The following is a 494,862-nucleotide window of genomic DNA, read 5'->3' as shown; positions in this document are numbered from 1 at the left end:
TTGAGTAGTACAGCATTTCTCAACCTGCAAATGAAATGAATACTTACTTGATTTACAGAGTTGTGTTTTAAAAGATTTTTGCCGCAAGATGTAAATGCTTTAATTCTTTTCTGGGCAATGTGATACTCTCCTACAATGAAGTGGTAAATGAAAACCAACTTGAACCATCTGAATGTTCTGCAGAGAGAAAAGAGTGGATACTAGTGAAAAAAAAGATTTAAAAAATCATTCATATTACCACAAAATGTTGGTTGTAGCAAAGCTTTTAAGAGCCTTTAAGGAGGCTGGAGATTCAACAAGCAGATCAGTAACACACCATAAAACAGTGCCCAAAATACAGACATTAGAATTTAGATTGTTTTAGCAATGCATTTAAGCACAATTGAAGGAATATAATTTAGGCACGGAGAGCTGAGAAATGACAGTAGCAGATGGATTACACCAGTCTGCAGCAATCAGAGATGAATTGCTCTGTTTGAATGGTTGAATTTCATACTTTGGAAGTCTACTAGATTCCTGCAGCCAGAGGCTTCAAAAGATAGACTATTTGTCCAACCAGCCCAGAAGGAAACATTAAGTCTGTTAGCTTCAATCATTTACTTGTATGGACAATAATGCCTTTGGGATGAACATCTTTAGACACAAATAAATAATCAAGCTGCTTTACAGGTGGATGATAATAAAGACTAATTTACAGGCATTTTTCCCCTTCACCTCCTGTTCTTGAAAATACCACTGTGGTAGGGAACTCAAAGCTTTTATTAACCTTTTACTACAATTTTTAGTGCATTTTTTTTTGTTTTGAGGTATATAACTGGCATACATTATATTAGTTTCAGGTATACTACATGATAATTTTATATTCGTATATATTGCAAAATATCACCATAAGTCTAGTTAACATCTGTTACCATACATAGTTACAAAATTTTTGTTTGTGTGACAGAACTTTTAAGATCTACTCTCCTATCAACTTTCTAATATGCAATACAGTACTGCTAATTAGAGTTGCCCTGCTTTTCATTACATTCCCATGACATTATTTTATAAATGGAAGTTTGTACCTTTTGACTCCCTTCATCCATTTGGCCCACACCTACCCCCCACCTCTGGCAACCACCAATTTGTTCCTGTTCTCTGTATTTTTGAGGTGTTTTTGTCCACCTATAGGTGAGATCACAGTTTTTGTCTTTCTCTCACTATGTCACTTAGCATTATGCTCTCAAGTTCTATCCATGTTGGCACAAAAGGTAAGATTTCTTTTTTTTTTTTCCAGTTGAATAATATCCCATGGTGTGTATGTTTGTGTGAGTGTGTGTGTGTGTGTGTGTATCACAACTTCTTTATCCATTCACCCCTCGATGGATAGATGGTTTCCATATCTTGGTTATAATAAATAATGTTGCAATAAACATGAGGGTACATATATCTTTTTGAGTTAGTGTTTTCATTTTCTTTAGATAAATACCCAGGGGTAGAATTGCTGGATCATATTATAGGTCTATTAACTTTTTGAGGAAACTTCATACTGTTTTCCATAGTAGTTGCAACAATTCACATTACCACCAACAGTGCACAATCATTCCTTTTTCTTTTTTTTTTTTAAGTTAATGTTTATTTATTTTTGAGAGGGAGAGAAAGAGAGTGAGACCAGGGGAGGAACAGGGAGACACAGAATCCAAATCAGGTTCCAGGCTCTGAGCTGACAGCACAGAGCCCGACATGGGGCTTGAACCCGGCAGGCGTGAAATCGTGCCCTGAACTGAAGTCAGATGCCCAATCAACTGAGCCACCCAGGCGTCCCTCATTCCTTTTTCTCTACATCCTTGTCAACACTTGTTTTTGTCTTTTTGATAACAGACATTCTAACAGGTGTGAAGGGATACTGTATTATGGTTTTGATTTGCATTTCATTTATAATTAATGATGTTGAGCATCTTTTCAAAAATCTGTTGGTCATAAGCATGTCTTCTTTGGGAAAATATCTATTTGGATCCTCTGCTCATCTTCAAACTGAATTGTTTTTCTGAGATTTTCTGAGTTCTTTATATATTTTGGATAGGGTGCCTGGCTGGCTCAGTTGGTACATCTTGCAACTCTTGATCTCAGGATTGTGAATTCACGGCCCACACTGGGTGCAGAGATTACTTAAAAAAATCCTCAAACACCTGAAGGGAAACTATATATTTTGGATGTAAGCACCTTATCAGATATATAATCTGCAAGTGTTCTCTCCTATTTAGTAGGTTGCCTTTTCATTTTATTGACAGTTTGCTTTGTTATGCAGAGGTTTTATATATTGATACAGTCTCACTTATTTTTTTTTTTTTATTCTGTTGCTTTTGCTTTAGGTGTCAGATTTGAAAAATTATCACCAAGACCTATTTCGAGAAGTTTACTTGCCTATGCTTTCTTCTAGGATTTTTATGATTTTAGGTCTTACATTCAATTTTTAAATTCATTTTGAGTTAATTTTAGTGTGTGGTTTGAGATAGTAGTCCAGTTTTCCCTACGCTATTTATTGAAGACTGTTCTTTCCCCATTGTATGTTCTTGGCTCCTTTATCATAACTTAATTTACCATATATGCATGGGTATATTTCTGGACTATATTCTGTTCCATTGATCTATGTGTTTACTCTTATGCCAATACCATAATGCCCTGATTACTACAGCTTTGTAATATAGTTTGAAATCAGAAGGCATGATGCCTCCAACTTTCTTCTTCTTTCTCCAGAATGCTTTAGTAATTAGAGGTTCTCTGCAGTTCCATACACATTTTAAGATTGTCATATTTCTGTAAAAACTGCCATTGGAGTTTTGATAGGGATAGTACTGAATATGTAGATTGCTTTGGGTAATATGGGCATTTAACAATGTCAATTCTTAAAATCCATAAGCATGGGATAACTTTCCATTATGACTTCTTCAATTTTGTTCAACAGTATCTTACAGTATTCAATATAAAAGTCTTTCACCTCCTTGGTTAAATTCATTAACTCCTTCCTAGGTATTTTATTCTTTTTGATGCAGTTGTAAATGGGATTATTTTCTTAATTTCCCTGATAGTTTGATATCAATGTATAGAAACACAACATATTTTTTTATATATTAATTTTGTATACTGCAATTTTACTGATTTCATTTATTAGTTTTAATCTTTTTTTTTTTTTTTTTTGCTAAAGTTTTTGGGATTTTTCTATACATAGTATTGTGTCCTCTACAAATAGTGACAGTTTTACTTGCATTCTAACTTATATACATTTTATTTCTTTTTCTTCCTGAATTGCTCTGGCTAGGACTTCCAATATATGTTAAATAAAAATGACAAGAGTGGACATCCTTGTCCTATTCCTGATCTTAGAGGAAAAGCTTTCAGTTGCTCACTACTGAGTAGGATGCTAGCTCTGTTCACAAATGGTCTTAGGGGCGTCTGGGAGGCTCAGTGGGTTAAGCATCCAACTTCGGTTCAGGTCATGATTTTGCAGTTTGTGAGTTTGAGCCCCGCGTTGGGCTCTGTGCTGACAGCTCAGAACCTGGAGCCTGCTTCAGATTCTGTGTCTCCCACTCTCTCTGCCCCTTCCCTGCTCATGCTCTGTCTCTCAAAAATAAATAAACATTAAAAAAACCCCAACCAAACAAAAACAAATGGTCTTTATTATGCTGAGGTATATTCCCTTAGTACCTAAATCACTATCATAAAATATGATAGAGGGATGCTGAATTTTGTCAAAAGCTTTTTCAGCATCTCCTAAGATGATCATGTAATTTTTATTCTTCATTTTGTTAATGTGATGTATCACATAGTTATTTTACTACTTTTTGTCATTTAAGCTTCAAACTAGCTTTAAAAGTGATTAATTCACTATTTTTACTATATATTTACCTTCCCAGCGAAATTTATTCTTTCACATGTGTTGTTACTAATTAGTACATTTTCCAGCTTAATGAAGTCCCTTTACCATATCTTGTAAGGCCAGTTTAATGGTGATGAACGCCTTTAGTTTTTGCTTGTCTAGAAACCTCTTTAGCTCTCCTTCAATTCTGAATGATAACTTCTGGGCAGAGTATTCTTGGTTGGATTTATTTTTTCTTTTTGCACTTCAACTATATTGTGCCACTGCCTTCTGACCTATAAAGTTTCTGCTGAAAAATCTGCTTAAGGTCTTATGGAGTTTCCCTTGTATGTAGCAAATTATTTTTCTCTTGCTGCTTTTCAAATTCTCTCCTTGTCTTTAACTTTTGACATTTTAATTATAATATGTCTTGGTGTGGGTCTCTTTGGTTCATCTTATTTGGAACACTCTAGGCTTCCTGGATCTGGATGTCTGTTTCCTTCTCTAGGTTAGGAAAATATTCAGCCATTATTTCTTCAGATAAGATTTCTGCCTCCTTTCCCCTTCTCCTCTCCTTCTGGGAGACCTATAAATTGAATATTAGTTCATTTGGTGTTGTCCTTTTAGTCCCTTAATTTTTCTTCATTTTTTTCCCCTTCTTTTTGCTGTTATTGCTCTGATTGTTGCTCCATTGCACTGTTTATCAGTTAACTGATCCTTTTTTTCTGTTTCATCTAGTCTGCTGTTGAACCTCTTTATTGCATTTTTCAGTTCAGATATTTTATTCCTCAGCTCTGTGACTTCTGTTTGGTACTTTCTTATACTTTTCATCTCTTTGTTGAATGTGTTTACCCATTTTACCCTCCAGTTCAGTGAGCAATCTATCTTTCTAACCATTATTTTGAATTCTTCATCAGGTAAATTACTCATCTCTGTTTCATCATTTTCCCCTCTGGGGTTTAATATCATTCTTTTATTTGGAACACATTTCTGTTTCTTCATTTTGCTTGACTGTGTTGGTTTATATGCAGGGATAAAACAAACACCTCAGTCTTAAAAAAGTGGCCTAATGTAGGAGGTGAAGCATATTGTTCAACTCTGCCCCAGCTCTTGGTTTTCTCTCACCCCTTTGTGCTTGTCTATGTAACCTATTATATTTTTAATAAGTCCTAGCAGTTGAGGATGTGCCAAACCTCTCAGTGTCCCATAGGGGAGAATCTCAGTGCTTAGATTCAGGCTGACTAGGGGCCAGACCCTCAGGCTGCAGCTTTTAATAGTATACTCTTGTGGGACTGGAAAGCATTAGCCCCACGAGTCACCAGACCCAGGCAATCTGGAGGCGTCCTTTGGGCAGGAGTTGCAAAACTAGGGGTCCACACAAGTGTATAAGCTCTTTTGTGGGAGATACTGGTGACTTGAAGCATGGCAGGCAGGGAGTGCTAAGATGGGATCCATTGTCTATGTTCCTTGTGAGCATAGTTTGGTAGGCCACTAGATGTGTGCCAAACCTGAAGCCTGCCCCAGAGGCTGAAGCTTCAGGACAAGAAAAGAAGTGTCTGTTCAAACCCTCTGCCCATTTTATTTAAATTCCAGTTAGTTAATATACAGTGTAATAGTAGTTTCAGGTGTACAATTTAGGGTTTCGAAACTTCCATACAACCAGTGCTCATCCCAAGAAGTGCACTCCTTAAGGCCCATCATGTACTTAGCCCATCCCTCTGCCTACCTCCCCTCTGATAACCATCAGCTTGTTTTCTATAGTTAAGAGTCTTTTTCTTGGTTTGCCTCTCCCTCCTTTTTCCCCTATGCCTGTTTGTTTTGTTTTCTTAAATTCCACATATGAATGAAAGCATATGGTGTTTTGTCTTTCTCTGACTTATTTTGCTTGGCATAACACTCTCTGGCTCTATCCATGTTGTTGCAAATGGCAAGATTTCATTCTTTTCTATGGTTGAGTAATATTCCACTACACACACACACACACACCAGGTGATGGACACTTGGGCTGTTTCCATAGTTTGGCTATTGTAGATAATGCTGCTATAAACATTGGGGTGCATGTATCCCTTTGTGTTAGCATTTTTATTTTCTTTGGTAAATAACTAGTATGCAATTGCTGAATTGTAGGGTAGTTCTAATTTTACATTTTTGAGGAATCTCCATACTGTTTTTCAGATCTTTTATTTACATCTTTAACTTGACCCCAAATTGTGATCTACTAGACTACAGCTGAACTGGTAAGTTGAATGATGTGCCAAGTTTTGTTTGTTGTAGTTCATGTAGACAGCTCTGCTAAGGAAACAAGGACTGTTTCTTTCTCTGATGAGACTGATATTTTGCCCCTCATTTAAAAAAAAAAGTCAGGGGGCGCCTGGGTGGCGCAGTTGGTTAAGCGTCCGACTTCAGCCAGGTCACGATCTCGCAGTCCGTGAGTTCGAGCCCCGCGTCAGGCTCTGGGCTGATGGTTCGGAGCCTGGAGCCTGTTTCCGATTCTGTGTCTCCCTCTCTCTCTGCCCCTCCCCCGTTCATGCTCTGTCTCTCTCTGTCCCAAAAATAAATAAAAAACGTTGAAAAAAAAATTAAAAAAAAGTCAGAAATGTCTGTAAATATAAACAATTAAGAGTATGAACACTAGTAAGTTATATAGAGTTCAACACAAAAGTTGTGTTCTTCAACCTCAATAGAAATTGTCATTGTCTAAACAAAATTTTAGATGCTCAAAAGATTTAAAGTAAACTAGAAGCTAAGTTACTTCAGTTTTTTCTCTTGTACTAAATAAATTTTTAAACAAGGTACATTTCAAGTAAATTTACAAAGGTCTTGATTCTTTAATAAGAATAATTTAATTCTTGATATAGGTGAAAACTTGTTTCACTTAGCTAAACAAAAAAGAAGGCATCTGAAATCCTTTAGACAATTCTGAGAAAATTAAAAACATTTTCTTTCCATCTTAATTCTGCTTGACTACATCAAAATGCCTAAAGTATGGGCTTCTAAGCTACTCAAGTCCAAAGGACATCACAGTGTATATAAATGGCATCCCTGATTTTGTGTAGCAAACTGGTTTCTGGCTGTCTGTGACAATCATACATACATTTTGCATATATTCTGATTTTGGCTCTATGCTGAATTTGGTAATATTAATATAAATACGGAAGTTGCTTAGCTTCAAAACATGAATAGATCATCACAGATTACAGGAATTAATTCTGGATTAATACTATCATTTTTTTTTGTGATTTTCAGCATCACTTGGATATTTGAAGCTTTACTTCAACTCAGCATATACTGATGCACACTTTAGTACTGTTTTGCTTAGTTTCTAGAATAAATGGCTGAAGTAGAAGATTAATACCAAATGTTGGATTTCTTTTCCCCATGCCTTCCTTGGTCATTGTTCATATTAAGTAATCAACAAGTTTATGGATTCTACTTAGTTACAAATAACAACCATCCTTCACAAATCTTAGAAATATATGAAATTTAAATCCTGTTACCTTATGAAATAAAAATGATATCAAGAGGAAATGTTCAACTTTTTACTTATATATGCATGGGACTATCACTTTGGTTGAGTCAGGGTACCCGTTCAGGAAACATGTGTGATACTATACCCCAAACAATGCATCTCAAGGCAAGAGACAATATCAAATTCTTTCCAACAGATAACATTTCAAAGCAACTAGAATCCATACACTGTGCAGAATTATGATTAAAATAGTGACCACCAATTTGTCAGAAACCTCCCACTGACTTTGAATAGAAGCCACCTACCTTCTAGAGAGACACATGATTACACTACAGCACAAATACAACTTTGAAATTTTGCCAAATAGTAAAGAATCAGCATCAAAACTTACAGGACAGGTATCTGGTGTTGATGGTTTTGAGGCAATCCAGATAGCATTGTGCTGATGGCACTCTTAGGGCATACGGCTTTACCAATACCTTTGATAGCACAGAACATGGTACTGGGTAGAAGCACATGGATATTAATAACTTTTGGGTTGAAAAGTGTTTCAGAAGAGTTTGAAACTGAATGTAAAGTTTTAGAAAAGTCTTAACTATATGTCAATATGTCACTTTTTCTTCCTTTTATATGTATGTGTGAGAGGATTAAACAATAAAAATCTGTATTTAAGTTCATTTAAAAAGGATTTTCAATAAATAAATATAAAAACTCCAAGGAAAAAAGGAAGCATTGATTCACATTTTTCTTGGTAGTGTTTTCTCTTTAGTGGAACATAAAATAACAGTAATTTTTAATAACTGATGGTACTTTACATTAGGTGAAATACAGTATTAAACATTTAATCAATAACAGACATACAACATCCTCTGAAAGCTCTGCAAGTAAATCAGTAAATGCTAAAGAGTAGCTATCATGTATCTGTATTTCCTCCTTGGGAAGAACCTTAAAAGAAAATAAAACAAAACCCCAAACCAAAATGAAACACATAAAATAGCCTAATAATGGTGGCAGGCAAGCCACTTCTGGTTTACCAGTTATTTTCATATTCACATATTAATATATAAACAAAAGAAGCACAGACTAGTTCGGATTTCAGTTTATTCATGTTAAAACACAAAATTGACAAATCATTTCTCTAATTTTTATCAGACTTTGACATAAAGACTTTTCACGTGCATGCTTATAGCAAAATAGCAGCACATAAGTTGAGATTCCAGTCTATTTTTATTTTCTTGAAGCTGTCTATCATCAGTAAGTTTTCTCATTTTTTTATTTTTCTGCCTCCTTCCTGCTGCTTAACTTTCGGTCAATTATTGCTTCTCAGTATCATCACCAGTACAAGGACAAAAAGTAAGAAAAAGAAAGTAAAATCAGCCCATCTGGTAACTTAATAGTTCTATTAAAGGGGTTAAAAAGAGATTGCAAATAATGCCCCAAATAAACTTTTATGATTATCAATGAATCCCAATTATTCCTACCGTTTTCCACATACAGATATTTGAGTTTTGTGTATGTGTATGCTTTTGTATGGATGGAAATTTAGGAAAATTTTAAGATACAGAAACATATGTCCAAGTTTATAAGGTAAAATACCACATAAACACTTTTAGTTTCACTTTGGCAAGAGCAATAAATGAGATAGATTTTTATCATCAATACTAGAGCTATCTCTATCTAATTACTTATTAATTAAATAATCACAATATTGGGAGCATTGTTTTCATCTGAATTTGTAAGCTATGAATTTGTTTCCAAAAAAGTATTTCAATTCCTACAGTGTTCTTTGAAGACCCTATTGTATGTATACCATTTTTATCAGTTCATCAGAATAGGACTACTATGTTCTACTACTGTACTACTAGTATATGCTATAGTATACTACTATACTAGTACTATGCCAATTAACACGTAGACCTGTACTGAAACCAAAGCCCAAAAAGAAGATGGAAAAAGGTATGTTTAGAAAATCATTTAAAACTTCTTGTGTACTATATGAACACAACAATGCTCCACAAACCCGTTTTTATTAAAAGAAAATTAAAATAGTAATATCAAAAAAACCCTTTTCTGAACTTACAGCCTTGAAATATTCTTTCATCAAAAATGTTTGATTTTGTTATTAATATTATGCTATAGCAATTACGTTAATGTAATTTTCATTAATTCACTTCAGTAAAACAAACAAAAGCCTACAGAAAACTCTTCTATTTGCAATCTTGCTCTATCAAGAAAGATAAGGTATATATAATATTTAAGATGCCTCTAAATCGAACTGTTTTCTATTTAAAGTAATTTCTAGAAAAATTTGCTCCCTATAAGTTATCATGTCTTCTACGTCTTTGTAGATAAGCATTTCTTCAATGGACAACAGTTTATACTTATTCAGGCTGAATGCTGATTTGTTCTGTACAGCATTTAACATTTTTAGGGATGTTGTAACTGAATCACTCAAAGAGGAACAAGCTGGGAAAATACGAGCATTCCACAAACTTAAACATGTCTTGTTTCCAGAGAACAGTTCCTCTGTAACTTTCAGATTCCAAATATTTAGGCATGACAGGAAACAGACTCCAAAGAATTGAAGTAACTTTATATCTGACAATGTTTTAACATTCCTTTTCAAGTTGTCTTGCACTCCAAAAGCCATAGTTGAATACTTCAAGTATCCATTCATCTTCAAGCTTAAGGAACACACAAAAGAATCTGCAGGCAGGACAGCTTCTGTTATGACAGAACAACCACTAACAATGCAGTTTTCCCCAACTGAAACATTAGGCCCCAATCTAGAATACTCCACAACTGAGCCAGTTGCCACAGAACATCCTGAATCCAGTATACTTTGAATGATACAGGATGTGTTACCAGAGCATTTTGGTGTTGTAGAAAAGATGCTAAAAGCTATGGACTGCAAGCCAAGTTCTGACTTCAAACTGCTATCTGAAGTAAAATGAAACAAGTATTCTTCAGTTGTTCCAATGTGATAGAATTTGGATTTATTAAGAACCACAACATTTAATGAGGTTCCTTTCAGAAGATGAAATATTCTCTGCCTGATGTCTGTCAACTCTGCCTCTTCTTTAGTGACATTTGATGTGTTTCTGGTGTACTCCACAGTTGCTCCAGGTCCCAAAGCCTGCAGAAAGTCTCCATAGGCATCAATTTCACAGTTCAATGTGCCTATTTTTTCATAAAAAGCAAGTAATTTTTTTGCTGTTTTATGATCCATGTAAAATAGGCTGTCCGTGTAGACATACTCAGACTCTAATTTAAGAGGGGTAGTGTCACCCCCAGCCATGTCCTGGTGAGAAAAATTTCCAGGTCTACACACAGCATTAAAGTGATGCATCTGTTCTATGCTGGGCTTATGAAGGAAACGATGGCAACACCTGTATTCAAGGTCTTTATATTCTAAATAATTAAAAGGTTCTAAGACAAATACTCCATGTGTGGTACCAACAGTCAAACTAGAAGGATGAGCTAAAGCTGTAAAGCCAGGTTTGTCAAATCTAATAAACTCACATTCTCCAACACTATAAAGTTCAATATCATCTGCACAAGTAACCAGAATCCCAGGTTTCATATGTGAGGGGAAATCAATGTACATGGCTAGTTTTAATTCCAACATCTGATAAATGGGGTTACCGAAAGGTAACGCAGTGAAAATTTTGCCCAGAGCACTTGCATTTGGAAGGCGTTGGCTGTAACCACCTATATAAAATTAAACAAAATAACTGTTGTAAAATGTTTACAAGACTGTAAGATTTTAAAAACCCAGGGGCATCAGTGACAACTCAAAGTATCTCTAAAGATATTTAATGTATATAATGCATTACTGTTACTCAGAAAAGAATAGTAAATTCCAGGTTACAAATTCAAAGAACAATTCTCCTCAAGTGATTTGATATAACACAATTTTAGATTAAGAAAGAATTCTATTATACTTCAGAAGCTGCGAATTGTTTTGAATCAACTGCACAACTAGTAAACAGGACCATGGGCTAAAACATGGTCTTATATCTACATTTCAAACAGTAAATTTCACGACATTTAAACTCCTACATTTGGTACGCACTTCATAGAGGGGAAAAAAGTCACAAAAAAACTAATATACCAATCCAAAATATAATTATTAAACTGTAATTACCAGATGCTGTGTCTTTCCTCAAATTATTACATCCACTCAAAGGAAATAAAGCTGCGTTTACTTACAGCATTTTAAAATGTATATTTGTTTTTCATTTGAACAGGATTTTTCCCTCTAAAATGAGTCTTATGACTTCTTAATTCCTTGAAAAGCATGTTCTCTTAGGTACATTAAATAGCTTACATCATTTTTATGTAACTAATTATAATGAGAGGCAACATTACATAGTAGAGTAGACAAAAATAGGTTCAAACTCTGGTTCACCACTTTTTAATTGCTTATCGTTGGGTTTACTCCAAATCAGCAAATGAAGAGTAATACTTGCTTTATCTTCTTTTATGTAGAGCACTTGGCACAGAGTATGTTGTTCAGCAAATGAGAGTTAATGCTTTCCACTTTTTTCCTTTTCCAAAGATTAGCCAAAACTTAAGTTTAGAATTGTAAGAATTACCTCTTTCTAACTATGTATTTTGAGTGTCTAACTTAATTTTTATTAATTGGTAATCATATTGGTTCCAGAATAAAGCTATATATTTGAATTTTTCTACTTTTTTAGAGTTAGTCTTAAAATCAGAACGTGGATGCTTTACTTGGTATTATCTTTACAAAGAATCATTGTTCTGTATATAAACTATAAGAAATGAAAAATGCCTTGGAAGTCATATAGATGAGTAGTTCTAAAATATCTGTTCCTGGACTGGTGCCAGTCCATAATAAAGTTTTCACCAGCCCCCAGTAGAGAAGAGTGGAGGTTTTCATGTAACCAAGATTTTCATACAACTACATTTACTGAATTAAAAAAAAAAAAAATCTTTATTCTGAGATTATTTATTTCCTATTTTTCTGCCTTATAATGTTTTCTTTTGTGTGTGACTCTTCCTCTTACATACTTTTTTGTCATCTCCATGTGTTGTCACCACTTTTTCTTTTCTTTTTAAATTCTTTTAAGCATTAAAGACTTTTGCCACCAATAATCAGATAAAAATGCATGATAGAAGGTTTTGGTAAAGTCTGGAAATCACAGTGCTAAACCAGCCTCTCCCCTACAACAATTCCTTTTAAAGCATTACTGAGAAATGTTCATATTTTGATGACTTCTATCTTCGGTAAATAATTTTCTATATACATTCCAAAAGATAAATTTGTCAAAAAACATTATGCTGCTTATAACTTTAAAATAATCAAGAAAAACATGAAATATTTATTTTCAAAGAAGAGTAACTTCAAAGACAAAAATTTAAAAAAAGGAAAGTATTTGCAAGGTAGAAAAAAGTCCCTAAGACATCAAAGGTAAGATGTAAATTGGAAAAAAGAAAATGTGTAACTTTACCAGAATGAATTAATAGGATGGTAAAAGAATTCCATTTATCTCCATATAACTTTTCCAAACATCGAAGGGCACAAAGTGTGGATCCTCCATTTCCTTAAAAATGAAAGTAAAACCACAACTTATTTCTTAGAAACCTGCTGAAAATTTGTTATTATGGTAAGGTTTGGTGTTATAACTTTGAGGATATGGCCTTTGGCTATAATTAAGTAGGCAGAGAGCAAAGGTAGAGGCAAAAGAATCAAGTTAAATACACATTTTACAGCATTTAAATAAATAAACAATTGGAAATGAAACCCAGAGATCAGCACTTGGTAATAAATGATGAGATTATAATCTTCTCTTGAAAACAGTAATTAAAACAAAGGAAAAATGATAAATTAGGCAATCTGAAACAGTGGAATACTCTAAGTATACACATTCATTTGGAGTTACAAACTGAAAAACCCATTAAAATAATTCCCCCCCACATGACATAACCAAAGATTTGAGTTAGATGTCCTTTCTAAAAAGTTTCTTAGAGGAGCACCTGGGTGGTTCAGTCGGTTGAGTGTCAGACTCTTGACCTTGGCTCAGGTCATAATGGCTCAGGACATGATCTCAAGGGTCCTGAGTTCGAGCCCCACCCCAGGGGCTGCCCTGGTATCAGGGATCCTGCTTGGGATTCTGTCCCTCTCTCTCTCTGCCCCTCCCCTGCTCATGGTCTCTAAATAAATAAATAAACAAACAAACAAACAAACAAACTCAAAAAAAATTTTCTTAGAACCTGGTGTCCTAAAATACATCTTAAACATAACTACACTTACTAGTTACCTTGTGCAGGTTATTTAACATTCTGTGCCTCAGATTCCCATCTATAAAATGGGAATTATTAAAGTACTGACTGCACCATTGTGAGGATTAAAACACTGGTTAATTAGAACAATGCTGGTATCAGATATAAATATCCCATATGGTATCAGGGGCTTTAGTTTTAAGTATCACATGGAAAATAGCCTCCAGAAAAATAGCACATATTTTCTTGCAATGAAGGTCAAAAGGCATAGCTGACTTAAACTGGGTTTTGAAAGTAGTATCTATGATATTAGGCCATTATATTATATATACACACACACACACACACACACACACACACACATATGTGTATACACATATGTGTGTGTGTGTATACATGTGTGTGTATATATATATGTGTGTGTGTGTGTATATATATATATATATTATATATAATGGCCTAATATCATAGATACTACTTTCAAAACCCAGTTTAAGTCAGCTATGCCTTATGTGTATATACACACATATATGTGTGTATATATGTGTGTGTATATAGTGCTGATTTGCAACCTTCATGTAAATCTCTGAACAAACTATGGAGTTAGGAGGGAACTTAAGAACCCTACTGATAAAGTCCAAAAGAATATTTAACATTAATTTTAAAATTTTATTAAAATAAATTTTGTTTTAATTTTATTAAAACAAATAATATTCTTTTCTTAATAACATTCTGCAAGTTTTTCATGGTAAGTCACAATGTGTAAACAGTTACTATGCCTTTTTCTTAAAAAATAGTAAATTTACATTAAATTTTTTTTTTTTTTTAATTTTTTTTTTCAACATTTATTTATTTTTGCGACAGAGAGAGACAGAGCATGAACGGGGGAGGGGCAGAGAGAGAGGGAGACACAGAATCGGAAACAGGCTCCAGGCTCTGAGCCATCAGCCCAGAGCCTGACGCGGGGCTCGAACTCCCGGACCGCGAGATCGTGACCTGGCTGAAGTCGGACGCTTAACCGACTGCGCCACCCAGGCGCCCCTACATTAAATTTTTAAAGCCTGGAAAGACTATGGGTAGAAAGATATAGGGCTCATCAACTGTGAGCCATAGGAAAGCTTTTCTTCAGCAATCATTGTGTTCAGAACCTATGATATAAATCTGATTATATATAGCATACCTATTTTGGCTCCAGCAGGGTCAACAAAAACATGATACTGGACTCCAAGGGGTAACTCCTTTTTTTTCAGCTTTTCTGAGAGCTGTTGCTTATAAGCAAGTTCCTGTTTTTCATCAGCTGCTGTTATTGCAACAATGTCCCAGAATTCTCCAGCTGCCACAGGTTTGCCTGTGTGAAAAAGCAAGGAAATGAGTATCAGAAATCTCTAGCTGTTACAAATTTGCCTATTAGAAAGAAAAATGAAAAACTATCTTCATACACTTAACTTCTTTTCAGAATTACGGAATAATTAGTGGCTAGCTAGTTTGATTCAAACTATTTCTACTGAAGATTGTTCACAAATTTTGCATTTTCCCCTTTTAGATTACTTGCTCCTTTCATGGTCTACAGTCCATTTATTTAAATATTCTGAAAGTTGCTATGTTTCTTGATTAAGAGAAGTATTCTTGCCTTGCTAAAAATTACCTCAATTCTTAAGTAAGAAGAGGAGACAAAAAGAATAAACGGGGGTGCTTAGATGGCTCAGTCAGCTATGCCTCGGATTCTTTATCTCGGCTCAGGTCATGATCTCAAGGTTCATGGGATCAACCCCCAGTCAGGCTGTATACTGTCAATGCGGGGCCTGCTTGGGATTCTCTCTCTCCTTCTCTTTCTTTCCCTCCCCTGCTCGTGCTCTCTTCCCCAAATAAATAAAACTTAAAAAAAAAAATGAATAAATGAATCTCCAGCTGTGAAAAGCAATTTTCACATATTAGGACCACTTAGTGTTTGTTGGCTGAGTAAGATTCAACCCAAGGATCTATTCCTACAATGTTACTGTTTATAAATTCAGGTACTTTATTTTTTATTACCTGAAGATGAGCCATGCAAGTTTACAAAGGCTTTGAAGTATGACCTAAAATTCTGCATAACAGAAAAGTTCCCAAGTCCCTGATGCACTCATTTAAAAACAGACTAAACTGACGCTCTTTATTGGTAAAAAAAGACGAATAAAGATTTTAATTGGGGCGCCTGGGTGGCTCAGTCGGTTAAGCGTCTGACTTCGGCTCAGGTCATGATCTCACAGTCTGTGAGTTCGAGCCCTGCGTCAGGCTCTGTGCTGACAGCTCAGAGCCTGGAGCCCATTTCAGATTCTGTGTCTCCCTCTCTTTCTGCCCCTCCCCTGTTCATACTCTGTATCTCTCTGTCTCAAAAATAAATAAACATTAAAAAAAAAAATTAAAAAAAAAAAGATTTTAATTAGTTAACAGTTTTTGTCAGCCAGAATCTATTATTCCTACATATTTTATTATTTATATTTTTAATGCAGAAACTTCACCAAAAATGACTAATTTTATTAGATAGTTGTATAAGGAATGACAAATAGCACAGTCTTTAAAAAATTTTATTTGATACAAATTTCCCCTTTTAAATTTTGACCCATAATTCTTCCATGTCCTGATTTTTACTCAGTATGCATTCATAGCATGTAACAAATTGGTGAAGTAGGCAAGGGGATTGGAGAAGGCTAAAATAATATTTGTAATGGTCAAATACTGAGCTTTAGACAGTTTAGATTTATCTAAAGTAACTTTTGTTAATAGGCTAACCAAATGTGTAACTTGGATTGATAGCCTCACTAGTCAGAATAATTTTCTTTCTTCTCCTTTGTTTTGATATATACATGTTACTAAGAATAAAGTAAAAAAAAAAAGTAACAACATGACGCAAAGAAAGGGCAGTGACAGAAGAAAAAAATCAAGCCGAGTTATTAGCTATAAAGCCGAAGGTGAGCAGACCGGAAGTGATAGTCCAGCAAATTTCCCGGCACGTAAAGTTCCCTCCATGTCCACTGCCGCGGAAAGCTGGGGTTCCCCCTTTGCTACCTCTCAGTTCTGAAAACCTCTGCAATTTTCGCTGGGTGGCTTCTCGCAGAGCTACGCCTAAGAGCGCGTTTGCAGCAGCCATAGCAAAACTTCCCCCGAGACCAGCTGAAGCCTTCCAGGTATCCTCCGGCTGGCGCAGCACGCATGCGCCTCAGGATGTAACCCGTTCCTGGGTCCGGTTTGCCTCTATTCCGCCCCTTACGTGCGTCACTCACGTAACCACGCCCCCAGAGCGGTGGCCTGCCGGGAGAAAATCCTGGGGGTCAGAGTGCAAAGCCTTGCCGTGTTTCCCTAGCAACGGTCTCTGGAGCAGATGGCCACCTAGTGATTTGTCGGACTGTGCCGGGTCTGGGCCTCTTGTTCCCAACTCATAAGGCTTTGCAGCCCTGTTGACCCGGTGAGTTATTCGGGTTGAGTGATAAAATTGCTAGAACTGACCCGCTGAGAAGACAAAAGTACAACCTAGCTTCCAGCTTTCCTTCGAAAGGTGGTTCGTCCTTTCAACTCGTGATTTGTTTCAGATTTGTTTTAGCGGGGAGCAGTTCCCAAAGACGTCTTTATAGTTAATTCCTCCCTCAGGGTTGTTATCTGAAACAATCTGCACCAAATCCAGATCCAGATGTACAGTCTCAACATTCAAGATCTATATTCTCTTAAGGAACCTTAGGTTTGTGGCTTCTTTGCCCTTGTGTTTCTTAGTAAGTGAGACTCTCCAACCCTCTCAGTTTTGAGTTCACTTCATAGGCTTTTGTCCATTGTATAAAATTCAGTCTGCAACAGGTCTCTTAACATTCGTGGTTTTGGTTGCTTCAGCTGTCATTCTGTTGTATATGCGGATTGATCAAGAACTTTAAATAACATTACTGGGAATAAGTCAGACTTACTAGATGCATTTTGGTAGATACCTGTAAGTATTTCTTTTGTAAAGCACAAGTTTATAATGAGTTTTACAGATGAACCTATTCATGCTTACATACAACAATTTTAAGAAACAGAGAGGCCAATAGTCAAGGGCTCACGATCAGTAGAAGAGGAGATTTAAGCACGCTACTTGAATCCCAAACCCAGAACTCATCTACCACATCATGCAGTTTGATTTATTTCAGAAACCTGTCTTCCTAAAGCCTTCATCAGTAACACAGGTGGGCATTCAAGGCCCTATAAGTTCTTGCCATGAACTTAACTTAGTTTTTTTTTTTTTTTTTTTTTTCCTAAAGGCTTCGCTCTGCATTTAATTCTGTACTTAAGGTACATTTCAGTAAAAATGGAGATTACTCTTTCATAGTTTCGCCGTTTAGAAGTTTTGTGTTGTTAATAAAAACAAAACATTAAGAACATTTATATGATACGACTTGAGTGAGGTGAGAGTGAACAAAAGGGAGTGAGTGATAAAGATCAGAGAGGTGAAAAACCCCTAAAGAAGGGATTTTGTTTTATACTGTATACAACGAAGCCATTGCAGAGTTTTTATGTGACTTGCCTTATGTCTAAAAAGATCACTCAGAAATGTGAAAATAGACATGGTGGAGGGTAGGGCAAGGATAGAGTTGGTGAAGGCTTGGCAACGATGGTAACAGTAGGGATGCTGAGAAATTGATTACATTCTGGACATATTTTTGAAGGCACAACCAATACAATTTGCTAATGATATGGTTGTGGAATGTTAGAGAATGAGAGGGGTCAAGACTGACCACCTCAAGGATAGAACAGCTATCAGTTGAGATGGGAAAGACTGCGGATGGGGAGTGTTGGTGGAGTAGTGGGGAGAGTCCAGAGTTTGCTTTTAGACATGTAGACTATATAGATATATGTGTATGTCACGCATATGTAATGAAAGTTTGTGTGTGTATGTGTCTGTAGGCATTACACATATGAGTCCAGGGTTCATAAGAGAGGTCTGGGCTGGAGAGAGAATTTTTTGAGTCCTCAGAGTTAGAGACAGTGTGAGGCTATGTGCCTGTGATTCTGCAGTTCACAGACCTCTCCAGAGGGATAACTTTAAGGTTGGGTTAGAGTTAATGGAATTAATTTTAAACTACTGAACTAGATGAGATCCTAGGGGAAGAAAGGTGAAGTTCAAGGATTGTGCATAGTAACAAGGTAAACAATGAAAATGTGACCAAATAAGAAAATTTTGGATAGTGAGAAGTGTGAAGGGACTAGAACAGGCTGATGTAATAGACTGTATTACATAGACTATTAAATACAGCATTCTTGGGACCTGGAAAGGATGGCCATAGAAATCAATATTATTTTTTCCTGATATGATTACATTATTCATATAAAATGTGTTGGAAGTAAATATACCACCTTATCAACTATGGTTTTTGTTCTTCCCTCTTTTTTTTTCTCAACTGTTCATTAATATTAATTTTTAAGTAAAAATGAAAAAATATTGAATACCATATTAGTGGGAGTAATTTCGTTGGAAGTAGATTTTGGGGGGTAAAAATATCTAGGGATTTAAGTTTATGTTTAATATAATCAAACAGTGTGATATGGTTGTTTAAATAGTCATAAGGTACGGTAACCACAATAAAATATGCTAACACAGCTAAGTAGTAAACCCATTAATTCTTTATAAGTAAAACACATTGGAAATGACATATTTAATCATGGATTCCACATTTTGAAAGGGATGTCAGACAAACTGAACTATATAATAGTTGAAAAATGGTATTTTGTGGAGACATTTGGGCTTTTTTTGTGTGGGAGGAGAGTAGAGAGTATCTGAAGAAGTACCGTAAAGAAGAGTGAGATAGATTTTTAAAAGAATTTTACTGAGGCATAATTTATATGACATTAACTTAACCTGTTGTAAGTGAACAATTTAATGATTTTTAGTAAGTTTACTGCGCTGTGCAACTGTCACCCCAATAAGATGCTTATGCTTGTTTAGAGTTAATTCCAGTCAGGTTGTTCCTATTACTATGGGCATAACTATGACTGTTGTGTGGAAGTTGTAGAGAAGAATATTAATTTTGTTTCCAAACATTTTTTTTTCCTTCACAAGAAGAAACTGGAACTAAATGAAGAGGGTTCTAGATTGTGCACCACGATTCTCTTGGTGCATGGTTTGATCAGTTCACGCTAGGGCTCTGATCTTTTCCATTCCTTGTGTTTCATCTCTCTGCACAACCACTGTTCCTCCTCCTACTCTTTCTGACATGCAGTATAAGCAAAAATATCTTTTTACTCTTCCATTTATTTGAATTTATTTATTTGGCTAGCGTGTTCTAGCCAAATAAAGTATTTTTTTCCCACTGTATCCTGTTGAAGGAACCCTCACGTTTCTCACCTTTCTGGAGGACCAAGGAAAAAATTTTATCCCCCAAACTTCTATTTGACATCCTCCTTTATTATTTTTTTAAGACTTTATTTTTTAGAGCAGTTTTAGTTTCACAGAAAAATTGAGAAGAAAATTCAGAGATTTCCAATATACTCCCACATAATTCACATGTGCATAGCCTACCCTGTCATTAACATCCCCCCACCAGAATGGTACATTTGTTACAGTTGATGAATTTATATTGACATGTCATAATCACCCAAAGTCCATAATTTACCTTACATTTCACTCTTGGTGTATATTCTATGGGTTTGGACAAAGTATGATGACATGTGTTCATCATTATAATATTCAGAATTGTTTCACTGTCTAAAAATCTGTGTTCTGCCTAGTCATCCACCCCGTGAACTCTGCCACCACTAATCTTTTTACTGTCTCCATGGTTCTGCTTTTTCCATAATGCCATATAGTTGTAATCCTATACTACATAGCCTTTTCATACTGATGTCTTTCACTTAGTAGTGTGCATTTAAGGTACACTATGTCTTTTCATTCTTGATAACCATTTCTTTTTAGTGCTGAGTAATAGTCCATTATCTGGATGTGCCACACTTTATCCTTTCAACTACTGAAGGACATCTTGGTTGTTCCCAAATTTTTGCAATTGTGAATAAAGCTGTTATGAACATTCATATGGCAAAAGATAAATACCAAGAAGTGCAATTACTGGATCTTATGATAAGAGTATATTTAGTCTTATAAGATACGGCCAAACTGTCTTCCAAAGTTGCTATACTGTTTTGCATTCCTACCAGCAATGAATGACAGTTTCTATTGCTACACATCTTTGCCAGCAGTTTGTGGTGTCAGTGTTCAGGTTTTGGCCATTCTAATAGGTGTGTAATGTTATTTCATTGTTGTTTTAATATGCATTTCCCTGATGACATGTGAGGAGGAACAGCTTTCATGTACTTATTTGACATCTGTATATCTTTTTTGGTGAAGTATCTATTAAGGTCTTTGGCCCATTTTTAAAATCTGGTTGTTTATTTCCCTTATTGTTTAGTTTTAAGTGTTCTTTATATATTTTATTTTTTTTTTTTTTAATTTTTTTTTTTCAACGTTTATTTATTTTTGGGACAGAGAGAGACAGAGCATGAACGGGGGAGGGGCAGAGAGAGAGGGAGACACAGAATCGGAAACAGGCTCCAGGCTCTGAGCCATCAGCCCAGAGCCCGACGCGGGGCTCGAACTCCCGGACCGCGAGATCGTGACCTGGCTGAAGTCGGACGCTTAACCGACTGCGCCACCCAGGCGCCCCAAGTGTTCTTTATATATTTTAAATAAAAATCCTTTATCAGATGTATCGTTTGCAAATATTTTCTCCCATTGTGTAGCTTGTTTTCTTATTCATTTGACATTACTGTTTGCAAATTATGTCTTTAATTAATTTTTTTATTTAAAGGAAATAATTTTTCATTAAGTTTTTAACTTTAATTCCAGTATAGTTAACATACAGTGTTATATTGGTCTCAGGTGTACAATGTAGGGACTCAACAATTCTCTACATTACTCAGTGCTCATTGGTCTAAGTGTACTCTTTAATCCCCATCACCTACTTCAACCATCTCCCTGCCCACCTCCCTCTGGTAACCATCAGTTTGTTCTCTTAGAGTCTGTTTCTTGTTTTTTATCTCTCTGTGTCTTTAATTTTAATGAAGTATAGGTTATAAAATATTTCTTTCATGGATTATGATTTTGGTGGTGTATCTAAAAGGTCATTATTATACCTAAGGTCATTTAGATTTTCTTCTAGGTTATCTTCTAGGAAGTTTATAGTTTTGTGTTGTCATAGATCTATTTTAAATTAATTTTTCTGAATGTGTAAAGTCTGTGTCTACATTCATTTTTTTTTTTTTTTGCATGTGGATGTCCAGCTGTTTCAGCACCATTTGTTGAAACTCCATTGTATTGTCTTTGCTTCTTTGTCAGAGATCAGTTCACTATATTTCTATTTCCAGACTCTATTATATTCCATTGGTCTAATTTCTTTTGTTTTGACAACACAACATTGTTTTTGACTACTATTGCTTTATAGTAGGTCTTGAAGTCTGGTAGCATCATTCCTTCAAGTTTGTTCTTGAATAGTGTGTTAGATATTGTAGGTTTTTGCCTCTTTGTGTAAATTTTACAATCAGTCTGTTGATATTGATAAAATAATATGCTGAGATTTTGGATGGGACTGCATTTAGTCTATAGATCAAACTGGGAAGAAATGACATCTCAATATTGAGTCTTCCTATTAAGGCTGTCGATGCACATGAAATCTCTCTCCATTTATTTAGTTCTTTGATTTTGCTCATCAACTGTTTGTTTTCCTCTTGTACATATTTTATTACATGTATACCTAAATATTTCATTTTGAGGGGTGCTAAGGTAAATAGTACTGTGTTTTTAACTTGTGCATTGCTGGTATAAAGGAAAGTGATTGGCTTTTGTGTATTTACCTTGTATCTACAATCTTATTATAATCACTTATTAGTTCCAGGTTTTTTTTTTTCTTTTCTTAATTTCTTTCTTTCTTTTTGTCGATTCTTTTCGATTTTCTGTATAGAAAATGATCATGTCATCTGTGAACAAACACAATTTTATTTCTTCATTCCTAATCTGTATATCTTTATTTTCCTTTCCATGTCTTATTGAATTAGCTAAGACTTCCAGTATGATATTGAAAGGCAGTGATGAGATGGGACATTCCTGCTTGGACCTGATCTTATTGGGAAAGCAAATTTCTTTCCGTTGAGTATGATTAGCTGTAGAATTTTTATAGATATTTTATCAAGTTGAGGAAGTTGTCCTCTATTCCTAGATTACTGAAAATTTTTCTCAAGAATAGAGTTGGATTTGAATAAATGATTTTTCTGCATTTATTGAAATGGTCATGTGGTTTTCTTTTTTTTGGCTTGTTAATGTGACAGATTACATTAATTGGTTTTTGAATGTTGAACCAGACTTGCATACCTCGGAAAAATCCCACTTGGTAGATTCTTTGTATACATTGTTCAATTTACTAATTTTTTCCCAGGAATTTTGCATCTGTTTTCATGAGAAATATTGATCTGTAGTTTTCCATTTTTGTAATGTCTTTGGCCATAGGGTTTGGATAATGCTGGCCTCATAGAATGAGTTAGGCTTTGCTTCTATTCTCTGAAGGAGATTTTAGGGAATTAGTATAATTTCTTCCTTAAATTTTGGTAGCATTCCCCAAAGATCTCATCTGGGCCTGAGGCTATCTGTTTTGAAAAGTTATTAATTATTGGTTCAATTTCTTTCATAAATATATGCCTATTCAGATTATTTATTCTTTTGTGAGTCTTGGCAGATTGTGTCTTTCAAGGAATTGGTTCATTTAAGGTAGGATATCAAGTTCTGCACGTGGAGCTATTCATAGTATTAATTTATTATACCTCTGTTGTCCATGGGATCTGTAGTATTGTCCTTACTTTAATTTCTGATACTAATAATTTGTGTTCTCTTTTTTTTTCTTTGCCTGGCTAGTTGCTTGTTAATACTATTGATCTTTCCAAAGAGCAGGCTTTGGTTTTATGGATTATCTCTGTTGATTTTCTATTTTCAATTTCATTGATTTCTCCTGTAATTTTTATTAATTTTCTTATGCTTACTTTGGATTTAATTTGCTCTCTCTTTTTTTTCTTCTAGTTTTCTAAGGTGAAGTTTAGATTACTGCTTTTTGATTTTTCTTCTTTTGTGATGTATGCATTCAGTGCTATAAATTTCCCTCTAAGCACTTCTTTTGCGACATCCCACAAATTTTGATAAGTTGTGTTTTTATTTTCATTTAGTTTAAAATATTTTAAAATTTCTCTTGAGATATTCTTTGGCCCATGTGTTATTTAGAAATGTGTTATTTAATCTCCATATATTTTGCTTTTTCAAGCTATGTATCTGTTATTGATATGTAGTTGAATTCCATTGTGATCTGGGTAGATACTGTATGATTTCTATTCTTTTAAGTTTCTGAAGTTGTATTTGAGGCTCAATATGTGGCCTCTCTTGGTAATGTTTATGTGAGCTTTTGATGAATATACATTCAGCTGTTGTTGGATGAAGTAGTCTGTAGTTGTCAACTATATCCAGTTGATTGATGGTGTTGTTGTGTGTAACTATGTTCTTACTGATTTTCTGTCTGCTAGATCTGTCCATTTCTGATAGCAGAGTTGAAGTCTGCAACTGTGATAGTGCATTCATCTGTTTCTTGAAGTTCTATCAGTTTTGCTTCACTTTTGTTAGGTGTATAAACTTTATCAGTTGCTATGTCTTTTTGGAGAAATGACCTCATTATTATTATGTAATGTCTGTCTTTATCCTGATAACTTTCCTTGCTTTGAAGACTGTTCTGTTTGAAGTTAACATAGCTACTCCTGCTTTCTTTTGATTTGTGTCAGCATGATAGATCTTTATTACTTTATATGTCTTTACCTTTCATTTGGGTTTTTTGTGGACAACATATAGTTGGGTCTTTTTTTTTTTAATCTCATTTGACAGTCTCTTTTAATTGGTTCATTTGGACCTTTGACATTCATAATGATTATTGATATATTTGGATTAATATATGCAATATCCATTGCTATTTCTATTTGTTGCCATTATTCTTTGTTTTTTATCTTTTGTATTTCACTTTTCATGCTTTTTTGGTTTTAAATGAACACTACATATGATTTCATTTTCTCTTCTTTCATAGCATATTGATTATAGTTCTTATTTTACCATTTTTAGTGGTTACCCTAAAGTTTGCAATACACATTTATAACTAATTCAGTTCCATTTTCAAATAACACTATACCCCTTCCCACCTAGTTTTAAGTACCTTATTATTAGAAGATAAACCCAATTCCTTCTGTCTCTTATATAATTGTTGCTTTTAAAAAAATGTTTATTTGAGTGGGGAGAGGGGGAGAGGCAGAGAGAGATGGAGACACAGAATCTGAAGTACGCTCCAGGCTGTGAACTGTCAGCACAGAGCCCGATGCAAGTCTCCAACCCATGAGCCCTGAAATCATGACCTGAGCTGAAGTCGGATGATTAACAGACTGAGCCAACCGGGTGCCCCTCATTGCTGCTTTTAATTTCACTTATATATAAGCATTCACATATATACTACCAGTTTGCTACTAGTATTTTGAAAAACTTTTATCTGTTAGATCAGTTAGGAATAAGAAAAATAAAATATTTTTATTTTATATACACTTATTTCTTTCCCAGTGTTCTTCCTTGCTTTCTGTAGATCTGAGATTCTGAACAAATTACATTCCTTTTCTCTAAAGAACTTCTTTTAACATTTCTTGTAAGGTAGGTCTACTGGCAACGAATCTCCTCAATGTTTGTTTCCCTGTGAAAGTCTTTTATTTCTCCTTAATTTTGAAAGATAATTTCATAGCGTACAGAATTCTAGGTCAGTAGGTTTTTTTTTCCTCTGAATTCTTTCTTTCTTTCTCTCTTTCTTTCTTTCTTTCTTTCTTTCTTTCTTTCTTTCTTTCTTTCTTTCTTTCTTTCTTTCTTCTTTATTTGCCACTGACAAATAAACACAGTTTAATTATTTCTTTTCAAGAAAAAAAACAAATGTGATATGAACAACAAAAAAGAAATAGAAGTTACTTTGATTAAAAGTCACAACATGAATGGTGGAAATTACACTAAGTAATAGGGACAGACTAATACCACTGTCTACATGCTTTGGTGTTCCAAAGAGAAAGTAGTTTTGTCTTATAGCAGTGGTTTTATATATACATGTACACTGTAAAAAATATATACAATAGTGTTTCTCAGGCCTTTTTTTCCCATCTTTTTGCTCCTTTTCAGAACCCTTGTACAATCTTGAGACTTATTGAGGACTCCAAAGAACTTTTATGTAGATTATAACTATCAATATTTATATGTTGGAAGTTGAAATTGAGAAATTTTTGAATAATTACTTACCGACTCACTTGATTAGAATAATGATGAGCATGAGTAAAAATGTTAAGAGAAATAACATCTTAATATTTAATATAAAAATTATTTTGATCTCATGGATACCCTCAAACTTGTCGTGTTAGAAAAAGCAAAATAAAAGCAAATTTGGAAGTAAACTTTACTTGCCATGGTTTATAGTACTTGGGTTTGAAAAGAGGTGATGAAATGTACTAAAATTGTAGTAACACTTGTATTGTCTTGATGGGCTGACTTTCTGTACTTACTGGTTCATTCCTTTGCCTACTATAGAAAAGATTTTTCTTTCTTGACCTTCTGTGTAATCTAAGTAGCAAATATTCTGTGTCTTACAAGAATATTTTTCTTTGCTTTATGTTGAATTTATTACATTCTTGATTAACAGACTCTTAAGAGAACAAACAGGGTTGCTGGAGGGATATTTGGTGGGGGCATAGGCTAAATGGGTGATGGGCATTAAGGAGGGCACTTGTTGGGATGAGCACTAGGTGTTATATGCAAGTGATGAATCACTAAATTCTACTCCTGAAACCATTACCCTGTATGTTAACTAACTTGAATTTAAATAAAATGAAAAGAAAAAGAAGAAATTGTCAGAGGCTATTTGGACATTTGATTAAGATAGGATCAGGGTGCTAGAGAAATAATACTGAGTTATATATTTAATTAAATAAGCATTTTAAATAATACAACATTTTAAATAAATACAGACATTAACATGATTGTAAAGAACCTGATTTTTATAAGTGAGGAATCTTTATTCTTTGCTTTTATTTTTCTCTCAGTACTTTAAATATTTTACTCCATTCCATTCTTGCTTATGTAATTTCTTAGGAAATGTTTTCTATGCAGATGTTTTTCTAGATTTTTAAATTAGTTTTTATTGTTTTATATTCATCTTCTGGTTCATCACCTTTTGGTATTTAAAGGCTTATAGTTCTACAGTATGCAAGCCTGGAATCAAATTAAAAGTTGAAAACTGGTGTTTTCACAAAAGCTTTTTTAAAAATTTTGAACAGAAATATACAGCCTTCTAAGTTTTAGAAAGCAAATACATTTAATGGACAGAAAATAAGATGTCTTGATTCCAAGTGCATCTTAGATTCATTGTTCCAAATAATTTTTTATGTTATTTGAAATGTGGAATTTACCACAAAAATATAATGTTTTAAGGAATCAGTGTTTTTTTATATAAACTTACAAACCAACTGGATTCCATTTTCATTTGCCAGGAGATTAGTAATATTCTGGCTGTTCTACTAGAATCTCTTCTTAATTTTCAGAGTACATTTTGTGTGTGAAGTAAACTCATGGCAAGTCTTCATCAAAGCCGTATTGTCTCCATGAACTATTTGGCCAAATAAAAGTATTTTTAAAATATAATTGCTATATTTTTGATGGGTTTAAATATATTGTAGACATTCTAAACTAAAAATAGTTTACAACCACAATAGATATAAAATATTACTAGTTATATTTCTTATAGTTAGATTTTTGAAAAAAATCACTATTTCCCCCTTTAAAAAATTAAAAAAAATTTTTTTTAAATGTTTATTTATTTTTGAGAGACAGAGCATGAGCAGGGGAGGGGCAGAGAGAGAGAGTGACAGACACACAGAATTTGAAGTGGGCTCCAGGCTCTGAGCTGTCAGCACAAAGCCGGATGGGAGAGTTGAGGGTGGAATTCACAAACTGTGAGATCATGACCTGACCTGAAGTCAGACACTTAAGGAACTGAGCCATCCAGGTGCCCCCGCCCTTTTTTTGTGATTTTATTTTACTTGCAAATTTTGTGGTAATTCTGGAGTCTAGTGTCCAGAATTCAACTTAGTTAATAATGTCATAACGCTTACAAAATAAGGTACTGTAACAAACTTGATCATCAGGTTATGATGTTATGTTATATATTATGTTTTAATATACTTTTTATTTAAAATAATAATATATTTGTATACCTAGCATCTAAAATTCCGGTGACTAAGTGTAATGCCTATAGGTCACTGACACAGAAAACATTGTGTTTGAAAATTTCTTTAAGGGGCGCCTGGGTGGCTCAGTCGGTTAAGCGTCCGACTTCGGCTCAGGTCATGATCTTGCGGTCTGTGAGTTCGAGCCCCGCGTCGGGCTCTGTGCTCACAACTCGGAGCCTGGAGCCTGTTTCAGATTCTGTGTCTCCTTCTCTCTCTGACCCTCCACCGTTCATGCTCTGTCTCTCCCTGTCTCAAAAATAAATAAACGCTAAAAATAAAAAAATAAAATAAAAAAATTTCTTTAAAATATTTATCAAATATCCATTTGAAAAGGAAATAAACATACAAAATAAAGTGTTTTTACTTTCCAGTATTTAATTTAGATGTTCATTAATTATAACTTCATATAGTTACCCTGCAATTATTTGCTCCCAATATTTTTAAATGGAAAAGTTGGGAATTAAGATGAGACTTACAGTTGATGTGCATTATATTTCATAAAGACATAGTTTTTATAGTGTGATTAAAAATGTATAATAACTTTAAAATTAGTACTTTTGTCCATACAAACTAGGCTTACTGTTAATGATCCTGATTTGTTTTTAACTACAGGACATCTTTGAAACTGTAATTGTAGTTCTGATGCTTTCTGTAATGTGTTGCTGTACTTATGTGTTATTTCTGTAATGCGTTGCCTTTGAACATTATATTATTATTTTAACTTGTTGATATACACATATGTGCATTTTACAAAGTAGTTGCAAAATTATCAAAATATTAAAAGGAACAAAAGTGCCTGTATTCATCTTTAATTGTCATATTTAAAATTGGCAGCACTTGGTACATAGACTTTTAAGTAGGTATAGGAGGAGTTCTCAATTGCAGTGGTTTTCAGTTTTCCTTGGTAGGCAGTGTAATTATCTGGGTCCATAGTTGCAGAGATAAGATTTAAGAGGTATCTTATCAGGCCTGGGAATTTGTGTTATTCTAGTTATACTATGTGCAATCAGTAATAAATAAAATTAAATGTTGCGTAAGAATCCTCACTTCTTCACACTGATTGGGCTATGTGACAGACTAATTAAATAGTTTGAATAACTGAAAAATACTTTTAAGAAATGATAGTTCTTAAAAAAATGAAAAAATAATGTTCTACATTTAATCCTATAATTTACTAACCATAGATTAATCTTTCCTTTGGAGAACAATAACTTGATCTCATATAGTAATGTTCTACTCTGAAATGTTTTTTAATATTAAGGTTGTTTGTATGGTGGGAAATAAGTACTACTAATAGGGATGAATATTGATGCAATAGAGGACACATTTACAAATGATTCTAGTATATGAGAAAGACTGATTTTAAGATTATTTTAGAATTCATATTCCCAACTAAAAAATCAGTTGAGAATGATTTAAAAATTAACCTGTATAAAACAAAGATCAGTAAGTAGGAACCAAAAATATATTTGTAGGCACCTGGGATGAGATTCATTTCAGCATTTCATTAACTCTGAATGACCTGACAGATAAGGAAGAGATATACTTTGTAGTAATATTTCTTACTATATGATAAAAGGAAGCACAGAGTGTTTGGAGACATTTTTTTCTCCTCTCACTTAAGATCTGAAAAATAAGTAAAAAGTTGGTTGTTTTCATTATAAAAGACCCTTCATATTATCTGGTTAAAGTTAACATTTCTAGAATTTATAGAAAAATTTTTTAGAATTTATATTTATTGAGACTTATAAGATAAGATAATGACAAAATGGTCCCAGCCCCAAATATTTGAAAATATAATCAAAGATTATACTTTTTTGCAAATGTACTTATTAAAAATATATTTATTACTGATTTATTTTTCTTTTGCTTACTTTAAATTTAATTTTTCATTCTTGATCTAGTTTCCCATGGTGGAAACTTAAATTATTGATTTTAGATCTTCTTTTCTAATATGTGAATTCAACGCTATGAATTACTTTCTAAGCACTGTTTTCACTGCATCCCACAATTTTTTTTTTATAATTAAAAAAATTTTTTTTCAATGTTTATTTATTTTTGAGAGAGAAAGTGTGAATGGGGGAGGGGCAGAGAGAGAGGCAGACACAGAATCCAAAGCAGGCTCCAGGCTCTGAGCTGTTAGCACAGAGCCTGACACGGGGCTCGAACTCAGGAACCCTAAGATCATGACCTGAGCTGAAGTCAGATGCTTAACTGACTGAGCCACCCAGGCACCCCCACATTTTTTTTAAAGTTAATTTTTTGGTGCACCTGGATGGTTCGGTCAGTTAAGTGTCCAACTTCAGCTCAGGTCATGATCTCATTGTTGGTAGGTTCGAGCCGTGAATTGGGTTCTGTGCTGAGAGCTCAGAGCCTGGAGCCTGCTTTAGATTCTGTGTCTCCCTCTCTCTTCGCCCTTCTCCCGCTTGTGCTGTCTCTCAAAAATAAATAAACATAAAAAAACCAAAAATGAAGTTTATTTTGAGTTAGATAGAGAGCACAAGTGGGGGGAAGGGCAGAGAGAGAGAGGGAGAGAATCCCAAGAGGCTCTGTGCTGCCAGTGCAGAACCTGACACCAAGACTGGAACACTTGGAACTGTGAGATCATGACCTGAGTTGAAATCAAGAGTCCGATGCTTAACTGACTGAGCCACCGGGTGCTCTGACTGCATCCCACAAATTTCGATAAGGTGTATTGTCATTTAGTTCAAAATATTTTTAAATTTCTCTTTGAGCTGTATATTATTTAGAAATATGTTATTTAATCTCCATGTATTTTGATATTTTCAAGCTATCTTTCTTTTATTGATGTCTAGTTTAATTCCACTGTGGTCTGAAACAGACATTGTATGCTTTCTATTCTTTTATTTATTTATTTTATTATTTTTTAAATTAAAAAAAATTTTTTTTTATATATTTCTGAGAGAGAGACAGAGCATGAGTAGGGGAGGGGCAGAGAGAGAGGGACACACAGAATCCAAAACAAGCTCCAGAGAATCCAAAGCAGGCTCCAGGCTCTGAGCTGTCAGCACAGAGACTGATGTGGGGCTCAAACTCACGAACTGCGAGATCATGACCTGAGCCAAAGTCGGACGCTCAACTGACTGAACCACCTAGGTGCCCTGATTTCTGTTCTTTTAGATTTGTGAAGGTATGTTTTATGGCCCAGATTGTGGTCTATCTTGGCAAATATTCCATGTGAGCTTGAGCTTGAGTTTGAGAAGACTGTATAATCTTCCGCTGTTGGATGAAGTAGTAGATAGGTGTCAATTATCTAGTTGACTAATGGTGTTGTGGACTTCAGCTATGTCCTTACAGATTTTCTGCCTGCTCAAGCTATCTGTTCAATGAAGTTTCCAAATCTAATAGTGGATTCATCTGTGTCTCCTTTTAAGTTCTCTCAGTTTTGCCTCTCTCAGGTGATTTAGTGCTGTGTTTAGGCACATGCCCATTAAGATTGTTATGTCTTCTTACAGAATCTATCAATATGTAATACCTCCATTTTATCCCTGATAATTTTCCTTGCTCTGAAATCTGCTCTATCTGAACTATTATATCTTCCCCAGCTTTCTTTTGATTCGTGTTAGCATGGTATACATTTTGCCATCATTTAACTTTTTTTTTACTTTTTTAAATGTGTGCCACAGAAGAATATTTTTAATTCACATACTGTAATCTCACCCCTTTAAACTGTACAATTCAGTAAAAAATATTTTTTAAATGTTTATTTATTTATTTTGAGAGAGAGAGAGAGAGAGACACAGAGATGGAGGGTATATGTGTGTGTGTGTGTGTGTGTGAGCAGGGGAGGGGCAAAGAGAGAAACAGAATCTCAGGCAGGCTCCATGCTGTCAGCACAGAGCCTGATGTGGGGTTCAGTCTCATGAACTGTTAAGATCATGACCTGAACTGAAATCAAGAGTCAGACGCTTAACCAACTGAGCTATCCAGACACTCCTCAGTGAAAAATATATATAAATGAAAACAATAACTTTGTTATTTATTAACAGCTTTTCATGTTGCTAACCATTCTACAATATTAGTTTTAATGCTTTTATAGTATTCCATTGATGATATTAAATAGTTTAGTTAATTGTACTGTCAAAGACATTAAGGGTTTTTTGCTATTAAATGATTTTTGCTATTCAATTATTATTTTTATTATACATTTTTAATTGAGGTATAATTGACACATAATATCACATTAGCTACAGATATGCAACATAATGACTCAGTATTTATATATATTGTGAAATGATCCCCACAATAGTGTCGTTAATTATGTAGTTACATATGTACTCACCGTTTGTAGTTACAAAATGTTTTTCATATGTTGAGAACTTTTAAGATGTATTCTCTTAACAACTTTCAAATATGCAATACAATATTGTTAACCAAAGGCATCACTTGGTGCATTACCTCCTCATGACCTATTTATTTTGTAACTGGAAATTTGTACCTTTTGACCCCTTGTCCTATTTTGCCAACTGCTACCCCTGCCTCTGCACCACCAATGTTTGTATCTATGAGCTTGAGTTTTTGTTTCTGTCTTCAAATTCCACATATAAGTGAGATCATCCAGAATTTTTCTTTCTTTGTCTCATTTGTTTCACTTGGTATAATGCCCTCAGGGTCTATCTTTGTTGCAAATGACAGGATTTCATTCTTTCTTATGGCTGAATACTATTCCATTCTATGTATATACCACATTTTCTTTATTCATCTGTCAGTAGGCACTTAGGCTGCTTCTGTATCTTGGCCTATTGAATATGTGGGGTGAATATATCTTTTTGAGTTAGTGTTTTCCTAGTCTTCAGATAAATATTGAGAAGTAGAATTGTTGGATCATGTGGTAGTTTTATTTTTAGTTTTTTGAGGAACCTCCATATTGTTTTCTGCAGTGGTTGTACCGATTTACATTCTCATTAATGGTGCATAAGGGTTTCCTTTTCCCCACATCCTTGCCAACCCTTGTTATTTCTTGTCCTTTGGGTAAGAGCCATTCTAACAGGTATGAAGTGATATTTCCTTATGGTTTTGATTTGTATTTCCCTGATGATTAGAGGTAATGAGCATCCCTTCATGTACCATGTTGACCATATGGATGTCTTCTTTACAAAATATGTATTTAGATTCACTGCCCATTTTTAAATTGCATTTTATTTTGCTATTGAGTTGTGTGAGTTCTTTATGTATTTTGGATATTGTCCCCTTATTACATATATGATTTGCAAATGTTGTCTTTCAATCAGTAGCCTGCTTTTTCATTTTATTGATGGTTTTCTTTGCTGTGCAGAAGCTTCTTAGTTTGATATATTTTTACTCGATATATTTTTGCTTTTGTGTCCTTTGCTTTTGGTGTCAAATACAAAAATCATTACCAAGACTGTTGTGAAGGAATTTACTGCCTATGTTTTCTTTTAGGAGTTTTAGGTCTTTTTTTTTTTTTTTTAAGTTTCTTTTTTTTTTTTATTTATATATGAAATTTATTGTCAAATTGGTTTCCATACAACACCCAGTGCTCATCCCAAAAGGTGCCCTCCTCAATACCCATCACCCACCCTCTCCTCCCTCCCACCCCCCATCAACCCTTAGTTTGTTCTCAGTTCTCAACAGTCTCTTATGCTTTGGCTCTCTCCCACTCTAACCTCTTTTTTTTTTTTTTTCCTTCCCCTCCCCCATGGGTTCCTGTTAAGTTTCTCAGGATCCACATAAGAGTGAAACCATATGGTATCTGTCTTTCTCTGTATGGCTTATTTCACTTAGCATCACACTCTCCAGTTCCATCCACGTTGCTACAAAAGGCCATATTTCATTTTTTCTCATTGCCACGTAGTACTCCATTGTGTATATAAACCACAATTTCTTTATCCATTCATCAGTTGATGGACATTTAGGCTCTTTCCATAATTTGGCTATTGTTGAGAGTGCTGCTATGAACATTGGGGTACAAGTGCCCCTATGCATCAGTACTCCTGTGTCCCTTGGATAAATTCCTAGCAGTGCTATTGCTGGGTCATAGGGTAGGTCTATTTTTAATTTTCTGAGGAACCTCCACACTGCTTTCCAGAGCGGCTGCACCAATTTGCATTCCCACCAACAGTGCAAGAGGGTTCCCGTTTCTCCACATCCTCTCCAGCATCTATAGTCTCCTGATTTGTTCATTTTGGCCACTCTGACTGGCGTGAGGTGATACCTGAGTATGGTTTTGATTTGTATTTCCCTGATAAGGAGCGACGCTGAACATCTTTTCATGTGCCTGTTGGCCATCCGGATGTCTTCTTTAGAGAAGTGTCTGTTCATGTTTTCTGCCCATTTCTTCACTGGGTTATTTGCTTTTCGGGTGTGGAGTTTGGTGAGCTCTTTATAGATTTTGGATACTAGCCCTTTGTCCGATATGTCATTTGCAAATATCTTTTCCCATTCCGTTGGTTACCTTTTAGTTTTGTTGGTTGTTTCCTTTGCTGTGCAGAAGCTTTTTATCTTCAAAAGGTCCCAGTAGTTCATTTTTGCTTTTAATTCCCTTGCATTTGGGGATGTGTCAAGTAAGAAATTGCTATGGCTGAGGTCAGAGAGGTCTTTTCCTGCTTTCTCCTCTAGGGTTTTGATGGTTTCCTGTCTCACATTCAGGTCCTTTATCCATTTTGAGTTTATTTTTGTGAATGGTGTGAGAAAGTGGTCTAGTTTCAACCTTCTGCATGTTGCTGTCCAGTTCTCCCAGCACCATTTGTTAAAGAGACTGTCTTTTTTCCATTGGATGTTCTTTCCTGCTTTGTCAAAGATTAGTTGGCCATACGTTTGTGGGTCTAGTTCTGGGGTTTCTATTCTATTCCATTGGTCTATGTGTCTGTTTTTGTGCCAATACCATGCTGTCTTGATGATGACAGCTTTGTAGTAGAGGCTAAAGTCTGGGATTGTGATGCCTCCTGCTTTGGTCTTCTTCTTCAAAATTACTTTGGCTATTTGGGGCCTTTTGTGGTTCCATATGAATTTTAGGATTGCTTGTTCTAGTTTCGAGAAGAATGCTGGTGCAATTTTGATTGGGATTGCATTGAATGTGTAGATAGCTTTGGGTAGTATTGACATTTTGACAATATTTATTCTTCCAATCCATGAGCAGGGAATGTCTTTCCATTTCTTTAAATCTTCTTCAATTACCTTCATAAACTTTCTATAGTTTTCAGCATATAGATCCTTTACATCTTTGGTTAGATTTATTCCTAGGTATTTTATGCTTCTTGGTGCAATTGTGAATGGGATCAGTTTCTTTATTTGTCTTTCTGTTGCTTCATTGTTAGTGTATAAGAATGCAACTGATTTCTGTACGTTGATTTTGTATCCTGCAACTTTGCTGAATTCATGTATCAGTTCTAGCAGACTCTTGGTGGAGTCTATCGGATTTTCCACGTATAATATCATGTCATCTGCAAAAAGCGAAAGCTTGACTTCATCTTTGCCAATTTTGATGCCTTTGATTTCCTTTTGCTGTCTGATTGCTGATGCTAGAACTTCCAGCACTATGTTAAACAACAGCGGTGAGAGTGGGCATCCCTGTCGTGTTCCTGATCTCAGGGAAAAAGCTCTCAGTTTTTCCCCGTTGAGGATGATGTTAGCTGTGGGCTTTTCATAAATGGCTTTTATGATCTTTAAGTATGTTCCTTCTATCCCGACTTTCTCAAGGGTTTTTATTAAGAAAGGGTGCTGGATTTTGTCAAAGGCCTTTTCTGCATTGATTGACAGGATCATATGGTTCTTCTCTTTTTTTTTTGTTAATGTGATGTATCACGTTGATTGATTTGCGAATGTTGAACCAGCCCTGCATCCCAGGAATGAATCCCACTTGATCATGGTGAATAATTCTTTTTCTATGCCGTTGAATTCGATGTGCTAGTATCTTATTGAGAATTTTTGCATCCATATTCATCAGGGATATTGGCCTGTAGTTCTCTTTTTTTACTGGGTCTCTGTCTGGTTTAGGAATCAAAGTAATACTGGCTTCATAGAATGAGTCTGGAAGTTTTCCTTCCCTTTCTGTTTCTTGGAATAGCTTGAGAAGGATAGGTATTATCTCTGCTTTAAACGTCTGGTAGAACTCCCCTGGGAAGCCATCTGGTCCTGGACTCTTATTTGTTGGGAGATTTTTGATAACCGATTCAATTTCTTCGCTGGTGATGGGTCTGTTCAAGCTTTCTATTTCCTCCTGATTGAGTTTTGGAAGAGTGTGGGTGTTCAGGAATTTGTCCATTTCTTCCAGGTTGTCCAATTTGTTGGCATATAATTTTTCATAGTATTCCCTGATAATTGTTTGTATCTCTGAGGGATTGGTTGTCATAATTCCATTTTCATTCATGATTTTATCTATTTGGGTCATCTCCCTTTTCTTTTTGAGAAGCCTGGCTAGAGGTTTGTCAATTTTGTTTATTTTTTCAAAAAACCAACTCTTGGTTTCGTTGATCTGCTCTACAGTTTTTTTAGATTCTATATTGTTTATTTCTGCTCTGATCTTTATGATTTCTCTTCTTCTGCTGGGTTTAGGCTGCCTTTGCTGTTCTGCTTCTATTTCCTTTAGGTGTGCTGTTAGATTTTGTATTTGGGATTTTTCTTGTTTGTTGAGATAGGCCTGGATTGCAATGTATTTTCCTCTCAGGACTGCCTTCGCTGCGTCCCAAAGCGTTTGGATTGTTGTATTTTCATTTTCGTTTGTTTCCATATATTTTTTAATTTCTTCTCGAATTGCCTGGTTGACCCACTCATTCGTTAGTAGGGTGTTCTTTAACCTCCATGCTTTTGGAGGTTTTCCAGACTTTTTTCTGTGGTTGATTTCAAGCTTCATAGCATTGTGGTCTGAAAGTATGCATGGTATGATTTCAATTCTGGTAAACTTATGAAGGGCTGTTTTGTGACCCAGTATATGATCTATCTTGGAGAATGTTCCATGTGCACTCGAGAAGAAAGTATATTCTGTTGCTTTGGGATGCAGAGTTCTAAATATATCTGTCAAGTCCATCTGATCCAATGTCTCATTCAGGGCCCTTGTTTCTTGATTGACCGTGTGTCTAGATGATCTATCCATTTCTGTAAGTGGGGTGTTAAAGTCCCCTGCAATTACCACATTCTTATCAATAAGGTTGCTTATGTTTATGAGTAATTGTTTTATATATTTGGGCGCTCCGGTATTCGGCGCATAGACATTTATAATTGTTAGCTCTTCCTGATGGATAGACCCTGTCACTATTATATAATGTCCTTCTTCATCTCTTGTTACAGCCTTTCATTTAAAGTCTAGTTTGTCTGATATAAGTATGGCTACTCCAGCTTTCTTTTGGCTTCCAGTCGCATGAGAAGTAGTTCTCCATCCCCTCACTCTCAATCTAAAGGTGTCCTCAGGTCTAAAATGAGTCTCTTGTAGACAGCAAATAGATGGGTCTTGTTTTTTTATCCATTCTGATACCCTGTGTCTTTTGGTTGGCGCATTTAATCCATTTACATTCAGTGTTATTATAGAAAGATATGGGTTTAGAGTCATTGTGATGTCTGTATGTTTTATGCTTGTAGTGATGTCTCTGGTACTTTGTCTCACAGGGTCCCCCTTAGGATCTCTTGTAGGACTGGTTTAGTGGTGACAAATTCCTTCAGTTTTTGTTTGTTTGGGAAGACCTTTATCTCTCCTTCTATTCTAAATGACAGACTTGCTGGATAAAGGATTCTCGGCTGCATATTTTTTCTGTCTAGCACACTGAAAATCTCGTGCCAAATCTTTCTGGCCTGCCAAGTTTCAAAAGAGAGATCAGTCACGAGTCTTATAGGTCTCCCTTTATATGTGAGGGCACGTTTACCCCTTGCTGCTTTCAGAATTTTCTCTTTATCCTTGTATTTTGCCAGTTTCACTATGATATGTCGTGCAGAAGATCGATTCAAGTTACGTCTGAAGGGAGTTCTCTGTGCCTCTTGGATTTCAATGCCTTTTTCCTTCCCCAGTTCAGGGAAGTTCTCAGCTATGATTTCTTCAAGTACCCATTCAGCACCTTTCCCTCTCTCTTCCTCCTCTGGGATACCAATTATGCGTATATTATTTCTTTTTAGTGTATCACTTAGTTCTCTAATTTTCCCCTCATACTCCTGGATTTTTTTATCTCTCTTTTTCTCAGCTTCCTCTTTTTCCATAACTTTATCTTCTCGTTCACCTATTCTCTCCTCTGCCTCTTCAATCCGAGCCGTGGTGGTTTCCATTTTGTTATGCATTTCGTTTAAAGCGTTTTTCAGCTCCTCGTGACTGTTCCTTAGTCCCTTGATCTCTGCAGCAAGAGATTCTCTGCTGTCAGCTATACTGTTTTCAAACCCAGCAATTACTTTTATGACTATTATTCTAAATTCACTTTCTGTTATATTATTTAAATCCTTTTTGATCAGCTCATTAGCTGTTGTTATTTCCTGGAGATTCTTCTGAGGGGAATTCTTCTGCTTGGTCATTTTGGATAGTCCCTGGCGTGGTGAGGACCTGCAGGGCACTTCCCCTGTGCTGTGGTGTATAACTGGAGTTGGTGGGCGGAGCCGCAGTCAGACCTGATGTCTGCCCCCAGCCCACCGCTGTGTCCACAGTCAGACTGGTGTGTGCCTTCTCTTCCCCTGTCCTAGGGGCAGGATTCACTGTGGGGTGGGGTGGCCTGTCTGGGCTACTTGCACACTGCCAGGCTTGTGATGCTGGGGATCTGGCGTCTTAGCTGGGGTGGGTAGGCAAGGTGCACGGGGGCAGGAGGGGCAGGCTTAGCTTGCTTCTCCTTAGGTGATCCACTTCAGGAGGGGCCCTGTGGCAGCAGGAGGGAGTCAGATCCGCTGCCGGAGGTTTGGCTCCGCAGTAGCGCAGAGTTGGGTGTTTGCGCGAAGCGAGCAAATTCCCTGGCAGGAACTGGTGCTCTTTGGGATTTAGGCTGGGGGATGGGTGGGGGAGATGGCGCTGGCGAGCGCCTTTGTTCCCCACCAAACTGAGCTCTGTCGTCCGGGGGCTCAGCAGCTTTCCTTCCCTTTGTCCTCCAGCCTTCCCGCTTTCTGAGCAGAGCTGTTAACTTATGACCTCCCAGACGCTAAGTCGCGCTTGCTGTGGGAACACAGTCCGTCAGGCCCCTCCGCTTTTTGCAAGCCAGACTCGGGGGCTCTGCTTGGCCGGCGAGCCGCCCCTCCGCCCCGGCTCCCTCCCGCCAGTCCGTGGAGCGCGCACCGCCTCGCCGCCCTTCCTACCCTCTTCCGTGGGCCTCTCGTCTGCGCTTGGCTCCGGCGACTCCGTTCTGCTAATCCTCTGGCAGTTTTCTGGGTTATTTAGGCAGGTGTAGGTGGAATCTAAGTGATCAGCAGGATGCGCGGTGAGCACAGCGTCCTCCTACGCCGCCATCTTCCCTCTCTCTCCAACAATTGCCAGGAGTTTTAGGTCTTAAGTTCAAGTCTGTAATCCATTTTGAGCTCAATTTTGTGTATGGTATGAGATAGTGGTACAGTTTTATTCTTTTGGATGTTGCTGTCCAGTTTTCCCAACACTATTTATTGAAGAAGCTCTCCTTTCCCCATTGTATATTTTTGGCTCTTATGTCATAAATCAATTGACCATCTATGTGGGTTTACTTCTGGTGTCTATTCTGCCTCATTTATCTATATGTTTTATGCAAATGCCACACTGTTTTGATTACTATAGCTTTGTAATACAGTTTGAAATTAGGGAGTATAATGCCTCCAGCCTGTTGTTCTTTCTCAAGTTTGCTTTGGCTATTTAGTTTTTTTGTGGTTTTATACAAATTTAGGATTATTCATTATATTTCTGTAAAAAATGGCATTGAAATTTGGATAAAAATTGAACTGAATATATAGATTGTTTTGGGTAGTGTAGACATTTAGCAGTATTAATTCTTCTAGTTCATGAGCATGGAATAACTTTCCAAATATTTGTCTCTAATTAATTAATTTCATTGTACAGGTTTTTTACTTCCATGGCTAAATTTATTCCTAGGTATTTTATTCTTTTTGGTGCAATTGTAAATGGGACTGTTTTCTTAAATTCTCTTTCTAATAGTTCATTATTAGTGTATAGGAACTCAACAGATTTTTGTATATTACTCTTATTTCTTGTAAGTCTACTGAATTTCTTTATTCCAAGACTTTTTTGGTAAAGTCTCTAGGGTTTTCTCTATGTAGTGTTATGTGCAAATAGTGACTGTTTTACTTTTTCCTATCCAATTTGGATGATTTTTATTTCTTTTTCTTGCCTAATTGCTCTCTGAACTTCTAATACTGTGTTGAATAAAACTGGTGAGAGTGGGCATCCTTGTCTTGTTCCTAATCTTAGAGGAAAAGCTTTAAGTTTTTACTGTTGTGTATGATGTTAACTGTGGGTTTGTCATATATGGCCTTTATTATGTTATGCTCTATCTATACCATTTGTTGAAATACTCAGGTTATCATAATAGGATGTTGAATTTTGTCCAGTGTTTTTTTTTTGCAGTTCTCAAGATGATGATATGATTTTTAGCTTTCATCTTGTTAATGTGGTGTGTCATTGTATATACTGAATTGTGGAGATTGATCTATCCTTTCTTCCCGGGCATAAATCCCACTTCATCATGGTGTATGATCCTCTTAATGCATTGTCGAATTTGGTTTGCTAATGTCTTGTTGAGAATTTTTTGCATCTGTGTTCATCAGAGATACTGGCCTATGATTTTTTTTGTAGTATCCTCTAGTTTTAGTATCAGGTTAATACTGATCTCATAAAATGAGTTTGGAAATGTTCTCTCCTTTTCTTAGAAGAGTCTGAGAAGGATTGGAATTGATTGTTTAAATGTTTGGTAGAATTCACCTCCATCACTTTACTTTTCATTTATATGTCAGTACATTTAAAGTACCATTCCTGTAGACAGCATGTAGTTGGCTTGTTTGATCCACTGTAACTTTGATCCACTATGTCTTTGTGTTGGTGCTTTGAGCATTGATATTTAAATTGATAAGTTCTATAGTTGAATTAATATCTACTATATTTTGTTACTGCTTTAATTGCTCTTGTTTTTGTTCCAGTTTTAACCTTCTACTCTTTTCTGTCTGTGGTTTAATTGAGCATTGTATATGATTTCATTTTCTATCTTATCTCAGTATATTTCTTTCCTTTTTTTTATTAGCTGCCCTTATTATTGTGTTAACTTAAATCCACTCTCAAATCACATATACTACTTTACATGTAGTTTAAATATTTTTTAATAACAGGATATCTCTAATTCTTCCATTTTGTTCCTTGTATCATTGCTGCCATTCATTTTATTTATACATATCCATACATAAATATACATATATACATAGATAATCTAATATAGTTTGCCATTAGTATTTGACCAAACTGTTATCTATCAACTAAAAATAGGAAAAATAAAAGCTTTTTATTTTATCTTCACTTGTTTCTTCCCCACTGCTTTTCCTTTCTTTAAGTAGATCTGAGTTCCTGAACTATATTATTTTCTTTCTAACAAACTGCTTTTAACATTTCTTGCAAAGCAGATATATTGGCAACCTATTCCCTCAATTTTTGTTTGTTTAAGAGTCTTTATTTCTTATCCACTTTTAAAGGATAATTTCACAGGGCATAGCTTTTTATATTAGTGAGTTATTTTCTCTTAATAGTAAATACTTCACTCTATCTTCTCCTTGCTTGCATGGTTTCTTAGGAGATGTTGGATATACTTCTGAATTTTGCTGCTGTATGGGTAAAGTGTCCCCCTCACCCCCAGTGTTTTTTTTTTTTTTTTTTTTTTGCCTTAATCCTGTTTGGTGTTTTCTGAGCTTCTTGGATCATTGGGTTGGTATCTGACATTAATTTGCAGAAGTTCTCACATATTTACTATTTCATATTTTTCTTCTTTTCCTATATCACTTTCTTCTCATTCAGGTATTTCCATTATGTATATGTTGTACTTTTTGTAGTTATCCTACAGTTCTGGAATATTTTATTCAGCTTTTTTCAGTGATTCTTTTTTTTTTCTCTTTGCTTTTTGGTTTTGGAAATTTCTATTGACATATACCCAAACAAAGAGATTCTTTCCTTAGGCATGTCCATCCAGCCTACTAAAGAGATAGCCTATCAAAGATAATAATCATTTCTGTTACAGTGGTTTTGATCTCTAACACTTCTTTTTGATTCTTTTCAAAGATTTTTATCTCTCTTTATACTGTCTTTTCTTGTTTGTTGTCTATTTTTTTTTTCCCTTTATAGTCTTTAGCATATTAATCATAATTGTTTTAAATTCTCTGTCTGGTAATTCCAACATCCCTGCAGTATGTGAATCTGGTTCTAATGCTTGCTGTATGTTGTCTTTTAGTATGCTCTGTAATTTTTTTATTGAAAGCCAGGCATCATGTACTGGTAAAAAGAATTCCAGTAAAATAGCGTGTGGTGTGGTGTTAAGGTGTGGATAAGTCTCAGTCTTTAAGTGAGGTTGTGCTCCCTAGTCTGTGAATTTCACAAGTACTCCTCAGCCTTCCTAATCTTAGGTGGGACAAGATGGCTAGAGTGGGCTGTAATTGTGTACTTCCTTTCTCCCAAATGGAAAGCTTGATGGAGATGTAGTTGGATATTTCCCTGCTTCCAGATCAGTTAGGCTCTGGTAAAACCTCAGTTTATTGTGTGTTAAATATTTTCTCTTTAGGGTAGCCCTTGTTAAGAAGAACAGGGTGATCATGTGTATTTCAAAATTATTCTTTTTCTGTCTCCTCTCAGAGGCACAAGCAGATTTTTCTCCAATATTCGATCTGAGGACCTGGTAGAGCTCCTGGATATTAATCTCACAGAAGTATGAGGGCTGGAGTTTCTAAATATGAGTTGTCAACACTAAGCCCCTAATAACTTGTCAGTCACAGTCCTACCCAGGCACTGGTTCCTGCAGAGGTTTCTTTTGGTGAATTTTTGCTCCAGTAACTTCTGAATCTTTGTATCCACCTGCCTATCTCTGAATTTTGATTCAGTGGTTTTTCATGTAACCTCACTTTTCTGGTGAATCTAAGAAGAGTTGTTGACTTTTCATTTTGTTCATCTTTTTATTTGTTAGAATGGTATGACATCTTCTAAGCTCCTTATATCCTGGACCAGAAACCAAAAGTGTCCTAATTTACTTTTTGAAGATTACATTCTATTTTGAGTTGTTAATTGAGCCAGATTTATTTTAGTAACACTTATTTATAGTGTTTGTTACATGCCAAACACTATTCTAAAACCTTTATGCCAAGTCATTTTGTCTTCATAGTAATTCTATCCATTAAGTGGTATTGGAGTTCTCATTGTATGGATGAGGAAACTGAGGCACATAGCTTGGATGTATAACAAACTGAGGGTACATAACTTGCCTGAGATCACGAAGCTCAGAACAACTTATATTTGTTTCTTCTTTCTCTACTTCATAAGATAAAAAATAAGTTCAAAAAGCAAAAAAACTTCCTTTAACCAAAAGAATGTAGTTAAGGAAAACCTGTGTCAGTTGGGCCTTCAGAAGGTCTGATAGATTCTGCCTCTATACTTTTTTGGCCCATGTAGAGAGTCTTGCTATTCTACTATGGGGACACACACAAATAGACATGTGAGAGAATGACACAGGGAAGGCTTGTGTAGATGGAGAGAGGTCCTAGGACAGTGTGGTGAGAGAGACCCATACATCCCAGCATCCCAGCTGACTCTTCCCTCCAGGGTCCTTGCCAATGTGTCAGATCTGCATATTAGCCATCTTGTAAGTGCAGTACAGATGAACACCAAGACTGAATCTCTAGTTAACATCACTTGGAAAAGAACTGCCTACTTGAATCAAGTCAACCCACAAAATCCTGAGAGATAATAAACAGTAGTTGTTTTGAGCCAGTAGATTTTGGGGTATTCTGTTATGCAGCATAAATAAATGAAAAATGTATTCTTTTTTGCAGGCATTTGGATATTGGTTGTGGAAATTTGAAGGGAAGGATTTCAAGGAATTAACAATAGATCTCAATCTATATGAAAGATACTTTGTCATTTGTACTTAGAAGTCTTTTTTTTCTAGGGGTGCCTACGTGGCTCAGTTGGCTAAGTGTCCAACTCTTGATTTCAGGTGAGATTATGATCTCAGGTCATGGGATCAAGCTCTACGCTGACAGCACAGAGCCTGCTTGAGATTCTCTCTCTTCCTGTCTCTGCTTGTGTGCACGTGCATGCTCTCTCTCAAAATAAATAAACTTCGGGCTCTGGGCTGATGGCTCAGAGCCTGGAGCCTGTTTTTGATTCTGTGTCTCCCTCTCTCTCTGCCCCTCGCCCGTTCATGCTCTGTCTCTCTCTGTCCCAAAAATAAATAAACGTTGAAAAAAAAAATTAAAAAAAAAAAAAAAAAAAGGGGCGCCTGGGTGGCGCAGTCGGTTAAGCGTCCGACTTCAGCCAGGTCGCGATCTCGCGGTCCGTGAGTTCGAGCCCCGCATCGGGCTCTGGGCTGATGGCTCAGAGCCTGGAGCCTGTTTCTGATTCTGTGTCTCCCTCTCTCTCTGCCCCTCGCCCGTTCATGCTCTGTCTCTCTCTGTCCCAAAAATAAATAAACGTTGAAAAAAAAAATTAAAAAAAAAAAAAATAAACTTAAAAAAGAAGTCTTTCTCCAGATTTAGTGAGATATAATTGATATATAATTTTGTATAAGTTTAATGGGTACCATATGATGATTTGATACACACAAATATTGCAAAATCATAATCACAATAAGCTTAGTTAACACATCTATCTATCTTATATAGTTATTTATTTATTTATTTTGTGATGAGAACATTTGGGATATACTGTTAGTAACTTTTAAGTATACAATGTAATATTGTTAACTGTAGTTACCATGCTATGTGTTATATTGCTAGAACTTGTTTATCTTAGATCTGGAAGTTTGTAACCTTTAACCAACATTGCCCCATTTCCTGTACCCCATTTTGCTCACACCTGGCACCCCCCAATTTACTCTCTGTTTAAATGAGTTTAACTTTTTTAGATTTCACATTGAGATCATAGAGAATTTGTCTTTCTCTGTCTGACTTATTTCACTTACTATCAGCCCTTCAAAATCCATCTATGTTGTATAAAATTGCAGAATTTCCTTCTTTCTCATGGCTGAACAATGTTCTATTGTGTATGTGTGTATACATTATGTAAAATATATCTATATCTATATATCACATTTTTTTAATTGTTCATCAGTCAGTGTGCAGTTAGCTTGTTTCTGTATCTTGGCTGTTGTAAATAATGAACTTGGGAGTTGCAGATATCTCTGAAATATAGTTATTTCATTTCCTTCATATATATACTAGAATATATATTTTATATATATAATTGTTAGATCATATGGTAGTTCCATTTTAAATTTTTTGAGGAATCTCCATACCATTTTCCATAGTGGCTGTATCAGTTCACATTCTCACCAACAGGGTACAAGGGTTTGTTCCCTCATCTCATTATGGTTTTGATTTGCATTTTCCTGACAATTAGTGATGTTGAGCACCTTCTCATATATATGTTGGCCATTTATATGTCTTTTTGGGGGAAGAAAATGTTCAAGTCCTCGGCCTATTTTAAAATTAGATGATGATGATGATGATGATGATGATGATGATGATGAGGTGGAGGAGGAGGAGGAGGAGGAGGAGGAGGAGGAGGAAGAGGGGGTTGCTACTGATATGTATGAGTACTTTTTATATTTTGGTATTTATCCCTTATTAGATGTTTGCAAATACTTTCTCCCATTCCATAATTTGCATCTTCATTTTGTTTATTGTTTGTTTTCTGTGTAGAAGTGTTTCAGTGTGATATAGTCCTTCTTGTTGATTTTTGCTTTTGTTGCCTGTGTTTTTGGTGTCATATCCAAAAATCGTTGCTAAGACCAATGTTACAAAGCTTTTCCCCTGTTTTCTTCTAGGAGTTTGATGGTCCCCAGTCTTACATTTAAGTCTTTTGACTTAATTTTTGACTTACTTTTGAGTATTTTTAGTTTTTTTTAATGTTTATTTATTATTGCGAGACAGAGAGAGACAGAGCATGAGCATGGAAGGGACGGAGAGAGAAGGACACAGAATCTGAAGCAGACTCCAGGCTCTGAGCTGTCAGCACAGAGCCTGACACAGGGCTCGAACCCACGAACCACTAGATCGTGACCTGAGCCTAAGTGAGATGCTCAACCAACTGAGCTACCCAGAAGCCCCAAATTTTGAGGTATTTTTAATAAGTGGTGTAAGAGTCAGATTTTATTCTTTTTCCAGTGAATAGACAGTGTTCTCAGCACCATTTATTGAAATTACTGTCCTCTCTTTTAGTATTCTTTGTTCTCTTGTCAAATATTAGTTGACATATATGTATATGTTTATTTCTGGGCTCTCAATTGTTGTAATTTGGTCTGTGCGCCTATTGTTTTTTTTTTTTTTGTTTGTTTGTTTGTTTGTTTGCCAGTACTGTGCTGTTTTGATTACTGTGAATCTGTAATATGTTTTTATGTCAGGAAGTATGAGTCCTTCAGCTTCATTTTATTTTTCAAAATTGTTTTGCCTACTTGAGATTTTTGGGTTATTGTTGTTATTGTCCCATATGAATTTCAGCATTATTTTTCCTACTTTTGTGAAGAATGCTATTTGAATTTTATTAAAAATTGTATTGAATCTGTAGTTGACTTAGGATAGAATGGACATTTTAAGAATATTAACTGTTCCTGAGCACAGGATTATTCGTTTGTATCTTTAATTTCCTTCATTAATGTCTTAGAGATTTCAGTGTACAGATCTTTCACTTCCTTGGTTACATTTATTCCTAAGTATTTTATTCTTTTTGATGCTATTATAAGAGGATTGTTTTTTTCCTTTTTAAGATACCTCATTGTTAGTATATATAAAATGCAAATGACTTTTGCATGGTTATTGTGTGTCCCCATCTTTACTGAATTCATTTGTACGTTCTAACAGTTTTCATGGAGTCTTGAGGATTTTCTTTTTTTTTTTTTTTTAATTTTTTTTAACGTTTATTTTTATTTTTGAGACAGGGAGAGACAGCATGAATGGGGGAGGGTCAGAGAGAGAGGGAGACACAGAATGTGAAGCAGGCTCCAGGCTCTAGGCTCTGAGCTGTCAGCGCAGAGCCTGATGCGGGGCTCGAACTCACGGACCGCGAGATCATGACCTGAGCCGAAGTCGGGTGCTTAACCGACTGAGCCACCCAGGCGCCCCTTGAGGATTTTCTATATATAAGATCATGTTATCTGTAAACAGAAAATTTACTTCTTCTTTTCTGATTTGGATTCCTTTTGTTTCTTTTTCTTAGCTGATCACCCTAGGTAGGATTTCTGGCCAATTTATTTATTTATACCTGATTCAGTTTTTGTTCCCATGCTAAACTGTGAAAAATATATAGCTAACCACAAAAAAAAAAAAATGTCCTGACATCAGGGTACATGTAATATAATTGGAAAGGCAACAATTAAATTATATAACATAAAAATACATAATTTCTAAATTGGGGATGTAGGCATGGTACAGGAATGTAATGACTAAGAGTTATCTAGACACTGAAGTTTCGCATATTTCATTAACCATGTTTAATTTTATTGTTTTCATGGGTTTGTGTTTAAACATAAAATAATTAGACAATGTAGGTTTTTTAAAAATTATGAGGCCATGAAATTTTAGAGTTCCCTAGTTACCTTACTATTTAATTATTACAGATGGTTTTTTATCTGTCTGTAATTGGCATCTTTTTAATTAAATCTAGGAAGTGTTTGTCCAAAATGAGTAAAAAGGCATTCAATTAAGTACTATCATGAAGATTATCTCAAATTTGGATTTGTGTGACCTAATAATTCTTTTCCTCAAACTATATGTCTTATCTGCAAGAAAAAGTTTTTCAGTGAGGCAATAATACCAATCACACTAACTCCCTCAATGGGTATTATTAAAAAGTTATTTTGAACATATTTAGGCATTTTGAGGAAAGGGACTATGTTATCTTACGTATCAGTATCAGTTACCTTCACAAAATGGTATCAGTGAACTCACAGTTAGTAGCAATGTTAGTCAACTAACAGCTAAAGTTAGAATGCTTAACTAATTACAGAAGTTTTCATTTAGTTAGGTTATCTAGTGTGTCTGAGATCAATAAAGGAAATAGAAAACATTCTACCTTTGAATAATACCAGTGGTAGATTATTGACATCACATCTAAGTGACATATGGATAGCATTAATACAGAAAAGTTTAACATAAAAATCTTTCATTGCCTGTGATAAGTTTGTAGACATTAACTATACTTAGTTAATAATGCTATTTAGAATCCCTAAAAATAAATGCTAGGCAGATGATATCTTCTACAAAGAAGTAAAGAAATATCAAACTATTAGAGATGAATAAGCAGAGAAATGAATGCTTGAAATAATAGTTTATCTGTGCATCTATTATATATATATTTATATATATACATACACACACACGCGCACACACACACACACACACATGTACCAATGCTGTGACTAAAGATATAAAGTCAACTTCAGCTTTATATGAAGAAATGGGATCTCTGCTGTTCCATGTTGATGTGTTTTGTTTGTCTAGAGATTGTTATAAGTTATGATCTAAAAAAGTTTAACTTTAGTTAATATTTCATTAAGATTGGATCATTAATTGTAGCACATACATAACACGAATGCAAGGTATTGATAGGGGGAACTGAAGGTGCAGGGAGTTATGGGGGTATATATGGGATCTCTGTGTACTTTAAGTTTTTCTGTAAACCTAAAACAGCTCCAAAAAATAAAGGCTATTAATAATTTTAAAAAATCACTTGGTTACACAAGTAGAAAGGAAAAAAAAATTCACTTGGTATATGACTCTCACTTTGCAGATTTCTTCCAGAATTGTTATTGACTCAAAAATTGGATTCTATAAGTGAAACTTTTGAGCACCCCATTGTCTTAAAACATCCTGATTTATGCCTGATATATGGTTTCTCATAAACCCTTGTTATAAACTGGAGTTTGCCTGTATTAGGCCAGAATGGAAAAAATAGGTTTTTTTGAAAGGAGAGCCTGAGGAAAGACTTGAGGTCTTTTCTAAATAGGGAGTCCAAATGATGGAATACATTTTGTATATTGCCTTTCATTTCAGGACCTATAGAGCTTGGTAAGTTTATAAAGATTCGTTCTTATCTGTTTATTTTGTATCAGGGTCTTTATTCTTTCTCAATGTGTCCATGACTTACCCAGGAACGTGCTCAATTACAGATTCCTTGACCCTCAGCCCAGAGACTGATAACATAGATATGATATGGGGCCTAGGAATCTGCATTTTGTTTAATTTCTTAGATGGTACTTAGAATTTAATTATAGTTGTAGGCCTTGGTCAGCATATAAAAAGGAACTAATCTCTTGAATGAGTGCAAGGGTTTATCTAGATTTTCACATTTATTTTCATTTGGATTATGCCTACCTAGTTTACCTTCACATGGTAGAAAGATTCTTCCAATAGGGAAGGTGGTTAATCTGACTAAATGCTCTCAGGCCACTTGAGCTCAGTTATTCTCTTTTAAACTATCACTGGGTAACTGTGTTTTGTAAAAGCTTAAATTACCCAGAGTAAGGGAAATTTCAAATATATAAGAAATACTATGTAAAATTACTTTAAAAAGCTTTGATACAGGAATTTTAGATAAATTAGTCTTATTTTAAAACTAATAGAATTCCAGATTTTAACTGCCTAGTTGAATTGAACATAGAAATAAGTAATGTGATTGTAAATTGTTTCTTTAAGAAATTTATAACAGAAATTTGTAACACCCATTTTGTGCACCCTCCTCCTGCCTGTCAACCATAAGTTCTCTATATTTGTAGGTCTGATTCTTCTTTTTGTTTCTTTATTGTTTTTTTTAATGTTTTTGGATTCCACTTACAAGTTAGATTTTTTAATTTTAACTTTTCTACCCGTTTTGTTCTATCTATTAGCAAATATTTTTTGTTTTAAATTTATTTTTGGAAGTTGAAAAAACTTTTCTAAGCAATTTCTCATTTTGCCTAGATGTTTCATGGAACAATCACAAAAGAACTAACCAGTCATGAAGAATGGAGTCACTATAATGACAACATGATAGAAGATCAGAAGGATTTTGTTTTTGTGAAGTTCAGTGGCCTTCATTTAAAATCTATGGAAAATTTGCAATCCTGTATCTCTCTGAGAGTATGCATCTTCTCAAACAATTTTATCACAGATATTCATCCACTTCAAAGTTGTATAAGATTAGTCAAACTTGATCTCCATGGAAATCAGGTAAGCAATAGCATTTTAGATATTTGTGTATAAATGAAATTGATGTTTAAAAACACGTATGTTACCTATCTACAGTATTTCAGTCTTTTACGTAAAATGTAAATAAAAATTTAAAACTAAATAAAATATATAAAAATACAAATTTAAGGGGCATCTGGCTGACTCAGTCCGTAGACCATGCAACTCTTGATCTTGGTGTCATGAGTTTGAGCTTCACATTGGTGTAGAGACTACTTTTAAAAAAATTTAAATTTAAGCAAAATTTTTGAATTAGAAATATGTAAATACTTTGTGATTTGGTATATTTTACTTCTTAATAGCCTGCATTAAAAATTATTTGGACTTATGGGGCGCCTGGGTGGCGCAGTCGGTTAAGCATCCGACTTCAGCCAGGTCACGATCTCGCGGTCCGTGAGTTCGAGCCCCACGTCGGGCTCTGGGCTGATGGCTCAGAGCCTGGAGCCTGTTTCCGATTCTGTGTCTCCCTCTCTCTCTGCCCCTCCTCCGTTCATGCTCTGTTTCTCTCTGTCCCCCAAAAATAAATAAAACATTGGAAAAAAAATTATTTGGACTTTTAAATTTTTTTAATGACATAATTGACATATAACATATTAAGTTCAGGCATACAACATAATGACTTGAGATATATATATATCACTTAGGCTGCTTCCCTGTCTTGACTATTGTAAATAATGCTGCAATGAATATTGAGGGTATATATATCTTTTTGAGGTAGTATTTTCCTAGTCTTCAGATAAATATTGAGAAGTGGAATTGTTGGATCATATGGCAGTTTTATTTTTAGTTTTTTTAAGAAACCTCCATACTGTTTTCCACAGTGGTTGTACCAATTTACATTCCTGTAACAGTGCATAAGGGTTTCCTTTTTTCCACATCCTTGCCAGCACTTGTTATTTTTTGTCATTTGGATAAAAGGCATCCTAACAGCTATGAAGTGGTATCTCCTTGTGGTTTTGATTTGTGTTTCCCTGATGATTAGAGACAGTGAGCATCCCTTTATGTACCATGTTGGCCATCTATCTGGATGTCTTCTTTAGAAAATAAGTATTCAGATTCACGGTCCATTTTTTAAAAAAAAAATTTTTTTTTCCAACGTTTATTTATTTTTGGGACAGAGAGAGACAGAGCATGAACGGGGGAGGGGCAGAGAGAGAGGGAGACACAGAATCGGAAACAGGCTCCAGGCTCTGAGCCATCAGCCCAGAGCCTGACGTGGGGCTCGAACTCACAGACGGCGAGATCGCGACCTGGCTGAAGTCGGACGCTTAACCGACTGTGCCACCCAGGCGCCCCACACGGTCCATTTTTTAATTGGATTTTATTTTTTCTATAGAGTTGTATGAGTTCTTTATATATTTTGGATATTATTCCCTTATTACACATACAATTTGCAAATACTTTCTTCCATTTACTGGCTTGCCTTTTCATTTTATTGATGGTTTTCTTTGCAGTACAGAAGCTTCTTAGTTTGATATATTTTTACTTGATATATTTTTGCCTTTGTGCCCTTTGCTTTTGGTGTCAAATCCAAAAATCATTACCAAGACTATTGTGAAGAAGTTTACTGCCTGTGTTTTGTTTTCAGATTTTTATAGTTTCAGGTCTTAGGTTAAGCCCTTAATCCATTTTGAGCTAATTTTTGTATATAGTGTAAGATAGTAGTCTGGTTTCTTTTTTTTTTTTTTTTTTTTTTTCTGTTTTGTTTTGTTTTGTTTTGTTTTGTTTTGTTGCCTGTTGCTATCTGGTTTTCCCAACACCACTTATTGAAGAGACTGCCCTTGTGTTCGCTTCAGCAGTACATAGTCTAAAATTAGAATGATATAGAGAAGATTACAGGCCCTTGTGTATGGCCTCTTGAAGAGACTGCCCTTTCTCCACTGTGTATTCCTGACACCATCATAAATCAATTGATCATCTATGCATGGGTTTATTTCTGGTTTTTCTATTCTGTTACATTGATCTGTGTGTTTTTATGCCAATACTATACTGTTTTGATCACTATAGGTTCATAATATAGTTTAAAATCAGGGAGCAGGATGCATCCTGCTTTATTCTCTTTCAGGATTGCTTTGACTATTCAGGGTCTTCTGTGTTTCCATACACATTTTGGGAGTCTTTTTCTATTTCTGTGAAAAATGCCTTTGAAATTTAGAAGGGATTACACTGAATATGTAGATTACATTGGGCAATATTATTTTAACAACATTATTCTCTCAGTCCATGAGCATGGAATATCTTTCCATTTATTTTTCTCTTATTCAATTTATTTCATACATTTGTCATTGTTTTCAGTGTCCAGATCTTTCACCTCCTTGTTTAAACTCATTCAGGCATTTTATTCTTTTTGATGCGGTTGTAAATGGGATTGTTTTCTTAATTCCTCTTTCTGATAGCTTATTATTAGTATATAGAAATGCAACAGATGTTTGTATACTGAATTTGTATCCTACAACTTTACTGAATTCATTTATCAGTTGTAAGAATTTTTTGGTGGAGTCTTAGGGTTTTCTGTATATAATATGTTGTCTGCAAATGGTGACAGTTTTGTTTCTTCCTTTTTGGTTTTGCATGCCATTTGTTTCTTTTTCTTGCCCAATTATTCTAGCTGGGACTTCTAATACTGTGTTGAATAAAAGTGGCAAGAGTGGGCATCCTTGTCTTGTTCCTGATCTTAGAGGAAAAGCTTTCAGTTTTCACCATTGCATATGATGTTAGCTGTAGCTTGTCATATATGGCTTTTATGATATTGAGGTATATTCTCTGTATCTACTTTGCTGAGAGTTTTTATTATGAATTAATGTTGAATTTTGTCAAATGCCTTTTCTCTATTGAGATGATCATATGATTTTTATCCTTTATTTTGTTAATGGGGTATATCACACTAATTCTTTACATCAGTAAAGTACTTTAGAAAAGTTTAGAATTGGCCTACTACAAAGAAATTTTTACTGAACAAAGTATATATGTCCATTCTTTTAATTATACTAATAATGATAACCTAGTCCAGAGGAACAATGTATTATGTTTTTACTCCAGTCACCACTGGAAAACTAGAGATTCGTTTTTGGCTTATTAATGAGAAATTTGCCATTTTGAAAAATACTGAGTTTTAGAAGATGTTTAATATTTTTCCGTTTTCCATGCAATTTATAGAAAATTAACATTTGTATTTAAGATGTTATTATTGATAATATTTCAGATAAAGAGTCTACCAGATACCAAATTTTGGAGTGGACTGAAGAAACTAAAACTCCTCTATCTTCATGACAATGGGTTTGCAAAGTTAAAGAATATATGTATGTTATCTGCCTGTCCAAGTCTAATTGCCCTCACTATGTTTGATTGTCCAGTGAGCCTTAAAAAAGGATATAGACATGTTCTTGTCAACAGTATATGGCCTCTCAAAGCACTGGATCATCATGTGATTTCTGATGAAGAAATAATTCAGAACTGGCATCTTCCTGAAAGATTTAGAGCATATAACCACCGACTTTTCTTTAATTTCTGCCCTGCTTTGAAAAAGGTAATTGAAGGGCTCCTGGGTGGCACAGTCATTTAAGCATCTGACTTCAGCTCAGGTGATGATCTCACACTTCGTGAGTTCAAGCCCCGCGTCGAGCTCTGTGCTGACAGTTCAGAGCCTAGAATCTGCTTCAAAGATTCTGCGTCTCCCTTTCTTTCTGCCCCTCCCCCACTCACACTCTGTCTCTCTCTCAAAAATAAATAAAAACACTTAAAAAATATTTTTTTAAAAAGGTAATTGGATTCATTAGAGTTTCATTTTGAATAAATTTGTGGAAGTAAAATTTTAGCTTCTAGACTCTATACCTAAATCATATAAACTAATAAATACTGTATCATTTATCTAAAATGTGATAAACTAGTTAGTACATTAGTAATGTCTTATATCTGAGGATTTGTAGAAGCTTGTATGCCTACTGCATAAAAATTGCTGAGCATAAAAATATCAAATTATAGGGGCGCCTGGGTGGCGCAGTCGGTTAGGCGTCCGACTTCAGCCAGGTCACGATCTCGCGGTCCGTGAGTTCAAGCCCCGCGTCGGGCTCTGGGCTGATGGCTCAGAGCCTGGAGCCTGTTTCCGATTCTGTGTCTCCCTCTCTCTCTGCCCCTCCCCCGTTCATGCTCTGTCTCTCTCTGTCCCAAAAATAAATAAACGTTGAAAAAAAAAAATTAAAAAAAAAAAAATCAAATTATAGAGAAATATTTTTGGTCCCTGTTATGTTTTAATAGCTCTAAGGACATATAGCCTATATACTATAAAATTCCCTTTTTATATGTATGATTTAATTATTTTGGTAAATTGATAGTGCTGTATAGCCATCTCCACAATCCACTGTTAGAAATTTCCACCACTCCAAAAGTTTCCCTCTTTCTCATTCACAGTTAATCTCAACTTCCTCCTGCAGTCTTAGGTACTGTTGATCTGGCTTCTGTTTCTTTAAATTTGCTTCTCTAAACATTTTATGTGAATCAAACTATACAATATGTAGTCGTATGCATCTGCCTTCGTTCACTTAGTGTGATGTGGTGGAGGCTCATTTATGTTGTAGCATATATGCATAGTTTGTTCCTTTTGATTGCTGAGTGATTTTCCATTATATGAATACACTACATTTTTTTTTTTGTCCATTCACCAGTTGATAGACATTTAGATTATTTTCAGTTTTTGCTATTATGAATGATGCTGCTATGAACACCTACTTACATGTCTTTGTGTAGACGTATGTTTTCATTTTTCTTGGGGAGATTCTTAGCAGTGCAGTTACTGGTAGGTATGGTAAGTGTATGCATAATTTGGTAAGAAACTAAATTGCTTTCTAAAAAGTAGAAACCACAAAAAAATAAAATAAAAAATAAAAAGTAGAAACCACAAACGTGGGAGGGTTCTAGTTTCTTTATGTACTTGCAAACACTTAGTGTTTTTTTGTTTTACGCTATAGACATTCTAGTAGCTATAAAGTGGTATATTTATTTTTGGTTTTAATTTGTTTCCCTTATGAGTCGTGATGACAAACATTTTTCTCTGCTTATTTTCTATGCATATACTTTCTTTCATCAAATGTCTATACCAATTTTTTCCTCATCTTGCAAGTGAGTTGTTTGTCTTATTATTGAGTTGTAAGCGTAGATATATGGGTATAAGTCCTTTATTAGATATATGTATTGCAAAGATTTTTCTCTCAGCGAATTTTCCATCTTGTTAATGGTCTCTTTTGGAGCAGAAAATTTTTGAGTTTTAAGCCATCCAGGTTATGATTTTTTTCTTTTAAGGATCATGCTTTTGATGTTGTGTCTAAGAAGTCTCTCTATGGTCACTAAATTTTTCTATGTTTTCTCCTAGAAGTTTAATAATTTTAGCTCTGAAATCGAGACCTATGTTTCATTTTCAGTGAATTTTTATGCATGGTATGAAGTAAGGGTCCAAGTTCATTTTTTTTGCGTGTAGATATTCAATTATACCAGCCCCATATGTTGACAAGATTATTCTTTCCCTGGTGAATTGTTTGTGATATCTTTGTCAGAAATCAGTTAGCCATTAAAAGGTAAGGGTTAATTTCTGGACTCTGAATGATTATATTCCAATGGTCTGTGTATCTATCCTTAGGCCAGTATCACACATTCTTGATTATTGTAGCTTTGTAGTTAAGTTTTGAAATAGGGAAGTGTGAGTCCTCCAACTTTACTCTTCTTTTTCAATATTGCTTTGGCTATTCAGGGTCCCTTGCATTTACAAATGAATTTTAGGATCAGGTTGTCAATTTCTGCAATGATTCCTGCTGGAATAGTGGTAAAAATTTCATTGAATTTATAAATCAATTTGTGGAGATTGCCATCTTTACAATAGTGAGTATTCTCATTCTTGAATGTGAACTCTCAATTCATTTAGATCTTCTTCCATTCTCTAATTATTGTTTATTAAAAAAATTATTTCTGTGTATTTTATTTATTTTGGCAATATTGTGAATGGAGTTCTTAAATTCATTTTTGGATTATTTGTTACTAATATATAGAAATACATTGATATTTTAATTTAATCTTATATTCTGCCACCTTGCTATTCTCATTTCTTAATTCTAGAAGCTTTTTGTTGATTCAAAAAATTTTTTTTAATGAAAATGAATCTCTAATTTTCAGGTTTCCATATTTGAATGATTCCTTTGGGAAGTAGTTTCCTCTCCCCCCCCCCCCCATGCTTTAAAGGACAATTTGGAATATTAATGGAAGTGGATAAAACTATTAAATTCTTAAACAATTAATTTGGTGACCCGCACTAAATCATCATTATATCTTGATTTTTAAAATGCTGAAACAAGTGATTAGGAAATGATATCTAGTTGGAGATTACAAAATACTTAAATTGGTGAATAAAAATATTTAAAAAACATGCTTCGTGACATGAATATTAGAACAAATAAATCAGGTAAGAATTCAGAAAAAGGGGTGAGCTCTGCAGGTGTTAGAAAGCTCAAGTACCGAGATACAGGAAATAAAAAAGTATGTTGCAGAATAGTATTTGTAAAATGTTGTAAGTATTTCTAAATCTACATATATATGTATTGACAATTGAAGAACAGAAAATCATTTGAAGTGATCACATTTGGAAGGATATATGAACAATGAACAGTGATTATGCATGAGATTAGGAAGTTAGAAAACTTTGTAACTGCATAAATTCTTTATAAACATTTATGAGTATATTAATGATTTTGTAATAACAGTTAAAAATTTTAGAGAAATAAAAAGTGCTGCAGTGTTTAATTATGGTTGTTTTAACCTGGTCCTAAAAGAAGAATTTCATTTATATATTCTAGTTAGATGGTATGGTATAATCAAAGGTGGGAACATACTTGTCTTTTTTAAGGACAATCAAAATGACTGATGTTCATTTAAGCAATTAATAGGAAGTTAGTGGGGGTATGAAAAGAAGATTGGAGGAATACTAAGGAGTTTAGACTTCTTAATGAATGCAGTGAAGATCTATTGAAGTTATTTGAGGAGAAAATTAGAGTGGTTCTATCATAGTTGGTGCTCTATGAATAAATGTTATTGACAAATTTTTTTAAAGGAGATTAATCCAGTATTTTGCTAGCAGATTAAGGGGGGTTAGGAGACAGATGAGGGCAGAGAAACTATTATAGGCCAGAAATGATGTGATTAGGGTTGATTCAAGTGAACAGTAGTGGCAAAGAAAATAGAAGACATTGTAAAGAAGAGGACAGACACTCAGTAAAAGTCATTGTTATAGACACTTTATATATTTTATTCCTTCACTCCTTTACCAAATATGTATTGATTGCCTAATATGTGAGAGAGATTATTCTGGACTGGGTGGTAAATAATAATGACAGATGTTCTGCTTTCATAAAGTTCAGTGGGAAGGCCCAGGAAATAAACATGTAGGCTAAAAAACAAAAACAAAAACAAACCCAGCATAGAATGCTAGATATTGTTAATTTCTAAAGAAAATAGAGTAATATAGGACAAAAAGTATGGAGGCTTGGGCTAGATGGGGAAGGACTTCCTGAAAAATATTTGTTCTTCATCATATTCTTTGTTATGGGGAGATATTATTATTTCACAGAAGAAAATGAAATATAGTAAGGTTTAAGACTTTACCCAATACCAGACATCTAGTCAGTCATGAAGCTGGGATTTCAAATCTGTCTTGGTTCCATAGTCCTACAATCAACATTGTATCACAAAGTATAGACAGTGCAAAGATTTGACAGGGTTTTTTTTTTTTTTTTTTTTTTTTATATATGAAATTTATTGTCAAATTGGTTTCCATACAACACCCAGTGCTCATCCCAAAAGGTGCCCTCCTCAATACCCATCACCCACCCTCTCCTCCCTCCCACCCCCCATCAACCCTCAGTTTGCTCTCAGTTCTCAACAGTCTCTTATGCTTTGGCTCTCTCCCACTCTAACCTCTTTTTTTTTCCTTCCCCTCCCCCATGGGTTCCTGTCAAGTTTCTCAGGATCCACATAAGAGTGAAACCATATGGTATCTGTCTTTCTCTGTATGGCTTATTTCACTTAGCATCACACTCTCCAGTTCCATCCACGTTGCTACAAAAGGCCATATTTCATTTTTTCTCATTGCCACGTAGTATTCCATAGTGTATATAAACCACAATTTCTTTATCCATTCATCAGTTGATGGACATTTAGGCTCTTTCCATAATTTGGCTATTGTTGAGAGTGCTGCTATGAACATTGGGGTACAAGTGCCCCTATGCATCAGTGCTCCTGTGTCTCTTGGATAAATTCCTAGCAGTGCTATTGCTGGGTCATAGGGTAGGTCTATTTTTAATTTTCTGAGGAACCTCCACACTGCTTTCCAGAGCGGCTGCACCAATTTGCATTCCCACCAACAGTGCAAGAGGGTTCCCGTTTCTCCACATCCTCTCCAGCATCTATAGTCTCCTGATTTGTTCATTTTGGCCACTCTGACTGGCGTGAGGTGATACCTGAGTGTGGTTTTGATTTGTATTTCCCTGATAAGGAGCGACGCTGAACATCTTTTCATGTGCCTGTTGGCCATCCGGATGTCTTCTTTAGAGAAGTGTCTATTCATGTTTTCTGCCCATTTCTTCACTGGGTTATTTGCTTTTCGGGTGTGGAGTTTGGTGAGCTCTTTATAGATTTTGGATACTAGCCCTTTGTCCGATATGTCATTTGCAAATATCTTTTCCCATTCCGTCGGTTGCCTTTTGGTTTTGTTGGTTGTTTCTGACAGGGTTTTTTTTAACTGACCAAATATGGGCAGATAAGAATAAGAAGTGAGAAAATACTCTTTTGGTATTTTGAACTTGGGTAACTGAGACAAAAAGTAACAGTGTACAGAAATGGTGGCATTCAAAGAGTTTTGTTAGAAAGTTAAATTTGGTCATGTTTATTGAGGCAGGATATTGGTATGGAGATATTAACCAGGCATTGGAAATGAAGAACTGGAATTCAGAAATAGTGTTCCAGGTCTAAGATGTAAATTCAGTAGTCATTTGTTTGAGGGCATGACCGAAGCCAAGCTGTCACAGGAAAATAAAGGAATCAGTATGAAAACCGAAGGACAAAGCATTGGGGCAGTTTCCCTTTATGGTTAGAAAGAAGGGGGACCAATGAGGATAACAGAAAATTAATTCCAGGAGGTAGAAGGAAAAACAGAGATATGGCTTATTATCACTTGGGTGAAGAGAAAAGAATGATTTAAAAATGAAGGATGTTTGGGGTGCCTGGGTGGCTCAGTCGGTTGGGCATCTGACTTCAGCTCAGGTCATGATCTCGCAGTCGGTGAGTTCAAGCCCCTCGTCACGCTCTGTGCTGACAGCTCAAATCCTGGAGCCTGGTTCGGATTCTGTGTCTCCCTCTCTCTCTCCTGCTCATGCTCTGTCTCTCTCTGTCTCAAAAATAAATAAAAAACATTAAAAATTTTTTAAAAAAAAATTAAGGATGTTTTAAAAGGTCAAGGAACATTATGGATACAGAACTAGTTTGAAAACCTTTTGTTGAAGAGGTTGCATCTTTGGAATTTCCGTAACTTACGGGAATGGATATGGAATTGTAATGGGTTAATATGTAATTGCTAAGTATAGAAACTTTTCCAGGAAAATTTTGGACAGAGGGAAGATAATGCTTTACCTGCCAGAAATAGGACTAATGGGAGAGGTTTTTAAAAGTGAGATTATACTAACTTCCACATATTTTTAAGCTGAGGGAAATAAATTTTAATTAAAAAAAAGAGATTGAGGGGCACCTGGTTGGCACAGCTGGCTAAGCATCTGACTTCAGCTCAGGTCATGCTCTTGCAGTTCGTGGTTCGAGCCCCACATCAGGTCCTGTGTTGACAGCTCAGAGTCTGGAGCCTGCTTCAGATTCTGTGGCTCCCCGCCCCCCCGCCCTTCCCCCACTCATGTGCATGCGCTCTCTCAAAAATAAATAAGCATTAAAAAAAAGATTGAAAATATCAGAAATAGAATAATTGGAAACAAAAATAAAAACACTGTCTAGAAAACATGAATGGAAGGCATCACAAATGGAGTAAACCTGAAAGAGCTATGGATACACCAAATTATGGCAGAATTTTGTTGCAGAGATTTAAAGAAATATGTTTGAATGATAGTTTTTCAGTTTACTGATACATTTTTATTCATTATTTCTGCTATAAGCAATATTGTTTTTATTATTCTTTGATTATTGAAAGATATTATTTAATTTATAGCAATATAAAACACTTGAATGAATGACAATCTATGAGGGTATAAATTTATTTAGTAATGTTGGAAATATATATTTCAAAACATTTCTTTGCACTTACTGAGTGTAAAAACACTATTAAAATTGAAAATAAAGAATCTTATAAAGATCACATGATCTTTTTCAATAAGTGTTATTCTTTTATCAGGAGGGCATTAATGCAGAAACGAATTTATTAATTCTTTTTTAAAATTTTTTTAACGTTTATTCATTTTTGAGAGACAGAGAGAGACAGAGTATGAGCAGGGAAGGGGCAGAGAGAGAGGGAGACACAGAATCTGAAGCAGGCTCCAGATTCTGAGCAGTCAGCACAGAACCCCACGCGGGGCTCGAACTCACAAACCGTGAGATCATGACCTGAGCCGATGTCGGACGCTCAACCAACTGAGCCACCCAGGCGCCCTGAATTTATTAATTCTTAAACAAACTAGTAACGTGATTAAAACTTGTGTCTTATAAGACAATAAAACTAGAATGACCCTGTCTGTCCTTAATTTTGACATATAATGATTTGTAGAACTTTGTTTTTTGGGTTTACTTCGAAAATACTTACAATTTGAAAAAGGGAAAGCGTATGTTCTTCTTTACTATATGAAATGAAACTAGAAATTTGAAGTGTTAGTTATCTAAAAGCATATAATGAGGGGATTTATATTTTTTAATCATTATATATACATAAAACATTTTTAAGATGGGAGTGATCTGGGCAAGAAACCAATGCTGTCAATTCAGATTGTGTTTGTCTTTATGTGATAGAAACCTAACTAAAAAGGGATTTTTTTCTCATGTAACAAAAAGTTCAGATAGTTCTGTGTAGTTTCTCAAGGAAATTATGAAGGACCAAGGTTTATTCTAGCATCTTGCTCTGCTATTTAGTGAATGGATTCCCTCAAAGACCATGAGTTTCTTCTGTCAAGACTTAGGTCAAAAGGAAGGGATTGGTAGGAACTAAAGGAAGGGTAGGTAGCATATGTTAGCTAAGTCTGAAAATAATAGCTCCACCCGGTGTCCCACCTGAAAGCCTTCTACCATCAGAACTAGATCACATGGCTGCCTCTAACTAGAAGGAAATCTGGCTTGATGAGTATTTTTATCTAGGCACATTTATTTGTTAAACAAAACCAAGGTTCTATTAATAAGGAAGAAAGGAAGAAATTTTTGGAAGGCACTTAATACTTTTTGTTGCACAGTGAAAAATGCATTAAAAATGCAGTACAGAATAGTTCAAGGTAGAGATTTTTTTTGTTAGTTTCAAGTTTTTATTTAAATCTCAGTTAACATACAGTGTAATATTACTTTCAGGTATAGAATTTAGTGATTCATCATTTAACATACAACACCCAGTGCTCATCAGAACCAGTGCATTGTAAGAAGTTGCTTCAGCCAATGTCAAAGAGGTTACTGCCTGTGTTCTATTCTAGGATTTTGATGGTTTAAGGTCTCATGTTTAGGTCTTTATACATTTTGAATTTATTTTTGTGTATGGTATGAGAAAGTTGTCCAGTTTCATCCTGCATTTTGCTGTCCAGTTTCCTCAACACCATTTGTTGAAAAGACTGTCTTTTTTCCATTAGATACTCTTTCCTGCTTTGTCAAAGATTAGTTGGCCATATAGTTGTGGGTCCATTTCCAGGTTTTCTGTTATGTTCCATTGATCTGTGTGTCTGTTTTTCTGCCAGTACCATACTGTCTTAATCACTACAGGTTGGTAATATAATTTGATGTCTAAAATTGTGATGCTTCCAGCTTTGTTTTTCCTTTTCAGGATTGCTTGGCTATTCAGGATCTTCTGTGGTTCCATACAAATGTTAGGATTGTTTCTTCTAGCTCTGTGAAAAATATTGGTGGTATTTTGACAGAGATTGCATTAAATGTATAGATTGCTTTGGGTAGTATAGCATTTTCATAATATTCTTCCAATCCATGAGCATGGGATGTTTTTCCATTTCTTTGTGTTGTCTTCAATTTCTTTCATCAGTGGTATATAGTTTTCAGAGTACAGATCTTTTACCTCTTGGGTGAGGTTTATTACTAGGTATCTTATGGTTTTGGTGTAATTGTAAATGGGATCAATTCCTTGATTTCTCTTTCTGCTGCTTCACTATTAGTGTGTAGAAATGCAGCAGAATTCTGTACATTGATTTTGTATTCTGCAACTTAACTGAATTAAGTTCTGGTGTATCAGTTCTGGTGATTTTTTTGTGGAGTCATTTGGGTTTTCTACGTAGAGTAGAATCATGTCATATGCAGACAGTGAAAGTTTGACTTCTTCCTTGCTGATTTGGATGACTTTTATTTCTTTTTGTTATCTAATTGCTGATGTGAGTACTTCTAGTTCTATGTTAAATAACAGTGGTGAGAGTAGACATCCCTGTCTTATTCCTGACCATCGAGGAAAAGCTCTCCATTTTTACCCATTGAGGATGATTATTAGCTGTGGGTCTTTCACATATGGCCTTCATGATGTTGAGGTATGTTCCCTCTATCCTACTTTGTTGAGGGTTTTTATCAAGAATGAATGCTGTACTTTGTCAAGTGCTTTTTTGCATCTGTTGAGAGAATCGTATGTTCTTTTTTTTATTATTATTACTGTGGTATATCACATTGATTGATTTGCAAATATTGAACCACCCTTTCAACCCAGGAATAAATTCCACTTGATTTTGGTGAATGATTCTTTTAATGTACTATTAGATTCATTTTGCTAGTATTTTTTTGGGAATTTTTGCATTCATGTTCATTAGGGTTATTGGCCTGTAATTCTCTTTTTCACTTGGGTCTTTGGCTTTGGAATCAAGGTAATGCTGACTTTGTAGAATGAGTTTGGTTGTCTTCAATTTCTATTTTTTGGAATAGTTTGAGAAAAATTGATAATAACTCACAGGGGAATAGGTAGAATTCCCATGTGAAGCCATCTGGCCCTGGACTTTTGTTTGAGAGATTTTTGATTACTGATTCAATTTCTTTGCTGGCTATTGGTGTATTCAAGTTTTCTATTTCTTCCTGTTTCAGTTTTGGTAGTTTGTGTTTCTAGGAATTTATCCATTTCTTCCAGATTGTCCACTTTGTTGGCATATAATGTTTCATAATATTCTTCTATAGTTGTTTGTATTCCTGTGGTATTGAATGTGATTTCACCTCTGTCATTAGTGATTTTATTTATTTGGGTCATTTCTTTTTTCTTTTTGATAAACCTGACTAGGGGTTTATCAATTTTGTTAATTCTTTTAAAGAACCAGCTCCTGGTTTCATTTATCTGTTCTACTGGGTTTTTGTTTCTATATTATTTATTTCTGCTCTAATCTTTATTATTTCCCTTTTTCTGCTGGCTTTGGGCTAGTTATTTTTCTAGGCCATTTAGGTGTAAGGTTAGGTTGTGTATTTGATTTTTCTTGCTTCTTGAGATAGTCCTGTATTGCTATTTATTTCTCTCTTATGACCACTATTGCTGTATCTTAGAGGTTTTGGATCATTGTGTTTCATTTTCAATTGTTTCCATGTATTTTTTTCTTTCTTATTTAACTTCTTGGTTGGCCTATTCATTCTTTAGTAGGATGTTCTTTAGTCTTCATGTATTTGGGATCTTTCCAAATTTTTTCTTGTGATTGACTTAAGATTTCATAGCATTGTGGTCATAAAATATGCATGGCATGATTCTAATCTTTTTGTACTTGCTAAGGTCTGATTTGTGACATAGTATATGATCTGTTGTGGAGAATGTCCCGTGTGCACTTGAAAAGAATGTGTATTCTGTTGCTTGGGAGGAAATGTTCTGAAGGTACCTATTAAGTCCCATCTGGTCCAGTATATTATTCAAAGCTATTGTTTCCTGTTGATTTATGCTTAGATGATCTGTACATTGCTGTAAGTAGGTTGTTAACATCCCTTACTAATATTGTATTATTATCAATGAGTTTCTTTATGTTTGTTATTAATTGTTTTATATATTTAGGTGCCTTCAAGATGGGGGTATAAATATTAATAATTTTTAGTTCTTCTTGTTGGAAAGACACCTTTATTATGATTCATTGCCCTTCTCCATGTCTTGTTATAGTCTTCAGTTTAAAATCTAGTTTGTCTGATGTAAGTATTGTCACTCCGGCTTTCTAATGACATCTATTTGCATGGTAAAATATTTCTCTGTCCTCTCACTCTCAATCTGAAGGTGAAAAAGAAAAAGAAAAAAAAATCTACAGTTTTCTTTGGTGCAAAATGAATTTGTTGAATGCAGCATATAGATGGGTCTTATTTTTTTTTAATCCATTCTGATGTCCTATGTCTTTTGATTGGAGCATTTAGTCCATTTACATTTAGAGTAATTATTGGTAGATATGAATTTAGTGTCATTGTATTAACTTGCTTTATTGTTGTTTCTGGACTTTTTCTCTGTTACTTTCTAGTCTTTGTTGCTTTTGGTCTTTATTTCCCACTCAAAGTGTCCCTTTTTGCAAAGCTGGTTTAGTGGCCACAAACTCCTTTAGTTTTGTTTGTCATGAAACTTTCTCTTTGCTATTCTGAATGATAACTGTGCTGGATAGAGTATTTTTGGCTGCAGATTTTCCCCATTCAGCACAATGAATATATCATGCCACTCCCTTCTGGCCTGCCAGGTTTCTGTGGAGCAATCTGCTGCTAACCTTATTTGTCTTCCCTTATAAGTTAAGGACTTCTTTTGTCTTGCTGATTTTAGGAACTTTTTCTTTATCACTATATTTTGCAAATTTAACTACAGTATGTCTTAGTGTTGGCCTGCTTTTGTTGACTTTGGTATGAGTTCTCTGTACTTCCTGGATTTTGATATCTCCTTCCTTTTCCAGATTATGGAAAATTTCAGCTCTAGTTTCCTCAAATAAACCTTCTGCTTCTTTTCCCTCTCTTCTTCTTCTGGGACTCCTATGATATGAATGTTATAATGGTTTATGGAGTCACTGAGTTCCCTGTGTCTACATTTGTGATCCAAGATTTTTTTTTCCCTCTTCTCTTAAGCTTCATTGTTTTCCACAATTCTGTCTTCTCTATTGCTTATTCTTTGCTTCTTCCATTCTTGTGTTAATTACATCCAGTTGGTTTCAAATCTCAGTTATTGCATTTTTCATTTTGGCATGACTAATTTTTAGGTCTTTTATCTCTGTGGTAAGGGACTCCCTAGTGTCTTCTATGCTTTTCTCAAGCCTAGTTTGTATCCTTATGAGTGTGGCTTTAAATTGTGGATCAGGCATATTAGTTATATCTGTTTTGATTTGATCCCTGACTGTGACCTTTTCTTGTTCTTTCTTTTGGGATGAATTCCTCCATCTTGGCATTTTGTCTAGGTCTCTGTTTTCTCGGTGTTAGGAAAGCCTGTTATGTTTCATGCTCCTGAGAGTAATGGCTTTATGAAGAAGAGATCTTATACTGTCCAGGGCCTGGTGCTTCTGGAAGTGTCTCTGGTGTATGCTGTGTGTACTCTGTTGTTGTGTTTTGGCTGTTCTTTCCTTTGGTCAGTACTCTGCAGTTTCCTTTTGCCTGCAATGGGGACTGTTTGGACGTTGGCCAGAGTGTGGTGAGTTTTAACTAGGTGTGCTCCATTTTGCTTGGTAAAAGAGACCTGATGCTATTTCTAGTAGAGCTGAAGCTTTGTAGAACTCTGTGGTCAGTAGACATGGTGCATGTGGGGGATTTGTGCTGGTCTTCTGGGCGAATGACCCACTGATCTAATTCTCAGGACACCTGCTGGAGAAGAGCAGCACCAGTAGAGGCCAGGGGGACAAGGCTTGGTGTAAGTAGTTTAGGCTGCCAGTGTTGGCACTGTGCTGCTTACTGAAGTTAGTTTATGCTGGGAGATGGGGGAGGGGGGTATGAAATGGGACCAGCCTACTCCCTAGTCCACAGAGAGGGGAGTTTGCACCCGGCCCTGTCCAAGTAGCCTTCCCAGAAGAACAAAGACTCTCCCCCTCATGCCTCTCAGGTCTCCCTCAGATCATTGCCTTCACACTGTGTCTAGGCCACCTGCCTACCCAGCAGTGCAGTGCACCTTGGGCTCTATCCCAGCCAGGCTGGCTGAGGTTTAAAATTCCAATCTTTAAGGACCTGGTGTGGCAGAGACTCATGCTGGTCCTCTGGAAGAGGGTCTCAATGTGCTGGGACTGATGCAGGATCATCCCAGAAAGGCAGTCTTACCAAAGCACAGGGGCATGTAGTTTGGAGTAAAGTGCAGCAAAAAGACAGTGTCCAGATTAGCCACCCTTAGCAGGTGTTTCAGTGCCTATGCTGAAGGTCAGGCAGGGGAAATGGCACCCTCCCTCTCCTTCCCCCAGAGAGTCAATGCCACCTCTTTCAGATGCACTCCAAGAAGGGGGGAATGTCTCTCCCAGTCGGTCCCAGGGGGTCCTCAGATTGCACCATCTGCCCCCAGACTATCTGCCCTCCTCAACAGGAGCACTGCAGTGCCCTCAGGGATCCACACCCAGCCACTCCCTGTGTCTGAACTCTAAAACTCCAGTCTTTGAGCCCTGCTGGTTATAAAAACTCAGGAAAATCAGGCCCTCTCGGTTTCCCAGTCAGTGGCTTTGGGAAGGTGTTGTGTGTGTGTGTGTGTGTGTGTGTGTGTGTGATCCCCTGTGTGCTTTACTCTCTCTCTTACCTCTCTCCGTGACCAGGGCTTCGTCCCCTCAGCAGCACCCACAATCTTTTTGTCCCCTAAATCATGTCTTTGCAACTCCTGCCTTCCACGATGTGGCCTCTTCTCTCTCTCTAGTTGTGCAGTTTGTTGTGTCAGTTCTCAGATTGATTTTTTGGGTACTCACAATGATATGATATTTACCTGTGTTGGAGGAATGAGACAAGTCTAGGATCCTCCTACTACTCTGTCATCTTAGCTCCTACTTTAAGGTAGAGATTTTTAGATCAATTATTTAGCATGCATTTTTTACTCTTAATTCTACTGTAAGTATCAAAAGAAAAATAAAAATGCCTAAATATAACAACCAAATAAATTTTAACAGTGCATTTATGCTTGACTTAATAAATCATGTAGATTAAATAATGTTTGTAAAATTTATATTTTTTAAATAAAAAAGAATAAAAATATAGCCTATATGACATACAAAAAATCATTACAGTGTCAAAAGTAAGAGTATATTTATAAAAATTGCTATATATTTATATTTACAAATGTGGTATGATTGTAAGTAAATAAAATAATTATAAATTTATTATGTGTAAAAACCAAAATCAATGTGGCTATAGTAAGATCAAGTCCAAAAATTGAGATAATACAGAAAAAGTAAAAGTAAAATGCAAGCCAATATATATTAAGTAGAATAAAACAAAAACCTTTGTATTAGCCTTAATGTAGAATTTGGCACACAAGGGACGCATACCTCAACATAATAAAGGCAATATGTGGCAAGCCAACATGTAATAAGTTAACATCTGACTCAACAATGAAAAGCTAAAATGTTTTCCTTTAGATCAAGAACAAGTCAAGGGTACACACTCGTACTAATTTTATTTACCATAGTATTGGAAATCCTAGTCAGACCAATTAGGCAAGAAAAATAAATAAAAGTCATACAAATCAGAAAGGAAATGGTAAAACTGACTGCAGAAGGCATGATGTATATAGAAAACCTTAAAGACTCCACCAAAACTCTTAGAGCTAATAAGTAATAAGTGAGTTTACTAAAGTTGGATACAAGATAAATATACAAAAATCATTTGCATTTCTGTAAACCACAATAAACTATCAGAAATAGAAATTAAGAAAACAATTCTATTTACAGTTGCATCAAAAAGGATGAAATACCTAGGAATAAATTTAATTTAACAATGTGAAAAACCTGTACTTTGAAAACTATAAGCCATGGATGAAACAAATTGGAGATGACACAAATAGATGAAAGATAATTGATGTTCATCAATTGGAAGAATTATTGTTGAAATGTCCATACTACCCAAAACATTCTTCATATTCTGTGCAACCTCTATCAAAATTCCAATGACATTTTTCACAAAAATTGAAAAAAAATCATATAGGACCTTACAAGAACCCAAATGTCAAAAGCAATATTGAGAAAGAAGATCACAGCTGGAAGCATCATGTCTCTTGATTTCAAACTATATTACAAAGGTATAGTAATCAAAATAGTATGGTATTGGAATAAAAACAGACACACAAATCAGTGAAACCATATAGAGTCCAGAAGTACACCAACGAATATATGGTCAATTAATTTACAACAATGGAGCCAAGAATATACAACATGGAAAGGGGACAGTCTCTTCATTTTAATAGTCTTGGGAAAAACTGGACCCTTATATGTACCATACACAAAACTAACTTAAAATTGATTAAAAACTTGAAACTAAGCTTTGAAACCATAAAACTGGAAAAAAAAAAAACAGGAAATGAGTTCCTTGAAATCAGTCTTGGCAGTGATTTTTTTTTTTTTTTTTTTTTTTGGATTTGACACCAAAAGTAAAGGTAATAAAAGCAAAGGCAAGTAAGTGTGACTTCATCAAACTAAAAAGCTGCACAGCAAAGGAAATTATCAACAAAATGAAAGGCAATTGACAAAATTGGAGAATATATTGGCAAATCATATATCTAATAAATCATAACACTGTCTAATATTCTAAATATATGTATAGGAAATACTTTAGAAAATTTTTAAAAGGGGACGGGTGCCTTGATGGCTCAGTTGATTAAGCACTCAACTTCGGCTTAGGTCATGATCTTGAGATTTCAAATTCCAGCCCCTAGTTGGGCTCTGCACTGACAGTGCAGATCCTGCTTTGGATTCTCTGTCATCCTCTCTCTCTGCCTGCCCCCACCCCCAAACTCTCACTCTTCTCTCTCTCTCTCTCTCTCTCTCTCAAAATAAATAAACATTAAAAAAACTTAGAAAGAAAATTGTTAAAAAGGGAGAGCTGTAAAGGAAGGTACAGCTTCTATACCTCACGTGAACAGGTAAATTGTTGACATCATTTGACTGTGATTGTGTGTGTGTATGTATGTGTGTGTATAAGAAAGCTCTAAAAAAGAATGCACAGATGCTCCTGGGTGACTCCGTTGATTGGCTCTTGATTTTGGCTTAAGTCATGATTTCACAGTGAAGGGATCAAGCACTCCCCGCCCCCCAATCCGCCCCCCAGGCTCCATGCTGGATGTGGAGCCTGCTTAAGATTCTGTCTCTCCCTTTGCCGCTCTCTCTGGCTCATGCTCTCTCTCTTAAAAAAAAAAAAAATGCACAAAAAACACTATAGATACATATAAAAGGAGTTCTCAAATTCTTTAGTAGGAAAGTAAGAATAAGAAAAGATAAAAAATGGAGAAAACAAACAGAAAACACAAAATGATGTAAAATAAAATGCCAGACTTAAGTCCTATTCTATCAGTAATTACATTAAAATGTATATTAAACTTAAATGGCTTAAATGCACTAATTAAAAGACAGATATTGGCAAAGTTGATTTAAAAATATGATCCAACTGCATGTTGTCTACAAGAAATTTAAAATATAATGATATAGGCAAATTGAAAATAAAAGAATGGAGAAAGATTTATCATACCAAAGGTAACCAAAGTAAAATAGGACTGACTGGCTATCTTAATATCGGATAAATTAATCTTAAGAGCAAAGACAGTTATCATAGTCAAGGACATTATATAATGATAAAAAGTGCAAACCACCAAGAAGACAGTAACCTTAACTGTGAATGCACCAACAACAGAAGTACAAATTTGTGAAACAAAAGTTGATAAAAGTGAAATGAGAAATAGATAAATACATGATTATATTTGGGGACATCAAAATTCCTCTGTCAACAATTAGAGCAACTAGATCTTGGAAAACTCCACAAACCTATCAACTAACAAACTCTAACTGACATTTATAGAACACTCCACACAGCAGTAGCAGGATAGACATACTTTTTGTGTGTCCAATCATATGTAGGTATTTTCCTGTTTCATGGAGCAAACCTCAACAAATTTAAAAGAATTAAAATCATACAGGGTGTGTTCTCTGATTATAGAAAGATAAGAGGAAAATCCTCAAACAGTTGGAAACTAAGCAGCACACTTCTAATAAATCTATAGTTCAAAATACAGTCTCAAGAGAAAAAAAAAGTTAAAAATACAATCTACCAAAATTTGTGGGACACAGCTAAAGCAATGCTGAGAGGGAACTTTTTAGCTCTAAATGCATATTGGGACAAAAGGAAAATCCTCAACTCAATAGTCTAAGATCCCCCCCTCAAGAACCTGGAAAAACAAAAGTAAAATAAACCCAAAGTAAGCAAAAGGAAGGAAGTGATATAGAGAGGAACAGATGTCAGTGAACTAAAAAACCAAAAAAAAAAATTAGTAAAACAAAGATCTGATTCTTTGAAATATCAGTAAAATTGACAAACCTCTGGCAAGACTGACATAGAAGAAAAGAGAGAAGACACAAATTACCAACGTCAGGAACAAAACAAGGGATATCACTACAGACCTTGCAGACATCAAAAGAAGAGAATACTACAAAAATGCTATCTATACACACAAACTTGACAGTTTAGATGAATAAACCATTTTATGCCAAAAAACAAAAAAACAGAACTCATCCATTATGAAATAGATAATTTTGAATAGTCCTCTATGAAGGAAATTGAGTTCATAACTTTAAAACTCAAAAAAAAAAAAAAAAAAGAAAGAAAAAGAAATCTTCAATCCCAGATACTTTCACTGGAGAATTCTTCCAAACATTTAATATTTTATTCTGTTTCTTCTAGAAAATAAAAAGGAACACTTTGCCATTTATTTTGTAAAGTTAATAGTAGCTTGATACCAAAACCAAGAAAATTGCAGATCAGTCAGTATTCCTCATGAAAAGAAGCATAAAAATCTTTAACAAAATGTTAGCAAATAGAATTCAGCAATGTATGAAAATAACTATATTCTATGAGCAAATGGTGCTTATTCCAGGGGTGGAAACTAGAGTAACTTAGCTACAGTAACTAAGATTGAATGGTATTGGTGAGGCATAGATCAATGGGACAGATCAGAAAACCTAAAAATAGGTTCATACAATATGTTCAGCCAAATTTTGACAAATGTATAAGTAATTTGATGGACAAAATATAACCTTTCAATAAACGTTGCTGGAGTAATTGGGTACACACACACACACACACACACACACACACACACACACACACATAACACAAGCCTCAACCTAAGTTTCACACTTCATACAAAAATGAACTCAAAATGGATCAGGGAGTTAAATGTACAACGTAAAACTATAAAACTTCTAGGAAGAAAAAAATTTAAGGAAATTTTGGGGATCTACGAATAGGAAAAACATTCTGAGACCTGACACAAAAAGCATAATCTTTAAAAAGGAAAAAATGATAAAATTAAAAGTTTTTATTTCTCTGTAAAACAGTCTGTTCGATGAATGAAAAGATAAGTTAGAGTCGGAAAGTATTTGGAAATGAATGTTTAAAAACTGATAATAGTTAATTTGGTGGAAATTTAGTAGGTTTTTTTTCTATTTGCTTTTCTTCTTCCCTGAAATTTCTACACTGTTATTATGATTCTAAATGTTATTTGAAGAGTGTTTCTAAAATGTTTACCAAGTAATCCTAAGAAATACTGATTTAAAATAATAAAAATCTTAGTGTGAAGAGTTTCACACTAGATTTCCATTTTCATGTGATTATTAAAGTGAGTATATCATGTGTATGATATGATGAGGGAGCATAAGGCAAGCTGACGCCTGCAAACCACCCCCCATCCCCAGATGGGATATGTGTGATATTCCTCAGGCACTCCCAGCTGCCCAAGAACAAAGGAGAGAGGAAAACAAATGGTTAAACTGATAAAGTCTCCATCAGTTTACAAATATCTCAATAGCCTAGTCTCCAGGTAATCCCTACTATCTTCATGTTAATATTTTGCTAGAGGGAAAAATAGCCTTAGCTTGACAATAACTAGGCCTCTAGTAATCTGTAAATATTCTTTAGCATATGGAAATCCCTTTGAGAAACTTCTTGACTCTACTTCAACTCCACAGTATATAAGCAGTCACTCTTCACAACCCCAGTGTAGCTCTTCCTGCCCACAGGTCATGTGCTTTAATAAAATCACCTTTTTGCACCAAAGATGTGTGTCTTCAAGGATTCTTTCTTGGCATTGGGTCTGAGCCCCACCATTACTCCCAAACCCCATCATGATATGATTTTTTATGGAGTAAAAAGATAAAAACTGTGTGGGTTTGTTCTTTTTACAATCAATACTTGTGGGATTAGTATGATTTACATTTTTCAAATATGTTGGGAAAGTATGTGCCAAATTAGGAAATTCTGATGGGAAAAATCACAAATGGAATAAAAAAAGATAGACCTTGGGGATCAGATACATATAGAATAAATAAAAATATGGGAATAGGATAAAAAAACAAATTTAAGTAAACCTGAATATATTTAGAATATCAAAATAATTGGTATTATTTTTTGTATAATTATAAAGGAATAGAATATAATTTTGGAATTTATTTTTTAAACTACTCTTCCTGTTAGAACACAAAGTACTCTTTTCCATGTGAGTCATATAAAAGTCCTTACTCTTCTTTTGAAATGCTTCATTATGGTTTATACCAGAGTTAGCAACATTTTCATCCCAGGTTTACAGTAGCAAGCTGTGGAGTATTGATATTTCAGTATTGTACCATCTGTTTTCTTGATTGTTGAATTTTTTTTTGCCTAAGCATATGTTGTTCTTTGCCAAACTTTTACTGTAATACTTTAATTCCCTTTATTAGACTGAAAATATTAGTGCTCATTGTCTTTCATAGTTAATTTATTGATTTCATAATTTTACATTGTGTTAGTTTGGATAAATTGCTTAGTAAATTCCTTTAGACTAATTTGTGTGTGTGTGTGTGTGTATCAAATAAGGTGTATAGAAATCCTTTGTGAACTCTAAAACACTATATCACCTTAAGTATGACTGTAAAACTCTTGGCAGGTAACATTGTTTGGATGCTTGAAATGTTTGAGCCTTTGTTTTAAGTGCTCTACAAATATTCCTTCACAAGAACCCAATGAGGTAGTACCATCCTTATCTTTATTTTAAAGATGATGAACAGGTGAGACAGGTTACTTACCCCAGTAAGAGGTAGAAATGGAATTTAAACCCAGTTTTTCCTCTAGAGCCATCAGTCCTCTAGTGAAGGAGATGCATTACACTCCCTTAGAAACAGGATATGTCCATTTGTCCTCAGATATCAAATGGCTTATGGCATTTGTACAAGTTTGCAGTGATATCTTCATTGGCATTTTATAAGAGAATTGTTTTAGAACATCAGAAAGCTTATTGTCTAGAGGCTCTTTGTTCTCTGGCAAGGACACTAACCCTGCCCACTTTATCGCTTTAAAGAGAAAGAATTATTCATGCTTTGGCAGGAAGCGGAACTCTGCTGTAAACTATAGTGTGAGCTTAATGGTTCTCTGCTGGTGACAACTATAGCATCTGACCAGGACCACTTTTAAGCCTAGTCATCTAAATTCCCTTGTTACTTATGAACTCCACCTCCATGGCAGAGTTCAATTACAAATTTTATTTGTAATAAAATTCAGTTAACAAGAGAGAAAACACATTTACTAACATGTGTATCTCTCATTTATACATGGGAGATAGCCAGGGAAAAATGAGTAACTCCCTGAGATAGCTTAGACTTCATGCTTCAGTACCATCTTAATAGAGAAAGGTGGGGGGGGAGGTGTAGACCACTTGAGAGAGAGTAAATGATTTTTAGGAAAGATAAATGGGTCCTTAAAAGAATAGGTGGGAGTTAATGACAAAGTTTTGGGTGTGGTACCCTCTCCTACTCTTTTCTCCTAATCTACTCTCTTGTGGTAAGAGTTTGTCTCCTTTGTTGATGAAACTCCTGGGGAGTGAATTTATAGCAATTGAATGCCTTTTAAAGGATCTGTCCTTAATTAGATATTTGGGCAAAGCCTCTCCCTGCATTTGATTACTGCTCAAAATAATCAGTATACCACAGGGGCAAATTTGGCGAGATATGTCTTGAACTCTTACAGTGATATTTTGGGATGGCATATTTTGCTACCCTGAAGACACATACATGCACACACACGCACACTCATACATATGCCATGAGCCCAAATGCAATGAATAAAGAAACAAAGATTAGAGGAAATCACATCTATTCTAGTAACCGACAAAGGATAACATTTAAATAGAAGACTGCTTCATGGACGTGCTTTTAATCATAGTGAAGATTGTTTTTCAGGTATAATGAAGATGGGACTGAGACCAAGTCAAAGGTAGAAACTAGCTCAGCTTGGCTTTATGCCATTCTTCATACATATAAGAAAACTATGTGAAGTAGAGGAGACTCTCAGTGGCAGATAGGATCCACTGTTACAAGTCACAGAATAAATTTCATGTAGAGGCTTGTTAAAAGACAAAATTCAACTGAGTGTATTTGAAGATCTAATCGGCTTTCCTAAGTGATTCATGAATCAGGCAGCATCCCATTTAGCAAGTATGGAGGAGTTCCAAAGGGGAGTTGAACAAAATGGAAGGTTTTTATAGGAAGGAATGTGGGGCAAAGAAGTTATTAGCAAAGAGAAAGCATTGTTCCAGGTAAGATCACCATTCCATAGGTAGAAGAGCAGGCAGCGGGTCTTATTAGGTAGATTTACCTCATCTTCCTTTGGGATATGGAGAGGGCCCATGTGACAGATTACCTCATTGGTGCTGACCAGAAAATTCCTGATTGGTTAAGTCTACATTTCTGGGGGAGGCCAAAACTATAATTAGATTAGGTATTAAGCCCTAGTTTGGTAACTTGGCTTGGCACAAGTGACTCTATCTTGAGCCTGTGGTTTTCTCTTTAACAGGCAGGGTTACAATGAATAGTATATTGATAATGAGGTAGGACTCCTTTGTGATAGGGCAGTCAGGAGCTTCAGAAAGGAGATGAGTCTCAGCCACATAACTTAACTGGAGTAGTTGACAAGCTAATAATTAACTCAGTAGGAGAAAGATGGCCTTTGACAGAATAGCTTTAACAAATTAAGAATATATACATGAAAATGATGAGAAAAAAATAACCATGGAGGTAAGTTCCAGGATATCTACTATACATAAATAGGAATTTTAGTAGAGAAAATAAAACAAAATGAGAAGCAATAATCAAAGATATCTCTCTCTTTCTCTCTCTCTCTCTATATATATATAATATATTATATGTATATATGTATATATAAATACATATATATGTATATAATGTATATGTATATGTATATATATGTATATATATATATATATATATACATATATATGTATGTAATGTCATGAATCTTAGTATGGAGCAAAGTTGGGAAAGAACAACATGTATTTTCTTTAAAAATTGTTGAAGTTCAGCTCTCTAGTCATGGAAGAAGGAAAAAGCAAAAATCTACTTCAGATGAGATGTTTTAATATATCATTAGGCAAGTTGAGGTGTTGGCAAGTGTAGAGCATGTGAAGCAAAGTGAAAAACATTTGCAAAGGCACAGGGGTGAGGCTAGAGCTTGGCATAATCAACTGACAACAAGTAACTTAGTGTTCTTATAGTTTAGAAGACATAGTTGGGCATGTCGTTACAAAAACAGGAGTATTATAACAAAGGGTGTAATGTGTAATACTAGGGAGATGGCTTTATCTTGTAAGGTCTTGGGGAAATATTTAACAATGTAGCATGATCCAATTTTCATACTAGAAAAATCATCATGTATTCTGTAATTTTGGAGTGGAGGCAAATTCAGTATAAAGAAATCAGTGAGGACTAGGCCCTGGTTTATAACAACTGATTTCTTAAATTAGTAGAGGGTATGGATTATAGGGAACAGATTGAAGAGATACTGTTTTGATAGAAATTAGTGAATTTATTAGATGGTAAGGGGAAGGGAGGAGTGTGGGTTTATTATTTAGATGAAAAGGTGAAGAATAATTTCAGTGACTATATATGTAATGCAGTATGAGGTATGGATTGGGGATGTTTTGAAATGGGTGAGATAATTATTTCAGTTTTTGACATATAAGTAGAGAAATAGAATTGGAATTTTATAGATTTGTAATTTAAGAGGTAATTCCTAATAGGGGTTATAGCTATGTGGATAATCAGCATATGTGAGATGGTAAGATGTAGAAAGGAAGGTGATCATTCAAGGAGAATTAGCAGAGAGGTGAAAAACAAAAGCAAGCCTAAATTATACCAATATTTTAATAGTTTGAAGAAGAAAAGAAACCAGCCAAACATACTGAGAAATAAAAATTTAAAAGGTAGAAAAATTAGGAATATGATATTATTGCAGCCAGACAAGAATTGAATTACAAAAATAGGTTGATAATACCAAATTAAGCTTGGAGAACAAATATGACAATGTATAAGTTGCTATTACATAGTGATTTAATAGTCAACTAATAATTGAATGCTAGTTATGGACTAGTAGTTTACTTCGTCTTAGAGATATAGGATAAAGAAAGATTTCTTAAACTTAGTGAGTTATATTGCAAGTGGGGAAGATCAATAATTGTGTGTAGCATAAACTCATCAATAAAAAACAAATCAGGACTTAGGAGAGACTTTATTCAAAAGGATTATTACAAGGGAGGGAAAGGGGCTGGTGCAATAGGGGGAATACTGTAGTTGATCAGTGATCTGCAAACGTCTTTAAGGTTAATCGAAGGTTTTTTCTTTTATTGGGAGGAGTAAATAAGACTGGAAAGAACTGGTGTGGATAAGTAGGATGAAGGAGAGTGGCATGATCTGACTGTAAATCAAAGAATGTTTTACGTTGAGAGTTGCCTATTTCAGGAAGAGCTGTTAAGAGAGGGTTATGTGGTGGCTCAGGCTGAAGGTGGGCAAAGTTCAGAAACCTAGGGGACAGAGAGGATCTTAGCCAAAGATTGGTTAGTGGGGACAAAGTAGTTTAATCATTAAAAGGCAAGTGAGAATTTAGAGAGTCTGTGTCAGGGCCGTGTCATAGGTACGCTAGAGGGGCATCCATGGATGCTATCTAAGTAATAATATGGGGGAAGGGTGCTTTTTTGGAGTAAACCATTTTCTGAAAGGACTGGGTGAGGAAATTCCTTAACCTTTTCTGTTTTCTAGGATCACAGGGCTCAGGTAAAATTCAACATTGTCAAGTGTGACAAATGAGTTGCTGCACAAGATAATATTATAGAAGGATATTGAACTCAGATCAATGTCAATAAAGTCTTTTTGGAGGAAAGAATTGAATCTCCAAAAGACTAAGATAGTGAGACAAGTAATTGAGAAAGGCAGTCAAGAAACTGGAATGGTACCTGTAAAAAGCATTGAGGTTTGATTATTATGTAATTTTCAGGGGTATAAGTGGTTGGATATTGCCATTTTGGAAGGTATCTTATGTATGGCGAAGGGAGGTGAGATTGAGGTGAAGGTATCTTATGTATGGCGAAGGGAGGTGAGATTGAGGTGAGAAGATACTAAATCAAGGATTTTGTGTGCTTTCAGTGATGTGCCAGTGAAATATATGAAGCAAGGATGCCAAATGATCAGATTTGCATTTTAGAAAGTTCACTCTAGCAATAGTGCTTATTGTGGTTCAAAGGGAGTGGGGGAATGGGGATTATTTCAGATGTCAAGACATTTTTAGTAAGTTAAGTGATAAAGACATGAAGTAAAGCAATGGCAGAGATTAGAAGAAAAGAGAGAAGTCAGGTAGATATTGGGATGTTGAATATATGGGATCTAGCAGCATTAGGGTAGTTCCAGGCTTTCTGAGTTAGGTAACTATGGGCACTAGTGCCATTTACTAAAAGCATATAAGAAGGCAGTTCAAAAAGGAAAATTCATGTTTGGGAAAGCTGAATTTAACTGGATATCAGTTTAATCATATTGTTCTATAGCTCTGTAGACAGTTCAGTCCTAGAGCTGGAAATCTGAAAGTCATTAGCACATAGATATATACTGAAGCTATGAATTGGATACAACCATCTAGAGAGTGTGTTCACTCGAGAAAACACAATGAGAGAATCCTTTCAGTGTGAAATTAGACCAATGAATGGATAGGTCTTTAAAAAGTCCAAAGTAAACAGAATTCTAGGAAAACTAAGAAGAGTGTTGTATAGAAGCCAAGGGTAGTGTTTCGAGGAGGAATATCCAATCAATGTAAGAAAAGTATCGGGTGCATTGGTAGAGGTAAAATCCAGTAGATTGAGGTACAAGAAAGGAGAAGGTAGGTACAGCAAATATGGAATTCTGATCCAAGAATTTAGGCTTTTTTAATATATTTTTTAATATTTATTTTTGAGAGACAGAGAGACAGAGTGTGAGTGGGGGAGGGGCAAAAAGAGGGAGAGACACAGAATCGAAGATAGGCTCCAGGCTCGGAACTGTCACCACAGATCCTGACCTGGGGCTCAATCTCATGAACTGTGAGATCATGACCTGAGCCAAAGTTGGACACTTAACCAACTAAACTACCCAGGCACCCCAAGAATTTAGGCTCTTAATGAAACTTAAATACAAAAGATGGAGGGTTGGGATGTGTATGATTATTTATATGGTTGCATTTTAAAGTTTAATTTATTTTAATTAATTTTTAGTTCATTTGAATTAATGAATTTTAAAGATGGGAGAGGCTACATCATATTAATAGGTAAAGGGATTGTGCCAGTAGAAGATAAGTAATAGTGAAACAGAGATAGATGGGACTTAACAGCAATGGAGTGCCTGTCTTGGATAGGAAGGGATATACTTCTTGTTTTAAGACTAAGTAGAAGGCACTTCTATTCAGAATACATAGGGATATAGATAAATGGGAGTATAATTAAATTTAAGGAATGGAGGAGGGTTAGTTGATGGAGTTCAGACCTGATGGCCCTGTTTCATCTGGGAAAGGTATTTAGGGAGTTCTAGGGAAAAGGCTTAAAGAGTATTGAGAAGAGTACAGAATGTTTGCAGTATCTCCTGTTGGGAATGGAAGTGAGCCAGGGCCAAGTAAAGCATTTGATTAGTAGCAATGAATATTTGTAAATATAAATTTGAAGTAGCACTAATCTGCAATGTTTTGTGATTTTTTTTTTTTTCCTGGCAGTACATAGCTGATTGAATGTATAGGCAGAAAAGGGGACATGAAGTGATTAGGTTGATAATTTTCAGGGTAGGTGCCTTAAAAACGATATAAGTTTTAGGTTTTTAGTATATAATCCTTACATTTAAGACATAAGTAAAGTAGCTTTACTTCTAACTAGTCAAATGATCAATAAGGATATAGGGAGTGTATAATCCGAAATCTAAAATTTTAAATGATCAATAAGGATATAGGGAGTGTATAATCCGAAATCTAAAATTTTGCAGGAACAGAGACCTTAAAGATAATTTCTTTAAAGACAGTATAGAATATTTTTCTTCAGGGGATGAGCTATATCCTAATAAAAGTGTCCAATATTCTAGTTAAGCTGCAACTAAATTTTGAAGTACTGTAAATTATTCTGTGAATCCAACATCTGTCAGTTTCCTATGTGAATCCACAGAATAGTTTTAGACTTTCATTGAATACCTATTCTTGCCACCACCTTTTAAAGACCAACTTGATCATAGTAAAAATTTTATACTTATGATATCAGATTGGAAAAAAAAATCTAGAATGGAGACATTTATCATCATGGGTCTTGCATTTTGTATAGAAGATTGAAATTATTTTGTTCTACTAACTCTTGATCTTATGATCTAGTGAAATAGATATGAAAATGTATTTATTTTACTATTATACCTACAGGACACTTGTGAACATTTTAATAGTTTATATTATTAGACTACCAACTTTAAAATATCCCTTGGAAATTCTTACATGAAGTATAAATATTAAATGTATTTTCTTCATACAGGGATCAACCTATGGTGATGAAATTAATAATATCAAATATATTGTTTCAAAAATTAATGAAATTCTGGCTCATAATTCACCAGTTTTGATTGTTCAAAGATGGATACGTGGTTTCTTGGTTAGAAAAAAAATGAGGTATGTTTTCTTTACTATTTGAATATTAAAATAAGATAATAAAATCAGTGATAAGTCAATTTTTTAATAATATATATGTTTGTATTCTCTATCAGAATAGTATTTTATTGACTATTAGAACTTGTTTTAAAGAAAACACCATATACTCTGTAGTAATATTATAATATTTAGCATAATAAAAATTGATAATTTTACTTTTTATTTTAAATTTACCATATAAACAGCTAATCAATAGGGTTTTTATTAATCATTGTTGGAGTAATTCTGCTAGTTTTCTTTTTATTAAACTTAAATATTTCAGTCAAAAACATATTAAATTTCTCTCATATAATGGGATGTAATAGAAATATAAGCCATATACTATATAATGGGATACAATAGAAATATAAATCATGAAACATGAATATTTCATATTTTGAGGGGATGTGAAGATAATTTTTCTGAAACATCTGCTACCACATCAATCTACATACCCTTTAGTTAGCTGTCTTTTCCTCTCTCTTCATTTCCTATATTCCTTTCCAATGGCTGGCATTTGCAAACAGAGGAAAACTTTTCTTGCAAACATCTCTCAGCATTTTAATTGGGGAGATCAGATAGGATACTCTACTGTCAACTTATTTGTATTAGTTATGCCAAACATCAAACATATGAAAAAAATAATAGAACATTCTCATATAATTTACTCTCCAGATGCTAAATGCAGAGTTCAGAAGACAGAAATGAAATTTGGCCCTGAAAAATAGGCAGGATTAAATAGTTGTTGAGTTGGGCAGTGGGCATGGCCTGAGAAAGCAAAATTAGAAAGTTCTACTGAAATGATATTCAACATTCTCTGGTGAGGCTGAGAGAATGTTCTCCTGCATTAGCCTGAATGTGCTAAATCACAGGGCAATAGCGCCTATAAAGAGGTAAGTATGAGGGACAAGTAGCAAATCTGACCATAACTTCCTTCTTCTGAGGAAGAAGTTCCATTTACTCTTCAAACCAAGTCAAACAGAGAGTGGGCTCAAAAGTGGGGGCACATAAAATGATTTGGAATAAAAGATGTGGGAAAGTTTTTAGGCAGTAACTGATAGGTACATATTTTTTCTATCTCATGTTCCATTTAAATTTAGTATGCATTTTACATGAAATAAGTGTCTAATGAAAGGGACCTGTCTTTATGCCCCCAGATTGAGTTTTTCTCTCTTAGATCAAGATTTCCTCTAATACTCATGTAGCATGAGATAAAAACCTTGTGCATGGAAACAATTTCTGAAAATTTAGTATGTGTGAACAGAGTTTGAATGAGCTTTGTGGAAAGAGATTTCAGTAATGGTAATAGATCACAGTGGTTCAAGGCAGACTGATTTTGATTATTTTTCTCTTTAAAATGATGTTCCATTAGTCCCCTTACTTAACTGCTCTGAGCCTGAGTTTCCTCATATGTCGAATGGTAGAGAGCAGGGGCTAAAAGCAGGACTTACTTCACTCTTTGCTTGTGGGAATTAAAATCATGAATATAAAGCATAGCTCAATCTTACTAGCTGCTATATTTTAAATATCATCACTGTTGTTATATCTGTGCTCTCTGCTTTATTTGATTCCATGGGAAACATACTCTGTATCTTTTCTTTTTTTTTTTTTTTTTCAACGTTTATTTATTTTTGGGACAGAGAGAGACAGAGCATGAATGTGGGAGGGGCAGAGAGAGAGGGAGACACAGAATCGGAAACAGGCTCCAGGCTCTGAGCCATCAGCCCAGAGCCTGACGCGGGGCTCAAACTCACGGACCGCGAGATCGTGACCTGGCTGAAGTCGGACGCTTAACCGACTGCGCCACCCAGGCGCCCCTCTTTTCTTTTTTGATTCTTGCTCCCTTTTAATTACATTTATGACAGCATATGCATAGTAATCTTTCAAAAATATAAATCTGATTTGATTCACCAACTTAATATCCTTCAATTGCTCCTAGTTTTTTTTAGGGCAAATGGCTGGGATATTTGCCCCTACAATGTTCATAACGTACTGTCATTATCACTAGCACTTACCATGCTATATTGCAGTTGTCTATATAATTATCTATATCTCCAGATGTACTGTACATTCTGAATCTCTAGCATATAACAGAGTGCTTGACATATGTTAGGTGTTCAAAACATACTTTGCACAGTTGATAAATACATAAATAAATGGATTGTGAAAACTAGAATCAGAAAAGTAGATCTGGATTAATCTATGGGAAAATGAAAACGGAAAGGAAGTGGGAAACATGCAAAGCTACTCTGAGAATTGCCTATGGATTCCCCCAACCTGAAGGTACAAGTGATTAGTCCTATCATATGTCTAATTCTAGCTATGAGAGGTATCTCACCACAGCCAAATACTTTGCACTTTGCTTGGAAACTGCATTTAAACTGCTTGAAATTTAAAAAAAAAATTTTTTTTCAACGTTTACTTATTTTTGGGATAGAGAGAGACAGAGCATGAACGGGGGAGGGGCAGAGAGAGAGGGAGACGCAGAACCGGAAACAGGCTCCAGGCTCCGAGCCATCAGCCCAGAGCCTGACGCGGGGCTCGAACTCACGGACCGCGAGATCGTGACCTGGCTGAAGTCGGACGCTTAACCGACTGCGCCACCCAGGCGCCCCCTAAACTGCTTGAAATTTTATATACATCCTTGAAATATCATATACTGCCTGAATTTAGAAAACTGTTATGATTAATGCTATTTTAAAGTGATGGTGCTTCTAATAGGGATGATACAGTGCAAAGGAGGTATACTTTTTATTTTTATTTTTTTTAAATTTTAATCCAGTATAATTAACATAAGATATCAGTTTCAGGTGCACAATGCAGTGATTCAGTCCTTCCACACACTACTCAGTGCTCATCATGATAAGTGTACTCTTAATCTCTTGCACTTATTTTTCCCATTTATCCACCCAACTTAAGTTCCCTCTGGTAACCATCAGTTTGCTCTGAATAGTTAAGAGTCTGTTTCTTGGTTTGTCTCTCTCTCTGTCTCTCTCTTTTTTTTTTTTTTTTTTTGTTCATTTGTTTTGTTTCTTAAATTCCACATATGGCTGAAAACATAATGGTATTTGTCTTTCTCTGACTGGCTTATTTCGCTTAGCATTATACCCTCCAGATCCATCCATGCTGCTGTAGAAGGCAAAATTTCATGGCTGAGTAATTGTGTGTGTGTGTGTACGTGTACTTTTTACTTTTATTTTATCCATTTGTCTATCAATAGACACTTTGGCTGCTTCCATAATTTGGCTATTGTAAATAATGATGCAGTAAACATAGGAGTGCATATATATCTTTTCAAATTAGTGTTTTCACACTCAGGGTAAATAGTAGTGTGATTACTGGATCACGTGTTAATTCTAATTTTAATTTTTAGAAGAACTTCCATAGTGTTTTTCGCAGTGGCTGCACTAGGTTGCATTCCCACCAACAGTACATGAGGGTTCCTTTTTCTCCACATCTTTGCCAATATTTGTTTCTGATGTTTTTGATGTTAGTCATTCTGACAGGTTTGAGGTGATATTTCATTGTAGTTTTGATTTGCATTTCACTGACAATGAGTCATATTGTGTGTCTTTTTATGTGTTTGTTGGCCATCTGTATGTCTTCTTTGGAGAAATGTCGTTCATGTCTTCTGCCCATTTTTAATTGAATTATTTGGGGGTTTTTTGGATGATGAATAGTTTAAGTTCTTTATATATTTTGGGTACTACACCTTTACCAGATATGTCACTTGCAAATATCTTCTCCCATTCAGTAGGTTGTCTTTTGGCTTTGTTGATTGTTTCCTTTGCTTTGGAGATTTTTATTTTGATGAAGTCACAATGGTTTATTTTGCTTTTGTTTCCCTTGCCTAGAAAAATGTTGCTATGGCCAATGTCAGAGACATTACTTCCTATATTCTCTTCTAGGATTTTTATGGTTTCAGGCCTAATATTTAGGTCTTTATACACTTGGAATTTATTTTTGTGTATGTTATAAGAAAGTGGTCCAGTTTTCCCAACACCATTTGTTGAAGAGACTGTCTTTTTCCCATTGCATATCCTTTTATGCTTTGTTGAATTTTATTTGACCATTTAATTGTGGGTTTATTTCTAGGCTCTCAATTATAACCCACTGATCCCTCTGTCTATTTCTGTGTCAAAACTATACTGTTTTGATGACTACAGCTTTACAGTATATCTTGAAATCTGGGATTGTGATACTTCCAGTGTTGTTCTTTTTCAAGATTGCTCTGGCTTTTCAGGGTCTTTTGTGGTTCTATACAAATTTTAGGGTTGTTTGTTTTAGTTCTGTAAAAAATGCTGTCTATATTTTGATAGGGATTGCATTAAATCTGTAGATTGCTTTGGGTGGTATGGACATTTTTTTAATATGAAATTTACTGTCAAATTGGGTTTCCATACAACACCCAGTGCTCATCCCAACAGGTGCCCTCCTCAATGCCCATCACCCACTTTCCCCTCCCTCCCACCCCCCATCAACCCTCAGTTTATTCTCAGTTTTTAAGAGTCTCTTATGGTTTGCCTCCCTCCCTCTCTAACTTTTTTTCCCCTTCCCCTCCCCCATGGGTTTCTGTTAAGTTTCTCAGGATCCACATAAGAGTGAAAACATATGGTATCTGTCTTTCTCTGTATGACTTTTTTCACTTAGCATCGCACTCTCCAGTTCCATCCACATTGCTACAAAGAGCCATATTTCATTCCTTCTCATTGCCATGTAGTATTCCATTGTATATATAAACCACAACTTCTTTATCCATTCATCAGTTGATGGACATTTAGGCTCTCTCCATACTTTGGCTATTGTTGAAAGTGCTGCTATAAACATTGGGGTACAAGTGCCCCTATGCATTAGCACTTCTGTATCCCTTGGGTAACTTCCTAGCAGTGTTTTTGCTGGGTCATAGGGTAGATCTATTTTTAATTTTTTGAGGAACCTCCACACTGTTTTCCAGAGTGGCTGCACCAGTTTGCATTCCCACCAACAGTGCAAGAGGGTTCCTATTTCTCCACATCCTCTCCAGCATCTGTAGTCTCCTGATTTGTTCATTTTAGCCACTCTGACTGGCGTGAGGTGATATCTGAGTGTGGTTTTGATTTGTATTTCCCTGATAAGGAGTGATGTTGAGCATCTTTTCATGTGGCTGTTGGCCATCTGGATGTCTTCTTTAGAGAAGTGTCTATTCGTGTCTTCTTCCCATTTCTTCACTAGATTATTTGTTTTTTTGGGTGTGGAGTTTGGTGAGTTCTTTATAGGTTTTGGATACTAGCCCTTTGTCTGATACGTCATTTGCAAATATCTTTCCCCATTCCATCGGTTGACAATATTTGTTTCCCCAATCCATGAGCATGGATTATCTTTACATTTGTTTGTGTCATCTTCAGTTTCTTTCACCAGTATTTTATAGTTTTCAGAGTACAGGTCTTTCACTTCCTTTGTTAAGTTTATTGCTAGATATTTTACTATTTGTGGTGCAATTGTAAATGGGATTGTTTTCTTAATTTCTCATTCTATCACATTGTTAGGGTATAGGAATCCAATGGATTCCTGAATATTGGTTTTGTATCCTGTGACCTTATTGAATTTATTGATCAGTTCTAGTAGGTTTTTGATTGAGTCTTAACATTTTCTATATATAATATCATGTCATCTGTAAAAAAGAGAAAGTTTTACTTCCTCCTTACCAATTTGGATGGCTTTTGTTGATTTTTCATGTTTGATTGCTGTGGCTAGGACTTCCAGTACTATGCTGAATAAAAGTGGTGAAAGTGGACATCCTTGTCCTGTTCCTGATCTTAGGGGGAAATCTCTCAAATTTGCACCATTCAGTAAGATATTAGCTATGGGTTTTTATTTTATGCCACTTATTATGTTGAGGCATATTTCCTCTGCACCTACTTTGTTGAGGGTCTTTTTCATGAGTTGATGTCATACTTTGTCAAATGCTTTTTCTGTATCTAGTGAAATGATCATGTGTTGTTTTTTTTTTTTAATTTTTTTTTTTAACGTTTATTTTTGAGACAGAGAGAGGCAGAGCATGAACGGGGGAGGGTCAGAGAGAGAGGGAGACACAGAATCGGAAGCAGGCTCCAGGCTCTGGGCCATCATCAGCCCAGAGCCCGACGCGGGGCTCGAACTCACGGACCGTGAGATCGTGACCTGAGCTGAAGTCGGACGCTTAACCGACTGAGCCACCCAGGCGCCCCATGATCATGTGTTTTTTATCCTTTCTCTTGTTGATGTGATTTATCAAATTGACTAAGTTGTGAATATTGAACAACTCTTGCATCCTGGGAATAAATCCCACTTGATGGTGTGATTAATTTTTTTTTCTAAGGTATTGTTGGATTCAGTTGCTAATATTTTGTTGAGGATTTACCTGTAGTTCTCTTTTTTGTGTTGTTTTTATCTGGCTTTGGTATCAAGGTAATGTTGGTTTCATAGAATGAATTTGGAGATTTTCCTTCCTCTTCTATTTATTGGAATGGTTTGTGAAGAATAGCTATTAACTCTTCTTTACATGTAGAGTAGAATTCACTGGTGAAGTCTTGGACTTTTGTTTGTTGGTAGTTTTCTGATTAGCAATTCAATTTCATTCTTGGTAATCCTCTTCAAAATTTCTAATTCTTCCTGATTCAGTTTTGGGAAATTGTATGATTCTAAGAATTTATTTATTTCTTCTAGATTGTCCCAATTTGTTGGCATATAATTTTTCATAATTTTCCCTTAAAATCCTTTGTATTTCTGTGGTGTCAGTTATTATGTCTCCTCTTTCATTTCTAATTTTGTTTATTTGAATCCTTCTCTCTGTCTTTCTCTCTTGCTCACATGAGTCTGGCTAACGTTTATCAATTTTGTCCATCTTTTCAAAGAGTCAGTTCTTAGTTTCATTGATCTGTTCTACTGTTTTTTAAGTTTCTATTTCATTTATTTCTGTTCTAATTTTCAATATTTCCTTCTACTTGTTTTTTTTGCTTTTTCTCTACCTCCTTTAGGTGTAAGATTATGTTGTTTATTTGAGATTTTTCTTTCTATTTGAGGTATTTTATAGTTTCATAGTGTTGTGGTCAGAAAGATACATGGTATGGCTTCAGTCTTTTTGAATAAGTTGAGACTTGTTTTGTAGACTAACATGTGATCTCTTCTGGAGACTGTTCTGGGTGCACTTGGAAAGACTATGTATTCTGCTGTTTTAGGATAGAATGTTCTGAATGTATCTGTTAGATTCATGTGGCCCAATGTGTCATTCAAAGCCACTGAATGATTCTTGTTGATTTTCTATTGGTGATCTATCCATTGATAGAAGTGAGGTATTAAAGTCCCCTGCTATTATTGTATTATTATTGATTTCTTCCTTTATGTTTGTTATTAGCCTTTATGTATTTGAGTGCCTGCATGTTGGGTGCATAAATATTTAAATTATTGTATCTTCTTGTTGGATTGTTTCCTTTATGATTATATAGTGTCCTTGTCTCTTGTTACAGCCCTTGATTTAAAGTATATTTTGTCCATTGTATTGCCACTGAAGCTTTCTTTTCACTTCCATTTGTATGATAAATGCTTTTCCATCCCTTCACTTTTAATCTGGCTTTATCTTTGGGCCTGAAATGATATAGTTGGGTCTTGCTTATTTATCCATTCTGTTACCGTATGCCTTTTGATTGATTAGTCCATTTATATTCAAAGTAATTATTGATAGGTATGTAGTTATTGACCTGGTGTTAAATGTTTTATGGTTCTTTTTTTGTAGTTCTCTTCTGTTTCTTTGTCTCTTGCTCTCTTTTGTAAGTTTATTGGCTTATTTTTAGTGATATACCTGGATTCCTCTAGTGATATACCTGGATGCCTTTCTCTTTATTTATTTTTGTATATCTATGACCACTTTTTGATTTGTGTTTAAAGTTACTATTAGGTAGTGTATATTAAGTTGATGATTGCTTTATTTCAAAACCATTTTAAAAGCACGAAATTTTTACTCCTCCCCCCTCTCACTTTTTAGATATATGTTGCCTTACTTTACCTCCTTTTATTTTGTGAATTGCTTGACTGATTTTTATAGATATATTTAATTTTACTGCTTTTGTTGTTCCTACTTTTCTTACTCTTGCTTATGTCGTTCCACTAAAAGAGTCCCCTTTAACATTTCTTATAAAGCTTGTTTAGTGGTGATGAATTTCTTTAACTTTTGTTTGCCTGGGATACTCTTTATCTCTCTTTCTATTCTAAATGATAGCCTTACTGCATAGAATATTCTCGGTTGTAGATTTTTTTCTTTTAGCACTTTGAATATATCATAACACTCCCTTCTAGCCAGCAGAGTTTCTGATGAAAAAAAAAATCAGCTTAATAGCTTTGTGGGGTTTCCCTTGTATGTAACTATTTTCTTTTCTCTTGCTGCTTTTAAAATTCTCTATTTATCTCTACTTTTTGCCATTTTAATTACTATGTAGACACCTCCTTGGGTTGATTTTGTTGGGGGCTCTCTGTGCTTCCTGGATCTGGATTTTTGTTTCCTTCACCAGATTTGGGATTTTTTCAGCTATTATTTCTTTAAATAAATTTTCTACCCCTTTTTCTCTCTTTTCTTTTGCTGAGATCCTATAATGTGAAGGTTAATATACTTGATGGTGTTGCTGATTCCCCTTAGTCTGTTTTCATTTAAAAAATTTTTTCCTCTTTTCTGTTCAGCTTGATTGCTTTCATTACTCTGTCCTCAAAGTCACCGATCCCTTTTTCTGATTCCTCTAGTATTTATTCCATCTAGTGTATTTTTAATTTCAGTTATAGATTTCTTCATTTGTACACTTTTTCCCCCCGTCTGTTGAGGGTCTCACTGAGGTCCTCCACTCTTTTCTCAAGTCCATTGAGTATCTTTATGACCACTACTTTAAATTCTCTATCAAGAATATTGCTTATATCCATTTCATTTAGCTTTTTTGCTATGATTTTGTCCTGTCCTGTTCTTTCATTTGAGACATATTCCTCTGTCTCTTCCTTTTGTCTAACTTTCTATGTGTATTTCTATGTTAGGAAAGTCAACCACATATCCTACATTTGAAAGTAGAGGCCTTATGAAGAAGAGGTCATATAGTGCCCTAGAGTGCAATGTCCACTGTTCACTAGAACTTGGCACTTCAGGGGTGTCTCCTATGTGTATGGTATGCACCCTACTGTTTTGCGTGAGCCACATTTGCCTTCAGTTCAGTCATCTGCAGTGGCTCTCTTTGCCTGTATGGAGCAGGATTTGGTCCTTTGTTGCCTTCAGTTCAGTCATCTTCAATGGCTCTCTTTGCTTGTTTGGAGCAGGATTTGGTCTTATGTTGTTGGAGCCATCTTGTATTTGAATTGAATCAGACCAGGCAATTGCCAGAACTGTGGGAGCATTAAACTGCAGGGCACTTTCCCTGTGTTGTCCCCTGAGAAGCTTTCATTGGTGGGTGGGGCCCAAAGTCAGACTAGATGTCTGTCTCCATCCCACTGCTGGGGCTGCAGTTGAACTGGTGTGTGTTACTTTCTTCCCCTCTCCCTTGGGCAATAGTCACTTTCAGGTGATGCTGATCCCTGTCAGATTTGTTTGTGCAGTGCCGAGTTGTGGCAGTGCTTTGGGTGCACTCCTGCCAAGGGTATATTGGATGGGGAGGGTCTGCAAGGGAGTGCAAGGATGAAGTATGCAGTGTTAGCAAGGTCTGGGCTAGTCTACTCTAGGAGGGGACCTGCAGTACCTCAGAAAATTCCTGCTGAGGCTGAGCTGGAGATGTGGGTCTGCAGAAGAGCACAGGAGCAGGGCACGCTGTCAGTAAGCTAGGTGAAGAGTGTTTAGGCTGTGCTGGTTCCCACAAATATCCCTGTATCTGGAATGTGGAGTGGGGAAGGGAAGGATCTGTTTCCAGTGGCAGACAGCTGTTATGTGTTGGACATTTGTGTTTAGTTATAAACAAATGATTTTCCTCCCTCTCTGTTTTTATCTTATTTTTCCTTCCCTTCCCTTATGTTTATCTGTTGTTTCTTTAATTCCGTGTATGCGTGAAATCATTTATTTGTCTTTCTGTGACTGACTTCTTTCACTTAGCGTAATACACTCTAGTTCATCCACACTGTTGCAAATGGCAAGATTTCATTCTTTTTGATTGCTGGGTGCATTGTGTACACACACACATACACACACACCCCACATCTTCTGAATCCATTCATCAGTTGATGGACATTTGGTCTCTTTCCATAAGTTGGCTATTGTTGATAGTGCTGCTGTAAACATTGGGGTGCATGAATCCCTTCAAATCAGCATTTTTGTATCCTTTGGATAAATACCTCGTAGTGCAGTTGCTGGGTCCTAGGATAGTTCCATTTTTCATTTTTTGAGGAACCTCCATACTGTTATCCAGAGTGGTTGTACCAGTTTGCATCCCACCAACAAAAGTGTCCCCCTTTCTCTGCATCCTTGCTGACATCTGTTTCCTGACTTGTTCATTTTAGCCATTCTGACAGGTGTGAGGTGGTATCACATTGTGGTTTTGATTTGTTTTTCCCTGATGATGAGTGATGTTGAGCGTCTTTTTATGTGTCTGTGTCTTCTTTGGAAAAGTGTCTGTTCATGTCTTCTGCCCTTTTCTCCACTGGATTATTTGGTTTTTTTGAGGGGGGTGTTGAGTTTGGTAAGTTCTTTATAGATTTTGGATACTAACCCTTTATCTGATATGTCATTTGCAAATATTTTCTCCTATTCCATTCGTTGCCTTTTAGTTTTGTTGACTGTTTCCTTCACTGTGCAGAAGCTTTTTATTGTGTAAGAGACTCTTAAATACAGAAAACAAACTGAGGGGTGCTGGATCAGAGAAGGGTGGAGGGATGTGTTAAATAGATGATGGACATCATGGAGGGTACATTTAGGGATGAGCATTGGATATCATATGTAAGAGATAAATTACTGGGTTCTACTCCTGCAACCAAGACTACACTGTGTATCAACTAGCTTAAGTTTAAAAAAAAAGAAGAAATGAAATTATGCATGGAAATTTGCACATGTCAAGTTCTATTGTTTAACCTATTCCAAATTCTGTGCTCTTTACTTTTCTATGTTTTCTGAAGAACCCCAGTCTTTTTAGTAGGGAATTGTTTTTGGAAACAAGTATCTGGGAATTGGATATGTTCATTGTTACTAGAGTGTCATGGTTCCTAGGCCATTTTGGCAGACAGAATAGGAAATGGTTTATCTTTCACGTCATGAATTCATACTGACACCTCTAATGCTAATCCAAGAAGGGGGTTCTGTACTTCTCTCTACTTTCTATACTTTCTGTACTTTCCTTCCACATGTGACTTTTGGTTGCCAACATTATCAGTAATTTTGCTCATTAGCTTAATTCCAGTGGACACAAACAGTTTAGAATTGCTATACATAAACTACTTTCAACTGAGAACATATTTAATAAAGTTAAATATATTGAAGATATTTTTTTTATTTATTCTGGAGATGTATATTTAAAATAATTATTGAATAGGTACTTAGTGTTATCATAGTATATTATTAGCTCCTTTTCTAATAATTTTATTTCCTTTCAATTTTAAAATATCTATTTTCATCTTTTATTTCTCCCTCAAGGCATCTTCTGTTTATTATGCTCCTTCTAGTTTAGTATTTATTTCTAAAATGAATTTTAACATTCTGGTTCTTTTCTGAATCTTATCATTGTATTTCTAAACTTGTCTACTTCTAGTTTATGTGGTCTTGTATGCCTTTTATCATTTTCTTCATACCTTTTAGTTTATATTTTTTAAAAATAAGACTTTATTTTATTTTGGAGCAGTTTAAGTTACATATCAATATTAAACAGAAGGTACAGAGATTTCTAATATACTCCCAACCTCTACTCATTTATAGCCTCTCCCATTATAAACATTCCCCATCAGACTGTGGTACCTTTGTTAAAACTGATGAACTTAAATTGACACGTAGTGATACCCCAAAGCCCATAGTTTACATTAGAATATACTCTGTGTTATATATTCTATGGCTTGGACACATGTATAATGGTATGCATTATCATTATTGAATTATATAGTGTATTTTCTCTGCCTCCAAAAATTCTTTTCCTCTTCCTGTTCATTTCTCTTTCCACCTCTAACCCCTGGAAGCCCTGATTTTTTATTGTCTCCATGGATTTGCCTATTCTAGAATATCATATGGTTGCAGTCATACAATATGTAGACATTTCAAATTGACTTTCACTTAGTAACATGCATTTAAGGTTTCTCCATGTGTTTTCATGGCTTGATAAGCTCATTTATTTTTAGAGCTGAATAATATCCCATTGTCTGTATGTACCTGTTTTTATCCATTCCCCTTCTGAAGAGCATATTGGTTACTTTCAAATTTTGACAATTATGAATAAAGCTGCTATAAACATCCATGTACAGGTTTTTGTGTGGACCTAAGTTTTCAACACCTTTGGATAAATACCAAGGAACATGATTGCTGGACTGTATGGAAAAATTTATTTAGTTTTATAAGAAACTGCCAAACTCTTTTCCAAAGTGACTGTATCATTTTGAATACCCACCAGCAGCGAATGAGGGTTTCTGGTTCATTGCTTCCTTGCCACTATTTGGTATTGTCATTGTTTCAGATTTTGGCTATTTTAATAGATGTGTAGTGGTATCTCATTGTTATTTTAATTTGAATTCTACTTATTTGCATATGATATCTACTGATTTGATTTGCATTTTCATATGTTTATTTTCTAAAGAAAGTGTTTTATTATTATTTTTAAATGTTTATTTATTTTTGAGAGAGAGAGACAGAGCGTGAACAAGGGAGGGACACAGAGAGAGGGAGACCAGAATCCAAAGCAGGTTCCAGGCTCTAGCTGTCAGTGCAGAGCCTGATGTGGGGCTTGAACCCACCAACCCTGAGATCATGACATGAGGTGAAGTCAGTTGCTTAGCCAATTGAGCCACCCAGGTGTCCCCCATATGTTTATTTTCTATCTGTATACCTTCTTTGGTGAGATGTTACTTAAGGTATCTGATCCTTTTTTAAACTGTATTGTTTTCTTACTGTTGAATTTTAAGAATTCTTTGTTAATTTTGGAAAAGTTCTTTATTAAGTATGTCTTTTGAAAATAGTTTCTCCTAATCTATAGTTTGTCTTCTCATTCTCTTGACTTTGTCTTTTGCAGAGCAGAAGTTTTTAATTTTAAGGAAATCAAGCTTATCAATTTTTTTCTCATAGATTGTGTCTTTGGTGTTGCATCTAAAAAGTCTTTGTCATATCCAAGGTAATCTAGTTTTTCGCCAATGTTATATCTTGTAAGAGTTTTATAGCTTTGCATTTTACATTTAGGTCACAGATCCATTTTGATTAGTTTCAAGAAAGAAGTAATGAGGTTTGTATCTAGATTCATTTATTTATTTTTTGCAAATGGGTGTTCCAGGGTATTTCTTGATGAGACTGTCTTTGTTGCGTTGTATTGTCTTTGTTCCTTTGTCAATGATTAGTTGACTCTATTTATATATGTTTATTTCTGAGGTCTCTATTCTGTTCCATTGATCTATTTATCTGTTCTTTTGCTAATACCTCCATGTCTTGATTACTGTAGCTTTTTAGTAATCTTGAAGTTGGGTAATGTCAGTCCTTCAATTTTGTTCTTCCATGTTGTATTACTGAGTCTGGGTTCTTTATGCCTTTCAGTGGAAGCTTTAAGATCAGTGTGTCGCTATCCACAAAATAATCTACTGGGATTTTGATTGAGCTTGCATTGAATCTATAGATAAATTGGAAAGAACTAAAATCTTGACAATAGTGACTCTTCCTTTCTATGAAACATTAAATCTCTCATTTATTTAATTCTTCTTTGATTTTGTTCATCAGAATTTTGTATGTAGTTTTCCTCAAATAGATCTTATACATATTTATTAGATTTGAACCTAAATGCTTAATTTTCAGGGGTGCTAATGTATGGTATTATGTTTTGCTCTTTCATTGTTGGTACATCAGAAAGTGATTGAATTTTGTGCATTAACCTTGTATTTTTCAACCTTGCTATAATTGCTATTTAGTGCCTCGAGGGTTTTTTGTTTGTTTGTTTTTTTATTTGTTTGTTTATTTGTCAGGTTTTTTTTTAGATTTTCTATGTAGACAATCATTCACAAAGAAAGGCAATTTTTTCCTTTTCAGTCTATATACCTTCAATATTCTTTTTTTGTCTTGTTGTATTAGCTAGAACTTCCAGTACAGATGTTGAAAAGGAGTGGTGAGAGGTCATCCTTACCTTGGACCTCATCTTAGTGAGAAAGCTTCTAGTTTTGCATTTTTAAGTATGATATCAGCGTTAAAGATTTTTGGTAGATATTTTATTTATTTATTTATTTATTTATTTATTTATTTATTTATTTTTATGTTTTGTTTATTTTTGAGATAGATAGAGAGAGAGAGAGAGATAGACAGACAGAGAGAGCTCAAGCAGGAGAGGGCAGAGAGAGGGATACACAGAATCTAAAGCAGGCTCCAGGCTCTGAGCTGTCAGCACAGAGCCCGAAGTGGGGCTTGAACTCATGAACTGTGAGATCATGACCTAAGCTGAAGTCAGACACTTAACCTATTGAGCCACCCAGGTGTCCCAATGGTAGATACTATTTTTAACATGTTGAGGGAATTCTCCTTTATTCCTATCTTTCTGAGAATTTTTATCATGAATAGGTATTGAATTGTGTTAAATGTTTTTTCTGCATCTATTGATTAGGATCATCTGATTGTTTCCTTCCCTCCCTCCTTTCTTCCCTTCCTCCTTTCCTCCCTCCCTCTCTTTCTTTCTTTCTTTCTTTCTTTCTTTCTTTCTTTCTTTCTTTCTTTCTTTCTTTCTTTCTTTCTTTCTTTCTTTCTTTCTTTCTTTCCCTGTTTATTTAATGGATTTAATGAATTGATTTTTGAATGTTTAACCAGCCTTGCATACCAGGGATAAATCCATTTGTGTAGTAGTGTATGATTCCTTTTATATATTGTTGGATTTGATTTGCTAGTATTTCATTTAAAATGTTTACATCTATGTTTCTGCATGATATTGGTCTGTGGCTTTTTCTTGTATGTCTTTGTCTACTTTTCATATTAGTGCAGCTGGCTTTATAGAAGAGTTAGGGAGACTGTTCCTATCCATTAGAAGAAATTGTAGAGAATTCATATAATTTCTTTTTCTTTTTTTTATTTATTCATTTTGAGTAAGAGAGAGCACATACTATCTGGGGAAGGGCAGAGAGAAGGGAGAGAGAGAATTCCAAGCCAGCTCCATGTTGTCAGTATGGAACCTGACCTGGGGGGGGCTTGAATCTGAGCCAAAATCAATAGTCTCTCACTTAACCAATTGAGCCATCTGGGTGACCCTCCTCTAATTTTCATTTCTTTTCCTTCTTTCCTTCTTTTCCTTTCATTCATTCTACTTTGAGTTTAATTTGCCTTTTTTTTTTTCTAGTTTCATAAGGTGGAAGCTGAGATTACTGCTTTTTTGCTTTTTGTTCTTCTTTTTTAACATATGCTGCCAATGCTATACATTTCACTCTAAGTACTACTATCACTGCATTCCACAAATTTTGATAAGTTGTGTTTTCATTTTTAGTTCAAAATATCTTAAAATTTCCCTGAAGATTTCTTCTCTGACCCTTACATTATTTAAAAGTGTGTCTGGGGCGCCTGGGTGGCGCAGTCGGTTAAGCGTCTGACTTCAGCCAGGTCACGTTCTCGTGGTCCGTGAGTTCGAGCCCCGCGTGGGGCTCTGGGCTGATGGCTCAGAGCCTGGAGCCTGTTTCCGATTCTGTGTCTCCTTCTCTCTCTGCCCCTCCCTCGTTCATGCTCTGTCTCTCTCTGTCCCAAAAATAAATAAACGTTGAAAAAAAATTAAAAAAAAAATAAATAAATAAAAAAATTATGTCATTTTTCTCCCTGTATCTTGAAAATTTCCAGGTATCTTTCTGTTAATTAAAAAAAAAAAAATTAAGTTTATTTATTTTGAGAAAGAGACAGAGAGAGCGAGTGGGGAGGGATAGAGAGAAAGGAAAATAAAGAATTCCAAGCAGTCTCCACACTGTCAGCACAGTGCCCGATGGCAGGGCTAGAATTCACAAACCGAGTTCATGACCTGAGCTGAAACCAAGAGTTGGAAGCTTAACCTACTGAGCTACCCAGGTGACCTATCTTTCTATTATTAATGTCTAATTTCATTCTTTTGTGATCTGAGACAGACATTGTACGATTTATTTGTTTTAAGTTTGTTAAGGTATGTTTTTGAACCAGAATAGACCAGAAATGTGGTCTAGGTGAATGTCCGATGTGAGCCTAAATAAATATATATTTTACTGTCAGTTTATATCTTGTTGATTGATGGTGCCATTTAGTTCAGCTATATTTGTACTGATTTTTTGCCTGTTGTAGCTGTCCATTTCCGATAGAGAGTTGTCCCCCTATGATAGTGGGCTAATCTGTTTCCCTTTGCAATTCTATTAGTTTTTGCCTCACTTAGTTTCATATGCTCATTAGGCACATACATGTTAAGCACTGTGATATCTTCTTGGAAATTTTACCCCTTTATTATTATGCAATACCCTGACAACTTTCCTTGCTTGGAAGTCCTTTTTTGGAAGTTAATATAGCTACTCCTGCTTTCTTTTAATTAGTGTTAGTAAGGTACAAATTTCTCTAGTACTCTACTTTTAATCTATTATATTTTAGACAACATATAGTTGTGTTTTTTTAATACACTCTGACAATATCTGTCTTTTAAATTTGTGCATTTAGACTATTGACATTTATAGTGATTATTGATACACCTAGATTAATTTATTACCATATTCATTACTTTTTTCTGTTTGTTGTCATTGTTCTTTGTTCCTATTTTGTTTTTTACTCTTTTTCTGCCTGTTGTAGTTTTAATTATTTTCTGTTATTTCATTTTCTCTTCTTTCTTAGCATATCAGTTATACTCTTTCCTTTTTAAAATTTTTTGTTGACTTTTTTAAGGTTTGCCCTAGAGTTTGCAATATAAATTTGCAGATAACCCAAGCCCACTTTCATTTTTTTAAAATTATTTTTATTATTATTTTTAAAATTTCCATCCAAGCTAGTTAACATATATTGTAATAATGATTTCAGGAACAGAATTTTAGTGATTCATCACTTACCTATAATGCCTGCTGCTCATCCCAACATCCCAAGGGATTAATGCCCCTTGCCAATTTAACCCTTGCCCCTACCCAAAACCCCTCCAGCAACCCTCAGTTTGTTCTCTGTATTTAAGAGTCTCTTATGGTTTGTCTCCCTCCCTGTTTTTATTTTATTTTTCTTCCCTTCCTGTAGTTCATCTGTTTTGTATCTTAAATTCCACATATGAGTTAAGTCATATGATATTTGTCTTTCTCTGACTGACTGATTTCGTTTAGCATAATACACTCTAGTTCCAAGCATGTTTTAGCAAATCAAGCCCATTTTCAAATGATACTATAGTACTTTACAGGTAGTGTTAGTACCTTATAATACCTTATAATAACAAAACAATCCTAATTCCTTCCTCCTGTCCCTTGTATCATTTCTTTCATTTTACCCATATATAAAGCATACATTAGATATATATCTATATACATATATATAATTTGTGTGTGTACGTACATATAAATATCTACATAATTGAATATATTATTGGTATTATTTTGAACAAAATGTTGTCTGAAATGTTATCTGTTAGATCAATTAAGAATAGGAAAAATAAAGGTTTTTTTTTTTTTAAAAAAAAGACAAAAGTTTAATTTTAGCTTCATTTATTCCTTCATTGGTGCTCTTCCTTAATTTTTATAGGTTCAAGGTAATGACCTATTTTATTTTTCTTCTTTCTAAAGAACCTCTTTTAACATTTGTTGCAAGGCCGGTACTAGCAACAAATTTCCTCAGTTTTTGTTTGTCTTAAAAAGTCTTTATTTTTCCTTCACCTTGAAGGGTAATTTCATAGTGAATAGAATTCTGGGTTGGTGTTTTCTTTCTTTCTTTCTTTCTTTCTTTCTTTCTTTCTTTCTTTCTTTCTTTCTTTCTTTCTTTCTTTCTTTCTTTCTTTCTTCCTTCCTTCCTTCCTTCCTTTCTTTCTTTCTTTCTTTCTTTCTTTCTTTCTTTCTTTCTTTCTTTCTTTTTTCTTCCAATAGTAAACACTTTACTTCATTTTCTTCTTGCATAATTTTTGTGGAAAAGACCTATATAATTCTTATCTTTTTACATCTATCAAGACTGTTTGCCTTGGGGCACCTTAGTGGCTCAGTCGGTTAAGCATCCTGCTTCGGCTTAGGTCATGATCTCCCGATTTGCGAGTTCGAGCCCTGTTTTCGAATTTGAGCCATTTTGGAGTTCAAGCCCTGCATGGGTTCTCTCCTGTCAGCAGGAGCCCTTGGATCCTCTGTCCCCTCTTTCTGCCCCTTTCCCGCTTGTGTGCACATGCTTTCTCTCTCACACACAAAAATATTTATATATATTTTTTGCTTTATCTCTGATTTTCTGTAGTGTAAAAATAATATGCCTCAGTGAATTTTTTACATTTTTTCTGCTTTGTTGTCTATGAGTCACCTGGATATATGGTTTGATGACTGACATTAATTCAGGGAAACTTTTCACCATTATTGTTTCAAATATTTCTCCTTTTCATTTATCCCTTTCTTCTCTTTCTGATATTCCCATCATACATTACTATACTTTTATTGTCCTATAGACTTTGGATGTTCTGTTCTGCTTTTCTCAGTCTTTGTTATCTTTTCCTTTTGCTTTTGAAAAATTTTCATTGACCTCTTGGTCAGAAAGTTGCTGTTCAGCCATGTCCAGGCTACTAGCAAGCCCATCATGAACATTCATCATTTCTGTTACACTGTTTTTGATCTGTAGCATTTATTTTTTGATTCTTTCTTAGGATTTACATCTCTCTGCTCACGTTTCTTATCTGTTTTTATATGCTGTATACTTTAAAGCTTTTAGCATATTATTTATAGTTGTTTTAAGTTCTGGTCTGATAATCCCAACATCCCTGCCACATATTTCTGATGATTGCTTGGTCTCTTCAAATTGTGGGTTTTTTCCCCTTTTGATATTCCTTGTAATTTTTTTCCTGATACCTAGACATGATATATTGGGTAAAAAGAACAATTGTAAATAGGCCTTAATTTTATGGTGTGGATGAGGGTATCTTTAGTACTGTGATTAAGTTTCAATCTTTTAATGAGTCTATGCTTATGGACTGTGAACTTCGCAAGAGTTTTTGTTTTTTTCTCCCCCCTCATCCCCTATGTGTGACTGGATTGCTGGAGTGGATTGGATTTGGGTTTTCCTTTCTTTCAGATCAGTTAGGCTCTTATAATACCACAGCAGGTTAGACTCTGGTTAAATAATTTTATCTGGGAGCAAGCTTTGTTAAGAACAGAGTATTCTGGTATGTTTCAAAATGGTTTCTTTCCCTTCCCTTTTCTGGAAGCATAAGGAGATTTTTCTCTGGTATCTACTGTGGGAACCTGATTGGACTCTTAGAGGTAAATGCCACAATATTGTGGCAGCCCTCTTATGACTGCAAACACCTGGCATTTTGTTTTTTTTTTAAGTTTATTTATTTTGAGGGAGAGAGAGAGAGAGAGAGAGAGAGAGAGAGAGAGAGAGAGAGATATCCAGCGAGCAGGGGAGGGGCAGAGGGAGATGGAGAGAAAGAATCCCAAGCAGGCATTTTGCTGTCAGCGCAGAGCTCAATGCAGGGCTCTATCTCACAACCCTGAGATTATGACCTGAGCTGAAATCAAGAGTCAGATGCTTAACTGACTGAGCCACCAAGGCACACCTTCCCTGGAGTTTTTAACTCTCAAGAGTTGTACATGCAGCCTCCAGCACTTCATCAATGACAGTTCAGGTTTCACTACCCCAGGACTGGTTTCAATGGCAGTTTACTCTTGTGACTCTTTCCTTAAGTAAGTGTAATGACTTATATTTGCCTGTCTGTCTCTCCAATCTTGGGGCAGCAGTTTGCCCTGTGTTCTCCAACTCTCTTAGGTATCTAAGAAGAATCATCGGTTTTTCAGTCTTTTTAGCTTTTTAGTTGTTAGGACAAAATGGAAATTTCCAAGTTCCTTATATGCAGAACTGGATTTAAGTTTATTTTGAAATAATAGGTTATAGTTTTTATTTTTGTTGTAGGCTTCACTGTCTGGCTTGCTTTATTGTCCTTAGTGATATTATTTGGTGGTGGTGGTGGCAGTGCTTTTCCTCCTCCTCCTCCTCCTCCTCCTCCCCCTCCTCCTCCCCCTCCCCCTTCTCCTCCCTCTTCTCCTCTCCCTTCTCCTCCGCTTCCCCTCCTTCTCCTCCTCCTCCCCCTTCTCCTCCCCCTTCGCCTCCCCTTCCCCTCCTCCTCCTCCTCCTCCTCCTCCCCCTTCTCCTCCCCTTCCCCTCCTCCTCCTTCTCTGTCTTCTTCTTTTTGCTGTATAATAACTGTATAGGATTAGATTGTGATCCTTTTGTATTGCCCTTTTTATGACAAAATAGTTTTTTTTGAACTTAAAGAAGAAATTTTCCTTTAAGTTCTAACGTAATTTCTGTTTTGTTTGTTTGTTGTATGTGTGTGGATCTATGTGTAGTTTCTGAAAATATCATGGCTTACTTTCTGAGTTCTCAGACTATGGTCCACAGCACCTCCTTTTTTTTTTTTTAATTTTTTTTTTTTTCAACGTTTATTTATTTTTGGGACAGGGAGAGACAGAGCATGAACGGGGGAGGGTCAGAGAGAGAGGGAGACAGAGAATCGGAAACAGGCTCCAGGCTCTGAGCCATCAGCCCAGAGCCTGACGCAGGGCTCGAACTCACGGACCGCGAGATCGTGACCTGGCTGAAGTCGGACGCTTAACCGACTGCGCCACCCAGGCGCCCCAACAACACCTCCTTTTTAACGTGGAGTTGTTTTCTCTTTTTCTCTCCAGTTTTGATTCTGTCTTCAAGGAGTTTCTTCTAAATTTTGGGCTTTGACCTAGAGGGGAGTATTGGCTACTTCTGGAGTTCATAGACCCAGAATACTCCAGACCCTTCCAGTCCTACCAAGGATCCCTTGTATTCACACAGTATTGGAATATGCAAAACCCCTCCCAGGATTTAGGCTCTGTTTTTAAATTCTCTCTCTAAGCTTTCCAGGGAAAGTTTTCACTTTTTTGTTTTATTCCTAACTATCAGATGCCTGATTGCTTTTATCTGTTTCCTCCTGCATAATTGCTAATACCACAGTGGTCTTATAGATGTCATTTGTTTTTTTCCCCATTCTTTCACATTTTGGATTTCCTGGGGATACCCTGTTATGTAATATTGTTATAGAAAATTAAAAATCTTTTCTAACTGTCATGTCTGCTTTTATCCCTGGGTGCCCTCATAAAACAGCTTTGCCAGCAATATAGATTCACCAACTATTCCTAACCAAATTTCTGTGACTTCTGTATTTTAGGTGATATGTATTAGCTCAATTTGTTGATTAAAAATATAAGGGGGTACAAAAATGAAGTATCCTACATTCACATTAAGAAAGAAATAGAGGGACTTGAATTTTTAAATATCAAAAGAGTTAAGGGTAATTTAAAATCGTTGAATAATATCTGACATAGCATATGGAAATAGTATATGTATGGAACACTATTAGTTTATGTAAACTATATACAGATAATATTTGAAATAGAAAAAAGTGTCAAGTATAGGGATGACGTTTTCAAAAAGACAGATTTAATCTTGTTTTCTAAGAAAAATCTATTATGATTGTATGAATTGTATGGTTATAAACTTTTTAAATATGTAGTATTAAAGTAGGAGCTGTCTGAATACCATGGTTGCAATAAATTGGACTTTAGCAAAAGTCAGGGTTCATTATATATAACATTTAAAATACCTAGATTCTATTTCTCAGTAAATATGATTAAATTCATTTATATATATTTGAAAATAATATGTGATCCTATTCAGACTAGGAGCAAGATAAGGAGAGTCATAATCATCACTATTATATTATCGTTTCCTGAAAGCTTTATCTAATTTGATAATTTATGTAAGAGAACAAACTATATATTTGTATGTTTTAGTCATAATTGGATTCAGTTCTCAGTAATAGAGAACTCCCAAAATGATGGCTTAAATTAGGCAAAAGTTTTCTTTTTCATATTTGAAGAGTCAGTATTCCACGAAGTCCAGACCTGTGACTCTGCAAAAAAAAAATCTGGTCCCAAGTTGTTGTCTGGCTTTTTAAGAAGAAGTTTGCCAACCTCTGCTATGTAGCCTCTCCTGATAGCCCAAGAGTAAGGCTGGTTGATACCTCAGAACCCAGGTTTGTTGGGAATTAAAGATGCTAGGAACCTGTATAAGTAGAAGCATAAGTGCTGCTACAAATAAGAGCATTTATTGAATCTCAGTTTTAGAATCAAACTTTCCTACTTGATGCTGAACTGCTGGACAGCTGACATTCTCTTCTCCAGTTAGTCCCTCATCTCCACTCTATTCTCTGGAGAGGTTAAATTAAACACTCCTTACACTACAGACCTGGGATATTTTATGGTGGGGTGTATTTTAACAAAAATGTAGGAATTTGTTAAAATTTTATGAGATTTCCAGTTACCTTATCTACAAAATAGTAGTCTTTTATTCTCCGGTATGGAGATTAAATATTTCTTTCTGGAGAAACTGCCATCTCAAGATAAAATCCTGACAGTTGGGGTTCTTTCAATGAAACCACAATCAGATCACCCCACATCAAACTTAGTTGAGAGCTTGTTTGGAGGTTCTAGCAAGGGAACACAGCTATTCATTTACCCTTGACCAAAAAACAGTCCTTCTCTATCAGAATAAATCATCCTTTCTCCTAGCATATAGCTTTGGGAGGCATGCACATGGAGCAGTGAGGGAGGAGGGGAGTACTTGCCTAGCCATCCAGATCAGCTGAATCAACCCTGTGATCAATGGGGTGACAGACGTACAAGCAGATCAAGCCAAAAAAGACCCCAAGTAGTCAAACATTCTTGAAAAATAGAGTTGGAGGTATCATAATCCAGACTTCAAGTTATACTACAAAGCTATAGTAATCAAAAAAGTGTGGTACGGGCACAAAAACAAACACCTAAATCAATGGAACAGAAGACACAGAAATGAACCCAGAACTATATGGTCAATTAATCTTTGACAGAGCAGGAAAGAATATGCAATGGGAAAAAGACAGCGTCTTCAACAAATGCTGTTGACAATATTGGACATCTACATAAAAACAAAAAATGAAACTGGATCACTTCCTTACATCATACACAAAGGTAAATTGAAAGTAGATTAAAGACCTAAATGTGAGACCTGCATCGATAAAACATCCTAGAAGCGAGCTCAGGTAGTATCGTCTCTAACATTGGCCTTAGCAACATTTTTCTAGATATGTCTTCTGAGTCAAGGGAAACAAAAGCAAAAATAAACTATTGGGACTTCATCAAATAAAAATCTTCTGCACAACAAAACAGTCAACAAAACTGAAAGACAACCTACGAAATGGGAGAAGATATTTGCACATGACATATTCAATAAAGTTTCAGGTAAAGAAGATGTTATATAAATGTAAAATGAATATCATTCAGCTAAAAAGAACAAAATCTTGCCATTTGAAACAACATGGATGGAGCTAAAGAGTATTATGCTAAGTAAAATAAGTCAGAGAAAGATAAATACCATATGATTTCACTCATATGTGGAATTTAAGAAACAAAACAAATGAACAAAGGAAAAAAAATAAAGAGGAGATACACCAAGAAACAGACTCTTAACCATAGAGAACAGATTGATGGTTACCACAGCCAAGGAGAGGGGAGAATGTGTGAAGTAGCTAACAGGGATTAAAAAGTACACTTATCATGAGGAACACTGAACAAAGTATAGAATTGTTGAATCACTGTATTGTATACCTGAAACGAATATAACATTGTATGTTTACTGGAATTAAATTTAAAAACTTAAAGAAATTTAGTTGGTAATTACTCAAATATAGAGAAATATTTAATATGTTTTACTTAGAGTTGAAAGGACAGCCAAGGATCATTAGATGTTGATTAATGCCTCTGTACCTGTAGACTAAAACAAATAAAATAAAGGAATGCAGGTTAAGAGAGAGTTTGGGGAGATTTTTCCCTCTAATACTTGCAATATACTTTTGTTGGGCATGTAATTTTAGTCTGGTAGATATTTTCTGTTGATTCATTGAATGTATTTTTATCTTTTTTGGCTTTCATTGTTGTTGTTGAAAAGTAAACTATCAGGCTACTTGTTCCCCTATAGGTTATCTTTATTTTTTCTCTTACTACATGTAAACCTAAGATATCTCCATTTTCTGAAGGTGTTTACTTTGACACTTGTCAGAATCTATTCCTTTTTATTATCCAACTTAAGATTTGCAGACTTTATGCATCTAGAAATTGGTTTCTCCTTTATCAGTTCTGGATGATTTCTAGTCATCAGGTTATTGATAACCTCTCCAAAACATTCTTCTTATATGAAATTATCTCTTTGCAATGGTGGTATCTAAGTGTATTAACAGGTTGACCACAGCAGAGGTCATGGTCACAGACTAATATTTCTGTATTTGGAAACACTCTTGGCTGAAGTTTTGTTCCTATGGATTCCAAGCTCTTACTGGGGAGGATAAACAGGCCTCTGTTGAGTTTTAGTCTGGTTTTATTTTCTTTTGTTTATCTTTTCTTTATATATTATGAATACATTTTAGTAGTTATCTTGGTTGGGACTCTTAAATATTGTTTTGATTTTAAAGATCACTTATGAAGAATGATCTTATTACTCTTATAACTCACTTAGGATGACTTCTTTTTTTTAGTTTTTTATTTCAACTTTTAATTTAAATTCTAGTTAGTTAACATATACTATAATATTGATTTCATGAGTAGAATTTAGTGATTCATCACTTACCTATAACACCCAGTGCTCCTCACAAGTATACTCCATAATCTCCATTTCCTATTTAACCCATCCCTCTACCTACCTCCCCTCTGGTAACCATCAGTGTGTTCTCTATAGTTAAGTCTGTTTCTTGTTTTTTTTTTCTCTCTCTCTCTGTCTCTCTCTTTTTTCCCCTTTGTCTATTTTGTTTCTTTTTTTGGGGGGAGGGTAATAAAATTTATTATACAATGTCAGAAGAAAAAAAAAACACAAATAATCCAGCTAGCTATATGAATCATGCTCATAGCTGAAATAGTGAAAAAGTTATAAGAATGATAAATTTTTTGAGCTCACAATAAAAATGTTGGAAGTACTATAGTATTGGTGGTAGCAGAGATGGTCATGATGAAAAATACCACAGTAATTTTCAGTGACTAACATGTTCTTTGCATGTATAATCTCATTTAATTTTAAATTTATGAAGTAGATACTGTTCTTATCTCCAGAGAGAAAGAAAAGTTATGTGCTCTGGGTTACCCACTTTAGTCCCATCCAGAATTAGAACTGTTTTTTTTTATTTTATTTTTTATTTTTTAAAATTTACATCCAAATTAGTTAGCATATAGTGAAACAATGATTTCAGGAGTAGATTCCATAATGCCCCTACCCATTTAGCCCATCCCCCTTCCCACAATCCCTCCAGTAACCCTCAGTTTGTTCTCCATATTTGAGTCTCTTCTTTTTTGTCCCCCTCCCTGTTTTTATATTATTTTTGTTTCCCTTCCCTTATGTTTATCTGTTTCGTCTCTTAAAGTCTTCATATGAGTGAAGTCATATGATTTGTGTCTTTCTCTGAGTGACTAATTTCACTTAGCATAATACCCTCCAGTTCCATCCACGTAGTTGCAAATGGCAAGATTTCATTCTTTTTGATTGCTGAGTAATGCTCCATTTTATCTATATACCACTTCTTCTTTATCCATTCATCCATCGATGGACATTTGGGCTCTTTCCATACTTTGGCTATTGTTGATAGTGCTGCTATAAACATGGGGGTGCATGTGTCCTTTCAAAACAGCACACCTACATCCCATGGATAAATGCCTAGTAGTGCAACTGCTGGATTGTAGGGTAGTTCTATTTTTAGTTTTTTGAGGAACCTCCATACTATTTTCCAGGGTGGATGCACCAGCTTGAATTCCCACCAACAATGCAGAAGAGATCCTCTTTGTCCACATCCTCGCCAACATCTGTTGTTGCCTGAGTTGTTCATGTTAGCCATTTTGACAGGTGTAAGGTGGTACCTCATTGTGGTTTTGATTTGTATTTCCCTGATGATGAGTGATCTTGAGCATTTTTTCATGTGTTGGTTGGCCATCTGGATGTCTTCCTTGGAGAAGTGTCTATTCATGTCTTTTGCCCATTCCTTTCCTGGATTATTTGTTTTTTTGGATGTTGAGTTTGATAACTTCTTTATAGATTTTGGATACTAACCCTTTATCTGATATGTCATTTGCAAATATCTTCTCCCATTCTGTCGGTTGCCTTTTAGTTTTGCTGATTTTTTCCCTCGCTGTGCAGAAGCTTTTTATTTTGATGAGGTCCCAGTAGTTCATTTTTGCTTTTGCACAGAAATCAGTTGCATTCCTATACACCAACAATGAAGTGACAGCGAAATCAAGGATTCCATCCCATTTACAGTAGCACAAAAAAACCCATAAAATACCTAGGAATAAATCTAACCAAAGAGGTGAAAAATCTATACACTGAAAACTGTAGAAAACTTATGAAAGAAATTGAAGAAGACACAAAAAAATGGAAAAAAGATTCCATGCTCCTGGATAGGAAGAACAAATATTGTTAAAATGTCAATACTACCCAAAACAATCTACATATTCAATGCAATCCCTATCAAAGTAGCACCAGCATTCTTCACAGAGCTAGAACAAATAATCCTAAAATTTATATGGAAACAGAAAAGATCCTGAATAGCCAAAGCAATCTTTAAAAAGAAAACCAAATCAGGAGGCATCACAATCCCAGACTTCAAGCTATACTACAAAGCTGTAATCATCAAGACAGTATGGTACTGGCACAAGAACAGACACTCAGATCAATGGAACAGAATAGAGAACCCAGAAATGGAGCCACAAACGTATGGCCAACTAATCTTTGATGAAGCAGGAAAGAATATCCAATGGAATAAAGACAGTCTCTTCAGCAAGTGGTGCTGGGAAAACTGGACAGCGACATGCAGAAAAATGAACCTGGGCTACTTTCTTATACCATACCCAAAAATAAACTCAAAATTGATGAAAGACCTCAACGTAAGACAGGAAGCCATCAAAATCCTCTAGGAGAAAGCAGGCAAAAACCTCTTTGATCTTGGCCACAGCAACTTCTTACTCAACACGTCTCCACAGGCAATGGAAACAAAAGCAAAAATGAACTACTAGGACCTCATCAAAATATTTTGTTTCTTAACTTCTGCATATGGATGAAATTATATGGTATTTGTCTTCTTCTGACTGACTTATTTCACTTAGCATGATATTCTCTAGCTCCATCCATGTTGTTGCAAATGCCAAGATTTAATTAATTTTTATGGCTGAATAGCATTCCAGTGTGTGTGTGTGTGTGTGTGTGTGTGTGTATCTTCTTTATCCATTCATCAATCAGTAGACATTTAGGCTGTTCCCATAACTTGGCAAATGTAGATAATATGCTGCTATAAATATCAGGGTGCACATATCCCTTTGAATTAGTATTTTTGTGTTCTTTGGATAAATTCCCAGTAGTGCAAATTACTAGATTGTAGGGTAGTTGTATTTTTTGCTTTTTGAGGAAACTTCATACTGTTTTCCAGAGTGGTTGCACCAGTTCGCATTCCCACCAATAGTGCATAAGGGCTCCTTTTTCTCCACATCCTCGCCAACACCTGTTGTTTCTTGTGTTGTTGATTTTAGCCATTCTTGACAGGTGTAAGGTGATATCTCATTGTACTTTTGATTTGCATTTCCCTGAGATGAGTAAGACAGCATCTTTTCCTGTGTCTGTATGTCATCTCTGGGTAAATGTCTCCTGCCCATTTTTAATTGGATTATTCATTTTTGGGGTGTTGAGTTTTATAAGTTCTTTATGAAGTTCTTTATGTTTTGGATTCTGAACCTTTATTGAATATGTCATGTGAAAACATTTTCTCCTATTCCATAGGTTGTCTTTTAGTTTTGTTGATTGTTTGTTTTATTCTGCAGAAGATTTTTATTTTGATGAAATCCCAATAGTTTATTTTTGCTTTTGTTTCTCTTGGCCCAGGAGACATACCTAGTAAGAATTTGCTACTGTTGGTATCAAAGAGTTTATGCCTGTGTTCTCCTTTAGGGTTTTTATGGTTGCAGGTCTCACATTTAGGTCTTTAATCCATTTTCAGTTTATTTTTGTGTATGGTGTAAGAAAGTGATCCAGTTTCATTCTTCTGCATGTAGCTGTCCAGTATTACCAACAGCATTTATTGAAGACCCTTTATCTCATTGCATATTCTTTCCTGTTCTGTCGAAGATTAATTGACCAAATAGTTGGGGATTCATTTCTGAGTTTTCTATTCTGTCCCATTGATCTATATGTCTCTTTTTACCAGTACCATACTGTTTTGATCACTACAGCTTTTTAATATAACTTCAAGTCCAGAATTGTGATGCCTCCAGATTTGCTTTTTTCTTCAAGGTTGATTTGGCTATGCAGGATCTTTTTGTGGCTGCATACACATTTTAGGTTTGTTTGTTCTAGATCTGTGAAAGATACTGGTGGTATCTTCATAGGGATTGCATTAAGTGTGTAGATTGATTTGATTAGTGTAAACATTTTAACAATATTTGTTCTTTAGATCCATGAGCATGCAATGTCTTTCCATTTGTTTGTGTCACTTACCAGTTTCTGTCACAAGTCTTTTATAGTTTTCAGAGTACAGGTCTTTCACCTCTTCGGTTAGGTTTATTCCTATTAGGTTTTATGTCTATTAGGTTTATTCCTACCTTATTGTTTTTGGTGCAATTGTAAATGAGATTGATTCCTTGATTTCTCTTTCTGCTTATTCTTTATTTCTGTATGTTGATTTTATATCCTGTGACTTTACTGAATTTATTTATTTAATTAAAAAAAATTAACATTTATTTATTGTTGAGAGACAGAAGCAGAGCATGAGCATGGGAGGGGCAGGGAGAGAGGGAGACACAGAATCTGAAGCAAGCTGCAGGCCCTGAGCTGTCAGTACAGAGCCCGACACAGGGCTCAAACTCACAAACAGCAAGGTCACAATATGAGCTGAAGTCAGATGCTTAACCGACTGAGCTACCCAGGTGCCCCCTGAATTTATTTATCAGTTCTGGCAGGTTTTTGGTGGAGTCTTTTGGGTTTTCTATATAGAGTATCATGCCATCTGAAAATAGTGAAAGTTTGACTTCTTCCTTGCAGATTTGTATGCCTTTTATTTCTTTTTGTTTTCTGGTTGCTATGGCTGGGACTGCCTGTAATATGTTAACTAATAGTGGTGAGAGTGGACATCCCTGTCTTGTTCCTGACTATAGAGGAAAAGCTCTCAATTTTTCCCATCGAGGATCTTAGCTGTAGGATTTTCATATATGGCCTTTATTATATTGAAAGTATTCTCAGTCTAAACCTACTTTTTGAGGATTTTTATCATGAATGGGTGTCGTATTTTGTTAAATGCTTTTTCTGCCTGTATTGAAATTATCACATGGTTCTAATCCTTTCTTTTATTAGTGCGGTGTATTACATTGATCAATTTGTGAATATTGAACCACCCTTGCAACCCAGAGGTAAATCCCACTTGATTGTGGTGAATGATTTTTTTTAACGTGTTGTTGGATTTGATTTGCTAATATTTTATTGAGAGTTTTTGTACACATAGGATGAATTTTATTAGTTGCATTTCATTTTCATCACCAGCTGTATTGGTAGGAAATTACCTAGATGCTATGATAGCCTCCAACTAAGCTACCCAGTAGGCTATTTCACAAGTAACAGAATAGAATGCCTCCCAGACCAAATTAATCTGTTTGAATCATAGTTTATTTAATTTACTTAAAACATAGAGTAAGAAATAAAGGAGGAAGATGGGGGTAAAAGTGGAGTGAAATGACCACACTATCTGAATCCTGTGTTAGGCAAAATTCCTATGTTTTGTCTCTCACTCTGTTCTATCAGGCCTCACTGATGATGATTGGTGGTAAAGGATCAGAATTAAGGATGAGTGAGGGTCTTCAGCAGTCAGAAAGTATTCTGGATGGAGCCAACACACTCTTGATTTATTAGAGAGATGCAGGAACAAGTGTGCCTCACCATGGGTATAGAGTAACTGATAACCTACTAAGCAGTTTTGAATTTTACTTGCATGTTTTGAGCATAGCATGCTTGGGGTCATATTAGGTTGCTAATGGATGCTTGATTTGGTGGGAGACATAGCTGTCCATCTGGAGATGATATGATCAATGCTCTGTGAATTTTTTAAGATGTTACTTCATTCTCTGATACCTTTCTATCTATAAATAATACTCATTTCATCCTTTATATCAACCAGTATGTGTATACACCTGTTTCATCTATTCTGTCTAGTGAGTTTTCCAGGTTACTAGCTTCATTTCTATCTATACTTAACACATCTTATGAATTTTACCTATATCTCACACTTGCTTATTCAGTATCTATACTTGGCATCTTATCACTTTCTTTTATCCAGGGACAAGCTAAGTCTAAGAAAGCAATTTTCTTCCTCTGACAACTTGTAGAGTGAGGAGAATAGTGATGTCAGTGGTTATTATAACTCACCTTTACACTGGAGGTGCATTCCATTGGATCCTGGATTTTGGGAATGTTTCTCTGTATAATCTCCATTCTGATCAGACCTTACACTCTCCTCTACTTGTGTACTCAAGGCTATCCATAATACCAAAGGTCCAGATTATCTGAGTGAAGTAAATGCCCTAAGGCTGAAAGATGGATTCAAAGCCCCTGATTTTATTTTTGGATTGTTGCTTTAATTTGGGTTTAGATTCTAAGGAATACATACATAATTTTTTCCTCACCCATGAATTATATTTTATCCATATATTTTTTCATGTTTTAAACAAGAAGATTGGTCAGGGTATCAGTCATACTTAGGAAATTAAATTTATAACTTGGGTTTTTATGAAGTGAGAAATGATAAAATTGATTACATAAATTGATCTAGATTTCTGAATTAAGGTATATGTTTATGAGAAGGATAATTGCCATGAATTTTACCTCTTTACACTCTAGTTAAAATAAAAAGGATCTTACCAAGCATCCACTCTTATATCATCTATATTCTTAAATTTGAATAAAGTGTTTCTTAATATTAAAAATAAACTTAGACAAATCAATTATTGATAATTATACAGTGTTAATCACCAATTATTAAATATTATATAATTGATAAGATTCAGAGAATAAAGGGGCACCTGGGTGGCTCAGTAGGTGAAGTGTCTGACTTTGGCTCAGGTCATGATTTTGCGGTTCATGGGTTCGAGCCCTGCATTGGGCTCTGTGCTGACAGCTCAGAACCTGGAGCCTGCTTAAGATTCTGTGTCTCCCTCTCTGTCTGTCCCTCCCCTGCTCGTACTCTGTCTCTCTCTCTCAAAAATAAACATTAAAAACGTTTTTTTAATATTCAAAGAATAAAAAATTATATAAATAAAACCAGTTGTCCTTTGTGTCATCAGCAGTTTTGCTTGCCTCCTGTACATTTAAATGTTCCTCATTATGTGCAGTATGATTTGGGTTGATTGATGACATACTTCACACCCAGATGAGTAATTTCTTATATCAGGCTGTATGTTTTATTAGGATTATTTTGATTATCTTAATAGAAGTAGAAGAAATAAAAGAATATCCAAGACAAACTACTGTAAACAATAAAAGGGATACATTGGTTTACAATACTGAAATGTCCTAAAGAAATTGTTTTAGAATCCTGAATAAACTCTGAATTCTACCCTATCCTGAACTTAACCTTTTGATATTTAAACCATTTTGAACCTGTTGTGTTTAAAAAGAAGTGGACACTATAAGGAATAGACTTCACAGTGTGAAATTGATAAACTGGGGTAGAGGAGAATCATGAAGAAGAAGGAACCTGTTATCCTAGGCAAGGACATTGGTAATCATTTTTACAGTGTTAAGAAATAGTTTGTTGAGCTGTTTATTTATATTATACATTGGCTTTTGCCTGCAGAGAATGAAGTTAGATTAGTAGGAAAAATGCCAGATATTGATGTGATTTGTTTGCTTCTTATGGTCTATAGTAGATTATTTTAGGAAAGACACATAATTAGTTGAAATGAGTATAAATGAAAGCAGTGAGAGGAGGAAATATGATTTTGCTAAAAAGGGCAAATCTATAGTGATTTATAGATTTATAACTGATCCATAATTCAGTTTCATGAAATGTTGTTAATTTGGGAGTCTGTCAAGTAGAAAAGATGATTTATTTACCCCAAACTGAAGTTAGGATTTGGAAAGATAGAAAGGTAAGCTGCTAGAAGTTAAAACCTACTATTAAGTATTCTCTGCTTGACTTAAGAGATAGTTAAGCATCACTAGGAAAGTAAAGCCTCCAATTCAGTCAGTGATAGTACCTTATGAAATATTAGTGGAAGCCTAGTCAGAGCCCAAATGAAGATACAGTTACTAAACTGAATCCTGCAGGGAGGGCAGAGCATAATAATAATGTTTTGTTGGTTTTTGTTTTTTGTTTTGTTTTGTTTTTCCCCCACTTTCAAAGGTTTGCTTGTTTTAGGGGGTGGCCAGTAAAAATACAGATTGCTTACTAAGTGTTTAAGGGAATTGAATGGCCAGATAAATCTAAAGCTTCTCTAAAAATGTTGATTTTCCTAAGCCCTTTGGCATATTTAGTATTACAGATTGTCAGGACATAGTCTGCTACAGAAACATCTTCTATACAGACATCATTACGACTGACTGTTCAACTCAGGGAGAGGGTAGAATACAAGGGAGTACCTCCAAGAAAGCCCAATGAAATGCTCGCAGGTTCACTGACCAGGTAACACAGGACCACCCAAGCAGGAACCTTCCTGCCTTTTGTTTGGCAGGATGTGCTCTGTATTGTGCACTAGTGTCCACTTTATATATCTCTGTGGTCATTCTGCTTTTTACTCTACATTATGTATTCGTAGGTTGGTTGAGGATAGGTAATTGATATTTATCCAGATTTCTTGAACCATGAGTTACCATAGGTCATGAACTTAGATCTGGATTCGATATGTTTTTTGGATTCTCCCTTTTTGAAGTAGGGGCGCATATGTGTCATCTGCACATTGCCAGTTTTGCATGTACATGTATGAGAAGGAAAGTGATATTGATGTTGATACCCAAAGAGATAGATTTTAATAGACATTTTTGTTGTATCAGTAACACCTATGTTATACCTCATTGTTGTAAAGAGTAGGATAAATCAAACACTCAGGTGTAGGGGTGGGACTAGATTGCTCTGAGCCAGTCAGAAAAAAATTTGTGTCTCTTGTCAGAGGGATTGATAGGTTTATACTAGCCAGTCTATACTAGTTCCCTGGCCAGAAGGATTAATTTGGGTTTGGTTCAAGTAAGCATGAGGTACAGGGCTTTGGTTTAGTTTGGTTTGGTTTGGTAATCATGTATCCTCTATTCTCTTTCTCCTGGATGATTGCTATAGTCCTTTTTTTTTTTTTTTGGCCCATTTTTGCAACATTTTGCCTGGTTTGACATATGGGAAAAGGGTGAGCCAAGAGAACCCCAGAGGAATGGGACTTAGCCCCAGACAAGCCATGCCTAGATTTTTCAGTTTTGGAAACCAGTCACTACTCATTTGTGCTTCACCTAACTTTGGGGTTTTGTTTCATGCAGCCAAAAGCTATTAGTTGATAAGTATGTTTATTAGAAATGTATTTGTTGAATTATTGAGTAGTAAACAAATTATCTGTAGGGGCTTGATTTAAGTATAACTAGTATAAAATTAGCAAAATATTTCAAGTATAGCTCTCTTGTATGTAACTTCATTTTTTAACTTTATTTTTAAGGGTTGTAAGTTGTAATAAACAGTTGCTACTTGTACAATACCTTAACCAGTTTGATTATAGCCATTGACACATATTTTCAATGTTGAAATTACTCAAACACTAAAAATAAAGTGAAGTTAATTGCTCTTGCCCAATTTTGAGCAAGTTTTTCTTGAGAAAAGCATTTTGTAACTTTAATTCACTCGGAAGTAGAATGCTTATTTTGTTGAAAGTATATCACATATATTTTATTTGTATATCAATTATGCATTCATTATTTATTAAATTTTTAAGATTCCTGATACTTTTACTTTCTTTTCTGGACATTGTGTTGGATATTGGAAAACTCTCCTGAAATAGCTAGCATTTTGACATAAAATTATTATTTCTTCTCTGATGGTCACATAGCAACTTATGTTATTATCAAATATCAAATTATCTGGGTTTAAGTAATGCCTTACAGCTTTTATCATCAGTGATTTTAGGATTTTTGATGGTTGCTCAAAGAAAATGAGTATATCAAAACGGAAAAAAGTCTTGTTATAAAGAGTTTAATTTTTTTGTTTGTACTATAAGAAACACGGAAGACTTAGAGATTAAATGTATCAAATCAAATTTGCTTTTTAATTTTTATTAGCCATTAGGCAATTCTTATTAAAAACTTCCTCGTGACCCCTTTTTCAGTTATTAAAAATCAAATTGTTTCTGTAGCCAAATATCATTAACTACTGTGAATTTTTTTGATGTTATCCAAAGTTGGCAGTGGACAAGAGTCAGTAGACATGAATTCAAGTGTTTGTTTGGCATGATGTGCCAAACATTTTATGTAATCTACCTCATCTAATCCTATAAACAGTCCTTTAAATGACTTTCCTGAGGTTATAAAGCTAGTAAATTATAGATACTCAAGTCTATATCTTATGAATCAGAACTAAGTAAGACACTTCTATTATTCTGCTACCACTTGCTAAAATCCTGGGGAAATAATATTCCTTTCATTTACAGTCATGTTTGTATATGTATATATGTGTCTATATCTAGATATGTATATATGCATTTGTTTTCCATTCTGCCCCAGAAGTCTCTAAGGTAGAAACGAAGTGAGTGTGTGCGTGTGTGTGTGTGTGTGTGTGTGTGTACACGTGCACGTGCAAATGTGTGCTCGTGCACGCGCGCGCATGTGTTTGGACATATATGTATATCTTAGAATGTAACATAGGTCGCAGTTGGGCAAACTGAAGCCTATAGGCAGACAGAACAAGATATGGCTTATAAGCCAAAAAGAATGGTTTTTCATTCCTACAGTAAAAACTAGGTATATTGAAGATAGCAGTAGCACAAGTGTTTTTCAAAGTAAATCTTATTTTAAATGATAAATTTAGGTCAAAATTCTTTTGAAAAAAATTTAGTAAGGCAAATTTGCCAGATATAGACAATTTAAATAGTATCTAGCTTTATATAAGGTGGGGATCATTAATCATAATGTGTAAAAACAAAGTATATATTTAAGCCAATGTTATATAAAGTTTGCAGCTTTAAAATTACATTTACTTAGTTTAATGCTGTTTTGGATCACAAATGTGCTTTTTCTACTGTTTGCTAACCATAAATCATCTTTATTAGAATATTACTAAAAGATCAATAACATTTTATGATTAGGTAAATAATTTTAGTAATTTAATATCAGTGGATTGTGTCTGGTCTTATGTTCATCTTACTGAGTTGAATAATAGCTCTACTTAAGTTTTCACATTTAGACTGAATTTATTTTCTTTATTTCAAGTTTATGCAGAATAATTTTAATTGTACTATATAAGATGTCTTAATTCCATTGAAACTCAGGATAGAAAAATGGACTGCTATATTGAGTCTTTTTAGAAATTAGTTTTCCATTTTCAGAAGTGGTACAAGAAGCAAAATATTTTGTATGTTTGTTTTCTTTCAAAGTGAATGGGATTCTACATATACACACTAGTGAGTTTTATTGTCTTCTTTTTATCCTCATTAAACTCAGTAACAGACTAATGGCATAAACAGGTAAATAGACTCATTCCAACATCGTGTGGGTGAGTCTTCCTACATTTGGGGCAGGGACAGCATATCCACGAGCAGGGTCAGGAAGTGTAATAACATCAGCATGGCCTTGGTGCGTGCCCTGATGGTTTAAGCTATCAAAGCAGGATCACCATTGTCTGCCTCCTTTTATTTACTCAGATGAGTACAGTTCTGACTCTCATAAGCAAGCATTTGTGGCCATTTCAGAAACAATTATCTTTGAAAATATATAATTCAAAAGAAATCACATGCAGCATGTGGCATTTAAATTCAAGCTATTCCAACAGCCAACTTTGTATCTATGACCTATAGGTTTTGATTCCTTAATTCAGAGGACAGTCTGTTTTAAAAAGTCAGACTATCTCATTACAATGAAACATTTCCTTGGGGGATTGAGAAGAGATGTAATTAATTTTGTTTGTGGAAGGGCAAAGAATAATTTCAGGAGGTCATGCTTAAAGTTGAGCTTTAAAACTTCCTGAGGAATATGTGTATCTCATTATCTCATTTAATACTGTAACTAAGAACTTGAGAAGCAATATTTTTCAATAGTACTTCTTCCTTTAGATAATAATTCTCAGTTACTGTCTCTAGGATTAAATAATAAAACTATTAAGTTATATGCTGCTTCTTTAATAGTGAAAAACAGTAGTTGTAATGGACTAGGCAAATTTTTTACAGAGCAACAGAATGTACCCAAGATTTTGCCAAAATAATTTAGCATTATTTATTTAAGACTAGATATGCATGAGGAAAGAATCTCTGAGATTAAGCATATCTCTATAGAAGCCTCAAAACTAAAAAGCAAAATAAGATTGAAGAAAACTACGATGTAATATACAATAAATATGGGGACAACTAGAAAGGTATAAAATACATGTAGAGAGAATCTCAGAAGCAGAAGAAATAAAGGAACAGAAGAAATATTTGAAACAAGTACAGTGGATAATTTCTCCCAATTATTGTCAGACACCAAACCATAGATCCAGGAAAATCAGAATACCAAGCAGGATAAATGCCAGAAAACCTACACCTAAGCATATCACATTCACACAATAGAAAAATCACAACAAAATAAAAATTCATAGAAAAGTCAGAAGATAAAACCACCTTACTATGGAAGAGCAAAGAGGGGTGCCTAGGTGGCTCAGTCAGTTGGGCATATGACTTCAGCTCAGGTCATGATCTCACAGCTCATGAGTTCGAGCCCTGCATGGGCTCTGTGCTGACAGCTCAGAGCCTGGAGCCTGTTTCGGATTCTGTGTCTCCCTCTCCACCCCTCCCTTGCTTTCACTCTGTGTCTCTCTCTCAAAAATAAATAAACATTTGGAAAAATTAAAAAAAAAGAAGAGCAAAGAATTATGTCTGACTTTTCCTTAGAAACCATGAAAGCAAGAGTGGAGTGAAATATTCAAAGTGTTGAGAGAGAAAACCACCAACCTTGAATTCTGTATGCTACAGAATTATCCTTAAAAAGTGAAGGAAAATAAAGACTTTCTCAGACAAACAAAAACTGGGGGAATTTGTTGCCATTAGACCTGACCTGTAAGAAATGTTTAAAAAAGTTTTTAGAAGGAAAATGATATAGGTTAGAAACATATCTAAAGGAAGAGCATTGAGAAAAGAATAAGTGAAGGTAAAATAACTTATTTTTTTCTTAATCTAACAGACAATGTTTATTCAAAATAATATATTATGATTTGTATACATTAATCAATATAGTATTATTTGAAATTAGACTTAGGTTAATTGTAAATACATGTTGCAAACTCTAGGGTAGCTACTAAACAAAATAACAAGAAAAAAGTGTAACCAATTTTTAAGCAAGCAAAGAAAATGAAATCATGAAATGCTCAGTTAAAATCAAAAAAGAGGAAGAGTGAAGACAAAGGTAGGAACAAGAACAAGGGCAATAAATACAGTAAGAAATATGGTAAATATGAATCCCATTATATCATTAATTACTTTGATTACTGGTCGTCTAATAAATGTACCAATGAAAATACAGAGATTGTCAGAGTGGATTGAAAAACAAGACCCAACTACATATTGTCTACCAAAAGCTGCCATAAGTATAAAGGCATGTATAGATTAAAAGTAAATGGATGGAAAGGCACCTAGGTGGCTCAGTTGGTTGAATGTCTGACTTCAACTCGGGTCATGATCTCATGGTTCATGGGTTCAAGCCCCATGTTGGGCTTTGTGCTGACAGCACAGATCCTACTTCAGATTCTTGGTCTCTCTCTGTGTGTGTGCCTCTCCCCTGCTTGTGCTTTCTCTCTCTCTCTCTCTCTCTCTCTCTCTCTCTGCCTCTCCCCTACTTGTGCTCTCTCTCTCTCTTTCTCTCTGAAAAATAAACATTAAAAAAAAAGTAAATGTATGGAGAAAGGTATACCATGCTAATGCTAATCAAAGGAATGCTGGAGTAGCTATATTAATTTTAGACAGAGAACATTTCATAGTAAGTTATCAAGATAAAGAGGGAATTACATAACAAAACTAGGGTAAATGTTCCAAGAAGATATAACTATCCTTAATGTGTATGCAACAAATGACAGAGCATCAAAATATGTGCTAGAACTACAAAAGAGAAATAGATGAAGACATCAATACCTGCCTATCAGAAATAGATCAAGCAGGCAGAAAATCAGTAAGGGTGTAGTTGTCCTCAACAATTTCACCAACTGGATATAATGAGCATTTATAGACCATTTTATGGAACAACAGTGGAATCCACATTCATCTCAAGCTCACCATGGTGCATTCAGCAAAATAGACTGATACTAGCCATAAAACACAACGTTAAAAACCTTAAAAGACTAGGAAACATTTAATATCTACTGTCAGACACAATGGAATACAACTACTCTCAATACAAACTACATCAATAACAGAATTATAGCTAGAAAATCCCAAATTACTTAGAGATTAAACAGTTTCTAATACTTCTAAACAGCACATGGGTCAAAGAAGAAGTTTCAAGGGAAATTTTATAGTATCTTGAACTAAATGAAAATGAAAGCAACTTACCAAAATTTATGGGATGTAGTGAAAGCACAGCTTAGAGGGATATTTATAGCACTAAATACAGATATTGGAAATGAAGAAAGACCTAAAAACAATCATCTAAGTTACCACTTTAGGAAAGTAGAAAAAGAAGATCAAAGTAAATCTAAAGTAAGCATTAATAATACAAATTAGAGCATGAATCAGTGAAACTCAATACTAACATATTCTTGCCTTAGGTTACAGCAACCATGCTCCTTGTATTTACCCAAAGCAGTTGTAAACTTATGTCTACACAAAAACTTGACATGGACATTTATAGAAGCTTTATTCATAATTGTGAAAAACTGGAAGAAACCATGATATCCTTTAGTAGGTGAAGGGATGAATAAACAATATGGTACATTCAGACAATGGAATAATTTCATTAGCGAGAAGAAATGAGTCATCAAGCCATGAAAATACATGGAGGGAACATAAATGTATATTTCTAAGTGAAATAATTAAAAAGGATACATATTATATGATTCCAACTATATGACATTTTGGAAAAGACAAAACTACAGAGATAGTAAAAATATCAGCCAGTGTCAAGGTTGGGGAGGGAGGAGTGAATAGGTAGAGCATAAAGGATTTTTCAGGGCAATGAAATACTATTTATGTTACATAATGATGGATACATGTCATTATATATTTGTCCAACTCACAGATTGTACACACCAGAGTGAATCCTAATATAAAATATGGTCTTTGAGGGGTAATGATATGACAGTATAGGTTCACCAGTTGTAACAGATAAATTATTCTTGTGGGGGATGTTGATATTGAGGGAGGCTATGCATATGTAGGAATAGGGGTTGTACAGGAAATCTCTATGTCTTTCAACTTTGCTGTGAACCTAATACTGCTTTAAAATATAAAATCTATTAAAATAATTTAAAAAATTGAAAAAGTAGCACACAGTGTCATTAAAGATTTTGGTTTAAGGGATTACATGAAGAGTGTTCAAACCTTATTCATTCACTCCCTCCATCTTCCTTTTCCCTCCCACTTTCTCCCTCCCTCCTTCCTTCTTTGATAGGTTGAAGTCAAGTTCTAGTTTTTTAATAGCAATCACAATTCCACAGTTGTTAAGATCTTACATATATATTTTTATAGTTCATTCAAAGTTGTTGATTGTGTGAAACCTGATGTATCAAATAGTACATGAACTTTTGTTGTTTTGTTTAGTTAAAATAAAGTATTATGAATCAGATAGGAGTGGATAAATAAATTGTAAACACAGAAGGTTTTTGAATTTGTGATCATTTTTCTCCTATGATTATGCTAGATATATGGTCTATTAAATGTGTCATTTTTATGCAGATAATTATAAAGTCCTTCTAGCTCTTAGGTACTGACAATTGAAAACAAAATCATGGGGTGCCTGGGTGTCTCAGATGGTTAAGCATCCGACTTTGGTTCAGGTCATGATCTCATGGTCTGGGGTTTCAAGCCCTCTGTCGGGCTCTGTGATGACAGCTCAGAGACTGGAGCCTGCTTCAGATTCTGTCTCCCTCTCTTTCTGCCTCTCTCTCTCTCTCTCTCTCTCTCTCTCTCTCAAAAAAATGAATAAACATTAAAAATGTTAAAAAAAGAAAACAATCAATCATAAATGAAAAAATACAGATATAAATTTTATATTTAAAAAAATACTTAAGACATTTTTCACAGACAGTGAAACAATAAACTTAATTTAGAATTTTAGTATAAAGCAATAAGGGTCCATTCCTTTCCCAACTGTTTCATACTGTTGGAGTGTGAAAATGAGATGAAGTGGTTTCCCTCTTCAACCTTAGCTTCTGTTGAATGGTGGTGAAGGGAAAAAGAATGAAAACAGGATAAGGGAATTTTATACTTAAAATTAAAAAAGAAAATACTGACTAAGAACAGGCTTCCTAGCATACCTCTTTAGGAAAAGATTAGAATAACCAAAGCGAAAGCAAAAATTGTGAGTGGTGAGTGAGAAAGTAGATAGAACTCATTAATCCTCAAAATAAGAAATAGTGCCAACCACATAACCAAGAATCCTGAGAATTTTTGCCATTTCTAACATATATTGAATTAGATATTTATTCTTTTCAGATGTCTACGCAATTCCTTATTTTTGAAATTGCTGATAAGCTTCCCCCAGAGTGCCATAACTCCCCTGGGATGAGTGGATTGAGAAGCACTCTGACCAGGAGTAAGGAGACCTGGCCTGCCCTTGCTCCAACCTTTGGCCCTTGAGTGAGTTGACTCTCCTTGAGCCTCTTGAAGTAGGGACAGTGTGAGGATGAACTGTTCAGTGCTCAGCAGAAATTGATGGATATCAGCACTTTACAAATGTTAGTTCTTAGAAGGTATTAGGATTCCTGTGATTCCACAGTTCACTATTTTCTATTAAAATTATTATCTTTCTGATAACAGATTTGTCAAGGGAGCTAGATTCTATAATTTTAAAAAGTAGTCTTTCTTCCTTCTTCTAGGGTAATTCTGTTAAAGGAAATGCCTTTACCATGGAAACCCTTTATTACAAAGAATTTTACATTCCTTAAAAAAAAAAAAAAAAAAAAAAAGCCGCCATCTGGCTTGCTGGCAAAACTCCTTAGAATCCTAAAATATAGGGGGAAGTGTTTCCTCCTCTATTTTTTTGGATGAGTTTGTGAAGGATTTTATTTCTTTAAGTGTTTGGTAGAATCCACTAATGAAGCCATCTTGGCCTGGGCTTTCCTTCATGGCAATATTTTAAATTACTGATTTAGTTTTTTGTTTTCTTGAAGGGGTTTAGGATAAAATTTGGGTAAATTACTAATTTAGTTTTTATTTCCCCCACTGTGAGAGTTCTATTTAGATTTTCTGTTTCTTTTTACGCTAGTTTTGGTAATTTGTGTCTTCTGGGGAATTTTTTCTAGTTCATCTAAATGGCCTCATTTTTGGTGTAATGCCATTCCTAGTATTCATTCTGTTATGATACTTTTAATTTCTGTAAGGTCAATAGTAAAATAGTCACTTTTATTTTTTTATTTTAGTAATTTATGACTTCTCTTTTTCTTCTTAGTCAGCCTTGCTAGAGATCTGCCTCTTTTTTCGTGGTATTTACAAGGAATCAAGTATTAATTTCATTGATTCTCTATTTTTTTTTTTCTGCTTCACTGATTTCCGCTCTGATCTTTATTTCCTTTCATTCTGCTTGCTATGGGTTTACTGCACTCTTTTCTTCCCCATGTTTTTTAAAGTGGAATCTTCCTTGCTTTTATATAGCTCCTATGTCCTTTCCCTTTCTCTGTGCTTTTCACTTTATATGTTTATATATGTGTATATTGTCTTTATATATTATATTATGTATTATATATATACACAAACATCTTTAAGAAGATAAGAGAAGAGGGGCACCTGGGTACCTCAGTTGGTTAAGCATTCAACTTCAGCTCAGGTCATGATTTCACAGTTCTGTGGGTCTGAGCCCCGCATCAGGCTCTGTGCTAACAGCTTAGAGCCTGGAGCCTGTTTTGTGTTCTGTGTCTGTCTGTCTGTCTGTCTGTCTGTCTGTCTGTCTCTGTCCCTCCTCTGATCATGCTCTCTCTCTCTTTCTCTCTCTCTCTCAAAATAAATAAATAAACATTAAAAAAAGATAAAATGCATTTTTACTTTCTTTTATAATTACTTATATAATTGGAATTACTGTTGCTTTTATTTCTTCATGTAAGTTTGAGTTATTGTGTGCTGTCAGTTCTTCTACCTAAAAAAAATGTCCTTTGCAATTTCTTGTAAAGCAGCTCTGCTAGGAAGAAATTTTCTCAAGTCTTTGTTGATCAATAAATAAAGGAGACATCTCCACAATTACAAATAAAGTAAAAAATATATATATATAAATGACTAATATGTGAAACCCTGAAATTTTAAAATCTAGAATAACTTCTCAACTGGTTTCCTGTGATGTATTGATACTCCCAGGAGGAGTTACAGGTGAGCCATCAAGGAAAGCCTGGGGCAGCAATAATCCTCTGGACCTTTTGGCAGGTTATTTCCCAGACGGAAGTTGCTTTGTTTTCACTAATACACGATATAGTTTCCTTTGTGTGCCATGACATGAAAAAGGTTGGGAGGCGCTTATGTACTAGAACAAAGTGATACCTACGCAAATACAAACTATCAATTTTGACCCAAGAAGAATATAATATCTCTGCAGGCCAATAAACAGTAGAATAAAGAAGTACCATTTTTTATTTTTTTTTAATTAAAAAAAATTTTTTTTCCAGTATATGAAGTTTATTGTCAAATTGGTTTCCATACAACACCCAGTGCTCATCCCAAAAGGTGCCCTCCTCAATACCCATCACCCACCCTGCCCTCCTTCCCACCCCCCCCCCCCCCCACCATCAACCCTCAGTTTGTTCTCAGTTTTTAACAGTCTCTTATGCTTTGGCTCTCTCCCACTCTAACCTCTTTTTTTTTTTTTTCCTTCCCCTCCCCCATGGGTTCCTGTTAAGTTTCTCAGGATCCATATAGGAGTGAAACCATATGGAAACTGTCTTTCTCTGTATGGCTTATTTCACTTAGCATAACACTCTCCAGTTCCATCCATGTTGCTACAAAGGGCCATATTTCATTCTTTCTCATTGCCATGTAGTACGCCATTGTGTATACATTGTGTATATTGGTGGACATTTAGGCTCTCTCCATAATTTGGCTATTGTTGAAAGTGCTGCTATAAACATTGGGGTACAAGTGCCCCTATGCATCAGTACTCCTGTATACTTTGGGTAAATTCCTAGCAGTGCTATTGCTGGGTCATAGGGTAGGTCTATTTTTAATTTTCTGAGGAACCTCCACACTGTTTTCCAGAGTGGCTGCACCAATTTGCATTCCCACCAACAGTGCAGGAAGGTTCCCGTTTCTCCACATCCTCTCCAGCATCTATAGTCTCCTGATTTGTTCATTTTGGCCACTCTGACTGGCGTGAGATGATATCTGAGTGTGGTTTTGATTTTTATTTCCCTGATGAGGAGCAGCATTGAGCATCTTTTCATGTGGCTGTTGGCCAACTGGATGTCTTCTTTAGAGAAATGTCTATTCATGTTTTCTGCCCATTTCTTTACTGGGTTATTTGTTTTTCGGGTGTGGAGTTTGGTGAGCTCTTTATAGATTGTGGATACTAGCCCTTTTTCCGATATCTCATTTGCAAATGTCTTTTCCCATTCCGTTGGTTGCCTTTTAGTTTTGTTGGTTGTTTCCTTTGCTGTGCAGAAGCTTTTTATCTTCATAAGGCCCCAGTAATTCATTTTTGCTTTTCATTCCCTTGCCTTTGGGGATGTGTTGAGTAAGAGATTGCTACGGCTGAGGTCAGAGAGGTCTCTTCCTGCTTTCTCCTCTAGGGTTTTGATGGTTTCCTGTCTCACATTCAGGTCCTTCATCCATTTTGAGTTTATTTTTGTGAATGGTGTGAGAAAGTGGTCTAGTTTCAATCTTCTGCATGTTGCTGTCCAGTTCTCCCAGCACCATTTGTTAAAGAGACTGTCTTTTTTCCATTGGATATTCTTTCCTGCTTTGTCAAAGATTAGTTGGCCATACGTTTGTGGGTCTAGTTCTGGGGTTTCTATACTATTCTATTGGTCTATGTGTCTGTTTTTGTGCCAATACCATGCTGTCTTGATGATGACAGCTTTGTGGTAGAGGCTAAAGTCTGGGATTGTGATGCCTCCTGCTTTGGTCTTCTTCTTCAAAATTACTTTGGCTATTCAGGGCCTTTTGTGGTTCCATATGAATTTTAGGATTGCTTGTTCTAGTTTCGAGAAGAATGCTGGTGCAATTTTGATCGGATTTGCACTGAATGTGTAGATAGCTTTGGGTAGTATTGACATTTTGACAATATTTATTTTTCCAATCCATGAGCACGGAATGTTTTTCCATTTCTTTCTATCTTCTTCAAGTTCCTTCATAAGCTTTCTATAGTTTTCAGCATACAGATCTTTGACATCTTTGGTTAGATTTATTCCTAGGTATTTTATGCTTCTTGGTGCACTTGTGAATGGGATCAGTTTCTTTATTTGTCTTTCTATTGCTTCATTATTAGTGTATAAGAATGCAACTGATCTGTACATTGATTTTGTATCCTGCAACTTTGCTGAATTCATGTATCAGTTCTAGCAGACTTTTGGTGGAGTCTGTCGGATTTTCCATGTATAGTATCATGTCATCTGAAAAAAGTGAAAGCTTGACTTCATCTTTGCCAATTTTGATGCCTTTGATTTCCTTTTGTTGTCTGATTGCTGATGCTAGAACTTCCAACACTATGTTAAACAACAGCGGTGAGAGTGGACATCTCTGTCGTGTTTCTGATCTCAGGGAAAAACCTCTCAGTTTTTCCCCATTGAGGATGATGTTAGCTGTGGGCTTTTCATAAATGGCTTTTATGATCTTTAAGTAGGTTCCTTCTATCCCGACTCTCTCAAGGGTTTTTATTAAGAAAGTGTGCTGAATTTTGTCAAAGGCCTTTTCTGCATCGATTGACAGGATCATATGGTTCTTATCTTTTCTTTTATTAATGTGATGTATCACGTTGATTGATTTGCAAATGTTGAACCAGCCCTGCATCCCAGGAATGAATCCCACTTGTTCATGGTGATAATTCTTTTTATATGCTGTTGAATTCGATTTGCTAGTATCTTATTGAGAATTTTTGCATCCATATTCATCAGGGATATTGGCCTGTAGTTCTCTTTTTTTACTGGGTCTCTGTCTGGTTTAGGAATCAAAGTAATACTGGCTTCATAGAATGAGTCTGGAAGTTTTCCTTCCCTTTCTATTGTTTGGAATAGCTTGAGAAGGATAGGTATTATCTCTGTTCTAAACGTCTGGTAGAACTCCCCTGGGAAGCCATCTGGTCCTGGACTCTTATTTTTTGGGAGATTTTTTATGACTGATTCAATTTCTTCACTGTTTATTGGTCTGTTCAAGCTTTCTATTTCCTCCTGATTGAATTTTGGAAGGGTGTGGGTGTTTAGGAATTTGTCCATTGCTTCCAGGTTGTCCAGTTTGTTGGCATATAATTTTTCATAGTATTCCCTGATAATTGCTTGTATCTCTGAGGGATTGGTTGTAATAATTCCATTTTCATTCACGATTTTATCTATTTGGGTCATCTCCCTTTTCTTCTTGAGAAGCCTGGCTAGAGGTTTATCAATTTTGTTTATTTTTTCAAAAAACCAACTCTTGGTTTCGTTGATCTGCTCTACAGTTTTTTTAGATTCTATATTGTTTATTTTTGCTCTGATCTTTATTATTTCTCTTCTTCTGCTGGATTTAGACTGTCTTTGCTGTTCTGCTTCTATTTCCTTTGGGTGTGCTGTTAGATTTTGTATTTGGGATTTTTCTTGTTTCTTGAGATAGGCCTGGATTGCAATGTATTTTCCTGTCTGACTGCCTTCGCTGCATCCCAAAGCGTTTGGATTGTTGTATTTTCATTTTCATTTGTTTCCATATATTTTTTAATTTCTTCTCTAATTGCCTGGTTGGCCCATTCATTCTTTAGTAGGGTGTTCTTTAACCTTCATGCTTTTGGAGGTTTTCCAGACGTTTTTCTGTGGTTGATTTCAAGCTTCATAGCAGTGTGGTCTGAAAGTTTGCATGGTATGATTTCAATTCTTGTATACTTATGAAGGGCTGTTTTGTGACCAGTATGTGATCTATCTTGGAGAATGTTCCATGTGCACTTGAGAAGAAAGTATGTTCTGTTGCTTAGGGATGCAGAGTTCTAAATATATCTGTCAAGTCCATATGATCCAATGTATCTTTCAGCGTCCTTGTTTCTTCATTGACCGTGTGTCTAGATGATCTATCTATTTCTGTAAGTGGAGTGTTAAAGTCCCCTGCAATTACCACATTCTTATCAAAGGTTGCTTTTGTTTGTGAGTAATTGTTTTATATATTTGGGGGCTCCTGTATTCTGTGCATAGACATTTATAATTGTTAGCTCTTCCTGATGGATAGACCCTGTCACTATTATATAATGTCCTTCTTCATCTCTTGTTACAGCCTTTAATTTAAAGTCTAGTTTGTCTGATATAAGTATGGCTACTGCAGCTTTCTTTTGACTTCCAGTGGCATGATAAATAGTTCTCCGTCCCCTCACTCTCAATCTGAAAGTGTCCTCAGGTCTAAAACGAGTCTCTTGTAGACAGCAAATAGATGGGTCTTGTTTTTTTATCCATTCTGATACCCTATGTCTTTTGGTTGGCGCATTTAGTCCATTTACATTCAGTGTTATTATAGAAAGATACAGGTTTAGAGTCATTGTGATGTCTGTAGGTTTCATGCTTGTAGCGATGTTTCTGGTACTTTGTCTCACAGGGTCCCCCTTAGGATCTCTTGTAAGGCTGGTTTAGTGGTGATGAATTCCTTCAGTTTTTGTTTGTTTGGGAAGACCTTTATCACTTCTTCTATTCTGAATGACAGACTTGCTGGATAAAGGATTCTCAGCTGCATATTTTTTCTGTTCATCACATTGAAGATCTCCTGCCATTCCTTTCTGGCCTGCCAAGTTTCAGTAGAGAGATCAGTCACGAGTCTTATAGGTCTCCCTTTATATGTTAGAGCACCTTTATCTCTAGCTGCTTTCAGAATTTTCTCTTTATCCTTGTATTTTGCCAGTTTCACTATGATATGTCGCGCAGAAGATCGATTCAAGTTACGTCTGAAGGGAGTTCTCTGTGCCTCTTGGATTTCAATGCCTTTTTCCTTCCCCAGATCCGGGAAGTTCTCAGCTATTATTTCTTCAAGTACACCTTCAGCACCTTTCCCTCTCTCTTCCTCCTCTGGAATACCAATTATGCATATATTATTTCTCTTTAGTGCATCACTTAGTTCTCTAATGTTCCGCTCATACTCCTGGATATTTTTATCTCTCTTTTTCTCAGCTTCTTCTTTTTCCATAATTTTATCTTCTAGTTCACCTATTCTCTCCTCTGCCTCTTCAATACAAGCCGTAGTTGTCTCCATTTTATTTTGCAGTTCATTGATAGCATTTTTTAGCTTCTCCTGACTGTTCCTTAGTCCCTTGATCTCTGTAGCAAGAGATTCTCTGCTGTCCTTTATACTGTTTTCAAGCCCAGCAATTAATTTTATGACTATTATTCTAAATTCACTTTCTCTTGTATTGTTTAAATCATTTTTGATCAGTTCGTTAGCTGTTGTTATTTCCTGGACGTTTTTCTGAGGGGAATTCTTCCTGTTTCGTCATTTTGGATAGTCCTTGGAGTGGTGAGGGACTGCGGGGCACTTCCCCTATGCTGTCTTGAATACTTGAGTTGGTGGGCGGGGCCGCAGTCAGACCTGATGTCTGCCCCCAGCCTACCGCTGGGGCCAAAGTCAGACTGGTGTGTGCCTTCTCTTCCCCTCTTCTGGGGGCGGGATTCACTGTGGGATGGCGTGGCCCATCTGGGCTGCTTGCACACTGCCAGGCTTGTGCTGGGGATCTGGCATATTAGCTGCAGTGGATTGGCAAGGTGCACAGGGGTGGGAGGGGCAGGCTCACCTCACTTTTTCTTCAGAGATCTGCTGCTTCGGGAGGGGCCCTGCGGCACCAGGAGAGAGTCAGACCTGCTGGAGGGATGGATCCGCAGAAGCACAGCGTTGGGTGTTTGTGCGGTGCAAGCAAGTTCCCTGGCAGGAACTGGTTCCCTTTGGGATTTTGGCTGGGGGATGGGCGAAGGAGATGGCACTGGCGAGCGCCTTTGTTCCCCGCCAAGCCGAGCTCTGTTGTCCCGGGGCTCAGCAACTCTCCCTCTCATTGTCCTCCAGCCCTCCCGTTCTCCAAGCAAAGCTGTTAGCTTATAACCTTCTAGATGTCAAGTCCCGCTTGCTGTCGGAACACACTCCGTCCGGCCCCTTCGCTTTTGCAAGCCAGACTCGGGGGCTCTGCTTGGCCGTGGAGCCGCCCCTCCGCCCCGCTCCCTCCTGCTAGTCCCTGGAGCGCACCGAGTCTCCGCCCTTCCTACCCTCTTCTGTGGGTCTCTTGTCTGCACTTGGCTCCCGAGACTCCGTTCTGCTAGTCTTCTGGTGGTTTTCTGGGTTATTTAGGAAGGTGTAGGTGGAATCTACGCCACCATCTTCTCAAATTGTTTTTCAAGGAGTACCATTTTTAAAGACACTATGCCTAGATGGTTTTATCACTGAATTCTGTTTAATCTTTAGCAATATTATATATATAAATGATTCTTTCTCAGAGGAAAAGTTTTAAAATACCAGTCATTTTATAAGGCTTGTATAATTTTGTTTTCTAACACATGATAGAATAATGAAAATGAAAATTATCATCCAATATCAGGAATATGTGTAGATACAAAAATTAAACATTAATGAATCATAATGTCCAAAAATACATGAGAAGTTTAATAGATCATGACCAAATAGGGTTTATTCCAGGAATCAGGGGACCATATGTAGGCAGTGTATTTTAAGTTAAAGGAAAAAATGGAAGCATATTAATAAGGGCCTAAAAATTAATTTAATGAAATTCAGCAACCATGTATAATAAAAATAAGAATAGTATAGGACTGGACTATTTACTGAAGACCATCATACTAAATTTTGAAATGTTAATGCAGTAAAAATACCAAATTTTAACATTGTTTGGAATTTCAAGTTTATATCATAAAATGATATTGAAAGGGTCTTATTTCCGAAAATAAAGAAATCATGTTTTTACGTGATGTATTTATACATAACGGTAAACCAAAGAGACTAATAGAATTAATAAATTAATTTGTCTGATGACTGGATATAAAATATATAGAAACAAATATTAATTATTAATCATGTTTTCAGGTAGGAATTCATTATAATACAAATGATCTCCTTTCCAAGTTCATTTTTTATTTATTTTTATTTAAATTTTTTTATGTTTATTCATTTTTGAAAGACAGGCAGTGCACAAGCAGGGTGGGGTGGAGACAGAGGGGGACACAGAATCTGAAATACACTCTAGGCTCTGTGCTGTCAGCACAGAGCCCTACAAGGGTCTCAAACTCAAGAACCTTGAGATCATGACCTGAGCCGAAGTTGGCTGCTCAACCGACTGAGCCACCCAGGCGCCCCTCCAAGTTCATATTTTTAACTTAAAGTGATTTTAATTAAAAGACTGGTTTTGTAGAAACACTGGAAAATTTGCTTTTTAAGTTCCTGAGGAAAATAAAATTACTCTCAAGCTCTTATAATCAATATTTGTTCATATTGACATACGATAGAGAAATTAAGTGAACAGAATAAAGAGTCCTAAAATGATCTGTGTATATAGGAGATATTTAAGTATGATAAAAATAATACTTTAATTTGATGGGAAAAGGATGGCTTGTTTTCTAATTGGTGATAGCAAAATTGGTTATCTTTCTGAACAAAACCATAACTATTTCTCTATTGAACACCATATTAAAAATATATGTTTTAACTGATTGTAATGATTATTTTTTAACAATTTGATATACCTCTCTTTGTTTTACAATGGAAAAGAACTGAAAGGTAGAACTACATTGCAACTAGTCATTATCTTTTGGTAACAAGTAGAGTTAAAGACTACATGACAGAACAGCTTTACTCTCTTAAATTAGTAACTTTGAATTATAAGATTTTCTCTTCATGCTTGTATATTTTATAACTTATTAATGGTACATTATGTATTATTATAAAACTTTAATATTGTGTAGTTGCTTAAATTTTTTTTTTAATTTTTTTTAACGTTTATTTATTTTTGAGATGCAGAGAGACAGGGCATGAATGGGGGAGGGTCAGAGAGAGGGAGACACAGAATCTGAAACAGGCTCCAGGCTCTGAGCTGTCAGCACAGAGCCTGACGCGGGGCTCGAACTCACAGACCGCGAGATCATGACCTGAGCCGAAGTCGGCCGCTTAACCGGCTGAGCCACCCAGGCGCCCCTAAAATTTTTTATTAATGTGTGAATTTAAAGCCCTTTGAAGATAATGTTTTATAGATTTTTTTTCATTTTTGTTGTTTTTATTTATTTGTTTAGGTTTTCAAGTTGCACCAAGGTTTTTTTTTTTAATATGAAATTTATTGTCAAATTGGTTTCCATATAATACTCAGTGCTCATCCCAACAGGTACCCTCCTCAATATCCATCACCCACACTCCCCTCCCTCCTACCCCCCATCAACCCTCAGTTTGTTCTCAGTTTTTAAGAGTCTCTTATGTTTTGTTTCCCTCCCTCTCTAACCTCTTTTGTTTTTCTTCCTCTCCCCCATGGTCTTCTGTTAAGTTTCTCAGGATCCACATAAGAGTGAAACATATGGTATCTGTCTTTCTCCGTATGACTTATTTCACTTAGCATAACAGTCTCCAGTTCCATCCATGTTGCTACAAAAGGCCATATTTCATTCTTTCTCATTGCCAAGTAGTATTCCATTGTGTATATAAACCACAATTTCTTTATCCATTCATCAGTTGATGGACATTTAGGCTCTGTCCATAATTTGGCTATTGTTGAGAGTGCCGCTATAAACATTGGGGTACGAGAGCCCCTATGCATCAGCACCCCTGTATCCCTTGGGTAAATTCCTAGCAGTGTTATTGCTGGGTCACAGTATAGATCTATTTTAATTTTTTGAGGAATCTCCACACTGTTTTCCAGAGCGGCTGTACCAATTTGCATTCCTACCAACAGTGCAAGAGGGGTCCCATTTCTCCACATCCTCTCCAGCATCTATAGTCTCCTAATTTGTTCATTTTAGCTACTCTGACTGGCTGGTGTGAGGTGGTATCTGAGTGTGGTTTTGATTTGTATTTCCCTGATGAGGAGCGACGTTGAGCATCTTTTCATGTGGCTGTTGGCCATTTGGATGTCTTCTTTAGAGAAGTGTCTATTCATGTTTTCTGCCCATTTCTTCACTGTATTATTTGTTTTTCGGGTGTGGAGTTTGGTGAGCTCTTTATAGATTGTGGATACTAGACCTTTGTCCGAAACCATCAAAACCCCAGAGGAGAAAGCTGGAAAAAACCTCTCTGACCTCAGCTGCAGCAATTTCTTACTTGACACATCCCCAAAGGCAAGGGAATGAAAAGCAAAAATGAACTATTGGGACCTCATGAAGATAAAAAGCTTCTGCACTGCAAAGGAAACAATCAACAAAACTAAAAGGCAACCAACAGAATGGGAAAAGATATTTGCAAATGACATATTGTAGATACTTTGAAAGCATTCTAAAAGTATGTATGTTCTTTCTCATTGAAAAATTACGGTGATTGACAATTCCTTTGAATTTTGATGCTTCCCAATATTTTTTATTGAACCCATAATTTATAGGAAACTTTGATAGGTAAAAATTAATTTTTAAACAATCATTCTATAATTTTATTGATAATGCTTGTGCGTTGAATTGTGAATTAATAATTGAACAATTTATGTTGTTATTCAATACCACAGAGAAATCTCAATTTTTTTTCTAAAATCCCACTAAAGTTGCTACCTAGCCCTTTGTTCAGTGGGGAGGAGCATTTGATCTAGTGAATATATGTCTTCATCTTAGAAACAAAAGACCCTTATATTAGCTTTCTTTCTAGTCTCCAAATTTCAAGCCATTATAGTATTCTTTAATATGTGATCCCACTTTTACAGAGTTATAAAAGGACAGAATGAATCATATAAGCGAAATCATGCAGTATTTGTCTTTCTGTGATGGTTATATTTAGTTAACGTAATGTCCTCAAGATTCATCCATGTTGTTGCATATTGCAGAATTTGCTTTTTTAAAAGGCTGATTGATATTCTGTCTTGCATATATACCACATGTTTTAATCCATTCATGTGGCAGTGGACATTTGTTTCCATACCTTGGCTATTCTGAGCAGTGCCACAATGAATATGGGAGTAAAACTACATATCTCAAGTTCTTTATGAGATCCTGATTTCACTTCTTTTTGGTAGATACCCAAAAGTGAAATTGCTGGATCATATGGTAGATCTATTTTTCATTTTTTGAGAAACTACCATACTGTTTTCATAGTGGCTGCACTATTTTTTACCTCACCAGTGATGTGTAGGGTTTCATTTACTCCACATCCTTTCCAATACTTGTTTTTTTTTATATATATATATATAATAATAGCAATCCTGAAAGATGTGAGGTGATATCTCATAGTGCTTTTGATTTGCATTTCTCTGATCCTTAGAGATGTTGAGAAATTTTTCATACATCTATTGGCCATTTGTATGTCTTCTTTGGAGAACTCTCTTTTCAAGTCCTCAGCCCATTTTTAATATATGGTTATTAGTTTTTATTGTTGTTTTGTGTTTTTTGTTTGTTTTTTATTTTTTACTCTTGAGTTATAAGAATTCCGCATATACTTTGGAAATTAACTGCTTATCAGATAGATGTTTCACAAATGTTTTCCCCCATTCAGTAAGTTGCCTTTTCACTCACTTGGTTGTTTGCTTTGTTGTGTAGAATCCTTTTAATTTAACATAGTCTCACTTGTCTATTTTTGCTTTTGTTGCCTGTACTTTTGGTCTGTGAAATCATTGCCAAGACAGACTAATGTCATGAAACCTTTTCCTCTGTTTTGTTCTAGGAATTTTACAGTTTCAGGTCTCACACTGAAATCTTTAAAATATTTTGAGTTGACTTTTTATGTATAGTGTGACCTAAGGTTCCAATTCCATTCTTTCACATGTGGATATTCAGTTTTCCCAGCACCATTTTTTGAAGAAACTCTTCTTTGTCCATTGTGTGTTCTTGAAATCCTTGTTAAAGATCAATTGACTGTGTATGTGTGAATTTGCTTCTAGTCTCTCTCTATACTGTTCTATTGTTGTTTTTCTCAGTCATATTCAACTACTATACTGTTTTTATTGCTATAGCTTTATAGTATATTTTGAAATCAGAAAGTGTGATGCCTCCAGTGCCTTATTATTATTTTTCAAGATTGATGTCGCTATTTGTGATCTTTTATGGTTCCATATGAATTATTTTTTTGTATTTCTGTGAAAAATCCATTGGTACATTGATAAGGATGTATTGAATCTATAGATCACTTTGGATAATATGGACATTTTAATATTAATCTTCCAGCACATAAACATAAATCCATTTGTGTCTTCTTTAATTTCTTTCATCCATGTTTTGTTTTTTCATTTATGATTTTTTTTAAGTTTTTACTTAAATTAGTTAATGTACAGTGTAATATTAGTTTCAGGTAGACAATATAGTGATTCAGTAATTCTATACAACACCGGGTGCTTATCACAAATGTGCTCCTCAATACCCATCACCTATTTAACCCATCCCCCATCCACCTCCCTTCTGGTAACCATCAGGTTGTTTTGTATAGTTAAGAGTGTTTCTTGGCTTACCCCTCTCTCCTTCTTTCTCCCTTTGCTTGTTTGTTTTGTTTCTTAAATTCCACATATGAATGAAATCATATGGTACTTGTTTTTCATCAATATTTTAAGTTTTGATATAGAGGTATGTCATCTCCTCAGTTAAACTGATTTCTGGTTTTTACTCCTTTTGCTGCAGTTGTAAGTGGGATTGTGTTCCTAATTTCATTTTTAGATAGTTTGTCATTAGTGTATACACCTGATCTTAGCCAAAAGGCCGAGAAGTGATTTTTGTCATTAGTGTATAGAAAAATCATGTTGATTTTGTATCCTGCAACTTTACTGAATGTGTTTGTTAGTTCTAACATTTTTTTAAATAGAGTCTTGAGGATGGTTTATATATAAGATCATATTGTCTACAAAAAGGGACAGTTTTACTTCTTTGACTCTAATTGGGCTTCTTAGCTCTAGGTGTCCATTTTCTTTCCTAGATTTAGGAAGTTTTCAGCCATTATTTCTTTGAACACACTTTCTGGTCCTTTCTCTCTTTTCTCCTCCTGGGACCTCTATAACGCATATTTTAGTCCGTTCGTTGGTACTTCGTAACTCCCTGAAGCTTTCTTCACTCTTTTTTATTCTTTTTGTTTTTGTTCCTCTTACGGAATTACTTTCAATGACTTGTCTTTGAGTTTGCTGATCTTGTCTTCTGTTTGATGTTGTCTATATTTGAACCACTCTAGTGAAATTTTTCAGTTCAGTTTTTGTGTTCTTTAGCTCAATGATTTCTGTTTGGTGCTGTTTTTTGTTTTTTTTTCCTCATATCTCTGTGTTGAAATTCTCATTCTGCTCCTGTATTATTCTTTTGTCCTCAGTGAACATCTTTATGACATTTATCTTGAATTCTGCATCAGGTAACTTATATCTTCTTTCATAAAGGTCAGTTTTTGGAGTTTCTTACTCCTTTGTTTGAAACATCCTTGCCTGATTCTTCATTTTCCTTGATTCTGTGTTGCTTTTTGCACCTTTGACAAAGTAGGCACATCTCCCAATTATTACAGCAAGACCTCATACAGGAGAATACCCTCACCAATCAGCCTGGCAGCGTTTCTGGTGGCCTCCCAACCTTCATAATAATTCAGCCTGCTTTCTGGGTTCTCCGTATTCGCCCAAGTTCCTAGAGTACACCAGGTCTCATTAGTGTACTGGGACAAGTGCAACTGAAGCCAGTTCCTCAGATATCCTCAGAAAAGTTGGATCACTAGATGTCCAACTATTACTCTTCCCAAGGAGAAGCTGAGAGCTAGAGATTTTGTTTACTTGCTCTGTGCAGAAATGGAATGGGATATATGGTGACTGCCAGCCCAAATCTTTGTCTCTGTTCTCACTAGTCCCTAGACAGAAAGGTTATGCCAGGTCTTGTCAGCACTTGAATATAGGCAAGTCAGAATCCAGTCCTTTGGGGCAGCCCCGAGAAAAGTGGTATTGTTGGCAACTGTGGTTTCTCCCTGCTGAGCCTGGGAGAGGAAGTTGGGGCATTTACCAGCCAAAGCCACTGTCTCCATTTTCCTCAGGTGGCTAGACTCTGAGATAGGCAAAACAGAAGCCAGTCCTCTGGGGACCCCCCTCTGAAGAGTTGGGAGCACTGGATATATGAACCAACTATTTCCCTCCCCTGGGAGAAGCTGGGAGCTACGGCTTCTCTTGCTGAACATACTATGCCACGAGTAAAGATTCTGGAGAGAGGATGTTCTGAATCTCCTTTCTTGCTTGAATGAGTAGTCTTGTTTCGTGTTTGCCCAGGATGCAGGAGGCTTTCACTTAGTTTGTAGATTTCTCACACTAGAAATTTGTGTATGAATTGTTACTAAATTGGTAGTTTTGTGGGGGTAAGGGAGGACCCAGGACTTCTTCCTCTGTTATCTTGCTGATTCATGCCTTTTAAATATTTGAGACTTGTCTTTTCTTGTTCTTTTTATTATTTATTTTTATTCCTCTTTTATACTATTTTATTTCTCTACTCATCTTTCTTTCAGTGTTTGTCCTAAGTTTTAATTTTGGGAGTAGGGGGTCACAGATTCCTTTGAGAATTCAATAAAAGCTGTGGGCACTATTCGCAGTATGATTTTTACATGCATAATCAAATAAAATTTGCTTACAGTTTCACTGGGTTTATGACCCTGAAGTTAAACTCTAGTGTTTGCTCTAACCTTTTTATTTTCACATTTTAGCATTATTCTTAAAAAAATTAAGTCAGTGTGAATTCCTGCATGGAGCATTCAGGACTACCCTTCCCCATGATCCTTTGACTCCTTGAGAGCTATACTGTCTCACACTGTCCAACAGGAATCTTAATGAATTAATGAATTCATTTATTAGAAACAACCTAATTTTTACAACCTCCCCATTTTTTAAAACTCATGAGCTATTTTCTATTTTCTAAGGAGAGTTTTAATTTTTAATAAAACTAGATAATTCAGATATTTGGCCAGTAGTTCAATAAGAAGCCAGTTACTAATTACAATATTATTTACAGGTTCTTAGGTAAAAATAAAATGGAATGAAAGTATTAATCAAATGCTTTTGAGATGAAATAAATGATCTCTTTAAAATTTATTTTTAGTTGATTTTTTTTCTTCTAATCCATGTTAATGAGTGAAAAAGAATCTCCCAACAAGAAGTTGCTCTAGTGTAAGTTCCATTAAGACCAGGAACTTTGGGGAGATACCTGGGTGGCTTAGTTGGTTAAGTGTCTGACTCTTGGTTTCGGCTTAGGTGGTGATCTCATGGATCAGATTGAGCCCCACCTCAGGCTCTGCACTGACAGCATAGAGCCTGCTTGGGATTCTCTCTCCCTTTCTCTGCCCCATCCCCATCTAAAAATAAATAAACTTAAAAAAAAAAAAAGAACAGGAACTTTGGAATTTTTGAACACATCCCCAGAGTCAGGAAGTGTGCTTTGAAGAATAAATGCTTGAGTTGTAAAAGAAGAAGTAAATGGACAAATAACTGATGGAAGGAAATTAAGTTCTTTTTTTTAATAAAAGATTTTTTTAATCCAAGTTAGTTAAAATATAGTGTAATAATGATTTTAAGAATAGAATTTAGTAATTCATCTCTTACATATAACACCTAGTGCTCATCCCAACAAGTGCCCTCCTTAATGCCCATCACGTATTTAGCCCATCTGCCCATCCAACATCCCTCCAGCAATCCTCAGTTTGTTCTCCGTATTTAAGAGTCTACTATGTTTGTCTCCCTCTCTGTTTTTATCTTATTTTTGCTTCCCTTACCTTATAGTCATCCATTTTGTTTCTTAAATTCCACATATGAGTGAAATCATATGATATTTATCTTTGACTGACTTAGGAAATTAAGTTTTAGTATCAACAGGTTGTGGAAGTAATTTGCACCTCTTCTTAGTCTGCGGATGTGCCTCCTATCAATTATTATAAAAACAAATCATTCCCTTGCCTTTGGGGATGTGTCAAGTAAGAAATTGCTGCAGCTGAAGTCAGAGAGGTTTTTCCCTGCTTTCTCCTCTAGGGTTTTGATGGTTTCCTGTCTCACATTCAGGTCCTTCATCCATTTTGAGTTTATTTTTGTGAATGGTGTAAGAAAGTGTTCTAGTTTCATTCTTCTGTATGTTGCTGTCCAGTTCTCCCAGCACCATTTGTTAAAGAGACTGTCTTTTTTCCATTGGATATTCTTTCCTGCTTTGTCAAAGATTAGTTGGCCATACGTTTGTGGGTCTAGTTCTGGGGTTTCTATTCTATTCCATTGGTCTATGTGTCTGTTTTTGTGCCAATACCATGCTGTCTTGATGATGACAGCTTTGTGGTAGAGGCTAAAGTCTGGGATTGTGATGCCTCCTGCTTTGGTCTTCTTCTTCCAAATTACTTTGGCTATTCGTGGTCTTTTGTGATTCCATACAAATTTTAGGATTGCTTGTTCTAGTTTCGAGAAGAATGCTGGTGCAATTTTGATTGGGTTTGCATTGAATTTCATATCAAAATAATAAGTAAATAAATAAATAAATAAATAAATAAATAAATAAATAAATAAAATGTTACTAAACTAAAAAAAAATTTAAAAATCTAGTTTATCTGCTATAAAAAATAAAATAAAATAAGTCCATGCTATCACAAGAAAAAAACAAATCATTCAACAAGAAAGTATCTTTTAAAAAAGGAAATGTATTAAAAATTAAAATTATCTATAAAATAGTCATGTATATTTAATAATCTAAAATATCAAGAACAAAATAAAATAAAATATTAGAACACAAGATGATTTAAAAAAAAACTAAACACTCACAATGTTCACAGATAGGTTTCATATCTTTTTGTCCCTCTCTCCCTCCATTACTACTTTTGTTTCATTAAGTAAATAGTTTATAATGTAACGTTTACATTCCTTTAATGATGTTTTAATTGTATACATTTAGTTATCGCTTCTTCCCCATTCCTTTAATGATGTTTTAATTGTATATATTTAGTTATTCTTTCACCCCTCCCCTAGGGCTTAAAATATATACATTAACTTATTTGCTTTAGTTATATATGAGATTGTCTAGTGATATATAAAATGTTATTTCTATCTATGTGTATTTCCTTTCCTCCTTTTTGTGTTATTACTGTTATACATATTACATCTATGTATGTTACAAACACAACAGTACATTATTATATAATCACTTTATAAAATGTTTTGTACTTTAAAGGAGCTAAGTGAAAAAAGAACAAATATATATTCATTGTATTTGTTATATTAACAGTCCAATTTATCGCATTTCTAGTTCTCTTCATTTTTTCCTACGGATTCAAGTTACTATCTGGTTTTAGAAGAATTTATGTTGATTCTTCTTTAAATATTTGATAAAATTTGGGACACCTGGGTAGCTCCGTTGGTCAAGCGTCCAACTTCAGCTCAGGTCATGATCTCCCAGTCCGTGAGTTCAAGCCCTGTGTCGGGCTCTGTGCTGACAGCTCAGAGCCTGGAGCCTGCTTCAGATTATGTGTCTCCCTCTCTCTCTGCCCCTCCCCCTGCTTGCACTCTGTCTCTCTCAAAATAAAACAAAGACCTAAAAAGTATTTTAAAGAAAGTTTTGATAAAATTCACCAGGAAAGATATCTGGTTGTGGTGTTTTCTTCTTTGGAAGATTTTTGATTACTGATTATATCTTGTGATTAGTAATGGGTATATTCAGACTTTCTGTGTTTTTCTGATTCATTCTTGGTAGTTTGTATGTTTCTAAGAATTTCTCCATTACTTTCAGGTTGTCCACTTAGTTGGCAAATAGTTGTTCATAGTAGTCTCTTATAGTCCTTTTGGTATTTCTGTGGTATTAGTTGTAATGTCCCTTTTTACATTTATAATTTTGTTGATTTGGGTCCTCGCTCTTTTTTTCCTTGTTTTTTTTTTTTGTAGCTAAAGGTTTGTCAATTTTATTTATCTTTTCAAAGAACCAACTCTTAGTTGGTTATCTTTTCTATTGTTTTCCTGTTCTCTATTTCATTTATTTCTGCTCTAATCTTTATCATTTTTACCCATGGCTCAGTTTGCTCTTCTTTTTATAGCTCCTGAAAATGTAGAGTTAGGTATGGGTGCCTGGGTGGCTCAGTCCAACTCTTAATTTCAGCTAAGGTCATGATTTCAAGGTTTGTGGGATCCAGCCCCACACTGTTAGTGCAGATTCTCTCTGCTGGGATTCTCTCTCTTCCTCTTTCTCTGCTCCTCCTCTGCTCATGCTCGCTCTCTCTCTCTTTCCTCTTCTCCCTCCCCTCTCTCCTCCTCTCTCTCAAAATAAATAAACATTAGAAAACTTAAAAAAAAAAGATGTAGAGTTAGATAGTTTATTAGAGACCATTCTTGCTTCTTAAGATAGGCATTTATTGCTATGAACTTCTCTTAGAACTGTTTTTGCTGCATCCCATAAGTTTTGATAGGTTGTGTTTCCATTATGATTTCTCTTAAGATACTTTTTAAAAATTTTCCTTTAACTTTCTTTGAACCATTGGTTGTTCATAGAATGTTGTTTACTTTCTAATGTATTTATTATTTTCCAATCGTGCTTTTGTGAGTCATACCATTGTAGTGAAAGTAGTTACTTGGTATGATTTCAATCTTATTGAATTTGCTAAGACTTGTTTTGTGGCCTAACTTATGGTCTGTCCTAGAAAATATTTTAGGTGCACAAGAGGAGAATATATATTCTACTGTTGTCAAATAGAAAATTCTGTATTTGTCTGTTAAGTCCATTTGGTCTCTAATATTGTTCAAATTCACTATTTCCTTACTGATTCTCCATCTGAATTGATCTATCTATTGTTGAGAGTGGGGTTTTAAGGCCCCAACTCTTATTGTATTGTTTATTTTTCCTTTTAACTCTGCGAGGTTTTGTTTTATGTATTAAGGCTTTAATTTTGGGAAGTATTTCCAATTGATATATATTTTTGATTTATTGATTCCTTTATCATGATATAATGACCTTCTTTGTCTCTTCATAACATTTTTAGTTTAAAGACTGTTTAGTTTGACATAGGTATAGCCACTTTTTATTGTTGTTATTTGCTTGGAGTATCTTTTCCATCCCTTTACTCTCAGGCTATGTGAGTTTTTAAGGCTAAAGTGAGTCTCTTATAGGCAGCATATTGTTGGATCTTGTGCTTTTTGTGTCTATTCTATATCTTTTGAATGCAGGATTTAAGCCAGTTATGTTAAACTAATTATTGATAAGGACTTACTACTGCCAAGGGCTTACCACTGCCATTTTGTTTTATAGTTGTTTTGTAGATCCATTATTCCTTTTTTCCTACCTGCTGTCTTTTTCTGAAGTTTGATGTCTTTTGGCATCAGTATGATCTGATTTCTTTATCATGTTCTCTACTGTAGTTACTACAGGTATTTTCCTCATGGTTACCATGAGGCTTACATAAAATATCTTAAAACTATAACACCTTGTTTAAACACATAGCAACTTAACTTCCATAGAACTCCTAAGTTTTATACTTTTACTTCTCCTCACATTTAGATTATTTATGTTACAATTTATATATTTTTATATTGAACAACTAATAACACATTAGTAAAAGTTATGGTTACTTTTACTACATTCCTTTTTAAGTTTTAAACTAGGGTTGTAAATGAATTTGACACTATCATTAAAATATTATAAACCAAGAACCATTTCTTTTTTTTTTAATTTTTTTTTTTAACGTTTATTTATTTTTGAGACAGAGAGAGACAAAGCATGAATGGGGGAGGGTCAGAGAGAGGGAGACACAGAATCTGAAACAGGCTCCAGGCTCTGAGCTGTCAGCACAGACCCCGATGCAGGGCTCGAACTCACGGACCGAGAGATCATGACCTGAGCCGAAGTCAGCCACTTAACCGACTGAGCCACCCAAGCGCCCCCCAAGAACCATTTCAAGGAGCTTTCCACTTAGGTTTTCTTCCAGGAATTTTATGGTTTCAGTACTTATATTCTAGTATTTAATCCATTTTGATTTAATTTTTGTGTTTTGTGTAAAATAGTGCTCCAATTTCATTATTTTCCATGTTGCTGTTCAGTTTTTTCAGCATTTATTGAAGAGACTGTCCTTTCACCATCATATATTCTTGGTTCCCTTTTTGTAAAATAACTGACCATATATACCAACATTATTTCTGGGCTATTCTTTTCCATCAACCTATGTGTATACTTAATGCCAATACCATATTCTTGATTACTACAGCTTTATAATGCAGTTCGAAATCAGCACGCCTGATGCCTCCAGCTTTCTTCTTCTCTGTCAAGATTTCTTTGGCTATTTAGGATCTTTTATAGTTTCGCCCAAATTTTGCAATTGTTTGTTCTAGTTCTGCCATTGATATTTTGATAGGGGTTGCACTGAATATGTAGATTGCTTTGGGTAGTATGGACATTTTAACAATATTAATTCTTCCAGTCCATGAACAAAGAATATCTTTTCATTTCTTTGAGTCTTTTATAGTTTCTTTCATTAATATCTTACAGTTTTAATGTGCACGTTTTTTCCCCTTTTTGTTTAAGCTTATGCCTCATATTTTACTCTTTTTGATGTGATTGTAAATGGGATGGTGTCCTTAATTTATCTTTCTGATAGTTTGTTATTATTGTACAGAAACACAACAGATTTTTGTATATGGGTCTTGTGTCCTTCAGCTTTACTGAATTCATTTATTCTAACAGTTTTTTGATGAAGTATTTAGGGTTTCCTATATATAATATGTTGTATGCAAACAGTGACAGTTTTTTTTTCCTTTCTAATTTGAATGCTTTGTGTCTTTTTCTTGCCAAATTTCTCTAGATAAGACTTCCACTATTATGCTGAATAAAGGTGACAAAAATGGGTATCCTTGCCATGTTCTTGATCTTAGAGGAAAAGCTTTCAGCTTTTCAACATCAAGTATGATGTTAGCTGTAGGCTCATCATATATGACCCTTATTATGTTGAGGTACATTTCCTCTATACCCACTCTGTTGAGAATTTTTATCATAAATGGATTTTGAATTTTGTGAATTTTTTTTTTCTGCATCTATTCAGATGATCATATGACTTTTGGCCTTTGTTTTATTAATGTTGTGTATCATTTGGATTGATTTGCAGATGTTGAGCCATACTTACAATCCTGGAATAAATCCCACTTGATCATGGTGTCCAATCTTGTTAATGTGTTGTTGAATTCAGTTCGCTAATAATTTGTTGAGGATTTTGCATATATGTTCCTCAGGGATATTGGCCTGTAATTTTTTTTTTTTTTTCTTGTGATGTCCTTATCTGGTTTTGGTATCAGGATAATGCTGGCTTTATAGAGTTTGGTAGAGTTTGGAAGTCTTTCTTTCTTTCTTTCTTTCTTTCTTTCTTTCTTTCTTTTTTTCTTTCTTTCTTTCTTTTTTGGAAGAGTTTGAGATGGGTTCATATTAATTCTACTTTGAATGTTTGGTATAAGTTTCCAGTGAAGCCATCTTGCCTTGAACTTCTGTGTGTATGGAGTTTTAAAATTACTAAATCAAATTCTGCCTACTAGTGATTGGTATGTTCAAATGTTCTGTTTCTTCAAGATTCAGTCATGGAAGGTTGTATGTTGCTTTGAATGTATCCATTTATTCTTGGCTTACCTATTTGTTAGTCTTTAAATGTAGTAGTCTGTTACCACGTTTAGTATTTCTGTGGTATCGTTCATAACACCTCTTTCATTTCTGATTTTATCTGAGTACTCTCTTTTTTTCTTAATGAGTCTACCTAAAGTTTTGTCTGTTTTGTTTGTGTTTTCAAAGAAACAGCTCTTGGTTTCACTGATCCTTTCTATTGTCTTTTTAGTCTGTGTTTCATTTATTTCTGCTCTGATCTTTGTTATTTCCTTCATTTTACTATTTGGGGTTCATTTGTACTTATTTTGCTAGTTCTTTGAAGTGCATGCTTAGTTTATTTGAGATTTTTATTTTTTGTTTTCTGAGGTAAGCATTTATTGTTAACAACTTTTCTCTTAGAACTGCCTTTGCTGTATCCCATAGTCTTGGTATATTGTATATCCATTTTATTTTGACTCTATATATTTTTAACTTTATTTTTTATTTCTTCATTGACCCATTGTTTGTTCAGTAGCATGTTGTTTAGTGTCTATATATTTGTGAATTTTCCAGTTTCCTTCTTGTAATTTATTTCTAATTTTATACCATTGTCATTGGAAAAGATACTTGATATGATTTCAATCTTCTAAATTTATTATGACTTCTATTGTGGCCTAATATATGATTTATTTTGGAGAATGTTCTATGTGCATTTGAGAAAAGTGTGCATTGTATTTCTTTTGAATGGAATGTTCTACATACATCTGTTAAGTTCATCTGGCCTAACATTTTATTAAGGTTGATGTTTTCTTATTGATTTTCTGTCTGGATGATTTATTTATTGGTGTACTGGAGGTATGGAAGTCCTTTACTATTATTGTTTTGCTCTTTCTCCCTTTAGGTCTGTTAACATGTGTTTTATTTATTTAGGTTCTTTTTTTTTTTTTTTTTTTTTATATATGAAATTTATTGTCAAATTGGTTTCCATACAACACCCAGTGCTCATCCCAAAATGTGCCCTCCTCAATACCCATCACCCACCCTCTCCTCCCTCCCACCCCCCTCAACCCTCAGTTTGCTCTCAGTTCTCAACAGTCTCTTATGCTTTGGCTCTCTCCCACTCTAACCTCTTTTTTTTTCCTTCCCCTCCCCCATGGGTTCCTGTCAAGTTTCTCAGGATCCACATAAAAGTGAAACCATATGGTATCTGTCTTTCTCTGTATGGCTTATTTCACTTAGCATCACACTCTCCAGTTCCATCCACGTTGCTACAAAAGGCCATATTTCATTTTTTCTCATTGCCACGTAGTATTCCATAGTGTATATAAACCACAATTTCTTTATCCATTCATCAGTTGATGGACATTTCGGCTCTTTCCATAATTTGGCTATTGTTGAGAGTGCTGCTATGAACATTGGGGTACAAGTGCCCCTATGCATCAGTACTCCTGTGTCCCTTGGATAAATTCCTAGCAGTGCTATTGCTGGGTCATAGGGTAGGTCTATTTTTAATTTTCTGAGGAACCTCCACACTGCTTTCCAGAGCGGCTGCACCAATTTGCATTCCCACCAACAGTGCAAGAGGGTTCCCGTTTCTCCACATCCTCTCCAGCATCTATAGTCTCCTGATTTGTTCATTTTGGCCACTCTGACTGGCGTGAGGTGATACCTGAGTGTGGTTTTGATTTGTATTTCCCTGATAAGGAGCGACGCTGAACATCTTTTCATGTGCCTGTTGGCCATCCGGATGTCTTCTTTAGAGAAGTGTCTATTCATGTTTTCTGCCCATTTCTTCACTGGGTTATTTGCTTTTCGAGTGTGGAGTTTGGTGAGCTCTTTATAGATTTTGGATACTAGCCCTTTGTCCGATATGTCATTTGCAAATATCTTTTCCCATTCCGTTGGTTGCCTTTTAGTTTTGTTGGTTGTTTCCTTTGCTGTGCAGAAGCTTTTTATCTTCATAAGGTCCCAGTGATTCACTTTTGCTTTTAATTCCCTTGCCTTTCGGGATGTGTCGAGGAAGAGATTGCTAAGGCTGAGGTCAGAGAGGTCTTTTCCTGCTTTCTCCTCTAAGGTTTTGATGGTTTCCTGTCTCACATTCAGGTCCTTTATCCATTTTGAGTTTATTTTTGTGAATGGTGTGAGAAAGTGGTCTAGTTTCAACCTTCTGCATGTTGCTGTCCAGTTCTCCCAGCACCATTTGTTAAAGAGACTGTCTTTTTTCCATTGGATGTTCTTTCCTGCTTTGTCAAAGATGAGTTGGCCATACGTTTGTGGGTCTAGTTCTGGGGTTTCTATTCTATTCCATTGGTCTATGTGTCTGTTTTTCTGCCAATACCATGCTGTCTTGATGATGACAGCTTTGTAGTAGAGGCTAAAGTCTGGGATTGTGATGCCTCCTGCTTTGGTCTTCTTCTTCAAAATTACTTTGGCTATTCGGGGCCTTTTGTGGTTCCATATGAATTTTAGGATTGCTTGTTCTAGTTTCGAGAAGAATGCTGGTGCAATTTTGATTGGGATTGCATTGAATGTGTAGATAGCTTTGGGTAGTATTGACATTTTGACAATATTTATTCTTCCAATCCATGAGCAGGGAATGTCTTTCCATTTCTTTAAATCTTCTTCAATTACCTTCATAAGCTTTCTATAGTTTTCAGCATACAGATCCTTTACATCTTTGGTTAGATTTATTCCTAGGTATTTTATGCTTCTTGGTGCAATTGTGAATGGGATCAGTTTCTTTACTTGTCTTTCTGTTGCTTCATTGTTAGTGTATAAGAATACAACTGATTTCTGTACATTGATTTTGTATCCTGCAACTTTGCTGAATTCATGTATCAGTTCTAGCAGACTTTTGGTGGAGTCTATCGGATTTTCCACGTATAATATCATGTCATCTGCAAAAAGCGAAAGCTTGACTTCATCTTTGCCAATTTTGACGCCTTTGATTTCCTTTTGTTGTCTGATTGCTGATGCTAGAACTTCCAGCACTATGTTAAACAACAGCGGTGAGAGTGGGCATCCCTGTCGTGTTCCTGATCTCAGGGAAATAGCTCTCAGTTTTTCCCCGTTGAGAATGATGTTAGCTGTGGGCTTTTCATAAATGGCTTTTATGATCTTTAAGTATGTTCCTTCTATCCCGACTTTCTCAAGGGTTTTTATTAAGAAAGGGTGCTGGATTTTGTCAAAGGCCTTTTCTGCATCGATTGACAGGATCATATGGTTTTTCTCTTTTTTTTTGTTAATGTGATGTATCACGTTGATTGATTTGCGAATGTTGAACCAGCCCTGCATCCCAGGAATGAATCCCACTTGATCATGGTGAATAATTCCTTTTATATGCCGTTGAATTCGATTTGCTAGTATCTTATTGAGAATTTTTGCATCCATATTCATCAGGGATATTGGCCTGTAGTTCTCTTTTTTTACTGGGTCTCTGTCTGGTTTAGGAATCAAAGTAATACTGGCTTCATAGAATGAGTCTGGAAGTTTTCCTTCCCTTTCTATTTCTTGGAATAGCTTGAGAAGGATAGGTATTATCTCTGCTTTAAACGTCTGGTAGAACTCCCCTGGGAAGCCTCTGGTCCTGGACTCTTATTTGTTGGGAGATTTTTGATAACCGATTCAATTTCTTCGCTGGTGATGGATCTGTTCAAGCTTTCTATTTCCTCCTGATTGAGTTTTGGAAGAGTGTGGGTGTTCAGGAATTTGTCCATTTCTTCCAGGTTGTCCAATTGGTTGGCATATAATTTTTCATAGTATTCCCTGATAATTGTTTGTATCTCTGAGGGATTGGTTGTCATAATTCCATTTTCATTCATGATTTTATCTATTTGGGTCATCTCCCTTTTCTTTTTGAGAAGCCTGGCTAGAGGTTTGTCAATTTTGTTTATTTTTTCAAAAAACCAACTCTTGGTTTCGTTGATCTGCTCTACAGTTTTTTTAGATTCTCTATTGTTTATTTCTGCTCTGATCTTTATTATTTCTCTTCTTCTGCTGGGTTTAGGCTGCCTTTGCTGTTCTGCTTCTAGTTCCTTTAGGTGTGCTGTTAGATTTTGTATTTGGGATTTTTCTTGTTTCTTGAGATAGGCCTGGATTGCAATGTATTTTCCTCTCAGGACTGCCTTCGCTGCGTCCCAAAGCGTTTGGATTGTTGTATTTTCATTTTCGTTTGTTTCCATATATTTTTTAATTTCTTCTCTAATTGCCTGGTTGACCCACTCATTCTTTAGTAGGGTGTTCTTTAACCTCCATGCTTTTGGAGGTTTTCCAGACGTTTTTCTGTGGTTGATTTCAAGCTTCATAGCATTGTGGTCTGAAAGTATGCATGGTATGATTTCAATTCTTGTAAACTTATGAGGGCTGTTTTGTGACCCAGTATATGATCTATCTTGGAGAATGTTCCATGTGCACTCGAGAAGAAAGTATATTCTATTGCTTTGGGATGCAGAGTTCTAAATATGTCTGTCAAGTCCATCTGATCCAATGTCTCATTCAGGGCCCTTGTTTCTTTATTGACCGTGTGTCTAGATGATGTATCCATTTCTGTAAGTGGGGTGTTAAAGTCCCCTGCAATGACCACATTCTTCTCAATAAGGTTGCTTATGTTTATGAGTAATTGTTTTATATATTTGGGCGCTCCCGTATTCGGCGCATAGACATTTATAGTTGTTAGCTCTTCCTGATGGATAGACCCTGTCACTATTATATAATGTCCTTCTTCATCTCTTGTTACAGCCTTTAATTTAAAGTCTAGTTTGTCTGATATAAGTATGGCTACTCCAGCTTTCTTTTGGCTTCCAGTCGCATGATAAATAGTTCTCCTTCCCCTCACTCTCAATCTAAAGGTGTCCTCAGGTCTAAAATGAGTCTCTTGTAGACAGCAAATAGATGGGTCTTGTTTTTTTATCCACTCTGATACCCTATGTCTTTTGGTTGGCGCAGTTAGTCCATTTACATTCAGTGTTATTATAGAAAGATATGGGTTTAGAGTCATTGTGATGTCTGTAGGTTTTATGCTTGTAGTGATGTCTCTGGTACTTTGTCTCACGGGGTCCCCCTTAGGATCTCTTGTAGGGCTGGTTTAGTGATGACAAATTCCTTCAGTTTTTGTTTGTTTGGGAAGACCTTTATCTCTCCTTCTATTCTAAATGACAGACTTGCTGGATAAAGGATTCTCGGCTGCATATTTTTTCTGTCTAGCACACTGAAAATCTCGTGCCAATTCTTTCTGGCCTGCCAAGTTTCAAAAGAGAGATCAGTCACGAGTCTTATAGGTCTCCCTTTATATGTGAGGGCACGTTACCCCTTGCTGCTTTCAGAATTTTCTCTTTATCCTTGTATTTTGCCAGCTTCACTATGATATGTCATGCAGAAGATCGATTCAAGTTCCGTCTGAAGGGAGTTCTCTGTGCCTCTTGGATTTCAATGCCTTTTTCCTTCCCCAGTTCAGGGAAGTTCTCAGCTATTATTTCTTCAAGTACCCCTTCAGCACCTTTCCCTCTCTCTTCCTCCTCTGGGATACCTATTATGCGTATATTATTTCTTTTTAGTGTATCACTTAGTTCTCTAATTTTCCCCTCATACTCCTGGATTTTTTTCTCTCTCTTTTTCTCAGCTTCCTCTTTTTCCATAACTTTATCTTCTAGTTCACCTATTCTCTCCTCTGCCTCTTCAATCCGAGCCGTGGTGGTTTCCATTTTGTTATGCATTTCGTTTAAAGCGTTTTTCAGCTCCTCGTGACTGTTCCTTAGTCCCTTGATCTCTGTAGCAAGAGATTCTCTGCTGTCAGCTATACTGTTTTCAAGCCCAGCGATTAATTTTATGACTATTATTCTAAATTCACTTTCTGTTATATTATTTAAATCCTTTTTGATCAGCTCATTAGCTGTTGTTATTTCCTGGAGATTCTTCTGAGGGGAATTCTTCCGCTTGGTCATTTTGGATAGTCCCTGGCGTGGTGAGGACCTGCAGGGCACTTCCCCTGTGCTGTGGTGTATAACTGGAGTTGGTGGGTGGAGCCGCAGTCAGACCTGATGTCTGCCCCCAGCCCACCGCTGTGTCCACAGTCAGACTGGTGTGTGCCTTCTCTTCCCCTCTCCTAGGGGCGGGATTCACTGTGGGGTGGGGTGGCCTGTCTGGGCTACTTGCATACTGCCAGGCTTGTGATGCTGGGGATCTGGCGTCTTAGCTGGGGTGGGTAGGCAAGGTGCACAGGGGCAGGAGGGGCAGGCTTAGCTTGCTTCTCCTTAGGTGATCCACTTCAGGAGGGGCCCTGTGGCAGCAGGAGGGAGTCAGATCTGCTGCCGGGGGTTTGGCTCCGCAGAAGCGCAGAGTTGGGTGTTTGCTCGGAGCAAGTTCCCTGGCAGGAACTGGTTCTCTTTGGGATTTTGGCTGGGGGGATGGGCGGGGGAGATGGCGCTGGCGAGCGCCTTTGTTCCCCACCAAACTGAGCTCTGTCGTCCGGGAGCTCAGCAGCTCTCCTTCCCTTTGTCCTCCAGCCTTCCCGCTTTCTGAGCAGAGCTGTTAACTTATGACCTCCCAGAGGCTAAGTCGCGCTTGCTGTCGGAACACAGTCCATCAGGCCCCTCCGCTTTTTGCAAGCCAGACTCGGGGGCTCTGCTTGGCCGGCGAGCCGCCCCTCCGCCCCGGCTCCCTCCCGCCAGTCCGTGGAGCGCGCATCGCCTCGCCGCCCTTCCTACCCTCTTCCGTGGGCCTCTCGTCTGCGCTTGGCTCCGGCGACTCCGTTCTGCTAATCCTCTGGCGGTTTTCTGGGTTATTTAGGCAGGTGTAGGTGGAATCTAAGTGATCAGCAGGACGCGCGGTGAGCCCAGCGTCCTCCTACGCCGCCATCTTCCTAGTTCTATATCTATTTAGGTTCTTTTATGTTGGGTACATAAATATTTACAAATGATATATCTTCTTCTTGATTGACTTCTTTATCATTAAAGAATGCCTTTCTTTGTGTCTCACTACAGTAGGTTTTAAAGTCTATTTTGTCTGATATAAATATAGTTTCCCCAGCTGTTTCTTTGTTTGCATTTGAATATCTTGGTATTCATAGATTACCTTTTTCATCCCCTCACCTTCAATCTTGTATCATCTGAAGTAAGTTTCTTATAGGCAGTATATAAATTTGTCTTTAAAAAAAAAAATCCATTCTACTATTCTATGTCTTTTGGAGAATTCAGTGCATTTACATTTAAATAAATAAATAAATAAATAAATAAATAAATAAATAAATAAATATGTTTTTGGAATAAAACTTTGCTTTTATTCATTTATTTTTAATTTTTAAAATTTTTACTTAAATCCAAGTTAGTTAACATATAGTGTAATAATGATTTCAGGAGTAGAATTTAGTGATTTATCACTTACCTATAACATACCCAGTGCTCATCCCAACAAATGCTCTCTTTAAAGTACTTACTGACGTTTTGTTAATTGTTTTTGTGGGTTTTTCTGTTTTGTTTTGATTTGTAGTTCTGTTTATTTTTCTTTTCTTGCTCTGTTCCTTTGTGATGTGGTGACTTTCTCTTGTGATATGCTTAGGTTTCTTTGTCATTATCTTTTGTTTATCCCTTAGAGGTTTTGCTTGGTGGCTACCAGGAGGCTTAAATATAACAACTTAAAATAACTTATTTTTGGGGCGCCTGGGTGGCGCAGTCGGTTAAGCCTCCGACTTCAGCCAGGTCACGATCTCGCGGTCCGGGAGTTCAAGCCCCGCGTCAGGCTCTGGGCTGATGGTTCAGAGCCTGGAGCCTGTTTCCGATTCTGTGTCTCCCTCTCTCTCTGCCCCTCCCCCATTCATGCTCTGTCTCTCTCTGTCCCAAAAATAAATAAACGTTGAAAAAAAAAATTAAAAAAAAAAAATAACTTATTTTTTAGTTGATTACGTAAGTTTCAAAGAATTTTAAGTTTCTACATTTTTACCCTTCTCCCCCTACACACTGTTTTTGTTATCACGTTTTACATTTTTATCTTATGCATTCCTTAACTAATTCATGTAGTTACTATTACTTTTACTTCTTTATCTTTTAACCTTCATATTAGCTATATAAGTGATTAATCTACTGCCATTTCTATACATTTACCTTTACCAGTAAGAGCGGTACTTTCATGTTTTTATTGTTTTTTGTTGTCGCTAATGAATGTCCTTTCTTTTCAGCATAAAATAATACCTTTGACATTTTTTGCAAGGCAAGTTTAGTGGTGATGGACTCCTTTAGCTTTTGCTTCTCTGGAAAATTATCTATTTCTCTTTCAGTTCTGAATGATATATTCTGGTTAGAGTATTCTGACTGAGAATTTTCTACTTTTAGCACTATCATACCACTCCCTCTGGCCTGCAAATACCTTTGACATTTTTTGTAAGGCAAGTTTAGTCGTGATGGACGCCTTTAGCTTTTGCTTCTCTGGAAAATTATCTATTTCTCTTTCAGTTCTGAATGATATATTCTGGTTAGAGTATTCTGACTGAGAATTTTCTACTTTTAGCACTTTGAGTATATCATACCACTCCCTCTGGCCTGCAAAATTTCTGCTGAAAGATCTGCTGATAATGTTATGGGGGCTTCCTTGAACATACCAGGTTGTTTCACTCTTTCTGCTTTTAAAAACCTGCTTCTTCAAATTCTTCAAGGTTTTTAGCCTTGACATTTTTATTATAATGTGTCTTGGTGTGGGTCTCTTTGATTTCATCTTAGTTGGAGTTCTCTGTGTCTCCTGGACCTGGATATTTCCTTTTCCAGATTAGGGAAGTTTCAACCATTACTTCTTCAAATATCATTACTGCCCCTTTCTTTCTTCATTCTTACGAGACTTCTATAATGTAAATGTTTGTCTGCTTGACATTGTCCCATAAATTCTTGAATCTGTACTTACTTTTTCTTCATTCTTTTCTTTTTGCTGCTCTGATTAGATGAGTTCCTCTGCCCTGTGTTTGAATTCACTGATCCTTTCTTCTGCTTCATCTGGTCAGTTATTGAATCCCTCTAGTATATTTTCGGTGTAGTTACTGAATTCTTCTGATTGGAACTTTCTTATATTTTCTATTTGTTGAAGTTCTTACCATGTTAATCCATTTTTTCTCCTGAGTTTGATTAGCCTCTTTGTGACCAATTCTCTGAACTTTGTCAGGTAAATTATTTGTCTCCATTTTATTAATGTTTCCTCTCCTACGCCCCAATGTTTTATCTTATTCTTTCATTTGGAACATATTCCTGTTTCTATATTTTGCTTGACTCCCTGTATTGGTTTCTACATATTAGATGAAATAGCTACCTCTTCTTGTCTTGGAGGATTGGTCTTGTGTGAGATATGAACCTTATTTTTCAACCCTGCCCTAGCTCTTGGTTGTCTTTCACACCTTTGTGATTGTTCAAAGAGCCTATTTTATGTAGTTTCCAGTAGTTGAGTGTGTGCCAAGACCAGTCAGTGTCCAAAAGGGGAGAATTTCATTCAACACCTAGGTTCAGGCTGATTGGAAGTCAGACCCTCAGGCAGCAGCTTTTAATTTTTTTTTTTAGCGTTTATTTATTTATCTTGAGAGAGAGAGAGAGAGAGAGAATGAGTAGGGGAGGGACAGAGAGAGAGGGAGAGAAAGAAAGAATTCCAAGCAGGCTTGCTCCATGCTGCTAGTGCAGAGCCAGATGTAGGGTTCGAACTCATAAACTGTGAGATTATGACCTGAGCTAAAATCAAGAGTCAGATGCTTAACCTACTGAGCTACCCAGGTGCCACTCAGACAGTAGCTTTTATTTTATTTATTTATTTTTTTTTTTTTTTAAATTTTTTTTTTCAACGTTTATTTATTTTTGGGACAGAGAGAGACAGAGCATGAACGGGGGAGGGGCAGAGAGAGAGGGAGACACAGAATCGGAAACAGGCTCCAGGCTCTGAGCCATCAGCCCAGAGCCTGACGCGGGGCTCGAACTCACGGACCGCGAGATCGTGACCTGGCTGAAGCCGGACGCTTAACCGACTGCGCCACCCAGGCGCCCCGACAGTAGCTTTTAAAGAACGCACATATATACTATACTATGTACTGCAATCATAAGTTCTGCTAAGCCCTTGAGCCTGGTGATCTGGACATATTCCATGGTAGCACTGGCAACAATATTGACTCTAGATGAATATACAAGTTCCTTTCTGGGAGATACATGTAAGTTGTAGTGAGTCAGAGGGAGAAGGCAAAGATGGCATACCTAACCTGTATTCCCTGAGAGAGCTTCCATGGCCTTTAGATGTGTGCCAAGCCTACAATCTGCCCTTATGTCTGAAACTCCATGACTAGCAAGTACATCTCTTTTACAAAAAGTCTGGGGATGTGTTTCTGTCTGTTATCTGTGTAGTGTTCTGTGGATTCTAATCTGCCAAGAATTGTCTCTCTGATTGTTATAGTCTCTTGAGACCCAGGAATACAAGCTCGTCTCCCAACCCCCAGCCACCAGATCCTGGTGATCAAAGGGTGTCCCCTGGGCAGCAGCCATAGAAACCAAGGCATCAAGGGATAAGGGACTTGTATGAAAGCTTACTTTGAGAGATGCTAGTGCTCTGGTAGAGCATGGTGGAGGGAGTGGGCATGAAGTTGGTATCCTTCCTCCAGGTCTCAGGAAATGTTTACAGTCAATCCTTAAATTGTCTTTAATTAGAAAAGACTGCCCTTCAGGCTGAATCTATATAGCCTGAAGCTAATAGGTCTCTTTAACAGAAAGATTGAACTCCTGTATCTGTTGCTTTGTGCTGTGATCTGGGTGTGGTACTGTTTAAAAGCTTTTACTCCATTTGTTACATTCCTGTGGGACCCATGAGTATAAGCCCTACAGGTTATGAGAACCAGTCAATATAGAGATGCCCCCTGAAAGCAACTGCAAAAATTAGGGCACCAGAAAAGGGTATATGCTCCTTTCCGGAAGATACTAACTAAACTAACTAAACTAACCAAACTAAACTAACTAAACTAAAGCTAACTGAACTAAAGCAGAGGGAGAGTGCAAAGATTATATCCACTGCCCTTAATTCTCTCAGGACTTCTAAAGACGTTCCTATAATTGTGCTAAACCAGAAACCTGCCCCTCAGGCCAAATCTCCTGGAAAAGGAAATAGCCTCTTGTTTAGAAAGATGGGCAGTGTGTTTCAGTGTGCTATCTGTTCAATGCCCTGGGATTTATAGTCTGCCAAGAACTTTCTCTTCAATTGTTATAGTCTCATGGGACCTAAGAACTCAGGTCCACCTTTATCTCCATAGCCAGGTGATCAAGGGACATCCATTAGGTGGCAGCTATAAAAACCATGTCACTAGATATAAAAACTAGAGCACCAGATATGTGTAGAAGCTGCCCTCGGGGATATACTGGTGTTCTGGAATGCAGTAGAAAGAAAGTACAAAGATGGCATCTACCAAAAAAAGGAAAGAAATAGAAAAGAAGAAAAAGGAAAGGAAAGAAGCATTAAGGGTGACATCACAGGAAAGGGGGTTGGGGAAAGATGGCATCTTTCAGCTTTAGCAGGGAAGGGAACGTGCAGGAAGAGGTCATCCACTAGCCTCTGATACTGGAGAGTAATCCAGTAGGTCCCTGCCCCTCAGACCCAGTGCTTTAGAATTAGGAAATGAGTCTCTTCCACCAGAAGTCTGGGCGGTTTCCAAAGGACCACTTCTGCATTGCGCCCTGGGGTGAGTGAGTCTGCATGTATACCATTTAAAAGCTGTTCAAGAGGATAACTCAGAATGGTTTGTCTGACAGGTCATAGATCCCAATTTCTTTAGGGCCAGTTATTGGAGCTTTGCTGTTTCTGTGGTGGTGTTATATTTACTTGATTTTTGTCATCTTTCATTCCTTACGTTGGTATCTGCACATTTGGTTAAACAGTCTCCTTTTCCAGACTTTATAGATTCACTTTGACAGAGAAACTTCCCTAGACAGCTCAGACTGGGTGTCTGGATATGACTGCTGATAATGTCGTTGGACTGTCCCTAGACAGCTGGACTGGGTGTGGTGACTGCTTTTAGGGTCTATTTTGGGGGAGGCAACTATTCTAGCTCTGAGGGTGTACCACTGGCTTAGAAGAGCTAGACAGAACTGCTGGGTTTGTTTCCTGCCCAAGTGAGATTGTAGTGTAGGCTCTGTGGTTGCCTGGATCAGGCTCTGGTTAGATTTACTAGTTGGTTGGGATTTGGTAGTATACTCTGCAGTGGTTTGAATTAGTTTCTCTGCCCTAGCAGGACAGTAGAATAGGAGTCAGGACCTGCCCATCTCGTTATTTGGGGATCTGAATCAGGCAAGAGTGTGAGTGAATACCCTAGTCAGGTGAGGCTTCCAGTTTTGCTCCGCAGACAAGGAAAGTCATGAGCTCTATTCTCTATTCATGTGCCACTATAAGTAAAGCTATGGGGTGGGCTACACAGCTTCTTGTATACTCTGGTAATATTCTGTGGTTAGGCAGGCTGAAGCCTGTATTCAACAATGAGTGGTACCAGAAATTAATTTCCTTGCCCAGGTGTAGTGGGAGAAGCAGCTCCAAAGAAGTAAGGCTCTTTGTGGCCCCAAACTGCCCCACACTGCAAGTTCCCTGGCTGAACAGGACTACTCACTTTCCTCAGGGGTCAGTCAGCATTACCTGCCTGCCCCTTGTTTTTGCTAGGTCACAGAGAGGCTTCTGAGTATTCTCACCATCCCTTCCTGTCGGGGTGGGGGGGGGGCAGGAATCATGCTTTGCAGCATGTGGGTTATGACTGCTCTCCTGTGTGTGGACCCACCTTAGACAACTCCTCAATTTTTCTAAATAGGCTTTCCCATTGGGAGAGGCCAGGAACTACAGTGAGCAGTAGCGAAGCTATGAATTAACTCCCTTAATTGGGCAAAGCAGGGGAACTATCTATACTGGGTGCTACATTTACTCTGGGGGTGATCCGCTCTGCTCATATACCTCTCAGCTTGAGCATTGCTAGTGTTCCCTTACTGCCAGATGATGCCAGGATCCGTGCTCTAAAGTGGTGGGGCTATGACTTAGCTCTTTGGCATGAGCGTACCAGCCTCCAGGGCCGGCAAACCTCCTTGTCTGACTGACTGCCTAAATGAGGCAAACCTGTACCCTGCCAGGTCCTTGATCATTTTGTGCCACTGACTTGATTCTGCAAATGAGCAAAAACATTGTTTGGGACTACCATTTGGGCTCTGCAGGTAGGAATTCAGTCTGCCAGGATTCCAGTGCTGGTCCCACCCTGCTTTGTCACAATCAGATTCCCGGTAGTTGAGCACCACAGACTCCCCTGTAATCCCCATAGGGTAAGACCAGAGTAGGGGCTTCCACAAAGTGACCCACAAACACTACAGGGGCTGGATGTTACCCCTGGGCTCTCTTACCCACTGAAAGAGCTATAGGCTCAGGGGAGACCTCTCAGTATGGTGCTGCACTGGTCTAAAGGAAAAGGATTGCTGTTCACATATAGCCACTCCTTTTACCTTTCTAACGCATTCTGTCGTGGTCTTTGTGGTATATTGGGAGATGTGATTCAGCTTTTCCTTTTGTTCTAGGATTCTCTCAATGGTGTTTTGTCCATGAATAGTTGTTAGTCGTTCTTGCGTGGGAGAACAAAGTCAAGAATGACATCTGTCACTTATATTTACATATGTATGAATACATTTATATGTATATAAAATTCTTGTTTGAAAGATTTTTTCCTCCTCTCTTTAGTACTTTGTGTCATAGTAGTGCTTGTTGACCTCAATTGTTTCTGCTGAGAAGTCAGCAGTTAATCTTATTCAGGTTCCCTTGTGCATGACTAGTCTTTTTTCTTCTGCTGTTTTCAGGATTTTCCCTTTGTGTTTTTTTTTTTTTTCCTTTGTTTTTGCATTTCTACTATTTTACTATGATGTGTCTGGATGTGTTTATAATGTGTTTATTGTACTTTTAGGTTTTTTTTTTTAGCTCTTGGATCTATAGATTAATGTTTTACATCAGATTTCAGAATGTTTTAACACTTCTAATATTTTTTTCCTGTGTTTTTTCTCATTTTCCTCTTCTATCTCCCATTATTCATATGTTGACGGACTTAATTGTACTCCACATTTCTTTGTGGGTCTGTTCATCTGTCTTCATTATTTTCTGTTTATCAGCATAATCTTTATCTCTTCAAGTTTTCTGATTTTTTTCCTTTTTCCAATTAAAGTCTGTTGAACTACTCTAGCAAAACTTTCAGTTAGTATACTTTTCAACTGCAGAATTTCCATTTGGTTCTGTTTTATAATTTCTGTGTCTTTATTAATAATCTCTATTTGAAAAAGCCTTGTCATTATACATTTCTTTGCTTATTTGAGGCTTATTTCCTTTAAACATATTTGTAATAGTTGCCTTGAAGTGTTTATCTGTTATGTTTGTCATTTGTACCCTTTTAAAGGCAGTTTCAAAGGCCTACTCTTTGGTTACACTTTTGTTTTTCTTTGCCTGTCTCATAAGTTTTTGTTGAAAACGACATTTAAAAAAATTTCTAATGTTTATTTTTGAGAGAGAGAGACAGAGAGAGAGAGAGAGAGAGAGAGAGAGAGAGAGAGAGAGAAATGGAGTGTGAGCAGGGGAGAGGCAGAGAGAAAGGGAAACACAGAATCCGAAGTAGGCTCCAGGCTCTGAGGTGTCAGCACAGAGCCTGATGCAGGGCTCGAACCCACAAAACCGTGAGATCATGACCTTTGCCAAAGTCAGATGCTTAACTAACTGAGCCACCCAGGTGCCCCCAAAACTGGACATTTTATTTATTTATTTATTTATTTATTTATTTATTTATTTATTTTTTGAATTTTTTTTGTAACGTTTATTTATTTTTGAGACAGAGAGAGACAGAGCATGAGCAGGGGAGGGGCAGAGAGAGAGAGGGAGACACAGAATCGGAAGCAGGCTCCAGGCTCCGAGCTGCCAGCACAAAGCCCGATGCAGGGCTCGAACCCACGGACTGTGAGATCATGACCTGAGCTGAGGTCGGACGCTTAACCGACTGAGCCACCCAGGCGCCCCAAAACTGGACATTTTAAATAGTATATGGTAACCACCCTTGTTACTGAACATCTCACCCAGGCCTTATTTATTTGTTTAATAACTTGGGTAAACCATTTTAGTAAATTTTATTTCCCTTGCACTGTGGAGCCTCTGATATTTCTCCTTAGAGGGCAAACCTTTAGCCAGGTGCGGTCACCATTGGCATGACAGTGATTTTAGTAGGGCTTGCTTTGATCGTCTCTTTTTCTGATTTCTCTGTTAAGCCGTTCTGAACTCCTTTGATGTCACAACTATTACTAGCTTTCATTAGTTGCCAGCTGACTACTCTATTGTTTTCAGAAATTCCCTGGAAAATAAATTGTTCCATAGTGTGATCTTTTAAAAGTGGGTTCTTTATAAAAGTAATCTTTGAGGCCAGGTTTTACAGTTTGTTCAGATCTCAGAAGGGCTTTTCTTAGCTGTCCCCTCTCCTGGTTCTCTCTGGTAAATCTCAAGATGGTTTACAGTTTAGCTTGCTACTCTCTTGGAGGTACCCGCTCCTTTTAATTGTTTATCACTTGCTGAGGGCAAGGGCTCTCAGGGTTCCAGTATTCTCTACCTATTGCACCTGGGTTAGAGCTTCTGCCTTATAAGTGAATTCTGAGAGGAGGAAGGAAGTCCAAGATCTCCCAGACATTCTTGCTTGGAATAGATTCTCTAAAACATGGATCTAGGCTATGGTATTTCTTGGAATGATACTGTAGGCCTCAACTGGGACCAGCTGGGGAAGGGATCCTGTGTTTTCTTGACTTGTTACATTTGTAAGTGAGCAGAAGTAATTAGTACAAGTGCTGCTTGAAGTTCTTAAATGATAGTTGTATCCCTTTGTCTTCATGTTTTTCACTTCCAGGGGCTGGAGTAACATATTGGATATGTGGGTTGCTGACAGTGTCTCTGATAGTGGTGAGGGAAGGTTGAATGACTTTAGCAGAGCAGAGCTGCGCCACCAACTTACTCTAGTCATCATTAGAGCAAAGTTAACTTTTACATTATTTAACCCATTATACGTTTTATTCTCTTAATATATTTTACCCTAATTTGTAGATCATCAATGAAAGTATTTTGCATGAAGAAATGAATAGATGGAGCTCACTTTAAAAATTTGAAAAATGGAAAAAAATGCTTTCCTTTTAGTTTTGTTTTACCTCTGCTAATTAATAATAATGGTAACTGTAAACTTCCTACTTCGTCCATCATTTTAATTCAAATGACTTTACAATTTCATCAAAAAGAATAAATGTTACTGATTTTTTGGTAAATTGTCTCCATGATATTGAAGTAGTGTACTTTGATATCCTCTCTTACAAAAATTTTAAAGTAAAGATTGGCTGTTAAATTTTATCTAATACCTTTTCTGCATCTGTTTGTATACACAGACATGTTTCTTCCATTAATTTGCCTATATAATGAGCTTTGTAATAGTTGATCATATTGTTCTTATTCTTTCCTTATATTGCTGGATCTTTTCATTAATATTTAGAATTTTTGCATCTGTATTCAAAGCTGAGATTGGTCTATGGTTTTCTTTTTATTGCCTTATTAGACTGACTAGGACTTCCAGTGCAATGATGAGTAGGTTGGGTGAGAGAGGACATTCTTCCCTTGTTTTTGATCTTACAGGGGAAATATTTAGTATTTTACAATTAAGTTTTATATTAGTTTGTTGATGCCATTTATCAGATAATATTTTGGACATATTGGTTTAAACAAAATTAAAATTAATCTCCTCTTTTTCTTTTACATTTTTTACTGTGACTAATAGAAAACTTAAAATTATTTGATGGCATACATTGTATTATGTTGGACAGTACTGCTCTAGAGTAATTTTTATAGATGGAGATAGAGTTACTTCTTTACTGGAGAAGAATAATAAAAAGAGTTCATAATGGTTACCTTATATTTCTGTAGATAACTTTGTCATGTTCTCCTTGCCATTATATTATAAAATACATAGCCAGACATGAGTACAGAACTGTTTGTGGATCCATATCACCAGAGATTTCTCAGCACCCATTCATCCCTTGATGAATGATGATGAGTAAACTTTAGTGCCTAAGTAGTTTTTTATGTAGTATTAATATGAAAACAAATATTACATTAAATTTAGCAGCATGTTTTCTAAAGATGTAAGTGAATTCATGAGTAGTTTTCTTTCTTTTTTTTTTAATGGCAAAAAACTAAATGACAATTTCCTCCCCGTCCCCCCCGCCCCCAACCCACTCTTATATTCAGCCCCTTGTTGCATAAAAAGCATCAGGAGAAATTTATTGGTGAATGTGAAACAAAGTGGACTTTTATACCTAAAGGATACGAAGACAGTCTCTTTAAGCATCTCTTTCTTCGGCCTGAAACTAATAGAACAGGAAAACTTGCACATTGGAAACATGTAAGTATGGTTAGTTTATTACTTACCTTTAAATATTTTTATTTAAGATACTATAGTTGTAATTTATGTATCAATAGTAAAAGTTTCTTCATTCCCTTTTAAATATTCTCATTATATTGTTAATATTCTGCTTGAGGTTTTCTTGATGTAAGAAAAGTCATATGATAACAAAGTACAAATATAATTTTGTGGTACATTATTCTTATCACAACCATTTTGTAATTTTATGCCTTGCATATATATTTTCTCATATCACCTATTGCAAATAGTTATTAATAGTAATGTAAAATATCTTCATAGCAGTTGAAAACAAAGAAATATTTAGTTTATTGAAAACTAATGATACTATATGTAGTATAATATTCATTCAGTGTTTTATGATAAATTATGTCTTGCTTTGAGGACACATCAGAAATAGAAACTTATTTATTGACTGCCTACTGCTGTCAGGTGCTCTGCTAGATATTTTGCATGTGTTCTGTAATTTATTCTCCACAGCACTGTAAGATAGGTGTTTTCATGTCATTTTTATAAAGAGGAAAACTAAGGCTTTTACAAGTTAACTAACTTACCAAAAGCCACACATTTGAGTGACACTGCTAAGACTTAACTCCAGGTCTTCTGACACCAGAGTTTGTGCAAAAAAGCACAAACTTTTTTTTTTTATCTTTAGAAGTTTTTTTTTTTTTTTTTACATTAAATAATAGTAGAAATGAAGACTTGACATTCTAGTATAATTACTAGATCAAACTTATAATAATGTGTAATGCACTGTTTGTGATAAATAAACCCCTTCACATGTAGGCCTGTTTCTAAGTAACTTGCACTATAAATATTTCCATTTTATTAACATGATTAGAAAAGACTACAAAAGGTGCAGACTGTCATTTGTCTGATTTCAGTGTTATTGAGGACATGTGTTTTAGAAGTAGCAGAGGAATATCTTCAAGCCCTTAAAACCCACAGAAATTATCCATTGAATAAAAATATAGATTTAAAAGGCCAGTATATCCTATTCAAAACTTTTTCCTCAGTAGCACACAGTGCCGACTATATTCATTTGCTCTAGATGAGATGCTTTATAAAAGTATAAAGTTCATATGAAGTGTCTTTTGGCCCTCTATATAGAATATAAACTCACTGGTTTCAGGCATGTCACATGCTTTTTTATGTGCTTTATGCAGAGGAGACTTTCACTGAATGTTGTATATAACCAATTTGGATATATATTTATAAAGTACTTGCATACTCATGTACAGATATATGTATATACACATAGTCATATATCCATATGCAAAATCTAATACACATACATGGATATGTATTGTATTATGGCAAATGACTATGTGCATAAACAGGAATTAAATATTCATATTGTAGAGGTATTTTATTTAATATCTGTGAAGTTACATAGAATATATCATTGTCAGGTCTTTGGAAGTATTTTAAATGTTAAGAAATTTGGGGATATATATTCATTATAAGGAGTTTTCTAAAGCTGTTAATATTATTGATAATTTTGCTAACCACATCACAATTAATGTTATTAAGAACTATTCTTTCATAGTCTATAAATATGTACATTGTCTGATGATTTTGCACTGTTTATAGCTACTATTCATAAGACCTTATAGAAGTTGTCTTCAGCTCAATTTCTTAGAGTAATTGAAATGATCCTTAATCATAAGATTCATCTTTGAATCTTTACTTCTTCTGTGTAAAATTGTTGTTCCGCCTTCTGGTGGCTTCTTTTGTAGTCTCTTCAGCTCACTTATGTGGTGTACTATTCTGTTATTTTTGTATCTTGTCATTAGTGACTTGGCAATTGGTCAAGTAGAAACTATAGTAAGAACAAGTGATGCCATAGAGTGCTTAAGAGAACCTAGGATCCAAGAAACATTAAAAAGATTAAGAAGTAGGGAAAAGAGAGGAGGTAATAAAATAACAGTATTTAATACTGGGAGTTCATTTTTAAAAAATGCTGTGAGCAGAATAATGGAAAGGATCAGTCAAGAGTGGAATTCAAGTTTTAGTAATGAGATAAGTAACTAATGTCTGTTTTTCTTCTGTTTGAGGCTGAAATGTGCTTGGTCCAAAAAGCATAAAACTTCCTGTATTCATGGTAACCTAAAATGGAGAGAGCCAGAAGAGTGAGTTCAAGTTACATTTATTTAGGAAATGCTATGCTGCAAAGCCAGCATTTAAGGTGCACACTTAAGCTGTTAAAGGAGATATAGAATCAAAAGCCAGGATTCATGAGTAAGGACTCTGATTAAAAAAAAAAAAGTGGATCAGAGGAAATTGAGGTTCTGGAACAATTGCTAGAGACATTATTTATCGATGGCTCACAGTCAAAAGGTGGCCATTCCTCTTGAAGAATTGGCCGACAGAAATACAGACCTATGGTGGTCAATGAGATCAAGTTTTAGGGAAACATATTATTATAATGGATTTTAGGGAAATTTAGATCCTATTGTGATGGATTTTGCTGGGACACCCAAAAATGTTTGAAATTTGCTTTGGCATAGTCAACCCTTTTCCTCAAAGGTTACTGAGGTAACTGAATTAGGTTACTGAAATGTATGTATAGGGAGTAATAGCAAACAGAGCAGTTTATTTTTTTTAATGCTTATTTATTTTGAGAGAGAGAGAGAGAGAGAGAGAGAGAGAGAGAAGGGTGAGGGGCAGACAGAGAGGAAGAGAGAGAATCCCAAAAAGACTCCATGCTTTCAGTGCAGAGCCTGACATGGGGCTCTTCAAGGGGCTTGTTAGGATGTGGGGCTCAAAGTGGGACTTGACCTCAGGAACTGTGAGTTCATGACCTGAGCTGAAATCAAGAGTTGGACACTTAAGTGAATGAGCTACCCAGGTGCCCCGAACAAAACAGTTTCTAACTGGATTTGCCTGAAATTCCATTGCAAAACTTTAGTAACCTTGGCTAGAGTATGAGATATTCTTCATTATTTATGCTTTGTTGGCTTTGTGGTATTATTTCTCTTATTTCCTATATTGCAAACATGAATTTTAGAATAGCTATAATATAAGAGAAAGTCACACCCATTGTAGCCAAAAGGAAAGAGATTCAGAGGAGAGGAAAGCGATTTGCTACATATTTATCTCAGAGGCAGCCTAGTTGCTTCCTTTCCTCCTGCTCCCGCACCTTCACATCTGAAGCTTCTTTAAGTGGTTTAGTCATATGTTGTTAGGAAGGAGGAAAAACATCTAAAACATAAAAAAGAGTGATGGCCAGGAACCTTAACTCTTCCAACTTCATGGAAAGTAAGAACAAGTCTATCTTGTAGATACCGATCTTTGACAGCCTACCACCTAGATACATGATCTAATTGTTTTTTCTTAGAACTTCAATAACACCTTGCCTTCTTGAAGCATGAAGTTTGGAATGTCATACCCTTTGTCTTCACTCATTTTCTGGAGTGGGTGCATATATTCTTCCTAATTAGGAACACAATGAGGAGAAGGATCAATAAGGCAATCCAACCCAGTTTCCCTGGAAGGGATCTCTTACTTAGAACCACTTTTAGGGGCGCCTGGGTGGCTCAGTCGGTTGAGTGTCCGACTTCGGCTCAGGTCATGATCTCGTGGTCTGTGGGTTCGAGTCCCACGTCGGGCTCTGTGCTGACAGCTCAGAGCCTGGAGCCTGCTTCAGATTCTGTGTCTCACTCTCTCTCTGCCCCTCCCCCTCTCATGCTCTGTCTCTCTTTCTGTCAAAAAATAAATAAACATTAAAAAAAATTTAAAGAACCACTTTTAATACATTGACTGTTCATATTTCATATTCCTTTGTGACATTGTATGGTTCCTGGAAACATTGGAAGTAATCTAATATGGCAGCCATCTATACTAAAGTAAAATTTGCTTTAGAAATGCTGGTTTGGCTGAATTTTAGAATATTTTTATTGTTTTTTTTCCTTGATTCCAAAAATTTATTTTTCTCGTAACTAATACTGATGGAGCTATATACATGCCATATTGAACACTATTTTTGTAAAACAAAATAGAACAAAATGTTTTCAAATACAGTCCTCCTATGAACCTGTTCCATTATTAAATACATTTTCCTAAAGATACACAGAGACTTTTCAGATTGGCTTCTAACACTTAGCAATATGCATTTAAGATTGCTCCATCTCTTCATGGCTTAATAACTCATTTCCTTTTAGCAGTGAACAATATTTCATTGTCTGGATGTATTACAACTTATCCATTCACCTATTGAAGGACATCTTGGTTGCTTCCAAGTTTTGGCAGTTATGAACAAAGTTTCTATAATCATCCATGTGCAGATTTTGTGTGGACATAAATTTTCAGGTTGCTTAGGTAAATACAAGGGAGCATGATAACTGGATCATATGGTAAGAGTATATATAGTTTTGTAAAAAAGCTGCCAAACTGTCTTCCAACGTGGCTATACCATTTTGCATCCCTACTAGCAATAAATGAGAGTTCTGTTGCTCCCTGTATTTCTAGCATTTGGTGGTATCAGTGTTCTAGATTTTGGCTATTCTAATGGATATTTACTAATGTCTTATTGCTTTAATTTGCAATTCCCTAATGACATATGGTGCTGAACATATTTTCATAAGTTTACCTGCCATCTAGATGTATATCTTTGGTGAGCTGTAGCTCCCTTTTTACTATTACAAAGGTGAGATGATTTATCACATGGCCTATGTGAGTAAGAAAAAGAGAAGGGTTCACTTTAAGCAGGGCTTCTGTACAGTGTACAAGTACATTTACATCAGACTCTATATAGAGGATATTCCCTGAGATTGTACAGAGCACAGCTTGCATGGCAGGGTGAGTTTGCCCTGATTTTATAAATCCAAGTAACTAATCATATTTGAGGATTGTGTGTGTGTGTGTGTGTGTGTGTGTGTGTGTGTGTGTGTGTGTGTTCAATGTGTGCACAACACACGTGCACATGCACCTACTTTAAATTAAGGTCAGTCTGAGGGTAGGGAAAGAGAATAATCATCTCCATATTACAAGCCAAGAAATATTGAATTTAGTTTTTCCCTCTCTGTCTTGTTTAACAGTAAGTGATACTAAGACAATACAGAGAGGGTTGATCTTATATCAGATTCAGGAGATGTGATTTTGGTCACCTTGTTTTAATTATGTGGAGGGTTAAAAAGAAACTTACGGGTAGATATTTTATTTTTAAATTTCATTGTTTTGTATAATAAGAATGCTTTCTTATACTGGAAACTGACATTTTTTTTTAATGTTTATTTTTGAGAGAGAGACAGAGCGCGAGTAGGGGAAAGGCAGAGAGAGGGAGATACAGAATCCAAAGCAGGCTCCAGCTCTGAGCATCAGCACAGAGCGCAACATGGGGCTCAAACCCACAAACCGCAAGACCATGACCTGAGCTGAAGTCTGATGCTTAACAGACCGAGCCACCCAGGCACCCGGCCTTTATTTTCAATGTGTTTCTGAAATGTTGCAATTTGTGTAATTCTAACAAGCTTTGTGATGACATTGTTTACAAATTCCCTTTGTTATTATCTGTCATTTTAGGGTTCTATCAGCAATTCAGTTTATTTCCAATGGGTCTTTTTTGAATATTTACAACATCCTTAGTACTAAAACAAACTCTAAAGCCTTAAAAATGGTAATCAAGCAAGTGCTATGCTGGAACTTGTAAGGAGAGAAGGAAGAACTAGGAAAAATTCACTGGATAGGGACCAATTGTATAAAGTGTGGAACTGAGAGGAGAGGAGTATACAAATTCAAATCCAGGAAGTCAATTGCCTACATTTAATGGGTCTCACCAAAGGAGACAGAGTTGTCCTGAGTATCAAGACTTCTGGGAAATAGTGGCTTTTAGTGGTAAGTGGAATTATGAGATATTAGAAGAGTATATAAGGGCATATACTAGGGCTGCCTAAGGGTAAGGGTAATTTAACTTAAGCTTAATTCAGCCCACTTTTGGGGTCCAAAGAAGTAATAATGATGGCTTAAAAGTGACACCATAGCTTAATGACCTCATCAGTACTTAAGGGGCGAAATTTAGCCATTTAATAGTTTTGCAGGTATTTGTTGTGTGTTTTTAAGTATCAGATTCTCTGCTCATCACTGACAAAAATAAAGTAAATAAAACATGTCCCCTGTAATCAAGATTTTATTGGGACTAAAGAGAGAAGACTTGGAAGTAAATGAATAAGATTAGGACAGAAACATACAAGGATAATATTACCATTTGTGGTTGCTCAGATGCAAGAAGTGTCATTAGCTGAGAGCTTCAGCATTTAGTTTCTTTCAGGGTCCACCTCCGCTTTCAAGTTGAGGTCACACTATTTTCTTTAGGCAAACTCCAGGCAATTATTGAGTAAGGCATGGTTGCAAGCACCTAGTCATTTCTGCTCAATGTGAGACTTTCAGAGAGACTTTGCTCTGGAGCTCCAGGGTGGTTGGCAGAAAGTTTGACTTTTCTGATTAATCTACTTCCTCCATTTTCCCTTAACAGGTGTTACCTCCCAATAAAAGTTTTGCACACTTAACTCTGTCTTGGTGTCTCATTTCTGGAAAAACCAACCTGTGACCATTTATTATTATGCTTAGTGCCATAGATATAGGTAGGAAAGATTTGAAACCAAGGAATTGCAGAATTAATTTTAAAAAGCAGCAAATGAGCACTACTAGTATAATACATAATCTGAAGTGAGAACTTTGGGAATTGCCAAGGTCAGTAGGAAAAAGAGAAACAAGCAGAGATTCACCAAATATCATAATACATCTGGAAAAGGTAAAGAGATAGAAATTATTAAGTGCTGATAGTATTGCTCAACAAATACTTTGTGCATTGAGTTGAGTAAAGGAAAATTAAATAATTTAAAGCTAAGAGAGATAGAAATTAAGAAAGAGTTGTAATGAGGCCCTTATAAATTATGCCAGATGGTAACTTTATTGGCATATTTTAACATCTGCTTAGAGATATCAGTTCTGTTTGTCCCATTTCCATACATGAGGGATTTAATATCAATAATATACAATAGATAATCTCCTAGGAGTCATAGGACAAATATAAATACAAATGTAAATAAAAGTTTATTATTAATATTCCTCAATGAGGTGTCAATCTTTTCTATTATTGAAAATTATATTTTTCATAATCATAACTCCATCTGTATGCATAATCATAACATATCTGCATGCTACCCTGACCCTCTAGAATTAGTTAGGAACACTGAGAATATAGTCATTGACTCCCTTTTTTAAAAATATACAGTTTGGCAGTAATCTTTTGCTCTGTGTAAAAAGACATGTGTCCACACTTCCAAGGACCAAAATGAGTATTTCTGCCTGAATTATTTCATGGAGAGGCAAGAAATCTACCTGGCACTCTTCAGCGTAGCTCTCTTCATTATTCAGAGTTTCTCAATCTTTTTGGGCAACTAACTCAAAGGGGAAGCCTAATTTTATACCAAGCAGGAAACTGGCTTACATTTATTTCCTTCAATTATTTTCATTTGCTCTCACCAGGCACTAAGGATTGCCATCAATATCATTCCACCTGAAAGAGCAAAACTTTAGATTTTATGGATTATCCAGGTTTTATTTTAGTTTAGGGCTGTTCGCTTATATCTCATGGTGTAGCCTTTTGATTTTGAATATCAGCAGTATCCTCTCCTTGGGTGGGCATAGGCTTGGAATTTTGATTCCTGACCTTTTGAGCCATCAGATGTGTAGTTTAGTTTATAAATTGTTTCTTCCTGATCTACAGATATTCTCAGAACAAAAGCAGTTTTGAGTGTTGGGGCTTATCTTTCTGGGATCCTGCCTTCTTTTAAATTTTGACCTGATAAATTATAATTTTCTTGATAAATCCTTCCTGTTTTTCAAAGAGTTAATAAAAAATATTTCATCTGTCTTTTCTGAATTTCAGAATTGATCCAAATTTATATTCTTTCAATCCTGGATGTGGATGTTTTGACTCTCCATATTTTCTTTCTATTATTTAATAACTAGCAGCGGTTTCCTTTGACCTAGTAACCATCTTCCTTTTTTTTTTTTTTGAAAAAAGTGTATTTTAAATCACAAATCTATTTTATTTTATATATTGATTTTAAAATTTAAGGTATGAAACACAGTGTTTCTTCTTCCTACCACTACCATGAGCAGTCTATATGTTTTATATTGGTTTTGAGATTTGGCAATAGTCTGTCTTTTAGGGAACATCAATTGTCTAATAATTGTTAGTATTTTTTTTACATGATATTGCATTATATCCCAGTTTTTTTTAAATGTATATTTTTGTAGATTCTTGTTTCTGTTTTAAGCAATCTAGCTTGAAACTTTTATGTTTTATGACTCCATAGATACTGCTAAATAATACATAGTAAGGATTCAAAATGAGGGAAATATATTAAAATCTTGTTAATAATTTCAAATGAAAGTTCTGGATAGTTAACTGATGATAAATGTGTTGTTTTGCACACTTCAGTTATTTTCTGCTTCGATTTTGTCAAATGCTAAAAAATTAACTTGTGTATTTATTTGGCTTTTTGCTTACATTGTTGAGTTATTATTAACACTAAAAAAAGGTTACAATTTTTTAAAAACTTGAATCCTGGGGTGCCTGGGTGGCTCAATAGGTTAAGCTTTTGACTTCGGCTCAGGTCATGATCTCACAGTTAGTGAATTCAAGCCCCACGTCGGGCTCTGTGCTTACAGCTCAGAGCCTGGAGCCTGCTTCAGATTGTGGATTTCCTTCTCTCTCTGCCCCTCCTCCACTCACACTCTATCTCTCTCTCTCTCAAAAATAAATAAACATTAACACAAACAAAAACCTTGAATCCTAAAATCACCTGAAAATTTTTAATGATTTTTCTCAATCTCTTTTCATTATATTAATTATTTTGGACACTTCACATCTTTGACATTTCATTATAACTCTGACAAGCACTACTGAAACTACATTGTCAACTCCACAATGTTTTTTTTATAATATCTCTAGTGAGACATAATTTGCATAAGACAAAGTTAATCCTTTTAAAGTATTCAATTCAGTGGTTTTTAGTATATTTATTTACAGACTTTTGCTATCATTACTATTATTAATTCCAGAACATTTTCATAACCCCAAAAGAAATCCCATACCATTAGCAGTAGTCCTTATGGGCCCTGGAAACCATTAATCTATTTTCTATCTCTATGAATTTGCTTATTCTAGGCATTTAATATAGATTGAATAATAAAATATGTGATCTTTTGTCTCTGGCTTCTTTCACTTAGCATAATTTTTCCAAGATTTATCCATGTTGTAACATGTATCAGTATTTCATTCATATTTAAGTCTGAATAATATTATATGATTATGCCACATTTTGTAATCTATTCACTAATTGTGTTGCTTCCAGTTTATAGCTATTATTAATAGTGCAGCTATGAACATCCATATGGGAATATTTGGGTGGACATACTTCTCAGTTTTATTGGGCATGTACCTAGCAGTGGAGTTACAGGAAGATGATTAGGTAATTCTATGTTTTACTTTTTGAGGAAGTACCAAACTGTTTACTTCTGCAGCAGCTGCACCATTTTGTATTCACATCATCAATGTATGAGAGTTCTAATTTCTCCAAATCCTCACCAACACTTGTTATTATCTGTCTTTTTTTTTTTTTATTATAACCAGCCTGGTGGGTATGAAGTGGTACTTCACTGTGGTTTTAACTTTCATTTCCCAATAACTAATGATGCTGAGGATCTTCTCTTGTATTTATTGGTCATTTGTATATCTTCTTTGGAGAACTATTCAACTACTTTCATCATTTTATAATAAATAGGTTCTTTTTATTGTTGAGTTCTAAGAATTCCTTATATATTCTTTTTTTCCTTATATATTCTCGATACAAATCTCATAACATATATGACTTGAAAATATTTTCCCATTATATAGGTTGTCTGACTTTTTCAATGGTATCCTTTGAAACATCAAAACTTTTAATTTTGATAAAATCCAATTCATCTCTTTTTTTTCCTCAATCACTTATATTTTGAATATCACACCTAAGAAACACTTATCTAAACCAAAGTCTTAAAGGTTTATTTCTATATTTTTGTAAGAATTTCATAATTTTAGCTGTTATATTAGGCCTACAATTCACTTTGAGTTAATTTATATAGTGTGAATTAGGAATCCAACATAAATCCTTTATATGTGAATATCCAGTTGTACAGCACCATTTTTTTTTAAATAATAATAATAAAAAAAACCCTCATACATCTATTGAATTATCTTGGTCCTCTTGTCAGAACTCGATCAACCAAATTCAAGGGTTTATTTCTGGACTCTATTCTGTTGATCTGTAGGTCTATCCCACATAATCACTTTGGCATTGCAAAGTTTTTGTTATTAAAATAGGTTACTGAAGAAAAAAGTCTAATGTCCTAAGAATCTTCAATAGTATAGTTTGATTATTGTGTTATAATTAAGATTGAAATCTATTATCCTAAAATTTGTGTTTTATATCATTATACTCAAATTAAAAATTAACATGCAAACTCATCCCATGTGTACAAATGATATATTATTTACCTCCAAATTTTTGAAAATTTGTAATTTTAAGATTCATGTTTTGATAGAAAATCTGATATGGAGAGAAATTTTCTGAGAGTTGACAAATGGAAAGACTACTAAAAGTCCTTAGAAACAATTGATGATTTTTCCATTCGTAGAACACTTGATATATCCCACTGATAAACCATATGGGGTAGTGTAGATTTCATGACCTTTATAATCATAAAATCAGCTTTGCCTGCATACTTTAAAGGCAGTAGATACATAATAATTGTATACATATAAATATCAATATAGATACTTTTTAGGAGTGTTAAAGCTCGATTTTAAATTCCAAGTTTAATGTTCTTTCATGCTTCCCCCCCCCCCCCCCACCTCAGCAAGCTATAGGGAAATGAAGAGTGGAGAGATTTGTTTTTGTTTTTATGTTTGTTTGTTTGTTCTTTAGGAATGTGTTGTTTAGATGAGGCAATAGAATCATGGCCAATGTGTGTGTGTAATTAAGCATCAGATGTGTGGTGAAACATAAAAAATTGGATGTCAAAAAAGAAAAGATCAAGGGTAACATTGAAAAAATATAATGAACAAAGCTGTGGAGGTGAGAATTAGCTTGGCAGATGTGTGAAATGGAAAGGAAACTATCCTAACTATACTAAGAGATTTATGAGAGGAATTGTGGAAAGCAAAGTTTGGTAGGACTGTTAATGGACATTTTAATTTTCACTTGAGTGCTGAAAATGATTATTTGGCAAGGAGTAGTCTCTCTGTACAACTTAATATCTTATGTGCAGTTATACCTGTGAAATTACTTAGAATTAACAAGTTACATTTGTTATTCAAACTTTGTATAGGATAGTGGGTGACTAAACGTTAGGATGATTATTTAATTGTTTAATTTATGATATAAAGAAGAGAGTAAAGAATGAAATCTTATAACCATCAGCCTGAAGTTTTCCCGATAGTGAAATATGACAGACAGATGACAAGAAAATGTAGGAAGGTTTCCAGATGAAAAATGAAAGATCATAATAGAAGCTGTAGCTTTTGGTAGTAGATGAGCCTTTTAGAATTTTATTTCATTCAATCTTTTCAATGTTTTTTTTTTCTCATTATTGTATTATAAACACTGTACTTCAGCTGGTTCATTCTCCAGTCTCCTTGCTTGATGTTTTCCTTATGTAAATTAAGCATCATCTATTTTCTGCCTAATTCATGTTCCCAGTTTCTTCAAGATGCTTTACAATCAGCTCAACCTTCTGATGACATTCACAGTTTTAAAAATATCATTCAAATTGAAACTTCTACATTTTTTTCTTGGTATTCACCAGAACAGGTACATTAATTAAAGTAAAACTGGTTAGGTTAAGAAAAAATTTGGACTTGACCACTGTACCAGTACAGGAGACACAGAATGGTTATGGTTCTAGGAACTAGTAAAGAAGGGTCAGTTTGGTAGGTAGCCCCACATCCAATGAGTACTGTGAACTCTATTCACTGTCACATGGCTACCAACAGTTGACCAACTGGTATGAAAAGCTTAGTAATGTTGAAATTGGTCACTGAAAGCTGGTACTTGTGAAGTCTGTCCTCAGGTATCAAAGCCTAGACACTATGCTAACAGACTGCTTAAGAAGAAAACCAGTATCAAAGACTGGATTGCTTAGAATGAAAGCTTGAGAAATGGCCCAAGGCAGATGTCAAATTAGAACTAAGAAACATTGCAAAGGCAGATAGAGTGATGAAGGCTGAAAGAGGAGATAAAAAAATAATTACCAGAATTATGGATCAGTCTATGAGCAAAGGTAAATTAATAAGGGAACTCTAAGTATTGGTCCAGAGAGGCTAATTTTCTCCTATCTTAGGCTCTAGAATTGGAAGGAGAGTGGAGTCTGTATGTTGGGGATTTAGTAGCTCCAAAGGAGGGAAAGAGTGATTGTAGAAACACAGCATACCTAACCAGCAGCTTTTTCTTCAAAACAGAACCATTGCTGCACATTGTGAGAAATTCCAGTATTAAAATTAACTATGTTTGATCTTGGCTGTTATGAATTAGCCATTTACTGAAGGCAAAGTCTCTTCCATAGATAGAGCTAATATATGAAAGCATTGTTTTGTGTCCTTCCCCTAATTCACCTCCATTCCAGCACATTTCCTTCTTTCTACAATATGCCATCAGAAGGTTTCTGTCTCAAAGTAGGCACAAAAATGCCTTTTTTTCTTCAAGAACCTTAAATTCTTGGCACCAAGGCCAAAACCTCTTTCCTGGAATCTCTTTACTTCTTTTTAAAGAATGCTATTATTCCCAGAATTGTACTTCTTTATCTGTTTCCCTCTGCGCTTCAGTTTGCAGCATCAAATAAAAGAATAAATTCCCTGATAATGTCCCAGAACCAAGATTTGGTCTTTTTCATTATTAGGGGAAATCAGATTCTCTGATTTAGCTGCAATATTTTTACTAATATTTTTCTTATGTATGTTTCTATTTAAATTTACTTATACACTGCTTCTTTTGAAAGTGACTTTTATGTGAATGTCTTTAGGAATATAAATCACTTTATAGCAGGTTGTGTTTTATTTTTTTTGTCACCCTTTACCTAGCACAGCAATATGCATACAAGAGGCACTTAACAAATACCGATTTAAAATACTATCTGTTGCTTTTAAAACAAGTATAATCTAAACTCTACTGATATTATTTTGAGTCATAATTTATAACTCATGGAGCCATTTTAGTTTATTTCCTTAAAATATTATTCTGTGCTACTATGAAAAAAATAGCTAACAAATTTGCTTATCATTGAACTCTGTGGGCAGGAAGAAATAAGGGTATCATTGTAAGAAGATAGATGAAAATAATATGCAAGTCAAAAAATAAGAAGTGCAAAAAGATCACACAAAGTTATGAACTATGTAAAAAAAAAAAAAAGATTTTCTTGCCAGTCCTGTTATACTAGAACTTAGAATACCTTTCAAAGATAAAGAAGGTTAAAGGGTTACTCCATTCTGTGGTCATTATACTAAAATTCATTATTCCAGAAATGCTATAGGCTGATTATGTAAACAAACTAAAAATAAATTATATACATAAATTATGAGTCAATTTTAATGGATTATTAAAATGAAAATGGATATCCTTAACATTTTATAGCATTTTATTTTTGATACAATTAGAAGTGGGGTACTTGGCGTAGGGGCAACTGATTGGATTCACTATGCCAAGTAATTTTTCCCCCAAATCTTAGGAATGCTGATAAATCTTGAAAACACTAGTTCAAAGACAATATTAGAGTTTTATGCAAGATCCATACTTTTCAAAACCAGGGCGTAGTCTTTATGTGGGAAATAGGGTATATTGTTAACTATCAAATACTTTTATAGGAAATGCATATACTCATTTCTTAAGAAACATCTTAGTGGAGAGTAGTGGTAGGAGAAAATATATAAAAAGCATGTCTTTCCTTTTTAGTTTTAACTTTTGAATTCATTGAAATATGAAAACCTATCATTCATTCTTTTAGGTTTGTTGCTACCACATAGAACCATGATTATGAGAATTCATGAGCACCTAAAAACCAATATGGAGCTCATTGTCCTCAAGGCAAAATGTAATATTTGCTAAGTATCATTAACTAATGGTACACCTCAAAAGCTGAACTATTTTTCCATCTTTAAACTTTATCACTGTATTTTTCTTCAGGGTAAAAAAAAATTATGGGTCAATTTTCACTGAAGTGGGATGGATTTATGTATTCACTGTCATCAGTGTCAAAAGGAATTGTGCACATCATTCCCGGACAACAGGATGAAAACCTGTCTCTGATTGGACACTAGGGATATCAGCTGTACTCACAAGATAAGTGTAAAGTTGAAAAGAGAAATACACTTGGTAATTCATCCAAGCCAGCATATTTTAACAGTTTGAAACTTGCATAAAAATGTTCATGAAATTATTTACTTCCTCATACAAGAAAGTTAATATTACCATTTTTAAATCCAGTGAAATGTACCATCATAAAAATTTCTGCTTTACAAAGACTGATAATTAAGAAATTTCAAGCTGTCCATCCTTTTCTAATAAAAAAAAGATAACAAAATCAATAAAATTACCATTCTTTACCACTTACTTAGAATGAATTTTTATTTGTTCAAGGTAAGAGAGAGTGGCGATTTCAATGTATTTCAATATTGGTCTATGCTTTGAATGACAAAAATTTGTGATTTATGATTCATCTAGAAATTGACATAACTGAATTTTCTTAAAACAAATTTAGGTTCCGTGACTTAAAAAATATTAGCTATTGAATCACACTGCTGCTCTCTGATCTATTTAAGATAGTTTTAGAGATATTCCATTTAAGCAAGGGTGTTTGCTGACAATAGTCACCAGGATAGCCTAGAGGTACTCATAGTAAATTGCAGACATTTCTTTCTATTTAAATCTTCATTAAATGAAATATAAGGATTCTGACAATACCTGTTTTGATACCTTAGGAACCTAAAATAAGCCTGCTTGTATCTTTGAAAGTTTTGGTGACTACAGTTTTGAGTCATTTTATTTAGCCACAGGAATTTTGGACCTCACGTAAATAAACTCTGGACCATGGCTGAAATATTTCCAGTAAGAGCAGTAAGACTGAGGTTGTTAAAGAAGTTGTGCTGAATACTCTGTGACCTCAGACAGACTGAAATTTGTAATGGGGCTATAGAACTTTTGGGCTAGCTACCCCGGGTCAGTCAGTGAAAGCACTTACTGAGTGCTTTCTGTGTGTGTGTGTGTGTGTGTGTGTGTGTGTGTGTGTGTGTATATATATATATATATATATATATATATATATACACACACATACAGATATATGCGTATATATACATATACAGATATATATACATAAATTTTATATAATCTATTTTTTATATAATTCACCTTTGCTCAAAAGAGTCCCCGTGGTTCCTAGCACATATGTTGTATTCAAAGGAAGGAGCATAATTATACAGCATTTGAAAAAGTCATTTTAGTCGTTAGTATTGTAAAACAAAACAAAACAAAACAAAAAGTTTAAGTGAAGCAACATTTACTAATACTCTAAACCCCCAAATGAGTACATTACTCCCAGTTGCAGGAGGCTAAAACCTTAGTTTTAGAAAATATTATCCAAGTGAATTAATTAAATTATCCAATGAATCAACTTTGACAGTTTAGCAGTATGTATGTATAAAGCATATTTAAGTTGGTTATAATATGCTTTACTTAGAAACATAATTATATATATGGATACTATTAATTTATTGAGGTGAGGGTTTTTTTATGACTATAACCCCTTCCTCAGATTCTAAACCCCATTTTAAGACATATAAAGTGTCTAAAATGCTGAATTTGCCTAAGGTCTTTAGGGTAAAGAAGGGCAACCTAAACATCAGTAAAACGTTGACAGACCCTATCTGTTGTTCTTTCTCCTCTTTTGCTAAATGTGGACATTGTTAAATATACATAGAAATATAGACTCTTGAGCTATGCATGTTACTAGTAAGGAAAAGTTGTATTTTTTCTTTAGAAAATTCTGTCTTGTTGCCCATCATTAAATTTTACACCACAGTAGGGCCTTGGTGGCTCAGTTGGTTAAGCATATGACTCTTGGTTTAAGCTTAGGTCATAATGTCATGGTTTGTGGGATCAAGCCCCATTGTCAGTGCAGAGCCTGCTTGGGATTCTCTTTCTCCCTCTCTCTCTGCCCCTCCCTTGCTCTCTCTTTATCTCTTTCTCAAAATAAATAAACATTTAAGGAAAAATGAGAAAATAAATTTTACACTACCATATGAACTTATCTCATTTGGTGATTACTTAAGCAGTATTAATTTATATTGCTAATACATACTATGTCTCTCTTCATTTCAAAATGATTCGATTTGCTAGTTAAAAATATTGTAACCAACTAAGTTAACACATGAGGTTTAATAAAATGCAGATTTTTAATACGAATGGTTTAGTATTAAGTCTATATTCTCAACTATCTCTCTCTTTCTGTTTTTCTCTCTCTGTAGATACCTTCAGTTTCAGCTTAATCAAACCATATTTTTTTTGGAAACAAAATTTTTCCCACTTCCAAGTCTTTATCTTGCTTGTTATGTTTTCCACATCTACATAGAATATTAATCATTAAATTATGAAATATTTTGAGAAGTCTAGAATTTAAATATTCACAAAATAAGTGTACTGATGCCTAGCATAGTGCCATGGATATAGTTGGCACTCAATACATATATGTTGAGTAAACTAATCAAATTTCTCAATCCTTTTTTGTTATTTGTGAGTTGCTATTGCAACAGAGGTTGAAGAATCCAATCAAAATGGTGCAGGGATATCGAGATAAGTAAACCACAGATCCAGTACTCAGAGGGAATAATTTCTTGTAGGGGTGAGAATTGTATTTAACTGTGATATAAGGCAGAATGTAAAAGTGCTTTGAAAGTTATAAATAAAATAATATTGATTATGTAGAGTTACCGTTTTTTAAAAATGTGGTCTTTAGGTAAACCAGATACAGAATTATTCTCAATTATTACTATATATGATATTGGCTATTAGACACTGTCATCAATATATTAGTGAAAAATAAGACAATAGAATTGCATTGTCTTATAAATAATAATTCGTGAAATAAATTTCTAGAGAAATTTTTAGGGAAACATAAATCCATATACTCTGAAATTTTTCATGCCCTTTACTTTACCTCATACCAGTTATTACTAATGAACTAGCACTGTGTTCTCTCAACTTGAAATTATAACCTATTTTAAAATTTCATGGAGGTTTACAGCATCTGTTTACTAGATTTGACCACTGCTACTACCAAGTAGCCACTGTAATGAAGCAGACAGGATGGGCCTCGGTAATTTACACATTGGCACCTCTAATCTTGGTAAGAATAGACCTTACACCTTAACCATTCTTCAACTGAGGGAGCATACCTTTCTATTATGCTTTTTTCCCTGGTGTTCTTTAACTGGACATTTGCAGCAAAATATAATATTCAGCCACCTTCATTTCTCATGGGTACTTTTTGTATAGAAGAGACATGTCACACTTCTTTCTGTATCTACTGTGTGTCCTGTATTTGTTTATCCAGGTCATCCTTTGTAAATTCTCCTCTTCATGTATCAAGAGTATTATCATTTCTAGTCTTCTTTGTTAAGATGAAGTAAGACTGGGAACAAAAACAAGATAGTAGCATTTTTCAAACAGCAGTTAAAACGGCCAATTGCTTCTAGGGGAATATCTTAAAAAATAACTTTTCTCATAAAGCTTTATTTTAAGTAATTCCCCCTTTTCCATGGATTTTATTTCATGTTAACCAGCACTTATTCTTGAAAGCAGAGTTCAAGTGGCACCTGCCATAATGGATCTCTGTATATTAGCCTCCCCTGTGGTAGAGTTGCTTGCTAAGTAACGTAATGAGAGGCAATGTAGCCAAACACGAGTTAACAGTTTTTCATTCAGACAAAAGAGGACACCTTTTTTTTTAGTTTGGATTTTAGCATATTCCTAAAGTTATTCCTTTGAATATTATATGGAAAACCCAAGATTTGGATTAGTACTTTTAATGATGATGTCTTAGCTGGGAGAGGAAAGGGAACAAAAACAACAGAAAATGGGGTATGACATCAAAGGATTAGTGACTTCATTGTGATTCTAAAGAGGTTTTTGATATCATCCTTGAAATGGAACCTACTTACAATGAACTATATGTATGATATAGACAAAGCAAAAATGCTTGATCAATTATAGAATAGTATAGATAGTGTAGGAGTAGATATATAGTATAATAATGAGTCTCTCTTAACAATCTGCTTTGGTCCATAATACATAATGTGAAAACAAAACTACAATCTTCAGAATACCAACTAAGCTAAGTTGGAAACTTAAACCATTAAGGATTGAAAATGAATCATAATTTTCAGAGACAAAAGAGTTTAGTATAAAATATTTACTCTTGGTCCAGAAAGTGGAGAAAATTATCACTGTCACCACTCCTCAATTTTTAAATGAGAAATTATCATCTCTTTTGGGGAAAATAAACATCTGATATAATTATCCATCTGATATTTTACAAGGATGTACTTATTTAGTTTGTCAATTATAGGGAGCTCCGTAGCTCTCCATTAATCTATTCCAATTTTCAGTAATATTCTGAGATTCTTTTCTTATTATAATTGGATGAGATTTAGTAAATATACACAAGTTTCTCTCTGCTTCCATATCTATTATAGATTATTTTTTTCTTAGCTTCTCTACTCAATACTGTCAAAGGAAAGCTTTTTCATTGCCATTTTGGTCCTCTGGCTTATTGTGATGTAGAACAACAGAATAGGTAGAGAGATGTATCCAAGTAGATGCATAATTATTCTTACCAGATGGTTATGTTTATGCTTTTTGTAAGTGTTACATATTGAGGAATGATAAAGTAGAAGAGACTCTAGAAAACTAACAGTTTAGTTTGATGTACATGATAAATAAGGGAATGAGAGAGTTGTAAAAGAGTTGCTGAGTAAAAAGCGTTGGAGTAACTGTGGATTATGGAGATTTCAGGATTAAAAGACGGAATATTGAAAAATGTTACTTGAGATATAGTTCTTTAAAAAATACAAGCTAGGAATTTATTTTTAAATTATGTCTGGTTGTTGGACTCACTCCATAAAAGGGAGTTTCATTTTATAGTATATTGAACCAAAGTTCCTAAACCTCCACTCATTCCTTCTAGTACTTCTCTTTGGTACTATTCATTACACATTTAGCATGTAATTATTGAGTATTTGCTGAGTGCCAGGGGCCATTCTTGACGCTAAGTAAAGAAAGCAAGCATAGAGTTCTTGCCCTGATGAACTAGATTCTAGGAAAAAACAAAAGCAAAAAGCAAAACAAAACAAAAACCAAGTTGTAACCAAAGGAATCAAACAAAGTTGTGATAAATGTTTTAAATAAAATGAATAGATTGCTGAGATAGAGAATAATAGGAGAAAGCCTACTTCTCATAAAATTTTCACAGAATGTTTTTCCAATAATGTTAAGACCTGAAGGATAAGAAGCTAGCCATGCAAAATATAGGAGAGTGTTCTAGATAAAGCAAAGAACTTGCACAGTGACCTGAGGCTTGGAGTAACTTGTTTTATTTGAGTGGAGTTCAAGGGACTGACTGCATGAAATCCAATGTTGCAGGAGTATGATTAACAAAGTCAAGGGTAGCATGAGATGAATTTGGCTTTGTGGTTCAGGGCCATATTTTTCTGGGTTTTGCAGTTTACAGTAATGACTAGGCACCTTGGATAACTATTAGGGGATTTAAAGCTAAAATAAATATCAGATTTATCTTTTGATAAATGTGAATGAATCTTGTAAGAGCCAGGGTGAAGGCAGAAACAAACAGAAGGCCATTTGTGGCTGGAAAGGATGATTAAAGCTTACACTAAACAAGTAATGTGAAAATAAAGAGAAGTAGACAGATTTGAAATACATTTAGGAGGGAGAATTGACAAGATTTGCCGATGGCTTAGATATAGAGTTTCAGAAAGAAGGAAAAAATAGAGAAAAAATTCTGTTTTTGTGGTTTGAACAAGAGAATGCTATCATTTTATAAGATGAGGGAGATGGCAATCTGGGGAGGTAAGAAGCCTGAATCTCTCTTTGTTGCCTTTTTTCTACTCTGGATTTAAATATGGCTTATGTATATAGGGCTTACTTTAAAACTAATTCAGTAGGTAGTCTGCTCTCTTTTCACATTCCAGGTTTTCTATCCTCATCTGAAAATATGTTACCCTGACCTGACACAGTGCTTCAACTGTGGTTCTGATCAGAAATTTGTGATCTGTGATTTTCTTCATTCGAGATAAAATGCTTAATATAGCATAAAGTCATCACACAATGTACTCTTGATTTACTCTTAACTAAAATATTGTATCCTATTATCACTTATGACTTTAAATCACTTTATGTATTGCAGTGATTTTATGCATTTTGCCCAACTGTAATATTTATTTCTATTATACGTCATGTTTAATTTGATCTATTGCTCCACTCTACTGATAATATTTAAAACTTGTGTCTGGTGTTAACTGATTTTGTTCTGTCGCCACCTCACCTAAAAATTTCATAAACATTTGGGGCGCCTGGGTGGCGCAGTCGGTTGAGCGTCCGACTTCAGCCAGGTCACGATCTCGCGGTCCGTGAGTTCGAGCCCCGCGTCAGGCTCTGGGCTGATGGCTGGAGCCTGGAGCCTGTTTCCGATTCTGTGTCTCCCTCTCTCTCTGCCCCTCCCCCGTTCATGCTCTGTCTCTCTCTGTCCCAAAAATAAATAAACGTTGAAAAAAAAAATTAAAAATTTCATAAACATTTCCTTCATTATTATTCAAATCATTTGTATAAATGTTGATCATGATAGGGCTAAGAACATATCTGTGTAAGATATTAGAGATCTCACTTCAGGTTGTATCATTGTATTAGTCCTTACTCTTCTTCATTTGATGACTTAACATCTCTGATCTCCATCTAATCATGTTGCCTTCCAAAGTTGTGAAAATGTTTCTCAACCATATTACTAAAATGCAGGTTTATCATGCCAAGTATGTTTGACTTGAATTAATTTTGACCCTGTTAAAAATGAAATTATACCTAATGTAATCAGTTGTCAACTTATACTGCTCCCTGGTGATTATCCCTCTTCCAAATGCCACCAAAGATCCTCAAAAGTATTTCTAAAATTATTGAGGACCAGTGTTAGGTTTAAGGTACTTCAGTTAATAGAAACTGTTATGCTAGCATTAAACTGTTAATACTTTATGTTATTGAAAACACTATATTTATTAGATTATCCCCAGTCTTCTGATAACTTTAACCTTCTCCATGAGTTTGAATATCAATAAGTGGGCATATCCTTTCTTTTCCTTCTTGAAGTATATACACAGAAAAGCGCACTTTCTTTACCTTGGCAGCTTGTGTAAGCCTCAGTTTGCTTAGGACATAGATGCATCTTCCTAGATGTGTTTCACTATCATGTATGGAGGCTTTGTCATGGATTCTTTTATAAAAGCCAAGGAAGATAAAATTATTTTAAATGATGACAAGCAGTGACATGTGGATATATGAAAAATGATAACTGGGAGAGCTAAAGAAAATATATTTTTGAAAGGAACTAACTAGCTATGCATTTAATTTTTAAATAGAATACAAATATGGAAAATTTATATTTTAAATATCTATGTAATCTAATTTTTAAATATCATGATTCTATACATTGACTTTTTTTGTGATAGAGATTGGCTATTCAGATCTGACAGATATGCACTTATTTTAAAAATTTACTTATTCTTTCAGGGGAAGCCAAATAAATATGTATTATTAGAAACAGATTGCTGAACATGTCCTTGCATTCTAAAGGGTCCATTTATATTGAAACAGAATTTGAGGTGATTTTTAACATACAATGAATTGCATTGTTAGTAGGGAGATACAAGTTATGAAAATAGAGCAAAATTTATAGAAGTAAGAAAAGACAAAATTGATGATGCAGAGGACAAATTGAAGAGGACTGATAGATGAATTTGAGGTTGAAAAAGCATTTAGAGTTGATTGTAACATATCTGATGGCAAAACAGTTGCCTATATTATTTTTGTATACTTTGTTTAATAGGAAGAAAGGAACCCAAATGAAAATAGAAGCAACATTACTTAAAATAATGTTATATTTTGATAATGTGTTAATATTGTGTTATTATAATTATTCTTGACAAACTTAGGAAAGCAATTTTAATATAAAGAGAACATATAGGCTCAGAAGTAACTGCTAGTCTTTCTAGCAAAAAGTAGCATTTTTGTCACGTGAAGACTGGAAAGAAATTGTGTTGTGTAACAGTTGACTAGTGAGGGATTTTTCGTGAAGAATAAAAACAGGTTCATTCTAGGACCTCCTAATACCTAGTACCTATCTTGAACATTTAAAAAAAAAAATGAAAAAAAAAAACCTTGCACAATGAGTCACCATATAGAGACAGATTGTTTTCAGTAAATTAAAGAATATCACATGTAAAATTTAAAAGATAGAAACTCAAGGAGATTTGATTAAATACATCTATTTTGTGCTGTATAGGAATTTTGGCAGAAAACTGTAGAGTACCAAGACACATATCCAAGTTTCTCTTCTAAATTGTAGAATAAAGGATATTTGCACAAGTGGATAGGTCAAAGTAGGGGAAATATGATAATGAGCTTTTTATTTCAAAATTCTATCTGTTGTCACATATTAGAGAGTTTATGTGACTCTCCTCTTCTTGGATGAAGGTGGTGCTATTCACCAAAACTAGATATAATAATTAACAGATTCGGAGGAAAGAAAGGACTTAAATTATATTCAATATGAGATATCTGTGAGATTTTCCAGGGTGAAAGAACACGATTTATGGTTAGTAATGAGTACTACATAAAAAACAAACATCTCAGAAAGGAGTACTATCTGAACATATATATTTGAGAGTCTTCGGAATTTAGGCCAGTGGAATTCATCAAGGAAAGCATGATATCCTGGGAAGGTTTCTTAAAATACAAATGTATATTCCCTCCCAAATTCTGGTCTTTACTCTGTGGCAGACTGCGGTTCCTACCAATACTCTCCTTTTCTTTCTTGACAATAAACCCTAAATTTTATTCTAGGCAGAACATTACCTAGCAAAAAGACTGCATTGCTTATCCTCCCTGTAAGATATAAACAGAAGTTATTGGAAAGACCTCTGGGAAAGTACCTTAAGACCCATGGCCAATGTCCTTTTGTCATTTTACCCTTTCCTCCATCTTGCTGACTGAAATACAGACATGGTGTTTGGAGCTCTAGGAGCTACCTTGACTCATGAGTAAACCTTGAAGATAGAAACCATGTAGAGGCAGTAAGACAGAGATGATAAATTTTGAAAGATCTTGGGTTTCTGGTGATCTGGTGAATCCTCTGTATCACTGGTGGATAGACTGTGAAGACAAAGGCCAATAACACAGTATTACTTATTAAAACATTCCCAACCTATTTATAGACATTGCATAGTTTACATCTATGTAAAGTGCCCCCAACTCCCCATGAAACTCCCTTTCAACATTCTATTTGTTATTCTTTCTACACATACCAAATCCATTTGTACTTTTAAGACTTGTGATAATTTTGGTCCCATTTCTCCTTCTTCCTTAGTATTTTTAGTATCTGTAAAATAGTTCTGTCTACCCTTGAGAAAGAAAGAGACAGAGCACAGTGGGGGAGAGGCAGACAGAGAGGGAGACAGAATCCAAAGCAGGCTCCAAGCTTTCAGCTCAGAGCCCAACATGGGGCTTGAACCCGGTATGAACCATGGAATAGCTAGCTACCTGAGCTGAAATCTGACACTTTATTGACTGAGCCACCCAGGTGCCCCTACCCTTTCTTAATCTAAATCTCCCTTCAGGCTTTCTGGGCAACACCATTTTGTTTCTCTTTGTTATTTTTTATCTTCCCCTCTGTGTTTTGTTTTGTCATGGCACCCTCCTGACATATCCCCTTTTCCCTCAACCTCCTTTTGAGCATGGTTCAAAGTATATCATTACTATTAATAGACAATTTATCAAAATCATACACAATGGAACTCTTTTCATATTTTCCTCAATTTGCCTTACAGTTTTTTGTTGTTTTTTTTTAAAAAAATAAGATCACTCATGGTAATGTATAATAAATGTGAGAGTTTTTAAAATGTATGTAATAGATATTATTAAGGTTGTCATTGTTTTTATTTTTTTCCACAGAATATACTTTCTCATGTTGATTTAAAAAGTTCTAGAGAACAGAGAAAACATGTTTCCTCTATATTATATGAATTAAAAACAAAAGAAATTGGTAAAAAATCAAAAACATCAAGACATCTCATTCAAAAAGGTTAGTTATATGAATTTTTAAATTATATGTATGAACATATTTTGATGAAGAGTAAATTCATTAGAAATTGGGCACGTTAATTTTGAACCGTAAATATACCCATGAAATACATGTTTAGACTTCTAGATAAAACCTCCATATCTCGTTTAATATTTTTTTTTTTTTTTAAATTTTTTTTTTTTTTCAATGTTTATTTATTTTTGGGACAGAGAGAGACAGAGCATGAACGGGGGAGGGGCAGAGAGAGAGGGAGACACAGAATCGGAAACAGGCTCCAGGCTCCGAGCCACCAGCCCAGAGCCCGACGCGGGGCTCGAACTCCCGGACCGCGAGATAGTGACCTGGCTGAAGTCGGACGCTTAACCGACTGCGCCACCCAGGCGCCCCACTCGTTTAATATTTTTAAGTATACATATTCAGAAAGTTGTTTCATGGATATTAAGAACTGGGAGTGTAAGGTGGGAATTAGGAGAAATAGGTATTAGCAAGAACCATATGAAATTGATAGCTTTGTTGCAGTATGGCTAGGTCAGCATGGTTCTTCTTTCAGGAAATCTGTCAAGTATCAGATTAATTAATATAAATCATTTCAATTAAATAATGACATTTAATTTCCTTCAGGCTTTGAACATAATTATATTTGTCAATAAAAATAAATTTTATGTTAATAAGATTTTGGTTGTCAAATGTGTACTTGTTTTTTTGTTGTTGTTTCTACAGAATTTTTTCTGATGTAATATTGTTATGGCCAGATGACATTCTTTTCTTTACCTCTTTCACAGAAAAATCATATAATAATCTTTATGAAATTATTTGAAATTGTTATCAATTTCCACAAGGTTTCTCTTCAACCTTTTTAAAATTATTGTGATAAAAATATTTACCACGAGACCTACCCTCTTAATATCATTAACCATAGCCATAATGTTGCACAGCAGATCTCTAGAACTTTTTCATCTTGTATGACTGAAACTTTATACCCATTTCTCTCTTTCTCTAGCCTTTTAATTCTTAAATATTCAAATCTTTCTCTTTTTAAAAACTCATGATGGTGTCTTTATTCCCTTTTGTTTTCTTTATATATGAACTGGTCTATCTCTGCCTTATGTGTCAGTGGCTTTATTTGTTATTTCATCAATTATCCATTAGTTTCCATCATAATTAATATTATTGTATATATTAACACGTTATAAATACTTTATATTAGTATCCATTGTACTTTATGTATTTCATAAAGCTCTGTATTTTTATTGATTTGTATCCAGTTATTTAACTCCTAGATTTATAAATGAAATGAAATAATGGAAAAGTTGTAGTCTCATATACCATATATTCTTCCTGGTACCCAAGACAATATCATCTAATGATTTTAACTGACTTTTCTGCTGTTTTATATTTCCAAGTAACATGCTTATTCTGCTTTTTTTTTTTTTTAAGTTTTAGATACTGTTTACAAATTTCCACTGTGAGAGATGGAGATTTAATTCTCTTATAAAATCTCCCTAACACACACACTTATCATCACTATTTGGGGGTTAATTAATGTTTAATGTTTTAATTATTCAGCCTATATACATATTGCTCATGGCTGAGCTAAACAATGTATTAGGATATGTTTGCTTTTTTATATTATTTTTTTTGAAAACTTTTTTGAAAATCTCACCATTCAAACCAGCACTCATAGTGTGTGTGTGTGTGTGTGTGTGTGTGTGTGTGTGTGTGTGTATTCATGATAAATTTGCTTGAGTCTTTCCTTTTGCTGAATCAATCAGGACTGCTTGCTCTCTAAACCTGCTCTTACATCATCCATCTTAGTACATCTCTTCAACGGTGGGCCTGAGAATTTATTTGTGACCATGCTATGTTGGGACTCTAATTTCCAGAACTCTCTAATATCTTGTTCTTTCCTGGCTTATTTTCTTATTTTAATACAGAGCCTTCTCTACTAGTTTACTGAGGAAATATATACAGGAGGTAAAATTTTTAAATCCTTGAAAGCCTAAATATGTCTTTATGCTACACTTATGTTTGGTTGATGATTTGACTGTGTAGAGCTTCTTTCAGAATTTTTTCAGAATTGCTTTAGTGTGTCCTAACTTCCAGTGTTTCCTTTAAGAAGTCTATTTCCAGTTAGTTCTCAGCCTGATATTTATGAACATCTATTTATTGTTTTTCTCTTCTGACTCGAAACTTTTAGCATTTTCTTTTTTTTTTTTTTAATTTGTATTTATTTTTGAGAGGGGGAGGGGAAGAGAGAGAGGGAGGGGGAGAATCCAAAGCAGGCTCTTCACTGCGAGTGAAAAGGCTGATTTGGGGCTCGAACTCACTGACTGTGAGATCATGACCTGAACTGAAGTCGGACGCTTAACTGAGCCACCAAAGCACCCCTAGCATTTTCTTTTTATACCAGGTGTTCTGCAATTTCACAGTGATTTGTCTCTAGATATTTGTTTGTTTGCTTGGCCAAATTGTTTTTTGATTCAATTTATTGTAGCAATTCAATGTAAAAATTTATATCTCTCAGTTCTGGGTATTTCTCTTGTATTTTTTTATGATTATATATATATATATATATATATATATATATATATATATGTATATATATATAAAACATAAAACCTAACCCTTTTAAACATTTCTAACTGTACATTAAGTATGTTTATACTGTTGTGCAAACATCAGGGACCTTTTCATCTTCCTTCTTCAATTGAAACTATATGCCCATTAAACACTAACTCCCAATTCTCCCCCACTCACAACCTCTGGAAAGCACTATTCCAATTCTGTCTGTAGAATTTGATTACTCTAGCTATCTTATATAAGTGGAATCATACAATATTTGTCCTTTTGTGACTAACTTCTTTTACTTAGCATAATGTCTTTAATGTTGATTTATGTTGAAGCATGTCATTATTTTTTCTTTTTTTTAATTATTTTAATGTTTATTTATTTATGAGAGACAGAGCATGAGCAGGGAAGGGATAGAGACAGAGAGGGAGGCACAGAATTTGAAGCAGGCTCCAGGATCTGAGCTGTCAGCACAGAGCCAGACTCAGGGCTCGAACCCACGAACCGTGAGATCATGACTGGAGCCAAAGCCGGGCACTCAACCAACTGAGCCACCCAGGTGCCCCTATTTTGTTTTCTTTTTAAAGTTAAATGAGTATTCCATTACAGTTGACCTTTGAACAACATAGCCTTGAATTGTGCAGGTTCACATATACACAGAGGTTTTTTTTATACGAATACTAGTATTATAAATGTGTTTTCTCTTCCTTATAATTTTTTTCTCTAGCTTACTTTATTATAAGAATACAGTATATAATACATACAACATACAAAATATGTGTTAATTGACTACCTTATTAGTGAGGCTTTTGGTCCAATAGCAGGCTATTACAGGTTAAGTTTTTGGGAAGCCAAAAGTTATACATGGAATTTGAACTGTGCAGGGGGGTGGTGCCCCTAACCCCTGCCTTGTGCAAAGGTCAACTATATGTAGATACCTTTTGCTTATCCTTTCATCTGTTAATTGACACTTGGGCTGCTTCTGTATTTTAGCTGTTGTAAATACTGCTGCTATGAGTATGGGTGTACAGATATTTCTTTGAGATGCTGATTTCCATTGGTTGAGTATACACCCAGAAGTGGAATTGCTGGATCATATGGTAATTTTAACTTTTTAAAATACTACCATACTGTTTTCTACAGCTGTTGTACCATTCTGCATTCCCAGAAACAGTGCACAGGTCTCTAATATCTTCACATCCTAGCCAATACTTGTTATTTTCTTTCCTTTTTTGCTGTTCCTTCCCCACTCCTCCCCCATTTCCTTATTGCTTCTTCCTCCTACCCCCTTCCTTCTCCTCCTCCTTCTTCTTCTTCTATGGTAGCCATCCTAGAGGGTGTGAGGTCATATCTCATTGTGCTTTTGTTTTGCATTTCTCTAATGATTAGATTAGTGAAGCTGAGCATATTTTCATGTGCTTATTGGTATATCTTCTTTGTAGAAATGTTTATTCAAGTTCTTTGTTGTCCATTGCCTATTTTTATTGTTTGCTCTTTTGTTGCTGTTGAATTGTAGAATTTGTTTGTATATTCTAGACATATATATATATATATGTGTATATATATATGATGTATATATAGACATATATATGTATATATATATACACACACATATACATACACATATGTATGATGTATACACACACATATGTATATACACACATATACATACACATATGTATGATGTATACATATATACATCATATATATACACATATATATGTATACACACACACACACACACACACACACACACACACACACACACACACATTTCTCCTGTTCTATGGGTTGCCTTTTTACATTGTTGATAGTACCTTCATGCACAAAAGTTTTTTATCCATTTGGGGTTAATTTTTATATATTATGTAGAGTCCACCTTTACCTTTTGCACATGGAATCCAGTTTTCTGAATTCCATTTGTTGAGAAGAGTATTGAATCATCTTGATATCCATTTTGAAAATCATTTGATTGTATATGCAAGAGTTTACTTCTGAGCTTCTATTCTATTCCATTGATGTATATGTCTATCTTTTATTTTTTTTTGTTTATTTATTTATTTTTAAGAGAGAGAACACAAAAAGGGGAGGGGCAGAGAAGGAAACAGAATGTGAAGCAGACCCCAGACTTTGAGCTGTCAGCGCAGAGCCCCAAGTGGGACACACACTCACGAACCGTGAGATCATGACCTGAGCTGAAGTCAGTTGCTTAACCGACTGAGCCACCCAGGTACCCCATATGTCTGTCTTTATATCAGAACCACACTGGTGTGATTACTCTAGCTTTGTAATAAGCTTCAAAATGATGAGGTATGAGAACTGTAACTTTCTTCTTTTTTAGGATTGTTTTGACTCTTTGGGGTCTCTTGAAATTTTGTATGAATTTTAGGATGGATTTTTCTATTTCTGCTAAAATGCCATTGGGATTTTTATAAGGAGTTGATTGAATTTATAGATTACTTTGAGTAGTAGTTTAGCAATGTTATGTCTTCCAGTCCACAAACATGGGATGTTTTTTCCATTTATTTGTGTCATCTTTAATTTCTTTCAGCAACATATTGTAGGTTTCAGCGTACAAGTCTTTCGCATCATTAGTTAAATTCTAAGTATTTTATTCTTCTTGATACCATTATAAATGAAATTATTTTTTTAATTTCCTTTTTGGATCCCTCAGTGTTAATATATAGAAACACAAATGATACTTGTGTGTTGGTTTTTGTATCCTGTAACTTTGTTGAATTTGTCTGTAATTCTGATAGGGTCGTGTGTGTGTGTGTGTGTGTGTGTGTGTGTGTGTGTGTGTGTGTGTGTATGAGTCTGTGTGATCTTCCCAGTTTTCTACATGTAAGATCATGTTCTGTATCAACAAATAATTTTACTTCTTCCTTTCCAGTTTTCATGTCTTTTAGTTTTCTTGCCTAAATTTCTTGCCTAGCTCTGGCTGGGACTTCCAGAACTATATTAAATACAAGTGCAAAAGTGGGCATTTGTCTTATTCATGATGTTAGAGAAGAAAATTTCAGTGTTTTACCATTGTAGGATATTTTGTGTGTGTGTGTGTGTGTGTGTGTGTGTGTGTGTGTGTGTGTGTGTGTGATGTCTTTTATTGTGTTCAGGTAGTTTCTGTCTATTCTTTGGTTTTCTTTTAGTGTTTTTATCATCAAAGTTTGTTGAAATTTTGTCAAAATATTTTTTTGCATTGATTGAGAGGGGTCATTTTGTTTTTTCCTACATTCTGTTAATGTGTATTATGTTGATTGATTTTCATATGTTGTACCATTTCCTGCATTCCAGGAATAAATCTCACTTGATCCTGATGTATAATCTTTTTAATATGCTACTTAATTGAATTTGTTAGTAGTTTTGTAGAGGATTTTGCATTAGTATTCATAAAGGGTATTGGTTTTCTTTTCTTGTAGTGTCTTTGGCTTGAGTATCAGGATAATGTAGCCTCAGGGGAGTAAGGAGGTATTCCCTCCTTTTCAGTTTTTTGGAAGAGTTAGAGAAGGATTGTTGTTACTTCTTGCCTACTAAAATCATCTGGTCTTTTACTTTATTTGTTGGGGAGTTTTCAATTACTAATTAAATCTCCTTATGAGCTATAGATGTATTCAGATTTTTTGTTTCTTCATGATTCAGTGTTGGTAGGTTGTGTATTTATACGAATTTGTCTATGTCATCTAAGTTATACAATTTATTTGTGTATATTTATTTTCAGTATTTTTATAATCCTTTCTAATTTTGTAAAATCATAGTAACATACCTGCTTTCCCTTCTGATTTTAGTTATTTGACCCTTTTTTCTTCTTAGCCTTTCTAGCTAAAGTTTTCTCCATTTTGTTTCTGTTTTTGAAGAGCTATATCTTGTTTTCACTGACTTTTTCTGCTGTTTTTATAACTCTGTTTATCTCCTTTCTGATATTTATAATTTTCCTTCTTCCTAGCTTAGTTTAGTTTATTCTTTTACCAGTTCCGTAAAATGTAAATTTAGATTGTTTATTTGAGACTGTTTTTCTTTTATAATGTAATCATTTATATCCATACACTTGCAAATTGGCACTGATTTGGATGCATCCTAGAAGTTTTAGCATATTGTGTTTCATTTTCATTTGTCTCAAGATATCTTATAATTTCCATTGTGATTTCTTTTTTATCTTATTGTCTATTGAACAGTGTGCCATTTAATTTCTACATACTTGTGAATTTTCCAGTTTTCCTTATGTTAATTGATTTCTACTTTCATTCCTTTGTGATTAGAAAATATAATTTCAGCATTTTTAAATGTATTAAGATTAGTTTTATAGCCTGATATATTGCATATCCTAGATAATATTCCATGTGCACTTGATAAAAATGTATTTTCTTCTATTATTGGTAGTGCTTTATATATGTCTGTTAGGTCCAATTTTATCTACAATGTTGTTCAAGTCCTCTGCTTACTTATTAATCTTTCTGGTTGTTCTATCCTATATTGAAAATTGAGGTATTGAAGTGTACTACTATTACTGTAGAAACATTTATTTCTGCCTTCAATCTGTACATGTTTGTATTATTTATTTTATTCTTCTGATGTTTGGTGGATGTGTTTATAATTATTATATCTTCTCAGTTAATTGACCCTTTTATTATATAATGCCCTTATTTGTCTCTACTCAAGGTCTACTGGATTAAATGTTAATCTCATCTAAAATATAACTTTATAGGGGTGCCTGAGTGGCTCAGATGGTTGAGCATCTGACTCTTGATTTTAGTTCAGGTCATGATCTCATGGTTCATGGATTCAAGCCCCACATCAGGCTGCTTGGAGATTCTCTCTCTCTCTGCTCCTTCCCTCAACATGGAGTCTGCTTGAGATTCTCTCTCTCTCTCTGCCCCTTCCCTACTCATTATCTCTCTCTCTCTCTCTCTCTCTCTCCCTCCCTCCCTCCCTCCCTCCCTCTATCTCTTTATCTTAAAATAAATAAACTTTAAGTAATATATATATGATATATGATATATATAGCCAAATATCTGGGTACCATAGTTTAACCAAGTTGCCATGTAAAATTAACTATCACAGAGAGTTTTACTAAGTATAGAATTCTCAGTTGACAAATTTTTGTCTTAATTTCAGTACTTTAAGTATATCCTTCTGCTGCCTTCTGGCATGCAAAGTTTCTGCTGACATATCTGCTAATTATCTTACTGAAAATCCCTTTCAATGTGTATGTGTTGAGTATCTGATGAGTCACTTTTCTCTTATGGCTTTCAAGATTTTTCTTTGTCTTTTCACATTTTCTTTATAAGGTCTCTCAGTGTGGATCTCATTTTGTTTATCTTGTTTGGCATTTATAGAGCGTTTTGATTTATAAATGCATGTGTCTCCTCAAATTTGGGAGGTTCAGCTAATGTTTCTTCAAATAACTTATCTATTCCTTACTCCCTTTTCCTTATGGGATTCCCAAAATGCATATTTTAATACATTTGATAGTATCCCATAAGCTCCTTATTCCCTGTTCACTTTTCTTCACCCTGTTTTCTTTTTGTTCCCAGAGTCAATGATTTCAAAAGATCTGTCTTTAACTTTGCTGATTTTTTTTTCTTTTTGTTTACTTTTGCTGTTGAACTGCTAGTGATTTTTTCAGTTCAGTTATTTATTTTTCTTTTTAAAAATTTCTGTTTAATTCTTTTCAATAATTTTTATCTCTTTGTTGATATTCTTATTTTGTTTATATATTGTTTCCCTTATTTGCCTTAGTTATTTGCCCATGTTTTCCTTTGTCTCTTTGAGCATATTTAAAACAATTGTTTTAGTCTTTGTCTAACATGAAAACATGCTAAACATCACTAGTTATTGGGGAAATACAAATCAAAACCACAATGAAATATAACCTCACACTTTTCAGCATGGCTAAAATCAAGAATACAAGAAACAAGTGTTGGAGAGGACATAGAGAAAAAGAAACTCTTGTGCACTGTTGGTGAAAATGTAAACTAATGCAGCCACTTTAGAAAACAGAATGGAGTTTCCTCAAAAATTAAAAATAGAACTATAATATCATCCAGGAATTCCACTATTGGGTATTTACCCAAAGAATATGAAAACACTAAGTTGACAAGGTATATGCAGCCCAATGTTTATTGCAGCACTATTTCCAATAACCAAATTATGGAAGAAGCCCAAGTGTCTGCTGATAGATAGATGGATAAAGAGTACACACACACACACACACACACACACACACACACACACATATACATACAATGGAATATTACTCTGCCATAAAAAAGGAATGAAATCTTGCCATTTGCAACAACATGGATGGAGCTAGAGAGAATAATGCTAAGCAAAATAAATCAGTCACAGAAAGACAAATACCAATGGTTTCACTTATTTGTGGAATTTAAGAAACAAAACACATGAACAAATAAAAAATGAAATAAACCATAAAAAGACTCTTATCTATAGAGAAAAAAACTGATGGTTACCAGAGGAGGAGGTGGATGGAAGGATGGGTGGGATAGGTGAAGGGGATTAAGAGTACACTTATCTTGATGAGCACCAAGTAATGTATAAAATGGTTGAATCACTATATTGTACACCTGAACTAATATAACACTGTATGTTAACTATACTAGGATTAAAATAAAAATCTATAAATAAATAAATAAGTAAATAAGTTTTTGTCTAGTAAGTCTGATATGTGTGTTCAGGGACAGTTTCTGGGGATTTATTTTGTTCCTTTAAGTAAGCCTTGTTTATCTCTTTTTTTCTCTGCATTGTGATTTTTTTTGTTGTTGCAAATTAAACATTTGTAAAATAGCTACTTCTTTCCATCTTTGCAGACTTGCATGGAACACTTTCACTATTTAATAAACCCCTGAGCCTTAAGATCAGTTCAGGATAAAGTCTTAGTAACTTCTTAGGTCTTTTCTGGGCATGCATCCTGTCTGGGTTAGTGTGTATATGGTTTTCTTCCAGTTTTCCCTAGGTTCATTTAAATGTTTAATTTCTCAAAGCGTCTCTTCCTAGCTTCATTCTGGGGACTTAGATTTTCTGTTGTATTTCTCTGTCTTCAATATTTTTCCCCCAGGACTCTTTGGCTATATTGTGAGTAACTGCTGTTATTCTCAACTTGATATGAAGCCTTTCTTTTCATCTCTTAATTTTTAGTCATACCCCATCCTTATTTGTATTTGGTATTTTTGAGTCCATAATTTTTCTGGTTTAACTTCCCCAGAGAGTGAATCTTTATTCTCCTTTAAGGGCCAATGGATGAAAGAGTCACCTGTGTGCTAGTCAAAGGATCAGTTGATCTAATTATGCCTTCCAAACAATTTTTTAAACCATGTTTCAAATTCCCTACCTTTTTAGTGTTCTGTATTGTGAATCAGATTTCTTTGCTTGTCCACATCAAATCTTAAATTTCAACTTCGTAGTGTCTGGTTGTCAGTTTCCTTTTATCTGTGTGCTTCTAGCTTCCAAATGATATTTGGTGTCACTGATACTTTCTCATTGTCTTTGAATTTTTTTTTTTCCTTTTTGGTCATGGTACTGGGGTACAAAGAGGGAGCAAAGAAAAAAGACAGTTGTTTAAGTTATTTAAATATTTTTGTTTAATGTGAAGTCTATATTGATTCTTTAAATTGACCTGACTTTAAATTGAGCCATATTTTATGTTGAATATGTAGGAGGAAGGAAAATAGGAAGGAAAAAAGGAAGAAGTAGGGGAGTTTTGGGATACCTATCCTGTTCCAGGCAAGGGATGACTGAACCCTTGGAAAACATCATTCATAAATCATAGTACTGATTGACTTCCTTTTCAAGTGAATGTTTTGTGCAGCCACAATCAATGTATTGTGAAAATTAAAATGTGTTTGCCATCCCACTGCTAGATAATGTCACACTGTAACATTCAATTTAATTTATTATTTATGTTTTACAATGAGGAAAGTGAGTTTAAAGAGCTAAGATAATTTATAAAAGGTCACAAAATCCTAAAGTGACAGAGCTGGTACTATTTCTAGGTTCTGTTTCCTCATTCGAAGTCTAGTGTCCTTTTTGTTTCACAATGATGCCTCCTGAGAACTGTAAATGTTTATGTAATAATTAAATTATGTGCATGGGAATATGATTGTATTAGATTAAGCTATCTGAATCTATGTAATCTAATAAACTCTGCCATTCCCTCTGTCATTCAAAATATTGTGGAGTCACCCATTTCATATAAAACTCTATTATTTCCCATTTATTTTTAATATTTCTGTTGTTAAAAAGTCATAGAAATTGAAGACTATCTTACTTATCTTAAATCAATATAATTAGAAGAAGTAGAGTAAAAATAATATTTTCCCATATTTCTCTTATTTAAATCATAGCCAATTACTTTATACTTGCTTTAATCAAATGGTTAATTTTTAAAGCAGCCAGAAATTGTACTGATGTTCTTGAAAACATTTGGGGAGGGGCATAAATATTTATCAATTCAGTATTAAAAACTGCCTTTGTTTTTTCTACTGAGCAGTATTTTCTGTTACTTTTCAATCATTGAATTTTTATATTTAGGATCATCTTAATCTATTTCACCAATTTTTACATAATAGCATATAGTCAGACTCATAAAGGATGAGAAACACCTTGTGCTGTTAGCAGCATTTGTCCTTCCTTCAATATATCTTTTTTCCTTTTAGAATGATCAGTATAATTTCTTTCTCTAACCATACTCAAAAAATGGGCTCAACAAGTCTCATTTTGGAAGATTATGAAGTTTGGGGGTCTCTTCCTTCTGCCATTTAGTTAATATTAGGTAATAGCACTGTGTTTGAGATGTAGACCCTTTCTGGACTACTTATTCATTTCCTCTAAATTGAAAGATGAGTAATGCTGGGAGTACTTGGTGGTTAAAAGTGCTGTGACAGTCCCATAAGCAGCAGCTTCCTTTAATATCATGATTTTCGTAAGGAGAATTATTTGCAGTCGTGGCTTCTACCTATTCTTTGGTGATGTTAAAATCTACTTATGATAAATGCGTAAGTCCATTAGATCAAGTTTTTCATTGTTATTCAAATATTCTGATATTTAAATTTTTTTAACATTTTTTTAAATTTTTGTGAGACAGAGAGAGAGACAGAGTATGAGCTGGGGAGGGGCAGAGAGAGAGTGAGACACAGAATCCGAAGCAGGCTCCAGGCTCTGAGCTGAGCTCAAACCCATAGACTGTGAGATCGTGACCTGAGCCAAAGTCAGACACTTAACTGACTGAGCCACCCAGGTGCTGGCAAATATTCTGATTTTGAATAGAGTAGGGTATTCTATTATTACTAATTTTCCTTTTGTCTACTTAACCAAGAATTAAGAGAAAATTATCAAAATATTCCCCTATAACAGTGGATTTGTTTGCTTCTCCCTAATTCTATCAAATTCTGTTTTTTATATTTTAAGGTAATTTTATTAACTATCTCTATGATTATAATTATTACACATTCTTGGTGAATTGAACCTTTTATCATTAGGTATTTACTTTCTGTATCTCTAATAGTGCTTTCCTCATGCTTTATTTTGTCTGATACTAGTATAGCTGCACCAGCTATATTTTAGTTAAAATTTTCCTAATATGTTTTCCATGCTTTTACTTTCCACTTTTTGCTGTATATGTTCATCATGAAAATAGCAAATAGCTGGGCCCGCTTAATTAGCTCCATTATATGTATTCTATTTACTGAGATAGTTGGGCCTATTTCTAGCTTACACTTTTTTTTCCAGTTCCACTCTTTGTTTTCTTCTTTCTTGTTTCTTCATAATTGGTATCTATATTTCCCCTTCTCTTGGATTTTTTTATTTTGAAATAATTTTTAATTACAAAAAATGGCACAAGGATTACAAATTATTCCTGAATGTCCTTTACCCGTTCCCCAAATATTATCATCATATGTAATCATTGTACAGTCATTAAAACCAGGAAGTTAACATTGATACAATAATATTAATTTATCTATGGACATATTCATGTTTTGCCAGTTGTATGTCATTTTTCTTTTCCATGATGTAGTCCTCCTATCATCTAGGTTTTAATGGCGTCATCATATACATACTCCTTCTGTTTATTTGGTTTGAGATTTTTTTTTTAAGAAACAGCAAATCTTACCATGTTATTTGGTCAGCATTACTTTCCATATCCTTTGCAGCATCTCCTAGATTCATCTCCTAGATTCTCATCTCATTTCATCTCACTTTCCTTCAGAAGGTTTCTGTGAAGCTATAGTAGAATACCTTCTTTGAGCTTTTATCCTGAAGAATATTTTTTACCTTCCCATTTGAACAATTAGTTAAATTTTAAAGTGATTGTTCAAAATTATTTTCATTCAGTGTTCAGAAACTATTACTTTATTGTTTTCATGAATTTAGTATTGCTGTTGAGACATCTCATGTCATTTAATTCTATCCTTTTAGAAACTTTTAAATTTGTTTCTCTATCTTTGGCATCCTTAATATGTATATTATAATATGTATATGTAGGTGTTTGTTTGTTTTTTTCTCCCTGCTTTTGCTCATTTGTATTTGGCATACCTTCCATTATTTCTTCACATGTTTTCTCTCCTTCTGGAACACCAAGATCCTGAATGCTTTTACTTCTGTTCTCCATATCTTTAAACATTTCTTTTTTTTTTTTTTTTTTTTCTTTTTTCTTTTCTATCTCTTTATCCTTTCCAGACTTATTTTGGGAGAATACCTCAACTTGATCTTTAAACTCATGAATTATTCTTTAGTGGCATCCATTTTACTATTTCTATCATATACCTACCTAACATTTTAACTAATTATACTTCCAAAAGCACATGTTGTTCAGCTTGTTATCTTTCTCTTGATGTAGTTTTATTTTAGCCTGTGAGGTCATATTTCCAGGAATATGTGGTTCTGTTTGACAATAGCTATTGGGAAATTGTTAATTCCAGACCCTCGTGTTATAATTCAGCTAAGTTCAGTAAGAGGAGAAGTGATAAGTTCTCTGGCAAAGACCACCAAGCTCCAGAAGTAACACTGTCATTTGGTGTCATGTTACCGAGTTTTCAAATCAGTTATTCTTCAAATCCTTAGAGAGAGAGAATCTACCTATATTGCAGTCTACCATCGGTAGGCCATATTGTTATACTAATTTTTTCTTTCCCAAATTATCCCAATAGATTTCCATCTGATCTTGCTACCAATACATCATTTCAAAACATCATATCTGTTTTATGATTTCCTTGTTCCAATTTAAAAACAAAAGAAGGATCACTGCCTATAGAATAAACTTTTTGGTGTGGCTTTCAGGTACTTGCATATATGGTTTTGGATTATTTTGTAGCCTCATTTCTCAGTATGTCTCCCTCTTTACAAAGGTTGTGTTCTAGTTATACACTACTACTTATCATTCCAAGAATATAGAACTGTTTTGCTAATTTTTTTTTCCACCTGGAAGTGCATCCATTTTTGGCTCTTGAAACTCACTTATTCTGCAATACCATAATTGCATTTGTTTTTCTCCAGTAAGCTTTTGAGGTCCCCAATAATCACAGTTAATGCCTTGGTCTTATGCATCCATAACACTCTATTTGTTTTTACCTTTTGTTATGGTTGTTTTGGCAAACTTCTTCTTGCCAAAATATGAATTCCTTAATAACAGTGACTTTTTAAAAAATTTCTCTCTGTCTTTCATAATATCTGGCAGAGTATTGTGCCCACAAGAAGTATTGTTAAGAGATCGTCAATCAATATGTAAATGAATTCTACCTTTATCCAAAAGAAGTAGATTGCATGACAAGTAAGCAAACAGATGGTAGTAATTCCTTGTTCTACTCTTTTAAGTGTAACAATTGATGCCTCACTATGGAGTCAACTAGGATTCAATGAAATCTCCCTATACCCTATATATAGCTAATTACAGATTTTACCTTTTTATTCCTTAATTTTTCAACAAGTATTTATAGAATAGGTATGTGCACTTGAGAGAACAGTTATTCAATGAACAGTAATTCTGACAGCTTATAGGGCAGTGTTTCTCAACCTTATTCAAATCATGACACATGTTTAAAATGATAAAATGTTTATAGCACATTAAGGCAAAATGTATGGTTTAGGGAGAATCTACATGGGACCTGGTAAAAATGTCATACTTTTTTATAGTGTATTTCTTTATGTTATACAATTATGATAAAAATATAGCATATTAGGGAATATACATATATATATAATATCTGTGAAGTAAATATGAAATATATATGTATATAACATAATATGAAACTTCATATATGTGTGTGTGTGTATACACATAATACATAACTAAAATTCCCAAATAAGATGTCTTAAATATTTTTAATAAGAATATGGAACTTCTTTCTGTAAATGTGAATTTCTATTTCAAGTTTTGTGATTTAAATAGCTGTGTACTACTTCTGGTCACGATTTAGTTGTCTTATTTTTATAGTCTTTATTAGTGAGAATTTTTAAAAAATCTTATGCCTTATAATACTTTTTACTTTAAATATATATACATGTACTAAGTGTTGAAACTAACTTAAAATAAAAAGAGGGGTGCCTGCATGATTCAGTTGGTTGAACGTTGACTCTTGATTTCAGCTCTGGTATGATCTCAATGATCTCACACTTTGTGGGATCAATCCCTGCATTGGACTCTGCCAGCTCAGAGCCTGTTTGGAATTCTCTCTCTCCCTCTCTATCTCTGTCCCTCCCCCAAGTTGTGTGCTCTCTTCTCTCTCTCAAGTAAATAAATAAACATTAAAAAGTATTAAAATAAAAAGAATTCAACTGTATTGAATGCTAGCAGAAAAGTCTTAGAATAAAAGAGCAAAACAGTATATATTTGAATTTGAACATGAGAAGTCAGTGGTGAACTTGAAAAAGACCAAGTTCAGCAAAGTGGCAGAGAAAAGAACCAGGCTGGCAAAGGTAAAAGCAAATAGAAGTAAAGAAGTGAAGACATTGCCAAATTTTATTTTTTTGAACTATGGTCTTCATGTTCGTAATAACCTCATGACACTGAAAGAAACAGATCAATCTTCTGAATAAAAGAACTCTTAAATTATGGTCCAATGACATTTTTAGTGTTATGAATATCTTATTTTTATAATTTGAAAATTGATAATTGATATATAATATACAAAAGAACATTATGATTAGAATATTTGAATAATCAAAACTTATACCCAAAGTTAATCCTGGATATCAGAAAGTTTACAAATTATAGGTTGTTAACAAGGAGAGAAAGTTGGTAAAAGCAATTAGGCAATTACTCCTCTCTTCTTTTAAGGTAAAGAGAATTTGAATGAATGGCTACATGTTAATATTTTTCAATGTGCTATAGTCAGCTAAGCAGTACCAAGCTCCTAACAGGCCAGAAATGTCTTCATTAACAAGATCATGAGTGTGAGCAATTATTGCCTTATAATATGGCTTATTGCTAGGAGAACCTATCCCCTAGATACCATTTCTCTGATTCTTAATCTTTTTTTCTTTTTCCCTTTGGTCACAAATCCAAATCTGAGGAAATTTAATAATGTGATAAAATAATTAACCTATCTTTTCCCCTAAAATGCAGATATGCACCCACAATCATTTGATTTATAATTTCAAGGGGTACATAGATCCACTAAGACCTATTCATGGTCCTCAAATTACCTTATAAAAACAAGAATCACATAATTTAGCTTACAATTAAGTGTTTATGCTGCCTCCAAAATCTCCAGAAAAAGGCTACCCTAATAGGTAATGGTTCTGATATCAATTACACATTCTGTGTGTTTTTATATCTTCATACCTTGAGCAACTCCTAAGCCGTAGGCACTGCGTATGATTCCTTTGAGACATATGTAATGTTCACTGATTCCAAAAGAATATAAATTAGTCTGAGTGCTATTAATATCATCTGTTACCATAACTTCAACTTTCAGATATCATTCTTAAATACTAGTATTCATGAAGATAAATATAATGTGGATAAATGAGTTGTCCATAGCAATACGATATAATTTTATGTATTTAATTAAAAATAGCATATAGGGGTCCCTGGGTGGCTCAGTCGGTTCAGTGTCTGACTCTTGATTTTGGCTCAGGTCATGATTTCATGGTTCATGAGATCAAGCCCTACATCAGAATCAGGGCTGACAGAGTGGAGCCTGCTTGGGATTCTCTCTCTCCATGTCCCTCCCCAACTCACGTGTGTGTGCGCTCTCTCTTTCAAACTAAACTTAAAAAAAAACAGCATATAATTATGTCATGATATGTTTTTTCTGATCTTTATATTGTTACTATAACATCACCCAGAATAATTCATAATTCATATATTATGGAGTATTGCAGGTCCTACATGGAGCCATATTTACCCATTCACTTTCTCACCAGGACATTTCAAATAGGCAAAACTTTAAAATATTTGTCAGAAAAACAAATAACTAATAAATGAAGGACCCAGGGCTATTTACACTATGACCATATATATGTCTCAGGTTTATCCTTCAAAGTCTCAATTAGTGCTGTTTTCCTGGTGTAATAATTTATAATAGGGCCTCTTAGTCTTAAACATGTCCCAATTTTATGTGATTATGCAAGTTATGTGCTGTCCTCACTTTCTTTTCTCCATAAGCCAATTTAACATGAATAGATTCTCAAATTAGACTCATACAAATCAGAGATCTTATCCCAGTGTCAAACTTTACTAATAATTTCAAGGATCCAAATAATGAAGAGGCTTAAATAAAGCAGGGAAAAATCTGAAACATCAAAGGTGGCTTTTCAATTCTTCCTTCCCTTGAAAAAAATGCAACTACGGCCCAGCAAAGTAGAATATCTTTAGTGAGGTTTATGGGTTTACCTCCCACAGAGAGGAAAGTCTTTACATTATGAAATATTTGTTTTGTTTTTCAGAGAGTTGTATAGTTTATATGACATTCTCTGAAAAGCATTAACCTAAATATTTTTGGTTTATTTAATATAAATAATCCTATAGGTAGGCACCATCCTGCTAAAGGCATTAAATAGATAAGATCTCTTCCTTCTAGAAGTTATCATTTGCCCGTGTTTTCTGGAGTTTCTGTCAATGTGGGGAGTAGATTAGATTGCCTGGCTTCTTTCCTTTACTATGAGCATCCGCTTTATAAACTATTAATGGGTCACTGTCTAGACACTTTACCTCCTTCCTCCCACCATTACGACAGGTTTTGAAATTTAGACTATTTCATTCTACTTATTTTTACTACATTTTAGGTTGTTACTACATATATATTTTTATTAGCTCTAGACATTCAAAATCCAACAATAAACAAGGCATATAAAAGCCTACCCTCATGAAGCTAGCATATTAAGTGATAAACATGATATTAAATGTTTCAGTGGAACTTCTATAAAATTAAGAAAATAAAAAGCCCTATCTTCAACTTGTGACTAAGGATAAGTATTACATTGTTTCATTTACATTGTCAAATAAATCAATCAAATTATATATGACAGCTTAACTGTTGATTGCTTTGTTGTTAATATTATCCAAAATTTTGTTTTATTATTAGCTTAAAATAAATAGTTACTTCATCTTTAACTTAAGTTAAACCTATGATTCCTTCCGGTTTTTATTTTATAATTCCTAACCAAATGTTTTATTTTCTCTTTAAGAAGAAATTATGAAATATAGAATATAGAAATTCTCTATAAGAAGAATATGACCTACATATTGCTGTAGGTCAGATACATGCTGCTTCTTGAAAGCCGATTCTATTTTATATTCTGAGGGATTTTTTTCAGTGCTAGAAATTAAACATGTAAATTTCTTGATTTATACAAGAAGCATATGGTATACCAGACAGCCGTTTCAACTGTAAAAGTATGTACTATGTTAGTGGTGTTTTTTTTTTTTTTTAAATCTTTGTAGTAAACAGGGCACCTGGGTGACTCAGGTAAGCATCCAATTCTTGATTTTAGCTCAGGTCATGATCTCAGGATTGTGAGATTAAGCCCTATATTTGGCTACACTGAGCATAGAGTGTGCTTGGGATTCTCTTTCTCCCTTTATGCCCCTCCCTACCTCTCTCAAATAAATAATTTAACATTAAAAAAAATAATAACTCTTTGTAGTAAGTATACCTGGAAGATGGACCAATCCTCTACAATTATTTCAGGACAACATTTATACTTTAGATATATTTATGAAGAAGTAAATTCATATCTTTTATAAAAAGTGCCAGCTGTAATATAAAAGATATTTCTGAGAATAAAAATGCTATTTCCTATTCAGAATATAAGGTCAAAGGGTTAATTATTTGAGGGTCATTATATCAAAGTGCCTGTGATCAGATTTATACGATCTTTAGTTATTTTACCTCATTATGTACTTTGTCTTGCTCTAAATCCACTTATAAGTCTGAAATGAAGACTCTAAAGCAGATTTTATGGTTTCCATTGAAACACATTACATTTTCTGCCTCTAACATTTTTCTTTCAAATTCATCCAATTTATCATATCTTGCTGATTTCAATCCACTTGTGCTTTAGGCAATTTTAACAGTGCTTTTTTTTTTTTTTTTTTTCCCTTTTCCTTTCTCCTAAATTGTTTGCAGGAATGACTGAATTTTAGCCCAGGATATAAAATAGTATCAACTAAATTACTTCAGATGAACAATTAGAGCATACTCATATATACAAAACTAGAAATCTTTGTTGCCAGATTTAAAATTAAAAGCAAACAAAAAATCAGTATGATTTTATATCAGTATGATAGTTCAGATTTTATAAAAAGGATTTTTAATATCCTTATTACCAAGAACAGAGAGAGAGAATGTTAAATGCAAATAAAAATAAGTACAACTTGTTGCAAAGAAGATGATCTTTTAAGTCTAATACATTTGGATTTATTTTCTTTTTTTAAATGTTTATTTATTTACTTTGAGAGAGAGAGAACGAGTAGGGGAGAGGCAGAGGGAATCCCAAGCAGGCTCTGGGCTGTCAGCACAGAGCCCGATGTGGGGCTTGATCTCATGAACCATGAGATTATGACCTGAGACAAAACCAAGAATTAGACAATTAACCGACTAAGCCACCCAGGAGCCTTGGATTTATTTTATGATTCTAAGCAACAATGCTGTATATTCCATTTATGTTTTGCCTAGTTTCCTGTATAGGAAGGTAGGAATTATATGATAATTTCTATCCATTTGACTATGAGCAAAATTGAAACATCACTTAAGAATGAAAGCAATTAAGGACGTCATTCTCTTCCCCTGCCAAGTAGATCTTGGAGGCCATTTGTGCCATTAGCGTATCTGCAAAGTTGTACTGACACATTGCTTCTTATGAGAGAAATAGATAAGTCTTTACTGTGCTAAACTACTGAGATTTCAGGGTTTATATATGATAGAAGTTAAGATTAATTATGCTGTTAAATGCAGAAATTGGTACCATAACAAAAACCTTAAATATGGTCTCAGTGATCAGATGAGAAAACTAATGTTCATTTCCAGTCCAAATGTGGGTCCAATTTTTGTAACAGCAAAGCATTTCCCTGTGATAACTTGGAAGGCAAACAGTGTATTTAGCTAGTGGCTCTAGGGGAAGAAGTTGAAAAACAAGAGTATTGATTCTGTGTTGGTTGTACTGGATTTTTGGCAAGTTACCCTATAGAAAAGAAGAGCTCAGCAAAGCAGCTGGTTTTCAAGGAAAAACAAAAGAATGAAGAGTTCAGAAATTTAGAGCCTTTCATCTTCAGAAAAGTTGCCTGCTTCTATAATCCCAGATAGTAAAACATAAACTTTAATAGGACTTTGAGACAAAGGCCCAAACCTGTTAATTGAAAATGACTCAGGACAGAGTTTAGATTAGGTGTGTAGGCTTCCCACCTATTGTTGTAGGTAGCTTTATAGTAACTTCGATTAAATTGCTAGAGCAAGAGAGATTGGAAGAAAGTAAGAAAAAAAAAAACGATCTAAGCACTACATATGACTTCAAAAGAATTTTGAATGTGATTAGTGGCACATGGAACTGACAGAAGAAAATAGATGAGAACTCTGATAACCCCGAAGTTTTTATGGAACTTTTTTATCGAAGGGAATTACCAGAAAATCTTTCTGAAATTCCTTTGACCATGTAAGACTTAAATATACTCTTAAGTCCCCAGTCTTTAGCAAGTAAGAATTATAATGAGATAGCTTTTGTAGCCTCTAAGATAGGCAGTTCTCCCACCTCAGATATGGCCAAGGAGATAACAAAAAAGTAAGAACTTCTAGAAGACAGAAGTCCTCCTAAAAAGTAGAATCAGTGACTAATCCAGGACTAATCCAGGAATCCACAGTTGAAATAGGAGAACTTCACAGAGTGAACCTGTGATTAGTGTGTGCCTTCCATTCTTCCCGTTTGTAGTTGATTTTTCCTAATTCCAACTTTGTACACTCAATATGTGTATACACGGATGGAGTAGGAGGTAGATGACTTACTTGTCTTTTTAATTCATTAGTCTTTAAACTAAAACCCTATCCCAAGCTGATTAGGAGACTGTTGTACACGTTGAGAGATTCTGGACTTGATGGGACTTTCCATTGTCTCAATTCAGAAGTGTGTTCCATGTTTAAGAAAAAGGGGATCGAGGGGGAGAGGGAAGATGGCGGCGTAGGAGGACGCTGGGCTCACCGCGCGTCCTGCTGATCACTTAGATTCCACCTACACCTGCCTAAATAACCCAGAAAACCGCCAGAGGATTAGCAGAACGGAGTCGCCGGGGCCAAGCGCAGACGAGAGGCCCACGGAAGAGGGTAGGAAGGGCGGCGAGGCGGTACGCGCTCCACGGACTGGCGGGAGGGAGCCTGGGCGGAGGGGCGGCTCGCCGGCCAAGCAGAGCCCCCGAGTCTGGCTTGCAAAAAGCGGAGGGGCCTGACGGACTGTGTTCCCACAGCAAGTGCGACTTAGCGTCTGGGAGGTCATAAGTTAACAGCTCTGCTCAGAAAGCGGGAAGGCTGGAGGACAAAGGGAAGGAGAGCTGCTGAGCCCCCTGACGACAGAGCTCAGTTTGGTGGGGAACAAAGGCGCTCGCCAGCGCCATCTCCCCCGCCCATCCCCCAGCCAAAATCCCAAAGAGAACCAGTTCCTGCCAGGGAACTTGCTTGCTCCTGCAAACACCCAACTCTGCGCTTCTGCGGAGCCAAACCTCGGCAGCGGATCTGACTCCCTCCTGCTGCCACAGGGCCCCTCCTGAAGTGGATCACCTAAGGAGAAGCAAGCTAAGCCTGCCCCTCCTGCCCCTGTGCACCTTGCCTACCCACCCCAGCTAAGACGCCAGATCCCCAGCATCACAAGCCTGGCAGTATGCAAGTAGCCCAGACAGGCCACCCCACCCCACAGTGAATCCCGCCCCTAGGAGAGGGGAAGAGAAGGCACACACCAGTCTGACTGTGGACACAGCGGTGGGCTGGGGGCAGACATCAGGTCTGACTGCGGCTCCACCCACCAACTCCAGTTATACACCACAGCACAGGGGAAGTGCCCTGCAGGTCCTCACCACGCCAGGGACTATCCAAAATGACCAAGCGGAAGAATTCCCCTCAGAAGAATCTCCAGGAAATAACAACAGCTAATGAGCTGATCAAAAAGGATTTAAATAATATAACAGAAAGTGAATTTAGAATAATAGTCATAAAATTAATCGCTGGGCTTGAAAACAGTATAGCTGACAGCAGAGAATCTCTTGCTACAGAGATCAAGGGACTAAGGAACAGTCACGAGGAGCTGAAAAACGCTTTACACGAAATGCATAACAAAATGGAAACCACCACGGCTCGGATTGAAGAGGCAGAGGAGAGAATAGGTGAACTAGAAGATAAAGTTATGGAAAAAGAGGAAGCTGAGAAAAAGAGAGATAAAAAAATCCAGGAGTATGAGGGGAAAATTAGAGAACTAAGTGATACACTAAAAAGAAATAATATACGCATAATTGTTATCCCAGAGGAGGAAGAGAGAGGGAAAGGTGCTGAAGGGGCACTTGAAGAAATAATAGCTGAGAACTTCCCTGAAGTGGGGAAGGAAAAAGGCATTGAAATCCAAGAGGCACAGAGAACTCCCTTCAGGCGTAACTTGAATCGATCTTCTGCGCGACATATCATAGTGAAGCTGGCAAAATACAAGGATAAAGAGAAAATTCTGAAAGCAGCAAGGGGTAAACGTGCCCTCACATATAAAGGGAGACCTATAAGACTCGTGACTGATCTCTCTTTTGAAACTTGGCAGGCCAGAAAGAATTGGCACGAGATTTTCAGTGTGCTAGACAGAAAAAATAGGCAGCCGAGAATCCTTTTTCCAGCAAGTCTGTCATTTAGAATAGAAGGAGAGATAAAGGTCTTCCCAAACAAACAAAAACTGAAGGAATTTGTCACCACTAAACCGGCCCTACAAGAGATCCTAAGGGGGACCCCGTGAGACAAAGTACCAGAGACATCACTACAAGCATAAAACCTACAGACATCACAATGACTCTAAACCCATATCTTTCTATAATAACACTGAATGTAAATGGATTAAATGCGCCAACCAAAAGACATAGGGTATCAGAATGGATAAAAAAACAAGACCCATCTATTTGCTGTCTACAAGAGACTCATTTTAGACCTGAGGACACCTTTAGATTGAGAGTGAGGGGATGGAGAACTATTTATCATACTACTGGAAGCCAAAAGAAAGCTGGAGTAGCCATACTTCTATCAGACAAACTAGACTTTAAATGAAAGGCTGTAACAAGAGATGAAGAAGGACATTATATAATAGTGACAGGGTCTATCCATCAGGAAGAGCTAACAATTATAAATGTCTATGCGCCGAATACCGGAGCGCCCAAATATATAAAACAATTACTCATAAACAGAAGCAAACTTATTGATAAGAATGTGGTAATTGCAGGGGACTTTAACACCCCACTTACAGAAATGGATACATCATCTAGACACACGGTCAATAAAGAAACAAGGGCCCTGAATGAGACATTGGATCAGATGGACTTGACAGACATATTTAGAATTCTGCATCCCAAAGCAACAGAATATACTTTCTTCTCGAGTGCACATGGAACATTCTCCAAGATAGATCATATACTGGGTCACAAAACAGCCCTTCATAAGTTTACAAGAATTGAAATCATACCATGCATACTTTCAGACCACAATGCTATGAAGCTTGAAATCAACCACAGAAAAAAGTCTGGAAAACCTCCAAAAGCATGGAGGTTAAAGAACACCCTACTAACGAATGAGTGGGTCAACCAGGCAATTCGAGAAGAAATTAAAAAATATATGGAAACAAACGAAAATGAAAATACAACAATCCAAACGCTTTGGGACGCAGCGAAGGCAGTCCTGAGAGGAAAATACATTGCAATCCAGGCCTATCTCAAGAAACAAGAAAAATCCCAAATACAAAATCTAACAGCACACCTAAAGGAACTAGAAGCAGAACAGCAAAGGCAGCCTAAACCCAGCAGAAGAAGAGAAATAATAAAGGTCAGAGCAGAAATAAACAATATAGAATCTAAAAAAACTGTAGAGCAGATCAACGAAACCAAGAGTTGGTTTTTTGAAAAAATAAACAAAATTGACAAACCTCTAGCCAGGCTTCTCAAAAAGAAAAGGGAGATGACCCAAATAGATAAAATCATGAATGAAAATGGAATTATTACAACCAATCTCTCAGAGATACAAACAATTATCAGGGAATACTATGAAAAATTATATGCCAACAAATTGGACAACCTGGAAGAAATGGACAAATTCCTGAACACCCACACTCTTCCAAAACTCAATCAGGAGGAAATAGAAAGCTTGAACAGACCCATCACCAGCGAAGAAATTGAATCGGTTATCAAAAATCTCCCAACAAATAAGAGTCCAGGACCAGATGGCTTCCCAGGGGAGTTCTACCAGACGTTTAAAGCAGAGATAATACCTATCCTTCTCAAGCTATTCCAAGAAATAGAAAGGGAAGGAAAACTTCCAGACTCTTTCTATGAAGCCAGTATTACTTTGATTCCTAAACCAGACAGAGACCCAGTAAAAAAAGAGAACTACAGGCCAATATCCCTGATGAATATGGATGCAAAAATTCTCAATAAGATACTAGCAAATCGAATTCAACGGCATATAAAAAGAATTATTCACCATGATCAAGTGGGATTCATTCCTGGGATGCAGGGCTGGTTCAACATTCGCAAATCAATCAACGTGATACATCACATTAACGAAAAAAAAGAGAAGAACCATATGATCCTGTCAATCGATGCAGAAAAGGCCTTTGACAAAATCCAGCACCCTTTCTTAATAAAAACCCTTGAGAAAGTCGGGATAGAAGGAACATACTTAAAGATCATAAAAGCCATTTATGAAAAGCCCACAGCTAACATCATCCTCAACGGGGAAAAACTGAGAGCTTTTTCCCTGAGATCAGGAACACGACAGGGATGCCCACTCTCACCGCTGTTGTTTAACATAGTGCTGGAAGTTCTAGCATCAGCAATCAGACAGCAAAAGGAAATCAAAGGCATCAAAATTGGCAAAGATGAAGTCAAGCTTTCGCTTTTTGCAGATGACATGATATTATACATGGAAAATCCGATAGACTCCACCAAAAGTCTGCTAGAACTGATACATGAATTCAGCAAAGTTGCAGGATACAAAATCAATGTACGGAAATCAGTTGCATTCTTATACACTAACAATGAAGCAACAGAAAGACAAATAAAGAAACTGATCCCATTCACAATTGCACCAAGAAGCATAAAATACCTAGGAATAAATCTAACCAAAGATGTAAAGGATCTGTATGCTGAAAACTATAGAAAGCTTATGAAGGTAATTGAAGAAGATTTAAAGAATGGAAAGACATTCCCTGCTCATGGATTAGAAGAATAAATATTGTCAAAATGTCAATCCTACCCAAAGCTATCTACACATTCAATGCAATCCCAATCAAAATTGCACCAGCATTCTTCTCGAAACTAGAACAAGCCATCCTAAAATTCATATGGAACCACAAAAGGCCCCGAATAGCCAAAGTAATTTTGAAGAAGAAGACCAAAGCAGGAGGCATCACAATCCCAGACTTTAGCCTCTACTACAAAGCTGTCATCATCAAGACAGCATGGTATTGGCAGAAAAACAGACACATAGACCAATGGAATAGAATAGAAACCCCAGAACTAGACTCACAAACGTATGGCCAACTAATCTTTGACAAAGCAGGAAAGAACATCCAATGGAAAAAAGACAGTCTCTTTAACAAATGGTGCTGGGAGAACTGGACAGCAACATGCAGAAGGTTGAAACTAGACCACTTTCTCACACCATTCACAAAAATAAACTCAAAATGGATAAAGGACCTGAATGTGAGACAGGAAACCATCAAAACCTTAGAGGAGAAAGCAGGAAAAGACCTCTCTGACCTCAGCCGGAGCAATCTCTTACTCGACACATCCCCAAAGGCAAGGGAATTAAAAGCAAAAGTGAATTACGGGGACCTCTTGAAGATAAAAAGCTTCTGCACAGCAAAGGAAACAACCAACAAAACTAAAAGGCAACCAACAGAATGGGAAAAGATATTTGCAAATGAGATATCGGACAAAGGGCTAGTATCCAAAATCTATAAAGAGCTCACCAAACTCCACACCCGAAAAGCAAATAACCCAGTGAAGAAATGGGCAGAAAACATGAATAGACACTTCTCTAAAGAAGACATCCGGATGGCCAACAGGCACATGAAAAGATGTTCAGCATCGCTCCTCATCAGGGAAATACAAATCAAAACCCCACTCAGGTATCACCTCACACCAGTCAGAGTGGCCAAAATGAACAAATCAGGAGACTATAGATGCTGGAGAGGATGTGGAGAAACGGGAACCCTCTTGCACTGTTGGTGGGAATGCAAATTGGTGCAGCCGCTCTGGAAAGCAGTGTGGAGGTTCCTCAGAAAATTAAAAATAGACCTATCCTATGACCCAGCAATAGCACTGCTAGGAATTTATCCAAGGGACACAGGAGTACTGATGCATAGGGGCACTTGTACGCCAATGTTCATAGCAGCACTCTCAACAATAGCCAAATTATGGAAAGAGCCGAAATGTCCATCATCTGATGAATGGATAAAGAAATTGTGGTTTATATACACAATGGAATACTACGTGGCAATGAGAAAAAATGAAATATGGCCTTTTGTAGCAACGTGGATGGAACTGGAGAGTGTGATGCTAAGTGAAATAAGACATACAGAGAAAGACAGATACCATATGGTTTCACTCTTATGTGGATCCTGAGAAACTTAACAGGAACCCATGGGGGAGGGGAAGGAAAAAAAAAAATAAAAGAGGTTAGAGTGGGAGAGAGCCAAAGCATAAGAGACTGTTGAGAACTGAGAACAAACTAAGGGTTGATGGGGGGTGGGAGGGAGGAGAGGGTGGGTGATGGGTATTGAGGAGGGCACCTTTTGGGATGAGCACTGGGTGTTGTATGGAAACCAATTTGACAATAAATTTCATATATAAATAAAAAATAAATAAATAAATAAATAAATAAAAGAAAAAGGGGATCAAATATCTTTGGGCACCTGTGGCAAAATATTTCACTTGTTTCTGTACATTTCCCAATTTCCCTCAAGTTTGATTGGGGCCATGTAATTTAGTCTGGTCAACAGATTGTGATATGAAGTAAGTGTGTCACTTTGGGTCTAAGGTAGTTAAGCACATCATTCCCTCACTTTTTTTGCATCAATCTGTGGAGAGATTATGTTTCAGACAGGTTGACTACACTACGGAGGAGGGATGCTCTATCCACTTTAAATTTGTATGAGCAAGAAATCAAAGTTTGTTATTTGTTATGTTAACCATTATAAGTTATGTCTATTGTGACAGCTAGTGTTAATTATATTAACCATAGTGATTTTTTTTTGTCAAAGGGCATAATATAAGGGTATTCCACAAGTATACTATAAAAATTAAATGAGGGGCACCTGGGTGGCTCAATCAGTTAAGCATCTGATTCCAGCTCATGTCATGATCTCATGGTTCATGGGTTTGAGCCCCACGTCGGGCTCTGTGCTGACAGCTCAGAGCCTGGAGTCTGCTTCAGATTCTGTTTCTTCCTCTCTCTGCCCCTGCCCTGCTTGCACTTTGTCTCTCTCTGTCTCTCAAAAATAAATAAATGTTAAAAAATTTTGTTTAAGTAAATAAAATTATGGGGCACCCGGGTGGCTCAGTTGGTTAAGCATCCGACTTTGGCTCAGGTCATGACTTCAGGGTTCGTGAGTTTGAACCCTGCGTAGGGCTCTGTGCTGACAGCTCAAAGCCTGGAGCCTGCTTCAGATTCTGTGTCTCCCTCTCTCTCCACCTTTCCCCCACTCACACTCTGTCTCTCTCTCTCTCTTTCAAAAATAAAATAAACAAACTTTTTAAAAATCAATTAATAAATGAAAAATTCATGTGTAGCACTTGCTGAAAGCCTTAGCACATACAGTAATGGAGTAAAATGACTAGCATGCATAACTGTTCAATAAATGTTAGCTGCTATTGTTATTTTCATTGTTGTTAAATCTCATATACCCATAGGCCTGAAATTTATGAAACTTTGCTCTGTGGTTTTACTGAGAAATTTACAAAGAGAAGAGGTAAGCATGAAGCCTCTAGGGGATTGCTAAGTACAAATTAATGTCAAATAGATTTGATTCCATTATTATTGATGTCAAAATAATAATTTAGATAGATAATATCTGTCCAGTCTATCTTGATTTTAGGAATATTTTTGAATTTAAGAGATCCTTATAATAACTTTTTGGATAAAATGGAAAATATTTAGACATGAGTATATTTTGTTTTTCTTCTAATACTTAACAATTATATATTAATCAGTATTAACTTGAAGTTAAGATTTTAATGAAATATTTTTGTACTACTCTCTTTATTTCAATATTTTTAGAAAAGACCTAGAATAAAATGCAAACAAAATAACTATATATTTCATGAGGCTAAGAGATTTAGATAATATATAAAGAAAGTCTAGGATATGAATATTGAGACAGAAACAATGAGCTCATTCCAAGAAAACATTTTATACAAGAATAAGAATTAACTATGTGAGGTAATAAAGGTGTTAATTATTTTGATATTGATATTTTACAATGAATATGTACATCAAATCATCACTTTGTGCACTTTAGACATATATTAATTACATTATTCAATTATTCCTCATTATAAAAACTCTATATAGGCACATGAATAAGAGATGTTTCTAATAAAGAATAAGTATAAATCTGTCACTTACAAAATAACTTTAAAAACGGACTGAGAATTCTTTCTCCTCACTCTGCCCCTCCCCCACTCGTGCTCTGTCTCACTCTCTCAAAAATAAATAAACATAAAAAAAATTAAAAACAGACTGAGAGGTGCCTGGGTGGCTCAGTCGGTTAAGCATCCAACTTCTCAGGTCATGTCTCAGAGTTTGTGAGTTCGAGCCCCGTGTTGGGCTCTGTGCTGACAGCTCAGAGCCTGGAACTTGCTTTGGATTCTTTGTCTCCCTCTCTCTCTGCCCTTCCCCTACTCACATCTGTCTCTATCTCTCAAAAATGAATAAACGTTAAAAAAATTAGAAAATTTAAAAAATAATAAATAAAAACAGACTGAAGGATACATGAATTAAAGCAATTTCACATGAAATACACTTAGTCTTTCAGCTGACCCCAATTTTATTATCACATAACCGTGTATTTTGTAGCTTTTCAATGGCCAATGGAACTTTAGTTTCATGAATTATGGCATCTAGAATGAAATAAAAGCCTATTATTTTATTCTAATGGTGCCTCTCTTAGTACCTGGTATTCAGATTATGATTCACTCTTTAAAAACATCATAACCGGGGTGCCTGGGTGGCTCAGTTGGTTAAGCATCAGACTTCAGCTCAGGTCATGATCTTGTGGTTTGTGAGTTCAAGCCCCATGTCTGGCTTTGTTCTGACAGCTCAGAGCCTGGAACCTGCTTCAGTTTCTGTGTCTCCATCTCTCTTTGTCCTTCCCCCATTCTCACTCTTTCTCTCTCTCAAAACTAAACATTGAAAAAAACAAAACATCATAACCAACTAAAGCTTATTTAGGGAAGTATAATTATGATGCTAAGGGGAATTGGAAGCAAGCAAGGAGAGACTAACAACTTTCTTAAAATTAGAGAAGCTCAAATTAAAATGGGCTACTTCAAGAATTAGTGACATCTTAAGTGAAGGTATGCAAACAGAAGCTGGACTAGCATTTGCTGAGATTGTTATATGAAGAAGGTGATAAAATTAATTGGATGGATTATATTGAAAATTCTCTGTAGTGCCAACTATCTTGTATAATTTGTAATTCTTTGATTGTAAATACATTGTTTTATGTTGCTACTCTCATATCAGGCACTGTAGGTTAGCAATTCTTTCAAGAGGTTCACAAAGTTTATTTTTATAATAATAATGGCAATATTTGTCTTTTACACTTTTATTCTCTTATAGGTAGAAAGTAGAATTTTCCAGATTCTATATATTTTGTGATGATGGAATCACTGATGTTAACATGTAATGAGTTTATAATTTTATTCTTAAACGAATAAACATTTTAAAAATTCTCAGTTTTAACTTATATTATTGTAAAAATCAATAAATATAATTCACCCTCCTTCCAAAAAGACTCTTTGAGATTCTCAATTATTTATTTATTTATTTATTTATTTATTTATTTATTTATTTATTTATTTATTTTTGAGAGACAGAGAGAGCACAAGCGGGGAAGGAGCAGAATGAGGGAGATAGATGATCCAAAGCAGGCTCTGCCCTGTGAACACAGAGCCTGATGTGGGGCTCTAACTCACAAACCATGAGATATGACCTGAGCCAATATCAAGAGTTGGCTGCTTACCTGACTGAGCCACTCAGTTGCCCAGAGGTTCTCAATATTTTTAAAGGCGCAAACGGATTCAGTGAATAAGAAATTGATGTGTGCTCTGACTACAGAATCAAACTCCCTGATTTCATGGGGTTTACATTCCAAAGCAGGACTATAGGCAACAAACAAGTGAATAGACAAAGTAATTTTAAATGGTGGTAAGTACTATGAATAAAACATAGAAAAATGGAAGGGTGATGGAGTACTTTAGGCAACACAGCCTTCTTTCTATTAAGTGAGACAGATAAGGTCAATTCTGACAGATACTTTAGACAGATAAGGTCAATTCTGAAGAGATATTATTTGTTCGGTAATGAAAAGGAATGATTCATGTGAAAATTATAAGAAAGAGTATGTCAGACAAAGCCATAAGTTAGAAACACCTTCACATGTTGGGAGTTCAAAATGAAGACCTATGAACCTGGTGTGTAGTGAGTGAAGAACAGTAAGGTTGGCTAACCAAAGCCTTGTAAGCCAAAGTAACCCAAGTATTAGAACTCAGGCCTGCCCTGTGGTACTGTTCTCCAGCAAAGATTTTAGTGGTGCTGACATTTCCATGATATTAGTAGCAACAAGTGAAATGACAGAATGACTAGAAGTTTAACAGAGAGATCAGAGGAAGTGACAGTAAAGAACCCTCCTGGGATTGCTGTCAACCTTGAGGATCAAAAATCTATGCACGTGTGCTAGGTTTTAGCCATTCAGGGAAATCACACAGGATAGGGCACAGATTTAAAAATATTTCTAATCCACACACAGATCTATTACCGTAGTACAGAAATGTCACTGGTACAAGGGACTTAAGTAAAACCTCAAACTAAACACTGGCAGAACAGGAAGCTTCTTTGACTCAGGATTAGTTTCTAAGAAGCCAGGCTTATGAATTTACACACATCTCTGGTAGTGTAGAAGACTCTGTGCATGCCCAAGGCTACATCCTCTCAAAATGATTCGATAGGCCACTTCCAACCTACCAGTCCCTGGCTTAACATGGAGCAAAAACATAAAACCTCTGAACTGTGATAGCAGCCTCCACATACATGCACAAACACCCAGCAGGAAAAGGTAAAAACCCTAACTGGATAAGGGGAATAAAGAACAGTGTTTGACCAATAAATGGTCTGTACTTGGGGCACCCGGGTGGCTCAGCCAGTTAAGAGTCCAACCCTCGATTTCGGCTCAAGTCGTGGTTTGTGAGAATGAGCCACACGACAGGTTCTGTGCTGACAGCACAGAACCTGCTTGGGATTCTGTCTCTCCCTCTCTCTCTCTACCCCTCCCCTATTCTCTCACTCTCTTTCTTAAAAATAAAACAAACACACACAAAAATAAATAAGTGGTTTGTGATGAACCAGGGGCTGAACTTGGTAGATAGGCAAACTAAAAGATAAAAAAGGTAGAAGGGGTTGGGAGTGGTGGTGGAATGGATCTGAGCAGGGACATATACTAAGGGGGAAATAGATTTCAGAGTTACTAGGGGAGAATTCATTGTTGCCTCTTCCAACTCCCGGTGGCTGACATTTCTTGACTAATGGCCCAATAGCTGTAACTTTTGTTTTTTGGTTTCATTATATTTCTTCATGGATGCTGGCTCATCCTGCATCCCTTGGACTGTTGTGATTATGTCAGACCCTCTGAAATAATCCAAGTTAATTAGCTCATCATAAAATTTTAACATATCTGCAAAGACCCTTCTTTACATTTCAGGTAACATTTACATTTTCTGAACATAAAATGTAGACACGTATGGGGGCTGTTATTCAGCCTACCACAAGGCCCACATGGTAGATTTAGCATACAGACAATTAAAAGCTGTTGTTCTAAATCTGTTAAAAAACTAAAGTAAATCATGCTTAAATAAAAGGTATGATGGTAATGTCTCATCAAATAGGAAGTATCAATGAAGAGATAGATACTATAAAATAAAAACAAATGGAAATTTTGTACTTCAAAAATGCAGCATTTAAAATAAAAAAATCATGGGGCGCCTGGGTGGCGCAGTCGGTTAAGCGTCCGGCTTCAGCCAGGTCACGATCTCGCGGTCCGTGAGTTCGAGCCCCGCGTCGGGCTCTGGGCTGATGGCTCAGAGCCTGGAGCCTGTTTCCGATTCTGTGTCTCCCTCTCTCTCTGCCCCTCCCCCGTTCATGCTCTGTCTCTCTCTGTCCCAAAAATAAATAAACTTTAAAAAAAAAAAAAAAAAAAAAAAAAATAAAATAAAAAAATCACTAGACATATCAACAATAGATTGGAGCTGGCAGAAGAAAAAATCATCAAACTTGAAGATAAATCTATAGACATTATTCAATCAAAAAATTAAAAATAATAGGAAAAATGAACAAGGCATTCAGTCTGGCATGAAAGACGATTAGAAATTGCTACTACATCCTGATAAGTAAAAAGCTGAAAAAAAACTTAAAAATCAGCAACTCTTCTTACATACATTGGAGAATTTAGGTCACAGGACAAACTTATGGCCCCCAAATTGAAGAGCCCAGCAGGTAAATAGAATAACAACTTATCAGAACAGAAACCCAAGAGCAGAAACCTCCATAGGAATCAGTGCCAGAGTAGGAAAACCTGAGTATTATTGACAAATTGCTAGAGGCTCAGTGTGGGCAAGTCTGAGAGAAAAACTACAAGGGGACCTGGTCATAAGGGCTGGGTGGGCACATTTTCAAGTTTTACCTCCTAGCGATTTACTAGGTTCTCACAGTGAATATTAGAGAAGTATAGTTTCTGCTTCTGAAAGAGAGTAAAAGGAATCATTTTGAAATATGCAAAAGCAGTCTGTTCTTAACAAGGTCTGCATTCAGGAGAAGCTATATTACCAATCTAAACTACTGGGCTTTTACCAGAGAGAGAAAAAAAGCAGTTAACCAAAGGCAGTTTTAGCTTTCCACATGGAAGAAGGGAAATACCAAGTTCTGTCTAGCATTCCCATACCACCTAAGGTGGGAGGTAACTGAAAGTATGTGTGAGGTTCACGGTCTAGAGGCTCAATCTCACTAAAAGACTGAGAACTAATCATAGGGTCACAGAATACTTCCCATTCTCCACACCTTACCACCACATTTATGAAAACCTATTTATAGCAATGTGTTTTCCCCCTACATCATGACACTATCAAGAAAAGAATTATAAGACATACTAAACGGCAAAAACACAACTTGAGGAGACAGGGCAGACATCAGAACCAGACTCAAATACAGCATGTGTGTTGTAATTTTTAGACCAGGAATTTATGTATTTATTTTTAATTTTTTTAATGTTTATTTATTTTTGAGAGAGACAGAGAGTGAACAGGATAGGTGCAGAGAGAGACGGAGACACAGAATCTGAAGCAGGATCCAGGCTCCAAGCTGTCAGCACAGAGCCTGAGCAGGGCTCGAACCCACGAACCATGATATCATGACCTGAGCTGAAACTGGACACTTAGACACTTAACCGACTGAGCCACCCAGGCACCCCTAGCAGAGAAAGATCTAAAAGCTATAATCTAGGTTCCCATCTTAAAGGAAAATAAGACAAATCCAAAGTAAGCACAAAAATAAGAGCAGAAATTAATGAAATTGAAAACAGGAAATAAAATCAGCAAAACAAAAAATTGGTTCTTTGAAAATATATATGAAAGTGACAAATCTCACGGAAGTCTCATTAAGAAAAAGAGGGAGGGCATGGTTTATATAATTAAAGAGGGGTATCAGTTCAGAGGCCATGGACATTAAAATGATAATAAATGGATACTCTAAACAACTCTAAGACCACAGATTTGACAACCAAGATGAAATGGATCAATTCCCGAAAGACACAGTTCTGCCAAAATTCACACAACAAGTAGACAACCTAATAGGCTTGTATCTAAAGAAATTAAATCAATAATTAATAAGCTTCTAAATCAGAAGTTTTGGAACAGACCTAGATAGGTATAGTGGTCAATTCTACCAAACATTTAAGGAAGAAATCTACCAATTCTGTATAGTCTCTTTCAAAAGATGGAAACAAAGGGAATACTTCTGAACTCATTCTGCAAGGACAAAATTAATAAGAAAACCAGAAAAAGACATTAAAAGGAAAGAAAACTATATGCCAATATATCTCATGAACATAGATGTAAAAATTTTCAACAAAATATTCTCAAATTTAATCCAAAGATGTATCAAAAGAAATATAACCATGATCTATGCCAGTTATACAAACCTGGTTCAACATTCAAAAATCAATTAACATAATCCATTACATCAACAGGCTAAAAAGAAAATTACTAAGGCTAAGATATAACTGGCTAAGAAAAATATCAATAGATGCAGAAAAAGCATTTGACAAAATTCAACACATATTCATGATAAAATCTTTAGTAATAGAGGGGAACTTTCTCAATTTGGGAAAGAACACAAAAATCTATAGCTAACTTCACACTTAATAATGAGAAACTAGAAACTGTCCTGTAAAGATCAGAAGTAAGGTAAGGGTGTCCCGCTCACCACTGCTTTTCAACATCATACCAGAATTCCTAGCTAATGTAATAATGCAAGAAAAGGAAATAAGAGGCATATGTGAAAGGAAGAAATAAAACATTACAGATAGCATGATCAAATGCAGGAGGAAAAAACCATCATCTTGGAGGTCCTAGCTGAGGCAATAAAAAAAAAAAGTCAAAGAACTAAATAAATGGAGACATATTCCATGTTTATTGGTAGGAAGATACAATATTATCAAGATCCCAAATTGATCTACAGATTCAATACAATCCAGTCATGATCTCAGCAAGTTACTTTGTGCATATTGGCAAACTGATTCTAACTTTTATATGGAGAGGCAAATCCCCAGAATAGTCAACAAAATATTAGAGAAGTACACAGTTGGAGGGCTGTGAAAGACAATGTTAAAAGAATTAAATACAAGTCACAGACTGGGACAAAATATTTATCAAAGACAAATCTGATAAGAGGCTACTATCCAAAATATTTTTTTAAACATAAAACTTAACAATAAAAGAAAAACAAACTGTTTAAAAAATGAGTCAAAGACTTAATATCTCACCAAAGAAGACATGCAGATGGTAAATAAGCATATGAAAACATGCTTTGCATCATATGTCATTGCAGAAATGCAAATTAAAATGAAATACCTCCATATACCAATGACCAAAATCCAAAACACTTATAGCATCAAATGCTTGTGAGCATGTGGAGCAACAGGAACTCTCATTCATTGTTGGCATGAATGAAAAATGGTACAGCCAACTTGGAAAACAGTCTGACAGTTTCTTACAAAAAAAAAAAAATAGTCTTACCATATGATCCTATAATCACACATTTTGGTATTTACTCAAAGGATTTGAAAAGTTATGTCCACACACAAACTTGAATGTGGATATTTATAGCAGCTTTCTTCACAATTGCCAAAATCTTGGAAATCCCCAAGGTGTCCTTAGTAGGGGAATGGATAAACTGGGTATATCTGTACAATGGAATATTATTCAGCACTAAATGTTAATGAGCCATCGAGTCATGAAAAGACATGGAGGAAACTTAAATACATATTGTTAAGTATAAGAAGCCAATCTGAAAAGGCTACATGCATACTGTATAATTCCAACTATATGACATTCTGGAAAAGATAAAACTATAGGAACAGAAAAAATTAGTGGTTGCCAAATGTTAAGAAGCCAGGAGAAATGAATAGGTGAAGCACAGATTTTGGGGGCAGTGAAACTATTTTGTATGATATACTAATGACTGATATATTTCATTAGTTTGTCCAAACCCAAAAATATGCAATACCAAGGGCAGACCCAAATGTATAGTATGGACTTTGAATGATGATGTTCATTGATTGTAAGGAATTTACCACCTTAGTGGGAAATGTCAATGTCAAGGACAAGGATGTTTATGTTGGGGCAGAGGATATATGGGAACACTCTGTACTTTCCAGTCAATTTTGCTATGAACCTAAAACTGCTCAAAAAGATAAAATTTATTAATTAAAAAACACATACACCCCCCAAAGGTGTAAAATTCAGTTCTTTTTAGTGATTTTTAATCACAGGGCAATGCAACCATTATGACTCCCTAATTCAAGATCATTTTAATCGCCACTAAAAGCAAACTGGTACTCACCAGAAATAACTTCCTGTTCCTGATTCTTCTTAATCACTGGTAACTATAAACCTACCTTATGTCTCTGTGGATTCATCTATTCTGGACATTTCCTATAAGTATAATCATAAAATATGAAGTCTTTTATGTCTGTTTTCTTTCATTAGCATAATCTAGGCAATGATCATGTATGTTGCAAAATGTTTCAGTATTCCATTCCTCTTTATGGATGAATAAAATTTATTATATACTCATAACACAATTTTTTCCAGTATTTGGGCTATTATAAATACTTTTTAAATATACAAGTTATTATGTGGACACATTGATTTAATTCACTTGGGTATACAGCGAGGAGTGGAATTGATGGATCATATGGTAACTATGTTTAGCATTTTGAAAAACTATCAACTTTTTAAAAAAGTGGCTGTATCATTTTATAACCAGGAATATATGGAAATCAGCAATGACTGAGGATTCCCATTTCTCCTAATTCTCACCAACACTTGGTATTGTCCTTTTTATTATAGCCATACAAGTTGGTGTGAAATGGAATCTCACTGAGTTTTTATTTACATTCCCTTGATGACCTGTTAGACAAGCATCTTTTTTTTAATATTTTTTAATGTTTATTTATTTTTTTGAGAGAGACAGAGAGGGTGAGCAGGAAAGAGGTAGAGAGAGAAGGAGACACAGAATCTGAAGCAGGCTCCAGGCTTCGAACTGTCAGCACAGAGCCCAATATGGGGCCTGAACTCACAAACCATGAGATCATGACCTGAGCTGAAGTCAGACACTTAACCAACTGAGCCACCCAGGCACTCCAGACAAGCATCTTTTTATGCACTTATTGGCTATTTCTATATCTTCTTCTGATTAATTTATATTGAAATACTTTAGCATTTTATAGCAGATATTTTTTCTTTTGATTATTGACTTGTAAGGGGTTTATGTATTCTAGATACAAGCCTCTTAGCAGATATGTGATTTGCAGATATTTTCTATCATGCTGTGAGTTGTCTTGTCACTATCCTAATTGTGTCCTTTGAAGCACAAAGTTTTTTGTCTTTAATTAAAAAAAATGTTTATGTTTATTTTTAAGATAGAGTGTGAGTGGGGAAGGGGCAGAGAGAGAGGGAGACACAGAATCCAAAGCAGGCTCCAGGCTCTGGAGTCAGAGGTGGGGTCCAGACTCAAGCCGTGAGATCTTGACCTGAGCCAAAGTCAGACACTTAACCGACCGAGCCTCCCAGGCAGACACCCCTGTTTGTCTTTAATTTTGATGTCCAATCTTTCTTTTTCCCTCTCTTTTCTCTCTCTTCCTTCTATATTCTTGCTCCCCTTCCCACCTACTTTTAGAATTATTGGCTTGTACTTTTGATATCATATCTAAGAAATCATTGCCTAAGGCAAAGTTATGAAGAATTACTCCTATGTTTTCTTCTAAGAGATTTATAGATTTATTCCATAAATTTAGGTTTATGATCCATTTGAATTTACTTTTGCATTTCGTGTGATGGGGTGGGTGGTCCAACATTATTCTTTTGAATGAGATATTTAGTTGGTCCAACACGATTGTTGAAAAGACTATTTTTTCCTCAATGAATTTTCTTGGCACTCTTGTAAAAAATCTTTTGACCATATATGGGCTTATTTCTGGACTCTCAGTTCTATTACACTGATCCAAATGTCTTATCTGTAGGCCAGTTTCACTCTGTCTTAGTTACTGTAGCTTTGTAGAAAGTTTTCAAATAAAGAAATATGAGTCCTCCAATCTTTTACTTTTCAAGATGGTTTAGCTATTTGGATCTCTTACAATTTCACGTACATTTTGAAATCAGCTTTTCATTTCTTCGAAAAAGTTCATTGGGGTTTTAATAGGTATAGTTTGACTCTATAGATTTCTTTAGGTAGCATTTGTTATTCTAACAATTTTAAATCTTCCAATCCAAGAATATAGTGTTCTGTCTCTTTATTTAGATATTTATTTCAACAGGTTTTTTTTTTCTTTTCTTTTTTTCTTTTTTGGTTTCAGTATTCAAGTCTTGTACTTCTTTTACTAAACTTATTCATAAAGATTTTACTCTTTTTGATGCTATTATAAATGGAATTGTTTCCTTAAATTCTTTGTGAATTGCTTATTGCTAATGTGTAGAAATATAATTTATTTTTAAGTTGATATATATCATGTATCCTACAAGTTTTGCTGAACTTATTAGTTTTAATAGTGTTTATTGTATTACTTAGATCTTCTATGGGGAACATCACCTCATTTACAAATTGACAGATTTTGCTTCTCCCTTAGTAATATAATGCTTTTTATATCTTTTTCTTGCTGAAGTGCAAGAACTTTTTTGCTAGAAATTCCAGTACAATTTTGAAAAGAAGTGGTAAGAAGAGACATTTTTGCCTTGTTCCTAACCTTAAGGAGAAAGCATTCATTATTAAGTATGATGTTTGATATGGGATTTTTGTAGATACTCTTTATCAGATTGAAGTAGTTCTTTCTATTCTGAATTTGTTGAGTGATGACAGGTTCTGGAATTTATCAACTAATTTTTCTCCTTCTATTGAGATAAGTAGTTTTTGTCCTTTATTCTATTGATTAGGTATACTGCATTAATTTTTGGATGTTAACCATGCAATGCTGGGATATTTTCAACTTAGTCATGATGTATAAATACTTGATTATGTGTCTAAATTCAGGTCACTAGTATTTTGTTAAGCAGTTTTGTATTTATATTCTTTTCTTTGATAAAAGGAATTTTTAATATACTTTTTTCAACTTTTTATTTAAATTCTAGTTAGTTAACATATAGTGTAATATTGGTTTCAGAAGTAGAATTTAGTGATTCATCACTTATATGTAATACCCAGTGCTCAACACAATAAGTGCCATCTTTATTACCCATCACCCACTTAGCCATCCCCTGCCTACCTCCCCTCCATGAACCCTCAGTTCTCTATTCTCTTATGGTTTGCTTCCCTCTCTTTTTCCCCTTCCCCTATGTTCATGTTTTGTTTCTTAAATTCCACATATGAGTGAAATTGTATATTTGTCTTTTCTGACTTTTTCACTTTGCATAATATGCTCTAGTTCCATCCATGTCACTGCAAATGACAAGATTTCATTTTTTATAGATTCTTTTATAGGGATGAGTATTTCATTGTGTGTGTGTGTGTGTGTGTGTGTACACACATACATACATTTTCTTTATTCATTAGTTGATGGACATTTGGACTCTTTCTGTAATTTGGCTATTGTTAATAATGCTACTGTAAACATCAGGGTGCATGTAACCTTTCAAATCAGTATTTTTTTTTTTTATCATTTAGGTAAATACTTAGTAGTACTCTTACTGGGTCTTAGGGTAGTTCTATTTTTAACTTTTTGAGGAGCCTCCATGCTGTTTTCCAGAGTGACTGTACTAGTTTGCATTCCTACCAACTAGGTATGAACGTTCCTCTTTCTCTACATCCTTGCCAACATTTGTTGTTTCCCGTGTTGTTAATTTTAGCCATTCTGACAGATATGAGGTGGTAGGTATCTTGTCACGGTTTGGTTTTGATTTGTATTTCCCTTATAATCAGTGATGTTGAGTATCTTTTCATGTTTCTGTTACACATATGGATGCCTTCTTTGGAAAAGTATATATTCATGTCTTCCGCCCATTTCTTAACTGGGTTATTTCTTTTTGGGGTATTGAGTTTGATAAGTTCTTTATACATTTTGGATACTAACCCTTTAGCAGATATGTCATTTGCAAATATCTTCTCCCATTCCATAGGCTGCCTTTTAGTTTTGCTGATTGTTTCCTTTGATGTGCAGAAGCTTTTTATCTTGATAAAGTCCCAATAGTCTACTTTTGCTTTTGTTTCCCTTACCTCCAGAAACGTGTCTAGTAAGAAGTTGCTACGGCTGAGGTCAAAGAGGTTGTCGCTTGTGTTCTCCTCTAGGATTTTGATAGTTTACTCTCTCTCATTGAGGTTTTTCATCCATTTTGAATTTATTTTTGTGTTTGGTAGGAGAAAGTGGTCCAGTTTCATTCTTCTGCATGTTTCTGTCCAGTTTTCCCAACACCATTTGTTGAAAGACATTCTTTTTTACATTGAATATTCTTTCCTGCTTTGTCAAAGATTAGTTGACCATGTAGTTGTGGGTTCATTTCTGGGTTTTCTATTCTGTTTCATTGATCTGTGTGTTTGTTTTTGTCATAGTACCATGCTGTCTTAATCTCTATAGCTTTGTAATATAGCTTAAAATCTCGAATTATGATGCCTCCAGCTTTGTTATTTCTTTTTCAAGATTGATTTGCCTATTCAGGGTCTTTTGTGGTTCCATACAAATTTTAGAATTATTTCTTTTGGTTCTATGAAAAATTTTCATGGTATTTTATAGAGATTGCATTAAATGTATAGATTGCTTTTGGTAATGTAGACATTTTAACAATATTTGTCCTTCCAATCCATGAGCATGGAATGTTTTTCCATTTCTTTGTGTCATCTTCAATTTCTTTCATAAATATTCTATAGTTTTCAGAGTATAGATTTTTTACTTCTTTCATTAGGTTTATTCCTAGGTATCTTATGGATTTTGGCACACTTATAAATGGTATTGATTCCTTGATTTATCTTTCTGCTGCTTCATTATTAGTATATGGAAATGAAACAGATTTTTGTACATTGATTTTATATCCTGCAACTTTGATGGATTTGTGTGTCAGTTCTAGCAAGTTTTTGATGGAGTCTTTCGAGTTTTCTACATAGAGTGTTGTCTGTGAATAGTGAAAGTTTGACTCCTACCTTGCTGATTTGGATGCCTTTTATTTCTTTTTGTTGTCTGATTGCTGAGGCTAGGACTTCCAGTACTATGTTAAATAACAATGGTGAGAGTGGACATCCCTGTCTTCTTCCTGACTGGAGAGTTAAAGCTCTGTTTTTCCCCTTGAGGATGACATTAGCAGTGGGGGTCTTTGGTATATGGCCTTTATGATGTTGAGGTATGTTCCCTCTATCCCTACTTTGTTGAGGATTTTTACAAAGAATGGATATTGTATTTCGTCATATGCCTTTTCACCATCTATTGAGAGGATCATATGGTTCTCATCATTTGTTTTATTAATTTGGAGTATCACATCAATTGATTTGCAAATATTAACCAGCCCTGCAGCCCAGTAATAAATCCCACTTGGTCATGGTGGATAATTCTTTTAATATTCTGTTGGATTTGATTTGCTAGTATTTTGTCGAGAATTTTTGCATCCATGTTCATCAGGGATATTGACCTCTAATTCCTCTTTTTAGAGGGGTCTTTGTCTGGATCTGGAATCAAGGTAATACTGACCTCATGGAATGAGTTTGGAAGTTTTTCTTCGATTTTTATTTTTTAGAACAGTTTGAGAAGAATAGGTATTAACTCTTTTTTAAATATCTGCCAGAATTCCCTTGGAAAGCCATCTATCCCTGGACTTTTGTTTGTTGGAAGAGTTTTGATTATTGATTCAATTTCTTTGCTGGTTATAGATCTTCAAAATTTCTATTTCTTCCTGTTTCATCCCAAAAGAAATAACAAGAAGAATTTATGACCAGGGAGCTAATCAAAATAGATATAAGTAATATGCCTAAGCCAGAATTAAAAAAAATAATCATAAGTATACTAGCTGTGCTTAAGAAAATCATAGAAGAAACCAGACACTTACTTCAGAGATAAAAGACCTAAAATCTAGCCAGGCCAAAATAGAAAATGCTATAACAAAGATTCAAAGCCAACTGGATATAATGATCACAGGGATGGAAGAATCAGAGGAATGACTAAGTGGTATAGAGATAAAATTATGGAAAATAATGAAGTTGAGAAGAAGGAAAGAAAAATATTGAATCATGAATGTAGATTTAGGGAATTCAGCAACTACATAACATTTATATCAAAGGAGTTGCAGAAGAAGAGAGGGGAGAGGGGACAGAAAGTTTATTTGAGCAAACTGTAGCTGAAAACTTCCTTAATCTGGGGAAAGAAACATACATCTAAATCCAGGAAGCACAGAGAACTCCTATGAAAACCAACAAAAACCAGTTAACACCAAGATATATTGTAAAATTTGCAAAATAAATAAGAATTCTGACAGTAGGGGGAAAGAAATTCCTAATATACAAGGAAAGACAAATCAGGTTAGCGGGAGATCTCTCCACAGACACCTGGCATACCTGAAGGGTGTGGCATGATATATTCAATGTAATGAATGAGGAAAATTTGCAGCCAAGAATACTTTATTTAGCAAGGCTTTCATTCAGAATAGAAGGAGATAAAAAGAGTTTCCCAGACAAATAAAATCTAAGGAGTTCGTGGAACTTGGAAGAAGTTCCAGCCTTGGAAGAAATATTAAAGAGGACTCTTTGGGAACAAAAGACCAAAAGTGTCCAAGGTTAGAAGGGAACAGGTAAAATCTCCAGAAACAGCAACAAAACAAATCGTAAAATGGCACTAAATTAATATCTATCAATAATCACAATTAATGTAAATGGACTAAATGTTCTAATCAAAAGACATAAGGCAGAATAATGGGAAAAAAAACAAGACCCATCTGTATGCTGCCTGCAAGCATATAGCATAGATATGTCATTTTATATGTAAAGACACCTCTAGATTGAAAGTGAGGGAATGGAGAACCATCTATCTTACTAAAAGAGATCAAAAGAAAGCCAAAGTAGCAATGCTTAAAATCTGACACACCAGATTTTAAATCAAAGATTGTAACAAGACACAAAGAAAGGTACTATTCTCATAACAAAGGGATCTATCCAACAAGAAAGTATAACATTTGTAAATATATATGCCCCCAACTTGACAGAAGCCAAATATATAAGTCAATTAATAACAAACATAAAGGAACTCATTGATAATACAATAATAGTAGGGGACTTTACACCCCACTTACAACAATGGACAGATCATCTAAGCAGAAAATCATCAAGGAAACAATGGCTTTATATGACACACTGGACCAGATGGATTTAACAGATATTTTCAGAACATTTCATCCTAAAGCAACAGAATACACATTCTTTTTGAGTACACATAGAATATTTTCCAGAATAGATCACATACTTGGTCACAAATCAGCCCTCAACAAGTACAAAAGTTTGAGATCATACCATGCATATTTTCTGACTACAAGGCTATGAAACTTGCAGTCAACCATAAGAAAAAATTTGGAAAGACTACAAATATATGGAGGTTAAATAACAGCCTACTAAAGAATGAATGTATTAACCAGGAAATTAAAGAAGAAATAAAATAAATACATTGAGGTAAATGAGGATGAAAACCTGACAGCCCAGAACCTTTGAGATACAGCAAAGGCAGTCACAAGAGAGAAGTGTATATAGCAGTACAGGCCTACCTCAAGAAGTAAGAAATGTCTCAAATACACAACCTAACATTACACCTAAAGGAGATAGAAAAGGAACAGCAAATAAAGCCTAGGGAAGCAGAAGAGGGAAAATAAAGATTAGAGAAGAAATAAATGATATAGAAACACACACACACACACACACACACACACACACACACACACACACAATCCAGTAAAACAGGTCAACGACACTAAGAACAGGTTCTTTGAAAGAATTAACAAAGTTGATAAACCCCTAGCCAGATTTATCAAGAAGAAAAGAGAAAGGACCCAAATAAATAAAATCACAAATGAGGGAGGAGAGATGGTAACCAACACCACATAAACACAAACAATTACGAGAGAATATTATGAGAAGTTATATGCCAACAAATTGGACAATCTGAAAAAAGCGGATAAATTCCTAAAAACATGCAAACTACCAAAACTGTATATACATTCATAAGAGCTTTTGGTCTGTAGATTTTTTTTTGTCATCTTTGGTTTTGGTATCAGGCTAACACTAACCTCAGAATGAGTTGGAAAAATGCTCCCTCCCATTTTTTTGGAATAGTTTATAAAGAATTGGTATAAATTCCTTAAATTTTGGTATAATTCATCAGTAGAGTCCTCTGTAGTTGTTTTAATGGTGTTCCCAAATAGATCACTGGAATCTGTGAGTGTTACCTTACGCGGAAAAGGGTCTTTGCAGATGTGATTAAGTTAAGAATCTTGAGATGAGATAATCCCGGATTTCTCTAAAGTCTCTAAATGCTATCATAAGTGTCCTTATAAAAAAAAGTAATAGAGTGAGATTCTACTTATACACACATAGAAGAGAGAAAGGAAATGTGAAGAAGGAGACAGATAGAAATGATATTGCCTCCAGCAAAGGAATGCTGGCAGCCAATAGAAGCTGAAAGAGGCAATAAACTAATTATCTCTCAGAGCATCTGAAGGGAGTGCAGCCCTGCTGACATCTTAATTTCAGCTCAGTGAAAGTAATGTTGAATTAATGGCTTCCAGAACTATGAAAGAATATCTTTTGTTGTTTTAAGCTAACAAGTTTGTGGCAAGCTTTATAAAAGTACAGGAAACTAATATACCATTTGGACCTAGGGTTTTATTTGTGGGGAAAAATTAAATTATTAATTCAATTTTTATTTGTTATAGTATTATTAATATTTTATGTTTATCATATATTAATATTTTATATTCTTAGGTCAGTAGGGCAGTTTTTGTCTTAGGAATTTGTTCATTTCATCTAAATGATCTAATTTGTTGGCATATTGTTTATTGTATTCCTTATAGTCATTTTTATTTCCTTGAATTTGGTAGTCATGGCTCCTCTTTCATTTCTGATTCTGGTAACTCAAGTCCTCTCTCTCCTTTTTGTTGGGAGATTTATCTAAATATTTCTAAATTTTGTTAATCTGTTCAAAAAAACAACTAATGTTATTGATTTTCTCTATTGTTTTTCTGTTTCCACTTTGATTTGTTTCTGCTTTCATCTTTACTTTTATCTTTCTTCTGTTTGTGTTGGATTTAGATTTGACTTCTTTTACTAGTTTCTTAAGGTGTTAGGTTAGTTTATCTATTTGAGATTTTCATTTTGAGTGTAGGTGTTCATAGATATAAATTTCCTTCTGAGCACTGCTTTAGCTGAACCGTATAATTTCTTATTGTTTCCATTAATCTTATAGTATTTTCTAATATCATTTGTGATTTTCTCTTTGACCAGTTGGTTATTTAGGAGTGTGACACTTAATTTCAACAAATGAGAATTTCTACAAATGAGAATTTGTAGAGTTCAAAATGAAACTGATAAACAAGATAATAATATCTAGATTAAAAAAAATCATACTACATGCCACTCATCTTCCCCTCAGCTCTCTCAGTTAATTTATAAGGTAGGCATTTTCATTCTTCCATTTCATAGATGAAGAAACTGCAGCCTTGTGGAGTTAAATAAGTGGCTTAATGTTACTTTCTGAAGTGCCTAAATATGCTATTTCAGAAATCCAACTGATTTTGCTCATAGTTTTATACTTCTAATCACTATCCAATAGTGACTCAAGAACAACAGAATGGTAAAGGCAAAGCATTGTTTCAGTAGACACTGGACTAGTATAATTTGTATAGCCAGGGTGGTCTAAGTTGAACACATAGGTTTGACCCTAGGATATCAGGTTGAGAAGTTCATATCTTAAAATTAAGATCCTGACATTGGAGGAGAAAGACTGAGGCATCATATTCTTTAGAAGGTTACAGAAATCCTGGGTAAAGTAAAATAATATAATCATCAAAACACCAAATCATAGTTATTCAGGAACCTGTAGGAAGTTTGACCTTAATACTAAGCCACATTTGCCCAGACATAAGTTAATTTGTTTTTCTCTGTTTATGACCAGGCAGATTTGGTTTGAATATTTTGTTCATCTAAAGTTAATCAGATGAGTTTATGGTGGAACAGGTGAAGATGGACGTGGAAGAGAACTGTATAAAAGGAAACCTTAAAAGAGAGGAAATCATAAAGCTGAAATTGACTTCCTTAAAATAATGGAACTTATTATAAAAGACCACATACCATATGACTCCATTTATAATAAATGTTCAGAATACATAAATCTGTAGAGATGGAAGGAAGATTAACAGTTGCATAGGGTTAGGGAGGTGGTGGAGGTTGGGGAATATAGATTGACTATAATGGTTATAGCATTTCTTTTTTGTGGAATGAAAAATTTGTAAACCTAGATCGTGGTGATGGTTGCACAACTCTGAGTGTTTTAGAACCATTGCACTGTATACTTTAATGGCTTGATAGTTAATTTTTATGATATGTTAAATATGTCTCAATAAAGATCTTGAAAAAAATCACATGTAACATTTTAAAGCATGCTGGATGTCAACAATGGGGATATTCATTTGAAATGTTGCTGTCACTAACAAGAGCCCTTTCATTGCAATTGAAACCACTATTTGTAAGTAACCTAACCAGTTGATGATTAAGTAACAGTGTTTTGAGTATTTTACATGTTAATGTGAAAGGTACTTATAACTATCAGTTTTACTGCTTTTGTGTTTAATTTTTTTTTTTATTTTAGGGTTTCGTGGTTAACACGTAATGCATTATAATTTTTCCCACGTGACTATAGAGAAATATGTTCCTGGATAACATTTTCACACAGAATGTCTAATTAATGGTATTACGTGGGGAAATAATTTGTCTGCTTCTCTTAACTTTATATCCTATTAGAATCCATCGCCAATATGTTCTGTTACATATGAATGTATGATTTTTTTTTATAAACTGTGGTGATCTTGGCTCATATCTCAGGCCATTTATAGCACAGTATGTGTGTATATGTAAATGGGATGGGTTAGAGGAAGACCTCAGAACTTTTTGTATTGTTAGTAAGAAAATTAATCTCAAAAGAGGAAAATGTCTCCTCTATGACCATAATTTCAATGACATTTATGTGCCTAACAAATCAGGGAAAACTCAGTGCATGACAGAAGTTGATGTCACTACTCTCTCATTTTGTATTTACTTTATTTTTCCTTTTCCTCATATTCTTTGCTTTACCTGAACTCAAAGCTGCCTCAAAGCCTATTTACCACACAAGGCCATCTGCTAGTGCTAAGGTGTCAGACAGTTTTGCTGAAGAGAGCAACTGCTTCAGACCCATTTGTGAACATTCAGATCATATCTGCACTGATTTTAAAATAGACCATTTATTTCCCCACAGATGGCTCATAAATCTGTAATATATTTAGGAGAACCAAACAAGTTCTGTTGATCACAAATGGTAGTGGCCTCTGTGTTCCTGACTTCTGAAAGTTTCATGTGACAATTAAAACTATCTGTTGAGATAATTTAAAATAAGTGAATTACAACATAGCCTGGTTATTTTGCTCTTAGTGAATTATAACATAGCCTAGTTATTTTGCTCTTAAATAGAGAAATTTATATAAAGTACAAATATAAGGATAATTTGGGGTTTTCTGCAAACACATTTCTTTCATAGAATAAACTACATCTGAAAGAATTAATTCTGTTGCCTTTGTATTGAAGAATTCAGTTTGTGGAAATTATGGCTGTGCCTCAAAATTATCTGGTGTTATTAATAAAAAATATACAAAGGTATCAGTTTCCTCATTTTTTTAACCAGAGTATTATTAGTAATCATGTAAATGGAAACAAATAGTTCAAAATTATTTTATTTAGGATAATATTTTTTATTAAAAATTTTTTAATGTTTATTTATTTTTTGAGAGACAGAGAGACAGAGTGTGAGTGGGGAAGGGGAAGAGAGAGAGGGAGACACAGAATCTGAAGCAGGCTCCAGGCTCTGAGCTGTCAGCACAGAGCCTGATGCGGGGCTCGAACCCACAAACTATGAGATCATGACCTGAGCCAGTCGGACACTTAACTGACTGAGCCACCCATGAGCTCCTAGGGTAATATAGTTTTAAATGACATTGTATTTATGAAAAATTAAAATTATTTTTTAAGATAAAGAATTTAAATATGACATATTAGTGAAATATTAACATGTTTGAATATGAAAGCTATAAACTTCAAAAATAGTCAACTATTTTGAAGTCAAACTTCAAAAAAAAATATATGTATATGTATATGTATATATATATATATATATATATATATATATATATATATATATATATATTTAATCTGGTTCATGAAATCTGATTTTCTTCCAGTATTCTTTATCACAACAAATGATATCACCATCCAACTAGGTCCTCAAGCCAAAATGCTAACATTCATCCTTGATTGTGTGTTGTTGTTTTTTCCCCCTTTGTGATCTAATTTATCAGCAAGGCTTTTTGGCTTTGCATCTAAACATATTCCAAATCTTTCTACTACTGTGCAATTTCATTGCTTTTGCTCTAGCCCTACCTACCATCAAATCTTGCTTGGGCCTCTATAGTAGCGTTTAAACCAGTTTCTCTTACACTCGGATCCACATTCAAATCCATTTTCCTCATAGTAAAATCATGTATCATATTACTACCCTATTTAAAAAACTCTAAATTTCAGAATAAAATCTAAACTGTGTGTGTGTGTGTGTGTGTGTGTGTGTGTGTGTGTGGCCTGCGATGCCACATGTAATCTGGACTCTGTCTTACCTCTCTAACCACTCCTCACACCCCCCTCCTTTTGTTCACTGGGTTCCAACAAAAAATGGCTTTCTCTCTGTATGCTTAACAAGGCCAAATGTGTTCTTGACTAGTATCTTTGCAGTAGCTTCTCATTTCTCCTGGAAAATTCTCCCTCCTCCCCAAATTCCCCACTGCTTATTTCTTCTTATCTTTCAGATTTGAGATGAAATTGAATTTTTTAAAAATATTTCTTATCTGTCCAGTATAATTACTAGACTCAGTGCCATTTTACCCAGACAGAGCATTTATTACTCTTTGATATTTTTATATTTATGAATTTGTTGTCTTATCTTTTACCACTAGAATAAAATTTCCATGAGACCTGAGATCATGCCTTTCATAGTACCCTTGTGTACAAAAGTGCCTTGCACATAGCAAATGTTCAATGTTATGTATACATTTTTACATGTATTATATTTGTTATATATGCTATGGTTAGCAAAGAAAACATGTTTGTATTAGAGAGAAATTGTTAGTATCCATAGAAACCAAGTAATTCTCAAACGATTAAAAAGGAAAATAAAATTGAGAGGAAAAATTAAGAACTAGATGGAGTTTTAATAATAAATTTCATAGTTGTGATTCCTGAATTTCAGTTGAATTTGCAAGCTACTAAAATATTAATGAGTGTATGGAAGGATGGATAGATAGATGAATTAATAGATGAATAAATCAAAATGATTCTGGGAAGTTAGAAGCTATTCCATTGTTCACTGAGACCATATGTAATTTTAAGTAGCTGCCATTGGGGGAAATTGGTGTCTATTACATTAATAAAACACTGAAATTGAGATTTGAGATCTGAGACTGGGTAAATGCTCACAGAATCTTAGACATACTAGGTACATTATCTAAAAAGAAATTAAAATAGAAGAATCATTAATATACCAGAATGAATTACAATTGAAATGAAATAGGAATCAATAATTTAGGAGTGAGGAAAAGAGAAAAATGAACTCTAATATGACCACAAGTAGCAATTAAAAATCCTAAATATCTATTTTATCATAGACTATATATAGTCTCTGAAGGTTCAGTGAAACTTCTGACATTTCTATTTATTGATATCTACTTTGAAGCTTGTATCATTGGAAATTGTCATGAAATTAGGTTGATATTACAAGAATTACTCAAAGGGAGTTAGTTAAGTAATACTTAAGGTCTAGCTTTTCTGGCTACTCTAATCACTGAACTGAAATTTGGCAATATCTTTCAGTCTCTGCATCTTTCAACTGAAGAAAAAAATGTAAAATAAAAATGTGAAAGTGGAAGTGAGGAAATCTATCTGTCATCATTATTTGCATTGTAGACATTTGTTAAATTCAAGGAGGAGAGGCATGCATTTTGTGGCTTAGTCCTAACTGTGTACTTTTATTTTATTGTGGTAAGAACACCTAACAAGAGATCTACCCTCATAACAAAATTTAATTGTGCAATACAATATTGTTGACTACAGGTACAATGGTGTACTACAAGCAGCTCTCTAGAGCTCATTCATCTTGCTTAACTGAAACTATGCCAATTAATTAGTATCTTCCCAGTTACTCTCCCCCAGACCTTGGCAAAAATATTCTACTCTGATTCTATGAATTTGACTATTTTAGATACCTCATGTAAATGGAATCATGCAGCATTTGTCTTTCTGTGACTGGTTTATTTCACTTTATATAATGTCCTCAAAGCTCATTTATGTTGTCTCCTGATTTCAAAATATCATTCTTTTTTAATACTAAGTGTATTCCATTATGTGTCTCTGTCACATTTTCTTTATCCATTCATTTGTTGATGGACATTTAGGTTGTTTTCACACCTTGGCTGTTGTTTATATAATATCTCTTCAAGATCTTGATTTCAATTATTTTTGATCAATACCCACAAGTAGGATTACTAGATCAAATGGTAGTTCTATTTTTAATATTTTAAGTAATTTTCATGATGTTTTCCACGGTGTCTACACCATTTTGTATTGCCACCAACAGAGTGCAGGGCTTCCAATTTCTCCACGTTCTCACCAACATTTTTCATCTTGTATTTTTTTTTAATTTTTTTTTCAACGTTTTTATTTATTTTTGGGACAGAGAGAGACAGAGCATGAACGGGGGAGGGGCAGAGAGAGAGGGAGACACAGAATCAGAAACAGGCTCCAGGCTCCGAGCCATCAGCCCAGAGCCTGATGCGGGGCTCGAACTCACAGACCGTGAGATCGTGACCTGGCTGAAGTCGGACGCCCAACCGACTGCGCCACCCAGGCGCCCCTCATCTTGTATTTTTTAAATAGCCCTCTTGACAGGTGTGAAGTGATATCCCATTGTGGTCTTGACATACATTTTCCTGATGACATTGAACATTTTTTCATATATCTGTTGGCCATTCACATGTCTTCTTTGGGGAAATGTCTATTAAAGTCTTTAGTCTACTTAAAAATTTTTAAATACCAGTATTATTTTTTATTATTGAATTAAAGGAATTTCTTATATATTTTGGAGGTTAACCCTTTATCAGATATGTGGTTTGCAAATATTTTCTCCCATTCTGTAGATTGCATTTTTCTTCTGTTGATTGTTTGCTGTGCAGAAGCTTTTTAGTTTGATGTAGTCCCACTTGTCTACTTTTGCTTTGTTTCCTATGCTTTTGCTGTTATATCCGTGAAATTATTGTCAAGACCAATGTCATGAAGTTCTTCTCCTATATTTTCTTCTAGGAGTTTTATAGTTTTAGGCCTTACATTTAAGTTTTTAATCCATTTTGAGTGATTTTTTGGTGTCAGTATGTGAAAAGGTTCCAATTTCATGCTTTTCCCTGTAGACACCCAGTTTTCCCAGAACAACTTGTTGAAAATAATTATCCTTTCCCCATTGTGTTTTTTTGGCACCTTTGTCAAAATGCAGGTGGCTGTATGTGGTATGTATTTGAATTTATTTCTGGGCTTTCTATTCTGTTCCACTGGTCAATATATCTTTCTTTATGCTAGTATCTTCCTGTTTTGATTACTGTAGCATTGTAATATATTTTGAAATCAGGAAGAGTTATGTTATGCCTCTAGTTTTGTCTTTACTCAAGATAGATGTAACTATTTGTGACCTTTTGTGATTCCATATGAATTGTAAAATTTTTTTTCCTGTTTCTATAAAAAATGCCTTTGGGATTCTGATAAGGTTGCATTGAATTTGTAGATTGTTTTGGGTAGTATGGCATTTTAACAATATTAATTCTTCCAGTCCCTTGAACACAAGTTACCTTTCTATTTGTTTGTTTCTTCCTCATTTTCTTTCATCAGTATCTTAATGTTTTTAGTGTATAGTCTCTCACTTTCTTGGTTAAATTTATTCCTAAGTAATTATTTTGATGGTATTATAAATGGGATTGTTTTCTTGATTTCTTTTGCAGATAGTTTATTGTTAGCTTCTAGAAAAGTAATCAGTTTTCATATGTTGATTTTTATATCTAGCAAATTTACTAAATTTATTAGTTCTAACCCAGTTGGTAGGGGGATTCTTTAAAGTTTTCTAGATATAAGATCACGTCTTCCACAAATAGGGATAATTTTATTTCTTCCTTTCTGAATTGAATGCCTTTTATTTATTTTTCTTGTCTAATGACTTCTCCTAGGACCTCCAGTACTATGTTGAACAGGAGTGGCATCTTTGATTTATTCTTGATATTAGAGAAAAAGCTTTCAATTTTTCACCATTGAGTATGATATTAGCTATGGGAGTTTGTCGCCCTACACCTGCCTTATAAGAAATGCTCAAGAGAGTTCTTCAGGTTGAAAGAAAATAATGCTAAACAACAATGTGACAGACTATATACTTGTAATATAACTACTGAGTTAGACACTTTAAGACACCAAGACAGAGACCTACAAAAAGGTTATTTTTATGCTTCTTTATTATCTACCAAAATAGTATTAAACAGCATTTCATCATTTTGTGTTTATGTACACTCCTTTCAACCCTCTACTTAAGAAACAGAAAAACAAGAAAATAATAAGAAACAGAAAACTTCTGAGCATATTTGGATTCTGAGCCAGTTTTAGGGAGAGGAGTACGTGTTAGATACTAAAGATTTCCTTTCAGTGATGCTTCTCTTTCTAGTAGTGGAGATCTTCAGACGATGTATAACATATTTTGGGACATAAATCATTGGCAGGCATGACATGCAATCATGGCTCCATTATTTTACTCAAAGATTATTTAATGGACAGATCCCTTTCTGGTTTTTGGTAGCAACATTTTTTTTAAAAGCTAGGATGAATGTTGCATGGGAGGTGTTTCAGATTTTCTTGTTATTTGCTTAATAGATACAGTTTGTTAAACATCTCTTTTTACAGGCAAGAGGCAATAAGAGTCATTAATTTATGGTAAGTGTTAAAGGGCTTCTGATATATTAAAAATTCAACCAAGGGTTTCTGAGAACACCTGTGTGTGTACCCAATTTTCAGTCATAGTTCTGATACCCTGCTCTGCTCTTTCAGACTAAATGTGCAAATAGAAGCTACTTTAATACCTCATTTTTTTCAGTGTTCTGACTACTCTTTAAATCAGTGACCAACTAAGTAATTATTTCTAAGCCTACAATTCAAGTAGACAATTCTAATTTTTTTTGAAAATCAAAAAATATATATATTGCTGTTGAAGAGGAGAATATTAAATAGAATTCTATAAACTATTTTCTTATATGACTCAGTAATTTAGGTAAAGGGCTAATTCCATTGCAATGTCAAGCAATGTTCGGAGAATATGCATTATTCTATCTCTAGGCATTTTCCTATGGTAAGTTTGGGTAAGAGATTCAGTATCCAAACTACCTCATGTCACATTTTTCTTTGTCTATCTGAACTATGATTTGACAGTTTGCATTACTCTATGTCAATGCCCTTACATCCAAAGGTGATGTCATTTGCATTACCTTTTGCCTTGCATGTATAGATAGATGACCTTCAGCTCTTTTGGATTATATTTATTGTCAATACCCTAATTCACGAATATGAATACCACTTGGGGGCCTGTTGTTACTGAAAAGTTTTTACTGGTTATTGAGCCACTCTGTATCATATTGAAGCTGCTTATGTATCAGATCACCAGTCTACTTCACAGACTTGAACTTTATATGAGTGGCTTTTGTGATTATTTTTTTCTTTCCTTATAATAATGCAAGAGTGGCAGGAAAAATGCAACTGACGCAAAGCTGTTGCACATTAGACCTTATACTTGTGTGTATAAAAAGTTAACTTTTTAAACTCCTACCTTAATATAGTCACTGTTTTGACCCTTAATGCTGTCAGCCAGATCTAATAAAGATTCTCAATGCAATTTTCAAGTAAGATATGGGAAAAGCAAAACAAAAAGACTATAGGATAATAATCAGATAAAAGGTGTCAGAGTAAGGGAAAAGGAAGGAAAAATAAGTTAATGAGGTAAGAAAAGAAGTATTATCAGTAATTTCAAATTGGTTATCTGCTATACCTAAATCTTATAATGGGACTCTTTTTTTTAATTGAAGTATAATTGGCACACAATATTACATTAGTTTCAGTGAGACTTTGACTTCCTCATAAAATACAACTGTTTGAGAAAAAATAATATATTTAGAAGTACAACATGTATTCTATTTTTTTTTTTTACTTTTTTAAATGTTTATTTTTTTTTTTATTTTTGAGAGAGAGAGACAGAGTGCGAGTTGGGGAGGGGCAGAGAGAGATGGAGACCCAGAATATGAAGCAGGCTCCAGGCTCTGAGCTGTCAGCACAGAGCTCGATGTGGGGCTCGAACTCATGAACCGTGAGATCATGACCTCAGCCAAAGTGGGACACTTAACCAACTGAGCCACCCAGGCACCCCATAAGTACATATATTCTAGTTTTGAGTAGAAATATTCATATTTAATAAATAGTTGAATTTTTAAAATTGAATTCCAAAAATGCAAAATACTATGCTTACTGTAGTGGAGGACACAAAGATATATAAGACATATTCTCTATTCTCCAGAAATTAAAATTTACCCAGGAGTTAAGATGGGCAGCTACAGCATAAGCAGACTTCTCTATAAACTCTATGAGTAAGTTTTATCCCACTGCTATTAAGACAGTGCTTCCAAATTTTTCCAGTCATGGCACAAATCAATAATAATAATATTTGTGAAGTCTGTTAGGTTAAAAAAAAGTTTGTAATCTAGAGAAAAAGAATAATTATATTACATTTATGTTATTTAATTATAGCATTAACAATAGGGTATAATTGTTTTTTTAAGAGAAAGAGTGGGAACAGGGGAGGGGCAGAGAGAGAAAGAGAGAGGGAGATAGAGAGAGAGAGAGAGAGAGAGAGAGAATCCCAAGCAGGCTGCATGCCACCAGCACAGAGCCCCCACACAGGGCTCTATTTCAGGACTGTGAGATCATGACCTGAACTGAAATCAAGTCACGTGGTTAACCGACTGAACCACCTGGGCACCTCTAGGATACATATTTTAAAATAAAATATCAAATATTAAATTTATATAAAACTTTTAAATAATGACTTTATAAATGTTTGATGAGCCTGAGCTTTATTATATTATTTTACTATATTATATATATTACTATAATATATTTACTATATTATTTTATATATATTTCCATGAACATAAATCCTTTTTTTTTTTTTAAGTTTATTTTTGAGAGAGAATGTGTGCCCATGTGCATAGGGAGTGGCAGAGATAGAATCCCTGCACTGTCAGCATGAATCTCTATCCCAGGAACTGTGAGATCATGACCAGGGCCAAAATCAAGAGTCAGATGCTTAACTGACTGAGCCACCCAGGCACCCTAATATAAAATCTTTATATCAGATACAATGATTTTAAAATATGTTCACAAATCCTTTGACACTTCTCTTCAAAAAAGTGGAGCCTAATTCTCCTCTTTGTGGAGTGGAATTAGTGATTTACATATAACAAACAGAATATGGCGGAAGAAATGGTGTGTGTTTCACAAGACTATCATAAAAGATATTGTGCCCTGCTCTGGGCTCTTTCAGGCAGATTACTTACTCTGGGGGAAGTTAGCTGCCTTGTCAGAAGGAATTTATACTTACACCAAGCAGTTCTTTTCAAAGCCTACAGGGAAGGAACTGAGGCCTTCTGCTAATAGCCATTAAGGGATATAGACCAGTTGGGGAATGGTTCTTAGAAGTTCAAAAGAGAGGGTATTAGTCTGATCAAGCCTCCATAACAAAATACCACACACTGAGTGGCTTAAACAGAGATTCATTTTCTCTCAGTTCTGAAGACTGGAAGTCAAGACCAGGGTGTGAACATGGTTGATTTCTGGTGAGATTTCTGGCTTGCAGATGGCAACCATCTTGCTGTGTGTGTGTTCACATGACCTTTTTTTAGTACATGTGTGCATGGAGAGATGGAGAAAGTGAGCTCTTTGGTGTCTCTTCTTTTAAAGACACTTATCCTATTAGATTAGTATCATTTTATTATTTGTCTTCCGTGCTCGGTTTTTTGTTCCTCTGTTTCTCTTTACTTATCTTCTTTTTGTTTATTCAAATATTTTTATAATCTGTTTTAATTTTTCCTTTGGATTTTTAGTTGGACCTCTTTGCATTATATATTTATTTTCTCTAAAAATTATAATATAAATCTAACTTTGCACAATCTACTTAATATTATACTACTTCACATAAAATATAGAAAGGAAGAGTCTAAATGGCCTATATGGTTGCATGATTTCTGTATTTTATATGAAGTGATACCTTTCATGATATACTTATCATTCATATTATGTTTTTTGGATTATATGGTGAGCATCACAAATGTTATATACTTTGGATTCTGTTATGAGAATATTGATGTTTTTAACAGGTCACATTTTTTTGTTTTTGTTTATTCTCCAGAGTTCTTAGGTATTTGTTCTTTGTTTTGTTGTTGGACATCACCTGTATGTTAGGATCTTACTCCAACATATTGGCTATTTCTTTAAGACTCAGTTTTTTTATCTGATAGATGGGGATGAAAAATAGTACAGTATTTAACTCTAAGATTGTTAAGGAAACTAAATGAGATAATTTAAAGGATGCAGAGCACTGTGACACATAGCAAAAACTCAGCATGTATTAGCTGTATTGTTACGATTTGTGGTCAATAACATCTACCTTAGAAGGTTATCGATATTGAATAAATGTTAAATATATATGTAAAGAAGTAAGCCTAGTAACTACCACATGGAAAGGGTTCAATAAATGACAGTATTTATGTTATTCAATATGCATGATCTTTTAAAAATATCTTTAAGTTTATTTATTTTTGAGAGAGAGAGCGAGAGCAGGAGGACTCCAAATAGGCTCCACCCTCTAACTCAGAGCCTGATGCTGGGCTTGAACTCACGAACCCTGAGATCATGACCTGAGCCAAAATCCAAAATCAGATGCCTAACTGACTGAGCCACCCAGGTGCCCCAAGATGAATAATCTTTTTATAGATGGTGATGCAAATGGAACCTTTCAAATAAGTGGGGATAGCATGAGCCAAAGATAAGAAGTAGAAGTATTTAAGTCTTATTCAGAAGTTGTGACTATTATATTTGATGTATAGGGTTCTTAAAGGGAATAATATAAAAATTAAGGGTACAAAAGATGAAAGTATAAATTTAAAATTAGCAACCCAGCACCCAAAATGAAGAGTATCTCTGAATTGGCTTAGCTGTCTGTAGAAAAAATATTCATTAGACACCTATTTGTTGAAAACCTGTCATCCACCAAACGTTCTGCTAAGTGCTTAGTATAAAGTAGTGAACAAAACCAGCATTGTCTCAACTTTCATAGAGCCTTGAGGATCTCATAACCTATGTATGAACAAAATCATTTATTTTATATCTACCAAGTCTTGGGCATTGCACTAAGATATTAATGTAACTTAAGACAATGCAGACAGCACAGTGTTAACTCTCCTACTTCTTGTCTGTTGTTTGGTAATGTCCCTATAGCTAAGTTGACTGTATAATTTATCTTCCAAATTGGATTGCTTCTGAGACTGAAAGAAGTCACTGTTAATAAATTTCACCAGACGATAGGTAAAAACGGGCAAATGGGTGTATACGTATACCAAGGCTCTTTACATATAATGATTTCTTTAGAAGCTCACATGTGAAGAAACTATAGCCACAGATTTTTTTTTTTTTTTTTGGCTTACCTGTATGTACATATTAAATTCATTTTCCCTGGAGTGCCTGGGTGGCACAGACTACGGTTAAGCCTAAGACTTCTACTCAGGTCATGATCTCACAGTTCGTGAGCTTGAGCCCCACATCAATCCCCTCCCTACCAGCTTCGGATCCTCTGTGTCCCTGTCTCTTCCCTCCCTGATCACTACCCCCACCACCTCAAAAATAAATAAACATTTAAAAACTAAAAAATAAAATAAATTAATTTTACCCAATGTTTCATCCTTACTTCTCTTTTATCTCTTGACTATGCTTATAGTTTTACCTAAAAATCTCTGTTATTGGCTCCAAATATTTGTCTCCAGATATGCCCTCTCTTACATCATTTAGATTCAGCTCATTTACCTACCTGTTTGCTAGACATCTGTAGCAACTAACTGCTTATGATAGCTTCTGACTTTATATTTTATAAAACAAAATTTCACATATTTTTTCTTTTTTTCACTTCTGCATCTTTGATTGTCACTCTCCTCCCATCCCCTGGGAATGCCTTGTTTCCTATTCTCTTGCCCACACCTTTGCAAATTAATTGAATTTTCCCATATACGCAAAAGGTGGGCCTTATAGTATTACAAGTGTAAAACAAATACTCTTCTTAAAACTAACCCAGCTGTTACCTTCTCCAGAGCAGTTTTGCTGACAACTGCCTACCCTAACCCAGATAGGGTGAAGTGTCTTTCTTCTATGTTTTCAACACTTCCTGTGTATACATACTTTTATCTTAACATTTGCCACAATATTTTGAAGAAATCTGCTTTACTTATTTGCCTCCACTACTATACTATAAGGTTTCTTGAGCCATCACTGTCTTCATTTTTTGAAGATTCTAGCTCATAGTAGGTAGTACCAACATATTTATTCATCTTAGTCAAGTTGAGCTTTTCACCTACAAAACTATAATTAAAGAAGCTGAACTTACTTAGTGAGGTGATTTTTAGATCACACCCAAGGATGAGGCTGGTTGTTAGGAGAACCAACCACATGGTTAGAGTTTGGAAATTTTAGTCCCAACCCTCAACCTCTGGAAAGAGGAGAGGGGAGGGAGATCGAATTCAATCCTCAATGGCCAATGATTGAATCAACCATGCCTAGTAATGAAGCCTTCATAAAAACTCCAAAGGACTGGGTTCTGAGAGCTTCCATGTTGGTGAATACGTGGAGATTTGTACAGTGATGTGCTTGGAGAAGGAGCATGGAAGTTTTGTGCCCTTTTCCCATACCTTCCCCTATGTATCTCTTCTGTTTGGCTGGTGGTGAGTTGTTACATCCTTTTACCATAAACCAATAATATAGTAAGTAAAATGTTTCTCTGAATTCTTTGAGCCACTCTAGCAAATTGAACCCAGAGGAGGTTCGTGGAACCTCCAATCTATAGCCAGTTGGTCAGAAGCACGGGTGATAACCTGGACTTATTGGCATCTGAAGATGATAGGGATTCTTTTAGGACTGAACCTTTAACCTGTGGGATGTGATCCTGTCTCCAGGTAGATGTTGTCGTATTTGAGTTGAATTTCAGGACACCCAGTTGGTGTTGGAACATATTTTGATGGTATGGGGGGGAAAAATCCCAATCCCCCATATGAATTGAAATTAATAACCAGAACTTTAATTTATTAGTTTGTATTTTCTATCCCTAGTCTTTTATTCTTGGCCAGCTTTCTCATGCCAGGATTTATACATAAAATGAAATAACACAAGAGAGTACTTTTTCTAGGTAGTTGCCCAGACCATACCCTATTTACTTTACAACTGAAATTCTGGATTTTGTCCCTTTGTATCTAGTGCCTTGCTTTGGACCCAAACTTTTTTTCTTTTAATTAAAAAAAATTTTTTGAAATATTTATGAATTTTTGAGAGAGAGAGAGAGAGAGAGAGAGAGACAGAGCATGAGTGGGGGAGGGGCAGAGAGAGAGGGAGACACAGAATTCTAAGCAGGCTCCAGGCTCTGAACTGTCAGCATAGAACCCGACTTGGGGCTCGAACTCACAAACCGTGAGATCATGACCTGAGCCAAAGTCAGAGTCTCAACTGACTGAGCCACCCAGGCTCCCCTGGATGACTTTGTATTCTGGTGAATTACCTTTTTTATTTGCTAGACTTGATTTTCTACTTCATTTTCGCCTCTGCTTCCTTTTCTGATGTTGACGTTCTTATGGCCTCTAATGAAAATCATGCCTATTTGCTTCTTCCCTACTGCCTGCCTAGACCACAGGTCCTACCTTCTTTATGATCACCTCAACTTCCGTAAAACCTCCACCATCAGATTTGCATTTGACATATAAAGACTTTAAGAGAATTTTCTATTAGAAAAACTAAAATCTTTGTAGACTACGGTTAGTAGAGATGTAATTTTAATAGAGGGAATTAGTCAAATATGGAAAACATCTTTTTTCTAAGACTAATAAGCATAACTTTTTTCTAACCTGTATTTGCCACCTGATACTGAATTCATAAATAGGTTTATCAGAAAATAAATATGTGAACAATAATGTGATTCAAGCTATTATATTAGTTAGGTTGGCTATAATAACAAATAGACCCAGAAATATATATTGACTCAAACATAATTGCCATTTATTTCTAGTTTATATGAGTCCAAGTTTGACTAATCCTGGCCAGTGAGTAGTTTTTCAAGCAGTGATCCTGGGAGCCAGGGACTTTCCACCTTGTGGATTCACCATCTTCTAGGGCCTTATTCTTATCTCTGTACAGTGAGTCGGAAAAAGAAAGAAAATATAGAAAAGATATATTTGTTTCTTAATAGTCTTGAGCTGGAAATGACACATATCACTTCTGCCCACATTTCACTGTAGAGGACTTAGTCTCATCACCACACATAATAGCAAAGGAGGCTGAGGGATTCATGTGTCAAATATAAGAAAAAGCAATGTTAATGGCCGCTATTAGTTCCCACCAGAATTAAGAAAAATATGGTAAAATGGATTACAAATTCCTTTGCAATATGAGATAATAAATATATCTAAAAATAATATGCATGGTGAAGTACTAAATGTAAGATAAGATACTGCTATTGAGTTATTGCAAGTTAAGTAATTGTGAGAAATAATGTAGGAAATATAGGAATCAGTGCATTTTTATGTTAAATGGTTTCAATAGTGATTTCCCTCTCCAAAATCACTATTAAAACACAAGTTTAAAAAGAACATCAGTAGGGAAAAATGTTTCTTAATAGCGCCAATGACAGGTTTTTGTCAACTTTATTAATGTAGCTTTCAAAATAATAGGGACAGAAAATAAACTGTGCTTAGCACTTACATATTGTATTATATTTGTCTTCCCTGTGGTGTAGGTCAGAAGGAATCTGAAGATGAAACTGAAAGTGAAGAATTGGATGCCAGCTTTAGGATATCAGTGTTCAAACTACCCATACATACTTCAGGTTCACTCAAGTATGCTGCATTATTGAAAGAAAAGGAGCAAGATTATTTTCCTACATATGTCCAGCCATTTTCTACCACTCATCAAAAACCAGAAATTACAAAAAAGGACATGCTGTTGAAGGGTAATGTAAGAAAAGAGTTTTTTATAACACACAGAACTGGTATAAAACTCCGAACACTTTGTGATATTGATAAATGTTATTCCGAACAAAAGAAGCAGGAAAGCCATAAAAAAAAAATAACAGCTGTAACTCTGGCACAAGTTGCCCAGGAAAGAGTTAGCTTAGCTGTTCAAGAAAACTTAAATAAGAAAAAAAATGCTGCACAAAAACTAATTGCAAAAGATAATGAGACAATTCGGAATGGTTTACAACAACTTTGGCAGGACAGATTCAATTACCTTGAAAAAGTTAAAGAGAGGAGAGCTCGGTTTCTGAAAGAAAAAAAACAAAAGGCTGAAGACCGTTTATTAATTCAAAACATAAGTAATGAGCGCACTCTTTTATGCAAAGGAATGATTAAAATGGACAGATTGAGGAAGAATCAGGCTGTCTTACAAGAGAAAAGTCTGATTGTTCAGCAAAGACTAGAAATGGAAAAATATCAAAAGTATTTACTTAAACAAATGAAGGAAATTAGGTAAGTACAGTCTTGATAATATAGAAACTTTTAAGTCCATTACATGTGAATATTGCATACTAAGTGCTGAGATCTAATAAACAGTACTTTGTTTACAACATGATATATTCTCTTTGAAAAAATAGAAACTACAACAAAGATGAGACAATAAAACGACTGTATCCTGTATCTCATCCCACCTCCACCCTTATCCGGTAAAACCTGCTTCTCAAACAATGGTTTTTCTTATCATAAATGGCATCATCATTAGCCTCTTGACAGTGCTAGAAATCTCAGTGTCTTTTACAACTCAGTCTGTCTCATCACCAATATCCAGTATGTTTCCTTAATCATTTTTCTGCTAAAGGGAGTCTCAAACTGATCCTTTTAGATCCCGCTTTTCCCATTCTAATGCACACTGTCATAATCACTCTAAGAATTCACCTTTTATCCTTCAAGGTGAAAGTTCCATCTCCATTCTCCAGACTTCCTTTCCTCAACCCATAGCGGTTCTCCAGCCTACAAGCCTCAACTGTCTTTAAAATTTAGTTCTGATCTTTTGTTTTTGTTTTGGCTCCCTCCCTCTCTAGCCTTTTTTATTATTTTTTTCTTTTTCCCTTTTTTTCTTTTTCTTTTTAAAAACTGAGAAAAAACTGAGAGTTGATGGGGGGTGGGAGGGAGGGGAGGGCGGGTGATGGGTATTGAGGAGGGCATCTGTTGGGATGAGCACTGGGTGTTGTATGGAAACCAATTTGACAATAAATTTCATATTTAAAAAAAATTAGTTCTGATCATGTTACTTCCTACTTGTGTATATTGACACCTTGCAGTTGTCCACAGTATAAAATCTAATCTAAGTGGCATTTCAGACACCATGCTTTGTTCCAGTTTATCCAGACTCATCTCACTAAATTTTTTGCCATAGCTTCCTCTCTCTTCCCCTAACAGCACTCTGGATTTGCTCCTGATAGATTAAATTATTCTGTACTCCCTACTCAGATTTGGAGTTTCTTAATCCAGTGACCTTACTAATACTATCCCCTTTTTCTTCAAATATGCACTCTGAAAGGGTACTACCAGCCCACCAATGCTAGTGCTATCTACGTATCATTATGCAACACAAGCCTCTATGTTATTATGCAAATTAGAATGCTTTGGAGTGCTCAGATTGGTGAGGATAAAATACTTGTTATTGTTTCTCCAGGGAGACAACATCACTAGTGGCTGATGCTTGCTGAGTGTGGCTGTGTTTCGCCCCTATTTGTTCCCATCATGCAGTGTATGAACTGTAAAACCACTGACAAAATTCATCCTTTTATTATTCATCCTTTAGTAACCAACTGAAATAATATCTTCACTTTTAACCCTTCCCCAACTGCTCTTCCAGTCTGAATTAATCCTTTTCATTTGGCAGTTCTTTCATAACACTTTATTTAAATCTCAGTTATAGCAGTTATCCCAAGACAGCCTATATCAGGTTAGCTTGTAAAGTCCTTTATAAGATAATTTGGTCTATCTTTCCATATCAGTATCTAGTACAATGCTTAGCTTCCAAAATTATTGCATAATTATTTATTGAAGAAAATAGGTAAAAAAAATTTGAAACCCAGTTTTTAAATTAGTAATGGTTGTATGTAAGTCCATTTAAGTCATATACTAGAGCCTGTGGGGCATGGCAAATTTTACCATACCTACACCAGTAGCTTAAGTATTAAGTACACTTATTAATACTTAAGCCATTGCAATGAGAAATAATGCATATTTTTTTTCAAAATGCTTGTATAGTGAAGATATGTAGCCAGAATTATTAAATATATACGAAAAATATAATTAACCAAGTTTTGAGAATAGCTTCACTAGCTATTAAAATACATATCTAAGAACAAGTTCTTATTTCATGATAATAAATTTTTCGTACACATTTTTTTCTTTCTCTCTGTGATCATTGGCATTTCTACTGAGGAATACTTACCTTCAGTTAGAATTATTCACATGGTAATTCACTTTCAGCTGTTGAAGATGTCAGGTGATGTGGGGACATAAAGATTATTTGGCCCCAAGAAACTGAAAATCTAGGTGAGACAAGTCATCAGGCAATAAGACTGCCAGAGTTAAATAATAATACAAACAATAATATAAAAACTATCAAAGGACCAAATTAAAATTTCCAGTTAAATGGTAGGTAATAAATAGATGAGAGTAATCTAAGATACCTTCAAAGAGAGGGCATGACTAAACATCAAAGTGTTAATTCATTTCAGTTCTTCCCTACACTCATACAAAAATTAATAACATATTCTTGATCCTCTAAGAACCCACAGTTCGATGGCAAATATAAGCGTATATTTGAATAATTACAAAACATAGAAGTAGGAAATTTACAACTGTGAATTTGAATTTGGAAAAGAAGAAAGCTGAGAGGAAATTATTATTGGCAGAATGGATGAGCAAAATTGGAGAGCTCAGAATAGGAAATGTGGGGGGAGAGGAAGGATGTAGTGAATACTGTTCTACTTACAGCAGAGGTTTATGAAGGAGAGTAGTTGAAAGTATAATTGCTTAAGACACATTAAATTGGATTAGAAATGGCCTGTAAAGTTCAGTGGATAGTCACATGTCAAAGACCATTAGGAATACTACCAGGAAAAAAAAATTGCATTTTAAACATGCGTTTTACCACAGACCCTGCTTTTTGAGAAATGCCATAGAACACTAATTCTCAGAATACATTTTGGACAAAGAAGTCTCAAACAAATGCAAATTTTTTTAAAATTGTTTCATGATGATTTTGTGCAAAGGCTCTGAAAATTAGTATTGATTCAAAATATATTAAGCTATATTTAGTAAATTTAAGCTTTATTAATTTTCAAAGGATCTTTTTGTTGAGGTATAATTAGCATATATCATTCTATTAGTTTCAGGTGTACACCATGTTTTAATAGTTGTATATATTGCAAAATAATCACACTAAATCTAGTTAACATCTGTCACCACACATAATTACAATTGTTTTTCTTGTGATGAGAACTTTTAAGATTAATTTTTCAGCAACTTTTAAATATGCAATACAAGTATTATTAACTATAGTCACCATGCTGTACATTACATAACATAACTTACTTATTTTATAACTAGAAGTTTGTACCTTTTGACCCCTTATGTTTTACCCACTCCCCATCCCCTACCTCTGGCAAGCACCAATGTGTTCTCTATATCTGTGAGCTCTGTTTGTTTGCTTGTTTAGATTCCACATATAGGTGAGATCATGTAATATTTGTCTTTCTGACTTATTTTACTTAGTATAGTGTCCTCAAGTCCATCCATGTTGTTGCAAATAGCAAGATTTCCTTCTTTTTATGGATGAATAATATTCCATTGTATATATACCACATCTTCTTTACAAAGGATATTTTTTTAGAATGTAAAACTGTTACTCAAATATAAAATAAACACATCAAAGATTTTATTTAACTCATTAAAGAACCAGTAAGATGTTATAACCAGTTCAAATGACAGTTCTAAAAGCGTGTATATGTAAAGGCAATCAGGAATGCCACAATAAATTTAGTCATTATCCACTGGCAATAATCAATTATAACTCCATTGGACAAAATTCACTTATACTTTATAGACAAGAATCATCTGTATTACTCATAGTTTTATTCAACTTATAAAGTTGTAAAATAGATCAAAGAGATTGAAAGGTACAGATAACTCTGAAGGGTGCACCAGACAGCATTCCCAGTAATTTTTGTTTTTTTACTCTTTCAAAGTCTTTCACACTATTTCATCTGATATTAGATTGAAGCTTATCAGTCACAGTTTTATCCTGGTGACATTTTAACTGTCCTAACAATGTAAATACATATGTTTAAGGCTTGTCTAGAAATACTTAGAGGTCCATATAGCTGCTTATTTCATCTACATTTAAAAAAATATTATTGAAGTATAGTTTACATACAAAGCCATATTAGTTTCAGGTATACAGCATAATGATTTGACAATTCTATAAATTACTCACTGCTCACCACCTTAAATGTAGTTACCTTCTGTCATCATATAACATTATTACAATAGTATTGACTGTATTCCTGATGCTGTATTTTTCATCTCTGTGTTGCCAGAGGGAAGGTCGGTTGGGGGAGGGGTGAAATAGGTGAAAGGGATTGAAAGGTACAACTTCCAGTTATAAAATAAATAAATCATTTATGTTTTTAACTGCCATAATTAAAAACTATGGGGTGTCTGGGTGGCTCAGCAAGTTAAACATCAGACTCTTGATTTCAGCTCAGGTCATGACCTCACAGTTCATGATTTGGAGCCCTGCTTTGAGCTCTGTGCTGGCAGACAGTCTGAGATTCCCTCTCCTTCTCTCTTTCACCCTCACCCGCTCGTGTTCTCTCTCTCTCTTTCTCCCCTCTCTTTTTCCCTCTCTCTAAATAAATAAATAAAATTTAAAAATAGTTTGTACTAGATAGGAGCATAACTAGCCTTTTCCTAGTTATAAGCAATTTTTGAACTATTACTGAGGTTCTTTACATACCTTTTTAGGTATGAAAAATATTCCATATTTTTCTCTTCCAAAATTTAAAAACATTTTCCTTAATGTATTCTCTGTGTGTGTGTGTGTGTGTGTGTGTGTGTGTGTGTGTGTATGATTTTTGGAAATTTTTATAATTTAATAAAAAATATATTTTGGAAAGAGAATGAAAACTAGTATGTCAAAATACAAACCTAGTACAAATCAGTGTTACAGAAATTCAGTCAGCTTAGTTTTATCAGAGTAAATTGTCTGGTCATCATTAATTTGTAGAGGATACAGAGTCAAATGAGCTTCCTAATGTATCTTAACTGAATTATCTTCTCTTGCAAGCTGCTGCAAAGATATTATCCTTATCCTTGAAAACATACAGGAATAAGGCAATGTTCTGGTTATGTAGGTAATATGTCCTAAAAGGCATTACTGAGTTTTATTATAAATGTTTCCAAGTGAAGATTTTGTATCAACATGCAGAAGAGAGCTGTGAGTCAAAAAAGGAAAATCTTTCTAGAGACTTAAGCGGTTTTTTGGCTCTTTTTCTCTTGGTTGATTCTTCACTAGTGTATCAAACCACTTGACCTAAAAGCATTTTGATGAATCTCAATAACTGGTGAAGTCATTACTGAGAATGCAGTTTCTGATCCTACTGTGGAATGAGGATGAATGAAAAAAGAAAGCGAAACCATACAGCTCTAGTTTAGAAAGTTGATAAAATGCCCCCAAGGGTATTTAAGAGTGAATAAAAAAGAGACATTGAAATGAAAGAATTTATTATATATCAGGTAAAAGCTGGTCATGAGCTTTCTAAAATATTCTTGTTGACACTCTGAAAAAGTGATGATACTGTTCAGGACAGAACAACAGGGTCCAGTAGAGTATCAATTAGCATGGACGACCTGGCACATAAGGTACTATCTAATTGCATCATCTTTTCCTTGTCCTTTGTTTGGTCATCAATTTACCTCCTAGACTACTCTCTTCATTCACTGTGTGTTTATATTCTGGTTTGTAAGGCTTTTCTCCATCCAACTTCAGCTATAATCACAGTGAACTTCCAAATTCATAAGAACAAACCTCCCAGTTGCCTAACAAACATTTTTGGATTTCAACAACCTGTAAACTGTATCCCAGAGGAGGAAGAGAGAGGGAAAGGTGCTGAAGGGGTACTTGAAGAAATTATAGCTGAGAACTTCCCTGAAGTGGGGAAGGAAAAAGGCATTGAAATCCAAGAGGCACAGAGAACTCCCTTCAGACGGAACTTGAATCGATCTTCTGCATGACATATCATAGTGAAACTGGCAAAATACAAGGATAAAGAGAAAATTCTGAAAGCAGCAAGGGGTAAACGTGCCCTCACATATAAAGGGAGACCTATAAGACTCGTGACTGATCTCTCTTTTGAAACTTGGCAGGCCAGAAAGAATTGGCACGAGATTTTCAGTGTGCTAGACAGAAAAAATATGCAGCCGAGAATCCTTTATCCAGCAAGTCTGTCATTTAGAATAGAAGGAGAGATAAAGGTCTTCCCAAACAAACAAAAACTGAAGGAATTTGTCACCACTAAACCAGCCCTACAAGAGATCCTAAGGGGGACCTTGTGAGACAAAGTACCAGAGACATCACTACAAGCATAAAACATACAGACATCACAATGACTCTAAACCCATATCTTTCTATAATAACACTGAATGTAAATGGACTAAATGCGCCAACCAAAAGACATAGGGTATCAGAATGGATAAAAAAACAAGACCCATCTATTTGCTGTCTACAAGAGACTCATTTTAGACCTGAGGACACCTTTAGATTGAGAGTGAGGGGATGGAGAACTATTTATCATGCGACTGGAAGCCAAAAGAAAGCTGGAGTAGCCATACTTCTATCAGACAAACTAGACTTTAAATTAAAGGCTGTAACAAGAGATGAAGAAGGACATTATATAATAGTGACAGGGTCTATCCATCAGGAAGAGCTAACAATTATAAATGTCTATGCGCCAAATACCGGAGCGCCCAAATATATAAAACAACTACTCATAAACATAAGCCACCTTATTGAGAAGAATGTGGTCATTGCAGGGGACTTTAACACCCCACTTACAGAAATGGATAGATCATCTAGACACACGGTCAATAAAGAAACAAGGGCCCTGAATGAGACATTGGATCAGATGGACTTGACAGATCTATTTAGAACTCTGCATCCCAAAGCAACAGAATATACTTTCTTCTCGAGTGCACATGGAACATTCTCCAAGATAGATCATATACTGGGTCACAAAACAGCCCTTCATAAGTTTACAAGAATTGAAATCATACCATGCATACTTTCAGACCACAATGCTATGAAGCTTGAAATCAACCACAGAAAAAAGTCTGGAAAACCTCCAAAAGCATGGAGGTTAAAGAACACCCTACTAACGAATGAGTGGGTCAACCAGGCAATTAGAGAAGAAATTAAAAAATATATGGAAACAAACGAAAATGAAAATACAACAATCCAAACGCTTTGGGACGCAGCAAAGGCAGTCCTGAGAGGAAAATACATTGCAATCCAGGCCTATCTCAAGAAACAAGAAAAATCCCAAATACAAAATCTAACAGCACACCTAAAGGAACTAGAAGCAGAACAGCAAAGGCAGCCTAAACCCAGCAGAAGAAGAGAAATAATAAAGATCAGAGCAGAAATAAACAATAGAGAATCTAAAAAAACTGTAGAGCAGATCAACGAAACCAAGAGTTGGTTTTTTGAAAAAATAAACAAAATTGACAAACCTCTAGCCAGGCTTCTCAAAAAGAAAAGGGAGATGACCCAAATAGATAAAATCATGAATGAAAATGGAATTATTACAACCAATCCCTCAGAGATACAAACAATTATCAGGGAATACTATGAAAAATTATATGCCAACCAATTGGACAACCTGGAAGAAATGGACAAATTCCTGAACACCCACACTCTTCCAAAACTCAATCAGGAGGAAATAGAAAGCTTGAACAGACCCATCACCAGCGAAGAAATTGAATCGGTTATCAAAAATCTCCCAACAAATAAGAGTCCAGGACCAGATGGCTTCCCAGGGGAGTTCTACCAGACGTTTAAAGCAGAGATAATACCTATCCTTCTCAAGCTATTCCAAGAAATAGAAAGGGAAGGAAAACTTCCAGACTCATTCTATGAAGCCAGTATTACTTTGATTCCTAAACCAGACAGAGACCCAGTAAAAAAAGAGAACTACAGGCCAATATCCCTGATGAATATGGATGCAAGATTTCTCAATAAGATACTAGCAAATCGAATTCAACGGCATATAAAAAGAATTATTCCCCATGATCAAGTGGGATTCATTCCTGGGATGCAGGGCTGGTTCAACATTCGCAAATCAATCAATGTGATACATCACATTAACAAAAAGAAAGAGAAAAACCATATGATCCTGTCAATCGATGCAGAAAAGGCCTTTGATAAAATCCAGCACCCTTTCTTAATAAAAACCCTTGAGAAAGTCGGGATAGAAGGAACATACTTAAAGATCATAAAAGCCATTTATGAAAAGCCCACAGCTAACATCATCCTCAACGGGGAAAAACTGAGAGCTTTTTCCCTGAGATCAGGAACACGACAGGGATGCCCACTCTCACCGCTGTTGTTTAACATAGTGCTGGAAGTTCTAGCATCAGCAATCAGACAACAAAAGGAAATCAAAGGCGTCAAAATTGGCAAAGATGAAGTCAAGCTTTCGCTCTTTGCAAATGACATGATATTATACATGGAAAATCCGATAGACTCCACCAAAAGTCTGCTAGAACTGATACATGAATTCAGCAAAGTTTCAGGATACAAAATCAATGTACAGAAATCAGTTGCATTCTTATACACTAACAATGAAGCAACAGAAAGACAAATAAAGAAACTGATCCCATTCACAATTGCACCAAGAAGCATAAAATACCTAGGAATAAATCTAACCAAAGATGTAAAGGATCTGTATGCTGAAAACTATAGAAAGCTTATGAAGGTAATTGAAGAAGATTTAAAGAAATGGAAAGACATTCCCTGCTCATGGATTAGAAGAATAAATATTATCAAAATGTCAATCCTACCCAAAGCTATCTACACATTCAATGCAATCCCAATCAAAATTGCACGAGCATTCTTCTCGAAACTAGAACAAGCAATCCTAAAATTCATATGGAACCACAAAAGGCCCCGAATAGCCAAAGTACTTTTGAAGAAGAAGACCAAAGCAGGAGGCATCACAATCCCAGACTTTAGCCTCTACTACAAAGCTGTCATCATCAAGACAGCATGGTATTGGCACAAAAACAGACACATAGACCAATGGAATAGAATAGAAACCCCAGAACTAGACCCACAAACGTATGGCCAACTAATCTTTGACAAAGCAGGAAAGAACATCCAATGGAAAAAAGACAGTCTCTTTAACAAATGGTGCTGGGAGAACTGGACAGCAACATGCAGAAGGTTGAAACTAGACCACTTTCTCACACCATTCACAAAAATAAACTCAAAATGGATAAAGGACCTGAATGTGAGACAGGAAACCATCAACAACCTGTAAACTCATTTCCATAGACATGTAAAAGCCTCCTTGTCACTTGGAACTGCCTGACCTCTTAAATTTTAAGTTCTCGTATACTTGTTTGTGGGTAATTCTGTCTTTTCAATTCTTTTCTTCTGTTACTTTCACTACACGCTTATTCAAATATATTGTGACACTCAGCCCTCAAATAAACTTCCTTATGGACTTCTTTTCTTTTCATTTTTGGTGTATCATCCAGAGTTCATATCAGTTATTCTTTTCACCATTTCATTCAGTTTCTCTGAAGTCCTTTCATTGCCTCCACAATGTTAACCACCCCAACTGCCACCTTGGAATAATCCAACTATCTTTACTTCTTGCATTCCGGTTAAAATGGCTGAAAGAGATTACTAATTTGTAGACTTACACTAATATTAATTATATGCCCTCCAACTTGAGCTGCTCCTTCAGTTGCTTACTATTTTTCCTTTTACTCACAAAAGTACATACATGGCAACAAGAACTTTGCATATGTAATTAACAGTACTAATTCATCAACCTTTAAATAGAGAAATTATCCTATATTATGCAGGTGGGTCCAGTGCATCACACGAGACTTCACATGCAGGGACAAAAAAGAAAGAGATTCAGAGTAGAAGGATTTGATATGATATTGCTGACTTGAAGCTGGAGGGGGTTATGTGGAAAAGTGAGAAGGAAATGAATTCTGACAACAACCAATAATTTTGGAAAGAGGACCTCACAATCTGGATCAGAACCACAGCCCTGGCTGACACCTTGATTTCAGCCTTGTGAGAACCGAAGCAGAAAACCCAGATGATGATCCATGCTGTGCCTGGACTTTTGATCAATGAAAACCATGAGATAATAAAATGGTGGTTGTTGTCAGCCAATACATTTATGGTAATGTGTTATACAGCAGTAGAAAAATCCAAACTCTTTGTTGTTCCTTCCCCAAGTTTGCTTTGGTTAGTCTAGGACCTTTGCATTGCCATATAATTCAAATTTTAATAAATTCAAAATACCTAAATTTAATACATTTAGAATAAATTTTAATCTAAATTTAATCTTCTATATACTTAAGACAAATTTAAATGTTAATTTCTACGCAAAAGACTCTTGACATATTAATTGGGATTGCATTGAATCTATAGATAAATTTGGGGAGAATTGACATCATGATAATATTGTCTCCCAGTCCTTGAAATGGTAGAACTTAACATTAATTTAGATCATTTTTACTTTTTTCAGCAATATTTTATTATTTTCAGGCATAAGCCTTGTACATCTTTTTAAAAAATCTTTTTAGGTTTATTTATTTTTGAGAGAGAGAGAGAGGGCGTGAGCAGGGGGAGGGGCAGAGAGAGAGGGAGACATAGAATCTGAAGCAGGCTCTGGGCTCTAAGCTGTCCGCACAGAGCCAGAGGGGGGGCCCTGAACTCAGGAACCATTAGATCACAACCTGAGCCGAAGTCAGATGCTTAACCCACTGAGCCACCCAGGTGCCCCCCCATCTTGTATACCTTTTGTTAAATTTACATCTAAGTGTTTGTTTGTTTTTATTTTTTTGATGCTATTGTAAATAGAATTCTTTCTTAGTTTTGTTTTCCAATTGTTTGATCCTGGTATATATAAATATAATAGGTCATTATGTTTCTCTTACTCTTCAGTGCTTTTTAATAGGTTTTGTTTTGTTTTGTTTTGTTACATTTTGTCCATAGTTTATAATTGTTATCTATTTAATACATTTATTATACTTAACTACTACTATTAATTACATTTGCAAGGTCTCTTTTGCCATGACTTCTACTCTGCTACTTGTCCAGACATAGCTACTCTCCAGAAATCCAAACTCAAAATAGTTATAGCTATTTTCATGGAGTATTAAATGCAGGCATTCCTCTAAGGATTTTAAATGTATTTGCTCATTTACTTCTTACTAAACCGTATGAGTTAGTCTGTCCCTTTTTAAAGGTGAAGAAAATGATTCAGATAGAGTTAAAATAATTTGCCCCAAATCACACAATCAATAAGCTGCAGATCTGGATCCCAATCCCAAGCAGAATAGCTTTACTACCTTTCTCTTAAACCATAAGCCATTCCTTTTCGCTCTTGGTCATTACCACATCGATAGCCACGCTCCTTAAACATAATGTTACCAAAAGAGAATTCCAATCTTTCTCTTCATCTGGCTGTTCTTCCTGTGTTTCCTATGCTGACGAATACCACTAATATCTATCCAATAAAAGGAGTTATTAAGTATCAGTGCACCTGGATGGCTCAGTCGGTTAAGAATCTGACTTTGGCAGGTCATGATCTCACAGTCTATGAGTTCTAGCCCCGCATAGGGCCTTGTGCTGACAGCTCAGAGCCTGAATCTTGCTTCAGATTCTATGTCTCCCTATGTCTGCCCCTTCCCTGCTCGTGCTCTCTCTCCAAAAATAAGTAAACATTGGGGTGCCTAGATGGCTCAGTCAGTTAAGTGTCCAACTTCAATTCAGCTCAGATCATGATCTCGCAGTTTGTGAGTTTGAGCCCCGCGTTAGTCTCGTGCTGACAGCTCAGAGCCTGGAGCCTGCTTCAGATTCTGTGTCTTCCTCTCTGTCTGCCCTTCCCCTGCTCACACTTTGTCTCTCTCTCTCAAAAATAAATAAACATTTTAAAAAATTAAAAATAAATAAATAAATAAATAAATAAATAAACATTAAAAATTTTTACAAAAAGGAATTCTTAAATGTCACACACTGTTCTAAGGATTTTATATGTATTAACTCATTTAGTCTTTTACTAACCCCCATGAATTGGATATCCCTTTTTTAAAAATGAAGAAATTGAGGCAAAAAGAACTTAAATAACTTGTGCAAAAATCACATAGTCAATAAGGCAGACTGTAGACTTTTGCCTTTCTTCTCGTCAAGTCCAGATTTCTGAGTGTATCTGAATACAAATGAAGGGTTCCATGATCTGCTTGCTCTAAGTCTGTTTCTCCAGGCTTATCTGTTCCACTGTTCTCTTTCCCAGAACTTCATGACCCAGAAATTAGAGTGTTGTCACTTCTCAGAGCATGCCAAGCTATGCTCTCATCTTTGCCTTTATTTTCGCTGTTCGTGCTATCTAAACAAATATACGTGAACAAAATGTTCTTCCCTTTTACTTTCTGCTTGAAAAGTGGAATACCATCTGAATGATATCATTTAAACTGAATTACCTCTAAAGACCCTATCTCCAAATACAGAAACATTCTAAGGTACGAGAGTTTAGGACTTCAACATGAATTTGGGGGTTGGAAATGGGGACACAATTCAGTCCATAATGGAGTCCTAGAAGAAGCTTGGATTTAGTGAGCCTTCAGTAAAAGTTTTGCAAATCAGAGCATAGTCTGATTTCGATGCTTTTTTGGGAATCTACCAGGGCTTATGGGAATTATGTTACAGCCAAGAGAAATCTTAGAAACATTAGCCTGATATGCATATTATTGAATAAATTATGGATATTATTGATATAATAAAATTTTATGAAATAAGTGGAGTTCTAATTTTTTCCCATTTGTATATGTCTATTTTAAAGGCATCTACTTTTATATTAACACCCTGAATAAATGTTATACTTTTAGTCATTTAAAAATATCTCATTCTATTACTTTTTTTCCTCTTAGGGCTCAAGAAACATATAAAAAACACTGTGAAGAAAAATTTGTTATTGATATGATTATCTTTCAAAAAGCATGTGAAAGATTTCAAGATGCTAAAACAAAAGTTGCGCTTGTGAGAAAGAATTTAGTCTTTAAAGTTCCCAATGGAACAACAAAATGAACCAATGCCATGCCACATCTGTGGTCACTTTGAATTATGGCTATTATATTTAGTTAAAGGACTTTGAAATAATACTATTAAAGAAGAAATACTGTATGTAACAAGATGTATTTGTATATAAATCTTCTAAAAATATACAGAATAAAGCATTTCTCTTCTTGATCATAATTTAATTTAAATCAAGTTAACATGACACCCCCAAAGGTGCCTTATATATCCAAATGTCCAAGGAACAATTAAAACTTATTTCATTAATTGCAGGAAATAGTGCAAAGGCATTACTTATATTGTTTCATATCCCAAGGATAGAAATCCTAAAGCTATTTTCAGTTTCTCTGGCATAGTAATTTCTGCCCCAGCTGCTGACTTTTATTAAGACACTGTGTACTTTCATTAGTTTCATTACCTACTTTCACATATTTAATTATATCTTCTTTATTTTGTTAAAACAGTATCTGAATTTTTTACTTCAAAATAAAAGTTTCACCATTATATAAGTGATTCACATTCTTATAATAATTTAAAAAATATAAAATATGAAAGGGAAATTAAACATTCTTTTTGGTTTTCTTAGAGATTGTAAGATTTTTGTACATTTACTTGATGTATTTGCCTTTTGCATATATTTGAGAGAAGAAAGGAGAGACAGAGACAAAAGACACATAGTTATATAATTGTGTTTATAAAGTATACAGAACTAGTATATATATATATATATATATATATATTAATTTTAAGCCTAATGTATATTCAGGTATAAAATTAGAAAAAATAGAGATATAAGAAGATATAAAATCTTTTGTAAAATTTAAGTTAATTTTCAATAGTTTTTCATTTTTCTAGAAAAATAAATGCCTCAGATTTATTTTGACATTCTCACTTAATACAATGTAGCTAATGCCATTTAAATATCTCTTTAATACTTGGGGCGCCTGGGTGGCTCCGTAGGTTGGGCATCGACTTCAGCTCAGGTCATGATCTCGTGGTCCGTGAGTTCGAGACCCACATCGGGCTCTGTGCTGACAGCTCAGAGCCTGGAGCCTGTTTCAGATTGTGTCTCCCTCTCTCTCTGACCATCCCCCATTCATGCTGTCTCTCTCTGTCTCAAAAATGAATAAACGTTAAAAAAAATTTTTAATATCTCCTTAATACTCATCAGTTATATATGCAAATTTTTAAGTGTTTATTTTTAAAATTCTCTTATTAGTCTATGGTAAATTTGCAAATATTAAGTATTTTACAACCGCAGTTATTCACTTGTGCTTCTATGCTGGACTGCCAAAAAATGCTTATACTATTTTCCTAATTTTGGTAAAATAATACCTGTCTATTTAATTCCATGGCACCAGCTCTCACTTTTCCTGTTAATTTGCAGATAACTAATGAGTAAGTCATATTGATATTTCTAATTATTCTTCAAAAAGAACAAAGGTAGATACTGTGAGGTGGTAAAAAGCATGACAGATATAGGTTCCCATGACAAGTTAGATAATCTCTCTGCTACCCCAGTTTTCCATTTTGTATTTGGAAACAATACATATCTTTGGGGGATTTAATGAAAAGAACAATCCATGTCATATAATATTATTATGAGACTTCAATGAGAAGAAAACACATAATGCAACACGATGCCTTACACATAGTATGCACTTAATAAAGGTAAATGTGTAGTAATGGAGACAGAAGTCTTTTCTGTGTAATTACAGGAGGATTTGTCACCTTTTTATGTAAGAGTTGAGAGACAAATGCCATTAAGAAATAGAATTTTTTTGCATGATATATTTGAATATAATTTATACATTCAATCAGTAAAATTTGTTGAATGTTGACCTTACTTTATTTTCCCATTTCATATTTATCTTTTATAACCTTTATCACTCAATAATATCCTTGATCATTTCTATCTATCCACCTGTGAGCTTCTTGAAGAAAAAAACTTTTTATACTCATCTCTGTGTTTCTATTACTTTGTACTAAGGCAGATATTATATTACACACAATGTTTTGTTTTGTTTTGTTTTTTATCTCTTTTTCTATTTAAGCTCTGTCCCAGGTCAATCTAATGACCTTTATTGCCACTAACTGTTTTGAAGAATAAAAAATCTCTATCTCTAAGTTATCTTTAAGTATACAGTATGCCTCCTATATTTCCAAACGCATGCTAGGCTTGGAAGACCTAAAATATTTTTTTAAATCTTACACTAAAGTGGAATTCACTGTGTTTTTATTTACTATTTCCTCCCTCCTCAATCTTGTTTCTTTTTCTATATTCCCAAACGTCCATAGATTCATTACCATCTAAATGGTTTTCCATATTAAAAGTTTAGAAGATATTTTTTATTGCTTTCTCTTACCCCAGTACATCTTATGAAATATGAAACCCTATAAATTCTATTTGCAAAAGGTCTCTGTGTCAGAGACTGTCTGGCTTTTCACCAAACCTATTTCCTGTTTCTGTAGGACACAGTCTATATTTCCTAGCCTCCCTTGAACAGTTAATTGGAGCACAGGATTGAATTTTGACCAATGAAATCTGAGTAAAAGTGACTGCCAACTCTTCAGGTGTGTACCATGCACTGTCCTATGATCTTTCTCTTCTTTGGCCACCTTGGAAAACATATGCTAAAAATGGCTGAGCCACAACATGAAAAAAGCATCATGGGTTCCTGAATCCCTGCTTGTACTGTGATCAAAAACACCTGTTTTGAAAAAAAAAAAAAAAAAAAAAAAAAGACCTGTTTTGTTCCTTATATTATCCAAAGGAAAATTCAATGATGTTAAAATAAAGGCTTTGTAACCCAACCAATTATGCCAGGCTATCAGTTAATAGTGATTTAGTCAATAAAGAGCTTGGTACCCAAAGTAAGAGTGCTGTCATCACAAAATACCAGCATATGTGTTGTTGGCTTTCCTGGATAGTGAGGAAACGAACATTGAGAATGAAAATATGGACATTTCACCTGGTAGGTTTACCCAAACATTCATTCCCAAGAAACACAACTTCCTGCTTGTAAAGTGTTGCAGTAGTCTTTCATTAACTTTAGCCCTACACATAGAACTATATGGAGATGTTCCAGAGATGACTGGAACTCTATTCATATTCTCCGATGCTCTGTTTCCTCTTGATGGAGACTTATTAACCAAAGGAAGTTTGGAGATTCCCAGCTTAACGCATGGAAGAAATCTCGGCAGCATGAAACAAAAAGGGGGCACACAGAGGAAAAATTCAGTAAAAACTTCTGGTACTGTTGCCGTAAGAAACTAATAACTGCTTCTTCTGAAATGTTGATGCTGAGAAAGAGGTATCAACTATATATCAACTATGTCTTACACATTCAGGTTATTTCCATGTTATTGGCTATTGTGAGTAATGCCTCAAGGGAAATGGTGGTGTGGATATTTCTTGGATATAATGATGGATTGATTGATTGATTGATTATAAATACCTAGAAGTGGAATTTTTGGATTATGTGGTCATTTTTTGAGGATAGTGCCTTGTCAGTGCAGATCCCAACACAGGGATCAAACTCACAAACCATGAGATTGTGACCTGAGCTGAAGTCAGACGCTTAACCAACTGAGCCACTCAGACGACCCTCTTGTGACCAGTTTTATCCTAAAGTTTATCTTATCTGTTTTAGTGATGTGTTAGCTGAAAACATAGGGTACACTTATAGGTGGTATACATTCTAACTATGGCCTTATAAATATAGTTGACCTTTGAACAACATGGTTTACAACTGTGTGGGTCCATTTATACATAGATTTTTTATAGTACAGTACTGCAAATGAATTCTCGCTTATGATTTTCTTAACATTTTCTTTTCTCTAGCTTACTTAATCATAAGAATACAGTATATATTACATACAAAATATGTATTAACGAACTGTTTATGTTAGCAACTATTTATATTATCAGTAAGGCTTCTGGTCAGTGCTAGGCTATTAGAAGTTGAGTTGTGGGGGAGTCAAAAGTTATACAGGGATTTTTTTACTTTGTAGGGGGTCTGTCCTTCTAACTCCCACATTGTTCGACAGTCAACTATGCATGCAAAAATAAAGATCATAACCTCTACCCATATTGTTTTCATTGTTGTGTCACAAATATATTTGCATAGTTTCATTAATATGTCTTTCCTTCCTCTCCATTTCCCCTAGTCCTTATATATAAAATATTAATGTAATATCATAATAGAACTACAGAGTAATGCACACTGTACAGTAATCCTGGGCTCCAAGTAGGATGTAGTAACTAATGAGACTTGGAATTATTTCCTTTAGAAATTTGTATGTATACTTTTTCTGGTTGTTATAAAGAATACTTATGTTAGAATTGAGCCACTTTTGGTGGGAATAAGAAGTGTTGGTATCAGAAAAAGGATGTAGGTGAACATTTGTCAGGTTCTTATGTTTGCTTTTGTCTCTAAATCATCTGAATGCCCTTTCTTGGGGAAATAACCTTTGGCCAAGTCATGCTTTGAGATATGGACTCATGTCCCAACACAAAATTTAGAGGAATCAAATAAGTTTCACCCCAGTTTCTGGCATATAGTCAGCCATTTGATGCTCATGCCAGTACTTGTAATTCTGTAAGAGTGATGCACCAGAGACAAGTAAGTCATTCACAGTGGCACTAAGAGTCCAATAGTGGCAGCAGCAAATTTTCAGTGTTAGCAATCCAAAAGATAATTTCTGAGGCATTGCTCAGCCTGGACTCTTGCTACCTAGCCTCCTTTGGTTTTTACTCATTTACTGAGCTGATTCCCAGTTTTTCCTGTTGATTCATAAGTTACCTAGTATCCTTACAGCGAGTATCTTTTAGTGCTCTCACTAGCAATGTTCTCAGTTGCATGTAAGAAGAATAAGAATTCTTATACACTTAATTCATTTCAATAGACCTAATTTTCAAATGTAAATGATTATTTCTGAAATTGACACAATAGACTTTTTGTCTTAATCACCCAGAACGGTGCCAGAGCCATAAGACGTGCTAGATTATTATATTAATTTATATTTATGTTAAATGATTAATATTATTCATTTTCAGTGTTGTCATGTTTTAACTTTTGGAGGAAATTGGAAAGGGATGCCTCAGAGGCTGGTAATCAAAAGGCACAAATTAAACATCAGTCATGGTAGTTTTTGTGTACAGCCCTATTACATTCATCTTACCTTATATCCTGATCATCTGTCTACTTGTTTATTTTCCTCAGTTAGTTTATAAAATTCTTGGGGTCAGAAATGTGTGTCACCGTCTTTCTGTTCCTAGCTGTAAATCTAAAATGCAAATCTACTCTTTAGTTGGGTTCCCATTCCTATAGGATAGTCAAAATCCTTTCACTTAATAGGAAAAAAAAAATCCTTAATCATTTTGCCAGTTCCTACTTTTCCAGCTCTCTCCTGCCTTCAAAACTCCCAATTCCAATTTTCCAGATATCAGACGACTCACAATTCTCAAATTCCTCTGCCTGGTGTGCCCTAATCGCCTTTTCTGCCAGCAGAATTTCTGAATGGCCTTCTAGAGTCAAAGGAGCATGCTCTGTAAGAGTTTTCACATTGCTTCTGTGCATGGCTCCATTATAATACTTACTACATAGCATTACAACAGATTGATTATATTCTGTTCCATCTGTTTGACTGCAGATTCCCTGTATTTTATTAATTTCTGTATCCCTGGTGCTAAAAAAAAGTCAAGAGAGAAGGATATTTTTAATTTTCCGAGTATACTATTTATTCCTTCAAATAGTTTCAGGAACAAAGGATTACCTCTCAAGATACTTGTTCTTATAAAATTTTCTGACCTGTGTAGGGCAACATATTAATGAATATATTTAACAGACTGATAAAGTTGAGATACAGGCATTGAGTACCACTAAAATTTCAAGAAGAAAACATTCTTCTGCTTTATACTTTGAATTAACTATCTCAACTGTTCTGCTGAGGAATCAACTTTTAGGTTAAAAGCCCCATTTATAGTAATTTCAAACCTCCTACTCTCCCTTCTTTCCCACATTTAGAGGGGATAAAAAACAAACTTGAAAGCTGACTTTTTTTTTTTTTTTTTTTTTTTAGAATTTTGCTTGTTCTAAAAATGTGGTTCTTTAGATAAAGAAGAAGAGTGATTATGAGAGTTTAAATAAAGAATGAAGTACTTTATCATAGCTTTGGAAAGATTTCCTAACATACTACCTGCATGCATAATTATCAACTATACTTTTCCTGGCCTCTTCTCTCCCCTCCTGCTGCTCTTCTCCTAGCCAGAATACACATTGCAGCTCAGTCTCCCTATGAAAGTGTCAGCCACTGTCATGATACAACCCTCATGATTCACAAAGTAAAGTACATTGGAAAAGAGGAAAGCCACTGTTATCATACAGACATTGGTTTCCTTCTATTTGAAGGGTCAGGGACTTGGAACTCCAAAAAACCCCATCAGAACAGGTTTTTTTTAAGTGGTTAGCTAATTTCCCTCAGATTACAACATGCCTGTGAGATGAGCTGGACCTCATGAAAATGGCTGACTTGTGTGTCAGAAAATCTGTAGCTATTGGCCTCATTCACCTGATATTGAGATGTAATAAAGTTCTCTGTTACAAAATCATCTTAGTACATGGGAAAAAACACAACACATCATAAAATGTACTTCCTGTGTATACTCATAAGTCTATGGGTGTGTGCATGTGTTTCCGTGTGTACGTAAATACAAAGGTGCCAGTCTGTATGTGTAACTAAGAGCTACTAAAAATGGCTACAGATAGGAAAAACAGTGGCTCAGACACTCAACCACAAGAGACGTCTCTTGAGTTTAATTTGCCTAAAGGAGAAAAATACACATTATTTCCCAGGCCTTGACAACAGAAGGACTTTTTATCTAGTTTACTTTTGGAGAGTGTGATAAATAAGTGGTTAAAAACAAAACAAACAAACAAAAAAAAACTAATGGATAGTGCGAGGTTAAGAGGTTGTAATATGAAAGACTTCGTAGGACTGGATTCAGATTTTTGTGAGACTTAAGTTTTTTTCAACTTGGGAGAGTCATTTTTTAGAAAAACTATCTGAAATTACAGATACGAAGTTAGCCACCTCAGGGCTTATAAAAACAAGGGGTACTGACCTTAATCCTCATTATCTTCACTCTAGATTTTTCTGCAGCCTGGAAAACTAGGAATCTCTTGAAGAGAATGGAAAGAATTCATGAGAAAATGTCACTATTGGAGCTAAAGAACCTTCATTTATCTTCTCATGAATAGAGGTGGTCACCAACCAGGTAGGAACTGAATGTTAAATTTGTATAATATGCAGTAATACTTCAGAATTGATATGCATGGTTTCTAGAAGTCAAGAAATGTTTGAACTGATATTTAATAACCTCTATATTTCATATCAACACCTCTTCTATCATTTCAGGATAATCTCTGGTTAACATCCAGAAATTGTCAAGCTACAGTAACAGATGCTTGAATCTCAGCAGCTTATCCCAATTTAGTTCATTTCTCACTGAAACTACATGTCCAGTGGGACTGAGGAAGGTGCCACCATTTTATAGCTTCAGCATCTGTTACACATGGCCTCCAAGTCTGTTATAGCAAGAAAGAGAGCATGGTGGAAAGAAGGTAGTCCAACAGCACTTGAATGCGTTGGCTCTGAAATGATATATGCCACATCTGTTTGCAGCCTTTTTTTCCAGAACTTTCACAGGGACATGCCTAACACAAGGCCTTTGGGAAATTCTGGGGAGTAGATAAAAAGTTTTGAGTACATGCACAGCCATACTTACCTATAATATGGGTAATATTTGGACACTCTCTTTGCCCAATCATCCATAAGAAGACTTCCTTTCTAATCTTTACACAGATATGGAAACTTAAGATCTAAGCTACATATATTTATTAATAAGCATGATGACTGATACATAGTGATCTGAATACAGGTCATTCATAATGACTCCAATTCCTATAAGAAGCAAAAAAGCAAGAATGTGTTCCTAAAATATCCAGCAAGAAAGCCCTAATACCATACCTTAACTCTGTGCTTTTTCCCCCGCTATATCTCTTTTCAGGTCTGACCTGATTGTGACTGTTACTGAATAAAATTATTTGCATATCAAAAATCTTATATTCTGTCCACTCAGCCAGGCTCAGTAAAGAATTTGAACTCAGAATTCTTACTAGGATTGGTATATTTTTAACAAAAACAAGAAATTGATCTTGAGAAATTTAATGTAAAGAAAAGTAAAGTTAGGCCCAGGGAGAATTTGACTGCCAGTTACACGTCTACATGGCATTTGCCTTAGAAGGAGCCAAGCACATAGGAAATTTCTTTAGAGAGTCCACTGATTCTAATAAATATGTTTCCATGATTACTTTCTTAATGACATTTGTTTGGGCTGATATGCAGATTTATTCATTTCTTACGATTGTTACTTAAACATATTTTCTCATTCCATATTTTTTATTTGTAATAATACCAATATCATTTCTTTGTCATGGAATTTTTTAAGTTACTGCCATCTTAAATGAATTAATTTCTTCTGGAACATATTTTGTATGGTGAGTTGTATTATATAGCTTATTGCATTAGAGCATTCTTTGAGGGACATTTTCCTTTTTGCTTCCCACTGGCTGAGGTATGGTACTACCCTAAAATATTGTGTATGGGATCCCCCCACCTCCCATTTTTACTACTGCTTTCCAAAGAATTGAAAGATCCAGCAGAATTCACCTGATTTTGCCTTTTCCTTCCTCGTATAAATTACAAGTAATATCCCTGCTTGGAAGTACCGACTTTTTTTTTTAAACTAGCTTGCACCCTTATTTCATGGTGTCTGCGTCCATCACCAACTAAGAGCCTTGGGGAACCATTTTCACTAATGGACTCTGTACTCCCCAGTGTAGTTAATTTCACCCTTATGGTCAGAAAGAGTTAATGTCCTTTGCTACCAGGTTGTAACATATACACTGGGGAGAAGATGATATCCTGTGTTTTTTCAAAATGGACATCTTTATAAGTCATTAGCAATTTTATCTTCCAGAAGTTTCCTCTATTTTTTTTTCTCCAGAAACTTTAAACTTATACAATATGCAACTATCACTCTTTGGAAAGGGCATTTCAACAGATTTGATTTTCTTATATATTTTTGCCTTTCGCACAACTTGATGAGTTGCTTCATTAATCTCTTGGTCTCCCTGCCTCTCCTCCATCTGGTATCACTAGCAGATGGAGGCAGAATTGCTCAGATATAAAGGGACAGACTCCAACTACAAATATATCACAAAGATAGCAAACAAAGATACTTTGTGATTACTGGATGGTAAAAATTACATAAACTCCATCTATTATTTAACGTAACTGTTATTAAATATGGGCTTTCAAAATTTACAATTGTAGTATATAAGCTGTGCACATAACTGTTTACATAAACTATAACCTAGTGATTGTGATACATAAACTGTGACTTGGTGATTGTAATTTGTACATTTATTCAACAAGTATTTGTTGAATACCTACCATATACCATGAAATTAACTGGGGCTAAAATGGAGTGCAGCAGAATCTTTAGTCTCAAAAATATGTAAGTAATAGTTTCCAGGATACCAAGTATTTAGGGTACACATAAATACTTAGAGTAGAAGGTTTACATAAATGTGCTATGCTGCTGCTCTTCTAACCTTCCCACATAAAACCTCTATAAAAGCCTTCCGGGGCAAACTTTATCCAACCTCACTTAATATGTATGAGACTCAACCCATAGCAATCAGTCAATCCATTTGTCAAGAAACAAATCTTTGCAGAGCTCCCACTTATACAAAATATATTGTGCTTGGCCTGTGATGAACACAAAGAATTGTAAGACAATACCTTCTTTGCTCAAGGGATTAAAACAAAACAAAACAAAAACAAAAAGTTGGTATGGGGGGGGGGGAGTGCATGGGGCGATGTGTGAAATAGTTGATAAGGATTAAGGAGGGCACTTGTGATGAGCACCGGTGATGAATGGAGCTGTTGAATCCCTATATTATACACCTGAAACTAATATAACACTGTATATTAGCTATATTGGAATTAAAATTTTAAAAAGAAATAATTATTAAAAAAAATCTTGGTCAGGTAAAAGGTGCCCATGAAATGGTAAATACAATACTAGAGAACATGTGATCCCTCCCAACTGATTCATACCCATATGTATACTGGGTATCCCTATTTGGAAGCTTGGTAGGCACCTCAAGCTATAACCTGCTGCACCCTTCTCCATCCCACCAAGGCTACTCTTCCTGATTCTTTCTGTTCAAGGCAGACACCAAGGCATCAGTCTGGATCCCACTACTCCACAGTGTCCCTTTCCCTTCATCTAAAAATGAATGAACTCTTTCCATTTAAAATATTTAAAATCTATCTCTTAAGTCAAAGTACTTTTTGCTCTCACTAGTTCAAACCCTTGTCATCTTTTCCCTGGATATACTGCAATGTATCTGCTTAAATCCAACTTAAATCCAACTTTTCTGTCTCCATACCTCTTTCTAAATATAAATCCAGACCTGCTTAGCTAAAAAATAAATTCTTAATGCCTCCCTGCTGCCTTGAGATTAAAATCTAAGCACTTTGCATGGCACAGAGAGCCCCTTAAAACTTCCTTTCTCCTTCTGGCTCCCAGCTTGTTTCCATCTGGGCTTTACCACTCTGTGTTCCAATCACACACAGCCATTCGTAAGAGTTTTCTTTTTTTTTTTCTTTGAGAGACAGAGAGAGACTGCAAGTGGGGGAGGAACAGAGAGAGGTGGACACAGAATCCGAAGCAGGTTCCAGGCTCTGAGCTGTCAGCATAAAGCGTGACATGGGGCTCGAACCGACAAACCATGAGATCATGACCTGAGCTTAACTGACTGAGGCACCCAGGTGCCCCACCCCATACACACAGCCATTCTGAAGATGGTGTCACTTAGCCTAGAGTGTTCTGCCCCACCACCTACATGCTTTGGCTTACCATATTCCTAATTTAGAGACCGCCTACATATAACTTTCTTGGAAAATTTTGTCTCTCACTCTACCATTCCTATTCCCTTCTGAGTGTGGTGTCCCTCCCATATGTGCTAATGGCCCTATACATAACTGTCATTATTTCTTATTACACAGTGATATATTTGCCTGTTGACTTTCTTCTCATAGCTGTGAAGCTCATGAGGTTAGAGACCTTTCCTCTCATCATTTCTTTTTTTCAAAAATTTAAAAAGTGTTTTTATTTATTATTGAGAAAAGAGCATGAGCAGGGGAGGGGTAGAGAGAGAGGAGGACAGAGAATCTGAAGTGGGCTCTGTGCTGACAGAAGTGAACCCATTGTGGGGCTCGACCCATGAGCCCTGAGATCATGACCTGAGCCAAAGTCGGGACGCTCAACGGCCTAAGCCACCCAGTCACCCTTCCTCTCATCATTTTCTAATCAGCAGCCCACACAGTGCCTGATATAAAATGAGCACTAGACAAACATTGGTTAAATTGAATCAATAAATACCATAAACACCCAGGAGAGTGAGCAATTACCTAAGTTTTAAATATTTACTGGAAACAGGGGCACCTGGGTGGCTCAGTCAAGTGTCAGACATGATGGGCTCTGCGCTGACAGTGGGGAACATGCTTGGAATTCTCTCTCTCCCTCTCTCTCTGCCTCTCCCCCCACTTGTGTGCACACACACTCTCTCTTTCTCTCTCTCAAAATAAATAAACTTAACAGATTTCCTGGAAATAAAACCAGATAATATGCAAAAGACCTGGCAGAGGTTGTCTCCGTTAATGCTAGTTCACAGGCACAGAAGCTGCTCAATTAATGCTCCTTCCCTTTCTCTTGAATTGTCCCTTGAAAATTGATGGCAACTATACAAATAAAGGTGAGAAAGAGGAGTTTTATAGATTGGGGATTGTATCAGTCTCAGCTTCAAAATGTATTTGGTGAGTAAAGGGAGTTTAGGAGGAGCCGAGGAAGAGAAGGCCAGAAACGCAGAGCTGGAGGATTGGACGAGTCCCTGAGTGCTCCAGCCAGAAGCACAGGTGCCCAGGGCTGGTGCCCATGCAGAAGGTAGAGGCTGCAGTTTCTGGTGGAAGTGGTGGTTATTGATAACACACAGTTTAGCACAGGGGGGAAAGACTAGCAGGAAGAAGAAGGAGATAATAATAATTGGCCGAAGTCAGAGAGTAGATTTAGGCAATGTAGCAAGGAGAAATAATCCAGAGAATTAGACTGACTTGGTGAAGAGGCCTGAGAGACTGGGTATGGAAATAAAGTTTGGATTTGGAGTTAGAACATTTTGTTTTCAAGTTCAGTTCTGCCATTATTAGCTATATGAGCTGAATAAATTACTTATTTTCTTTAAGCCGTGGTTACTTCATGTGGAATATGGGGACAATTCTGTGGGTAGGGTTATCATGAGGATTAAGTGAGACAATGTGTGTAAAGTTCCAGGGCTTATTAAGCTTTCTGTAAAGTTGCACTACCATGTTATCATTATAGATCATTGAGTCTTTCATTGCCAACCATCTTTTTCTTTCATGATCTGTTGTCCTTAATGTTATTGGTTACTAGGAATGGAATCCCAATGAACGTTTTTTTGAACAAAAGAAATAGAGACATTTTTCTATGTATCAGCCTAACAATTGAGCCTATAGCTCTTGAAATATTTGTAATGTGTTTCTCTAGTGTGTCTTAAGCTTCCAAAAGTGTGTTATATGATTTTCATTAGACTGCACTTTCATTGAGGGCAGAAACAATATCCATCTTCTTACAGGTTTCCAGGGTACCTAATGCAATCTGATACTGTGCACACAGTTGACAATTGACCGATGTTGTTAACAGCAGCAACTGTATCAACTTGTGTCTCATACCATCTATAAGTTTCCCAGACTGTAAATGAGCAGAGAGAGAAAAGCACTTTCTGTGTTTGAAATGAATTGACCAACTATGATAAATAGCTAAAACAGGTAAGCAATATGAAGTAAATTGTATCAATTCATGTGTGAAAAAGCAGCACTTCAATAAACATAAAAATATCTTGTATTGTTCACTTTCAACCTTAGCTAAATGGCTAGGCTAGAAATTATCATAAGAACATTTTTTTTCAGATGACATTGTCCTACTTGAAGTTATAAAAGTATCTATGGAACTTTTCATTTTCAGAAAAACACAGTAGTGCATCTTTTGTATAGTTAAAAAAATCACAAATATTATTGTTACAAGTAATATACAAGACTTAATGATCTGTTTTCCTATAAATTTTTTTCTCTCCATTGTATGTAAAACTGGATCACACAGAGAGGTTTCATTTGTCTTGGACTTTTGGCATCATTGGCCAAATATCCACAGAGGTTTTAGCCCATAATGCTGAGTATTTCCAAATGAAAAACATGTATTTAAAATGGTAAACCAACAGCACAGTGGCATATACATTTAATTTTTTCTCTCAGTTTTAAAGTTGTGAAAAAAAATTCTATAAATAAAGAATTGATTTGTTTGAACATTGTGCAAAAATAGAGAAAAGAAAGGTGGGATTCTGCAGCTATCAATCACAAGAGCAACTAAAAATCAGATTAGTCATTCGTGGACTCTACTGCATCATATATATTATATCTTTTTGTTCCTTAATGAAGTGAAAGATTTATACCAATGATTCTACTTTGTTCATTTCTACTTTGTACGTTTCTGGTACCTTAAGTCATAGTGAACTTATTTAACCCTGGCATGTTATCATTGAATCAGTAGAGGAGTAACTCTTACAGATTTAATGTAACTATTTAGGGAGTGGGACTATCCATATTGGATGCAAGTAAATAAATAAAAAAAAAAAAAGAAAATGAAATTACTTTCCAGGAAATCAGCAAAGAGGAGATATAAGAATATTAATAAATGTCTACTGAGTCAATGAATTGGTTAAAAGAAAAAAAAACCTAAAACATGTTTTTAACTTGATTTTTAGTATTTAGCCACTTTAAAAATCCTTTTAAAATTAAAATAAAAGTGTACATATAGACCATAACTTGCATGGCACATTCTCTGCACAGCAGGGGATAGAGGCCCGTGGCTGCAGGTAGGATTCTCTGTAGGTGTAAGAAATGTGATTTGGATACCAACAAACATATTTCACCTGAAGAGAACTCTTTTCTCCTCTCATCTCTGAACTTGAAAGTCAGAGTTTAATTAAAAGTGAAATTTCATGAAAGTTTTGAAGATTAACCACTATTAACAATGAGCGAATAATGGAATCATAGATAAGATTATGAGTTCAAATCCTGGGTCCAACCTCCAGTACCTTACAAAAATCTCTCTGATGTGTCTTCCCAGAGTTGGAAAATGTGCCAGTATAAAATATATTTTGAATGATAATAAGTGAACTAACATCCTCATCCTCATCGGTAAGATGATTGTAGCATTCTTCATAGATTTACTGGGAAACTCAATCGTTTACTATTAAATGATTTACTCTGGGTCTGCTACACAGTAAGCATTTAATTAATGGGAGCTTGTTATTGTAAGAGGAGGGCGGTGGATCTTCATTATCATCTACCTAGGAAGGCACTCAGATTCCTTCCTTCCTTCCTTCCTTCCTTCCTTCCTTCCTTCCTTCCTTCCTTCCTTCCATTTCAAGTTAGTTAACATACAGTATTGTCATAGCTTCAGGAGTAAAACCCAGTGCTCATGTTGAAAAGTGCCCTCCTTAACGACCATCACCCATTTAGTCCATCCCACCACCCAATACCCCACCAGCAACCCTCAGTTTATTCTCTGTATTTGAGAGTCTCCTTCCCTTCCCCTATGTTCATCTCTTTTATTTCTTAAGTTCCACATATGAGTTAAATAATTATATTTGTCTTTCTATAACTTATTTTGCTTAGTATAATACACTCTAGTTCCATCCATGTTGTTGCAAATGGCAAAATTTCATTCTTTTTCATCACCGAGTAATATTCCATTAAACACACACAGACACACACACACACACACGCACACACACACACACACGCACACACACACACCACCTCTTTTCTATCCATTCATCAGGCAATGAATATTTGGACTCTTTCCATAAATTGACTTTTATTGATAGTGCTGCTATAAACATTGGGGTGCATGCACCCCCTCAAATCAGCATTTTTGTGTCCTTTGGGTAAATACCTAGTAGTGCAATTACTGCATCATAGGGTAGCTTAATTTCTAATTTTTGAGTAACATCCATACTGTTTTCCAGAGAGACTGCACCAGTTTGCATTCCCACCAGCAGTGCAAAAGTGTTCTCCTTTTTCTGCATCCTCACCAACATTTGTTGTTGCCTGAGTTGTTCATTTTAGCCATTGTGACAGGTGTGAGGTGGTATTTCATTGTGGTTTTTATTTGTATTTTTCTGATGATAAGCGATGTTTAGCATCTTTTCCTATGTCAGCCATCTGGATGTCTTCTTTGGAAAAATGTCTGTTCATGTCTTTTGCCCATTTCTTCACTGGATTATTTGCTTTTTGGGGATTGACTTGGGTAAATTCTTTACAGATTTTGGATACTCACCCTTTATCTGATATATCATTTGCAAATATCATCTCCCATTCCATTGGTTGCCTTTTACTTTTGTTGATTGTTTCCTTCCCTATGCAGAAACTTTTTATCTTCATGAGGTGCCAATAGTTTATTTTTGCTTGTATTTCCATGCTGGATACATGTCTAGTAAGAAGTTGCTGTGGCCAAGGTCAAAGAGGTTGCTGCCTGTTTTATCCTGTAAGATTTTGATTGTTTCCTGTCTCACATTTAGGTCTTTCATGCATTTTGAGTTTATTTTTGTGTATGGTATAAGAAAGTGGTCCAGGTTGATTCTCCTACACGTCTCTGTCCATTTGCTGAAGAGACTGTCTTTTTTCCTTTAGATATTCTTTCCTGTTTTGTCAAAGATTAGGTGGCCATATATTTGTGGGTCCATTTCTGGGTTCTCTATTCTATTCCATTTGTATATGTGTCTGATTTTGTGCCAATACCATACTGTCTTGATGATTATAGCTTTGTAATACAGCTTAAAGTCAAGAATTGTGATGCCTCCAGCTTTGATTTTCTTTTTCAAGATTGCTTTGCCTAATTTGGGGCCTTTTTAGGTTCCATACAAATTTTAGGATTGTTTGTTCTAGCTCCGTGAAGAATGCTGCTGGTATTTTGATGGGTATTGCATTGAGTATGTATATTGCTTTGGTTAATATCCACATTTTAATGATGTTTGTTCTTCTAATCCATGAGCATGGAATGTTTTTCCATTTCTTTGTGTCTTCTTCAATTTCTTTCATAAGCTTTCTGTAGTTTTCAGCATACAGATCTTTTGCCTCTTTGGTTAGGTTTATTCCCACGTATCTTATAGTTTTTGGTGCCATTGTAAATGGGAACAACTCCTTGATCTCTCTTTTTGCTGCTTTATTATTAGTGTATAGAAATGCAACAGATTTCTGTAGGTTGATTTTATGCTGTGCAACTTTGCTGAATTCATGTATCAGCTTTAGCAGTTTTTTTATGGTCTTTTGGGTTTTCCACATACAGTATCATGTCATCTGCAAAGAGTGAATGTTTGACTTGTTTATTGCCAATTTGGATGCCTTCTTTCTTATTTTTGTTGTTGTTGTTGTCTGATTGCTGAGACTAGAACTTCCAGTACTGTGTTCAACAATAGTGGCAAATAGTTCAACAATAGGGACATCCCTGTCATGTTTCTGATCTTAGGGGGAAGTTCTCCATTTTTCCCCATTGAGGATGATATTAGCTGTGGGCCTTTCATATATGGCTTTTATGATGTTAAGGAATGTTCCTTCTATAGCTACTTTCTTGAGACTTTTTATCAAGAAAGCATGCTGTATTTTGTCAAAGGCTTTTTCTGCATCTATTGAAAAGGTCATATGGTTCATATCTTTTCTTTTATTAATGTGGTGTACCACATTGATTAATTTACAAGTATTGAACCAGTCCTGTGGCCCAGGAATAAATCCCATTTGATCATGGTGAATAATTCTTTAAATGTACTATTGAATTTGATTCGCTAGTATCTTACTGAAAATTTTTGCACTCAGGTTCATCAGGAATATTGGCCTATAATTCTTTTTAGCCTCTGTCTGGTTTTGGAATCAAGGTAATTCTGGCTTCATAGAATGAGTTTGAAGCTTTCCTTCCATTTCTATTTTTTGGAACAGTTTGAGGAGAATAGGTATTAACTGTTCTTTAAATGTCTGGTAGAATCCCCTGGGAAGCCATCTGGCCCAAGACTCTTATTTGTTGTGAGATTTTTGATAATCAATTCAATTTCTTTGCTGGCTATGGGCCTGTTCAAATTTTCTATTTCTTCCTGTTTCAGTTTTGGTAGTGTGAGAGTGTCTAGGAATTTTTCCATATCTTCCAGATTGTTCAGTTTGTGGGCATATAATTTTTCATAGTATTTTTTTTTATAATTGTTTGTATTTCTGTGGTGTGATCTCTCCTCTTTCTTTAGTGATTTTATCTATTTGGGTTCTCTCTTTTCTTTTTGAGAAGTCTGGCTAGGGTCTTATCAATTTTGTTTATTCTTTAAAAAAACAGTTATTAGCTTCATTGATATGTTCTACTGGGTTTTTGTTGTTGTTGTTGTTGTTGTTGTTGTTTCTGTATCACTTATTTCTGCTAGAAACTTTATTATTTCCCTTCTTCTGCTGGCTTTGGGCTTTATTTGCTGCTCCTTTTCTAGCTCCTTTAGGTATAGGGTTAAGTTGTGTATTTGGGATACAATACACAAATATTGAGATAGGCCTGAATTGCAATGTATTTTCCTCTTAGGACTGCCTTTGCTGCATCCCAAAGGGTTTGGCTGTCACGTTTTCATTTTTATTTGCTTCCATGTATTTTTAAATTTCTTCTTTAATTTCCTGGTTAACCCATTCATTCTTTAGTTGAGTGTTCTTTAACCTTCATGTATTTGAGAGCTTTCCAAATTTTTTCTTATGATTGATTTCAATTCATAATGTTGTGATCTGAAAATATGCATGGTATGGTCTCAATCTTTTTGTACATATTGAGGGCTAATTTGTGACCTAATATGTGATCTATTCTGAAAAATGTTCCATGTGCATCCAAGAAGAATATGTATTCTGCTGCTTTAGGATAAAATGTTCTGAATATATGTGTTAAGTCTATCTGGTCCAGTGTGTCATTCAGACTTGTTGTTTCCTTGTTGATTTTCTGCTTAGATGATCTGTCCATTGTTGCACGTGGAGTACTAAAGTCTCCTACAATAATGGTAGTATTATCAATGAGTTATTTATGTTTGTGATTAATTTATGTATTTGGGTTCCTCAAAGTTTGGGGCATAAGTATTTACAATTGTTAGCTCTTCTTGATAGACCTCTTAATTATGATATAATGCCCTTATCTCTTGTTATAGTCTTTATTTTAAAATATAGTTTGTCTGACAGAAGTATAGCTACTCCAGTTTTCTTTTGACCTCCATTAACATGATAGACGCTTCTCCATTCCCTCACTTTCAGTCTGCAGGTGTCCTGAGATCTAAAATGAGTCTCTTGTAAGAGGCATATAGGTGGGCCTTATTTTTTTATCTATTCTGATTCCTTATGTCTTTTGATTGGGGCATTTAGTCTATTATGTTCAGAGTGATTATTTAAAGATATGAATTTAGGGCCATTGTGCTATCTGTAGATTTCATGTTTCTGATGATGTTCTCTGGTCCTTTGTAGTATTTGCTGCTTTCCACTCAGAGAGTCCCCCTTAGAGTTTCTTGCCAGGTTGGTTTAGTTGGTTTGTCTATCTGGGAAAGTCCTTATCTCTCCTTCTATTCTGAATGACAGCCTTGCTGGATAATTCAAATATACCTTCTGCCCCCATTTCTCACTCTTATTCTGGGACTCCTATGATACAGATATTGTTTCATTTCGTGGAACCACTTAATTCTCTAATTCTCCCCTCATGATCTAATAGTTTCCTTTCCCTCTTTTTTTCAGCTTCTTTATTTCCCACAAATTTATCTTCATTTCACCTATTTTCTACTCTGCTTCTTCAATCCTCACTGTCACTGTATCTAGTTTATTTTTGCATCTCAGCTATAGCTTTTTTTTTTTTTTTTAATTCATCCTGATTAGTTCTTAGGTCTTTGATCTTTGCAGCAAGGGTTACTCTGGTGTCTTCTATGCTTTTATCAAGCCCAGCTATTTGTCTTATGACTGTTGTTCTAAATTCTTGTTCAGGTATATTGTTTATATCTGTTTTGAGCAAGTCTCTTGCTATAATATTTTCTTGACCTTTCTTGTTCAAAGAATCCCTCCATCTTGTCATTCTGGGTGAGTTTCTGTCTTTTGAGTGTTTTGAAAGCTTGTTATGTTCCCTGTACCTGAGAGTCATGCTATACCACAAGGGGTCATACATGGTCCAGTGCCTGGTACTTCAGCAAGTGTTTCTGGTGTATGCTGTTGCACTCTGCTGTTATATTTTGCTGCTCTATCCCACTTGCTCAGTCTTCTGTAGAGCTCCTCCTTGCTTGCAGCTGTAGAGAATTTGGAACTTTCACTAAATGCGTTTTGATTTGTTTGTTGAAATAACCCTGGGGAAAAAAAGGTCGGGAAACCCCGATCCCCTAAAAATAAAAATAAAAAAAAAATTTAAAAGAGGGGAGAAAAGAAAACCAAATAGAGAATCAAAAACTATAAGGCTGATCCCAGGAAAAAAGAAAGGGAAAAAGAGAATTAAAAAAAAAAGCAGAAGAGAAAAGAAGGAAAAATAATAGATTACAAAAGCCTGATCAAATATATGTAATAAGAGTTGTATATATATATATAATAAGAAATGACAAAAAAACGAATCAAAAACTATGAGCCTGATTCCAAAAGAAAAAAATAAGAAGGAGGAAAAAAAGAAAAAAAGAAGAGTTGTCTGTTGGTGCCTGGGGTGGGGGTAGTGGCTGTGCTGGTCTGGAGGAGAGGGCAACTGCATTAGGTCAGTCAGTCTTTCTCCAATAAATAAGCAGTTTCCAGGCACAGAGGGGCAGGGTTTTGTGTAAGCATATTCTGCCTCCACTGGTGACCACTGTGCTCTCTGAAGTCCCACTGTGTTGGTGTTGGGGGAATAATGGCATCACCTCAATCTCTCCTCCCCAGTGGGGATCTCAACCCACACTGTTCAGGCAGCCCTCACAGACTAGTCAGGGCAGTCAGCTTGCCCTGCACCACAGTTTTCCCATGCCTTCTCCTTGGTGCATGGCTGGGATTCAAAACCTGCAGTCTTAAGGACCCTGCATGGTACAGATCTACTCCTCTCCTCTGGAGTAGAGCCTCTCCACCCTGCTGATGAAAGGCATTTGGCTGGCACCTGCAGGGTCTTTTGTCTTTGGGGAGGCAATCAACCCTCCTCCCAGAGTGCTCCAGGAAGGGGACTTTTCTTTCCCAGTGTGCCCCAGAGATCGTTACAACATTCTATGCACTCTGGGGCCAGCTCCCTCCTCCCCAGGAGTGTGTGCCAAGGCTCTGCTCCATAGAAAGTCACGGACTTCCAAAACCTCGGAGTTTCAGTTCCAAAGGCTGTTTGCAAAAAAAGAACTGGGACACTCAGTACTTCTCACTCCCTAGTCCATGGCCCAGAGAGGTATTCCTCTTGTACTAACTTGATGCTGCACTTTTACAACACATTTCTCTTTCTCTCCCTTTGTGTCTCCACAGAAAGGGTCCCCTTGCTGTCATAGCTCCACCTTTTTATCTCCCCCAACTCACATACATGCACCTCAGTCCTGCCAAGCTGTCTCTCTCCAACTGTGGACATCTTTCTGCTGTTCCACAGATTATTTCCTGGGTTTTGTACTTACAAAAGTAAGTACAATTATTTACTTGAAATAAATTGAAAGTGATTCAATTATTGAAGTGATTCAATAAATTGAAATTGAAAGTGATTCAATTATTGAGGTGTATCTGACCTCAATACACCTATGTTTGAGGGACAAGGAAGAACCTACTTCTCTGCCATCTTAGCTACTCCCCTCCACTCGGATTTCTTCTTAAAGAAAGGAGCAAACACTTCACTGAGATTAACTTGCCTAAATGCCAATACTGCTCTGCATGTATACTCATTACCAGTTGACTCATTCATTGAAGTACCATTTATACACATAATACTATTGGATTTATATGGGGCTCGGGATTTCTACTGATATAAAGGAAAATAAAAGGAGTGGCAGGTTTCTAATAGTTTTCCTAAATAAAAGCTCAGATCGTAAGGGTAATATTAATTTAGCCCTATTGAATAAGGAGACATAAAATGGAAGCTTTGAAACCAGTAGAATTTGAACTGTGTAGCCCCAAATTAACAGCTCTATAACCACCATGGCCCACTGGAAAGCTCAGCTCTGGAGGCCCCTTGGGACCATTGTTCTCATGTTATTATAGGATTTGGTCCTAGAAGATGTGTTGAGAGAACTTTTCCTAGGGCGAGGCATTATTGTATACAGAATGCAAGCTGTTCACTCAGGCTTAGTTGTCCTTTCCTGGTCATGGGAAGTCAGTGAGAGGTATACCTTTCACTACTATAATTCAGTTAATCTGATTGCTGTCTATTTTCAATTTCTTTTAATTAATCTTTTGTCTGTTATTATTTCTTATTAGATTTTTAATTTTATGTTCAGTATAGTTAACATAGTTTTATGTTAGTTCAGGTGTAGAGTATAGTGATTCAATGATTTTGTGCATTTTTCAGTGCTCATTGTGATAAGTGTGCTCTTTAATCCCTATCACCTATTTGACCCATGTCTCCATCCACCTTCCATCTGATAACCTTCAGTTTGTTCTCTGTAATTAAGAGCCTGTTTCTTGGTTTGTCTCTCTCTCTCTCTCTTCCTCTCTTTCTCTCTTTTCCTTTATTCATTTCTTTAATTTATTTTTTAATGTGTATTTATTTATTTTGAGAAAACAGAGAGAGAGAGGGAGTGAGAGAATCCCAAGCAGGCTGTGTGCTGTTAGCACAGAGCCCAACCCAAGGCTCAAACTCATGAACTGTGAGATCATGACCTGAGCTGAAGATGAGTCAGGTGCTCAACCAACTGAGCCACACAGGAGCCCCTGGTTTTTTTCCTAAATTCTACATGTGAGTGAAATCATATGGTATCTATCTTTCTCTGAATGACAACATTATACCCTCTTGTTCCTTCCATATTCTTGCAAATGACAATATGTCATATATATATATATATATATATATATATATATATATATATATACACACCATATCTTCTTTATCCATTCATCCATTTATGGACACTTGGGCCACTTCCATAGTTTGGCTATTGGAAACAATGCTGCATGAACATGATGCATGTACCCCATGAATTAGTGCTTTTGTATTCTTTGGGTAAATACCCAGTAGTGCAATTACTGGATTGTAGGATAGCTCTATTTTTAACTTTTTGAGGACCCTACATAGTGTTTTCCACAGTGACTTTACCAGTTTGCATTCACACCAACAGTGCATGAAGGTTCCTTTTTCTCCACATCCTTGCAAATACCTGTTGTTTCTTGTGTTGTTGATTTTAACCATTCTGACAGGCCATTCTCACAGGTGTGAGGTGATATCTCATTGTACTTTTGGTTTGTATTTCCCTGATGATGAGTGATATTGAGCATCTTTTCATGTGCTTGTTGGCTGTCTGTATGTCTTTGGAGATATGTCTGTCTATGTCTTCTGCCCATTTTTTAATTGGATTATTTGTTTCTGGGGTATTGGGTTGTATCACTTTATATATTTTGGATACTAACCCTTTATCTGATATATCATTTGCAAATATCTTATTTGCAAATATTTTATTGATTGTTTCTTTTGCTGTGCAGAAGCATTTTATTTTGATGTAGTCCCAATACTTTACTTTTTGTTTGCTTGTTTGTTTGTTTGTTTGTTTGTTTTGTTTCCCTTACCTCAGGAGACATCTGGATAAATGTTACTATCGCTAATGTCAAAGAGATTACTGCCTCTGGTCTCTTCTAGGATTTTTATGGTTTTATGGTTTTAGGTCTCATATTTTGGTCTTTAACCTATTTTGAATGTATTTTTGTGTATGGTGTAAGAAAGTAGTCTAGTTTCATTCTTTTGCATGTCACTGTCCAGTTTACCCAACACCATTTGTTGAAAAGACTATTTTTTTCCATTGCATATTCTTTCCTCTTTTGTCAAAGATTAATAAACCATGTACTTGTGGGCTTGCTTCTGGGTTTCCTATTCTGTTCTGTTGATCTGTGTGTTTATTTTTGTGCCAGTACCATACTGTTTTGATTACTACAGCTTTATATTATAACTTGAAGTCTAGAATTGTGATTCTTCCAGCTTTGTTTCTCTTTTTCAAGATTGCTTTGGCTATTTGGAGTCTTTTGTGGTTCCATACAAATTTTAGGATTGTTTTCTCTAATTCTGTATTTCACTTTGGGTAGTATAGACATTTTAACAATATTTGTTCTTCCAATCCATGAGCATGGAATGTCTTTCCTCCTTTAACTAATCTTATAAGACAATGAAGCAGTAGGAATTTCTTGTCTAATATTCCTAAAACTTATCAGTACTTCTCTTGGGTGACAGCACTTTCTACTTCTTATTATAGTTGTGAATGGCTTCATTGTATGACCACATTTTATTATCACAAAGTGTAATACTATACACACAAAAGTGTATGCCACATGTGTTAGCTTACAAATAGCATATAGTCAATAAATGTTTGTTAAATTGAATTACTCTCTTGTGACCTTTAAATTTTCCTCCTCAGAGGATACTTCTCTCTCAGACTTAGGTCCTTGTTTTGAGTTTTCATATCATCCTTTATTTTCTGACAGACTTTTAAAGATATTAACTAATTAATTGATTAATTAATTTTAGTCATGTACTTACTATGTGTTTCCTAATAAATTCACGAAGGCAGTTATTGTACCTGTCTTACTGACCACTGTTCCTGAACCTAGCATAGTATCTATAGGTATCAGGATATTTTATAAATGAGCGAAAGATGCTTAACCAATTTCTGCCTCCTTCTAAAGTTAGAGAACTAATATTTTATTCCACTGCCCCATGAAACTGGTGTGTTTATTCTCTGTTTATATCTCTTAATATGTTATACATCTATGTGTATATTACTTACACCCAGCAGGAGAAATCTGGGCCTGCATTTTCTTCCATGGAACAGTCCTTTTTCTCTACTCTGCCTAATAAAGGAGTATTTTGAGAATTAATCATACAGTTAACACATTTTCCAGGGTCCTTGTTTCTGTTTTTCTCTTTAGCTACTCATCTTTTGGCCATTTTCTTGATCATTAATACTTGAAGTGTACTTTGTGAAATGTGTTAGTAGAGGTTTAGGGAAGGGACTGATTTTCAAGTTATCTTTGCTATTTCCTTCACTCTGCTATCTTATATAATGGAGCATTGAGTATGTACCTGAGAGGAATGGCCCCAAATAAATCTCATGAGTTTTCCTAGTGTCAAACTTAGATTAAATTAAAAAGCTGGTAAATGCAACCATTAGAGATGTTCAGTTCATCTAGTTAGATTGATATTTTTCTACCTGTTATTGTCATTTCTCTATTGAAAACCAAAATCTGAGGAAGTGTAGCAACATTCTAACTGGTCTTAAGGGTTAACTTGGTTCAAACTTATGCACTCCTTGCTTTCTTACCAAATCCCTTGGCCTGCAGCAGAACCATCCTACTTTCCTTTAGATTTGCAGACCAATGGCCTTGAGGAGTGAAGGACCAGAGTTTCCCAGAAGATAAGGCCTGACTACATTGAAAACAGCTGCCAATGATGCCAGCAAGTCTGTTCAGGGTCATGTCCACATACAAGTAACCACCTGGGCACCTGCTTCTCCTGCACATAGCCCCCTTCCCTTTTTCCATGTCTTCCCCTTTAAAACTCTCTGACTTCACCTGGAAGGGGAAAATGGTCTTTGAGATGTTTGTCTACCATCTTTCCAGGTTGCAAGCTTCCTGAATAAAATAATATTTCCTTTCCCAACATCACTTTTCTTTTGAGTGTTGATTTTTGAGCAGTGAGCAGCCAAACCTGAGTTCAGAATCAGTTCCATGTCTGGAATTAAACTATATATTTTGAGGAACAAATATTTAACTTTAGTTATGTACAAAGTAAGGATATTAGATAGCAAAGCATTCAGAATTCTGTTGAAGTTTACATACAGTTTATTCATAGAACAAAATGTATATATTAATTACACGTTAAATGAAATCTGCCCTTCTCCATCCCACCTAAAATAGAAAAACATGATTTCTTTCTATTTACTGTGGAGAGTCAATAAGAGAAATGTATCCCCTTAAAAAGCTGAAATGCTCCAAATGGGAGTTTCTTTATCTTTGTTATCTTTCTACAAGATGCAAACAACTGGCTTGTCCCCAAACAATCATGTTGTAATCAGTCAATAACAACAGTAAACAGGGGTCCTACTCTCTCTCCAATATTTCACTCCTCCAATAAAATGATTTGCAGAGTTACTTTAATGGAGTGCTGTCACCAGATTAATGGCCTGGCTTTGAAACTATGTCAAACCCTTGACTGGACATGTTTTTGATAGGTGTCCTGATGTATAGTTACAAGGAAGAACCCATTAGCTTACAACAATGTTGTATTTCTCTGAAACATTCAAAATTTGCATTTTGTGATAAGCCAAATTATCATATGTGTGCTTCTTTATTTTACAAAAAAAAAATGTACTAGCTTTTTGTTTTGTTTTGATTTTCTTCTTGCAAGGTGACATAAAGGTTGTGGAAAACTATGCAGTTTCATGATTCTAGTTTGACAAGATAGAGTAATAAGATCCTTTAAAGTGCAGACTTTTTCTCTCCTCTTTTTATTTTTTTTTTATTTTTCACACTTTTCTTTCCAATGAATAGTGTATTTGTGTGTGTGTGTGTGTGTGTGTGTGTGTGTGTGTGTGTGAATTAAACTTGATTTGCCAAACTAAGGAGCTCTATTTTATGCACAAAGTCCTCGATTCTATATATTTTTTTAACATCTCAGAATACCTGTTGTCTTTCATGTGTTTTCTGTGTATGTGAGGCATTTCTGTGTTCTGAAGCAAAGCACAGAAGTATCTCTTGTGCTGGGAAGGTTTGCCTTCTGAGGGAGACGTCTACTTTAGTCATGCATCTTTGGTGTCCAAGCTTTTAAAGACTGGCCACCTTGTAATGAGGTGCTTTGGAGGCATCGGCAGCTAATGGTATTGGGATGGGGTCCAACATGAGTTTACCTTACACAAAAGGTTGCTTTTTTGGTATCTGGTAACTTGAGAGCTGTATTCCAGTGAATTGAGATTAGTGAAGTTTATTCTCTAAAATAAGCTTGGGGACAGTTCTGTTGATAGGAATTAAATATTAGGAGTGACCAAATAAATATCTTCCTTTGAAAGATTTGGTTATTTTACTAATTTACCCATTCAGAAAAGCCTTGCTAAGTACCTACTCTGTGAAGGGGGCACTGCTAGGTGTTAAGAATAGAACAGCAAACAAGATAATGTATGATGCTGGCCCTCAAGGAATTTAAAGAGTAGTTGGGAAAACAGAAGGGTACACAGGTAAATATAATAGAGTGGTAAGTGCTACAATAAGAATTAAGCACTGAATGCTGTGGCAATACTTTATGGTAGTGGAAGGCAGCACCTAATCTAGCCTTTGGAGAGTCAGGAAAGTATTATGCAAGAATTAATAGCTCAGTTGGGTTAACCACATAAAATAAAGGGACAATATGGAAAGTGTATTCTGGGCAGAAACAAAACTAAGAGCAATGACCTGAAGACAGAGAAACAGGGTGAATGTAGAGAATTGAAATTCAGGAGCACCTGGGTGATTCGGTCAGTTAAGCCTCTGACTTTGGCTCAGGTCATGATCTCGCAATTTGTGAGTTCAAGCCCTGGGTCAGCTCAGAGCCTGGAGACTGCCTCAGATTCTCTCTCTCTCTCTCTCTCTCTCTCTCTCTCTCTACCCCTCCCCCATTCATACTCTGTCTCTCTCTTTGAAAAAAAAAATAACAAATAAAAAAAAAAGAAAAGAATTGAAATTCATTTAAATAAGGGCCTGAAAGGCATCAGAACTTGGGACCTTATCCTGACAGCAGTTGTAAGCTATTATAGGGCTTTGAGGAGAGGAGTGATGTAATTGAAAGGCTGATTTAGAAAGATCATTCTGGGTCTAAAGTGGAGAATGGGTTTGAGTGGGACAAGATTGGAGGCAAGAAGCCCATTAGGAGGTTATTAAAATAATCCAGGCAGAAGATAGTGAGGCTGGAAGGTAGGTAATAGAAAAGGGGATGAATAAGGTGGACAGTTGAAGAAACATTACCATTGCAATTTTCTCTCCACTTGGTTGTGTAGTGTGGATTAACTAGAGATTTTACCTATATCTATACTATGATGGGATCCCTGGACTTCTAGAAGCCTTAGAACTCTTGATATTAGACAAGGACACTTTTCTAAGAGTTTATGAGCAATTGCTGAAACACTGCTAGAGGAGAATGAACAGGGGATTTATTTGTGGGTATGAATGATGTCATCTCAATCCTGCCACAAATGTAGCACAAAGGAAATCCTAGGAAGGAGGTCGTGGTCTTCTACAATTAAAAGTTCATTAGTATTAAGATGAATGACATTGGAGACTAGTGTTATAGGTTGAATTGTGTCCTCCCAAAAGATGTTGAAGTCTTAACCTCCAACACCCATGAATGTGACCTTATCTGGAAATAGAGTCTTTGCAGATGATCAAGTTAAAATGAAGTCATTAGGGAAGGACTAATCCAACATGACTGTATCCTTATTTTAAAAAAAAAAGGAAATTTAGACACAGAGACACTGCACATAGGGAGCACCATGTGAATATTAGAGTTATGTTGTCATGAGACAAGGAACCACCAGAAAGTAGGAGAAAGTACCACATTTGGAGGGAGCATGGCACTCCTGACACCCTAATTTGGGGATTCCTGGGCTCCATAATAAAACAACTGTTTTTTTGACCTTCTTAATTGTGATACTTTGTTATGGCAGCCCAAGAAAGCTAATACAACTAGAAAAAGGAAGATTCCAGCTACACACATATGGGAATTCGCTAGATGGTGGAGTTGTTTAGAAGAGGCAGTCCACCTTAGTCTTCCACAGGCAACTGTTTCCCAGTAGGCCATTCTACCACATGAAATGAGTCCAAAGTGTCAGCAACATATCTGTCAGCATTCAGGGTGTCTTCTCATATTACTTTGTTGATTTATAGGAATAAAACTGTGTTAAACAGCTAGACCTTGATTCCAAAGCAGAGCATTGATTTGCTAGCTCTCCTAATTCTCCTTTATAGGACTCTTGCATTTGACATTGGCTTCTCCATTCATGTCTTATCTTTTTCCTTATCTTCTTTTCTCATTCTAAGCTCTGAGATGTTTTGTTTACTTAGATTAATTTAGGATGGTAATGTCAGTATCTCTCCTTGTGTTTCAGGCTCATTTTCCTTCCACCAAATGCCTTGTATTCTTCTGTCCATGAATTTAAATCATCTTCTGTCCATGAATTTAAAACAGATTGGTGAGTGAAACTGGAAGGCTGGAAGGTGAGGCTGCCCTGGAAGCAAATATCTTTATTTTTCCTTTCTTTCTTTCTTTTTCTTTCTTTCTTTCTTTCTTTCTTCTTTTTTTTTTTTTTTTTTTTTAGTGTTTATTTCTGAGAGAGAGAGACAGAGCATGAGCAGGGGAGGCACAGAGAGAGAGGGAGACACAGAATCTGAAGCAGAGAGCCTGAGGCTTGGCTTGAACCCACAAACTGTGTGATTATGACCTGAGTTGAAGTTGGACGCCAAACCGACTGAGCCGCCCAGGCACCCCCTTTCTTTTTTTTTTTTTTTTAATTGAAGAAGTCTTGCCATCTATTCTACTCCAAGAAGAAAAGGAGTTACTGTTATCCAATAATTGCAAGATCTTTCTATATCCTTATACCTTTGTAACTATTATTTTATTGAAGTATGACAAACAAAAGATGCATACATTGTAAGTGTATAGCTTGATAATTTTTGCATGTATACTCACATATGTACTGTCATGTATCCACAGCTCAGATAAAGATGAAGAGTATTTTTAGAAATCCAGAAGCCTTCTTCATGCCCCTCCTCAGATGGTACTCACGTTAAGAATAACCATTTTATATCTATCATCATAGATATATTTTGCTTTTTGTTGAATTTTTTATATTGATTTTTTTTAAATGTTTATTTTTGAGTGGGAGAGAGAGAGAGAGAGAGAGGCAGGGAAGGACAGAGAGAGAGAGGGAGACACAGAACCTGAAGCAGGCTTCCAGCACAGAGCCTGATATGAGGCTCGAACTCACAAACTGCAAGATCATGACCTGAGTTGAAGTTGGCCACTCAACTGACTTAGTCACCCAGGTACCCTGAATTTTTATGTTAATTTTAATCATACAAGTTTTACTCTTGTGTCTGACTTCATTCCCTCAGAATTATTTTATAAAATTTATCAATGTTGTCATTATATGAGTAACTTGTCCTTTCTCATTGCTGTGAAATACCATTTTGACTCCTTATGAACATTAGGTTTTCAGATTTTTTGCTATCATGAATAAAGCTGCTGTGAACATTAGTGTATATGCCCTTTATTAAACATTTCTGTTGGGTATATACCCATGGAAGCAGAATTTTGGGACATAAGGTATACATATATCTAGCTTATTTATATATTGCCAGACATTTTTCCCAAAACAACTGAACCAATTTATACTCCCCCAGTGATATAGGAGAGTTCTAGTTGTGCCATAAACTTAACACTCTAGGTATTATCAGTCTTTTAAATTTTGCCGATCCTGGTGGCTGTGTAGTGGTATCTCACTGGGGTTTTAATTTGAATTTATCTGATGATATGTCCATATGATTTAGGTTATCTGTTGCAAATAGTAAATATCTAAATTATTTTGTTCCAATATAACAAACTTTGTTTGCTACTGAGTTTCATCCATTTACATTTATTGTGATTATTTAACTGTATGGATATTTCTACTGTTTTATTTTATGCTTTGCAGGCAAATTGTAACCCCCCCCAAAAAAAAAGTTTGGGTAGCCATATTAGTATTTGTGTAGTGAAAAATTAATCTACTCAAAGAGAAGACTGGCCTTTGTCCCAGCTCCTGTGAGGTAGCCTCCAAACACTTGGAATTTTCCAAGTAATTGAAATGTCTTTAATATACATCATAGACCCCTTAGACTACAAATGATAGTTTATGCTAATGAGGTAACTCAGGATAGAGCTGACTATGCTGGAAAGTCCAATCATGAGACTTAAAGATTGAGGCTCTGAGCTACATGATAGCAGCCTGACCTCTGAAGAGTCAAGGAATAGCTGGAGATTGAGTCACAATTGCCTACAAAGTTTAAGCTGCAATAAAACATCTGGACATTGAAACTCAGTGAGCTTCCCTCATTGGTAGTAATCTGAGTATTGTCATACTTTAATGCTGAAAGGTTGACAAACACTTCATGTTTAGAAACCTATATTTCATTCTATGAACTTTTTTTTTTTTTGAGAGAGAGAGAGTTTCTGAGCAGGGGAAAGGGGCAAGGGGAGAGAGAGAGAGTCTTAAAAAATTTGAACTATAGCACATTCAATAAGTTCTGTGAGTCTATTGAGTAATGGAACTTGAGGGTGATATAAGAAAGCTCAAAATAATAGCCAACTAGTCAAAGTGAAGGTAGCTCTAGGGACCCCTGAATTTGTGGCTAGTGTCTAAAGTGAGGGCAAAGCTGTCTTGGGGGCAGGCTGTGTCTTTAACTTGTGAATTTTGGCCTACTGCATGTAGTATTAAATCATATAAAATTAAGATGAAAAATATTATTAAGAATGAAGAGGGTCACAATATAATTATAAAATAATACATTTCTTAGGAAAATATAAACAGTGTAGTAAAAATGGACTTAAAATATAGGAAACAAAACCTGTCTGACAAGTTACATTTTTTAATTCATTATTATCCTGGGAGAAATTAATATACTAATTGATGGATCAGACAGAGAAAGAAAAACTATGATATAAAAAATACAAACAATTAACAACTATTTTGATTCATTTATCTAGTTAGCATTCAGTAACTAAAAAATGCACGTTTTCAAGCATACACAAAAAAATAAAAAATTGACCATGAAGAAAGTCTTAACAAATTTAAAAGAAAACAGTATTATCACTCATGAAAAACTGAGACTGTGCCCTTTATTCTGTAGAATGTACTTTTTTATCTGTGTTCCTTTTTCAAGTACGAGGCATCTTGTACACTAAAGGAAATTGCTTGAGGCAATGGCATTCCCTTCTAATACAGGTATTGTGGGATCTGTGAAAAGCCAGGAAGCTGTTGAAGTTTGGCTTCTGAGGCCTGTTAAGTTGATGCTGGGGTTTCATCATCAGTGTGCACTTGTATGTATGTGTGTGTGTGTGTGTGTGTGTGTGTGTGTGTGTGTGTGCGAGTGTGTGTCTGTGAATGTGCATGTGACTTACAGTGCATGAGTATGTGCATGTGTGGGTGATTTACTGTCCAACGTGATCTTACTCTCAACTCTAATGCCTTGGTTTGTTTGTATCTTTTCTTTGACTATCTATCCCTTGACCTTCTTGAGAGGCTGCTGGCATAGCTGTGTCAGTAATTAATCTTAAGGAAAGTCTCATCAATGATGCTGAAGAGAATAATGAATCTCAATATGCACAAATGTATAATATTAACATATAGCTTGAGGGTATTGTTCTTTAATTGTCTTTCTTTAACAGAAGTATAATTTATTTCAAGACTGCTTCAATTGATCTTACAGTGATTCAAAAAAAATTTAATTGCAGGATGAAATCCATTTGAAGATTGAAAAATGAAAAATGATTCTAGGACCATGACAAAAATCTTGAGAGCTGCCCTTTTATTTTTTTTTTAGAAAAAGAGCTTCTGACTAGGGTTTGTTGTTTTTGTTTGTAATCTATAAATTCTATACAATATACCAGCACTTCTCAAATTTTAATGTGCATATGTAATACTCAATGATTTTGTTAAAATGCAGATTCTTTTTAAGTGGGTCTGGGAGAGACCTAAGATTCTGAATTTCTTACAATCTTTTACATGATACTGCGGCTGCCAGCCTGCAGACTACATGTTGTGTGTCAGAGCTCCATACTATACCAAACTATGCTATTCTATACAATTTATGCAGTGATTACACTTGCTTGGATGTTTAACCCTGAATCATTTAAAAATGTTTTGGCAACTAACATATTTTTGAGAAAATCTGAGACAAAAGAGTATTTAAACATGGTGTGTCAACAAGTAATGCATATACAATGTAACTATTTGTTTTTAAGTATGCTATATATTTGAGAAGACTATCCAACAAATACGTTCACATACTTCTGTAGAAGAAAGTAGTGCCATTTGTCTTAACTTGATTTTGCAGAGTTTACCAGTAGATGGCAGTACGTATTCAATCTTCTGGAAAGAAAATTTATGTATTAAAAAGAGTAGCCCCTAACATCCAGGAAGTCTTTCTTTTAGTGCTCCCCAAACCCCAAGACAGAATCCAGAACTCTATTTGCAAAACCACATTTATTTGATATAGGTTCTAAATATTTGCCTTTATTCTTTTGAATGTTAATAAATATTTTCATTTCAAGGAATCAGAAAACCATACCTATCAGGTCAGATTAAAAAAAAATAAAGTTAGGAATCTAGTATATAGAGATTTAGTTCACATTTGTGTACTGATTGTATGGAGGGGGGTAATTCTCTATAAAGTAAGTATCAAATTAAAAAAACAAATCTGGAAGTAGCTAAGAAGAGGTTTTGGAAACATTATTAAAAGGGGAGAAAGGGTCTATTATAATGGGGGCACAGAGACTACTGCAATGGACCTAAGATCTGTAAGCATTCCAAGATGAGACAAAAAGTGTTCTTCTTTTATAGGGAGGATTAAACAAGGCTAAAAAGAACCAAAAAATGTGGGGAGATGGGATGAAAGGGTGGAATTCAAGAGTAGATAAGAATGTTTTATCTTGAGGGTCCTATTGTCAGGCAATAGGAGTTAAGGAGTTTTATCTGGCTCAGGGTGAAGGTGGGTCAAAATTCAGGTGCTTGGGGGAAGGAGGGAAGTTTAACATAACTTTGATTTGTAAGCATCTGTTCTGATTGATCAGTGAGGAGAAGCATTTCAGCTCATCATTAATAGGCAAAAAAAAAAAAAAAAAAAAAGTAATTGGGAGTTTTTGTCTGGTCCTGTCATAGGTAAGAAAGCATCTCACATAGGAGAGCATCTGTGAGTCTTTACCAAACTCAGATGGGGAAGGTTGTCTCTTTGCAGTAAAGCCTGGAACACAAAAGAATTTTCTTTTAATTGCCATTTTCCAGGATCACTGGATTTTGGTAAACTTTCATCATTGTCATAGATAAAAAATCTTAATATGGATTGAAAAACTGTGCAGATAATTTATTTTGATAGTAATTTATTCCTTAAATATTTATTGGGAATTCAAGCAATGGGTAGCTGTGGGCTCTTGTCCTTAGAGAGCTACAAGCTATAATTAAAAACTCCCCATGGACCTTACTGCATATCCAGTATAGGGCATTTGATAATTATCCAGGTGATTTGGATGAATGGTGAGATTTTTTTCCTAAATAATCTAGGTTAACAAGCCAAAGTAGGTGCTTAATAAATGTTTGTTGGATAAATGAATGAATTCTACATTAAACATAAAATTATATATTTACGTATTTGATCCAGACTAAATAAGACTTGACCCAAGAGTTAATTTTCCCAAAATCTTTCATTGTTACTTATAAAATCTTCTCAGATGTTCTTTATAAAGTGTAAATGTTTTTCAGGGTGCACATACTTTTAAGCTTACATATTCTACTTACTCTGTCTTATAGAGGTATTATGATTTATACCTTTTTCACTTAAAAACCAAGGTTTATAGACATAAACTGAAAGAATGAAAGAATACTTCAAGTCCTGGCCCTAAGATCAGGAAGAACCTTTCCTGCCATCTACTTACAAAGGAGCTGTTGTTAGCGAAGAATGAAAGCCTGGGATTTATCATGCATATTTAGACACTTAGTATATGATTTTTCCTATAACACCCTTAACAATTATGTAGGATCACTGGGTTCTGCTAAAGTTCTGTAACAAAATTATTAAAGATTTAAGATAGCTTCCCAAGCTCACATAACTGTGGGAAAACAAACAAAAAACTAAATAGACCCCACAGTGGTGGCAGAGAGAGCTTTGAGTAAATCGATTTGATCAAAATTTGTTATTGAATAATTGCTCGGTTCCTGGTATAGGGTTATGTGCTGGGAAGTGCAAGGCTGAAAAAAAAGTGGTCCCTTGAATATGTAGCATATAAAGGAACCAAGTGATGGTGCCCTAATGGTATTCTGAGTACGAGGTAAGCAACAGAGGAGAGGTTAATTCTACAAAGGAAGAAGGTAGCTGTCAAGAAAGACTGTGGCAGAGACAACTAGACGTTCTCTGAAAAAATTTGAATCCCTACTTTCACAGCATGAAGTAGGTCCTGGGAGAGGAGTCTCCAGCCAGGAACTGCTTTTTCCAGTCCCCTCTGCATCCAGAGGGGACTCACCAATAAGTGTTCTCACCAATAAGAAGGTTGCCCAACAGAAAGTGAGCAGAAGTGATGTGTTCCACTTCTGGGCTTGGTCTCTCCACTCTTCTTGCTTTTACTGACAAGAAGCAGAAACCTCTGAGGCCCCAGTGGATGATGAAGACACTAGATGGAAGGAACATACATCCCTGAATCACAGTGTGGAAAAAAGGTCTCTGCCAATAGGAATATTGTTATGCAGGTAAAAAATAAAATTATTTTAAGCCATTGAAATTTGGGAATGTACTTGCTCTAGCAGTTATTATCACACTAATGACTGTAGTAGTTACTCCAAACTGCATTATGACAAGTTAGTTTACATAGGCCAAATAATTTTAAGTTGCAAGGAACCTTATGTATCTCTCCAAATTTTTATTTTATACAGCAAGATATATGCCTACAAAAGACCCAAGGACACATTGCTAATTAGTGATGAACTTAGGCCTAGAATCCTAGGCTTTCCTACTACAATGTCCTTTTAAGTGTGTGTGTATGTATGTTATGACGTTTTTATATAACACTTGTGTAAATCACCCAATTTAACTTTTTACAATTGACTTTAAGCCCATTTCTCTATATTGAATGACCTGAGAACAACTAGCACTAGTCATGGTTTTTCCTTATAATCACCTGCTCTGTGGATGAAGACAGCTAGTTTTCATTCATATCTTGATTTTAAGCTAAAATGTATAATTCCTTGAATTACTTCACATTTATTTTATCTTAGCTGAATCCTCTTAAAATCCATCCTGTATCTACTGTATCTTTTCTAAAATGAGGAGTTGCTTGGTCAAGAGAATATTAGGCTGGAAATAAAAATTATACTCCAACAGCTGTGGTATACCTATGTATTACATGTGAGTCTGGTAATAGTCTTAAGCAATTTACATTTCCAGTAATGCGGCAGAATGGCATTTCATGATCTACTTCTTGATGGGTGGGGACTATCTATAGATAGTCATATGACTAGTTTTATTCACTGACTTGTGAGTAGAAGCAGCATGTGTTACTTCCAGGGCATAGCTAGTATTGTTCCAGAACACTTTTTTTTTCCCTTTAGCACAGACATAAGCAATGTTCAAGACTGTGGCTGCTCTACCAAACTTTGTCTTTGGATAAAGATATGGATCCCCCCAACCCCAACCTACGGTGGACCTGTAGCAGGAACAACAAACAAGCCTTTGTTTTAGGTTTTTCAATCTTGAGGTTATTAAGACAGCATAACCTAACCTATCCTGACTGAAATGACACAACATTATCAGTGTGACCTTGAAAAATTCATTAAATCTCTTAGATTTCAAGCCTGTAATTTGGAAATTAACTGTTACTTGGAGATTCAGTTAGATAATGATTGTGAAAAATACTAGACTAGGAGTCAGAAAGTCTGAGTTTTGCTATTTACTCTGTCATTAACTGGTATAATTGGGGGGAATTATTCCTTCTCTCATTTATTCACAAAACGTTTATTAAGCACCTACTGTGACAAACTGCTAGAAGACAAGAATTAATAAAACATAGTTCTTGCCCTCATAAGAGCACACAGCCTGCATGGGACAGACAGATTAAAAATATATAGAAATGTGTTAAGAGGTATAGTAAAGGTAAGTGCAGGTTATTACGAGAAGCCCAGAGGAGACTATTGGCTCGCTCTACAGGGGAGTAAGGGAAAGCATCACAGAGAAGACATTTCAAATTGAACCTTTTTATTTAAAAAGGTGGCATTTTCAGCAGGAGGAATGACATATGAAAATATTTTACATAAAAGGACAATCCCTTTTATTTCTTTAACTTTGACATATCTAGCTTCTCTTTCCTTGTCTTCTTTCTTCTCTTCTCTTTTTATTTTTATTTATTTTTTATTTTCTCTTCTGGACAGGGGCATACAGTGGTACTTCTGGTGTTTGTCAAGGTATCATTATGGTTCACTTCTTAAAAACCCAAGAATCCTTTGGGCATTATCTGGGACTTACAAAAAGAAGGTAAAAAGAAGGTAAATTTTTTTTCTTTATTAAAACATTCAGCTCTATATACGTTGTAGCCAGGGAATATAAAGCAGGCTTTATACATTGCATATAGAAAAAAAAATTTTGCCTTAAAGTGGTTTTATTCTATTATTTCCAATGCCCTTATAAAAGGCTTCTGGGTGTGTAGGTATATAAGTATCTCTGTGTGTATAAATGTATATATATATATATATGTGTGTGTGTGTGTGTGTGTGTGTGTGTGTGTGTGTGTGTGGGTGTGTTTCAGCAGTTACTCACCCCAAACCTACAGGAAGATTTAGGAGGTATACTGATATCTCACACTGCCATGCAGATTGTACAGAAGAATACATATGATGGGCCAACGCATTTCTTGGAGCTTTTCTGATGTACTCCCTACGGCTAAGGCCTCATGGTTTGAAAGCTAGAGCAACTTCAATGACTACAGATGGGCCAGTGTCTCTAGGGCTGGGGTACGGTGGGGTGAATACTTACCCGGGGCACAGTGAAGAATCCAATTCTTTCAGAGGGAGAGAAGAGAAAAATCTTTCAGGTTGGGAAGCAAGGCTAGGAACAAAGGCATCAAGGATTCCTTTTCCTCAGACACTAGGAACCATTATACATAGCTTCTAAACCTGTTATCTCTTTATTTTAACTATTCCAGTTATGGACACTACAATAAAGTTTGTTACATACACAAGACTTTTTGTAGTGACTGTTATGGAGAATTAAGGGATGGGTGCATAAAGGAAGGAATGGCTGTCCCCATATCATTTTCAGTGCAGTTATTACTGCAGAGGCAACATTACATAGAGGAACACAGCATCTTGTAGTATCAGGTGGTACCCAGCCACAGAGTGAATGACAAAGTTAGAGCTGAGTGTAGGCGGGAAGCCATATCTCATAAAGTAGCAACAGCCAATGGGATGACTCAGAATTAGGACAAGGCATTTTCACTTTTCCCCAAATATACTAGACAAATAGGGGCTCACATTCTAACTTCATAATATGAAACTGTCATGTTTGTGTTAAAAGTTAATATTTCTGTGTGGCAATAGCCCAGGATCTGTGGGGGGTGGCAGACCACAAACACGTACATAAAGCAGGAAAGGGAGCTGAAACATGAAGAAGGATTACACCAAGGAAAGCTAATGGGGTTCATGCTCATCCCACATGGTAGTGGTGAGCTACTGAGAATTTCGTGCAAGGGAAATCATAGTAAGATTTGTGTTTTGTAAAGCAATCTCCACTAAACATACTGAAAGTGGATCAAAATCAGGAATACAGGAGAAGCTAATACAGAAACGAACAAAATTTTGCTACTGTATTTGTAGCATCTGGAGCAGTGTGTGTCTGCAGAAGGTGCACAGAAATATTTGTGGCATGAAAGAGTGGAGGCAATGATGCAGACTTGAACTACCTCAGTGGCTATGAGTTAGTGAGATGCTCAGGATACAAAAATACAAGGCACTTGGATCACTGATTGGATATGGGATGAAAAGAAGAGGAATTTTAAGATGACCTAGATTTCTGGTTTGGATGAATTCTGATGCCTCTAACTAAAAAGAGAAATCATAGGGAAAATAATTTTGTCTAATTAGAGCTTAACTTTACCTAATTGGAGCTTAACTTCCTTATTTTTTAAATAAGGAAGATAAAGTAGGAAGTCTCTAAGTTGTCAGGTAGATCCAACAGTTTATGATTTGATGATTCAAAAACAATTAGTAAAAGAAAGTAAACTGCTATGAAAGAATATATTATGGGTAGAAATATTGGCTTTCAACAATGCAGTATTATAACAGGGGCCCAGTTAGTGCTGAATAAAGAAAAATGACTATTTGTAGGCCCTTGCTTGACCTTTTCTTTTTTAACATTCTAGCGTCTTGTCCAGTGTTTGTTTGTTTTCAGAAAGCATTATACAGCTTCTACTTCTGCTTAACTTATGAGCTACTATGATCTCAGCCCATTTTGTCTTCTTTTGTTTTATCCTGTAATGTCTTTCCTTATAGTCTTTTTTATAAAAAAATCATTCAGTGCACACTTGTGTGTTTTGTTTGTTTCTTTTTGAGAGAGAGAGAAGGAGAGAGTTCCTGCACCAGCTGGGGAGGGGCAGAGGGAGAGAGAGAAAGAGAATCCCAAGCAGGCTCCATGCTGTCAGCACAGAGCCTGATGCAGAGCTCTATTTCATGATCATGAGATCATGACCTGAGCTGAAATCAAGAGTCAGACACTTAGCTGTCTGAGCCACCCAAGCGCCCCAGTGCACACTTGTGTTTTGATCCTAATTTTCTTTCCATCTGCTTTTGGTTAACTTACAATTCTTTACCTATTCCTAAGATATTAACAATTCTACTTGGCATCATCTGAAAATGCATTGGTTTTATTCTTAAATATGTCTTTGAAAGCATTTATAAAGATAAAATGTTCACTGCTTCTTTTTTTTTAACTGTTTATTTTTGACCAAGAGAGAAAGTGCAAGCAGGGGAGGTGCAGGGAGAGAGAGACAGAGAATCCCAAGCAGGCTCTGTGCTGACAGTGAAGAGTCTGGTGTAGGGCTCAAACTCATGAACTGTGAAATCATAACCTGAGCTGAAATTGAGTCAGATGCTTAACCGACTGAGCCACCCAGGCACCCCCCTCACTTCTATAGTAACAACAAACATAAAGTAAAATAATCATGGTAAAAAATTTCCATTCACAGTAACAACTAATGTAAAATATATACACTAATAAGAAATTCATGTGATATTTTACTGAGAGGCATGAAAGAATTCTTGAGTAAATGAAGCAATATGCCATATTTCTAGTAAGTCTGAATGTTGTCAAAATGTCAGCTTGTCTAACCTTATATTGTAGGTTTAATGTAATTAAAATCAAGTTCCAATTAGAATTTAACTTGATGAAATTATCTAAAAATTCTTGTGGAACAGTTCTCAGAAATAAATAAGACAAAAGAAAAATGCGGAACTTACATTAGAATCATTATAAAGTATGTAACTAGACAAGAATGTAAGGTGTCTTTATTTGGGATCTCTAGGGACAGAGCCTATGATGAGTATTCATGTACGAGTGACTTACTAAGGGAATGTGTCAGGAGAAACCTGTAAGGGGCAGGGTAAACAGGATACAGAAAGGAAAGAAATCATGCATGGATGTAGTTTAGATTATGTATTTTCAGTGGGACAGTATTACCTGACTCTAAGAATCAGATTATCTTATTTTAAAATGGGTTGAGTATGGCAGACAGAATTCTGTGATGGTGTCCAAGATTTCCACCAACTGGCCTAAATTTCCTACTTCATTCTGTCCCCTTGAGTGTGGGTGGGATGTGAGAATCTAATAGGGCAATTACTTTCTTGGTTAGGTCATACTATAGAAGGTTCTGCTTGTTTTGAAGAAGAAAGTATCAATGTTGTGGCAGCTTTACTAGGACCTGATAGTGGCCTCTAGTTACAGAGAGTGGCCCACCACCAACAGCCATGAAGAAAGAGGTCTCAGTCCAAAAACTTCAGGAAACTGAATTCTTCCAACAACCTGGAAGAGGACCGCAAACTACAGATGAGAACACACCCCCAGAGGATTCTTTGCTTATAACCTGGGAAGACCCTAAGGTCTTCCTTACCCATCCAACCATACTCTGACGACCTGACACATGGAAACTGTGAAATAACAAGTTTGTGTTGTTTTAAACCACTAAATTTCTGGTTCATTTTTACAGAGCCAGAGGAAATTAATACATGGGGTAAACTTAGGTATAACATACTCCTTTAAGAAAGGGAACTATTAACTGGGAGTGGCTTGGCCGAGGATACTGATCCTATCTCTCTCTGCAATTTCAGATAGTAGAGGCTTTTAATGAATTTGTACCCAGAGAATATCTCACTCTTTAAATCTGTTCCTTGCTAGAGTCTCCTCTATCAGGGCTAAGAGTATGTGGGAGTAGTGAGAGGGAACCATGCTTGGAGGCCAACTAAATTGCAAGAATTATGTTTAGAGGCTTTCTATTGTGTCCTCATATTATCTTCAAATATACATGGAGAGGGAGGTACTGGCTCCCGATGTCTTATACAAGGAAACAGATGCAGAGATACTTAGTAATTTTGGAAAAGACAATGTAGGTTATCAAGAGCCCATCTCCAGGGGCCCTGCTGACTTTTATTGTCTCCTCTCTGCTTGTAATGTCACGTTTACCTTCCCTAAACATCCACCTTTCATTCCTCAGCTGTCACTAGAGCAAATAACAAATATCTGTGGCAGATCAACTGGCAACCCAGTTTATACATAATTATTTTATACTTTTTGAGAATAGAGTGAAAAAATAGCACCTTTGTTAATAAATAGGAATAAATTGTATTCAATTATACAGTTTAAAATGTCTAAGAAATTTTCTTCAGGGTGGAGATTATACTATCGGTCATCCATTAGTTTGTTCAAAAGTGCTTCTAAGTGTCAAGGTAAAGCCTGATATAGAAGTACTCAGTACAATGCAAAGTGATTTCCCAGCCAACATCTGCTGGGAAAATCCCAGTTGCTTTTGGTATTGTACTCTGCAAGTTGTCTTAGACTGTACTCTGTGAACTTATGTGTTTTCTGAGGGTTAATTTTTTAAAAAATAGATATAATGCCTAAAATCATCAGTAATATTTCAGGGAGGCTCAGAGCCATTGAAGCAATTGGAGTCAAGATGAAAGTTATCAGCCAGAATGAAAAGGACTAAGGGATCACAGACATTGGCTGCATTCTCTCCTTAGAGAAGGCTTCATCCAGAACAATACTCACACTGCTGCCAAGATGAATGAAATTGCTAAATCTGGAATATGACAAAGACTTTGAATGCCATTTAATGAAGAAGGTGGAGAAAAATAGATCTATTGGATATAGAAAAATGCTATCTAAAGCTTGATTAGGCATTGTCAGTAAGGTTTTTTTTTTTTATTTTATGAATGCATAATTTTAGATACCTGCTTTTTTCTATAAATTATTTAGTTACTCTTCATATTGATGTTGTATGAAAAATGGACATGCTGACTTTTTTCTATTTACTATGACATCTATTGCTTTCCCTTTATTATGATACATTTTATTATGTACTGGAATTATCCACCACTTTTCAGGAATTTGTATAAATAATGAAACTCATTTTTTACTCCAAGACTTCTTATAAAGGGACTTGAGGTGTTCCATAAGCCAGATTCACCCAACTTTGTCACTCACCCTCATTATTACCAACCCTAACCATGCCTTTTCCAACTCCATCCAGACCTGCCATCTCTCCCCAATATCAGACTCTTACAGAAGTTTTAGAGAACATAAGAGGATAATAATGAACTTGAGGCCAAAGGATGAAAGACCTACCACCAAATGAGAAGCAACCTGAAACAATAAGTTCCATGATTAGAGGCAGTATTTAGAACTAAACACATATGTGAATAAAGAGAGACAATATGGCAATAAAAAGTCCTGACTAGGAATTAAATGGCCTCGATTTTAATCCTAATTCTGCGACCTCTTAGCAGGCTAAACTACTATAACAACAACAACAACAACAAAACCTATAAAATACAGTGACTTAAACAAGATAGAATTGTTTTCCTTTTTTACTTAATGTGTCATAGATGAATGTTCAGGAATGATAAGATGGCTTTGTCATTTTTAATATACAGCTTCCCACATTGCTCACATTGCCATTTTCAAGTTAGAAAAAAAGGAGAAGGAAAAAGAACAGGGAAAGATATTTTGTGTTTAAAAGAATCAGAGATTGCCTGGGTGGCTCAGTCTGTTGAATTTCCAACTCTTGATTTCAGTTCAGTTCAATTCATGATCTCAGGGTCGTGGGATTGATCCTCATGCTGGGCTCTCCCACTTCCCTTCTCCTCTGCTCACTCACTCTGTTTCTTTCTCAATATAAAATTTAAAATAATTGGAAGTCAGACACATTATTTACATTTACATCCCACTATCTAAAACCTAGTTATATAGTGTATTTCTCCCATGTTGTGTACCTCCAAGGGGCATCATTTGCAGTGAATTTTATGTGTATGATGCCCCTTGGTATTATGCAGAGTGGTGGCTCTGTAATGACCATCTACTGTAGGAGAAGTGTAGTAGGCAGAATTTGGCCATCCATGACTTTTGCCCTCCTCCAGTGAACATGTTGAATTATATACCAAAAGGGATGTAACTAAGATTACTAATGAGCTAACTTTAAGATAGGTAGATTATCCTACATTATCTGATTGGGCCTACTATAACTCCAGGAGCAGAGATCTTTCTCTGGTGTTAAGAGAAGTCAGAGATTTAGTGTGACGGATTCAATGAGCCATTATTCATTTGAATATGAAAGGCTATATAATTAAGCAAACAGAGACCTCAACTTTAAAAATAGGAAGGAACTGAATTCTGCCAATAATTTTACTGAGATTAGAAGCAGATTCTTTCTCAAAATCTCCAGGTAAGAGCCCAGCCCAGCCACCATCTTGATTTTAGCCTTGTGCAGCCCTGAGTTGATAACTCAGCTGGATCCTCTGGCATTTCTTGTCTACAGAACTGTGCGATATTAAGGGGTGTTATTTTCAGCTGGTAAATTTTGAAAATTTGTTGTGGCAGCAATAGAAAACTAATTCAGGAAGTTTCAAAATATAGTCTCTAGCTATGAAACCAAAATGTACTGCTAAAAGGAAGGAGGAAAGAATGTGTATTGGGAGTAATCAGTGAACTCTTCAACAGCCACTGTTTGCAAGATTGTGTCCTCAGGTTACTTATCTGTGGAGGTTTGACCTAACCAGAGGTCTTGTGGTTCCTTAACTGTGATATATTATAATTACACTAAGAATATAGTAAAGTCTATCCTTCTATGTCGACTGACCTTGATAGGATATCTGAGCACTCATCTCTCCTTCTGTCTGTCCATCAAGAAGCCTGCTCACCCCGGCTAGCTTGATTCTCCTCCTCTTTTTGTCTCAACACTCTACAAATCCACTCATGTGAAAAGGAAAAAGAAAAGATAAAAGCTAAGCAAAGATAAAAATAAGAACATCAACATCAACTATAACAAACAATAGGTGATTTTCCTGAGCTGAGTGAGTTGGTTAGATTTTTATGGCTTTAAGGGTGCTACATTTCCAAAGATGAAGGGTAGAATTCAGGGTGATATTCTAAATATAGAGGTTATTCCAGTATGCATAGTCTCCATTGCTGATTGCTAGCTCCAGTGGCAAGGCCACTTGATACAATAGTGGAAGACAGTGGCAAAGCTGGAGTGAGAAGAAAGGAAGGAGAAAGAGAAAAGGCTATTTTCAATGGCATTTAGCCAATTGTTCTCACAAATACAAAAAAAAAAAAAAAGCAAAGATATTATGCATGCATACAGAGGAGAAGAGTAGAATTACAGTTAACAAGAGGAAAAATGGAATTTGTATTCAACTTCGTTCCTTCTTTCCACTCCTCCCTCAAACCTTGACTACCATGTTCATCACTATCAAATGTGTGCATGTGTGCACACACACATACACACACATAAGGAGGTGGAAATAACAGAGTAGAGACAATGATCTATGATGATTCAACTTATGATTTTTTGACTTTACAATGGTGTGAAAGCCATATGTATTTGGCAAAACCTAGCCTTTGAATTTTGAATTGTCATCTTTTCCTGGACTCGCGATCTTTGATGCTAGGCACTGGCAGTGAGCCTCATGACCCCCAGTCAGCCACACGACCACAAGGGTAAACAACAGATACACTTAAGAACATTGTGTATCCATACAACCATTTTTTTTTTCATTTTCAATCCAATATTGAATAAATTTCAAAAATGTTCAACACTTTAGTATAGCATAGTCTTTATGATAGATAATTTTTCCCATCTGTAGGCTAATGTAAGTGTTCAGAGCACATTTAACATAGGTGAGGCTAAGCTCTGATGGTCAGTAGGTTAGGTGCATTAAATGAATTTTTGACTTAGGATATTTTCAACTTATGATGGTTTTTTCTTTTTTTTAAATTTTTTTTTTTCCAACGTTTATTTTTGGGACAGAGAGAGACAGAGCATGAACGGGGGAGGGGCACAGAGAGAGGGAGACACAGAATCGGAAACAGTATGATGGTTTTTTCTAATTGTAACCCCGTTTTAAGTCAAGGAAGATCTATATGGTAAATGTCACATTAGATCTGATCCAGACTAATATTTGACTTCCAGGCACACAAGTCTTTCCTTACTTTCAGACCCAGGTTAAGTGTGCTCTCAAAGGCTGCAAGCTGAGGTATAATGGATTTCCAACATATGGTAACAAATGATTAAGCGATTGTGTCTAAGGTTACGACCTTCCCCACCACTGGCTTTTGATTTAGCTTTTGCTCCATTTAAGATCTTGTAAGATCTTAATTTCCTCCAATAAAGGTTTACTTAAGAAATAAAACTCATTAAACTCTGAGAGGACTCATAAAAATTCAAGTGTACCTTCCCTCTGAAATGCGAACTAAATTTCAAGTAATGCCATAAAGTAAAATTAAGTTTTTTTATTTCAAATATCTTCGTAGTTGACAGATTTTGAGTTTAGTTGGTTTGTTTTTTCTCCTTAAGAATCTGATGAATCAGAAATTTCTTTAAAAAGAATGACCCTTTTAGTTTTAAGCTGAACTTATCATTTAAGAATTGTGAAGTCTCAGGCTTAGGAAAGCTTAACATTTTATTATTTTTACTATCTTTGCTTTACAAAAATCACAAGTTACTTAGTTATAAGGTTTCAAAGCTAGAAAAGATTTTTAAAAAATCACTCTCCATATTTTTTATTAGAGTTCTTATTGTCCGTAAGAGCCGCTGAAGAAGGGGTGTCTGGGTGGCTCAGTTGAGTGTCAGACTTCAGCTCAGGTCATGTTCTCATGGTTCCTGAATTCTAACCCGGCACTGGGGTCTGTACTGACAGCTGACAGGTCTAACCTGCAGCCTGCTTCAGATTCTGTGCCCCTCACTCTCTGCACCCCACCCCCCACTCTCTGTCTCTCTTTCAAATATAAATAAACATAAAAAAAAACGGACCACTGAAGAGGCCGACTGTGGGTTGAAAGCTGTGCCTCTAAAAGATGTGGAAGTCCTAACTCCCAGTGACTGTGAATGTGGCCTTACTGGGAAATAAGGTCTTTGCAGATGATCAAGTTAAAATGAGGTCTAGTGTGGGGCTATCCAATATGGCTATGCCCTTATAAAAAGGGGAAATTTGAATCCAGCAATAGGCATAAATACAGGGAAGACACAGGGAAAATGCCATCTATAAACAAAGGAATGCCTGAAGCCATCAGAAGCTTGGAGAAGGGTATGGAACAAATTCACCTTCACAGCCTCGGAAGAAATCAACTTCGCTGATACTTTGATTTTGGCTTTCTAGCCTCCATAACTGTGCAGCAATAAATGTCTACTTTTTTTAAGCCATCCAATTTGTGGCTCTATGGCATCCCTGGGAAACTGCTAGAAAGCCCAAGCCTAATTGTTTTGGGAAGAAACCTATGCTAAATAACAGGAAATCCAACTTACCTCAGTGAATATTTTCCTCTGTTTAATAAAAGTAGTCATAAAAAATGGAAAGAATTAAGATAATCTTAAAACATAAATGTTTAAGATTTAAAAAAAAAATGCTTAAAGGAAGATGTCAGTTGTCCCTAAATTAATTCAACAGAGTACCATTGATTTTATTTTTCTGGAACTGTGAAATTGATGTTAAAAAGTTTATATGGAAAAGAAGTAATCTAGTAATTATAACCAGGGGAAACCTGATAAAGAAGAGCCATGTAACAAATCACTATGAATTTAAAGGCGTAAAACACCACCAATTTATTATCTCACAGTTTCTATAGGTCAGAAGCTAGCCAAAGACATAACTGGATTCTCCTCTCAGGGCATCATAGGTTGAAATCAAAACTGTCTTGTCATCTGGAGCTTGGAGGTTTCTACCAAGCTCCTTCAGGTTGTTGGTGGGATTCAGTTTCTTGCAGTTAAAGCACTGAGGCCTCCATTTTCTTACTGGCTGTGGGCTGTAGGTTGCTCTCAGCAACTGAAAATTGCCCACATTGCTTGTCATGTTTCTTCCCCCATCCTGAAAACCAACCTTGGAGAATCTTCTCTTACTTTGAATACCTTTCTTCAGAAAGAGCCTGGTCCCTTTTAAGAACTAATTAGATCAGGCCTACCTAGGATAATCTCTTTCTTAAGGCCAACTGTGCCATATAACGTAAACTTATCATGGGAGTGACCTTCTATCATATTTACAGGTACCTCCCACAGTCAAAGGCTGGGGGATTATATAAGAGTGGGGGTCATGGGTGGTCATCTTAGAATTCTGCCTACCACAAAGCACAAAGTTATTAATGGCAGTGGAAGTACAGCCACACGATGAAATACTGTGCAGGTACAACAAAAAGTATAGACTTTCTGACATAGGAAGGCACATTATTAAATTAGAAAAAAAATGTTAGAAGAAAAACAGTATAGGGTTGTGTTTATCTTTATGGAAGAATTGGTGGAAATAAAGGTTTATAGTCAGAAGCCCAACCATGAACTTATTGTTTCATCATTGGAACAATGATTAAAGCACTGTTCCTGTTCTAAAGTGCAGAAAGTGTGGTAGGGATCAAAAACCAAATCCCAAACTGAATATAATTCAAATAAGAGAAATATTACAGAAAGATGAGCATTTGTTTTGTGGTTTTAAAGAAAGAAGTGATTGTACCAAGTGCCTGCAAGGCCTAGTTTTTTTTTCCTTGGCGATACCTGCCTGCCTGCCGGATAGGGCCATTTAGATCATTGTCTATTGATCTGTACAATTCAAACTTTCACATTTAAAACACTAGAAGAAGCATTACATTCCTAAAATCTCATTAGGTATCATTGGATCATTGATTTCCACATATTGATTAGAAGGCAATATACAGTTTTCATGATTTAAAAAAAATACTTTCTTGTAAAGCATTAGTCTGTGTGAGAGTCAGAAGACTGGATATGAGTTTTCTTCATTTTTGTGAAGATTGCTACACAAAGAAAGGTTGTTGGTAAAATATAAACAAGACATGCTTATCAGATAATTACATGATATAAATTCTCCTTTTCTACTTTGGACTATCATTATTATAACCTGAATTTCTTCTTTAGTTATTTTAAACTATCTGTATTCATTCCATTTTGAGAAATAGCAAAATAAGTCCACTGGATTTTCCTGTGTCTTGCTTCCACATTTCCTTCAAATCTCTACTCAGATATAATCTTCACAATGAGGGCTTCTCTAAAATAACCCCACACCACTACCCCAACTCCCTGTACCCTTACCTGCTTTTTCTTTAAAAAATATTTTTTAATGTTTATTTATTTTTGAGAGAGAGAGTGTGTGTGTGAACAGGGAAGCAGCAGAGAGAGGGAGGCCCAGCATCTGAACCAGGCTCTAGGTTCTGAGCTGTCAGCACGGAGCCCAGCACAGGGCTCAAACCCACCAGCTGTGAGATCACGACCTGAGCCAAAGTTGTACGCCTAACCGACAGAGCCACCCAGGCATCCCTCTTTTTTTTTTTTTTAAGTTTATGTATTTATTTTGAGAGAGACAGAGACAGCAAGTGGTGGACGTGCAGAGAGAGACAAGAGAGATATTGAGAGAGAATCCTAAGTAGGCTCCATGCTGTCAGTGCAGAGCCCAATGTGGGGTTTGAACTCACAAAACTGTGAAATCATGACCTGAGCCAGAACCAAAAGTCGGACTCTTAACTAGCTGAGCCACCCAGGTGCCCCTGCTCTTTTTCTATTTACCACTTACTTTGAAACTATTACATATATGAGCTTACTTGTCTCCTGTGTGTCTCCTCCATCACAACATACATTCCGTAAACAGAGCAGGGTCTTTGTCCTGTTTGCAGCTCTGTCTGGCACAACTAGAACAGTGTTTGGTTTAAGGGCACTCAAAAATATACATATTGAATGAATAAATAACCAATTTATTGAAGAATAAATTCTATTCATTGTCCTTAAATGAGTTATGTTAAATTCTTGCTTCCCCCACCCCCAAAGAAAGTCTCTGACAAATATTAAAAGAACACAAGCTTTATTCTCTCTGCTTTTTTTGTTTTGTTGTTATTGTTCTCTCTGCCTCTATCTGGAAGTGACATGAGGGCAGTCATCACGTCATACAGCCTAGCCAACATCCAAGGGGAATAAGGTGCCAAGTTGCCTTTACTTGGTATAGTAAATAATAAGTGTGGTATAGTAAATAATAAATATTTGGTCTTTCTCTCTAGTTCCTGGCACACAGCCCCTTGAAATCCACTGTCTTCATATGCTAATGGCTTTGGTATACCCCTATGTAGCTTTAGGGTGAAGTTTTGTCTCCCAAAAATCAACCACATGTTTAGAGGGTTAGAACTGTCAGACCTACTCCCTAACTTCTGTGGATCAGAAAGATGCTAGAGAATGAGTTCAATCATCAATTGCCAGTGATTTAATTAATTGTGTCCATATAATGAAACCTCCATTTACTATTAATAATGGGGTCAGGGAACTTTCCAGGTTGGTGAATACATCACTGTGCTGGGAAAGTGGTACTCCCAGAGTCGGCATGGAAGCTTGCCCCCCCCCCCCCGCCTCAAACTTTGCCTTATGCATCTCTTCCATTTGTCTTTTTCTAAGTTATCTTTTATAATAGACTAGTAATTGTAAGTAAAGTGCTTACCTGAGTTCTATAAGTCATTCTACTGAATTATCAAACCTGAAGATGGAGTTGTGACAACCCTGAAATTTGTAGTCAGCTGGGCAGAAGTGTGAGTACCGGGCTGGCATCTGAAGTGAAGCCAGTTTTGTGAGACTAAGCTTAACCTGGGAGTTGGGGTGAGGGGGGATTGTGCTAGCACTGGGCAGTTACTGCAAGAATTGAGTTGAATTGTTTAACACCCAGTTGCTGTTGGAGAATTAGAGAGTTGGTTGGTGTTACAAAAGACACACTATTTTGATATTAGAAAAAGCCATACATGCAGTCAACCTGAGTCTCTGTGAATGGTTTCTCTCAAAGCATCTCCTCAATCACCTGTGAAAGCATCTCCTTCCCAATGCATTCTTTCTCTTGGTGGATAACTACTACTTGGAGAAATTTATCAGACTCCCTAGGCTTCTGGTTGAGTAGGTAAACAGGGGGTTGCATAGGGGTGATGGTTGGCTAGGTCCTGGTAGCATGTGTTTGGTGACTTACTTTTGAGTGAGCTTTCAGAATTTGGCTGCAATTCTAAGGCAACATAAAATATTCTAATCTCCATCCTCAAATGAACAAATTAATATTTAAATTTCTTGTATATATTGGGTTGACTCTAACTTTGTGAAAACCTTTTGAAGACTTTTATTCAAGAGAATGTCAAAATCTATCTTAGGACCAACTAGACTTCTTACTGATATGTGAAAGACCAGCTCTTAGATTTTCTAATTATTATCTTTGGATAAATTATAAATTTAAAATTATAAATTATAATTAACACACTAAAAGAAAAATATGCACTATTTTGTTTTTAAAAATAACTACAAAATAAAGTCTATTGAAAAAAAAAGAGATATAACCCAAATTTAGGATTATATAATTCTAACTGAATATTACATTGAGTTCTTACCATTTTGGAAGCAAATATAAAATAGCTACCATACTATGTTACCTAAGTCTCTTTTGTCTTAATAATAAAAGACCTTTGCTGCTTTAACTAGAATTGACATCAGTTAGAATTTTTTGCCTGATTTCTTTAATAAGAGACTCTGAAGATGAGGAAGAAAAAAATCTTTAATAGCAGTTCCATAGAAGGAAAAGAGGAAAATAATAACAACAACTATCATAAAAGACTGCTTAATACAATCCAGGCATTATAGAAGGCAATTTATGTATGTGATCAAATGTGATATTCATAAAAAGTCTGTGAGTAGTGCTTATTCCTGCAATGTACAGATGAGGTATCTCATTTTGCAGAGAGTCACAAAAAGGCTGCAAGTTTCCCAAAATCATATTGTTGATAGTAGTCAGAACTAGGGTCCAGGGTCAGGTCTTCTTTACTCTATGTCGATGCTATACACCATGATTGCCAATATAGGTCAGTGACACTGTGGTGGTCCATGAGCACATTTTCACTGAGATAAAATCAGAAAATAAGAACAACATTGTGAATTTTCCAGAAAATTAATTTAATTTAATTTGAAGTGCTATCCTTCATTCAAGGTTGTATCCTTCCTACCTTTTGGTCTTTATTTCGATGTAATGAAATGATGGTGATAATACATGGAGAATTTTGTTTATTTTTTTAAGTATATTTACTTGGAAAGGGAAAATACAACATTTTGCGAGTTTCTAGCGTGAGAAAAAGTCTTTAAAATCCAAATATCTGAAAATTAAAGTTCTATATCCTCTCTTGTTAATGAACATTGGTTATATCTTACATTGACTCTCCAAAAATGACTCCCTTACAAACATTTTAGTGCTCCTATTTGGCCAGCTCGCACTTTCCCAGAAAAACCTAGTCCCATTTAAATTGTTGTCTACTTGGTGCCTGCTCCAGAGGAGCCAAACTTTTCTGGAAAAAAAAAAAAGATAAGCATTTCACTGTTTTTTGTATTAATTCATTTTTGATACACAAAAACTTTACATAATTAATGTATACAACTTGATGAGTTTGGACATAAGTATACACCCATGAAACCATCACTGTAATCTATCTATGCCATAAACCTATCCTTTATCTCCAAATGTTTCTTCCACTTACTATTATTATTATTATTATTATTATTATTACTACTACTACTACTACGTGTGATAAGAACTTTGACATAAGATCTATCTTCAGCATATTTTTGAGTATGCAATACAATATTGTTAACTATAAGCACTATGCTATATCTATATTTCTATCTATCTATCTATCTATCTATCTATCTATCTATCTATCTACACATATATAAATTCATCCATAGATGGACATTTAGATTGCTTCAATGTCTTGGCTATTGTGAATAATGCTTCAGTGGATGTAAAGTTATGTCTTGGAGATCCTGATTAAATTACTTTGGATCTATACCCAGAAGTGGGATTGCTGGGTCATATGATAGTTTTATTTTTAATGTTTTGAGGAACCTGCATACTGTTTTCCATAGTGGCTGTGCCAATTTACATTTCTACCAGTGGCGCTCAAGGGTTCCTCTTCTCCACACTCTTGCCAACATTTGTTAGTGTTGTTGTGTTTTGTATTTTTTGTAAAAGGCATCCTAACATGGTTGAGGTGACATATTATTGTAATTTTGATTTGAATTTCCCTGATGGTTAGTGATGTTGAGCAACTTTTTATATATCTGGTGACTACTTGTATCTCTTCTTTGGAGAAGAGTATATTAAGTTCCTTTGCCCATATTTTTTTTAGTTTTTTTTAACGTTTATTTATTTTTGAGACAGAGAGAGACACAGCATGAACAGGGGAGGGGCAGAGAGAGAAGGAGACACAGAATTGGAAGCAGGCTCCAGGCTCTGAGCCATCAGCCCAGAGCCCGACGCGGGGCTCGAACTCGCGGACCGCGAGATCGTGACCTGAGCTGAAGTCGGACGCTTAACCGACTGAGCCACCCAGGCGCCCCTCCTTTCCCCATTTTTAAATGCAATTATTTAGTGTTTTTTTTTTTTCTTTTTTTCTCTTGACTATTGTTTTATAAGAGTTCCTTATATATTTTGGATATTAACCCTTTGTTGAATATGTGATTTAGAAACATTTATCCCATATTGTAGGTAGCATTTTTATTTTGTTGATTGTTTCCTTTGCTGTGCAGAAACGTTTTAGTTTGACATTATTCTACTTGTTGATTTTTGCTTTCTCTCCTGTGCTTTTAGTGTTACATTCAAGAAATCACTGCAACTTTACTGAATTCATTTATTAGTTTTAACAGTTTTTTTGTGAATTATTTGGGGGTTTTACACATAAGATGATGTCCTCTGCAGAGATAATTTTACTTCTTCCTTAAATTCCTTTTATTTCCTTTTCTTCCCTAATTGCTCTGTGTAGGACTTCCAGTATTATGTTGAATAGAAGTGGCAAGGTGAGCATCCTTATCTTATTCCAGTTCTTAGAGGAAAAGCTTTCATTTATTCAATATTAGCTGTGGACTTTTCATATATGGCCTTTACTGTGTTGAGGTAATTTCCTTCTATACTTAATTGGTTAAGAGTGTTTATCATGAAAACATGTGAATTTCATGAAGTGCCTTTTCTGCACTTACTGTGATGATCATGTGCTTTTTATCCTTTATTCTGTTAATGTGTTATATAGCACAATGATTGATTTATGCATGTAGACCCATTTTTGCATCTGAGGGATAAATCCCACTTGGTCATGATGTATTATCTTTTTAATGTGCTGTTGAATTTGGTTTGCTAGTACTTTGCTAAAGTTTTGGATCTATACTCATCTGGGTTATTGGCTTGTAGTTTTCTTTTCTTGTGGTGTCTTCGCCTAATTTTGTTATCAAGGTAATGTTGGCATCAAACTGAGTTTGGAGTCTTCTCTTCTATTTTTTGGAAGAGTTTGAAAAGGATTGGTGTTCTTTATTTTTATTTTTTTCAATATTTATTTATTTATTTATTTATTTATTTATTTATTTATTTTTAATATGAAATTTATTGTCAAATTGGTTTCCATACAATACCCAGTGCTCATTCCAACAGGTGCCCTCCTCAACACCCATCACCCACACTCCCCTCCCTCCTACCCCCCATCAACCCTCAGTTTGTTCTCAGTTTTTAAGAGTCTCTTATGTTTTGTTTCCCTCCCTCTCTAACTTTTTTTTCCCCTTCCCCTCCCCCATGGTCTTCTGTTAAGTTTCTCAGGATGCACATAAGAGCGAAAACATGGTATCTGTCTTTCTCTGTATGACTTATTTCACTTAGCATAACAGTCTCCAGTTCCATCCATGTTGCTACAAAAGGCCATATTTCATTCTTTCTCATTGCCGAGTAGTATTCCATTGTGTATATAAACCACAATTTCTTTATCCATTCATCAGTTGATAGGCATTTAGGCTCTCTCCATAATTTGGCTATTGTTGAAATTGCTGCTATAAACATTGGGGTACAAGTGCCCCTGTGCATCGGCACTCCTGTATCCCTTGGGTAAATTCCTAGCAGGGCTATTGCTGGGTCATAGGGTAGATCTATTTCTAATTTTCTGAGGAACCTCCACACTGTTTTCCAGAGTGGCTGCACCAGTTTGCATTCCCACCAACAGTGCAAGAGGGTTCCGATTCTCCACATGCTCTCCAGCATCTATGGTCTTCTGATTTGTTCATTTTAGCCACTCTGACTGGCGTGAGGTGATATCTCAGTGTGGTTTTGATTTGTATTTCCCTGATGAGGAGCAACGTTGAGCATCTTTTCATCTGCCTGTTGGCCATCTGGATGTCTTCTTTAGAGAAGTCTCTGTTCATGTTTTCTGCCCATTTCTTCACTGGATTATTTGTTTTTCGGGTGTGGAGTTTGGTGAGCTCTTTATAGATTTTGGATACTAGCCCTTTGTCCGATATGTCATTTGCAAATATCTTTTCCCATTCCGTTGGTTGCCTTTTAGTTTTGTTGATTGTTTGCTTGGAAGTGCAGAAGCTTTTTATCTTGATCAGGTCCCAATAGTTCATTTTTGCTTTTAATTCCCTTGCCTTTGGGGATGTGTCAAGTAAGAAATTGCTGCGGCTGAGGTCAGAGAGGTTTTTCCCTGCTTTCTCCTTTAGGATTTTGATGGTTTCCTGTCTCACATTCAGGTCCTTTATCCATTTTGAGTTTATTTTTGTGAATGGTGTAAGAAAGTGGTCTAGTTTCATTCTTCTGCATGTTGCTGTCCAGCTCACCCACCACCATTTGTTAAAGAGACTGTCTTTTTTCCATTGGATATTCTTTCCTGCTTTGTCAAAGATTAGTTGGCCATACTTTTGTGGGTCTAATTCTGGAGTTTCTATTCTAGTCCATTGGTCTATGTATCTGTTTTTGTGGCAATACCATGCTGTCTTGATGATTACAGCTTTCTAGTTGAGGCTAAAGTCTGAGATTGTGATGTCTCCTGCTTTGGTCTTCTTCAAAATTACTTTGGCTATTCAGGGTCTTTCATGGTTCCATACAAATTTTAGGATTGCTTGTTCTAGCTTCAAGATGAATGCTGGTGCAATTTTGATTGAGATTTCATTGAATGTGTAGATAGCTTTGGGTAGTATTGACATTTTAACAATATTTATTCTTCTAATCCATGAGCACGGAATGTCTCTCCATTTCTTTATATCTTCTTCAATTTCATTCATAAGCTTTCTATAGTTTTCAGCATACAGATCCTTTACATCTTTGGTTAGATTTATTCCTAGGTATTTTATGCTTGGTGCAATTGTGAATGGGATCAGTTTCTTTATTTGTCTTTCTGTTGCTTCATTATTAGTGTATAAGAATGCAACTGATTTCTGTACACTGATTTTGTATTTGGCGACTTTGCTGAATTCATGTATCAGTTCTAGTAGACTTTTGGTGGAGTCTATTGGATTTTCCATGTATAATATCATGTCATCTGCAAAAAGTGAAAGCTTGACATCATCATTGCCAATTTTGATGCCTTTGATTTCCTTGTGTTGTCTGATTGCTGATGCTAGCAGTTCCAACACTATGTTAAAAAACAGTGGTGAGAGTGGACATCCCTGTCATGTTTCAGATCTAAGGGGGAAAGCTCTCAGAATTTTTGCATCCATATTCATCAGGGATATTGGCCTATTGTTATCTTTTTTTGCTGGGTCTCTGTCTGGTTTGGGAATCAAAGGAATGCTGGCTTCATAGAATGAGTCTGGAAGTTTTCCTTCCCTTTCTGTTTTTTGAAACAGCTAGAAAAGGATAGGTATTATCTCTGCTTTAAATGTCTGGTAGAATTCCCCAGGGAAGCCATCTGGTCCTGGACTCTTATTTGTTGGGAGATTTTTGATGACTGATTCCATTTCTTCACTGGTTATGGGACTGTTCAAGTTTTCTATTTCTTTCTGTTTGAGTTTTTTAAGTGTGTGGGTGCTTAGGAATTTGTCCATTTCTTCCAGGTTGTCCTGTTTGTTGGCATATAATATTTCATAGTATTTCCTAATAGTTGCTTGTATTTCTGAAGGATTGGTTGTCATAATTCCATTTTCATTCATGATTTTATCTATTTGGGCCATCTCCCTTTTCTTTTTGAGAAGCCTGGCTAGAGGTTTATCAATTTTGTTTATTTTTTCAAAAAACCAACTCTTGGTTTCGTTGATCTGCTCTACAGTTTTTTTTAGATTCTATATTGTTTATTTCTGCTCTGATCTTTATTATTTCTCTTCTTCTGCTGGGTTTGGGGTGTCTTTGCTGTTCTGCTTCTATTTTCTTTAGGTGTGTTGTTAGATTTTGTATTTGGGATTTTTCTTGTTTCTTGAGATAGGCCTGGATTGCAATGTATTTTCCTTTCAGGACTGCCTTTGCTGCATCCCAAAGCATTTGGATTGTTGTATTTTCATTTTCATTTGTTTCCATATATTTTTTAATTTCTTCTCTAATTGCCTGGTTGACCCATTCATTCTTTAGTAGGGTATTCTTTAACCTCCATGCTTTTGGAGATTTTCCAGACTTTTTCTGTGGTTGATTTCAAGCTTCATAGCATTGTGGTCTGAAAGCATGCATGGTATGATCTCAATTCTTGTATACTTAGGAAGGGCTGTTTTGTGACCCAGTATGTGATCTATCTTGGAGAATGTTCCATGTGCACTTGAGAAGAAAGTATATTCTGTTGCTTTGGGATGCAAAGTTCTAAATATATCTGTCAAATCCATCTGGTCCAATGTATCAGTCAAGGCCCTTGTTTCTTTATTGACCGTGTATCTAGATGATCTATCCATTGTTGTAAGTGGGGTATAAAAGTCCCCTGCAATTACCACATTCTTATCAATAAGGTTGCTTATGTTTGTGATTAATTGTTTTATATATTCTGGGGCTTCCGTATTCAGTGCATAGACATTTATAATTAGCTCTTCCTGATGGATAGACCCTGTAATTATTATATAATGCCCTTCTTCATCTCTTGTTACAGCCTTTAATTTACAGTCTAGTTTGTCTGATATAAGTATGGCTACTCCAGCTTTCTTTTGACTTCCAGTGGCATGATAAATAGTTTTCCATCCCCTCACTCTCAATCTGAAGGTGTCCTCAGGTCTAAAATGAGTCTCTTGTAGACAGCAAATAGATGGGTCTTGTTTTTTTTATCCATTCTGATACCCTATGTCTTTTGGTTGGAGCATTTAGTCCATTTACATTCAGTGTTATTATAGAAACATATGGGTTTAGAGTCATTGTGATGTCTGTAGGTTTCATGCTTGTAGTGATGTCTCTGGTACTTTGTGGTCCTTGTAACATTTCACTCACAGAATCCCCCTTAGGATCTCTTGTAGGGCTGGTTTAGTGGTGATGAATTCCTTCCGTTTTTGTTTGTTTGGGAAAACCTTTATCTGTCCTTCTATTCTGAATGACAGACTTGCTGGGTAAAAGGATTCTCGGCTGCATATTTTTCTTGTTCGTCGTATTGAAGATTTCCTGCCATTCCTTTCTGGCCTGCCAAGTTTCAGTAGATAGATCCGTCACTAGTCTTATCGGTCTCACTTTATATGTTAGAGCTTATTTATTCCTAGCTGCTTTCAGAATTTTCTCTTTATTCTTGTATTTTGCCAGTTTCACTATGATATGTCGTGCAGAAGATCGATTCAAGTTACATCTGAAGGGAGTTCTCTGTGCCTCTTGGATTTCAATGCCTTTTTCCTTCCCCAGATCAGGGAAGTTCTCAGCTATGATTTGTTCAAGTACACCTTCAGCCCCTTTCTCTCTCTTCCTCTTCTTGAATTCCTATTATACAGATATTGTTGTGCTTGATTGCATCACTTAGTTCTCTAATTCTCCCCTCATACTCCTGGATTTTTTATCTCTCTTTTTTCTCAGCTTCCCCTTTTTCCATAATTTTATCTTCTAATTCACCTATTCTCTCCTCTGCCTCTTCAATCTGAGCTGTGGTTGCCTCCATTTTATTTTGCACCTCATTTATAGCACTTTTTAGCTCCTCATGACTGTTTCTTAGTCCCTTGATCTCTGTAGCAATAGATTCTCTGCTGTCCTCTATACTTTTTTCAAGCCCAGGGATTAATTTTATGACTATTATTCTAAATTCATGGTCCGTTATATTGCTTAAATCGTTTTTGATCAATTCGTTAGCTGTCGCTACTTCCTGGAGTTTCTTTTGAGGAGAATTCTTCCGTTTGTCATTTTGGATAGTCTCTGGAGTGGCGCAGAACTGCAGGGCACTTCCCCTGTGCTGTCTGGAGTAACTTGTGTTGGTGGGCGGGGCCACAGTCAGGCCCCATGTCTGTCCCCAGCCCACCACTGGGGCCACAGTCAGACTGGTGTGTACCTTATCTTCCCCTCTCCCAGGGGCAGGACTCACAGTGTACTGGTGTGGCCCCTGGTGTGGCATATAATTGTTCATAATAGTCACTTATGATCTTTTTTAAATTTCTATGGCATTGATTGTAAACATTTCATTTTATTCATTTAAAAAATATTTATTTATTTTGAGAGAGAGAGAGAGAGAGAGAGAGGGCATGTGAGTAGAGGAGGGGCAGAGAGATAGAGGGAGAGAGATAATCCCAAGCATGTCCCTCACTGTCTGCAGAACCTGACACAGGGTTCGATCCCACAAACTGTGAGATCATCGCCTGAGCTGAAATCAAGAGTTGGATGTCTAGCTGAACTGAGTGGCCTAGGTGTCACAATATTTAACTTTAAATTCATGTTCACAAAAACCAAGTAGACACCTGATATTGCTTGGTATCCCTAATGCAATCTATTTTCATCTCTTCAGGTGACCATTCTATAGCTTTAGCTCATTTCCTCAAATACCCCACGTCCTTCCTCCAGTCTTAAGAAATGATTCTGCCTCATACTTCATGAAAAAAAAAAAAACAGCAATAAAAACAATTGGGAAGGAACTCTTTTATCCTCAGTACCAGTCTTACCAACTTATCTGTGTCTGATCCATACCCTCTCCTTCCCTTCTGTAACAATGTATGAAGTACCCCTGCTGTAATCTAAAGCTACCTCTTTTACATGTGCTCTGGGTAGTCTCAGATAATATTTTCCAGAATTTTAGTCTTTAAATTAATTCTTCTCTGTATTGTTGATACCTGTCTTTAACTGGAACATTACCATTGGTATCCAAACATGCCTTAATATTACCAATTTTAATGCTTTTTTGAGGTCATATCACATTTCAACTGTAGTCTCATCTTGTTGTTTTTATTTCTATATAAAAATTTCCAAAGTTATCCATTTATATACTCTGTATTTCTCTACTTGCATCCTTCCCTCAAATTAGGATAATCAGATTTCCATGGCTACCCCTCTACTCAAACAGTTCTTCATATGGTCTCTCACAACCAAAATTTTACCAAAGTCAGTGGTCCAGTCCACCCTTCTCACTTTATTGTACTAGATTTCAAAAAAAATTTGATAGAGCAGATGACTTCTTCCTCTTGAAACTTTTTTTTCTTCTGACCTCTGTGGTACTAAATCTTGTTGCCTTTCATTTTCCCTAACTACTTGTGCATCTCTTTTGCTGTTTTCAATGCCTTTGCACAATCTTTAAATACTGGCATGCTATATATCTTGTTGTTTAAGCTTGCTTTGTTCCTTCTTTTGTTTTTTGTTTTTTAATCTTTACTCTTTTCTTTGGTAATATCATCCAGTTTTATGGCTTTAAATTCGTTCTCTCTGCTGGCGAATCCTAACTCAATTATTTTCACCTCCATCTCTTCTCTAAAATCTAGGCTCATGGACCAACTCTCTGTACCTTATCCATTTGGATATTTAATAAACTATCTCACTTATTAAGTGTTCAAAACAAAGGTCTTGATCTTCCATCCCAGCTTATTTGTTCTCAGTCTTTCCCACCTGGCTGAATGCCATTACCATTCATTATCTCAACCCAAAAACATAAGAATCAAACTTTGTTCCTCTCTTTCCCTCAGTTCTGATGAATATATTTAAGTTCTATAGATTCTTCATTAAGAATGTCCAAAAATCGCCTACCCTTTTCGGTCTCTAATGCTATTATTTTGTCTCATGTTGACAACTGGAATAGATTCTTAACTAATTTCATTGTTTCCACTCTGTTCCCCTCCATCCAACCTGTGCTTCTGCTAAACAAATCTCTACATAGTATGTACAAAACCTTCATGATCACATTCTATCTCTTATCTCCTTAAAAATATCCAGTGATACACAATTACTCTTATAATAAAATCTACACTCTTAGCTTATAAAGCCCTACGTGATCCAATCCCTGCTAACTCTCTGATCTTATCTCATCTTAGCTCCTTTCTACTCACTGTCCAGGACCTTGGACTAGCTATTTTCTCTGCCTATAATGCTTTTCATAGATTTTTTTGAATGGTTGGTTTCTCCTCAATACTCAGTCTTAGTTTAAATATCTCCTCTGAAAAATGTTTTCTGATTATTCAATTTGAAATAACTGCATGTCACATCACACTCTTTTATTTTCATCATAGAGCACTTGTCTCTTCTTCAAATATTTGTTTACTTTCTGTGTCTCCAGGGTCATATAAGTACCATGAGAAGATGAATCATATCTGTTTATCCTTTGCTATTTTCACAGTGTTTAGGAAAGAACTTGGAGATAGTATCCTCTTAATAAATGCTCATTGAATAAATAAATAATTAGATAAATGATTGTCCCTTATATTTATTTTAGAAAAAAAAGATTGAGAACTGCTTGAAATAGATAGAAGGATAGTTTGAATTGATCAAAAGATAAAATTATGCTTTTAAAAATGAACTTCATTACTTTTAGGTACCTAATCTAGGTTAAAAAAGAATTGCATAAAAAAACCTGCTAAAGAAACAGCTTTAAAGAACAGAAGACAATGAATTGCAATTATACTATTGATTTACTTTTATGCAGATAAATGCTTCTAATGAGCTTTAAGTAATTCTTTTAAATTAGATAAATATTTCCCCTGCTATTCTTTTCCATACTCTTCTTTGGTTTTGAAACTTGATTTTTTTTATCCTTGAAATTTATAAGGTAAATTTTACCCTAGTCTATGACTGAATAATTATACATTTTAAATTAGTAGAGTCTGAAATAATGTGACTCATGTAGTAAAACTGAAATCTTAAAATGCTTGGTATATAAAAGCCGTTCTCTGAGTGTCTTAGTTCATTTTTCAGCATGTTTCTTTTAAAATTTTAAATGTATTAATCATAGAATGATAAAAAAAAGATTTTTAAAATGTGAATATCAATTGATCTTGAAATACAGCAAATCTTCAAGATAAGATCATGGATGTCTAGCACTGTTTTGCTACCAGCCTGGCATTCTTATAGTTCATAATCTGATGGGTGACACTGATTTTCCTATATTTTGAAAAGATTAATTAAGATCCCCTCAGAGTATCTGATTTCCTTCTGAAAATATATACTGATCATCAATTACATGCCAGGCACTAGTTTTGGTACTATATATCAAGGATGAACTTGAGAACTTGAGCTTAAAGAACATATGCTCTAGTTAAGATAGGAGGATAAGTGAAAGGCTTAGAAGTCAGAGTGAATAATAGAACATAGGGCATTTGGGAAACACAAGGCAATTTATCAAGGCTACAGTTTAGAACATGAGTGGGGTGCTAGCAAAGATGAGTCTGCAGATCTGAGCAGAAGTCAAATCATCAAGAGCTTAAGATATGTCTCAGGGCTGGATATAGACTCAGTAAAAGTAGAGACTAAGATTTCAGTCCATCTTTTGGTTGTGATTTCTTATTTTTATTTTTTGCAACTTATATAACAAGCTGACTCATTGCCATCATCTCTGAACTGTTAATAATACAGTAGAAACTCTCTTAAAAAGCTAATCATGAAAGTAATATATACAAATCTTAAGCTTTTAATTATAACTTAAACAAATACTCATTTGCCAATAGTTTGTTGAAGAATAAAAAAAATTATTTTAGTATAAATCTGTTGATCGGACTGGTATGGTCTGACATAAACCACACCATTATGTTTCTTCTATGACTCTTAGTCTTAGTTTCTTTAAAATTAGTGAGAACTTAGATACTTGAAGCACAGTCTTTCTCAATTTTTATTGTTCCTAGCACTTAACAGTGACTGTGTAAACACAGTTCAACAGCAGTTCTTTTTACTAATTCATTTTATTTGGCTCCCCAAATATTTAATTTAATGTTTATAGAAAATCTAGAGAACAACTTTATTTCTTTAGGAACTTCTAACTTTTTGGTTTACAAATTATTTAAATAACGTAATTTCAAAATAATGACAACTGACCTTAAAAGTTTCAGGATCCAACTCAATTGATTCTTCATAGCATAGAACTCAAACTTTGGATGAAGAAATGAACACTCTTCAGTAATCTTTAGTATTAAAGAATAGCCTGGTAAATATAAGTCTTCAGCATATGATGAGCATTGCTCATTATGTTTTCTTGAGAGGGTGGAGAATGTCTATTAATGTATGGAGTCCTTTAGGTGAAAGATGTTTAAGAGGGTTCTTTGAATAACATCTACCTTATGAAATTTGTGAAAGGGTTTAATGAGATTGCATAAAAACAACTAGTAGAGTACCAGGTGCATAGTAAATGTTTTAGACATTATATTATTAGCACTTCATATTTAGTATATTTTATCACTTAGTAGGAATAAATTATCCCTTAAATAACTTTACTCTGGTATTTGTTTCCAAGCCAATATGAGGCCATATCATGCCTCTATGGGAATTAGGAAAACATTCCATCAGAGTGGCTGAAGTCCTTTAGGGCCATGGTTTATAAGAGGAGAATGCTTTTGTGTGAATTAGAAAAACATGTTGCTTTTTGCAGAAGCATGTCAGGAACCTGCCCTGTAGGCTGAATGTTAGCCCCCTCTTGTCCTCTTAGTTGGATGCCTTTGTGCAGTTAACAATGGCAAAATCCTACATGGCAGGTCTGGATCACAGCCCCAGTCTTGCTGAAACAAAGGTGTTCAAGTTCCAGAGCATCTCAGGTTTTGTGAGCTGAACTGCCAAGGTAAGGGTGATCTGGACTTCTCTATTGCCACAAAGAGAAACCTTTGCTCCCTTCAGGTGATCAGATTTATTTTTCTCTTTTGATATCTGTATAACTAGTTTGTATATTTCCATCAGTATATTTACTGAAAGTTCACAGTAGTGAAGGAGGCTCTTTTATATTTCTGCCTTGAATGAAAAGGTTGGGGATTGAGTGTTGATGAGGGAAGACTCTCCAGCTACCAAAAAAGTGCATCCACAATGCATGATGATTCTCCTTCAAACAGGATAACAGAAAAAAAGAAAAATGTGGATTAAACATCAGTTTTTTACATTTCTCCTACTTGGATAGATAATTGGATAGCTTATCTATTGCATGAGTTTACCTATAAATCAAGGCAGACTTTGTTTCAGTATGCAGAGAACACCATTCTTTTGGTCCCTCAAATATTGCAGATTTTGTGAGGCAAAAAATGTTTAATTTCATATATCTTAAATTTGGGGATTCAGCCATCCTCTTTCTTGGATTTTCTGCTAGTATTCAGTTCAGACTTATAAAATATTAAGTGAGATCATTCTTTGTCATGTGAAAATAACATACACATGAAATGATATGTTGATTTAATTCTTACCTGAGCTTAAATGATTTTCCCGCAATACTTTGGGTAAAAACAAATGTCTTTCATTGGAATGCATACCTCTCTTCCATGAGACTTTATTTTGATAAATACATTTTGATTCATGCTGGATTCTATTCACTGGGGTTCATTCATGACTAGGACATACAAAGGATAGGTAGCTGTTTGCTTTGCAAAATTGTCACGGAATTGCAAGGCCTAGCAAAAGGTTCATCAAACCCTAATAAAGGGATATGTTGACTATGAAGAAGCTGCATTGCCTTATGATGATGGGAAGACTTTTGATTACATTAGAGAAGACCTTGAGTTCAGGTGAAAATAACATGGAATTTGCTGTTTAATGATAGATTACTAAAAGTACTGAAGCGATCCGTAAATATATAATATATATATTTAACTGTGTTTAAAAGAAAATATTTATTTTAATTTTTAAAATGTCAAGAAAATAAATCTCTACTACTTTTTCCCCCAGTGTTTATCTTGTTTCCAGTTTTATCTTTTCTCAATTTCTCATATTTCCAATTGTATTCTTTCACAAAAGAACTTCTACTTATCCAGAAGTAATACTATCTTTATTTCTAAATGTTCTGTCTTAAGTTACTTATGTATTCTAGCTCAATTATATTAATTTGTGTTTATTTCTTAACTTTCCTACTAAGTTGTAAGATTCTTTTTTTAATTTTTTCATGTTTATTTATTTATTTTGAGAGAGAGTGAGCCAGCACAAGTGGGGGAGGGGCAGAGAGAGAGGGAGAGAGAATCCCAAGCAGGCTCCATGCTGTCAGTGCAGAGCCCAACATGGGGTTGGATCTCACAAACCTGAACATCATGACCTGAGCCTAAAGCAAGGGTCAGACACTTAACCGAGACACCCAGGCACCCCCTAATTTGTAAGATTCTTGGAGCAGAACCAATGGTCTCACAAAGACTTTGCCTTTGGCAAATGTTCAACAACATTTGGAGTGTAAATGAACAAATGAATATCTTTGTTGTGGAAGATGATTACAGCATTTTAGTTGTCAGCACCTGAGTGTTACGAAGGTAAAATGCTTCAGAGCAACTGTGTCGTATCTGTCATAAAATTTTAGAAAACCTTAAAAATGTCACTATATAAAAAAAAAGGCAATGATAAATAGAACACAAAGTTTGTGTTTTAACAAAACGTGATGACAAGTGAAACAGATTAAGCTCAACGCCGGTGTGAAATTATAGAATTTGGGATGGAACTATTAAACTGGTTCTGTGTTAAGAGTTTTAAGGTATTCTAGCCTCTGGTAGGAGGTAAAAAGTTGGTAGACTGTGGGAAAAAACATAGAAATGTATCACAGGCACATAGGAATCAGTTTTAATTGCAGAGTACTACAATTCCTGCACTTTCACTCTTTCTCATTTTCTCCACAATCAGCAGCACCCTAAATCAACTCCCTGCTGTCCCTAACTTTCACGATATGGTGGTTTTTTTCTTCAGCTCTTTCCAGGCGAGCCTTGGGTCTCCCTATTCCTCTGCCATCTTAACCCCTCCATCTGCAGTGTACTAAAATGTAGAGTTGACCCTGAATTTATTAATGCTATTGAACAAGGAGTGTATATTTCACTAAAAATGGATAGGTACCTATGCCAGTTTGATCATGTATGTTAGGAATAATCTCATTTCTCACATGTTTAAAATATTGCAGTTCAGTCATTTATGTATCACCATTGCTGGCCAGATAACTTTTCTTGAGATTTAAAAATTCTCTCCTGCCACCCTCATGTTAGCTCGACTGTCTTTAACAGGAGCCCAACAAGTGATGGAAAAGTCTAACTGAATTTCATTTTAATGAAAGCTACTTAATTGCAAAAAATAGTTTTTGCACTAGTTGACAAATAAGCTAGTGCAAAAAAGCAGGAGGAAATGCTTGTTACTTGTACATAGTTGTGTTCCATGGAACACGTGGTAGAGAGTGCACTTTAGACTCCAGTAGGATGGAAATATGAATTGGCAGCTTCCAAGATAGCCATTATCTTTTTTTTTTTAAGTTTTTATTTTAATTCCAGTTAGTTAACATGCAGTATTATATTAGGGGTAGCCACTGCCTTGACCTTTCCTTTTGTTGAATTCATGGTCTCTCATCTTGGCTTCTCCTTTCAAGTCTGTTTGATTTTTCAATTTCTGGTCCTCTGGGGATATAATTTCCTTACAGCTGCCAAATTTAGCTGTTCTTAATTTAACTAACTAGCAGAAACCAGCATCTATATCTCATTAAAACAAATTTCTGGGAAAGATAATGTTAATGGTCCTGCTTAGTGCACACCTCGTCCAATAAAATATGGTCAAGGAGTGTCAGTTACTGTAAATTTGGCTGTCAAGCCTCCCTCCTTTGGAGAGAAGTAGAGTTCTTAGTGAAGTGGATAGGTCACATGCTGAAGAGAGATTCTAACAAATATTTTCTACTCCTGTTCACCTTCTGATGAGGGCCCACCGTCGGATAGAAAAACAATTCTCAAGTGGGACAATGGAGCAGAAAGTAGTAAACTAATCCTGAATGTATAATACTTGAAAATGTATGGGGAATGTATAATGCCTCCTGACTGTCTATACACAGTCACTACAGAAATTTGATAAAATATTCCCCAGCTTGCAAAAGTCTACTAGTCTCACTGGCCTCCCTTCACTCAGTCAAAAACCACTCTAAAGGAAAGTTGCCAGAGATACAGAGACACAGACACATGTGGGGAAAATGCCAGTTGATGATGGAGGCAGAGGTTGATGTGCTGAAGCTGCCAGCCAAAGAATGACAAGAATTGCTGGCAAATCGCCAGGAGCTAGAAAGATGCAAGGAAAGATTCTTTCTCCCAGGTTTCAGAGGGAGTCTGGCCCTGCCAGCACCTTGATTGTGGGCTTCTAGACTCCAGAACTGTGAGACACAAATTTATGTTTTCCTAAGCCACCTAGTGTGTGGTACTTTGTTACGGCAGCCCTAGCAAACTGATACGATACATTATAGGAAAGACTATAATCTCAGAGTCATTGCTGGCTCCGTGTAATCATTTGTTAGATGTATGTCTTCAAAGATAGCTTTGGACATACCACTTCTCATAGTCGAATGACAAGAATTTAGATCCAAAGTGGTCATGTGGGGGAACTGGATGAGAAAATAAGATGGGAAATTGAAGGGAGTGAAATCAATCAGGAAGATGGTAAGAGGTGGAGGCAGTCAGGGATATGTGTGGGGAGAAAGCCAGCAACAGAGTGCTAGTGGCCATTTTAGTAAGGAAGTGTCTCATACAGTTGATATTAATTATTTGCAGATTCTGTGTTTGTGAACTTGCCTACTTGGTAAAATTTATTCGTAAGCCCCAAATCAATACTTGTGGTGCTTTTTCAGTAATTCCCATACATTCCAGGGTAGCAAAAAAATGGAATCATTGAACTAGCATATTCCTAGCTGAGGTCAATGAACAAGGAGCTACTCAGCTGCCTTGTTCTAGCTCTCATACGGTAAACAAGTGTTTTTTGTGCAGTATTTTTAGCGTCATGTTCTTTACATTTTTGTTTGTAATTCTGCTGTTTAAAAGGGGCCCCAAGCACCAGTGCTGAAGTGCTATCTGGTGTTCCTAAGTGCAAAAAGGCTGTGATAATGCCTTATGGAAAAAAATACATGTGCTAGATAAGCTTTCAGGCAGGAGTTATAGAGTTGTTAGTTGTGAGTTCAATGTTAATGAATCAGCAATATAATATTAAATAAGGTGACTTTCAACAGAACACACATAAAACAGAGTAAGTATTGATTGGTTGATGAAAATGTTATAACCAAAGACTCAAACATAGGGCCTAACCCTGTTTTCCCATAGAAGCAGTGGTTCAGTACTTGCTAATTTATTGTTTGTGGAGACTTTGTAGAATATAACTACTGCAAACAATGAGAATCAACTCTATACGATTTAAATTCGTTTGCAGTATAATGTGATGGTATAACTTCTTCACCATGATTCACAAAACTTCAGCAATAAAATTGTTTTCATGGTTTATTTTGTTCTGAGGGGTAGAAAAGGAGGGTGGGGACAAGGCAGAGTTTTAGATTTGGGCAAGTGTCCAAACTAAGATAAAGGAATAGGCTCAAGAAAGAAGACAGAGAATTAAGAGGAGCAGAAATTCTGAGCTGGAGGTTGACCATGTAAAGCTCCCAGAAGTTCACAGATATTTTGAAAAGCATGTGGTCTTCTGCAAGATGTCTAATGGGGGTTTGAAATATATGTCATTAGATGTTACTTGGCTGACATTTGTAGCAACACCAATCTGTCTTTTCCCTATGTCTGGACTCTTAACCACTATGAAACTTGTTCATGTTTTAAGATAGATTCAGCTTAAAAACTTTGCACAAGCATTAATCATGCCAAGCAACTTTTGGACACTTGCCCAAATCTGGACTACTATAATTTGGTTGTAGGCATCTTACCACTATTATGACATGTACTATGCTGTAAAATACTTCTTGTGTATATGCCTGATTCTTTATTTAAACCATAAATAACTTATGGCAAGAACCATGACAATTCATCCTTTTATTTCCACCACCTAGTCCACTGGTGAACATAAAGAAGGAACTCAGTTAAATAAAACTTTATTTTTTTTCTTTTTTGTATCAAATTATTATTTAAGTAATCACTTAAGAATATTTATTGCTGTGAAGGGAATAAGTGTAGCAATTAAGAGCTCAGGTTCTAGAGTCAGGAAGACCTGGATTTGAATCTTAAATTATGTGACCTCAGACAGATTACTTAAGTCTCAGAGTCTCAGTTTCCTCATCTGTAAAATGTGGACAACACTAGTATTATCTTATAGGGTTATGAGCATTGAATAAAACTTGTACCTGATGCCCCTTGCATGGTTTCCAGCACATAATATCATATGACTCAGTAAATAATGACAATAGAAGTAGTGCTATTTGCACAAATATGTAAGGAGAGAGGATTGGTTGTGGTTGTGATGTATTATGCCACCAGCAGAGAAGAGGATGGAACAGAATCCAGCACGATAGAGCAAACCTTATAGAGACTAAATACATATATAACCTAAAGTATCCTTGGGATCCATTCTGTGTTTGCCTTCAGTGACTACTCCTTTTTCCCCAGAACAGTCCCTTCACTTTGATACCCAAGACCACATTATTGACTCATAGGCTTCCATGAAGTCTTCATTATTGCTGAGAACCCTGTCAATCACATATAAGGAGGGGGCAAGGAGAGAGATTGCATCTTTTCATTCATTCATCTATATAAGAAAACTTTTTTTAAAGGACCTACTTTGGGTCAATCACTGTTGAAAACACTGAAAATACATCAGTGCATAAGCTGACCAGATTCCTGTATGCATGAAGCTTACATTCCAATTGAGCAGTCTGAAAATACACACGTAACAAGGTAAATAAGAGTGATGACTAGGGGTGGATGTGGTGACAATCAGGGAAGGCCTCTCTGAGAAAATGAGTTTGAACTTGAACATGAAAAATGAGAAGAAGGCAGTTATAAGGAGACCTGCACACAGGAGTAATTCAGGCAGAGGGATCAACTGGGGCAAACATCTTGGAGGAGAATCAATTTGGTGTACTACAGAGATAAGGTGAAGACCAGTGTAGCTAGAGTGAAGTGAGCAAGGGAGACAGTGTAGGAGTTTAATTCAAAGAAATAGGCAGGAGCTAGGATATTCCAGGCTATGAAAATGCATTTTGTTTTACTCTAATTGCAATAGGAAGGCATTGAAAGAAAGTGAAGAGATAGGACATAAAAACTCCAGTTTTGTTTAACTCTAATTGTAATAGGAAACCATTGAAAGAAAGTGAAGATAGGACATAAAAACTCCATTTGGTTTGTTTCCTGGAGAATGGTGTTGGAGGAGGTCATCTAGAGGACATGACCACTGGTTGACCTTGAGCTGGATCTGGACAATGAGAGGCTTCCCGGAATGTACTTGTCTTTGGAATGTACTTTTGGCCACCATTTGTCCACATGTCCTCACAAGACCCTAACCCTGTTCTCCTCTAGGAACAGTGGTTCAGTATTTGCTAATTCAGTGTTTGTGAAGACTTGTCTTTGGAATGTACTTTCTGGCCACCATTCCCACAGTCAGAGCCATTTTCAAAACACAGCCTTGAGAGAACAATGTGTTATTGAGAATATCTGGATGGCATATGTGACTGAACCCAGTTAAAACTTCTATAAAACCTTTAAAAATTTTGGTGGGTGGGTATAGAAATCTACTCATCTTGAGGCTATCCAAGCAAGCCTCCTAAATTCCCTTTGTTAAAAGCAAAATTCAACTGAGTAAATTTAAATATCTAATGGGTTTTTTCAAACAATTCATGAACCTGGTAGCATCCCATCCAGCAAGTAGAGAGATGTTCCAAGGCAATGTACTGAAATGGAAGGTTTTATGGGAAGGAGGGTGGGCCAAAGAAGTTATTAGCACAAGAAAAGAAAGGATTGTTTCAGACCTGAGCATCTGTTTCTGGGAAAGCTAGGGCTTTTATCACACAAATTACCTCGCTAGTGTTGATTGGGAAATTTCAGATTGACTGTTAAATGTTCACATTCCTGTTCACATCTAGGAGAGGTTGAAACTGTGATTACGTATTGGTTTGCTGTCATGGCAGAGCAAATGACTCCATTTTGGGCTTGTTTATTTTTCTTTTCTTTTCTTTTCTTTTCTTTTCTTTTCTTTTCTTTTCCTCTTTTCTTTCTTTCCTTCTTTCTTTCTTTCTTTCTTTCTTTCTTTCTTTCTTTTCTTTCTTTCTTTTTTTGGTTTTCGTTGTTGTTGTTGTTGTTTAACAAATGCAGACTGCCACATGCAGCACCTCATTTGGATATGTCTGGAATCTTGGAAGTTTGACTACCCTATATTCTCCTACAAATGGACCTTGAGAGCTTGTTTGGAGATTCTAACAGGGGAGTACAGCTACTCACATAAACTTGATGGAAGAATGGGTCCTCCTCTATAAGGTCATCATCTTTAAGTGAGCATGCAGCTTCTGGAGGGACAGACATGGAGCTGTTAGGGAGGAAGGCAACACCTGCCCAGCCAGCCAGATCAGCTGAAAATCAACCCTGGTGATCAATGGGGTGACAGATGTCACAGCCAGAGCACCCTCACATTCCTGTTGTTTTATTTTTAACAACCTATTCATTAAGCCTGCTACCTACCAATCCCGAGTGGTCTACTCTTTCTTTGATCTCTCCTTGTCCTCCATGTATGGGGGCCAGTTTATGATTCAACAAATAGACTGTGGGCTAAGAATGGTGGGAAAACTGAATGAGAGAAATCAGTGAAAGTTATTGTAGATGTCTGCTGGACAGATGATAGTGATATAGACTAGAATGGTAGGAGGCATTTAGATACACAATATATTTTAAAGGTAAAACTAATAGAAATTGCTGATGGATTGGATCATGAATTAAAAGTCATTATGGGTATAATAAAGTATATTGTTATAAAAAACACATTTTTGTAGATGCTGTCAGAGTGAGCACACAGGAATCTAACTCCTAGTGGCCTTGTGTCTGGGGAATTCCCATGAAATCATCCCTAAGTGCCTAAAGTCAAGGCTCAGGATCTTGAATGAAAGGAGCAGAATGCAAGTCACAACCAAAATCATTTCTCAGACTGCGTGCTCCAAAAATACCCTTTTATTTCTGATTACCACATAGAATATGGGTTGTGGGAGTGGGCAAGATTCTATTTGACTCTAAGTGATTTAGGATAGTTGTGTAATGTTTTGGTGTTACTCAGATGTATATGGGACATGTAACTCTCAGATGGGCAACCCACAAAAGTCTGTACAGAACTTGTTAGAAATGTATAACTCTGACTAAAAGCCTTCTTCAAGCTATCATTGTTAGTCTGATCCCTCCTGTAAATTAACCCCCTTATTGGGTAATTATCACTGCAGGGTAGAAATGTTTCCTTCAGCCTCAATAGTATTCCAAAACCTCCATAATGTTAATGAACTTCAGGACTGAGGTCTCCCAGGGTGAAAGGACCCATAACTCTCTCAATCCTGGGGAATGAAACCTTTCTCTCTCTCTCTCTCTCTTTTTAATGTCCCAAATGCTCAATTGCCAAAACATGTACTCTTCTAAATTCAAGCCAATAAAAGTTTTCTCAATGGGTTTCTTTGGAATGATCTTTTTCTTTTCTCTTCAACTTCTTTTTTAAAATCTCCTTCTCATTTCCCTTCTCCCTTTCTTCCTCCGTCCCTTCCTCCTCTTTGTTCACTTTCTAAATTATGCTTTTTGCTAATGTGCTTGATAGGCCCCAACTGTGGGGTATAGTTGATTAAATTGATTGTACATCCTCTTGGTCTCTTTTACTTTCCTAAGAAGCAAATCATATATTTCTGTTATCACAAGGGATTTCTAGCTCCATATACATTCTGCATCTCTCAGGAGGGGACATGCTATTGAAACTGTTTTAGTTTCACTAGAAACTACAACTGTCCAATTGAAATTTTGCTGATTTCTAAGTCATGATATGCTAACAGACCTGGTGGGATGGGGATAGAGGGAGTCATATTCATGACAATAGCTTTGAAAAGTAACTCGTTGATAAACTGTCACTCAATGTATTTAAGGGAGAGCACCACCTGTATGCCATCCAATAGGTACTCCCAGTCCTCCACAGTGGCATTTTCCAAAGGATGCACCATGTTCCTCAGGACATGCTCTATAAGAAACAATTCCATAGTCAATGTCTTTGGAAAATGCTGGGTCAAATAAGTTTATTTAATGTATGACTTATTAAGGCTTTTAATAGTCAAAGCATTTCTTCCATTTTTGAGTTTTTAGAATTCCCATATTATAAAGAAGATGACCATAAAACCCCTTTAAGAAATATCTCATGGGGAAAGTGTTCTATTCTATGCTGTTCCACAGTTATCTAGTCACCTATGCCTTTTGGGAGAATAACTTTGAGGGCACTCAAAAGAGCAGTAGTGAGGATATGGAAGCAACTTAACAAATTGACTAATTGATTACTGTCTTCCCTCTGGGTAGACACCATGGGTTCAAAATGAAAGAGTTTTTCCCTAGAGGTACGTTATTTTACTTAAGTCAATTTTTGAAAGTAGTTTAACTAGAAGAGATTCTCCAAATGGAAAAATTTGACCTTGGGTGAAAAAAAGGTTTATGTGCTCAAGCTTATATTGGTAAATGCTCAAGCTTTGAGCTCTTACTATAGCTCCCTTTGATTTTGATGCTGTTATTCTTTTATAGCAGAAAAGTGGCTTAATTTCTTTAGCTTCTTTTTTATCCTAACAAATTTTCTGTAGAATAGTGAGGATTTTTCTCTATTTAGGATATATTAAGAGTTAAATTGTGGCATTGTAAGAGAGGCTGTCCAGAAGCAAAAATTCGATGTTTATTAAGTTTTTACTGGCTGTGCCCTATAGGCCCTGGCTTATTCTGGTCACTATTTATTGTATTATGCTATACAAGTTCTTGTGCCCGAGGGCCAGTTGCTGACAAAGTACAGGAATAAAGCCAAATATGTATTACAGCCAAGTAAGGGAAGTAAATAGAACTAATAATCTTATTGGATTTTCTAAAAGAATGCCTTTAGAATAAAGCCCTAGGCAAAAGGAAATATAATAATAAGGGATAAAACTGTCATGCAATTGACTTTATAGTGATTCCTTGCTCTATAGAGCAGTATCTTAACCTATGACTTAGGGGTTCTATTGGATCTTGGAAGATATCCTGGCTTCCTCTTAGTTGATATGCTTCTCATCCAGGAACGCTTAGACTCCTGTAGACAATCATAAGCTTTATTTGATTTTGTACCAGCCATTGCAAGGTTGTCTTGAGATAGTTGTATTCACTACTAATAATGTCCAATCAAAAGGCTGTTGTGTTCTAGGAATCTCTGAAAGTTATAAATTGCCAGAGAAAGTGTTTTTTTTTTTTTATTTTTTGAAGTTATCCAACAAATACTAAGTGCCTCTCTGTGCAGGCACTGTTCTGGGTACTTGAATCCAGAAAAACCAGGTATCTCTCAATGCCATTTTCTGACTTCATAATGCTACTGCATACATAGCTTAAACTAATGCTATAGACTGGCTTATTTTAGGGAGTCATTAAAGCAAATACTGACCTCAAAAAAGCAGAGTGATAAGGGAAATCTACTGGCTTAACTTCATCATCTGAGAGGTTCTGTGTTATACAGTATTTACTTCATTTGCTTGATTTTGAGCTTGGATGTGGCTTTTTCTCTATAACAAAATGTTACCTTCACATCTATATTCAATCACTAGCTATGAGAAGACATGATAGCCACCTTTTAGGGTTATTTAGCCCATATCCATTCTCCTTTTGGATACATGACTCTGACCTACTGGCCACAGTTTACTGATGCAGAAGACACTTGACCTGTGGAACTGTATCAAGGTGATAGGAGTGCTTTAGACCTAGAACACAAGTTCATGTATCCTTTCTATCATGGTGCCTAGACCTATATGTTGCCTCTTTATAATGAATCTTAGTTATTCAGCTCTTCCTTTTATTGTAACATTATTAAAATGTTATATTATTAATAGTATATATTGAATATATATTGAAAACTACAAGACATTAATAAAAAAAATTGAAGAAGGCACAAATAAATGGAAAGATATACCGTGTTCATGGATTAGAAGACTTAATATTGTTAATGTGTCCATACTACCCAAAGCAATATATAGATTTGACGCAATCTCTTCTAAGTACCACTGGCATTTTTCACAAAAACAAAATAAACTCCTAAAATATTTATGGAACCATAAAATACCCAAAATAAGCAAAACTGTCTTGAGAAAGAACAAAGCTGGGAATATCACACTCCCTGATTTTAAAAGTATATTACAAAGCTCTAGTAATTAAACAGTATGGTATTGGCACATAGATCAGTGAAACAGAATAGAGAGCCCAAATATAAGCCCACATATACATGGTCAATTAATTTATGACAAAAGAGTCAAGAGTATACAATGGAAAAAGGACAGTCTCTTCAATAAATGCTGCTGGGAAAATTGGACAACCACATACAGAAGAACAAAACTAAACCACTATCTTATACTGTACACAAACATTAACTCAAAATTGATTAAAGACTTGAATGCAAGCTCTGAAACCATAAGCTCCTAGAAGAAAACATAGGCAGTAAGCTCCTTGACACAGGTCTTGGCAATGATGTTTTTGAATCTGACACCAAAAGCACCAAAGGCAAAAATAAACAAGTGGGACTATATTAAGCTAGACAGATTCTATATAGCAAAGGACACCATCAACAAAATGAAAAGGCAGCCTACTAAATGGGAGAAAATATTTGAAAATCACATGTCTGATAAGGGCTAATATCTAAAATACATAAAGATCTCATATAACTTAACAACAAAAAATCAAACAAGTGATTGAAAAATAGGCTGAAGATCTGAATAGACATTTTTCCAAAACAGACACACAGATAGCCAACAGATACCTTAAAAAGTGCTCAGTATCATTAATCATCAGGGAAATGAAAATCCCAAATCCATAATGAGATATCACCTTATACTTGTTAGAATGACTAGTATCAAAAAGACAAGAAATAACAAGTGTTGGTGAGGATGTGAACGTCATTGGTAGGAATGTAAATTGGTGTAGCCACTATGGTGGAAAACAGTATGGAGGTTCTTCAAAAACTTAAAAATAGAATTACCTTATGATCCAGCAGTTCCACTTCTAAATGTTTATGAAAAAAACCCAAAAGGGAATGCAAGCTGGTGCAGCCACTCTGGAAAACAGTATGGAGGTTCCTCAAAAAACTAAACCTATGACCAGCAATTGCACTACTAGGTATTTATCCAAGGGATTCAGGTATGCTGTGTTGAAGGGACACACCCCCCCAATGTTTATAGCAACTCAATCAACAATAGCCAAAGTATGGAAAGAACCCCAATGTCCACCAACGGATGAATGGTTAAAGATTTGTGTATATATATATATATATATATATATATATATATATATATACACAACAGAGTATTACTTGGCAATCAAAAAGAATGGAATCTTGCCATTTGCAACTATGTGGATGGAACTGGAGGGTATTATGCTAAGTGAAATTAGTCAGAGAAAGACAAATATCATATGACTTCACTCATATGAGGACTTTAAGAGACAAAACAAATGAACATAAGGGAAAGGAAACAAAAGTAATATAAAAACAGAAGATACTCATAAATATGGAGAACAAACAGAGGGTTCCTGGAGGGAGTGTGGGAGGGGGGATGGACTAAATGGGTAAGGGGCACTAAGAAATCTACTCCTGAAATGATTGTTGCACTATATGCTAACTATTTTGGATGTAAATTTAAAACAAAACCCAAAAACACTAATTTGAAAAGATATCTGTACTTTGTATTGCAGCATTATTTACAACAGTCAAGATATGGAAACAACCTAGGTGTCCATTGGTGGATAAATAGATAAAGAAATTGTGGTATACATGCACAGTGGAATATTATTCAGTCATAAACAAGAATGAACAACAACATGGATGGACCTCAAAAACATTATGCCAAATGAAATAAGTCTGACAGGATAGACAAATATTGTATGATTTCACGTATATGTGAGATAAAAAACAAAACAAAACAAAAAAAGAAGAGAAAAGAAAAAACAGAAAACAAAAACCCCAGCTCATAGATACAGAAAACAGATCAGTGGATGCAAGAAAAGGGGGATGGGGGACGGGAAAAATGGGTAAACTTTTTTAAGTTTAAATAAATTGAATAAAAATAAATTAAAAAAATTTACTGAGCATTTACTATGTACCTGGTGCAGGGGAAACAACCAATGGTGATTGGGCTCTCATGGAACTTACAGTCTTGTGAGGGAAGACACAATAAGAAATAAGTATGCAGTATGGCAGGTGATAATGAGTGCTAAGAAGAAAAAGTAAAGTAGGATAAGGGAGAGAGAGATAGGGTTTATTTATGCAGCATGGTTAGGAAAGTGCATTATTGGTGCTTTTTAAATGTGTGTTGTGTAAGTAAATGAGCACAGCTATACACAGTCCTATGTTTATTCAGTTAGTTGGTCATTCAAGAAATGATGATCAATACTTTATCCCCTCTCCCAGGTGTTTTCTTTTCAACTTACTGAGTTGTTAATCATCCCTATGTTATTTTCATGTAAGGAGTAAATTAATTATTAAAATATGGATATTAATGGCATAGAAAAATATCTAGCACAATGCTTGACATATAGTAGGTACATTACAAAGCTTGTTGATCTCAGCACTGAAAACCTGAAACAGGACCTAATTTTGATTCTCTCTCTAGAATTCTGCATACTATTCAAAACCTCAATGTTTGGCTTTCTGTGTGTGAGAAAACTTTCAAATCATAATCATAGTCATAACTGATCTTACTAAGTGCTTACTGTGATACTGTGATAAGTAAATGAGTCTCAGTGCTAATTCTTTATTAAAAGCAACAAGAAAAACAGCAACAAGCAAATGCATAGAGAGCCTAGTGTAAGTCACCAAACAAGAATATGGTGACTATAGATATCTGTTTTGCTGATCAAAGCCTATAACCACAATAAAAACATAAAACAGGAAAAAAAAATAGCTACTCTACCATTCTTTCAATAAATTCTATTTTTGTTTGCCTTATATACCACAAGTCGTTGTTGTTGTTGTTGTTGTTATTGAAATAAAAAAAATCCTTACTAGATAAACAAATGTTATAGAAAACTGTTCAACCAAATTCTCTAATCTTAAACTAGTTCAACACACTCTAACAATAAGCACAATGTTGATGACATTTCAGCTCCATTTAAGGCAGTCCAAAACAACTGGCGATTTACTACTATCTTAGTATACTGCTTTTGATCCTGAGCCTGTCCTTTTTAACTTGTTGACAGCTCCTGGTTTTCTGGCTTAGGCTTCATGGTATGTGTACACTTTAGTTAAGACTATGATTCACTTCATGCTTGGCCATCTCCCTCAGGACCAATGAGTCCAGCTTTAACCCTCTAGAATGTAAACTCTGGCCTCAGTCTGCTTGTCCAGTCCAATAAAGGGACCCACAGTGGTTCTTTGCAGGTAAGAAGAACTGGGGGAATATTTCAGTTGGTAGTAAAGGATCAATAACTAAATTTTATGGTTTATGGTCTGAAATCTTGACATCATGTTTCCAGTCTTTTTCCTACAGCCAAACCAGTTTAAATTATGAATCAATGTTTAAACTTAAGTTTCTTTTTGAATACAACAAAGTAATTTGAACTTGAAATGTGGCATAGTGAAATATCTAAAAATAGAGATTTTTATTAAATTCCATTTTAATTATACAAGCACACAATTAGCTCTGTGCAACAGGACAATTAATAGTCCTATTTCCCCTAGAGTTCAAAGTTTTCAAAGTATGAACACCTATTAATCCTTTAAGAATGTTTAAAAAAATTTTTTTAATGTTTATTTATTTTTGAGAGAGAAGGAGACAGAATGCTAGTGGGTTAGGGGCAGAGAGAGAGGGAGACACAGAATCCGAAGCAGGCTCCAGGCTCTGAGCTGTCAGCACAGAGCCCCATGCAGGGCTTGAACTCACGAGCTGTGAGATCATGACCTGAGCCAAAGTCGGATGCTCAACTGACTGAGCCACCCAGGTGTCCCAAGAATGCTTTTATGTTGCCTTTCAATGAAGCCTTTTCTGACTGCTCAGGTAGAATTGACTATTCCATTGCTAGCCATTCTTCCACCTCATCATCTCTGATACTCTGTGAGCATATGTATTAACATGGCTGCTACTCTTTCCACTCCAGGGACTATTTTCCTTGAAGCAGTGACCATCTCTGATATTCTCTATCTTGAGAGTCTGATAAAAAAGAAGGCACTTAATAAATTTTGAGAAATAAATTTTTGAGTGTGTTGGAAAAACACTCAAAACTATTTTCAGATTAAACTGACCTTTCACTACCTATCAATCACACCCTAGTTGACCTTAACTCAGCGAACCAGTATAAATTTCTGATTTTACCATTGTTTTTCCATTTGTCTTTGTTCTATGTCTATGCTCCTTTTGGTCTGATAAGAATAAGAATATACATCAAATCTCTTAATTACAGATGATGTTTGAACAACACCGCTGGATCTGTTCATGTCCACTTACCCACAGATTTTTTTTTTTTTCTGCAAAACACTTTATTGTTTCCGTTTGGTCTACCACTTGGGAGAGGGCTCTTGGGGGTGACAGAGCTGCCTACTGACAGCAGGGAAAGGCTCAGGCAGAAGTCCTGACACCAGGGGGAAGAAGACGGTCCGCTTAAGGGCCTCTGGTTTCTGCAGGCTCCAGCTGTGCTTAAGAGTGAGGCTTTGAAGAGATCCTCACCCAGCCTGACACAGGTGGCCAGCCAGGCTGTGGAGGTTAGTCAAGCAATTGCTTATATTCTTGATGAGTTTCACTTGCTCATCTAGGAAGTGGCTTTCCTGGATGTCACAGAGAAGGGGAAGTCTGCGCAGTCATAACCCAGGGCCTGCAGATACAAAGGGCTCGGTTCGGGTTCTTCTCCTGGGACAGCTTCTGCACATCCTGAAAGAGGGCATGACTGCCCGGCTGGTTTTGCATCTTCAAGAAGCATTTGGTGCCCTCCTGCTTCTCTTTGGCTGACTCAGGAAAGAAGCAGCCCACGCCTCCAGAGCCATACCCCCATGGTGAAAATAGGAGCCCAAAGAGAGGTAGGTGTAGGAGGCCCACAGATCAGGTGGTTGACTGGTACCTCCACTTTGGTGGAATAATTCTGACCAATCTGCAACTCATGGTTGATCAGCAATAAGGAGCGAAACTTATAAAATGGTGTTGGCTGGTCCTGGAGGCAGAGGATTGCTGATAAGATGGTTCCAAAGTTTGCCACTACAAAATAGGTTGGACAGTGGTTAGAATTTGGAAGAAGCGGTGCCCCTGGGTCCATTCTGTCCATTTTTGAAGCAAAAGACAGATTGGGTACTGCTGGGTGTAGTGTATTCACAGATTTTTTACAATATTTTAAATGATTCTCTTAATAATGTTTTCTTTTCTCTAGCTTATTTTATTGTAAGAATACAGGATATAATAAATATAACATGCAAAATATATGTTATTTATTACTGGTTAGGCTTTCTCTCAACAGTAAGCTATTAGTAGTTAAATTTGGGGGGAGTCAAAATTTAGACTCCGTGGAGGTTTGGCTCCCCTAATCCCCATATTGTTCAAGAGTCAGCTGTATCTAAATTTAATATGTGAAGAAAAATTCAAGTTTAGATGTTTATACACTTAGTATTTTTAGAAAATCCTGACATTTTGAGACTTAGGAGGAAGATAGTTTTGCAGCTTAGAACTGAGGTCAAAAGTGGTTGAAATATTGGCTTTTATGCTTTGAAGAAATTTCAATAGATTTGATTCAGGAGGATCATTTCCTTTCTATCAAGTTTTAAGAAATATAATCCTTGTATACAAATGAATACACTTAAGAACATAGGTCAAAGCTGGAAATATATTAGTTCATATGATAGATAACATGTTTGGTAGGGTAACACTACTGGTGCAAAAAAACAACTTTTCAAGAATAAATATAGTTTTACAATTTTCACAAATACAGTTTGGAGAAGAAATGACTGATACTGCAAGAACGTTGCAGAGGCAGGTTTTTTGGTGGAAATGAGTAGTTTTGAGTAAGTTGAAGTGATCTATGTATGGAGGTCTGGTCAAATCATATATCTTTAATAAAAGTGACACTGATTTTAAATATAATGAGACTCACCCATTTTTAGTTTTAGAGACTTGGACTAAACCAAGTTTATGAAGAAAAATCTGAAGTTGCTTGTCAATGTAAATGTAAAGTGAAACATTCTCAGCAACCATTTGACAGTGATAATAAGCATCTCAATTTTACGTTTCATCAGCATGTCTCTATTGCATAATTTCAGCATGCACATGATATTCAATCACATGTGTATGGAAACAATGCCTTCTCAGAAAATTTCCAAGGATTTCTTCAATGCTTTTAGGCAATAAGCTTTTGGAAATTGTTTTCAAGTCCAGTTCTTTCACATTCTCTTCACAAGTAATTTTTGGCTTGATACTTGTTTTGTTGGATGACAGAGCTTGAAGGCAACCTTTTATTGAGCTTAATGGCAGTTTGATGAAAGTAATATCTAATTTGGATGCATTGGCTCTGAACATTTCCTAGGAAGTGGGGAGGTGCCAGACATCCCCAGAGCTGTCAGATGTGTAGCTCCATCAGCAGGATTTAATGTGGAAAGACTGGACTCTAGAATTAGAATATCTGGACCAAAGTATTGGTGTTTTGCTTGTCTGATTGGCAAGTGCACACAAGAAAGTATTTAGGAGCCTCCAATCTCACCCCAATGTCCTGAATTTCTCTGTACAGTTCCTCTTTGCATCTGAGGTCTCAGCATTGTCTTTGTCATCCTTCCAGTGAACTTTCCACTCACCTTTCTATCCCTGTGCTTATGCTGTTCCTTTATTTAGTATGATCATTTCCTTTGTTCCTTTTCCACTTCTCCAACTCTTATTCATCCTTCAGACTGCTCAAAAAGTCTTCTTTCCCATACATGTGCTAATGTCTCAGAGAATTTACTTGCAACTCTCCAGATCCACAGTGTTTCTTTCACTTAGTTTGTAAGCTTGTTTGAATACAGGAGGTCTACCTAGTCACCTTTACATCCTCTATTCCTTGTAACAGTCTTCATAATGTTCTACGCGCACATATAGTTGTTCAATACACGTTTAAATTTAAGAGGAGTTATAACTAAATTTTAAGTCTCTTCTCCCTCAAAAAATCTTTTATCTGAAGTGCCAGGAGCTCAGCAGCTCTTGCACATCCTTTGTTCTCAATGCCATCCACTATTTATGTGAGGGGACAGAAACAGAAAATTACGTTTTTTGTAACTTTATAGTATTTTATATTTTTCAACATTCTCTCACGTGTATGACCACGTTTGAGGGTCAGAGCAGCCCCTGAGATGGGAAGGGCAAGTGTAATTACTCTTAAGTGGGGGGTGAGAAAACTGAGACAATTGGACTGCTCATATTCTCACCACTGGTCAACAGCCATGTCAGTATCCAATTCTGGTCTCCTGACTGGTGGAGTACTGTATTTTCTCTTTTCTCTGTTACACTTCATCCCCCTACAAGTATTCTTTGCAGGTCCAGTGTGTTCCCTATCTAGGAAAGCCCTCTCTGTAGCCCACACAGATTTATTGAGCAGAGTGAATTGTCCCGTATCTGACCTGTGACTGCATAGAGAGGATTTTCTTACTGTTCTTCTTGGGAAGCATGTTTCTTTAGCAAGTATGGCTGTGTTGCTTGGTCTTATGTGGCAATTCATAGGACTACCACTTTGATGGTTTTACTTGGTCAACAGTTCACATCAGTGAAACAATTTTATTTCATCCCACCATCACTTGAATCTTTTCAAGCAAATGACCACTTGTTTGACTCACCTGGACCAAATGAATGAAGTTGTGGAATAACCTGCTAAGCTTAGAGTGCTATGTGTAGTGGTATCACATACTATTGCATACCACTATTGGAGAAGAGTGGCACAGCTAACTGAACTCTGTAAATTCAAATATGTATGCTGTGTTTTTAAAAGAGAAAGTTAATAGAAATAGATTGAGAGCAGAAATTTAGCTAAGAAAATAACACATCCTGGAGTATCCTGAAAATTAGTACACATTAGTAAAGTCTATAATAACTTTATACTTATTTTAATTTTTTTATTTTTAAAATTTTATTTAAATTCTAGTTCATTAACATAGTGCAATACTGGTTTCAGGAGTAGAATACAATAACTTTATGCTTTAAAATGAAATGAGAATATATTTAATCTAAAAAAGTTAAAATTATTTTCAGCAAAACTCACAAACTACTATATTTATTCCATTATCTATATTAAATGCATATTAGAATCGTAAGAGGACCCCATCCATTCTGTCAACATTTTCATTAATTTTATATATATATATATATATATATATATATATATATATATATATATATATAGTGGTATTGCTGAAGCTTTGGTCAGAGCTAGCTAGGCCTAGGTAACTTCTTTGAATTTCTTTGAAGATTGCAGTTTTACCACTGGAAAGCAGAAGTGCTCAGTTATCTAAATTTTGCCCTATTCCTTGCAATATTCTTAGGAGGATCGTTCCTATCAATTAGAATCGGTGAGGTAAGGGGATTCATAAATGTACTGCATAAATTAAGTTATTGAGCATAATAGGATATCAGCTTTGTGGGATAAATTATGTATGAGTCAGTGTATAAATATGTGTGAATTATCTTTAACATATGACTGATCTATTGAACATCTAAAGAAGCAGTAAAGTTGAAGAAAGGATTGACACAGGATTACACCACAGACTGCACAAATGAACACACAGCCAGATGGAGGATGAGCTATTCCACTATTAAAAAAGAAAGCATCAACAATATATCCAAGAATCATTTAAAAATTGCATTAACTCATAAAGTCCACAATGATTTATAGCACACTTACATATATATTACTTCGTTAGATTCTCAGAACTGAGTAGCATAGTTAATATATTTTTCCCATTTACAAATGTGGAAATTCAACTTTTGAAAGTTTGACAAATATCTCAAGTCACACATCTAGTCCACTGGAGCCCAGAATATAGGTTTTCTGGTTCCCTGTCCAATGTTCTCCACAACATTTTATACACTGTTAAGTAGGTACCCATTGTTTAACATATATTAGGGATACCAAGAATATCATTGTTCATATGACTGAAGAACTTATGATCTAATTATATTGACAGGAAAAGGAAGGGCAAACGTATATGTTTACAAACTTCTTGATATATAGGAGGCTTTCAATAAATGTATGGCCAAAGAAATGAGCTAAGTGCCAAATTAGCAAAAGGCAATAAATACTATATGGATTCATGGAAAGAGTAATCACTAAAGCAAGGCTATCAGAAGAATCATGAGGGATAGGAATAAGAAAATAGTATATAAACAATCTGAGTGTGTAAGAAGGGGAGAGCGGAGTTCCTCTAGGCAGAGCCTGACCTGACCAAAGCACAGAGAACTCATTCTGATTTGGAGAATGACTAGTGGAGTAGCTTGGCTATATACAGCAGAATGTTTATGCAGGAGAGTAATGGGGGTAGAAATAGGGAGTGGAAGAGGATGGACAGGTTGGAGTTAGACTGAAAAAGTAATATGGGACTAGATACGAAGAACATTTCATTTTAAATTTAATGCTATAGAAAATGCAGAACTTTGCAAGTGTTTTAATTTTGTTTCATTTTTGGTAAGTAAATTCCAAGATAGAATAGATTTTAATCCAAACAGTTTCAGATTAAGGTTAAAAAAAACATGGATCTGCTTTTGAAAATGAAATTCATTGAGATATTCAAATTTATGTTCGATAGAGTATATCTGTTTAAAGAATACAATGCAATGACTTTCAACAGATCTACATGCTTGAGGAAGTAGCACACCAATAAAGATATGGAATATTTCCATCATTATGCTATGCCTACAAGATAAACTATAGATTCTATTTGACTCCATCACAACTTAGCTATTTGATCCATTTGTCACTTAACATTTCTAAACTTTTACTAAACCATGTACTCTTTCTGAGTGTCTCAGGATTGTTATATGGCAAAAATCATACAATGAAAGTATGAATTATTTGAAAATTGTGAGCTGCAATGAAAACTACGGCCTTATTATTCTAAGTTAAATACAGTTACAGGAAGACTAATCTGACTGTGGAATGTAGGATGGGCTCAAAGAGCTATTGGAACTAGGAAAAACATCAGCAAAAGTACTGCATTATTACAGGTATGACACGATTTGGGTGTGTACTAAGACTGGGGGTGTAGATCCTTGAGGTGAGTATAGTGGGTAGGATCAGTAAATCAGCACTCATATACTCCAGGCTTTCTTATTGGTTACTTCCATTTCAGTTTCATATGGTATTGGATTTCAGTTCATACCTCAGCAAAATTCCAAGTTATTTCAGGTCTAGGAACTATTGGGCTTGCTCATCCACAAATGTAACAAGGCAGCACAAACCTAAGTGAGTACATCAACCTACTCCTGCGGGATTTTTCTAAAACATAACCTACACCTTTAATCCCCAGATAAAACCCTTTTAATGACTTCAACATTGCATTTAAATCAAACAAAAACTCCTTAATATGATGGATAAGATAATTAAAATCTGTAGCTTGCCCATTTCTTCACACTCTTCCCTCATCATACTTTACCTAGTCTATGCATCATAATTCTTGTTCTTCTTCTGCCATGCCTGGAAGACGTTAATAATATGTAATACCACTCCTCATTGAGCCTAAACTCAGGATGGTTCTCAGGTTAGCATCATATGCCCTCAAACTGATCAGAGATGTGTGGGCTTTGCAAAGGGAAAAATATGACCTTGAATCCTAGCCATTCACTAATTGTGGGCCCTGTTGATGAATCTCAAGAAGGCTCAGTTTTCTTATTTGTAAAATGAAAATGGGGATAATAGTACTAAACTCCAGGGTTTCCTGTGAGGATTAAATGAGGTACCAGAATATCTAAGAGGAAAGAATCTGAACCAAGGCTGGCTTGGTTGTATTCTAGCTTTGCCACTCATGAGTTGTATGACCTTGGGAAAATTACTTAACTTTGCTCTGCCTCAGGTTCCTCATATGTAGAAGGGGATAGAACCTACCTCACGGGACTTTTGTTAGAACTGAATTAATTCATGGAGATGAGATACTGAGACGGATGCTCAGCATATAACATTCAATAGGTGATAGATGTAATCTATCATTACCTCTATTGTAACTTATAATAGAAATAAATATATTATTTTTAAATAATATATTAAATATTTTTAAATTATCACAACCTCTCTTCTCTGAACCTACACCCACTATACCTTCAAAGGAATAAGTCTTCTGCATATTGTGGAAACTCTGGAGCTCATTCTTGCTGTGCAGATTCTGGGTGATAGACTGATTCCCCTCAGAAGAACTGAGTGAGGGTTCAGCTTGTTTTCTCAGCAAGAAAAAGCCATTGTCCACAGGGAATGTGGAATCATGAGATCCTGCAGTGCTTCTGGGGGTATCTGGATCAGCAGACAGAAGATGGCAGGAGTCCAGGTCGCTACACTCACCAGAGACAGCCTGTGTCCAGAATGACACAGGGAGACAGGAAATGGAGGCCAGGACAGCATAGTAGGGAGACAGCAGCAGAGAGGGAATGAGGAAAATTTAGTAGCTTCCTAGTTTGGGGATCTGTGGAATAAGAGAACCATTTAAAAGGATTTAATGAAAAAGTTCCCTCTATAAGATGCTATGTAAAACTCTCATGTCTCTCCTTTAAAGATACTTTCAGGAAAGATCTGCATCATTCTCCAAAACTTCTGGAGTCAGACTGTTATTTCTTAGAAATGGATGTGGTATAGAGTCTGGACCACGTTGAATTGTTGAAGAGAATTTAATACAATTCCTGGCATAAAGCAGGCACTTGATAAATGGTAGTAATCGTTATTATTGATAGACATTGAATTGTGTGCAGTTTCCTGAAATTTGATGTTGCTTCCTATATACTTTTCCACATTTTTTCCCTTTTGCCTACAATGCCCTTCTCTACTTATCTATCTCCCATATTTATGAATTTTCAACTTGTCCTTTTTTTTTTTTTTTTTTCAATGTTTATTTATTTTTGCGACAGAGAGAGACAGAGCATGAACGGGGGAGGGGCAGAGAGAGAGGGAGACACAGAATCGGAAACAGGCTCCAGGCTCTGAGCCATCAGCCCAGAGCCCGACGCGGGGCTCGAACTTGCGGACGGCAAGATCCTGACCTGGCTGAAGTCGGACGCTTAACCGACTGCGCCACCCAGGCACCCCTCAACTTGTCCTTTAAGAACTATCTAAAGCACCTTTACTTCATTGGAATTGATCAGTTTCTCCTTTGGCCCACCACATTTTCTTATGTATTCCACTCTTACTCAGCATTACTATGACTCGTGCAGCCATGAATACCAGCCTTGTTCAACTACGTGCAATGCTTGTGTCCATTATGGGAAGAACAGCCTCTAATTGGTTGACCCGTTTAACAACTCACTATCCCTTCTATACTAAGACTCTCTCAGTCTGTTTTTTCTCTGTGTACAGGTATCTTTATCCTGGCAGCCTTGGATCCATGAGAGCTGAGATCTGGAAACTTTTATCCTAACTTTTCAAAGTTTTCTAGGGCTCCCTTCCAGGACCCATGGCTAATCTCTGGCCAGCAGAGGATGTATAGGTGTAACAGAACTCCACAACACTGTTTGTGGGTAATCGCTAGGTAGGGTGTAAGGAAGTAAATGCAATAAAGAATCTGTCAGCTATAACAGGCCAAATAGCCAGAGACCTGAGCTTTAGAGGCAACAGATTATTAGCATTGACTTGTTGGCCAGCATAATTTTAGATAATTAAATTTCTTTTTGAATACTTGTTGGCCCACCAACAGGTGGTCTGCTCCTTGACTAAACACATAAATAGAGTAAAAATTCATTCTTGTTTTCCTAGAACAGTATGGTTTATACCAGTTGGACAGGAGTATAATTCTGAATAAGCACTTTCTTTGACTCTTAAATGGGACATGGTTTGGACAATAAATTATATAGTCACGGTATAGATAGATCAATACCACTGAGAAGTAAGATCCATCACTTCCCATATATGGTGGAATGATTGGGTGCCCAAGTAAGCACCTGGGATCTCTTCTATTGTCTTAGTCTAGTTTCCCTTGGCTTCTGGATTAGTAGAGAGCCATAGGTATTATTCACATTATTGCTTTTCTTGTTCTTTGGCTTGACTGACTTCAGAAATCTTGTAAGCATGCTAGTCAGGAGCTAGCATCACAGACCCAGTTGACAAAATTGTATCAGTGGCTGAGAGAATGATGTATAATACATGAGTATAACCTGAAACATAAGGGTAATTTTGTGCAAGTCCAATCTTCCTTAATCGGGCCTCCTACAGAGGAAGATGGCCTTCTGCAAAACCAAACGATAAAATAATCAATTCTTTCTTGGTGGAGGTGGTGAGTAGAGCTGGAAGCCACTGGTATGCTGTACAGTTTTTCTGTTGCTGAAGGGGAATCCTCTTAAATCCCTTGGTAATGTTAGGGGAAAGGCTGGTCCTCATCTAACAATTAATCTATGTAGCAGGGTGGAGTAGAAAATCAAATTCTGCCCTTTCATATATATTCTGCCCTATAAGGTTTGGATTCCAGCTCCTGATCATGACAAAAGAGGAACTGGTTATCCCCACTTATGAAACATAAAATCCCCAAGAGCCAGGTTCACTTTAATAGTGTCTAATGCCTGGACTCAGTTGATCCCTGCCCTTTAAGAATATGTTTGACACCTATCCAATTTAGATGGCCTCTTTGTTTTAGTTAGCACAAGAAGGTCAAATCTGTCATTTTCCATCTTCCTCTAGATTCTAATCTCCTAAAGACTGTACATTTCCATTTTTGAGGACATTCTTTTCCAACTCCTAAAACCTTCATGATTTGCCATCTGTAACTCACAGTGATCTTTAGAGAAATATCTTCTGCTTCACCCTTTTGCTATGTCAGAAAATTACCTTTTACCTTGGGGCACTACTTCCCTTGAAGCCATTTCAGGTGGTGGCTGTTTTCTTTTCCACTCTCATCCACTGATCGGGCTGGAGGAGGGCAAAGAGTATGGTTGTCCTCCTTTTGCTCCTAACTGCTTTTAGTTTATTACCCTACTCTCTTACCTTAGCCCTCCAGCTTTCAAAATCTCGTGTCATAAAACTATGCCAACCCAAACACCTTCTTGTGGATATCTTCTAATCCTCTTCCTTGAAGACATTAGAGTCACAATTACTTTCTTCAATAACACTATTATCAGAATTTTGGAGGATATCATCATCATCCATGTAGATTATCCTTTCAGTACTTTGAACTTTCATTTCCTTAAACTTTTCTTCTCTAATTATCTTAATTTTCACTTACCTTAGCTACTCACTCCCATGGGCCAGAACCTAGACCTTGACATAACATGACCTCAGTTTCAATCATTTGATTCTCTGTCCATTATCTCGTCCTTTCAACCAATTCCTTCTAGTACCCCAACTACAGCAGCAGTTTTATACTACAGAAACATTCAATTAGTTGATTTTATTATCTTTTCTCTGCACTGTATTCCCTTATGTCTCAACAGGCCTCTTTTTTGAGTTTAAATACCATGAACAATTACCATCATCATTCTCTTCTATATACTTCTAAATCTCTTGCCCCTTTCTAGCTTCATCATATTCACTTATCAAAATTATATTAATTGCAAATTGCTATCCTGTAACTGAGTGTTGCTGGAGAAAAATACAAACATGCTGAAATGGTATTACTTTAAATTCAGGATCCCTAACTTAAAGCACACTCTTTTTTTTTTTTTTTAATTTATATATGAAATTTATTGTCAAATTGGTTTCCATACAACACCCAGTGCTCATTCCAAAAGGTGCCCTCCTCAATACCCATCACCCACCCTCTCCTCCCTCCCACCCCCCATCAACCCTTAGTTTGTTCTCAGTTCTCAACAGTCTCTTATGCTTTGGCTCTCTCCCACTCTAACCTCTTTTTTTTTTTTTTTTTTCCTTCCCCTCCCCCATGGGTTCCTGTTAAGTTTCTCAGGATCCACATAAGAGTGAAACCATATGGTATCTGTCTTTCTCTGTATGGCTTATTTCACTTAGCATCACACTCTCCAGTTCCATCCACGTTGCTACAAAAGGCCATATTTCATTTTTTCTCATTGCCACGTAGTATTCCATTGTGTATATAAACCACAATTTCTTTATCCATTCTTCAGTTGATGGACATTTAGGCTCTTTCCATAATTTGGCTATTGTTGAGAGTGCTGCTATGAACATTGGGGTACAAGTGCCCCTATGCCTCAGTACTCCTGTGTCCCTTGGATAAATTCCTAGCAGTGCTATTGCTGGGTCATAGGGTAGGTCTATTTTTAATTTTCTGAGGAACCTCCACACTGCTTTCCAGAGCGGCTGCACCAATTTGCATTCCCACCAACAGTGCAAGAGGGTTCCCGTTTCTCCACATCCTCTCCAGCATCTATAGTCTCCTGATTTGTTCATTTTGGCCACTCTGACTGGCGTGAGGTGATACCTGAGTGTGGTTTTGATTTGCATTTCCCTGATAAGGAGCGACGCTGAACATCTTTTCATGTGCCTGTTGGCCATCCGGATGTCTTCTTTAGAGAAGTGTCTATTCATGTTTTCTGCCCATTTCTTCACTGGGTTATTTGCTTTTCGGGTGTGGAGTTTGGTGAGCTCTTTATAGATTTTGGATACTAGCCCTTTGTCCGATATGTCATTTGCAAATATCTTTTCCCATTCCGTTGGTTGCCTTTTAGTTTTGTTGGTTGTTTCCTTTGCTGTGCAGAAGCTTTTTATCTTCATAAGTTCCCAGTAATTCACTTTTGCTTTTAATTCCCTTGCCTTTGGGGATGTGTCGAGTAAGAGATTGCTACTGCTGAGGTCAGAGAGGTCTTTTCCTGCTTTCTCCTCTAAGGTTTTGATGGTTTCCTGTCTCACATTCAGGTCCATTTTGAGTTTGTTTTTGTGAATGGTGTGAGAAAGTGGTCTAGTTTCAACCTTCTGCATGTTGCTGTCCAGTTCTCCCAGCACCATTTGTTAAAGAGACTGTCTTTTTTCCATTGGATGTTCTTTCCTGCTTTGTCAAAGATGAGTTGGCCATACGTTTGTGGGTCTAGTTCTGGGGTTTCTATTCTATTCCATTGGTCTATGTGTCTGTTTTTGTGCCAATACCATGCTGTCTTGATGATGACAGCTTTGTAGTAGAGGCTAAAGTCTGGGATTGTGATGCCTCCTGCTTTGGTCTTCTTCTTCAAAATTACTTTGGCTATTCGGGGCCTTTTGTGGTTCCATATGAATTTTAGGATTGCTTGTTCTAGTTTCGAGAAGAATGCTGGTGCAATTTTGATTGGGATTGCATTGAATGTGTAGATAGCTTTGGGTAGGATTGACATTTTGACAATATTTATTCTTCCAATCCATGAGCAGGGAATGTCTTTCCATTTCTTTAAATCTTCTTCAATTACCTTCATAAGCTTTCTATAGTTTTCAGCATACAGATCCTTTACATCTTTGGTTAGATTTATTCCTAGGTATTTTATGCTTCTTGGTGCAGTTGTGAATGGGATCAGTTTCTTTATTTGTCTTTCTGTTGCTTCATTGTTAGTGTATAAGAATGCAACTGATTTCTGTACATTGATTTTGTATCCTGCAACTTTGCTGAATTCATGTATCAGTTCTAGCAGACTTTTGGTGGAGTCTATCGGATTTTCCATGTATAATATCATGTCGTCTGCAAAAAGCGAAAGCTTGACTTCATCTTTGCCAATTTTGATGCCTTTGATTTCCTTTTGTTGTCTGATTGCTGATGCTACAACTTCCAGCACTATGTTAAACAACAGCGGTGAGAGTGGACATCCCTGTCGTGTTCCTGATCTCAGGGAAAAAGCTCTCAGTTTTTCCCCGTTGAGGATGATGTTAGCTGGGGGTTTTCATAAATGGCTTTTATGATCTTTAAGTATGTTCCTTCTATCCCGACTTTCTCAAGGGTTTTTATTAAGAAAGGGTGCTGGATTTTGTCAAAGGCCTTTTCTGCATCGATTGACAGGATCATATGGTTCTTCTCTTTTTTTTTGTTAATGTGATGTATCACGTTGATTGATTTGCGAATGTTGAACCAGCCCTGCATCCCAAGAATGAATCCCACTTGATCATGGTGAATAATTGTTTTTATATGCCATTGAATTCGATGTGCTAGTATCTTATTGAGAATTTTTGCATCCATATTCATCAGGGATATTGGCCTGTAGTTCTCTTTTTTTACTGGGTCTCTGTCTGGTTTAGGAATCAAAGTAATACTGGCTTCATAGAAAGAGTCTGGAAGTTTTCCTTCCCTTTCTATTTCTTGGAATAGCTTGAGAAGGATAGGTATTATCTCTGCTTTAAACGTCTGGTAGAACTCCCCTGGGAAGCCATCTGGTCCTGGACTCTTATTTGTTGGGAGATTTTTTATAACTGATTCAATTTCTTCGCTGGTTATGGGTCTGTTCAAGCTTTCTATTTCCTCCTGATTGAGTTTTGGAAGAGTGTGGGTGTTCAGGAATTTGTCCATTTCTTCCAGGTTGTCCAATTGGTTGGCATATAATTTTTCATAGTATTCCCTGATAATTGTTTGTATCTCTGAGGGATTGGTTGTAATAATTCCATTTTCATTCATGATTTTATCTATTTGGGTCATCTCCCTTTTCTTTTTGAGAAGCCTGGCTAGAGGTTTGTCAATTTTGTTTATTTTTTCAAAAAACCAACTCTTGGTTTCGTTGATCTGCTCTACAGTTTTTTTAGATTCTATATTGTTTATTTCTGCTCTGATCTTTATTATTTCTCTTCTTCTGCTGGGTTTAGGCTGCCTTTGCTGTTCTGCTTCTAGTTCCTTTAGGTGTGCTGTTAGATTTTGTATTTGGGATTTTTCTTGTTTCTTGAGATAGGCCTGGATTGCCATGTATTTTCCTCTCAGGACTGCCTTTGCTGCGTCCCAAAGCGTTTGGATTGTTGTATTTTCATTTTCGTTTGTTTCCATATATTTTTTAATTTCTTCTCTAATTGCCTGGTTGACCCACTCATTCGTTAGTAGGGTGTTCTTTAACCTCCACGCTTTTGGAGGTTTTCCAGACTTTTTTCTGTGGTTGATTTCAAGCTTCATAGCATTGTGGTCTGAAAGTATGCATGGTATGATTTCAATTCTGGTAAACTTATGAAGGGCTGTTTTGTGACCCAGTATATGATCTATCTTGGAGAATGTTCCATGTGCACTCGAGAAGAAAGTATATTCTGTTGCTTTGGGATGCAGAGTTCTAAATAGATCTGTCAAGTCCATCTGATCCAATGTCTCATTCAGGGCCCTTGTTTCTTTATTGATCGTGTGTCTAGATGATCTATCCATTTCTGTAAGTGGGGTGTTAAAGTCCCCTGCAATTACCACATTCTTATCAATAAGGTTGCTTATGTTTATGAGTAATTGTTTTATATATTTGGGCGCTCCCGTATTCGGCGCATAGACATTTATAATTGTTAGCTCTTCCTGATGGATAGACCCTGTCACTATTATATAATGTCCTTCTTCATCTCTTGTTACAGCCTTTAATTTAAAGTCTAGTTTGTCTGATAGAAGTATGGCTACTCCAGCTTTCTTTTGGCTTCCAGTAGCATGATAAATAGTTCTCCATCCCCTCACTCTCAATCTAAAGGTGTCCTCAGGTCTAAAATGAGTTTCTTGTAGACAGCAAATAGATGGGTCTTGTTTTTTTATCCATTCTGATACCCTATGTCTTTTGGTTGGCACATTTAATCCATTTACATTCAGTGTTATTATAGAAAGATATGGGTTTAGAGTCATTGTGATGTCTGTATGTTTTATGCTTGTAGTGATGTCTCTGGTACTTTGTCTCACAGGGTCCCCCTTAGGATCTCTTGGAGGGCTGGTTTAGTGGTGACAAATTCCTTCAGTTTTTGTTTGTTTGGGAAGACCTTTATCTCTCCTTCTATTCTAAATGACAGACTTGCTGGATAAAGGATTCTCGGCTGCCTATTTTTTTCTGTCTAGCACACTGAAAATCTCGTGCCAATTCTTTCTGGCCTGCCAAGTTTCAAAAGAGAGATCAGTCACGAGTCTTATAGGTCTCCCTTTATATGTGAGGGCACGTTTACCCCTTGCTGCTTTCAGAATTTTCTCTTCATCCTTGTATTTTGCCAGTTTCACTATGATATGTCGTGTAGAAGATCGATTCAAGTTACGTCTGAAGGGAGTTCTCTGTGCCTCTTGGATTTCAATGCCTTTTTCCTTCCCCAGTTCATGGAAGTTCTCAGCTATTATTTCTTCAAGTACCCCTTCAGCACCTTTCCCTCTCTCTTCTTCCTCTGGGATACCAATTATGCGTATATTATTTCTTTTTAGTGTATCACTTAGTTCTCTAATTTTCCGCTCATACTCCTGGATTTTTTTATCTCTCTTTTTCTCAGCTTCCTCTTTTTCCATAACTTTATCTTCTAGTTCACCTATTCTCTCCTCTGCCTCTTCAATCCGAGCCGTGGTGGTTTCCATTTTGTTATGCATTTCGTTTAAAGCGTTTTTCAGCTCCTCGTGACTGTTCCTTAGTCCCTTGATCTCTGTAGCAAGAGATTCTCTGCTGTCAGCTATACTGTTTTCAAGCCCAGCGATTAATTTTATAACTATTATTCTAAATTCACTTTCTGTTATATTATTTAAATCCTTTTTGATCAGCTCATTAGCTGTTGTTATTTCCTGGAGATTCTTTTGAGGGGAATTCTTCCCCTTGGTCATTTTGGATAGTCCCTGGCGTGGTGAGGACCTGCAGGGCACTTCCCCTGTGCTGTGGTGTATAACTGGAGTTGGTGGGCGGAGCCGCAGTCAGAACTGATGTCTGCCCCCAGCCCACCGCTGTGTCCACAGTCAGACTGGTGTGTGCCTTCTCTTCCCCTCTCCTAGGGGCGGGATTCACTGTGGGGTGGGGTGGCCTGTTTGGGCTACTTGCACACTGCCAGGCTTGTGATGCTGGGGATCTGGCATCTTAGCTGGGGTGGGTAGGCAAGGTGCACAGGGGCAGGAGGGGCAGGCTTAGCTTGCTTCTCCTTAGGTGATCCACTTCAGGAGGGGCCCTGTGGCAGCAGGAGGGAGTCAGATCCGCTGCCGGAGGTTTGGCTCCGCAGAAGCGCAGAGCTGGGTGTTTGCGCGGAGCGAGCAAGTTCCCTGGCAGGAACTGGTTCTCTTTGGGATTTTGGCTGGGGGATGGGCGGGGGAGATGGCACTGGTGAGCGCCTTTGTTCCCCACCAAACTGAGCTCTGTCGTCAGGGGGCTCAGCAGCATTCCTTCCCTTTGTTCTCCAGCCTTCCCGCTTTCTGAGCAGAGCTGTTAACTTATGACCTCCCAGCTGCTAAGTCGCGCTTGCTGTGGGAACACAGTCCGTCAGGCCCCTCCACTTTTTGCAAGCCAGAGTCGGGGGCTCTGCTTGGCCGGGAGCCGCCCCTCCGCCCCGGCTCCCTCCCGCCAGTCCGTGGAGCGCGCACCGCCTCGCCGCCCTTCCTACCCTCTTCCGTGGGCCTCTCATCTGCGCTTGGCTCCGGCGACTCCGTTCTGCTAATCCTCTGGCAGTTTTCTGGGTTATTTAGGCAGGTGTAGGTGGAATCTAAGTGATCAGCAGGACGCGTGGTGAGCCCAGCGTCCTCCTACGCCACCATCTTCCGTAAAGCACACTCTTAATGCCATCTAACAATTATACTAGATTTTTCTAGTTTACTCACCCTTCAATTCTCATATAATCTCTTCTGAAACCATTAATACAACACACACTCTTTCATCTTAATATCCGTTCTTTAACGGATATTCAACAAACTCCTACCACCACATCTAACCATCCATCTGTATCAACTTTCTATTACTTGGTTGAAGTGCCTGTGCTCTGAGGAAAGGCCAACCCCTCTACCTATAGGGTAGATTATCTCCAGGATATTTCTTCAGTATTTTCCCTCTCTTCTGATTATTCATATCACCTCACCTCCTCCCACCCCAGCTTTACCAGATTAGTTCTTATATTGACAAATTGTCTGTTATTTTTCCAAACTTTCTTCTTTAACCTCTTTTAATTTCCAGCTACTTCTCCAGCTCTCTATTTTCTTTTATAGCAGAATCATTCATACGAGTTGTATGTACTCACTCTCTCCAATTACTTCCCAGCCTTTGTGAATTGACCCCACCTCAATAAGGCTTTTACTTCTGTCCCTCCACTGAAAGTAGTCAAGGTCATCAATGGTATCCATATTTCTAAACCTGGTGGTTAGTCCTCATCCAACTTAATTCATTAACAGTATTTGGCACAACTGATCACTCCCTCTTTCAGTAAATACTTTGGCTTCTAGAATCACCGAGCTACTAACTTTCCTTTTATTTCATTGGTTGTTTCTTCTTAGTCTTCTTTGCTGTTTCCTTTCATCTCTTTGTCCTCTTTACATTAGGATTCTCAGTCCTTTAATGTTTTTTTCTGTCTCTACTCAGCCTTTTAGTGGTATCATGGCTCTAGGTTTCCATTATATGCTGATGATATACCGTATGGTATCATAAAGCATTTTAAGTTCTTTTCCCAATTCATCATATTCGGAGCAACCCTAGAAGTCCTATTGAACTGTAAGATTGTATTATCTCTAAACATTCCAGTTAGCTTCCCTTCTCACATAAAGTAAATGTCCCTGCAAAGGCCTTTGCATCCCCATTACTTATCTAATTCTCAGCTCAATCTCCTCTACTCCTCTTTCATTCTTTGCATTTGCTGTTCCTCTTCCTGGAAAGATCTTCTACCAGGTCCCCATATGGTTCTCCATTTTTTACCTCCTTCAGCTCTTTACTAAAATGTTACCTCTGCATTGAGGCAATTTCCTCAACACTTCTTATTACTTTTCCTATATAACATACTACATAGTTTACCAATTTGTATTACTTATTGTAATATTTTTCTTCCACTAGAACATAAGGATTAAGAAGCTGGGGGTATTTGTTTTCTCACAGATGTATTCCCAGCACTTCTATAAATGTTTGATGACCAAATAAACAAATGGGCTATATACAAACCAGAGATCAGAGCCTAAATAAGATTACTCTTGAGGTTCTTAGTGAGGTTTTATTCTTAATGGCTTTGATTCAAGGTAGACTGGAGAATTACTTATAGCCCTTCTATACTGAGATAAACTTGTTTTAGATTTAGAGAGGAGCTTTTAGTTTGTCAGGGTGAAGGAAATTGTATAGTTGCTAAGGCATTAACATTACTAAATATTATTATTAATTTTATTATCTGGGGAGTTCAGAGTGGAGGGATTTGAAAAAAAAATTGAAAGTTTCTGTGGGAGTCAATAGGGAAAAACATTCAAAGATTCTTTTTAAAAAAATGTTTATTTTATTTTTGAGAGAGAGATTGAATGCAAGGAGGGGAGGGACAGAGAGAGGAGAGAGAGAATCCCAAGCTGGGTCCACACTGTTAGCACAGAGCCCAAAGTAGGGCTCAAATTCCAGAATCATGAGATCATGACCTGAGCCAAAACCAAGAGTTGGACATTTAACTGACTGAGCCGCCCAGGTGCCTCTCCAAGACCCTTTATAACTGGAAGTATGAATGGCCACAGGACATATCTGGGAGAGGTTCATGGGTCTGTTCTCATCACAACCTTTCTAAGACTGTCCTGAGAAACTTTGGCATGCAATTGAATTTTGATTTGTGTGTATATGATCTATGATTATAAAGTCTATGTAAAAATTTTAAATGCACTTAAATCACACAAATTAACATTTCAATGAAAAAATAATTACAACTTTAGTGTTTTATTCTAGTGTATGCATATGTATATGTGGGTGTGGAAAGGATGAAAGGTAAGGGGTCATTTTTTATAAAGGTATATTTTTTAGAAGTAAGAGTGATAGTTGAAGGCTAAACTTCTAGTGTCTGAATAGTGATTTCTAGAAGAAAATGTACTACCAGACTAGATCCACATGACTTTTAAGAAAATAGATGTATTTCATAAAACAAGAGATGAATTTGTTCAATATTATCTAAGCTAATATAAAATTTGAATCAAGAATAAATAATAATAAAGGGTTTGTCATTGATGGAAGGAAGAGAGACAAAGCACATTTAGACATGACAGCAAAGTTAATACATTCCAAAAACATCCAAAAGTTTACCTAAATGAAGAATGGGGCTTATTGGAATCAAGAATCTAAGGAGCAGATTAAATGTACAGCCTCTTAACAGGGCAGTGGGTACCATAAGAACTTCATGGTAATAAGTTATACTTAGGATACAATGAATGTTTAAGGTTATTTTTTGTAGCTGTTACCTTAGAGTATTGGTAGTAAATTTGTATTTTTTTCTTATTGTATTCTATAAGGATAATAAAGAGCTACTCCTTTCCCCTGACACTCTTTAAAGGGGACAGGAAATTTGGTGAGACTCAGAAGGAAGCACAAAGCTCTAACCTGTATGGTTTCCATGGAATTATTGTGTTTGGTTCAGGAGGGAAGGCAATGTCTCCCTCTGTTCTTGAAGGGATAAAATATGCAAGGAAACCTGCTAATGCCTAGGCCTTAGTTTATCAGGGACTTATGAATCAAGAGGATCCTTGGGACACATTGGATTATAGGAGTCCTTTTCGCTCTATTATTTTTAATAATCCTCTTCTTTTAAATAGTCTAAATCCTCCCCACATTTCATGCCTCTATTTAGATATCATATATTACCCTCTTCTTCCTTTTTTCTAGACCAGAGTTTTTTTCCCTTGTCTGTGTTCCTGCAGAAATCTCCTTACTCTCCATCATTTTTCACACTCCATTTTCTTGCTTGTACCATACCAGACTATGAACCTTTTTTTTTAAGTTTATTTATTTTTAGAGAGAGACAGCATGAGTGGGGGTGGGGCAGAGAGCCCAACATGGGGCTTGAACTCGTGAAACTGTGAGATCATGACCTGAGCTGAAACCAAAAGTCAGACACTTGACCAGCTGAGCCACCTAGGTGCCCCAGACTATGAACCTTTTGAAGCACCAACTTGTTCATTGTCAAATTCCCAGAGAGGAGTATAGCATCTGGATCGTTTGTAGAGTAAATACTTATCCTCTTCTTACTGTGTGTCTGGCACTGTGACAACCAAGTATTTCATGTGCATTAATTGATTTGATTCTCACAATAAACTTGGAAAGAAATTGCTATTATATCCATTTTAAAGATAAGACACCTGAGGCTGAAAGAGCATGAGTGATTTGCCCAATGTCACACACATAGAGAGCAACAAAATAAGCACTAGATTTCAAATCTTTCAGAAAGTCTTAGGATAGTCTCAACCACTTTGACATATTCAAATTATTATTTAATGAATAATTCAACTCTGAGTGTCAGAAAGAGCTGGGGTCCATGTACTATAGATCTCATTTCCATATATCTTTACACCTAAAATTACCACTTCCCAAGAGTTGTGCATTTAATGGGGAATGTTGGGAAGGTTCTTAGTAATGAGAGAGTCTCTTGTCCCTCTATGACCTGAGGGATGAAGTGGGATAGAGTCCTAGTAAAGTTACGTAATCTGAAATCTCAGAAGAAAAGTCTGTTTTCCCTTTTGGAATGAAATTATCCATTCTAAAACAAGAAGGAACAAGAAATTATATCTATAAGAACTTGAACTTCAGTTTCCAAACTACTTTCTTGTTGGATAAAAAAGAATGAAAGATAAAGCTATATATCATGTTTTCAAGTCTTATGTTTAATAAACATCAAATGAAACTCTGCCAAATGGGTGAGTGGGAGTCAGATGTATAATTAAATCTCCTTCTGGAATATATGCCACTCAGAGATCAAATGGCTAGCATCAAATTGGTCTGTCCAAATGTGATCTATTGCCTCCTGGAAAGCTGTCAATTGGTCTTCACCATGGAAATTTAAAGGAATAGATTTTTTTTAAGTAAATGTTCTAACTTATTTGAGAATCTAAGCACAGATGTAGAGAAAGAAAAATGAATGATGTATTGTAAATTATGCTTAGTGTAAGTAGTGTCTCTGACTTTATGCACGTTGCATGTTGGATTTCTTTTAGACTTAAAGTCACATATGAAGTATTCTCAAGGTTTTTCTTGTTAGACCTCTCTCAATAATGATTTACAGTAAATGGATGGGTAGAGCCATGTGATGAGTGGCATTTCATATGAAAACACTGGATATTTGAGTTTGTCCTTTCATGACATCTAAAAAAAAAAAAAAAAGAAGAAGGGGGGAGCATCAAGAGATATTCACAGCCAGAATAGAGCAAATGAAAATCCAGCAGTACCTTTAAATATCATTCCATAAGGACAGGTCACTCTATTAGGAAGAGGTAAATAACATTTCTATTATAAGAAAAAAAAATCTTTGTACAAACACTTCCTTCTATTCTGGAGCCCAAAACAGATGCTATTTTATAAGATTATATCTATAGTAATGATTACAATTCATTAGATATCATTAAATAGCTATTCTCAAAATCAATGTACTAAAAATAAGTACAGTGTTTCAAATGCCATGCTGGTGTGTGGTATTTCTATTCAGAATTTTTTAAAAAGAAGAAACTTGCTTTAGTAAAATGAACAGTTATTTTTTCTATCAAGGTGACAGGTTGCAATTGATCTTTTCCAGTGTGGTTAATAAGCAAAAGCAGTTCCCATGGGCACCATGAGAGGAGAAGCAATTCTGCTGTTTGAAATAATGTTTGGATGCTTGATATTTTCTGGTTTTCTTCATACTTAACCAAGCTCATGACACTATTTTATTCTGAATCTGGTTACCGACCTTTATTGTTTGTTCTTTTTATAGATAAAATCTAACTGTAATCTTGTACTTTAGGTAAATATAGCCTGCCTCGGTAGGTGGTACTAATCTAAAATAATGGTAAATGCATACCCCTATGCTAAAGGGAACAACTCTCAACATGTTAATAGTTTCTTAGGAGTGAGAATGAACCTAGTTCTTATGTTTCTGGGAACCTTTCTCTCCTCTTTTCCGAAAGTGGTGCTACCCTACCTATACTATTGCTTTCACTGTTGTAATGTAACAAGAACCTGGCCTTCGAGTTTTTAACTGGGAGGAGGGTTACATGACCCGTGCTGGAGTACTGCATGGTGAGCACATTTGCTGTGGCTCTCCCCGCTTCAGGTGAATAGTGGTTGGAGGGATCTTAGGGCAGAACTTAAAGCCCATTTTGGGTATGGGAGTGTTTTGTCTTCTTCAGGTTGATGGGTTTTGTATAAGGGAAGAGTTGTTCCTCTACTGAGCAACAGTCATTTGTGGTGTCAAAGGGAAATGTGTGTGGCTCTGTTGTTCCCTGAATGTTGCCTCTGGATAAAGGAAAGATGTAGAGTACAGTTAAATGGTTGGGATGTGGTGTTGGGAGTTCAACACTTCACTTCTGTCTTTACCATGCTTAGGCCATTTACTGAACTTTGCTTAATTAGACTGTAAATATTCAGAGTTTTTTTTAATGAAAGAAAATATATATTATTTAAAATATTATTTTGTGATCATGGCTTTGTAGTCACAACCTTTGTATTTTCTTCAGTAATGTAATATTAATATGGGAATAGTATAAGATAGAGTTTAAAGAGCTATTGTTGCAACACTAATTTTATGTAAAGCCATGAGAGTAATTTTGGAGGTGTGGATTATCTTTTGCAGTCAAAGGGCATGGGTTTGGTTCACATTTAATAATAAAAAGAACAACAGCAACAGCAATAATAAAAGTAACAGTCATGATTAGTTGGGAATTCAGTACAAATACTAACTATAAATGGACTATCCCATCCAGTCAATTTTGAAAACCCAGGATGTTTGGCATAATGTTTGGAGTTGTGACACAGTTGCAAAAAAGTTAATTCCTTTTGACTTCTGCCAGTTAGTATTAAACTTATGAGGCATGAAATCATCTAATTCTCGATAATAGGTTTTCTATAGAGTTCCCAGTAGAAAACATTTATGCTTGAAACATATGTGCCTAGATCTCACAAACCACAGGAACATTTATTTACAAAAATGCAGGCAGTCTTCCCCTTTCAGTGCTCAGAAACAAAATAATTTTTTAGAAAGACGGGAGAAAATGGGCCATAAATTTGCCCATATCTTTTGTGAAGGCTCAACAAATCAACTGAGTTAAAGCCTGGGATGTGTTACATTTGCATATTTATATATCCAAACTTTTGGCAATTGCTACTTTTTCTCATCTCCATTTTATTCCAGTTTTCTTCATTATTTTTTCTATTGGAGTGGTATGTTTTATTTTTGTCATCAAGTGGAGAGGTACAGGATGCCTGATCAGATCAAACTGAGATGAAAAATTATCCCATTTCATAGTATGAAAAGATCAATTTTAACATATCAAGTTTCATGAAAGGCAGAGGAGAAAAATGCGTCTTGGATACTGAACTGTCACTAACTTATTCTCAATCTTATTTTCACCTGATATTTCAGAGTATAGTCAGACCCTTATGACAAAGTTCTGGGTTGAGATCTTGAAATCGTTTACATTCAAAAGAAGGTATATCACTACATTTTAGCCCTCCTTATCATCTTTTTTACAGCATGCTGACCACATATCGAAAATAGTTGGCTCTTTTTCTTCTTTTCCTTCAGGTTTCCAAAACACACCAATTTTACCTTCTTTCTAGAAGATTATTCTCTGTTTTCATGAATTCTAATATGCTGCAGTTTCTTCTCTGGGCATCTACTTTAGTCTGAATTTCTATTTACCAACGTTTATTTATTGTCTCAGATTTTACCAGTACATTTCACTGAAGGAAATTTAGAAAATACAAAAAAATACAAGGAGTTGGAAACCAATGCTACACTGTATGTTAACTAACTTGAATTTAAATAAATTGAAGAGAAAAAAATAACAAAGAGTAAAATAAGAAAGACTTACAATCTGCCAATCCAGAAATGACCATGTTTGTGTCCTTCCTCCTTTTTTTTTTTTTTTTTGCATACACACCTACACACATTCGGTGCCATATAAAATTTGAACTGTATTGTAAAGTGACATTAGGCTTATTTATATGTTTAATTTCCTTTGCAAAGTGGAGAATGTTTACTGTAAAATTCTCCTGTATATTAGAATCACCCTAGGAACTGTAAGGAAAAAAAAAGTAAAATGTATCAACATTTCAGCCTCAGAAATTTTTTATTTGATCTGGTTTCATATAGAGATGTTTCAAAAAAAAAAAAAACAAACTCACCAGACATTTCTACTACTCTACAAAATAAAGAATCAGTGCTATAGAATATTCTCATTTTCTTCTACTCTGTGTACTTGGAAGTGAGTCTGTAAGTACATATCACAATAAACTCTTCTCAGGCTAGCTCTTTTCCTATTTGGTCTCTGACAATTGATCATGATCTTTAGTCATAGATTAGACTGGGTTAAATTATAGTTTTCAATTCTTTACTTGGTTCATGTTACAGAATTATAAATTCATGATACCCTTTCTAGATGACTTTGGAAAGCCTCTATTACCAGAGCAAGTGGAATATGTATCTCTGATTCTTTGATATATGTCTTTCTTTGGACAATAGAATGATAGACATGAGGTGATCAAGGATTTCAAATATGCTTGACTTCTCATGCTTTTTCCATATGCTATGAGAAGAACATGGTCACTTAATGGATGGTCTGATCAGCAAAATGTATGACTTAGGTCACATGGGGGGACCCTGAACTGAACTTGTACCTGAAACCAGGTGAAAACATGAAACAGAACTGCTTGTGCTGACCCATAGATCCATATGCAAGAAAAACAGATGTTTTGTTATAAGTGCTAATATTTTATAAGTTTTTTTTATACAGCATCAACACAGAAAGAAAAAAACTGACCGGTTCACCCTTCTGATTTTTTGTTTGTTGTTTCTATGACACTATATTCTGCTTCTCTTTCTATTCCTGACAGTTCCTACTTAAAATATTTTGGTGACCTGTCGACTCATCGCTTAAATAAAAATGCTGTCCCAGAACTCTATTCTCAGCCCTTGTCTATTTTTACTCAGTAAATTCTTGTTGGCCACCCTTTTTTATTCCCAGCATTTCAACTGTATTAATTGTGCCTTTATCAATAGCTCCAGAAGTAGAACAAAAAATTCTTAGATTTTATACAACAAGCCTCAACATCAGTCATGTAAAAATTGAGCTCATTACTTTATCTCCTCAAACTGCTGCTACTCCACATTAATCACCCAAACTGGTTGAGGCTACCACCTATACTGTCAGTTCAATAAGAAAGAAAGAGAGAATCAGAGAAGAAAGAAAGAGAGCAGAAAGAAAAAAAGAGAAGAGAGAGTAGAGAAAAGAAGAGAAAGAAGAGAGAGAGGAAGAAGAAAGAAGAGAGAGAGAAGAGAGAATAATGAAGAAAAGAGAGAAGAGAGAAGAGAGAGATCATTCTAGGCTTCTATTTTCTTCAACTCCCATAGCCATCTCTTCACCTGTCAAACTTATTGAAACACATGCTCATGACCCATTTCATGAAGAATTTCCTGGTTACTCCTAATCTCCAGAAAATCTGGTCATTCTGAACTGTGTATTATCGCTTTACTTTAAAAATTGCATGTGCAATTTTTTCTTACTTGTTTCTCTAAGCTCATTTATGCCAGGGCTTATATGGTCTTTGATTTTGTAGTGGCCTATATGGTGCTAACACATGGTAGGTGTCTTAGTAAATATTTCTTGAGTGAAATGTATCAGAAGGTATCAGAGGCTGAATTAATAACGTGGCCTTTTTAAAAATTGGCAGTATGACCAAGGATAAATTACTCTGTTTATTTTCAGTTTTCATGTCTATCAATTGGGAATGTGCTGTATTATTTATCTTCAGCAAAGAGATGTTGAATGATTAACAAATAGAGTCATTTAAAACAAAAATGAAGTGCTGGAGAAATGATAATGAATTAGATTAGATTATGGAACTTGGCTCATTGTGTTATTAGTATTCTGCCTGTCTATTGAAATCACATTGCCAAATGATGACCTAATTATATCCCATTTGCCAGATGGTTAATTGTGGCAAGCAAAGAAGATTTGCAGTTATTGTAAATATTGTCTTTTGATAGTAAAACATTTTCCGGAATTACTAATTTATCTTTTAAATGATAATTTTCACCTTGTAACTTTAGAAACCTATTTCTGACTTTAATGAAGTTATTATAAAAATATGGAGAGAGGATGATTCAAAAAGGCTAGGCTCCAATAAAATAACCAGTGCAATGTAATTTTAAACAGTTTGGTTTTCTTTACAATGGTGGGCCAAATTTTGTTTCAAGGATCAGGATGATTTAATATGACCCATCAGACATCTTCCAAATTTGTCTCCTATTCTTTACTTCTATCAAAGCCTCTGGCTCTGAAACAAAGGTGGTAGGTGTCCAAACCCCAATAAACACTTCTATCAACCTTGTGAAATTGGAATCCGTGTTCATAATATGTAATCCAGGTACAATTTCATCATTTTAATGTGTGGAATTTTATCTTATTCTTCAGAATCCAAGGCAGCTCTTTATTTTTACCAAAGTGTAGGGCTTTATTGAGACTTCTATATTACCAACTAGTTTATGTTACCTCCCAGCCCTCACTCAGTCTGGTGTAATTAAAAAATTAAAACATCAATATAAAATTATCAAATAAGTTTAAGACCATCCAACACAATCTTGATATTTCTTGTCATAACTAGTCTATGCCTTTTACAAGATATAAAATCTTTCGAAGAAATAATTTTGGAAACCTACTTTGCTCATTCCCTTAGATTTCTGATCTGCCTATTAAAAAGTTCAGATACAATCCAAAGGTTCTGTGGTCTAATTATTGCTTCTATGAAAATAGGTCTTTTTTCCCTCTGTTTTTAAAAATTTCTTGTTGTTTTTTGCTTTTAGCTTTCAGAAAGTTTGCCATTATTCAATGGCTTTATTTTTATATCTACTAATGATTGTCACTTTGCCACTCTGGAGTCAAATGTAAAAATAATAGCAGACCTTAAACTTTAAAATGTTTGACAAAATTTATTTTAAATGGACTATTCATCTGTCATACTATTTATTGCTACAAGGAAAGTTAAGAACAAAAAAAAAAAAAAAACAAGAAGAAAAATAACAACTTAAAGTTAACATATATTCACTGAATCTATATAGTGTGTAATGTCCTGGGCCTCATATAATTTCACTTCCTATAAGTTTTGTTATACTTCATGTTGTTATTTTTTGGTTTCAGGCAAATGCGTTGGCAATCAAGTCATGGCTTACAAATACTAATTCTTCATGACATTGGTTTCTTGTTCCTACACAGTTCAATAAATTAAAAAAAAAACAAACATATAGCTCTTTACTATGTTGCACTCATTAAGGTCCAACATTGATTTCATCTGTATGGTATCACAGTGTGCACTACCAGTCACCTTAACTGTAAAATGAGTTGCTTAGTCACATATCTAATGAGTAGAATTGGCCTTCATAACCACTTCTGTATTGTTATCAATCAGCTATTTACATAGGCACAAGGGAAAACGTATCATTATTTACTTTGAGACAGAGTAACAAACATCAAATTTAATTGGCCTACTAGGCACTGGAGTCATAATCTTTACACAACACTTAATGTTTTCATTACTTATCAACTCACTTATGATTATGCTACACTCACAAAAGTTAAGCAGCTAGCAAACAGTAGATCTTTCACTGCTGTTTATACAGAGATAAACAAATAGATGCAAAATGTGTTAGAGTGAATATATTAACTCACATGATTATATAGAATGTCAGTTATTCCAGTTTAGCTTTACTAATATTGCTGAAACAGATTGTGTCAGATGTGCTTACCTTTTATGAGTAAAGGTTTTATATCCTTTTACTGAGTAATTTTTTTAATGGCTTTTCTTAAGACTTTTCCAGGGTTTGTCATTGCTACCCACTACTTTTTCCCAAAGAAGTTATTCTGAGAGACATGAAGTGACTGCAATACACAGTATCGTTCATTGCTTACCCTTTTTTTTTTTTTTCTTTTAAATTGCGCTAGGCTCTGGGCGTGTAAAGATGATTAAGAGAAAAAGTTATGCCATTCCAATACCTCATGTCTTGCAGAGATTTACAAATAAACTCTGGGTAGAGAATATACAGTGTTTCTGAAATATCTCTAATGAAGAGAGAATGATGACCTGGGAACATGGCCTGAATACTTTGACATTTATACTATTTTTTTTTTAATTTAGGTTTTTTTATTTGTTTGTGTGAGAGAGAGAGAGTGTGTGTGAACAAGTGGGGGACGGGCAGAGAGAGAGAGAGAGAGAGAGAGAAGGAAGGAGAGAGTGAGAATCCCAAGTAGACTCTGTGTTGTCAGTGCAAGGCACCACATGGGGTTCATTCTCATGAATCCATGAGACCATGACCTGAGTCAAAATCAAGAGTTTGATGCTTAACTAACTGAGCCACCCAAGTGCCCCTTAATTTTAAAAAGAATGCATAGTTTGTATTCTAGTCCTTTTTCAAAAGAAAATCCAATCCAAAGTCAATAGGTAAAACATAAGATGCATGAGAATATGCCCAGTCACTCCCTCCAGAGAAGTTCTCTGTTGCAGACAGAAACTCCTTAGCACCATCCTGATTCCATCCCATCTGTCTTATGTATAAAAAATATTTCAAATTACCTAGGTGATTGCTTAACTATTTAAAAAATATATCTACCCCAAAGAGCTTTGAAAGTTGAGCCACATTTATTTCATAGCTTTGTTTACCCCCAAGGTATAACTGAATATACCCACAGATGTGTGCCTTGATTGAGAAACACTGTGGTCTCAGTGTAATAAGTATAATGTATTTAAGGACATGATACTGACAGGCACAGAGGAGAAATATTGAAATTAGAATAGAAAGAATTAGGGAAGAATGTATTGAGATGTAGTCCCAGAAGAATTTTTGATAAATCAACACTTATGAAACACTTTTGGTCCTATGATATAATAGTGACTAAAAAAGCAGACATAGATCTTGCTTTCACGAAGTTTATAATATGTTATAGGAAACGAGATAATGGCTAAGAATTTTCTCAAGTTGATGAAAGACATCAAGTCATTAATTGAAGAAACCCTATGAACTCCAAGGAATAAAAATAAATTCTCACTTGGGTGAAACATAGTAAATTAGTTTCAAAACAAAAACAAAGATAAAACTTTAAAACAGCCAGATGAAAAAAAAAAAAAGACATGTTTTTATAGAAACAGCAATTATGCTAAGAGCTGATTTAGCAATAGGAAAAAAAGAAAGTAGAACACAAAGGAATATCAATTATAAATATCTGAAGGATAATGGCTGCTAACCAAAACTTTTAAAATAGAAATACCTTCTAAGAATGAGGATGAAAAAAAGACATTACAGGAAAACAAAAGCTGAGAAAATTAATTACTAACAGACTCACATTTAAGGAAATAATAGAAAATGTGCTTCAGACAGGAAATTAGTCCAAACATGTATTAGTTAGCTTGCACTGCCAAAACAAAATACCTTAAGACAGGGTGGCTTAAAAAGCAGAAATTTATTTTTCACAATTCTGCAGCCTTAAGAAGTCTAAGGTCAAAATGCTGGCCAATTCAGTTTCTGGTGAGAGTTTTCTTCCTGGCTTGTACCCAGTGCTTTCTCCCTGTATATTCACATAGTCTTTCTTCAGTGAGTGTGTGTGGAGAGAGGGAGAGCTCTCTGGTGTCTCTTAGGACACTAATCCCCTCATGAGGGCTCCACCCTCATGACCTCATCTAACTCTAGGTAACTCCCAAAGGCCTCAACTCCAAATATCATCAAATTGGAGATTAGGACTTCAACAAGTTAATCCTGGGGGGGGACATAAACATTCAATCTATAATAAGATGGAAGATAAAAATGTGGGCAAAATGAATTATGAAAAGTTTAAATATATAGTTATTGGCCTTATAAAAGAATAATAATGGGGGCACCTTGGTGGCTCAGTTGGTTAACCTTCCAACTTCAGCTCAGGTCACAATCTCACAGTTTGTGAATTCAAGCCTCTCGTCAGGCTCTGTGCTGACAGCTTGGAGACTGGAGCCTGCTTCAGATTCTGTGTCTCCCTCTCTCTCTGTCCCTCCCCTGCTCATGCTCCATTCCCCCCCCCCCCACCAAATAAACATTACAAAATAAAATCTTAAAAAAAAAAAAGAATAACTGTGGTTTCAGTGTTCTACAATATGTGTAGAATTAAAATACATGATACCAATGGCATAAAAATCCAGTAAGAAATAAATGAAATTATAGTGTTCAAAGGTCTTTGAATTGTCTAGAAAAAAGGTATGAATGACAATGTTGGGCTTTGATAATTCAAAATTTGTTTTATTTTCCAGATTAATCATTAAGAGAATAGTAAAGAAATATATAACTTTCAAGAAATAGATGGAGGAAGTACAATAATAAGTAATGCTAACTCAAGCAAAACTCGAGAGGAGACAAAAAATATAGAACACATAAATCAAATAGAAACAGTAAGATGATAGATTTAAATACTCATAGTAATTATGTTAAATGTAAATTGATTAATATCACTTAAAATGCAAAGATTGGCAGACAAAAATTTTTTAAATCCTGTTTGCAGGAGGTTCTAAAAGATCAAAGTAAAATACAGAAAAAAATGTATCGAAGAAAGAATATCCAATGGAAAAAACTCTCTTCAGCAAATGGTGTTGGAAAAACTAGACAGCAACATGCAGAAGAATGAACCTGGACCAATTTCTTATACCGTACACAAAAATAAACTCAAAATGGATGAAAGACCTAAATGTAAGACAGGACCAAATCAAAATCCTAGAAGAGAAAACAGGTAAAAACCTCTTTAACCTCAGCTGCAGCAACTTCTTACTAAACAGGTCTCTAGAGTCAAGGGAAACAAAAGCAAAAATGAACTATTGGGACCTCATCAAGATAAAAACCTTATGCACTGCAAAGGAAATGATCAACAAAACTAAAAGGTAAACAATGGAATGAGAGAAGATATTTACAAAGGATATCAGGTAAAGGGTTAGTATCCAAAATCTATAAAGAACTTATCAAACTCAACACCCAAACAACAAGTAATCCAACGAAGAAATGGGCAAAAGACACTTTTCCAAAGAATATATCCAAATGGCTAACAGACACATGAAAAGATGCTCAACATCACTCAACATCAGGGAAAAACAAATCAAAATCACAACGAGATATGGCCCCACACCTGCCAGAATGGCTAAAATGAACAACTCAGGAAATAACAGATGTTGGCAAGGATGCAAAGAAAAGTGAACCCTTTTTCACTGCTGGTGGGAATCCAAACTGGTGCAGCCACTCTGGAAAGCAGTATGGAGTTTCCTCAAAAAATTAAAAATAGAGCTACCCTATGACCCAGTAATTTCACTATTAGGTATTTATCCAAAGGATACAAAAATACTGATATGAAGGGGTATATGCACCCCAGTGTTTATAGCATCACTATCAACAGTAGTCAAATTATGGAAAGAGCCCTAATGTCCATCAATGGATGGACATTAATGGATAAAGAAAACTGATTAATGGGTAAAGAAAACTGTATAAAATAAAAAGTATAAATGGATAATAAAAAATGGATAAATAAAATATGTGACACAATGATTCATGAAAACATGGAAAAATTAGGTAAGTCTACAATTGTGATAGGATATTTTAACATTCTTTATTTGTAACTAATAGAATAAACAGTGTGGATATAGAAGATTTTCACAACATAATTAATAAACTTGACCTAATGTACAAAGCATAAAGTACTTGAGAATTGAAGAATATACATTCTTTTCAAATGTATATGAAACCTTTACAAAAAGTAACAAATATCCATAAATTTCAAAAATTAATCTGAGTGTATACTTTGTTCAAAATTCAATTAATCTAGAAATCAATAAAAAAATAATATAAGAAATATGTCTATAGTCAAGGAAGTAATGAAATATTTTTAGCAGAATAATAAAATTAACGTACATTAAAACTTATGAAATTAGACTAATTGAGATCATTCAAAATCAATGATCTAATAGTACAAATATTTTAGAAAAATATAATATTTCAGAATATAGAAAAAAGAAAATAATAAAGCTGAGTATAGACATTAACAACTTAGAAAATAAACATGTAAAGGGATCAACAAATCCCAGAGCTTTTTTGAAAGGACTAATAACACTGACAAACTCTGATGAGGCTAATAAAAAGCAATAAATACACACACATGGTGCACTTGGGTGGCTCAGTTGGTTCAGTGTCCAACTCTTGATTTTGGCTCAGGTCAAGATCTCATGGTTTGTGGGATTGAGCCCCGCATCAGTCTTTGCATGGAGTCTCCTTGAGATTCTCTCTCTCCCTGCCTCTCTGCCCCTCCCCAGCTCATGCTCTCTCTTTCTCTCAAAATAAATAAATAAATAAACATTTTTTAAAAATTAAAAATACACACATACATACACAATATAAGGATTAAAAAATGTAACATTATTATAGATTCTAATGATATTAAAATGATAAATAACAAGAACACTTATGATGTATGTTTAAATTTTTAGATAAAATTGAAAAATTCCTAAAAGACAACTGCTATGGTAAGAAATGGAAAATTTAAGAAATTAAATTTATAATTAAAGCACTAGAAAATTATCACAAGGAAAACTTAAGCCCCAGATTAATCCGCTGACAGATGAAACTAAATACTTTCAGAAAATGGAAATAGAGAAAAAGACTCCCAATTATTTTATGAGATCAGAATAACCACAGTAACAATAATAATACAGTGACACTACAACAAAGAAAAATTATAGAACAATATTATTAATAAACATAGATTTTTAAGGAATCTAAATAAATTAGTGGCAAACCAAATGTGGTTATTATATAAAAAGGATAATAGTGTCAGTGCCAAAAGAAGGATAGAAAAGCAAATTGATTTAACATTTGAATATATATCAATACTATACAAAATATTAACAAAATAATGGATACAACTAATGTAATCAGTCTAATAGTTGAAAAAATAAAATTTAATACTTGTCTATGATTAACATACTAGACACAGAAGGAAACTGTTAATTAGATAAAAGGTATCACTAGAACCCTACAGTAAACATTATACCTAATTTTGAATTATTGAAAGCTTTTTCTTTGAGATTGGAACAAAATGTAGATGTCTGTTATTTTCTTATCCATACAACGTTGTATTTGGTGTCCTAGCTGTACCAATAAATCAGGAAAATAAAAATAGAATTATAATTATTGAAAGGAAGTAATTAATTTTGTCATTATTTACAGGCAACATCGTTTATGTGGAAAATCCAAAAGCCTCTACAAAAAACTACTAAAACCAATAACTGAATTTATTAAGGTCCTAGATACAAGTAAATACCCCAAATTAACTATATTTCTATACAGATTAATAGAAACTGAAATTTTAAAACAGATACAATTTACAATAGCATTAAAAAACCCACGTAGGAATAAATCTAACAAAAAAAGTCAAAGTTTTCTGTACTGAAAACTATAAGACATTAATATGATAAAGAAAAGCTTAGTAAATGGAGGAATATACCATATTAATGGATTGGAAACTTCAATATTGTCAAAATGTCAATTCTCCCCAAATTTATCAACAGATTTAATGGCATTCCAATGAAGTGTTTTCTTGTTGTTGTTGAAAGTTGCAAATGTGGTGAAAGTTTACACTGAAATACCAGCAACCACAAATTATGAAGTCAACTTTCAGTAAGAATAGGAAAGCTAAGGCTTGCATTAGCAGCCATGAAGACACAAAGAATAATTATCATATGATTATTTCTAGAATGCTCAAAAAATAGGCAAATTTACACTCACTGTTTAAAGATGCATGCTTAGGTAGTGAAAATTTTCACAGTATTCATTATATAAGTCATATCAGTGCTTTCCTTTGGAGGAAGGAAACATGAGTTTCTGCATGCAAAATTCTACGTTATGTGGTGGGTACATGAGTGATAAACTGTCCGTTTCTGCTTTGTGTGCATTTCTGTGTTGTTTCATATTTCACGAGAAAAACATTTTCCAAAGATCTACTCAGACAAAAGCACATATAAGTATCTTCTAAGATTGGTGCTTTGGAGGAAAGCAATATCATACTATGATAAAACCTAACAACTAAAGGAAGTAAACCTTGAATGTAAGCTTGGAAGGGAGAATACAACATAAGTAAGGCTGGAAAGTGGATATAATGGATAAGATCCCAGTCTGAGGAAAAGCGTGTGGAAGAGGGCCCAGTAGTGGGAGACAGCATAGACATTCACAGAATTGAATAAGCCCAGTGTGCCTGGAGCATGGAGAAGTGCAAGAGCTATGCATATTGAGGTGTACATGGTTGACCAGGCTATCAAGAGGTTTACAGGTCAGGTTAATCTTATGAGCAAAGTAGCCATTGAAGGTTAATAGTGGGGTTTGTTGGAGGCTATCAGATTGATATTTGAAAAAGTTAACTGGGAGTACCTGGCTGGCTCAGTCAGTAGAACATGCAAATCTCAACCTCGTTGTTATGAGTTCAAGCCCCACATTGGGGGTAGAGATTATTTAAATAAATAAATATTAAAAAAAAAAAAAAAAAACTAAATCTGGTTGTAGTGTGAAGACTGGATCCAAATGCTGCAGAACCTCTTCCAGGGGCCTAGTTACTAGTCTATTGAAAAAGTCTTGGTGAGCATTGCGAGGATACTGGCCTGTGGTGGTGCCAGTAGGAATGGTGAGAAGCGGATAGACATACGTGGGAGTTCTAAGTTTAGAGGCAAGCTAGTGAAGATTGTGTTCCTGGGAAATAATGCCTGGTATAATACTAAGTGCTAAATCCATTTTCTTTCAGGGGATTACAAGCTTCAGTAAAGGAAACAGTAACAATCTGGCTAATAGCCAGTTTCATTTCTATCATTAGGAAAACAGTATTGTACGCACATATTTTTTCTGCCTGTTCCAATTAGGACTTGTTAGGCTATATTAAGCAAACTAGTTTCTTGTTGGTAGATGCAGTGTGGTCCCTATATCCCCAGTATGATTATACACAAATAGACATTTTTTGCTGTGTGACTTACAACAGTTAAAAATGCAGGGGCACCTGGGTCAGTTAAGTGTCTCACTATGGCTCAGGTCATGATCTCAGGCTTTGTGAGTTCTAGCCCCACATCAGGCTTGCTGCTGTCAGCATGGAGCCCACTTCGGATCCTCTGTCTCCCTCCTTCTATGCCCCTCCCCCACCCGTGCTCTCTCTCAAAAATAGAATACATGTTTAAAAAAATGCATATGACCTGACTCTTCTCTCCTTCTGCATTTTCTTCCTTAGTCACAAACATCTTGCTTCCCACTGCTTGACACCAAAGAGTCTGCTTAATCAATTACCCCTTGTTCACCATATATAATGAATAGCTAGTGAAATTTCATTTGAAAAGTTGTTACCTTTGAGTCAGAGTTGCCTCAGCAGGTGTCTGGGAATCAAACTTTGTATTCTGCTTTAACTGGAATGACTCATTTCACTGCTCTTTGATTCAGTTTTTACTCCTTTCATCATTTACATTGTACAGTGATCAACATCACAGAGTTTTTTTAAAGCGAGATGTGTACAAGTGCTATGGAAGTGCCCCCTGATCACAATCTGTGATCACGACAGATCCCAAAGATCTGGTGCAGCTTGCCATCCTGGTGCATGCAGAGAAAGTGATGAATAGAACTGCAGTGGTTTCACCAGGCACAAAAATCCAGTCGGTAAAAATCTACAATTTTACTCCTACATGCAGACTTTTCATCACAGCTTTGTCCCAATCATTTGCATAAAAAGGCTTCTGCTTGTTGCCCTGTGGTAGAAGGAATCAGATTAAAGTGGTTAAACTAAAGGTAAGCTACCACTGCAAATATACTCCTTAAGGGAGAACAAAGTCCTTGCAGTGTGCAGGTATTGGACCCACACCTTACAACAGTTTTTGAACTGAAGCCAGCTATTTGTTCCTAAGATGTATATTAATAAGTGAAGGATGGAACAATTTATTGGACTTCAACTCTTCCTTTTAAGTTATTGCCTAATCATTATTCACTATATGAACACATAAGAAAAATTAAATAATTCATAAGTAATGCTTTGAGAGACACATTGTTCAAAAAGAGCAGACATACTTTTGTCATTTCATGTAAGGGATTTCTGAAGTATATTCCTTAAAGAAAATAAAATATTAACAAGAAATATAGTGGGTTACTGAATACTTTTATTCTAAGTCCTCTGATATTTCTCTCCAGCGCTATTTAAAGGTTACTTTTTCCACTTTGACACCTTTGTGCTTCTAGTTTTCTTAACCGTTCTCTCTGGGCAGTAGTTTTTCTGGTCAAATTGAAAAATTTCCTCCTCACCGTCTATTTCTGCTAGTACCGCTAGTTCATATAGATTCTTGGATTTTTTCCCCATTTCCTCTGTATTCAGTTTGTCATAAATGCATTTCGAGAAATATTTTGCGCTTTGGTTGACCGCGTACAATATGCTCAATCAAGGCAAAGACTCACTTCCAGTGAGAGTCATGGACCTCAGCTCATTCTTCCCTTTCCAACACTGCATGCTGTCACAGAAATTCATGTCAATAAATTGTCCATTAGTGGCTGCACAGGGTTATGAGATCTGTTGTGATCTGGGTACTTCTTCTCATGGGATAGTGTGAAATTAACAATGCATTCTGAAGATGACTCAAATCTATATTTTAGTTTCAGACTTTTTACTGTTTTTGTTGCTTATTTGCTGATCTATATTCCTTTAGCAAAAACACTCTTTAAAGCTGAATATTACATATAAGTTTGTTTAAATTGTGTTTAGACTCTACTATATCTACATATTTTAACACAGAGTATAACATCAAATTGTCAATATACTTATGATGCTATAATACTATAACAAATTATCAACCTCATTTACTTTGTAGTATTTTGTTTTGTAATTATAGAATGATGGTAGACAGTGGCTTGTGGGTAACCCATTTCCATTCTGGGAATTTTAAGTACCATTCACTTAAAATTTAAAATTCAGTCATTCATAAAAAATGTGAAATGTGGTTTTATCTTTTGTTTAAACTCTCTATTGGGTATGAGAATTTTTACATTGCTGTGTTTTGGCTGTGACTGGCCTAATTTTTAAAACAAAAAAATATATATTAAGTGTATTAATATACTTATATATTATATAATCCTACTCTCATGTCTGTGCTTTTTGATTCAAAGGCTGACTATTCAGTCTTATAAATGTAGCTGAGGATCACATAATTTGTAAACAACAATGCAGAGTGTGTTGGATTGAATTGCATGAAATGCTATAATGGAGTTGTAGATATTCCCAAAGATGTTTTTCTTTAAAATTTAAACCTTGAATTTAGAGGAGCCTGGGGCTCTTAGGTTCACACTTTAGTTAAAGGAGCAAGGTGATAAAAGATGAAAAGTCTTCATTACTATTACTGCCAGAATAACTGTGTTTTTAAGCAGTTCACTCTCCAGTAAGAGTAATATTGAATATTTTGAGTCTCAAAACTCCAATTCAAAAGTTAATTCCTTGGCTTCTGTTTCAATGGGACAAATGCAATTTTCAATCATCATTTTGTTTATTTATTTAAAACCTCTTTTCTTACTCAAGATTCAAATGCAAGTGTCAAGAACAGTGACTCTTCTATCCCCCTCCCCCACCACTCCTTAAAGGTAACAGAAATGTGAGGCATGAGGAAGGAATGAGTTGGGGCAGGTAATCACAAGACATGCACTTCTTTCGATGATGAATTTCAGCCAAGAAGTTAGATTAGTGCTTATGTGCTTCCTATTGGAGTCCGTGACTGCCTTGTGCTCTCAGCAGTACTTCCATTTTTGCCTTCTTTAAACGGAAGGTTCATGAAAAAAGACAGTATATATGGATGATTTATTATGGCCTGGAAAAGGTCACTTTGGGAATAAATTACTAATTTTTTTTTATTCCTGAGCATTCACCATTTAAGCAGTTTCAACTAACATTCAGATAGCCATTTAAGAATCTGACTTTGGCAGCCTTTTAAGGAGTACTTATTTCAAAAAGAACATGCTTTAATTTCTACTTATTTGCATATGAAGTTTTGGTATTCAGTAATTCTGATATTGTTTCTAGTTTTGCATTCTATTTTCTTTCAGTTTGCCAACACCCTTCCCCGCCCCCCCCCCCCCCCCCAGTTGGACTTGAACTTTTTATAAACAAGGTACCTGCCTCTGGCAGCTCCTCTGGCTTTATTTTATATCTCCTCCCATTTTGTTCTGCCAGAGACTTCTGGATCCAGTTGTGGTTATTCACAGAATGTCCCTGATAGGCTGGCTCCCATTCTCTTTGGAGAGGGGATGCTAATTTAAGTAATGCTTTCGTTTATTGCTGTCCCCATTTGAGAGTATCACTTAGTGAAAAACTTGCACAGAGGTACAATTTCCTCCCAATTCAGTTATTGTTTCCACAGCTGGTACAATTTTACTTTCGCCTTCAAACTGACTTGAATTATGTCCTTTTATTAGCTATGCTTTTACTCTCCTATTGCAATGGTATGATAACAATCACATAAATGGGATGTAGCATGACATTCCTGTTTAAATATTATTTTGACTAAACATGTACCAATATAAATTATACAAGCCATAAGCATAGAACTAGTGCGATAATTTTGAAGGAAAATGTGAATGGTGAATGGAACTCCCTTTGTCTTTGTAGTATAAAGAATTGGTATTTGAAAAAAATGTCAGAAGAGTTTTATGATCTTGAAATAGTACCTTCCAGAGTGGAGATTATTTTTAAAGGGGTAAAAAAAAAATACACATTTTAGATGTTAAAAGTGCTTTTGAGCCCTGTACATTAGGCAGTAGTTCAAATGGCTTACATTATTTCCTAGACCCGGCTTACCTTATTTCCTAGACCTACACCTCAGAGCCAAGGGTAGTAGAGGTCATCGTTCACTCATATTAGACTCAACCAGCTGTTACTTTTTTTTAATTTTTGATCATAAATGATCATTCTTTGGACTGCCCATTCTGTGCTTGCATAAATTGGACCTAATAAGAGAAAAGGCTTCCAATGTGTCCCAGATAGTATGTCTTAAATGTGGTTTCAGGTGACTGGAGAAACATTGAACTCATATCCTCCATATCTCAAATAACAATTTGTGGCTACTGTGCTCTAATGTGTTGATGGAAAGAGCCCTTTATCCAGACCTAAACCACAGACAAGATGGTATTGTGCCCCTGAAGTCATGTAAAAGTGGAATCTCTGTCAACGTGAATCAGACTCACTTCTCAGCAATACAGCTAACGGTTTGTGCGGGGCATTCATGCAGAAAAAGCAAAATCCCACTTTCAGCTGGGGAGTGTGTGAATGTAACACATCCAGTCTCTGTGTATTCATATGGATGAAATAAACCAGGAGACAGTGCTTGCTGTTGATGGCATTCTCATTTAGGGGCTTTGCTTTTCCTGTGCCGATAAATTTTGCAGAGCATAAAGCCAGGCGTCCTTTGGATGCAAATGATTTATGAAGGTTAATTCTTTGGAGGAGGGCTGACTCCACAGTATGTTTTGTGCGAGGTCACCCACCATCTTTTAAATTCTATGTGTGTGTTAATTGCAGCAATTTGAATTATTTTATTTAAATTGCCAATGAAATTGTAGCAATTATAACAGCATGAACTGTTTCTGTTTGCTTTTTTCTCTGCTGCATATGCCATTCTGGACTCTACCAGGTTAACTTTACTAGTGCTGTAATTTACTCCTCAACGTTTACATCTTCAGGTTTTCCAGAGGATTGGTGTCAGCACCATAAGACTGACTTATTTTTGCACGTAACTTGGTGCTATGTAAAGCCTCGGCTATCTTCAAATGGCATGCACCGTTTTCTTTCAATGGTCATGTGCTAAAATTCCTATGTTTTATATTTTGAACGTTAATGTCTGGCATGAGACTTGAAGTCTCCAAGTCTGAGTCTTTGTCGTGGACTGCAGCTCTTATCCTAAGTGCAATGCACAAAGGTACACAGGAAAACTCTTTAGGAGCTTTTCATTCTTGATAGAAAAAATTTGCACACAATTCTGATCTACAGGCTTCTTCCTAAGAATACACATTTGCAAAAAGAAGTTAATATAACTGCATCCCTCCCCCAACCTTCCCCCACATATTAAATCCCATTTTCTAACCATACACTGGAGAGTAATGCCCTGGTCCCATAACTGTGTTTATATGTTTGAGGAAAGAGGTAAGAACTACTTCCTTCAAGTGTTTTTCTCCTTATGACTTGAAGGACTCATTTCTTTCTTCCCCCTGCAATGTGAGTTTTCTTTCTTGTGTGATGAACAAAACTTGATGTCTAAAAGAAGACCAGCAGGAGTTCATCTTCAATAGCTTGTTCTTCATAGTAGCAGAGTGGAATTTAAATATCCTTCTAATAAGTTACAGGAAGACTATGAATACCCTGTCAAACACAGAAACCATGAACATTCTTTTTTTTTTTTTATAATTTTATTTATTTTTTATTTTTTTTTTCAACGTTTATTTATTTTTGGGACAGAGAGAGACAGAGCATGAACGGGGGAGGGGCAGAGAGAGAGGGAGACACAGAATCGGAAACAGGCTCCAGGCTCCGAGCCATCAGCCCAGAGCCCGACGCGGGGCTCGAACTCACGGACCGCGAGATCGTGACCTGGCTGAAATCGGACGCTTAACCGACTGCGCCACCCAGGCGCCCCAGAAACCATGAACATTCTTAAGAGATGCAAAGGGATTTATTATAATGGCACTTGCCTTGGTTCACCCATGGCATTCTCCACAGTATCGTAAATCTTACAAATTCTTCCTCACAATCTCCTTTTATCTATAATGCTTTTCTGTAAAAATATGTTGCAGTGGGGCACCTGGGTGGCTCAGTTGGTTAAATGCCCTACTTTGGCTCAGGTCATGATCTCACTGTCTGTGGGTTTGAGTCCTGCATTGGGCTTTGTGCTGACAGCTCAGAGCCTGGAGCCTGCATCGGATTCTGTCTCTCTCTCTCTCTCTCTCTCTCTCTGCCCCTCCCCTGCACTCACTCTGTCTCTCTCTGTCTCAAAAATTAATAAATATTAAAAAAATTTCTAAGTATGTTGCATTTTTACAGGTAAGAACACATTAGGAATATTCAGAATATTTGGTATGTACACCTAACAAGTCAATAACTATTTTTTAGAGTGTGACCTTTCAAATATTACTGTAAACTGTAAATGTAATTAACTCACAAACACACAAGTATAAATTCACAAACCTGTAGGTCCCATCTGTACATAATCTATTATAATTCAATTATATAGGTTGCTAAGAAGCATTTAGCTATTCTAGATTGAAATCTTGGTCAAATTTTTTTATAAGGAGGTACATATTTAATTTTTTATGCCAGTTTTTCTAATGTCAAGATTATTATCACCAAGATCTCTACCAAACTTTCCATAGCAACAGGGTAGGCACAGCTCTGAGGACCCAATCTGTAAAATGTGTCACTATCACTAATCACAGTCTGACACTCTAAAGATTAGTTTACTATGAAAATGAATCTCAGGAGTCTAGACCAGACAGAGAATGATTCATGGTTGCAAAATGAAATGCCACATTGTTTCACTGATTGTAATTAACTTTTTCCTGGTACCAACTAGCAACAGCCTGGGAAGTCACATGGTGTGTGGCTATATCCTTGATCTTGTTGATTAGAGTTAGAGGAACAGAGGCATCCTTTCTCCTAGACCACACATGTGCTTAAACTGGGGGACTCTGAGGAGAACTTCTTGTGGACACGAAAGTCTGGAACTAGTTTCCTTAACGAATAGTCTTTCTGGATGCAAAGCTTTGGGCCATAGAAGTGACTACCTTTGTTGTCTGTTAGTTACTTGTTTACAGTTCTGCTTGTTTGTTTTCTAAGGGAAATCTTGATTGCACACCTAATTGTGGAGCAGAAATCAAATGGACCCATGCGAGATTCTCTTGTTGCTGCAGATCTCCAAGTAATTATGAAAGGTAATTACGTATGCTGTGGCCATTTTTCATATGGTGCCCTTGCTAGATTTGATCCAGTGCAAGCACAGGAGACCAACAGAGATATTGCCTTTCTTTATTCTTCCTTAATTTTAATAAAGGAAACTGGTGGTTTCTGTACTTTAGTTTATGACTTCATGCTTATTTTAACAGTCATCACAATGATATTGTCTCCCGTTGAATTTTCCCCCTACTGAAAATTTTGCTTTTCTTAAAATAAGAAATTCTAGTACACCCTAGAGAAGAATAATGTTCCGTAGTACGGTATTAAGACCACCAAATCTAAGAGATGCTTCACTTCCTTACCTTTATACTGGGAAAGTTCATTGCTTGATCTCTCTGAATCCCTAAAGCTTTTATAACTCATACCATATGTTTCATCACTTAATTATACACTGCATGTTTCAGTTGTTTATGCAGTGATACTCAAAACAGGGACTGGACCAGAGGATACTTTCTAATGACCCAGAGCACTGGGACTTTTTCCTGGGCCCTCAATATGTACTTAAGTAATTAATGCTTGATGATTTTTAACCTAAACTCTGTTTATTATTTGTCTGGTTGAAACATAAATATCTATTATTATTATTATTATTATTATTATTATTATTGGAACACATAGAGATATAGTTAAAAGAATAAAAGATGCATAGAAGCATTTTATTTTATATATTTATATACTGATACATATAAATATCGATTAGTATATATCAGTAGGTAAATTACATGACCTATTAAAAGAGGAAGGGAAAGAATGATGGCATTTTTCATTTGTAAGAGACTTCTGACAGCAGAGTTCTGGTTTCTGGCAATAGAGGTAGTATTTTTACTTGAAAAACTAGTCAACCAAAAGCAAATCCTTAAGTAATAGGTTTTAAAGTTAGCAGAACTGGGTTTAAGTCCCTCTGCAGTTGCTTAATATATTTGTGATCTTGTAAAAAGCTGTTTATTTATTCTTTGGTTGAGTCTCATTCTCTTTTCATGTAAAGAGAAGAAAATGCTCTCTCTTGGGTTTGCTAAGCAGGGTCAGTACCTAAACATATGTGAAAATGTCTCTCATAGCACCTGGGGTCTGACAAGGTTCAGTTAACTTCCTTACTGGAAAAATCTCAGGGACATGAGAAAAAGGATATTGACTAATATATTCCATTGTTTTATACAGTTTTGTGTGATTTCACAATTTTGACATAAAATAGTCAGATTTTTTATTTGCGCTGTGATATTCTGTTTATTTCCTAATTTCTTCAACACATGTAGGCTTAGAAAGCTGAGACTATATATGAGACTTTGCATGAAAGAATTCCCTAAGACAACTTTCAATGAAGCAGAAGATAGCAATTTTGAATAGTGTCCTTTTTGAAAAGAACAAAGAAATAAAAGTCACACAAATCACTCCCTTATACCATATTTTAATTTTATACTCGTGAATTTAATGTATTAAAATTTCAGAAAATTATATAAATTACTGGTATTTCAATGAATAAACATTTTTAGTGTTTAGTTACAAGAGTTCACACTTCATAATCTATTGAATTTCCTAACACGATAACTGTACTCCCTCATAAAATAAATTAGAAAATTATTTCCCACAAGAAACTCCTTAATCTCATTCTTATCTTAATGTATGTGTTTCTCTCTCTACTGAGAGGCTATGGAGCGATGCCATAGCGTGTCTGTGGCCATGTTTTGTAGGGAGATGTGACAAACTAAAGATTTAACAACAATCATCTTTTCTCATTCCCTAGACTCAGAAAATATAGAAAAGAACAATATGGTGGAGTTATGGTTTAGTTACATAATTCATTGGACAAGAAACATCTTAAACAAGTACCTTCTTCTTCATGTTCACTAGAAATTCTCGGTACTATCATCTCTGAAATGATCTAGCCTCATGACAGACCCACAAAAACTAAAAGGGACTTATGTATTGATGTAAAAAAGTGGCCAAATAAAAATATTTCTATATGGTTACAGGAAAGTATAAACATAGATTCAAGTAAATGTATTTTATTATTCAATTTACTTTCATATTTTGTCAATTTACTTGTAGTTGTTTTGTTGAACTAGTGGTTGACATCTGTTAAAGTTGACATCATTCTGGATGTTTGGCTGTGGAAGAGGTTCAAAATGGCATGATAAACTATCCCTTTACTACAATATGGTTGGTTTTGAAGAGAAAAAAAACCTGCAAACAAGTACATTCTGGTAATAAAATTTCAGTAAATGGAGTTGAACAATCTGTTTCTTTAGTTTGGAATCTTATATATGCCTTATTGTGCATAATCTATATTCTCTAAGTAAATGGGCCAATAACTACCGAAAGTGACACTTAATTAACCTGCACCTTTTCCTTATCAATTGATTTGCCATTAAGTTTTCTATGTCAGATATGTAATAATAATTAAAACACTTTTGTATACTTTCTAACACCTCCACATAAGTTAATTAATTAATTAGTAATTGATGAATAAGGAGAAGAAGAAAAGGAAAAGAGAAATTTTGAAAGCTTCATATCCCAGGAATCACAAATGATGTTTGTTGAATTCCATAAGAATATACTTATATTTCTTAAAATTTTTAGTTCAAGTTTTGAAAAGTCAAGATAGTGTCAAATCTATATTGCTGCCATATGGGTCTTTCAACAACATCCAGTTTCTGTGTGTACGTGTCTACATATTTTTTCTCTAGTCTTCCATTTAAAAACATTTGTTGACTATTAGACTGGAGATTAATATAGATTAATACATTTTTAATGAATATAGAAAGTTTTTTAAGATATAATCCTTGACTTTGAAGTGTTCACAGCTCAAAGGAGAAAACGACATGAAAACAAAGGCATTAAAGATGGATGTTTGATGTCAAGTGACCACAGCCCAATTCAAATAGGCTTGGGTGGCTCAGTCAGTTAAGCATCCTACTTTGGCTCAGGTTGTGATCTCAATGCTCATGAGTTCAAGCCCCACATTGGGCTCTGTGCTGACAGCTCAGAGCCTGGAGTCCACTTCAGATTCTGTCTCCTTCTCTCTTTGCCCCTCCCCTACTCATGCTCTGTCTCTCTGTCCTTCAAAATAAATAAACATTTTTTTTTTTCAAATAGGCTTATGAATCAAAGGAAATGATTTGGCTCAAATAACTAATAGTCCACATCCATTTTCAGGGAAGACAGATGCTTCAATTATGTAGTCAAATCTATCTTTCTTCAAATCTTGGCTTCAGCTGCCTCTGATCTGTCTTGCTTATCTGATTCAGACAGATCCCAGCTACGTAGAGCAAGATGGCCACAAGAAGCTACAGATAATAGGAAAAAGAGAGCTCCTTTCCACACAGCTCCATTCCAGAAAATATTTTACTGTCCTGGAGTATGAAATGCTGTCAGTAGGAAGCCTTGGGCCACATACTTCTATGCCTCAAGGGTTAACGCCCTCAAAAACATGTGGGCAAAGAGAGCAAAGGAGAATTCTCAGAGGAAAATCAGGGGGCTGTTCTGATAGGAGGGGATTCTCAGTATCAGTGTAGATGACATACCACTCTGTCTTTGTAACTGGGGAATGGTCCCGATTCTTAATAATAATATAATATATATGTATATGTGTGTATATATGCATATATATAATATATTCGTATATGAATCAGTGTTGTATCTTAGTGGCAGATAAAAGCTATGTATTTTTCCTTCCATCCACCCTGCTCTGTGTCACACCCACTCTCAGGCAAGCTGGTATTACAACTTCAAGTAGCCAAGACCAAGGTTGTCCTGCTTGACCAGTCAGTCTGGAGCAGGCAATTCATAAAATGCTCATAACACATGTGTGAGTAGATATCTAGGGATTATTAAGAATCAAAGTCATATCATTTCCCTTCTCTTCAACCTGGCTAGCTCATATTCATCTGTATAAATCTGTCTCAAAGGGTATCCTCAACAAGATTCAGTTCCTGACCCTTCCTTCTGCAGGAAGAATAGACTATTCTAAACCCTGCGAGTTTGTGGAGAAAGAGAGAGGAGGGAGGATTTGAGGTCATTTGCTCTTTTGTTCTAGAGGAGTTGAAACGGAATCATGGACATGGTGGCACTATATAGAGATAGAATAATGAAGGGTGGAAGATATGAACAAAATTATGGGTGGCTTTTTGAAATATTATGGTATCATTTTATAGCAGTGTTATTCTCAATACACAATTTAAAAAATTTTTATACTGTTTTGTCATAAAGATTAATACATGTAGGAAGGTTGTCACAGATATGTATGTAAGTAACATAAGATTAGTGGATTGCTGACTGAAATTACTAGAGATGGAGTCGCTCTATAAACTGAATACAATAAGCACTGAAAGAAGTACAAAGCAATCCTGGCAATCAGGCATTTTATGTTACCAAGCACATCTGAATAAAGTAGGCTTATCTTTTCCTGATATTAATGGCAGGATGGTTTTATTTTTAATCACTTTAAGCACCAAAGGATTTATTTGCCATTTTTTAACGGAGACTTCCCTAAATCAGTGTTACAATGCTTTCTACCTTCTTAAATAAATACACTAAACATTTATAAAACTTATCTTTTCTCCAGGATCATCTGTATCTTGCTGTGATTAAACAAAACCAATCAGGGTACATATAGCTCATTTGTCAGTCTTCTGGACTTTTTAAATCTTGTAGCTGATGAGTACAGCTTGTTTCCTCGTTTCCTGTTAGGCTATCAGGTGTCCCTTTGTCTTACTGGCCTGTGCTTATGTAAAATTATGCTACAATTGAAGTATATAGTAAGACTGAATACATGATAGTTATTGTGTTATGGAAAATCAAGTAGCTCTGCCTTATTCCAATTTTCTACCTTTAAACTGCTAAAGACTTAAGAATCAGATTAGCAAGTTTGCTGTAATTGCTTGTAAATTAAAATTAATAGTATCTCCATAATACCTACAGAGTCCTGAATTCTCTCAGGAGTATGGGGCATAGGTTTTAAACTAGGTTACATTTGTGTGCTATGTGGCACTTTACCAAGAACTTCTGTGTCTGTTGTGCTATTTTGTTACTCAAAATATCTCTGAATTATCCAGGACAGGAATATTATCCCCATTTTACAGGAGGGAAAACTGAGGCTCAGTTAAATGAATTGCCCAAAGTGAGTCAGGTAGATCGTCATTGGCAGAGTTGAAACTGAAACCTGTCTTATTCAACATCTGTTGTTTCTTTCATTCCTAGCTGCTGTGGTCAGTATTTAGGGGATCTGAAGTATCATGATGTTTGAATTCTCGCTAGATCAACTATATTTTATCCTAATATGGGAAGGTCCAATGAGAGTCAGCCAGCTAAGCTGAACCCAATTTCAATTAAATTTTGCCTCTGTTTGAATTCTGTTTCTTAATACATTTATGGAAATCTCTTTGAGGTTAAGGTGTATTTGCTTTAATTATTGACATGTTTTTGCCCACTCTGTGAAATTTCAAAGGATAAACTGAGGCAATAGTCTCCCAGAGAAAACTCTACTTACAATTAAAAACAAGGCTTCCATCTTCCCCTAGCCATGTGGAGTAATCTGGGTCCTATTCCAACCCCCTCTTTCTCTTCAGTCTAAATATGTCTAGGATAAGACAGTACTTAGCTTTGGAAAATAGGGAGCTGAGAGGCTAGCTATAAGTTATGGTTGTTAGTCACTATGTTAAAATTAATGTAATTCTCCTGATAATTTTCTAATGTTTATTTTTTTTTAATTTTTAAAAAATCTTTATTTTTGAGAGAGAGAGTGTGAGCAGGGGAGGAACAGAGGGAGAGGGAGACACAGAATCTGAAGCAGGCTCCAGGCTTCAAGCTGTCAGCACAGAGCCTGACGCGAGGCTCGAACTCACGAACCGTGAGATCATGACCTGAGCTGAAGTCGGCTGCTTAACCTACTGAGCCACCCAGGTGCCCCAAATGTTTATTTATTTTTGAGAGAGAGAGAGAGAGAGAGAGAGAGGCTTAGGTTTTATGGTGGCTAGGAGGTGGACATGGGATGAGGGTCCCCATACAGAGGCTGAGGTTTGCATGGTTTCACCATCCCACCACTGCCAAAGGTTGGAACACCTGACTTCTTATCAGCTTGCTCACATTCATGGGGCAGAAGGGGAAGAGAGAACGGCGGGGTTTGAAATCTGTCAGTAATCAAGTAGCAAAAATGGGGTCACACTCTTTATTATACCTAATCAATATTTAAGCAGTTGATTGAAAGAAAACACTGACTCTAGTCATCAAGCTTTATTTGTACGTCTTGTCTACATTAGGCCCTCTCCTTTAGTGATGAGTGAGTCATGCTTCTGGGCTGCTGGTGGTCCTCAGTGAGAATAATTGCTTTCCTCACATTTCTTTATGAATAACATAAAATGAGCTAACAAACAAAACAAGTGGTTAGGCAAATACAAACATACCTCCTAGGAAGGGGTTCTCTCACATATCTCTCTTGCATATCGGCTCTTGTCAATGACTGCTCAGAGGGCCCTTGTGCACTACATTTGGTGCTGTCTGTGAAAATTAAACAATGGTGCTAAATTGGCTATCTATGGGGAAGGCACACAGCAGAGCAATCTGCCTGCTTCTGAGTGACCACCAACAAGATTTGCTTCCTTTCATCTCATTCAGCTGTGTAACAGAGTGCTTGAAGTGCCCCCAGGAAGTTCCTTTATTTGGCAGAAGGGGTTTGTGAGTCTTGATTTCAATGTCCTTTTATGCTACTCGCTGTCAAAGGGGATGCTGTGCAAAGAGAGAATCTGTAACAGAAATGGCTGCCATGACAGCCTTATAGAGCCAGTGTCAAAAATATTAGTGAACAATTTAGTAGTCCATCAAGCACATGAATAGACTGGGCCTTTTGCCATGTACCATCTATCTAGGTGGGAAAACACTGCAGCAGGATCAGAGGATGGGCATGGGGGACAATGGCACACTCCCTGAAGTCAGAGGGACCCTTTTGTTTGCTCAAAAGCTGCTCATCACCATGTCTGACACAAGGTCATTTTTCTGTATCTAAGAACCTGCTAGGGACTCCACAGGGAGTCTAAAGGGATTATTTCCCTGGACCCCATTGTAGTGTTCACTACAAGTTACACTAAAACCTTCTCAATGAAATGTATCATCTCATATTAGATGTGTAATCTCATCCTATTTTAATTCTGCAAGTCCATTCTAATCCCCATTTTTAACATTAGGTTTACCTGCTTATAATGAGACTTGATTACACATTTTGCTGTTATCCTAATTGGGCAATGGTTATAAATTTTGTTTCCTTTTTTTCCAAGTTTTTATTTAAATTCCAGTTAGTTAACATACAATGTAATATTAGTTTGATGTGTAGAATTTAGCTATTCATCACTTACATATAACACCCACTGCTCATCACAAGTGCCATCCTTAATCCCCATCACCGACTTAACCCACCCCCCACCCACCTCTCCTCTAGCAATCCTCTGTTGTTTTCTATAGTTAAGAGTTTCTTTTATAGGGGGCCTGGGTAGCTCAGTGGGTTAAACATCCAATTCTTGATTTAGGCTCAGGTCATGATCTCACAATTCATGGGATCAAGCCCCACGTCAGGTTCTGTGCTTACTGTACAGAGCCTCCTTGAGATTCTCTCTCTTCCTGTCTCTCTGCCCCTGCCCTACTCCTGCTTTATCAAAATAAATTTTTTTTTTAAGAGTCTATTTTATGGTTTCCGTCTCTCTTTTATTCTCCCTATGTTCATCTGTCTTGTTTCTTAAATTCCACAGTAGTATCTGTCTTTCTTAAACTGACTTATTTCACTTAGCATAGTACTCTGTAGCTCCATCCATGTCCTTGCAAATAGCAAGATTTCATTCTTATTATGGCTGAATAATATTCTATTGTACATATGTATAGCACTTCTTTATCCATTCATCAGTCAATGGACATTTGGACTCTTTCCATAATTTGACTATTGTTGATAATACTGCTATAAACATTGGGGTGCATGTGCCCCTTCGAATCAGCATTTTTATCCTTTGGATAAATACATGGTAGTACAATTGCTGCATCATAGGGTAGTTCTATTTTCAATTTTTTGAGGAACCTCCGTTACTGTTTTCCAGAGTGGCTGCACCAGTTTGCATTCTCACCAGCATTGCAGAAGTGTTCCCTTTTCTCCACATCCTTGCCAACATCTGTTGTTTCCTGAATTGTTCATTTTAACCATTCTGACAGGTGTGAGGTGTTATCTCATTGTGGTTTTTATTTGTATTTGATGATGAGTGATGTTGAGCATCTTTTCATGTGTCTGTTAGCCATCTGGATATCTTTGGAAAAATGTCTATGTCTTCTGCCCATTTCTTAACTGGATTATTTGCTTTTTGGATGTTCAGTTTTATAAGTACTTTATAGATTTTAGATACCAACCCTTCATATGATATGTCATTTGCAATACCTTTTCCCATTCCAAAGGTTGTCTTTTAGTTTTGTTGATTGTTTCCTTTACTGTGCAGAAGCTTTTTATTTTGATGAAGTCCAATTTTTGCTTTTGTTTCCCTTGCCTCAGGAAAATATCTAGTAAGGATTTGTTATGGCCAAGGTCAAAGAGATCACTGCCCGTGTTCCCCTCTAGGATTTCAGTAGTTTCCTGTCTCACATGTAGATCTTTCACCCATTTTGAATTTATTCTTATGTATGATGTAAGAAAGTGGTCCAGTTTCATTCTTTTGCATGTTGCTGCCCAATTTTCCCAACACCATTTGTTGAAGAGACTTTTTTCCATTGGAGATTCTTTCCTGCTTTGTTGAAGATGAGTTGACCGTACAGTTATGGGTCCATTTCTGGGTTTCTATTGTGTTCCATTGATCTATGTGTCTGTTTTTGTGCCAGTATTATAATATCTTGCTCACTACAGCTTTGTAATATAACATGAAGTCCAGAATTGTGATGCCTGCAGCTTTGTTTTTCTTTCGCAGGGTTGCTTTGACTAATCAAGGTCTTTTGTGGTTCCACACAAATTTTAGAATTGTTTGTTCAGTTCTGCAAAAAATGCTGGTTGTATTTTGATAGGGATTACATTTAAAGTATAGATTGCTTTGGGTAGTATAGACATTTTAACAATGTTTGTTCTTCTAATCCATGAGCAAGGAATGTTTTTCCATTTATTTTTGTCTTCTTCAATTCTTTCATCGGTGTTCTAGTTTTCAGAGTACAGATCTTTCACTTCTTTGGTTAGATTTATTCCTAGATATCTTATGGTTTTTGGTGCAATTGTAGATGGGACTGATTCCTTGATATCTCTTTCTTTTGCTTCATTATTAGTGTATAGAAATGCAACAGATTTCTGTACATTGATTTTGTATACTGCGAGCTTACTGAATTCATACATCATTTCTAGCAATTTTTGGTGGAATCTTTCTGGTTTTCTACATAGAATATCATGTCATTTCCAAATAGTTGAAGTTTGACTTCTTCCTTGCCAATTTGGATGCCTTTATTTCTTTTTGTTGTCTGATAGCTATATCTAGGAGTTCCAGTACTATACTAAATAAAAGTGGTGAAAATGGACAGCCCTATCTTGTTCCTGACCATAGAGGAAAAGCTCTCAGTTTTTCCCCATTGAGGATGATATTAGCTGTGGGTCATTTGTATATGGCCTTTTATAACATTGACATATGTTATCCCTATCCCTACTTTGTTGAGGGTTTTTATCAAGAATGGATGCTGTTTTTAGTCAAATGCCTTTTCTGCATCTATTGAGAGGATCATTTTGTTCTTATTAATGTGGTGTATTATGTTGATTGATTTACAAATATTAAACCACACTTGCAGCCCAGAAATGAATCCTACTTGATCATGGTGAATGACTTTTTTTTAATGTATTATGGATTCAGTTTGCTAGTATTTTGTTGCGAAGTTTTGCATCCATGTGCATCAGGGATTTTGGCCTGTAGTTCTCATTTTTAGTGGTGTCTTTGGTATTGGAATCAGGGAAATGCTGGCCTCATAGAATGAGTTTGGAAGTTTTCTTTCCTTTTCTATTTTTTGGAACAGTTTGTGAAAAATAGGTATTAACTCTTCTTTAAATGTTTGGTAGCATTCCCCTGGGAAGCCATCTGTTGTTTTTTGGGATATTTTTGATTAATGATTCAATTTCTTTGCTGGTTATTGGTCTGTTCAAGTTTTCTATTTCTTCCTACTTCACTTTTGGTAGTTTATATGTTTCTAGGACTTTATCCATTTTTTACAATTTGTTGGCATATAATTTTTATAATATAATACTATATGTATTGTATTTCTGTGGTGCTGGTCATTATTTCTCCTCTCTCATTGGTGATTTTATGTGTTTGGGTCTTTCTCTTTCCTTTCTGTTAAGTCTTTATTAATTTTTTCAAAGAACCATCTCCTGGTTTTGTTGTTCTGTTCTGCTATTTTGTTGTTGTTGTTGTTGTTGTTGTTTTTGTATCATTTATTTCTGCTCTAATCTTTATTATTTCCCTTCTTCTGCTGGCTTTTGGCTTCATTTGTTCTCTTTCTAGCTCCTTTAGGTGTAAGGTTATGTTGTTATTTGAGATTTTTCTTGCTTCTTATGGTAGGCCTATATTCCTATATATTTCCCTCTCATGTCTGCTTTTGCTGCATCCCAAAACTTTTGAGCTGTCATATTTTCATTTTCACTTGTTTTCATGTATTTTTTTAAATTTCTTCTTTGATCTCCTGTTTGGCCCATTCATTCTTTATTACCATGTTCTTTAGCCTCCATGTAGTTGTGGTCTTTCCAACTTTTATCTTGTGGTTGATTTCAGGTTTCACAGTGTCAGAACTATGCATGGTATCATCTCAATCCTTTTGTACTTGTTGAGGGCTGATTTGTGACTTAGTATGTGATCTATTCTGGAGAATGTTCCATGTGCATTCGAAAAGAATATGTATTCCGCTGCTTTAGAATGGAATGTTCTGAATATATCTGTGAAGTTCTTCTAGTCCAGTGTTTCATACAAAGCCATTGTTTCCTTATGGATTTTCTTATTAGATGATCAGTCCATTGTTGTAAGTGGGTGTTAAAGTCCCCTACTGTTATTATAATATTATCAATTAGTTCTTTATGTTTGCTATTAATTGTTTTTTTTATATTTGGGTGCTTTCAAGTTAGAGGCATAAATATTTATAATTGTTAGATCTTCTTGTTAGATAGACCCCTTTATTATGGTATAGTGCCCTTTTTCATTTGTTGTTACAGTCTGGTTTAAAATCTAGTTTGTCTGATAGAAGTCTTGCTACTGCAGCTTTCTTTTGACATCCATTTGCATGATACACGTTTCTCCATCCCATCACTTTCAATCTGCAGGCATCTTTAGATCTAAAATGAGTCTCTTATAGACAGCATATAAATGGGTCTTGTTTTTTTTTTTTATCCATTCTGATACCATATGTCTTTTGATTGGAACATTTAGTCCATTTATATTCAGAGTGATTATTAATAGATATGAATTTGGTGCCATTTTATTACTTGTTGTTGTTGTTGGAGATTTTCTGTTTCTTTCTAGCCTTTGTCACTTTTGGCTTTCTTTCCCACTCAAACAATCCCATATAATATTTCTTGCAGGGCTGCTTCAATGTTCATGAACTCCTTTAGTTTTTGTTTGTCTGGGAAATTATCTTTTCTTCTGTTCTGAATGATAGCTTTGCTGGATAAAATATTCTTGGCTGCATATTTTTCCCATTCAGCAAATTGAATATATCATGCCACTCCCTTCTGCCTGCTAAGTTTCTGCAAAGAGGTCTGCTGCTAACCTTATTGGTCTTCCCTTGTAAGAGAGGAATTTCTTTTGTCTTTCTGCTTTTAGGATTGTTTCTTTATCTCTATGTCTTGGAAATTTACCTGTGATATGTCTTGGTGTTGACTTTCTTTTGTTAATTTTGATGGGAGTTCTATATATGTATGTATGTATATTTATTTATTTTTGAGAAAGACACAGAGCACTAGTTGGGGAGGGGCAGAGAGAGAGAGAGGGAGACACAGAATCCAAAGCAGACTCCAAGCTCTGAGCTGTCAGCACAGAGCCCAACTTGGGGCTTGAACTCACGAACTGAGAGATCATAACCTGAGTCGAAGTCTGACACTTAACGCGCCTCTTGATGGGAGTTCTTTGTGCCTCCTGGACTTGAATGTCTTTTTCCTTTCATAGATTAGGGAAGTTTTCAGCTCTAATTTTCTCGAGTAAGCCTTCTGTCCCATTTCCCTCTTCTTCTGGGATTCCTATGATACAAATGTTATTACATTTGATGGAATCACTGAGTTTCCTAAGTCTACTTTGTGATCCAAGGTTTTTCTTTCCATATTTTGTTCAGCTTATTATTTTCCATAATTCTGTCTTATATATCACTTATTATTTCCTTTGATTCCTCTATCCTTGTGGTCATTACCTCCATTCAGATTTAAATTTCAGTTATTGCATTTTCATTTCAGCCTGACTTGTATTTAGCTCTTTTATCTCTATGTTAAAGATTCCCTAGTGTCTTCTATGCTTTTTCTCAAGCCCAGCTAATATTCTTTTTTTTTTAATTTTTTCTTTTTTTCAACGTTTATTTATTTTTGGGACAGAGAGAGACAGAGCATGAACAGGGGAGGGGCAGAGAGAGAGGGAGACACAGAATTGGAAACAGGCTCCAGGCTCTAAGCCATCAGCCCAGAGCCCGACGCGGGGCTCGAACTCCTGGACCGCGAGATCGTGACCTGGCTGAAGTCGGACGCTTAACCGACTGCGCCACCCAGGCGCCCCAAGCCCAGCTAATATTCTTATGATTATTCCTTTAAATTCTGGATCAGGCATATTACTTATATCTGTTTTGATTAGATCCCTGGCTGTGGCCTTTGCTTGTTCTTTCTTTGGGGATGAATTCCTCCATCTTGGCATTTTGTCCAGGTTTCTATCTTCTTCTCTGAGTTAGTAAAGCATGTTATATTTCCTGATCCTGAGAGTAATGCCTTTATGAAGAAGATGTATAATGTCCATGGCTTGGTGCTTTAGGAAGTGTCTCTGGTGTGTGCTACATCCACTCTCCTGCTGTTTTGTGGCTGCTATATCCCTCAGGTCAGTCAGTTTCTCCTTGCCTGCAGTGGGGACTATTTGGACCTTGATGAGAGTATGCGGATTTCTAGCTAGGTGGGCTCTGGTCTATTTGCTAGAAGACACATGATGCTATTTTTACTGGAGCTGAATCTTTGTAGAATCCTATGGTCAGTAGACCTGGTGAGTTCTGGGGTTTGTGCTGGTCTTCTTGGGGAGGAGCCTTCTGCACTGGTTGTTAGGCACACCTGCCCTAGAAAAGCAGTCCCAGGAGAGCACAGTGGGGTGGGACTTGGTGTAAGCAGGTTAGGCCACCTTTGTTGGTGCTATTCTGTTTACTGAAGTTGGTTTATGCTGAGGGGCAGGGAAGGGAAGTGACACTAGCCTGCTTCTTTGTGTCTGGAGAGGGGAGTCCCTGGTTGTGGGTCTCACAGAAGCACTTTCAGAGGAGTGAATAATTTCCCCTGGTGCATCACAGGCATTTTCAGATCACTGAATTTATACTGTCTGTCTCTGGATTGCTTGCCTGCCTGTAACAGCAGAGTGTACCTTGGGCTCTACACTAGCCAGGTCTCCTGCCTTTTAAAATTCCAAAGTTGAGGGACCTGGTGTGGTAGGAATCTGTGCTTATCTTTTGGGAAAGGGTTTCACCACACTAAGATTATTGCAGGTTTGACCCAGAAGTGCAGTTGTGCCAGGGCAAAGGAGCATGGGATTTCGAGCAAGCTGACTAAACAGCCAGTGTCTCAGTTAGCCACCCTCAGCAGTTGTCTTTGTGCTTTGCTGATGGGCAAGGGAGGGAAATGGCACCTGCTGGCTCCTTTATCCCCAGAGAGGCAATGCCATATCTCCCAGATGCACTCCAAAAAAGCAAGAAAAGTCTCTCCCTGTGCCACTTAGACAAACCTGAGCTTATACAGACTGCCCTGATGTTGTTTGCCTGCCTCCACTGGTGGAGGAAGGCAGCATCCAGTCTATCACAGCCAATCCTGGGGACATCTGAAACTCCAATCTTTGAACTGCACCTGATTGCAAAAATTCACAAAATTTAGCCCCTCTCATTTTCCCAGACAATGTCTTTGGGGAAGTGTTCTCCTAGTGCTTATCCCTGTGTTCTCTATTCTCTCTCATCTTTCTCCATGATAAGAGCTCCCTCCCCTCCACAGCATCTGCAATCCATTTCTTCCCTAAACCATTTCTCTGTACTTCCTGCCTTCCTCAAAGTGAGCTCTTCTCTCCCTGTAGTTGTGAAGTTTGTTCTATTGGTCCTCAGGTCAATTTCTTGAGTATTCAGAATGATTTTATAGTTATCTAGCTGTGTTTGAGGGAAGAGGAAAGCCTAGGGTCCTTCCACTATGCTGCTGTCTTACCTCCTCCCCTCAAAATGTTTAAATATTTTATATTATAAAGTTCAATTCTGTTTTCTAGCTTCTTTCTGTATCTCTTTCAAAGTTATATCACTTGGGTTTTTTTTTTTTTTTTTTTTTTTTTACAGAAAGCACAGCTTTGGTTTTGCTATTCAGCTTAGGTGTTTGAAGGAACATGAACCATAGAGCATGTTAATATTACTACTCTGCATGTTTCTGGGTATGTTTGGGCTCACTTTATTGTTTTCCATTATTTAATGATTGTTATTATCTCACTTTTGGATGATGAAAGAATTAGATTGCTGGAAACATTACATCAAGTACCTGGATAGACTATAAGTTCCATGAGAACAAGAGCTTCTATTTTTGCTCGTCAGGCCTCAGTGCTTAGCACACTACTAAGTTTAGCATAGTGTTCAATAAATATTTGTTGAATGAATAAATAAGTGAATTCTATAGAAGTTCTCTGCCTTGTAATCAATTACAAGAATTGTCTATGTTGCCTGCTCTTCTTCTGCCTTTTTAAAAAAGTTTACTTATTTATTTATGAGAGACAGAGTGAGAGAGAGACTGCACAGGGGAGGGACAGAGAGATCGGGAGACAGAGACTCCCAAGCAGGCTCCACACTATCAGCAGAGTCCAATTCAGGGCTCGAACCCACAAACTGTGGGATCATGTCCTGAGCCAAAATCAAGAGTCAAACACTTAACTGGCTGAGCCACCCTATTATTTTGCTTTTTAATATTTTTTTTACCTTTATATATTTTCTACCTATAAACAGACTTACTTTTTATACTTACAACTCATGGGTAATGTGAATGTGTTTGAAAAAGACATGATATGTCCTGATATTTTTGCAGGTGCTAACCCTAACTCCATCCCGGCTCTCTTGTATGCCATCTTACATTACAAACCATTGGTCAATATCCATATCTGGTTTGGTAAATCATTAGGCAATGTAAACTTAGTGTCTCTGTTTTTTTCTAAGAATGTCTATGCATCATGGTGCTTTTTCCCCATCCTTCCTATTATATAATATATCCTGGGACTAATAGTTGCAAGTTGCTTTACATAGGAAAGCTATGCCTCTGCCTTTTAAGCCTGAAGTCCTATGTTTAACGTCACAATTATTTAACCTTTTCCTTAGTTAGCTTCTAATTGACTCCAAGCTTAGAGATTCTGTATCAGTTGATATCTAATTTGCCTTAAATTCAGAGTACTGTTGACCTTAGTTTCATTAGTCACTAACATAGTTAGAAGTCACTGCCCATCTGCCTTTATGCTTAAGCTTTTTTGGCCACTGAAGACCATATTTGGGACTTCCTAGAGCACTGAAGATGAATAAAAACAGGAATATTTCCCCTTCCTTCTTCCTGAAAAAAATATAAAAGAATCTAGAGAAGATGTTGAATGTTCAAGTGTCTGTTAGGGGAAAAACATGTAATGCACATGAGAATTTTGTCAATTGTAAGAAAATGGGGAGTGGTCAGTGCTATGGTAAAACAAAAAGTGTATTCTCTGACTAAAGATTATGAAATTATATTTTTTAAAAACTATTCAAACAAAATGCATTTTAGAGCCACGTTTGGACTACAGGATCCTAGTTTTCATCCAGTTATCCCAACAGTCCTTGGCGGCTTATTTACCCCTTTCATAGATTCAGTAAGTTGTGTTTGGCTTTGGCATAGAGAAAGATGGATGAAATGGACACTCTGGCTTCTTAGTTTTTTTACTTCAGGGTTAGAGATTTCGTTCTCTTCTGTGCTAATAGTAAATTTAGACTATTACTTCCACATAACTTTGAAGCCCATGGCATTTGGCCCTTCCACAATTTACCTGTCTGTTTCAATGTCATATCCTGACAACCGGATTATTCCTCTTCGTTCATGAAAGAGTTTCAAAGCCATTTCATATGTTGACTCCCTGCTCCAAAACCCCTATGAACTTTGGGTGATGTCAATAAATAGGCTGAGAAACCAGCATTTGAACACTCTGGTCTCTCAGGCCCCTGACTTACTCATCTTTAGGCATCATTATTTCCTTGCCATTTTATCCCCTCATTCACACAATGAAACTCAGAGCCTGTTTGTCATCTGGAAGTACTATAGTTTTAAAAGTCTAAATTCAGGGGCGCCTGGGTGGCGCAGTCGGTTAAGCGTCCGACTTCAGCCAGGTCACGATCTCGCGGTCTGTGAGTTCGAGCCCCGCGTCAGGCTCTGGGCTGATGGCTCGGAGCCTGGAGCCTGTTTCCGATTCTGTATCTCCCTCTCTCTCTGCCCCTCCCCCGTTCATGCTCTGTCTCTCTCTGTCCCAAAAATAAATAAAAAACGTTGAAAAAAAAAATTAAAAAAAAAAAAAAAAGTCTAAATTCAAACATCCTGATTTAATTTCCTAACCTTCAAGTAGCTTAAATTAGTTACTGCTAATCTTCCTCCTCATTTATTCAATCCTTTGGTCCATCTACTTTTTCTCTATTAGCCTCCTCACCTTACCCCTATCTTTATTTCATTTCTTATTCATATTGGACTTCAAGTTATCATTATCTTCCTGACTCTTTTTAGTAATATTTTCAATTCTGTTACTTTTTTCTGCTGTTGAACCTGCATGGGATAAACATCTTGATTAATAATCTAGCCTTTATATCTTAGGTACTTTGCATAGCTGAAGAATTCATAGAATAGTGCAGTTAGTTCAATATAAAGGCATGTCCTCAGCTTCCACTGTACATTTAAAACTGCTTCTCAGTCTTTCTATGTTTCTAACCATCTCCCTCTCATTTTACACTTCTGAGAAAACCTGATTTACTACTTTTTCCTCCCTCACATAGTCTCACCTCTGCTTCCCTGCTGATTCCTTTCCATAAACAGTTGAGCATGTTTTTGTCACTACACTAGTAAATAAAAACCAAAAACCAAACCAAACCACACCAAAAACCAAACCAAAACAAAGCACAACATCTCCATACATAGCCTTTCTAGATGCTGTAGTTTCTTCTCTCATTCACAAAGTTCTTGGCATAGATGATGGTACTTTTTTACTTGTCATTCATTCTTCTTCCAGATCTTTTCTCTTGCTCCTGTCGCCAAGGTTAACATTGTTAATGAATATCAAAATGTTCAATCCATATCCTCCTGAACCTTTTAGCCATATTTGTCACTGCTGACTTCCTTGTTCTTGAAGCAGAATATTTCTCCTGCTTTTCTGACACTTTTTTACTATTATGGCTGCTGCTTATTTTTCTAGACTAGCCCCTAACTTAGTGTTATACTTTGTACTTTCTGATCTTATTTCTCTACACAATTATTCTCATTGTTTATTTCTCATTGGTAGGGTGAAAACTTCCAAATCTGTATTTACTTTATATCTCATGCATTCAACTCTACATACACCTCACATACCACTGTGAGCTAGACATCTCCATTTGGAGGTCCTTGAGCCTTGTAAGTCTAAACATGCCCCAAATTAAGCTCATTACCTCCCTTTTCCTTAATTCTGTTCTTGTTCTTCTCTTCTCTATCCCTATGAATGGCACCATTCTTCATCCAGTTACCCGGTCTAGAAACTTGAACACCTTGTTCTCATCATTCCCCACACAGAGTGAACTGTTAACCCTACCAATTTTACTACTACACAGTCATCCCTTAAATTAATCTGTAGCTTGTAAAAGCTTTATAGAAGAGATGGGGTGCAACAGGAGTGTATTATAGTGAAATCTAATTTACATGTTAGAGTTCAAAGAGAGAAACGACATCTAAGTTGATAACTAAAGAATGACTGGTACTTCCAGGTATGGGAAGTGAGAACAGCACTCCTCTAGAAGGCCTCCTATAGGAGGAGGGAATAGCATAGAAAAATAACTTGGAATTGAAGCACAGTTAGAGTCCAGAAATAAGCATATATAAAGTATCTGCATCAAGGTCAGAATGAGGGAAGGCGTAGGTATTATGGAAAGTCAAGGCTAATTTATGTCTTCTATCAGTAATTTTAAATTTTATTTTAAGAGCAAAGGAAAGCTATTGGTGAGTTCTAAGCAGGAGGGTGACATAACTTGGTAATATTTCATTTAGTATATGTACAATGGGGAGTGGTTTTATTTCATAGTATGATTTCTATACACACACACACACACACACACACACACACACACACACACAGGCACAGAATTTAACAACTTGAATTTCCTTTACTTCATTCTCCTAACGTTCCTATATGTTTTACCCTGTTGCCCTAAATAGCTTGCCTGCTTCACTAAAGGTTAGAACTTTGATGAAGAAATGTTCCTAATAACCCAGTCAGTTATGTCTTGAAAAGATAATTTTGATTGATGTTATAAAATATTATTCTTTTTTAATGTTTATTTATTTATTTTGATAGAGCATGAGCAAGGGAGGGGCAGAAAGAGGCAGAGAGAGAGAATCCCAAGCAGGCTCCACACTGTCAGTGTAGAGCCCAATACAGGGCTTGAACCCAAGAACTGTGAGATCATGACCTGAGGCAAAATCAAGAGTTAGATGCTTAACCAACTGTGCCACCCAGGTATCCCTAAAATGTATTATTCATAAATTATTATCTGCCTTTGTATATTTCACATATATTTGGCACATTTGTTTCCACAGAACCAATTTTTTTTTTCAAACTCATACTATGGGGTACAAGTAGGTGGCTATTTTAAGGTTTGTTCACCTCTAATTAAAAGATTATAAGAAAAAATGCTGTTAGTGGTTTTGGGATTTTATTCTGATTTGACAAACAATGAATTGTTTTCTTTGATAGCACTTTTTTAGATGCAGCTGGGTGAAAAATCAACCACAAAGGGAGCTCAATTTTATTTATCATTAATTTTGACATGTTTCCACAGATGTTTTCTGGAAACCATTGTAACCTGCTTAATTTGTCTCTATATAATAGGAAGCAGATAGCCTCAATTAACGTACTGATTAGTAAGTTCTTTAATGAGTTTCAGTAGTTTTACTCATTATTGCTGACACAGTACACTGAATCCTGGAAACTGGGATTTGAGCATTATTAGAACATAAAACCTGAACCATTGCAGAATTGCTTTTCTATGGCATATTTGTTGTTTACAGGTTGCTTCTCTCTTGTGTGCACGTGTAAGCAGGGAAGACATTGAAACCACATGGCAACAAGTCCATAGACTTGTGGTGTTTGCAAGTTTGTTGAAGAGTCTGTGTATGCCACATGTAATGGGGAAGTGGCTGTGTCAACCCCTTGGTAACTATGTATAGAATTGTAATTTATTCAAAAGACATGGTTGATACCAAGAACTAATGCAGAATGTAGCCTCACTTAATGGTTTTCATAAAAACCTGGATATTTGTAACAGAGAGTTCATTGGGTGTTCCTTCCTATAAGCAAGAAATAAAATACTTTATCCTTGGGAACTAGATTACTTCTTTCAGTTAATCCAGTAAGCATGGCAGCAGGGTTTATGGAAAGGCATTAGAAAATCACTTTTGCCCCGAATAGGGGAGTGGTAAATATGCAGTGTTTATATATTACTAAGAAAATAGATGAATCCTCTTCTGTGGGGCATAGTATCTTAGTCTTCTAAAAAAGAGGATTTGGGGCGCCTGGGTGGCTCAGTCGGTTAAGCGTCCGACTTCGGCTCAGGTCACGATCTCACGGTCCGTTAGTTCGAGCCCCGCGTCGGGCTCTGAGCTGACCGCTCAGAGCCTGGAGCCTATTTCGGATTCTGTGTCTCCCTCTCTCTCTCTGCCCCTCCCCCATTCATGCTCTGTCTCTCACTGTCTCAAAAATAAAAACGTTAAAAAAATTTAAAAAAAAAAAAAAAAAAAGAGGATTTAAGACCTGTGGGATCTTCTAAATAGCATAGGTACTTGGATAGTAATGGCCTTTTTTGTTGGAACAGGAATATAGAAACCATGGTCAAAACATCAGGCTTTCTCCTTTGAAAGTTTACAGCCAATTTTTCTTCTGTTTCTATTAGGGGCATTTATTGTTATAGCTGCAATGTGCCAGATCAAGCAAAGACCATAGTATCCTGCAAATGCCTGTTAGAGAACTTCTCTTCCACAGAAAGGTGCTTCCTTGTTGCCACATTTTATGGTAACATAAAGTTTCATGACATTTATGGAAGTGTGTGTCATGAAGCAGATGGCTTGTTAGCCTGTTTTAGTAAGCTCATTCATATCCATACAATATTAAAACTTTTCCAAGTTCATGAATTATAAAAGAATGCTAGATGCTGTGTAGTCCAAAGAGTCCTTTAATTATTAAAATTAGATATGCCAAAGGATTCAAACCTGAGTGGAAATTAAAGATGGGCTTTGAATCAAGATAAGGATGCTGAATTTGATTCGTGCAAAATTACTTCTCTTCAGGAGGTACTGGATTTCTACTGGTATTACAAGTACTAATTCAGCTTTATCTCTTATTACTTCCTGACATAAAGCCTTTATGAGAGCTAAACTTGTATTACAAGGACTGTTCACTTCCCCAGGAGCATGAAACATACTTTCTCAACTCAGTGCTTTAGCACATGCTGTCCTTATGTCTGGAAAAAAACTTTCTTAGCTTTCATGCATCTGACTTTGAAAAACCTACCTAAATATCAAGGCCCATCCCAAACAAAACTTCAAGAAAGCTTCCGTGATCCCTGCAATCATGTGGAATTCCTTCCTCCCATGAATCATATTATAATCCTCTACAGTGTATTACATCTTATCCTAAATTATGTTGCTATATGTGTTGTTCTGAGTCATCCATTAATTAACCTCTTTAAAGCTGATGACTCTTTTTTCTTAATCTTCACATAGCCCCACATTGCCTAATGGAGTGGTTTAAAGTAGTAGGTGCTTAATGGATATTTATTGACTTTTATTTTTTAAGGTTTCTTATGACAACAATATCCTAAAATATTATTCTAATAGATATTATTTCTCTCTTTATTTAAATGTTGAGATCATATGATCTCTCAAACTTCTGTTTTAACTTTGGCTCTCAGGAAATTCTGAGTTGGTTTATGTTCATTTACAGTATCTTCTCTTAGCCTTTGCTTCTGATATAGTTTTTCTCTTCCCTCTCCTTTAGCACCTGGACTTATCTTTTTACTCTTATTTGTATGGTTATAGGTTTTATTATAACTGCTAGCAACACCAGATTCTCACTCATTTACTTATGAGACATTTATTGTCTATAACATAGTAGACATTAGGCTAGACATTAAAGATATAAAGATTAATAAGATACAGCTTATGCTTTCAAGAAGCTCAGAGCCTAATAAAAGTGTACTTGAAGTACTTAAGTAATTACAACAATGTAAATAAAAACAAAATCATAGCTTTCAGCTCTTTATGCCTTCTTAGAGATAGTGACAGGAAATAATTTTTGTCTTCGGACAAGCTAGTGCTTTTTCTTGTTTGTCCTCCAGATTTCTTTGAAATACTAGAAAGCTCTTTATTTTCCTCTTTCTTTAGTCATCTCTTTCTTGAAGCAAATGTTAATAGATATAGGTCTTTCTTCATCCAGAAAGAATGCCAAAAGAAAATCCCAGATCATTTAAAACCTATTAATGTTTTTGGTGTTGTAAATATTTTTACTTCTTTTGGTAGAAATGAGTAATTTATTTTAATCTATTTCTAAGGTAATCTTGATTTAGATTGCCAGAAAATGTTCCTTTTGTGTCTACCTCAAAGGACAGCCATTCTATTTAACAATGAGCAGCCTAAACTTGATATTTGCTTCCTTGAAGCTTATCTACAGTAGATTCACAGAATGATGTTTACAGGTGAAGGACATGAGTTGGACATAATATGAAAATGTTATTTCACCATATCTTACTACACAATCTTGTTTTTCAAATTAAGGTAGGTTTAGGACATATTCCTGAAATAGTCTAACAAATAGTTGTATTTCCCTGATTAGTAGAAAGAACATTAACTTAAAAAAAAATGAGACACCTGAGTTCAAATTCTAATAAAAAATCCTTAGCTCCATCAAATTGCTGATGGCATGAAATCTCTCTCAACCGTCTTATCTACAAAATGAAAAGATCGGACTAGTGTAGTTAGTAGGATCTTTTTTAGCTCCAAAATTTTATATTACAACAGGTTTGATTTAAGGGGTCCTACAAACAAAATTAATTGATTAATTAATTAAAATAAAGATAATTTTATTTATTCAGATAGTTTCTTTTATGTTCTTTCCCTCTTCCTAGTTAAAATGAGATCTTCATTAAGTTTGCTGCATTAATGAAAATTCTGAGTATAAATGTTCCTTTCCTATAAACCTTAGGACTGGAAAAAAAAAAGAGAGAGAGAGAAAACTACATTTGATCTCTGCATCTTGGCAGTCAGTAATTGGACTGATCACTTTGAAAATTCACTGTTGGCCAATTAGCTAGAGCCAGTGCATTTAAAATATGCATTCTGGGTGACTAATTTTACATAAAATTATATACCAAAAAATCACATAATTATAATCAGATTCTCATTTGTTTATAAAAGGGTGATTTTTTTTTCCAATTAAAAGCAAGCGATGTGAAGCATCAGGTTTTTTTTCTTCTCACTTAAACCATTTCTAAAACCAGTATCTGTTTATATGTCAGCAACGTAGGTAACTTTAAAGCAAATGGACAACAAAAGCAATGCTATACGTGATGTACAGTACTTAGAGTCTATCATGGATCCCTCTCATTTCCATCACTGACAAACTCCCATCTCTACCCGTCAAAATTGTAGCCAATTCCTAGGTGATCTTTCGTAATTAGCAGCCATGAAGATTATCATGGCACATTTATGAAATTAAAAAAAAAAATCCTTCTTAAACATGACTGGGGTGACTACATTGTTCTTTACTATAAAATCAAAAGGTTGTGCAGTCCCCTTCACATCCTGACCTCTCTGAGTCAAACCAATTACCAGCCAATTTTTGATAATGAGCAATCATATAATCATAAGATTGGAAGAGACCTTGTGAGGGCATATGATTCACCTTCCCATCCCAGTTTGGGTTGCACTGAAATCATAAGGGAAAGTAATTCTCCACTCTTTTCTTTGACATTTTTAAAGCAAAGCCTTCACAGTCTTCAAGCTCCAGTTACCCAGAGTAGTAACTCACTTGATTGTGCACATTTTATTGGATTTCTTCTCTTCCCTGTCTCATTCTCCACTCCCCTCTTGGTGTCCTGGCATCAACTCTCAGATAAACTACTTGCACTCATATCTACATCTCAGCATCCACTTTAGGGGAACTCAGTTAAGACAAGCTGATTATAGCCCTTAGTGAGGACAGAAGTCATAAAGAAAACATTAGATTGATTATATTAATGTTAACCCACACAGAATGTCATGATTTGTATATTGTTACTAAAAACCAGGTGCCAAAACATTCTTCACATAAAATAATCTTTTTGTATTACTTATTATGCTGTTTCCAAATCCAGATCTGCTTATTTTTTTAACTTTTATAATGCTAATAGAGGTATCCAAATCAATAATTACACATTTTAACTATTATATACAATGCAGCCATTTCATCCAGGAATAGCTGGAACCCAATCTTTGTAATATTTCTGGGATGTTAAAAAGCTTTTAAGGGAACATTTTAGTATATCTGTCAAGAGTTGGGAGTCTTATCCTATTCATATTTTTCACAGATGTAGATAAATATGGGTTGGAAAAAATCATCTCAGCTAAATCTGTTATAGCTATATTTTAAGTAATGTGTAGAGAGGTCTAAAAAGTCAGGATTTTAGCTTAGTTGATCAGAGTTAACATAGATTGAATGCTGTTGATAGCTCAAAATGTCACTTAGAAACAGAATATGTTGAATACTTAACGTAGTTGGGGGCCACGCATACTATGTCTCTACTCACAGTCCACCCTGTACTCCAAGGTTATATATGAAAGGTTAAAAGCTAAATGGAGTTTATCTAGTGGGTAACCATAAATAATATTCATTCACCAACTTCCTGAGAGCAGAAGGGTGATGTTTTCGGAGCAGTCATATACGAACAATAAAACTAAAATTTTTATGGGAATAGTAAATGGACAATAAAATTAAAATTTAATTTCCTTTTTTCCCTTTTTTTTTATGTTTTAAGGGTTTTTTTGTTGTTTTTTTTTTTTAGTGGTAAGAATATATTTTGGTATACCACTGGTTTGAGAGGTTGCCTTTAGCTCTGAGGGCCCAATTTTGATTCAGATAAGAACAAAGCAAGCCTTTGAAGGCTATAGTCTATAGTCCATTTCTAATCAGGACATGAGGAGGCTTATAGTCTCTAGAGAACTGGATCTGGCATTCCCCTTCTTGTCCTTGTCTTAAACCTATTGAATAATCCAGACTTCCTTTCAAACCCTCACTGTGAATTACAAGTCAACTAAACTTAGTTTTCTGATTATGTTCTCCTCCCGTTGGAAAGGAAACCTATTCTTTATTTAATCTGCCTGACTGTGATAGATATTTTATCTACTTCCTCTTCACCCCCTTGGTGAAGGAGGGTTTACCATTCTGAGATGATGGCAATGGCCAAATACAGAAGACCCAAGATTGGAAACATGAAACTGACAGAATTTTATTAGTCACACACACTCACAGCCTTGGAGAGGACACTGACTGGGCTTTTGTAATAAATGGAGGGTGTGGTGAACCCTAGTTCCTGTAGGAGGATGATATTAGTTTGTTTGAATAATTTCATGGGCTGGCAGGGAAGTGAAACCTGTTAGGTTGAGTGCCAGGAGGAGTAGAGCTAGTCCGGCTGATAGGGGGACTAGCAGGGTGAGAGTTTTCCAACTCTGTGAGGGGCATATCTGGTGAAAGCAGGATTAAGCCTCACAGTTGAGTCTTTGAAGCCCCATGAGGTTCAAAGATGTCAAGGCAGCACATGAAATTTTTGACCTTACAATACAGTAGGATAGCGTTTTATCTGGGGGTTGGGGGCCAGTTAGGTGTTCTGAATAGGGTTCTGAATAGGATTATCCTTGTTATTTAGAGAGCTTTTGATTTCAAATTGACTCAACTTGGACTAAACCTGGAAGATTAGTTTATTATTGTTATTATTAGCAATTTAAACTAAACTTGAGTTCACCACATTTCCTATAGCCTTGTGAATTTCATAATTCTTTTCCAGGAAGATTGAGCCTTTGAACTGAATTTTCTCCAGCCCTTATCCCTGCATGTTCATATGCTTCTAAATCCTCACCGTACATTATGACTGGTTTTGAAATCTCCTATTCCATGTATATCAGTCATCCCTAAGAATGATTTTAAAGTCAGAGTCTTCATATCAACCCTACTTAAATTTCTAATAATAATGAAAATGATGATGATGATGATGATGATGAAAGATACTATAATTTATTGTTATGTACCAGTTGCTTTGCTTAGTTCTTTATATGCATGTTCTCAATTCTCACAATCCTGACTTCAGACGTGAAGAAAGTTAGGTTCAATGATCTTAGGCAACTTTTCCATGATTAAGCAGCTAATTAATGGCAAAGTCAGAATTAAATTCTTAGTCTCTTGACTCTAAAGATTTGCTACACCTATTATGAAACTCATAAAAATTTAAGTGATGTGATTAAGCATTTCAGAATTTCCAAATGAAGACTACGAGTTAATGGAGATTTGGGAAACCTTGACACTTACATAGAAACCCCTGGGCCTGACCAGGAAAAGTGCCCAGCACCCTGATCCTGGATGTTCTGCCAGCATTAGATCTGTATTGCCAGCCATTATCTCACCAGATAACACCTATGGTGCAGGGCAAAGGGCAGGGATGCTTGAGGAGACACATTTTAGTGATGGCAAGGAGGCTTTTAATAAAAGAGTCATATCTTTGCATGAGCAGGGCAGCAGACCTTAAAACGAAGCTATTAGAGTTATACATTATGGGGGGAAATGCAATGGGTTGGAGAATAGAAGGGGATGTGCTTATCGCAGCAATGAAATCTTTCAAGTCCTTTGGGATATTATACCAATGATTTACAGGGCCCGGTGATAATATCTTCCTCTCTCCCTGCTTAATTTTGTGGCAAGTACAGTTAAATAAAGAGCAATTTGATACTATTAATAATTATAATTTATAGCTCACCTTCCTGCTGTATGTCAGCTTCATGGGAAGAAAGAGAAGACAGACTTATTTTCTGAAGGATTTATAGCTTTGTCGTCACCATCTGGGAGGGATTTTGGTACCCCATAGGAACAGAGTAATGGAAATTTTCCATGCTCAGGGTTGATTTGAGTTTGCCTATCTGGTCAGTGCCAACTTATTCTGTGGGCAGCATGTGTGAATCCCAAGATATTTTAGTTTTGTTAATCTGATCAGTGCCAGTCCATTTCTGGCTTTCCTGTCCACCTGCTGACTCCCTGGTGTTGGCTTCCTGCTGCTCTGTCCATCTGTTAAGAATTTATTTACAAAATACACTAAAATGCAAACTGCACCAGAGTGGGACTTAGCATCCCCCTGCCCAGGAAATGGCATTGTGCCAGAGCACAATTTCCAATTGTTACTAAGCTTGAGTGTAAGAAATTGGAAGATTCAAGGGACTCCTACTTCCTCTTGAAATCCCACAGGCAAAATGGCAATGAAAATAATCTTTATTTCCATCCAGAGTAGCTAATGCTTACACTACATAGAAATGTAGAGTCTAATTTCAGACTGGTTTGTATAAAGAGTGTTGGGCTGGTAAACAGAAATCCATGATTACAATTCAGGATCTCTCATTATCTGTTCATATGACTTTAGTCAGGACTTTAGTTTTGGAAAAGGTTGTACCAGTTAATATCTGAAGTCCACTGTAGTGCAAAATCAGGATTTTTCTCATTTTCATGTAGATACACAAATTTATGCACATAAAACACATAGATATAACAATATGGAAGTAGGTATAAAACAACTGGAGATTATTCTGGTGGCTTGACTGAACATGTTGAGGGCAGAATGTTTCTATGAGATACAGGTTGTCATGGAGGTAGGGGAGGGGCAAAGTCTTGATTAATAAGGTAGAAAGTCCTCCAAGAGAACAACAACAACAACAAAAGTAGAAGTAAAACAAGTCCAAATAATTTAAAAAAATAAAACTATTAAGGGGAAGATATTCATGGAGGTGAAAAGAAAGTAACAGTGAAGTAGAATCTGGTTTTTCAATTTTTATTTGTTTAAGGCTATGTGTGTGTGAATGGGAGTGTTGGGATATATATTATTCATAACTGATCACAGAGCTAATGATTGGATCAAGATGGTACGCAACAGATTTAGAAGAAATTTTGTTATAGTTCTGGGGTCAGTGAAAGAACTATGTTAAAAGGGATCAGCAGAGCCCAGCAGAGAAGCTAGATTAAGAAGGCTCCCCATTGGGGCAGCTGGGTGGTTTAATCAGTTGAGCATCTGACTCTTGATTTTGGCTCAGGTCATGATCCCAGGCTTGTGGGATTGAGTCCCACATTGGGAGTGTGGAGTCTGCTTGGGATTCTCTCTCTCCCTCTCTCTCTGTCCCTTCCCTGCTTGCACAAGCATATTCTTTCTCTCTCTCTCTCTCAAAATAAAGAAATAAACCTTAAAAAAAAAAAAAAGAAGGCTCTCATCTTTTCAGACATCAAAATTAAGATGAACAAAAATGGGGCTTAGTAATTTATGAAATTTCCACTTTCAATATGCTATACACTGACTTATTAGTCATTACATGTAATTTTCTGTTAAGCATTTCTACTGATCACCTTCAGGCAAGATTAAGCAAGTAGTTTGGCAAAATATATCTTTCTGTGTGTCAGATATTCCCAAAAGAACTAAAAAATGGTAAAGGGTGAGCAGTCAAATAACATTTTTTGAACTCTTACTTGGGTTTTCCTGGATAATGTATATGATATTTAAGTTACATGTTGGATTTTTATTTATTCAACATATATTTATTTATCAACTATTGAGTTCTGATCCTTATTTAGCTTATAGTCTAGAAGGGGAGAGAAACATTAAAGAAATAATTTTAAAATATGTATTAAATATAATTTTAAATAGTTTTTAATTTTTAGAATAATTTCAGTTTTACACAAGAAACTTCAGTTTTTACACAAGAAAACTTGTGTAGGAAGCATAGAGTTCTCATATGCCCCCTTTTTTCCCCAACAGAGTTGCCCTTATTAACATCTTGCATTAATATGGTGCATTTGTTACAACTAATGAACCAATACAGATACATTATCATTAACTAAAATCCATACTTAGAGCTCACTCTTTGTGTTGTACAGTTCTATGGCTTTTGACAAATGTATGCCATATTTTCAACACTATGGTGTCATGTGTAATAATTTCATTGTCCTAAACATACCCTGTGATTCATCTGTTTATCACTTCTGTCCATCTCAAAACCTATTGCAACCACTGATCTTTTAATTTTCTCTACAGTTTTTCCTTTTTCAGAATGTCATGTAGCTGGAATCATATAGTATATCACCTTTTCAGGCTGGCTTCTTTCACTTAGTAATATGGATTTAATGTTCCACCACATCATTTTGTATTTTAAGATCTCATTTTTTTTTAATCACTAGAAAGTGTTCCATTTTATGGATGTACCACAATTTGTTTATACATTCACCTAGTAAAGGACATGTTTGTTGCTTTCAATTTTGAGAAATTATTAATAAAGTTATAAATATTCATGTGCAGGTTTTCACGTGGTCATAAATTTTAATTCATTTGGACATATACTCATGAGCACTATTGGTAGATTATATGGTAAATGTATGTTTAGCTTTGTAAGAAACTTCCAAACCATCTTCCCAAGTGGCTAAGTCATTTTGCATTCTCACCAGCAGTAAATTAAAATTCCTGTTTCTCTGTATTTTTATCAACATTTGTTATTGTCAGTGTTCTGGATTTTGGCCATTCTAATGAGTGTGTAGCAGTAGCTCATTGTTTTATTTGCAGTTTCCTAATGACATGTGAGATTGAGCATCTTTTTATATCTTATTTGTCATCATGTATTATCTTTGGTTCATATCTCTTGTCCATTTTTTATTAGGTTGTTTATTTTCTCATTGTTAAGTTTTAAAAGTACTTTGTATAGTTTGGATACAAGTCTTTTATCCAATATATGTTTGAAATATGAGTTTTTTATAGACAACACATAGTTGGGTTGTGCTTTTTTCAACCCATTTTGATAGTCTCTTTTATTAATGTATTTCAACAATTCACATTTAAATTCATTATTCATACAGTTGATATAATATCAATCTTATTTGTAAAATTTTTTTGCTACCTCTTTCTTTCTTTCTTTCTTTCTTTCTTTCTTTCTTTCTTTCTTTCTTTCTCTTCCATTATTTTTCTGTCTTCTCTGGTTTTAATTGTACATTTTATATAAATCTATCTTCTCTTTTCTCTTAGTCTATCCATTTCAATTCTTTAAAAAAATACTTTTAATGGTTTCCCTAAAGTTTGCCACTTACATCTACAATGAGTCATTAAAATAATAATGGCTTTAAAATAACACTCTACTTCTTCATGAGTAGTTACAAGTTACAGCACAGAGCCTGATGTGAGGCTCGAACTTGTGAGATCATGACTTGAATCATGATGAAATCAAGAGTCCAATGCTTAACTGACTAAGCCACCCAGGCACTCCTGAAACACCCATTTCTAAAGACATTTTACTTCCATCTGTTGGAAAACTGTTGTGAATATTTTGCTGGAACAAGACACTGACATTAAGTCTGCCAGTAAATTGTCAGAAACAAACAAATGGAGGAGGTTTATCAGATGAGTGATTCCCTTTCAGATGTGATGTCTGCAGGGCATAAACTGCAACCATGTAGGGTAGCCCTGAGTGGGAGAATACATTCTCAGGTAATTGACTGTGTCCCTGTTGAAAGGGTTGTTAACCTAGAAGTCTGTACCAAGCTTCAAGTCTCTTAGAACTTCCCAGCTTTGTACAGACTTCAAGTAATTTTCATGGAAGGGAGATGAGGTAAGGAAAAGGAACTCACATTTATTTAATGCTAACCTACTTACTACCTACTAGAGATAACTAGACCCTTTATAATATCTCATTTAATCTTCACACAAAAATTTTGAGTTAGACTAAACTGCACATGTTATAAATTGAGGAAATTAAGGCTTGAGAGTACAAGTGATGTTCCCAGTAGTAAGTCGTAGACCTGGGATATAAACTCAGGATGGTCTGTTCCAAGGCTAGAGACTTTCAACAACAAAATTCCATCATCACTCTCAAATTCTTATCACGGTGTTGGTGTAAGAAGGCTGAGGGAATAGTTCTATCTATACAAATATTATATACCCATGCTTCACCACCTAGAAAGTACAAATTATTACCTTTTTGATGATATCCAAATCTTGCATTGACTAATATAGGCAAGTCTTTTCCTGCCTTCATTCATCACCAATATCATTCCTAAGTACCCCTTGGGGGAAAGGGTTTTTAATCATGACTCACAAAATGGTGGCGTCTACAGAACATTCTAGTTATATAGGCCAGCAACTTGGGGGATGTAGAAACTTGTCTTGAATTGTCATGGAAACCAAAATTGTAGCTCCCTTCACTATGTTGAATTTGTAGCCTTCACGTTATCTTTCCTATTCTCTGATTTGTTAACTGGTTTATTTTAATGTTGCCTTCCAGAAATTAGAGTACCCGATGTTAAATCATGGTTCTGCTGTGGGATCTTCAGAAAGACATTCTGTCTGTTGATTTTCTCAAGTGTAAAATACAGGTAATAAACATAGTGTGAGTACAGGAAGATTAAGAGTGTGTGTCTGTGTGTGTGTGTATCAGGGAATGTTAAGTGCCATGTCCTTGTTGGCCTCAAGATAGTGGCAGCAGAACCTATATCTTTACAATGCTTGTTTTAGGTTACCCGATTTACCCGTTTGTTTATAAGCATCATATGATAACTTCACTTGTGAGTCAGTCCCTGTCTTCTTTCAGCTACTCTCTTCTGGTGTTACTAATGCCCTCCACATGTACATTGAGCTTCACTCAGTTTCTGACCAACAATGATCATAGCAAGCTACCTTCTAAGATTGTGGGCACCTCAACCTGTGGGACATGGAACTCATTTTGTTGCCTTTGATCTGATTTGATTCCAGACACCTGTGGGCTCTGCAAATTACAGCCTGCCCCTTTCCTCTCTCTGCACCTGAGAAAAGTCCACTTTGCCAAAGTCATTTAACCTCACACCTGTTTGCTTACTGATCAATTTGCTTAATGAACATTTTATTTAAAATTTACCCACTTTGCCAAATCTCTCTTGCCCTTTCCTGTCTCATTCCTCTTCTTTATCAATGCATCATCATGGGGTTTCTAACTTGGTTCTGGAATGTAGTATTGAAGTTTTCCACTTTACTGAAGTCCCTTTCTTGCCCTCAGTCCACTTTCTGGGGTTAGACACTCTCAATAGCTTTTTCTAGCAGGATCCTACCTGCTGTGATCCCTCCACTCTTGGCTGCTGTTCTGCCCTGAATGGATTGAGAACGTAAAATCTGGCCAGGGCTACACATCTCTGTTAATATTAGACTTTCCCTGACCTAGCTCACCTATTGCAATGGATCTTCTGAATCAGACCTTTCCAAACTAAGACTGCATTTACCACCTATTTTATGACCACACCCAGTACCTTAGGCTTCTAATTACCCTCCAGAGACTGGCTTGTAGGCAGTTCCCTTCCTCATGTGCCTCTTAAGTTGTTGAAGCTCTATTATAACTCATGCTGGAACCCATATCCAGTGCTCATAATATGTGCTTAGTCCCTGAGACCCCTGTTTTCCTGTGTTTGCTCATACCTTGTATCCTGCCTATCCCTTTTTTTGATCTCTCATAACAAAATAGGTTGTGTGGAGACTCTTTAAAATCAGATTTGAGTAGGGAGCCAAGAGCCCATGGCTCCTAGAGGCTATCTCCTTTCCTCTCCCAGTACAGGTTGTGAAATAATGTTAGGCAGGCATGCATTTCTGCCAGAGTTCAACAAAACAATTTTTCAGAAATCCCTGTCGTCAATAAGGAGGTGAACAAACACACAAATAGAAATGGACTTTATGGAAAAGCCCTGCAGTTGTAAAGAGAAAGTGGTAAATTAAACTATGGGCCTTTCCAGTTCTCAAAATATGCAACTGTGTCTACAAACAAAAAAACCTCTGAGCATGTTCCACCGAAGTGTTATTAAATGTTGTGTTTGGAATCAGCTGTGACTGAATCACACTTTAAGAGTTTGTTCATTGTGATCTGTGGAGACACATTATTAAAGTGCCCTGTTCTAGAATATAAAGTCAGGTCCTCATTAACCAGGACAAAGAGTGTTAGCATCCGAGCTCAAGAGCGGAAGGAAACTCCCTATCTCTGAGTGACAGATGTGGGTGTTAGTAGCATTGTCGCATAACCCTGGGAATTCATTAAAAGTGTCAGGCTGTGTCACAGGGGCACTTTACATTGACAGCCCTAGTGGGAAAAAACTGTGATAATTGCTTTCATCCCTTGCTTACCTTTCACCTTAGCAAGGAAATACGATTGTAAATAAATAACCCTACGCTGACACATCACAAGCTTTGTGCAGAAAACTGCTCTGTGAAATGTGCATCTCAAGGACTGCAGGGCACTTTTCATAAGGGAACTAATAGAATTTATTCTGCTGGTTTTGCTTGTGTGAACTCTGGACTCACTTATTCTTTATTAAAACCAGCTTACTCAGTAACTGCTGACTTCTTGAGACAAAAGGTGGAGTGTCCAATGGTAAAGAGAAAAACAAGAGTAGAAATTAAGAAAGAAGAAAGAAGAGAGCATGTGCATGAAAGAAGAAAAGAGAGAGAAAGGAAAGAAGGAAGAAAGATGAATGAATGAATGAATGATGTTTTAGAGGCAGGCAGGAATGGACTGAAAATCTCCTACTAATACTCTTCTTAGTGGAAGAGAGTAATGATACCATTTACTATTAAATACTCATTGTTAGCTGTCAAAACACACAAGAATCTAGAAGAAACAGAACAGCCTTTCTTTGGTTTGGGGTGCATCTTTCTATTCATAAGGGGTCTTCAGGGAACTTGGGCTTCTGAAATGACTTTTCTATTTTATTTACATTTTTATCTCAGCTCTTCTTGAGTGCCTCAGTCTCCAAGATCGGTGCACCACTGTTACTCACAAAGCAGCTCAATGCACTTAGCTTTCTCTCATTCTTTCCTTTAAGGCCTCTACTCTGCTCTTCTAGAGTGTCTTTGTTCTTTGCCTCAGCTTCTAGCACCAGTTAATTTCCTGCTACTTGCAGTCTATTTGGGTCTTAAATTTAGGAAAAAGATGAACCTATTGAGAATAGTTTTAGTTTTTATGGCTAGCTCATTTGCAAGATAGTTTGACTTTTAGTCCTGCCAAGTTGCCTGTGTACTATTATACTAAAAAGTCTTTGGTTATTATACCAAAAGTGACTTGGTTTCTTCCCCTACCTTGAGTCTTACCGTCTATTGCCTCCTTGTTAATCTTGCCTTTGTTAAAAACAACATCTTAGTAACAGGGCATGTGTTCATGTCAGGTTTTGAAAAGGGTGGGAACAGAAAAAAATCCTTAGTTCTTTCAATTTTATATAAAACGATTCATGTCTATTTTTTTGAAATATAAAGATAAAGCAGAAAATACTTGAAAAATATTTGGAGTTCAGTGCATATTTAAAGTTTAGTGTGTATTTAATAAATGGTGACTACTAGTATCAAGGACTAAACTGCTAAAAAGGATTAATAATTGGCTGGTTACATCGGACAAATGGACATTCCTTTGTCACTTTTATCAAATATTAGACTTGAAGAAGATGACATGTTCATGGTAGGATTACATGACAAGTCAGTGCTAGAACAAAACAGTTCATTTCAAGTGACATTTTTACATCTGGTACATGATGTATCCTCAGGATTATATTTTTTTCTTGTTTATTTATTAGTATTTGTTTTTTTTTTTTAATTTAAATCCAAGTTAGCTAACATAAAGTGTAATAATAACTTCAGGAATAGAATTTAGTGATTCATAACTTACATATAACACCCAGTGCTCATCCCAACAAGTGCCCTCCTTAATACCCATCACCCACTTGCCCATCCCCCCACCCAACACCCCCTCCAGCAACCCTCAGTTTGCTCTCTATTTAAGAGTCTCTTTTGGTTTAACTAACCTCAGGATTATGTTAATAATATATAGAACTGGGTATTGACTTGGGCCTTCTGACCATAAATCATACACGGTTAAGTAGGCAATTAGGAGATGATTTTATTCAGGTTGCCACAATAACATTCATTTATAAGGAACAGAACATTTCATAAAAAGGAAGGGGGGGCTGAGGTTTTATAGAGTAAAATAAACAAAGGAATCTTGAGGAAAGGTGGAGAAAGGTTTTGTCTGAGTTACGGAGCAAGAAGATGGAAGTGGAGCTTATCTGGGACTGTTTCAGGGCAGGGCAATCCTTTCCGTCAGGTGGTTAGCTGATGAGTCTGCTAGCATTTCCTAGAACACAAAAGAGGTGTGCATATAGGACAGCGGGAGAATTCTCAGTAGTCCTAATTTCTTGGAGTATGGGTCGCCCGTAAAGTTCAACTTGTAAGTCTCCTCATTTATTCAAGGCAAATATCATTTGTTGCTGATCAATTCAAAGGTGATCAGAAACTGCCTGAGTGGGTCAAAACAGGGTCTAAAAAAAGCGTCTGAAAGGACCCTTGTTGGAGTTGTTCCTATAAAACCAGTTGAACCATTTGTTAACAAGTGGTGACAAAAATCAGTTGTTTTAGAGTCCAGACATCCTAGAAGAGGATGCCTAAAGAAGAAGCCTAAAATTAAGAAGAGAAACATTAACATTAAATATTATATTAAGGATCCAGGAATTGAATCCTGAGGATAACCAGTCCAGTGAAATCTAAAATGTCAATCTGTAGAGGAAAATCTTTTGGTTATGCAGCATGAATTACTGAGTTCTTTCAAGCTGTCAAGCTAGGATGTTCATGCTTTTGTTAAGTCATCCACAGTCTTTCATATAAGGGCATGCATATCTGAGCATTTCACCAGATTTTCTTTGTGCCCCAGATAGTGACTGGTCCAGAGAGAACACCAGTCCCTCTAAGGTCTGCTACAGTAGTGAGATCTTCAGGATGATTGGGCTTCAGCTTGCAAACCTTCTAGAGATCCTAAGAAAAAGTCCAGCTGAAAGGCAACACAGAGTCCCAATGGAATCTGTGTAGTCAGGTTTTAGTTATCTGTGATACCTAGTCAAGTGGGGGAGAGAAAATGGGAAAAGTTAGTTTGGAGGGTTGTCTCTAGATATAGAAGAAAACTGGAAAGAATTAAAAGTTTGGTAAAGATCAACAATTGGAGGTAGTTCCTAATTGTGTTTTCCAAGGAAGGAGGATGAGGATATCAATGAAGTCTCTATCAGACAAGACACACCAATATGTTGAAACACAAAATTTCTCAATAATCTTTCCTTAAAAATAAAGTAAAATATCTCAAAATATCTGATTAATATATTTGTATTTTTCGAAACTATTTATTATTGCTATTCACTTATATTGGATGAAAATTTTTAAATGAAGCACAATGTTCTGTTGTGGTGTAGTAGTAGTTGGATGAATGGATTAAATTTTTAGGGATTTCACACATATTGTAAGCCATACATTTGCTTAATTCTCTCATTGGAGCGTACAGAAATGAAGTTTTGTTGTTGTTGTTCTTAAGTTTATTTATTTTGAGAGAGAGAGACACAGAGAGAGAGATCATGAGCGAGGGAGGGACAGAGAGAGAGGGAGACAGACAATCCCAAGCAGGCTCTTAAACCATGAGATTACGACCTAAGTCAAAGTCAAGACTTGGATGCTTAACTGACTGAACCACTCAGGTGCCCCCAAAATGAAGTTTTTAAGAGGAAAAAAAATAACAGCAGGTAGAATTTAATCTCAATTTACCATGTATCCATATATGTATTGATGTATATTAAGATACGTATACATACACATTTATAGATATAAATGGAATATATTTATATTATAAATACATGGTACATATTAATTACCAGTAGTTTTTCTCTGGGTGTTAGTATTATCAATGATTTATATTTTTCTATCTTTGTACCATCATATTTTCTACAAAAATGTATTAGTTATATAAAAATAAAGTTTACACGAGAGGATTAATTAAATGCCCAGAGGAAAATATGTCTCATTAATAATGGCAATTAGCTAAACCTGAGGAATCACATGAAGACCATAAGAACAAAGGAAAATAGATCCACTCTTGAAAAATAAGATACAGCCACGTGTTAAATCCTTTGGACTGTTAGTGAGTAATGGGTGAGAATGGCATTTAGTTAATTTTCAGAATAAGAAACAGCTGTGGGGAATTTGCTACATTTCCTAAAATAAAAATATTAAAAGATATAGTATTATTTTCAATTCGTGTATTAAAAATGGTTACATATTATGTTTTAGAGCTTACTTTTTATTTTTAAAGTGATGCTTATCTTTTGGGGGGACAGCAGAAGATGGCGGCGGAGGACGCTGGGCTCACCGCGCTTCCTGCTGATCACTTAGATTCCACCTACACCTGCCTAAATAACCCAGAAAATCACCAGAAGACTAGCAGAATGGAGTCTCCGGAGCCAAGCGCAGATGAGAGGCCCATTGAAGAGGGTAGGAAGGGTGGAGAGGCGGTGCGCCCTCCACGGACCGACGGGCGGGAGGGAGCCAGGGCGGAGGGGCGGCCCACCGGCCAAGCAGAGCCCCTGAGTCCGGCTTGCAAAAGCGGAGGGGCCAGATGGGATGTGTTCCGACAGCGAGCGTGACTTAGCATCTGGGAGGTCATAAGTTAACAGCTCTGCTCGGAAAGCGGGAAGGCTGGAGGACAAAGGGAGGGAGAGTTGCTGAGCCCCAGGACGACAGAGCCAGTTTGGCAGGGAACAAAGGCGCTGGCCAGCACCATCTCCCTCGCCCATCCCCCAGCCAAAATCCCAAAGGGAACCATTTCCTGCCAGGGAACTTGCTTGCACCTCACAAACACCCAACTCTGTGCTTCTGCACAGCCACCTCTCCAGCAGCGGGTCTGACTCCCTCCCGCTACCACAGGGCCCCTCCTGAAGTGGATCACCTAAGGAGAAGCGAGCTAAGCCTACCCCTCCTGCCCCCGTGCACCTTGCCTACCCACCCCAGCTAATATGCCAGATCCCCAGCACCACAAGCCTGGTAGTGTGCAAGTAGCCCAGATGGGCCACCCCACCCCACAGTGAATCCCACCCCTATGAGAGGGGAAGAGAAGGCACACACCAGTCTGACTGTGGCCCCAGCGGTGGGCTGGGGGCAGACATCAGGTCTACTGTGGCCCTGCCCACCAATGCCAGTTATACACCACAGCACAGGGGAAGTGCCCTGCAGGTTGGCACCACTCCAGGGACTATCCAAAATAACCAAACGGAAGAATTCCCCTCAAAAGAATCTCCAGGAAATAACAACAGCTAATGAGCTGATCAAAAAGGATTTATGGGGCGCCTGGGTGGCGCAGTCGGTTAAGCGTCCGACTTCAGCCAGGTCACGATCTCGCGGTCTGTGAGTTCGAGCCCCGCGTCGGGCTCTGGGCTGATGGCTCAGAGCCTGGAGCCTGTTTCTGATTCTGTGTCTCCCTCTCTCTCTGCCCCTCCCCCGTTCATGCTCTGTCTCTCTCTGTCCCAAAAAAAATAAATAAAAGTTGAAAAAAAAAATAAAAAAAAAATTAAAAAAAAAGGATTTAAATAATATAACAGAAAGTGAATTTAGAATAATAGTCATAAAATTAATCGCTGGGCTTGAAAACAGTATAGAGGACAGCAGAGAATCTCTTGCTACAGAGATCAAGGGACTAAGGAACAGTCAGGAGGAGCTGAAAAATGCTTTAAACGAGATGCAAAATAAAATGGAAACGACCACGGCTCAGATTGAAGAGACAGAGGAGAGAATAGGTGACCTAGAAGATAAAATTATGGAAAAAGAGGAAGCTGAGAAAAAGAGAGATAAAAAAATCCAGGAGTATGAGGGGAAAATTAGAGAACTAAGTGATACAGTAAAAAGAAATAATATACGCATAATTGGTATCACAGAGGAGAAGAGAGGGGAAAGATGCTGAAGGGGTACTTGAAGAAATAATAGCTGAGAACTTCCCTGAACTGGAGAAGGAAAAAGGCATTGAAATCCCAGAGGCACAGAGAACTCCCTTCAGACGTAACTTGAATCGATCTTCTGCGTGACATATCATAGTGAAACTGGCAAAATACAAGGATAAAGAGAAAATTCTGAAAGCAGCTAGGAATAAATAAGCTCTAACATATAAAGTGAGACCGATAAGACTCGTGACTGATCTCTCTTTTGAAACTTGGCAGGCCAGAAAGGATTGGCAGGAGATCTTCAATGTGTTCAACAGAAAAAAATACGCAGCCAAGAATCCTTTATCCAGCAAGTCTGTCATTTAGAATAGAAGGAGAGATAAAGGTCTTCCCAAACAAACAAAAACTGAAGCAATTCGTCACCACTAAACCAGCCCTACAAGAGATCCTAAGGGGAATCCTGTGAGACAAAGTACCAGAGACATCCCTACAAGCATAAAACATACAGACATCACAATGACTCTAAACCCGTATCTTTCTATAATAACACTGAATGTAAATGGATTAAATGTGCCAACCAAAAGACATAGGGTATCAGAATGGATAAAAAAACAAGACCCATTTATTTGCTGTCTACAAGAGACTCATTTTAGACCTGAGGACACCTTTAGATTGAGAGTGAGGGGATGGAGAACTATTTATCATGCGACTGGAAGCCAAAAGAAAGCTGGAGTAGCCATACTTCTATCAGACAAACTAGACTTTAAATGAAAGGCTGTAACAAGAGATGAAGAAGGGCATTATATAATAATTACAGGGTCTATCCATCAGGAATAGCTAACAGATATAAATGTTTATGTGCCAAATATGGGACCCCCAAATATATAAAACAATTACTCATAAACATAAGCAACCTTATTGATAAGAATGTGGTAATTGCAGGGGACTTTAACACTCCACTTACAGAAATGTATAGATCATCTAGACACATGGTCAATAAAGAAACAAGGGCCCCGAATGAGACATTGGGTCAGATGGACTTGACAGATCTATTTAGAACTCTGCATCCCAAAGCAACAGAATATACTTTCTTCTCGAGTGCACATGGAACATTCTCCAAGATAGATCATATACTGGGTCACAAAACAGTCCTTCATAAGTATACAAGAATTGAAATCATACCATGCATGCTTTCAGACCACAATGCTATGAAGCTTGAAATCAAGCACAGGAAAACGTCTGGAAAACCTCCAAAAGCATGAAGGTTAAAGAACACCCTACTAAAGAATGAGTGGGTCAACCAGGCAATTAGAGAAGAAATCAAAAAATGTATGGAAACAAACGAAAATGAAAATACAACAATCCAAACGCTTTGGGATGCAGCGAAGGCAGTCCTGAGAGGAAAATACATTGCAATCCAGGCCTATCTCAAGAAACAAGAAAAATCCCAAATACAAAATCTAACAGCACACCTAAAGGAAATAGAAGCAGAACAGCAAAGGCAGCCTAAACCCAGCAGAAGAAGAGAAATCATAAAGATCAGAGCAGAAATAAACAATATAGAATCTAAAAAACTGTAGAGCAGATCAACGAAACCAAGAGTTGGTTTTTTGAAAAAATAAACAAAATTGACAAACCTCTAGCCAGGCTTCTCAAAAAGAAAAGGGAGATGACCCAAATAGATAAAATCATGAATGAAAATGGAATTATTACAACCAATCCCTCAGAGATACAAGCAATTATCAGGGAATACTATGAAAAATTATATGCCAACAAATTGGACAACCTGGAAGAAATGGACAAATTCCTAAATATCCACACTCTTCCAAAACTCAATCAGGAGGAAGTAGAAAGCTTGAAGAGACGCATAACCAGCGAAGAAATTGAATCGGTTGTCAAAAATCTCCCAACAAATAAGAGTCCAGGACGAGAAGGCCTCCCAGGGGAGTTCTACCAAATATTTAAAGCAGAGATAATACCTATCCTTCTCAAGCTATTCCAAGAAATAGAAAGGGAAGGAAAACTTCCAGACTCATTCTATGAAGCCAGTATTACTTTGATTCCTAAACCAGACAGAGACCCAGCAAAAAAAGAGAACTACAGGCCAATATCCCTGATGAATATGGATGCAAAAATTCTCAATAAGGTACTAGCAAATTGAATTCAACAGCATATAAAAAGAATTATTCACCATGATCAAGTGGGATTCATTCCTGGGATGCAGGGCTGGTTCAACATTTGCAAATCATTCAACGTGATATATCACATTAATAAAAGAAAAGATAAGAACCATATGATCCTGTCAATCGATGCAGAAAAGGCCTTTGACAAAATTCAGCACCCTTTCTTAATAAAAACCCTTGAGAAAGTCGGGATAGAAGGAACATACTTAAACCTCATAAAAGCCATTTATGAAAAGCCCACAGCTGACATCATCCTCAATGGGGAAAAACTGAGAGCTTTTTCCCTGAGATCAGGAACACGACAGGGATGCCCACTCTCGACGTTGTTGTTTAACATACTGTTGGAAGTACTAGCATCAGCAATCAGACAACAAAAGGAAATCAAAGGCATCAAAATTGGCAATGATGAAGTCAAGCTTTCACTTTTTTCAGATGACATGATACTATACATGGAAAATCCGATAGACTCCACCAAAAGTCTGCTAGAACTGATACATGAATTCAGCAAAGTTGCAGATACAAAACCAATGTACAGAAATCAGTTGCATTCTTATACACTAACAATGAAGCAACAGAAAGACAAATAAAGAAACTGATCCCATTCACAATTGCACCAAGAAGCATAAAATACCTAGGAATAAATCTAACCAAAGATGTAAAAGATCTGTATGCTGAAAACTATAGAAAGCTTATGAAGGTAATTGAAGAAGATATAAAGAAAAGGAAAGATATTCTCTGCTCATGGATTGGAAAAATAAATGTTGTCAAAATGTCAATCCTACCCAAAGCTATCTACACATTCAATGCAATCCCAATCAAAATTGTACCAGCATTCTTCTCGAAACTAGAACAAGCAATCCTAAAATTCATATGGAACCACAGAAGGCCCCGAATAGCCAAAGTAATTTTGAAGAAGACCAAAGCAGGAGGCATCACAATCCCAGAATTTAGGCTCTACTACAAAGCTGTCATCATCAAGACAGCATGGTATTGGCACAAAAACAGACACATAGACCAATGGAATAGAATAGAAACCCCAGAACTAGACCCACAAACGTATGGCCAACTCATCTTTGACAAAGCAGGAAAGAACATCCAATGGAAAAAAGACAGTCTCTTTATTTTTTTTTTCCTTTTTATTTTCCTTTCTTCTTCTTTTTTTTAATATATGAAATTAATTGTCAAATTGGTTTCCATACAACACCCAGTGCTCATCCCAAAAGGTTCCCTCCTCAATACCCATCACCCACCCTCCCCTCCCTCCCACCCCCCATCAACCCTCAGTTTGTTCTCAGTTTTTAACCGAAAGACAGTCTCTTTAACAAATGGTGCTGGGAGAACTGGACAGCAACATGCAGGAGGTTGAAACTAGACCACTTTCTCACACCATTCACAAAAATAAACTAAATGGATAAAGGACCTGAATGTGAGACAGGAAACCATCAAAACCCTAGAGGAGAAAGCAGGAAAAGACCTCTCTGACCTCAGCAGTAGCAATCTCTTACTCAACACATCCCCAAAGGCAAGGGAATTAAAAGCAAAAATGAATTACTGCAACCTTATGAAGATAAAAAGCTTCTGCACAGCAAAGGAAACAACCAGCAAAACTAAAAGGCAACCAACGGAATGGGAAAAGATATTTGCAAATGACATATCGGACAAAGGGCTAGTATCCAAAAGCTATAAAGAGCTCACCAAACTCCACACCTGAAAAACAAATAACCCAGTGCATAAATGGGCAGAAAATATGAATAGACACGTCTCTAAAGAAGACATCTGGATGGCCAACAGGCACATGAAAAGATGCTCAACGTCACTCCTCATCAGGGAAATACAAATCAAAACCACACTCACATATCACCTCACGCCAGTCAGAGTGGCTAAAATGAACAAATCAGGAGACTATAGATGCTGGAGAGGATGTGGAGAAACGGGAACCCTCTTGCGCTGTTTGTGGGAATGCAAACTGGTACAGCCACTCTGGAAACAGTGTGGAGGTTCCTCAGAAAATTAAAAATAGACTTACCCTATGACCCAGCAATAGCACTGCTAGGAATTTACACAAGGGATACAGGAGTACTGATGCATAGGGGCACTTGTACCCCAATGTTTATAGCAGCACTCTCAACAATAGCCAAATTATGGAAAGAGCCTAAATGTCCATCAACTGATGAATGGATAAAGAAATTGTGGTTTATATATACAATGGAGTACTACATGGCAATGAGAAAGAATGAAATATGGCCCTTTTTAGCAACGTGGATGGAACTGGAGAGTGTGATGCTAAGTGAAATAAGCCATACAGAGAAAGACAGACACCATATGGTTTCACTCTTATGTGGATCCTGAGAAACTTAACAGGAACCCATGGGGGAGGGGAAGGAAAAAAAAAAAAAAAAAAAGAGGTTAGAGTGGGAGAGAGCCAAAGCATAAGAGACTGTTAAAAACTGAGAACAAACTAAGGGTTGATGGGGGGTGGGAGGGAGGGGAGGGTGGGTGATGGGTATTGAGGAGGGCACCTTTTGGGATGAGCACTGGGTGTTGCATGGAAACCAATTTGACAATAAATTTCATATATTGAAAAAAAAAGTGATGCTTATGCTAATGTATTGGCAAATTGTCACAGACTTTGGTACTGACTTCAGGCTTGCTGAAAGCACTCATTTTTTAACTCTTTGGATTAAATTCAAGTTTCTATATTCTTTTAAGGATAGACATGGAAAAAGAAGCTATTTGAAATTGTTTTTATTAAATGAGAAAATTTCATGTATAAATAAATAAAAACAAATTTATCAGGGGAAAATAAAACCTCTTTTAATAAAAAGAGACTAATGGACATTCTCTAGATTTGAAAATAAACTATTCCCTGAAAACAACATAGTAACTAATAGACTATATCTTTAATACTGAAATAGCAGGGTAAAGAAAAATTGGATTGTGTCTAATGAGAATTACCTTACAAATAATCAGAAACATTTAAAGGCACTGTCAGTATGGCATATGATAAAACATTTGGCTTAAAAATGGAAAGCATAGGGGCGCCTGGGTGGCTCAGTCGGTTAAGCGGCCGACTTCGGCTCAGGTCATGATCTCACGGTCCGTGGGTTCAAGCCCCGCGTTGGGCTCTGTGCTGACAGCTCAGAGCCTGGAGCCTGTTTCGGATTCTGTGTCTCCCTCTTTCTCTGACCCTCCCCTGTTCATGCTCTCTCTCTCTCTGTCTCATTTAAAAAAAAAATGGAAAGCATATTCAAATGAGTTATTTGGCATTGAGGACAGCTTTTGAGTGAAGATTTGAACAGTGCAGTTCTGTCTTTGGACTAGTGTACAAAAGGTAAATCCAAATCAGTATTTGGGCTACTGCATTACCTTGAAAATCACAACAGTAAAAATATAATATGGTTACGGGGTGAAAATGGTGGCAAGTGAAATACCACTGACTGGTCTCACCCAAGGATGCAGGGGTTTTCTCTGTCTCACCCTGCCTTAATTTTCCATTCTCAATTTGGGGGTCCCAGGGGTTGTTTTGGACCATTCTCGGGGCTCATTTTATCCGTTGGTGCATAGTAAATCTTTGTGCACGGTGTGTTCTTTCTCCTGGATGATTTGTAGAAACCAGGCAGGTGTTGATGGTTGTTCTCCCAGATAAGAGCAAGGACAATCCTTTACTAAATACTAGAGTGGTGTGAGGGCTTGAAATTTATAAAATTTCGGTGTGACATTTAGTTTCATTCCCAGTCTAATCTTCCCTTTTGCTATGAAACAAACTCCATTCTTGACTTCCCACTAGGCCTTCCCTATTGGTTTCCTACAGCTTTATTTGGAAGCTTAAAAAAAAAAAAAATGACCTTTTTTTTCATTCCTTTTAAAACAATCTTAATGCTCCTCTAAATTAGGAGCATTAAGACTAGACTAGAAGAAGGGTCACAATTAATAAAGGGCAAAAATGTTAAAGATTTATGTTTTAAGAGATTATTAAGATTAAGGGAATTGACCCTACTATAGATTCTTAACATGGATTCTTGTCCTCAGAGAATATCCTCTTCACCAAACAATGAAAGATAGAAGGATGATTCTCATGTATGAAACCTCAAAATATAGCTTTTCTTCTGTTCTACCAATAGATACATTTTACCTTTACCTGGTTTCATGTTGTCAAATAATTTCTTCAGGTTTTTAAATATTACCAACTTCAAATTTTATCTATTTTTCTTTCAAAGTCAATTTAGCAAAATCCTCTGAAAAATACATGGAAGACCAGATAAGGGATGTAGGGGAGCAAATTTTGCCACCCCAAGATATGCCCTTTGGCATATTGATCATTTTAGGTTGGTTATTTTTAAGAAACTGCAAATAGGAGGGCCACCTGGGTGGCTCAGTTGGTTAAGCATCCAACTTCAGCTCAGGTCATGATCTCACTGTCTGTGAGTTCAAGCCCCAAGTCAGGCTCTGTGGTGATAGCTCAGAGCTTGGAGCCTGCTTAGGATTCTTTGTCTCCCTCTCTCTGCCCCTCCCCTGCTCACACTCTGTCTATCTCTCTCTCTCAAAAATAAACATTAAAAAAAAAAAAAAAAAAAAAAGAAACTGCAAATAGGATTATCTCTGAAGATGGAGTAGAAATAATAGGAGGTACTTACAATAACTGTTGATTGATTGACAAATTTATAGGTATTGTATTAGGCTATTAAAATTAATTATTTTCTCATTTTTTAGCTAAAACCTTCAAAGTTGAAGACAAATGATAGTAGTGAGTATTTTTATATTCTTTTGTGAGGTTCAAGACTATCCTTTCAGAACTTGCATCAGAAGATGGTCAAAATGCCTATGGTGCCACAGATTGCATTTGAATGGAAGTAGAATTAAAAATATGCCTTTTCTGGTGACAGCTTACAAATCTCACTCAGTCGATCTTGCAATTATAGTATGAAATCTTTTTTTTTTTTTCTATTAGTTGTATGCTATTACTTTCATTTGACACATATGGAAACTGAAGGTTTAAAAGGTTAAATAACTTGCAAATTTCCAAAATAATAATTATAAATATGATAGCAGAAAGCTTCTTCTGTGCACATTGCTATTCAAAGAACACTGATGCCATTTTTCTAATCTTGTACTTTTTTCTTACAATGCATTTGTTAAAAAAAAAGATAAATGCTTTTAATAATGTTTAGTAACTGAATGATGCTACTGTAACCTGAGAGCTAAGGCTAAATGGATTATTTTGTGATATATCCACTGAACCTGAACATAAGTGCCCTCAGACATTGATAAAAAGAGGTTTATATTTCATATAATAGATAACATACATAGGACACATGTACTGCTTATAATAAATTTGTGGAATTTATCACAGGGACACCCAAGCCTGTTAAGACCTACTAAATATAACTTTAAAGTAATGTTAATTCAGAGAGGGGGAAAAAGTATGCATCATCTGTCGACAATTTGATAGCCTGTGATATGTGTAACCAATTGTTCTTATTTACATTAATTTGCATTGTGAAAAGCAATTTTACAGTTTCAGTCAGACTTAATAGGCAATTTGCAGCTGAGTGCCTAATGGCATAGTTACTTAAGCCTGCCCCAGGAGGGCTTTCTAGAACTGATATGAGACTAAACCTTTTAAATGTTCAATTGAACATCTTAAAAAGTCAAAAAGTCTTTAGCTATTAGACCCAGTTTGCATTTGCTTTGTCATATTCAGTGCTGCTGCTAAAGACTACCTTACATTCAAAGACCATTTCTCTCTGTAGGCAAGAGATTAGATTCTACAAAATATTTAGTTTTTCTTCAAAACAACAATTAAAACAATACAGACACGAGGTAGGTCACAAGTGTAGGAGACATGCCTTTGGTTCATAGACTGGAAACATTTTTTCCCCCTTGAATAAAGCATATATTAATGTGCCCAAAATTATATTTCCTCTCAAGCTCAAGAAAATAAACCTTCTGCAGAAATAACTTATGTTTCCACATCTTTCTCACTTACAAAGTGTTTTCAGTACTCTATCTCATTTAGTCATTTTTATAAATCTTCCTTTATGGTTTGTCTCCTTTGTTCTTATTGAGTCTACCAAATTTCATGACACACAGTGGACATTCAACAGTATTTACTGTAATTTTTAATTGCTGAGAGTTAGAACAGGTAGTGTGCCATGTCTTGAAGAAGAGGAAATTCAGTTAAATATTGACTTTGTATTCTACGATATTAAATTGGCTTCATTGATGCTTTATACTCAATGGGGAAAAGCTTATTCACTTGAAGAGAGTGTGTTCTGTAAGCTTTTCAGCTGTCAGGATAAGGCAAACAACTGAGGTCGCTGGGCTCAGGTGAATGCATATCTTTCTGTGTTCCACTCTTGTGTGATGAGCAAAAGGAGGAGAACATGATAAAGCTAGCACCAATTTTTAAAAATTATTTATCCGAAATCTGCATAATATTTTCAGAAAATTCTCATAAATAGGCTAGGCAACTCAAATTGCTTTGCTCTACTCTGCAGTGTTTGGTACAGAACACTCATGGGAGAGAAGACAGAGAATCGTGGGCATGAGTAGGATTCACTAGCAAAGATACTGATACGCTCCAACACTAGATGCTATCTTATCTGCAGGTATTCCTATAGGTTTCATGAAAGAGAGAGAGAAGGCAGAGTGGCTGGACTTGCCTTTGGCTACACAGCTCCTAGAAAAAGTGGATTGCTTCAGACTTCTAGTAGCACATGCTGCTTGGGATTCTCACTTTGGGGTATACTTTTCAGTGTACCGCTAGAAGTAACAGTGACAAATGTTTTTGCAAAAGTTGTCATGGATGTCACAATTCTCCTAAATCAGGAAGTAGTGTGTGAACTAGGAAATATATAAGGTTTAAGAACAAATGTCTCATTTAGAAGATATAAGAGTTCACATTCTGCTACTATGGAGAAATTGATCTTGAGAAAGTCACTTTCCTTGATAAACCTGCAAATGAGGATATTGATGAAGTTTTGGAGTGATGGGGATTCATGGGGTCCAGAGTCAACAGCCAAGAAAGAATTCTTGAAGACATCTTTGGTGCAGAAAGGTGATTTTATTAAAGCACAGGGCAGGACCTGTGGGCAGAAGGAGCTGCACTGTAAGTGTGGGAGGTGACTGTTTTTTTATGGAGTGGGAGGAGGTAAAGTGAAGAGGGAGTTTCCAAAGAGACTTCACATGCTAAAGACTTACTGGAGGCCTAGTCATTGTCAAGCTAAGGTTGTTTTTCCCTCTAGCAAAGCCTTAACATTAAGACAGTAGAGAGTTCCTGGACTTTAGGCCATTGATGGGATTGCCTTTTTCTGGTAAACTGGTGGAGACTCTTATCAGTTTAACAATTTTTTTTTTTTTTGTCCTTTCCTGTTTTTGGGTAGCTAGGAGTGTCCAAGGAATATCCTGCAAGTCCTACCTGAGATGGGGTTGCTTTGCCCCTCAGCCTGCCTCATGCTCTCTCATCAGGTATTAGCATCATTTCATGAGGACATATGAGGATTAAATGAGGCTTATGCCATAGTATTTGGTGAATGATAATAAGCAAGACATATACCTTTTTCCAGTATCTCTTACATTGCCTGGGGCAAAACCAGTGTTGTTTGTTAAATAAATGAACAGAACAAAGGACAGAAGCCAGAGGAGTAATTCCCCCCTGTGCTTCTCCATAAATACATAGAGATCACTGTGGCCTCAGCAAGTTTGTGAGACATCAGTTTAAGGAGTAAGGCTGGTAGCAACTGGGAGATGGAGAATTTGAGGAGCAGGCAGGAATGCTTCAGGAATAGTGCTGGAATAGTGCAGGAATAGTCCTGGAGTTAGGGGTAGGATGTAGGTTTTACTACTGAAACACTTTTCTAAATCCATTGCATGCTTTTATAGTTGTTCCACATGTTTAACTAAAAGAAATTGAGGACTACTTACACATTTATAGAATTTTAAATTGGGGTCTGTTAATTTATCAAGAGAACTATGTAAAGAATTTCATTTTTTTTTTCCAAAAAATGTTCATGGAAATAAGTTGTTGGCACATAGAAGAAGTGGTTGTGTGACCACTTAAAATGAGTCAGAGCTAAACGTGTAGATGCTGTTGAGACTTGGCCCTGAATCTGCTCCTGGAATCACCTCTAAAATATCTTACAGTGCTCCTGAGAGTCTGTGCTCTGGGAGGGCCTGCATCTGTAATTACCAGCATTTCGCCCAAGGAGGGCAAGTGTTCTGCATCCTAAATGTCCATAGACCCCCAAAGCATTTCAGCTTCCTGTGTTTTTCTCTAGATGTGTTTTTGAACTCTTTGTTTCTAATAAGATGGCTATTCTAGTTTTTCAGAACACAGTAATGACACAACTAGAGTTTGGATAAAAGCAGCTTTGTTGTAGTCCCTTGGTTCCTTTTTTTTTTTTGTGGCGGGGAGAGGCAGAGGTCCTGTTATAAGACTTGGGTTTGATACAATGGGATATTACTCAGCCATCAAAAAGAATGAAATCTTGCCATTTGCAACAACATGGATGGAGCTAGAATGTAATATGCTAAATGAAATAAGTAACTCAGAGAAAGACAAATGCCATATGATTTCCCTCATGTGGAATTTAAAAAACAAGACAGATGAACATACGGGAAGGAAAAAGAGAGAGGGAAGCAAACATAAGAGACTTTTTATTGTTTATTTTTTTATTTTGAGAGAGAGAGAGAGAGAGTGTGTGTGAGCAGGGGGAAGGGCAGAGAGAGAGGAGAGAGCATCCTAAGCATTTATCAGCATGGAGCCTGATATGGGACTCAGTCTCATGAACCATGAGATTATGACCCGACCTGAAATCAAGAGTTGGATGCTTAACTGACTGAGCCAACAAGACGCCCCAGTAAGAGACTTTTTTTTTAAATTTTTTTTCAGTGTTTACTTATTTTTGAGAGAGAGACAGAGTGTGAGTGGGGGAGGGACAGAGAGAGAGGGAAACAGAATCTGAAGTAGGCTCCAGTCTCTGAGCCATCAGCACAGAGCCTGACATGTAACTCGAACCCACCGATTGTGAGATCATGACCTGAGCTGAAGTCAGAAGTGTAACAGACTGAGCCACCCAGGCGCCCCAAGAGACTGTTAACCATAGAGAACAAACTGAGTGTTGGTGGAGGGACGTGGGTGGGTGATGGGCTAAATGGGTGATAGGTGTTAAGGAGTGAACTTGTTATGATGAGCACTGGGTGTTGTAATAACTGATGAATCACTAAATTCTACTCCTGAAGCCAATATTACACTATATGTTAACTAATTGGAATTTAAATAAAAATTTGAAAAAAGAAGGGGTCCCTGGGTGGCTCAGTCAGTTAAGTGTTGGACTCTTGATTTCAGCTCAGGTCATGATCTCACGGTTTGTGAGTTTGAGCCCCGCATGGGGCTCCAAACTGACAGTGTGGAGCCTGCTTGGGATTCTCTTTCTCTCCCTCTCTCTTTTCCCCTCTGTCACTTGTGCATGCTCTCTCTCTTTTTCCCTTTCTCTCAAAACAAATAAATAAGCTTTAAAAAAAATGAAAAAAGAAAAAAAAGGACTTGGGTTTGAATCCAGCTTTGTCATTGTGACTGGTCTGCTGACAGTTTCATAATTCATAGAATATACTGTAAGCAAGCACATGGTACATGATGTTCAATATACATGATGTTTATTTCTTGAGGGCAAAGAAGTTGGAGGAATAGTTTAAAACTAAGTTCAATTTGGGACACCTGGGTGGCTCTGTCAGTTGGGCATCCGACTTTGGCTCAGGTCATGATCTCACGGTTCATGGGTTTGAGTTCTGCATCGGGCTCTGTGCTGACAGCTCGGAGCCTGGAGCCTGCTTCGGATTCTGTGTCTCCCTCTCTTTCTTCTCCTCCCCCACTCATGCTCTGTCTCTCTCTCAAAGATAAACATTAAAAAAAATAATAATACTAAGTTCAATTAAATATAACAAAAACAATAAATAAAACAAAGTGAATTTCAATAGTAATAGTGGGTAAAGTTATTTATTTACATAGGTCATCCTTAAATAAGATTGTCTGAAGAAGTTGAGGAACTTTTGTGATTCTCTCCTTAGCTCTTCAGATGTACTTTCCAGATCAGCAACAGCAGACTCTCTCCAGAAGACTGTTAGAAATGCAGAATTTTGGGCCGTATCCCAGATCAGTTGAAACAGAAGAGCATCCTAATAAGATCCCTACAGGATTTATATACACACTAAATTTTGACAACTCCTACTGTAGACCAAACCCTTTTACTTTATAGGTAAGGAGATTGAGACCTAGAGAAGTTAAACCACAGCCCGAAGGACCAGTCAACTCATCTAGGATCTAGTTGTCTTTTTTCCTTTACAGTCATGAACATTCTAATGGGTCTGAACTTCACCCCCGTTGTGTTCCGTGGGCCTGTGTCGGAAGTCACTGTACAGGGTAGGATTGGGATGACACTAAAGAGACAACTTAATTCTTTGAAACAGGAGAAAGGATTTTGGTGCTCCAATCAGCTGAGATGATTTGCTCCGGAGGGAATGAATAGGAAGTGCAAAGAGTCTGCAACAGAGAGATTTAAGGCAAGCAAGTGTTGTAGCCAGGTAAAACCACTTTGGATATGGAATTCAATACAGAGCTCCCTTCACTGGGTGAAGAAATAGCAAATCTCTCAAAGAGGTCTGCATTGGTGATTGGTTATTTCCGTGAGAGAACAAGGGATTCCAGTCTGAACCTGCATAGCTAAAACCCCTTCTTCCAGAATGATTAGCAGGCAGTGTGGGATTGCTTGCTTCAAATACCTTAATAGAATGAAATCAGGGATGTCATCCCCCTTTTTTTAAATGCTGATATCCATAGAGAGATGTAAATCTAATATTTTGACATGTTGAAATTAATAGCTACAATGGTTATTCACTGATTATTTGCATATGACTGTTTCATGTCCTGGGACCTTTTTAAAAGCTCAAAATATTTCCTGAGGAAAATTAGAAACCTAAGGAAATGGAATTTGGGACATGGATGCATTTACTTCTGTACTTTCATGTCTTTTTACTATAGAACAAGAGAACTTATTTACAGAAAATGGTTTTGCCTTTACTCCTTATTCATTTATTCATTCATTAACTCATTTATTTTTATTTCATAGTTTTTCTCCATAGGATTTTAGGCAATTTCCAGGAATACATTTAATAGAAGATAATAAAATAATTAAGGAATTGGGGTCATAAAGAAAAATGAAGGTGGCAAAATAAAGCAGGGATGGGGCAATCCTCAAAATGTTAATTATAAAGTATTGTATATTTAATAAAACTGACATATAAATGTGTCTTCCAGCTCCTTGTAACCAAGAAAAAATTACTATATAATCAATAAGAGGATTTATGGTGTCTGTAGCAAAAAAAGATGCTCTAAAGTCAAAACAGCTTTTTGTGATTTTGTGGCTAGAATATTCTGATGTTTTTTCTATGAGAGGCACTTTGAGATCAAGCATCTTATCCTTGGTCGTACAACTCTCTGAATAAGCAAGTTTAATGTAACTAATCTTTATTTTTAAATTCACCATAAAATAAAATTAAGACACAAAATTCACGTATAGAATGAATGCTGTATCTAGGAGAATGATAGAATAGTTTATGAAGTACTAGGAATTTTGTTTGGGATAGGTAGACCTTTCACTACTAAAAAAAAAAATAAATTTAATTTACAAATTTGCTATGAGGAGCAACTGATCCATGATAAGCAGTTTACCTAAAAGGAAAAGGATGCAGGACACCCACATGGCAATGGCAACAAGCATAAACTAATGCATCAGACCTAACTACCTAAGCAATGTGAACGATCATTCTTCAGTGCACTTAGGTGCCATGCAGCCATTAATTGGCTAGTTGGCTTTCACATGCTGTCAATTAATCCTTAAAACCATTAAGGCCTGGCATGGCACTGGAGGAAAGCAATCACAGTAATCTTTCAAACTGGGAAACAAAGATTATTCTACTAATTAGTATCTTCTCTTTGCTGAAAGCAATTGAAATCTATGTTGGCATAAGTATGCAACTTTCAACAACTCTCCAAGGGCCTGCTTTCAATTTTTTTAAAAAATATTTCCCTTTCTTTTTTACATTTTCCTGCTCTCTGATCTTTTCTTAAATCTCTGTGTGTGTTTGTTGATTTCCAGTACAAAACATGGTATTTTTTGTCAGCCAGAAAGGAGTTTAATGATCACCAGAGATTCTTACTGAAAAGATTTAGATACTAGAAATTCTGTAAATCTCCTGAAATTGTAAACAAAATATTTAGTGTATGTAGATGTGCTAATTCGGTAAACAGCCATGAATATTACAGGCAAAGCACGAGAGTAAATGTAGACAGATGTAGCCATTGCCCTCAGATTAATTTCTAGCTGAGGAAGTCAATATGAAACACATGATCACCTAACTACAAGGAGTGATTTAAGCATAAAAAGCATAATGAAGGTGAGGGATGAGTGCTGTGGGAACATGCAGCTAAAGGCAAGTGGGGAAATCCTTCCTTAGGAAGTGCCATTGGATCTGAGTTCTGATGAATGCTTGAGGGTTAACGACAGGAAGGGCTGTGTGAGGGAATAGGGGAAGGGAAGAGTTGATAGGGTGTGAGGTAGGCAATAGTAAATTAGATGCAACAGCATCTCTGAAAGGTCGGAGAAGGAACATTTCATGTTCAAGGGTCTGAAGGAAGGCCAGTTAGGTGTAGGTACAGTGTCTCTTAGGAAAAAAGAAAAGAGGGGTGCCTGGGTGGCTCAGTCTGTTGAGCATCTGACTCTTGATTTGGCTCAGGTCATGATCCCAGGATCATGGGATCAAGCCCAACATCAGGCTCTATGCTGAGCATGGAAGCTGCTTGGGATTTTCTCTCCCACTCTCCCCCTTTCCTCTTCTCCGCCTATCTCCCTCTCCTCTCTCCGTCTCCCAGCCTCCTGCATGTGTGTGAGCTCTCTCTCTCTTTCTCTCAAAGAAAGAAAAAAAGAAAAAAAAAAAGTATCCCACTGAACCCAATGTTATTGATTGCAGACTTTCTGTTAAAGAAAAGTGGGATCTAGTGATATCTGCTTCCTCAGGAATCAGTTAGACCTGACCTGATAAGGCCACAGACCAGGATTATCAACTCCTAGCCTAGGTACTTGCCCTTTTCTATACAATCTACCAAGAACTGCTCCTTGAATTTCCCCACTCTCTTTTCTTCCCTCTCCTCTCACCATGCACAGAATATCATCAGTTAGTGTAAAATTATAATTAGAGAAATAGTAACTGCCCCAAGGAATGTGAAACACACTTGTCTCTGTAAGAAGCATGTGAAGAGGGAAGTGTCTTTCTTACTGCAGCATGTTAGCTTTCTGTAAATACAGTAATTGTGGGGGAGGATAAAGGGACTAAAAGCTAAGTCTCTATCCTGCTTTTTACAATGATGGCCAATATGATAGCTTGTAAAATCTCAATTAACAAGATGAGACAGAGAGAGATGCTAATCAATTTTATCAAAGAGCCTGGTGGGACCTTGTTTTGTATCCAAGATTAGCAAGATGAGCTCTCCAATAGTAGAGAGCTGGGATCCTGTGTATTCAAGCCACTAAATCACATTGCCCACTGGCACATAAAATGTTCTGGAACTGGTCCTGTACTGGCAAGAGGTTCGTGCAGCTTTTTAATGCCTTTCATTTCAGAAACAGCAGCTCATAGTTGTATGCTCATAAATACAGTGTCTACAGACTATAAAGCCTCTATAAAGTGGGATCTGTTAAAAAAATAAAATCCAGCTATTTAAGCCTGAAGCCACGTTTCAGGAAGTGAAAATTGGAAAAGTAACCTCTTTTTTTTTTCCTAACAAAAGACAACATAACATTAAAATCACTGGATTGCTTAAAAATTGATTTATTTTAGGGGCACCTGGGTGGCTCAGTCGGTTAAGTGTCTGACTTCGGCTCAGGTCATGATCTCACAGTCCTTGAGTTCAAGCCCCGAGTGGGGCTCTGTGCTGACCGCTCAGAGCGTGGAGCCTGTTTCAGATTCTGTGTCTCCCTCTCTCTCTGCCCCTCCCCTGTTCATGCTCTGTCTCTCTCTGTCTCAAAAATAAATAAACGTTAAAAAAATTTTTTTTTAAAAATTGATTTATTTTGCCTCTGCTTGTTATTGTTGTTGTTAATGAAAGGGAGATACAATGGACAATATTCTTTTCACCTGAGCTTTTGTGGGAGTGTTTTTGTGGAAAGTGCATAAATTAGTCTTGCCCATGTAACTATTGAGAGTCAGGTAATATTTAGTTGAAAGACCTTATCCCAGAATGTGTTGCACACTGGAATATTGAAATTACTAAAGGTGGTTTACAGGATTTAATAACTTTAGGGGTAATATGTCAAAAAACAAATAGGAAAGTGAAATGAAGTCACACACTGGAATATGATATAGCAGTTGAAAGGAATAAGTTCCAGTGAACTATAAGTTCCAGGCAACTATATGGCTGAATATTAGCAACATAATAGTAAATAAAAAAGTTCTGAAAGATTAAATGCTGCCTGAAAAAGCTTAAAAATTAAAAACAATGAGGGTGCCCAGCTGGCTTAGTTGGTAGAGCGTGTGACTCTTGATTTGGGGGTTGTGAGTTTGAGTACCACATTGGGTGTAGAGATTACTTAAAAATAAAATCTTTAAAAAAATGTAAAACAATTGAAACTAACTTTGTATATGCAATAAAAAAAATAATACAAAAATAGATGCCAGAGAGGGACGAACATGGGATTCAGGATGATGGTTACTTTGGGTTGAGGAGAAGGGCAGTGGGGTGATTAGGAAACCATATTGTTAGACATAGGTTGTTGCCAGAGTACTGATTATTCTTTTGGGTGGTGGAGTCCCAGGTATTTATTTCATTTTTTTTTTAGAAAATAATCAACTATAATAGATTAATTGTAAAAATGTCCTCAATTCTTTCTCTATATATTTATGCCCTTTGCAGCATGACTTTGAAACTCCACTCAGCAAAGGCAAAGAAAAAAGATCCATGAGAGTTAACAGAGTGAGACCCCTGAGTCTGACTGGTCATTTTAATTGTGCCTCTGCAGAGAGAAGAGAAACAAGCATGGTCTATTTACCATATTGCAGCATAAGGACAGCACGCAGCATTCTGGAAGGAGCTTAGAGGGTCTCAGACTACCTGTTAACTTCCAGTTGAGAAAAGCCACTGTGGCAAAAAGGGAAGCATAGGCATTCCACATTATGAAATTTTCTCAGATTGTTTCCTTACCTTTCAAAGCTGTGTGGTACTTGAAAATTTAGGATTTGTTGAGTGAAACTGATGTATGGCTGTGATAGAAGGAGTGAACTACAATTGTATCGTGTTGGGAGAGGCCTTTTAACAACATGATTTAACTTGTGTGTATTTGTATTATATCCCAGGTCTTCAAACAGTTGATCCTGATATTCCAGCTGATATGGAGTGATTTTTTTTCACTATATCAATTGGGGAAATTTGTGGGGAAAAAAAATCTAGCCATATTAAAAATCTACCTGATTAGAACCCAAGGTGGGGTAGTGCTAGGTTACTTGCAGTTTGGGGAAAGCTCTCTGCTCTCGACATATTTCCTATTACAGCTAGTGCAGTCCTTCTTCCACTGTACCAGTCAATGATTTTCCCATTAGCTTCTTTCTTCAGCAGGGTTTATATAATTTTGACGCATGGGGACTTCTCTGCAAATTATTATGCTTCCCAGGGATATGTGCATTTTACTAAGAAACTTTGAACAATGACCCTGTTCAATACACCTTTTGATAATGAAATGGCAGATATTGGTGGCAAAAGAGGAGCTAGTTTGAATAGAATTACCTACCCAGTATCATTAAATTATACTACATGTGGATGTATATGTACTCTGTTTATATCTGAAGTCAGCCTATAAACGGGCTTCAAATATGATATTCCAGCTGTGGTACTTAAAAGCCATATTGGTGCTATTTGTACTAAAATAGTGTTAGGGGTGTTACTTCTAAAATGAAGTGTGGAATTTTTATTTTATTATCCAAACCAGCCTCAGAGCTGCACTGTTCAATAGGAAGGCAGGGACTCAGCACATTGTTCTGGCAAGGATCCAGAGAGAAAGATAATAATTCATTCTGTTAGATCCCTACTGCTGGTTCAACCAAACATGAAGTCAGCTCAATTATCTATGCCGATGGAGGGGAAAAGTGACCTAAGTGATCGAAAACTAGGAGGAAAAAAAGAAAAACAACAGTGGATTGCTGTGAAAATACAGAGACAATATTTTTAAAGGAAAATTTAAAAATTACTCAGTTCTTTCTGAATTCAACTGTTTTCTGCTTAAGCCAATTGGATGGGGGAGTTAAGCATCACTTTGTATAATGTGAAATAGTAATGCTAATGGCAAAAACGCATATAATATTTAGCATCTATTAACCTGTTTTGTGTCAGATATGTGGGTAAAAAAGATTTGATTATTTCTACTTCATTTCTTCAATATGTGTATATGTGGATTTCTTTCTAGAGTAAAAGCTAACAAAATTTGCTTACATTGACAGGTTAAACACAATCATTCCGTTGGACAACTACATTTTCAGTAGTAAATGAACTTATCCATTTACTACATACATAGTACTTATTTTTAAAAAATCAAATAATGTTAAAATCTTATAATGGGTTATAAAAATAATTATAAGAAAAAAATCATAGTAATTCACGTCCTTCCACAAATCTAGAGTCCCGCTCCACAGATAAAATGATTTTGTAATCTTTCAGGTATTTCTTTAGGCATTTATACCAACAACGAAATTAAAAAATAAACAATACTATTCTATTTTACTTTCTATTGTGGAAGACTAGAATTTGCAGTTACCCTTCATATTAGTTGTTTATTACTTCATAACAAACTACCCCAGAATCTAATAGCTTAGTACCAGAAATATTTATTATCTCACAGATTTTGAGGGCCAGGCATCTTGGAGCTACTTAGCTGGGTGGTTTTGGCTCAGGGTCTCACAAGAAGTTGCCGTTGAGCTATTCACTGGGGCTGCATCCTTTGACGCTTTGACGGTGGGGGAGGTTTGAAGGGTCTGACTCCAAAAAGGCTCACTCCTGGGGTTGCTGGAAAGAAGCTTTAGTTCTTTGCCACACGGGCTACTCCACAGGACACTGAGTGTTCTTAAGGCACAACAGCTGACTACTCCCAGCACAGGCATAGGTGTTCTTGGGTTACAAAAGATACGGTACATTTTTATAACCTAATCTTGGGCATGGCATAATATCATTTCTGCACAGATGAACTTCAGCATAATGCAGGAGGGAGTCACACAAGGAAATGAACATCAGGAGGTAGGGCCACGGGAGCCCTGCTAAGAGGCTGCCTACGCCCTCACAGTTTGCAACACTGTCTCTGTATCTCTAGCCACTCCCAATTTCTCTTACCTCAGTCCATCCAATATGGTTATATTACAATCTTATTTGCATCAATGCTAAATTTAGATCTTTATGGCTATGGGAAGGAAAATTTTGAGATTTCACATGTCTGTGAATATCTATCCTAACTCAATTTGTCTTGGCATAGAATTCTAGGATGAAAATAATTTGTCCCACGGAATTTTAAAGATATGACTCAATTTTTGATTATCTTTTGTGGTTGCTTTTAGGTGTCTTTCTTATTCCTAATTATTATACATTACTTTCTGGAAGATTTTAAGGTTTTTCTTTTATTTTTGGTATTTGAAAATTTTTAGTGGTGTACCTCGTAAGCCTGCAGATAACATACAGAACACCCAATTAAATTTGAATTTCAGATAAATAATAAATACTTTATTATAGAAGTATTCTTAATTATTGCATGTAACATATTATGTTAAAAGATTAGTTTATTTGAAATTTAGATTTTAATAAACACCATGTATTTTTATTTGCTGAATCTGCCAAACCTAGTACCTCAAAATAATAATTTATCTTACTTCTTTCTTGCTTCCTTTCTTCTTGCCTTCCTTTCTTCTTTCCTTCCTTCCTTCCCTCCCCCACTCTGCCCCTCTTTAATCTCTCTCAGCTATGTAGAATATCCTGTTACTCATTTTAGGTAGATGAAAAAAAGATCATTTCTAAATCATCTTCTCCCTTTCATTCTTAGTTCAGTGCCTCACACATATGCTCTCCTCTCTTCTGGTTATAAGTAGTGAGGATGGGACCTGGTTTTACAAAGTCTCTTATTTAGATTTTCATTTTCAACCACTGGTCTTGCTTCAGTCACATCCCAAATACCATCTTCCCTGATGCTTTATGGCTCTAATTTGTGTACATTTCAATGGTTGTGGGACTTGAACTGGCTTGTATCTTTTTGTCATTCTTGTGCAGGCTTCTTAACTTTGCTGAGTTAAGACTCTGTATTCTTTCCTTTTTTGAAAGTTTTCTGAACTTTCCTATTGCTTGCGTTAGTTTGAGGTTGGCTGTAAGCAGCAGACGCTAGGTTGATTTAGATGTATCAGAGATATATTGTTCCTGATAGGAAATACCTGTGAGGAAGAATGGTGAGGAGGCTGAGGAAGGCTGGAGAAGCTGTGAGACCATTTTGCAGGTTGAGTACTTTTGAAAAAGAGAGGAAGGAAGGAACGTTGAGTGGAAGGGTCTTAAACAGCAATTCTGTCCTTAGAAAGTTCAGTAAAGTTGATGGAATTGATCAAGCCAAAGTCACCCATCAGAGAAGTCCCATGTCTCCCAGGACTTGACCTGCATTAGTAATTCTCTAAAGCTCTCTCCTTGGCTGAAAGCACCTTATGGGAAATGCAGCCTCAGGGTGAATGCAGGAATGCATTTTGGAGTGCAGCAGCTGAGCTCTTGGTCATTTATGCTTTGCACAGTTGGAGATCTGACAGGTATATTTTCATTTCCACTATACTGCTACTCTCCCATCTTCTCTATTCTTGTGGTTTATGTAAATATGCAAATATTATGTAAATATTTCTGTAAATATTATCACAAGATAGAGTATATATGTATATATATGCATACATATATACCAGGATATATGTATATATGTATATAGACATGAATTCTAATACACAAGAATATATATATGTAAATCATATATGATATATACTTTTTTAAATACAGAAGAATTCCCTAATTGTGAAGTTTTCTCATATTATTTATTTCACCTTCCAAAGCTGTGTGGCACTTTAAAAATTTGTATTTATCATATGGAAGTAATTTATGGCTGTGATAGAGTAATGATTGTAGTTAGTACTATTGTTGCCACTATATTGATGAGGAAATGAGGTGCATAGAAGTGAGGTAAATTTCTCAAGGTCACACAGACAGTGGTAAAGTTAGGATCTGAATCTAGATAGTCTGACCAAACAGCCTATATATTTTCCACTATAATATGTTATCCTATCCCCATAGTGTAGTTTTGTTATATAATAAGCTTAGTGCTTCTGGGTTCAAAGGTAGGTTTGGTTAATGTTTAGAGATGTTTATTAGGAACATCTGAATACCTAGTATTTCTGTGGTTAGATTTTATTTGTATAAAATTATACTTGATGAGAAGCCTGGCTTCTCTTCTGTATGGAACAAATTACCCCCAAATCATAGCGACTGGAAACAACTAATATCACTCATTATATCTTATGGATTCAGTGGGTCAGAGATTCAGGCAGCACACAGTATGGAGACTGTCTGTCATCTATGATACCTAGAGTATCAACTAGAAGAATCAAGGACTGACGACTGAGAAGATGTGAAGGGACATAGCTCTCGCAGGTCTAAATGCCAATGTTGTCTGTTGGGTTGGGTGAAAGTGTTCCCAGTTCACCAACATGGGGCTTCTCCATGTGGTCTGGGTTTCCTTACCAGAAATAGGTGGCTAGTTTCCAGGGCAAGCCTCCTGAGACAGTGAAATGGAAGCCATATTGCCATTTTTTATCTACTTTCCAAAGTTGCATAACATTATTTCTGCCTCATTTTATTGGTCAAGGAAGTTAAAAAACTCAAACTCCGTTTAAGTCTTAAGAGGGAAAAAAAATGTATCTACATTACATGGTAGGAAGAGCAAGTTGGATAGTATCTCGTTCCCTCTCTATCATCTATCTATCTATCTAGACATCTATCATCTAATTATCTATCTTTGTATGTCTGCCTTTGGAAAATACATTCTGCTTTATATCCTCAAATGAAAAACAACTGGAAAACTGGGTAACATTATACTTTCTGGAGAGTGCAATGTAAATTTCTTAATACTCACCAATTTTAGTAACACTTTATAAATACTCTAAAAATGTCGATGTCTTAAAATAGTGAAGATATCAAGGAAAATTAAGCTTTTGTTAAGACTTGTCTACTGTATGGCATCTCCTCTTGATTTAAAATAGCTTTGTTTTGGGGCACCTGGTGATTCAGTCAGTTAAGCATCCAACTTCAGCTCACTCAGGTCATGATATTGCCATCAGTGAGTTCAAGCTCCCGCATCAGGCTCTGTGCTCAGAGCCTGGAGCCTACTTCAGATTCCGTGTCTCCCTCTCTCTCTGCCCCTCCCCTGCTCACACTCCCTCTCACTCTCAAAAATGAATAAATGTTACAAAAAAAAAAAAAAAAAAGCTTTGTTTTGTCTTATCAGATGCCATCTCTATGGTCTCTGGTGTAAGTAATGGTTAAAGAGCATGAAGTTTGGAGCCATACATGCTGAATTTTAAAACTCAGATAATCAGGTTTACTAGTTTTTTTTCCCTCGGGCAAGTTATTTAACTTCTCTAAGCCTCAGTTTCCTCCTCTATGAAAGGATAATAATAATACCTCACTGAGAAAGATTGTATGTTTTAATGAAATAATGCATGGTACAGAATAAGTTATCTTTACGTTTCCCTCCATTTGGAAACAGGAATTTGAAAGAAACATTCCTTTTGGATCAGTCCATAAAGTAAGAAAATCTTTTCAACTGTAATTCTTTTATCACAAAGATTTCAAATAGGTTATGCTCAAAAAATGTCACCTGAAAGGCATAAAAATATATAGGCTTGCATTGTATTTCTATAACTTGAGGTATCAAAATTGAGTAACAGCCCAAAATTAATGCTCAGAATTCTCAATTGTGGAACACTCACTAAATTTAATAAATTTTGTAAAAAAAAAAATCTTTACTGAATACCCAATATATCCCAGGCATCTAGCTAAGAGCTGGATAAAGACAATGAACAAAGTAGATATACCCTAATAGACATACACATAACAAAACCACATTTATTGCATATTGTTGCTGTGTTAGATGTTCTTTTCTTCTTCTAACCCTGACATTTTGAGTATGCTTTCTCCATTCTACATACTTCCTTTAATAGCTTTATTGCTTCACATGTTCATTCCACATGCTGATCATCTGGGCCTTTCTTTTTCTTTAATGTATTTTAGAACTTGGGAAGGAATTAGAGAATAGCAGCTGTCTTACTGAAAAACACAGAAAGTTTGAGTCATAGATTGAGCAATATCTAACAGCTGCTTGTTTAGACTCTATTGCATTTAAAACACACTGAGTACTAAGGGATTTCTGGAGTAAATCTGAAGTTTAAGAGAGACATTGCACCCATCAAAATTCAAATACTTCTCACTTCACGTTTTAGTCAGCATTCTGCTTTTTTGCATCAAGAGGTGTCCAGTAGCCCCCAGGTGAAAACTCAGAAAACCATTTTGTCCTTGGAGTGCCAAGCAGTGTCTGAGGGATGCTTTCTACTACATTCCTGGATCCTGGTGCTTGGAGTACTGAGCAAAAGGGTTGATTTCAGAGGTTTTTTGAGCCCTAACTGTGCATTATTTGCTCTACAACAATGCATTCTACCTAGGTGTTAACATTTTTTTGTGTCCTCTTCTCTGTACATAGTCTTAGCACTTCCTTCATCTCAAAGTTGTCATTTATCAATATTCTATAATCACCAAATGAGCACACAGTGTTCTTCCAGGCAGCAAATATTTCTGAAGGAACTGCAGAGAGAAACCATGCCACTGAAGAAAAGAAAGTAGACTAAGTGCTTTCCTTTTTCTGCTATTGTCGCAGTACACGTGCTGCACCATTTATGTGTTTTGTGGAACAAGACATGAGCATTTTATATTTCAGAGTATAATGCAGCCTCTAACTGTACTTTCTACTGGCTTTGTGTGTGTGTGTGTGTGTGTGTGCTGGTAAATTAGACTATGTTCAGTGCCTTATTCCTCTTTGTTCATTACTTTGGTGAAATTTATTTTGATTGGGATAACAAAGGAAGAGATATTCATGAGCCAGTGTTGGGCAAACCAACAATGACTCCAGCAAAAATATTTGCTTTCCACAGCCATATAGTTGTCATTTATTAGTGTATTGTGTCAAATGCAGGAGACTTGAAAATGATGGTTCCACTTTAATTAAAACTGAGATCTGAACTGGAAAATCATCCACAATGTTTACTATTTTTTATCTTTTGGAATGACTCCTGAATGATCTGATTTGTCTTTGATCTGATTGTTCTTTGTATTGTCAAAATAGCTAACACTTTTTAACTACATCCTATGTGCCAAGCACTGTGATAAGCACTTTATAGGTAGGACCCTATAAAAACTGTTACTTTTTTTAAGTTTATTTTTAAGTTTATTTATTTATTTTGAGAGAGTGCACGTGCATATGCCTGTGCAAAAAGGGAGGGGGCAGACAGAAGAGACAGAGAATCCCAACCCGACTTTGCACTATCAGCAAACAGCCTGATAGGAGGCTTGATCTTACCAACCATGAGATCATGACCAGAGCTGAAATCAAGAGTCAGGCACTTACTGGACTGGGCCACCCAAATACCTTAGACTTTTAATGCTCAAAATTTGGTGCATCAAAATGACCTGGATATATTAAAATGATTAAAGTCTTCTGTTATTGAGGTTGTTGTTTGTTTGATGTTGATAGAAGAGAGTGAAGGAGTAAGAGAAGTCAAGTGCCTGCCATATATACCATGCAATTCTTAATTCCTCCATGCGTTTAGTGCCTACTGCCTACCAGACATTGTGTTGCTTGTAAATTGACTAAAATTGGTGGCTATGCTAGAAAGTAGCATGTAAATACATACTTACAGCATGATATGATAATTGCCTACTGCTTAGTAGATGCTTTTTAAGGATTTATTAAATGAATGAATGAGTTTATAATGCTGTGGGGAAAGAAGAGGGGGAAACCCTCATTGTTATTAATCATGATTAATAATTAATGTTATCAATAATTAATGTTTTTATGATTTTAGTGCTATAACTGTTAGAGATAGACAAAGCCATGAGAGACATTCAGAATCATAGTGTATGTTATTAAAAAATTTTTTTTTTCAACGTTTTTTATTTTATTTTTGGGACAGAGAGAAACAGAGCATGAACGGGGGAGGGGCAGAGAGAGAGGGAGATACAGCATCGGAAACAGGCTCCAAGCTCCGAGCCATCAGCCCAGAGCCTGACGCGGGGCTCGAACTCACGGACCGCGAGATCGTGACCTGGCTGAAGTCAGACGCTTAACCGACTGCGCCACCCAGGCGCCCCTAGTGTATGTTATTTAAATATCTATAAATATCTACAAAGACTTTGGCTTTCCTAGGAAAGAAGTTTATAAAAATAATTTAGACATGGATCTAGCAGTAACTAGATTAGTTGGATCCAATCAAAGAATGGAAACTGTAGTATGTCAAGAATATAATTATGCTTAAGAATTAGATAATATGTATATTTTGTTCCAGGAATGTGGATTGTATGATGACTCCATTAAAAATTTTTTTAATGTTTATTTATTTTTAAGAGAGAGAGAGAGAGAGAGAGAGAGAGAGAGAGAGCGCACATGAGATGAGGAGGGGAGGGGCAGAGAGAGGGAGTCACAGAATCTGAAGCAGGCTCCAGGCTCTGAGCTGTCAGCACAGAGCCCAACGTGCAGCTTGAATTCCCACGCCTTATTATCATGACTTGAGCCCAAGTCCACGCTTAACTGACTGAGCCACCCAGACGTGTCAGGACTACTCCATTTAAAGGGCATAATGATTTAGTGGGACAAAAAGACAGACCTACTTGTCTCTTACGGAGGTAAAAAAAAAAAAAAAAAAAAAAAAGCTCTGCATGGCTGTATGGTTATATCCGATCCAAATCTATGGCTGACAGGCAGCCTCAGCTAGCTGAGAAGTGAACCTCCTACTTTTTAGGGAAGAAAACCCCAAACTGCATTGCACGATAAACCCACATTGTTGAAAACACATAATTGTCTTTTGCAAATGATCATACTTGATCTTGGGAAGATTGAACATTAAATTTTGAGAAGATGAGGAAATAAATCCATAGTATTCATAGTTTTATGTTATATTTGGAAATAATCTGTGCATGTTTGGTACTTTGAGTACTTGTAACATTTAAAATAATTTGGCATTTTGAGAGTATAATTTGGCAATTTAAAGTTCCTAACAGATAAGACTTATGATTCCATATAAAAATTTGTCACCTAGTAATTTTGAATTTTTTATAGCAGGATAACAGGATTTTCCTAAATTTGTAAAAAGTATTGCTATTTTAATGATAAATTAATATTGAATATAAGTTTAATTTTTTATATTTATAAGAAATCTGTAAGTAATTTGGGAAGGTTTATTAGACAATTAATGTACTTAAAGGTAAAATGCAATATGCTAAATTTATAAATTCAGGATAAAACATTTAAGGACATTTAAATAAGTAAGTTGCCTCTTAAAAGTAATTGTTGGGGCTCCTGGGTGGCTCAGTCAGTTAAGCGCCTGACTTCAGCTCAGGTCCTGACCTCTCGGTTTGTGAGTTAGAGCCCTTTGCTGGGCTCTGTGCTGACAGCTCAGAGCCTGGAGCCTGCTTTGGATTCTGTGTCTCCCCCCTCTCTGCCCCTCTCATGCTCATGCTCTGCCTCGCTCTGTCTCTCAATAATAAATAAACGTTAAAAAAAATTTTTTAAAAAGTAATTGTTAAAATTTTCTAGAGTTGTGAATAGAATAAGATTCACATATTTAAATTAAAAGTATAGGGAAGGATTAGAATTGTAAAATTTTAGAATTAATTAAATATTAATTATATAAATATGGAATAATATTTTCCTTATACAAAAGTTACACTCAAAGACACCAAAACCCCTCATTTTGATACTTTTTTTTCCTTTAAGGGTCAGTTAAATTACAAGAAGGTATCTAGCAAAAGAACAATTCTTTCCATTGGTTTTTGTTGTTTGAAAGGGATATTATTTAATTTGAATATTTATGTGATTAAACTCTTTATGTAAAAAGACTTTTTCTTACATACCTTTAAAAACACTGTCAATCTTCACATAGGTTATTTTCATTATTTTTTTAAATTTCTGAACGTGATTTTGTTATATTCACAAAAAATAAACTCTTTCCAATGGTTAATTAAAGACATTGAGTTTACATTCAGAAACTATACTTCTGACTAAGTAATTTCTGTTGAGGTTATGTTTTCCTAAAACTTTTTATGCCTCTCTTTTTCTCTCCAAACACTCTACAACTAATTTCATGAATACGTTTTCTGCTAGGACAATCCGTAAGTAAACAAATGCAATTCAGCAACTACAGAACATTGTATTATGTATGGAAGAACATCTGTGGAAGCTCTTGGAGGTAATCTCCCAGACTTCTAGCTTATAACTAGTAATGAAGATATGCTCAAAAGCGAAAGCACTCTCTCCATAAGGTGTTCTGTAATTCAATGACTGATTCTTAGATATTTTGTCAAATTTCCAGTGTAAATTTCAAACAGACCAAATTGCTTGTTGGAAAAGTTTCCTGCGGTGATACTGTTCTGCACACACTGAAAACAATGTCAAATCCCAGATTGTAAGACTCTTCCTTAGTGATATCAGTTATTTTTGTAGTTTTGACTGTTAAGGTGCTGGAAGGTAATCTTACCATTGTATATATGTCCATGAGGAAATAATAATGATTAAAAAAATATAACAGCTTTATTGAGATGTAATTCACATATCCACAACTCTTCCATTTAAAGTGTACAATTCAGTGGTTTTAGCAAATACATATTGTGTAACCATCACCACAGTCTAATTTAGAATATTTCCATCATCTGGGGGTGCCTGGGTGGCTCAGTCAGTTAAACGTTTGACTTTGGCTCAGGTCATGATCTCATGGTTCATGGGTTCGCATCAGGCTCTGTGCTGACAGCTCGAAGCCTCAAGCCTGCTTCAGATTCTATGTTTCCCTCTCTCTCTGCCCCTTCCTCACTTGTACTCTGTCTCTCTCAAAAATAAACATTAAAAAAAAATTTAAAAAAAACCCAACATTTTGGATATTTCCATCATCCCCAAAAGAAACCCAGTACCCTTTAACACTCACTCACCATTTCCCCCAATTCCCTACTTCCATCCCTAAGTAAACACTAATCTACCTTTTGTCTACAAAGATTTGCCTGTTCTTGACATTTCATGCAAATATAATTATACCATATTGTTGGAGGAGGTAATCAGAGGACATTACCACCAGTCGACCCATGAGCTAGACCCAAGCAATCAGACTCCTCACCCCCTCCCCTCTACTTGGAATGTATGTTTTGCCTACCATTTCTGCAGTGAGAGCTGTTCTAAGGACACAACCTTGAAAGTAAATTGTTGTTGAGACGTCTGGTTTGTAGGTGTGACTGAATCCAGGTAAGGCCTCTTAACAAACTTTAAAGATTCTTGTGGGCTTGTGTGGAGATCTACTTATCTTGCATCTGTCCAAGATAAGCCTCATAAGTTTGTTCATTAAACTTGCCACCTAACAATTTGGAGTAGTTTGCCTGTTTCTTTGGTCTCTCCTTTCACTTTTTATATGGGGCCAGTTTATGAATCAAAAATATGTGGACCTTCATGACTGGGTTCTTTTACTTTGCTTAATGTTTTCAAGGACCATCCATTCTGTAGTATGTATTAGTACTTCATTATTTTTTATTGCTGAATAATATTTCATTGTACGGATATAACACATTTAATTTGTTCATCAGTTGATGGAAATTTGGATTGTTTCCACGTTTCGTATATTATGAATAATGCTGCTATGAATATTAGTGTAACAGTTTTTGTGTAGATAAAAGTTTCATTTCTTTTGGGTAGATACTTTGGAGTGGAATTGGACCATATATTAACTCTGTGATTAAATCTTCAGGAGCTGCCAGACTGTTTTCCAGGAAAGCGGCACCATTTTACATCCTCACAGGCAAAGAATGAGGGTTCTAATTTCTCCACATCCTCACTAACATTTCTGATTGTCTTTTTTATTATAGTCATCCTAGTAGGTGTAAAGTGGCATTTCATTGTGGTTTGATTTGCATTTCTCCAGTGTCTAATTATGTTGTGATTTTAGTGTGTATTTATTGGGCATTTATTTATGTTCTCTGAAGAAATAGCTATTCAGATTCAGATTTGACAATTTTTAATTTTTTATGATTGACATAATCTTTATATATTGTATATATAGTTCTTTATAATATATATACTTTGTGAATATTTTTTCCCATTATATGGATTGTCTTTTAGCTTTGGGGATAGTATCTTTCAATCAAATAATAATAATAATAAATAATAATAATAATAATAATAATAATAATAATTTTGATGAAATCCAATTGATGAAGTCTATTTTTTTCTTTGCCGACTTGTTCTTTTGGTGTCATAACTACAACTGTGCCAAATCCAAGGACACCAAATTTCACATCTATGGTTTGTTCTTAGAGTTTTACAGTGTTCACTCTTCTATTTAGCCTTTGATCTACTTTGAGGATCGAAACAAAGGTTTTTATCTGAACTCTTAATTCTATTACCTTGATGTTTATATTTATATTTACCCTTATCCCAGTTCCATACTGTCTTGATTACTATAGCTTTGTAGTAAATTTTAAAATCATCAAGTGTGAGTTGAGTAGATGTGGTAGGAGTGGATATCCCTTCTTGTTCCTAATATTAGAAGGGATACATTCAGTCTTTAGTCTTTTTCCACTAAATATGATATTGGCTGTGGGATTTCTACACATGCCATTTTTCAGATTGGGAATTTTTTTTTTAATCATTAGTGTGTTGCGTGTTTGTTTTTTTTTTTAATTTTCATGATAGGGTATCAAATTTGTCAAAAGCTTTTCTGTGACTATTGAGATGATTATATGTTTTTTGCCCCTTTTTAGATTGATGTGATGTGTTATATTAATTGAATTTGGATGTTAAATCAACATTATATCCTTGGGATAGATCACACTTGGCCATGGTGTATATTCATTTTTACGTATGGCTGGATTCTATTTGTTAATGTTTTGTTGAGAATTTCTTTGTCTTTATTCATGACAGATGTTGCTCTTTGGTTTTCTTTTTTTGTGTGTTGTCTATGTCTGATTTTGGTATCAGGGTAATACTGGCTGCATGGAATGAGTTGGGAAGTCTGTCTTAATCTTTTATTTTTTGTAGGAGTTTCTGAAGAATTGGTATTAATTCTTCTTTAAATGTTTGGTAGAATTTACCAATGAGGTTATCTGGGCCTGGGATTTTCTTTGTGAGAAGTTTTGAAATCACTAATTCAATGCCTTTACTTGTTATTAGAATATTCAGATTTTCTTTTTATTCTTGCTTTTGTACTTTGTGTCTTTCTAGGAAATTAGCCATTTAATCTAAGTTACCAAATTTGTTGTCATACAATTGTCATTGGTGATATCTCTCTTTCATTCCTGATTATATAGATTGGAGTCCTTTCTTTCTTTTTCTTTTTTAGCCTAAAACTTTCCAATGTTGTTGATTTTTGGATCAGCATTTGGATTTGTTTATTTTCTCTATTTAAAAAAATAATAATTTCTTTCCAGTAATTTCTGCCATAATTTTATTACAACTTCTGCTTGCTATAAGGTTTAGTTTGCTCTTTTTTTTCCCTTACTGTTTTAAGGTGGAAGGCTGGTTATTAATTTGATATATTTCTTCTTTTTTAAAAATATAAGCATTTATAGCTATAATTTTCCCTTCTATGCTTGAGTTTTGCTGCATCTCATAATTTTTTATATGTTTTTGTCTTCATTTTAATTCTTTTCAAATTATTTTATAATTTATCCTGTGATTTATTCTCTAATCCATTAGTTATTTAAAAGGGCATTGCAATTTCTACATTTTGTGAATTTCCAAAATTTCCTTCTGTTACTTATTTCTAATGTCATTATTCCATTGTAGTCAGAGATTATACTTTGTATGATTTTAATCCTTTTAAAAGTATTGAGGAATCCTTTATGACCAGCATATAGTTTCTACTGGAGAATATCCTGTGTGCAGTTGAGAATAATTTGAGCAAAAAATTTTTTTAATGTTTATTTATTTTTGAAAGAGAGAGAGAGAGAGAGAGAGAGAGAGAGAACGAGCAGGGGAGAGGTAGAGAGAGAAGGAGACACAGAATCCAGAGCAGGCTCCAGGCTCAGAGCTGTCAGCGTAGAGCCTAACTTGGGGCTTGAACTCACAAACCGTGAGATCATGACCTGAGCTGAAATTAGACGTTTAACCAACTGAGCCACCCAGGCGCCCCTCACTTGAGAATAATTTGTATTCTATTGTCTTTGGATGTTAGTCAGGTCTAGATGGTTTATAATGTTCAAGTCTTTTATTTTCATTTTGATCTCCCACCTAGTTCTTCTCTCCTTTATTGAAAGTTACTATGGTAGTCTCTAATTATTATTTTAATTATCTATTTTCTTTTTGATTCTAACAGCTTTTCTTCATATCTTTTGGGGCTTCGATGTTAGGGGCATATATGTTTATAATTATAATGTCTTCTTTATGGATTGTCACATTATCATTTTAATATGTTCCTCTATCTCTGGTAACTTTATTTACTTGTTTGTTTGTTTGTTTACTTATTTATTTATTTTTATTTTTATTTATTTATTTTTTTTTTAATTTTTTTTTTTCAACGTTTATTTATTTTTGGGACAGAGAGAGACAGAGCATGAACGGGGGAGGGGCAGAGAGAGAGGGAGACACAGAATCGGAAACAGGCTCCAGGCTCTGAGCCCTCAGCCCAGAGCCCAACGCGGGGCTCGAACTCCCGGACTGCCAGATCGTGACCTGGCTGAAGTCGGACGCTTAACCGACTGCGCCACCCAGGCGCCCCATTTATTTATTTTTAGTATAAGAATGCATGTAGTTTAATGTTAAGCCAGTTACATTGCCTAGTAACGTTTTAAATTGATTTCATCTTAGTACAGCCATACCAGCATTCTTATGGTTGTATTTGCGTGATATATCCTTTTCTATCTCCTAACTTTCAACTTATTTTTATCTTTGAGTCTAAAGTGTATCTCCAGTGGACAGCATATATATGGGTCTTGTTTTTAATCCAATCTGATAATGTCTGTCTTTTGATTGGGTTTTGAATCCACTCAAATTTAATACTATTATTGATATGGTTGGATTTATGGCTGCAATTTTACTTTTTGTTAAGTTTAGTTGTTTAGTTTGAGAGAGAGCATGTGCACGTGCACTCATGGGAGAGGGGCAGAGAGAGGGAGAGACTCCCCAGTAGGCTCCATGCTGTCAGTGCAGAGCCCAATGTGGGTCTCAAACCTACAAACCATCAGATCATGACCTGAGCTGAAATCAAGAGTCCGATGCTTAACCAACTGGGCTACCTGGGTACCCCTGCAATTTTAATTTTTGCTTTCAATAAATCTCATGTGTATTTCATTTCTCTACTCTTTTTTAATTCTTCTATACTTGATTTGTATTAAGTGAATACTTACATTATTTTTATATAACATTTTAATTTCTTTGATGTGTTTTCATTTGTACTTTTAAGTTATTTTCTTTTTTTTTTTTTTAATTTTTTTTTTCAACGTTTATTTATTTTTGGGACAGAGAGAGACAGAGCATGAACGGGGGAGGGGCAGAGAGAGAGGTAGACACAGAATCGGAAACAGGCTCCAGGCTCTGAGCCATCAGCCCAGAGCCCGACGCGGGGCTCGAACTCACGGACCGCGCGATCGTGACCTGGCTGAAGTCGGACGCTTAACCGACTGCGCCACCCAGGCGCCCCTAAGTTATTTTCTTAGTGACTCCTCTAGGACTTAACATATGCGGTTACCTTATCAGAATATACCTTTGACTTATTCTAATTCTGGTGAGACAGATAAATTTTTTTTTTTAATGTTTATTTCTGAGACAGAGAGAGCATGAGTGGGGGAGGGACAGAGAGAGAGCGAGACACAGAATCTGAAACAGGCTCCAGGCTCTGAGCTGTCAGCACAGAGCCCGACGCGGGGCTCGAACTCAGGGACTGCGAGATCATGACCTTAGCCGAAGTCGGATGCTCAACCGACTGAGCCACCCAGGCGCCCCCGAGAAAATTTTCTGTGTAGCTTTACTTATTTTTCCCCATATTTGTGCTATTATCATTGTACGTTTTACATCTATACATGTGGCAAAAATAACAATCTATTGTTGTAATAATTGTTTTACATATTTTTACATTTTTTAAAAAGTTGAGAGAAAAATGAGAACAAGTATGTATTTATAGAGTTTGTTCTATTAATGGCAAATTAAAAAATTTGCCATTTCTTGTTCTCTTTATTTGTCCTCTTGGATTCAGTTTATTATCTAATGTCATTTTTATACTCAGTACAGCTGTGCTCTTTTCCACCTTTGCATTATTATTATCAAATATATTTTTATGTACTGTAATCCCTACAATTATATTCATATTGTTTTATAGAACTACTTTTTAATTTACTTAAGAAGAGATATGTGCTTATGATATATTTGATAATTCCACATTTATCTTTACCCATGCCTGAGTATATGTGTGTATTCTAATTACTACCTGATTCTCTTGCCTTCAGCCTTAAAAACTTCCTTTAGTGCTTACTGTAAGACATATCTGCTAGAAATGATTTCTCTTGGGTTTTGTTTATTTTGGAAAGTCTATTTTGCTTTCATCTGAGTCATATCTTTGCTGAATATGATATTTTATTTTGTTTTCTCTGAAGCACTTTGAATATGCCATCCCACTGCATGCTGGCCTCCACTGTTTCTGATGAAAAATTAGGTATTAACCTTATTGAAGTTCTCTTGTAATGACAAGTCCTTTTTATCTTGCTGCTTTGAAGATTTTCTGCTTATTTTTGGTTTTCTATTTTCTTTTAAATGTTTATTTATTTATTTTGAGAGAGAGAGAGAGAGAGAGAGAGAGAGAGAGAGAGAGAGAATCTCAAGCAGATTCCAGGGCCAAGCAGATTGAGTGCTGAGCTCAACATGGGGCTCCATCCCAGACCCTGAGATCTTGACCTGAGCCAAAATCAAGAGTCAGATGCTTAATCTACTGAGCTATCCAGGCACCCCTCTATGTTTTGAATAATGATGTATCTGGTTGTAAATCACTTTGTATTTACTGTCTTTGGAATTCATTTAGCTTCTCTGATGTATAAAGATTTTCCTCAAATTTGAGAAGCTGTCACTCATTATTTCTTTAAATATTTTCTGCTCTTTTCTCAGTCTCATTATGCATATGTTGGTGCACTTAGCAGTGTCCCACATTTCTCTATGGGTCTGTTCATTTTTCTTCATTTATTTTCTTTCTGTTCTTCAGAATGCAAAATCTCAGTTGATCTGTTTTTAAATTTGCTGATTCTTTTCCTTCTGAATATGAAGGAAAGCTTGAGTATGCTGTTGAAACCCTCTAGTGAAATTTTTATTGTGATTATTGTACTTTTCAACTTCAAAGTTTCCATTGGGTTTTTTTAGAATTTTATATTTTTATAATTTTATTTTTTAGTTTTTATTAATTTTAAAATATCTATTGATATTCTCTCTCTTTTTTAGTAAGACATTATGATGCTTTTGCTTACTTTGTTAAGCATGGTTTCCTTTAGTCTTTTGAATAAAATTTTAATGGCTGATTTGATGTCTTTATGTCCAAGATCTGGGCCCTTTTACAGGCAATTTCTGTTGTCTGCTGTTTCTCCCTTCTGTATGGGTCACCTGTTCTTGTTTCTTATATAATTCATAATTTTAATGGAATGCTGGAATAATAAATTTTATGTGTTCTCTCTTCTACTCCTGAAATTGTTGACATTGTTTGCTTATTTGTTTTAAGGCTTTGGCGGTTTTCAAGAAGTCTATTTCCCCACAGTGGGAAGCCTCTGCCATTACTCCTCAGTGGGGGAAATCTTGCCTATGCACAGTCACTCTGGGGTTATGGTTCTTTATCAGGGCACTCTTGGACTGTTTCTTGCTCTGATTACGCTATTAAGTCAGCTGCCTCTATTGGTATCATACTTGGCTTTTAGGCTCTACTAATTGTTATCTGATTGCAGTATTGTTTCAACAATACCCTGAGGTATAAATTGCTCCACAGTCTGATCCAATTAAATTCAAACTCCTTTGCAGATTTAGTTTTTAAGGCTGGTTTCTGAGATTGATTATGACTCTTGAAATACTCTTCTTAATTGTCTCTTTTTCTGGTTCTTTCTGGTAAACTAGCTGGCCTCTGATTTATCAAGGGCTACTAGCCTCCTCTTAATTGCTCACCACCCAAATCTCTGTTGTTACTGAGAGCACTCTTGGGCTTTAACTTTCCCATATTCTGTTCCAAATAAAGTCAGTTTGTTTGAGGTAAGCTTCAGAGCTCTCTTTTCTCATGACTTACCTCTTTCCTCCTCAGCAAAAACCTCTGAGCCACTATTCCATACCTGGGTGTGAGACAATATCCTACTTTTCCCAAAATGACATTACTCCTGATTAGCACACTGGGAAAAGCTGGCAGCATGCTGGCATTGAGCCTCTGGTCTATTAAAGGGTGACTGGGGCCTCTGTCTATCACACATGAAGTACAACCTCTGCCTTATGATCAGTAACTGGGTGGATAAATTGGAGCCCCAAATCCCTTGGCTGCACTTGTCTGGAATTTAGACTTAGGAACATGAAACTTGGGATTATGAGAAATGTTAGTAGTCTGCCCATCCACTGTGGGCTTTGGAGAGAAGGAGCATCTTCTTGGTTATACCTGCCAAGACTGGAGCTTTCATCAGGCTACCTGGGACCAGGGAAGGAGGGAGCAGGTAATGACTCAAGTGTAATAGATTCTTACTTTTCTTACTCAGATGTAGTATATTTTCTTGATTATATGTTTCTTAATTTTCCTCTGTGCCCTTGGGACTTTTGAAGACCTTAATACACACACACACACACACACACACACACATATGCATATATATGTGTGTGTGTGTGTGTATATATATATATATATATATATATATAAATTTTCATCAATTTTGGTTGTTTGTCTGGAGAGCTGGTTCGTGGAAAAGCTTGTATTACCAACCTGGAAGTGATCAATAACAATGATTTTAAATTTCCCCCCAAAATTTATGCTCAACCAGATAGCAGTAGAAAATAAAAATGTTAAAAAGTTCTGTTTTTGGTACATGTGCTTCTATAATTTTATCATGTGCCAAACTGCCTATCTATTCTGGCTGTATATCAGTGGCCATGTCAGGACGGTTTGCCTTCAGTCAACACCGGGTGACAACTTTACCATATTACTAACAGACACAGATTAGTTTAATCAGCTAATTGTCAAAGAGACTATAAGACTGATGGATCTCAGAGCATATTCAAATTTTCTTTTTGAATAGGGGCATTCATTCATTTATTCGTTCTACAACCTAAGTTGAATGTTGATGGGTAAGAATTATTCAGAGGAAGCTTCGGGTTTCCTGGGGAAGATGGGGAGGAACAACAGATCATGACTCTCCAGAGAGAAAGCAGAGGGAGGAACAGTGTCTAAGAGAGCATATGGCCTTGAAGGATTGCAAGAAACTCAGTATGGCTGGAGCAGAAGCTGAAGGGTGAAATGTAACAAGATATTTGACTATATATTTTAAAAGGGGTAGAGCAGGAAGGCAATTTATGTCAGGCTTAGCAGTCTCAATTAAACCGAAAAGTGGCATTGTGCCTCAGTTATGAGAAGAGTTAGAGGACAGTACATTTAAAAAAAAAATCTCCTTTGGGTCACCCTTTACTTTTATTTGAATTGAGCTTCTGCTATTCTTCAAGAAACATTCTTGGTCAGTACTTGTCTGAAGTGCCATATAGTGTTTGTGAGAGTGATAAAAAATATCTAAAGCAGAGCTAGGGGGACTGAAAGGATCCCAGGGTATCCTTTATTCCCCTGGCATCATAAAAACAGGTGAATTATTACTAAACCATGGAGAACCTGGCCTCTAAATCATAGATGAAACTGTATAACTGGAACCTAGCAAAGAAATGACATTGTCAAAACATCTACAGCTCTATTATGCCATCCACTTTAGCCAGGTCACACACACCCAATTGGATTAGTAACAGCTCTAAGCTGGCTGAGTTAAAACTGGATAGAACCAAAGCAGATTCATAAGGCTTTGGGTCTTTTGAGTATGACAGAAAAACCACCCTGGGGACAAAATGATATCCACAGTTTATATTCCACTGGGATATTCATTGTCAGACTAAAGGGGATTCAGAAAATTGTTTATTCATGTTTAATTTTGAGAATTGTTCCCTTGGCCCTTAACTCTCACAGTTGCATTTACATAATTACAATTACAACATAGTTATTTCTGATAATTTTAAGCAAGTGAATGTTGTTGTTCCCCAATGCCCATGCCAAGCACATAATTGGGGCTCAGTAGATATATCTTGACTTATATAAGGATGTAAGTGTAATCCTTCTTATGGTCCTTCTTTTAACTAGATAGAGCCTGGAACAGGTTCTGTCACATAAAAAGACTCAGCAATCATTATTTCTAAATCATACTGAAGCTCTTTGACTTTTGGTTCTCATTCTGTAGCCGATGTGTTTCTCAAAAGAATAAACTTCTAATGAATAGAGAACATCCAAGTTATTTCTCCTGTCCCTCATCTTCTTGGAGTTGGTATTTCACCCCTAGAAACTAGGGTGATATTCTTAATCCCACACTCTCCCCAGATAAATTTATGTTTCTTAATAACAAGAAAGGTGAAATGATTATTTTAGAAAGAATTCACAAACATAGAAAATCTGAAATTCCTTTCAGTAGAGAAGGATACCTAAGGAATAGTAAGAATATACCCAAATTAGAGATTAGATAAAATGGAGCCTCTGTATGGAAAAAAAAAAAAAAAGCAATATCTATAGGAATTCTTTTAGACTTTTAAAGATTTTAAAACTTTTAAACTGCATCTTTTATTATACAAATAATTTTAAAGTATTTAGAAAGTATGAAAAGTACAAAGAACAAAATGAAAATTATATTCTAATTTTTCAATCTCTGTTAACTTGAGATATTTCTTAACAATCTTTATTCTATATATTTTAAATGAGATCATACCTTTTTTCCTCTTAACATTATTTATGCATTTTCACATTATTAAATAATCTTAAAAATATTTTTTTGGTTTTAAGTTTTATTTAAATTCTTTTTTTTTTTTTAACGTTTATTTATTTTTGAGACAGAGAGAGACAGACCATGAACGGGGGAGGGTCAGAGAGAGGGAGACACAGAATCCGAAACAGGCTCCAGGCTCTGAGCTGTCAGCACAGAGCCCAACGCGGGGCTCGAACTCACGGACGAACCGTGAGATCATGACCTGAGCCGAAGTCGGCCGCTCAACCGACTGAGCCACCCAGGCGCCCCAAGTTTTATTTAAATTCTAATTAGTTAACATATAGTGTAATATTAGTTTCAAGCATAGAATTTAGTGATTCATCCCTTATATACAACACCCAGTGCTCATCACAGCAAAAGCTCTTCTTACACCCATCACCCATTTAAACCATGCCTCCTCCCACCTCTCCTCCAGCAACCCTCCATTTGTTCTCTATAGTTAAGAGTCTGTTTTATGGTTTGCCCTTTTCTCTTTTTATCCCCCCTACATTCATCTGCTTTGTTTCTTAAATTCCACACGTGAGTGAAATCATATGGCATTTGTCTTTCTCTGACTGACTTATTTTGTTTAGTATAATGCTCTCTAGCTCCATGAACATCATTACAAATGGCAAGGTTTCATTCTTTTTTATGGCTGACATATATATATAAAATTCCACTTTATGTATACCACATCTTCTTTATCCATTCATCAGATGTTGGGCATTTGGCTCTTTACATAATTTGGCTATTGTTGATAATGCTGCTATGAATATCAAGGTACATGTATCTATTTGAATCAATATATTTGTGTCCTTTGGGTAAATACCTAGTAGTGCAATTGCTGAATCATAGGGTAGTTCTATTTTTAACTTTCTAGGAATCTCCATGTTATTTTCCAGAGGGGCTGCACCAGTTTGCATTCCCACCACCAGTGTAAGAGAGTTTCCCTTTCTACACATCCTATACATTTCTACAAGTCCTACAGTTTGAAACCGTTTTTTGTCTAAAAACTTCTGTTTTAGCCAATTCAATTCAGGTTTTCAAATCCTTACCTACTATAATTACAAGGTAGTCTAATGTATTACTATCATTTTGTACTATGTTTTTATTCAATCTTACCTCTTTAAGATTTTGTCCATTCCATGGATGCTTTGTTTTACTTCCAGACGAGCCTTCCTTTTCACATCAATCCTATGTTGTCCGTGAAATTTCATTATACCTCTTTGCTAGTAGAATTAAATGCCAGCTCTTAACTGCAGTATTTGAGACATTGTTAGGGAAAGTGGTTTTTGTTTTTATTATAATTATAATGTTTTAAAGAAGTTGAGCAGAGAAAAGTACAGGTGAAGTGTAGTGAAATGTAAGCATTTGTGGCTTTGCTTCCTTTCCATACCACAAAATAAATAATACTTCCCATTAAAGAAAAAAATTAAATGTTTTTGTTTCCAGCTGAAGAAATGGAAAAATCTAACAGCAAAAATTCAATGATGTGTCGGAAGTCTGGATTTCATACCATGATACAGATTCTATTCTCAATGGTCTACATTCAAGCTACTGCTTTGGTTTTGATACTTAATTTCCTGGACAGTAATGGCTATTGTCCCAACTTCATCAATTTTGGTATTTAGTGCTTTAATCATTTAAATTTAATAGCAACTTTTAAAGGAAATCTTTGGTTAGTTACCCATTCTTTGCTAGCATTCACCTTTGATGGTATTATACATATTTAATGCCTATATTTTTATGCAGAGAAGAGCTATCACTAAAACCAGACTTTTAATGGTAGTGTTTCCAACATAAATTGGAAGATGGTAGTAGTATAATTAAGTTTAGTAGAGTGTGAGAGGAGTGGAGACATTTCTGTATTAATCAAAGGTGCAGTGTCAGGAAATTAAGCAAGTCTGTGTTTCGGTAGAAAAATGGAAGAGGATCCCTTGAGTTTATGGTACATTATTATAAAAGGCTTGAAGGCAAAGTTCCCCTTTGTTAGACCTTTATCTGCATCCAAATGTAATTGTTGTCATTTGTGATTCTTTATAGGCTTCAAACTATACTGCAAAGATCAGCGCATCCTTTTAATGCTATCATTATTAGCTCGTGTGTTCAGATTCTTCTGTTTAAAGTTCTCAGTAGTCCTAGCCGTTCAGTTAGTCAATGCCATACTCTAATGTTCACATGTTGCTGTATATATGCAGAATAATTAGATAAGCTTTCTGAGGTTATTTTTATTCTTTTGAAAGGAGTTGAGAATGCAATAAATTTGTTCCATGCTGTTATTTATGGGGAAAATGAGTTGTATTTGATGATAGTTTACTTTGATGGTATTTGGAGAAAATTGGCAAAGTTTTGACTTTTTTTTTTTTTTTTTTTATCAATGGGCTTCTGTTTCTGGCACTTTGCTTTTAAAAAGCACCATGCCTGATGCTATACATAATAAATTCATCACATCATGATCCATAGCCAAGTCAACTTGGGAAAAAAAATAGCCTGCTCTCCATGTCTGGGCTGTGTATTCTGGAAATGACGGACTTCTGAATCTTAAACCCGAAGTCTCATTATAGGAATGGTAAGAGCCATATGGCCTAAAAAGCCTAAGGAAAATGGATAGTGAAGTACATCTGGCCCTTTTGGCATCTACCACCACATTCTGGTTGGAGTCACTATGGAAATAACAATGGATCCTCTGGAGTGAGGGAGTGATTTGGTGTTTCAAGCTAGGTTAATAGGCTGTCATTTTAGTTTTGGATGATGTTTACTATCACGAAGTGATATTCTTTCCATTAAATTCAACAGCAAATAGTGGGTTCCAGAAACTGTATATAGGTGCTGTGGAATGCAATTGTTGCCCTATAGAAGTTTGTAGTGGAGTGGGGAAAACTGTTATGCAAATGAATAACTGCGATATCAGGTGGTAAACGCTATCTATGAGCCAAGTAGAGAGGGTGAGCTGGAAGAAGTGTGTGTCTGAAAACCAGAGCAGCTCCTAGGTTGGACTCTGGGCTACTTCAGGGAAGGAGGCCGGGGATCTGGACTGCTAACACAACTCGGGCCCCTCTGTGGGCTTGCAGCACCTCTCAAACTCATCACGGACATCCAGGTCTCTTACTAGGGAAAGTTTATCAAAGGATATTATAGTGCCTAATCTGGACATTATCCTACCTTTCCCCACTCATCAAAATAAAAATGTGCCTTTTTAAAGAAGTTATAGTTATGCTTTAAGTGTATACTTGATTTTACTTGGCATCTGAGTGGTTAACCAACTGATCTTGAAGATGGATCCCTAAGATGGATACAACAGGAAAAAATATGTCTAATATGCAAGATATATTACATCTTATGTTACATTTTGTGTGTGGTCTTTGATTTGTCTGTCACACTCTCATTTAAACTTTAAATGACACCTTCTCAGGTATCACCTTTTTGCTGAAACTTTCCTTGCCTTGTTGTAAATAAGGGATGAACAAATACAACTCTATTTCTACTATTTTGACATAAATCACATTATATTCAGGCTTTATATCTTATTAGCTGTGTGGTGATGGACAAGTAATTTAACTTCTCTCTCCTCGGTTTCCTTATTTGTAAAATAGAAATAATGACCCCCTAACTCACAACTTTGCTGTGAGGGTTAATTGAACTTTGCGTGTAAAATCTCTGGCGTAGTATCTGCACGTGGTGATTTGTAATCATTGTTGTGTTTGGCTCTTCTGTAAGGCTATACACTTCTCTATGTCAGGAATGGCACCTCACATACAGTAGTATCTCTATAAATCTTGGCTTAATTATGTCTCAGCTCTTATAGATCTCAGGATCTTTCAGGTAAGAATGGTGGTAAAATGTTTTATTGCTTCAACTAATCTGTCAGAGGAAGAATCTCCTTGTAACTTACGGAAATTCTTTAGCTTAGAAGATCTTTAAAGAGTAATATCAAAGTAGGAGGCTTAATGATCCTATTTCAGGGCGATGGTGGTCTTAAGAACCCATATGATGTCCTCAACTGCATATCCTCCTATAATTCTGAAGGAAGAGATATTACCAGAATGGATAGAAGGATAGGATGGATAGAAGGCATTCTCTCTTTCCAGAGAGAATATCCAAAGAAGTGTTTTATAAATTATGTAGCCTATCCAAGGATAGAAAGCACAGAAAACAATATGTGTTAAAGGCTATGTTAAATGAGAAAAAAGTTCAGTTTTGATTAAAGAATCCATTTGAATCCCATCCCTACTTCCCAGCTCACTGGGCAAATCATTTATTTTAAGGTTCAAGATTACCATGAGGAAAGTGAGGTTAATTCTTTCTACTCTCAGGAATAGCATGAAATTAAGAATATTATATATGAAAGTACATTACACAATGCTTTCTTGAAGTAGCAGACTCTCATGTCTGTTAGCAAATTTTCCCAAAGGCAGTGGTTCTCAACTTGACTACACATTAGAATCTCCTGGAGAGATTTAAAAGCCCAGTACCCTCCTGCAGCTTTGACTAGTGTTTGGTATTTAGATACTCCTAAAATTCTGTTTGTGACTCATATGTGCAGTGAAACATTGTCTGACATGACCTTAACTTTGCCCTTGGAATGGTCATTACTTCTGTGAACTTCCCAACCAGTTATTCTATAAATTCTTATGCCGAACTTTAGGGATGTGTGCAAAAGTCTGTGTTGTGCAGAACTCAGAACTGAGCTCACACCCTTGGTCTGCCTAACTATGATGCACTGCTCTGTTTACTTAGGTATACCCTCTTCCAGGCTTGGGTAGGAGGCCAGAGTTCCCAATGAGAAAGACAACCATAATCCAACATTAGCATTTCCTGCTGAAACCTCTCAGACACATAGGTTGGGGCAATAGCCTGACCATCTACTTCCCTCTCTCTGCCTTTATCTCTAATCTTTCAATTCCATCTGGGTAGTGCAATCACCCTTATGTAAAATTCTATCATCAATTTGGTGCTCATCTTGACATACTAAAAAGGGTGTCAAAATATCATCAACTGAATATTTATGTCCCCCCAAAATTCATATGTTGAAACCTATTCTCCTAATGTGATGGTATTTGGAGAGGCAGACTTTAGAAGTTAATTGAACTTCTTTAGAAGTTAAAAGAAGTAACTTGAAGGCGGGATTAGTGTCCTTATAAAAGAGACCGAAGAGAGCTCCTTCACCCTTTTCACCATATCAAAACACAGTGAAAAGATGGCCATTTATAAAACAGGAAATAGGCTCTCATTGGACACGAAATCTGCTGGTAACTTGGTCTTGGACTTCCCAGTCTCTAGAACTGTGAGGAATAAATTTCTGTTGTGTTTAAGCCACCTAGTCTATGGTATTTTGTTGTAGTAGCCCAGACTAAACCACAAATAAACTTACAAAACTTTCTTTTTCAACAAAGACTGGTTTTGAAGCCTATTGTTTACTCTTATTTTCTAGTTAGAATAAGACTCAACTCTTACATTTCTTCCTTGTTAGTCATTGTTCCATGTGTTTTAAAATACTTTTGTTGGACTGAACAGTAGATCTCCCATGTCCACATCCCAGGTAAAAGAAGACACACTAATTCTCAGCTTTTATTTTTCTTTTGCCGCAATGTTTGGGAAAAACAACACTTAAAAGCTTATAGGAGAGGAATAGCTACCTATCCTAGCCCCAGTAAAGAATAACCCTTCCTATAATTATTGCCCTCCTTTTATTCTTATTTTACAACCTAATTTTAAGCCAAAATGCTTTTGATCAATATATTATATGCTAAATTCTAGAAGTTTTATTCCTAGTCCTTTATTATTAGTATAGTGCCTACTATTGTACTAGTAATGGTATTATTAGTAAAGTGCCTGTGTCTATTCACTGTGAGAGACTTTTAAAATGCTAGTACCTAGGGATGAGAATTTCTAAGCTCTGTTGTTCTTTGCAATGAGAGTAGCACTTTATGAATCACTATATATGCAGATCATCTGTGATCTACAACATAATTATATCCATCCTTTAAGAAACTGTTTATAGAAAAGTCTTATGACTATATTTCTATGTTACTTGTAATTTGCAAATCCAAGACATTAAAAAAAAATTATGGCAGATGATTCTCTAGAAGGTAAAATGAATAGAGGGGGTATCATACAATTTGACATTTTCTCTCACTTCCATCCTAGTCATCTTACAGGATTTAGAAATTTAGGAAGGGAAATTCTGGCTCTAGCCCCTATATCAGAATTCTTGGTTCATATTCTACTTGGCCATTGTGATGGAACCTCTCATTGCTCGCTGATGGCTGTGTTCTCTTCTTAGACTTGTAACTAGACTGTATTTTCCCACCCTCTTATAGCAGGTGTGGGCTTGTAACTGAGGCATGGTCAATTAGATATGAATCATTTCCACATATAACTCATAGTGCATCCTTCCTATTTTTTTTTTTTTTTTTTTTTTTGCCATAGTGACGCAACGGAGAGGATTCTGAGGACCTTGGGGGTGAGGAAAGGGCAGAACTATAGAGTGGAAGGAGACTTTAGGAGAAATACTCATTTGCTTTAGTTTTCCTAGCCAGAGGAATTAGAAGAGGGTAAAATAATTGTAAAAATATTCTTCTTGGATATGGGAAATTTACAAACTTTTTGACTCCACCATTACATGATCCTATGAGGGCAGAGAGACATTGCCTATTCTTCTTGTTGTTTTTTTTCCCCATATATGTTATTCCTCAAGTTTCTTACAATGCATCTCTAGATAACTGATTTTGTTTTATTTTTAAAAGTTTTTTAAGACAGGGGCGCCTGGGTGGCGCAGTCGGTTAAGCGTCCGACTTCAGCCAGGTCACGATCTTGCGGTCCGTGAGTTCGAGCCCCGCGTCGGGCTCTGGGCTGATGGCTCAGAGCCTGGAGCCTGTTTCCGATTCTGTGTCTCCCTCTCTCTCTGCCCCTCGCCCGTTCATGCTCTGTCTCTCTCTGTCCCAAAAATAAATAAACGTTGAAAAAAAAAATTAAAAAAAAAAAAGTTTTTTAAGACATAAAAGAGGAATCATTTGATTTGGTAAAGGTCTTAAGAGTTTCCATATCAAAAAAAAAAAAAAGAGTTTCCATATCACAATTATTTAGTCATTATTTAATTCCCATTTTAGGTTTTTAGGAATGTTTATGCTTGCCATTATCTCTGACCTCATCCTGTGTTCCAAACTGCATTATCCTTTCTCCCTTCCATATATAAAGAATAATTTTCTTCTATCAATTATTTAAGCTCACATAAAAATTATATATAAAATATTCCAAGTATATTGTAAAAGCATACTTAAACAATAGAAAACATACTACTTATTAAATATATATTATAGTATAAATTTTAAAAGTATATTTAAAAAGTGAATTTAATGAATACCTAGCTTTTTTCCCTCCCACTCTTACTCTTCCAGGGTAGCCACTGTTAATAGTTGGGCATATAGCCTTCCAACTGTTTTCTATTTATATATACATAAGTGTTAAATTTTTTTTAAATTTTTCTTTATTTTTGAGAGGCAGAGAAAGACAGAGCACAAGTCGGGGAGGGGCAGAGAGAGAGGGAGACACAGAATCTGAAGCAGGATCCAGGCTCTGAACTGTCAGCACAGAGCCTGATGCAGGGCCCAAACTCATGAACCATGAGATCATGACCTGAGCTGAAGTCGGATGCTCAACTGACTGAACCACCCAGGCACCCCATAAATGTTAAATTTTAAGAAAAAAGGTTTAAATTTCTACCACATTAAACATAATTTTAAAAACCTACAAGATTAGCGAAATGTTGTTTTACATAAGCCCTATTTTTCTTTACAGACCTTGAAATTAAAATATTAATTCCAAATTTACCAAAAAGTTAATTTTTTGAGCAGAGTTTATGAAAAATTTACATGCCTCCATGTGTAATTTCTGATGGCCCAAGGTGATTCAGAGCAATCCATGGAACCTGGATTGGGTTCATTGACTCATTTTTGTCATAATATTGAAAAAGAAAATGATGCTTAATTGTATGGTTAAATTGATACTGTTTCAATTAGTAAAATATTTCTGTACTTCTAATGTGATATGTTTTCCTTTTCCCCCCCCCTCCTCTTTTCAATTATTATTAAATCAACAGTCCTTGAAATTCTTCAGGAAATTCAGAAATTATAAGCACATAAAATTTAAAGCTATTTTTTATTGGATTGCATTATTACAGAATATATTCTATTCTGTATATTATTAATTTTGTAAACTTTTGAAAATGCAGAAATACAGGCATCTTTTTATGTTCTATGCATCTTTCTTAACACATTTTTAATTAACCTTTCCTTCCCTTCCCTTCCTTCCCCTCCTCTCCTTCCTCTTCTTCTCCCTCCTCCTCCTCTTCTTCTTCCTCCTTTTCCTCCTCCTCTTCCTCCTCCTTCTCTTTCTTCTTGCTATTATTAATAAGTTTCTGGGCCTATCTTATAGATATATTCTTATGAACATGTGTGTATACATCTGCTGGATATATTTTAATAATATTTTCTTTAACGTTTATTTTTGAGAAAGAGAACATGAGAGGGGGAGGGGCAGAGAGAGGGAGATACATAATACAAAACAGGCTCCAGGCTCTGAGCTGTCAGCCCACAGCCTGACCTGGGGCTTGAACTCATGAAAATCGAGATCATGACCTGAACCAAAATTGAACACTCAACTGACGGAGCCACCCAGGTGCCCCTGCTGGATATATTTTAAAAGTAAAATTGATAAAATTGGCCTCCAAAACCACTGTGCAATCTTATACTCCACTGTCTGGTATGGTCCGATGACTACTTTGGTAGATATTTCATGGGTTGTTCATTGAACTCTATTTTGAAGGCAGATATAAATGTTAGTAACACTAACATCTTGGGGCTAATACCATCATTCAATTCTAGACTAAATGTTTGTGTCGTCATAATTTTAAGCCCTAACCCCTGGTGTGATGGTATTTGGAGATGGGTCCCTTGGTAGGTAATTAGGTTTATATGAGACCAAGAGGATGGATTCCCCATGGTGGTATTTGTGCTCTTAGAAGAAGAGGAAGACACTAGAGACCTCTTTTGCTCTACCGTGTGAGCAAGAGGTGACCATCTGTAAACCAGGAGGAGCACTCCTGCCAGACGTTGAACATGACAGTATCTTGATCTTGGACTTTATAGCCTCCAGAACTATGAGAAATAAATGTGTGTTGTTTAAGCCATACATTCTATGGTATTTTGTTTTAGTAGCCTGCGCTATGACACATTCTATCGTCCTTTAGTTATTTTGTATTTCAAAGAACTAACTACAGCCCGTTCTCCCTTTCAGTTCCATTTACCAGTAATTTCGGGTTATTTCAGTATCTTCCTAGGGGAATTCCGTTTTTGGTGCAATGTCTTTTATTTATATTATATCAAGGGTTTGTCAGCTTTTTTGAGATTTCTCACTATCTTATGTGTAACAAGCTACCCCAAAACTAGATGGCTTAAAACAACCATTTATTTATTTCAAGATTAGAGTCAGCAGAACACAGTTCTCATTATCTGCGGTAGGTTTAGCTGATACTGACTGGGCTTATTCATGTGTCTGGAGTCCGTTGCTTCAGCAGTCAGGGGGCTGGCTGGATTCAGACAGCTTAGTTGAGACCATCTCGATGCTTGTGTCCTCCCTCATTATTCCACAGCCTAGTCTGGAAGACAGAGTCCCAACAGCAAGAGGGGAAGTGCTTAAACCTGTTGATTCCTGGGCGTCATATCATATTGCTTCCTCTACATTTGATTGACCAGACTAAGTCCTAAGGTTAGTTCAAGTTTAAGGGATGGGGAATAGGTGCCAACTCTTAACGAGCTTCACAAAATGGAAGCCAGTAAGCAGTATACTACAGAATCCATCTATACTGTTTCTTGTGATTCCTTTTATGATTTTAAGCTGCCTTGCTTCTCGTTGAAACCAATCCTTTCCACTCCATCTGCACTAAAGCCCAGTTGAACACAGGATTGACTTTCCTTTTCTTTGCTATTTAATGGTCCTCTTTTTTCAATTTTTATATATAGTTTTCAGATATATAAATGCATCTTTGTTTCATTAAAATTAGAGGTTTTGCTTCTGTTTCTTTCCCTTAGGTTGACAAAGAAATGAGAATCATCTTTATTACCTTCAAATTGAAAGTGGGCGGCAAGTTCTTAATACGACTGAAAATAGTAAGTCCTTACTCCATCTTTTTATTGCATCTATTTTCAAAAGTGTTTGAGGGCAAATCAAGCCTTTCCTTGAGAGTTTAAATTTAAAGTCCAATCCCTTTTCTCATGTTGCCATCTTTGTATATAAGAAGCAGTATTCAAAACAAGCTGCCTGAAACAAATTATCTCACAATTCAGTGTTCTAGCTTGCATTGCCTTTCACTGTCTATTTTAGAGAAGAAAATGAAGGAATCTTTTATTGCATGTGTCACAGTTAGTGTAATATTTCATTGCTATAACAAATAATAATTATTTCACTCTCATAATAGTTTACATAGAGGGCTATTCAAAATTGTAGGTTCATTCCTACTATCTTATTTCTTTGCTGTATTGAAGGGCATTATTCTTTTTTTTTTTTAAGTTTATTTTTGAGAGAGGGAGAGAGAGAGAGAGGGAGAGAAAGATCACAAGCACAAGCAGGGGAGGGGCAGAGGGAGAGGAGATAGAGAATCTGCTGACAGTGCAGAGTCCCATATGGGGCTTGAACTCATGAACCATTAGAACATGACCTGAGCCAAAATTGAGAGTCAGATGCTTAGCTGGCTGAGCCACCCAGGTGCCCCTGAAGGGCATCATTCTCATTTGAAGGCTTATGTTGAGTCCTAGGACTGCCTATGAGTATGCAACAGTTCACTGCAGGGTGTATGAGATAGGCCTGGAAGTGTACACACCATTTCTGTTCATATGTCATGATCTAGAACATAATAATGTGCCCCCATTAAGTTGCAGGTAAGTCTGTGACATAGAGAATAACTGGACAACCATGTGCTGGCAATACTCCCTTACTCAGGAAAGAAGGTATTCCAGTTACTATTGCTTCATAATAAAGCACTGTAAACTTCATGGCACCAAACAGCCTTTTATTATGCTCACAAATTCTGCAGATCATTAAAGCAGAAAGGATCAGCTACAGGAAAAGCTATGCTATGGCCCACAATGTATGAGAATTCAGCAGGGTAGACTGACATATCTGGGGGTGACTTGAGAGGGAGACTGAGACAGCTGAGGCTAGAAGATCTATTTCCAACATGGCTTTTCAGTCCCATGTGCGGCACCTGGGCTAGGAGGACTCAGGCTGGGATCACATGGTACTGTCCACTGAAGTACGCACATGCGACGTGTCTGTATCACTTGAGCCTGTCATGGCCTACCAGCCAGGTTCCAGGAGGGAGTATTCTGAGAGCAATTGTTGTAAGAGAACCAGCCAGAAGCTACATGGCCTTTTCTGACCTAGCGTGAGAGGCCACGCGGCATCACTTCCTCTATGTTCTATTGGTTACAAGCAAATCGTAAGGATAGCCCAGTCAGTGGGAGAGAAATAAAACTCCACCACTTGTTTGAATTGTGGCAGTGTCACACTGTAGGAGAGAATGTACAATGAAACGTATTGTGAACAACATTAGAAAAAACATCGCCACACAAAACAATAGATTTTTGCAAATGACAAATAAACTCGACCACAGTCTACATTAAAAGACAAGTAAGCAGAATATACAACACAGCCAATTGAAGTCAACAGCCAACACATCAGAAGCTCAAACAAGTTGAAGCATATTATTTTTCCTTGTAACCTACACTCCCTTTGAAAAACTCACTCCTCTCGCTTTTCCAAAAACAACATGCAATTTTCAAGTTTTTTGCCTTTACTCATGCAGTCTCTCAGTTTGAAGTTATCTCCCCTACATTATTTATTGAAATCCTTCAAAAGAGACTTAAATACTATCTCCTTAGAAAAGCTGTCACTAACAATGATCTCTCCAACAGCAGTTAATCATTCCCTCTCTGATTGCCACAGTACAAGTATTTCAAATTCTAGGTAGCACTTACCCTATTCTACTTTTATTATGATTACATATTTATAGATGCAATTTCTCCATTAGTCTGTATAGTCCTCCAGAGATACATCTTATCTGTGTTCACTTTTGTTTTCTCAAAAGGCTTTGGTTACAACAGGCTGCTTTATTAATCACCATAATAAATTGAGATGCAAATGGTCCTAAGTTAAATAAGCATATATATTTTAAGTGTTAATCCATAAGGAGGCCTACCTCTATGTGTGATCTCTTGTATGACTGGAGAAGGTTAGAAGTGGACAGAGTGAAGCAAACGGAGGAAGATTTTGGAAAATGGAGGGGATTCAGATCTTGATATTTTAGCATATTCTAAGGAGGGGAAATATGCATTTTCCCTCTGGTGCAATCAGTTCCAATATGAGTGAAAGCAATAGTCTATAAAAGCTTCATTATTAGTCCTATTCAATCCTGACTGCTTAGTGATTAGAAAGTTAATAGCTTCTTAGCCACATCTGGAAATTCAGGAAGAATTAAATCTTTATCCTCATTAGATTCTTATGCTCCCAGATGCTATGGTGTTTCCTTACAGTTTTGATTCTGGCTTTAGATACAACAATCCATATCAAAGGCCAAGGCCTCTGTTAACATCCCTTCCCTCTGGAACCCCATTGAGGTTTTACTTTGCCTTGTGAATCATAGCCCAAATGTTCATTCTTTCCTTCAGGTTGATTTAATAGATCTTCCCCCATTACTGTCTGTCAGACTGTGGCTACAGCTGGCTAACATGGAGCTGTAACTGCTTTTGGTTAATGTCACCCTAGAGTCAGGATGAACTGAGCTCAGATAGAAGCCACAACCTTCTTTGTTAATTTTATCTCCACCACTCTCTCTGTGGCCCCTGAAAATAGCTAATTATTGAAACTTTTCTTCCTCTATAAGCTAGAGATAAACATATTGATTCATTTCTCAGGGGTGTTGAATGGTTTAACTAGGACTATAAAGGATATAAAAAAATGTAATTCGATGCTATATTAGGTGCTGTTAGCAACATATTACTAATTCCATGAGTCATCACATTTGTATCACACAACTTAGCTATTCTTTGCTTTGATAATGATATTTTTTTCACGCCCACATTACATTCAGTTTTGGAATCTTCATGCCTGTTCAGTATTCCTGAGCAAATAGTGATCATGTGTTGTGTTTCCTTTTCTTCAGTTTATAATGACTTAGATGATTCCCCTAAGATAAGACATTTTAACACTTATTCATCCCAGCTATGCTGTAAAATCAGTTTTTCAACCAAACTTTTAACAAAAATGATTTGCTGATTTTAGAAAAAAATCTATAAAACTTATGCTTATAATTTTTTTTTTTTAAGTAAAAAGACCTATTTCTCTGGTAACCTATAAATTATAAGCATCTAATAGTTAAGTGTTGAAAATATGTTCTGGGTTTTGATAAATCCTTAAGTAGGTACTATTATTTTCTATGTGTTAAATGTTGCCTTTTTTCATAGCAAAGTCTGTATTTGACTCGCCTTTCCTTTAATTTCTGTCCTTTTCACTTCCTCGTGATTTGACTTGGGACCTGAGTAAATATAATCATGTTTTATAGATTCTGAGAATCACATCTAAAATTAGGATGCATCTTACAATCACTGATATTTTACAGCTGCTGTTGATCAGATGACAGCCGTGGCACGGTGTGTTAACTTGATGGTATTTGTCATACTGTCATTACATAAGTAGGGCTTGTATGTTTCTCACAATAACTTGTTTGGAGTTTAGTTGACATTTCAGATAACTTTAAGAAGTTTGCTCTATGGCTCAGTATTTTAACAAAGGTTATTTTGTATACTGAAAGTTCCAGGAAGAGAACCATGTGACATTAATTTAGTATGGTTGAAAGAACTATTTGTCTTTAGAGAAATGACCACAGTTCTACATTTTCTTGCAAATTGACACATAAATGCTTTCAAATACCTAGGGGAAAAATTTTTGTGTGTCCCAATACACCTCCTTTTATTTTTAATTTAATTTTTTTAAATTGAAATGACGTATCAATTTTAGGTATATAACATAATGATTTGGTATGTGTATATATTGCAATATGATTACCACAAGTTTGGTTAACATTCATTACCATAAATAGTTATGATTTACTTTTGTCTGTGATGAGAACTTTTAAGATCTACTCTCTTAACCATTTTTGAATATACAATACAGTATTATTAACTATAGTCACTATTTGTACATTATACCCTCAGGACTTCTGTTTGGAAGTTTATATCTTTTAAGTGCCTTTACCCATGTTGTCCAGCCTCCACCCCTGACTCTGGCAACTACCGATCTCTTTTCTGTACCTATAGGTGTGTTTATTTGTTTTTCAGATTCCACATATAAATGAGATCATACCCACCTGACAGTGAAACTGTCTGACTTATTTCACCTAGCATTATGCCCTTCAGTTCCATCTGTGTTATCAAAAATGATAGGATTTACTTTTTTAATTGCTGAATAATATTCCATTGTATCTATACTACAATTTCTTTATCGAGTCTCCCATGAATGGAAACTTAGATTGTCTTTATGTGTTGGCTATTATAAATAATGCTACAGTGAACATGAGATGCAGATACGTCTTTGAGAGAATGATTTCATTTCCCACAGATAAATACCCAGAAGTGGAATGGCTGGATCATATGGGAGTTCTTTTTGTAATTTTTGAGGAGCCTCCATGCTGTTTCCACAGTAAGTATAACAATTTACATTCCCACCAACACTGCACAAGAGTTCTCTTTTTTCCCACATACTTGCCAATACTTGTTGTTTCTTGTATGTTTGTTTTGTATTGTTTTGCTCTTTTTTTTTTTTAGGCTTTTTTTGTTGTTGTTAATAGGTATGAGGTGATATCTCACTGTAGTTTTCATTTTCATTTCCCTTATTATTAATGTTAGACACTTCTTTATGTAATCCTTTTGGTCAGTCATATGTCTTCTTGGAAACATGTCTATTCAGATCACCTGCCCATTTTTAGTTGGATTATTTTTTTTGTGTTGAGTTGTATGAGTTCTTTACATGTCTTGGATATTAACCCCTTATCAGATATATGGTTTATAAATATTTTCCCCATTCGTTAGGTTGCCTTCCATTAATGGTTTCCTATGCTGTACAGAAGCTTTTCAGTTTTAGTTGATTCGTAAATAGATGAGGCTGTGTTACATTTTTTTAGTGGGATACATGCAAAAAGATCATCTACCATATATTAAGCAAGGTTTGAAGGCAGGAGAAATCGACAATCCCATGGAGCAGATGAAAAATTTCAAAACAGAACGAGGCTGGTATGATCAATTCATGCATTGTACAGGGCAATGTTGATATGGTCTCCTATTATACTTTGTCAGGAACTTCCTGCTGACTTTAAACAAAAACTGCTTAACTTCTAGTGACATGCAATTCAGTGAGAAAGATGGTGAAATATTGTGTGTCATAGTTGAGCTTTTTTTCTTACAAGTGCATAAAATAATGACATCTTACATTAGATAGAATCTAGATTTAAAGATTATAGTAATAAAATTATACTGATAAATATAGGAAAAAGAAGTTAAAGCAAGATTGTTATAAAGCTATTTTTAAGGTACCATTTTTATGTTTTTTTCTTTCTAATTTTCAATAATAAGGCACCATTACTGTGTGTTTTCACCCAAGACATTGTACTAATCACTTTTATTCATATCTCTTTTATTATTTGTTTCTGTTCAGTAAGGCAAATATTACTATCTACATTTTATAGATAAAAAATTGAAGGCAAATATTACTATCTACATTTTATAGATAAAAAAATTACAAAAATTACAAACAAGGCCTATAGCTTGGCAGACCCAGAATGGGGACCAAAACTTATGCTCACATTATATTTTCTGTCAATCATTCATTAATGATTCTAAGGAAGTATTTCTTGTTCCCTTCTACCTGAAAGTCTACCAATAATAGACGTATTTACAGAAATCTAGCTTCCAGACTTTACAGAACGTGTTGCTTTAGGTCTTTAATCATTTGGGTCTGATTAGATTGCTATGCTGGTAAACTCCCTGTTTGCTTTCAGATTCGTGCTCCACCCTTCCACTGCTTTCCCTTTAGATTATAAGACCCAACATTTACCAATTTCATTTCCCTTTGATTTCCAGGGAAGCTCTGGCAGAAGGCTAGGGGTGTGTGATGAGGGGAGAAACCAGATATTTATTCCCCTCTCTCTCTACTTATTCAGGAAGCTGGTTTGTTTCCTCCACACCTCCAGCACTAGCTGCCCAGGCTGGCTGTGTTCTGACAATACCATCTCCTTCCTTGTCCTTTTGGTGCTAAGGGTGTAGCTCTTTCCTGATATTGCTAATCTCTGTGTTGTCTTACTGTCCTTGATTCATTTCTTAGCTCTTGCATATATCTCTTGTATAACCAGTTTTTTTGTACAGATTCTCTCCTTGAAAGATCTAAAGTTATTTCAATGAAAAAACCCATTAATTGCCTTAATACATTTATTAAGGACTTTCATTAAAAGACAGCAGGTCCTCTTGTTACTGGATCTACTTGGTCTAGATTACTATTGGACATATACTCAAAGAGAAAAGATGACAATTTAGCTCCCTGTATCTGTAACTAATTTGTTGAGTCATGGGAATCTTAGCACTTTTCTTTCTTCCTTTCTCCTTTTCTCTCTCTCTTCCATTTTTACATACAGAAAAGTACCTATCCATATATATATATATATATATATAGAGAGAGAGAGAGAGAGAGAGAGAGATAAAATGAATAAATGATTATTCATAGTTTTTAAATCTTATTTTAGTTTTGTGAGTTATATTTTTCAAGAAATATGTCCATTTTATTAACATTTTTATGCTTATAAAAATTATGCAAAATATCCTATTAACTTTTAGTAACTCTACAATCTATAGTGATAGACCTTTAACTTTTGAAATTGGTAACTTATTTCTTCTCTCTTTTCTCTTGATTAAACTTTCTGAGTATATGTGGTTGATTATCTTTCAGTCAACCAACTTTTTTTTTTTTTTTTAAGTTTATTTATTTTGAGAGAGAAAGAGTAAGAGCATGAACAGGAGCAGAGAAAGGGAGAGACGGAATCCCAATCAGACTCCACACTGTCAGCACAGAGCCTAAGATGGGGCTTGATCCCATGAACCCTGGTGATAATGACCTGAACCGAGATCAAGAGTTGGACACCCAACCAGGGTCCCTCAACCAAGTTTTGACTGATCTCTATTTCATAATGTATTTTTACCTTTTATTAATTTCCTCTATTTTCTTTTTATTTCCTTTATTATATTTTATTTGGGCATAATTTACTCTTATTTTGTACTTACAATGGCTCCTTGGATAACTGATTTTAAGCCTTTCTTCTTTTCAAAAATGTACATTTTAGGCTATACTCTTATACACATAGATTTATCATATCTGTCAAGTTTCTATATGCCATATTTTATTATTTTTAATCAAAATATTGTTAAATTTTCTTATGACTTCTTTGAGTCATGTTATTTGGTATTGTTTAATTTGAAAATAGGGACTGTCTACCTATCTTTTGGTTATAGACTTCTGGCTTACAGCCACAGAATCAGAGAATCTTTAGAATTTTATTAAGGCTTTCTTAATTACCTTGCATATGGTAAATTTTGTCAATGTTTGGGTTTTTTTGCATATTTGAAATTATATGCATTTTTTTCTTTTTCAGTGTATTTTTTTCTCTATGTATCAATTAGATCAAATTTGCTAGTTACCCTTTATACCAGACCTTCTCTATGTTCCTAATTATTTTGAGCGCTCGTTAAGAGAGGTATGTTAGAGGGGCGCCTGGGTGGCGCAGTCGGTTAAGCGTCCGACTTCAGCCAGGTCACGATCTCGCGGTCCGGGAGTTCGAGCCCCGCGTCAGGCTCTGGGCTGATGGCTCAGAGCCTGGAGCCTGTTTCCGATTCTGTGTCTCCCTCTCTCTCTGCCCCTCCCCTGTTCATGCTCTGTCTCACTCTGTCCCAAAAATAAATAAACATTGAAAAAAAAAAAAAAAGAGAGGTATGTTAGAGTCTCCCATTATGTTTCTTTTCATTCCAATAATTTGTTTTATAGGTATGGTTTCGGATGTATGGTGATTTCGACATGTTGTCTCTCCATATTTTATTTCTACTTCCCACATCTATTCTTCATATTTAATTCATTATAATTCTAAACTGATGAAGTTACCTCTTTCATCAGTAAGATATGATTGCATACTACTCAGAGGGCCTCAAGAGCTTGCATGCTTCTTCCTCTGCTGGCTTCTAGTTTTATAGTACATCAACCTTCGTTTTGTTTCTATAGCTGATTATGTGACTTTGCCTTTGCACTGCGTAATCACCAGTTTCTGCCACTGCTCATGGCCCTGTATTGGCTGTCTTCTCTTACTTGCAACACTCTTTTGATCCACTTATATCCTACCTGTAGACAACTCCTTGTTATCCTTTGAAAATATCAGAACTTAAGAAAACCCCCATTACTGCCTCACAGACCTCAGACTAGGTTAGGTATCCTTTGTTTGAAATCTCCTGGCTCTCTGTAGCCTTCTACTAGAACACTATTAAAGTTGTAACTTTATGGATGCATTTGATTATAGGTCCAGAAAAGTATTCCTTTTTTTGCTTATCAGCATCTATTATAGTATTTGATACATAATAAAATAATAATATTGATAGTAACAATATTTTATGGGGTGCCTGGGTGGCTCAGTTGGTTAAGTGTCTGACTTTGGTTCAGGTCATGATCTCATGGTTCGTGAGTTCGAGACTTGCATCAGGCTCTCTGCTGTCAGCATGCAGCCCTCTTGGTATCCTCTATCTCCCCCTCTCTCTCTATCTCTCTCTCTGCCCTTCCTGTTTGCGTGCACACACTTGTGCTCAGTCTCTCTCTCTCAAGAATAAATAAACAGAAAAAAACAGTTCTTTAAAAAAATAGTAATAATATTTTACTTCTCATATATTTCAAAAAACATAATAAGTATTTTACATGTGTTGCCTTAATTTTTCTTCACGATGATCTCATAGAGTTATATATTAGCATCTTAATTTTATAGATGAAGAAACTAAGGCATAGAGAGATTAAGCAATACTTCCAATACTGCAAAATAGAAAGTAGTAGAGCTAAGGTATGATACAGTGTGTTTGACACCAGATTTTGAGCTTCTAATGAGCACATAGTGCCCCCTGCGTAAGAGATCAGCAAACAAATGAACACCTCAATACTTTTGTTGGCGTATATAACATAGCATCTCCCCTATCAACATAGTCACTAATTTTAACCTACTGTATGCTAGGAATTAGGATTTGTATCATAATTTCCTATTTACCTTGCCGTTGTATTATCTGTGTCTCATTTGATTCTCAAAATACACTCCTGCTACAGATAAGAAAGTTGAGGTTTACAGGGTCACTGTGATATCCCTAGACGAAAGTAGGTAAGAGATAACAGAGTAAAGGCTAACTTCCCATGTCAGCTTATTTTGAGTTTCATCATTATTTAACTACCCTATGAATCGTACATACAGGTCAGTAGATCTCTTATACCAAAGTACCTAGAATGCTTGTTCAAATAGCTTCCCAGATGCCACTCCAGACCTATTAAACCCAAATCTCCTGAATGTAATACTAGAAACTATATTTCTTATAATATAGTGAATCTGCTCCACTTTGGTAATCGCAGCTTAACCTATATGCCCTAAGAGTAATAAAAACACAAAAGAACAGACAACCGATATTCTTAGCATCTCAAAGCATTGTGTACCTTAGCCTAGTATTCTGTAAGAGTCATATTTTGTTTCTCTTATAAAATAATAAATTGACAAAATAAAAATAATAGACAAAAAATTTTTAGAACACCTAGAAGCTTAGTTTCTTGTATCCCAATTCTCATATAATTTTATAACGCTGTACTTTTTAGATAAAAATTATGACTACTTCCTTTAGACACATTCTTATCATGGTAATACATTGTTTCTTATAAACTTCTGATAGTTATAGTTGAGAAGAAATGTTATGTTTGCAAATGTGGAAGTTACCTTGCATCTTCCTCATTTAGACTGGAAGGTGTCTGCCAGTTGACTGGCAGTTTTATTTTTAAATTTTCACAAAGAAGAACTGTTGGAATATAACACTTTTAAAATGATATCATGTTGCTCTGTTTGAATCACTGTCATTTTTGTTGTTGTTGCGTATATTTTATAACATTAAAATCTGCTTATAGTTTCTGTATTTCAAATGCATCTATTGGTAATATAATTCTAAGGCATTAAAAGACATAAATGTGTCCATTTGCTTAGGAAATAGAAGCAGGTCTATTCAGTGTTATTATTTGGTTAGGACAAACACATTTTTTGTTTCTATATTCAAACAAAATAGTCAGTGAGTACTTAAGTCTAGGTAAATTTTGCTTTCTTGACACAAAAGAGTGATCTACGTGAAGAGATAACAAAGACCAGGAAGGGTATAATTTTCTATGTAAAAAGTTTACAATAAATGCATTACAGAAATGTCTCCTCACATATTACAGCAAAATTCCATATAACTTTAATTCTTAAAATATTAATTACCAGAAAGACACATTAAAGATTCAATACAAAGTCTATGTGCTAATATTAGCACTTGGATATGTTATACGATATACATTTATAGACTTTGGGGGAAAAAAGTTAGAAACACCATAATGAATTCATTACTCTAGTCAATATTGCATGTCCTGTAGCAGGAAAGAACATTTTAACAAAGACTTTTAAGATTTAAAATTGCATATAAATGATAATTATTTTCATGGTCACGCTAATCAAGACTAGATTAGCATGGTCATTAGAGTAAAATGTGGCCGGAACAGAAAATTATTTTAAAAGTCATCATTTGAACCTAGGTACTTTTCTCTTTTCTCTTGGTTCTTACCATCTCCCAGGTGAGGGATTGTGCTAATTGCATCCTGGAGGTCATTTATTCCCAAAGTCTGAGCACTACTGGTGGAATTTTTTTCTTGACCCTGAGTACCTCATTTTTAGCAAAGCTTGAAGGATAATAAGAAGGTTTTCCCAAGGTTGGAATCAATAATAGATATAAAAAGAAAAACTGATTTCTGGAGAGGTGGCTGTATCATATATGAGGACCATTTTGTTCTGCTTGTGATGGTTCTCTGGTCTTTTAAAATAACTGTAAATAAACAATATATAACATATTGGCCCAGAAATGAACAGCCTTTCCATGATCTGTGACATTGGACCAAAGATGTATGGTTTTGAAGTTTCCTTCTGGCTCTAGAAAACTGTAATTCTATGGCTGATTCTCAAAGACACAAGTAGCCCCAGGCATCTCTCAGAGGGAAACTTTTGAGAGTAGGGCTGTCCTGAAGATCCTCCAGAAGAAACTGGGATTTGAAACCAGATGGGGAGCCTGGGTGGCTCAGTCGGTTAAGCCTCTGACTTCAGCCAGGTCACGATCTCGCGGTCCGTGAGTTCGAGCCCCGCGTCGGGCTCTGGGCTGATGGCCCGGAGCCTGGAGCCTGTTTCAGATTCTGTGTCTCCATCTCTCTCTGACCCTCCCCCATTCATGCTCTGTGTCTCTCTGTCTCAAAAATAAATAAACATTTAAAAAAATTTAAAAAATAAAAAACCAGATGGACAGCTTCTTGGGCCTATACTGACTTATAAAATAGATGGTTCCTTTTGTGGTTGCATCTCTACTTGAATGAACATGTCTCATACTCCACTAGTTAGGATAGTTGTAGAATAATTTACTCTTCCTTCCCTTCTTTCTTTATTGCTCTTCCCTCCATGACTCTATTCCTCCTGTCATTCTTCTCTTTTTTTTTAATTCCAATCAGCAGCTGTAATTCTATTTGTTTTTCTTTTTTATTAACATGGTATTAGAACATGCCTTGGGATTTCGTGGCATATTTTCATAGTTCGTTCTTCACTACAAAAGAGCATAAATTCTTTTGTTAATGCAGATATAATTTAAATCCTTCCTGTCATCAAATCCTTAGGTCATTGCTCCTATTACATGGTCAGTTACCAACATATAGCATTCAATTAAGAAGGCACAAAACACTTTCCAGTGAGACACAATGTGATTTGTTGTGAGATTGGATGTCAGAGTGAAGCTGCTGAATTCACCTAGATGTACTTTGCTTCCTGCTTTGACCATGATAAGTTCTTCTTGGTTCCAGTGCCCATTTCTGGCAAATGCTGGACCTACAGACTTAAACTTACTTATCTGGCATTTGATCTATTTTATTTTCTTCAAAAGCATAGGTTTTTCAATTCTACTAGGCCAGTGGGGTCTTCGAAAAACTTCTCGGCAATACTGCCTCTCTCATATTTTGACTTCTTTCATGTTACTAGATGTTTTTGATCCGTGCTTGGCATTTATTAATTTAATTAATCTGATCTTGACAGTAGCATCCATGCTAACTGAAATGATTTCTAACAATGTCTTGTTGATCCCCGTAATCACTGAATGAGAATAAAGATGCTGTTGCACATGGCAGCATTTCCTTATCTATGTGGCTTACATTTTAAGTTTGAGATCACCCTCCAACAACCCCTCCCCAGTTCAATTTTAATTGGAGCTGTATTTTGCCTCTCTGATAAGGTCAGCTTTGCGTGTTCACTCCTTGAGAAGACTATGTTTAAGAGATTAAAAAAAAAAAAATCATTCTGTGTTACTATGGACTGCTGCAGAATACAGCTTTGCCTTTTAAAACAGATGATGAGGTTCATAATACTTGAAACTGAAAGAGTGTGGCTGAACTTAATCCAAGGGAATTGCCCCTGGAAGTTCAGGTGACCTTGAAGTTAAGGTGGAGAGGCTCACAGCCCAAGATGTCAATGATGACAGATACATTTTTTCTACAAAATGCTATGCTAATATAATGTGATACAGTACCGAAGCTCAAGAAAAAAGCATAATGTTCCCCTTAAAAGCTTTATGCATTTTGTTTTCTTTATAAGACTTTTCATTATCTAGACAAGAAAATGAATTTCTCCATGGTGTTTTTTCCCCTTTTCAATAAAAAAATGACCTTCATTTTGTGTGACCTGCTTGATGTTACTGTAGTGCTTGAAAATACCACTACTTCCTTTCCAGAGAAAAGGTCAATTACTCACAACATCCTCCTTTCTTTTAAATGTCTTTCAGACTATGTTTACACAGCAAAAAGTCAAGTGGAGATTTAGTTTACCTGGTTTGTTGAGTTGATATTCAGGTGGCCAAAAAAAGATAATTTATCATCTAATTTTGCTTATTTTGATCAGCTTCACTTATATGTTAACTATCATATATTTGTCTGTTTATTTATTTGTACATGCATTCTTTTACCATTCACATGAAATTTGGGAATTTTGGTTACAAACTATCTTTCATTCTTTCTCGTACTTTCCCCCTACATTTATCAAGTTTCCATATGTGCATGGGTCTGTTTCTGTTAGCCCTTTAAATCTAGTAGTTGTTGGGGCGCCTGGGTGGCGCAGTCGGTTAAGCGTCCGACTTCAGCCAGGTCACGATCTCGCGGTCCGTGAGTTCGAGCCCCGCATCAGGCTCTGGGCTGATGGCTCAGAGCCTGGAGCCTGTTTCCGATTCTGTGTCTCCCTCTCTCTCTGCTCCTCCCCCGTTCATGCTCTGTCTCTCTCTGTCCCAAAAATAAATAAACGTTGAAAAAAAAAAAAAAATTTTAAATCTAGTAGTTGTTATCACTGTGCTGACACCACAGTTTATAATGGCTTTATAATAAATCTTTATACCTTACACAGAAAGATCCTCACACTGTTCTTCTTTAGTAGTGCTGTGGCTAGTCTTGATTCTTCGTTCTTCATATTCAATATAAATATTGAAACTAACATACTTAGGAATAAATTTAACTGAGAAGATGAAAGATCTCTGCTCTGAAAACTACAACACATTGATGAAAGGAAATTGAAGAAGACACAAATAAATGAAAATGTGCCCCGTGTTCATGGATTGGAAGAAGTCATATTGTTAAAATGTCGATGCTACCAAAGCCAGCTATAGATCAATGCAATCCCTATCAAGATTCCAGGGGAATTTTTTATAGAAGTAGAAAAAAAAAACCACTCCTAAAATGTATACAGAACCATAAAAGACCCTGAATAGCCAAAGAAATCCTGTGAAAGCAGAACAAAGCAGGAGGGCAGGTGGTGTCATATTTCCTGGTTTCAAGCTACGCTATAAAACTATACTTACTAAAACAGTATGGAATAAAAACAGACAAATAGACCAATGGAACAGAACTAGGAGCCCAGAAATAAACCCAGGCACACATGGCTAACTAATATTTGACAAGGGAGCCAAGAATACTTGATGGAGAAACGAGTTTTCTCAGCACCATTAAGGTGCTGGGATAATTGGATACTCACATGAAATAGAATGAAACTAGACCCATATTTTACACCACTCACAAACATTAACTAAAAATGGGTTGAAGACTTAATTGTAAGACCTGAGTGCATGAAACTCCTAGAAGAAAAAAGGAAAAAAAAACCTCCTTGACATGAATTTTGGTTATAATTTTTTTAGCTATGATGTCTAAAGTACAAGCCACAAAAATAAAAATAAACAAGTGGGATTACATCAAACTAAAAAACGTCTCCATAGCAAAAGAAACCATCAACAAAATGAAGAGAAAACCTATGAAATGAGAAAAAATATTTGCAAAACATATATCTGATAAGGGGTTAATATCCAAAATATATTAAGAACTCATATAACTCAATAGCAAAATAAATAAAATAAAATAAAATAAAATAAAATAAAATAAAATAAAATAAAATACAAATAAAATAAAATAAAATAAAATAAAAGAAAATAAGATGAAATAAAAATTGAATGGGCAAAGGACCTGAACAGACATTTCTCCGAAGAAAATATATGAAAGACCAAACAGGTACATGAAAAGATCAAAAACATCACTACTCATTAGAGAAATACAAACAAAACAAAACAAAAAACAAAAAAACAAAAAACAAAACAAAACAAAAAAAGCACAACAACACAGTGAGATATCACCTCATGCCATGCCTGAATGGCCATCACTTAAAAGACAAGAGATAACAAATGCTGGTGTAGATGCAGAAAAAAGGAAACCCTTGTGCCCTGTTGGATTGTAGATGGGTACAGTTACTTAGAAAACCATATGAAGTATCCTCAAAAATTGAAAATAGAATTACCATATGACCCAGCAATTCCACTTCTGGAAATATAGCCAAAGACAATGAGAATATTAACTAGAAAAAGTATCTGCACCCGTATGTTCATAGCAGCATTATTTACAGTATCCAAGACATGGAAGCAACCTAAGTGTACATCATGGATAAATGGATAAAGATGTTATGTTTTGTGTATGTATGTCAATTTATATATACATGTGTGTGTGTATAGGCATACACACATATACATATACACATGTGTATATATATATATATATATATATATATGTATATATATATATATATATATATACACACACATATATATATACCAATAATGCCTCATTTATTGTGCTTTGCTTTATTACATTTTCCAGATATTGCATTTTTCAAAAACAAATTGAAGTTTTGTGGCAACCTTGCATCAAATAAGCCTATTGTATCATTTGTCTGATAGCATTTACTCCATGTCTCTGTGTCACATTTTGGTAATTCTTACACATTTCAAACTTTTTCTTTGTAATGATGATCTGTGATCAATGATTACAACTTGCTGAAAGCTCAGATGATGATTAGCATTTCTTAGCAAAAGTTTTAAATAAAAAAAAAATATATATATATGTATTCTTAGACAAAATACTATTGCACACTTAATAGACTATAGTATAGTATAAAGATAATTGTTATAGTCACTGGGAAACCAAAAACTACATTTGACTTACATTATTGCAATGATATGGAGCTGAATCTGTGATATCTCCAAGATATAACTGTATCATGGAATATGACTCAGCCACAAAAACAAACAACACACACACACACACACACACACACACACACACACACACACAAAGGGAAACCTTACACGGTGACATGGATGGATCTTGAAAGCACTATGCTACCTGAAGAAAATCAGAGAGACAAAGACAAATACTGTATTATTTCACTTATATGTGGAATCTAAACTTTTTTCTTTCTTTCTTTCTTTCTTTCTTTCTTTCTTTCTTTCTTTCTTTCTTTCTTTCTTTCTTTCTTTCTTTTCTTTCCTTCCTTCCTTCCTTCCTTCCTTCCTTCCTTCCTTCCTTCCATCCTTCTTTCTTTCTTTCTTTCTTTCTTTCTTTCTTTCTTTCTTTCTTTCTTTCTTTCTTTCTTTCTTTCTTTCTTTCTTTCTTTCTTTCTTTCTTTCTTTCTTTCTTTCTTTCTTTCTTTCTTTCTTTCTTTCTTATAAAGCAGTCCTATAGAAAAAGAGATCATACTTGTGGTTACCAGTGGAGAGTGGAAAGGGAAATTAGAGGAAGGTGGTTAAGAGGTACAAACTTCCAGTTATAAGATACATCAGTACTAGGGATGTAATGTACAGCATGATGACATTATAGTTACCGCTACTATACAAAATATAGGAAAGCTGTTAAGAAAGTAAATCCTAAGAACATGGATGTTAGTGAATATAAAAATTATCTTTACACTATACTATAGTCTATTAAGTGTGCAATAGTGTTTTGTCTAAGAATACATATATATATATTTTTTTTAATTTAAAACTTTTGCTAAGAAATGCTAATCATCATCTGAGCCTTCAGCAAGTTGTAATCATTGATCACAGATCATCATAACAAAGAAAGTAAATCCTATAGTTACCGCTAATATACGAAATATAGGAAAGCTGTTAAGAAAGTAAATCCTAAGAGTTCTTCTTCATCACAAGGAAACATTTGTTTTTCCTTTTTTTTCTTTGTTTTTCCTTTTTTCCTTTCTTCTCTTTTCATTGTATATATGAGAACATGGATGTTAGCTAAATGTGTTGTAGTAATCATTTCACCACATATGCAAATCAAACCATAAGTATAAAATTGTGAGAAGCATGCTGAAAATAGTCTAAGAGGTAGATCTACTCATCAATTTGTATCTCTTCTTTTTTTCTACCTTCTCATCCTCATGATTTAACTCATTTAATGAAGTTTTATAAGATGAAGCAAATTATTCTTTTGTTTCTCATGGAATATTTTTTCACTTAGTGGTTTATACAAGGTTCATCCATAATCCTGAGGCAAGCAGTGGGTTGGAAACAGCAGACCCACCTTATACCTGAAATGGTGACATTGCCTGCATTTTCAGTTATGCTATCACTAACAGCTCAATGTTAAGTAGCCTGGGTGTTTTCCCAACAACCTTATACCCTGAATCATTCCTAATTATTCTACATTTTGGCATTTTGGTCTTCCAGCAGTGGCAATGTCTTATAAAGACCCCAATGGAAGACAGATCAAAAAGAGATAAATTATTAATAATGGATACTTGAGTCTGCTAAGTAAATTCAGGGACAGAGTCAAAGGAGGCTAGTTGAATAATTATTGTTGATATATATATCACTTGTATATGTCAGGTAGTAACACTTTACATTTATTGTCGTTTAGTCTTTACGACATCCATTAAGTAGGTACTAATATCTTATCCATTTTACAGATGAGAAAATCAAGTCATAACAAAGAAAAGGATTTGTTGAAGGTCACTCAGCTAGTATGTGATAGAGCCAAGACTCTGACATAGGCATTTCAGCTCCAGAGTCCTCCTCGTCTTGGGTTATACAATAAGAACCATTCATACCATAGCTGATAAAGATACATTTCTCTTCTGGAATTCACAGGTGTTCCAGTTAGGTTTAGCTTCTTAAAAAGAAAAACAAACACACTGTATTTAAGAATCTAAATCTCTAAGTGATAACTGTCAGTCACAATAGTCTTTGCTCACACTTCAGGAAAACAATTAACTCAGTGATGTAGGGGTGGAAAAAAGTCTTCTCAACTCTGCTAGGATCCTGGGTGGGTCTGAAAATTAAAATGACAAAGACAGATTAGCAGAAGAAAAGCATACACATTTATTTAATATAAATTTTACGTAACTTGGGAGTTCAAAAGGAAATGAAGACCCAATGAAATGGTGAAACTTGAGTGTTTTATGCTCTGTTTGATGAAAAGGAGACAATAGGGAAGAAATAAGATAGATCAAGGGGTAAGAGGTCAGTGTAGTAAACTGGGGAAAGCTAGTAGTAACTTAGGAAGTTACTTAGGAAGTCATGTTTGGATTCTTCTCCATGTCCCTTTGTCCTCAGAGATAAGGATGCCCCTTTCCTCTGGGTATAGGGAGGATACCTCTTACATGAGATATCTGGAGCTTCAACCTCTGGAGCTTTAACCTGTTTCTGGGCAGAAGGGTGAAGGGAGAGTCACTTGAGTGACTTCCCTGTTTCTGCTGTTTCCTCAAATTCCTTCCATTTAACATAGTCAATATACCAAGGGGCATCTTTTGGGATAGTACATCCTGAACCCTGTCAGGATGAAAATAAGAACCCAATAAAATGAAAACAAAATGATCTATTTTGACCTGAAAATGTAAAAATTTACAAAGGGTAAAATATGTGTATAAGTTTGATTTTAAATGAGATAAACTTAATTTTTAGTGAGATGTATTGTTTATTTTTAATGTTGTCTAAGGTCTCAGTCTTTTCTTTAAAGCTTTCTACAAGACCCATTCTCTGACATAGCAATGACTGATCTGTTCTCTAAAATCTATCCTCTCTTTGCAAATTGGTGTTAAAAGCAACTAGTGAGAAAGTTTTCAATAACTGTCCCTGGACACCAAGGCTATTCAACCTGGAAAAACTCCATTGGAGAAAAGGACCATAACTAGAGCTTGTAGATTATAAATTGGCTGTCAGAACTGATATTCTATACATCCATGCTGAAGCTCTGTAATGTTTGATAGAAAACTGCAGGAACAGCTATCCACTCATTTGGTGTCAGACATAAAATATCTACTATCTTAGGAAAAAGAGGCAGCTTTATTTTCACTTATTTGATGAATTGGTTAATTTGTTAGCATAATATATATTGAAAGGCGTTTTTAAAAGAGAGAGGTATGGACACAACATCTCCAAAGGGGTTTTGCTCTTTGTGGTTTCTGACTTCTCAGTACCCTCCTTCAAAACATACACAGCTCTGCCTGGCTTTCAGATATTTATTTTTCTAAACTTTGAAAAGTTAAAGAAAAAAAAAAGGCCAACCGCAGTTTAAGTACACATGGCAGAGGCACTTGTAGAAATCTGTGGTCGCTTGGCAACCAGAGGCTGCTATTTGGAGAGCTCAGAGAAGTACACAATGTGACTTCAGGATGGATGGAGGGCAGCGGGAGGCACTAAGTCGGCTGAAATGATTCAGAATGTGGAAACGATATTCGAATAATATACGTCTCTGTATGTGATTATTCCCAAATGATAATAATGTTGCTGCTCAGCTCTCCTCTGTAGATATAATAAGAACCAGAGGGCTGCAGGTGCAATTGAATCTTAGCATTTGAGTTTTACTTCTTTGACTGTGCCATGTGCAGTCAGTTTTGTGGTAACAATACTGAAATAGCATGTTAATGACCAGAGTACTTATCGCTGCTTCCTCGGTCAATTGGTATGTCAGTTAAAGAGATTTGATTTTTGAAAAGTCTCACCATCCTTAACAAAGATCAGCAATCATTAGAATTAACCACATGCTGATTTAATCAACATATAGCTTTGTTAATTACTAGTTCTTTCTCCATGTCCATCTGTTTTTAAGATTTTAGTGAACCTGTACCAGATGTTCATGTAAATATAATAAGCTGCTTGCCATGTAAATATAACATTTTCAAGTGTGTTGTGTAACAGCCTTTCAATTTATGCATACTGTTGTCTGTGTTTTGTCTTTAGTGGCTTAACTACAAAACTGATAACTTTGTTAAAAGCCCCATTAGGCACAGTTTCTACTTGAAGGTGTGTGTGTGTGTGTGTGCGTGCGCACGCGTGCGTGTTCGGTTTCTACTTAGTTATTGTAAATTGTGTTAGGTGTTCAGATCTTTAAGATGTAGCAAAGCATTTGTCAGGGTGTTCTGGGAATGGCAGCATAAAAGTGAGATAGAACTATTCCATTTTCACTCAATTCAATAGTGTAATAAAATAACTACCAAATTCACAGTAAATATGATCCATTCATCTTGCATGGTGAAATTGTAAAGTGATTCATGTATGCAGATGCTTCAGTTATGTGACTCTTAAGATCATCTCAGCCTCCAGTCTCGAAAACTCACTTGATGAATTGGAGGGCAGACACAAGGCATTTCCACATTTCTACATAAGAGATTACTGGAATTGATCAAACTGAACGATGATGGAATTGGTCAGTAGAAAGATTGTAAGAATCAAATTAAAACGTATTTGGGCTCTTTGAAGAAGGTAGTGCATTTTAAAATACTTCCCTGTACAATAGGCTGAAAAGAGTGTTTCAGAACCTGTTTTATGGCAACAAAAATGTTTGAACCCAGGTGGTTATGGATACAGCAATCAAGAGGAATCTAAATCACAATGTAACATTGAAAAGGAAGTCAATTTAAGGAGGTTTGGATCAAACACAAATTGTAAAATGAGCATTAATCCTTAAGACTGCTCACATTCTACCTGAATTTAAGAGGTCGATAAATTAAATCCACACACTAAGTTTACTGGCAGAATATTTTCTGGATGACCAAAGAAAACAGATCTGTGGAATTTTTTAGAAAGAAAACCAGGTGGAATAAACTACAAAAAAATCAATTTAAAAGGAAAATAAGATACACTGTGTGAAAAGAGGGTGCTGTCCCTTTGTGACATCATAGGAAGGAACAATGCAGATCATACTGATGTTCTTGACAGTATCTCTCAAGCAAACTATAAATCAGAATTCTCAGCATTGTGGGCCCAGAATGGGAATTTAATTACACAGACAGGAAGAGAAGATGAAAACTCTTGAATAAATGTATGGTTATACAGTTTTCACCATTTTATTAGATATCCATTTTTTTTAAATTCTAAATGGGTGATATAGTCACATGGTTCTAAGCATATGTGAAAAGATATGTAGTATAATTCACTCGTCATATTTCTCTTTTTATCCCATCTGCCCAGTTCCCATCTGCTCCCTCCATGTTACCATTTTTCTTAGTTTCCTAAATATCTTTCTATAATTTAGTTGTGTGTATAACAAACAAATCTGAATGAATATTTCCTATGCCCCCACCAAAGACGACCACACGCTAATTCCTGGATTCTATGAGTATATTACCTTACATGGCTAGGCCAAGGAGACTTTGAAGATAGAATTAAGGCCACAAACTTTAAAATAGGGAGAATATCCTGGATTATTCTGGCGGGCCCAGCGTAATGACATGGACCCTCAGAAACAGAGGAGGAAGGCTGAAGAGCTACCAAAGGGATGCACCCAGGGAAGACGAGGTGGCAGAGATTCAAAGCGTAACAGGGACTTGACCTGCCCTTGCTGGCTTTGATTATGGAGTCAGTGGGCCATGAGCCTAGGAAGCCAACAGCTTCTAGAATCTGGGAATGGCTGTCAGATGGCAGTTGGCAAAGAAACAGTCCTTTATGTGCAAGCAATTGAATTCTACCAACAACCTGAATGAGCAAGAAAACAGACTCTCCTTGTGAGCCTCCAGAGAGGAACAGAGCCTGCTGACTTTGATTTTTAGCCTAGAGAGACCCATGCCAGATTTGAGATGAGTAAAGTAATAAATCTGTGTTGTGTTAACCTACTCAATTTGTGTTAATATTTTATGGTAAAAATAGAAAACCAATGCATCCCTGTTTCTTACACAAATATAACCTACTATAAATATCAATCTGGACTTTGCTTTTCTCACTTAAAAATATATCTTGAGGGTCTTCCCACATCAGTATACAGAAACATCATCCCTATATACATATATTTTTCGTATTTAACAGCTTCATAGGATTTCATTTTTGGTACCTATCTTTATTTAACTAGCTATCTATTAATGAATATTTATATGGTTTCCAAACTTTTGCTTTACAGATAATGCTGCAATAAATAATGTGATACGTGTCAGATATCCATGAAGTAAATTTCCAGAAGTGGAATTACTGAATCAGAAAGTACATAGATTCATAATTTGATATATATTCAAATACTATGTATCCTCCACTCTATAGATTGTGCCAATTTGAACCTTCACCAGTAATGAATGAAAATGCTAGTTATTGGGGCACCTGGGTGGCTTAGTCATTTAAGCGTCCAACTTCAGCTCAGCTCATGATCTCATAGTTTGAGTTTGAGCCCTGTGTAGGGGCTGACAGCCAGAGCTTGGAGCCTGCTTTGGATTCTGTGTCTCCCTCTTCTCTGCCCTTTCCCCACTCATGCTCGCTCGCTCTCTCTCTCTCCCTCCCTCCCTCCCTCCCTCCTTCTCTCTCTCTCTTTCTCTCTCAAAAACTAATTTAAAAAAACACTAAAAATAGGTTAAAAAAAAGAAATACCAGGTTTGTTAAAGAAAAAAAGGAAAGAAAATGCTAGTTATCAAATTTAGATAATTTTGCCAATAAAGAAAATGAGTAATGGTTTCTCCTCTACTTCAAATATGAATTTCTCACAATGAGTGAAATTACACCACTTTTTTTTTCCTGGCATGAGGAATAAATTACATAGTCATCCTAATTACTGCTTCAATCTCTACATTCCCTACTATTTCCTTTACTTCTATTTTGTCTTGTAGTTTTTAGAAGATGACCCCTGATTTTGGTAGCCCTTATGGTTGGATTAAATATCTTTCAGTCTCATGGAAAGTGGAAGCTACAGTGTTTTGTCTGGTTCTGTTTCATGTGTGATCTCCTTATTGCTTTTATAACTTTTTCAGAAAAAAGGGAAAGATACTAGTTGTCACTTGTGGTAGACAGCTTCTGAGATGATCCCTAATCATCCCTGTCTCCTGATATTCACATCCTTCTGTAATGCCTTCCTCTTGGGTATGGGCTGAACTTACTGACTTCTAATAAAGAGAATATTGCAGAAATGATGGGTTGTCACTTCCAAGATTATGTTATAAAATATTATGATTCTGTCTTGAGCTTTCTCTGACTCTCTCTGTCTCATTTTCTCTCCACTCCCCCCCCCCCCCCGCCCCGATCACTCACTTTTGGGAAGCGAGCTCCCTTATTGTGAAGTAGCACTATGAAGAGTCACATATAAGTAAGTATGGAAATGGATCTTCTGAGCCCTGACAATAGCAGTGTGAGTGAGCTTGGAAGTATATCCTTCCCCAGTCAAACCTTGAGATAGAATGCAGCCCTGCCTGAATATTTGATTACAGTCTCACTAGAGACTCTGACTGAGTCAGAGCCATCCAGCTGCACTGTTATTGAATTGCTGACCCACAACAACTGCAAGATAATAAATGTTATTTGATTTAAGCTGTTAAATTTTAGAGTAGTTTGTTATATAGCAATAGATAACCACAATCAGTGCATTTCATACAGCTAACATCCAATTTACCATTACAGAGACCAAGAATAAATTCTAGTATGGCTTGGAACTAAAAGTGAAACAGGAAACATGCAACTATTAAAGAGAAAGAAGCTACAGTAACATAAATTTAGAGACTAAAGTTGTAGCATAATTTACAAGCTACTCAAATTGCAGTAAAAAACCTTTTTGAATTGTAGAAATCTCCTATTCCTTTTATAAGAAGCATCATATCACTGAATTTGTTAATACCAGATCCAATTTAGGAAAATGAATGGAGGGGAGAATGATAGGTTCCCAAATGCATTATTTTCCTCTTCTAGTTTTGTACTTGAGGACTTTCGTTGCTTATGACAATTCAAGTGAATGGATATAGGTGGAGAGTCATTTTTTCCCCAGTGTTTATGACCAGAAAACCTCAAGAGTATTCTTAAAGATATGATGTAAACACCTGAAATTAATGATGGCATATGAAGTTTCCATTCTCTTAATTGAAATTATAGCTTGGGAAGAGGACACATCACAATTTATCTTTTAAACTTTAATTCTTGAGCAAATGACATAAGAATAATTCAGAACTTAAATCAATGTCTACCACTAGGAATAATTAGAGGCTTGACAGAAACCAAATCAGATGAACAGCTTTGTCAAATTTTTAAATACCTTATTGGCTATATAATATTATGTCCTCCACAATCATAACCATGATGGGACTACCTTTCTGTGGGCAACCCAAAAATATTTCCTTCCAATGTCTCCATTCCTTATTATTAGTTCTTGAAAGCAAATATCATGTATAAAAATTGTTGATAAAATTTTGTACTTTGGAATAACTTTAGATTTACAGAAAAATTGTTAGGATAGTGCAGAGTTCCCATATACCCCCCACTAGTTACTTATTATTAACATCTAACATTAATGTGGTACATTACATACATTAGTATGTAACATATGTAACAATTGATGAACAAATCTTAGTATAAGTTTATTAACTAAAGCTGTCACAGGTGTGAGTTTCTTAGCCTTCTCTCATTTTTAATGACTTTGACAGATTTGAGGAGTGCATATATGAGTAGATGGAAATGGGATATTTTCCAATATACACTCTTAGACCACCAAGACCTAGATTACTGAGGACCAGAGTGGAAGGCAAGCGTCCTCAAAGTTTGTATGAATTGATGGTTACTCTTAAGGGGTTTTAGAGATGAAGTGAACAGAGCACAATGCAGAAACCAGCGAGAGGTTTTGAGTGGAGAGTGGGAAAATGAGTTCAAATAGATCATCTTCAGGTTTTTAGCATCAAAACTGTAAGTCTACATCTAGAATTTTGATGTCATTTTACAAAGTGTGTGAAGTACTTTATCTCTTATTCAGTTCAACACTAGGCAAATTTTAGATGGCTTTCCCTTTCAGTTTGATTACTTTCTTTAAAACCCTTTTCATTTACTCTTGACAATCACTGTCTAAACAATTAGAGGTCTTAATTATTAAAAACAATAAGAACATGAACAATGAAAGGAAAAAGAATAGCAATAAAACTAAGGGACAATGAAAGAGTCCCTTAAAAAAGAGATTAGGGTTAAGAAATAAGAAAGCCTTCAATACAATAGTATAAGGGAGGTCATACTGGTTTATTTTTCCCATGTTTATTATAAGACTGTTAGAGTATATAATTCCACAGGTATGTTTTTTTTTTCTGAAAAAGTAGTGTAATAAACTATGCCAAACTATCTCGGTGAAGCAAGATAGTTGTTGCTTGGTAGAGCAACGTGGCGGAGAGATATGGGGTGGTGGTGATGGGCTTTGCTTTCAGTGAGAAGAAAGAGGTTTATTTTACGGAAGCAAGTAAAAAGCAGTTGGCACTAAAAATTGAAACACTTCATTGATCTCCTGTTTTTACTCAAACTACTTCTGATATATAAGATGAGAGGTTTCTTTTTCCTCTTGATACCAAATACAGGTGTCTTTTCCAACACTACTTCTCCAACTCTCTGAACCAACTGGGTGTCAAATGATTCAATTCAATTCTGATAATACCTACCTGGAGTTAGCCTTAGATCCCAATTCTTAGAGAGCTAAATGCTAGAAGAGTGCCCCACTTCAGATGCCAATTACAAGTCATAGGCTCCCACTGCTTCTAACTGATGGGTTAGAGATTGGGGGTTCCCACAGCCCTCATTCATGACCTAAGGAACTCAGAAAAACACTTTACTTACATTTTCTGGTTTATTTTAAAGGATACAACCCAGGGACAGCCAAATAAAAGAGATACCTAAGCACTATATGGGGGGAACATGCCAGTACACAGAGCTTTCATGCCCCTTTAGGGTAAACCACCCTCCCAGCACCTTGATAGATGCACCTTTTAGTCTCATCTTACCAACCTAGAAGGGATAAGGATGAAAGTTCCAGGCTGTTAATCAGGCTTGGTCTTTCTGGTGGCCAGGTTCTATCCTGAAGTTATCTAGCACCCCTGCAAAGAGTTACCTCATCTGAATACCAGAAAATAAAGACACTCCTATTACAGTTCTCACTATGAAATTCCAAGAGTATTTGGAAAAGACCAAATATCTTCCTATGATACATGGATGGCATTAGGGAATTTTAACTGAATCATTTAGGATAGTATCAAAAGTCTATCTTTCTGTCTTGTTTGCATATTTAGAATCTTATGTTTTCTTGATGTTTTTCTCCTTTTAGGAAGAAAGGTTTGCATCATTAATTCTTATCTAAAATCTTAGGGCATATGTATTTTCAACAAACTGATTCT

At 35.8% G+C, this 494,862-nt stretch overlaps 2 protein-coding genes and 1 long non-coding RNA gene across 10 annotated transcripts; 2 read left to right on the top strand and 1 right to left on the bottom strand.

The window, feature by feature from the left end:
• Window positions 1-8,388: 8,388 nt before the first annotated feature.
• On the bottom strand, window positions 8,389-16,776 carry FPGT (fucose-1-phosphate guanylyltransferase). 4 transcript variants are annotated; one of them, XM_086717286.1, is made up of 5 exons: window positions 16,599-16,737; window positions 15,585-15,700; window positions 14,734-14,901; window positions 12,782-12,874; window positions 8,389-11,015 (listed from the first exon to the last, which is right to left on the bottom strand). In XM_086717286.1, exons 2-5 carry the CDS (start codon window positions 15,640-15,642, stop codon window positions 9,559-9,561), a joined length of 1,776 nt encoding a protein of 591 aa, XP_086573412.1. In that variant the 5' UTR covers window positions 15,643-15,700; window positions 16,599-16,737; the 3' UTR covers window positions 8,389-9,558. The 4 variants fall into 4 exon arrangements, with proteins under 4 accessions (XP_086573412.1, XP_025768504.1, XP_086573413.1 ...); XM_025912719.2 differs by lacking the exon at window positions 15,585-15,700 and having other exon boundaries at window positions 16,599-16,775; XM_086717288.1 differs by lacking the exon at window positions 15,585-15,700 and having other exon boundaries at window positions 9,884-10,198; window positions 16,599-16,776.
• Window positions 16,777-16,852: 76 nt separating this feature from the next.
• Window positions 16,853-274,238, top strand: LRRIQ3 (leucine rich repeats and IQ motif containing 3). Of its 5 annotated transcripts, XR_015254801.1 has the most exons (10): window positions 16,853-16,995; window positions 49,926-50,174; window positions 53,395-53,718; window positions 80,389-80,522; window positions 161,327-161,480; window positions 185,825-185,954; window positions 247,653-248,382; window positions 263,738-263,839; window positions 268,418-268,544; window positions 274,051-274,238. XR_015254801.1 is itself a non-coding variant. In XM_086717280.1 (8 exons), the coding sequence occupies exons 2-8, from the start codon at window positions 49,926-49,928 to the stop codon at window positions 263,766-263,768; spliced, it is 1,752 nt and encodes a 583-aa protein (XP_086573406.1). In that variant the 5' UTR covers window positions 16,853-16,995; the 3' UTR covers window positions 263,769-263,858. The 5 variants fall into 5 exon arrangements, 4 of the variants coding, with proteins under 4 accessions (XP_086573406.1, XP_025768420.1, XP_086573407.1 ...); XM_086717280.1 differs by lacking the exons at window positions 268,418-268,544; window positions 274,051-274,238 and having other exon boundaries at window positions 263,738-263,858; XM_025912635.2 differs by lacking the exons at window positions 263,738-263,839; window positions 268,418-268,544; window positions 274,051-274,238 and adding an exon at window positions 261,121-261,439.
• A 193,725-nt stretch (window positions 274,239-467,963) lies between these two features.
• On the top strand, window positions 467,964-474,003 carry LOC147578100 (uncharacterized). The gene is made up of 3 exons (XR_015254196.1): window positions 467,964-468,296; window positions 468,620-468,697; window positions 473,202-474,003. It is a non-coding gene; the product is annotated as an uncharacterized LOC147578100 (long non-coding RNA).
• The last annotated feature ends 20,859 nt before the right edge of the window (window positions 474,004-494,862 follow it).

This window comes from Puma concolor, chromosome C1 (genome assembly GCF_028749965.1).
Source record: "Puma concolor isolate L17-30 chromosome C1, mPumCon1.1.hap2, whole genome shotgun sequence".
NCBI classification, from domain to species: domain Eukaryota; kingdom Metazoa; phylum Chordata; class Mammalia; order Carnivora; family Felidae; genus Puma; species Puma concolor.
This window is presented reverse-complemented; position numbering and strand designations above follow the sequence as displayed.

Bases quoted from the DNA above. Each gene is read 5' to 3' on its own strand.
- LRRIQ3 (XM_025912635.2), top strand. From the start codon at position 49,926: ATGTTTCATGGAACAATCACAAAAGAACTAACCAGTCATGAAGAATGG. The intron at 50,175-53,394 runs GTAAGCAATAGC...ATAATATTTCAG, and splicing joins TTGATCTCCATGGAAATCAG to ATAAAGAGTCTACCAGATAC. The intron at 80,523-161,326 runs GTATGTTTTCTT...TCTTATATTCAG, and splicing joins TTGGTTAGAAAAAAAATGAG to CCCCTTGTTGCATAAAAAGC.
- FPGT (XM_025912719.2), bottom strand. From the start codon at position 16,680: ATGGCTGCTGCAAACGCGCTCTTAGGCGTAGCTCTGCGAGAAGCCACC. The intron at 12,875-14,733 runs GTATGCTATATA...TTCATTTTTAAG, and splicing joins CCCTGCTGGAGCCAAAATAG to GAAATGGAGGATCCACACTT. The intron at 11,016-12,781 runs GTAAAGTTACAC...AATTTTATATAG, and splicing joins CATCCTATTAATTCATTCTG to GTGGTTACAGCCAACGCCTT.